The 556,994-nt window shown below is 43.7% G+C and overlaps 6 protein-coding genes and 1 long non-coding RNA gene across 19 annotated transcripts; 3 read left to right on the forward strand and 4 right to left on the reverse strand.

Annotated features, from left to right (window-relative positions):
• Positions 1-12,311: 12,311 nt before the first annotated feature.
• GART (phosphoribosylglycinamide formyltransferase, phosphoribosylglycinamide synthetase, phosphoribosylaminoimidazole synthetase) lies at positions 12,312-42,052 on the reverse strand. Of its 2 annotated transcripts, XM_047795735.1 has the most exons (22): positions 41,905-42,052; positions 39,431-39,614; positions 37,380-37,475; positions 36,464-36,638; positions 34,823-34,934; positions 33,159-33,227; positions 32,161-32,286; positions 29,551-29,638; positions 28,990-29,075; positions 28,652-28,820; positions 26,586-26,817; positions 23,907-24,001; positions 22,627-22,736; positions 22,064-22,262; positions 20,350-20,601; positions 19,687-19,839; positions 18,692-18,898; positions 17,520-17,657; positions 15,625-15,755; positions 15,268-15,409; positions 14,145-14,260; positions 12,312-14,050 (listed from the first exon to the last, which is right to left on the reverse strand). In XM_047795735.1, the coding sequence occupies exons 2-22, from the start codon at positions 39,573-39,575 to the stop codon at positions 13,859-13,861; spliced, it is 3,033 nt and encodes a 1,010-aa protein (XP_047651691.1). In that variant the 5' UTR covers positions 39,576-39,614; positions 41,905-42,052; the 3' UTR covers positions 12,312-13,858. The 2 variants fall into 2 exon arrangements, with proteins under 2 accessions (XP_047651691.1, XP_047651692.1); XM_047795736.1 differs by lacking the exons at positions 34,823-34,934; positions 36,464-36,638; positions 37,380-37,475; positions 39,431-39,614; positions 41,905-42,052 and adding an exon at positions 33,597-33,623 and having other exon boundaries at positions 33,159-33,222.
• Positions 42,053-42,708: 656 nt separating this feature from the next.
• SON (SON DNA and RNA binding protein) lies at positions 42,709-74,058 on the forward strand. The gene is given in 14 exon segments (XM_047795721.1): positions 42,709-43,004; positions 46,004-46,170; positions 48,173-54,052; positions 55,425-55,585; positions 57,496-57,642; positions 57,820-58,008; positions 64,962-65,072; positions 66,223-66,339; positions 70,418-70,565; positions 72,264-72,335; positions 72,444-72,559; positions 73,098-73,226; positions 73,228-73,284; positions 73,287-74,058. Coding segments are annotated over 14 exon segments (7,557 nt in total). The 5' UTR covers positions 42,709-42,927; the 3' UTR covers positions 73,473-74,058.
• Positions 47,442-84,839, reverse strand: DONSON (DNA replication fork stabilization factor DONSON). 4 transcript variants are annotated; one of them, XM_047795745.1, is made up of 11 exons: positions 84,504-84,839; positions 83,661-83,741; positions 81,882-82,085; positions 79,990-80,168; positions 78,985-79,163; positions 77,741-77,822; positions 77,521-77,625; positions 76,832-77,030; positions 75,897-76,109; positions 75,025-75,170; positions 47,442-47,459 (listed from the first exon to the last, which is right to left on the reverse strand). In XM_047795745.1, the coding sequence occupies exons 1-10, from the start codon at positions 84,813-84,815 to the stop codon at positions 75,033-75,035; spliced, it is 1,692 nt and encodes a 563-aa protein (XP_047651701.1). In that variant the 5' UTR covers positions 84,816-84,839; the 3' UTR covers positions 47,442-47,459; positions 75,025-75,032. The 4 variants fall into 4 exon arrangements, with proteins under 4 accessions (XP_047651701.1, XP_047651717.1, XP_047651694.1 ...); XM_047795752.1 differs by lacking the exon at positions 47,442-47,459 and adding an exon at positions 75,526-75,587 and having other exon boundaries at positions 75,074-75,170; XM_047795761.1 differs by lacking the exon at positions 47,442-47,459 and having other exon boundaries at positions 74,361-75,170; positions 76,976-77,030.
• Positions 84,840-85,450: 611 nt separating this feature from the next.
• Positions 85,451-129,357, reverse strand: CRYZL1 (crystallin zeta like 1). 8 transcript variants are annotated; one of them, XM_047795781.1, is made up of 13 exons: positions 128,887-129,354; positions 118,412-118,483; positions 115,359-115,436; positions 112,183-112,255; positions 107,446-107,490; positions 105,892-105,960; positions 98,002-98,135; positions 95,751-95,862; positions 92,854-92,952; positions 90,578-90,699; positions 89,492-89,597; positions 86,576-86,621; positions 85,451-86,024 (listed from the first exon to the last, which is right to left on the reverse strand). In XM_047795781.1, exons 1-13 carry the CDS (start codon positions 128,983-128,985, stop codon positions 85,925-85,927), a joined length of 1,155 nt encoding a protein of 384 aa, XP_047651737.1. In that variant the 5' UTR covers positions 128,986-129,354; the 3' UTR covers positions 85,451-85,924. The 8 variants fall into 8 exon arrangements, with proteins under 8 accessions (XP_047651737.1, XP_047651731.1, XP_047651746.1 ...); XM_047795775.1 differs by having other exon boundaries at positions 85,554-86,024; positions 86,576-86,625; positions 89,492-89,629; positions 128,887-129,357; XM_047795796.1 differs by having other exon boundaries at positions 85,815-86,024; positions 86,576-86,625; positions 128,887-129,353.
• A 325-nt stretch (positions 129,358-129,682) lies between these two features.
• Positions 129,683-365,510, forward strand: ITSN1 (intersectin 1). Of its 2 annotated transcripts, XM_047795839.1 has the most exons (39): positions 129,683-129,911; positions 199,198-199,257; positions 201,836-201,928; positions 203,377-203,440; positions 216,075-216,235; positions 225,251-225,430; positions 227,265-227,361; positions 230,607-230,707; positions 238,511-238,574; positions 242,008-242,145; positions 243,971-244,086; positions 248,356-248,618; positions 249,710-249,859; positions 249,947-250,087; positions 259,202-259,289; positions 259,428-259,567; positions 275,006-275,133; positions 279,314-279,543; positions 281,989-282,110; positions 292,962-293,209; positions 296,848-297,007; positions 301,436-301,641; positions 302,399-302,481; positions 307,493-307,659; positions 311,455-311,500; positions 314,498-314,619; positions 318,255-318,372; positions 320,620-320,811; positions 341,945-342,066; positions 344,123-344,229; positions 348,710-348,893; positions 351,473-351,571; positions 355,231-355,398; positions 357,554-357,766; positions 359,005-359,126; positions 360,429-360,511; positions 360,824-360,907; positions 362,098-362,271; positions 365,161-365,510. In XM_047795839.1, the coding sequence occupies exons 2-39, from the start codon at positions 199,230-199,232 to the stop codon at positions 365,307-365,309; spliced, it is 5,151 nt and encodes a 1,716-aa protein (XP_047651795.1). In that variant the 5' UTR covers positions 129,683-129,911; positions 199,198-199,229; the 3' UTR covers positions 365,310-365,510. The 2 variants fall into 2 exon arrangements, with proteins under 2 accessions (XP_047651795.1, XP_047651789.1); XM_047795833.1 differs by lacking the exons at positions 341,945-342,066; positions 344,123-344,229; positions 348,710-348,893; ... (6 more) ...; positions 362,098-362,271; positions 365,161-365,510 and adding an exon at positions 321,216-321,694.
• A 17,859-nt stretch (positions 365,511-383,369) lies between these two features.
• On the reverse strand, positions 383,370-393,641 carry ATP5PO (ATP synthase peripheral stalk subunit OSCP). The gene is made up of 7 exons (XM_047795847.1): positions 393,540-393,641; positions 392,070-392,120; positions 390,685-390,795; positions 387,082-387,211; positions 386,301-386,413; positions 383,859-383,945; positions 383,370-383,552 (listed from the first exon to the last, which is right to left on the reverse strand). The coding sequence occupies exons 1-7, from the start codon at positions 393,573-393,575 to the stop codon at positions 383,439-383,441; spliced, it is 642 nt and encodes a 213-aa protein (XP_047651803.1). The 5' UTR covers positions 393,576-393,641; the 3' UTR covers positions 383,370-383,438.
• A 7,774-nt stretch (positions 393,642-401,415) lies between these two features.
• On the forward strand, positions 401,416-403,929 carry LOC125113648 (uncharacterized). Its single transcript, XR_007131522.1, has 3 exons — positions 401,416-401,600; positions 403,119-403,289; positions 403,399-403,929. It is a non-coding gene; the product is annotated as an uncharacterized LOC125113648 (long non-coding RNA).
• The last annotated feature ends 153,065 nt before the right edge of the window (positions 403,930-556,994 follow it).

The following is a 556,994-nucleotide window of genomic DNA, read 5'->3' on the forward strand; positions in this document are numbered from 1 at the left end:
TAAATCAAGTGAGCAATCTGTGTTGTTTTTTTTTTTTCTTTCTTCCACTTCCTGGTACTTTATAACTGCAACAGAGTTGATTTATTTCTGATAAATTGTGGTGCCATAGTAACCAAAATCACACTTTCCTGAAGATTGATTTATGGTACCATGTGCATCCTAAAAGCGTACATTGTTCAATGATAATTGCAAACTGTGTTTTCTGAAGCTACAATTCTCAGAAGCACCATGAATATGCTTTCTTCTCTGGGCACCCTCTCAATTCTTTTTTTCTTTTTCTTTCTTTCTTTTTTTTTTTTTAGGGCTGCATTCGTGACATACAGAGGTTCCCAGGCTAGGGGTTGAATCAGAGCTACAGCTGCCGGCCTACACCGCAGCCCTAGCAACTCGGGATTCAAGCCATGTCTGTGACCTACACCACAGCCAGATCCTTAACCACTGAGCAAGGCCAGGGACTGAACCAGAGTTTTCATGAATACTAGTCGGGTTCTTTAACTGCTGAGCCACCGAGGGAACGCCTCAATTCATTTTTTTGTTTTATTGAAATAGAGTTGATGTACAGTATTATGTTAGTTTCAGTATATCAATTCATTTTTTGCTGTATTTGATCAAGAAAAAGTTTGCTGGAGTTTCTGTCTTCGCTCAGTGGTTAACAAATCTGACTAGCATCCATGAGGACGCAGGTTCGATCCCTGGCATTGTTCTGTGGGTTAAGGCTCTGGTGTTGCCATGAGCTGTGGTGTGGGTCACAGACGGGGCTTGGATCCTGAGTTGCTGGGGCTGTGGTGTAGGCTGACAACTACAGTTCCAATTTGACCCCTAGCCTGGGAACCTCCATATGCCAAGGGTGCAGCCCTAAAAAAAAGAAAAGAAAAAGTTTGCTGTAGACCGTGTCAGCCTTAAAAGAAAGAAGGCGGGAGTTCCCGTCGTGGCGCAGTGGTTAACGAATCCGACTAGGAACCATGAGGTAGCGGGTTCAGTCCCTGCCCTTGCTCAGTGGGTTAAGGATCCGGTGTTGCCGTGAGCTGTGGTGTAGGTTGCAGATGTGGCTTGAGTCCCACGTTGCTGTGGTTCTGGCGTAGGCTAGTGGCTACAGCTCCGATTAGACCCCTAGCCTGGGAACCTCCATATGCCGCAGGAGCAGCCCAAAGAAATAGCAAAAAGACAAAAAAAAAAAAAGAAGGCGGTGGATTAACTTCGTCATCATAACAAGACTCAAAATCTAGGGGCCTTGGGAAAAGGTACCCTGGAAAAAAGGAGATTTACACGCATGGGGATGGTTTTCCCTTTTCCTTCTTCCCATTTGGGTTAACTAGTTATTGACTCTAAGGTGGTCAGTGAGGCCACACACAGGATTTGTGCAGATTTGCCGACAGAAAACTACCCTCCCCAACCCAGGAAACCAGGTTTCATTTTTGGCATTGAATAGACATGATGATTTAGTGTCATTTAAGCCTGAATTATATGCATTTGACTCGGGGTGATCTCTGGGGCTTTCTGTTCCTTAAAACTATGAATCATGTGCAGACCTCCTGTAATTGCAGGCTGCTAGTGGGGAAAACAAATGCACATCAGCTGCCTGAGAATCAAGATTTGGATTGTTTCCCACCCATATGCCATTTACCAGCATGTTTACCAAAATCACTGCTTTATAGCACAGCTACTTGGTGCTTTTCTTACCCTTCAAAGTTTGTTTCCAGCTCTATTGAAGGATAACGGGCAAAAATTGTGTACATGAGTTGACCGAAAAGAAAAAGCACAATATAAGAGTTGTGAGTTAAGTTTTATTTTATTTTATTTTGTCTTTTTTCTATTTCTTTTGGCCGCTCCCGCGGCATATGGAGTTTCCCAGGCTAGGGGTCGAATCGGAGCTGTAGCCACTGGCCTACGCCAGAGCCACAGCAACGCAGGATCCGAGCCACATCTGCAACCTACACCACAGCTCACAGCAAAGCCGGATCCTTAACCCACTGAGCAAGGGCAGGGACCGAACCTGCAACCTCATGGTTCCTCGTCGGATTCGTTAACCACTGCGCCACGACGGGAACTCCTATTTTATTTTTCTTAAGGTTGCTCCTGTGGCACATGGAGGTTCCCAGGCTAGGGGTTGAATCTGAGCCTCAGCTGAAGCCTCTGGATCCAAGCCTTTTCTTGGACCTACACCACAGCTCTTGGCAACCCGGGATCTTTAACCTGCTGAGCAAGGCCAGGAATCAAAGCCACATTCTCATGGATATTAGTTGGGCTCCTTACTGCTGAGCCACAATGGGAACGTCCTGAAGTTTTATCTGGGACAAAATGAGGACTATAGCCCAGGAGACAGTATTTCAGATAGTTCCGATAAACTGCTCTAAAGAGGTATTGGGGAGTTCCCATCATGGCACAGCGGAAATGAATCCAACTAGGAACCATGAAGTTTCGGGTTCGATCCCTGGCCTCTCTCATTGGGTTAGGGATCCCAAGTTGTCATGATCTGTGGTGTAGATTGCAGATATGGCTTGGATCCCCAGTTGCTGTGGCTGTGGCATAGACAGGCAGCTGTAGCTCTGATTTGACCCTTAGCCTGGGAACCTCCATATGCTATGAGTGAGGCCCTAAAAAGCAAAAAAAAAAAAAAAAAGAGGTAGGGGGAACGGTGTCAGTTTTGTGTATGATTTAGTGAAGGGAGTGTGTACAATCAGGCACAGGTTTTAGCAGAGCCTTGCCGCTAGTCATGAGGAGCAGAGGTCAACTTTAATGATTTTAGTACTTTTTTAGATATGAGGAGATAGAAGAATTGGGCTCATAAAATCTTCTGCTATCTAGGACCTGTTCTGCCAGTTTTTCCCAGAGCACAGAGTGCCGCATTACTCATCTGCACTCTGAACTCCTGTCAGGCTACGTTGAAGGTCAGTGGCTGCAGCAGCTTGTGACTTAATCCTTGTAGAGGCAGATGGCAAGTGCCTATTTTTATTTTTTTTAATTTTTTAATTTAATTTAATTTTTTATTTTTTTGCTTTTTAGGTCCGCACCCTCGGTATATGGGACACAGTTTTGCATGTCTTGTTATTTTTTGTTGAAAAATAGACAATTAGATAATATATTATAGCAACTTTGTGTACTGATCCCCTCTCTGAAGGTGGTTGTTGCTATTTGTGTTGCTGTCTATTTGTTTAGCGACTTGGCTGAACTAATTCTGCTAAGTCTGTTTCTCCACAGTGTGTAGCCTCTGATGTTTCTGCTCAGATTTTCCCCTCTTGTTTTTATTTTTTAATGCAGCTATTTAGAGGTTGCCCCTTGGGTAGGAAGGAATGAGACAACTGATTGGGCAAAGGTTATGCATAAGCCGTCTTAGCCACTTAGATTTTTTTTTTCCCTTTGTCTTTGTGTGTGTGTGTCTGTGTGTCTGTGTGTCTGTGTGTGTCTGTGTGTCTGTGTGTTTGCCATTTTCTTGGGCTGCTCCCTCGGCATATGGAGGTTCCCAGGCTAGGGGTTGAATCAGAGCTGTAGCCGCTGGCCTACACCACAGCCATAGCAACTCGGGATCCAAGCCATGTCTGCGACCTACACCACAGCTCATGGCAATGCCGGGTCCTTAACCCATTGAGTGAGGCCAGAGATCGAACCTGAGTCCTTGTGGATCCTAGTCTGGTTCGTTAACCACTGAGCCACGACGGGAACTCACCAGTTAGATTTTTGCCCTTTGCTATTATGTGTGTTTGAGGCTATCACAGTTCAGGGAATATATGTTTTTGCCTCATGTCCAGCCAGGGAATAGTAACTTGGAGGTTCCCTCTCTGATCATTCCTGAGAGGGAACAGCCTGGGGCTTGCACACAGTGTTTAGACCACCAGGGATGAGTGTGGTATTTTTGCCTGGCTTCTTAGAAGTTGATTCTGGGTCAGTGTAGCTTATTGGTGAAGCAGCTTTGGTCAGAAATTGTGTTTTAGCTCCTTGTGTCTGTGAGGTTTCTGCCAAGTATGGGTGGTTCTTTTTTTTTTTTCTTTTTAGGGCCGCACCTGCGGCATATGGAGGTTCCCAGGCTGGGGTTGAATCGAAGCTGCATGTGCCAGCCTACACCACAGCCATAACAACACTGGATCTGAGCCACATCTGTGACCTGCACCACAGCTCAGGGCAGTGCCAGACCCTTAACCCACTGAGTGAAGCCAGGAATCAAACCCGAATTGTCATGGGTACTAGTCGGGTTCTTAACCCACTGAACCACAGTGGGAACTCCCAAGGAGGGCTCTTCTTGACTGTCTCTTTCCCTGGTTAGCTCCATGCTTTGCCATTCTGAAGTCCTGTCCTGACAGGTACATTCAGGTGAAGCAGAGCGTTGTGGTTAAGTGTACGTGCTTTGGATCTCTAGTGCCTGAGTTCAAATCTCAGATGTGACACTCTGGCTGTTCTTGGACAAGTGACTTAACTCCTCTGTGTCTCAGTTTCTGCATTTATAAAAAGGGAGTGATGGAGTTCCTGTTATGAAGCAGTGGATTAACAGTCCGACTGCAGCAGCACAGGTCACTAGAGGCACAAATTAGATCCCTGGCCCAGTGGAGTGCATTGAAAAGGATCCAGGAGGCGTTCCCGTCGTGGCGCAGTGATTAACAAATCCGACGAGGAACCATGAGGTTGCGGGTTCAATCCCTGGCCTCGCTCAGTGGGTTAAGGATCCGACGTTGCCGTGAGCTGTGGTGTAGGTTGCAGACATGGCTCGGATCCTGCGTTGCTGTGGTTCTGGTGTAGGCTGGTGGCTACAGCTCTGATTCGACCCCTAGCCTGGGAACTTCCATATGCTGCGGGGGGCAGCCCAAGAAATGGCAAAAAGACAAAAAAAGGCAAAAAAAAAAAAAAAGATCCAGGAGTTCCTGCTGTGTCTCAGTGGGTTAAGAACCTGACTAGTATCCATAAGGATGAGGGTTCAGTCACTGCCCTCGTTCAGTGGGTTAAGGATCTGGTGTTGCCTGCAAGCTGCAGCAGAGGTCACACATGTAGCTTGGATCTGGTGTTGCTGTGGCTGTGGTGTAGGCCTCAGCTACAGCTCCCTTTCGACCCCTAGCCTGGGAACTTCCTTATGCTGTGGGCGTGGCCCAAAAAAGACAAAAAGAAAAGAAAATACTAGAGTTAATAAAGGGGCTGTAAGTGTTAATAAATGAACTCAGCAAAATTGCAGGATAAAAGGTCAAAATACAAAAATAAATTGTATTTCTATAAACTCACATTGAACAAGCTGAAAAGGAAATTTATTTTTTATTTTATTTTTTGTCTTTTTGACTTTTTCTAGGTCTGCACCCGCAGCATATGGAGGTTCCCAGGCTAGGGGTCAAATCAGAGCTACAGCTGCCGGCCTACACCAGAGCCACAGCAATGCCAGATTCAAGCAGAATCTGTGACCTACACAGCAGCTCACGGCAACGCTGGATCCTTAACGCACTGAGCTAGGCCAGGGATCGAACCTGAAACCTCATGGTTCCTAGTTGGATTCGTTTCTACTGCGCCACAGTGGGAATTCCAACAGTTCCATTTAAAATAGCATCAAAAAGGAGTTCCTGTCATGACGCAGCAGAAAATAATCCAACTAGGAACCATGAGGTTGAGGGTTCAATCCCCAGCCTACTCAGTGGGTTAAGGATCCGGCATTGCCCTGAGCTGTGGTGTAGGTCGCAGATGCGGCTCGGATCTGGCGTTCCTGTGGCTCTGGTGTATGCCGGTGGCTACAGGTCCCGTTAGACCCCTGGCCTGGGAACCTCTATGAGCCACGGGTTCAGCCCTAAAAAGCAAAAAAAATAAAATAAAATAAAATAGCATCAAAAAGAAAACCATTTAGGAATAAACATTACCAAGGAGGTACAAGACCCTAAAAATTATAAAATCTTACTGAAGAAAAATTAAAGGAAGACCCAAGTAAATGGAAAGATGTCAGGTGTTCATTGATTGGAAGACAATGCTGTTTGAATGGCCATACTCTCCAAATTAGTCTACACGTTAAAATTCCTTTCAAAAATCTCGGTTGGCTTTTTTGAAAAAAATTTACAAGCGGATCCTGAATTTGTATGGTAATTCAAGGAACACAGAATATCAGAAACAGTCTTGCAAAAGAAGAGCAAAGTTGGAGAAATCACACTTCCTGATTTCAAAACTTGCCACAAGGCTACTGTAATCAAGTCTTTGTGGTACTGGCAGGAGACATATAGATCCATGGAATATAACTGAGAGTCCAGAAATAAACTTACACATTTGTGGTCAATTGATTTTTTACAAGGATGTCCAGACAATTAAGTGGGGCAAAGAATAGACTTTTCCATAAATGGTGCCAGGACAACCATGTGTCCACATGCAAATGAAAGAAGTTGAGGTGTTCCTGTCATTTTGCGTCGGAAACGAATCCAACTAGGAACCGTGAGGGTTCAGGTTCGATCCCTGGCCTTGCTCAGTGGGTTAAGGATCCGGCGTTGCCTCGAGCTGTAGTGTAGGTGCAGACATGGCTCAGATCCTGCGATGCTGTGGCCCTGGCGTAGGCCGGCGGCTACAGCTCTGACTCAACCCCTAGCCTGGGAACCTCCATATGCCGTGGATGTGGTGCTAGAAAAGACAAAAAGACAAAAAAAAAAAAAAAGATATTTAACTCAGTTTTAAAATGAGTGAAGAATTTGAATAGACGTTTCTCCAAAGAAGACATACAAATGGCCAATAAAACATTAAAAGATGCCTAACACCATGAGTCACAAGGGAAATGTAAATCAAAACCACAGTGAGGCGCCGCTTCATACCACTGGAATGTCTATAATCAAAATGATAGACAGTGGCAAGTGTCTGTGATGATGCCGAGAAATCAAAACCGTTGTTTGTTGCTGATGAGAATGTCAAGTGGAACATTCCCTTTAGAAAACCGTTTGCAGGTGTCCCTGTGTGGCTCAGCATGTTAAGGACCCGATGTCTGTGAGGATGCCTCGCTCAGTGGGTTAAGGATCTGGCATTGCTGCAAGCTGGCCTATGCCACCGATGCGGCTTGGATCTGGCGTTGCTGTGGTGTACGCCCAGCTGCAGTTCTGAAGGTCCCCTCCAGCCTGGGACCTTCCACTTGCTGCAGGTATGGCCATAAACAAAATAAAAATTAATAAAAATAGAAGTTTTCAGTTTCTCGAAAAGTTAAAATGGGAGTTCCCGTTGTGGCTCAGTGGTAATGAACCCTACTAGTATTCATGACGATGTGGGTTCCATCCTTGGTCCTGCTCAGTGGGGTAAGGATCCAGTGTTGCCGTGAGCTGTGGTGGAGGTCGCAGACACGTCTCAAATCTGGTGTTGCTGTTGCTGTGGTGTAGGCCGGCAGCTGCAGCTCTGATGTGCATGCTAGCCTGGGAACTTTCATATGCTGGGGGTATGGCCCGAAAAAGAAAAAGAAAAAAAAGTTAAACATGGAGTTACCATATGATCCAGCAAGTTCCACTCCTATTTATCTAAGAGCCCTGGAAGCATGCTCCCACACAAAAACTGGTACATGGGTGTTTACAGCAACGTTATTCACTATGGTCAAAAAATAGAAACAACCCACATGTTCATCAATTGATAAATGACTAAACAAAATATAATATATCCCTAACACGGAATATTATTCAATCATGAAAATGTACCCATACATATAACATGGATGGATCTTGAAAACATCATGCTTAGTGGAAGCAGCAAAACGCTAAGGTGTTGGCCAATGGATAGGGGTTTCTTTTTGGAGTGATGTATGTGTTCTGGAATTAGATAGTAGTGATGGTTGCACAGCCTCGTTCATGTTCTAGAAGTCACTGAATTGTACACTTTAAAAATATAGTATGTGAGTTATATCTCAGTGAAAAATCAAAAATGTTAATTTTTTTTTTTTTTAGGGCCGCTCCTGCAGTCCATGGAAATTCCCAGGCTAGGGGTCGAATTGGAGCCACAGCCACAGCAATGCCAGATCTAAGCCACGTCTGTGACCTACACCACAGCTCACAGCAATACTAGATCCTTAACCCACTGAGCAAAGCCAGGGATGAAACTGCATCCTCATGGGTACTAGTTGGGTTCGTTACCACTGACCCACGACAGGAACTCCTGTGTGCAGTCCCTTGATGTGGAATCTCAGTTCCCAGGCCAGGGATTGAACCAGGTTGCAGTGGTGAAAGCACTGAGTCCTAACCGGGGACTCCCACAACAGTTCTTTTTGGATCATCATTCATTCCTTCAGTGGAATCTAGGAATTTGTATTATTTTCCAAACTCTTTCCTCTCAGGTGGAAAACTCTGAAAGTAAGTAGAAGTTCTGGCCCTTTTGTGGGACATGCCGTGTCCTGCAGGTCTAGCCTAGGGGCTGCTGCCCTCTCCTCCATTTTTAACTTCATTCTTCCCTTATTTTGCAAAAGGCACACCTAGCATTTATCCTGAGTCTTACTGGGGGCTGTAAACACCCTTAGGATACCAAACAAAGGCACAGTTGAAAAAGCTGATTTCAGAGCTCCTATTGTGGCTTAGCTGGTTTGAACCTGACTAGTGTCCATGAGGCTGTGGGTTTGATCCCTGTCCTTGCTCAGTGGGTTAAGGATCTGGTGTTGCTGTGAGCTGTGGTGTAGGCTGCAGATGTGGCTCAGATATGGCATTGCTGGGGCTGTAGTGTAGGCTGGCAGCTGCAGCTCTGATTCAACCCCTAGCCTGGGAACTTCCATTTGCTGCATGCAGGTGTGGCCCTGAAAAGCAAAAAAAAAAAAAGATTTGTTATGGAGTCCTAGGATAGGAAATAAACTTTTTACAAAATTGGAGGGTTTCCAATACTTGGCTTTCAACAAAACTGAAGGCACACCTCATAGATTTGCCTGCTGAGTATTTAAATATGATTTTCAGTGATTTCGTTTTATTTTTGCATATAATGGAAGTAGTCAAGGAACTGAGTGATATTGATATGCAAAACTTTTTTCCTGTAAAGTTTTGGAGGTTAGTGGTGCAGTTTTTAATTACTTTTTTTTAAATTTGCTTTTTTAGGGCCGCACTCAAGGCATATGGAGGTTCCCAGGCTAGGGGTCAAATCGGAGCTACAGCTGTCTACACCACAGCCACAGCAACACCAAATCTGAGCCGCCTCTGCAACTTACACCACAGCTCACAGCAACGCCAGATCCTTTAACCCACTGAGGAAGCCCAGAGATCAAACCCGAAAGCTCATGGTTCCCAGTCAATTCATTTCTGCTGCACCATGTCGGGAACTCCTTTAATTAGTTCTTATTTTATTATTTTTTAAAATCTCTTTTCAGGGTTGCACCCACAACCTATGGAGGTTCCCAGCCTAGGGGTCTAATTGGAGCTACAGCTGCTGGCCTACACCACAGCCACAGCAACGCCAGATCCAAGCCACGTCTTCGACCTACACTACAGCTCACGGCAATGCTGGATCCTTAACCCCCTGAGCAAGGCCAGGGCTCGAACCTGCAACCTCATGATTCCTAGTTGGATTTGTTTCTGCTGCACCACAACGGGAACTCCTTTGATTACTTTTTAAATGCAGTTTGACTTTCACCTGTCCACGTATATTTCAATTCATGAAGCTTTTAAAAAAATGAGATCAATTTAGAATATTAAAATCTGAAGTTCCCGTCGTGGCGCAGTGGTTAACGAATCCAACTAGGAACCATGAGGTTGCGGGTTCCGTCCCTGCCCTTGCTCAGTGGGTTAATGATCCGGCATTGCCGTGAGCTGTGGTGTAGGTTGCAGACGCGGCTCGGATCCCGCGTTGCTGTGGCTCTGGCGTAGGCTCGGATCCCGCGTTGCTGTGGCTCTGGCGTAGGCCAGAGGCTACAGCTCTGATTTGACCCCTAGCATGGGAACCTCCGTATGCCTCGGGAGCGGCCCAAGAAATAGCAAAAAAAAAAAGACAAAAAAAAAGAATATTAAAATCTTCATTCACTGCTTTATTGCAATGCTCAGAATGCACGTGGGGCTCAGGAGTTAACATTTTAAATAAGCTTACTTAGGGGTTTACCACGTTAACAGATGGGGGATTGGAGGCTTAGGATTGCTATTCAGATAGGCTTCTTTAGTCTTTAGTGTGGTTCCCATCACAAAGCATGAAGTCCTCTCTGTATTCATATAAGTGACTTCTTTCTGAATGTGGGGTATTTTGGGAGTTCTCCTGTGGTGAAGTGGGTTAGGAATCTGCCACTGTCACTGAGACATTGTCACTGCAGCAGCTTGGTTATTGCTGTGGTGGGGGTTCCATCCATGGCCTGGGAACTTCCACATGCCTCATGCTCAGCCAAAACCAAACAAAAAACTTTGAATTTATCTTTTTATGGTAACAGAGGACTAGTATCTCTTGTTTTGAGGGAACAGTTTTATTGATTATAATTCCTAGGTCACACTCTTCCCCCATTGAAAGAGTACAGTTCAGTGGCTTGGGTGGGTTCAGAGGTGGAGCAACTATCACAATCGATTTTGGCACCTTCTCATTTAGTGCATTGTTACCCAAAAAGAAAAGATGTAGTCATCATTTCCAAATACCTTTATCCCCACAGCTCTAGTCGAATCTACTCTCTGTCTCTAAAGATTTGCCTATTCTGGACATTCCATGCAAGTGGAATCTAAAGTATGCGGTCCTGTGACTGGCTTCTTTCACTTAGCATGTTCCAAGGTTCATCCACATTGCAGGATACATCAGTACTTCACTCCTTTTTATGGCAGCATAGTATTTCATTTACAGCTAGTCTACATTTTATCAATTCATTAGTTGATGGGCATTTGAATTATTTCTACCTAAGAATTTTTGTTTTTTTGTTTTCTTTTTTTTAAGGGCCACTGGTGCCGCATATGAAAGTACCCAGGCTAGGGGTGGAATCTGAGCTGCAGCTGCCAGTCTACACCACAGCCAGAGCAACACCAGATCTGAGCTGTTTCTGTGACCTACACCACAGCTCGCGGCAACACTGGATCCTTAACCCACTGAGCTAGGCCAGGAATTGAACCCGAATCCTCATGGATGCTAGTCAGGTTTGTTACTGCGGAGCCATAACAGGAACTCCTCCATTTAAGGATTTTTACCTTTTTATTTTTTTGGCTGCCCCTACAGCATTGCGGAAGTTACTGGGCCATGGGTCTAATCCGTGCCACAGCAGTGACAACACTGGTGCCCTAACCCACTGGGCCACCAGGGAACTCCTGGATTAATTTTAAAATGTGAGTTAAAAATTGACTCCTGTTAAGGAAAATGGACTTGTGTTGTGGTTAATATAAGGTTTATATGGCTTGTGAAATAATGGCTATCAGATTGTCTAAAAGCAAACAGTGATGGAAAAGGTAAAATTTATTTATTAGTTAATTGGTAAAAAGCAGCTCAGGGAGATAAGAGCAACTGTGAGCATAACATGAACTTAAAAAAAGCCAAACAAACCTAGAATTTTATTAATCTTGAACTATGTACAATGGCATCTGTCTCTTGACCTGTAAGGGGGGCTGCTGAGCACAGGAATCTACCACTTTTGGAGAGGCGGTTTCACTGACAGCCCAAAGGCTCTTTTCCTGTTCTCTTTGCCTCCCGGCCATGAATGCAAGGTGAGTGACCTAAACTTGACCAGCAAGATAATCCTGCCTGGACAAGTGACCCGGAGACAGAGGCATTCAGAGTGCATTAGGGTTGTGGGAGCAGCTGCAGGCTGAGTGCCCAGTGAGTGGAAGAAGGGCTGAGGGAGCCTGACTTGGCTAAGGCAGCAGTGTCCTTGCCAGTGTCTCCCTGGGTAGGATTTTGGCTGTGGTTCCGGTCGTATAGCATGAGAGAGCACAGCCAAGAAAATTCTGGTGAAAAAAAGTAATGAGGAGGGACTGGCTATACCAGTTAGAGACTTTGAAACCCTCAGAAATGATAACATTCCTCTTGAGAATGTTTGGCTTATCATTTTGGAACTCACACTTGGATCCTTTGTTTTTTGTCTTTTGTCTTTTGAGGGCCACACCCTCGGCATATGGAGGTTCCCAGGCTAGGGGTCTAATTGGAGCTGTTGCTGCCGGCCTACACCACAGCCACAGCCACGCAGGATCCAAGCTGTGTCTGCAACCTATACAGCTCATGGCAATGCCGGATCCTTAACCCACTGAGCGAACCCGCAGCCTCAGGGTTCCTAGTCGGATTCGTTTCTGCCGTGCCACGACGGGAACTCCCTGGATCCTTTCTTTGATGGTTGTGTGTGACCAGAACTGCTTGAGAGTTGAAGCCCCCTTTCCCCTATCCACCCTGCATCTTGCCACCTGAACACGATGTTGATTAAGGGGGCTAATCTGTTTTACTCCTGCTTACATACAAATAGAAACAGACAGCTATAATAAAAGACAAACATCTATATTTATTAAACGATTAACATCTTGTTTTCACCCTTTTATGCATTATGACTCTTCATAACTTCAATGACCTTTTCTCTTTGAGTATTATAAGCCAGTGGCTGTTCACACTCAACATGTACAAATAACGTTCAGTTTATCACAAACTAGACAGTAGGACACCCTTTAAGCAAACGCCTAGTTTCTACACACTTTGATTCTTCCTATCCCAAGATACTGAATTAGCTACCTTCCGTGGAGTTTGGGTTCCTTTTTGTGGAGACTAGTGTCAAAGTTAAGAGCTAGACAACTAAATTTCTAAAAGCATAAATTCACATTGATTTTTCTAATTTACCTCCTGGTACCAGCTTCTCCTTTTATCACAATATGCGATTTTATCAACCAGTAACACGTTCCTTCGTATCTTCTAACGTCCTAAAAATGGCATAGGACAGTGTTTGGCGTATAGATGCTTACTTATGTTGAGTGAACTCTAGAAAAAAAGTGAGTCAGTTGTTTTTGCAGCAAAGGCACCTATGTGAAATGATGTACCTGGACTTCCCATCTGATGGCAGTTGCTGACTGCGGTCAACAAGAGGTAGGGTAATGCTGCCAGCTGCCTGGGGAAACCTACTTGGACCAGAGGCAGTGAGGAGGGTCCCTTGGCAAAGGTCTCGTTTCTTTTTTCTGGCACTCTGCTCCCCGGGACCCTCTATGCTCCCTCCTGTCTTAAGGTGGGAGTTGATTATCTTCTGTTTGTAACTAGTGTACATCTGTGCTGTTCCCTTGCGGGAAGGTCGTCCTGTTGGGCAGGCAGGGCTCTTAGGCCACCTGGAAGGAGGCTCGGCAGTCTCAGGCGGGCTGGTTGCCTGGCTGTGGGCCAGGTGGCCATTCCCTGTTTGCTCAGCTATTAAAGAAAGAAATGTGGTTGGTCCTCTGTGTAGGGTCGAGTGCATGTGCCCAGTATGTCAACCCAGACCTCCTGGTTCCCGAACTGAATATCCAAATTGGAAATAACTGGCTAGAGTGGGAAATGCACGCAGTCTCATGATATTCTTTACTAGTCTGGGTAGATTGCCTTCCATCCTCTCAAACTATGAAGCTAAAATATGGGTATGATAGAAATTGTCAATTATTAGAGGAAAGTTTAATGATACTTCAAAGCATACTACCCTCAGAAGTGGGAGCTCCCCAGAAGTTTTATGACACCAACTTATGATGAGAATAATTAGCGAAACCTCAATTCAAATCGGCATAGATATACTCAACATGGGGGAAGAGCTATTAACTTCCTAGACATGTTAACTAACTCTATGAGAAAGAACCTAAGATTAAGTTTTGGTATCCTGCTTGGCTGAGAGCAAAAGGAATTCTGAATGACCAGTTTGACTGTAACCAAGAAGGCCCCACGCAGGTAAAACCTGCAAGACCACTGGAGACTGTACCGGTATGCTTTGGATCTTTTAGGGCTGAGTCCATGAGGAAAGCCACTCTGCAGTGGCTTTCAAAGCTGAATTTGTTCAAAGCTGGCTCCATCCCTGGACAAGGACACTTCATTCCTCTCTGACCCAACGGATCTTGCCATTTTCTCCAAGCTGTACAGTGCCACTGGCCACCAGCTGGAGGGCTGAGGGAAATATTTTATGCTCTGCTAATTTTACTCTTTCAGAGAGAGTTTCAATGGTGTCTCCCCTCTTCACTGGAACAGCTTCTTGTAAAATAATTTGTCCAGCATCGACATCCTCCTGGAAAGGAAAAGGAAAGTTTCGAACATTACTCTGGCCAGTACAATTTACATTTAAATACTAATAACGCTTTGGTAGGAAGAGACATACTCACAGCTACGAAATGCACAGTGCACCCAGTGACCGTGACCCCGGCATCCAGGACTTGCTCATGGGCATTTGAACCCTTAAATGAAGGGAGCAAGGATGGGTGGATGTTGAGCATTTTCCCTGGAAATTAATTAAAGCGTAGCTGTCAGAATTTAATAAAATCTTATGTATTCTGTCAAGGAACATACACTTTCCTGTCTAGAATCAGGAGTCAACAGGAGCAGGATTTCTCTAGGATGGGTGTTCTCTTTGTCAAGGCAGGAGGTGAGTTAAGGGGAGGTATGGGCTCCTCTGGGAGGAGCAGGTTTTCGCCTTGCGCAGCTGAAGACACATACCCTGAGGGGGAGTCTGAACAGGCACCTGCAGTGACCTTAAATTGGATGGGACAGGGTCTAATCTGGATCACAAGGCTCTTGAAGAAAATTCAGCTTGTTGCTGGTTCCCGCATAAGGAACTCTCTGCGCTTGACTTCTAACCACAAAGTGGCATGTCCACCAGCCAGATGCTGGATTAGTCGGTCTGTAAGCCTTGTGCCACCCAAGGCACTGCCTGTTGTATATTGTCCCCCAAGTGCTCTAACTATATTCATTGAAGAAAACATAACACTCTCTGGAGAGAAAATGCATTTACTGACCAAACATGTGCACAAAACAGGACCACAGGAGGCGGCGCAAACTTGTGGGAAAAGGCATTAAGGGGCGACGCCGCCGTGCTTGCCCTCTTCAGGCAAAGAATGGTTCACGCGTCCTCGTCCTCAGGGAGGAGCAACTGCTCATGAAGGGATACGGGGAATCACCCTCTGGCTTCTGAACAAGTGAAAAGTCTCTTCCCCATATTTGTTCAGAAGATGAAATGTTACATTTGTAGCCACACATGAAACCAATTCAAGCTATGTTAGAAAACATAATTCTAGCAGGCCAACAACAACAAAACCAGTCAAGAGAACACGACAATAAATCACCACTGGGTCACTCTCTGGGCTAAGGTAAAGGAACTGCAGTTACGACCTGGGTCAAAATAAAATGTCCTAGTAAGTATCTCCTGACTGGGACCGTTTGGCAAGTCAACCACCCTGTAGTCCTTTTTCAGTCAATGTGTCAGTGTGGTGTCAAAGAATTTCTGCTCACCATTCCATTTTCTAACAAAGGGGCCAGATAAAATTCTCATGAATCCTGCAAGACAGACTATGTCTGTGGAGAACTCTTCAAGGACTTGGTCAACTGCCGTGTCGAATGCTACACGATCTTTATATAATTTGTGATTAATTACCTAGAGTGGAAAAAGAGAAGTACAGTCTGTTTTCAACATATTTGCCAAAAAAAATTTTTTAAAACGCCATCTTTACACATAATTAAGGAATGGAGAGGATGAAGCAGAAAGGCAAGCCCGACACCCTCCCCAAATCCGGAAGTCCAAGGAACAGCTGGGGGTAGATTTTGAGTTTAAATGTAGCCTGCAGGAAGATTCTTTTCAAAGGAACTTACTCTGGTGGGGATGCCGGCTCTTGCTGCTTTATCTAAGCCGGCCACTGCTGCTTTGTTGGAGATCACAACAACGATGTGTGCAGAGCTACTCGGTGCCTGAGTGCTCTCGATGAGGGCTTGGAGGTTCGATCCTGAAAAGGGGAGAAAGACACAGGTGAACTCACACTGTTTTTTTTTTTTTTTCCATGGCCACACCTGCAGCATGTGGGCTTTCCCAGGCTAGGGGCTGAACTGGAGCTGCAGATGAAGCCCACACCACAGCCACAGCTAAGCTGGGTTAGAGCTGCATCTGCAACCTACTTCACAGCTTGCGGCAACACTGGATGTTTGATCCACTGAGCATCCTGACTCCATCCTCACAGACATTATGTGGGGTTCTGAACCCGCTGAGCCACAGAACTCCAGCTCGCCGCTGAGCCATGGGAACTCCAGGTCACTGCTGAGCCACCGGAACTCCAGCTTACATTTCTTAAAATGGTTTATACCTTTTTTTTTTTTTTTTGTCTTTTTAGGGCCACACCTGCAGCATATGGAGGTTCCCAGGCTAGTGGTCAAAGTGAAGCTGGAGCTGCCGGCCTACACTACAGCCACAGCAACACCAGATCCTTAACCCACTAAGCGAGGCCAGGGATCAAACCTGCGTCCTCAAGGATACTGGTCAAATTTGTTGCCACTGAGCCATGATGGGAGCCGTTTACGCCATTTTGAATAGAGAGTGGTCAGGACTTTTGAAAAGATCGGCAAAATTTGTGAGGCTTTTTGCATCCTCTTGAAATAATGGATTAGTATTTTATGAAAATAGGAGTTTCTGGTTTGAGGATGTGAGATTGCTTCTGCAAAATAATATGATGTAGTATAGCAGTAGAAATGGTACAAGACAACTTTAAAACTAATGAGGAATAACCTGCTTAATTAAGCAAGAAAAATCAATCCTCTCAAGAAGAGTAAACTACTGTGGTCCTTACAAGAGTTTCTTTGCTTTACCATCAACTTGGGTCTAAAGTATCTCAAAACCTTAAAGTGGATTTGTAAAGCAATTACCCTTCTGGGAATGCATCCTAAAGAAATAATCAGATAGGTAGGCACTTATGAACTTACTGTTTATTTACTTATTTTGCTGTTTTAGGGCCACACCTGAGACATAGGGAGGTTCCCAGGCCAGGAGTCTAATCGGAGCTGTAGCTGCAAGCCTGTATCACAGCCACAGCAACACCAGATTTGAGCCTTGTCTGTGACCTACACCACAGTTCACCGCAACGCTGGATCCTTAACCCACTGAGCAAGGCCAGGGATCAAACCTGTGTCCTCATGGGTGCTAGTCAGATTCGTTAACCACTGAGCCATGATGGGAACTCCAAACTTACTGTATATTTACAAGGATGTTCATAGCAATGTTACTTAAAATAGTGGGGGGAAAAATCACACTATATTATATTGATCCATCAGAGAGAATACAATGCTCTTATTATCTTACCCCGTCACAAGAGTCCAACACAAATTTCATATCACTAGTAACAATGTTTAAAAAAGCCTCAACGGTGGACTTCCTGTGAGGCTCACAATAAAAAAGCCTCAACTGTTAAAGACTCTTCAACTACGAATCTATGATTCAAGTTGGAATTTCCACGTTTTTCATCTTTTCTAGTTTCTCTCTTCAGCCATCTTCCTGACACCCTCTATTCTCCTTAGAAGCTGTCTCTCAAGTGGAAAGACGGAGGATGTAGAAAAGATAACACTCCTTAATGATACCCAGCCCCACTCTACTGAGACTGTTCTCATAGTTGGAAGGAGCGTTTTGTTTTGTTTTGTTTTTTTCTTTTGAGGGGCGGCGGTGGAGAGGGAGAAAAGGAAGAGCATTGCTACAGCTGCATAGTAAAGAGGAAGCCATATCTCACCTGTGCCAGATATTAAGACAGCTACTCTTGCCTTTTTCGGTTGAACAGAGAAATGATTTTTCAGGGTGCCATTCTCCAACACTGATCCATTTATTTGCATGCTTTCAATCAGATGCTTGACTTTCACACGAGGAGAACCTTTGTTTCAAACACACCCAATAAATAACTAAAGAACCATTATGAATTAACAGTAATATGGAAAGGGAAGTGTTTTAATTTCCTGAAAGTAAACATATATAATAGCCCACTTCAACTAAAAGTTACAGCACCATATCTAAACATACAGCGGACAGATTACTGCCTGCCAGTGATCCATCTCCCCCTTCCCACTAATCTTCTGCCCACAATAGTGCTAGGACCTCTTGGCCTCAACAGTAGGCAGGCAAATCAAGCAAGACCATTCAAACATTTGATAGAGGATGTTGAGAAAGAGAGGGTTTCTCTTATTGCAACGGGAGCTGAAGGATGTGGGCTCAACATGTCTTTCCGGTATTTGGAGTGCCTGCCTGAAAATGAAACCCACACAATAAAGGAATGAAAGACAGATACAAAATCAACAAGCCTTGGCATCTCCGTTAGCGAATGTGAGTTTGTTTTCTGTCATTCTGCCAATTTCCAGTACTTCTTAGAGTCCTGAGTAACATACAGTACTTGTCAGGGTGCTCACTCATTACCCCTTAACTGAGCTGAACCACAAAGCAGAGCCTGAGACAAGGTCTTGCGTGCAAGGAGATTACTTTGGGAAAGGATCCTAGGGAACCAGAATGAGGGTGGGGAGAATGATATGGGGGAGCCAACATAAGAGTGTAATTGAACTGGCCACCACGTGGGCAAGTGGGTCTTGATTCCACTGGGCCCCTCAAAGAAGCCATGTGGATTGTGGCTCAGAACTGCTCCCTTCTTCTGTCCCTAAAGTCGGCATTTATTCACTAGCTCTCACCCCATCGGTCAGGGGTCGTCCTGTAAGGTGTAGCTGTGCAGGTGTGAGTGCTGCACAGAGGCGTCAGGCCCCTGAGGCAGGAATGAAGAGACCTGCGGTATTACTGGCAGGGGTGTTTCATGCTGCAGCCATAGCAGTGGCTGGACCAGAAGGTGGGCAGAGAGCTAGCAAGGCAGGGCATAGTCATATTTCAGATTATACATCTAAGAGCAACTAAATAAGGAGCAATTACCTTCAGGACACGCTACCACCTTGCCAATCACCCAGGCTTCTTCCTTATGCCGCTCAGTATCTTGCAGAATCTGCTCTGTCAGATCCTTTGACACCACGAGGGCAGCCCCAATCCCACAGTTAAATGTTCTGGCCATCTCTTCTTCTGAGAGATGTCCTAGCTGCTGTAACCAGGAGAAGATCCTGGGGATCCTCCAGGTCCGGGCGTCTGAAAACAAGTCACAGTTGTCCGATTAACCTACTCCTGATACGGAGTGAATGCGTTGCTTCCTGTCTCATTCTTGTTTCTGACCTTGACTGCTTCACTCAAGATTGTCTCTATCTCTGCCACTAATCCCACTTCCACCCCCCAGTAATCCGGGGGCTGATATCTACCCTCACCAAGCTGCCTTTTTTTTTGTCTTTCTAGGGCTGCACCCATGGCACATGGAAGTTCCCAGGCTAGGGGTCAAATCGGAGCTGTAGATGCTGGCTTATGCCACAGCCACAGCAATGGTAGATATGAGCCAGGTCTGCAACGTATACCACAGCTCATAGCAATGCCAGATCCTTTAACCCACTGAGCGAGGCCAGGGATCAAACCCGCAGCCTCATGATTCCTAGTCGGATTCGTTTCCGCCGCACCACACTGGGAACTCCCAAGTTGCCTTCTGACACTGCTGACCAGTGTCATGTAGAAATCCTTGCTTGGAGTTGATACTTTTACATGGTTTACTCCCTGCTTCGGATGAGTCTTTTTTAGAAAGTCCACCTCTGAACCTTCACACTGGCTGGAACACTGAGCAACAACCTTTTGGGGCCCTCCACTCTCTTAGCTATAAGGCTTACTATCTGCACATGGGCACCCAACTGGACTTTTACTCACAGAAACATTGCAACAAACACTGTATTCCCACTTCCTACTCCACATGTGCACTACTTACCCAGAGTTTCCTCCCACAGTGTATTTTTTCTTCTAATGGTTTTCTGAACAAAAGTTCTTTTGAGCAATCTTACCTAAATCCACCCCAAATTTCTGAGGGAGGACTCTGGGGATGTTTTCCAGCAATCCTCCACCAGTAATATGGGCAAAGGCCTTAACATGTCCCGAGCGTAGTACAGGTAATAGCGAATGGCTGTAGATTCTGGTCGGAGTTAGAAGTAAGTCCCCTGTTAGGAAGGTAAGACAAACATTTAGTCTATGAATATAAAACAAAGCATATATAAAAAATAATTCTGAAAGAGAGAAAGAATGACTGTGACCCTGCCCGACACACCAGTTCTACAATAATGTCCAAACAGCCAAACCACAGGATAAGTAACCTGCTGCATTCTAACTTGAAGTAACAAAAGAGTAACCCCACAAAGTCGTTGCTCAGACATTTCTTTTTTTGTCTTTTCAAGGCCACACCCACAGCATATGGAAGTTCCCTGGTTAGGGGTCAGATCAGAGCTGGAGCTACTGGGCTACACCACAGCCACAGCCACGCCAGATCCGAGCTGCATCTGTGACCTACACCACAGCTCACAGCAACACCAGATCCTTAACCCACTGAGTGAGGCCAGGGATGGAACCCGCGTCCTCCTGGATACTAGCCAAGTTTGTTACTGCTGAGTCATGACGGGAACTCCCTGCTCAGATGTCTCAAAGCAGAAGAGTTTAAACGTGAGTAAGTTTACCCAAGGTCTGGTCACCACAGCCATCAGGTGCTGGAGAGGAGTACTGGAGGGAAGATTTTGCTATGATTTTCCTCACAAGGCTAAATCCATTGCTGTGAAGACCAGATGAAGCCACTCCAATAACAGCGTCCCCTTCCGTGATTCTTTCCAGATGAGGGAGTTTCTGATCTCGTTCCATGGCACCAACGGCAAAACCGGCTAAGTCATACTCTCCAGGAGGGTACATGTTGGGCATTTCTGCCGTTTCACCCCCTGGCAGAAAAAGAAAACAAGAGCAAGAAGTCACTGGATATTTATAAAAATGTCTAGAAAGTAGTGACACCAGCTACTCTTCATATGAACAATTAAACACATTCAATAAAATGTACTCTTAAGAGCCACCCAACAAAACTTTCCAATCAGGCATGCTTTCAGGAGGAAAAGGGTGAGTATAGCCTCCAAACATTATTATTTTTACGGGATGAATGCTCAAGTGGAATTTAATGCCCTTTCCCTAGAAGTTTAGTTTCAGAAATGCTTCCACCTGTATTTGATCTTTATAATCACTCTATGCTCCAATAAGAGTCAGGCTTAGGGAAGTGATATAAGCAGACTTGCCTAACTCCAAATGCCCTGGCCTAAAAAAATAAGCCCTGGGAGTTCCTGTTGCGGCTCAGCGGTTAACGAATCTCAATAGCATCCATGAGGGACAGGTTTGATCCCTGGCCTAGGTCAGTGGGTTAAGGATCTGGTGTTGCTGTGAGCTGTGGTTGTAGGTCACAGACACGGCTCGGATCTGATGTTGTAGTGTAGGCCATCAGCCGCAGCTCTGATTTGATCCCTAGCCTGGGATGCTCCATATGCCATTGGTCTGGCCCTAAAAAGGAAAAAAAAAAAAAAAAAAAAAAAAAGCACTGGTTCACAGTGCTACCATATCGCACAAATATAGGGTCTAGGTAGGCAGATCCAAACTAGAAACTGTTTGAACAGACGGCTGAAAGGCAATTTTGGCTTTTGGGACAGACATGTCCACAGAAATAGTATTGTAATTTAAGCAATATTTCCATTAACCTTGGGTACACTTTATTTTTAGTGTCATTTCTTTTTTCTTTTTTTAGGGCCGAAAGTGCTGCCTATGGAAGTTCCCAGACTCAGAGTTGAATCAGAGCTGCAGCTGCTGGCCTGCACCACAGCCACAGCAACTCAGGATCCAAGCTGTGTCTGTGACCTACACACAGCTCACGGCAATGCCGGATCCTTTAATCCACCAAGCAAAGCCAGTGACTGAACCTGCATCCTCATGGATACTAGCTGGGTTCTTAACCCACTGAGCCACAAGGGGAACTCCTTAGTGTCATTTCTGTAGGAAAATAGGGCTTAAGTTAATTCAGAATGCCCTCTGCTGCAGGGCCATGAGGCAGAAACAGCCCCTACCCTGTCTGTCCAGGAGGCCAGTGAGAGATGGAAGTGGAAATGGTGGTCAATGGTCACAGAGAAAGAGAAGGCCTGGCTGATGGTGCTGGACTGACTACTGAGTCTGGGTCTGGGGGACAAACCCTTGAGGGGAGGGCTGGAGGACATCAAGGCAGAAGTTTTCCTTAGTATTATCTGTATTTTATCTACTTCAACTTGCGACAGTTTCTCTTGTTGGCTCTATTAGCTCTGTTGGTACCATGTTTATACATAGTGCTGAAACACAGTAAGAAAGACGTGTGATTAAAATGGATGATCATACCGAGGAGAGCACATCCAGCTTTTTTACAAGCTTCAGCGATTCCAGCCACAACAGCTTCCGTCGTATTGAGGTCAAGTTTTCCACAGGAAAAGTAATCGAGGAAAAAGAGGGGCTCGGCTCCTTGTGCCAAAATATCATTTACACACATTGCAACCAAATCTTGACCAATGGTATCATGTTTATGGCACTGCTGGGCAATCTATATAAAAGGATAACAAACTTCCACAAAAGAGAATAAGCTCCAAACTCTATCTTGTCAATTTATCAGTGGAGGCTAACAAATATTACTGACTTTTTGCTAGCTGTTCTGAAAACCTAAAGACAAAAGAACACGTGCTAAGCTACTTGGTACCAAAGTATTTCCTTTTATCTCTTAGAATAACCCTTCTGTCCAGATACAGCCTCAGCAACACGGTGTTAGAAACATAGACGTTTTAGCCAATTACATGTTTATTTGACATGTTTCCCTTTAGCACATATGTCAAAAGGAAAAACATATGTATTTGACACAGTAAATTATTCTCTTTCGCAAAAGACCTTTATTAACCTAGGTGTCTGATTACCTTCAGTTTGGTTCCAACGCCGTCTGTCCCACAGGCTAGAAGAGGATCACTGAAACCGGCTGCTTTCAAATCAAAAAGACCAGCAAAACCTCCAAGATCAACATCACAACCTAAAAAGAAAAGAGAGAAAATTAATTACTTGTTGGATTTCTTCCTTTCTTTCTTTTTGGCTGCCCTGAAGCATAGAGTTCCTGGGCCAGGCACAGAATTTCCGTGCCAGGGATCAGATCTGAGCCACAGTTGAGAATGTAGTTTAAGATCATGGATAAGAAAGGCTTTTCTGGGAGTTCCTGTTGTGGTGCAGCAGAAATGAATCTGACCAGTATCCATGAGGACGCGGGTTTGATCCCTGGCCTCGCTCAGAGGGTTAAGGATCCAGTGTTGCCATGAGCTGTGGTGTAGGTCGCAATCTTGGCTTGGATCCTGTGTTGCTGTGGTATAGGCCTGCAGCTGTAGTTCTGGTTTGACCCTTAGCCTGGGAACTTCCATATGCCACAGGTGAGGCCCTAAAAAGCAAATGAAAGCGGAGTTCCCGTCCTGGCTCAGTGGTTAATGAATCTGACTAGGAACCATGAGGTTGAGGGTTCAATCCCTAGCCTTGTTCGGTGGGTTAAGGAGCTGACGTTGCTGTGGCTGTGGCGTAGGCCAGCAGCTACAGCTCTGATTCAGCCCCTAGCCTGGGAACCTCCATATACCATGGGTCAGGCCCTAGAAAAGACAAAAAAAAAAAAAAAGAAAAAAGAAAAAAGAAAAACCCAAAGGAAAGAAATGCCTTTCTTTTTTTTTTTTTTGGTTTGTGCCTGTGGCATGGGTAAGGTCTGGGGATGGAACCCATGCCACAGCAGTGACAATACCAGATCCTTAACCTGCTGGGGAACTCCCAAGAAAAACTATTTTTTAAAAAAAATTATATTTGATTTACAATGTCCTGTCAATTTCTGCTGAACAGTAAAGTGACCCACTTATACATACATACATACATATACACACACATTCTTTTTCTCACATTATCCTCCATCATGTTCCACCACAAGTGATAGATATAGTTCCCTGTGCTATACAGCAGGATCTCATGGCTTATCCACTCCAAATGCTACACAGAAATGCTTTTCTTAGTATTAAAGAAAGCAGAAGACTATGAATTTGGCTTAAACAGGCCACGACTTAACAGCAACTTGGCATTAATCTGGAACATTTTCCTTAGTAAACTACAAAGCCCCAAATCAATTTACAATGGTTTCTCATGATTAGTGAACCAGCAAAGGAAAGATCTGACTTACCTGGTCTGGAAGTGGCTTTTGCTAAAGGCTTAATTTTTTTGACCAGCATATTTCCAGCTGCAATGTCTACCCCAGATTCCTTGTACGTCAGGCCCCTAAAGAGTTAAAAAAAAAAAACAAAACACAAACGAAGACATTACCTAAATGCGAGGGGGAAATTATTTTAATCTCACTGAGTCAAAAAAATTAAAATAAGGGTTATAAGAACTCAACAAAGAAATCTCTCAATGAAGCTGAACTCTTATTACAAAAATAGAGAACTATTATTCTAAATAGTATAGGTAAGAACAATGAGAAATAAGGTTTAAAAAAACTATGAAAAAGCAAAACCAGGTGATGACATTCAGTACAATCATTTCCAGCTACAATAGGGCCAACAAGCTGGGGTGGTACATTTAGAGATCAAGTTTGTAAATGGCACTGTGTTAGTCCTGCTTTACAAAAATGACAACTGTGGCCTAGTGGGATGCAGTAATGCAGGAAGAAGTAGATTAAGTTTCATTAGAAGTAAGGTACCAGGGTATAAACAGACGTAATAGCTTTAGCAGTTAACTCTAATAAAGTTAGCAGTCCAGGATCAGGCTCAGATCATTAGGAAATGAAGTGGTTAAAAACAACTCTTTTCAGAGTTCCTATCACAGCTCAGTGGCTAATCAATCTGACTAGCATCCATGAGGACGCAGGCTCCTTTCCTGGCCTTGCTCAGTGGGTTAAGGATCCAGCGTTCCGTGAGCTGTGGTGTAGGTCACAGATGTGGCTCGGATCTAATGTTGCTGTGGCTGTGGTGTGAGCCGGCAGCTACAGCTCTGATCTGACCCCTAGCCTGGGAACCTCCATATGCCGTGGGTGCAGCCCTAAAAAGCAAAAAAAACAAAACAAAACAAAAAAACAACCCTTTTCTCAGGTAGCAGTTGGCGCACTGCAGCCTCTCATTTTCTTCATCTTTACTTCAAAGAACTCAGGGTAGTAGTAAGATGTCAAGTCCCTTATAGAGCATTTCAATAGAATCTAGTCATTCTAAAATAAAAAAATAAAATTTTAACATGGTATTTAATATTCTTAAATCTAAAAAATTCCATTATTTAAACTTAAAATGTTGTCTGTCAATAACAGTACAGTTTGAATTAAGCTACTAAAAATTTCTCTCCCAAAAAAACACTTATTTCTCATAGATGAACTCAATGAACAAATTTTTTTCTTCTTTTTTTTTTTTTTGTCTTTTAGGGCCAGACTGGCAGCACATGGAGGTTCCCAGGCTAGGGGTCGAATCAGAGCTGTAGCCGCTGGCCTACGCCACAACCACAGCAACTAGGGATCTGAACCTCATCTGTGACCTACACCACAGCTCAGAGCAAAGCCATTCTTAACCCACTGAGCAAAGGCAGGGATCCAACTTGTGTCCTCATGGATGCTAGTTGGGTTTGTTAACCACTGAGCCACAATGGGAACTTCTCAATGAACAATTTTAATTGTGGTAGTTCTGCTATGGCTCAGCAGGTTAAGGACCTGGTGATGCTGTCACCACTGTGGCTTGGGTTAGGTCCTTGGCCTGGGAACTTTTGTATGCTGTAGGCACAGCCAAAAGGAAAAAAAAAAGGAAGACCAAAAACTAGTAATTGTGATATATGCTTAAATCAAAACACTCACATTTGCAGTTAATATTAATAGTTCATTGTTTTAAAGAAATAGTTATATATGAAAACAAATGAATTGGAGTTCCCATCATGGTGCAGTGGTTAACGAATCCGACTAGGAACCATGAGGTTGCCGGTTCGATCCCTGCCCTTGCTCAGTGGGTTGAGGATCTGGTGCTGCCTTGAGCTGCGGTGTAGGTTGCAGATGCGGCTCGGATCCCACATTGCTGTTGCTGTGGCCCTGGTGTAGCTGGCAGCTACAGCTCCGATTAGACCCTTAGCCTGGGAACCTCCCTATGCCGTGGGAGCGGCCCAAGAAATGGCAAAAAGACAAAACAAACAAACAAAAAAACAACAAAAAAAATTTCAGGAGTTTCCACAGTGGCACTGTGGGTTAAGAATCTGACTGCAGTGGCTCAGATCCATGTGGAGGCATGGGTTTGCTATTCGGCCCATAATTGCTATAGCTATGACTCAAAGATTCAATCCCTGGCTTGGGAAATTCCATATGCCAGCCATAAAAACAAAACAAAAACCACACAAACAAAACATTTAAGTAATGAATATAAATGTGGTGACAGATAAGATGGCCCAACATTTATAGTATAATTAAATTAAGTTGTAAAGTTGGATGACCAATATTTTCATCTTGAAGTCTTTGACAAACCCAGGAACATCTGTAAGATAATAAATTCAACAGTAATATGTAAACATAACTCAGGGAATAAAAATCCTTTCCCCCGTCTTTACTGATGAATAGCTGACAAGTGACTTCATACATTTATAAAGTATACAATATGAAAAAGTCTTCAGCATCACTGGGATTTTACTGAACTTTTCAAACATGAGGAGCTACAACGAGGTTTGCTCCATTTCATTTAAATATTGTGAGGAGTAGTTCTGATTCAAGCTAAATACAAAACAAAATCAGACCAGTCTCACAAGGAATTAAGACTGTAGAATGACTTCTGTACAGGATTAGTGGAGTTTTCTACATGGCCATTTTTGCCAGTTCCGAAGCTGTACTATGGTCACAGAAATTCACCTGGGCTGCTGGAGGAAAGCTATGGCACGACAGCCAATGTCCTTCCTATAAATGGCTCCCTCAAACTTTATAGCAGCGAGTCCTTTCTTAGCTTCTTCCAGGGCTGAGATGAGATTTTCCTGGATGGCCGTTACCGTAAGGACCCTACCCCCATTAGTCACCACTTTGCCATCTTTTAGGGCAGTGCCTGCTTGAAACACCTGCAGTCCTAAAGCTTGAGCCTCATGAAACCCTGTAAGAAAGCACATTTGACAAATCAATCACAATAATATTTACACGTGGCTTACAACTTCCAGAAGGTTTTTTATTTTTTTTCTTTTAAATAAAATCTTTATTTCTTTTAAATGAATCTTCCCAAGAATCCTATCAGGAAGAATTTATGTAACATAATGGTGAATAGACCCTTTCTCCTAAGAACAGTCTGTTCTGCTTTAGGGTGACAACTGAATTCCTAAAACATTGTTGTCATAAATCTCACATGATTTTTCCAATGAGGGAGGAAAGGAAAAAAGAACCTAAGCCCTGAAAAGTCTGAGATAAGGATGGTTATTTTCTGACAAGTTAAAAAAAGAAACATTAAAAACGCTAAACATCGAGTTCCTGTTGTGGTGCAGCGGAAACGAATCCGACTAGGAACCATGAGGTTGCGGGCTTGATCCCTGGCCTCGTTCAGTGGGTTAAGGATCTGGCGTTGATGTGAGCTGTGGTGTAGGCTGCAGACATGGCTTGGATCCCATGTTGCTGTGTTTGTGGTGTAGGCTGGCAACTGTAGCTCTGATTAGACACCTAGCCTGAGAACCTCCATATGCTGCCAGTGTGGTCCTAAAAAGCTAAAAAAAAAAAAAGCTAAATAAACATCAATAAATATCAATGAATAAATCCCACATTTGATAAATTTTTTTTAAAGGGGTACCTATCCACATAAGGAGGTTCCCAGGCTAGGGGTCGAATTGGAGCTATAGCCTCCAGCCGACAACACAGCCATGGCAATGTGGGATCTGAGCCACATCTGAGACCTACACCACAGCTCACGGCAACGCCGGATCCTTAACCCACTGAGCTAGGCTAGGGATTGGAACCTGCATCCTCATAGATACTAGTTGGATTCATTTCTGATGAGCCACGACGGGAACTCCCCTCCATCACATTTTTCTTTTTTGTCTAAAATTTTTTAGAGCCGCACTCACAGCATATGGAGGTTCCCAAGCTATGGGTCGAATTGGAGTTGTAGCTGCCAGCCTTCACCACAGCCACAGCAACACGAGATCTGAGCCGAATCTTCCACCTACACCACAGCTCATGGCAACATCGGATCCTTAACCACTGAGCAAGGCCAGGGATCAAACCTTCGACCCCATGGATGCTAGTTGGGTTCGTTAACCACTGAGCCACGACGGGACCTCCTGCTTTCCTTCTTTTTAAAAATAACCAATAAGATCATTGCAATGTAAAACATATTCTTAGTTCTTCCTTAATGTTGCAAAATTTCAAGATAATTTGATTTAAATTAGGTTTTGGGCTGAGCCTAAAAGAAAATCCCTAAAAAAAAAAATCTTTTTTTTTTTTTTTTGAATCACTTGAGTCTGTTATGCAGGACGGGAAATGGACAACAGTTCTTTAAGTACAGTAATTCTGGGTATCTGGACACCCATATCCAACAAGCAACCTCTGAAAGGTTACTGAGGGACTTACACTCTTAAAAGGAGCAGAACACAGCACAAGACAAGGTCTACTGTGGTACTGGTCACTTGTCACCTTGTCTGACACCTTGTCATCAAAACTTTTTTCCCCCTGCGTTTTAGGGCTGTACCCATGGCAAATGGAGGTTCCCAGACTAGGGGTCCAATCGGAGCTACAGCTGCCGGCCTACTCCACAGCCACAGCAATGCCAGATCTGAGCTGAGTCCGTGACCTACACCACAGCTCACGGCAATGCCAGATCCTTAACCCACCGAACGAGGCCAGGGATCGAGCCCTTGACCTCATGGATCCTAGTCAGGTTTGTTAACCACTGAACCATGAGGGGAACTCCTCAATCCAATCTTTGGCTCTCTGTTATCTCTCACCTGTTATCTGTACACCCTTGGTGTAGTCTCCTGGATAACCTTTACTTGCCATGACCACAGTTACGGCAGTGCGGTTGTCATGCCAAACAGGCAGAGATGTGCACAGTCTACCATCTAAGGTAGCCTGGATCACTTCATAAAGATCACTTTTCAGAAGCGGGAGGATCACCTAGAAAAACATAATGCGAACTTCAGTTCTCCTTAGACATTTTATTCACCGGGATGTCAGCAGAACTTGCACGTTTCTCAAAGGTAATTATTTCAAGGCTGATAAATCCTAAGATTAAAACAGCAGACATCTCCTACAAAGTATTTACATGATTATCTTTATGACTCACTTGGCACTCTGGATCACCGAAACGGCAATTAAACTCCAGAACTTTTGGACCATTCTTGGTCAGCATTATACCAGCATACAGAACACCTTCACAAAAGAAAAAAAAAATCTATAATGAAGACATTGTATTGTGAATAGGAAAACTAGAATATAAACTAGTAGTACTCAAAATTTTGGAATAATCGTAACAAATGCTATGACCAAATAGTGGTCAATTAAAAGCTGGTTAATAAAAAAGGGAGGAGTTCCTGTTGCGGGGCCATGGAAACAATCCGACTAGTGTCTATGAGGATGTGGGTTTGATCCCCGGCCTCGCTCAGTGGGTCAGGGATCTGGCATGGCCATAAGCCGTGGTGTAGGTCACAGACACAGCTTGGATCCTGCAATACTGTGGCTGTGGTGTAAGCTGGCCTGCAGCTCTAATTTGACCCCTAGCCTGGGTACTTTCATGTGCTGCAAGTGAAGGCCTAAAAAATCAAAACAAAAACAAAAACAAAAACAGAGAGAAAATGGTGTAAAGTTCCTCTGCAGGTAAAGTCCACAAGGACATTAGTGAACCTACCTGTGTATGGGACACCCTCCTGCTGCATGCCAGCCACTGTCTTCTGAAGAATCGTATCTTTAATTTTTAGCAACAAATCCTTAGAAACCTGGGGAACACAGAAATACTTAAATGTAATTGTTATTTTATTTTTATTTATTTATTTTGTCTTTTTGTCCTTTTCTAGGGCTGCACTCAAGGCATATGGAGGTTCCCAGGCCAGGGGTCTAATCGGAGCTCCAGCTGCCGGCCTACGCCAGAGCCACAGCAATGCCAGATCTGAGCCGCATCTTCGACCTACACCATAGCTCACGGCAACACCAGATCCTTAACTCACTGAGCAGGGCCAGGGATCGAACCTGAAACCTCATGGTTCCTAGTCGGATTGAGTCCGCTGTGTCAACGGGAACTCCCTGTAATTGTTATTTTATTTTATTTTATTTTATTTATTTTTGTCTTTTTGCCTTTTCTAGGGCCGCACTCACAGCATACGGACATTCCCAGGCTAGGGGTCTAATCGGAGCTCTAGCTGCTGGCCTACGCCAGAGCCACAGCAATGCAGGATCCAAGCCGAGTCTGCAACCTATACCACAGTTCACGGCAACGCCGGATCCTTAATCCACTGAGCGAGGCCAGGGATAGAACCGGCAACCTCATAGTTCCCAGGTGGATTCGCGTCTGCTGCATCACAACAGGAACTCCCTGTAATTGTTATTTTATAAAAAAGTCATCTTGTAGTAGGACAAAAAACTATCATTGGGCTAAGCACTTTAAATTCATAAATTTTAAAAATCTTCATACTGATCCTATCAGGTGGGTAGGTATTTAGCCTTATTCTTATGAAATGGGAAAGAAGACCTCTGATGCTCATCAGCAGAAGCTGGATGATGTATTTACTGTATCTGTCATTTCAGACTAAGTGACTTCATTACTAAACCTATGGATTTTCCAACCTTTACAGGTTTAAAGCCCACTAAAAATAGTATCTTGGGACACAAAAATACAACAAAAAAAGTCCTTGCCCACCTTGAGGCTCCTCTGTGTATCTGCAGTATATTCTATGCATAATTCATAAGCCTATAAACTTGAGAATCTAGAATCTAGAGTTTATAAACTAATTACAGAAATTAGACCTAGAGTTTTTTTTTGTCTTTTTGCTATTTCTTGGGCCGCTTCCGCGGCATATGGAGGTTCCCAGGCTAGGGGTTGAATCGGAGCTGTAGCCACCGGCCTACGCCAGAGCCACAGCAACGCTGGATCCGAGCCGCGTCTGCAACCTACACCACAGCTCAAGGCAACGCCGGATCGTTAACCCACTGAGCAAGGGCAGGGACCGAACCCGCAACCTCATGGTTCCTAGTCGGATTCGTTAACCACTGCGCCATGACGGGAACTCCTGTTTTTGAAATCACTTTTACCAAATGGTAGAAGTACTTTTTTTTTGGGCTGTGTCCACAGCATGCATTAAGTTCCTAGGCCAGGGATCAGAAACAAGCCACAGCAGTGACAGCACCAAATGCTTAACCTCTATGTCACCAGGGAACTCCAACCAAATGGTAGTTTTAATCCATAAAGTCTAAAGTAAATGCTATTTGGTTGAGTTTCTTTGGTTTGTTTTTTTGTCTTTTTTTAGGACTGTACCTGTGACACATGGAGGTGCCCAGGCTAGGGGTTGAACTGGAGCTATAGCTATAGCTGCTGGCCCACACCACAGCCACAGCAATGCCAGATCCAAACTGCGTCTGTGACCTACACCACAACTCACAGTAATGTTGGATCCTTAACCCACTAAGCGAGGCAAGGGATCAAACCTGCATCCTCATGGACACTAGTCAGATTTGTTCCCGCTGAGTCACGATGGGAACTCCCAACCCTATTTGGTTTTTAATCTTTTAATTAAGAACAGTATTTAAAAGGTACTATATTATTAGCACAAATGATTATAACTATCATCACTGAAAAGAATGGGTGAGTTTTTATAGTGCTAATCTATTTATAATATACTCGAAGTTTTTTAAATAAAAACTTTCCTAGAGAAGGCAAAAAGACAAAAATAAATAAATAAATAAAAACTTTCCAAGAATTATTTGGAAACATACTTTATCCATTACGAAGTAGAAAACCTAGAGGAAGAAATACGTCTGACCTGGTTCTCAATTCACCACATTCTTTTTTTTTTTTTTTTTTGGCTGAACCCACAGTATGCAGAAATTATTCCAGGACCAAGGATCGAGACTGCACCACAGCAGTGACAACACTGGATCCTTAACTGCTAGGCCACCAGGGAACTCCCCACCACACACATTTTTACTAAGCACTTATGCGTGACGCATAAAAGATAATCCTAGACTATAAATGGCTCCCATGGGTTAAAAATAAGGTGTAGAGAGAAGGGGCTAGAAGGATCCATTCAAGCCATACCTCAGTAAGTTCTCCAAAGGCTTTTAGAAAAGGTTAGTTTCAGAGTGAGATCAGGAGAGATACTTTTCATTTAACAGGAAAACCAAATTGGTGAAGAGTAACATCATTTACAGAGGGAAAAAAAAAACCCAAAACAGAAAAAGTGTCTAAGAGCTCTTTGAGAAAATCAAACAATTCCTACTGAACTTCAGCTGAGCCTGTGGGAAGTACCTGAGGTGCTGGACAATAGGCTCCCATTCCCCCCGTGTTGGGGCCATGATCTCCATCCAGCAATCGCTTATGGTCCTGTGCTGGGGGCATGGGGGCCACAGTCCTCCCATCAGTGAAGCACAGGCACTGCAGAGAAAACAAACAGTCCATTAACCTCCACTGCCCAAAAGTCAAAAAATAATTTAACAAGAAGGACTAAAGGTACTTTAACTCTTAAGAGGAAAAGTTTTCTTTCTTCCTTTTTTTTAGGGCTGCACCTACAGCATACGGAAGCCCCCCAGGCTAGGGGTCTAAATGAAGCTGCAGCTGCTGGCCTATACCACAGCCAAAGAAACACTGAATCCGAGCCATATCTGTGGGTTGCACCACAGCTTGTGGCAATGCTGGATCCTTAACCCACTGGTGAGGCCAGGGATCGAACCTGAATCCTCATGGATACTAGTCAGGTTCTTAACCTACAGGGCCACAATGGGAACTCTAAAAGTTTTCTTTTTTTTAAAGTAAAATGATTTAAAACATAAATAACCCTATGTTTCCTACATCAAGAATCAGAAGACCCTATATACTCAATTTCTGAAGGATGTATTTTTTTTTTAATTACTCAAATGAATTTATCACATCTGTAGTTGTATAATGATCGTAACAATCTAATTTCACAGGATTTCCATCCCACAGCCCAGGATGTATCATGTTTGATCTAGGTTAAAAAAAAAAAAAATCACGCTCCTCTCAGAGTAAAATACATCAACCTTTGCTCCCCTTAAATAATGGTCCATATAAGTCCAGGTCCTCTACTGATACACTGGGGATGACTAATGGATAAATCCCTTTTTCATTCATTTGTATCCCAAATACTAAACGTATACAAGTCCCTTTGTAACTGTTCTTTTTCTGCTTAGTTGAAGCAACCAGAGTAAATCAAACCTTTTTTGGGCTTATCAGTCAGATAACCTAGCTTATACTCTATAAAAGCACAAAAGATGGATGAATATACATACAGACACCTCTTCTCCTTCAAGAAGTTCTTCAATGACAATTGTTTCTCCAGCTTCTCCAAAAGCCCTATCCTTATTGTGGATTAAAAAACACGACAAAAAGGAGAAGTAAATTATAAGCTTTTAAGTTTGATTTAATTCGCTGTTGCCCTTTCCCATCATTTGTATTATGAACCAGTGCACTAGTATTATAATTTCCCTTTCCTTTTCTGAAAGCATCAAAGGAACACGTGTCTTTTTAATTCTTTTTTTCCTTTTTTTAGGGCCGCACCCGAGGCGCATGGAAGTTCCTAGGCTAGGGGGTCGAACCAGAGCCGCAACTGCTGGCCTATGCCATAGCCATAGCCATGCAGGATCTGAGCCAAGCCTGTGACCTACACTGGCACTAATAGCAACACCAGAACAGATCCTTATCCCACCGAGCAGGGCCAGGGATCGAACCTGAGTCCCCAGGGACACCAGTCAGGTTGGTTACTGCTGAGCCACAACGGGAACTCCAACATTTCCTATTTTTAAAGTGGCAATGACGTAGGGTTAGCACTGGTACAGATGAAATGAGCACATCAATAAAACTCCCCTGGCGATCCAGTTTTCCGGGTTCAAATAAAGTAACAGAAAAACAGAAGTTTTCAACATTACCATTTAACTCTCATTTCTGATTATCATTAGGTTTGTTTATAATTGCTTATAACAATTACACTGAAGAATGTCTGTGATGGCAGATTTGTACAAGGGAGAGAAACCCGCAAGAACCAAGGAGGACCATAAAAGCAAAGTATATTAATTCACTGCTTCACTTTTCATAGACCTGAGACACAAAGGACAAATGCTTTTGTCTTCATGGATGGTTGAGTGTGTATTTATATCGTTTACAGTTTGAGGACTTTCTACCTTTCAGCAGCAGACAACAAAAGATGCTAGATGGAACTTACTTGCAAAGAGGAGGATCATGGTTTAGCTACCACTATAGATCTGTAATAACCCTTTTATAGAGATGGATTCTAACACACAGTAAGTTTACAAATATTCCTAAAGAAAACATTTAGCAAACACACAGGTAAGCTATTGCTCATAATATTGTGTGTTAGAATCCATCTCTATAGTTTTTTTGTGTGTGTGTCTTTCTATTGCTGCACCTTCTACATATGGAAGCTCCCAGGCTAGGGGTCCACAGCCACAGAAACTGGGGATCCAAGCCACGTCTGCGACCTATACCACGCCCATGGCAACGCCGGAACCTTAACACTGAGCAAGGCCAGGGATCAAACCCTCATCCTCATGGATGCTAGCAGGTTTGTTACCGCTGAGCCACAACAGGAACTCCCATCTCTATAGAGGTTTTTGGGTTTTTTTTTGTCTTTTCACTTTTCTAGGGCTGCTCCTACGGCTTATGGAGGTTCCCAGGCTAGAGGTGGAATTGGAGCTGTAGCCACTGGCCTACGCCAGAGCCACAGCAATGCGGGATCCGAGCCGAGTCTGCGACCTACACCACAGCTCACGGCAACGCCAGATCCTTAACCCACTGAGCAAGGCCAGGGATCGAACCCGCAACCTCAATGTTCCTAGTTGGATTCGTTAACCACTGCGCCACGACGTGAACTCCCTCTATAGAGTTTTTATCCAGTGTGACTAGAAAGTTATAAACTCTTTCAGAGGGATCAACTGACCTGCATGATCTCCTGTACAGCTTTGCAGGCCTCTTCTTTGCTCTCCGCAATAATCACCCCTTTCCCTGCTGCAAGACCACTGGCCTTCACAACCAAAGCAGGGAAATCTGCACTGTGGAGACAGTAAATTTCAATATCCAATAGATCCTTATAATTCAAAACTTTAAAATGCTTTGGGATTTTGGATTGGTATGCTATAGCAACAACTGAAAAGCAGAAAAAAAAAATGTTAGCACCATTTTGATGTATTTCCTGCCAGGATCTTTTCCCCCTATGTATTCCCTTTTTCTTTCCTTTTTTTTTTTGGTCTTTTTAGGGCTGTACCCAAGGCATACAGAGGTTCCCAGGCTAGGGGTCCAATCAGAGCTGTTGCTGCCAGCCTACGCCAGAGCCACAGCAATGCCAGATCCGAGCCATGTCTGCAACCTACACCATAGCTCACAGCAATGCCGAATCCTTAACTCACTGAGCGAGGCCAGGGATCGAACCCACGTCCTCATGGATGCTAGTCAGATTCGTTTCCGCTAAGCCACGACAGGAACTCCTCCCCTGTGTATTCCTTTACAGTTGTAATCATATGGCACATACAGTTTTGCTTTTCTCACTTATGAGATCATATAAACATAATTTTTTTTGGGGGAAAAAACCATTGTACAGCACAGATATGGAATGATCTTTAAGATACAGAACCATATAAACATCAGATCATTTCTCCAAGTACACACAAGAAACTTGTAGTTTCTTATGTTGAGATCTAGAGATCTAGGAGGAAACTTACCCAAAGTAAGTAACAAAAGTATTCCTTCCAAGGTAGACTACTAGGGTATAATAAAACTCAACGTAGGGTGAAAAAGGAATGAAGACTGAAACTAGGAGTTCCTATTGTGGCTCAGCAGTAACAAACCAGACTATTATCCATGAGGATACAGGTTCGATCCCTGGCCACGCTCAGTGGGTTTGGTGTTGCCCTGAGCTGTGGTGTAGGTCATAGACACAGCTTGGATCTGGTGTTGCTGTGGCTATGGCGCAGGCAGACAGCTGCAGTTCCAATTCAACCTCTAGCCTGGGAACTTCCATATGCCACACATGCAGCCCTAAAAGAAAAGAAAAAAAAAAGGAAAGAATGAAATTGACCCAACTAAAAGGAAAACTTACCAGGTAAAGAGAATTGCCAACAAAAAAAGGGCAAAGGCATGTATGTGCCAATATAACATTCATTTATTGCTCAATGTTTTCCATAGAAGAGAGAACAGGATGTTTAATTTTAAGATTTAGAATTGAATAGTGGTGGCAGAAGGCCAAGTGATGATTCCTCACTCTAGTTAATTATTTACGAAGAAAATCAATATACTTTATGTTGTAAGATGCCCCTGTGTCAATTTGGCATGACTGTAGAACCAAATGCATCTTTCCTCCTAGAACTATTTAGTAATAAATATTTTAAAATTTTATCTTTTTGCAAGGCCACAATACTGTATATCTTCATATGCGTAAAATTCTATTTTATCTTGATGTTGGAAAAAGGTAATTACATACTCTGAGTTTTCCCTACAATTATCTTACTCTAAACCTGTAACATAAAAGGGGCCCACATATTCATATATCCTAACAACTGCCTTTCACAGGCAGTCTTCCGTCTACCTCATAATGAAGCTACAGGCTTCTTCAGGTTTGGTGAAAGCTCTCCATTGTGCCGTTGGGATTCCATGTCGATCCATAAACTCTTTGGCAAATCTTTTGCTGGACTCTAATTGAGCTGCTTTTGCTGTGGGGCCAAAGCACCGTACTCCTGCAGATGTCAGGTTCCCAACAATTCCTAGTGATGGAAATAAGCCTGAGTTGAGTCAAGAATTGTGCAGGGCTTTTCATTCTGAAGACTTAGAATCAGACCAAAACTAAGGCAGATGGCAGAGAATAACCAAGTTTTTCATGTTTTCTACAGGATAGCAACAAAGTGCTACTAACACATGATTCAAATCCAACAAAGGTTATTTGTTACATTCGAACATATGGATTATTAAATAGACACCAGAGCAGAATAAAAACGTAAAATATTTGCCACAGATGTAAATCTGATCTCTCATTTGTCATATCATTGATGCTTGGAGGAAAAAAAAATCTCAGAATCCTTAAATTTCAAAAGAGTGAAAGCTTTTTCCAATGTAGTGTTATATTAGAAACCTCCATCTGTAAAATGCATTAGATTAGATAATCTACACAAGCTTAGATGATGGCACAGTGTATGCCATATACAACAATAAACAGGAGGAGTCCCCGTCAGGGCTCAGCGGAAAAGTATCTGACTAGCATCCTTGAGAACGCAGGTTCCATCCCTGGCCTCACTCAGTGGGTTGAGGATCCAGCATTGCCGTGAGCTGTGGTGTAGGTTGCAGACACGGCTCAGATCTGGTGTTGCTGTGGCTGTGGTGTAGGCCGGCAGGTGCAGCTCTGATTTAAGCCCTAGCCTGGGAACCTCCATATGCCTCTGGTGTGGCCTTAAAAAGACAAACAAACAAACAAACAAATAAACAAAGCAATAAACAGGAATGAACTTTACCAGCAGCCAGAGGTGCCTCTGGTCCAACAACTACAAACTCAATTTTCTCCTCTTTGCAGAACTGAGCAAGGGCAGCATGATCACTGACGGAGACATCTGTGAAGAGAAAAAAGAAATAAACACATCTTGTTTACAAAAACATTCTTTAAGTCAACAAAGTGTGTTGCTGAAAACTAAGTACTATACTTTGGTCTACCCATGAACTGCTGGTTTTCTTTTACTGGTACAGATGATAATTTCACCAGGAGAAATTCAGAGCAGAGTACATTAGGCTAACCAACAAAGCTCAATTTTGAGTAAGTTTTCCAAGAGCTATAAAGCACTTTCTTGACTATGGTGTTCATGTCACTAGTGCTGATTGTTAAGTAAAAAAAATATATCAGAGTATACTTAGAAACCAGTCTTTTAGAAGTTCCCGTCGTGGCTCAGTGGTTAACGAATCCAACTAGGAACCATAAAGTTGCAGGTTCGATCCCTGGCCTCGCTCAGTGAGTTAGGGATCCAGTGTTGTTGTGAGCTGAGGTGTAGGTTGCAGACACGGCTCGGATCCTGAGTTGCTGTGGCTGTGGTGAATGTTGGGTCATAAATATCCAAGCAAAATAACATCAACTGTGAACAAATTAGGCAAAATTGATGAGAGCTACATTGAGAGGCTATTTCTGATTAGGCCAGGAAGGGTCTCTTTGTGCAAAGACATTTAAGCTAAGACCTGAATGATGATTTTAAGACCTAGCTCACTTCTCCAATGGGCCACGTAAATTTTCTCTCTTGAAGGAGTTTTAAGGAGTCTCGAGATCAATACATATGAAGCATCGTTGGTTCTATAGGCATCTTCTGCTTTACTGTATCTGAGCCATCATTCTTAGGCTGGCTGAACACACGTGCTATTGGTGATATGTGTGGGGAAGTGGAGAAAAGGTAGAGTTCGCTATCTCTAGGAACTGCCTGAGTTGGATAAGGATAGAGTGGTGTTTGTTCTGCTTTAGTAGCTGCAAACACAACTGGGCTGAACAGAGCCAACTACCTCAGCACAGCAAAGGGTGGCAAGAGGAGGATGACACATCTAACCTGTCACTGTAAGTGACAACAGCCTCATGACCACCTTGGGAGGTTTTAATAGGCCAGTCTGTATAACATCAGTTGTATCTAAATAAAATGTGTATGTTCTTAAAAAATACCCAGCAATCCCCCCTGCCACCCCCCACCCGCGAAACAATAACTTATTCCCAGAGCTAAGATCCTAGGGTACTAGGCACAGAGTACAACTTGTAAAATAAGGGAGGTGGGTTGCTTGCCCTCATGTAGCTTACATTCTAGAACAGAAATGAAGATAGGAGATAGACAATAGGAAAGTAAAAATAGATACAGACAATGGTTCATGATTGAGAATAAGTGAAATGGCAGTGGACATACTTCATGGAGAAACTTTGAGAAAGTCCTCTCTGAGGAGGTAAAGTAAATTGAGAATGATGAGAAGCCAGTCATGCCAGGAGTGTAACGAAGTCCAAAGCAACTGTTTGGGAAACTGGCAGGCCTACATGGACGGAGCCACAGTGAAAAGAATACAAAGGATATGAAAAATTAGGCTGGAAAGGCAGGCAGAGGCCAGATCAGAAAGGGTTTTGCAAGGAACAGCAAGGAGTTGGAGTTTTATGCTAAGTACTATGAGAAGCCACTGAAGAGTCTAACGCAGCCTAATAACTGATCATTGTCTCATATTTACTGGCAGAAGAGATAAAGGTTGAGATCTATCATGGAGTGAGAAGTGCTAGAACTTACATTTAGCACTGCTCATTTTTTCCTCTCCCCAAATACACACCAAACCTTTAACCTGTGTTAGACATTTGATAAGGTTTAAAGTAAGGAAATGCCACACTCTGAAAAATAGAATACCTTAAATTTGCAACACGTGGCACGTATTTAAATCACCACATAAATTTTTGGGTTAAGAAAAGCATTCAAATCTAAATAGCTATTGACCTTATAAAGAAGAGATGTGATTGACAGTTCATCATTTACAATTGTTGACTATTACTTTAAAACATGATTACCAGTATTTGAAATCTTTTCGGAGGAGGCAGTGCCGGCATTTCCCGGGGTAACCAACACTTGTTTGACATGATTAGACTGTGCAAGTTTCCAGGCCAGCGTATGTTCCCTTCCTCCATTGCCAATTACAAGTACTTGGGCTGCCATTGCTGTCTGTGAAGCAGGAATTCAACAGTAAAATGAAAGCTGCAGAAAGAAAACCAGTTGATATTTTAGAATATATATACTTTAGAAATCACAATTTCCAAATATGGTTTACATAGTCATTTGTAGTCATACAAATGATATTTTATGGCAACAATTCATTTGTGAAAAATTAGGATTCATAATTTGAGAACTCTGTACTCACAAGGATGAGGGCAGAACTTCAAATTTATTTATTTATTTACTTACGTTTTAAAACGAGAGTTGCAACATTTATTTCAGGTTCTCTCGGGGGGGGGGGGGTGTTGTATTTTTTTTTTTTTTCCTTTTTTGCCACACAGGCAGTATGTGGGAATTCCTGGGCCAGGGATTGAACCTATGCTGCACAGCAACAACCAGAGCCACAGCAGTGAGAAACACAAGGAGCCCCAACCTGCTAGGCCATTAGAGAACTCCCCAAAATTTCAAATTTAAAGAAATATTTAAGACTGGAGGCTGTAAAGGGTCACATAGTAAACATTTTCACCTTGGAGGGCCGTGTAGTCTCTGTCGCAATGACTGAACTCTGCCACTGTAGCACAAAAGCAACCTTGGACAATAAATAGGACAACATGGCCTGTCTATGTCCAGTAAAAACTTACATAAATAGGCAGCGGGCTGTAGATCATAGTTTGCCTTTTTCTGCTCTAAGCAACAGGAAGCTATGCAGTTTATAAAAAATGTGTGGCTGTGTTTCAACAAAACTTTATTTATGAAACTGAAATTTGAATTTCATATAACTGTCATGTGTCACAGACACATCACTTTCCCTTTTCCCCCAATGACATAAACGCTATTCTTTAACAATATAAAAGCTATTCTTTATTTGGTGGACTGCACAAAAATGAGTAGAATCAAGTATAATGGAAAAAATAAATCGTAAAATTAAAAAAACAAACAAAAATGAGTAGGAAGGATTTGGCACAGGGGCCATACTTTGCTGACCTCTGATTTAAGGAATGTGACCTTGGAGTTCCCGTTGTGGCGAGGTAGTTATCGAATCCCACTAGGAACCATGAGGTTGTATAGCACAGGGAATTTTATTCAATATTCTGTAATAACCTACATGGATAAGAATGGATATGTATCTCCATTCTTTATCGGATTCTTTTCCCTTATATATGTGTGTGTGTGTGTGTGTGTATACACATACATATAATTAAATCACTTTGCTGTACACTTGAAACTAACACAACGTTGTAAATTAACTATACTCCAATAAAAGATATTAAACAATCAAAAATTAAATTAAAAAATAAGAATGTCTTATGAAGCCAAGCAAGGATTCACGACTATTTATAAACGATTAGCATTCCTTACACTCAACAGAAGCAAATGCTAACCTGCTGTATTTTACTTATTCTTTTGCCTAAATTGATGCTTAAAGGATAGAAAGTTCTAACAAGGAAATAAAAACCACCAAAGCAATGAATAATGTTACTTTTATTTACTAACTTTCAAAAGACATTTAATTATACAGAAGGCAAATTAAATCAATTAGGGTAAGGAACTTGCTGGAGGTCACACCGATAAGAGGGGGGTGAAGCCTGGATTCCAATGGAACTAATTTTGCTTCAGATAATATATGAGGAAGAACAATTACTCAATTATATTTCGGAGAAGAAAACACTATTTTAACTTAATGGAGAACAAACTTGCAATGTATATTGAGATATGTGAAATGAACATATCTTTAAATTTAGAGAAAACATTTTAGTTTGAATAACAGGAGCAGTGAAGGGAAATTATCCTGATCGCTGTAATTGACTGCTGAAATAGGATTAGGACTCGGCCTGAGGGAATCTATACCCAGAGTGGCTAGGAGGTCTCCAGAGTACCTAGGTTTGAGTTAAAAACGAATTAGCTGGGATACCTTCCTGGGCCTCAGTTATCTAAATGGGTACCATAACGAGAATCAGAGAGCCAGGAAAAACCACTTCCAAGTACCTGGTGAATAAAATAAAAATCAACTACAAAATTGGATTAAATAATCTGCTAGAGACAAAAAGGGTGCACGACGAGAAAATATGCAATTTAAGTGCCTGACCTAAAAAAACGCACAAAGACAAAAAAAAAAAAAGGCCCTGACATCTTAGAAAGCAGGGAAAGTGACAGATCCAGTGTAAACCTCAGCTGAAAGTGAATGGCACATGGCCAACCTTCACTCACAGCATTTAAAACCTAGATGAAAATTCCGAGAACCAAACCAGTTCCTACAGTTTCATACCATTCCTAATATTAAATTCCCCAACCAAAGCATAAGTGTACATTACCAAAAAGTGGCGAAACTTACCCGCAGACACCCAGCCGTCCTCGGGGATGGCACCGGGGGCTCGCCGCGCGCCGGAAGTCGTCCAAGGGGGATCCGGCGGTCACGCCCCCGCCCCGCCCCCGGCGGGCTTCGCTTCCCCATTGGCCCGCGCGGCCAGTGGTCCCTGCCGCGAGGTAATCGAGAGTGGTCCCCTCCCGCTCTCGGGCGCGGCCTGATCCCGCTCCAGAGCCGGGCTACCAAGCCCCAGCACGTTTACGGGGTAACACCGTAGTGTCGGGTGCCACGTATCGTCTCTATTCCGCCCAGTGCCTCCTGAGCTCTGAGGAGGGGGGCGCCCTGATGCTAAAGCCATGCTCAGTTAATTGTGTGTTGCTCACGAGTCAGCTACCTTGGAAAAGTCTCGTGACACGCCTGGCCCCTGACGAGCCTGGGTTTGAATGCAGGTCGCTCACGACCTCTGCCCTAATGCTAAAATTTAAAAAGATGAGGCCCATTATAGGATACCACAGAAGAGAGATGGGGGTAAAAACGTGTTCTTCATATGGAGGCAGACGCTGATTAATGGTCTCCCGGAATGGCTCGTCTTGCCGAAACTCGGTGCCATCCAGGAATGTTGGAAGCCCCGGTCAAAACACCATGTTGCCCCCCTTGCACTCTTTCCTTAGGGAATTTAACGCTGGGCGTCTAGTGACTAAAATAAGCCTCTTAAGCCCCCAAACACTACTGGACCCTGAGAACTTTAGCTGACAGAGTCGCCTCCACAGAGACTTCTCCTGTAATGGCGCCTGCGTCAGTCACTAACATGGCGGACATAGCCGTGCGCGGCGCAAACGTCAGCAGCTCTACCCCAGACGCTCAGAAACAGCAGAGGAGAGAGGGGCCGTGGCCACTGATTGGTTTAGGGGCGGAGCGTGCCAGTCCGGGCGCTCCCGCAGAAACCAATCAGGACGCCGAGAGACGGAATTGGCCGCTGCGCCTCCTCCCGAGGCATGCTGGGAGCCTGGAGGACTAGCGAGGAGGAGTTGAGAGAACGGAGCGGACGCCATGGCGACCAACATCGAGCAGATTTTTAGGTCTTTCGTGGTCAGTAAATTCCGGGAAATTCAACAGGAACTTTCAAGGTAAACGCTTCCCAGACTCTTTTGCTCCCAAGGGACCTATGGGGCCCCACGTAGCCTTCCATGGCACCTTTCTTCGGAGACGCTGTCGTTGCTCGTCTCAGGCCCCGCTACAGCCCCGCCTGGGCCTGGGATCCATTTTCCCCCCCCCCCCCCCATCCGCTCCCTCCCTTCCCAGCGAGGAACTTGGGCCTTTGCGAGGTAATCCCAGGCTCCTTCTCCTAGAACCGAGTTAAGATTCTCACTCTTCTCTCCCGTTTGGTCATTTCCTACTGTTTAGCTAGTGTAGGCCTAGTTGTCCACCGGGGACGGGCCTAGTTCCTTCCTCAGCTCCTCCTCCGCCGCCGCGCCTCCCCTCCCCCTCTCCGCCTCCGCGGATTTCGCCGGCCGGTGTCTTTGACCGGAAAGGGTCTCTAACGGCCGTTTCTTGGGTAATCTTAAATCCGCTTTATTTTTGCAAGCTTCAGACCATTTGGGGGTCGGGATCCTTTAATTAGATTATTTGTGTCCTAGAGTCCTGTGGTTTCCACCAGGCATCATTCTAATATTCTAATAGATTAGAAATTTGAATTAAAATAGCTCAAATAAATGTTAGTTACTTTGACAGAGGATTCGGGGTGACGAAGAAAGGGGATTTTGAATTGCTAGTAATTTTTTAATTTAGCAAGCGCAAAGTGGACTTTGTGAGTAGGTCTAAATTTTTTTGCTACCCCTGCCCCAGTTGACCTATTTGACCAACAAGCTCCTTTTTGTCATTGCTACGTAGCTTACCCTTGGTTCTACAAAATTTGAACAAGATTTCTGAAGAAAGAGTTGTTTACACAGGAAAATCGCCTGGGTTCTGTTATTCAGTGGTTGTATTTATGCTTTGTGTAACATACATATTTGTTCCGCGTTCATATGTATTTATAGTTGATTTTAAAAGTTAAGAGCAAGAGCCAGACCTAAGTGGATTTTAGAATCAGTCGAAGACGAAATTGTAAATAGCGCTCAGTTAACAGGGTTATTGGGGCACTGATACGTTGTAGTGCTAGAATTTTTTTTTTTTTTTTTGCGGGATATATTGTTGTTTAAGTGGGACATATATCCGCTCATTTAATTGCTTTTAAATATTTTATTAATGTGGTTATTTTTAGGATGATAAACGATTTGAACTAAGGTGATACGATTTTTTAATAGTTGGATGCAATAAGTAGTTATGGTGGCTAATTGTCCTGTCCTGTTTCTATACCTTTTAAAAGTCAGTTTTGTATTAGTTTTGTTGTAGAAAACTTAGAAAAAGTAAAGGAGAGAAAATTTAAAGAACACGTATTATTGATCTTTATGTTTTTCTTTTTCAAGTGTACCGAATATCGTGTTTTGTGAAATGTGATCATCTCTTTTTTTTTTTTTGGCCTATATATTGTGAACCAATTTGTCTTTTATCACAGTCTCAGTAGTCTGGAACATTTTTCATGGCTCCCTAGAATTCTGGTCTAGGAATGTGTTGGTGGATATTTAGGTGTTTTGAAATTTCCACCCCTTTTCAGTAGTTTTAGTAAACATCTTGATAGCCTTAAGATGATCACTTTCTCATAGACTGGTGTTTTTTTTCAGACCTACTTTTCTAATTTTTAAGTCCACAGCCTTTTTAGTAAGTAAGCACTTTGTAAATCCTTAGGAAATAGGTAAAAGAGCTCCGGGAAGAAAGTCTCGGAAGAATATTAAAGCAATTTATCACTAGAGGAATATTCAGCTTCTGTTCAAATAACATGCAATACTTCATCAGCCTGTAAACAAGTTTTTGATTATTTGCCACTTTATCAATCTATAGTTCCTTTTTTTCTCATCTTTTTACATATATTGATTAGGGTGAGGGGACTGACGTTTAGATAGTTTAAGTTATATGTAGATGCTAGTTAAGAATATGAGCTCTGGTTTTGAATACCGGTTTTACCTCTTCATAGATAAGGGACCTTCAGCCTTCAGCTAGGGTTCCCCCCCCCCCCCCCCCCCCGAATCTTCTCTGTCTCATTTTCCTCATTAAAAAAAAAATCAGAAATAGTGCTGACCTTAGATTTATTAGGGTGAGTTAAAAATATAGAACCATGTGACCATAATTAATAGTTAATAAATTTTAAACATTATGTGATTCATTGTATTAGACAAAAAAGTATTCTTTGATAACATTTGATTAACTTTGGAATTTTTAAAATTTTTGACCAAACTATCAGATAGTGGGGCATAATTGTTGGTTTGTTTTGGTAGCCAAAATTTAAGGTAAATTAAGTCAAACATGCTGTTGAAATTATTTTTCAAAACAATTTTTGTAAATTTACAGAACATAGTACAAATGACTATGTAAATATGTTTATACGTCCATTAAGTTTCTTCTGGCCCAGTAAGTTGAAAGTAAGGTTAGTTATTCACTTACTATTAATATGAATGAATTGTTTTACATGGTTTTTGATGACTGGGTAAGAATTACCTAAATGTATATTTCTTTTTAAATGTTGTGCTTTCCAGTAACTCTGATCAGTCTAAACCTAATCTGATTGTACACGTTACCTTTTTTACTTGATAGGTCTGTGACTAACTTTGTCTTTCTTGATACTGTTGATGGTGATTGCAATCCATGCACAGGTGTGGCTTTATTGTGGCTATAGTTTCTACCATAATGTTAGGTCCTATATTTTTCTTTGGTTTTGTGACTGTGATCTTAATAATTTTTCTCCCTTAAGATAAATATGTGGTTGGGCAGTAATTTTTAAAAGAAGATGAACTTAGAAACTTGTTCTTAAAGACGTTCTTAGCTTTTCTTTCACAGTTGTGTAAGTTATATGAAAATGAAAATATACCAATTATAAATAGTGTTAAGGAAGCACTAGTGATGGGAGTATCATCCCAAATAATTATAAAATGGTGAAATGTGTGAATTTAGAGTGTTTAATTGAGTTAGAAATATTAATTTATTATATGGCATGATAAAAATGTTAATGAATTTTGATAACTTTTTTGTCAAGTGGAAGGAGTGAAGGCCAGCTCAATGGTGAAACAAATACACCTATTGAAGGAAACCAGGCAGGTGATGCAGCTGCCTCTGCCAGGACCCTACCAAATGAAGAAATAGTTCAGAAGATAGAGGAAGTACTTTCTGGGGTCTTAGATACAGAACTGCGATATAAGCCAGGTAAGTTGGAGATAATGAGCTGTCCTGAAAACTTAAAAGATTTTAAAATTGTTAACAGTAGTATTTCTTGATTGTAGAGTATTTAAGATGTTCATTAGATCTAAAATGTCAATAAATGCAAGCTTTAGTTTAATTGACATACTGAAGACTTTCCTATTTATACCTTTTTTTGGAAAATGTATTTATACTGGAACATGAGCATTGATGCACTTGTTTGCTTTGCTGGTGGAATATAATTGTCTTTATTCAAATCTTGTATTGCCTCATTGCAAGGATTTTGAATGCAGGTTTTCATTGAACAATTGTGGAAATAATCAGTTTTGAAAGGTACAGGTGTCTGGACTAAATGTGTAGTGATTTAAAAACCCTGGAGGGTTTTGTTTTAAAACTCAAGTTTAGAGATTGTTTTTTTTCCTCCTAAAAGTATAGGAATGGAGAGGAATCATTTAAATGTTGGATATTTAGCATTTTGGGAATCAATTAAATAAATAATTCTTAGAAATGAAAGATTTATGATCAATCACAAAAATAACAATGACTTTTAGAAATGGAGGAGCTGTGGTATGGGTTTTTTTGTTGTTGATACAGCGTATGGTTTTAAAAAATAGCATAGACTATAGCCATGCTTAGATTTATGGCTCTAGCAACTTTTTCTTGAAGTATAATGTAGCTAACTAACATTTGGTGCACAGTAAACAATTGGTAGAAAATTACTAGTTTTGCTTTGGAACAGGTCTTATGTATAGATTCACTTTTTCCATACTGTTGATGATCTGGATTTCTGGTCAACTTTTTCTAAAATCACTAAGGTCTGTCTAATTTGATACTGACGTTAGAGTAAATCTCATTTGGTTATAAAGTGGATCATAAACCACTCTTTTTTCAGATAATGCAAATTAAAATTTTCTTAAGTTACATGTTAAGGACTAAGAATTTCCTTCCTTAAATTTTAAGAACAAATATTCAAAAATTATTTCTTAGTAATTTTAGTAGAGTATTGCAGGGAAGAAATATTTTGATTAAAATGTAACATGAGTGAAAACTCAAGTTCCATATTGGTGTTTACATTTGTTGTTCTGACCTTTGGGTACTTACTATAAGAGCAATCACTTGTACTTGCTGAGGGCTTGTTTTGTGCCAGGCATTGTTCAGTGTACTTCATATATTTTAACTCAGTTCAACTATAGAAGACCATGTCAGCACTTGGGCCACATCCATTTATCTAGTGAGTGGTGGATTGATTCAGGATCCAAAGGCAGTCTTTTCCAGAGCCAGTGTCATATTGTTTCCTGTATAAATGAGGGTTATAAAATAGTTGATGAAAATTATTAATATGAATTTTTTATAGAATTCTAATAGTTGATAATATTCATCTATAAGTGTAGTTTATATATATATATATATATATTTTTTTTTTTTTTTGTCTTTTTAGCATCACATTTGTGGCATATGGAAGTCCCCAAGCTAGAGGTCGAATCTGAGCTGTACTTCTGGCCTACGCTACAGCTACAGCAACAGCAACAGCAACGTGGAATCTGAGCTGTATTGCGACCTATACCACAGTTCATGGCAATGCTCGGTCCTTAACCCACTGAGCGAGACCAGGGATTGAACCTGTGTCCTCATGGATAATAGATTCATTTCTGCTGAGCCACAGTGGGAACTCTATAAGTGTAGTTTAAAAGTAACTTGCTGTAGTTTGAGAGCTGGAGAAAATAATTGTTTTAAATGAATTTAGTAAAATACATCTTTATGTAATTTTCAAAATTTTTTGTGGTATGTTAACTTATTTTCAACTCAGGCTTTAGTTGTAAAAGAAGTGTTGGGAAAGTGTCAGTCTTCAGATAGCTAGTTTATAGAAAATATTTAGTAACCTTTTATGTAGCAAGAAGTGTTACAATAAGGTGTTTTAACATGGAATATAAGCTTTGGCTTATCTGATTTATCTAAATCTATTTTGGGGAATGTTCGACAAATTAAAATTAATTTTCCTTAATTTCAGACTTGAAGGAGGCCTCCAGAAAAAGTAGATGTGTGTCTGTACAAACAGATCCTACTGATGAAATTCCTACCAAAAAGTCAAAGAAGCATAAAAAGCACAAAAATAAAAAGAAGAAAAAGAAGAAAGAAAAAGAAAAAAAGTATAAAAAACAGCCAGAAGAATCTGAATCAAAGATGAAATCACATCATGATGGGAACATAGATTTAGAATCGGATTCCTTTTTGAAGTTCGATTCTGAACCTTCATCGATGGCACTGGAGCATCCTTTAAGAGTGTTTGGCAACAGTGAATCTCCTGCAGTTGTGCTAGAATCTCCTATAGTATCAATGGAGGTATCAGAGCCACACACCCTAGAAACTCTGAAACCAGCTACAAAAACTGCAGAACTGTCAGTTGCATCTACATCAGTAGTCTCGGTGCAGTCAGAGCAGTCTGTGGAAGTAATGCTGGAACCATCCACAACAAAGATCCTGGATTCCTTTGCAACAGCACCAGTGTCTACTACAACAGTAGACCTAAAGTCATCTGAGCCAGTTGTAACAATGTCAGTGGAGTATCAGATGAAGTCTGTGCTGAACACACCTCCAGAACCATCAAAGATGTTGTTAGAGCCTCCAGTAGCAAAAGTGCTAGAGCCATCAGAAACCCTTGTATCATCAGAGACACCTACCGAGGTGCATCCTGAGCCAAGCACATCAACCACAGTAGATTTTCCAGAGTCATCAGCGACTGAAGTGCTAAGATTGCCAGAGCAGCCTGTAGAAGTACCCTCGGAGAATGCAGATTCATCCATGACAAGACCACAGGAGATGCTGGAGCTGCCCAAGACCACAGCGTTGGAGCTGCAGGAGTCGTCGGTGGCCTCAGCGACGGAGTTGCCGGGGCCACCTGCGACCTCCATGCCGGAGTTGCAGGGGCCCCCTGTGACTCCAGTGCTGGAGTTACCCGGGCCCTCTGCTACCCCGGTGTCGGAGTTGCCAGGGCCCCTTTCTACCCCAGTGCCTGAGTTGCTAGGGCCCCCTGCGACAGCAGTGCCTGAGTTGCCCGGGCCCTCTGTGACATCAGTGCCACAGTTGTCGCAGGAATTGCCAGGGCTTCCAGCACCATCTGTGGGGTTGGAGCCACCGCAGGAGGTACCAGAGCCACCTGTGATGGCACAGGAGTTGCCAGGCCTCCCTGCAGTGACAGCTGCAGTAGAGTTGCCAGGGCAGCCTGTGGTAACAGTAGCAATGGAGTTGACCGAACAACCTGTGACGACAACAGAGTTGGAGCACCCTGTGGGGATGACAACGGTGGAACATCCTGGGCAACCTGAGGTGACGACGGCAACAGGGTTGCTGGGGCAGCCTGAGGCAGCAATGGTGCTGGAGTTGCCAGGACAGCCAGTGGCAACAACAGCGCTGGAGTTGCCAGGGCAGCCTTCGGTGACTGGGGTGCCAGAGTTGCCAGGGCTGCCTTCGGCAACTAGGGCACTGGAGTTGTCAGGGCAGCCTGTGGCAACTGGGGCACTGGAGTTGCCTGGGCAGCTCATGGCAACTGGGGCACTGGAGTTCTCGGGGCAATCTGGGGCAGCTGGAGCACTGGAGCTTTTGGGGCAGCCTTTGGCAACAGGGGTGCTTGAGTTGCCAGGGCAGCCTGGGGCGCCAGAGTTGCCCGGGCAGCCTGTGGCAACTGTGGCGCTGGAGATCTCTGTTCAGTCTGTGGTGACAACAACGGAGCTGTCAACGATGACCGTGTCGCAGTCCCTGGAGGTGCCCTCGACGACAGCGCTGGAGTCCTATAATACGGTAGCACAGGAGCTGCCTACTACATTAGTGGGGGAGACTTCTGTAACAGTAGGAGTGGATCCCCTGATGGCCCAAGAATCCCATATGTTAGCTTCTAACACCATGGAGACCCATATGTTAGCATCCAACACCATGGACTCCCAGATGCTAGCTTCCAACACCATGGACTCCCAGATGCTAGCATCCAACACCATGGACTCCCAGATGTTAGCCTCTAGCACCATGGACTCCCAGATGTTAGCGACCAGCTCCATGGACTCCCAGATGTTAGCGACCAGCTCCATGGACTCCCAGATGTTAGCGACCAGCTCCATGGACTCCCAGATGTTAGCGACCAGCTCCATGGACTCCCAGATGTTAGCGACCAGCTCCATGGACTCCCAGATGTTAGCGACCAGCTCCATGGACTCCCAGATGTTAGCGACCAGCTCCATGGACTCCCAGATGTTAGCGACCAGCACCATGGACTCCCAGATGTTAGCGACCAGCTCCATGGACTCCCAGATGTTAGCGACTAGCTCTATGGATTCCCAGATGTTAGCATCTGGCACTATGGACTCTCAGATGTTAGCTTCCGGCACCATGGATGCTCAAATGTTAGCGTCTGGTACCATGGATGCCCAGATGTTAGCATCTAGTACCCAAGATTCTGCTATGCTGGGTTCAAAATCTCCTGATCCCTACAGGTTAGCTCAGGATCCTTACAGGTTAGCTCAGGATCCCTATAGGTTAGGTCATGACCCTTATAGGCTAGGTCATGATGCCTACAGGTTAGGGCAGGACCCTTATAGATTAGGCCATGATCCCTACAGACTAACTCCTGATCCCTATAGGATGTCACCTAGACCCTATAGGATAGCACCCAGGTCCTATAGAATAGCCCCCAGGCCATATAGGTTAGCACCTAGACCCCTGATGTTAGCATCTAGACGTTCTATGATGATGTCCTATGCTGCAGAACGTTCCATGATGTCATCTTATGAACGCTCTATGATGTCCTATGAACGGTCTATGATGTCCCCTATGGCTGAGCGCTCTATGATGTCAGCCTATGAGCGCTCTATGATGTCAGCTTATGAGCGCTCTATGATGTCCCCTATGGCTGAGCGTTCTATGATGTCAGCTTATGAACGCTCTATGATGTCAGCTTACGAGCGCTCCATGATGTCCCCAATGGCTGACCGATCTATGATGTCCATGGGTGCTGACCGGTCTATGATGTCGTCATACTCTGCTGCTGACCGGTCTATGATGTCATCGTACTCTGCAGCTGACCGGTCTATGATGTCATCTTATACTGCTGATCGTTCAATGATGTCTATGGCAGCTGATTCTTACACCGATTCTTATACTGATACATATACGGAGGCATACATGGTGCCACCTTTGCCTCCTGAAGAGCCTCCGACAATGCCACCATTGCCACCTGAAGAGCCACCAATGACACCACCATTGCCTCCTGAGGAACCACCAGAAGGTTCAGCATTACCCACTGAGCAGTCAGCATTGGCAGCTGAAAATACTTGGCCTATCGAGGTGCCAGCGTTACCTCCTGAAGAGTCTGTATCGCTGCCTGAACCTCCTGTGAGTCAAAGTGAGGTTTCAGAGCCTTCGGCAGTGCCTGCTAATTACTCAGTGTCAGCATCGGAGCCTTCAGCGTTAGCATCAGAGGCTGCTGTGACTGTTCCAGAACCACCACTAGAACCAGAGTCTTCGGTTACATCAACACCTGTAGAGTCTGCTGCTGTAGTAGAGCATGAAATTGTTCCAGAGAGACCAGTGACTTATATGGTGTCTGAAACTCCCATGATGTCAGCTGAACCGACTATGTTAACTTCAGAGTCAGAGACAGCAGAAACTTTTGATTCCATGAGAGCTTCAGGACATGCTGACTCAGAGATATCTGTGTCCCTGCTGGAGCCAGCAGTACCTATTCCAGAGCCATCACAGAGCACTCTAGGTCTCCCAGCTATGGCTGTCTCAGAGCTGCCAGCTGTGGCTGTCCCTGAGCAATCAGCTGGGACTGTTGCAGAGCCACCAGCCATGGCTGTCACAGAGCCCCTGGCTGTGGCTGCCCCAGACCCACCCGCTGTGGCTGTCCAGGACCCACCAGCTGAGGCTGTCCCAGAGCCCCTGGCCTTGTCTGAGCCAGAGCATGTTACCATTCCTGTGCCAGTTGTTTCTGCCCTGGAGCCTACTGTGCCTATCCTGGAACCAGCGGTGTCCGTCCTTCAACCTAACTTGATCGTTTCAGAACCATCTATTTCTGTCCAAGACCCCACTGTGACAATTTCAGAGCCTCCTGTCACTGTTTCAGAGCAGACACAAGTAATACCAACTGAGATGGTTTTAGAGTCTACACCAGTAATATTGGAGTCTAGTGCTACGAAAGGAATGAATTTACTATCTGGTGATCAAAATCTTGCTCCAGAGGTGGGCATGCAGGAGATTCCCATGCATTCAGAGGAAGAGCCACATGCCGAAGGACACCTGAAGAATGACTGTTACGAAACTGAAAATGGTATAAATACAGACCTTAATATAAATAATCACTTAATTGCTAAAGAGATGGAACATAACACAGTGTCCGCTGCCAGCATTGGTGCTGTTGGTGAAATGGGTGAAGAGAAAATTTTGCCCACCCATGAGACTAAACAATGCACAGTATTGGATACCTGCTCTAGTGTTAGTGAAACTGATGTAGGAGGAACTCTGTCTTCAGCTGCTCCCCTTGCTCTTGAACCTGATGCAGTGGGAGCTGGTAAGGGTATTGAATTTGCCACAGCATCTGCTCTCAGTTCAATTAGTAAATATGATGTTGAAGGAGCTTTAACTACTCAAGATACTGAACATGATATGGTAATTTCTACCAGCCCCAGTGGTGGTAGTGAAGCTGACATAGAGGGACCTTTGCTTGCTAAAGACATTCATCTTGATTTATCATCTAATAGTAACTTTATTAGTAAGGATGCAGAGGAATCATTACCTATACAGGAAAGTGACCAGACATTAGCAGTTGCTCTTAGTCCTAAAGAAAGTAGTGGAGAAGATAAAGAAGTACCTCTCCCTGCTACAGAGGCAGTGTCTGATTCAGGATTTCCTGCCAATATTGACGACATTAATGAAGCTGATTTAGTGCGACCATTACTTCCTAAGGACATGGAACGTCTTACCAGCCTTAGAGCTGGCATTGAAGGACCTTTACTTTCAAGTGAAGTTGAACGGGATAAATCTGCTGCCAGTCCAGTTGTAATTAGCATACCAGAAAGAGCCTCAGAGTCGTCTTCAGAGGAAAAAGATGATTATGAAATTTTTGTAAAAGTTAAGGACACACATGAAAAAAGCAAGAAAAATAAGAACCGAGACAAAGGCGAGAAAGAGAAGAAAAGAGACTCTTCGTTAAGATCTCGAAGTAAGCGTTCCAAGTCTTCTGAACACAAATCACGAAAGCGCACCAGTGAATCCCGTTCTAGGGCAAGGAAGAGATCATCTAAGTCCAAGTCTCATCGCTCTCAAACACGTTCACGGTCCCGATCTAGACGACGGAGGAGGAGCAGCAGGTCAAGGTCAAAGTCCAGAGGAAGGCGCTCTGTGTCAAAAGAGAAGCGCAAAAGATCTCCAAAGCACAGGTCCAAGTCCAGGGAAAGAAAAAGAAAAAGATCAAGCTCCAGGGATAATCGGAAAACAGGTAGAGCTCGAAGTCGCACCCCAAGTCGACGGAGCCGGAGTCACACTCCGAGTCGTCGAAGAAGATCTAGATCTGGGGGAAGAAGGAGCTTTAGCATTTCCCCGAGCCGACGGAGCCGTACCCCCAGCCGACGGAGCCGTACCCCCAGCCGACGGAGCCGCACCCCCAGCCGACGGAGCCGTACCCCCAGCCGACGGAGCCGCACCCCAAGTCGACGGAGCCGTACTCCTAGTCGTCGGAGAAGATCAAGGTCTGTGGTAAGAAGACGAAGCTTCAGTATATCACCAGTCAGATTAAGGCGATCACGAACACCTTTGAGAAGAAGGTTTAGCAGATCTCCCATCCGTCGTAAACGATCCAGGTCTTCTGAAAGAGGCAGATCACCTAAACGCCTGACAGATTTGAGTGAGTCATTTTAAAATTTAATGGTATTAGAGAATGATTTAAATTTGAGTTTTTTTCTTTGAGTCAAATGGAATATTTGTGGGTTATTGGTTCAGAACAAATCTTCCTATCTTTGAATTTTCATAATTAGGTTAGCCTCTGTCTAGAAAATGTGGAAACAAGTACATTTGTAATTAATGTTTAAAAGACCTGCTTTGGAGTGTGTTAGAACAAGATTATTTCCATACTTGAATTTTTTGTTTTGCTCAAACCATGTTCCATAACTAAAAATGGCAAGTAGAAATTCAGTTAAAGACAAGGCTAGTATCTGTTCAGATTGTTATTGTATGTGTTCCCAACGTAGATTCTTGCAAATAAACCTGAGATGTTTCCTTTTAAATAAGTTACATGTCTTAAAATGGCAATACAGTACTGTTAAATGTTTACAAAGATAATTCTGATTGGTATAATGGGTAAATGGAACAGAATGGTAAATTTTGCATCTGGGAAGTTATTTACCTGGGTGGCTATAATGTTAGGAAAATAAAGTGACATTTATTAAAGTGATTTCAGTAATCTGCCTTATTTTAAAAATGAAATGTTATTTTCTTCCCCTAATTTAAAAAAGTGTGCAGAGGTGATTACAACTTGATGGATAATGCATGATGACTTCTGTAATAATAGTGGGTAATTTACCATTATCCCTGTGGATTGGACATTTCTAGGTCAGAGTTGTCTAAAGAAAAAGATCTTAACAATAAGGGAGAATGCATTTAGTTAACAAATACCTTCTGAGTTCTTTTTTTATTCAAAGCAGAGGAGCAGTTTGTAATTCCTGGAGTGATTACAAGTTAGTAGAGGAGACACAGATACAATGCATATGTGTCTTTTACCAAATAGTCAAACTGCCAGAAGAGCGGAATGTGATGATTGCTATAATTGCTGGTATAGATTAGGCACTTTGGGAGCCCGTTGGAGAGGGGTGTTAAATTCTGACCTAAGACTTGTTAATTGAAGAGGTGGCAGTTTTGAAGTTGGACTCAGAGTGATTTAAAATGTCAAGAGATTAGAAGGAAAGTAATTGAAAGGCATGATAGTTTTGGAAAATAAAGTCAGCTTTGGCAGATGTGTGTCTTAGAATGTGTGGCAGGGAGATCATTATGGTTGTATAATTGAGCTATTGTATGATATTTGAGTGGGAAGCAAAATGGATTTAATTCTCTTTTAAATAATGAGGCATTTTCCTAAAAACTTTTGAGATAGCGATTTCATTAGAACTGTTAAGTTAGGGCAGAAAATTGATGCCTTTTAATTTCATTAGCATGTAAAGCTTTGGTTAATACAAAATGTACAGCCTTTTAGGAAAACTGCTTTTATATTTTTTCTCTTGCAGATAAGGCTCAGTTACTTGAAATAGCCAAAGCTAATGCAGCTGCCATGTGTGCTAAGGCTGGTGTTCCTTTACCGCCAAACTTAAAGCCTGCACCTCCACCTACAATAGAAGAAAAAGTTGCTAAAAAGTCAGGAGGAGCAACTATAGAAGAACTAACTGAGGTAAGCTAGACAGAATTTGTTTTCATTTTTAAATGGATTATTCCAGTGATGTTGACTCTGGAGCGTGCCAAAACCCGAATTGTGGGCTGAACTGATAATGGCTGGCACCGAGTGGCCAAAACCCGAAATACAGATGTGGCAGCGGCAGAAGCTCTGTTTAGCAGGCCATTATCCGGGATGGCTAAGCTCCGCTAGCTAAAAGTTACTTCCCATTACTTTTGCTTTCCAGTTTTAGAAGCCAAACTGACTGAGGAGTGGGACCGTTCGTTTGAATGGAGGAGGTGTTGAGTGAGCAACACGCAGAAGCTCGCCTACAGTTTCGTTTCCATTCACGACGTGTTCACTGATCGCCACGAGTGTACTGCATATACGCAAAGACACAGACAATCTTCAGAAATGATCTTTTGCCACCGGAGCTTGGAAATTAATGAGAATAGCTGGCCATTGCCTGAAAGGAACTTCTTTCGCATCAACATTTCGGGTTTTGGCTGTTTGGTACCAGCCATTGGTGATAATGGCCGGCCATTATCAGTTCTTCCTGCGGTTCGGGTTTTGGCAGTAACATATATATTTTAAACACACTTATTTTTGTTTTTAAGAATTTGATATTTTCAATTGAGGCTTTTTTTTTTTGTCTTTTGGCTTTGTTTATTAAATTTTTTTTTTTTTTTTGGAGGACGCTGAAATATTGCTGCTAGGATCCAGAAATACCACACTGTTTCAGATATTGAAACTTGTTATTGGCTAGCCTTATGCCAGCCTGCCACTGTCAATATATTCTGTTCCTTTTGGTTACAAGCTTGGTATACTCTGTGTTTTTGGCTAAATGAGCTTTTTATCCTATTAAAATATTTTCAATTGATAAGGGATGTGACAAATTCTACTGCTTGTATAGAGACAAGTCCACTCAAATTTACTCTGACCTTTTTATAAAGCCAGGTAATGGAGTCTGTTCCTTTGCTTCTCAAGAAGGAACTGACTTTGCTTTATGTGTCAGACCTCATCAGTTGTACCCTCTCCATCATGCCTTATTTTCCATTCTTTAGTTCTATTCCTTTAGACACTCGACCCTCAAAAACATTTACGGAAAGACATGCTAATGTCTAAACCAATTGCAAGTGTTTCAGATTTTATTTTGCCATACATTTGGGGATCATATAGTTTCTTAATCTGTTTCCTCACTTAGATTTATTAGGTATGAATTACAACTTTTTAAGTTTAAGGACCTAGTGAAGGCTTCTATTGCTTGCTAACAAATCCAAGCTCCTTATCTAAAACCTTGTGAACACTTAGTGTTTCCCTAAGTATTTTAGCCTCATCTTCAGCACTCTTGTCCCTTCTAATAAGTTTTTTTCTCACCTCCACCTGATTGGGTGACTTTTTTTTCCCTTTCTGTGCTAATCCTTGTTCTTAACTATGAAAATCTGGCTTAGAACTCTTCAAGGACTATTCCTTGATTATCAGATTCTGCCTGATTCTATTCTCTCTTAAGCTTTTGTTCTTTCAGCACTTATGTACTCAGTTTGTATTATATCAGTTTGCACTTGTTAATTGTGTTGCTCTGTAAAAGCGTTCCTCAGTTATCTCATGTGTATGTATTCTGTCTCTTGAACTAGATTGTAAGCTCCTTGAGAGCAGGGACCATGTCTTTTACTTTATTTTTTTGTATTCCCCGGACAGTGCCCAGTACAGTGCTCTGCACATAGTAGGTGCTCAATAAATGTTGTTGACTGACTGATCAGCTAGAGTGTGTTTAAATAATAGCTAGTAAGCTAAGTTACCTATTTGTAACTTAGTAATCTTGTTTAACTTTTGGAAGTTGATGTTGTGTGGTTTTGAGTCTTTTAAGAAATTACTTTTACTGTACATAAAGTGTAAGATTTATCTTTTGTTTGTTTTTACTTTTTAAGAAATGCAAACAGATCGCACAGAGTAAAGAAGATGATGATGTGATAGTGAATAAGCCTCATGTTTCGGATGAAGAGGAAGAAGAACCTCCTTTTTATCATCATCCCTTTAAACTCAGTGAACCCAAACCTATTTTTTTCAATCTTAATGTGAGTACTGGTGTTTATAGACTGGTGAAACGGCACAACTTGTGGAACTGTTTAAGTAAAACTCAGATGGATTTTAGTTTTTAGTTTAGGTTAAATACTATGAGAAATAATATAGTCATTTTCAAGTTATGTTGAAAAACTGTTGAGTTTTAATACAGAACACCATTATTTTTTTAGATTGCAGCGGCAAAGCCAACTCCACCAAAAAGCCAGGTAACATTAACAAAAGAATTCCCTGTGTCATCTGGATCTCAACATCGAAAAAAGGAAGCAGATAGTGTTTATGGAGAATGGGTTCCTGTAGAGAAAAACGGTGAAGAAAACAAAGATGATGATAATGTTTTCAGCAGCAGTTTGCCCTCTGAGGTAAGTAAGATGAATATTATGTCTTTTTTTAAAATATTCCTGTATCTGCATTTTATTGTTATTTTATATCTGATTTGGATTCTGTTTCACTCTTCTTAGGGCCGGGTTAAACGGCAGGGCCGGGTTAGACGACAGATGAAACAACCCGCAGCTTCTCATTTGACAGTAACTCGATGCAATTCACTTTGTGGAACCAAGCCACAAAGTGAAAAGCATCGAATTGCAGAGAACAGTGTTATCACATCCCTACCCAACATTGGGCCCTCCTTGCACTTGTGGGAAGGTAGCCCAAGGTACAACTATTTAGCTTCCCGTTTTGCTTCAAGGCTCTATAGCTCTAGATTTTGGTGGTAGCAAATTAATTGGGTGGAGGGATTGAGCAGAGAGGCAGATCCTCAGGTTCAACACAAGAACTGGATTGAAAAAGGTCATTGTAGGCTGATGTGAGCATCTTGGATACATAGCCAACTGCCCTAAAATAATGGTTTCTTGCTATTTCTCTGGGTTGTTTGTCAGATAGCCTTTAATTTTAATCATTTTCCCGTCCCTGTGCTACCTTGGCCCCATTTGGATTCTTGTGTTTAACCTAATGCTCAGCCTTGGTATTCCATTTCCCTTCTCCTTCCCCTTTTTGCTACTATTAAAAGTTGGAGAAGTGGAATTCACACCTTGAAATTTCCAGGAGGCTATAGTTGTATCTTGTCAAAATGACGCAGTAATAATGCCAAGTGTCAAAACAGCCCCATTAAAATGCCGCCTTTTTAAATAATGTGCTGCTAAATATAGTGCACATGAAAACAGCAAGACTGTATATATATGTAAATATATATATATATCTGTATCTTTGTATGTATCTCTGTATCTGTACCTTTGCTGTATCTTTTAATAAACAGTTTACTTTTATTTAACTTGTTGTGCAAAATCACGCTTGGGGGATCTGGGAGGGTGGAGACTTACTAGGGGGGTGGGAGTTTTAAATGATACCATAGACTAGTCATCACCTTTTACCCATGGTTTCTGAAGCCCAGACATTTGGATATCTGACGCCCTTACAATGTGGGAGTTCTTCCCCAGTTCTTTCCTTGCCGTTCTGGGATATGTAGGTCAGAGAGACCTGTACCCTTCACCTTCAGGTTTCCCTTTATTGGCCATATCATCACCGTCCAGTAAACACCTCCGGTACTAAAACTAAGCAAATCCTGTTTTATAAAATCAAAAGTGAACAGAACCCAAATCAGAAACTTTGATAGTATTTTTTTTTCCCCTGAGCTGTTCACAGGCTACATCTTCACAGTGTTGTTTTTTTGTTTTTTTTAAACTTGAAAAGCAAGATCTATACAATTCAAGCTGGACATAACTAGCCAATGCAACTTACAATAACTATTGATGATCTATATTTATATGGATTCAACAGTTGAAGCAAGTTATACTTTCACCAGCTGGGGGAGAGAGAGCTTGTTTGGAGAATATTTTAGTGAAGCTAGTTGAGTAGCTCAGTTGCTAATTCCCAGATTAGGCTACCTGTGTGTCTCAAAAGGGAAAGATTAACTGACAGTTTGCAATTGACTTAAATCTTGTAGTAGGTGAATAAAAACCATGATAAGAGGGGCTGAACAGACTTAGACATTCTGATACATATGCTTTTTTAGTAATTTCTTGAAGATTTAAGTATTTAACGGAAAACATGGTGGAATTATTCATGTGAGAAATTTTCCAGTGGAGTGAAATCCTATAAATATGAATAATTCCCAGGGATTTTCCTGAGAAGATAAGTGACCATAACTATTTTAACCTCAGTTGAACATGGGGAAAGTGCTTGGTGAATGAATCCTGGTAATAGCTTCATTTTGGTTGAGGGTAAATAAATACATATATTTCAGTCTTCAGCCATTTTCAGTCTTAACACTGAAATTGTGGTGCCTTACATTGTCTGTCATTAATAGTGGTTGTCAGATTCTAATGAAAACTTGAGAGGAATTATTCCAAAGAGATCTCAGGGGAGAGTAGTAATTAAGTAGCTTCTTATTAAAAGCAGAAGGGAAAAATTTCTTTCCATGAAGCACATTTCTCCCGTGACTAGGATAGATACAACTAGTTGATATCACAACTCTAAGCTAGCTTTTTAGAAGATTAGACTCAAAAAATATGTATGTTAACTTTCACTTCAAGGAAAACAATCCCAAAATTTTAGGAAGAAAAGGGACAGAAGTTTGCTTTTGCTTTCAGGTCTCTGTATTACCACCTAGCGGTAATAGTAAACACTAGAGGAAATGTTCACAATGTAGAACGTTTAGTTCCAGTCCTTTAGCTGTATCTTACAAATAATTGTAAGATTAATGTTCTGGGTACTGTGGTGACATTTTATGGGAGCATTGATTTCTTTTGATTCCCTATCAGGGGTTGAAATAAAGACTTGGAAGAGTAAAAGGAAAGTTCTTCTAAATATCAATATTTTAAGCAAATATTTAAATTTTTTTAATTTGTCAGTCTTTTTCATTTTAATAAATATAAATTGAATTTGTGGTTCTTCAATTTTGAGCATAAAACAGTTAGGCAAATTTACTGATTTGATCTCAGCTTTGCTCCCACCAATTGTTTTGCACATGAGTGCTCTTTGACGTAAGTTTGAGAGGCTAGACGTGGATGGATCAACATAAATCCCTATCTTATGGAATATCAACTCATCAGACTGTGTGCCCTTCTGCTATAGCATCATCTTCCTACCCAGAAGCCAACCAGCATCATCTTCAGTAAGGGGTAACTGCAGAACTTTGGCCATATTTGTGTGAATTTGATTTATAAACAGTGAAATCAAAAATGCTGGAAACAGTTAAAAAATTATCCTCGGGGGCATTAATTCTCGGTAATAAGTTTAGCAGAAGCTTATTGGGCAGAAGATACATATACAATCTCTGACAAAAAAATGTCCTTGGGTTTACTATCATAAATGTCCAGAGGTAGGTTGCCATTAAGGTCTGGTGATTGCTTACGTATTAGGGGCAGTTTTTGTCTCTGGCAGCTGTGCTTGATTTGTTATTACTGAAGAATTATTTCCACATTCCAATGGAGCTATAATTCCCTAACATTTGGAAGCTTCTAAATTTTTAAACTTTAGGAAAGCTGAGTTCTCGAGGTAAGATAAAAAATTTAAATGAAAATGAAACTTAGGTCCTGGCAGTGCTAGAATGTGTTCAGTACAGCCTTCCTTATTCAGTCTTAATCTCCTTAGATTCCCTTGGGTGATTAACATGGAATTTTGTTGAACCATTTAATGGGTTATTTATTTCTTGTTACAATTCATGTAAATTAAATGTGTAAGTTAAGAGTTGCACTAGAGAATTATATGTGAAATATTAAAAAGATTCATAATTCACTTTTTAAAACCAATCAAGCCACCTAACGACTGAGGCATTTAGTGTGTTTTTTGTTTATATAGTTGTCATTTTTCTAAATGAACCTCTTTGTATTTTATTGGTTTTTGCGAAATATTTTTAAGACATGTTTTAAATGCAGGTGTCGGGTGCTTTTTCTTTCTTGCGTTTGTTTACAATTAGTTTTCCTTTACTACCGTCTTTTAATTTGAGATACCTGTAATTACCGATGTAGAAAATAATTTGCCTATTATAGGGATTATTTTCCTTACCTAACTAACCACCTTCTAATAACACATTTCAGTTCTTCTATGCATTTTCATTGACTTTGTAAGAAATACTGAAAGTAATTGTTCCATTTATATAAACAGTCGGGTTAACAAAGAGGGGAAGTAAATTGATTTAGAAGGATTTTTTTTTTAAATGAGGATGATAAAGAAGGTACACAATTACAACTTAGGCCATAAAATGCGTGTTACATGGTGTCAGTTACATTATGTATTTCATTACTCCTGACAACTTTTTAGGTTATGGAAGTAGTAATCTTCTGTGTTCTTGAAATAGGTGAAATAATTTGGGCAGATTTTTATTAATGTGAAAACTGAAATTATAAGTTAAGACACTCTTTTTATGTGGATTTCACCTTTTAGAACAAGTCCTAGGGAAAAGGAAATTAAATATTTCCCCCATCATAATACCTAGAATATTACTATACATTAGATAGAAAGTCTATCATGTATTAATGGAAACAAATAAGGCTTGTTGATGATAGCCTGATAATAACAGTATAAGATTTAAGGTTATTTTTTCCCTAGTTCTTAGCCTTCTAAAACTGTTAGCATCGTTTTGGTATCTTTTGCACATTACTGGTTTTGAGCAACATTAAAAGATAATTAAGACTAAAGCTCTGCTGTATAGTGTAGTCCTATATGCTGTATACACACAAAAAAACCCATTATATAATCCAGTATAGTAGTCATTAAGTGATTTACTGAAAAATCAGTTCTTCAATTGCATTAGCTGCATTTCAAGGGCACATTAGGTATCACTGTAGAAAATTCTATTGGACAGTGCTGTTCTAAAGGGTAGCTGTGATATTTTATGAGTGTTTTAATACTGGTTCGTAACATTTGGTCTCTGGATATTAATGCTTTGGGGATTATAGTTGGCTTTTTATTGCATATCCTGAGTTAACTTAAAAACTGGAAACATGCTTTTTGATAAACTCTTAAGGATTCTTAAGAGATTAAGATAATCATGATTGATTTTATTTCGAGGCTATTTCTTCACATTAAAAAGAGCGAATATGAAATTAACAGTCAAATTACTATTTGGTAATAAAATTTTGAAATGAACTTGTAGCTCACTTGGTAAGACTGTTGGAAAAAATGGAAGTTGTATTGCCTCAGGAAAAAACTACTTGTAATTTTATCTAAAATAAATTTATACTAAATGTCATTGTTGCTCTATTAAATAAATATCATTTAAATAAATAAAAATTCCTTTCAAAGTGAGATGTGAATTTAACATATAATATTACTGAGACTTGAATGAAGTTTTCCCCCGAGGATAAATGATAACGTATTTAGATTACCCCCATAATAAAGGTTTAAAGAGAAAAATGTATGATGATATAAAGTGTTTTCAGCAGGATGAATTTACAGATAGGTATGTTAATCTGCTTTTCAGTTGGGAAGACTTAATTTTATTCTAGAGAAGTGGGAGTTTTCAGCGCCATCCTAACTACATTTTTATGGCTAGTTTATAGTCGGAAATTGGGGTATCAGAGCTCAGGGTGGTGGGTAAGTACATTTTCCCTAGTGTCTACTCTGAGTCTCCACTTCTTAGGGTAAAAACCTATTATTTATACTTAAATACCCTACCTAACATGTAGATTGTAGACAAGTATGAAACCCAAAGTAATTCTGGCAAAGTTAATGGACTGTACTTGGGATATATTTGGTGGGTGTTCAAAAATGACATCAAAGGCCATACCTGATAGTTTTAGGAAATATATGATAGGCAAAAGAAATGTAAATTTTGACCTAAAAGTTCCTATTTTAAAGTCCCAGCAGGTGATCAGAATTATAATAGAAGTGAAAAGTGAACCAACTAAGTTTCTTAGTGTTTCTGTCTGGTTCATATAAGCCCCCGAAATAGTCTAATTAGTGTGGATGATATATTAAGTTGACTGAAAAATTAAACTCTTTCATTAATGAGGTCTGTAGGCAGTCTAATAAATACAGAATGCAGTTTAATTTAGCTTTTAAAAAAGAAAGCAAATTCATAAAAATCTCTTCTGGTTACCTTGTGGGGAAAAAAATAATTTTGCTAAAGGAAAATTATTGGAGATTTTAGCAAAATAACTAAATGATGGAGTGCTTATGGGCTTCTGAAGATAGGAAAAAGAAAGAAGATTGGTAATCTTCCTTTTGTGTGAGATAGAATTATTCTCTCATAGTCATATACCTTCTCTATAGGCCTTATTTTTAAATAAGTTATTTCATACACACTCCACAGTTAGACTACAGCTAGCCTTTCTTTTTTAATTAAAAAAAACTCCTTAGCTGTTAACTTACTTTACTGACTTATATTTATTACATCCATGCAGTAGCTACTGATTAGTCTTTGTATATGAATTTAGGAAAACCTCATGGCAGATAAGCATTTTCCAAAAATGAATTTTCTTGGGTAAAATAACTAGAAAATATTAATGGGTTGTGTTAGAAGAAAAGCAAATATTAAGGATTGGTGAGTTGATGCAAATCAACCTGAGCTCTCAGTGTTAGAATGAAAAGCATCAGATACTTGATGGTTTTTTTCCTCCTCTGTGGTTAATAAGCCTTCCACGAATTTGACCAATAGGGAAGTTGCTCTAAAGATTACCCTTAAAATTTTTCCTGGACGTTATGAAACATCTTAAAAAGCAAAGACATTTTAAGTGTTTCAATTGACATTAAAATTGGGTACTCCCACAGGAACTTCCATCATAAATGTATATAAACTGAAAACAAAACATTTATTTATATAGTGAACATACTCTTTGAGGAAACTGAGTTCTTAAGACCATAATATGTGAACAACTGCAAATAGGTGAAAAGATGTGCAGGCAAGTAAAGGAAAGATTTTTGACATGATAGTGGTTTTCTGCTTGCTAATTTAAGAACCTTGCTAATTGCTTCTGAGGGTCATGCCTTGTAAATAGGGTAAGATGAAAACTGCTGAGTTACCAAATTAATAGTTTAAATAATTCTCAGTGTATTATACGTATTTTGTTAGTGATGGTTAGAGATTTTTAAGTTTTTCATTGAACTTTCTGATTGTAATTTGATGTAGAAAATAAGATGAAAGTAGTCAGGTTTTGGGTTGGGTTCAGCTGCTGCCTGATACTTTGTAACTTACCTTAAACAATCCTTGTCTGTTTTCCAAGGTTATTGTACTTTGTTGAGTCTTCTCCCTACTTTACAAAATTTTAATATATAAAGCTATTACTGTTCTTGACATGTAGCAACTAAAGATAGTATTTTTCAGAATCTGGGGTCAATTGTAATTTGATATAAGTACCTGTGTTTTCTTTCTTAGCCTGTGGACATCTCTACAGCAATGAGTGAGCGGGCACTTGCTCAGAAAAGACTCAGCGAGAATGCATTTGACCTTGAAGCGATGAGCATGTTAAATCGTGCTCAGGAACGGGTATGTAGCAGTTTTAATGTCTAAATGATTATCTCACTAACTAGAGGGTTGTGCCATAAGCCAAGTCTGTGGCATGCTGTTGACATGTAGGTCCTTGAAGAACTAAAGAAATCATTTATCCATCTAGCTTACTTTAGGTGAAAGCAATTTGGGGCTTGGTACTTCAGTAAATGTTTACTGTGGGAGAGGAGCTTTTTCTTGAAAGCATAAAATAGCAAAAGTACCTGCCTTCATAGAGTTTATAATCTGGGGTATAAAAATAGCTAAGTGCCTATAATAGCCCTTTGAGATGTAGGAGTTTACTTTTTTCACCTGAGGAGACAGGTGAAGAGTGGCTAAATGGGAGTTCTTGTGGGCGCAGTGGGTTCAATCCCTGGCTGGGGAACTTTTGCATGCAGCAGGCACGGCCAGGGGAAAAAAAAAAAAAAAAAAGTAAATGCGGCTCTGGGTCACAAAACTAGTAAGTAGGGGAACTGGGATCCAAGCCTAGGCATTCTGAATCCAGAGTCTATGTTTATAACATTGGACAGCTGCTCCAGATCTCTCCCTTTCTATGGCTGATATATAGAAACAGCAAGTACATGTTCAATAGAAAATACATTGCCTGACAATACCAGGTGTTCAGTAAACATACTTTGAATTAATGACAGCCAATTCTTTAACCATCACAGTGAGTGAACAATTTCCTATATTTATTACTCTCCAAGCATATATCTAGAGGTTATCCCAGATTTATAACACTTCAAAGAAAGTAAAAGTTCAGGTTGTTGACAAATAGAATGCTTTTATGAGCTATATAAGCAAGAGGGCAAGGATCCTTTGCCATATGAGTGATTTTCTGGATTTTGCATGTATCTTTGTGATACTTTGAGTTACAGCTGTGCTTTTTAGTTATTAGAGATACATCTCAAATTTTGTTACGAATGGGATCCACTGAGCAGTTACTGAACTGCTGCTTTAAAGTGTTTAGGAAAACAATTTTAAATATGTACAAATGAAGAGTATTGTTTTTTAAATTTGAGTATTTAAGTCTGCTATTTAGCCTTTTCAGGAACTTAGTAAACCATTTCATTTGGGGAACTAAATTAATACCAGTGGAATTTTAACTGGTAAGTGATTTTACTTAATGGAGACCTCCTCTTTTTTTCAGATCGATGCCTGGGCTCAGCTGAACTCTATTCCCGGCCAGTTCACAGGAAGTACAGGAGTACAGGTTCTGACACAAGAACAGTTGGCCAATACCGGGGCCCAAGCCTGGATTAAAAAGGTACACGACATACACACATACAAAAGTGTCCAAGTACAAAGTTAAAATTTTTAAGAAAATGTTTTATTAAAAATGCACGAAGAGCCCAGTGAATCTAACCAAAGTTCATGAATAAATTTGCTATGTGTATATACTCCAGGATGGACACTGAAGATGGACCTGATTCATGAGGCAGTGGCAAATGATAACTATGGCTCAAGAGCCACTCAGTTTATATCCTGAGGTTATTTTTATTATTGCTGCTGGGTTTTGTGGGGGTGGTTCTTTTAAATTGTGTTTTGAATGCTAACACTGTATCTCAGGTGCCGTTCAGAATATTCCTCAGTTCCTGTTGGACAGCTAATCTAATGATTGCAAAGCAGTGGTTCTCAGATTTTTTCTCATCATGGGATACTTTATTACAGGTTTATTTTTGGTGAATCACTGCCCCCCAAGAGCCCTCTGCCACCTGATTTTCCATTCCTCTATTCCTATGCCCTTCTTTCCCTCTTCCTCAGTGCCTGCGCCCCCCTGTAAGCTCCCGTGGCCCCCATTCCTCATTCCCGTTGTGATCTCTAATCCCCATGGTTATCAGCTGTTGGTTACAGCAAGTGGTTGGGAGGCCCCAGTACTAGTGCTGCATGTGGTGGTCTTGCCAGGGGACTGGAAGGCTGGGGGAGGGTGGCTGAAGTGTGGGGTGGGTGGTGCTGAAGGGTGGTGAATCGGGGGCGGGGTGGGGATGGAGAATACTATTCGTGGACCACCATTTAGGCCCTGGTGGCCTCTGGTGATCCACAGGCTCAATTGGAGAACCACTGATCTCATGAAAAAACAGGATTTGTAAGACCTAAATTCAAGGGAGAGGACGGACGCCTCGTGCTGTGAAGATGTAGGTGCTCCTGGTTTCAGATTCCTGCAGTGAGACGTGTGAACCCCACCTACGGCTGCCTCAGTGCTGGGGGAGTCTTAGGTGGTTACTAAGGGCTTTCTGAAGAAATGGATTCTGGTGAAGGGATGTGGCTTGGTTGGATGGGTGATGGGGAAATTTGTTTCAGGAGTACAGGCAGCATAAGCAGTGCTGAAACTGGGAGGCTGTATGGTCTCATGGATGGGAAGTTTCTTTATCCCGCTGTGCTCCTGACTCCTTTTGTGATCATGGGCAAGTAATTACTTGGAATTTCAGTCTTCAAGTGCCTTCTTACTGCTTCGCAAAGTGATGATCACTAATGTGACGGTGGGAAACTGCTGTGAGTGCCAGGGAACTGAATTTCTAAAAAAGCAGATTTTTGGTTGCTTCAGACCTTTTAATCTCATAACTTTTTCCAATTTTGATAGCATTCTCTCTGGTGATCTTATTAATAAATTAATACAAAGCATATCTTCATTTTGCCCCCTTTTTTGGAGGGGGAGAAATAGTTGCACTAACATACATACCTATGTAAGTACACAGTCTAATTGAAAAAATTACAGCTTATGTAGTTTACTATGGGTTGGTGTTGGCAAAAAAAGATGAAATCTAGCAAAAGATTTTTAAGCCTGAAATAATTTTGGACTCATATTACAGTATTTAAAATATGAAAGTGACTCATGTAGTATTTGAAAAATGACTTTCATCTCATTGGGAATAATTACAGATGTACATCTATTTAACGATTTTAATTCTTTAAGACTATATAATGTTGAAGCTGAGTACTTCATACTTTAGAAAGTTAGAACTGAAGCTTATGGATGTTTAGACATAGCAATAATTAGGTAGAAACTTTAGAAGGTGATTCCATTTCAAAATGTCGGTCTTCATTTGTGCAAAGAAGTTCTGATCCATAATGCTACAGACAAACATAACTTTTACAAAATGATTAAACTGGTGCCCTATAAACTTCCCCTTAATTTTTTTTAATGTCTAGTCTTCTAGACAGTTGACAGATTGTACGTAATTTACATCATTTAAAGTGTAAGTTAAGTCATTTTTGACAGTTCTTATGAGATAAAGACCAAATTTTTAAATAATTATGGAAGAAAGCAGTACTTTCGGGAAAGCTTCCTTTTGTATGTTACTGGAGAATATTTGCTGCTAATACCAATTAGGGCAGGAATATTTCATTTATAAAAATGAGCAGAAATGTGGAGAAAACCTTACATTCATCTTCACTGTCAGAATAGCACAAAACTGTCTACTTGTTTCGTTTAGAAAACTTTTTCAAATATTTGGTGTTTCTTGCCTTGCTATAGCCTAACAGCCCATGCAATGCCAAGTGTCCATGTTCTTTTTTAGTTTGTTGCAGGGTATTTGTATTTCTATTTTTCTGCAGTATATTTGTAGATGAAAAAAGTTTTATTAGTAAAACATTTAAAATGGTTATCAATTTAAAAGAAGCTTTATTTTCTGGAATGAAATGATTCAGACATGATCTGATGAATATTGTTTGCTGTTGTGATCTCATTAGGCTAATTAGCTTTTTGGTGAACTGTAATAAGCACTGGTATAAAGAAACATTTGAAGATATTAGAGAATGAAAACAAAATTGGAAACATGCATTACTTGGGGATTTGTATTATACTCTGCACAGTTGCCCTTTTTTTTAGGAGTGTTTCCTGGAAAAGAGGGGCGGATGAACCTGGAAGTAAGTAAAAGTCATTCTAGGTGTGTAGCAACAAGGCAGTTGGTATCCAAGCATCAGCTAACTTTTCTCTTTATACATCAACACTGCATGGCCTGCACCAAATAAGGAACTGAACCAGGGGTATGTTTTTACCTCCACAGCTGCCTCCTTCCATCAGAGCACCTTGTTGGACTTAATGTCTAGTCACACATCATTGGCATGTTTTCTCCCCAGCATGTAATTAAAAAGCTGGGAAAAAATAACAGTATATACGGTTTTATTACTGTATAAAAATAAGATTTTAAAAATTTAGTATTAACTCATCAATAGAGGAATTAATTAAATGTATACCTCTTGCAGAGCTACTAAAAATTGTGACTCCCTCTGTTGGTAAGTTAATGACTTTTGTTTATATTTGCTAGAGAATGTAAATCTAAAATATTTAATAACAAGGGGAAATAAAACATGATTTGAAGATGGATGGTATAAATTTTTTTAAAATGGCCATAAAGATCAACAGTAGAATTTGATGGTTTGTTACATGTACATGGATGCCCTTTAAAAGGGGGCATCACATACTTCTTTACGTGTGAAAATGACTATTGACCATGCTAATGTATATGGTTGTGCATCTTATGACATTAAGTGGTTTGCTGCTTTGATGGAAATTATGGTTCAGTGGGTTGGATACAAGAGAGATGACTGTTCACAGAATAACCTGTGAACTTTCACCCCTCTGTATGGAAACTTGTTTCAGGGCCAAATCCTTGTAGCTGTCTTCTTGCCCCGGTCAGTGCCAGCCCTACTATTCACAACACTGCTGCTACCGAGGCCTAGGTATGTAAACGTTTAAGGAGTTTTTTAAAAGTCTTTTAACATCAAGCTAGGTTTTAAAAGAATTCAGATTCAGTTTGGTATAATTACAGGGTATTTTATGTGATTGTCTTCCATTTCTTACTGTGTAAATTTATTTTAAAGGGTTATCTTTTGCTTCGTAGGGAATTTCTAAGTAAAATCTTTATACTTGATTTATAGTAGAACGGGGAGAAAAATTGGATGGTAAAAAAGTATACTTCTTCAGTGTCCAAACTATTTCTAAATGATTTCTGGGCTTTATTCATTAACTAGGTACACCTGGGACAATTAATATTATTGACTGTTTTAACATTGCCTTCTTTTTATTTTGCAAGCTAAGAAGAGATACCAGTGACCCTAAATAGTGGACGAAAACAGGAGTGTTCTAATTTTTTTTTGGAGGGCGGGGGCACAAGGACCACTGTTTTAAAACTGCCATTTATTTGCCTTTCAAAATACTGTTATGTTTATGTGAAAATAATTAGAACATACACACTACAGTATGTATACAGGTATAGAAGCATTTAATTGCTACAACAGATATAGAAGTAAAATAAGATTTCTTTTTTGAAAAAGTTACACTGAGTTTGTAGTCAAATTCTAACTATAAAATGCGGATATTTTACCTTTCTTTCTTCGGATAGGATCAATTCTTAAGAGCAGCCCCAGTAACTGGAGGAATGGGAGCGGTTTTGATGAGAAAAATGGGCTGGAGAGAAGGAGAAGGATTAGGAAAAAACAAAGAAGGAAATAAGGAACCTATCCTAGTTGATTTTAAAACAGACCGAAAAGGTAAGTTTTTAGAATGTTTTTTAATGCGTCCTTTAACATTTAGGGTTTCATTACTGTTATATATTCTTTTGCTATCAGTGACCTGGAACTGGAGGCACTCCTTACAGTATATACCAAGCTCTTTGTTAGGAAAAAAAGTTTCCCCCATTTTCAGAAGCTTATACAGCTGGAAACACTAATTTGAGCTTCAAGGGCAACCTTTGTTGTGTGCAGTATATGATTTAACTTTCAGTTAGATTTCATATGTCAAAAATGGAATTTACCATTTGTTTTCCCCTGACAGGGAAGGAACATATGCTTGTCTTTGTTTCTAGGATTTGAATCTCATTTCCTATTAGAGAGTGCTGTTTAGTCTTCATTTTCAAAACCCTTTTTGCATGTCCCTTTTTTTGAGCTCAGTAATTGAGTTCTGTTGGGTTGGGACTGGAGAGTAATAAACCAACTGCTGATAGTTGTTTCATTTCTTCCCTTGGAATAAGGTCCCCGGTAGAATCACTTGGGCTGCCTGTTTAAGCCTGATTTTTAAATACTGGAAAATTTAAAACTAGAATTTGTTTTCCTTGTCTTTGCATTAACCTCAGTTTAACTTTGATTACAATTAAATTGCTGTCCTAATGAATTTGGACACCCACTATCCCGGACCAAATTATGTATTTTTTAAAAGGTTTTGTTATTAGAATTTCTACATTGTCACCCACAAAGAATACTGTGTTGCCATTTTATTCCATTTGGAGGGAATTCATTGTAATCCTGATAATCAAAAGCAGGCTGGAAATAGCACAAGAACATCCTAATGTGGCATTACTTCAAACTTTTAAATTAGGAGAAGACACTGTACTGATTGTCACATTGACATTATACTGCTTTATCTAAGTTGAATGGATTCTTTGGGGTTTATTGGAAGAAAACATCTGGATGCATTGCGTAATTTGAGGCAGTAGTCTTTTTGGAATTGTGCAGTGTTGCATCCATGTTGGCCTAGGTTTGGGAAAGCATAGTGGCAGAATTGGCAAAGAACTGGTTGAAGAATTCACCCTAAGATAAATGGAAAGTATTACTTGTTGGATGGTAATAGAGCTAGACTTCTTTTGGAAAGTGAGGCTGAGTCTATCTCTTGAGTACATCTCATATCTGAAGTCAGAAAGGGCTTGTTTCCCGAGGAAAAAACGGGTCCATTTACCCATGAGAGAGCCTTTCTTTCTTTTTTAAACTTTGTTTTGGTCTAAAATCCTCACCTTTTGGAGAACATACTTTTAAACTAAGCCTCATTTTTTTTTTTTTTTTAAAGGGATGGAAAACCTTTAGAAATCATCTGCAACTAGCCACCAGTATTTAAACTTGCAAAGAAACAGACCCACAGTTGTTGATAATTATGACAATTTATATGTGTATTCACATATTAAATTCTTGTATTTTTGGAACATTTTAATTTTGCAGTTTCCAATATTGAGATATATGAATACAAAATAGAGATTTATATATTGAAAGGGCAAAATAGAAACCAAGGTTTATATAGAAGTCAAGGGTAGTGGTGGGTGTTAAATATTGTATTTGAAGCCATGGAACCAATTCAGGTTCCTACATAGAGGGAGTGGTTGTTTTGCCTTATTACAGTTTTAAATGCTGGGTCGAGATTCATTCAGTGAACATTGCATAAATGTTCAATGAATAAATTGAAATTTTTTTCTTTTTTTTAAGGTCTTGTTGCAGTAGGAGAAAGAGCACAAAAGAGGTCTGGAAACTTCTCTGCTGCCATGAAAGATCTGTCAGGTGAGAGTACACTTTTGAACATCCTCCTGTCCCACCCGCTCTTTGAATTCATAATTTGTCGCCACAGGTGTGGAGATAATTAATAACCGTTTTTTTTCTTCTGTATAGGCAAACATCCTGTGTCTGCCTTGATGGAAATCTGTAATAAGAGAAGGTGGCAACCACCTGAATTTCTCCTGGTCCATGATAGTGGCCCTGATCATCGCAAACATTTTCTCTTTAGGGTAAATATGAATTTCTGCATTAATTGTATACATTTATTAGTTTTATGACTTAATGTTAGAGGGTGAGGGGTAAGCATCATATGATCACAGGATTAATGTTTGCGGGTTGGGAATGTGTATATGTGTGGGTAGAGTGGTGGCATTTTAAAAAATGACCTGTTGATTTTTTAAAAAAATGTTGGAGGGAAAGATGTGGGCAAAATTTGATGAATAATTTGTTAATCCTTTCTAGTGGAACATGGGGGGAATTAAGTAGTTTTTATCAGGCTTTTCCCCCCACCCCTTCAATTTGGAGACCTGCACTTAATTTGCAGTCTCTTTTCCGAAATGATTTGCTTCTTTGGGGGTTGAGATTAATTTGCTTTATTACATAGTATGGGTGTTATATTTTTGTAAATTACTTTTCTAGCATTTAGTGAAAAAAATACAAAGCTAATAGATATTAAAGTTTGATGCTGTTCTTATTGTATGTTTTTCTTGAATAGGTATTGAGAAATGGAAGCCCTTACCAGCCCAATTGTATGTTTTTCTTGAATAGGTATTGATAAATGGAAGCGCTTACCAGCCCAGCTTTGCCAGCCCTAATAAGAAGCATGCTAAAGCCACAGCAGCTACTGTGGTTCTTCAAGCAATGGGCCTTGTACCAAAGGACCTCATGGCTAATGCCACTTGCTTCAGGAGTGCCTCACGTAGATAGATTGAGGTTTTATATTAATCATTTCAGATAATTTTACTCTGCATCAAAATGTATTTCCTCTTTAATGTTGTAAATATTTGGCAATTTAAGACATTGTGTAAAAAGCAATCTGTACAAACATCTCCAGGCTTTGATTTTTGTACCATGGAAATTGTATTTAACCATACAGGGTTTTGGTATGTTTATATTGTTTACCTTAGTGATGTATTTGTTTAAGTGGCTAACATCCAAACGATTGTTTGAAGGCATCCGTAATCTTCAGTGTGGAATGTTAAATAACGCTTTTATACTGTATTTTGTACTATGATGTAACTCCCCTTCCTTATGGCTAGGCTGCTGTAACACTTGCCTGTAATCAGTGAAGGGCTGTGCACCTTGTACTAGTTCCCAATGGGTTCTGCTGGACAGATACTGGGCCAGTGTTATTGAGGTAATCAAGCAAGATCTGTTCCACAGGGCTAATGCCACCATCTCCCCTTTAAAATTTTGTAGAGGTTGTAAAAAGAAAAAAAAGAAAAAAAAAAAAAGGAAGTGGTATGTTGTGTGATGATCAGCACTAAGTCCTGCGTTTCTGTCAAAGCCACTTGGGCCATGAATGAGAAGGGAGTCAAAATGAAGTCTGACTAGAATTCTACTGCAGAGGCCAAGTACATTTAGTATGGCATTGAGTTGTGATATAGTCTTACTTTGATGTGCATTTTGAATTTCAGCTACACCTAGGTAGACGTAAAATGATAATTAAAATGCTGTAACCATCTTACCTAATAAAATCGGCACCCAGCCACTATTTTGTTGACTATGAGAAAGTTTAAGTTTATGTTAATTTTTAGGGTCTGATAGAATATTTCATGTGTATTACAGTGGTATTCATATGCTATGTCTCTAAACTTTATTTTCAAAAGCTTAAGGCCCAAATATAAACGTCTCTGGAATAAATGTGGTGTTTTATTTTCTGGATTACAAAGTGAACACATAACTTCTTCACTACTGTTACTTCTTTTCCCAGTGCTTTCGATTTCTAAACACTTTTATTTAAGAAAGTTGAATTATATATATATATATACACACACACACACACACACACACAAAATACCTACAGGAACGTATTAAATACTACTTTATCATGACAGCTGAGCATTCTTTACAACTCTTAACACTATTCTGTGTGTAATACAAAATGCCCATATCTGAATTAACATGCAATTAAAAACAAGTTTTAATGTATTTTGAGAATAGAGGAATTGTAAACAGATAGGAAAACAACTAAACTGGAAGCATCAACAATCGGCTCAGTGGATACCGTCTACATTTGTTTTCTACCTTTATAAAACTGGAACTTGCTAATGATCCTAAGTAAACTGATGAAGGTAATAGTTTGGCCCTGATGCTATTAGTTGCAACACCATAATTCCTACTAAGCCTCAATTTCCACTCGTTAGGAAACACTTGAGTTTTTCTACCCAGTTTATAATTAAGTTATATGGATCTAGGAATTTTCATTCAAGTTATCTGAAGTTTTAAAAGAGTTATCTTCATATCTGAATACCTAATCAAAACAGTAAAAAACAAAATGTTGATTTTTAAACCTTAATCCTGCTTAGTGAATGTAATAAAAGCTATTGTAAAAAGTTAACTATTTGTAAACATCTGAATATTTTTAGTTATATTCTTTTTAACTTCCAAAGTGAACTTTAAAGCCAAAGGTATAAGAATCTTGAATTTCCTTGCTAGAAGCCTTTTTTTCCTCAAAGATTCCTTTTAGGCTTACTTTGGTGTTCAGGATCTCCAGTTATACATGCAGTCACTCATTTCCACATGCCGTAAAGAGGATTTCCCCAGTACTGGTGTTTGACTCAGATGGTCCAGGGTTTTAGGATGCAATCCACAGTTGGAAAGCTCCTCAAGGACAGCCTCCTGTGGAAATTTGTATGCAAGTCAGTAAAAAAGCATCAGTCTTTGAACACTGAAGAATTTTAAAAATTACCATGGGGATTTTGACAAATGGATGTCTTGTATAAGGTAAGGGCAATTCATCATGATCAACAGAGGTCACCCTAAGCATTTTTACATACAGCATTCAAAAATAGTAACTTGGGTTATTTTTACAAGTCTGGCAAACTAATAAAAATAGCCAATTTCGAAGGTCTCTTGCTCTCTAAATGAAAACTTACACGTGTCCAAAAAGTAAAGGCAAATATGGTTAAATAAATACACATAAATAAAGGAATCATAAAGTTCCAGCTCTGAGAGGACAATAAAAATAACTTGCCTTTTGTTTGAGAAGCTCTGTAGTCAGTGTTGAATACAACAGCCTGAATTGATAAAATGTACCTTACAACAAAAAGATACAGTCATTATCCATTCCTCTTGGTGAATTTTGTTTTTTTGGCCATGCCCAGGGTCTGGAAGTTCCTGGGCCGGAAACTGAACCTGCATAACAGCACTGTAGCACTGAGCTGCTACAGTGACAACACCAGACCCTTAACCCTGTGCCACAAGAGAATACCTCCTCTAGTAATTTCAATTGGTATTATGAGGTAGAGTTTAATAACTTAAAAACACTAGTTTGGCTCATAATCATTCACTTACTTCCTCGATTTAGTTTGAGGCAACTACATCTATTTACAGCCGTCTACTTACCCTATCCAGTACTTTATCAGTTGGTAGACAGGTATTAAATACAGCAGTTGGCTCATGCGTATACAGTCCTGCAGAAAATGACCCACTCTGTGAAGATTTGAGCAGCATGGTCACGGAATGTAGAGAATGAGGCATGACTGGACCTGTAATCTCCAAACTAAACTGATCTTTGTATCCAGAAAGAGCTTGTGTCTTCACATTTACACTTCGTGCCTTAAAAAAATTTTTAAGAAAATTATGGTCACCAATCTCTCAAGCTTTTGTCCCTAGCTGAAAATGTGATCAGTAACTTCTCATTTGGGTTTTCCTCTCTAACAGCTTGGGAACAAAAGTAGTTCCTGAGACAGAATGAGAAAAAAATGTTTAGTAATTCTCAGTTTCCAGCATGCTCTCTAAATTAGGAGATTGTTAATTGAAGTGTTAGTTCTAGAGAACATAGTTGTTTAACATGATATCCTTTCTGATTTACTAATGTACTTTCCATGCAGAATTCTGGGAAAATAAAAATTCGATTCTGTTGCTACAACATTCAGTATTTCATATTTACATGTGTAGTTTTTTCAGCAGTATGGATATTTTCACTTATCTATGATCCAGTTTTTGAGACCGTCCCCTAGAGTTTAACATAACATTCTTGGCTCTGTTCTTAACACTGGTTAAGAAATGAAACAAAATACGATTAAGCAATTTTTCCTTATGGCAATAATTCAAATGTAACATTTCATATAAATATATTTTCATATAAGTCCTTTGATATAACTTTATATCAAGGAATTTTTTTCCTGGGAGGAAAAGAAAAACAATACACAAAATGTAAAAATGTTAGGAGTTACTGAAAACAAATCAAGAATTTATCCTACCAGAAAAGGAAAAGCAAGTCTGTAAAGGCTTAGTTATGAGTATTAGTGTAGAATCTTTTTTTCCCCTTTTATTACCTTAAGCATTTGCATTGTGGCCCCTCGGAAAGCTATAGGGGATAAGAGGGTTGGTGGAAGTCCTGCCTGTGGACCTGAGGAAGCAACTAAACTCTTGCAGTTGATTAAAAAATTGAGCAATGTGAAGGTGTTCATTCCCTTTACCAACACAACAGACTCGGGTCTGTGATCCATCTGTACTTCATGTTTCTCTTGACGCCTGAAGATGACAATCAAGGAATTGCACACGCAAGTCCCACACTAACAAGAAAAGCAGCTACCTTAATCCTGAATCACCTGACACTTTTTTTCATCCCAAACTGGAAATGCCCTTACCAGTCCTTTTGACTGTAATTATAAGGCATCTGTATAAATCAAAATGATTTATGACCATTTTGAATTTGCTAGAAATAGATACCTACAAAAACTAATTTCCTCTCTTGTCAAAAATATGTTCCATTCCCCCAACTGAACCAAAACAGAATGTTTTCATGTAAAAAAAAATAGTTTAATAATTGTGGTTTATTGGTACTTAAGGATTTGTTTTTTTAGGGATTTGTCTTTTTAATGTCATGATGGAGAATCCTTTTTAATATGATTTTAAAGATAATTTGAGATTACAGTCTAACAAAACTGCCAGTTACTATTACATTGCTCACTAACTTAATTCAATGAAAATCAATTCTGGTTAACGGCAACTGAAAGGATACAGCTTGATAGAAAGTACATCTGGTTTTTTAATTTTATCTTGCACACCCATCTCTTCCAGCCAGGAAAAACTTTCTTCTTCATCCTCATCGCTGACTGCTTGCCCCCTAGGAAATTGCTATAGTTAGTTAGGGTCTGCATTTCATAAAGATGTTTCTTTTTCAAAACTACTGAATCCATTAAGTCACCAGATGATGTAAAAAGGTTGTTTTAAGCACATACTCCCCATGTCCTAAGCCTGTTCCAGATGCCTCCTTCTTCTCATGGCCATTTTCTTTTATTAAAGGCAGAGAAAATTCAATACCTACACAAGGAAAGAAAAATGTAACTGAGTTTTAATATAACCTAAAAGAATTTAATAGGCGTGCCGGGAGAATACGATATTTAAAAATGAGTTTTTAGGAGTTCTCGTTGTGGCGCAGTGGTTAACGAATCCGACTAGGAACCATGAGGTTGTGGGTTCGGTCCCTGCCCTTGCTCAGTGGGTTGACGATCCGGCGTTGCCGTGAGCTGTGGTGTAGGTTGCAGACGCGGCTCGGATCCCGCGTTGCTGTGGCTCTGGCGTAGGCCGGTGGCTACAGCTCCGATTCGACCCCTAGCCTGGGAACCTCCATATGCCGCAGGTGCGGCCCAAGAAATAACAACAACAACAACAAAAAAAAAAAGACAAAAAAAAATGAGTTTTTATGAGTTCCCTTTGCGGCTCAGTGGTTAACGAATCCAACTAGGACACATGAAGTTGCGGGTTAGATCCCTGGCCTTGCTCAGTGGGTTAAGTAAGGATCCGGCATTGCTGTGAGCTGTGGTGTAGGTTGCAGACAAGGCTCGGATCCCAAGATGCTATGGCTCTGGCGTAGGCCGGGGGCTGCAGCTCTGATTAGACTCCTAGCCTGGGAAGCTCCATATGCTTCGGGACCGGCCCTAGAAAAGGCAAGAAAAAAAAAAAAGAAAAAAAATGAGTTTTTACACTTGATCTATTAAAGCAGATCACTTTCATACTGTCTTGACAGCAGCTCACGACACACACATATCTCCTTGAAACACAAGGTTTTTAGGAAACAATACACATTCTCACGACAGGTGGTACCCTTTCATCAAGTATATTCTACTCACTTTCATTTTTTTTAAAGTGTTGAATAAGCACACTAAGTAGATTTCATAATCCACTAATGAGTTGACCCAGTTTAAAGACCATGTTATTGAAAGGGGAAAGGTTACTTGTACTATAAAAAAATTTCTATAGGAGTATACGCAGATTAGGATTTTCCAGCTCAATATATGTTTGAAGATTGGAGAAGGAACATCGCTACCTTAAAGCTATGTATAAAGGACAGCTTAATTAAATGCCAAAAAACTAATTCTTAAAATAATTAGATAAAACTAGTAAAAGACATTTCAAATTTTAGCTTTTAAGGAAAGTGTTTACTATATAGTGTGGTATTTTCACTTTAAATGTATAGTTTTACCTTCGGTTTTCATAGCTTCTCTGATACCTCTAGTGGTAGGAGATACAAGGGCTGTCATGACATCATTTCCTGCTAATCCTGCTGCACGGAACAGGATAGTAAACTGATAGGTACAAACGTAGAAATAGGGGCAAAGTTTTGTCTTCAGCAGATTATATAGAGAAGTTAAGCTCACAGACCTATGAAGCAAAAAATTTTTCTTTAAGTATTACTAAATATTTAACTTAACATCTAAAATTTAATTTTGTATAATTTAATCTGATGTCTGATTTAAAACACAAACATTACAGACAATGGTTTGACTTTTTGCCATGACACAGAACTTGGCTTTTTAAAGGACTGAAATTGGTCATGGGACTCACTGATGACTTAAAAATTTCTTTTTTTGAAATGCTGTGAACTTTTTATTTAACTATAACTACATAGCACAAGTCATAAGTTTATCACTTTGTGAATTTTCACAGACTGAATACACTGATGATCAGCACCCAGGTTAAGAAAAGATCCTTGGAATTCCGATCGTGGCTCAGTGGTAACAAATCCGACTGTATCCATGAGGATGCAGGTTTGATCCCTGGGGTCGCTCAGTGGGTTAAGGATCCGACAATGCCATGAGCTGTGATGTAGGTCACAGACGTGGCTTGGATCTGACGTTGCCGTGGCTGTGCTGCAGGCTGGTAGCTACGGCTGATTCAACCCCCAGCCTGGGAACTTCCATAAGCCGCAAGTGTGGCCCTAAAAAGCCAAAAAAAAAAAAGAGGAATTACGTCTACATATTTAACACACACTTATATACATGGCCAGAACTACATAAAGAGTGAGAGAATAAGGGCTGAAAAAGTAAATAATTTACATGTTGGTTATTAACAGTTTAAATAAAATAATTCCCTCTACTACTACACACCTCTAAGTCATAAATAAGAAGAGAACACTGCTAAAATGAAAATTCACTCTTTGGTTGCACAAGTTTTTGGGTTTTTTTTTTTGTTTTTATACTAATCTTACCAGTCACTCAGTAAATTGTGTTGCAGGGTTTCATCATTTGACCAAGGGTTTGCCTTTCCAGCCATTTTTCTGTCAGCTCCAATACGAGGGAACAGTGGGAGCCATGGGAAGGCAGGGTGGATCCAATAAATAAGGCTCTGCTGGAAGGCACAACGGAGCTCAGTGCAGAGTTTGGGATCCTAAAATCCAGGGAGGATATTGGACAGTTTTTTCCCCATTAGTAACAGAGAATTTAATTAAAAAGACACTGAATATACCAAACACTATTCTCAGAATCTCTGCTGCTTCTTATAGGAACACGTTAATAACTGTTGCAGGGGCTAAAATGTAATTTATTATTGTTTAGGAAAAGGGGCCTTACTTGCCAGCAATTAGTCTGTTAAACCACATATCAGAAGGAGCACTCAGACATAGACGGAATACTTGCCTGCCTCTACCATCCTCTTAACAATGACTGCCTCTTTTTATCAGGAGGGCAATGGTGTGTGTTTGGGGGGGTATGTGTGTAGGTAACACTATGTTCAACCCCCTTCCCTCACTACATTGTTTCAAAAGGAGCCAGTAAAACCCGATACTGTGAATCACCAATCATCCCCATCTATTTATTGAGAAAGACATACCAGGCCCTCTTTCGGAAAATCTCTTTTAAGTTAATTTGAGGTGATGAGCTGCCTGAAAGTAATGCAATTATATTACTTTAAAACCATTCTAGGAAGTTCCCACTGTAGCTCAGTGGTAACGGGCCCCACTAGTATCCATGAGGATGTGGGTTTGATCCACGGCCTTGCTCTGTGGGTTAAGGATCTGGCATGGCCACGAGCTGTGGGGTAAGTTGCAGACATGGCTCGGATCCCACACTGCTGTGGCTGTGGCCAGCAGCTGTAGCCCCGATTTGACCCCCCAGCCAGGAAACTTCCATATGCTGCAGGTGCGGTCCTAAAAGCAAAAATAGAATAAAATAAAGCCATTCTAGATCTAGCTCACTGACTCTAAATTTCAACAGACTATCACCCAGGTCATAAGAATTAGTGTGTTAAAAAAATACATATACATTATGTGAGAAAATCAGTAAAATAACCAATCAGTTTTTGCAATCCTATTCCTCAATTGCTTTTCATTTCTTTTTCATTTTTCATTCTTTTCATTTCTTTTTCATTTTCATTTTCTTTCTCAAAAGGCCTTAGAAAACAATGGTTTAGTTCAAGCAACTCTTGCCTGCCAACAATGAATAATAGTCAGAACAGGTCTATAAATTTAATGGGCAGCTACTGAATCTGATTTTTGAAACTGTATGAAAGCATCATTTGGGAAATAAAATATTTTCCAAGTTCTTGTGTTTTTAAATGTCAACAGAAAAACTTAATGGAAAGAAATATCTCTGCTGTTTCGCAGAGAAGTACACTGTACACTTAATTTGTTACTTTATTTTTAACTTTTTTTTTTTTTTGGTCTTTTTGTCTTTTCTAGGGCCGCTCCTGTGGCATATGGAGGTTCCCAGGCTAGGGGTCTAATCGGAGCTGTAGCCACTGGCCTATGCCAGAGCCACAGCAATGCGGGATCTGAGCCGCATCTGCAACCTACACCACAGCTCACGGCAACGCCAGATCAAGGCCAGGGATTGAACCTGAAACCTCATGGTTCCCAGTTGGATTCGTTAACCACTGCGCCACAACAGGAACTCCCTTAAATTGTTACTTTAAAACACAGCTGTTTTCCTTGTGATGGAACATGATAGAGGATAATGTGAGAAAAAGAATGACTACCTCTATGTATGACTGGGTCACTCTGCTGTGCAGCAGAAATTAACAGAACATTGAAAACCAACTATAACAAAAAAAATAAAACTCTTTAAAAAAATAAAAAATAAAACATGGCTGTTTCCTTTCAGTTACCTGAATACTTTGAGGCAAAGTGACTTCTGTTGCCCTACAATGCTGGATGACACCTTGAGCCTCTTCCTGTGCTTTCAAATGATCTGCCCAGGTAAAGGGTTGAGAAGAGGTAAAAAGGAGTCGAGTTTTAATACTCCAGTCCACAGGTAACTCAGTACTTTCTGAGGATGGAATATCAGATTCGGAGAATGATACATGAGGAATCTTTCAGAAAACAAAGAAAACAAAACTTAGAAAAAGGGTACCAAGAAAGAAGCCCTTCCATCTATAAAATTAATCAACTAAAATACAATCCGTGAAACTTCAAAATGTTATGTATTATACAATAAATAACATTGAAAATACACTCACACTGTGAAGAGGTATGGAAACAATAAACCTTTAACACTGCTTACCTCTGGAAAATGGGATTTTTTGTTGTTGTTGGGGGGTGGTACTGGATGCACAGTTTTCATTTTTTAGTTTATTATAGTTCTATATAGTTTAGTTACAAGAGACAAGTACTATTTTCATAATCATCATTTTTTAAAAAATCCACTATAAAATAGTATTATCAAAGCAGAAATCTTCCAAGTATTTTTTCTTAATTTTTTAAATCTTTGTGGCTGCACCCTCAGCATGTGGAGGTTCCTGGGCTAGGGATCAAACCTGCGCCTCTGCAGCTGCTCGAGCCGCTGTAGTTGGATTCTTAACCCACTGCACCACATCGGGAACTCCTCCAAGTATTTTTTAAAAACTATCCTTTAAGCTTCTAAAACTCTGGAACCAGGGCAAAGCTGCTCTTGCAGGTAACTTAGGTTGGGTTCCAGGAGGCCATATTTAAGATGCATTTCCCAACCTCAAATATTCCTCCCCAACTGTTTTGCTGTCAAATCAGTATTCTCCACATTACAGTGATTCTCTTAGATGACATTATTAAAAAAAATAATAAGGAAGAGGAGGCAGTTTCCAAGAGACCCTGTGAAGACCATTTATTTGCAAGGAAAGGAGACTGGGTCTTGGGGAACTCTTCTTGTCTGCTCCCATTAGGACAAACTATGTATTTGTTAAAGTATCATGAAAGTAGCTGAGGAACGGAATCAAGAAGAGTGTTTTGGGAGTTCCCTTTGTGGCTCAGCCATTAACGAATCCAACTATGATCCAGGAGGATGCCTGTTTGATCCCTGGCCCAGCTCAAGGGGGTTAAGGATCCAGCATTGCCATGGGCTGTGGTGTAGGTGGAAGATGAAGTTCGGACCCGAGTGGCTGGGGCTGTGGTATAGGCCAGCAGCGGCAGCTCCAATTCCACCCCTAACCTGGGAACCTCCATGTGCCACGGGTGCAGCCCTAAAATAGGAAAAAAAAGAAAAAAAAAAGAAAGCAAGCAAAGAAAGCAAAGAGTGTTCTGTGTGCGTGGTGGTGGTATTGAGGTTCAATGATATACCACAACTGTGTTGCTAATCTGGGGATTTCGTCTGAAGATTCAGTGAAGGATTAAAAGTTAAAAAAGCAGCTAAGCCTGGAGAGGTTAGCTCTGAGTGATGAGCTAGACTTGTTAACTACCTACAGAAGAGTTAGAAAACTACAGGGGTGAAAGGAAAACGCACATTTATGCCTAGTTTAGCACTGGTGCTGTTATAAAGAAAACTACCACACACAAAGCCTGAGTCCTTTACCATCATTTCAGTCCTGGTGGAGATGATCACTCTCTGTGCAGCCATTTTTCAAGTAAAATGCTTCTGAGAAGTATGGATTGATATTATAAGAACATACGCTCTGAGGACATTTAAAAAGTATTACCTGGAGAAATTCACTAATGGCTCGTCTTTCAGAAAACTTTTCTTCCCATAGCAAATCATTTTCTTGATTAGAATCTAAACGCTGAAATTAAAAAGATGGTCCTTTTCAATCATAAATGACGCTGTAGTTTGCTTTAAACATGTAGAGCCTCACCTGGCCTTCAAGTTTCTCAATAAATCCGAGGGCAGGAATTCACATGCACCCAAATCAGTGTATCAGTATTTCACTTCAAATTTGTGTCTGAACTTTACTCTCAAAACGGAAGCGGGGGAAAGGCAGGTAATTTGCACAACTCATAACGCAATAATCAATCATCTCAATCCAAAAGATCCAAAAGGTTTTGGGCTAAGACAAATACCAGTAAATTCTGACTCCATGAATCCTCAGTATTCCTTCAACTTGCAGAATAATTTTGAGCACGTGAAAAGGGAAGCCCAGAATCACGCTGGGAAGAGCGTCTCGTAACCTTTCCAGCAAACAGTGGCCCTCCAGGAGTTGTTCTAGGATTGTTCCGTGCTCTCTCCCCCCGGTCTCTAACCCCCGACGGGACGGTTGCAGCCCAAACTCCCCGGGCCGGGCTCCGGACTGGACCGAAGGAATGGGGTCCTCTCCTCAGGACCCGCGGGCGCCGCACGTCCCGCGGCGGCTGGCGGAGCGCACTTCACGCCCCCTGGACCTGGCAGAGCAGCCGCCTCCCAAGTTTAGGGCTCCCTGGGCGGCGGGCGGCTGGCACTTGGCGCCCATTTCCCTCCTGGAACGCGAGAACTCGCCACCCCTACCTCACAGCCGAGTCAACCCACGAAGTACAAGAGCCCCTCGGCTCCCAGGCACGAAGACACTCACCGGGCCCGGTGCCTCCTGCTGGCTGCGGGGCGGCCCGTCGGGAGGCTCGGAGGCGGCCCGCGGCCGGTTGTCCAGTCGAGCGAAGGGGTTTCTTCGGGCCGCGGCCGGGGCGCCGCCGCCTCTGCTCGCCGCCGCCGCCGGGAAGGGGCGGAGAGGCAGCCCGGCCGCCAGGGCAGCGCGGCGGGTCGTCTGCTCAGGCCGCTCCTTGGGCGGGGGAGCAGCTCCAAGGCTCCGGCCCCTTTTCCGTCGGAGCCGCAAGGTCTCGGGCGGCCTTTTGAAACTGGGCGAGTAGCCGGGAACTGACAGAGCCATGACGCGCGGCGAAGGCCGAGGAAGGGGAACCCGCAGCTCTGTAGGCGCTTCCCGCGCGCGCCAGCCCCGCCCCACTACGCGGCCCCGCCCCCGAGGCTCCTCGCGGCGCGTGCGCCTATCAGGCGCTCACGAGGCCCCGCCCCCGGCCTGCGCCTCCGGGGCTTCGGGTGCTCCAGTGCCCACCGCTTCCCGGGACGCCGCCTTGGCGCTCCTTCCTGCTCCGAGGCTGCAGTCGGGTCGCCGGGTGCTAAGTGGCTGGGAAGCGCGCGGTCCAAGGCACCGGAATAGCTGAGCACTATTTAAATCCGAAGCAGGGTGTGATGAGCCCCGGGCAGGGCGCCAGGATGAAAAGGAAATGTCACACTTGAGCTCGCCTCGATCAGCTTTCGGAAGTGCAGTGTTCACGTCCAGAGCTGGAAAGAGCGGCCTGGGCCTCCTCCCCCAACCCCCCAAAACGGAGAACCCGGATAGGAAATCAGCACGCTGGCTGTGCAAGCGTAGCCTCCCGGCCCCCTTCCCAAGCATCGCCACTGCAGCCTTCCACGCAAACACTGCAGTAGCCGCAGGCGAGTTATTGTGATGGTCCTGATGGATCCTGAGGAAACCCTGGAGTGAATGAATATTTCAAAAAAAAATTAAGTTGCTATGGGCTAGATCCTTTCAGGCTTGAAGATATATTCAAATGATTAGGTTAGGACAGCAAAGGCTTGTTAAAGAAGGAAGGTATTGAGAAGAGAGTGTAATACAAAAGTAATGTTATTTTGATACAGCAGGAGATTCCAACAGCTTTATAGATAGTAGCATGGCTTCTGCTTAAAGCAGTTTTCATCATGGAAAGAATTTTAGAAGAGGCAAATATATAGAAACAATAACTAAAAAGGCTTTTAGAATATTCCCTTTAGATGCTAATTTTAGAATTGTCTTGAGTATTTTTTCAAATACTTCTCAAATACTTCAAATAACCCTGAGCATCTTGTCTCAGCAGGAAATATGCTTAAAAAATGTAAAAACTTGCTTTTATCTTCCTTAACTTTTCCCAATTTCCAAGGCAACTCAGGCTTCAAATACTGGAATAGGTTCATCCAACTGAGGTCTGAGAAAGAACAAAATTAAAATTGAACAACTTGCTTCTTTCTTCTTTGATTTTTCTGAACAACTTCCATGGTAACTTTTGCCTCGTATAGTGGAATAGGTTCATCCAATTGAGGTCTGAGGAAGAATGAAATTATTAGAAATGTCAGGTCTAGTTAAGGATGAGTAGAGTACATAGAATGGTAGTTGACAACTGCTATAGTTCCACTCTATTACTTTAAATAAACTTGTCTATTAATATTTCCATTGTTAAATTTTTAAAGTGGTTAAGTTTTGAAGGGGGAAAATAGCTATTTAATCCACTCCCTCTTTTTTGATAAACAGATCCAACTAAGAAACAAATAACAAAACAGTACTTTTCCCTCCTGCCAAGTTGTGTTATTTCAAGTTGCTTTGGGAGAGGTGATGAAGGCGAGTAAGGGGTGAGGTACTGTATGGAAGGGAGGAAGGAAAACTCACAAACCACTTGTATCTTAGGGAATACTTACTGGTGTATCATAAGATATGCTTTGAGAAATATTAAAGAGCAGCTATTTATCTAAATAAAATAGCAAAATATGGAGGTGACAGGTATACTAAGAAAGCTGAAACAAAAATGGGAGTGCCCATTTTAACTGCGGAGGATAAAAAAAATTAACTAGAACAATGAAGCTGGTCATTTAGCATACCTAAAAACACCAGTTGATAACTTCTCCATCACATCTTTTAAGATACGTAGCTGGAAAGACTGTTAAGGTGGCAATGCAAAGAAGAGAGGAGTAAATCAAAACCATTTGATAAGCAGAGGATATTAGGTAGGTCACCTATGTTGTTCTTTTTCCTTTTTTTGGCCGCCTGTGGCAAATGGAGTTCCAGGGCCAGGAATCAGATTGGAGCCGCACTTGCGACCTAAGCCACAGCTGCAGCAATGCCAGATCCTTAACTCACTGTGCTGGGCTGGGGATCGAACCTGCATCCCAGCACTCTCAAGATGTTTCGGCACAAGGGGAACTCCTGTTGTTGTTGTTGCTGAACAGAAATGCTGTAAGCTGTCAAATTTACCTCTAAAACAGGAAAATGGGGGAACTGATTTGAGCAAGGTGGTGACATAATAAATAGAGCCCATACTTCTAGGGCCACGTGATGAGAGAAGCAAGCCTAATGCCCATCCTAAGTAATGACTAGTGTTATCCCAAATGGATACTAACAGAACTGGGTCAGGGGTTCATTTTAGCACTCCGAATGGTATTTTTAGTTTAAAACAATTTTAGCACTTACCTCTCTTACTTTGGGTGCACATTTATTATTAAGCCAGATGATAATATATATGCAGGAAAGTTAATAATCTGTAGGTGGGTGTAACATGCTATGAAGAGAACTAAAGGAGTGTAAACTTAAAACCTCTAGTCATTTAATTAAAATTCTAATATTAGGACTGAGAGTCTCTATAAACTGATAGCACAGGAGTTATTTTATGGTGTATAATCACACATTTGGAATCCCGCACTATGTTAAATCTCAAGTAGCAACTGGCTCATGTGTGATGACACTGAGGGGGGTTTGCACAACCGAGGACTCAAGTCTCATTTAGGACTTTAGAATTCAGGACATTAGAAAATACAAATTAGAAAACATGAACATAAGCTATTTTTAAGATTTTCTTTTTTGGCCTCGCCTGCAACATGGGGAAGTTCCCCAGCCAGGGATCAAACCCTTACCACAACAGTAAACTAAGCCACAGCAGTGACAGTGCTGGATGTGTAACTGCTAGGCCACCAGGGAACTCCTGAAGATATTTCTAAGAGGACCTAAATAATATTTATTCACTATTCATGTATTGCAAATTCTCTCTACTTCTGTTAATGAAATTGCCAAGAGTGTGTGTCATGTATCTATGTAAAACACATACTTCTGATTTTGGAAAATTTAGCATTTTATATAAACGTGTCATATTTCAACGAATATGTTAAAGGTTAAAATCTTCTCATGGTGGAGGGAAGGGAGAACAGTTAAGAGAATTAAGCACTGCAGGCAAAGCAGCCAGCCTGACAGGTAAGATGCAACACACACTAACTAATGTTACTTCTAAGACATGGTATTCTCTACCATCAGCGCTCTCTGCTTTTATTTATTTATTTACTTATTTTGTCTTTTTAGGGCCATACCCATGGTATATGGAGGTTCCCAGGCTAGGGGTTGAATTGGAGCTGCAACTGCCGGCCTACACCACAGCCACAGCAATGAGAGATCCGAGCCGCATCTTCGACCTACACCACAGCTCATGGCAACAGCAGATCCTCAACCCACTGATCAAGGCCAGGAATCGAATCTGAGTCCTCAGTCCTCATGGATGCTAGTTGGGTTCGTTAACCACGGGGCAACAACGGCAATTCCTCTCCTGGTATTCTTGATAATGACAATGCTACTGGATAAGTCATTATTTAAAGCTGAAATTTAAATAATTCTTTCATTAAAAATTAAGTTTATTTTCCAAATTTAATAGGAAAATATTAATCAGAAATACTTTAAACACATACATTTACCACATGTTCTGGTTTTTGAAATGTATTCTTTAAAGCTCGAAATATGCAAATATGCTAATTAAAACCTATTATTTGAAAGCTCTGAATTAAGTCTGCCATTGCTCCTAGAGGGGGCTGGCCTTTATACATAGCACACATATATAACAACACACATTTAATAAAAATAAAGAATGATATTCAGTGGAGACAAACATAAGGTTATACAAGTCTCTTTCTTCATGTGCAAGTATACCCTATTAAGTAACGAGAACTTATTTTTTCTCCAATATACTAAAAATTTTACCAAGTGCGGCTGCCTTTAAAACAGGCGTCTTAGAAATAGAAGTTTTATTGTTTTTTTTTTTTGGGGCTGCACCCACGGCACATGAAGTTCCCAGGCTAGGGTCGAGTCTAAGCTACAGCTGCTGGCCTACACCACAGCTATAGCAACGCCAGATCCGAGCCATGTCTGTGACCTACTCCACAGCTCATGGCACCGCCGGATCCTCAACCCACTGAGCAAGGCCAGGGATGGAACCTGCGTCCTCATGGATGCTAGTCAGATTCGTTAACTACTACTGGCCACGATGGGAACTCCTCATGGACATTTTTAAAAACACCCCATAAACTCTTTAATTTAGATAAGTATTCTGAAATATTCTGCATAATGTGCCAAAACAGAATTAAGGATGCAGGCTCTCAAGGTGGCTTATAATGTTCACAAGGCCAGGCTAAAAATGAAGCAACATCTTTCCTGTGTCCAACAGTTTATCCCTCATTCAGAAATGAGTGAGAACTGCCTGGGTATGATTCCTGACCTGTCCCTTGCTAGCTGCATTCTTGGGCACGTATTAACCTTTCAGTTTCTTCACCTGTGACACAGGGGTAATAACAGGACTTGAACCTCACAGAGCTGTTTTAATATTTAAATAAAGTCATACCTATAAAGCTCTTGGAACACTGGCATAGTCAGTGAAAGTTAGCTGCTATCATTATTATCATGATCATTACTAAAGAACTTAATGATAAGAGTACAAGGTCAATTCCAAGCCAGAAACTCAAGTCAGTAGAAAAAAAGGATATAAAGATACTTTCCCTGTTGTACATTTGACAAATTCCAAACTTCATCATTAAGGAAAGCCAGTGTCGCTCCCTTGAGGAAAAGGCAATGGCTATCTGGAGGATCCAACTTGGATAGAATGCATAAAGAATGGTCAGTTGCTGTAAATTTAATAGCAGAAGAATGATGGATATCTTCAGCCAGAAAAACTTTTACACAAATTAAATGATAACCCAAATCACAAATAATCAGCACACAAACTTCAAAAACAGTATGTATGCTGTAATATTTTCTTTTCTAATTCATTGTCCAAAATGATAAAACAGCAATGTCAAATGGAAGGCCAATCTAGAGGTGATGAAGGGGTTGTAGGGGTGTGTGTGTGTAACAGTGTGTGTGTGTGTGAGAGAGAGAGAGAGAGAGAGAGGCTATTACTCACCAGTCATCTTCATGAGGATGTGGGAAAACAGGGGAAGACTGGTATATGAGAATTATGGTATTTGCATATCAACCTCGATAAAAGTGCCTGAATTGAATTTCGTTGAGAAACATAACTTTGCAAGACAGTGTGTGTGTGTGTATATATATACTGTGTATTTATATTTATATATATATACATACACTGTGTATTTATACATATATATATACACTGTGTGTTTATATATATATACTGTATATATATATATATATATATATATATATATATATATATACACACACAAACGCTTACACAGTAAATTCCAATTTGAGTAATTAAGAAACTGTCATAATTTTCCACAGAAATATTTTGTTAAGTATATGTCAACAAGAATGTGTGCTACTAGGGAAAAAAATCTTATTTCAAATACTGTTAGAAAATTCACCAGTCACTACTTCCACACCGCTACATAAAAGTTAAATGAACTCTTCCGGTCGGCACTATATTTCAGTATTTTGGCCAACATATAGCTAAAGTTTAAAAAAAAAAAAGCTACATTTCTTTAAAAAGAGGACATAATTCAGAATTTATATTAATTTAGCTACACCTTCCCCAAAAGATTTAGGTATTATTCTTTGTTAATTACTTCCTTTTGGTATAACAGTAAATGTTTTATTGTTTCCGATAGTACCTGCAGGTTTTCTTCTGTTGTTACCCAATGGCCTCCAACACCAAGAAGGGTGATGATATCATGTTTATGTGGTAGCAGTTGTAATTTTACAGCTGGTTCATCATCTTTACTATATAATCTCACTTAAAAAGGAATAGTTTAAAGAGTGGGGGAGGGGAGAGAGGGAGAAAAAATATATTTTATAATAATCTGACAAAAATTTATTCTTTAAACTAGTTCTCTTTGCTTTTTAATGTGAGAAGAAACATTTTTCTTAGAGAAAGGTAATACAATGTATTCAGACACCTTAAAATAATACCTTTTTGCATTAAAACTGGCCATAAAATTTACTTTAGACTTAATAATAAGTGAAATAACTAAAGATAAAAAATCTATTTTAATTTGAAAATCAGGCAAGTTAACAACACACAACTAAGTTGGATAGTTCTTCCTTTCTTTTTTTGGGGGGGGTGCTTTTTTTTGTCTTTTTTTGTCTTTTTTTGCTATTTCTTGGGCCGCTCCCGAGGCACATGTAGGTTCCCAGGCTAGAGGTCCAATTGGAGCTGTAGCCGCCCGCTTACGCCAGAGCCACAGCAACGCGGGTTCTGAGCCGCGTCTGCAACCGACACCACAGCTCACAGCAGCAACGGATCGTTAACCCACTGAGCAAGGGCAGGGACAGAACCCACAACCTCATGCTTCCTAGTCGGATTCGTCAACCACTGCGCCACGACGGGAACTCCGGGGGGTGCTTTTTAGGGCCTCACTCATGGCACACGAAATTCCCAGGCTAGGGGTTGAATTGGAGCTACAGCTGCCAATCTACACCAAAGCCACAACAACTTGAGATCTGAGCTGTGTCTGCGACCCACACCACAGCTCATGGCAACACCGGATCCCCACTGAGCGAGGCCAGGGATTGAACCAGCATCCTCATGGATACTAGTCAGGTTTGTTACTGCTGAGCCACTACGGGAATTCCCTAAGTTGGATAGTTTTCATCAGAATATTGATAGCTTAATACTTTGGGAAAGTTGACTTCTGAATAAGGAACTCATGATTCAAAATAGTCAGACTTTGACATAATAATTGAAATGTCTATTTGAAAAGTTAATGAAGTATACAGTCACTCCCACTGAAAGATTTTTATGAATTTATTTCAAATCTTGAAAATACTGGCCAAAAAGAAACACATACAATGGTCATAGCTATATTCATTACGATTCTTAGGATAGAAGATAGATCCCAACAAGGTATAATCAAATCTCTTTGCAGGCTTGTGAAACCTGTTCTTTAGGTGTGATGACACTACCTGTGTACAGACTAGGTGTTGAATAGATATTGGTTAAACCACAAAAGTTCAAGGAAGGTGAAAATGCAAGAAAATTCTGTGCATTTTCCAACTAGGGACTGCAGAAGTCAACCACCCAATGGGGCAGCTGTACACAGCAGAACAGAGCAAGCATCTGGTTGAGACCTGAGCTAATCCAGGAACCACTGAGTAGGTCATGTTTGCAGATTTCTTGTAGAGATACTTATACTCCAATGCCTAGACTTTAAAAGGCAAGCATGTCAACCATACTTTAATAAAATGAAAAAAAAAGAAAAGAAAATGAATTAAAAAATAACCTCAAGCAGAAAAACTGAAAAAGTAAGCATGTTTCCTTCCAGAAAGTGTTTACAATGGGAATAAAATGAAGGAGCTCCACCTTATTTATTTATTTATTTTATTTACTCATTTATTATTATTCTCTTTAGGGCTGTACCTGTGGCATATGGAAGTTTCCAGGCTAGGGGCTGGATCAGAGCTGTAGCTGCTGGCCTATCTGTGACCTATGTTGCAGCGTGCAGCAAGGCTGGATCCTTAACCCACTGAGCAAGGCCAGGGATCGAACCCGCATCCTCACAGATGCTATGTTTGTTTCTTAACCCACTGAGCCACAACAGGAACTCCCAGGGAGCTCCAATTTAAATTAAAAAGTTAGGGAAAAAAACTCAGCTAAACATCAATTTAATAATTACTTCCATGGTTCCTGGTTAATTTTTTCCCCAGAAATTCACCCATCATAATAAACAATTTACACAGACTACCAGTTTAGCAACGTACCCACCTCCAGCAATAGTTTCTGGTTAATTTTTGCCCCCAGAAATTCACCCATCACAACACAAAATTACACAGACTACTGATTTAGTAAAGTACCCACCTCCAGCAATAGGTCCTGGTTAGTTTTTTCCCCCAGAAATTCACCCAGCACAGTACAAAGTTACCCAGACTACCGATCTAGTAAAGTACCCACCTCCAGCATCTAGGACAATATCTACTCCGAGGCCACCTGTTTCTTCTAAACAGCTTTCGGCAACATGGGCTTTCCCATTGGATACGTCGATCACGCGGGCTGTAAAGAACAGGAAGTCAGGCAAGTGTACTGTTCTCTAGGTGATCAATACAAATCAGGGAAAAAGAGAAAGCAGAGCAAGTAAGTATCTCTTCTCTGAAATGAATTAAGTGATTGAAACAATTAATGAATGCATATTATACCTTTCCTCATCCAACCCAGTACTGGCAAGGCTCAGTTTAAATGAAGCGACTGGTATATTTAATAAAATGAAAATATGAGCATTTTGTGGATAATATGCTCCAAGGCTGGGATCTTGACATGGAGGATTGTTCTCTATAGCTAAAGGGTATTTTGCCAGAACTGAGACTCTCTAAACCTGAGGTACATATATATATTAAGATGTGGACCAAAAGATTAAGCAGTTTCTTGTACGTTCAGATTTAAGACTTGAGAGCTAAAAGGTACGAAGACATTTTTAAGTGATTTGGTACCTATTAGAGGCTGCTTTTTCCTTACTCAGTCCTAGAAATCCCAACCCACATCCTCATTCCCCCAGCTTCCCCTGAAAACAAACAAAAAAATCCTAAAGGTGATAAAAAAAAATTAGTAAAAATTAAACTGGTTGCTTTCAAGTATTATATTAAAACAAGCCAAATGAGAGAATTAAAAAAAAAAAAAACTCAGAATTTGAATTGGCAAGTGAGGATACATGTTTATATTTCATTTTTGTATCTTTGAGCACCTTCTCATTAAGGAGAATTCCTCTCAGAGCTGCTCAGATTTGAGGTGCAGACCAGCAGGAATCAAAGTCTTGGGGGATGGAGGTGGGGGTAGGGGACACGAGGGAAAGGTGGCTGAAGCACAGAGGAAGAACAGGGTTAACCAAGAGGAAACCGCCCCCCTCAACAATACTATTTCTTTGCCCCCATTCCATTTTCCATCTCTTCTTTCTCCTTTTTTTCTTATTTTCCTCCTTTCCTGGCCCATGATTTAACTTCCTTCCATTTCTTGGTTATTTCTGCCAGAAGGATAACTTAACCATGGAAATAACACAGGCTCTACTGTTAGACAGGCTTGGGTTCAAATCCCATTCTAGGAGTTCCCATTGTGGCTCAGTGCTTAACAAATCTGACTAGCATCCATGAGGATGCAGGTTCGATCCCTGGCCTCACTCAGTGGGTTAAGGATCTGGCGTTGCCGTGAGGTGTGGTGTAGGTTGCAGATGGGGCTTAGATCCTGTGTTGTTGTGGCTGTGGTGCAGACTGGCAGCTACAGCTCCGATTCGACCCCAAGCCTGGGAACCTCCATGTGCCGTGGGAGCAGCCCTAAAAAAACAAAAACAAAACAAAACGAAACAAAACAAAATCCCATTCCAGACCTTTCTCTAGTTGTATGTTCTTGGACAAGCTAAATTCTCTGAATACTGTTCCCCAGCTCGTCCTCACAGGGTTGCTGAGGATCTAAGGAGCCATCTCCCACATTTAACACTCGGAGAACTTTACTTTTCTTCCTGCCCATTCTTCATTTACTCTCTGCTCATCCTTTTTTCTCTTCATCTGGCAAACTCCAATGTGAATGCTGTTAACTCCAGTCTAATAAATCCCATTCCTATCTTCCCCTCTTTTTCATTATTCCAAGCTATTTTCTCTCTTCTTTCCATATTCACTGCTGTTTGGATAGGTTCAATCTTCTCAAGCTGACACCATGTCCTGTTTATCATGAACCATACCTGACCTGGGTTTCTGTGTAAAGGGCTCATCTCTCTTCCTAGTGTATCACAGGAAACAGACAACTTAGAGATATATCACTGGGTAAAAGAGGGTGAGACACATACAAAATGATGCAAAAATAGATCCATTTATTGACTAAAATCAAAGAGGTATGATGTATTTCTAAACGGTGTCAAAGTTCACCTTGAATTCAAACCTGGGCAAGTTGATGATAATGGGGTGAAAGGAAAAAAAAAAAAAAACCTTGAGAAATGTTGGTTTAAAAAACCAAATAACTGGAGTTCCTGCTGTGGCACAGAGGAAATGAATCTGACTAGTACCCATGAGGATGCGGGTTTGATCCCTGGCCTCGCTCAGTGGCTTGGGGATTCCCTGTTGCCATGAGCTGTGTAGTGTAGGTTGCAGATGCAGCTTGGATCTCTCATTGCTGTGGCTGTAGTGTAGGCCAGCAGCTGTAGCTCAATTCCACTTCTAGCCTGGGAACTTCCATATGCTGTGGGTGAGGCCCTAAAAACCAAAACAAACAAAGAAACAAATAATTAACATTTAAACCTTAACTTAATTTGGACTGAGCACAGATACTAAGTACATTTTATTTATTTATTTATTTCACTGCTCCCACCCCATGTGCAAGTTTCTGGGCCAAGGATCAAACCTGTGCCACAGCAACAACCCGAGCTGCTGCAGTGACAATGCGTGATCCTTAGCTCACTTCGGCACAAAAGAACGCCATTAGTGCATTTAAAAAATGACATACATTTGGCATTTTACAGTTTGTTTTAGAAGTGCAGTTTGTTTGTCTTTTTTTCTTTTGTCTTTTTAGGGCCACACCCACAGCAGATGGAAGTTCCCAGGCTATGAGTGGAATCGGAACTGTAGCTGCTGGCCTACACCACAGCCACAGCAATGCTGGATCCGAGCCGTGTCTGCGACCTACACCACACTTCACAGCAGTGCTGCATCCTTAACCCACTGGAGGCCAGGGGTCAAACCCGAATCCTCATGGATGCTAGTCGGGTTTAACTACAGCTGAGCCACGACAGGAACTCCTATAAGTGCAGTTTTTAAGGTGATACTCCTTCCAAATGTTATGTTTCAAAGTCTGTGTTGACTACTATTACTCACCTATAGGAGGCTTAAATCTTTCAAGACACTGCTTGTCTTCAAGACTGCACACTGTTGAAAGCACTTTGGCTCCTCTGTGGTGTGCTAACTGAATAGCTATCGTACCGAGAGCCTGTGTGGGGAAAAAAATGCACAATGGGATTATAGGTATAGGGCACAGGTCGTATCTAATTTATTTTATAGGTTGTCTAATCAAGTGAAATGGTTTAGCGCTACTTTGGTAGATTTCAAAGTCTTATCTGATAGAAAGAAAAAAATACAGACAAGTCTAGAAGGGAAAACATTTGATAGACTTCCTCAAGGGGGAGGGTGAAAAGCCATGTGTGCCTCAGGCTCTTGGCCAGGATACCTGCAACACATAATTTCAAGGACAGAAGCTGCATCAAAACACCTTGGAGGGAGTTCCCTTTGTGGCTCAGTGGTTAACGAACCTTACTGGGATCCATGAGGATGCAGGTTCAATCCCTGGCCTTGCTCAGTGGGTTAAGATTCCAGCGTTGCTCTGAGCTGCGGTATAGGTCGCAGATATGGCTTGGATTGGAATTGCTATGGCTGTGGCGTAGGCTAGCAGCTACAGCTCTGATTCAACCCCTAGCCTGGGAACCTCCCTATGCCTCAGATACGGCCCTAAAAAGCAAACAAAACAAAACAAAAACACCTTGGAAAGGTGAAAAACTGGCCTTTTAAGGGCCTTGTCAGCATAATGTTCTAAGCCAATTATATAATACATATATGAAAGTCCAGCAATCCTCTCTTTGAAAAATCAAAGGACTTCAAAAGTTCCATCCTTTTGCTGACCTGTGGGCTAAGTTCAGGGAAACACTATCATCTTGATGTTGGAGGGAAGGCTGAAGCCAATGCTGAAGAGCGGTCTGCCTGCTTTTTTTTGTCTCCACCCACAGCATGTGGAAGTTCCTGGGCCAGGGATTGAACCAAAGCCAAAGCAGTGAAAATACTGAATCCTTGAAGGCTAGGCCACCAGGAAACTCCCAGATCTGCCTCTATTTTCAAAGAAAAGCAAGGGAAAAAGATTTTTCATCAATAGCCAGATAGATAATAAAATTATAAATTCACCCCGTTTTGTAACATTTTTAGATTAAAATACCATATTTGTATGTATTCTTTTAATGCCTTGATCTCAGTTTGATGATACATGTAATATGTTTTGGTTTTTTTTTTGCTTTTTTTTAGGGCTGCACCTGTGGCATATGGAGGTTCCCAGGCTAGGGGTCGAATCAGAGCCATAGCTGCCAGCCTACACCACAGCCACAGCAACGCAGGATCCGAGCCACATCTTCAACCTACACCACAGCTCATGGAAACGCTGGATCCTTAAGCCTCTGAGCAAGGCCAGTGACTGAACCTGTGTCCTCATGGATGCTAGTCAGATTCGTTAACTGCTAAGCCACAGCGGGAACTCCAACATGTAATGTGTTTCAATGAGCACACTTTTACCTTGTGTGATCTATCTATAAATGCAACACCTTATTCACATAAAGGATCTGATACAAACTTGGCAGGGAGTTCTGGGGCATGGCTGCAAAGACTATGAGCTATTTCAGGCTTTGTGTAATAGACATGAATAAAAATGGCCTGTCTACTTTTTTTTTTTTTAATATACTAGCAGATTCAAGGTAGTAAGAAACTATACTTATCTAATGCTAACTTTTATCTCTTACTGATAAAAGCTGTTTATTGTAGGGAGTTTCCTGCTGGTCTAGTGGTTAGGACTTGTTGCTTTCACTGCTGTGGCCTGGGTTCAATCCCTGATCTGGGAACTGAGATCTCACATCAAGCCGATACACGCCACGGCCGGTGGGTGATGGTGGTGGTGGTGGGGGGAGCTGCTTATTTTATAAAATGGGAGTTTGGGTAAAAGTTATTAGAGAACAAGCTAATTAGCAGCAAATAACTTTAGCAAATGGATGGCCCATTTCTTTCTGCTTTTTTAGGGCCGTACCCATGGCATATGGAGGTTCCCAGGCTAGGGGTCAAGTCGGAGCTATAGCTGCCGGCCTACGCCACAGCCACAGCAACGCCAGACCCAAGCCCCATCTTTTACTTACACCACAGCTCATGGTAACACTGGATCCTTTAACCCACTGAGTGAGGCCAGGGATCAAACCCGAGTCCTCCAGGATACCAGTCAGGTTCGTTACTACTAAGCCACAATGGGAACTCGGGCCCATTTCTTAATTCCTTAAGTTTACTATATTTTGGTCAATTTCTTAACAAAACTATTAGCACCTACACTTGCTCCATCCATGATTAGCACTGACTTTCCAGGAGAGAGATGAGAAAGGTAATGCAAAGCTGTGTAGGCTCGTACTCCATCCCGAATGGTTCCAGCAGCTTCTGTCCACGTAACTTTTTCTGGTTTGTGAACTACCGCAAAGAACAAGGGGAAACAATCTGTTAGCAATCCCATTAATGCTGCCTCCGGAGCCGTTTCCATCGCCACTCCCACCAGGGCTCTGGTCCAAGCCTCTACTCCCATTATCTTCACCTACATTATGGGTTCTGCTTCTATTCTTGCCCACGCATAATCCACTCTCACACAGGAGCCAGTGTCTGAGTGTGCATTTTTTAAAACGTCTTATTGTTAAAGTAAAAACATATGCAAAAAAAGTACATGAACACAGGAAGCAAAGTACAGTTGGATGAGTAACTATAAAGCAGGTATGCAAGTAACCACATCCTGGTTGAGAGAGAGAATACGGCCCTTACCCCAAGAGCCTCGCCTCTCCCACCAGAGACATTTTTCTTTTAACTGAGATATAACGACATCAGAGGTCACCACCATCCAAACTTATTTGCCTTCATTTTTTTTTTTTTTTTGCTTTCTAGGGCCACACCCGTGGCACATGGAGGTTCCAAGGCTAGGGGTCGAATTGGAGCTGCAGCTGCCAGCCACAGCCATGGCAATGCCGGATCTGAGTTGTGTCTGCGACCTACACCACAGCTCATGGCAATGCCGAATCCTTAACCCACTGAGCAAGGCCAGGGACTGAACCCGCAACCTCATGGTTCCTAGTCGTGTTCATTGACCACTGAGCCACGACAGGAACTCTGCCTTCATGGTTTTAACAACTCAAATATCTATTCACAAACAATATAATTTTGTTTTGCTTCTTCTCTGAACTTAATCTAAATGGAGTTGTACCATACACATTCTTTTCTATCTTCTTTTCCTGCTCAATATTGCTTTTGAAGACACCCCTTTTTCATACATGTGACTGTAGTGCTTTAATTTTGGTGGTCTTTGGCAAAATCTAACTTAATAGGACGGATTGGTTATCCACTCTCCAGTCAAGGAACATTTGTGTTGTTTCCCATTTCTGGCAGCTAAGCATAAGAATGCTCTTGTATAGGAGTTCCTGTTGTGGTTCAGTGGGTTAAGAATCCCACTAGTATTCATGAGGACGTGGGATCAATCCCTGGCCCTGCTCAGTGAGTTAAGGATCTAGTGTGGCTGTGTCTGTGCTGTAGGCTAGAAACTGTAGCTCCTATTCAGTTCCTACCCTGGGAACCTCCATATGCTGCGTGTGTGGCCCTAAAAAGACCAAAAGAAAAAAAGAAAAAAAAGAATGCCCTTGTATAAAAGTTACTGTTACACAGCTTTTCTCCAGGATATTTACTGAGGAATGGAAATCCCAGTTCCAGGACATATTACCTTGAACTTTACTGCATATTTCTTGCATATATCATTTTGCTGCTGTGAACATCCTTGTCAACCCTGGTTTTATTATACACTTTTGGCCGCTGTATGGGTGTGTAATGTTTCCTTACGGGGACTTTAATTTACTCCCCCGCCCCCATACTAATGAAGCTGAGCACCTTTTCACGTTTGTTGACCATCTGAATTCCTTTGGCGAAGTGACTGTTTAAGTGGTCTATCAATTTTTCTATTGTTCTTGTCTTTTTCTTGTTGATTTGTAGGAGTTTTTAATATATTTTAGATGAGTCATTTGCTTGTTTATGTGTTATCAATAAATATTATTTTCAACTTTATGGCTTCTCTTTTCAATCTTTTTAATGGTAGCTTTGAAAAACAGAAGTATTTTTATTTTTACTATTTTACAGGATAATCTTTTAAAAACATAAATAACATCCTAACAGTACTCTGCTTGAAGTTTACCAGAAGTATTTTTCCTGTGATGACAATAAATTCAGATGGGTTAGCATGGACGGTCAGCATTGCATTTACCCACTAACTAATGCCATCTAGTGGGGAAGTGGAGCAAAAACCCATGAGACAGACAAGGCATTAAAACAGTAAAATAAACTGCAGCAGGTGATATCACACATGGTACTTTATTCCGTACCAAATTCAAGATAGCTGTTTTCCCAATTATACTGATTATGAAATGGGGTTCAGGGTAATTACTTTGTCTGAGACCACGAGCCTGAAAGTCTGACTCTAAAGCCCATCTACTTTAACAGGGGATGCTAGAGCTATGTACAATTTATTTACATGCAAACTTTTTGTCTTTTTAGGGCCACACCCATGGCATATGGAGCTTCCCAGGCTTGGTGTCAAATCATAGCTGTGGCTGCCGGCCTACACCACAGCCACAGTAACGCAGGATCCGAGCCGTGTCCGTGACCTACACCACAGCTCACAGCAACGCTGGATCCTTAGCCCACTGAGCAAGGCCAGGGATCAAACCCGCAACCCCATGGTTTCTAGTCAGGTTCACTAACTGCTGAGCTACGAAGGGAACTCCTATTTACACGGAAATTTTTGGGAATATCTTCCATCATAAGAATTGGGACTACCTATATTTTCGTTAAGAAATAAAAAAAATCAGACTCCAGATATAAGTGATATCATATGGCATTTGTCTTTCTCTTTCTGACTTACTCCACTCAGTATGAAAGTCTCTAGTTCTATCCATGCTGCTGCAAATGGCATTATTTTGTTCTTTTTTTATGGCTGAGAAGTATTCCACTGTGTGTGTGTGTGTGTGTGTGTGTGTGTACATCTTCCTAATCCAATCATCTGTTATATCTGGAATCTAATAAATGGCACAAATGAACCTTTCTACAGAAAAGAAAATCATGGACATGGAGAACAGATACGTGGTTGCCAAGGGGGAGGGGGAGGGAGTGGGGTGGATTGGGAACTTGGGGTTAACAGATGCAGACTGTTGCCTCTGGGATGGATTGGCAATGAGATCCTGCCAGGTAGCACTGGGAACTATGTCTGGTCACTTATGGTGGAGCATGATAATGTGAGAAAAAAGAATGTGTACATGTATGTGTAACTGGGTCATCATGCTGTGCAGTAGAAAAAAAATAAAGTGTTGGGGAAATAAAAAAAAAAGAAATAAAAAAAATCAGTGCTTAGGAGTTCCTGTTGTGGTGCAGCAGAAACGAATCTGACTAGGAACCATGAGGTTGCAGGTTTGATCCCTGGACTCACTCGGTGGGTTAAGGATCTGGCGTTGCCATTAGCTGTGGTATAGGTCATAGATGTGGCTCGGATCCCGAGTTACTGTGGCTGTGGCGTAGGCCGACGGCTACAGCTCTGATTAGACCCCTAGTCTGGGAACCTCCATATGCTGCAGGTGCGGCCCTCAAAAAGACAAAAGACAGGAGTTCCTGTTGTGGCTCAGTGGTTAATGAATCCGACTAGGAACCATGAGGTTGCAGGTTCGATCCCTGGCCTTGCTCAGTGGGCTGAGGATCTGGCGTGGCCGTGAGCTGTGGTGTAGGTTGCAGATGCAGCTCGGATCCCGAGTTGCTGTGGCTCTGGTGTAGGCCGGCAGCTACAGCTCCAATTGGACACCTAGCCTGGGAACCTCCATATGCTGCAGGAGGGGCCCAAGAAATGGCAAAAAGCCAAAAAAAAAAAAAAATCAGTGCTTAAAAAATGCTAACATCGAGAGTTCCCACTGTGGTGTAGTGGGTTAGGAATCTGACTGCAGGGGCTTGGATCGCTACCAGGGTGTGGGTTCGATCTCCAACCATGTGCAGTGGTTTAAAGGATCTGGTGTTGCTGCAGCTGTGGCATAGGTTGCAACGGTAGCTCGGATTCAATCCCTGGCCCAGGAACTTCCATATGCCATGGGTGAGGCCATAAAATGAAAAAAAAAAAAAATGCTAACAGTAATAAAACTGCATTTAAGACTGCTGAGGCTTTAAATTTGCACAGTTAGATGTGGTTTAATGTTGAGATCCTTGCTTTTGTGTCAGGTGGTCCTCAAGTGTTTATTATGCAATAAAAACTGAGAAATAAAAGAGAGCTATGTACGCGTAAATAACAGCGTATCAGAGCCCAAGAAATACAATTTCAATTCTTTCTACTTCAGGTACAAAGGAATAATGCTGGAAACGTGTGCCAAATTTTCTTTTTCTTTTTCTTTTTTGGTCACGCCTGAGGCATGCAGAAGTTCCCCAGGGCAAGGATCGCCACAGTTGTGACCTGCACCACAGCTGTGGCAACACGGGGCCCTTAACCTGCTGCCCCCACAAGGGAATGTCCCCAGGATATGCTTTAATTTGAAAACATGTTCAAGAAAAGTGTGTCCAGTCACCAATACCATATAGAAGGGAAATGAAAAGACAATGTTATATAAGCTTTAATTTGCAGTGAGATTCTTGGGCTGAGGGGATGTTATCAAAATCAGATCAATTGTGCTGGCTCGAAGAAAAAAAAAAAAACCTTACTTTTCCCAAAAGTAATTATATATGGATGTGCTGCAGGAAGGGGGACCCCTTTCAGGGCCCAAGCATGGACTCCGGTCTAACACTCGGAAATGAACTGGCTGAGGAGACACACATGCTGACAAAGCAAAAGACTTTATTGGGGAGGGGCGCCCGGGTGGGAGCAGCAGGGTAAGGGAAGCCAGGAGAACTGCTCTCGTGCCAAATTTAGAATGATAAATAAAATTATTTTAATGTTGGACCGAATGGCTTGAGCACAAAAAAAGAAAGCACAAAAGAGCTGGAAGAGGAGTTCCCGTCATGGCACAGTGAAAACGAATCTGACTAGGAACCATGAGGTTTTGGGTTCGATCCCTGGCCTCGCTCAGTGGGTTAAGGATCCAGCGTTGCCGTGAGCTATAGTGTAGGTCGCAGACTCAGCTCAGATCTGGTGTTGCTGTGGCTCTGGCGTAGGCTGGCAGCAACAACTCTGATTAGACCCCTAGCCTGGGAACCTCCATATGCCACGGGTACAGACCTAAAAAGACAAAAAAAAAAAAAAAAAGCTGGAAAAATTACTCAACTTTTTAATTCTATCCTCAGTATTCTCCAACAAGAATAATAAGACATCTTTTGGGAATTGCCTGGCGTCTAGTTCTTTGGTTTGCTGAAAGGTGACTGAGTTGTGAACTTTTATTTTTAAAAAAAATCATCAAAGAATTAGTAGGAACTAAAATAGTAGTTGTGGTAAACTGAATTATTTCCCCCTGAAAATCTTCAGGGAACACACTGAAATGATTTCCTCTTTCAAGGAATGTTCGAGCTACAGCAGAGATTAGACATTAACCAGTTTGGCATCCTGGTTTGTATGGTTCGCTTATCTTAGTTTAAGCTTTACAGCTATACAATTTTGATGCTCTAATTTGCTTTCCTCCTTCTGGTCCATCTTATAATTCCCAGAGTACAACAATGTTTAAAGAAATAGGCCTTTTTTGTTTGTTTTCTTCAGTAGTTAACATTCTGCTACAATTTAGTTTAGTTTATCAAAATTCAAGCCGAAGAATCCAACCTAAAGCTTTTAGTTGACTCCATATTTACAAGCTTCTCAAAAGAACAAGAGTAATAAAGGCCCAAGGAAATTCTGGGATTAAGAATAGTAAAGTTTCCCGGAGTTTCCATCGTGACTCAGTGGTAACGAATCTGACTAATATCCATGAGGACGCAGGTTCGATCCTTGGTCTCGCTCAGTGGGTTAAGGATCTGGCGTTGCCGTGAGCTGTGGTGTAGGTTGCTGATGCAGTTCGTATCTGTCATTGCTGTGGCTGTGGCTGGCAGCTGCAGCTCCGATTCGACCCCTAACCTGGGAACTTCCATATGCCTCAGGTGCAGCCCTAAAAAGCCAAAAAAAAAAAAAAAAGGCATAGTTTCCCATAAAGGAGCAGTAGTAGTCCTCAGTTTTCAAACTATATTATATCAAAATTATTTATATATAAATCCATGACTATTATATCAAGTCATGGATTGAGATTTTCACTGCCTGGTATTTGAAAGTCAGCTTTGTCTTTCAAAGGAAGACACGTAGTTGGCTACACATCTAGGCTTAATGCATTATATATAAATATGCGCAGGCCTCAGGGTTTTGGAAAACTGCCTTTTAAAATTAAGTTTTAATAAAACAATATGGTGTTACTTGGAAATTTCAGACACAGTAAATGCCATTAATTTAAAATAAATTACTTATAATTTATAATTTTAGCTGAGATGCCAAAGATCTGCTAGCCTAGCTCAAGTTGCTATATGGACTCGACTGTACAAATTTACTATTTTTAATAGTCCAAAATCCAAATTGGCCCTACATGGTCTGATTAGCAGTTATATCATTCAAGAAAAAACTTTGGGAAATTTCTTAATAAAATAATTCAAGAACACAAAAGAATGCTTGTTGACCTGCAGATAAGAGATGAAGAATAACTTGAATCCCAGCACAAGGAATAGCCAGCTGACTGGCAGGACCACTGGAGTCCCGTGGATCTAGTTTGACCACATCCTCTTTCCTTGCCCTCAAAGGTAACTTCTGGGTGACTTTTCTTTTTTTAAATTTTTATTAAAAAATTTTTTTTTATTTTTTGTCTTTTTAGGGCCACACCCATGACACACGGAGGTTCCCAGGCTAGGGGTCAAATTGGAGCTGTAGCCAGCCTACACCACAGCCACAGCAACAGAGGATCCAACTGTGTCTGCAACCTGTACCACAGCTCATGGCAACGCTGGATCCTTAACCCACTGAGTTAGGCCAGGGATTGAACCTGTGTCCTCATGGATGCTAGTCGGGTTCGTTTCCACTGAGCCATGATGGAAACTCTGGTTGTTTCTCTTTTTATTCCACAATTACAAGCCATGCTACTAGGAACTCTTGTGCATGTCTAACTGGTGCACATCAAGCTTCTCTGGGGCATAAAAGTACCAGTGGAATTACAAGGTCTGAGGGCGAATACATCAGATCATTACACGATCTAATACCTTCACGGGACCACGCTAAGTTATTTCCTAATGCGTTGGTACTAATTTACACTCCTCGTGCATGTAAGGTTCAACTGTCCACATCCTTGCCAACATGTGGGATGGTCAAACTTCCTAACTTTGTCGTCTCATGGATGCATAATGGTATCTCTAAGCGGTTTTAATTTGCTTTCCCCTGATTACTAGGGCGATCCAACATCTTTTCACTATGGTTTCATGAAGAGTGTGGTGTGTATTTTAATTGTGGTGTTCATTTTAATTTAAATATTCAAGAATAAAATTAATCTAAGAAAAACTGTAAATTAACATTTAAATTGAACACTGAGTCAAAAGATATTAGCAATAGATACCAAGTGTTCTTGAGTCTTTTACCTTTTTTTAGGGCCACGCTCTCGGCACAGTCTAGGGGTCAAATGGGAGCTGCAGCTGCAGGCCTACACCACAGCCACAGCAACGCAGGATCTGAGGCAAGTCTGTAACCTACATCTCAGCTCATGGAAATGCTGGATTCTTAACTCACTGAGCGAAGCCAGGGATCGAACCTGTATCCTCATGGACACTAGTCGGATTTGTATCCACTGTGCTACAACAGGAACTCCTTCTTGAGTCTTTTCTGACTCAGATGCTATATATACTGTCTAGATTTTATACACTAAAAAATTTCATTTAATAACCAAGAAAAAGAAGTAAAAAAATCTGATTAGGGATATACTTTCAGAGCCAAGGGAGAAATGGCTTTTCAAACTTCTCACCATGAGCAGGATAGGGAAAACATAAAAGTCTACATACTGTTTAGTTTGAACATGAATTTTATGGATACAAGATATAAGTTAGTAATAATTCATGTGACCACCCAACAGTTATTTTTTAGATACACTCAAGGCAGATGCAAAAAATTACATTGTTACAAAAACCCACAGACATCTGTGAAATAAGACTTATATGAGCTCCGAAAGATGGAGCTGCCACATACCCAAGTAATGCTCGTGGACTCGAACAACTTCACAAAGTCCAGGGTCTTCAGAATCCAGGGGTAAAATTCCTGAAAAGTAAAAGGAGAAATATAAGGGATTCAAGCCCCAAATAAATTCATTTTTAATGAAATGCCAGTAAGCATTAGTCCAAATTTTCCTCAGAGGAATTTCGAGTAAGGTTTCAATAACTACCAGTGTAGGTAAAGAGGAGATTTCAGAAATTAGGAAGAGGATAGTTTATTTTCTTTTTCTTTTCTTTCTTTCTTTTTTTTTTCTGTTTTTTCCAGGGCCACACCTGCGGCATATGGAGGTTCCCAGGCTAGGGGTCGAATCGGAGCTGGAGCCACTGGACTACGCCAGAGCCACAGCAACGTGGGATCCGAGCCGAGTCTGTGACCTACACCACAGCTCATGGCAATGCCGGATCCTTAACCCACTGAGTAAGGCCAGGGATCGAACCCACAACCTCATGGTTCCTAGTTGGATTCGTTAACCACTGAGCCACGACGGGAACTCAGGATAGTTTGTTTTCTGATATGAACACCATAATACCTGTCCTACCTCTCTATTTTCTTCCTCTTTTTTCACCTCTGAATAACAGGAATGATGGCGGCTGATGTATGGAGCCCGGTCAGAGGTGTGGGGGCACCTGGGTTCCTCACTAAACTTGTCCCCACTGCACAGCTACCTTCACACAACTTGGTTCTATAGCATAGTTCAGTCTGCTTCCAGTAAAATCCCATTTTCCCCTGAGCTAGTCTGATTTTATTTCTGGTCTCTTACAAAAAGAACCTTGACTAATATAATGTCACTGACTTCTTGGGCAATTAAAAAAGATGAGACAGATAGAGTTGCTGTCGTGGCGCAGTGGAAAATGAATCTGACTAGGAACCAGGAGGTTGCGGGTTCGATCCCTGGCCTCGCTCAGTGGGTTAAGGATCTGGCGTTGCCATGAGCTGTGGTGTAGGTCACAGACTCGGCTCAGATCTGGTGTAGCTGTGGACTGTGGTGTAGGCTGGTAGCTACAGCTCCGATTGGACCCTTAGCCTGGGAACCTTCATGTGTCGAGTGTATGGCCCTGAAAAGACAAAAAAAAGCCAAAAAAAAATTGCAAAATGGCATTAACTATGGATTTAAAAAAAAAAAGATTTAAAGTTTCTAGTAAATTTTTAGTTTTTCAAGGGTAGTAAGGGAGAAGCTCTGTACAATTCAAGTTGGATGTGGAGAGTGGAGCTGGGAGACAACCAAGTCAGTCTGTGGTCTTCAAACAGATGAACTGGGACTTTTTTTTCCTCTGAACCTTCAGCCTAGCTATAGGCTGGGGCCCATCAGAGAAGGGCTGCACCAAAGACAATAACAACTACCGGTCATCTATCTATCATACCTACAGCCAAATAGTCAAAAGTCTCTTTACTGATGGATATTTGAGAGTAAATGTAAGTACTTTTATATGACACAAGGTTACAATAAACATTAACAACTGCATAGCAAAAAGGAAGAGACAACAGTAAAACAGAAGGCTTGAAATAGGACTAATATAACCTGTAACTTACCAACTACTTCATCATCTGGTTCGAAGAATGATACCTTGCTTCCAACTAAAGAGTGGAGAAAATTAATCATCAGTATTATCAGGTTATTAAATATAACCTACTAAAATTTTTTTTTTTTTGGTCTTTTGTCCTTTTAGGGCCGCACCCATGGCATATGGAGGTTCCCAGGCTAGGAGTCTAATTGGAGCTGCAGCCGCCGGCCTACACCAGAGCCACAGTAACACCAGATCCAAGCCATGTCTGCAATCAACACCACAGCTCATGGCAACACCAGATCCTTAACCCACTGAGCGAGGCCAGGGATCGAACCCGCAACCTCATGGTTCCTAGTTGGATTCGTTTCCGCTGTGCTACGACGGGAACTCCTAAAATAAATTTTATTTATTTATTTATTTATTTTTTTCTTTTTTCTTTTTTATTTTTTTTGCTATTTCTTGGGCCGCTCCCACGCGGCATATGGAGGTTCCCAGGCTAGGGGTCCAATCGGAGCTGTAGCCACTGGCCTACGCCAGAGCCACAGCAACGCAGGATCCGAGCTGCGTCTGCGACCTACACCACAGCTCACGGCAATGCCGGATCGTTAACCCACTGAGCAAGGGCAGGGACCGAACCCGCAACCTCATGGTTCCTAGTCGGATTCGTTAACCACTGCGCCACGACGGGAACTCCTAAAATAAATTTTAAAAGCCACGGACTGATAAAAAGTCACTAAGTCAGAGACAAGGTCAAGAACTCCTAGGACATTTTGATAGCCTCTAAGGACAAGATGGAACACTTCAAATCTGGATTCTTTACAAAATCTGGGTCATGTGGTTGTGGATACCTTGGAGAGGATTCTCTCTGTTTAGCTAAGGATGAAGGAAAAAAGGAAAATAACCCAGTCGACAGCTCTTACGATAATTACACTGGATACCTAGGGTTCCACAGCCCCTGTGGCTACTCTAGCCCATCATTATTTTAGTGGCAGAACTTCAGACGCACAGTGGGGAATTCTGGTTAGAGATCCATACAAAATTACTTCAATTTGGGATTACAAAAATAAATTCAGAACCGTGCCAAGAAATTTGGGGAACTATACAGAAGGGATAGTTATGAGAAAAGGTCTCCATCATCAGTCAGTTCTTTAGAATATTTCTGTTCAGATAGTTACAGTCGGAAATAGGAGTAAAAAAACCAAACCTCCTTGAATGCCTACTTGTGCCAGAATTTTAGCACATGATCACATTTAATCTTCAGAGCATACTCATTGAGCAGATATTACTATTCTTTTTTTTTTTTTTTGTATTTTTAGGGTCACACCTGTGGCATATGGAGGTTTCCAGGATAGGAAACCTAGAGCTAGGAAACCAGGAGCTACAGCTGCCCGGCCTATGCCACAGCAATGTCAGATCCTCAACCCGTTGAGCGAGACCAGGGATCAAACCTTCAACCTCATGGTTCATGGTTGGACTCACTTCCGCTGTGTCATGACGGGAACGCCCAGACATTACTGTTCTTGTTTAACGGACGAGGAAGCTGAGGTGGAGCAGAGAAGTGAGCGAGAAGCCTGCTGCATAAAAGTGGGCTCTCTGGCCCTGGCAACCAAAGGGCCCCAGTTTGCTGCTGCTTTGCATTCCTCCTGTGCCATCATCCCCAATACTTTTGGCTTCGGTACTTTTCTCTTTCCCTTCTGCTGAGGATTCCTGTCTTCCTGAAATCACTCTGATCCTTTCTTTTTGGCTTGCTTCATTTTTAATTGTCTTTCAAACAGTGGCACTGACAAGGGTTCTATGCCGTCTGTACGGCTCCTTTACTTCTCTCTCCCTGAATGAGCTCATCAACTTTCTATTATTTTATTTTATTATTTATTTATTTATTTTTGTCTTTTGTCTTTTTAGGGCCATACCCGCTTCTCTCTCCCTGAATGAGCTCATCAACTTGCTATTATTTTATTTATTTATTTATTTTTGTCTTTTGTCTTCCTAGGGCCATACCCGCGGCATATGGAGCTTCCCAGGCTAAGGGTCCATTTGGAGCTACAGCTGCCAGCTTACGCCACAGCCACAGCAATGCCAGATCCGAGCCATGTCTGTGACCTACACCAAGCTCACGGCAACACCAGATCCTTAACCCCCCGAGAAAGGCCAGGGATGGAACCTGCAACCTCCTGGTTCCTAGTCAGATTCGTTTCCACTGCACCAAAGTGGGAAATCCAACTTTCTATTATTTTAAATACAACCTGTAAACTGACAACTTTCAAATCGATGTATTTCCAGCCTAGATCACTCACCTCTGAGCTGAAAGTTACTAGATATTTCCAGGGGGATATCACTTAGCCACTCTGAATGCAAGTATAAATCCTAAACTCAGGGTCTTTCTCCAAATCAGATCCCCTTCCCTTATCCATTGGTGGCAGCAATTCATAGCTTAACCAGAATCTTGTAAACCATTCCTGGCTTTGACCTGTTTTAGATTAACCTGGTCCAGTCAATTATTAAGTTCTGCTGATACTGCACTGTCAGTGTTTCTTGGATCCATTCGCCACCTCTGCCACCACTGTCTCCACTAAGTTCTGGGCTTTGCCATTTTGCGCCTATTGGTCTACAACCCAAACAGTCCTCTTGCCTACAGCCTGCTTTGCCTCCCTTTTGAAGCTGCCCTTCCAATGGCCACTCTAATACTCTCTCTACAACCAAATCTGAGATATGAGCTCAGCATGGATCTGGCCCTCGCCTACCCTCTTGCCTAATTTTGGGGCAGGGAAGGAATCAGCGTTCATATCGTTAAAATACTTTGTTCAGTATCTTCTCTAATGACTTTGAGTAGAATTTTGACGGAGAAATTGAGGGAGAATTTTCTTGACAAAATGCTTTTCTGCTGCCAAGTACCTTGCCTATGACTCCTGCCTAGAACTTAATTTTGCTCCAGCAACACCAAACTCTGTAATTCTTATATATATCACATTATTACTTGCTTTTGTGTCTTTGCTCAAGAGATCTTCTCTGCTGAGTGTGATTTTCCTCCTGAGGCCCCTTTCTGTCTGGGTGACTTCCTCCGAGAACCTTTCCCAACCTTCTGGCTGGGTAGGCACCTCTCCTTGGAGCTTTCAGAATAATCTGCTCATGCCTGTGTATCTCTGTCTCTACCCTAGACTGTGAACTCTTGTAGGGCAGGGACTTTGTCTTATTTATCTCCACATCCTAAGCACTTAGCAAGTCTTCATTAAATGAGGAATAAGTGAATGATTGATTGATTGGTTCTCTTCTGGCTGTTTTGCTTCTTACTTTTATTTTTTTTACAATCTAAGCAGAAGAAAGGAGAGGGAATGAAATTATGACTTAGCTATGTTAGAAGACTATACTGAGAAAGAAAATCAAATATATTTTTATTTTTATCTTTTGTCTTTTTTTTTTTTTGTCTTTTCTAGGCCGCACCCACGCCATACAGAGGTTCCCAGACTAGGGGTATAATTGGAGCTGTAGGTGCCAGCCTATGCCAGAGTCACAGCAACGTGGGATCCAAGCCAGGTCTGTGACCTACATCACAGCTCACGGCAATGTCGGATCCTTAACCCACTGAGCAAGGCCAGGGATCGAACCCTCGTCCTCATGGATGCCAGTCAGGTTTTCTAACCACTGAACCATGATGGGAACTCCATTTTTTTTTTTTTAATTAAAAAAAATTTTTTTTTTGAGAATCAAATATATTACAGATTAAAATTACTGGTGAAATGCAAATGTCTAACCTACATGATAATGCTCATTTATCCACTCACATATGCAGAAAGAGCAACCATAAACTGATCACTACTAGCAGCAAATAAGAACAGAACGTTTATTCAGAAACAAATTATTTCAAGTACCTTAGGCACACTGTCCCGCATATTAAGACCATTATTTACTAACCTTTTTCTTTAAGGAAATTATAAAATCTTACTGGTTATTTCTCCCCAGTACCCATTTTCAGATGAGTAAACTGTTTACCTTTGGGGGGGGGATTGCACATGAGGCATGTGGGAGTTCCTGGGCCAGGGACTGAACCTGAACCACAGCAGCGACCTGAGCCCCTGCAGTGGCAATGCTGGATCCTTAACCCACTGAGCCACAATAGAACTCATACTTTTTAAATACTCAACTTTAGGCACGCTTTAAAAATTTAATGTGAATGTCATTCTTAACTGTTATATAAATTCTGGCCCAAAGCCAATTTACACAAGCAATTTATGCTGGTTTGTAAAAACATCATAAAAAGGACAATACTGGTCATTCTATTCAATGGCATTACTCAGGGATTTAAATACATAATCTGTAAATATTCATGAAACTGTTAACAACTCTTCAGTTATAAAATACCAATTAAGTTCCATTTTTCTTTTTGATTACAAAAGGGCAAACACTTCTGTTTAATTCCCTCTTACGTTTGAAGAAGTGTGTATAATTTTATGTATCGGTAAACCAATTAGCTACCATTCAACTTTTAAAAAAATTCTATTGAAGTATAGTTGATTTATAATATTGTATTAATTTCTGCTGTAGAGCAAAGTGATTCAGCCTTACATGTACACATATCTGCTCCCCTATAGGTTATCACAGAATATTGGGTAGAGTTCCCTGTGTTACCCAGCAGGTCCCTACAGACCATCCAGTCCATAGACCATAGTGTCACAGGCCATCCCAAGCGTGCAATCTTCCCCTCCACTGCCATTTAATTTCTTTTATCTTAGAAAATAAATACAGATATTTATATCTGCAAACTTACCATCTAGCACAATTCCAGCAACTTCTCTCCCAACAGGAAAGAAATCCTTCTCCATCTTCATTTCTGCCAGGAGCTAAATAATGACAAAAGCTGGAATTTATTATCAAGACTAAAGAATAAATCTTTTTTTTTTCTTTCTTTTGTCTTTTTAGGGCTGTACCCGTGGCATATGGAGGTGCCCGGGCTAGGAGCTGAATTGTAGCCCTAAGCCACAGCCACAGTGACACCAGATCCAAGATGTGTCTGGACTTACACCACAGCTCACAGCAACACCGGATCCTTAACCTACTGAGCGAGGCCAGGGATAAAATCTGAGTCCTCATGGATGCCAGTCAGATTCGTTTCTTCTGAGCCACAATGGGAACCCCCTAACCTCTTTTTACACATAAGGAAAGACCAAAAACCAAACTACAGAAAAAGCAAATATGGCTCTACTTTTGCCGTCAAGACAAAGCAGATAACTACAAAATGGGTTCTTCTATAGATTAGGAAACTGAGTTTGCTGAGGAATTAGCTGATATGTATGAGTATCATCATTCAAATCACCATTCACATACTTTAACATCTTTTTTACAGGGCTGCACCCTCAGCATATGGAAGTTCCCAGGCTAGGAGTCAAATCAGAGCTGCAGCTGCTGGCCTACACCACAGCCACAGCCACAGGGGATCCGAACCGCATCCGCAACCTACACCACAGCTCACGGCAATGCTGGCTCCTTAACCTACTGAGTGAGGTCAGGGATTGAACCCACATCCTCATGGACACTAATTGGGTTCACTGCCACTGAGCCACATGGGAACACCTTGCTTAACATCTTTATTATGTCAAATATGAGGGAAATTATAGCCAAAACAACTTTCAGTTGGCGAAACACTTTGTACCAGTCACCCATCTGGGTGAGGTGAGGGGAGTTTGGAGACGACACAGAAGTGCTCCACTTCCATCCTCTTTAAAATGATGAATGGTTCTCACAAGATGTGGGTCAGGGCGCAGGTGGGAAAAAGGGATGGATTTATACAGGGCAAGTGCTACATTATTTCAGATTGGAGCTTCTTCCTTCAAAGGATTATTTATTTATTTATTTATTTATTTATTTATTTATTTATTTTGCTTTTTTAGGGCTGCACCTGAGGCATATGGAGGTTCCCAGGCTAGGGGTCGAATCTGAGCTGCAGCTGCCGGCCTACGCCACAGCCACAGCAATGCCAGATCCAAGACACGTCTGCAACCTACACCACAGCTCATGGCAATGCCAGATCCCTAGCCCACTTGAGCTAGGCGAGGTATCGAACCTGTGTCTCATGCTTCCTAGTTGGATTCATTAACCACTGAGCCACGACAGGAACTCCAAGGATAAATTATTTATTTTTAAAGGATTGGCATTTTGTTAGATTCTGACCAAATTAAGCACTTGATTTTTACAGTGACAGAGTGTACACAGATAAGCCTATAGTTTAAGTTCCTTAAAAGTATAAAAGTTAATATATTTTTATAGTAACACGAGAGATGCTGAACATACAGTAAGTGAAAGGAAATTGAAATAATTCTCTTGTATATTTCCTTTATTTTTCAATTCTTTGATATCCTATATATTTTAATTGCCAGAAAAATCTCTGTCTCGATGTGAAACTTTATACTTTTCCTAAGCTATTCATATAACATTCTTAAAAAATACTGGATGTTTTACAGTATTTCTTTCTTTTCTTCTTCTTCTTCTTTTTTTTAATTTTGGCTGCCCTGTGGCATATGGAGTTCCTGGGGCAGGGATCAGATCTGAGCTGCAGTTGTGACCTAAGCCATAGCTATGATGATGCTAGATCCCTAATCTACTGTGCTGGGTCGGGGACTGAACCTGCGTCCCAGTGCTCTCAAGACACTGCCGATCCTCTTGAGCCACAGCAAGAACTCCCAGTATTTCTTTTTTTACATACTTTTATGGAGCTAAATCATGGTTACAGCAATTGCATCCCACCTCCTTCACTTACTGTGAGCATCTTTTCATATTCCTACACAGTTTTCATAAGATTAATAGCTGTTTGATTTCATCAAGTTAGAGTTCCTGTTGTGGCTCAGTGGTTAATGAACTCGACTGGTATCCATGAGGATGTGGGTTCAATCCCCGTCCTCGCTCAGTGGTGTTGCTGTGGCTGTGGTGTAAGCCTGCAGCTATAGTTCCGATTAGACCCCTATCCTGGGAACCTCCATATGTCCCAGGTGTGCCCCTAAAGAGACAAAAGACAAAAAAAAAATTCATCAAATTGATTTTACTATAATTTACCATTTCTTTCTATAAGACATGGAGATAATTTCCTAGATTGGGATTTTAACGGATTATGGATTTTTTTGTAGCTTTAAAAAGAATATCTCGGAAGGGCTGAATGTAGAACTTTACGGATAAGGAATAGTAGAATATTCCTGGTGGAAAGACTTTAAAGCATCTCACGAGTCATGTTCATGTCAGAGTCGCCCAGTAGAAGTCTAACCCTCGTTGTGTAGTTTCCCTAAATGTGACTTTACTGAAGACAACTTTTAGATTCCTAGAAATTATGGTGACATTGTAACCCATAAGTGAAGGGCCCAATAAAACTACTGCATTCATCTTTTTACACCTGAGTAAATGGACCTGCTCTATTTATCATGGCACATTTGGCCATACTCTACATATCATCTGAAGACTTGCCATGTAGTTCATGGTCAATGATGGAAGATTACTGTGAGGTGGTATATGAGAGAGAAAGACAAAGATAAATGACAAGAATATGAACCCTATCTAAAGACCTCAACTACAGAAATTAATACAGACATTAACTATAGAAACATCTGTAGACTAGATAGTTAATAAATTAATTGATTAGGCTTCTAGTTCGTTGAAGCAGTCATTTCTTCCTTGATTATAGGCTTTAGTAATTATAAATTCTCAGCTTTTCACAATACATAGGAGTTTATAAAATTTTTCCATACAATAATATGACACATGACTTTATTTAGACTAGTAATTTACCTTAATATAGAAGTACACAAATGAACATTAAATTTTTTCCTAGCTATTTTCTATTCTTCTAAGAGTAATAATTTCTTTGCACTCAGAAGTCAGTTATTATTATGATAATTTTCATACACAAAATATATTATGACACTTTCATTTGACTTTTGGCCAAAATAAAAGCACCAATACCTTTGTATTTATCTGGCTCAGAGCACAAGCTTTAACTTGAAGTTTCACATAGTTATCCTCTGTAACAGGAAGATTTTCCTAGAACCAAATGATAGAAAATTACACACTCCTTTGAGAATATGCCTTCATATTGCACAAGTTTTCATACATACTTGAACAAAATCAAACGGACTCCAAATCTTACATCTAACTTCACTGAAAAAGCTACAAGCAATTATCCTATAGCATATAGATAAAAGAATATAGGGAATTTTGGGGGTAAAATTTTTGTTTTGACCACACCCATGGCATGTGGAAGTTTCTAGGCCAGGGACTGAACCAGAACCACAGCAGTGACAATGCAGGATCCTTAATCACCAGTCCAGCAGGAAACTCTGTTGGAGTAAAATTTTTATAAAGCCTTAGTTAGGGCACATATTTTGAAAATGTACTTAAGGTACTGACATGGATAATAGGCAACATGTGCAGGCAATAAACATATGATAACAAAATAGAGCAACAAACAAACACTGTACCTCATTTCAATCTAAATAATCTCAAAGCATTAAACCTTCTTGCAAGGATACCCTTAAACACATAAACACCTAATATATAAATTGTACTAATTCTGAAATTTTCTTTTCTTTTCTTTTTTTTTTTTTAATGGCCACATCTGCAGCATATGGAAATTCCTGAGTTAGGGGTCAAATTGGAGCTACAGTTGAGGCCTAGACCACAGCCCCCACAATGTCTGAACTGCATCTGTGACCAATACCACAGCTTGTGGCAATGCTGGATCCTTAACCTGCTGAGCCACAATGGGAACTCCTAGAATTTTACTAGTGTCATTTGTTAATCTGTACTTTACTTAACATCTCTCTTGGACATTTCAGCATGCCCCACGGGACTCTGCGGTCAAAACACAAACTTATAGAACTTAATTACCCCTCATATTATACAGCTAACTGTAACTTTAAAAGCAAAGATATTTCAAACTCAGGTACTTTATATCATCCACCAATGACACCAATAATTAAAAAGCTCTCTCTTGGAGTTTCTGTTGTGGCTCATCTGGTTAATAATCTGACCAGTTTCCATGAGGTTGCAGGTTTGATTCCTGCCCTTGCTCAGTGGGTTAGGGATCCAGCATTGCCACGAGCTATGATGTAGGTAGTACATGGGCTCTGATATGGTTTTGGCCGATTGGACCCCTGGCTTGGGAACTTCCATGTGCAACAGCTATGGCCCTAAAAAGCCAAAAAAAAAAAAAAGAGAGAGAGAAAACTAAAGAAAAAGAAAAAAGTTCTCTTTAACCTCTGCTATGTCCCAAAATTAGATTAAAAGTTAGCTAGAACAGGTACTTGCACAGCGCCTCCTGTGTTCTATCAAAGGGATCACTGTTTTATTTGACATGAAGACAACATTCTGGGACATCCCTTTTTAAATCCAGAATTTTTTTTTTTAACTTGTTAGGGCTGCATCCTCAGCATATGGAGGTTCCCAGGCTAGGGGAAGAATCAGAGCTACAGCTTCTGGCCCACACCACAGCTCATGGCAATGCTGGATCCTTAACCCACTGAGCGAGACCAAGGATTGAACCTGCAACCTCATGGTTCCTAGTCAGATTTGTTTCCATTGTGCCACGACGGGAACTCCTAAATCTCAGATTTTATTTGGTGATAGCATGAGGATATTTAATAATATTAACAAATTTGTGGATTTTAATCATGGTTGTGTGAACCTGGCGATGATGCTTTCCAAGAGCCAATCGAACCTCTTAGACCTGCATCCTTACTCCAATGGTGGGAGCCAAGTTATCTGAGATTTAGACTCCTAGCCTAAATAATTTTGGAGCTGTTGAGATAACACAGAAAAAGTGGAATATATTCATGATCCAGAAATTCTTGTTACTCCTATAAAAAATACAGAACTTTGAAATACATATAGCACTTAGTTTTCATCCCTCCATTTACAGTGGAATGATTTGGGCCTGTTACAAATCTTTCAAACAATCATCAATGTGTGAAAATTCTCCTGTCTATGTTCACAGTGGTAAGAAACTAGAAACCACTTAAATCTCTGTGAATGAGGTAACTTTTCAAAACTTAGAAATTAGTGTGAAAAACAGTGCTTTTCTACCTTTCGTTTCACAATATCAAAGTATTTTCTAAATATGGTTACAATCTGAAAACTCACTTTATTATTTTACTCAGGATAAACTGAGTTAATTTTGCAACACCTGAAACTACCGTGGTCAATCTGTTTTCCTAATATCTTTTATTTTTTATTTATTTATTTTTTGTCTTTTTGCCTTTTCTAGGGCTGCTTCCTGCGGCACATGGAGGTTCCCAGGCTGGGGGTCTAATCAGAGCTGCAGCCGCCGGCCTACACCAAAGCCACAGCAACATCACATCCGAGCCTCGTCTGCAACCTACACCACAGCTCATGGCAATGCCGGATCCTTAACCCACTGAGCAAGGCCAGGGATCAAACCTGCAACCTCATGGATCCTAGTTGGATTTGTTAACCACTGAGCCACGACAGGAATTCAACCTAATATCTTTTATACTACCACTTTGAGGGACTAAAAGCTCTTTGCAACAACTCTTTTTTTTTTTTTTTTTGTGGTCTTTTAGGGCTGCACCTGTGGCAATATGGAGGTTCCCAGGCTAGGGGTCCAATCAGAGCTACAGCTTCTGGCCCTCACCACAGCCATGCAAAGACAGATCTGAGCCAAGTCCGCGACCTATACCACAGCTCGCAGCAATGCCGGATCCTTAACCCGCTGAGCGAGGCCAGGAATCCAACCTGCAACTTTATGGTTCCTGGTCAGATTTGTTTCCGCCATGCTATGGCAGGAATTCCACGGCAACTCTTAAAAATATAGGAATACCACAGTATGGACTACTGTTTTCACATAAGATTAAATTAATTGGTAGAGTTTCATTTAAGTAATTTTTGACTCATTTAGTTCCACTCAAAATAACTTGTAACAGGCCATTTAAAACTGTTATCTAGCATGTATGGAAAATACACTATCTTGTTTCATGTAATGATTAAACCATTTTTCTTACCCTTTCTTGGAAGACAAATGTTAGTTCTTCACTTGTAGAACTCCGTTGAAAATATAAGCCTTTCATAGTCACCTAAAAACAAAAAAGGAAAAAACTATACATGAAATAAACTCATCAACAAAATGTCTTCCAGACCAAAAGAAAGTAAAAATTGAAAAACAGCACTGGCACAAGATAAAATGACAACTATAAATGTAGTCTTCGAAAGAATTTAGGTAACAGTTCTTGAAAGTGATCAAATGAGTATATGCAACAATCTCTGGTACACGTTTAAGAAGGGGTGACAGGTCAACCTTCCATACAAAGGTAAGCATGTGCTGCTTAACTGCACTTTGCTATTCAATCAAAATTATTAGATGTTCTTAAAAAAAAAAAACTTATTCAGGGCAGAGGGCTCGATTTTAATAACCAAAGGTGTCATTTAAAGGGCTTAAAAAATCTTTAAATAAAGACCTTTAAAAAGGAAAAAGTGGGCAGTCGAAACACTCTTTGAAACTGTGCCCCTGTGGAGTTCCTGTTGTGGCTCAGTGGGTTAAGGACCGGACGATTATCTCTGTGAAGATGCAAGTTTGATTCTTGGCCTCATTCGGTGGGTTAAGGATCCAGCATTGCTGCAAGCTGCGGCAGAGGTCACAAGATCTGACTTGGATCTGGTGTTGCCTTGGCTGAGGTGCAGGTCACAACTACAGCTCCAATTTGACCCCTGGCCTGGGAACTTCCATAGACTTCAGGTGTGGCCATAAAAAGAAGGGAGGGGACAAAAAAAAGAAAAGAGAAACTGTGCCCTTAATTCGTCCGTTATGGTCTATAAGCCATTCAGTGGAAATATTTAAATCTTTACTCTGAGGACTTCCTGAAGCATCTCTAAGGATTCCACAACTGTTTCTTTAATTTTCATAGTAATTGTATGGAAAGGCTATCTTTTAAATGTAAATTTCATAGAAGTATAAAATGTACACAGAAAAGTACCCAGATCCTAAGTGTGTGGCTTGTTGATTTTACAAAGGGAACATGGCCATGTCACTAGACCTCTGGAAGCTCCCTTGTTCTCAGTGTAGTCACTACCTCCCCTAAGGATACTGAGTTCTAACAGCAGATTCGTTTTGTCTGTTTTTGACTTTATGTGAGTGAAATCATGCTCTTTTTATGTTATGTCTTTTTCTCTGTATTATGTTTGTGAGTTTTACCTATACTGTGCCTTGTAGTTCATACTGTGTTTTAGTTCATTCTCATTTTTATACGGTATCCCCTTGTATGAATAAATTACTAATTGTCCATTCCACTGAAGGTAAACATTTGATTGTTTCCAGTTTGAGGGTTTTACAAACTATCCTGCTAAGAACATTCTTGCACATAATTTTTGTTGAAAGTACTATTACTAAACTTATTTTATGAATGAGGATAAAAAAGTCAGACAGAGGCTAAGGCATAAGCCTAGAGTCTCAGAGCACCAGCTGGGCCAGAGTTGGGACAAAACCAGGTGCTACCAACTGCAAAGTCATTTCTCTTAACCATTATATTTATTGGTTTCCTACTGAGCTGCTAATATTAGATATATCACTCAAAACTAGAACCCCCATATCCCTGATAGGATTGATAATTACTAATTGCTTTTTGAAACAACTAGCAACATAATTTGTAGGGCTCACTGCAAACGGAAAATGTGGGGAATCTTGTCCAGAAATTATTAAAGTTTCAAGACAGTGACAGCCAAGCATTAAACCAGGCATGAGTCCCCTCTGATTATGAGGTCCAGTGTGGCTGCACAGGTTCCGTGCTCATGAAGCCGGCCCTGTAGGCTGAAGCTGAGAGAATCTAATATATCTGTGCAGAGGGTTTTTACTGAGCTGTTCAGCAATGGTTGCTACTTTCTAGAAGGTGATAATCAAATGCTGGAACTAACTTGAATATTCACATACAAGACATATATAGAAATTATGCATGTAGTATGTATCAACAAAATGTATAAAAACAAGGAGAGCTAGGTCAGACGATTAAATTCAGGCTAGCCCTCTGGTCAGGCAATGTCTGTGTACGTGTGGGGGTACACATCAATGTGTTTTTTGGGGGGGGTCGGGGAGAAAGGAAGAACCAAATCACAGAACCGCAGCTATGCACTCCCTTGGACACACATCTCATCTCTTCTGCCTAGCTGTCAAGGCTGTCCAAAATGCATACCCAGAGTTCCCATCGTGGCGCAGCAGAAACAAATCCGACCAGGAACTATAAGGTTGTGGGTTCGATTGCTGGCCTCGCTCAGTGGGTTAAGGATCCGGCGTTGCAGTGAACGGTGGTGTAGGTTGCAGACATGGCTTGGACCCCACGTCGCTATGGCTGTGGCGTAGGCTGGCAGCTGTAGCTCCAATTTGACCCCTAGCCTGGGAACCTCCATATGCCACGGGTGTGGTCCTTTAAAAAAATAATAAAATAAAATAAAATAAAATAAAATGCATACCCAGTTTCTAGTCTACCTCACACCTCCATTTTTCCAACATGTACCCTGTCTGATCTAGTCACTATGACTCCACACCATATGGTCACCCCTGTCGCAGGGCTCCAGGAACGGCTTGCTCCCTGGGACTGTGCTGTGCTTACTCTACAGCGTCTGTGAAATAAACAAAGCTCCAGTCCTACTCCCTCTCCAAAAGCATCCCCCAGTGACACGCAATCTCCCCCACTTGTTCCATGCTTCTACGTTTCATTACATACTAACAAAACTGTGCTTTATTCACTTACTAACTGGTGGGTTTTCCCAGCTATTGCTTCAAAGAATCAATAACCATTATTATTTAATAGATAAATCTCTGCTCCTACTCAGTCTGGAGCTACCAGAGTTGTCTTTTTGAGAAATGGAATAATTACACATCAAAACATTGGTTTCAAAGCATCTCCCTTAGTAATTCTGGGAGCCCCTCTTTTCTCTGCCCATTGCATCTGAAAATATATGCCATGTCTCCCAGATCAGCAGTCATACGGCTCTCATACTATATGCACCCCCATTTCAAAGACCCTGGAAGCTAAATGCTTATGTGAGCCTCTAGTGTTCCTTAAAGCAACTATTATATACGTAATAATGCCAGTATTTTTGGTTAGAGCACCCTAAATAGTTCCTCCATATTAGGTTAAAATCAGTCTAGCTGGTAGAAAAAAGTAATATTTAGTTGGTACAATAAGGAACCACGTGGGAGCAAAAAAAATCCTCAAAGTTACAAAGTGAAGACAGAAGTCTTTTTACAATAGTGACCAGAAGAAAACTGAGGAAATATTTTTTGTCTTGCGAACGCAAAAAAGCAATACCGAGTTCTTAACAAGGAGAAAATGGTAGAACGGATGGTATGCAAGGCCCACTTAGTTTCTTAGGCACTGGTCCAGATTAAATGGAACACTTAGTCCATCACTTAATAAACTTTTTATTGAATGTAAAGATATTTGCACACTTGGAATAAAATAACAGAATGCCTCAGAAAATAAAAATATAAATATATACTATTTATCATGTCATTTCTAAGAATGAATGTTATGTAACCTCAAAATTATATATTCTACTATAAGCTTCCTTTTATAAAAAAAAGTGCTACATAAAGGGAGTTCCCATTTTGGCTCAGTGGTAATGAACCAGATTAGTATTCAGGAGAATTCGGGTTCAATCCGTGGCCTTGCTCAATGGGTTAAGTAAGGATCCGGTGCTGCCATGGGCTGTGGTGTAGGCCACAGACTCGACTCAGATCCTGTGTTGTGGCTAGGGCAGCTGTTGCTCCGATTTGACCCTTAGCCTGGGAACTTCTATATGCTGCAGGTGCAGCCCTAAAAAGACAAAAAAAAAAGCTACATGAAAATTTTAAATGAAAATAAACCTGTTTAGGTGAGTTCCTGTTGTGGCTCAGCGTGTTACAAACCCAACTAGCCATCTATGAGAATGTGGGTTTGATTCCTGGCCTTACTCAGTGGGTTAAGGATCTGGTGTTGCCATGAGCTGCGTGCGATATAGGTCACAGATGCTTGGATCCCACCTGACTGGCTGTGGCACAGGCCAGAAGCTGCAGCTCTGATGTGACCCCTAGCCTGGGAACTGCCATATGCCACAGGAAAAAAGAAAAAAGAAAAAAAAAAGAAAATACACATGTTTTAAAAATGTAGGCTAACTGTTTTAAAAATGTAGGCTAGTATAAAAAGTCCTACAAAAAGGATAAGGTTTTACCGTTTTCTGAGTACATTCGATTTTAAATATATTTGACATAAATCCACAAATTAATGATTTTGTTTGTAATACTTGAAATTTTTATAATGGTCACATGTTAAACCTATTAAAAATCTGGAGAAACAAGACATCTAGACATCTATTTTAAATAATTTTGGTACAAAGTAGAATAAGGACTTTGCATAAATTGAACACTTACCATAAATAACACTTCAAGAGAGTAGTTAAAGAAAGTACTTATCTTTTAAGGACTTTCTAAAAAAAATCGATGGGAAGAAATTACAAATGGTTTCATCTTAGCTATAATAGCACCAGAAACTCCGCTTGCTCTTCCTCTGCTGCTCTTAACCCTGCTAGAAGCTCATCCATTAATAATTGTAAATTAACCCTCCAGGGATCATTCCTTATCTATACTTTCAGACCAAAAGTGTTCTGAGTATCAGATCAACCTAAATCAACGGACATAAAACTAGACTCATTTTTCTGCCAAACAAGATTTTTTTTTTGGTCTTTTTTTGCTATTTCTTGGGCTGCTCCGGCGGCATATGGAGGTTCTCAGGCTAGGGGTCCAATCGGAGCTGTAGCCACCGGCCTACGCCAGAGCCACAGCAACGCAGGATCTGAGCCGAGTCTGCGACCTACACCACAGCTCACAGCAACGCCGGATCTTAACCCACTGAGCAAAGGCAGGGACCGAACTCACAACCTCATGGTTCCTAGTCGGATTCGTTAACCACTGCACCACGATGGGAACTCCTCTGCCAAACAAGATTTTACTGTATCAACCTCCAGTCATGGAGGCTATCTTAGAATGTATTATAATTCTTTACTCTCTATGAAGTTATTGACAATTAAGCTTCCTTTTCCTTTAGAATGTCCTGGCTCATCAGCTCGTTTTAGGTGTTAGCACAAGTGCTGGGCTAACACTGCAATGTCACAGGCTGCTGAGTGGCTTCATTTCTTTCCCTCATCCAAGACACCTGCTACTCTATGCACAACTTAAGCCTAAGAGTCCAAACTTTCTCATCCACTCAAATTTCTACTATTCCCCAGCACACACTTTGCAATGCAATGGCCACTTCAAGTTTGGGATTCAAGTTTTAATGCTTTTAACTCACCCTCATTTTATTGGAAGGAAAGCACAGATATATTTGTCAAGTGGTGAGGCTACCAAAAAAAAAAACCAGATGAAGTCAATTCTGAAATGTGGCCCCACATGCTCATCGTCATGCCAAGCCTAGTGTATAGCATTACAATACCTGCGGGATTGTTAGGGGTATTATCTTCAGTTGTATTGAAGAGGTGGCTTAATTTTAAGTTTTAACAATGTTCTTACTCATCTGTGGGACTTTTCATACATACCCACCTATCAGAGAAAGAAGTACGTCAAACAAAAAGAAGTAGGTCAAACCATGTACTCATAAAAAATATGGGCAGCATAATCACAGTAACTAAACGGAAGTTTGGTTCCAGTAGCACACTTTGCAGGTTGTGGAGGAGGCTGGTATCCTAACTAGACAGGACAGCTCTGCTTCTTAAAGAGGGAGGGACATCTCTATATGGTATAGGCAACAGTCTCCAGAAACCTGTATATTCTGAGGACACTTTGTGTAACCATGAAGACACAGGGGTTTTGCTACATACTTTACTGTTCTCCTGTGCCTGTTACAAGATGGGCAGGGAGACACTGTGACAGTGGCTCATACCTGCCTAAGTCCTAGAAAGCATTTCTAGTTGATAACATTATGAGAATTTTTTAATTTCACATTTTAGGCATACAATTTATTTTTTAATGTAATTAATTAATTTTTTTTTTATCTTTTGTTTTTTGAGGGTCGCACCTGCGGCATACGGAGGTTCCCAGGCTAGGGGTTGAATCGGAGCTATAGGCCACCGGCCTATGCCAGAGACACAGCAACGTCAGATCCGAGCCGTGTCTGTGACCTACACCACAGCTCACAGAAAAGCCGAATCCTTAACCCACTGAGCGAGGCCAGGGATCGAGCCCACAATCTCATGGTTCCTAATCGGATTCGTTTCGTCTGCGCCATGACAGGAACTCCTAGGCTCACAGTTTAAAACATAGGAAAACATATGAAGTCGCATGGTCCCTATTACTCACTCAATTTAAACTAGAGGCTGGACACACATTTACAGTGGCATCATAAAGGAGCTGAGGGGGACGGGGGAGAAGTTGGCCCTGTTAGAGTCTCTCCTAACTATGATGACCTAGATTTATATGAACATTATGAAGCCATATTTGACTGAATTTATACAAGTGAGGCAGAATTTCTATATCTCACACAACCTGAGAAAGGAAAATCTGGGAAGTCCCGTTGTGGCTCAGTGGTAAGGAGCCTGATTAGAATCCATGAGGGTTCGGGTTTGATCTCTGGCCTCGCTCAGCTGGTTAAGGATCTGGCCTTGCTGTGAGCTGTGGTGTAGGCAGCAGATGAAGTTTGCTTGGATTCTGCATTGCTATGGCTGTGGTGTAGGCCAGCAGTGACAGCTCCAATTAGACCCCTAGCCTGGAAACTTTCATATGTCACAGATATGGCCCTTAAAAAAAAAAAGCAAAAAGAAAGGAGACATTTCCTTTTTTTAATACAGACTTTAGGCAGAAGCAACAAGAAGCATCTGTTTCGCTGTGTTAAAGTGTGGCCTATATATGCAACAAGTAGCTTCTAGCAATGACCTCTTTTGAATCTCCAAAGAATTTTGGATTAATTCCCATGTCCAAGAGAGCTTACTTTTTGTTATTTGTTGATTTATGAAACACCTTTTTACTTAAGAATTCTTCCTAGAGGGACCCCCCCCCCCTTGCCAGTACCATGGTGGGGGTGGGGAGTAGTGGGTAGGTTGAGGAAGTGGGATGGTCACTAATTCAAAAATCACAAATCAGTCCAGTTTCTGTTAGATGTAGGGCCATTTATTTATTTATTATTTAACTACACCACAGTTCACGGCAACACCAGATCCTTAGCCAGTTGGGCGAGGCCTAGTCGGGTATGTTACTGCTGAGCCACAACCAGAACTCCTGAAGGTCCATTTAATATATAAGATCAGAACAAAAGAAACTTAACTTTCATGTACATTTCTGAGTTAGCATCATATTTTCCTGTACTGTATGACTGGAGTACAGAGGAGTCAACAGTGGGATAGAGGACAATCTTCCTTTCATGCTGGCTTAATCATGTGACCCTGGGACAATGCAGGTGGTGATGAGGAAGATAAGCAACTGAGGAGCCCTCCCTACGCCTCCTGCTACATTCTCTCTCCTCTCCAGCTGCCTTAACGGATTTTCTCCCCAGACTAACATGACTGCATTTTGTCCACACTTGGATTTGGACAACACTTTTGTCAACAACTGGATTTTCCAGTTAAGGTCTGGTTAATAGGATCTTAAATCATTTCTTACTTCAGATGCAAAATAGGAACTGTGATTTTGGTTAAATGTTCACTAATATATTCACAATCAAGAGAAAATAATTCATGAAATGTCTTTTTTTTTTTTTTTGGTCTTTTTATTTTGTCTTTATAGGGCCGCACTTGCGGCCTATGGAGGTTCCCAGGCCAGGGGTCGAATCAGAGCTGTAGCCACTGGCTTGTGCCACAGCCGCAGCAACGCTAGATTGGAGCCGCGCCTTCAACCTACACCACAGCTCACGGCAACACCGGATCCTCAACCCACTGAGCAAGGCCAAGGATCGAACCTGGAACCTCATGGTTCCTAGTCGGATTCATTAACCACTGAGCCACGATGGGAACTCCATCATTTTTTATTATAATGCATAAAAGAGAAGAAAATTATTTTGCAGAATACTACATTGTAGCATATGTGGATATATGTGTTTTTGCTCTTCTCTCTCCTTAGCTCAATGCAGTACCGTTTACTGGGTCTAGAAAAATCATAAAGTTGTCTTTGAAATATTCTATGTGAAGTTCCCAGGAGCAAGAAAACACTGAATTTTATCAATTAAAAAAGAAGATCTCACCGAATTAGAAGTCAGTAAAATATGCTATGCCCTGCACCTCTACTGAACACAAGGGCTCAGCGGCCACCTTCGGACCTTGCATTTCTTATTTTTGCACGTGGACTGTCTAGTTCTTTGGTCTAGAGTAATAGGACATTTCTAAACCGACAGTAACCTGACCATTAAAGATTCAAGAGGTCAACAGCACCTGGACTATTGCCTTACCAACATTTTCTAGACACCTGCTCCATAGAAAGTGCAACGCTAAGCTCTGGTTTAGAAGGATTCTCAGGACAGTAGCCAAGAAGGATTCTCAGGACAGTCTAATTTAAAAGTTATAATATGGAAATAATAAAATGTCAAAAACTTTTTTGAATCTAAAAAATCTTTTTCACCAACTCCCCCACCCCTGCCGCCAAAACATTGTGATTCCATAGGGAAACATTTTAAGAATTCTCCAGCTTTCTCATCTTCTTCCTTCAAGAAGGTACAAGAGTGAACCAATACATATTACTGTCCAGGGTATAGTAATGGTTCAAAGGCCTAAATATCTCCTTGAGGTTTTCAACACTCTTCCTCATTCTAGAACTTTGATTTTGAATGCACAGCACAGAGCATTGTAAAACTACCAAAACAGGAGTTCCTGCTGTGGCACAATGGGATCGGTGGTGTCTCTGTAGTGCCAGGACACAGGTTCCATCCCCATCCTGGCACAGTGGGTTAAAGGATTCGGTATTGCTGAAGCTGCAGCGAAGGTTACAACTGTGGCTAGGATCTGATTCCTGGCCCGGGAACTCCACAGGCCGAGGGGTAGCCAAAAAAGAAAAAAAGAAAAAAAAAAGATTAAAACTACCAAAATATTTTATTGCAACTGACATTTGAAACTGTTTCAAATTTGAATGTCTCAACCCGTGCCATAAACTGGAGGAGAGGTATCAATGAGTTGAAATTAGGGATTAAAGGGAATAATTATACATTGCAGTGGTTGATGGATAGGATTAGAAGTCATAAGTGAATTTACTCTGAATCCTGGCTTTCCTGCTTCTTCACTGTATGACTTGGCCTACATAATTCTAGCCTCCTGGGCCTTGGATTCCATACCTGTAAGACAGGTATAATTATAGCAGGTACCTCAAAGGGTGACTGGAAGGCTTAAACAACACATGAAAAACACTCAATACAATACCTGGCATGAAATAAGTGTTCAATAAATGGTGGCTATTTTTGCTCTTATTTCTGTAAATTGAGCAGAGAAATTGTCAGGCAGCTCCAAAGCCCATCTCACAGAGCAGCAAGGGGTTCTACCAGGTGCAACCTGAGCTTTATTAGCATCTATTAATTTCTGCAGTGGGTTATTATATCCTCTAGATCTGTGCTGTCCAGTAAGAGTAGCTACTAGTGGTTAAGGAGCCCTTGAACTGTGCCTTGTCAGAATTGCGCTGTGCTGTTAGTGTAAGATGCCCATCAGACTTCAAAGACTTAATACGAAAAAAAGAGAGACTGTATCACGTCTCCATTTTAAAATATTTGATTATGTGTCGAAATGACAATGTATTAGCTATACGGGGTTAAATGAAACACTAAAGTTAATTTTACGTTTTTCTTTTCTTTTCTTTTTCTTTTTTTTAAAATGTGGCTCCCATTAAATTTGTACTCAGCAGAGCTGATGCAGAACGTTGCTGCTCATACAACGTGGACTAGAAGCACCTGCGAGCGTGTCAGAAATGCAGATTCTCAGGACCCACCCAGACCTATAAGACTGAGGTGATCCTCACGCATTGCTCCCAAGTACTCTCTTTAGCTTCAATGTGATGGGCAAATCTGGCCCTACAGTTATATAAATGCGAATACACTCGCTTTAAGTAATTGCTCCCCCCCCCCAAAAAAAATCCCAAACACAAAAAACCGTAAAGGAGGAGAAAGCGGTGATCGAGAAGTAAGGCAGCAAGAAAAAGACACTCAAAGTGTAAGAACAAAAAGATGAAAGAGGGGGAAAAAATCCAACCTGGGAGATTCTGTAGAAAAGAACTTTCAGACTTCTGCCTCCATAAATGTGGAGGAAGCGGCAAACAGATAAAATCTACCACCGAAACCTGAAAGGACCAGGAAATCCTCAGTCAAATTAAGTCTTAACCGCCCCTCAGCGGCCTCAGCTAAGCTAGGCCGGGGCCCAGGAGGGTCTGCGGTTGGTGCGCGACGTGAACCACCATCCGCCCCAGGGCTGGACAGTTCCGCGGGCCTTCTCGGATCTTTCGCCCAAAGCCCGGTTTCCCAAGACACACAACCCGTTTCTCCGCGCTCACCTGCTTCCAAGACGCCCCAACGGCCTGCACCTCCACCACCGCCACCTTCAAGGCCTTCTGCGGAGAGCCCGCCCCCTCTGGGCCAGGCGATGCTCCCATTGGTCAGGCCGCTCGTCACTCTAGGAGACTCTCCGACTCTCGGAAGCTGTAGAGAACGCCATAGCAACCAAACTTGAAACTACATCTCCCGGCATGCTCTGGGAGGCATCAGGGGCTGCCAATAAATGCGTAAAGTCCTAGTTGCCGAAGGGTTCAGTTTTATGCAAATTTCAGTTGAAGACCACACCCTTCCTCATTCCAACCGTATCTCCATCACCTTCCTTGGACTACGTCCCGCCTCCCTTTTGCGACCACATTGTTCTCTCCTTTAAACCTTCCGTTAGTTGAATGCATGCTAACTAGTGTCTTTCCTCCCACGGCAAGGACAAACACACTGAAATTATGGAACAAAATCTCCACGACCACTTGAAGAAAATCCCAGACCAGAAACCTCTAGTTACGCCTTCTGGAAGGGGGGCGGGGAGGAGGAGAGTCTTGCACCCGTCCCCTTTCAGCTTGCTCATTGGATTACTAGGCTGTTACTCTGCCCTCTTCCATTTTTATTGGCTCCCTCTCATTGCGTTCTCCCCTGTGGGCGGGGCTATAGGTAAGGGGCGGAGAGGAGGTGCGGGCCCTTTCTTTTGATTGGCAGTGCTTTTGTCCCCACCCACCTGTGGGAGGAGATGGAGGGGTGGATGGGAGCGGGGTAGGCAGCCGAGGGAGATGAGGAGATAGGCGGGAGCGAGGGAGCGAGGGAGGGAGCGAAGGAGGTAGAAAAGAGCGGAGAAGAGGGGAGGGAGCGCAGCTTGGTTGCTCCGTAGTACGGCGGCTCGCAAGGGAGAATCCCGAGCGGGGCTCCTGGACGCACGGAGAGGCGGGCGGGCGGGGATGGTGTGCAGGGCTGCGGCTCCTGCGTCCCTTCTCGCGGCGAGTGAGCTGCACTGATTTGTCTGTGGGGCGGCAGCGCGGACCCGCCTGGAAATGAGGTGAGGAGCAGGCTGGACCTCGGCGGCCTGGACCCGGGAGGCGGCGGGGGCGGGGGTCGCCGCGGGGGTCGGCGCGATGGCCGCCCGGGGCGCGCGTCCCGCGGGCCAGTGCGCGTCCCTCCCGGCACCTTCACCCTTTGCCGCGCGCCTTGAAGGCGCGGCACTCGCCACCCCTGAGCCTCGTCCTTCCCATCCTCCCGGGGGTGGCGGTGGGGCGGCCGGCTGGCGGTATCTGGGAGGCGGGGGCTCCGCGGCGGATAGAGGGGGTGGCGGCCGCGGGACGCGCTTCGGGTTGAATGGGCATCCACAGCCTTGGCGGGCGGAGCGGGGTTCCTCCTTCTCTCGGGGGACATGAGGCGGTCGGTCCTTCTAGGGCTGACCTCGCTGCCCTCGGCCGCCTGAGCGTGGCGGGCCGGCCAAGCCTCGCCTCCCCGCCGGCCTCCTGGGATCCGGAGCTCGCGGGGAGCGGCATCGCGCCTCCCGCTTCTCCCCCCGCGCGGCCTCGAGTCCCCGGCTCATCCCTTTCTCTCTTTCGTGTGCCTGCAAAATCCCTGTCAGTGAAGGGCAGTCAATGCCGTTTGGCCCTGAGTCCTCCTGCCGGGGCCGACTCTGATGGTATTTAACAGAAAGCTGCTCTCCTTCGGTGGGAGCGCGTCCCCGGTGTCTACCGCTTGCCCTTCCCTTCTTTACGCACAGCCCCGGTTTTGTGGTGTGGACCGAAGGCACAATTGCGGGCTCTTGCTTGAACGAGGAAATGTAATCAGAATCCCCAGGAAAAGGAAACCAACGAGGAATGGGTCGCGCCTTCCTTTACTTCTTGTTTGCCTTTGGATTAGAAAGCAACTTCGTAGATTACATTTCCTATGGGCATCTTTTGTTGTGATTCAGACTAAGGGCTTTGCTTTTGAAGAAAAAAATTAGCGGCTTCTCTGTTGAATTGAAGGCTGTAGAGATTCTTGATAGACTTAATATGAAAGTTTCCTTTAGAACTTTGCCATCATCAGTGCTATTCTGAAGGCAGCACCAGCCTGAAATTTTAAATATATGCAGACTCCGGACAGATGCGTTTCTTTGTGCCTATCTGCTGGTATCCTTCTCTTAACGTTGGCATGGTCAAAACGTACAAATAATAAAAACAAGGACAAAATAGTATAGGCAATAAAAACAAATACCTTACCAAAAAATGCATCTGGAAAATCTCAATTCTGTCAACGGGGAGGCAGTTTTTACTAATCCCTTTGAAAGGATGAAGACCAGGCTCAGCGATCTCATGGATTATGTAGTGGACAGGATCTGAGAGCAGGAACTCGGGCCGTGGATCCAGCCGGCCAGCTGATTTGTGTGTGTAGTGGCTACTCTTAACTTCTAAAATAGGAGGAATGTATTTGTCAGGATATCTTTATTATTAGGTGAGTTACGATGTAGAAGCTTAAACACCCCTCAAAGTCAGGATTGCTGCCTATCTCTGAGAACAAAATACTATGTTTTTGTTTAAAATTTTTAATAGTTTACTTGAAACATTTATGTTGTTCTGATGTTTGTTTATGAAGAAAAAGCCATTTAAAAAATATTGAATTCCTTCTGTAGTAGATTTGTAAAGAACCCAGAAACTTTGAAGTAATCTTAAATTGAGCAATAAGGACACTAATGGAGTGATGGTTTAAAAACTATTTAAAACTCATGTAACTAGTTCCAATAAGAAGCATTTCTGATAGAATTTTTCTTAAAGGCCATTTCTTTAAGAATGTATCTATTGAAATTGCTGAGGCACATAGTACCTTCACAAAACTCTGTTATTATTCTGCCTGAGTAAGAGAGGAAATGAACAAATTTTTGATGTACTTTGGAACCCTGTGGATTGTTCAGATACTAGGCATTGTGAAATAGGGCATAAAATGAGTGGTAGCAAGTTCTGTGAAATGTTTGTCTTGCTTAGCTTTTTTTGTTTTTTTGCAATTGACTAGCAATTTCCTTTTTTTTTTTTTTAATGCTTATCTCTAATGTTGGTAGTAAAACTCTACTTAAATTCATCTTTTCCTCAAATAACTAGATTGAGGTAAATAAACTCAAATCTCCTAGGAAGGGGTTAAGGAGGAGGTGCTGGTAAATCCCTCTACACTTACTCATCTCTTTATTTTGCTGGATTTGTGAATTATAGGGAATTAATACAGGACAGTTGGGTGTATGTTACTTAGTTCACATTCCACTGCCATAGAGCTTTTCTCTTCTGGATGATCATCTCTTCTGAATGGTTCCACTTACTGGTGGGTTTCTGGACCTCAGATCACGCATGTCAGCATTAACTGAGATGCTTATTAAAAATACAGGGTTTTGTCACCTCATTTCAGTATCAGACTCCCGGAAACTGATTTCCGGCAAGTTCTCCAAGAATTTTTCTTGCCCAGAAACACTGGAGGAGCAGTGTCATTGTGCTCTCTTCCCACTGAGCATGTCCTAAGACCGTCGTCTAAAGAGGACAGCAAGTTTTTCAGGTGACAGAATAGCTTTTATACCTTAGGCTGCTAATAAAAAATAACTATGACCTTCAGATATGACATCCACCTAAAATGTACATTTCAGAAGGGTAGAGACTGTTTCCTCATTGTACCTCTAGTGCCTACAGTAGTGCCTGGAGGAACTCAATGAAATATTTATGAGTGAGTTACATCGCAGTGAGGCTGTCTTTCAATCTTTACTTGTAAAATTAATCTTATCACCTTGTAGTCACTGATTTTATAAAGTAGGAGCCACAAGTACTATATCCCAGTCATTTCTGTAAGTGTGCTTGGCTCCGAAAGAAGAGGACCTTCCCTAAGCCTAGAATACTCAAGGTGATAAGCTAGAAAGACGGCTCAAAAATGTTTGCCTAGACTCAAGTCTAGGTAAATTTAAGTCACAGTGTAGTGGTGAATTAGTGTGTTATCAGTATATCAGAATGCCATCTTGGGAGTTCCCGTTGTGGTGCAGCGGACACAAATCCGCCTAGGAACCATGAGGTTGCGGGTTCTATCTCTGGCCTCGCTCAGTGGGTTAAGGATCTGGCGTTGCCATGAGCTGTGGTGTAGGACACAGACCTGGCTCGGATCTGGAACTGCTGTGGCTGTGGTGTAGGCCCCCCTAGCCTGGGAGCCTCTGAACGCCGCTGGGGTGGCCCTAAAAAGACAAAAAAAAAAAAAAAGGCCCATTTTGTGGAGTTCCCTTGTGGTGCAGTCGGTTCTGGCACTGTCACTGCAGTAGCTAGGGTTCGTGCTGTGGTGTGGGTTCAGTCCCTGGCCTGGGAACTTCCACATGCCTCGGGCATACAAAAAAAAAAAATTTGCCATTTTGCAAGCTATGATAAACCCAACAGAATGCAATAAAAATTGCTTTGCAAAAAGAAAAAGAGAAAATTCATATATTTTCCAGTTTCATTTTTCATACTTGCAATATATGATGTTCACTCCTTTCAGAGTCCAGCATAGTCCCCATTACCAGTAGCCTCTGTTTTGAGGTTGAGGGTGTGGATAGGTAAGAGTGCAGTCCCAAGAGACTGTTGGGTTTGATCACACATAGTCTGCGACTTTGATCTAGTCACCTAACCTTTCAAGGCCTCAGTTTTCTCTGCTGAAAATGGGAATAGTCATAGTGAATTTTAATACTTCTAAGGGCTTACATAACTTCTTGGGTCCTATTCATTGAATAAATGGTAGTGATGATGATGATAAGAAATTGAGGCATATGAAAATGAATGGAACTAGCTAGTCCTTTCAGTTTTGTACTACTATACTTTATGGTAGTAAGTAGAAATCCATTGTTTTAAAAAAGAAGTCTCTTTTTGGAGTTCCCGTTGTGGCTCAGCGGAAAAGAATCTGACTAGGAACGGTGAGGTTGCAGGTTTGATCCCTGGCCTTGCTCAGCGGGTTAAGAATCCGGCGTTGCCGTGAGCTGTAGTGTAGGTCGCAAATGCTGCTTGGATCCTGCGTTGCTGTGGCTGTGGAGCAGGCTGGAGGCTGTAGCTCTGATTTGACCCCTAGCCTGGGAATCTCCATATGCCGTGAGTGTGGCCCTAAAGAAAAAAAAAAGTCTCTTTCTGATTTCCTGGTACTAAATATAATTTATATTTTTATTTTTTAATTTTTTAAGGCCACAGGTGCATCATATGGAAGTTCCCAGGCTAGGGGTCGAATTGGAGCTGCAGCTGTGTGCCTACACCACAGCCATACCAGGTCTGAGCCATGTCTTCCTACACCACATCTTGCAGTGGTGCTGAATCCCACTGAGCAAGGCCAAGGATCAAACCCACATCCTCATGGATACGAGTCGAGTTCATTTCCTCTGAGCCACAACGGAGCTCCCTAAATATAATTTTTAAATTATAATAACTAGGCTAACCATTAGAAGTATTTAATGAAACATCAAATTTTCTGTAAATGTTTTTTTCTAAATAAACATAAACCTGTCATCACTTTCAGCTTAGTAGTATTATTTTGGAACCAAATTGATATAATCAGTTTAGATAATCCCTTATATTTTAAAGAATTTCATATTTATGGTAGAAAATTGAAATGCAGAAAAGTAAAAAGTAGAAAACTATAAAACACTTTAGAGGTCCACTACCAGCATACATATCTCTCCAAAGCCTTTTTGCTTGTGCATATCATGGCTATTAATATACAATTTTTGGTTGCAAATGTTCTGTACAGCAGGATCCTGTATTTGCTTTTCTTCTTAACATTTTATCATGAATCTTTTCTTATTTGTATAGTCAGTTATAATAGTAACAATAATAATCCATTTGTGGAACTATGGTAATTTAACACATTTATTTTGTAGCCATTATTTATTTGCTGCTGCTGTTATCAATATCTTTGCAGTGACTCTCCGCCTACATACATCTTTATATATACCTTTGAGATTTTTTTCTTCCTCCCTTAGGATAAATTTCTAGAGATGCAATTGCAGGATCAAAATACATACTAAGGTTTAAGGGTTTTGATACATATTTCCAGTTTGTCATTTAGTTATAGGTTGTAGCAATTTACACGCTTCTGGCATAGTATATGGGAGTTCATTTTCCCTACCTCCTCTTTCTTTTTTTTTTTTGGAGCTGACTTAACTAGTGACAAGCCTAGTGAATTGCTTTTATTTTTAGGAAGATGAATGGGATGTTAACTGTGACCTGTTTGGTGGTGTGATGGGGAAAGTGGGAAAATTCATACACCTGCAATAATGATAGCTAGCATTTGTCAAGCCCATTTACAGCATTTTATAAGTGTCGACTCAATTTCCACAAGACTCCTGTTTTTGTTTTTGTTTTTTTTAAGATGAATATGACTTGGAAACCAACATACCAGCAGTTAAGTAACAGGGAACTAGCAAGCAGCTAGGCAGATTTGTTTCTCTAGAGCCCAAACTCTTAGCCAAATACTGGACCGCCAATTTCTTAGACCTGTTTTACAGGCCTTGGGATACTTTTTACATTTCTGATTTCTGTTTTGGAGTAACCTAGCGGTTTCCTGGTGTGTATTAATTTATAAATTAGGTGGGGCACACACTGGTATCCTTGTCATTGAGGAATTAGTCCCGTAAGTTAGTTCATAAATAAACCTCGTGTCTGGCCTGACATTGACCTCTCGAAGCAGAGTGTGGTGCCCTTAACTCTGTAGGGGTTTTCCTAAACCACCCCTGTGTGAGAAACAGGATTAGAGAAGACCTGTGCACTTGGAAAAGGCAGGTTACTTGTGATGTGGACTTGCCTTGGAAAACACAAGACCGCATACTGAAATGTCATTAGGGCAGCAGCCGGGAGTCTGTCCAAACATCTCCACGTCAGGCAGTTTGGAGATTTGAAGTGGCCCGTGGACGTTCATTCAGCTCAGGACTGCAAAGGCCTCACTGTGGAGAGATGTCACTGACCAATCAGGAGATCAGGGGAGAAAAGCCTTCTGTGAATACATGTGATGGTAGAATATGGAGGTTATATGGAGACATTTGGAGGTTCCCAGGCTAGGGGTCACCTTGGAGCTGTAGCTGCCAGCCTACACCATAGCTCATGGCCACCCCGGGTCCTTAACCCATTGAGTGAGGCCGGAATCGAACCTGCAACCTTATAGTTACTCGTCAGATTGGTTTCCCTTGAGCCACGATGGGAACTCCCCAACTGGCTTTTGGTGCCATGCTTTCACCCACCAGATTAAGGTGGGTTCTGATTCTTAGGATAAAAGTATGTGTGTGTGTGTGTGTGTGTGTGTGTGTGTGTCTAGGGCTAATCACTCACCCTGAGGCAGATTTCCTGAGCAGTTTTATTTCTTTTTATTTTATTTTATTTTTTTTTTGTCTTTTTGCTAATTCTTTGGGCCGCTCCCGTGGCATATGGAGGTTCCCAGGCTAGGGGTCCAATCGGAGCTGTAGCCACTGGCCTATGCCAGAGCCACAGCAACACGGGATCCGAGCCGCGTCTGCAACCTACACCACAGCTCACAGCAACGCCGGATCATTAACCCACTGAGCGAGGGCAGGGACCGAACCCGCAACCTCATGGTTCCTAGTCGGGTTCGTTAACCACTGCGCCACGACGGGAACTCCAGCAGTTTTATTTTAACGAGGGTAATGTGTTGGTTTATAAGCCCTTGTATAACACACACAAACACACCCATTTCTGTGCATTATCTATAATAAGAATGTTTGTTGTGGGTCTACTGTTTTATAAAAGCAGTTCCTTTCTGCTGTAATCTTAAGATATAGATTTTATTTTATGTTATTTTTTTTGGCCTCACCCACGGCATGTGGAAGTTCCCAGGCCAGGGATCAGGCCACAGCAGCATCCCTGAGCCACAGTAATGACAATGCTGAATCTTTAACCTGCTGAGCCACTGGGGAACTCCCTTTTTTTCTTTTTCTTTTTTTTAGGATAATAGATTTTATTTTATTTTTTTATTTTTATTTTTTTTTTTGTCTTTTTGGCATTTCTTGGGCCACTCCCACGGCATATGGAGGTTCCCAGGCTAGGGGTCCAATCGGAGGTGTAGCCACTGGCCTACGCCAGAGCCACAGCAACTCAGGATCCGAGCTGCATCTGCAACCTACACCACAGCTCATGGCAACGCCAGATCTTTAAACCTACTGAGCAAGGCCAGGGATCGAACCCGCAACCTCGTGGTTCCTAGTCGGATTCGTTAACCACTGCGCCACGACGAGAACTCCCTAGGATAATAGATTTTAGAAGTAAGTAATCTTTCAGTTTCCAGAAGCATTTGAAACCCAGCTGCTCCATTCTTGCAGAATTGGGATGTGACATTTTGATCACTGGCAGGTTTAAGCTATGTACCCAGTCATGAGAGAAACCTTGAAAAGTTGACCAAAAAATCAGTGCCATTCCTGGTATATATACTGAATTTCAATGCATAAATTTCCCCCCTCCTTTATTTCTCCTCTCTTCTTCACTTACAATAAATAATATTAGGAGTTCCTGTCGTGGCTCTGAAGAAACAAATCTGACTAGCATCCATGATGATGCAGGTTCGATCCCTGGCCTTGCTCAGTGGGTTAAGGATCCAGTGCTGCTGTGAGATGTGGTGTGGGTCAAAGACGTGGCTCGGATCCTGTGTTGCTATGGCTGTGGTGTAGGCCACTGGCTACAGCTCCCCTAGCCTGTGAACTTCCATAGCTGCGGGTGCGGCCCTAAAAAGACAAAAATAAATAATATTAAACGAAGTCAGTAAATGATAATAACTTTATTATAATAGATAGTACTGCTTAGTTTCAGATACCCTGAGATATAATCATTACAATTGCTGATTTAGCATTCTTTAAATGACTAGAGAGGAGTTTCCGTCGTGGCTCAGTGGTTAACGAATCCGACTAGGAACCATGAGGTTGCGGGTTCGATCCCTGGCCTTGCTCAGTGGGTTGAGGATCCGGCGTTGCCGTGAGCTGTGGTGTAGGTCACAGATGCAGCTTGGATCCTGAGTTGCTGTGGCTGTGGTGTAGACCAGTGGCTACAGCTCCAATTGGACCCCTAGCCTGGGAACCTCCATATGCCGAGGGTGTGGCATAGAAACGGCAAAAAGACAAAAAAAAAAAAAAAGATTAGAGAAATTGAGAAGGAAGAGAACTTGGTAGAGGGGTTAACTAGGGTGTGAGCTCCATGAGGCAGGAAGTGTTGTCTGCATTGCTCACTGCCTTATCCTCAGGACCTGGGACAGTGTCTGGGACACAGTGGACACTCACCAGTTAGGTGCTGGCATGTCGAATAGGTAAGCGTCTGAGGCCCTGATGACCTGGAGGCCCAAGTCACCCAGGTGAGGTGAGCACGGGAGAGACAGGTGAGGAAGAAAGGACACAGAGGCAGGTTTGGATTTTATTCAGAGTCAGTGGAAGTCGAAGCTGATGTAAATCTTAAGCAGGGGAGTCCCGTGCTTGGCTTTTGTTTAAATAGGTCCGGCTGGATATTGTGTGGGAGTGGGTTGGAGGAGAGGCGGAGAGAAATGTTGAGTTGACCCCACTTTCCGTTATCTGACATTGCTCCCTGGCCTTGCACCTTTTCTTTAGCATCACAGGAATATCATTTTCTCTTTGAGATGGGGTAAGATGAATGGTGATTGGTGCAAAGGTTTTGAAGTTTTTTGAGAAGAGAACCCTACCCTGTAAAACTACCCTTGTTATTAATCAAATCAAACAATGTAAAATAAAGATCAGGAGTTATTTAACTGATTGAACATTAATTTAATTGAGGTTGTATGACTAGATTTTTCTTTTTTCTTTTTTTTTTAGGGCGCCACCCACGGCGTATGGCAGTTCCCAGGCTAGGGGTCTAATTGGACCTATGGCTGCCAACCTACACCACAGTCACAGGCAATGCCAGATCCAAGCTGAGTTTGCGACCTACACCACTGCTCACGGCAATGCTGGATCCTTAACTGGCTGAGCAAAGTCAGGAATGGAACGTGCAATCTCATGGTTCCTAGTCAAATTGGTTTCTGTTGCGCCACGATGGGAACTCGATGACTAGATTTCTGATAGAGATTTTTCTGTTTACCTTTTTTGGTGAAAGAAACTTTACATATATGGATATAAATCCTTAAAATAGCTGTTTTATGAATTGAGTGTCTGTAGAAGCTATTCACTTTGAGAAAGACCTAATTTGTAAAATGCTACTATTGTCTGTCCAATGTGGTGTTTTAATTAGCATCAAAGGGAGGAAATACTGCAGTAATTGTAAACTGACATTAATTCCTTAATTCAGTTGTTTTGAACTATAGTCATAATCTGTTATCTTTAGGTTTTTTTGGGAAATTTTTAGGGCTGCACCCACAGCATATGAAAGTTCCAAGGCTAGGGGTCGATTGGAGCTACAGCTGCCAGCCACAGCCATAGCCACACCAGATCCGAGCCCCATCTGCGACTTACACCACAGCTCATGGCGACGCCAGATCCTTAACCTACTGATCAAGGCCAGGGATCGAACCCGTGTTCTTCTGGGTCCTGGTCGGGTTTGTTACTGCTGAGCCACAATGGGAACTCCTACCTTTAGCTGTTTTGATCTCCTTAGATGGAGTGATATTGCAGTTGTGATTTGGTAGTTTAAAAAATAATGTTTTTTTTCTTGCTACAAAAGCAATAGAGGAATATTGAAGAAAACTTTTGAAAATATTTTTCAAAATATTGAAAAATAAGGGAGTAAAAAAGGGTACCCTGAATCTCATTGTCCAGAGATAATGACCGTCCATACCCTCTGAGCAGTCAGCTTATTCACATTACTTAGAAGGTTAGGTGTGTTCAGCCTGGGGGACATGGACTTTGGGTTCTGAAGATGGTCCCATGGATGAGATAGCCCAGGGCCAGTCAGCCCAGACATTTGTGGCCCTGGGAGGATATATCTTGCTGTGACCAGGGCTTCTGGTTCTCCAGGAGAGGCTGGAAATATGGAAATATGGATTTATTTATTTATTTTTATTTTATGATTTTTTATTTTTTCCATTATAGTTGGTTTACAGTGTTCTGTCAGTTTCTACCGTACAGCAAAGCGACCCAGTCATGCATATATACGTTATCCTCCATCATGTTCCATCACAAGTGACTGGATGTAGTTCCCTGTGCTATAGAGCAGGATCCCATTGCTTATCCACTCCATATATGATAGTTTGCGTCTATTAATCCTAGGCTCCCAGTCCGTCCCATTCCCTCCCCTTCCTCCTTGGCAACCACAGGTCTGTTCTCCAAATCCATGAGTTTCTTTTCTGTGGAAAGGTTCATTCGTGCCATTTATCAGATTCCAGATATAAGTGATATCATATGGTATTTGTCTTTCTCTTTCTGACTTACTTTGCTTAGTATGGGAGTCTTTAGTTCCATCCATGTTGCTGCAGATGGCATCATTTTGTTCTTTTTTATGGCTGAATAGTATTCCATTGTGTATTTATACCACATCTTCTTAATCCATTCATCTATCTATGGACATTTAGGTTGTTTCCATGTCTTGGCTATTGTGAATAGTGCTGCAATGAACATAGAAATGCATGTAACTTTTTCAGTGAAAGCTATGTCCGGATATATGCCCAAGAGTGGGATTGCTGGGTCATATGGTAGTTCTATATTTAGTTTTCTGAGGTACCTCCATGCTGTTTTCCATAGTGGTTGTACCAGTTTACATTCCCACCAACAGTGTAGGAGAGTTCCCTTAGAAATATGTATTTAAGGAGCTCCTGTAGTGGTGCAGCAGAAACGAATCCAACTAGAAACTGTGAGGTTGTGGGTTTGATCCCTGGCCTCACTCAGTGGGTTAAGGATCTGGCATTGCCATGAGCTGTGGTGTAGGTCGCAGACATGGCTTGGATCCTGTGTTGCTGTGGCTGTGGTGTAGGCTGGCAGCTGTAGCTCTGATTACACCCTGAATGTGGGAACCTCCATATGCCACAGGTGTGGCCCTAAAAAGCAAAAAAAAAAAAAAAAAAAAAAAATATATATATATATATATATGGGTTTAATATGAAATCTTCGACATTTATGTGGGCCACCATTTTTTTATTTTTATTTTTTTTAGCACACTGGGGTTCAAACAAAACACACCTGAGGGCTGAATTCAGTCTTTTATTGCCTTTCCAGTTTATAGCCTCAGAAATATATAGTTTTGTAGCCTGTGTCTTTCACTTAGTATATTGGAAGAGATCCCCGCGTGTTAACGGCATGCTGCCTTGACAGGGTGTATCTATCTCCTGTCTCCTTACCAGCATTGGATAAAACCATCTCCAGAAATTCTTAACCAGTTTTATTTGTTTTAATTTACTTTTTTTTTGGATACTGCTACTGAGTTTGAACATGTACTAAACGCTTGTTGGCCTGGTACAGATTTGCTTGGTAACCAGCCATTTGGCTTAGAACCCTTAGTTCTTATTGTGTTTTGGTCATTTACTCAGTGCTTCTCAGCCTTTGTATTATTATATTGTATTTGCACCACATTAGTGCTAGTGTCATCCCCTAGGTCAGAGGGCCTAGGTCCCTTGTGTTCACCTGTAATCCAGGTTAAAGAACTATGGCTGGGAAGTTCTGAGTTTGGTCAGTGGTTCAGTGAATGTTTGAGCATGTGCTCTGTGCCTGGCATGGCTCTAGGTGTCCAGCCTTGAACCAAGACAGAGGTTTCAGCTCTCATGATTTTTTTCACTTCTCTTGAGTTTTTTATATATTTATAAAAGACAATTTTTATTTCTAGAGTATATGACTTTTTTTTTTTTTTGGCCTGTATTTCATTATTGACATGAACTCCCAAAACAATGGTGAATGTTAGTTACCCTCTCATTTCTTAAATTCTATGAATCCTCTCAAGTTCTTTTAAACTCTTGACTGTTGGCAAAAGTCTCAAGGGGACTTTGGTGACCAATTCCTTTACTGTGGTAATGAGAAAACCAGGTTACAATGCTCAGACTGCATAGTGGGAACTTTCGGAGTGTCTGTCTGACTCAGCTCGAATCTCTTAATCATCTAACCTATACTCCTCATTTCAGTGTTCAACCTGCTCCCCAAGAATTTGTGGTGTTCATTTTAAAACAGTATACATTTTACTAGTCTGTGATTGGTCTAGGTAGAATGAGGTTTGGAAGGCTCATCTGTAACCAGATTAGGTCACCTTTAGTTTAGAACTGTGGATGTGATTTGACCAGTTTGACTACTTCAATAGAAATAGTAGATTTCTCAGATTTTCTCAGATTTTTTCCATGCCTAAAGGTATATTAGTAATCTCTCTCTCTCTCTGGGCTCATATTTGGAGGCTTTCTAACTTATGGTTCATCTGGAACTGCTGGAAAAACATGTGTATACCCTACAAAAGTTGGCGCTGGAAAAGGATATCCTTTCTTCAACCATCTGCTTTTTAAAATTAGACTCCAGGAAAGATAGCAACTTGACCTTTTTCAGAAGGGCATGGGCCTATTTTTGAGAAGTTTGTTTTGTTGTGTTTTGTTCTGAGAGACCAATAACAGTAGTAGGTGGTGAGAGCTTATAGTGTCTTGAAAAATGTCACACTTGTTTTTTAAATTATATATCTGCAGCGTAATTTATTTCACACATCCTCATACGCCAATTCCACCCAGAAACTCTATAGTTCCTGGACCCTCTTCCTTTTATCTCAGAGGTTAGTTTCCTCCTAGTTTCGTTTCCTTCCACGTGCATCTGGGACCGCAGAGTGGGTCCCTTCAAGCTCTTTCCTTGTCCTCCTGTCATTTCTACCCCACACAACTCCATGGCGAGAGCAACCCAACTCTGTATTCTGTTTCCTGTGTTTGTGCTGTTAAAAGTCAGCTAAAGGAGTTCCCATTGTAGCTCAGTGGTAATGAACCCTACTAGTATCCTGTCCTCTCTCTTGTTATATTTTACTGGGACAGACAGACATACCCCTCCCCACTAATCACAGGAATAAATGACTCCCAGCTGTTGTAAGTTCTATCAAGAACAGTGTCCAAGAGTGAAGCAGGAGGTAGATGGGTCCCAGGCTGAGCAGCTCTAATCTGTTCCCTGTGGACAGATAACTTCAAGACAAAAGCCGCATCCTGCTTGGATAAAAGATAGAGACCATCTGTTTCTCATCCTTGAGGTCAAGGAGACTCCGGAACTACACCCTGGCAGAAAGATTCCTCGGGGTCAGAGAAAGGAGGGCACCAGACCATAGTCCATCCCGTCAACATCCCAGAAACTCTTGTGCTAAAATCCATCCTGGCGGAAGGATGTGCATGCGCAGAGGAGGGCCCTGAGTCAGACGAAGCAAGACGATTGGCCCGAGGAAGCCCGGAAGGACCGCCCCCATACCCGCCTAATAGGAGTGATTTAAAGGACCTTTAAAGCACATGGTGCTCTCTTGCTCTTTCTGTCTGTCTCTGTCTCTCAGGTCCCCAGACGTCACTCTGCCTCCCCATGGGGTACTTAGTATCCCTGAGAATCATATTCAGGAATCTGTCCATACGAACAGATCACAGTTGCTCAGCCTGGGACCCATCTAGCTCCTGCTTCAGGAGGACTTAATCTAGTCCTAGCGTCCAGGGGAGATGTGCCATTTGCTTGGCATCTGAAGGATGTCTAAGAGTTCATCATCCGAAAGAAGTTGTTCAGCTGAGGGACCAGCATGTGAGAGGGCCGGTGACATTAAGAAACACAATGTGGGAGTTCCCAGTGCGGCTCAGTGGTAATAAACCCAACTGGTATCCTTGAGGATGCAGGTTCGATCCCTGGCCTTGCACAGTGGGTTTAGGATCTGGCATTGCCGTGAGCTGTGGTGTAGGTCACAGACATGGCTCGGGATCCTGCATTGTTGTGGCTGTAGGCCCGCAGCTGCAGCTCTGATCCGACCCCTAGCCTGGGAACTTCCATATGCTTCCCTTCAGTCCTTTAGGAAAAAAAAAAAAAAGGCGGAGTTCCCGTTGTGGCTCAGCAGAAACAAATCTGACTAGCATCCATGAGGATGTGGGTTCAATCCCTGGCCTCGCTCCGTGGATTAAGGATCTGGCATTGTCATGAGCTGTGGTGTAGGTTGAGGATGCGGCTTAGATCATGCGTTGCTGTGGCTGTGGTGTAGGCCAGTGGCTACAGTTCCACTTTCACCCCTAGCCTGGGAACCTCTAAATACTGCAAGTGCAGCCCTAAAAAGACAAAAAAAAAAAAAAAAAAAGCTCAACGTATTTGAGCAGAAGGCTACTGCAGCTGCTGTGGGGAAATTGGAGAGGGAGGTAAGGCCATACCACGCAGAGCCTTGCAGGCATGTACAGAAGGGTTTGGTGTCCGCCTCGGCCCCGATCCGATTCAGGCTTGCTCTCTGCCTCCTGTGTCTGCCATCTTGTCCTCCGCTCCCTCCACACCTGTGCTGTTGGTCTCTCACGTCTTCCTCTAACAGCCAAGTCTTTTGGAACAGTGGGCTGTGCTGGGGGTCTGCTTGTTCCCATTGCCTGTTGCCGTCTACCCCTCCATCATTTATTCCCATCCACAATTTTCTGTCAGCTTGTTTTTCAATCTTGCTGTGACATTTGATACATCCTGTAAAACAGTCTCCTGTTCTCTGCTCTGTGTTTTCTCCTCATTACATCCAGGACTTCTCAGTCTCCATTGAGGATGCCTTATCCTTTTTCTTTATTTTGTATTTTTTTTTTTGTATTTTTCTAGGGCCGCACCCGGGGCATATGGAGGTTCCCAGGCTAGGGGTCTGATCAGAACTGTAGCCACCAGCCTATACCAGAGCCACAGCAACTCGGCATCTGAGCCACGTCTGGGACCTACACCACAGCTCATGGCAACACCGGATTCTTAACCCACTGAGCAAGGCCAGGAATTGAACCCACAACCTCATCGTTCCTAGTCGGATTTGTTAACTACTGAGCCACGACGGGAACTCCTAAGGATGCCATATTCTTAAATGTTGCTGTCCCTAGGGCTCGGATCTCAGTTCCCAGACCAGGGATTGAACCTGGCCACAGCAGGGAGAGCCCCAAATCCTAACCACTAGACCACCAGGGACCTCCCTAGCTGCCGCTAAGCCCTTTTACAAAAGCTGCATGCCCATACCTGGAGCTCCGTCCTTTCTTCTGAGTTCTCATCCTTTATCTGGGCGTCTGGTGTGATCCTGGACACCTCAAATGCAGTGTGTCTAAAACAGCTCCCCACTCTCCTTCTTCTGAGCAACTTCTTTCTCTGCCTGTTATTTCCCATTCTGGTGAATGGTACTGTTATCTACCCTTTTGTTCCTTCTTCCAGCAATTATTTATTGAGGACCTATTATGTATCAAAAACTATGTTATTAGATACTCTAATGCAATTAAAAGAATACAGTTAGTCTTTGTCCCCAGTACCTGTCACAGAGCTCCCGAAACCTTTGGAGGTTGCCAGGTTGGTAGGTCTGCCTTTTGTTCTTCAAGGTGAGCCCTTTAGGACCTTCCCTGAATTTACGCCACTGAAGTGACATTCAGCTTCCCGCCACCTCTGGGGAGGAGGAAGCGAGGGCCAGAGATTGAATTTGGTCACATATGTCCATGATGGAATCCCATAGAAACATCCTAGAATGATGGGGCTCAGGGAGCTTCTGGTTTGGCGGCCACTTAGGTGTGGGGAAGGGAGGGCACCTGCACTCCGTGGAGGAGGAGAGAGTGGGGGGATCTCGGCACCTCCTCTCCTATTTTGCCCTTTTAGCCCAAATGGCCAAATGGTTGTTCCTGAGTTATATCTTTTAGGATACACCTGTCATCATGAGTATGGTGGTTTCTCGTCAGTTTTGGGAGTCATGAGTTCATGAACCTGGAGGAAGTGGGGTGCTGTGTCTGTGGCCCCCTGTGTGTTTGTCATCTGCCTGGCAGAAGTGCTGGAGGCTTGGGGGTCCTTGAGACCTGGGGCTGGCATCTGAAGTGGGACTCAGCCTTTATCCTATTGGGTCTGCACTAAACTAGGACACCCAGTTGGTGACTATGAGTATATAGATAGTTATACAGTTGTCCCTCAGTACCTGTGGGGTTGGTGGGATTGGTTCCAGGACCCCCCACGGATACCAAAATTCCTGGATGGTCAAATCCTTTACATAAAATGGCATAGTATTTGCATATTACCTACGCACATTGTCCTTTATAGCTTAAATCATCTCTAGACTATTTATAATACCAAGTACAACATAAATGTTATGCAGATAGTTGTCAGTGCTCAGCAAATTCAAGTTTTGCTTTTTGGAACTCTCTGGAAATTTTTTTTTTCCATACATTTTTTTATCTGAAGGTGGCTGGGGGGAGGGGTCCTTCCTTCCTTCCTTCCTTCCTTCCTTCCTTCCTCTCTCCCTTCCTTCCCTCCCTCTCTTCCTTCCTTTCTTGGCTGCACCTGCAGCATCTGGAAATTCCCAGGCTAGGGGTGGAATTGGAGCTGCAGCTGCTGGCCTATGCCATAGCTACAGCAATGTGGGATCCGAGCTGTGTTTTTGACCTATGTCATAGCTCATGGCAGTGCTGAATCCTTAACCCACTGGGTGAGATCAGGGATTAAACCTGCATCCTCATGGATACTAGTTCAATCTATAGCTGCCAACCCCAGGAGGGTCAGCTGTATGGGGTAGACTCAGTACCTGTCCCTAAGTCAGATAGGAGAGCCATCCGTTATTCGGCTATACCAGCCGCAGCCCAGTCTCTTTCTGATTCTGAAGTTGGTTGTAGGATTTTCTCAGTTCTACCTCCACAGTGTCTTTTGAGTTCACCCTTTCTCTCTCTCCCTGTTGCTGCTGTCTTGGTCCAGTCAGTTAACATTTTTCTCTGCACTGTTTTGCTCCTATGGCTGCTGCTTGCTGACCAGTCTGGCTTCCTCATCCATTTGTTCTCACCTGCACATCATTGCTGGAGGCATATTTTATTGTTCTGCCTCATAATAACATCTTCCCCTATTGTTTTATCTCTTACAGGGCTGGGTTTCTCACTTTGGTGTCAGGGCTCCTGTGTGCTCTTAAAAGTTGTTGAGGACCCCAAGGAGCTCTTCTTTATGTGCCTGCCTTTCTTTCTTTCTTTCTTTCTTTCTTTCTTTCTTTCTTTCTTTCTTTCTTTCTTTCTTTCTTTCTTTCTTTCTTTCTCTTAATTATTTTATTGCTTTGTTTTTGGGAGTTCCCGTCGTGGCTCAGTGGTTAACGAATCTGACTAGGAACCATGAGGTTGCGGGTTCGATCCCTGGCCTTGCTCAGTGGGTTAAGGATCCGGCATTGCCGTGAGCTGTGGTGTAGGTTGCAGACGTGGCTCGGATCCCACGTTGCTGTGGCTCTGGCGTAGGCCGGCGGCTACAGCTCTGATTCGACCCCTAGCCTGGGAAACTCCATGTGCCGCAGGAGCGGCCCAAGAAGTGGCAAAAAGACAAAAAAAAATTATTTTATTGCTTTATTTTTATTTTTTGGCTGCACCTTCAGCATACAGAAGTTCCTAGGTCAGTGACAATGCGGGATCCTTAACCCACTGAGCCACCAGGGAATTCCTTATGTGCATTTCATCACAGTTTGTCAGATGAGACATGAACACTGAGACAGTTATAATTTATTCATTGAAAATATCTGGGGAGTTCCCATTGTGGCTCAGTGGGTTATGAACCTGACTAGTATCCATGAGGCTGTGGGTTTGATCCCTGGCCTTGCCCAGTGGGTTAAGGATCCAGCATTGCCGTGAGCTGTGGTATAGGTCTCAGATTCCGTGGCTTGGCATCCCATGTTGCTGTGGCTGTGGTGTAGGCCATCAGCCGCAGCTCCAATTTGACCCCTAACCTGGAAACATCCATATGCCACAGGTACAGCCCTAAAAAGACAAAAGAAAAAAAGAAAGAAAAGAAAATATCTGTAATAGGAGTTCCTATTGTGGCTCAGTGGTAATGAACCCGACTAGTATCCATGAGGATGCAGGTTTGATCCCTGGCCTCGCTCAGTGGGTTAAGGATCCAAGGATCCGGAGTTGCTGTGCCTGTGGTGTAGACCCGTAGCTGCAGCTCCCATTTGACCCCTAGCTTGGGAACTTCCATATGCCACAGGGGCTGCCCTAAAAAGGACATTAAAAAAAAAAGAAAAAGAAAATATCTGTAATAAACCCACTACACATGTAAATAAAAAACAGATTTTTGTGAAAACTTTTACAAAACAAAACAAAAATTTAGTGAGAGGAGTGGCACCGTTTTATGCTTTTGCTGATCTCTTGAACATCTCACTTTGAAGGCAGCTGGATTCCCTTATCTGCTCTGGAGTCTGTTGTGAAATGTTGTTCTGGTTGAAGTAATTGACCAGAACCTGGCCTTCCATGGATATGTAGTTGGAGCAAAGCAGGAGTGTTTTAATGGCATTTTCAGAAAACTGTAGTTATTCCTTGATACCATCCCAGAATTTGACGTTGGTAGTTTCTCAAGGGTTAGCTGCAATGTGGAATCTGAAGTTAAATGAGTAAACTCTTCATTTTCTTTTACAATAAGATCTATTGAACTGTCTTGCAGTTTGAATGGATATTTTACTCCTGTGTGATTTTGTAATATAGTAAGTATATTGGTCATTTTGAAAATGTTGCTTCACTCAGTTCAGTGGCTCTTCCAAATATTCATCTATTTCATTAAATAGTATCACGAAATCCCATTTGTTAATATTACCACCTATTGTAATTAGAAAATTCTCTAAATTGGGGGGAAACAGTCTAACTCACAATGGCAGATACTAGTTTTCCAAATTTTAAAATTTTACCCCAGAGCTCAACTTTTATCAGCAGCAACAAATACTGTCAGTCATTTTTCTTTTTTGCGTGTGTTTTGGCCACACCCGAAGCATATGGAAGTTCCCATGGCAGGGATTGAATCGGAGCTGCCGCTGCCACCTGTGCCACAGCTGTGGCAATGCTGGATCCTTAACCTGCTGTGCCGGGCCAGGGATCAAACCCATGCTGCTTCAAGGACCATGCTGGGGTTTAACCTGCGGCCCCACAGCAGGAACTCCCTGCCAGTCATGTTTCTTGAAGCAGCAGACTTTCTTCATTTTGGAGAACCATCTGCCAACTACTCAAGTTGGAAAACTTGTAGTTTTTCTGTGGTCATTCAGCCAAGTAAAAATTGTGTTTCATGAAAAAAGTGGCTAGTTCAGCTTGTAACTCATTTGTACAGGTGGGTTTTCTGGAGACATTGGTCGTAGTTCCTAGGTTGCCTTAGGAGTGCTTCATGACCCCCCCTTAGTCACACTTGTATTGAACACGTGTACTCAGAGACTGAGATTTAATATAGTAATACTTTTGTTATTTTGTTTGTTTTTGTTTTGTTTTTGTTTTTGTCTTTTTAGAGCTGCACCTGAGGCATATGGAGCTTCCCAAGCTAGGGGTCTAATCAGAGCTGTAGCTGCTGGCCTACGCCAGAGCCACAGCAACGCCAGATCAGAGCCGCGTCTGCAACCTACACCACAGCTCACGGCAGCACTGGATCCTAAACCCACTGAGTGAGGCTGGGGATTGAACCTGAAACCTCATGGTTCCTAGTCGGATTTATTTCTGCTGTACCACGATGGGAACCCCCAAACCTTTTAAATTAAAAAAAATTTTTTGGGGGGGCTGTGCGTGCAGTGCATGGAAGGAAATTCCTGGCCCAGGGATGAAACTCATGCCAAGCAGCGACTCAAATAGCAGTGACAATGCTGGATCCTAAACCTGCTGCGCCACCAGGGAACTCTGAAGGTACACTTTTTAATAACTCACTCATCCAGGATGTTCTAAAACTGTTTAATTCTTTTTTTTTTTTTGGACTTTTCTAGGGCTGCACCCGCGGCATATGGAGGTTTCCAGGCTAGGGATCTAATCAGATTTGTAGCCTCCGGCCTACGCCAGAGCCACAGCAACACTGGATCTGAGCCACGTCTGTGACCTACACCACAGCGCATGGCAATGCCAGATCCTTAACCCACTAGAGAGGCCAGGGATCAAACCTGAAACCTCATGGTTCCTAGTCGGATTCATTAACCACTGAGCTACGACGGGAACTCCTGAAACTGTTTAATTCTTTTAAAAATTAATTAATTTATTGAAATGTGTGTGTGGCAGTGAAGTATACAGTGACCAGTAATACAGTTTGGGGCTGCTGCTAACGTGGCTGCAGATTCCGCCACCCTTGTTTTTGTATTGGTGCAAACCTAAATACAGGAAAATGGGAACGTAAGATCTGAGTACTGTTATGATAATGATTTTGACCTTCAGGATCCCCAAAAGGGTCTTGGGAACCCTACGGATCCACAGACCACCCTGAGGATTGCTGCCTCATGGGATAAAGTCCAAACCTTTCCACACAGTCTAAAGAGTGCTCTGTTCTCTGTCCCTGTGGACCTTTCTAATTTTTCCTCTCCTCTACCTGTACCTCACCTTTTCCCAGCACCCCAAAATGTGGCCCTTTTGTCACATGCACTTCCATGACATTTCCTTTGCCCTCTTCCTTGTCCCCCCCTCGCCCGCTGTGGCTCTGGCTGACATCCTTCTAGGCCAAACTGGGCTTCCCTCCCAACCATTAGTCATTTTCCCTCTGATTCCCACCATCTTCCCAGGCTTATCACGCTGCCTCTTTCCTAGGTCCCTCTGATGTACAATTTTTAATTTCTTATTTATTTATGTATTTATTTATTTTTTGCTTTTTAGGGCCGTACCTGCGATATATAGAGGTTCCCAGGCTAGGGGTCCAATTGGAGCTACAGCTGCCAGCCTACGCCACAGTCACAGCAATGTGGGACACGAGCCGCGTCTGTGACCTACACCCCAGCTCACAGCAATGCCGGATCCTTAACCCACTGAGCGAGACCAGGGATCGAACCTGCAACCCCATGGTTCGCAGTCGGATTCGACAATTTTTAATTTCTTATTCTCATGATATTAGGAAAGCATTTTTACCTCCTTCTGTGACTTAAACTTTTTCATGTTTAATGTTTTGCACGTTGACCCTTCTTAGCCCTGTGTTCAGTGAAACATTTGAACAAATAGATGGTGAGATACTTTTTGGAGGCTTCTGCTATGTTAGAAATCGTATTATAGGATTTCCATGATGGGTCATGGTTTAAGGATCTGGCGTCGTCACTGCTGTGGCTCTGGTTACTGTTGTGGTGTGGGTTTGATCCCTGGCCTGGGACCTTCCGCATGCCACAGGTTTGGCCTAAAGAAAGAAAGAACGAGAGAAAGAAAGAAGTGGTATGGAGTTCCGTCGTGGCTCAGTGGTTAGCGAATCCGACTAGGAACCATGAGGCTGCGGGTTCTTTCCTTGACCTTGCTCAGTGGGTTAAGGATCTGGCATTGCCCTGAGCTGTGGTGTAGGTTGCAGATGCGCTCGGATCCTGAGTTGCTGTGGCTGTGGTGTAGGCTGGTGGCCACAGCTCCAATTCAACCCCTAGCCTGGAAACCTCCATATGCTGCGGGAGCTGCTCAAGAAATGGCAAAAAGACAAAAAAAAAGAGTGGTATGATAGATAGATCTACCACCCAAGGAATAACCTGACTTCCTTCAGTAGCTGCATGAATGATGCCCGTTTTCCTATTTAGGAAGGTCGTCAGGTATCCTCCAGGTTCTGGGATATTTGCAGCTCAGTTGGTCAGATAAGTAAGAGATCTTGCGATAAGTAATCAGAACTGTGCTTAGCTTATGTAAAGAATGCTTCAGAATGACTTCTTGGTTATCTGACCCACACCCATCACCCCCCGCCTCCTCCCAAGCACAGATATCCCCCCGCCTCCCCCAAGAGGCATGTTTACTGAGTACCTGTCCTTGATCAGGTATTTTGCAAGGGACTTTCACATGCCCCCTCTAAAATTTGTTTTCCACAATTCTGTGAGGTAGATGATAAAATACCTTTATGTTAACAGATGAGAAAAAGAGAACCTCACATTTACTACCATTTGAATGAACATTTTACAAATGCCATAGCGGGTAGTTGAACTTAAATAAAAAGGTTTTTTTTTTGTTTGTTTGTTTTCTTTGCTTTTTAGGGCCCCGCCTGTGGCACGTGGAGTTTCCCAGGCTAGGGGTCTAATCCGAGCTATAGCTGCCAGCCTGCACCACAGCCACAGCAATGCGTGATCCAAGCTGTGTCTGTGACCTACACCACAGCTCACAGCAACACCGAATCCTTAACCCACCGAGCAAAGCCAGGGATCGAACCTGCAACCTCATGGTTCCTAGTCATATTTGTTTCCACTGTGCCACAATGGGAACTCCAGAAAGATTCTTGAGTTACCATAAAAGTAAATGGGAATATACATTATGAAATGACACTTGGTCTAAAGAGCATTTATTAGGTAGACACACTTCAGGGCTTTATTTAGTCCTTTTTAATTCTAGAAGCAGAAATTATTTGTGAAACATTATTTTAGATAGGGCCTAGAGTCCCTTCAAATTTTGAGGTCCTGTAACTCTAGGCAGTTGCAGCCATGCTAGAAATGATCAGGCACTCATGCCTGTAATTATTGCTCAGAAAATGAAAATGAATTCTATAAACTCCAGCATTGTGTTCATATTGGTTTTATTATGCAATATATTACCTTTTAGATTTCTTCTGAAGTTTAAGATTCAGTTTACAAAGCCATTAACTGATATGTAATTATCCTGCAAATTATGGGTTTGAGTTAGATGAGCCTTTAGACCCTGGCTTTGCTGGTAACTGTAACCTCTTATAATTGCAGTCAAGATGCAATCCAGATGCTCTTGGAAATAGACTGTTGAGTCACATTATTCTGAATAGACTTTGTCAGATTCAGAAATCTTCAAAAAGATCTAAATTGGAGTGATAAAATGACATTCACCCATCTGGTTTTGGGCTTACTTCTTTGTGACATTCCGAAACCTGATTGAAGAGTTCCAGAACCAAGATTTGTATAGACAGTAGGGGTTGAAAGTGACATATCAAAATGTAGCTACTAGCATTTTCTAAAAAAGTCCTCAGTAAGGCATTCAGGCTAGGCTTACTCTTTTCATGGTTGAGATGCACTATGGCAAAGGGATTGAGAACACAAATTCTGAAGCCAAACTGCTCAGCTACTGATTATATGACCATAAGTCAGACATTTAACTTTTCTGTACCTGTTTCTTCATTTATAAAATGAGTTGGATCCCAGTTCTTGCCTTTGTGAGGTTGCTTTGAAGATGCTAAAGCACCTAGCACAGGAGTTCCCACTATGGCTCAGGGGTTAAGGAACCCAACAAGTATCCTTGAGGACTCGGGTTCGATCCCTGGCCTTGCTCATTGGGTTAGGCATCTGGTGTTGCCCTGAGCTGTGGTGTAGGTTGCAGACTGTGAGGCTCAGATCCTGAGTTGCTGTGGTTGTGGCGAAAGCTGGCAGCTACAGCTCTGATTCAGTCCCTAGCCTGGGAACCTCCGTATGTCACGGGTGTTGCCCTAAAAAGACCCCCCCCCCCCCCCAAAAAAAGAAAGCGTCTAGCACAGTGCCTCACTAAATTGTAAGCACTTGCTGCGAAATTATTATTTTATCATTATCTACTATCCAGTCCTGGATTTATAATTTAAGACGAAAAGGAAGGTATGGTATAGTAATATTGCCAATTGATTCTGTGACCTCTTTTGACTTCTCAGCTGCCCTTTCCATCATCTGGAAGCTTGGCATTTGTCTTAGGTTTGGTAGAAAGGAGAGGACCAGATGCTTGGTAGGTTTAAAGTGCTTTCATCTACTTATAAAAAAGAATTAGACATAAGAACTCTTACATCCAACAACAAAACAAACAGTCCAATTTCAAAAATGGACAAAAGATGTGAATGGGCATTTCTGCAAAGCTAGTGCAAATGCCTAACAAGCCCATGAAAGGATGCTTGATGTATTTAATCATTAGAGAAATGAAAATCTAAAGTATGAGTTGCCACTTCACACCCATTAGGAAGGCTATTACAAAACAACAGCAACAGAAAATAAAGTTTTGGCAGGCATGTGGGAAAACTGGAATTGCTGGTAGGGATGTAGAATTGTGCTACTGCTCTTTCTCAGTGAGCTAAATATAGAGTTATATGGCCTAGCAGTTCCATTCCTAGGTATATACCCCAAAGAATTGAAAACAGGTGTTCAAGCAAAACCTTGTATGAGAAATGGTCATAGCAGCACTATTCACAGTAGCCATAACGTGGAAATATTCAAACATCCCTCAACTTCTGTTCATCAGTGGACAAACAAAATGTGATATATTCTTATAATGGAATATTATTCAGCCATAAAACAAAGTGAATGATCCAGACCACAACATGGGTGAACCTTGAAAACAATACGCCAAGTGAGAGAAACCAGACCCAAAAGGCCATGTACTTCGTGATCCATATTATGAAATACTCAGATGAGACAAATCTGTAGAATGCAGATCAGAGTTGCCAGGGGCAGGACATGGGGTTTCCTTTGGGTGTGATGAAAGTGTACGGAAACCAGGTTCTGGTGGCACAACACTGTGAATGCCTGACATGTTCCTCAATTGTCCACTTTAACATGATCTAAATGGTAAATGTTCTCTGTTTTAAAAAGGAAAAAATATTAGACATGACATTTAGCGTACTTAAGTGGCAGATAATTTCTTAAACTTCTGTTTGGTGATTTTAGGATGTGATCATTTCTATTCCATATACAGGTTGATGAAATGTATCATAATTATTCTCTTATAGAAAGTGAAAGCCAGAGTTCCCATTGTGGCGCAGTGGTTAACGAATCCGACTAGGAACCATGAGGTTGAGAGTTCGATCCCTGGCCGCGCTCAGTGGGTTAAGGACCTGGCATTGCCGTGAGCTGTGGTGTAGGTCGAAAACACGGTTCGGATCCCTCGTTGCTGTGGATCTGGCGTAGGCTTGGCAGCTACAGCTCCGATTCGACCCTAGCCTGGGAACCTCCATATGCTGCAGGAGCAGCCCAAGAAAAGGCAAAAAGACAAAAAAAAAAAGAAAAAGAAAAAGAAAAAGAAAGTGAAAGCCAGGAGAATTTTGGTACCCGTTCCTTCCTTAGTGCAGAGGTTCTCAAAGCGTAATTTGGAGCCCCTGGGGGTCGTTGAGATCCTTTCATAGTGTCCGCAAGTTGAGATTATTTTTGTAATGACGGTTTATCTGGGATTTCCCTGTCTTACTCTAATTCTCCATGTATTCATTGTAGTTTTCCAGTGGCGATATGCATTTGGTGACATCGTTCCTTTGATGTGTAATGGCTTATGTGCTTATGTATATCTGTTTTTTCGAATTTTCTAAGGTAAGCTCTTTGGGTTCTTCCGTAAGTTTTAAGAACATAAGAGAATCCTGAGGCCGGAAAGTTAGAGAATCAGTGTTTTAGCAAAAATGTTATGTGCTCACAGTCAAAAAAATATGTTTGAAGTGCTTGCATTATGCATTTAAAAAAGTTCTTTAAAGTCTAGTTGATTTACGGTGTTGTGCCAAATTCTGCTGTACAGCAAAAGGACCCAGTCATGCATCTATACACATTCTTTTTCTCTTTCTATCTTCCATCATGTTCTATCCTAAGAGATTGGATATAGTTCCCTGTGTTGAAAAGTAGGACCTCATTTCTTCTCCATTCTAAGTGTGATAGATGGCATCTACCAACCCCAAACTCCCAAATGCATTACGCATTTCTGAAAGCAGAGCAAAAATAAATTGTGAGCCAACTGACTTTTTTGGAGGGTGGTGAATGGTTTTACATCTTTATTGCTCAGAGGCTATTAGATATGGAACCAAGATGTTTTTGGGGGGACGCTGTTAAGTCTCCAGTTCAGGAAAAGGCTGTCGGTTATTGGTTAAGTCTACAGTCTTAAATGTGAACCTGAATTTTACCATAGGAGTGATATTATATATGCTGATGAATGTTAGGATATCCAGTTCCCCCAAACTTATAACTATAAGGTGTTCGAAGCTCCTGAGTGCCTCCTACGTGTAGGCGGTGTTCTAGGTGCTTTCCCTTATGATAGCTCATTTAATCCTCCCAGCAGCTCTGCAGAGTAGGTGCTATTATAATGGTTAAGTGACTTACCTATGATGCCACCACGGCTGAACAGATGAGCAGGTATTAGGACCTGCACCGTCTCTGGACCCAGAGCCTGCACTGGTAGGGCTTTGCTGTAAACTGCGTCTGTGTGTGTGCACACTGTACAGTAGCGCACTGGGAATACATACAGAAAGGTCCCACTTGGAAGGCCCACACTCGTAGCTCGTTGTGTTGCTATGTGACAGTGGTGGTAGGGCTGGGAGAGGGGGCTGGGTCTACTGCCTAAGGCAGGGGCTGTGGGAGACGTGGGAGCAATGAATCATAGGAGGATGGGGAGGGGGAAGGGCTCAAGCCTCTTGCCCAGTTTTCTATTATTTACTTATTTATATAGTTTGTCTTTTCAGGGCCGCACCTGTGGCATATGGAGGGTCCCAGGCTAGGGATCTAATTGGAGCTGTAGCTGCCGGCCTACACCACAGCCACAGCAGCACAGGATCCTTAACCCACTGAGCGAGGCCAGGGATCAAACCCACAACCTCATGGTTCCTAGTGGGATTCATTTCTGCTGCCTCACGCTGGGAACTCCTGGTCCAGTTTGCTAGTTGGTTGTTTCCTTCTTAGAAACTGGATCAGTTCATGATTTATAAGAGCATCTCTCCCCCTTTCTGTGGCCCTTTGGAAGTACTTGGATTTTTAGTTTTCTCCTTTGAGTCATGCATTTACTCCATTTGAATTATTCTAAAGGGTTTTTACTGCCAAATAGAAATGAGAAAAAAGGTGGGGTGGGGAAGGGTGTTAAAGCTTAAAAAAAAAAAAAAAAAAGGTCATCTAGAACTAGTAGGTACATGGAGTTCCCATCATGGCACAGGGGAAATGAATCCGACTAGGAACCATGAGGTTGCGGGTTCAATCCCTGGCCTCGATCAGCAAGTTAAGGATCCTGCATTGCTGTGACTGTGGTGTAGGCTGGCAGCTGTAGCTCCAATTCGACCCCTAGTCTGGGAACTTCCTTATGCTGCAGGTGCGGACCTAAAAAAGAAAAAAGCCAAAAAACAAAACTAGAACTAGTAGGTACAGCTGTGAGTGGTGATGAGGTCCTTGGGAGTTAAGTAAAGTCAGAGTCGACAGCCTCCAAGAACGGCACCCGCCTCGGTTGGTGTGACTCCTCCAGGCTTGTCACCACTGCAGCAGGGAGAGGTGCTTTGCCAGGAGAAATAAGCCAGGCCTCTAACCTTGGGCTAGAACTAGACCTGCCTAGGGTTCCAGGATGTGACCTCCTCCCTCCTCTCATCTCTCTTCCTGACACGAGTCTTCCTGCCCCAGGTCCCTTTCTAGGTCTAAGAGCCACACCGGGGTGACGTGGGAAATAGGGATGGGGCCTGGGGATGTTCCAGGCAGTTCAGATGAAGGGGAGGCTCCACTCGTGTTAACAACTGGGTGTTATTGGGCTTTTCCTTAAGGGACTTTCTTTGCTATGGCCACACCTGTTACGCTGTCCTGAACTCTGGGAAAGCCCAGCTCTGCCGGGGGGCGGGGGGGGGGGGGGGGCGGCAGTGAGAGGCAGAGCCAGCCTAGGAGTTCCTGTTGAAAGGGTGACAGGGCAATAGGTGGTCCCTTCTTCCTGCTTCTTTAAAGCCTCTGATTTAAAAGGTTTTTGAAGCTGAATCCTTAAAAAAATGCTGTATGGACTCCCAAAGATGCTGCTGGAAGGGGGATGTGGCAGCAGGAGGGCGGGGAGCAGATAGTCTCTCTCCTTTTCTACCCTTGGGGCCACAGAGTGGGCTCCACGTGTTCTTGACTGTTGTCCAAACGTTCTGGTTTGTTGATATGTATCAGAAGCAGGGAAAGAGGAAGGTATTTTTCATTCATGTAAAGACACCATTTTGTCTCTGGTTCTAGCTCAGTACCTGGCTCTTTGAACGGATGAATGTGGCCAAAAAAACCTGGAGCTTTACTGGGCTGTGAATAAACTTTGCTTCATCTGTCATGGCTATACACCCTTCACCAGTAAACACCTATAGTAATTGTTGTTTGCACCAAATGCCAGTCAGTCTTGCCCCAAATGATCTCATTGACTGGTCAAGTCAAGATGATTTTAAAGGTTTTAGATCATCTGATTGTTGTATTTATGTCTAGATGTGGCTTCAATGTCGTTATCAGGACTCTGATTGTTTCTGAATATGTGTAAATATCTGCATGAAAAAGGACTGAATAAACATGGCTGGTGTTTTCATTTAAGCTTTTAGATGTTTGTGGGTTTATTTTCTACTTAAAAATTATTTTGGCGTTCCCATTGTGGCTCAGCAGGTTAAGGAACAAATTGTCTCTGTGAGGATGTGGATTCCTCTGTCCTCCAGGTGAGGATCCTGGCCTCACTCCGTGGTTAAGGGTCTGGTGTTGCCTCAAGCTGCAGGAGAGGTTGCAGATGCAGCTATGATCGGGTGTCACTGTAGCTGTGGTGTAGGCCGGCAGCTGCAGCTCTGATTCGACCCCTGGCCTGGGAACTTCTGTATGTTGCAGGTGTGGCCATAAAAAGAAAAAAATTTTATGGCACAAGATGTTTATGACAGTAAAATTGCCCTGAGCGCCATCGTGTGTGCTCAGCTGCCCAGGTCAGAAGCTTATACCTCATCCTGGATTCCCTCCTCTGCCTTCCACCACTTGGAATCCAGCACCAATGGTCCGGCTTGGTTCTCGACATTTCCTCAGGCTCCTCAGCTACTGCTCCAGTCTGGTACCTGGTCCCCAGCCAGTTTTGCCTTCCTTCCTCATCTTTTTCCCTAAGAGCAGCACTTTTCAAACATTTGCATCCCGGGACCCCTGCATACACATAAAATGTGTTGAGGAGACTCAAAGAGCTTTTGTTTATATGTGTATGTTCTCCTTACTGATATTACCATATTAAAATTAAAACGGAGAATTCACTTAAAAACTTTCTTCACTTGAAAATCAATAATGAACGTACTCCAAGTTAGCCTAAGTAACTCTTTAATGACCACAACTCTGTGTTTCAGAACAAAGAGTTGTAGTGAGGAAAGTGGCATGGTTTTGCATTTTTGCCGCTCTCTTTAATGTCTGGCTTAATAGAAGTCTGACATTGCATGCATTCCTTCCGTTAATCCCTGCAAGCTTCCTTTCTGCCGTGCCTCCTTTAGTCTCATGAAGTGAAATTCATCAGTGATAGACAACACGGTTTCAAAACTCTCAGTGTAGTGCCTCACCTTTTTTTTTTTTTCTTTGGTTGTGTCCTTGGCATTCGGAAGTTCCCCGGCCAGGGACTGAACCCCCGCCACAGCAGCGACCCAAGCTGTTGCAGTGACAATGCTGGATCCTTAATGTGCTGCACCACAAGGGAACTCCCCAATTTTTTGTAAAGAAGAAACCCATGTATTTGGCATGTGTGCGTGTCAGTGCTTGGTCCTGACCACACCAGAAGACGCAGGGTTTGAGATGCTCACCCAGATGGAGGTGATTCAGATGCTGAGAAGGGTGTTATAAGAAGTGACGGAACCCTTCTGAGATTGTGAACAGCTTTTGGTCAAACCGAAAACAATGTTCTTTTGAATTATACTCCAAAGTGGGTGTATAGTAAAAACTTGCAAAAGGTCCTTTGTGTTTATATTTAAAATGGAATTTGCTTCTAGGCACAGATAATTATAAATGGATTTTTCTCCCCTGCAGGAATGTCTGGACAGACATTCAAGTCATACGGGGCAATTCCGAGCATGGGACTGATCTGCGTAGCCTGTTACATGCCAGTGGTGTCTCCCGGTGAATGTGACAACCAAAAATACTCCCACATACTTCTGAACATTCCCTGGGGAGTGCCACATACCTGTTGGGAACCACTGATTATGGAATCTTGGCTGGGTTAAAAAAAAAACTTTTTAAGCATGTTGGATGATCACTTAAAAGTAAAAGTGATTTACATTATAAAAGAATTTTGAATTGGGACAATAATTGCCTATAATCGTCTCGTTCAGTATAATCAGTATTAATATTTTGCTCCATATTTGTTTTTTGTTTTTTTACTTTAGCTGTTTTGTTATTTAATTCATTGAAATGAGTGCTGTTCTTCTGTACCTAATTTTTCCCATTCAAAAACAGAATCAAATGTGAGGAAAAAGAATGTATAGGAGTTCCCGTCGTGGCGCAGGGGTTAACGAATCCGACTAGGAACCATGAGGTTTCAGGTTCGGTCCCTGCCCCTGCTCAGTGGGTTAACGATCCGGCGTTGCCGTGAGCTGTGGTGTAGGTTGCAGACGCGGCTTGGATCCCGAGTTGCTGTGGCTCTGGCGTAGGCCAGTGGCTACAGCTCCGATTGGACCCCTAGCCTGGGAACCTCCATATGCCGCGGGAGCGGCCCAAAGAAATAGCAAAAAGACAAAAAAAAAAAAAAGAATGTATATATGTATGTGTGACTGGGTCACTTTACTATACATTAGAAAATAGACAGAACACTGTAAAGCAGCTATAAGGGAAAAAATAAAAATCATAAAAAAACAGGATCATTTATAAACTTTTTTTATTTGGCTTGATGCTACTTGATCTTACCTAATTCGTATGACTCTATTTCCATAACGAGATCATTTGTATTCTTGGCTTTATTCTTAGTTGTTTATTTTTTATTAAACTATAGTTGATTTACAGTGTTGTGCTAGTTTCTGCTGTATAGCAACGTGACCCAGTCATTCCTATGCATACATTCCCTTTCTTATATTATTTTCCATCATGGTCTATTCCCAGGAGACTGGCTCTCGGTCTCTGTGCTGTACGGTAGGATCTCATTGCTTATCCATTCTAAGTGGAGTAGTTTGTATCTGCTAACCCCAAACTCCCACTTCTTGGCTTTGTTCTCAGCCCAATTTCATGTAAGGTGCAACGGCGCTAGCTCAGGTCTCTTTTTGGTGCTCACATTAGGGAAGAGGGGAGGAAGAAGAGCAGAGCATGGACTCGAGGGAGGATGGCCTTGAGCAAGGGACTTACCTTCTAGTATTTGAGAGAATGTAGGTAAAGTTTCTGTCCTGGGCTAAATGGAGGTCTGGCCTCTGCCAATCTTTAAGAAGACTGCAGGCTTCTGCTGGGCAGGAAGGGTATTTTATTTTTTATTTTAATTTAATTTACTTAATTAAATTAATTAATTTATTTCGCTTTTTAGGACTGCACCTGTGGCATAGAGGGAATTCCCAGGCTAGGGGTCAAATCAGAGCTACAGCTGCCAGCCTACACCACAGCCACAGCAGCACCAGATATGAGCCACATCTGCAACCTATACCACATCTCACGGCAACGCCAGATCCTTAACCCACTAAGCAAGGCCAGGGCTTGAACCTGCATCCTTATGGATACTAGTCACAACGGGAACTCCAGGAAGGGTATTTTAGACACCATTTTGTCTCTGGTACTAGCTTAGTACCTGACTCTTTGAACGGATGACGGTGGCCAAAAAGAACATGAAACTTTTTTGGGCCGTGAATAAACCTTGTTTCCTCTGTCATAGCTATACTTCCTTCACCAGTGCCACCAAATGCCATAGATCTTGTCCCAAACAGACTCATTGACTAGTTCAGGTAAAGATGATTTTAAAGTTTTTGGACCACCTGTTTGTTGTATTAGATACAGCTTCAATGTTGTTATTACTCAAGACTCTGGTTGTTTGTGAAGCCCTGCCTTTGACACGTGTAATTAAATGAGTTTGCGTTTAGTGTGTTCCTTGAGGAGGCCAGGTGTGTTTACTACCACCAGGGCTGTGCAAGGCTTGGGGTGATGTCTCTAGGATTCACTGGTAACTTTAAGACATCTCTACAGGTATTGTCTTCTTTCCTTGTTATCTTCTTATTTTCCTTTTAAAGTTGTGTTTTCAGCAAATAAGATCAGAAATTTAGCAGCTCAGTCCCTTTGAATGATTTCATGTGTTCCTGTTGGAATTCTAAAAGATAGAATTTGAAACTTGATTTGACTGCTTTTAGGAGACTTTCTGGATGCTGAAGGCCCAAAGCCTATAGCCTGAAACAGTGGTTCTCAAATTTTGGCATGCAGCAGAACCACCTGGAGGATAAAACGCATTACTGGGTCCCACCCCGTTTCTTATTCTCCAGGTCTGAAGTGGGGCCCAAGAACCTGCATTTGCCAGCTCCCTGTTTATGCTGGTGCTGCAGGTCTGGGACAAGACGGAGAACTGCTGGGCTCAAGGGTGGAGGTCCACTAAAGGAAATAACATGGAGGCAGATAAGGGACCCAGTGTGTTTCTGGGGAATGCCTTTGTGCCCCCCTGAGCTATATTGAATAATAAAGAAAAGCTTGTTTGGGTATATGAAGGGAAGGAAAAACATAGGCATAAATCCTTGAAAATACCATGTGACAGGGAGTTCCTGTTGTGGCTCTGTGGTTAACAAACCCGACTAGTATCCATGAGGACACGGGTTCGATCTCTGGCCTCGCTCAGTGGGTTAAGGATCCGGCATTGCCCTGAGCTGTGGTGTAGGTCGCAGACACGGCTCAGATCCGGTGTGGCTATGGCTGTGGCGTAGGCTGTGGCATAGGCTGGCAGCTTCAACTCCGATTGAACCCCTTACCTGGGAACCTCCATATGCTATGGGTGCGGCCCTAAAAAGACAAAAGACAAAAAAGAAAAATACTGTGTGATAGTCATAAAGGTTGTTCAAATTAAGATAGCAAAAGAGGATTGCAAATAATTTTGGTTTTACCTTTTCAAAAGATCAGACTAATGCATGTTCGCAGTGGAAAGTGTGTAAGTAACAGAAGCGTTTCTCTTCTAGAAGGGAGGAAAAATTTCCCCGAATTATATTTTATCACTTGACAGTATCTCCTGTTAGTTTTTGGGGTAACTTCCATTCAATGTCTCTTTTATGCCTAGGACTTTTGTTTTTGATTCCCCCCCCAACGAAGTTCTTACTCTCAAATAATTTATGCTCATTATAGTGAAAGAAATTCACAGAGACTGAATCTTTCTAGACAAAGGTGCTGTTAACTTCCTGTAACTTATTATTGGTGATCTTGTTATAGGAATAAACTTATTGCTGTATATCATCCTGACCATATGGTTTTATAACCTGGTTTTCAAAATGCAGTATCTTTTTGGGTCACGAGATGTGATTCTGAAACATCTTTTTAGGTATAGAGTATTTTAATCTGGTAACATCATTTGTGTCTAAATCTTTTCAAACAACTGCCGATACTCCTGCCTTTTGAATGAATTCCCTGAGGTGGAATTTGTAGGTCAAAGAACATGTAAAATCGAAGGCTCCTCATATATTTTACCAAATTGTCTCCAGAAAGGGCTTAGTAATTACTGCCCAGGCTCCAAGTTTATCCTCTTTGTCATTTTAATATTTATAAGCTTGGTGAGTTCCCTTTTGTGGCTCAGTGGGTTAAGAACCTGACAAGTATCCATGAGGATGTAGATTTGATCCCTGGCCTTGCTCGGTGGGTTAAGAATCCAATGTTGCTGCAAACTGCGGTGTGGGCTTGGATCTGGTGTTGCAGTGGCTGCGGCTGTGGTGTAGGCTTGCAGCTGCAGCTCTGATTTGACCCCTAGCCTGGGGACTTCTGTATGTTGCAAGTGTGGCCCTTAACAAACCAAAAAAAAATTTGTTTTCTTTATAAATCTTGATAGGTGAAAAAATAGTATCTCCCAATTTTTATCTCCTAATTTATCTCCCTAAAAAATTAACTGTTTTAATTCAGTTCTTTTGCAAAGTTTAGCACCTTTTTTCATGTGTTAATTGTTCACTTGCATTGCTTCTCTTTGAATTTCCTCTTGTCCCTGTCACATTTTCTTCTGGAGTTAATCTTTTTTTCTTAATGTATGTGAGCTCCTTGTATTTTTGAATATTTCTTTATTCCCAACTTTTTCATTTACTTTTAAAACTTGTGGCATTTTTCTTTTATAAGAAATTTTTAACCTCCACACCCTACTCCCCATCCACCATTATTTTCCATTTTTAAGGCTTTCTGCCCATGGTCAAATAACAAAGTGCCCTCTCACTCCAAGATTTTATAAATAAATATTAACCTGTATTTTCTAGCACACTTTCATGGTTTCTTTTTTTTTTTTTTATTTCACTGGAATTCTTAAGCCGTCTGTAATTTGTTTTGGTGTGAGCAAATTTCTTCTAGTGTGAGCAAATGTGATTTACATTTTCATAATATTTATTTAGTCACGCTGTGCAAACATTACACAAATTTAGGTAGCAAGGTGGAGGAAAGCATTAGTTTTTTGGGGTTTTTTCTTTTTTTGCTTTTTATGGCTGCACCTGCAGCATATGGAAGTTCTCAGGCTAGGGGTCAAATCAGAGCTGCAGCTGCCGGCCTACACCACAGCCATAGCAACGTGGGATCTCGAGCTGCATCTGCAAACTACACCACAGCTCACGGCAATGCTGGATCCTTAACCCACTGCGTGAGGCCAGGGATCAAACCCACCTCCTCATGGATACTAGTCGAGCTTGTTACTGCTGAGCCACAACAGAAACTCAAAGCATTAGTTTTTTACCCTGCTCTGAGGATCCCTAGGATTTCTGAGCAGTGTTAAAGGGTTTGCCATAGGACTAGAGATGCAAGAGGCATGTGGGTATTTCCAGTTCTAACTTTTTCCAAGAACCTTAGTCTTAGATGATCAGCTAGGCACCTACCAGGCAGATCTTCTTGGGCCTTTAATGACAGGCTGGTCAAAATTAACAAGGTCCAAAAAGAATTTGTGGAGTTCCTGTCATGGCTCAGGGGAAATGAATCTGACTAGTATCCACAAGGACACAGGTTCTATCGCTGGCCTCACTCAGTGGGTTAAGGATCCAGCGTTGCCGTGAGCTATGGTGTAGGTCGCAGACATGGCTCGGATCCCGAGTTGCTATGGCTGTGGTGTAGGCCTGCAGCTGCAGCTCCATTTTGACCCCTAGCCTGGGAACTTCCATATACCACAGGCTCTGCTCTAAAAAAGACAAAAAAAAAAAAAAAAAAAGAATTCTTGGTGTTCCCATTGTGGCTCAGTGTGTTGAAAACCCTACATAGCGTCCTTGAGGATGTGGGTTTGATCCCTAGCCTTGCTCAGTGGTTTAAGGATCCAGTGTTGCTGTGGCTGTGGTGTAGGCCTGCAGCTCCCGCTCTGATTCATTCCCTAGCCCAGGAACTTCCTTGTGCTCCAGGTACAGCCCAAAAAATAAAAAGAAAAAAAATAAAAGGAGAATTTCAGTGCTATTCCCCTTCTAATCTATATACCCCAGATCTTTCCTGAGTCAATGGCATCCTTCTCTACCCAGTGGCACAGGCTGGAAACTTGACAGCTCTTCCCCCCCCCCCTCCCCCCCACCCCCCGTGAGAAGTAACATAATGTCTTTTCTATCAAAGGAAATCTTGGTTACTCCATTTTGCTCCAGTTTCGGCTGAGACGCCCTCCTGCAACCCCCTCCTCTTTCCCTCTTCTCCCAGCAATAGTTTGTTTCAATTAGTCAACCGGGCAGAATGGGCGCCCCGACCTGATGCATGGGAAGGGGACAGGTACCTCACTTGAGTCAGGGATAAATAGGGAGGGTCTTTTTGTCCTTGCCACGCTTTTTGAATACCCCCGCCCTTCTGCAGAAGTAAAGAGCCTAGTCGAGATCTCCCCGTGTTCATGTGTCTCATTTTCCAACACTGAGGATCCGAGTCATTCCCCAACACCCCCACACTCTATCGACCCCGTTGTTGAGTTCAAACTACGTCCCGATTCTGAGCGGCTCCTCATTGTTTCCGCTGGTAACATGTTAGCCCTGGACACCACTGCCTCTCACATGCGTGTCTGCCGTGATCTCCTCGCTGGTTTTCTTTTTCCTTTTTTTCTGTCTTTTTGCCATTTCTTGGGCTGCTCCCGCGGCATATGGAGGTTCCCAGGCTAGGGGTCTCATCGGAGCTGTAGCCACCGGCCTACGCCAGAGCCACAGCAACGCGGGATCCGAGCCTCGTCTGCAACCTCCACTACAGCTCACGGCAACGCCGGATCCTTTAACCTACTGAGCACGGTCAGGGATTGAACCCACAACCTCATGATTCCTAATCAGATTTGTTAACCACTGAGCCCCGACGGGAACTCTCACTGGTTTTCTTGATTCCACTCTGCCTGCAAGGAATCTGTCTGTTTCACACAGCAGCTTCTACGCTGTAAATCGGATCATGTTATTCCTGGGCTCAAAACCTTTCAAAGACTTCCCATTACACTTAAAATCCAAGCCTCACTTGAAGAGACTCTTGTATTCTGGCCTCTGTTGCCTCTCCAATTTCCTCTCTTTCTCCGCTCCCTTTGTTCATTTTGTTCCAGCTGGACTGGCCTCTTTTTCTTCCTTGGACAGGTTCTTTTCCTTCTGTGGGTCTTTGCCCTGGCTGAACCTTCCCAGAAACCACCCCAGCGTCTTTTTAGAGAGGCTCTCCTTGACAACCCAGGCACACAAAGAAATCCCCAGCACACTTCCAGCCATCACTTACCTTGTTGCCCTACCTCATGGGACTGGCTCCCTGAATGTGAAATAATCCTGTTTGTTTGCTGGTTTACTAGCTTTCTTCCTATTCAAGAACATAAGCTCCGTGAAGGGCAGAGACTCTGCTCTGTTCCTTTCTGAATTCCCCATGCTCGACCCAGTGCCTAGATTTTGGTGGCAGGTACTGGTAACCATTCGCTCCCACCCTGTGGCCCTTCATCAGAGCGCCTCGCTCTCCGATCTTGAGCTCGTGTGAGGTTTTGTTTACAGAAAGTTTTCTTAGTTAACAAAAGCTTGAAGATCGTTTCCTTAGAAGATATGAATTTACTCTTAAGGGTATGTGACGAAGAAAAGTATTTTATTTTATTGCTTTTTTTTTTTAAGGGCTGCCCTCGCAGCATGTGGAAGTTCTCAGGCTAGGGGTCAAATCGGAGCTACAGCTGCCGGCCTATGCCACAGCCACAGCAACGCCAGATCTGAGCCCTGGCTGTGACCTACACCACAGCTCACAGCAACGCTGGATCCCCAGCCCACTGAGCGAGGCCAGAGATCGAACCTGCCTCCTCGTGGATGCTAGTCGGATCCGTTTCCCCTGAGCTACAAAGGGAACTCCAGGAAGAAGAGCTTTTAATTTGACATTTCTCTCGGAGCGTCGCATTGACTTCCTAAGTACATTGGCGATTGTGGTTCCTAACTTTCTAACCTGAAGGGGCAAGCATGAGTACAGCAGGATTTCCAACATTTCCTGCTCAAGAGTGCTTTTTTCTTTACATACTGAATTGCATACCATAGATTGTTCTTATCCTATAATTAGAATGACTATGAGATTATACCATCTTATATTTACGCCCCTTTTAAAGAATGTTTCCTGAATCCGAAGCCAAAGCATGTGCATAGCTTTACTGGATAAATATTTATGTTCCAGGTGTGGTATTCATGCCCATAAACATCTGTCCACCTTGATCTGTATGTGCATGATACTCTAGGGTATGACTTGTGTGCTTCCTGTTTAAGTCCTCACTGCGTTGATTCTGTCCTAGGTGGCTGCTCCCTAAATATTAGTTGATTGTTGTGACACTTGTCCTATGACAATTTCAGTATTTTAGTTTCTGGCTACTCTTGTTAATTAGAAAGTCATCTCATCTTAAGTTAGTACTTTTTACATTTTAACCAGTAGGTACAGAGAGATTGCCTTTTATTTTTGCCTTATGTCTTTTCTTGTTACAGTATTGGGAGTATAGGTTTTACAATGAATGGAGTTTGTGTTGTGGCTCAGTGGGTTAAGAACCCGATGTAGTATCTATGAGGATGCAGGTTCAATCCCTGGCCTCGCTCAGTGGGTTCTTAACCCACAGTTGCTGTTGATTCAGTGTTGCTGTGGCTGTGGCATGGGCCTGCAGCTGCAGCTCTGATTCTACCCCTAGCCCAGGAACTTCCATATGCCACAGGTACAGCCCTAAAAAGGAAAAAAAAAAAAAAGTTTTATAACTGTTTTTACCGTGGGTTATACATTTTATGAAAATAAAATTTTTTCCTCACATATAGCTTTTTTCTTCAAATGGTACCTTATTAGATTTAGTAACTCCTTTTTTTTTTTTTTTAAATGAGAGTTGCAATGTTTATTTCAGGTTCTCTCTTTTTTTTTGTATTTTTTTTTTTCCTTTTTCTTTTTTGCCACACAGGCAGTATGTGGGAATTCCTGGGCCAGGGATTGAACCTACGCCGCACAGCATCAACCAGAGCCACAGCGGTGAGAACACAGGAGCCTCAACCCGCTGGGCCATCAGAGAACTCCCAGTAACTCCTTTTTGATTTTTAATCTTTTAGGTATATTCTAGTTAGGTTGGCCTGTTCTTTTCACAGCAAACTATTGTTTATAGATATATTCTTTTGCATTTTATTGTTCCTAAAGCAAATAACTTTAATTTAAAAAATAACTTACAGGAGTTCCCTGGTGACTCGTCAGTTTAAGGATCTGGCATTATCACTGTTGTGGGGTTCGGGTTGCTGCTGTGGTGCTGGTTCTTTCCCTGGGCGGGACACTTTCGCGTACTGCTGGTGTGGCCAAAAATAAAAACAAAAACACCCCTTACAGTTAATGTTTGAAAATCTAGTTATAATCGACATATGATATGTTAGCTTTAGGTCTACAGCAGTTAATTTATTTCAAAGGAACGTGGTGGATTTCATTTTCTGGACATTTCTTCTTCTCTTGTGTCCTGTGGAATGTTTTCACTGGTACCATATTTTGAGGATTTTCTTTAAGGAAGGGATTTTCATACATGTCTACCAGGTTGAATGAAAGGACAACTCCAGATGCAGGAAGGGCAGCAAATTGGCCTGCCCAGACTTTTGGAGAGAAAACAGAGCAAAACAAAAATAATCAGTGGGCTGGTAACTGCCTGGGTAGGGGCCAAATTATTATATACCTCTTACAAGATTGAGTTAGAAACTCAATTGAGTTGGAAAAAAGAAGCAGCAGCATAATCCCTGACGGTTCAAGAGGAGGTTACTTATTTCTACTTCCTGCCCATTGCCGAGTGATTGGTCTCGCATGTATTAGGGTTTAGTCTGGGGCATATGAATTTGTCAAGCTTTTGCTAAATATAGCTTTTGCTATATTATTATTTTTATTGTTATTATTATTATCATTTGTCTTTTTGGGGACTGCACCTGCAGCATAGGGAGGTTCCCAGGCTAGGGGTCTAATTGGAGCTGTTGCTGCCAGCCTACACCAGAGCCACAGCAATGTGGGATCCGAGCCATGTCTGCGACCTACACCACAGCTCACTCACCACCAGATCCTTAACCCACTGAGCAAGGCCAGGGATCAAACCCGGAATCTCATGGTTCCTAGTCAGATTCATTTCTGCTGCACCATGATGGGAACTCCTTGCTTAATCCCTAAATCTCAGGTGTTTCCAATAACGCAAGTTTATTTCTCACATTAATGCCTTTTGTGGGCTTCATTCTGGGACCTGGGATGAAAGACTGGAAAGAGCCACGATAGACCCTCCTGATGGCTCTTCATGCTTCTGCTCAGAAGTGGCATTTGTCATCGCTGCTCATACTTCATTGGCTAAAACAAGTCATGCAGTCGAACATGGCTTCATTGAACAAGAAGCACAATCCCTGGGTAAACAGTGAGATCCTGCTGGACAGCACTGGGAACTGTATCTAGTCACTTGTGATGGAGCATGATGGAGGACAGTGTGAGAACAAGAATGGATATATGTATATGTGACTGGGTCACTTTGCTGTACAGGAAAAAATGGACAGAACACTGTAAACCAACTATAATGGAAAAAATAAAAATCATTTTAAAAAAACCCTAAAATATATAAAAAAAAACAAAACCAACAAGAAGAAGCATAATCCCTGGCAGGGTGGGTGGGGAGGGAGGGATCTGGTAAAGGAAGGGCAGCATATATTTGGGCAATAATACTCTCTGTTGCAGTCTGTGTTTGGAGGTAATGACATTGCAGAAAGGCTTCCTAGGGTTTTTGAGGGGTATTCACAGTTGGAGGTGGGGACAGGAAGGTTTGGAGCCTATGCTTTCAAGCAACTTGATAGTGAGAATTTACTAGTGTATCTTAATTACCATCTTAGGGCTCTTGGCAGACAGTGGATTTCATACATAGTAACTGCTTAGTAAACATTTGTTGGGTTAGTGGGCAAAGACTTCTAATAATAGTAAGGAAGTCATTCTTTATATTATTTTTAGTGCCTTTTGCAGCTTAGCTTGACACAATTTCATAGAGCAGTTCCTGTAAATTACAATTGTAATTTATTAAATGGAAAATGCTTTTTTGGGGGTCATTTTTTAACCATAAAAATGTTTTAATGACTTACATAATCGTAAACAATTTGAAAAATGTGCATTGAATACCAGCAAGGAAAAGATCATCTATCTGGCTACTTAGGACCATTGCTGATTATGTTAATTACATATTCCATTGTATTTTCTCTGCCTCCTGCATTTCTCCATATAGATCTGAATATCGTCCATATTTAGTCATATTGTGATTGCTTATTTGTCTGCTTATTACAGTATCTCTTGCTTAACACATAACTTCATCAATCAACAATTTTAGGGTCATAGATGACATAAATATTATAAAATTAATTTTAGGAGTTCGATCCCTGGCCTTACTCAGTGGGTTAAGGATCGGGTGTTGCCGTGAGCTGCGGTGTGGGTCGCAGACGTGGCTCGAATCCCAAGTTGCTGTGGCTATGGTGTAGGCTGGCAGATGTAGCTCCGATTCGACTCCTAGCCTGGGAACTTCCATATGCCGTAGATGCGGCCCTGAAAAGCAAAAAAACAAAAAAACAAACAAAAAAAAGTAATAATAATAATAAGATTAATTTTTTTTTTTGTATTTTCTAGGGCCATACCCGTGGCATATGGAGGTTCGCAGGCTAGGGGTCAAATCAGAGCGGTAGCCACCGGCCTACGCCAGAGCCACAGCAACATGGGATCTGAGCCGCGTCTGCGACCTACACCACAGCTCAGGGCAACGTGGAATCCTTAACCCACTGAACAAGGCCAGGGATCGAACCCGAAACCTCATGGTTCCTAATTGGATTTGTTAACCACTGAGCCACGATGGGAACTCCCAATAAAATTAATTTTTAACTTGCCCTTGTTCTCCTTCTCTCCTCCTGACTGTACTCCTCTTTATGAACTATTCACAATCAAGTAAGCTACACCCTGTTCCTGTTTTCTCTCACTACAGCAAGCAGAAGAATGTTGAAAGGTAGATAGAAGATCTGAAAAATACGACGGTTCTTAGACTAGATAATCAATTCCTAGAACATCACGCTTCTTTTCTTTTTTTTTTTTTTGCCTTTTTCGTCTTTCACTCAGAAATCACTTCTTTCATGTCCTGGCATTCTCAGTCTTTGTAAGTCAAAACCTTGACAATAAGTTGATTTTAGTCCTAATATCTTTTTCTGTTGAGTCATTTGAGAAGGTAGCCTCTGCTTGAACCTTTGTGTTGAGTGTCCTCTTTATCTAAGGTTGAAGCACTTTTTAGTTAGCAGCTGATCTCTTGTAGGCAACACATTGTAAAAGTTCAGCAGGCTTGGTCTTTGTATCCTTCCCTCTAAGCTTTGGAAACATGGCTGACTCTTGAGTCACCTGGCCCTTCACAGTGCTGGAAATCCACCCTGCCGAGGTGAAGGCTTGAAATATTTGCTGTCTCAGTATAGATCTGAGAACTGGTTTGTCTCCTGTCATGCACAGACTGAATTCCTTATGTGTTGCTAAAAGGTACCTTTTGTGTCCATTTTGCCAAGGGATCTAATCAGATCTAATCCCTATAACTAATATAGAAGTTACCATACAGAGGATGTGATTAACCACATGAACTCTTTCAAACACTCCTGTACTTAGTGTAGTTTCCAAATATTTTGAAAGACCAGATGTAGACTCAGGGAGTTCCGTGACCAGTTTTTGAACTTGGGTGAATTTTTCTGTTTTCCTTTTCATAAGTTGACCATTTTCGAAATGCCCACTCTGCCAGATAGGTTAGGGATGCGTGCAGCGTGACAGTTTAAATAATCTGAATGTTGGCTGTTGAAGCAGATGCCTCGGAGTAAAGCTCCCAGATCAAGAGGAGAAAGGGGGAGGAAACAGTGAACCACCACGTAACAAATGCTAGAGACTAATGTGACCCTGCACGTCCTTCTTCGGCTTCCATCCTTGATTTTAGTTTTCCCAGTTTGATTAAGGTGTCTGAGTAAATTCTGTATTAAAAGAGTACTGATAGCTTCTTAAAGAAATGTGATTCAGTGATAACTTTGAGTTTCCATGAGATAACTTATCTAATCTAACATTTATCGCCGTTAAGAAAAGTGTCCATTATTCAGGTCCACTCACAGGGCAGACATTAATCTTGGGTGTCAAGTGTCTCACATCAATTCTGGAGGCTGAAGTGATCTGAAGGCACTCCTCAGAGTCCTGATTCTGTGGACAAAAAGACATCCAGGGCTTTGGTCTCTTTTGCGTTGCCATTTTGAGCGGAATGCCAAAGATTGAAAATTTACAGATATGGACTGGCATAATTCAGGAGGACATTTATCAAGGTTGGAGTAATATACTAAAACCCTGCTTAATTTAGTTTGGTTTAAGCGATACTCTCAGAAACTGATGCTAAGGATAGCTTAAAATTTGCTCAGCTTTATTAGAAGACCAGATTTTGAGGTAGAAACAGTTGCCCCGTAACTTCCTTTATTTTGGAAATAGTGTCATTTGTCAGGATGAAGAAAAAAAAAAGACCAGTCATTTTTTAAAATCAGGCTTAGTTGCAGTGACATATAAAGGAGAAAACACTGCAATTTAGAGACAGATAATTTTTTTTTTGTCTTTTTGCCTTTTTCTAGGGCCGCTTCCGCGGCATATGGAGGGTCCAAGGCTAGGGGTCTAATCGGAGCTGTAGCCACCAGCCTACACCAGAGCACAGCAACAGCAACGCAGGATCCAAGCCTCCTCTGCGACCTACACCACAGTTCATGGCAATGCCAGATCCTTAGCCCACTGAGCAAGGCCAGGGATCGAACCCACGACCTCATGGTTCCTAGTTAGATTCATTAACCACTGCGCCACGATGGGAACTCCCAAGAGCGGATGATTTCTTAATGCATCCTTTTCCTCCTGTGTGAACAGCAGAAAAACCATAGGATCATCCTCATTGTTTTATAATTATAAAAAATTGAAATAATTCTTGCTGTGTTATATTCCTTTTGAATTTTCAGCTTCAGTGGCTTATAGAAATAGGCTAGTTGAGAGGCATTTTCTCTGGGTAACCTTTTATTATGAAAAATTCCAACACCTACAGAGTTAGTAAACCCTAGGACCCTATCCATTCATTACCCAGCATCCCTGTTAACTCTTTATCCCTGCAGCCCCAACTCTAGATTATTTTGAAACAAATTCTAGACATCATTAAAGGGAATTGCTTTTATTTATTTATTTATTTATTCATTAAAAAAAATTTTTTTTACAGAATAAAATACATACATTTACACACAATTACATTCACACAGATTATTATAACATGGATCTTAAGAAACAGATTAAGTGACTCCCACTGGAGAAGTGGAATGGAAAATATGCTGAGACAAATAGGAAATTTATTCTATACTTTATCCCAATTTTATGGCTTTCATCTTTACTACTTAGTTTTATCTATTACATTTCAATTTTTCTTTAAAAATTAGCATTATATTAAATTGTTATATTATGCAACTAAAATTTATAAAGAAGGGGAATTGCTTTTAATAGTGACACTCGGAGCCATTTTCCCTCTTGGCAGGAGCACAGACTCTCAGGGCTGAATAGAATTTTTAAGGAGACCGACTCTGCCTTGTGCGATAGGAGCTCCCGTTTGTGCTGGATACTTGCTTCAAGTTTCTCTTGTCTTTCAAATAGGCACGTATTTGCAAAGTTCTTAAGTTCTTATCTGTTTGGAAATTCCTGTAGCAAGTTCAGGTTTAGTCATCCTGTACTGCTTTGGCTGTGCCTTATCTAAATAGTATTGAAGGGAAGAAAGAATGATTTTACCAGGAATTGGCTTTGCGAGGCGTTAGATATATTGGATATATTTAGGAAGTGCCCCTTAATGCTGTAATAATATACTAGCTTTTAAAGCTGCCTCACAATAATAGCTTTTAAAAAGCACAAGTAAAACACTTAAAGGTGATCTCTTTTCCTCTCCATCAGTGGGACAATTTAATTCCTTATTCGAGTCAAAATAAAATATTCTTTCAAGTACCTGAGATCTGCAAGTATTGGCTGACTCATCTTTTGTTGTTAAACCTCTTGGATTCCCAGGCCAGTGTGTCTCTTTGTGTGCTTTGACCTCACACTTTCAACTGAATTCCTTTTGTCCTTTGAAGGGGACACAAAACTGTCTGCTTATATTGGTGACTGTGAGAAATAGGATTTTCAGTTTTCTCTGTGATTTCTAGAGTGCAGGTGGCTTTAACATTAATTGTAACCGTTTCTTTAAAAAGGAGATTAAACAGATTAGAAGAGTTGAACAGTTTTCCTTCTAAAACCAAAACCAATTTTGCCTTACATGTTAATTTTTGGAGTTTAGTTCCTGAACATGGAAAACTGTGGGGTTCACTTTTATATTTGACTTGGTTGGAGTCCTTGGGGTTACTGGTGACTTGGCCGTGTGCAATACTGAAAGTGTTGGATGGAGCAAGATCAGGAATCTCGTTTGGGGTGTGATGAAATATGCGTCCAACTTTTCATCAGTAGCTCAACAGAAGTAATTGTATTTCCATGCCACCTATTTCACAGGGATGTTGCTTCAAACTCCTATAATTAGATTTTTTAAAATTTGCAGAAATATTTGAGCTGCTTCGCAGATAGGTGCTATTTAAAATGAGGTGTTACCAACGTCTCATTTTTCTTGATTTGTGCTTCTTCTCTTTTCCTGGGACAGGTTCTGCTACATGTTTTGAAATTTGTGCTCCTAACATTTTCAGCAGCTGGGCTGCTATAAAAGCAGTCTTGTGTCCTATTTTTAGTAGACAGTGATGAGCCTGGCTAGAGATGGCTGAGTTCATGGCACAGCAGTTGAACTGTGCTAAGTGCTTTCCTACTTATCCTCTGGCCTCTCCCCTCTCAGGGTCGAGTCACTGTTTACAGTGACGCATTTCCCTGTCTGTGACTGGGTCCCCTGAATCAGTTTTCCTGCTGCCTCCCTGTCTTGAACGCAGTATTTGTCTTCTCCCCCCTTCCCCTCTTCCCCCCCTTATGTTATGTTTTGCAGTTCAGGGTGGATGATGGACTTGGCTAATAACTACTGCAGTGCCATCTAATAAAGTCGGAGCGAGGTCCTTCACGGTAGGCGGCATGAATTAGTGAGCAGGTCTGCGACGAGAGCCTTGTCACTGGACTCCTCAGTTCTTCTGTGCTGTGCTTATTGTGTGTTTGTGGGTAAATTCATTCTCCTTATCCAGTTCGAGTTGTCTTGTTTGGAAATTTTGCTCGTGCATTTTTTTTTTTTTTTGCAGAAGATTCATTTTCTTTTAGTCCCAACCATGATTGGCCAACCTTGTACTTAGTTAAGGTGGAAGAATTCCAATTTTGGTCCTTAAAGGATTGCCCAGCCTCCTTGAGATGCTTATATAGGCACGAGCTCTTCACATCCTGAGATGAGCTGTGATGTATTTAGATGCCAGGGCCTGGGGATTTGGGGTAGTAGTTTTTCAGGGGAAAGGATACTTCTCTTTCTTTCTTTGTTGCACTGGTTTGTGGAACCACTCAAAAGGTTGGTTTCTGTTACATTTGGAAATGAATTAACTTTTAAGAACAAGTGAGTTCCAGCTATGGCACAGTGTGTTAAGACTCTGACTGAAGCAGCTCAGGTTGCTGTGGAGGCATGGGTTCCATTCCAGCCCAGCACAGTGGATTAAAGGATCTGGCCTGGCCTCAGCCAGTTATGGTGTAGGGCTCAGCTGTGGTAGGACAGTGGTCAATGGCCCTCATGGTCATACAACTTGAATTGGCCTCCTACGACAACCACCTTGCTTTTAAAATGTCCTTAAAAAACAGAGATAACATACTTTGGTACTGAGTAAATGAAATAAACAAAGGAGGCCTCGCATGTTAATCTGAATTTTTTTGATTTTAGCGCCAAATAAATGAAGACTGTTTCTAAGAAAAACGTGCTCTGTGTGCAGATAAAGAGAAATCTCCTAAGCATTTTGATTGTTTCTTCGAACACAGCAAATTTCTAGAACACGATTGCCTGGTTTTTATCTTAAAAAAAAAAAAAAAAAAGCGCCCCAAAAGTGCCTTGCTTATGTTAAAACACGAAGTTAAAAAGACATCAGTGTTTTCATTCATAGCTTTTTTTTTTCCTTGAAGAGACAGACCTAAGTTTAAGCATCAGCTTCATTAGTTGGGCTATGTTTTATCTATTTCTGTCTTAACTCCAGATAATGGATTTGAAAATTACGTGGCTAATATAGTACTGTGAAGTTTAGGAAACAAGTTCATTTCTGTTGTATTCCTTGGAATATTTTGTATGCCTTGGAAATTTCAAAGCCAGTATTTGTTTTTTGCTTTGGTATTTGTCACTTTGGAGAATTGAAATTGGTTCCTGCACATTTGTCGGTTTATTCAGTGTCAGGACTCTGCCTGGAAGAGACTTCCTTGTTTAGTTCTCAATTTATGCAGGTGACCATTGAAGGTGGAAGGGTGATCGCATGGATTTAATCCTCGGTATTTAGTTCATTCATTAAAAAACCCATTCATTCAGTACACATTGTGTGCCATTCACAGGCCAAACCCTGTATCAGATGCTAGAAATACAGAAACAGGTCCTTGTTCTCAAGGAACCATGTCTCATCTGAGGAACAGACAGTAAACAAACAGTTTACAGTGGATTTAGTTCTAAGCATGCAAAGGGAACCATAGAGGAAATCCACTTAAACCATCTAGCCTCCAAACAGGGTATGTGTCCCAAGTTTAGAACAGCAAGAAGAGCTCACGAGGTCAAGAAGGGGGCCAGAGAGGGAGCGAGGGTGGGTAGAGTCCTGCAAGAGGTGAATTCAGTTCTTTTTTAGGAAGAGTTCACTAGTGAGTAGTTACCAATCTGTAGTAGTTATACAGTAAAGAAAACCTTTATGGCTGCCTAATGTGGACCTGTTAATTTTGGACCTCTTTTACTTGGTGTGTTTCTACAAACTGTCTCTGCTCCGTTTTTCTCCCATGTCAGCTTTGTACTTGTTGATGGGCAGTCTCTGCATTTTTCTGGCCAATAACACAATGTGTGTTTGGATTTGGAGCTAAGCTGCCACCCCCCAAATCCAGCTTTTTAGTCTCCCGAGAGGGGCACATTGGAAAGAGTAAATGAGAAAAGGTTCTGGCACATTCCTGTTAATCTTTCTGAGTATCTCCCTTGCCCAAATGTGCCAGTGGGCTGTGGTCTCATCTCAACTCTACTCTTAAACCTTTATTTACCCTTGGGATGGCTTCCTTCCTTCTGAGTGTTCATCCTCCATCTAAAAATCTGTTCTGCAACTTCTTTCTTCAAAGCCTGTTGACATCCCATCATGGCTCAGCAGTAATGAACCTTATTAGTATCCATGAGGATCCGGGTTTGATCCCTGGCCTTGCTCAGTGGGTTAGGGATCTGGCATTGCTGTGGGCTGTGGTCTAGGTCAGCGGCTGCAGCTCTGATTTAACTCCTAGCCTGGGAACTTCCATCTGCTGTGGGAGCAGACCTAAAAAAACAAAACAAAACAAAACAAAAAAGTCTGTCTGGTGACTTTTCTACTACACTCAAATCATCAGTTTCTCTTCTCTGCTGCCTTTGTACCCTAACCTGCTCTGTATTGTTATATGAAGCACTTTTAGAGTGAATCTCTGTAACTTGTCTAGATTTAAGCTCTTTGAGGCAGGACCTGTATCTCTCTCTCTTTGGCTCTGTCATATTTATCATAATAACTGCTGTTTAGTGAATAGCCATTCGTTGATGTAAGCTGGATAGTGTAGCCTTTAAACATTTAATTATTCTTTTATATTTACTGGGTGATAATTGTGAGTGAACAAAAACACATGAGTTAATGTTCCAAGTATTTCATTTACCTTAAAACTCATTTTATTCCCCTTGTTAAAGAAAAAAAAAAAATTCTGACACTTGTTAAAATTGTGAGGAAGACTCTCCAAGACTATTGCAATAGAGAAGAGAGAACAGGCTCAACTCTGAATATAAGAAAGACAAGTGGGGATTTTAGAGCCGAAGAACAGGGCAAAGGGGGTCAGTGGGTGGAAAATTACTAAGAGGAGACCCCAGGGTAGGGGATTCTTGATAAAATGACCTAACAGGAATCTTGTTAAAGGCAGGCTAAAGTCTTATAGGTCAAAGGGTGGAGATGAGGAACTTGAAAGCGTAAATGTTCAGATGTTCTGAACATAAAAGGTAGTTTTAAACATTAGCTGATCTACTTCCCTGCAGAGCTCCTCAAGTATGAATGAGTTACCTTGTAAACTTTATGAATGGGCTGTTTTCTAACTGGTAATAAGTGAGAAAGACCATTTTTATGTGATTTTACTCGAGTTGCTAAGAAAAATAAAAATTAAATCGGTGGTACACCTGCCACTTCTGTGGTCTTTGTTCGGAGGAAGCCCTCTTCCTTTTTGGCTGTAGCTGTGGCATGAGGAAGTTCCTGGGTCAGGGATCGAATCCATGCCATAGCAGGGCCCAGAGCCACAGCAGTGGATTCCTTTTTTTTTTTTTTGTCTTTTCTAGGGCCGCTCCCGCAGCATATGGAGATTCCCAGGGGTCCAATTGGACCTGCAGCCGCCACCTACGCCACAGAGACAGCAACGTGGGATCCAAGCCTCATCTGTGACCTACACCACAGCTCATGGCAATGCCTGATCCTTAACCTGCTGAGCGAGGCCAGGATCGAACCCACAACCTCATGGTTCCTAGTTGGATTCATTAACCACTGAGCCATGATGAGAACTCCAAACACTGGATTCTTAACCTGCGACACCAGGAAATTCCAAGAGGAAGCCCTTGGTAGCATGAAGATAAGTTTCCTTAGATATTGCAAGATATTTTGGAGACTACTCAACATCCTTTTGTACAGCATCTCATATTCTCTCATCCCCTTTCCATTCCTGCCACTCAGAGTTATTGACTAGTTCTTAGATGCACTGTATACTTTTTTTTTTTTTTTTTTGGCTGTACCCATGGCATGTGGAAGTTCCCGGGCTAGGGATAGAACCTGCACCACAGCAGTGACAATGCCAGATCCTTAACCCACTGAGCCATCTGGGATCTCCCACTTGATGCTTTTAATATAGGGCTTTGCCCATGCCCTTCATGCTGTTCTTTAGTCTAGAATGCTGTTCACTATGTATCTATACACTGATACTAATTTCTTTTACTTTTCTTCCTTCTTTCCATTTGCCACAGGTGGAGGGAAGTGAGGGCGGGAGGGAGGGAGGAGGAGGGAAGGTAGGAAGGTGTGGTGCATGTCACAGGGGTAGCTCAGATTCAATCCCTGGCCTGGGAAACTCCATACGCTGTAATTCCTCCCTCCCTTCCTCCCCTCCTTCCACCTGCGGCATATGGAGTTTCCCAGGCCAGGGATTGAATCTGAGCTGCGCTGTGACATACGCCCCAGCTGCAGCAATGCCAGATCCTTTAACCTACTCTACCTCAGTAGCAACCTGAGCTGTGCCACAGGGGGGACTCCCACAAATAAATGTTTATTTTATTTTCTGTACTTTTTGGCTGTGCCCAAAGCACGGGGAAGTTCCCAGGCCAGAGTCCGAATCCTCCATACAGCAGGGCCCTGAGCTGCTTGCACTTGCTGTTAATTTCAGTCATACTCATTGCTAGTATGTTCTGCTTCTTATTCTCTTGGGCGAGTTGGTAGCTTTTTTCTCTAGGCTTTCACGGTCTGATGGGTTATCCCATTGGTAGTAATGGTGAATCACTGCACAAGGTTTTGTGAAAACTCTTGCAGTTCCCCTCTCCCCCAGTGGCCACACCTGGGGCATATGGAACTTTCCAGGCAGAGGATTGAACCCACGCCTCCAGTGACTGGAGCCACAGCAATTGGATTCTTAACCCACTGTGTTACAGCTAGAACTCTTATTTTAGTTTCTGATTGTTAAAATTATAGAAAACATCTTTGGACATCTTTTTTTTTTCATATTGGAATGAATTTTATTTTTTATTTTTTAATGATTTTTATTTTTTCAATTATAGCTGGTTTACAGTGTTCTGTTAATTTTCTACTGCACAGTAAAGTGACCCAGTCACACATTCTTTTTCTCACATTAACCTCCCTCATGCTCCATCACAAGTGACTAGATACAGTTCCCAATGCTATACAGCAGGATCTCATTGCTTGTCAATTCCAAATGCAATAGTTTGCATCCACTAACCCCAGATTCTCAGTCCATCCCACTCCCTCCCCTTCCCCCTTGGCAAACACAAGTCTATGCTCCAAGTCCTTGAGTTTCTTTTCTGTGGAAAGGTTTATTTGTGCCATATATTAATGATTCCAAGTGTAAGTGATATCATATGGTATTTGTCTCTCTCTGACTTCACTTAGTACGAGAGTCTCTAGTTGCATCCATGTTGCTGCAAATGGCATTATTTTGTTCTTTTTGATGGCTCAGTAGTATTCCATTGTTTATATGTCCCACATCTTTCTAATCCAGTCATATGCTGATGGACGTTTGGGTTGTTTCCATGTCTTGGCTGTTGTGAATAATGCTGCAGTGAACATGCGGGTGCATGTGTCTTTTTCAAGGAAAGGTTTGTCCGGAGATATGCCCAAGAGTGGGATTGCTGGGTCATATGGTAGTTGTGTATTTAATTTTCTAAGATACCTCCATACTGTTTACCATAGCGGCCGTACCAATTTATATTCCCACCAACGGTGCAGGAGGCTTCCCTTTTCTCCACACCCCCTCCAGCATTTGTTATTTGTGGACTTATTAATGATGGCCATTCTGACTTGTGTGAGGTGGTATCTAGTGGTAGTTTTAATTTGCATTTCTCTAATAATCAGGGATGTCGAGCATTTTTTCATGTGCTTGTTGGCCATCTGTATATCTTCTTTGGAGAAATGTCTGTTCAAGTCTTTTGTCCATTTTTCCATTGGGTTGTTGGTTTTTTTGCTGTTGAGTTGTATAAATTGTCTGTAAATTTTAAGAGATTAAAGCCCTTGTCAGTAGCATCATCTGAAACTATTTTCTTCCCTTCCTTAGGTTGTCTTAGATCTTTCCATTTTGGATTGTTTTCTTAGGGCAGATTCCCAGGAGTTGAATTATTGGTTACATGGGTAAAGAAGATTTTTCTTATCCTTGATACTTTATTGTCACATTGTTTTCTAAAGGAGATGTTACAGTTTTGCCCTCCCACCAGCAGTGTAAGGGGTGGGGGGGGGCTCTGTTTGTTACACAGTTATTAACATTGCAAATCTGCAATAATAAACTTATTTATTTTGAGGTTTTACTTCATTCCTTTGTGGTGAGCTTTCCACGCTGGATTGACCTTTTTTTTTTTTTTTTTTTTTTTTTGCCGTTTCTAGGGCCGCTCCCATGGCATATGGAGGTTCCCAGGCTAGGGGTCCAATCGGAGCTGTAGCCACCGGCCTACACCAGAGCCACAGCAACGCGGGATCCGAGCCGCATCTGCAACCTACACCACAGCTCACGGGATCGTTAACCCACTGAGCAAGCGCAGGGACCGAACCTGCAACCTCATGGTTCCTAATCGAATTCGTTAACCACAGCGCCACGACGGGAACTCCTGGATTGACCTTAATTAAATTGGCTGAAATTCCCAAGTAAAATTTGCCTTTGACAAAAAAAATTTAAAATCCATTTCAATGGGGGGGGGGGAATAAGAAAAGCTTTCAGAGAGGGAATAAAAGGGTTAGTTTTATAATGTCCACATAGATGAATGTTAATCAGTGAACTGCATATTGCATGAATTAACTTTCCTTCCCTCCAGTAATAATAGTTATCTTTTCAAAATCTTTTGAATGTTATTCGGAATTGTAAGGCTTAATAGCACTACTGGATTTCACAACATTAAAATCAAATGCAGCCAGCTTTACATGTGCAAACATGCCTAAACTGAATTCTAGATAAATTGAATTGGAATTCACATTTTGAGAATAAAATTGGCTTCTACAATGTTTTTCATATTATGAGAAGTTGAACCTGTTAAAAGAAAATATGAAATTGAGAAAAGCTGGGATTTTCTTCTTTTGCAATTTTATTCTAGCTCACAGTGTATTTGTGATTTTTTTTTTTTTCTTTTTAGCAGAGACTTCCAGGCTTCTTTTCTGTACTTTCATGGTACAGCCAGATCTACTTCAAGAAATTGAGTGAAATCCTCAGTAAATGATGACCAGGATTGTTTTCAGCTTTTCTCCTTTTTTCTCAGCCTTAAATATATCTCGGTGTAATTCCGTCAAGTGAAATTAAAGATTTCAATCATGGATCTGTTGCCCTCTGAAACGCTCTGGTTTTCAGTGGGCTGCAGTCTGTTGAGTATTTTAGTGATGCTAATGTTATTGAACAGTTTTGTTCAAGCCCTAAAACTGTGGTGATAAATTTCATCCTGCATAGAAGTCCTCTAGGTCACCTAGTGGGGGAGCACAGTTGGTTTTTATTAATGACTTCGTTGCCTTTTACTCTCATTCATGAATGACACTCAGTGACATTTCACTGATGTTATGGCAAGGGTTTTCCCTTGGACTTTGCCCATTCTTTACACGTTGGGAAATAATCCTCAGCTATAGCACAGGGCAGCCAGCATCCATGCAGGGATTTGACTTTTAATGGGTAGCTGTGTAGATTTCCTTTATCTCGAGACTGGGCAAACACTTAACAGTCCTGAGCAAAAACTAATAAGAGATTAAAACAAACCCCCCTTGAGGTTTCCACTTGCCGGCCTCAGGAGTTGGTCTGGTTGGCCTTGATGTCCACTGTGGTACTGCATCTTGTGAAGATGTCGAAGATGTGAAATACTCTCTCTCCTGTCCGTTGTGTACTCATTATCAAAGCTTACATATAGCCAATTTAATTTTGATGAATATATTCAAATATAGAGCCTTGGATCAATACTAAGCACATGGTTGCTTTTTGTACAGCATGCATATGTTTCATTTCTTCTTTTACTATGATCTATAAAACTCATATTTAATTTTTCCGGTTGCAGCTGTTGCACTATTTTTGTTGAAGCAGGCTTAAAAATTGGGCAGGAGGCCTTCCTGCTTTCCTGCTCTTTTCAGTGTTGCAGTGCTGTTTTGCATAGTCGGTGTTTTCTGGGTAGTTTTATTGACTTCTTTTCTACAGCTGAGGCTTTCTCTAAAAGTTTTCTCTGCCTAGGCTTGGCCACTGTTCGTGCAGCTCAACTGATTGATAAGGCCAGGCTTGTCTGCTGCCTTTAGAGGTTCACAAGTTAATTCGCTAGCGATAAAGGTGAGAGTCGTCAGCCAGTACCCCGTGTTGAATTGAGACTAAATGCAATATCATTTCTTGGGCTGCAACATGGAAGTTACTTTAATCTTTTCTTTTAAGTGTGCATGTGCCTGGTAATGTGTTGAAAGTTCAGTTTTTATTTGGAAGAAAATCTTTAGATCATCTCCTTTTTTAGTGACTCTATTCCCACGACACAGAGGACAATATTTTGTTCCCCCATTCCCTGGCTCATTACATTTTTTTACCCCAGTGACAAGTATTTACAATTAGCTGTGACATTTTGTTGTTTGCTCACTTATTAATTTTTATTTGGGGAGAAACTGGAAAGTGAGTTGATCATAGATTAAATGTATATAATCTCATTATTTTAGCTGATAATCTTGAAACTTCAGAAGTTTTATATTTAAGATAAAATTTAATCTGAAATGCCCTTCTCCCACTCAGTGATTCTTAAAAAGCATTTTGGAGTAATCTGCCTTTTTCCCTGTAGTTACTTTTTCAGCTTTCAGTGATAATGTTTTATGCTTAATGACCTCTTGAAAATGGGACTTTCTGGAAGAAATAAAGTCCCTCACTTATTTTATTGAGGCTTTATGAATGGTTATGCTGTCTGCAGCTGTAGTGCTCTAGAATCTGGTTGCTTAAAAAACTTAGACAAGCTATAGTTAATGACTTAATTTTCAGATGGAACTTTGCCGTTAGTTGATGGTCTAGAGGTGGAAATGAGTTTCAAAGCCGGGCTGCTTAATTTCCATTTCTGTCTTAAAACAGGAACGCCTTTCTCTGTCTCTTTGTCCTCTCTGTCCCTCATTTTTCAACTCTGTAGCTGCGCTTTGGTTTTATTGCTCCCTGATGAATTCTTTCCAATTGCAAATATTGAAGTAAGGGTGATTTAGAAGAACTGGGGTTAAAATCTGCTCCTTGAGCTCTGCAGGCCCAATCCCCTGGCGCTTCTCCTTGTGGAAAGTAAGCAGGAGTGAATGGAGTCGCGGTGGGTGTTGCCAAGTGATGTGACAGCTGGGCCTGACAGTGATTGCTGGCCACGGGTCATTCCTGACCCGTCCCCTTCTCACCTCCACCCTTCCCCCAACAAGAAGAATCTGGGAGGCATGCCTGTTCTCTTTTGAGAGGACAACTTGAATATTCACGACAGCTTTTCAGACAGAACATTGACAGTGTCTCTTTGAACGTCGTAAGAAGGTTCTCTTTTTTTTAGTGGGTTCTTTACCCCTCGTGCAGCTCTAAAGTCTTGCACACCTCTGAGGTCATCTTGCTCAGCTTCAAACAGGAGCACATGTTGAAGCTGCGTTTAAGGCCCATGACTTCAGCTGTGACAGTTCACCATTGATCAGGTTGGCTGCATGTTTGGGATTCATCATTTCCTTTGTCCGTTTATTGTTTGGCTTTCAGTACCTTTTCTCTGTGTCTCAAAAGAGCTTTGTGTACATCCTGCCTTTATGTGTAATTGTACAGGGCAACTTTTTTCCCTTTTGTTCATCTCCTGCTCGTTTTTCACAGGAGTAGAGTTTAGTGCAAGACTGGTTTATTAAATAAGCAGGGGTGGAGGCTCCGATATTTGTTTTCCACTCATTGTAGACTTTTTTCTTAAAGAGTGATTTCCTTTTTTTTTTTTTTAAGTTTTCCAATTTTGAATTTTTAGAAATGTAAAACCCTCCAAAAGTAAGAAGCATGGGGACAATAGATTGCTTCTGTTTTTATTTTTATTTTTGTGATTCCTTTTAATTTTTATTCTAGAGCAGGGATGAATATAGAGAGAACAGTGCCTAAAACCAGACCCTCATAACTCTCGAATATCAGACAATAACATGATAGGAATGTATTATATACGTTTATGTGTTCCTAAGGATATTTTTATATCTTTCAAGATATTTGCACATATATTTTCATTTTCCTCCCACGTTTTGACACCTTTCCTCTCCTTTCTTTCTCAATGTATCATTGATGCCAAATGTCCAGAAATTTAAAATTTCTGTTCTGTACATTTCTATCCTGTAGGTCCATTAACCTAAAACGAGACCTTTTGAGCAATTGTACAACAAAATAAAGAATTTTTTTTTCCTCTGTCTTTTTTTTTGCTTTTTTAGGGCCGCACCTGCAGCACATGGAGGTTCCCAGGCTAGGGATCTAATCAGAGCTGTAGCTGCTGGCCTGCACCACAGACACAGAAATGCTAGATCCAGGCCACGTCTGCGGCCTGCACCACAGCTCATGGCAATGCCAGATCCTTAACCCACTGAGCAAGGCCAGGGATCGAACTCAAGTCCTCATGGATACTGGTCGCATTCGTTTCCACTGCACCACAACAGGAACTCCCTAGTCTCTTTTAAATACGAGGAAGAATAAGTATCTTGTTTCCTTACCTCTCGGTCTCTGTTACTGTCTAATCAGCTTGCCTTTCTCTGGTGGCATAAGTCCTTGCCTGAGGTCTAAAACTGTGAGAATACTGTAAGTTTAAGGAGGATGTAAGCCTAATTTGCATATAAATGTTCATTGTACAGAAAATGTCTTCTGTACCAAGAGTATGTCTTGAAATATTCAGACCATGTGTTCTCTTGTTAGGAATCCAGCCACAGAGGTCAGTGGAGTGGTGTGTTCACAGCATAGCTTAGGTCCTGCCTCTCCTGTAGCCTCTGCGTGTCTCTAATTGTTGAGACTCATTTTCCTTATTTATATGATTCCAAGATTTTGTGAGGGAATGGGCATTAAGTGAAAACCAGATAATGTGTATTCATAATCTCTTTTTGGTCTTTTTGTTCTGGCCACACTTGTGGCATGCGGAAGTTTCCAGGCCAGGGAATCGAACCCGCACCACAGCAGCTACCCAAGCCACTGCAGTGACAACAACGGATTCTTAACCCAGTGTGCCACCAGGGAACTCCCTGTTTTGATTCCTAGGTCACTAACCCTTAGCCCTCTTTTGTCTGTTAGAATTCTGCTAGTTATTTGAATTGCGTAATTGTGAAGATTTCTTTTTCATGAATGAGTATATGTTTAAATTATCTCATTTCATCTCAATATTTATTTTTATATTCACTCTTTCCCTCTTTTCTTTTCTTTTTTTTTTAAGTTTTTGCTTTTTACTGCTGCACCCATGGCATCAAATTGAAGCTGCAGCTGCTGGTCTATTACCACAGCCACAGCAACACCAGATCTGAGCTGCATCTGTGACCTATGCCACAGCTCACGGCAATAGTGAATCCTTAACCCACTGAGTGAGGCCAGGGATCAAACCCGCATCCTCATGGGTACTAGTTGGGGTCATTACCGCTGAGCCACATCAGAAACTTCCATCCCTCCTTTAATTTTAAAAGACATTGGAAAATTTTCAAACCTTTAGGGAATTTGAAAGAATAACATGACATACGTGTTTTAAAAGATGTTTTCAATAATTTAATTATTTAATGTAAAATTAAAAGTTTTAAATTATGCCTGTAATTTTTAGAAATTTTATTCCTCATAATTAAATTTTGCCTTTCAGTATTTAAAATTTTAGTATCTGTTATGTGCTAGAAACCACATGTTTTGTATTTTTATTTTGTGTTTTGAAATCACTTGATATTTTCTGAATAACCAGGGCTTTATGAGAGCAAAACATTGGAAATCAAATAGCAAACCTATTTTAACACAATTTTTTATTATGCAAAATGATATATATTTTTTTAGTTAAAAAAAAATTTTTTTGGAGTTCCCGTCATGGCTCAGTGGTTAGCAAATCCAACTAGGAACCATGAGGTTGCGGGTTCGATCCCTGCCCTTACTCAGTGGGTTAAGGATCTGGCATTGCCGTGAGCTGTGGTGTAGGTTGCAGATGCGGCTCGGATCCTGAGTTGCTGTGGCTCTGGTGTAAGCCGGCAGCTGCAGCTCCGACTCGGCCCCTAGCCTGGGAACCTCCATATGCCATGGGAGCGGCCCAAGAAATGGCAAAAAGGCAAAAAGACAAAAAAATTTTTTTTTTTCCTTTTTCAGCTGCATCTGCGGCATATGGGTGTTCCTGGGCTAGGGACTGAATCTTAGCCTCACCTGTGACCTCTGCCACAGCTACGGCAATGTAGGATCCTTAACCCACTGTGTGGGGTCCTCCTGGACCCCATCTGCAGGGACCTAACCTACAGCACACAGGAAGAACTCTGGATCCTTAACTCACTGAGGAACTCCCAAAATGGCATTTTACTAAGTACTGTTTTAAAGATGATCTGCCTGGAGTTCCCCTGTGGTGCAGTGGGTTAAGGATCCTGCATTGCCACTGCAGAGGCTTGAGTCACTGCTATGGTGCAGGTTCCATATGCTATGGCTGCAGCCAAAAAACATAGAGATGATCTACCTATTTTATAAATATACATTTATAAGGTCTTCTATTTTAAATATAATATTTGGGATTTTAATGTAAATACTGAAAATAGGGATCTTTTTTTTTGAATAATTTTTTTTGACTAATTCAACTTTCTGAAGCTGAAATGAACAAAGATTAAAGACTTTTCTCAAACATATTTTAGCTTTTGCTTAAAAATCCTGACATTTTCAAACTCCTATTTATATATTTCTTGATTGCTCAATATTTAGTTTGTTTTGCTATCTTTTATATGTAAATATGGGCATGTTTGCCTCACTCTGAAAATTAAATATCTACATCCAGCAGCATGATGATGAAAGGTTTTCATAACTTGGGGAACGTATGTACTATAATGTAAAACATGCAAAAGAAGGAAAAAATTGTATATTTGTAAGAGAAAAGACTTAACAGGAAATATAAATACTAGGCTGTTAATGGTAGGATGGGGCATGCTTGTCTGCATGGTGGCTGCCCTCTCTGCCCATAAGACAGACCACCCCACCAGAAGCACTGCAGCAACTGGTGAGTTTCTGCACTTGTTCTAGAGCAGTGGCCTGTCCGCCTGCTTCTCAAGCAGCAAGAGAAGAGCGACCTTCTCTGTTTTCCTCTTAAGTGGGCTCACATTTTCCGAATGCCTTCATTGGAAGTGACCCACCTTAACCCTGCTGAAATCTCAGTGTGCACATGGTTGAACTTCTGCCTTCATTTGCTTCTTTTTTGTTCTTGTTTTTAACTTCTCTGTTAGGTTTTTTTTTTTTTAATATGAGACTTCCAACTTCCGTTTGATAAATGCTTACACTTCACTTCTTTTTTGTATAAGAAGTAAAAGCTCTTTGGACTTATCTGGCAAAATTCTGTTCAACTTATTTCCTCCGTTCAGTTTCCTCTGTGGTTTGCTGTGACATTTAGAAAAAAAACAAACCTACTTGGTTTCCCTTCCGTCGTCTTTTTTGTTCTCCAGTTATTGCTTGGAGCAGTGTCCCTGCACTCCCCACCCCCAGCTCCACCCTGGTTGGTTTACCAGGCTAACTAGTTCACGAATGTTCCATTAAATTCTTAATCCTGAAAGTATGAGGTTATGTACATGAGCTTGGAAACCAGACTGACTCTGTTCTGTCATTTGATGACTGTATAAAAACTGTACCTTAGTTTCCACATCCTTAAGATGGAGCAGTAATATTATTTAACCTGTAGGATTAAAATATTCAAATGGTTAATACAGGTCAGGTGTATTAGTAAGTCTTTAAATAATACAGTTTCAGTGAATTATTATTTGTCACGTTTTTCTCTCTAACTCTACACACACACAGATTTTTTTTTTCTTTGCTTATTAGGGCTACACCTGTGGTACATGGAAGTTCCAGGCTAGTGGTCGAATCAATTGGAGCTGCACCTCCCAGCCTACACCACAGCCACAGGAATGCCAGATCCGAGCCTCGTCTGTGACCTACACCACACCTCATGGCAGTGCTGGGTCCTAACCCACTGAGCGAGGCCAGGAATAGAACCCGCATCCTCATGGATGCTAGTTGTGTTTGTTACTGCTGAGTCACGGCGGGAACTCCGGAGTTTGACTTCTTTAGATTTCACATATATAAGTTAGATCATGTGGTATTTGCCTTTCTGTGTCTGGCTAATTTCCCTCCGCAAAATGTCCTCTAGGTTTATCCATGTAACAAATGGAAGATTTTCTTCTTTTATTAAGGCCGAGGAGTTTCCGTCGTGGCTCAGTGGTTAACAAATCCGACTAGGAACCATGAGGTTGCGGGTTCGATCCCTGGCCTTGCTCAGTGGGTTAAGGATCTGGCGTTGCCGTGAGCTGTGGTGTAGGTCGGCGGCTACAGCTCCGATTCGACTCCTAGCCTGGGAGCCTCCATATGCCATGGGAGCAGCCCAGGAAATGGAAAAAAGACCAAAAAAAAAAAAAAAAAGGGCTGAATAATAGCGTGTTCTATACACAACTCCCATTTTCTTTATCTATTTATCCATCCACAGGCACGTTGTTTCCATGTCTTGACTATTGTTAATAATGCTGCAGTGAACATGGAAATTCATATCTCCTCTTTGAGATAATGATTTCATTTCCTTTGGATGTATACCCAGTGGTAGGAATGCAGGTTCCTATGCTAGTTCTATTTTAATTTTTCGAGGAACCTGCATACTGTTTTCTACAGTGGCCGCACCAATTTACATCCCCACCAACAGTGTACAAGGGTGTCCTTTTCTCCACATCTTCGCCAGCATTTGTTCTTTCCTGTCTTTTCCGCAATCACAATCCTGACAGGTGCGTGGCCGTATTTCCTTAGTGACATTGGGCACCTTTTCTGTGTCCCTCTTGGCCATTTGTACGTCTTATTTGGAAAAGTGACCGGTCAGGTCTTCCGCCCGTTTAAAAATTCTGTTTACTTTGCTATTGAGTCCTATGAGATAACTATAAACTCCTTAATTATATTAAACATTCTTTTTTTTTTTTGCTTTTTAGGGCCACACCCATGGCACATGGAAGTTCCCAGGCTAGGGGTCTAATTGGAGCTACAGCTGCCCGCCTACTCCACAGCCACAGCCACATGGGATCCATGCTGCGTCTGCGACCTGCACCATAGCTCATAGCAACCCTGGATCCTTAACCCACTGAGTGAGGCCAGGGATCGAACCTGCAACCTCATAGTTCCTAGTTGGATTCATTTCTGCTGCCACAATGGGAAGTCCTATATTAAACATTCGTATTCCGAAGTTCTGTTGTCCATCATTGGCTCTAGCCCTTCAATTAAGTTTTTTGGTTGAGCTTAAAGTTGAATTCGTTGCTGTTGTTTTAAAGATAAAATACTTATAGAGAGTTATTGGGAATAACTACATCTCTTAAGAGGATATTCCAATGTAGATATTTTAGTTTGAATTGAACTGCTAGGATTGCAGAACTCTTGGCTTTTATTTTTAGTATTTTGTCTGCAGCTTGTGGCTTCGTTAGAAGTACACCAAACCTCATATATTTAAAGTATCCAGGAGTTCCCACTGTGGCACAACAGGATCCATGGTGTCTTGGGAGCACTGGGACGCAGGTTTGATCTCCAGCCTGGCACCATGGGTTAAGGATCCAGCATTGCCGCAGATGTGGCTTAGGTCACAGCTATAGCTCGGATCAGATCCCTGGCCCCGGAACCCCCATATGCCACGGGGCGGCCAAAAAATTAATAAATAGGGTGTATAGTTTGATCAGCTTTTATAGATGTATTTCCATTCCCCTCTGCTTCCTGTGCCTCTTTGTAATTTTGTATTCTGACCTTTCCTCTCATCTCCTCACATTCCCTGATTGGTTTTCCATCCCTATAGAGCAGGTCATATTTTCTAGAATTTTTACAAAAGTGGAATCATACTGTGGGTATGTGTTCATATACCTGTCTCCTTTCCCTGAGCATAGTGGTTTTGATATTCATGCATGTTAATGCTTCTAGGGACAGTTGGTTCCTCTTTATCGTGAAGTAATATGTCATCGTATGGGTATGTCCCTGTTCGTGTATTCATTCTCAGTTGTTTGGTTTGCTGGTGTTTGGCTCTGAACAACAAAACTGCTATGAACACTTGAGTAGAAATCTTGGTGTAGACATAAGGTTCTTTTCTCTCAGCTAACTATACAGAAGTAGCGTGCTGGGGTTGAATGGTAGCTGTATAACCTTTAAGAAAATTGTTTTCCAAAGTGATCACACCATTTTGCATTCCCACCAGCTGTGTATGCGAGGCCAGCTCTTCCACATCTTCACCAGCACTTGGTACAGTCAGTCTTTTTCATGTTTCCCTGCTGTTGGAAATAGCAGGGCACATCACGTTTGTTTAATTTCCCTAGTGGCTAATGATGTTAAACATCTTTTCTTGTGTTCATTGGCCATTTCTGGGAATTGTTTTGCGAAGTGTCTCTAATCAATTTCCTCATGAAATTACTTGTCTTTTTTTTTTTGTCTTTTTAGGGCCGCACCTGCAGCATATGGAGGTTCCCAGGCTAGGGGTCCATTTGGAGCTGAGCCACAGCAATGAGGGATCTGAGCCATGTCTGTGATCTATGCCACAGCAGTGTTCCTGGGCCAGAGATCTAACTCTCACCACTGCAATAACCAGAGCCACAGCAGGATCCTTAATCTGCTGAGCCACAGGGGAACTCCCTGTCTTACTCTTTTTAAGTTGCAAAAGTTCTTTATATATTCTGAGTATAGTTCCTGTGTATGATGCAAGTGTTGCAAATGTTTCCTCCCAGTCTGTGTCCTGCCTTTTTCTTTTCTTCTCTTTTCTTTTTCTTTTTTGGCCACCATCTGTGGCACATGGAGGTTCCCAGGCTAGGGGTTGAATGGGAGCTGCTGCTGAGGCTCACGCCACAGCCATGATCCGAGCCACAGTTCCGGCAATGCCAGATCCTTTACCCGCTGAGCAAGGCCAAGGGATCGAACCCGCATTCTGACAGATGCTGTGCTGGGTTGTTAACCTTCTGAGCCACAATGAGAATGCCTGCCTTTTTGCTTTCTTAATGTCTTCTTTTGAAGAGGCTAACATTTCATTTTGATGAAGCCCAATTGGGGGCAAGCTGTCTCTCTCTCTTTTTTTGAAATAAACTATGCCTCTTTCTGTTCTGAGAAATTCTGGCCTTTCCCAAGATTACAAACATATTCTCCACTTCTTTGGAATTTTTAATGTAAAACTATATGGTTTTAAATTAAGGCCAAATTTAAATTTTAAATTTTGATCCATTTTAAATTATTTTTTGTGCATTTTATGAAGTAAGGGTCAGTGTTCTTTTTTTTTCTCTCTCTTTCACCCTCCCTCCCCCCAAATGTGGATATCCAATTGCTCTGCTTTGGTTTGTTGAAAACTTTTTTCCTCCAATGATTTACCCTTGCAACTTTACCAAAAATGAATGCACCTAACATGTGTAAATCTATTTCTAAACTCTTCTTTTCCATTGATCTAGTATGTCTGCCTTTAAATCAGTCCCCAAAGGTATTGATTACGTTGCTTTATAGTAAATCTTGAGATCAAGTAGGGTAAATCCTCCAATTTTGTTTTTTTAAAAAGTTGCTGTGGGAGTTCCCTGGTGGCTCAGTGGGTTATGGACCTGGTGTTGTCACTCTTGTGGCTTGGGTTACTACTCTGGAGTGGGTTCAGTCCCTGGGCTGGAAACTTCTGTATGCTGGAGGCATGGTCAAAAAAGAAAAACTGCTGAGGATATTCCAGGTCCTTTGCCTTTCCATGTAAATCTCAATATCACCCTTCCAATTTGTAATAAAAAGCTTGGTGCAAATTTTGATCGGGATTGTGTTGAATATGTAGATGCATTTGGAGGGAATTGCCATTTTAGCAATATTGAATCTCTCCTCACCATAGTGTATCTCTCCATTTATTTAGGTCTTCAACTTTTTCAGCAATATTTTGTAGTTTTAGTAGCAAGACACTGGCTTTGGATGTCTTTCGTTAAATTTATACCCAGGGCTTTTACATATTTTTGGCACTATTGTAAATGGGATTGTTTGCCTTGAATTTCAGTTGCCAATTATTTGTTCCCAGTATATAGGAATTCAACTATATATATATATTCCCCCCCCTTTTGGCCACACCCATAGCATGTGGATGTTACTGGCCCAGGGATTGAAATCTGAGCTGCAGCTGTAACCCACACCATAACAGTGGCAATGCCAGATCCTTTAACCCACTGAGCTGGTCTGGGGATCAAACCCATACCTCTTCAGCGACCCAAGCCTCTGCAGTTAGATTCTTTACCAACTGTGCCACAGCAGGAACACCCATATTTTTGAGTTTCAGTTCTGACTACTTTGTGGAGAACTTTTACATATGCTTTAGGATTCTGTTTTATAATTTTTGTAGGTAAATCTCAAAAGACATATGACTTATTGTCAATTTCAAAAAATAGGAAGATGAATTGAGAGGAAACACACTATAATCTTTTGGAAGATTATCAAGCTTACCTGCATAAAATATTGAATGAGAAATAGTGGAAGAACAGAATAGTAGCTGTAGTTTCTAAAGGGAATTGGCAGTGAGAAGTAGCCTGCTTCTCAGCTGGGCTCACAGACCTCCAGTTAAATATGGTGGTTTGACCACATGTGTCTTTCCTTCCCTGAAGGCTGCCATAGTCATGTCGGGAATATAAAAGATGTTAACTCCTAAGGAAGAAGAAAACAGGAGAGAAGATAGTGACAAAGGATTCTAACAGTTTTGTTTTCAGGGCTGCGTCCGAGGCATATAAAATTTCCCAGGCTGGGTGTCAAATCAGAGCTGCAGGTACCGGCCTACACCACAGCCACAGCAATGTGGGATCTGAGCCGTGTCTGCAATCTCCAACCACAGCTCATGGCAACACTGGATCCTTAACCCCCTGAGCAAGGCCAGGGATTGAACCTTGCATCCTCATGGATACTAATCGTGTTCTTTTTTTTTTTTTTTTGTCTTTTTAGGGCCGCACCCACGGCACATGGAGGTTCCCAGGCTAGGGATCAAATCAGAGCTACAGCTGCCGGCCTACACCACAGCGCATGGCAACGCCAGATCCTTAATCCACTAAGCAAGGCCAGGGATCGAACCCGCAACCTCATGGTTCCTAGTCGGATCCATTTCCGCTGCACCACGATGGGAACTCCACTAATCGTGTTTTTAACCCGCTGAGCCACAATGGGAACTCCCTGATGCTTTTTTAGAAAGGAGTGGTAATTTGAGTTCAGAGGAAGATAACATAGTATCTGTAGGTAAAGATGCGGTCAAGCCAGCTTGCGCCTGGCTTCAGAGTGCTTGGAGGTTCCTGGTGCAGGTCAGGTCAATTTTGCAGCTGAAATGAATATTATGTATTATATTATAATACATAATAATATTATGTAAATATTACATAATAATATTATGTAAAAATCTTCTATGTCCAGATCTTTTGAACCATTCTTTCCTGCGCCCCGAGCCAGACAGGTAACTATTTCTGTCCCCTTCCTCCTAGGGAGGTGGGAAGAGCACTAGAGCAGAGATGCCCTAGACTAGAGAGGTGAGAATGGGCCTGAACATGTAAACAAGTCCACCCACTGATGTGTGGGCCCCTCACCTGTTTCCTGCTTCTCCGCTCCTCCCCAGAAGCCAGCGGGAACACACATCTAGCAGAATATCTTGAATGAAGAAAACCTCCACATGCTGGCATCCGGACAGCTCCCAGTGAAAAGATGACTAGATATATTCGATCATCATCATACAGAGAAGCCCGTCCATCCGCCACCACTTCCATCCTGCTTCTGAGCCTTTTTTTAGTGCCTCCCTCTTAAAGACGAAGGCACATCCAAGGATCACCAGATGTATGGGGAAAGCTTCAAAAGTGAAAGAGAATGACCCCAAGCAAACTTTATCAGCCAGCCAACAAACAAAAAAAAACTCAAACAGAAGAAAAGAAATGAGCAAAGTTGTTATAGGCTTCAGTTCCCCTTCAAGGTTAAACCCAAAAGCCTCTGGCCCTTTCCTCTACCTTAAACAGCCTGGTAGGGAAGGAATGTCTCTCATTCCTCACCCCACCTCTCTAGATAACCTGTTCTCCATGCAAATAAGGTGTCCTGCCCTAAGCCAATCAGAAGATCAACTATGCCCCATACAGAGATGGAACAACTCTCAGCCCTTAAGCATGGCTGGGGGGGGCTGGGGCAGGGGAAATTGGGTCTCCACTCAAATCTGCCTCATGGGGTTATTAAAACAATTGTAAAATGAGCCGGGCCCTCTTTTAACCTGCACGCACGTGAGCTCTCTTTTCTCTGAAAATGTGCTTTCGCTATAATAAATGTGTAAAACGCCAGACCACCTGCACCTCCAAGTCTTTGTCGCGTGTGGGCAAGGATCGAAAACTAACAGAGGGACCTGACATTCTAAGCCATCCTCTGCTGCCAGGCCTGACAAAATGCAATAAGGAAAGTCAGAGGAGGAAGAGAAATTGTGTTGGAGTCCTCGTTGTGGCATAGCGGAAACAAATCTGAGTAGTTAGTATCCATGGGGATAAGGGCTTGATCCCTGGCCTTGCTCAGTGGATTGGGGATCTGGCGTTGCCGTGAGCTGTGGTGTAGGTTGCAGATGAGGCTCGGATCCCGCATTGCTGTCATAGGCTGTAGCTGCAGCTTTTATTCCAGCCCTAGCCTAGGAACTTTTATATGCTGCGGGTGCAGCCCTAAAAAGCAAAACTAAAAACCAAAACCAAATTGTGTCCGTTTAAAAAATGGGAGTGAGGGGGACACTAGGAATACATGGTTGAGAACAACAAGAGCTTTGGAATTCTAAAATTCCATGGACAGATGAAGTTGAGTATTAGGGCAAGGGCTGTCATTTTTAAATTCTAAATTAATCTAATTTTGCCATGTCTATTTAGTATTCATTTTTAACTATGGGCATTTACCACATTTCTAAATTAAGCAAAAGGAAAAATACTGTTTGGGCTTTTTTTTTTTAACTTTTTACATAATGATTTTTATTATTATTATTTTTTCATTATAGCTAGTTTACAGTACTCTGTCAATTTTCTACTCTACAGCATGGTGACCCAGTTACACATACAAAAATACGTTATTTTTCCTCACATTATCATGCTCCATCATAAGTGACTAGATATAGTTCCCAATGCTACACAGCAAGATCTCATTGCTTATCCATTCCAAAGACAATAGTCTGCATCTGTTAATCCCAAATTCCCAATCCACCCCAGTCCCTCCCCCTCCCCCTTGGCAACCACAAGTCTATGCTCCAAGTCCTTGAGTTTCTTTTCTGTGGAAAGGTTCATTTGTGCCATATATTAGATTCCAAGTGTAAGTGATATCATATGGTATTTGGCTTTCTCTTTCTGACTGACTTCACTTATGAGAGTCTCTAGTTGCATCCATGTTGCTGCAAATGGCATTATTTTGTTCTTTTTGATGGCTGAGTAGTATTCCATTTTAATATATCCCACATCTTTCTAATCCAATCATCTGTTGATGGACATTTGGGTTGTTTCCATGTCTTGGCTGTTGTGAATAGAGCTGCAGTGAACATGCGGGTGCATGTGTCTTTTTCAAGGAAAGGTTTGTCCGGAGATATGCCCAAGAGTGGGATTGCTGGGTCATGTGGTAGTTGTATGTTTAGTTTTCTAAGATACCTCCATACTGTTTACCATAGCGGCCGTACCAATTTATATTCCCACCAACGGTGCAGGAGGCTTCCCTTTTCTCCACACCCCCTCCAGCATTTGTTATTTGTGGACTTATTAATGATGGCCATTTTGACTGGTATGAGGTGGTATCTTGTGGTAGTTTTAATTTGCATATCTCTAATAGTCAGGGATGTCGAGCATTTTTTCATGTGCTTGTTGGCCATCTGTATATCTTCTTCAGGGAAATGTCTGTTCAAGTCTTTTGTCCATTTTTCCATTGGGTTGTTGGCTTTTTTGCTGTTGAGTTTTATAAGTTGTTTTTATATTCTTGAGATGAATCCCTTGTCAGTTGCATCATTTGAAACTATTTTCTCCCATTCTGTAAGTTGTCTTTTTGGTTTCTGTTTGGTTTCCTTTGCTGTGCAAAAGCTTGTCAGTTTGATTAGGTCCCATTGGTTTATTTTTGCTTTTATTTCTGTTGCTTTGGGAGACTGACCTGAGGAAACATTTGTAAGGTTGATGTCAGAGAATGTTTTGCCTATGTTCTCTTCTAGGAGTTTGATGGTGCCTTGTCTTACATTGAAGTCTTTAAGCCACTTTGAGTTTATTTTTGTGCATGGTGTGAGAGTGTGTTCCAGTTTCATTGCTTTGCATGCAGCTGTCCAGGTTTCCCAGCAATACTTGCTGGAAAGACTGTCTTTTTCCCATTTTATGTTCTTGCCTCCTTTGTTGATGATTGATTGACCATAGGTGTCTGAGTTTATTTCTGGGTTCTCTATTCTGTTCCATTGGTCAGTCTGTCTGTTTTGGTACCAGTACCACACTCTCTTGATGACTGTGGTTTTGTAATATTGCCTGAAGTCTGGGAGAGTTTTGCCTCCTGCTTGGTTTTTGTTCCTCAGAATTGCTTTGGCAATTGTGGGTTGGATTTTTTTTTTAGTTGGGGAGAAGATCTGGCTTGGGTTCACTTTGGCTGTACGTGAACAAATCTCTGAGCCTGGGTTTGTGTGTGGTATTTTGGCCAGGCATTAGTGTAATATGCCTTGCCAGCGGACTTTCTCAAAATCTTTGGGCATCAACTACAGACAGTGTGTTTTTAAATGCAACACAGACCGTGGAGTTTGCTGCTCCTGTTCAGTCCTGCTGGGTTACTAAGAATGTGGTTTTGCTCTAATTACTTCACCTCTTTGATTCTCGTTTTCTTTGTGTGTAATATGGGGATGGTAATATAGGACCTGTGATGTGGAAAGAGATAAGACCTATCAATCACCGAGTATAGTACAGTGGGCAGCGTGTACTTAGTGCTCATTAAAAAGAGCACTTGTGGGGTGTTCCTGTTTTGGCTCACCAGTAACGAACCCGACTAGTACCCATGAGGATGTGGGTTCCATCCCTGGCCTTGCTCAGTAGGTTAAGGATCCGTCATTGCCACGAGCTACATTGCAGGTCACAGTCGTGATTCGGATCCCGTATTGCTGTGGCTGTGGCGTAGGCAAGCAACTGCAGCTCTCATTTGACCCCTAGCCTGGGATCTTCCATATGTCCTAGATGTGGCCCTAAAAAGGAAAAATAAAATAAAATAAAAAATATGTGTGTGTGTGTGTGTGTGTATAGTGCAAATGAACCTACCTATCAGTGAAACAGAAACAGACTCATACACATTGAGAACAGTCTTGTGGTTGCCAAGGGGATAGGGGAGAGGGAGTAAGATGGACTGGGAGTTTGGAGTTAGTACGTGCAATCTATCACATTTACAATGGATAAATGACAAGGTCCTACTGTATATCACAGGGAACTCTATCCAGTCTCCTGGGTTACACCCTGATGGAAAATAATATTAAAAGAATACATATATATGACTGAGTCACTTTGCTGAACAGCACAAATTGGCACAACATTGTAAGTCAAGTATACTTAAAAAAACAAAAAAGGAAAAGAATAAAAAGAGCAGTTGTATCGTTCCCTGGTGGCACAGTGGGTTAAAAATCCAGCATTGGGTTCAGTCCCTGGCCTGAGAACTTCTGCATGCTGAGGGTACGGCCAAAGGAGGGGTGGGGGGGAGTTCTTATAACCATCAGGCAGATAGACCAGTATATGTAGAAGTTTAGGAAAAAGATGTATGTAAAAAAATCCCAAGTGCAACAATACAAGTAGTGATGTAGTAGGTTGTCCTGAGCTGAGAATATCACCCACAAGACTGAAAACTTCTTGTTGCGGAAGAGTCATTCGCCCTCATTCCTCAGTGTCCATCATTGCACCTGAAACCAAGTAGCTGTGCCGTGAAGGGATGAATGAAAGCGCTTCCTTAGTTTGTAACGTGCATCTGTAGTGCTATCCCCTAGCTCTAGTATCAGTCTTCAGGTCATTAAAGACAGCATGTTAGTGTGTTTCTAAGTTTCTAGGAGTGAAATTTTCATAAACTTAAAATGTTGCATTTCAATTACAGGCGTCCATTAGCAAGGTGAAAGTAGCAGAACCATGGCTCAGTTTCCAACACCTTTTGGTGGTAAGTTTTCAAAGATTTTCCTTTTTTTTTTTTTTAATCAATGAATTTTATTACATTTATAATTGTATTATTTTCCTTTTTTTAATATACCCAGAACTGCATTTTTCTTAGTATTATGGAAAAACTTTGTATTATGGCAAATTTCAAATATACACATAAATGGAATAAGATAACCCTTCATGTAAGTTTCAGTGCTTACCAACTCATGGCCAATACTGCTTTACCTGGCTTCTTTTGGGCAACCCCCAGGCATCATATCATTTCATTCACAAATATTGTAGTGGTTGTTTCTAAAGGATGGCACTTTTAAAGATGCAACTACAATACCATTATCACATCCATCAAATTTACAGTAATTCCTTAATGTCCTCAGCCATCAGGTCAGCGTTAAAGTTTTCCCTGATAGGCTCTAGGTATTGTGTTGTAGTTGTTGTTATGTTTGGTTGGTAAAAATCAGGATCCGAATGAAAGATAGAGCACTGCAGTTAGTTCATGGGTCTCACAAGGTGCTTCTTTAGCGAAGCCCCCTCCATACCCTAGTTGTGTTTTTTGTTTGCAATTTATTTGTTGAAGTGACTGCATCATTTATTCTATACTTTTTCTGAAGACTTGATTTAAAGTGTGACTTTTTTGTTTTACTTTATCTTCTTGGAACATCAATATGCGTAAAAATGTGTTTTTCAAGTAATTTGCCCCAAGGTTATTAGGAAAGTGTTATAAACGTTAGTTTTACTTATTGGCCAGGTTTTTATTTTTTTTCCCCCCAAGAGATCATGCCGTATTAATGCATTTCTCCTGGCAGTTATCTAATAACCTAGTCACCATGGAGAGGGGAAGACAGCAAAACCCACGTCCCTATGATCACGTCTGTAAAAGTCCCTGCGTGATTCTAGTACAGAAATCTGCAACCTTTTCAAAACCATTAGTGTTACTGTTTTTATTGCTGTATTTGGCTTTTCTTCCCTTTCTTAATTACTGAGCACTTTTTCTGGTTTGTTTGTTTTTGTTTTTTCTTTTTGTCGTGGGGCTTTGCTTTTGTTTATAAATTCCAGGGGTGAATTCTGTTGCGGCCGTAGAAGTTGCAGGACTGTGAGGCCTGTGAGGGGAGGGATGGGATCTGTCTCGATCTGGGTCATCACTTATTCCTAAGGTCTAATGCAGTGGCCGGCACATCTGAGGCATTCAACAGCTGTGTTTGCAGAGACAGTATTGCTGCTGCCTGTCACTGTCATACCAGCACCTGCAGAGAGGGGAGATGCAATGTGTAGACATTTTATTTGTGTGCTGGGCATCTTCACATATTGCTTGTTCCCACCTTTTGGGAAGGTGTCTGTTTTTGGGGGTTTTTTGCTTCTTAGGGCCAGACCCATGGCATATGGCATATTAGACCCAGGCTAGGGACTAAATCGGAGCCACAGCTGCTGGCCTACGCCACAGCCACAGCAACACAGGATCCCAGCTGCATCTGCACCCTACATCACATCTCGTGGCAATGCCAGATCCTTAACCCACTAGACGAGGGCAGGGATCAAACCTGCAAACTCATGGTTACTAGTTGGGTTTGTTTCTGCTGTGCCACACCAGGAACTCCCTGGGAAAATGTCTGAATTTTTAAGAGCCTTCTACCTATGTAATCTAGAGTTATGTGTTGAATTTGTTTGAAGAGACCTAGCACTAAAGCGAAAATGATCTAGCAAATGAGGGGACATCTGGTCAGTCCCAGAGCTGAAACTGAAGAAGAGCCTAAACCCCATTCCCTGGTGGTTTGTCATTATTTTTTTTAGGATACACATTTTAAAAAACAGCTTCAGTGAGTTATAATCTACATACCATACAGCTCTCTGCAATCTAGTATTTGAATATTTTTATCATCCCAGAGAGATTGTCATAGCATCACATAGGATACTGATTATGAAGCGCCGTTTTTCCATAACTTTCTTCTGTGGCCTTTAAGACATCTGAAAATGCTGTGTTAAATTAGACTTTTGCTTGAGTTGATGTAAATTGGTCATGATTATTAACTTATGTCTTCATATACTTTTGCTGTCTATAGGATTATAGGATAAGTTTTTTTTTTGAAAAAGAATTTATTCCAATGTCTCTTTTTGTTTGTTTGGCCTACTTTACTCTTTTTTGTTTGTTTGTTTTGTTTTCCTTAAGGCTACATTATATGGAAGTTCCCAGGCTAGGGGTTGAATTGGAGCCACAGCTGCCAGCCATAGCCATAGCCACAGTCATAGCAATGCCAGATCCGAGCTGCATCTGTGACTTACACTGCGACTCACACTGCAACTCATGGCAGTGCAGGATCCTTAACCCACTGAGCAAGACCAGGGATCGAACCTGCATCCTCATGGATACTAATTGGGTTCTTAGCCTGCTGAGCCACAATGGGAACTCCTGGCCTACTTTACTCTTAGTTTTCTAACTTTATATTCATAACTTCTGGGACAAATATGTTAATTTATCAAATCATTTATAACATACTGACAGAATCTTAAAGTACTATGGAAACTGTGTGATGAGCACGTTTTCCTTTCTCATTGAATAATTTCTTTGTCTTTTCTTTGGCTTGTAGGTAGCCTGGATATTTGGGCCATAACTGTAGAGGAAAGAGCAAAGCATGATCAGCAGTTCCATAGCTTAAAGCCAATATCTGGATTTATTACTGGTAATTGGAGTCACTGTTTTTACATTTGTACTCATCATAGTGCATATGTCGTGGGAAATCTCTTATGCAGAGTGAGGGTGGGCATCTGTGACCGGGGGTGCACTGCCCCTGTTTTGCCTTAGCCTCGAGCCTGCATTTGTACAGTTGCTTTTCCTCCAACGCACTGGAGCTTTTTTGCAGTCCTTAAAGGATGCCAGGTCACTTGCTGCAGGCATATCATTGATAGGAATTGGTTAAGATGATCGGACTACATTCTTTAAGTAATGCAGCATTGGACTGTGGTCCTTGAGCAAAAAACACTTCCTTAATTCTGATTTTTTTTTTTTTGCCTTTTTGTCTTTTCTAGGGCCACACCTGCAGCATGTGGAGGTTCCCAGGCTAGGGGTCTAATCAGAGCTGTAGCCGCTGGCATACACCACAGCCACAGCAATGTGGGCTCTGAGCCGCGTCTGTGACCTACACCACAGCTCATGGCAACGCTGGATCCTTAACCCACTGAGTGAGGCCAGGGATCAAACCCGCAACCTCATGGCTCCTTATCGAAGTTGCTAACCACTGAGCCACGACAGGAACTCCTAACTCTGATCTTGAACTGGCTTGAGAAACTTAAGTAAATTAACAGATTATAAACAATAAGGGGGGGGGGGAAAAGGCATCCTCTTATTGCTGTGTCTCTAAAGATCCTTTTGAACTTGGCCTTTTCTGGTATCTTTCCTGTTTGGTTACTCTTCAGGAATTAACTTTAGAAAAAAAAGGGATCTAGATTTCCTGGGGACTTGTTTATTTGTGGGTTTGTCACATAGTTCTCTTTACTTTATTAATTCTTAATCATTGGTGTGATTCTTTTAATCATTGTTATTTATTCCCCATAAATATATTAGAAGTACCGGAAACTTGAAGTGTAGTTAATTGGGAAGGACAGGGAACTTTTTTATAAAGCAGAGGATGGGCCATCAGCTTCTCGAGGATTTCTGTAGCTGCACTTTGTTGAAATGTGTCACTGTTACCATCTTAATTACTTGAAGATTAATTAAAGTGAACAGTCTACCCCTAAGCAATGCGACTTACACTTTTTGAGATGACTTTTTTTTTTTTTGAAGTTTCAGTGCATTAGAAATCTTTATTTTTTTTAAATTTTAGAATGATTTATTTTTCCATTATAGCTGGTTTACAGTGTTCTGTCAATTTTCTACTGTACAGCAATGTGACCCAGTTACATGTGAGAAAAAAGAATGTATACATGTTTTTTTGTTTTTTTTTTAAGTGTTACATTCTAAAGTCAATGCTGATGGGTTCATTTTACTGTTATTTACAAATTTACTATTGAGCTTTTAAGATGGATTCAGTTCAGTGTCTATAGAATTATTCAGCTCTTTTAGCAATTTTGCCATAAGGAGAGTTCTGTCAACTGCCATTTTCTTCTGAAACTTTTTCCATTTAATTTACAGGTGATCAAGCTAGAAACTTTTTTTTTCAATCTGGGTTACCTCAACCTGTTTTAGCACAGATATGGTAAGTTGGAACTTTATATAATCAGAAGGTTATAGAATAAATTAGTCTAGGAATAGGTAATCTTGTTTTATTGTTGTTGATAAACACATTTTTATTGTGGAATGTTTTTAATGTTATTCCCTCAGAATTTGACAGTTCAAATATACAATTAAAGCAAAGATAGAAGGAACTTGGAAAATACAATAAACTGTACGTTTTTTCCTCTGATATGCATGAACTACACAAATTAATCTTGGAATAGCTAGCATTAATTTCTTAAGCTGCAGAAAGATAACCTGTGTCTGTGGTCGGAAATGCTCTATCACTTACTAACAGAGAAATACTTTTCAGATAGTTTGTTTCTGATACAGAACTCAAAAAAAAGTGGTGACATTTGCAGGATCACACTGTTATAAGGGAATGTCCAGTTGAGAAGTCTGCATTTTGATATGTTCTCACCAGCTTATTTTTAGCTGTCATCTACATCACCCGTACCCATCTGAATGTCCCATATTTCTTGCTTTATAATGTGATGCTTTTGTACCTTTCATTGAATAAAAGGTCAAGAAAATATTTGAAGGTTAATAGTCAAATAGGCAGTGCAGTAGTGAAATGACCCGTCTTTATTATGATGTTGTACAAGGTGAGCTCATAATAAATTGTGTGCGGTTCCTTGACTAACTGGCACAAATATGTATTCCATCTTTTGAAACCATGGGGAAAAAGGAGAGTGACTGCAGAAGAGTTGCAAATACAGTTGTTGTTGTTGTATTTTGTCCTTTTGCCTTTTCTAGGGCCGCTCCCACAGCTTATGGAGATTCCCAGGCTAGGGGTCTAATTGGAGCCACAGCCACTGGCCCATGCCAGAGCCACAGGTATGAGGAATCCAAGCCGTGTCTGCGACCTACACCACAGCTCAGGGCAATGCCAGATCCTTAACCCACTGAGCAAGGCCAGGGATCGAACCCGCAGCCGCATGGTTCCTAGTCGGATTCGTTAACCACTGTGCCACAGTGGGAACTCTGCAAATACAGTTTTGGGTTCTAGGTTTATGGCTTCGGGAAGATGTGATGAATTCCTTTGCCAAGAAGCCATGTTTTCTTGCATGTGTTGTTCTTACAGTTAATACTTCATTTCCCTGGGTCTCTTAGTGTTGTGGAGGCAGCTCGCTGTACAGGAAAGAGCATGTGATTTCTAGCTTGAATCCCAGCTGTACTTCTTTCTATCTTTATGATTTGGAACATGTGTTTACCCTCCCTAGCCTCAGTGTTCAAATCTGGGAAATGGGAAGAATTATAAGAATTATATTTCTTTTTCTCGCTCACTTTTTTTTTGCTTTTTAGGGCCGTGCCTGCAGCATATGAAGTTCCCAGGCTGGGGCGGAATCAGAACTACAGCTGCCAGCCTGCACCACAGCCACAGCAACACCGAGTCGGAGCTACATCTGTGACCTACACCACAGCTCACGGCAATGCTGGATCTCTGACCCACTGAGCAAGGCCAGGGATCAAATCTGCATACTCTTGGATACCAGTTGGATTCGTTTCCTCTGCACCACAAGGGGAACTCCCAGGAATTATATTTCCTTATTGAGGGGATTAGCAGAGAAACTGTATAGAAAGGACTTTGTATGGGCCCTGGTTCATAATAGCTCCTCAAAACAAAGCCCCACAGGATTTCCCGTTGTGGCGCAGCAGAAACTAATCTGACTAGTATCCATGAGGATGCAGGTTCAATCTCTGGCCTTGCTCATGGGTTAAGGATACAGCGTTGCTGTGAGCTGTGGTGTAGGTGCAGATGTGGCTCAGATCCCGAATTGCTGTGTCTGGGGCATAGGCCGGCAGCTGCAGCTCTGATTTGACTCCTAGCCTGGGAACTTCCATATGCTGCAAGTGCAGCCCTGAATAGCAAAAACAAAAACAAAACAAAACACCCAAACACCCCAAATCCCAAAATGTAGTTGCCATTATCATCAGGGATTGGGTATACCACGTGACTAAATTATCCAACTCATTGCTTGTTCCCTTCAGTCGTTAACTTCTTTTGGCTTCTTTTTTTTTTTTTTTTTTTTTTTTTGCTATTTCTTTGGGCCGCTCTCGTGGCATATGGAGGTTCCCAGGCTAGGGGTCCAATCGGAGCTGTAGCCGCCAGCCTACGCCAGAGCCACAGCAACGCGGGATCCAAGCCGCGTCTGCAACCTACACCACAGCTCACGGCAACGCCGGATCGTTAACCCACTGAGCAAGGGCAGGGACCGAACCCGCAACCTCATGGTTCCTAGTCGGATTCGTTAACCACTGCGCCATCAGTCGTTAACTTCTTTAATTTTTAAGTTTATGGACCATTAGTAAAGCCTGACCGAGTTCCTTGTTGCCTTTAAGCAGAGTCTATAGAACATAGTCTAAGCTTGATTCTAAGTGTCATCAGCATGAAAATCATTTGCTGTGTTCTGAAATAGCAAAACCTTCATGGGAAATTATATATTATTTGTGTGTCGATATATTTGAGTTGAAATGAGATGATATCAGATTCCTGTGCTTTTTTTGGTATCTACTTTATTTTCTTTTTCCTGGTTGTCAGCATATTGGCTGCCAGACTATCTCTTTCAACTATGACACCCTTCTGGTACTAACTCTGATCTACTTTGAGCTAGAAAAATAAGATAACCAAGTTTTTTTGGAATTACATTTTTTTTTTCTTTTTTGACCACCCTGTGGAATATGGAGTTCCTAGGCCAGGGATCAGATCCGAGCCACAGTTTCGAGCTACGCCACAGCTGTGACAGTGCCAGATACCTAACCCATTGTGCCAGGCTGGGGATTGAACCTGTGTCCATATGTTCTAAAGGCACCCCAAGTCCTGTTGTGCCACAGCAGAAACTCCTGGAATTACTTTTAAAATAAAGCCAAAAGGAGTTCCCGTCGTGGCGTAGTGGAAATGAATCCGACTAGGAACTACGAAGTTGCAGTTTCGATCTCTGGCCTCGCTCAGTGGGTTAAGGATCCAGCGTTGCCGTGAGCTGTGGTGTAGGCTGCAGACATGGCTTGGATCTGGCATTGCTGTGGCTGTGGTGTAGGCTGGCAGCTGTAGCTCCGATTCAACCCCTAGCCTGGGAATCTCCATATGCCATGGGTGTGGCCCTAAAAAAAAAAGAGCAATAAATAAATAAATAAACTTTTAAATAATACATAGATAAATAAAATAAAGTCAAACGCAGAGAGAGAGAGGCATGAAGAGACAGACGGAGGGAACACTCATGTACTTGTGAGCACAGGGCCCTGACCTGATAGTTAAGCGCCTCACTTTGAATGCAGGAGACTTGTGACATCTGTGTTAAACTTCTTTTGCTTTATGTTTGGGGTGTGATTGTGTTTCACACCATCAGTCCAGTCACTCACTAGCATCTTCCTTCCCCAGACTTAACTTCCTGCACTGCTTTTATACATATTTCCAATCTTTGAAGTTTCATTCAAGAGGCAGTCTTGCTGTTGTTGTTTTGTCTTTTTTTGGGCCAAACCCCATGACTTATGGATGTTCCCAGGCTAGGGGTCGAATCGGAACTGCAGCTGCCAGCCTACAGCACAGCCACAGCCATGCAGGCTCCCAGCCATGAACGACAGCTGTCTGGCTAAGAAGCTGGAATGCTGGATTGTGGAGTGGGAGGAAGATATATTGGTTAGGGTTAGGGTCAGGGTTAGGTGTAGGATTGAGCTCCAGCTCGGCTGCTTATTCACTTTGTAAGCCTGAGCAGTATGTCACCTTTGGAAATTTGGGTTTTTAAGTTTATAAATAATAGCTGACCTAATGAAATCACTTTCCCTCCCTGTCTCTTACTGTAATTTTGTGCTTTTGTGTGGTTTTCCTGGTGGGGTCACAGGGAAGGCTCTGGTTCCTTTTGGAAGAAAGAGGAACGTGTTTGAGTCTATAAAGTCATGGGTGGTCCCTGTGTCAGTCATCTTGGGAAGAAGAAAAATTTGGGAGTTCCCTGGTGGCACAGTGGGTTAGGGATCTGGCATCAGAGCTATGATATGGGTTCAATCCCTGGCCTTGGAACTTCCAAATAACTGTGGGTGTGGCCAAAAAAACCCCAAAAAACAAAAACCAAAAAAACAGAGAGAGAGAGAATTTTGGATTAGGAATTAGGAACTATTTCTAGTGTCTCACTTTCTAGGCCTTTCTTTGCTCTGGACCTGGGTTCAGACATGAGTGATCTGGATGCTGGGGAGTTTTTTTTTTTTTTTCCTTTTTTCACCACACGCATAACATGTGGAAGTTCCTGGGCCAGGGATCGAACCTGAGCAACAGCTGTGGCAACACCAAATCCTTAACCCACTGTGCCACGGCGGGAACTCCTGGGGAATATCTATTAGAAGTCTTTATGCTTTTATTCCATGTAGAAACTATATTCCCATTAACTGATTTATGAGCTTTGGAACCGTAACCTGCTAATACTTTGGGGCTACGATCTCTCCAATCTGAATTCTATTTTTTCCTTTTTTAATTTTGTCTTTTTAGGGCCACACCCGTGGCATGTGGAGGTTCCCAGGCTAGGGGTCTAATTGGAGCTATATCTGCTGACCTACACCACAGCCACAGCAACGCGGGATCCGAGCCACGTGTGCAACCTACACCACAGCTCATGGCAATGCCGGATCCTTAACCACTGAGCAAGGCCAGGGATCAAACCCGCATCCTCATGGGTACTAGTCGGGTTGTTACCACTGCGCCAGCGCAGGAACTCCTCCAATCTGATTTCTGATTAAGAGTACAGGGAAACCTAAATTCTTCCTCAGAGGTTGGAGTCACGTCAGTGTGTGTAACGCCAGGTTATGCCAGTGGCCAAAGATGATACGTCTTCCTAGAAATTATCTTACTAATTAATGCGCAACTGGAAGGAAACTGGCCAATATCCTGTATCCTTCTGGCAGCTTAAATACTTAGCATCATTCCACCTGTGGCCGGGTGTGGACACAGAGAGAGGAATGGGCAAGACCCTTGAAAGGAGAGGAAAGAAAGAGGTCAAATGAGGGCTTTGAAATCCATGGCAGGAGGGGCCGCAGAAGTGGGAATTAGAGGGAGAGAAATGAGGGAGAGGGAGGGAGCACGGCCTGGAAATAGACCCCGAGAGGAGGAGGAAGCCAGAGCCTCAAGGGCAAAAATTAGAGCACCTTGGTGATCTGGTTCAAGGATGGGGTGTCACCTGTGTGACACCTTAGGCTACTTCTGAGTATGTCGGGAAGCCTGTCAGCCTCCAGCAAGATCAATTTCCCAAAGTCATTTGCCAAAAAAAATAGTTGTCCTGGACGCTTGTGTGTCTTCACCGTCTCAGTTCACAGCCCTGGGCATCTGTCCAGCTGCCGGTAACCTTTGGCCTGAGTCCTCTTTGCCTTGCTCTGCCCACCCAGTCCATCAGCATGACTTTTGACTCCATCTCAACTGGAGCTGGCCTACACCACAGCCACAGCAACACCAGATCTGAGCCATGTCTGTGACCTACACCACAGCTCATGGCAATGCCGGATCCTCAACCCACTGAGCAAGGCCAGGGATCGAACCCGCAACCTCATGGTTCCTAGTCGGATTTGTTAACCACTGAGCCACGATGGGAACTCCTCTTTTCTTTTTTGTCTTGTCTTGTCTTTTTAGGGCCACACCCACTTATGGATGTTCCCACGCTGGGGGTCACCTTGGCGCTTCAGCTGTCAACCTACCCCACAGCCACAGCGACTCGGGATCCCAGCTGCATCTGTGGTCTGCACCACCGCTCCTGGCAACGCCAGATCCTTCACCCACTGAGCCAGGCCAGGGATCAAACCGCATCCTCCTGGATACTACTAGTTGGGTTCATTACCGCTGAACCACAACGGGAACTCTTTGGGTTTTTTTCTTCATAGCACTTACCATCATGTGGAATAATCTGGCTCATTTTCTTGTTGACTGCCTGCCTGCCCTGAAACAAGCTTCGAAGGCAGGAACCTTGCCTGTCTTTCTTAGCTATAAGCCCAGTTCCTGGATAGAGACCTTAGTATGTGCCCCCTTCAAAAAAAATTTGCTGGGTGAATAACCAACAGATGAAGGAGTGACAGGGCCCGATTAATCCGCACAGTGAGAGGTGAGCAGCCTGGGACGAGTTTTGTGGATAAGTGGGCTCCTAAAGGAAATCTGTCAGCTTCAGCTCCCATGAGTGAATGAGATGAAGCGAGAGGAGACCAGTCTTTCCCGCCAATCCTCTGAAACAGACAAGATTGTTTCAGAATTGCTACACTCATATCCGCCACAAACCCCAGACTCTTCAGGGGCTTTCAAGGTTACTTCACAGGTCTTTTGGTTATAGACTAAAGATACATGAAGTATCATATTCAGAAATTCTTGGACTAGTTTTCTTCCCTCCCTTCCTATGTGGACATGTTACTTATTTAAAATACTATTAGGTGTATTTGTTTTTGTTTTTATTCAGTTTAGGGAGCCACGCTCATCTTGGTGAACTTAATTTTCTCCTTGAATACACTGCATATTAACAAGGTTCCCAAAGCCAAATTATAGAAAAGTATGAACCTAGAGAAGTCCCACCCCCTCTCCTAGTCTTTCTTCCTGTTCCCACGACTTTATTAGTTTCTTTTTATCTTTTCTTTGTTTATTTTTGTGGGAAAAAAGTATGGCCGTACTATGTCTGTGAATTTATATTATTTTCTCAATTGTGGCTCAGCAGTAACAAACCATGAAGACCTGGGTTCCACCCCCGGCCTTGCTCAGTGGGTTAAGGACCCAGTGTTTCCGTGAGCTGTGATATAGGTTGCAGATGTGGCTTGGATCCCACGTTGCTGTGGCTGTGGCCTAGGCAGGCAGCTGCAGCTCCGATTTGACCCCTGGGAACTTGCATATGCCACAGTTGCAGCCCGAAAAAGACAAAAAAATTTTTTTCTCTTCCTTCTTACTTTGAAAGTTGCCTCCTGTAAATGTTCTTTTGTTCTTTGCTTTTCTCACTTAACAGTATATCCTGGAAATCACTCATATCAGCCCATAGAGATCTTCCTCATTTTTTTTTTATACTTACATAATACTTACTGTGGAAAATACACCATAGTTTATTCAACCAATCTCCTGGGTTATCTGCGTTTGGGTTATTTCTAATGTTTTGCAATTACAAATGAGGCAGCCAAGAATGAGTTAAGTCAGTATTTTTGTGTTGTTGCAGGTGTTTGTGCAGGGTGAATTCATAGGATTGAGTTACTGTGTTAAAGAGTAAATGCATATATAAATGAAGTATTTTTCCCCACCAGCAGTATCTGAGAGCAATATGTGGTTTATTTGTACAAATCAAACAAAACCCTTACCCTTAGTATCCAGCATACTTGTGGATCTTTTTTTTTCCCACAACCATGCCTATTGTTAGTTATGGATTTTAATATCAGACTAAACATTATATTGAAGATCAGTTTGGGGAGTTCCCGTTGTGGCTCAGCAGTAACAAATCCGACTGGTATCCACGAGGATGTGGGTTCGATTCCTGGCCTCATGCAGTGGGTTAAGGATTCAATGTTGCGGTGAGCCTTGGTGTAGGTCGCAGACACGGCTCGCATCTGGTGTTGCTGTGGCTGTGGTGTAGGCTAGCAGTTGTAGCTCTGATTTGACCCCTAGCCTGGGAGCCTCCATATGCCATGGGTATGGCCCGTAAAAAGATCAATTTGTTTTCAAGAGTCATAAATAGCAACTGTTTGACTTATTTATATAGTAAAATTTTTTTTTTTTTTGGCCCTAGCCTAAAGTTCTGGCACCAGGGGTGAAACTCACCCCACAGCTCTGACCCCAGTCACTGCAGTGACAACACTGGCTCCTTAATCTGTATGGAACTCTGTTTCATACTTTTTTGTGTGCGCATGTGCTTTTTAGGGCCACACCTGCGGCATATGGAGGCTCCCAGGCTAGGGGTCTGATCAGAGCTACAGCTGCCAGCGTAGCTCACAGCAACTCGGGATCTGAGCCACATCTTCAAGCTACACCACAGCCACAGTAACGCTGGATCCTTGACCCACCGAGCAAGGCCAGGGATCGAGCCCACAACCTCATGGTTCCTAGTCAGATTCTTTTCTGCTGCTCCACGATGGGAACTCCCATACTTCGTTTTAACTTTGGGAGTTTTGTGAATTTAATTTCAGAATTCCCAGACTTTTTCTTTTGGGGCGGCAACTATTAGAAATTCATAAACTGAGAAGTAACTGAATAGGAGATGAAATGGACCACAGTGCTGAAATCATTATTTGCAGAGAAGCTTTGAGAAATAGAACTACAGTTCCAACTTTTTTTAAAAGAATTACACAAAAGTGTCAAAAAAGAAGTTGTGGGATTTGGGTGGCTATCTAGAACCTAAGCATTAAGTGTTTCCTCTCTTGTCCCATTGAGGCTTCTCCTAATTAAGCCGTTACTAGAAATTCTTTTCTCCCGTGGCTCCCTCATTAACCCACACTGGATATTTTTGTTTCTGTCTAGAAAACATATTTTGGGGCAGTGTTGTGAAGAATAGGGCATGGGAGTCTATCTGCCTGATTTTTCTTTTTGAGTATGTGTGTGGATTGTCGGGAATATCTATCCATGAAAACTATGTGAAATAGCTGAATATCTTTTTAAAAATATTTGGTAAATGAAAGAAGCTCACCATTCCATTTTCTTGATCTGAATTCCTTTGTAAAACCCGAAAGATAGTACAAAAATAGAACAGCCAGAGTTCAGTCTCAGTTATGATCACAGACACAGAAAATCAAAGCAAAATCTTAGCCAGTAGAATTCCACCCTGTCCGGAGGCTATGACCAGCTCAGGTTTATGCTAGGGGTGCAAGATTGGTTGAGAATCAAGGCATTTCCTCAACATTATTGTATCAGCAGATAAACAGAAAAAGAAAATGTGTGATCAGACCAGCAGGTGCTGATGCGATAAAAAATGTAATAACCATTTCTGATAAGTAGAAAAGGGAACCACTTAAACCGGTCCGATTACTCTCTAACAATCAGTACCAAATATTATTCTAAGCAATGGAACACTATGGCCATGTCACTTAAACTCAAAACTCAGCAGCAGGGGTGCTCACTTATTCAGCCAAGTCATAGAGGCAGTAAGACCAATAAAAAGAGGAAGGGTGCAAATATTGAAATGAAAGTTAACTCTTTTTGCTAGTTAGGTGATTGTGTAAGAGTCACAGAAGTATAGTAAGATAGCTCAATATAACCAGCAGAAATGATTATTAAAAGCAAACTTTTCTCTCTGCCTGAAATAAACACCTAAATATAGAAATGGGGGACCTGTTCTATTTTAAAAAGTGACAGAAATGATACCATTCCGAAGAATACATTTAACAGGAAAAGTAATTACTTCCATGAAGAAAATGATATAATCTCATTAAAGGAAATATTAGTAGAACTAAACATACGATTTTCTTTGGACAAACTATGAGGAACCTGTCAGATCTCTAAAAATTAGTGTATCTAATGCAGTTACATCTTGGAGTTCAATAGAATTGTTTATAGAGTAAATTATCTTAAAGTTCATATGGAAAAAGAACAGCTGGAGTTCCCGACGTCACGCAGTGGTTAACGAATCCGACTAGGAACCATGAGGGTTGAGGGTTCGATCCCTGGCCTTGCTCAGTGGGTTAAGGATCCAGCATTGCCGTGAGCTATGGTGTAGGTTGCAGACTCGGCTCGAATCCTGCCTTGCTGTGGCTCTGGTGTAGGCTGGCGGCTACAGCTCCAATTCGACCCCTAGCCTGGAAACCTCCATATTCCACGGGTGCAGCCCTAGAAAAGGCAAAAAGACAAAAAAAAACAAAAACAGCCAAACAAGGTTTTTGTTTTGTTCTTTTTAAAAAAAAACCTTACCAGATACCAGAACATACCTTAGAGGCAGTGTGATCAGATTATTGTCACATTGACCTGGAAATTGTTCACTCTGTTTCTGGAGTAGATAATCCAGAAATTGGTCTCATTTCATATAAACATTTAATAAACTACAAAAATATGTTTTACTTCAATGAGAAGAGGATGGATTAGTTAATAAATATTGCTGGGAAAGCTAGATACCATTTGAAGGAAATCTGGTTGAACCCTGGTATAACATACTTACATGCAGTTATGGTCTGTTTATAATTTTTGGCCAGATCCTTAACCCACTGAGCCACTAGGCAACTCCCACAGGTGGTTTAAAGATGGAAATGTAATAACAATACTACAATCTTGCAAAATAAATCTATGTGATAGAAGAAATACTACATATATATATGTAGAATTTCTGTACGGTAAGGATATAAAATGAACACAGTTTTGAAAGCCGTTCAACAACCGACAGACAAACAGTTGATACATTATATACAATGAGCTCTTTTGTAGGTGTAGGTCACAGATGTGGCTTGGATCCCGAGTTGCTGTGGCTGTGGTGTAGGCTGGCGGCTACAGCTCTGATTCGACTCCTAGCCTGGGAACCTCCATATGCCATAGGGTGTGGCCCTAGAAAAGGAAAAAAGACAAAAAAATAAAAGATGGCTAGGAGTTCTCCTTTGGTGCAGCAGGTTAAGGATCTGGCACTGTCACTGCAGTAGCTGGGGTCAGTCTTGTGGTGTAGGTTCAATCCCTGGCCTAGGAACTTTGGTGAGCATCACCAAAAAAACCAAAAAAATCTCCCTTAAAAAATAAAAGACAGCGAGTGATGGCATTTTAATTGGAATAGCTGGTCTTCACATTGGAAGTTTCAAATAAAACCTCTATGAAGATTTGTTTAAAAAAATAAATCCTTGTGCCTTTATTATCCAGACTTCAACAATTGAAATTGAAATGAACATTTTTCATGCAAAAGAGGTGAAATCATGAATGTGCACAGTTTGGGTTTGTAAAATGTAGTTGCCGGTTGCAAGTGCCAGCCCTTGTCTTCCTTTTGCTTACGCTTCTTTGAGAGAAATACTTTACATGATAGGTCAGGGGAAGTAGCACCGGATCATTATTCTAAATAGCAAGCCCAAGTGTAAGCACATTTGGTTAATTTTCACAGCTTTAAAAGTATTGCCAGTATAGAGAGTCCCCTTGTGGGGCAGCAGGTTAAGGATCTGGTGTCACTGCTATGGCCTAGGTTGCTGCTGTGCCCTGGGTTTGATCTCTGGCCTGGGAATTTTTGCATGCCCGCAGATGTGGTGAGAAAAGTAAAGAAAAGAAAGGAAAAGTATGCAGGTGCTGTAGCGTAGTGGAGCACAGCATGTCAAGTCCCCACGGTGAGGTTTATAGAACCCCACAGAGGAGGTGATGCAATCTAATCAAGTATCTAGAAATAAACTCTGTGTCTAAATACTTCCCCCCTCCCCATAGCTCTATGGTCACATAATTCACATAACAATCCATGGTTTTAAAGTATACAGTTCATTGGTTTTTAAGTCTGTTCAGATTTGTGCAACCATCGCCACTGTCCAATTTAGATCATTTTCTTCTTTTTTCTTTTAGAGATTATTATTTATTAATAAAGCAGTACATATATTATCATTAACATTATTGTAGTGCTTTGAAAACTGCATTTCAGTATTATTGACATTCTTTGTAATCCTATGGTTTTTTTTTTTTTATTTTATTGGAATATAGTTGACTTATAATGCATTCGTTTCAGGTATTCAGCAAAGTGAATTGGTTATACATTGCCAATTGGTTATGCGTCCCTACATAAAATAGATTATTTTCCCACATAGATATTATAAACTATTGAGTAGATTTCCCTGAGCTATATAGTGGGTTCTTGCTAATCATCTATTTTATACAGTAATATGTATGTGCTATTCCCATTCCCCCAGTTCTCCCCATGCCCCTATGGTTTCCCCTATGGTAACCATAAGATTGCCTTTGAAATCACTTGATTGCTTTTTAGATCGTTTTCTTTTCTTTTTTTTTTTCTTTTTTTGGCTGCCCCATGGCATATGGAGTTCCTGGGCCAGGAATCCAATCCAAGCTGTAGTTGCAACCTAAGCCATAGCTGCAGCAAAGCCGGATTCTTAACCCACTGTACAGGGCTGGGGATTGAACCTGTGTCCCTGTGCTCCCAAGACATGGCCAATTCTGATGTGCCACAGAGGGAACTCCTAGTAAACCATTTTCATCATTCCAAGAAGGAACCGTATTTGATGTCCATAGTACATACCCTGACATTCAGAGTGAAAATTACCCTTTGTATCCCATAAGGGTATCACAGTAACAACTATTGCATATTTATGTAAAATCTTGTTAGTTTTCCCCTACAGCTTGGTAAACTAGTTTCGTGGGTTTTTGTTTTTGTCTTTCTAGGGCCACACCCACTGCATGTGGGGGTTCCCAGGCTGGGGTCGAATTGGAACTGTAGCCACCGGCCTACACCACTGCCACAGCAACTCGGGATCCAAGCCAGTCTGCGACCTACACCACAGCTCACGCCACTGCGGGATCCTTAACCACTGAGTGAGGCCAGGGATGGAACCCATGTCCTCTTGGATCCTGGTTGGGTTCGCTACCTGCTGAGCCATGATGGGAACGCCTGTGTGTGTTTTGTTCTTCCCAGGCTCCCAGGAGCTGATTCTTTAGCTTTTGTGTGGGTGCGAATGGTTGGGGAGAGATTCCTTTAAGGTCACAGTCATTCTGAGCCTTTGCTGCCGGTTCGCAGGGCACTGGCTGACATGAATAATGACGGAAGGATGGATCAAGTGGAGTTTTCCATAGCCATGAAACTCATCAAGCTGAAGCTCCAAGGCTATCAGCTCCCCTCCGCACTTCCCCCTGTCATGAAGCAGCAACCAGTTGCTATTTCTAGTGCACCAGCGTTCGGTGAGTCTGACAAGACATCGGGTCCTATGTTTCATTGTATGTTTTTAAAATAAGCATTTCCCCTTTTATTCCTCCCTCGCAGTTTGTAGCGTTGTGAAATTCTAGGAGGTATACTGTCTGAAAAATGGCAGCCCTGCACAGAAAGTCACCGATGGAAGGGAAGAAGGTTCACCTTCTACCCCCGGGGGGAGAGTCATTAAAATGAAAAGCAAGGTGCAAATGGCCGGGGGGTGGGGAAGGGGCGAGCTTGCAGCCTGCGGCTGGCACCTTCATCTCTGTCTTACTCTTACTGGATTCTCGGCCCTCACGTTGTCACATGCTTCCTTTTCCCTTTCTGTTTTCAGACTGTCTTTATGTTTCCTCATGTGTTTCCTTTCATTTATGGTATCTAGAAATATGTATTTTCTTCGCAGTAGTGAGGCAACTTGGCCACGTTGCGTTCTTTCTTAGAACAAAATGCCACCAAGGGAAAAAAGGCCTATTATCTCGATCTAAACTATCATCCCATAAATGTCTTTTCGGCAGACGTTTTTCCTACAAATTAAAGGGTCATGAGTTGACCACGATTCCCGACAGTTTTGATTTCTTCTCTGTTCTCACCCTAGACTTTAATTATTTAGGTTGGTTGAAAGATTGCGGTAATCAGAGCTAACATCTCATTCATGGGAAAGTCCTTAGATAGTTTAAACAAACTACGAAAGTTGCAGAGAAGAGTTTCTTTCCCTCTCTCCATCCTGTTGTATCTGATGACTCGTGAGAAACTGGACATTTTGGGAGGAGCCAGTCAGTCATTCAGGTTGGCGCTGATACCATTGATGATAAACCGAGGTACATAAATGCTGTGCTTTCACATAATAGATTCACTATTAAAAACAAACTCTGCATTGCCCTTCTATGGATGACGTTGAGCCACCCATCTGGATTTTTTTTTTTTCTTTTTTGTCTTTTTAGGGCCGCACCCGTGGCATATGGAAGTTCCCAGGCTAGGGGCTGAATCGGAACTGTGGCTGCCAGCCTACACCGCAGCCACAGCAGTGCCAGCTCCAAACTGCATGTGTAGCCTACACTGCAGCTTGCAGCAATGCTGGATCCTTAACCCACTGACCAGCGCCAGGGATTGAACCTGCATCCTCATGGATACTCATCGGGTTCTTACTCTGCTGAGCCACAACAGGACCTTTTCAAGGGAGAGATTAACAGGTTGGGGGTTAGGCAGGTAGAATAGTGATCCAGGAGAAGAAGGAAAAACTCAAAAAGTCATGTGATTGCAGGGCTAGGAAGAGTGGAAGTGGGCAGTGCTGGAGTCTCCGCGGGACCCACCCCGCCCATGGTGTGTTCACAGCACCTAGCCCTCCATGAAGGAGCTTATTTAAAAGTGGAAGTTGCTCTGAATCTACAAGCCCGAAGGGGCTCGTAGCCAACATTTGGTCAGGACCCAAAGCAGCTAGAGGGTGTTTGGTTTGCTTTTGGCCTCTCTTCCGAGGCTGCAAGAAGAAACCTTGACCCTGGAGAAAGGGTCAGGTAACCACAGGCATCCCATTTCCTCTTTTTCTCTCAAACCCAGGGGTCAGTAATTCTTGCTCTGACATTTAATATGTCTTCTCTTATTCCATTCTGCTGTAGGAATTTCACCTCTAGGGATACTGCTGATATATTTTCAGGAGGTGTGGCCTCGCTGCCCAGAGGGTTTTTACCGGCACTTGAGTCACCCGCCCCAGCTTCTAATGGAAGCCAGGACTTCTAAACTGCCCTGCCCATCAGAACTCAACTCTTGGTCTTGGCTTTTCTTTTTTTTTCTCTTTTCTTTTGTATTTTTTGTCTTTTTAGGGCCACGCCTGAGGCATATGGAGGTTCCCAGGCTAGGGGTCGAATTGGAGCTGCAGCGGCCGGCCTACACCACAGCCATAGCAACTCAGCATCTGAACCATGTCTGTGACCTCCACCATAGCTCACAGCAACACTGGATCCTTAGCCCACTGATCGAGGCCAGGGATGGAACCTGTGTCCTCATGGATACTAGTTGGGTTCCTTAACTGCTGAGTCACAGCGGGAACTCTTGGTCTTGGGTTTTCCACTGCCTTTCCTCCCATCATTCTCATCCCATCAGCCTTCTCAGTATACTGTTTATTAGAAGGGAATGACAGAAAATAAGAGGTTAAAAGCACATGGTCCTGGACTTCCCTGGTGGCTCAGCAGGTTAAGGATGCCAACTTATCACTGCTATGGCTCGGGTCACCACTATGGCTCGGGTTCAATCCCTGGCCTGGGAACTTTCTCACATGCTGTCGGCATAGCCAAAAATATAAAATGAAATAAATAAAATATGGATACTTAAAAAAAATAAAAATAAAAAAAAAGTATGCGGTCCTAATCCTCTTTGCCCAAGTTGACTCACAGATTTGGCCTTTGCCACTAAATCTAGTTCTACCTCTCAGCTCAGCCCAAGGTAACTTTTTTCCTTATCCTTCTGTCCACTTAAAAATAGAATTTATTACCGTTATCATTATTTTCTAATTAACATAGACATTTTTTCCCCCTTTTTTTGGCTGCCCTGCAGCATGTGGAGTTCCCGGGCCAGAGATCAGACCCGAGCTGTAGTTGTGACCTAAGCTGCAGCTGTGGCAACACTGGATCGTTAACCCACTGTGCCGGGCCAGGGATCGAACCTGCGTCCCGGCACTCCCAAGTTGCCGCCAATCCTGTTGTCACAGTGGGAACTCCTAATTAATATCAGACATCATCTGACCATGGATTTCCTAGCCCTGCGCCTTCTCATACAGTCTTTTATTTGGTCATAGCAGTAACCCTAGAAGTGAGGGGAAATTATTGGCCCTGTTATGTAAATGAGAGAACTGAGATTCCAAGAAGTTTGAACAGTTTGCTTGAGACCATGTCTCTGAAAGGAAGGTAAGAGCCCATCCAAACTCCCAGTTTTCCTCAGGGCTCTTGGCTTCCTTGTTACCCTCGCTCTCTCATTATCACCAAGTCATCTGCGTGACATGGAGCCTTGGCACCCTCCCAAGGTTAAGGCAGGTGTTAGCGCACTGTGGAGTGAAGGCTGGCTAGGGGTCCAGCAGTCATTTGGGTAAGAAGAGGAAAATGGGGTGCAGTGATGTCATGATCTGCCTGAGGGAACCCGGCTGTATTCCAGGACATTCTGTGAGTATGCCTGGTACCTTCTTCCCTCAGCGCATTTGCACACAGCATGCTTCTTCTTTTAGTCTGGACTCAAATGTTTCAAGGGGAGGTTGGTTTTTTTTGTTTTATTTTGTTTTGTTTTTTGTTTTCAGTTCTTTTGCCAGAGTCCATGGTTTTACTGGATCCAATTAATATTTTAAAGCCCTGACAGTGTGTCCTAGTTGCTGGGAAAATGGTGGTGAGCAGGCCATCATGGCTCCTGCTGCTCTGGAGCTGGTTGGCAAGTTGGAGGAAGCAAAGGGACAGACAATTCTATGAAACAGGGTAATATGTTCCAGACTGGTAGGACAGGGTAGTTAGGGGAGAATTCTCTGAGGAGCTGACTTAGGGATGAGAGCCAGGAATGGAGAAAACCCCCAGGCGAAAGCGGCAGGTCCTAAGGCCAAACGTGGTGTGTGGGGAACAAAGATGAGAGCCTTGCAGATGAAGAGTCCTTAGGACTTAGGAGCTAAGGTAGGAGCCAGGTGGTTTGGTGCCTGATAAAGACTCTAGGATTTCTTTTTCTCGCTTTCTTTTTTTTTTTTTTTTTTTGGTCTTTTCAGGGCCCCACCTGTGGCATATGGAGGTTCCCAGGCCAGGGGTCAAATCGGAGCTGTAGCCATTGGCCTACACCACAGCCACAGCAATGCGGGATCCAAGCCACATCTGCGACCTACACCACAGCTCACGGCAACGCCGGATCCTTAACCCACTGATCAAGGCCAGGGATCGAACCCGCAACCTCATGGTTCCTAGTCAGATTCGTTTCTAGTGCTCCCTGACGGGAACTCCTAGGATTTCTTTTTCTAAGTGCAGCTGAAGCTTTTAAGCAGCAGTGTGACTTGGTGGATGGACCCTTAGAAAAAAATAATAATCTGTTAGCTGAAGACTGGATTGCAGGGGGCACAAGAGTAGAACCAGGGAAATCTCTAAGGAGGCTTTTTCCCTAGGCGAGAGATAAGGGCGATTTAGGTCTGGGTGGTGGTAAAAGCAATGTGGACAGAGAGTAGAATTAGATTCACGATATCCTGTCTTGTGGAGGAATATAAATCCCACTTTTTTTTTTGTCTTTTTAGGGCCGCACCCACAGCATATGGAGGTTCCCAGGTTAGGGGTCCAATTGGAGCTGTAGCTGGTGACCTACACCACAGCCAAAGCAATGCGGGATCCAAGCCGCATCTGCAACCTACACCACAGCTCGCAGCAACCCCGGATCCTTAACCCACTGAGCGAGGGCAGGGATCGAACCCGCATCCTCATGGATGATAATCACATTCGTCCCTACTGAGCCATGATGGGAGCTTTGTAAATCCAATTTTGACCATATTAACTTGGGACCTAGATCATTTCCAAGTTGGGAGGTTGAGGAGGCAGGAGAACCTTTGTGTCTGTAACTCCGGAGGGACCTGTCAGCTCTGGGAGAGCTGAGCGTGGATGGCATCGAAAGCCCTGGGACGGGATAAGGAACATAAAGGGTGAACGTTTTGAGGGTTTCAATCTTAAAAGGAACCAGAGGACATAAAATGGAGCATCTCATGCGTGGGTCCTCAGGGAAATGAAATTTAAGGACTGAGGGACTGCTCGGACGTTTAGGGAAAACTGAAACTGATCTCTTGACCAATGAACACCCACCACGAGTCTCTACTGTTCCTCAGGCCAGCAACCTTGCTGCCTGGACTCTAACTGAATTCCCTCGTCTTTGAGATCCTGTCCCCTCCATCCAGCCCACCTCAAAGCCTCAAAGGACTCACCTGGAGCTTGCTACAATAGGGGGGGGTGTCCTAAATTGCAGTTCTTCTGCGCTTCCTGCACAAACTCAGTTTCTGGTCCTTGAATCTTGCCTCAGTTTTCCTCTCGTTTAAGTTGACCAAGTGTATGTAGTTTAGCTAGACTAGGCGGAAAACCTAGGACCAAGCCTCGACAGTCTGTGACATTGGAAGATCTAGTAATGGAAGAAGCCAGAAAGAGTGAAGTGGGAGGGGGTTGGTGTCCTAGTAGCCAAGAAAACGTGTTTGGGTTTTTTTTATTTATTTATTTTTGCTTTTTAGGGCTGCACTTGCAGCCTATGGAGGTTCCCAGGCTAGCGGTCGAATCGGAGCTGCAGCTGCCAGCCTATGTCACAGCCACAGCAATATAGGATCTGAGCCCCATCTGTGACCTGCACCACAGCTCACAGCAACCCCAGATCCCCAACCCACTGAGTGAGGCCAGGGATCGACCCCGAAACCTCATGGTTCCTAGTCTGATTCATTTCCCCTGGGCCACAATGGGAACTCCAAGAAAACATGTTTTAAGGAGTGAGGGCTTCATTGTTTTTGAGTTGCTTCTGAGGGGTGGAGTAAAAATCGGACGGAAAAGTGAGTTTGGGCCTGACCCTGACAAGCAGTCTCACTGGAGTGGGTGGATGAAAGCCCGCAGGAGGCTGAGAAGGGAGGAGAGGTTAACTGTTTGGGGGGCAAGGGGAGAAGCTGAAGGAGCATGTCAGCTGAAAGGTGGTGTATGTAGGGTGGGACATACGCCCATATTTTTAGTGTAAAGAGGAAAAACTCAGGAGAGAGGGGAAGATTTCAAGATATGAGAGAGGAACGTCATCTAAGACACAGCCTCTGGTAGATGTGTTTATTTAGAAATATTCAGGAGTTCCCGTTGTGGCTCAGTGGTTAAAGAATCTGATTAGGAACCATGAGGTTGCAGGTTCGATCCCTGGCCTCGCTCAGTGGCTAAGGATCTGGCGTTGCCGTGAGCTGTGGTGTAGGTCACAGATGCGGCTCGGATCCCGCGTTGCTGTGGCTCTGGCGTAGGCCGGCGGCTACAGCTCCTTTTAGACCTCTAGCCTGGGAACCTCTATATGCCGCGGGAGTGGCCCAAGAAATGGCAAAAAGACAGAAGAAAAAAAAAAAAAGAATGACAATGATTGTGCTTGGGATAGAAGACCTGAGCGTTCGGGAGCGATCTGGTCCCTCTGAACCCTCCACACTGATCCAACAAGGCCCCTTTTGGAATAAGATCCCATGCTGAGCAGGTATGACTGTGAGTGGAATAAAGATTAAACAGGGCCATGGCACAAAGTCAGGAGAAGGTCCAGACCAAAGGGGAGGATGAGAACAGATCCCGGAAATCCAGGATGCAGGGCTCACACCAAAAGGAGCATCAGGCAGTATCAGGCCAGGTCACATCCCACACAAAGTTATGATTAGAAAAAAGAATGAAGAGCAGAGTAACACCCCTTTGGACAATGACAGGACACCGTAATCTGCCCTTTCACAACAAGCCGAAGGATACTAAGAAAATAATGCAAGTCGTGAAAGACAGCCACAAATCAGGATTTTAAAACCTTAGAAATCAGGTGGGTGCTCAGGAAAGAATGAGAAATAAAAGTCATTGCAGAATGAAGACTGAACCAGAAGCAACACAAGAGAAGACTGAAGAGAAATAGATACAAAGAGGAAGATGTCAACCCCACAAGGAAATGAAAAAAGATAAAAAGAATTTAAGAAAAAGTGGCAAACGTTAAAGGCACGGGGAAGTGAATAGATGGTTGGTTGGGGTCCCCGAAGAAGAAAGCAAAAGCCAGGGAATTGAGTGAATGAGCAAAACTCGTTCAAGACAAGCTTTGTTGAGATAAACGATCGAAACTAAATTTGAAAAAAAATACAGCCTATGCCCTCAAAGATTGAATCAGAGAGCTCAACACTAAGATGCTTTCTAGTAACCCCCAAAATGATTTGGGCACAAAGAGAAAGAAAGCAGGCCTCTGAGAGAAAGAAAAGTAGAATACCTTCAGGCTTTTTTTTTTTTTTTTTTTTTTTTTGCGGCAGCACTTATGCCAGAAGGAAATGGGTTGACATATTTAGGATTCTCAAGGAAAGAATCATCCAAGAATTCTGTGTCCAGAAAAACCACACCGACCAATTTTCCACGTCTCGGGGCACTCACTTAGTATCTTATAATTAAATTCAATTCTGATGCTAACTCTGGCAGTTAGCATCAGATTCCACAGGTTCAAGGGCTCAGACCCACAAGACCGACCTCACTTGAGACATGAGTCACAAGTCATGGGTCCCTGGGTACCCACCCATGCTTTTGTCTGACCTGCCTACAGAGTCAGAGGCTCCCACAAACCCTTTGTTCCTTTTTGTAGTTTGCTGGAAGGGCTCACAAAACTTAGGGACACAGTTAGTTCCAGTTGCTGGTGTTTCATAAGAGATAGGATGAAGGATACAGATGAACAGGCAGATGGAGAGATGCGTAAGGCGAGGTCCAGAAGGGTCCTGAGTGCAGGAGCTTCTGTCCCCGTGGAGTTGGGGCTGCTCCACCCTCCCAGCACAGAGATATGTTCCCCAGCTGGCAGCTCTCCAAATCTTGCTGAGCAGGACTCTTTCTGGAGGCTTCATGAAGTAAGTGGACACAACTGATTGAATCAACAACCTTTGGTTAGCTTCCTCTCCAGCCCCTCTGCCCTCCCCTGAGGTCTCTGTGTGGCTGAGTATGGAGGGAGATGTCTAATGCTGTGGTCCTTCCCCTGACCAGCCCCCATCCCCGCAGCTACTTAGGGGTCCCCAGTCACCATATTCAAACACAGAAGACTTTCTTACCACTGCAGAGAGGCCAGGGATCTTTGGAACTCTTGTGTCTGGAACCAAGGACCAGGATCAAGTATTTTGAGAAAAGACAGGTTAATTAAAAGGGTTTAGAAGCTCTGCCAGGAACCAGGACCTGGACACAAAGACCAGATATATACATATATATATATATATTATATCACAATATCACTCCTTGAAATAGAGAAATTAAAAAGAAACATGTTATTTTAGTCCTGAAGTTCCAGTGTGGCTCAGGGAGTTAAGAAGCTGACATAGTGCCCGTGAGGATTCGGTTCAATCCCTGGCTTTGCTCAGTGGGCTAAGGAGTTGGCGTTGACACGAACTGCAACATAGGTTGCAGATGCAGCTCGGATCGGGCATTGCCATGGTTGTGGCATAGGTTGCATCTGCAGCTCCGATTCAACTCCTAGTCTAGGAACTTACATATGCCGCAGATGTGGCCCTAAAAGGAAAAAAGCATAACCTCCCCCAAAACCCCACTTCTTCATTTTTTGATTAGAGTATTTCTATAAAGAGAAACTTTCTCATCAAATGTTTGGTTATCTGAGGTTCAGTATATAAAGGAAAGGCAAGATAAAATGTTTGATTTATTTTCTGCCTTTATCAACTAGCTTTCAAAATGAATTGATTTCCTGTGATGACCAATTAGTTTTTTAAAAATATCATTGTTTATTTATTAATTGAATTCTCTTTGGCAGCTTTCCATCCACGGCAGTTATTATTCTTACTGACCCTCAGCTTTGGCCAGTAGATCCCTCTCTAAGTTGAGTCTTGAGCACTTTTGAGACAACCCTTGACAATTTTTAGTACTCTTCACAATGATTAATCTGAATTCACATTTTATTTTATTTTTTTTGTCTTTTGTCCTTTTATGGCCGCACTCGTAGCATATGGTGGTTCCCAGGCTAGGGGTCTAATCAGAGCTGTTGCTGCCGGCCTACGCCAGAGCCACAGCAACACCAGATCCGAGCTGCATCTAAAACCTACACCACAGCTCACAGCAATGCCAGATCCTTAGCCACTGAGCGAGGCCAGGGATCAAACCTGCAACCTCATGGTTCCTAGTCGGATTGTTTCTGCTGCGCCATGACAGGAACTCCATGAATTCACATTTTAAATGGGACTCCCTTACAGCTGCAAAGGGATTTTCTTCTTCCTGCAACCCTGGATTCATTATCACTGCATGCTGAAATGTGGTTCCGTGTGAATTTTGTTGGGATTTTTCCATTCCTAGGTATTGGAGGCATCGCCAGCATGCCCCCACTGACCGCTGTTGCTCCCGTGCCAATGGGTTCCATTCCAGTTGTGGGAAGGTCGCCCCCCCTTGTGTCTTCTGTTCCTGCAGCAGGAGTGCCTCCCTTGGCCAATGGGGCGCCCCCTGTCATCCAGCCTCTGCCTGCGTTCGCTCATCCTGGTAGGTGACCCGCTGAGACCACAGGCTGAACTTTTGCATGTGTGTTGCTCTTCGTTCTTGTCAGGCCTCCTGTTCTCACTTTCTCATTGTACTTAAATGGTATTTTATTCCAGAAGAAATTTAAATTATCTTTTTTTTTTTTCCATCTGATGTCTCATTTGGGGTATGTGATAGGCTAGAGAAAAGAAAAGGAGAATGAAGTGCAGAAGCCTCTGGGTGCCCCTGTGCACAGAGATGAAGGCAAGAGTTAAAACCAAGAGCACACTTTTCCATTTTGGAGCTTGATGAGAGCAGTTCAAGTGTGAACAGTATTTGAACACTTTTTATGGCCATGTATCAGTTACTACTTTTTTTCAGCTGCCGTGAATTGCTGATAAACGAGCCAGTCCCTTAGGAGGAGAATTATGTGGGAGACAAAAAAAAAAAAAAAAAAAAGAACATTGCCTTTTTTTTTTTTTTCCTTTGAGGAGGTGGAGTGAATCTGGCCCAGAGGGAGAAGGAAGTCTATTGAATGACTAAATATATTGAGGTTATAGTATTACATGCTTGCTTAATTGAACAAAGGATTAAAAAGTACCTGGTTTAGTTAATTTCATTTTGAGACTTTATTCAAAGTCTTTTTCCCTTTAGTTAAAGGAAAGCATAAACTTCAGACATAGATAGGCTTAGTCTAACAAATCTGAACAGATTCATATCAATGTGGAAAGGTGGTGTTGTTTTTAAGTCCTTCAGATGTGTCTGAGTAAGTTTAGTAGGGATTGACAGTATAGTTGGAGCCTTATGTGTGAATCTGCCTATGCCCCTGGAGTTATTACATCTGTCAGGATGTGTCTCTGAGTTACAGCATCTAAATGGACCTCTGCTTTTGGGTGTTTTTTTTTGGGGGGGTCTCTTGTCTTTTTAGGACTGCACCTGTAGCATATGGAGGTTCCCAAGCTAGCGGGTCTAACTCAGAGCTGTTGCTGTTGGCCTACGCCACAGCCACAACAATGCAGAATCCGAGCCGAGGCTGCAACCTACCCCACAGCTCACAGCAACGCCGGATCCTTAACCCACTGAGTGAGGCCAAGGATTGAACCTGCATCTTTGTGGATACTAGCTGGGTTCGATAACTTCTGAGCCCTGACGGGAACTCCCATCAAAGTGGACCTCTTGCTTTTAAGATGGTCTAGTCACGTGTAGTTCATTTTTCATTGGTGGCCGTGGCTGCAGGTGTGATGGCAGCTGACAAAGCGTTTGCGATTATTTTACCAATAGTATCAGTGAATCCACATAATGTGTCCTCTTTTCTTTTATGGCTAATGGTGAATGTTGAGACAGCAGGCAGGAGTGAGGGGACTGTGGCTGAGGCTCAGCGTTTTCTTCCTGACACACAGCTAACCAGCCTGAATGAGACTCAGACACAGAAGCTTGCTCTGCCTAGCATCACATGCTATCTGGCCGAGATGACGCCTGTGACTTTTTGGCTATTACATCTGGAACTAATACTTCAGCTCCTTCAGTGCCGTCCAGAGTATGCCATCTATTTAAGCTGTTCCTTCTATAACTGTTGGAATACATCCTATAAAACGTGATACTAAATGTGTAATGGAGAGTCAGACTTTATGGATGTAAACATTACTACTTATAAGATGATTTTCTGAAGAAACAAGTAAAACGTTTTTGGCTAGAGGGCAGGAAGCAAGGAGGGAGTAATTCTTTTTGAGTGCAGAATGGTGGGAAGGGAGGATAATTTCTGCCTCAGATTTGATGACTGTGCATTTTAATTTTTATAAGGGAAACGTTTCTAATTTTTGGAGAAGGAGAATTATTCAACATTTGTTTATCTTTACAGCAGCCACATTGCCAAAGAGTTCTTCCTTTAGTAGATCTGGTCCAGGGTCCCAGTTAAACACTAAATTACAGAAGGCACAATCATTTGACGTGGCTAGGTAAGTTTGCTTGTTTTCAAATGGGCGGTTTGGTTAAAGCCATTATCCGATTAACTCATGAATTTGACATGAATTAGCTATATATTCCTTATCTTCTTTTATTTCGTAGAATGCTAATAATTTTATTAGTTCTGGATAATGTTACTAGGTTTTTTTAATTTATTGTACAGGTGACAGAATCAGGGACTCGACTTTTCCTTTAAAAGCTTTGCTTTTTCTTTTAAGAGGATGATAAATAGGGAGTAGCAAATGTTTAAAACTTTAAAAATAGAACTTTAGGGTATGAGAGGAAAAAAAAATTAACTATTTGGTGTCAGTCATCTACAAGTTCATGTGTAAAAAATTTTATATGAAGATTAGAGCCCAAACTGTCCTTATTTAAATTTTATCTCAGATAATCTTACGGAGTTTGTGTGGCTTATTAATAAAACTGGAGATCAGGATTTATGAAATGAGTTATTCTGGTTAGTGGACAGTTGTTATTAATCAAACAGGTGACGCAATTTTGGTAAAGCTCACATGACCTGCTTGCCTGTATTTTGGCCAATCTTGGTTCGTACTATCTTTTTTTTTTTTTTTTGCTTTTTTTGCTTTAAGGGCCACATCCGGGGCACATGGAGGTTCCCAGGCTAGGGGTCGAATTGGACCTACACCTGGCAACCTACACCACAGCCACAGCAATGCAAGATCCAAGCCGCGTCTGTGACCTACATCATATCTCACAGCAATGCTGGATCCTTAACCCACTGAGCAAGGCCAGGGATCAAACGTGTGTCCTCATAGATGCTAGTCTCATTTGTTTCAACTGAGCCACAACGGGAACTCCTTTGGTAGCTATCTTTTAAAAAATATAAATTCTAGCAGCTTTTTGTAACATGGCATCTAACTTCTTGCTGAAGGAGTTTTTACGTCCCTTTAAAGCCTCAAGAATTGGGCAGAAAACTCTGAGTTGATAAGTGTAATCTCGGACACCTTCTGTGTAAGAGCCTGCACGCCTGAGGTGCAGGAGACAGATAATTAGCTTCTTGACAAATAGGCAAGAGTTGGAGTCAGCAAAATATTAGTTCAAAATGACAGAGTTGTTGCAGACGTATGCTCAGCGGAGTAGACCTCGGTAAGTGTTTTATGGAGAAATTTATAAACATCGAAAAGGTATCTTTGTATCGTATCTTTGAAGTGCTTGGGAGCTGTTTCTGTGCTTTACGTTTGTATAGGACGTGTAAGTGCATAGATAACACACATTAAGTGATGACTAAGAGGTGGCTCGTGATTAAAATTTCACTGTAACGTGAGAAGTAGATATTTTTGCTGAAGTGAACGGAAACTGCCAGCGGGGCGTTAGTGGTACCCTGTCCCGGAAGTGGGGCACCACGTTTACTGTCAGCTCTGCCATCACCTTTACATCGACCATCCGGCTCTTCCTAAGTGTCACACCAACCAGTGTGGCCCTGCAGGGGAACTGATGGGAAGAACTAGTCACTGAGGAGGTCTTTAAAAACGGGCTGCTGGCAGGGGTTTCCTCAGGTCAGGGCAAAGGACAGTCAGCACTGGATCGGAGGCAGAAGCAGAGCCCCCTTCCTCTCGGCACCGCCGACTGATCACCATCCTGGGAATGTTCTTTTCTTTTCTTCTGGGAGGTTCCATTGATGGGAATTTTAACTTCCAGAAGGAAAGGATTTCACTTCATTAAGAAATATATCCTGGAGTTCCCGTTGTGGTGCAGTGGTTAACGAAACTGACTAGGAACCATGAGGTTGCGGGTTCGGGCCCTGACCTTGCTCAGTGGGTTAAGGATCTGGCATTGCCCTGAGCTGTGGGGTAGGTTGCAGATGCGGCTTGGATCCCATGTTGCTGTGGCTCTGGCGTAGGTCGGCAGCTGCAGCTCCGATTTGACCCCTGGCCTGGGAACCTCGATATGCCGTGGGAGCAGCCCAAGAAATGGCAAAAAGACAAAAAAAAAAAAAGAAAGAAAAAGAAAGAAATACATCCTGGAGTTCCTTTCATGGCACAGCGGAAACGAAACTGACTAGGAACCATGAGGTTGCGGGTTCGGGCCCTGGCCTTGCTCGGTGGGTTAAGGATCTGGCGTTGCCCTGAGCTGTCTTGTAGGTTGCAGATGCGGCTTGGATCCCGTGTTGCTGTGGCTCTGGCGTAGGTCGGCAGCTGCAGCTCTGATTTGACCCCTGGCCTGGGAACCTCGATATGCCGAGGGAGCAGCCCAAGAAATGGCAAAAAGACAAAAAAGAAAAAGAAAGAAATACATCCTGGAGTTCCTTTCATGACACAGCGGAAACGAATCTGACTAGGAACCATGAGGTTGCGGGTTCGATCCCTGGCCTTGCTCAGTGGGTTAAGGATCTGGCATTGCCCTGAGTTGTGGTGTAGGTCGCAGATGCAGCTCGGATCCTGCATTGCTGTGGCTGTGTCATAGGCTGGCAGCTGTAGGTCCGATTCCATCCCTAGCCTCCTAACGTCCATGTGCTGCAGGTATGGCCCTGAAAAACAAAACAAAACAAAGAAATATATCCTGTATTTTGGTGTATAGAATACATTTAAAGGCAATTATTTTTTTTGCCACCTGCACTGCTGTTTTATTTTATTTCATTTCATTCTTTTTAGGGCCACACCCACTGCAAAGGAAGGTCCCGGGCTAGGGGTTGAATTGGAGCTGCAGCTGCCAGCCTACACTGCAGCCAAGTAACATTGAATCTGAGCCGAATCTGTGACCTACACTGCAGATTGCAGCAACACTGAATCTTTAACCTATTAAGCAAGGCCGGGAATCAAACCTGCATCGTGGTGGATGCTAGTTGGGTTCTTAACCCACTGCGCCACCACGGGAACTTCTGTTTTTTATTTTTAGCACTTCTTTTTAAACCACAGGAGGGCTGTTCTAGAAGTTTGGAAAAGCCTGGACATAATTGTATCACCTCAGTTCCAAGGAGATTTTCCATTCTTTTGTAGAACCTGAGGTGATTAAATTCCATATAAACTTGACATAGTTTCTTGGTCTGTTGTGTTTACCCTTGATTCTGAAAAAACAATGAGTTTACCTGTTTTGAGAGAAAGCTTCACATAACCTTAAACAATGGAAAATAGTCATTACAGAAAGTTGAGAAATAGTGATTAGAAAGTGAATAAAATATGAAAGCTAGTATTCTAGAGAAGTTCTTGGCTTACTGTTTTTAAAGAACCCAAATGGGCTATTCCTTATCGTTAACCTGTTTTTCCTCTCTTTTCACCAGTGTCCCTCCTGCAGCAGAATGGGCGGTTCCTCAGTCATCCAGACTGAAATACAGACAGTTATTCAATAGTCATGACAAAACCATGAGTGGACACTTAACAGGTACTGACAAATAAGAATTAATTCAGTGAAATATGCCCTTTACTCTAAATGCACATTATTTCCAGGTGTTGGGCCAAAGATTTTCCCAGTGTCTTTCTCTGTTAACCTTTTTTTCTAAACAATGTTCTCATCTGTTAATAATGCCACAGTTAACCTTTTTTTCCAGTACCTCAGGCTTTTGCCCCACTGCGTCTTGGTAACTGGAACCCAGACCAAGGATCCCCCAGCACACCAAATGCTACAAGTGTGCAAATTAAAGCACTAGCAAAGAAACGCCTGCTGTGAACCAAAATTGGTTCATGTCCTTAAGTCCAGTTTCGTAGATGAACCTGAAACTGCCCACTCAGTCAGTGTTTGTGGTAGTGCATAGGGTGAAAGGTAAATGGTTGGGGAGTTTGCAGCCTGGCCTCGCCACTACCTGGAGGTCACTTTGCCTTTTTGGATCTTATTTCTTCATGTATAAAAGACTAGAATTAAGTTATATGGTCTCTATGATTTAAAAAAAAGATTGCGTTGTCTACATGAGAAGGGTGAAACAGATTTTATGATACTGTCCATATCCATTTAAAATCGATTAGGAGTTCTGGTGTGGCTCAGCAGTAACGAATACGACTAGTATTCATGAGGACTCAGGTTCAATCCCTGGCCTCACTCAGTGGGTCCAGGATCCGGCATTGCCATGAGCTGTGGTGTAGGTCATAGGTGCAGCTCGGATTCTGAGTTGCTATGGCTGTAGCTCTGGTGTAGGCCAGCAGCTACAGCTCCAGTGGGACCCCTGGCCTGGGAATATGCCACAGGAAAATTAAAAAATAATAATAATAATAAGTAAATAAATAATAAAATTGGTTAGAGAGTTATAAAGAAATGCATAATTTGAAGAAAGACTTGGTGATACGTGAAAGAAAAAATGTCGCTTTTCTTTAATAAAAATGAAAGAAGAGGAGAATGAGTTAATTTTTCTGGGTAGAAAAGCACTGATACACAAAACACTTAAAATTTTTCAAAAAATTTTATTTAAAAAAAAATTTTTTTTTGTTTTTTGTCTTTTTGCCATTTCTTGGGCCGCTCTCGTGACATATCAAGGTTCCCAGGCTAGGGGTCCAATCGGAGCTGTAGCCACAGGCCTACGCCAGAGCCACAGCAACTCGGGATCTGAGCCACGTCTGCGACCTACACCACGCCGGATCCTTAACCCACGGAGCAAGGGCAGGGATCGAACCTGCAACATCATGGTTCCTAGTCGGATTCGTTAACCACTGGGCCACGATGGGAACTCCCCCCCAATTTTCTTTAATTGCTTTTATTGATAATAAAGTAATTGCATATTTAGTATTTTTGAACTTTGTGCTCTACCTACTTCATATCCATAAGATTTATAACTGTGAATGTTATAAACATATATTTTTAGTCTGGAGAGTTGATTGTTATCATTTGCTGGCACACTAATAATTATAAAGCCCTCTTTGCTATTTCTCCTCTTGGCATCTTTCTAGTTTCTTTCTCTCTCTCTCTTTCTCTCTCTCTCTCTTTTTTTTAAATTAAAGTATAGTTGATTTACAGTATTGTGTCAATTTCTGCTGTATAGCATAGTGACCCAGTCGTATATACATGTACATTCTTTTTCTCATACTATCTTCTTTCATGTTCTATCCCAAGTGATTGGCTATAGTTCCCTGTGCTGTACAACAGGACTCATTTCTTATCTATTCTGAATGGAATAGTTTGCATCTACCAACCCCATGTTCCCTGTTCATCCCAATCCCATCCCCTGAAACTACAAGTTACCCTTTTCTTTTTCTTTTTAATTAAAAAAATTTTTTTTCCACATTTATTTTCTGATTCTTCCCATCTTTTTTTATTTTATTTTTTGGCTATTGCTTACAATTCCAATTTTTAATTCCAAAAGAAAAATTCATCCTTGTTTAGAAGTGTCAGGATTGGGTGAAACTTGGAAGGGTTCTGATCTTATCTTGAACTCTGTCCCAGTAAAGAACCTCAGCAGTCATTTCAAATAAGCATACGTTTTATCTGAAAGGGTGAATAATAAGGATACACAGATTCTCTGCATGCCTTGCTCACTCTGCCGAAGCAGGAGCTGTCACTTCTGTACACAAGCATGAAAAACCAGGCAAGCTTATGTGGGCACTGAAGGAATATTCAATGGTGTAGTTTTACGTACTGTTTAACATGATTTGACACCAGTGCGTCATACAGACCTACATTGTCAGTGGATCTGAAAACACTTCAAACATGGTTGGTGTTAGCTGTGAGTTCCTTAAAATAGTATTCACATGCGATATTGATGCAGAAATTCTGTTTTCTGGATAGAGTGTTTTATGACTGAAGTGTAATATTTATATCCCAAAGGCAGTGACCCAGCACTTAAATGTTTAGGAGTTTTAATATCTGAGGCAGGAAATAAACTTTGAAATATAGGGACGCGCAAGCAGATTTTTGCTACTGCTTATCTGTATTCTTATTACTATTTTGTCCTAGAAAGAATTTAAGGTGGGAATTTCTTTCTTTCCTTCTCTCTTTCTTTCTCTCCCTTCCTTCCTTCCTTCCCTCCTTCCTTTCTCTCTCTCTCTCTCTTTTTTCCTTTATTTCGCATCTCTAGGAAGATGGAGTTCCCAGGCCAGGGATCAGATCCAAGCAGCAGTTGTGACCTAAGCCACAGCTGTAGCAACACCAAGTCCTTTAACCCACTGTGCCAGGCTGGGGACTGCTGATTCTATTGTGCCACAGTGAGAGCTCCAGGAATTTACTTTTTATTTTAAAAAGTTTTTTTCTGTTTTTACAGCTACAGCCTTGGCATATGGAGGTTCCCAGGCTAGGAGCTACAGCTGCTGGCTTATGACAACAGCAACAGCAATGCCAGATCCGAGCCACATCTGTGACTTACACCACAGCTCAGGGCAATGCCGGATCCTTAACCTGCTGAGTGAGGCCAGGGATTGAACCTGCAGCCTCATGATTAGTATTCAGATTTGTTTCCTCTGCGCCACAATGGAAACTCCGAGTTTACTTTTTAAACCAGAGCTTTGGGAGTTCCCATCGTGGTGCAATGGAAACGAATCCAACTAGGAATCATGAGGTTGAGGGTTCATTCCCTGGCCTCTCTTAGTGGGTTAAGGATCCAGCATTGCTGTGAGCTGTGGTGTAGGTCGCAGACACGGCTTGGATCCCACGTTGCTGTGGCTGTGGTGTAGGCTTGCAGCTAGAGCTTGGATTAGACCTCTAGCCTGGGAACCAACATATGCTGCAGGTGCGGCTCTAAAAAAACAAAAGACAAAAAAAAAAAATTAAACCAGAGCTTTGGAGAGTTCCCATTGTGTCTCAGTGTGTTAAGAACAGACTAGCATCCATGAGGATGCGGGTTCAATCCCTGGCCTCAATTAGTGGGTCAGGGATCTGGCGTTGCCGTGAGCTGGGGTATAGGTCACAGATGAGGCTTGGATCTGGCATAGCTGTGGCTGTGTCACAGGCCAGCAGCTGCAATTCTGATTTGACCCCTAGCCTGGCAATTTCCATGTGCCTCTGGTTTGGCCCTAAAAGGAAAATAAAATAAAATAAACCAGATCTTTGCATAGTCTTGTCAAGTAGAAGAATTTATTACAGTAAATTTAAGCTTGTTTCCCCTTTGCAAGGATCAGTATAGAGTGTATTTTAGGCTAAATAAGACTGTGGATGGAAGCAGAGCAGGTTCGTTGAGATGGATGAAATACCAAGATGATTGTCATGATTATAACTATGGAAATAGTTGTATGACTCCTCAACCTCCAAAACAGCTGCTCATTCAGCTTAAGAATAAGAATATCAAGAATATCAATTCAGCTTTCTCCTTCTTTTGGATGCCATCACATTCTGGCTCCCTCTGTACATGTGTTGTTAAGCCTAAGAATGCCATTGATGATCCCAAGCAGAAGAAAGTGAGACCCTCTGGGCTTGTGATATGAGCTTATTCACTGTGGGAAGTGAAGATAATCTAGTTGGGGCACAGTTTACCCCACTGATTGCCTGGGTGGATTTAGCTGATGCACCTGGCTAGGTGGGCACCCCCTTGTTCCTTCTCTCTCCCCCCCCCTTTTTTTTGTTTTTTTTTTTAGGGCCGCACTCACGGCATATGGAGGTTCCCAGGCTAGGGGTCGAACTGGAGCTGTAGCTGCCGGCCTACACCACAGCCACAGCAATGCAAGATCCGAGCTGTGTCTGCAACCTACATCACAGCTCACGGCAATGCTGGATCCTTAACCCACTCAGCGAGGTCAGGGATTGAACCCACATCCTCTTGGATGCAAGTTGGGTTCATTAACCACTGAGCCACGATGGGAACTCCCCCTTATCCCTTCTCAACATGATGCATATGCTGTTGTGTGCTCATAAAAGAGACACTCATATTTACTTTGCTGCACACCTGAAATCAACACAGCCAAGTCAACTATTCTCCAGTAGAATTTATTTAAAAATAAAAGTTTAGGAGTTCCCATCATGGCGCAGCGGAAACAAATCTGACTAGGAACCACGAGGTTGCGGATTCCATCCCTGGCCTTGCTCAGTGGGTTAAGGATCCAGCATTGCCCTGAGCTCTGGTGTATGCCGGTGGCTACAGCGCTAATTAGACCTCTAGCTTGGGAACCTCCATATGCCGCGGGTGCAGCCCTAAAAAGCAATAAATAAAAAAATAAATAAAAGTTTTAAAAAGACACACTCTGGAGTTCCTGTCGTGGCTCAGTGGTAACGATCCCTACCAGTATCCTTGAGGATGCAAGTTCGATCCCTGGCTTTGCTCAGTGGGTTAAGGATCTGTCATTGCCATGAGCTGTGGTATAGGTCACAGACATGGCTCGGATCCTGCATTGCTGTGACTGTGGCATGAGCCGGCAGCTGCAGCTCTGATTCTACCCCTAGCCTGGGAATCTCCATATGCCCTGGGGGCAGCCTTAAGAAAGAAAAAGAGAGACACTCTTACAAAAGGGGGAGTTATTCTTTAATCAAAGTGTTCTATAAGTAGCTCTAGAATTCTAGTAATGCTACTATTGCTCGTCTTCTCAAAGAGGTATTTGATTATCTCCTTCCTTTCTGAAACAATGGGTATTTGTTATTCATACGTTTATCACAAAAGCTAAAAATCTTAGTCATTGTTTGAATAAAGCATTGACTGCATTTAATTATCTCTGTCCTTTCCATTCATGCTTCCCCGCCCAAACAGGGATGCCCATTGCAGCTCTGTGACCTAGAGATGTTTGTTTATCCCCGTGATATTTCCTGATCAGCCCATATTCCTTTCCTGAACATAGGCTGCTCCAGGATCGCTCTGTACACCCGCAGCTTGATTTTATGTTGTCCTGAGATACAGTCTTCACGGTTGCCAATCTAACTTAACGTTTCACAACTTTGGCTTAGGACTTACAGAGTTAAGTACTAGAACTGCAGAAGACTCATGTGATGTTCTAGTGCATGGGTCAACACACTATTTCTGCAAAGAGCGAAACAGTAAACATTTTAGGCTTGCAGTCATACTCTGCCGCGACTGCTCAGCTTTGCCGTTGCAGTACGCAAGCAGCTGTAGATCTTGCTTAAATGAATGGACATGGCTATGTTGCAGTAAAATTTTATTTGCAAAAACAGGCAGCAGGTCACATGTTCTAGATCAATCCCTGTTCTAGATCATTTCCCTCATTTCAGAGACTAAGGAACTTTGTTTTACAGAGGCAAAGTGGTTTTCTATCCTTTTTTTTTTTTTTTTTTTAAATGGCTGCACTCAGGGCATATGGAAGGTCCCAGGCCAGGGATTGAATTTCAGCTGCAACTGCCACATTCGCAGCAGCTGTGGCAATGCTGGATCCTTTTAACCCACTGCTCCAGACCACAGATCAAACCCACACCTCCAAAGTGACCTGAGCGGCTGCAGTCAGGCTCTTACCCCTCTGCACCACAACGGGAACTCTGGGAAAGTAGTTTTCTTAATATCACAGGTCATTACTGAATAGAAGAGTCAGGAGTGGAATCTGAGTCTCCTGATATCCAGGCCCAGGGCTAGTTCTTTTCATTTGTCGTGACACATTTTATTGAAATTAGACAAAATATGAACTTCCTTTTATATAGTTCTGAAGTGGGCAGGATTGTTGCAAGTACAAATTAAAGCATTCACTAGTTTTGCTAATTCTTCTTTATTGTTGCCAGCATTCTAAATGCAATGTTAGGAGTTGCTGTCATGGCTCAGCAGTAGTGAACCCGACTAGCATCCTTGAGGATGCGGGTTCCATCCCCGGCCTCGCTCAGTGGGTTAAGGATCTGACGTTGCTGTGAGCTGTGGTGTAGGTTGCAGATGCATCTCGGATCCTGAGTTGCTGTGGCATATGCCGGTAGCTACAGCTCCAATTTGACCCCTAGCCTAGGAACCTCCATATATATGCCACACTATGAAAGACAAAAAGACACACACACACACACAAAATTAAATAAATAAATGCAATGTTAGAGACTAAACAAAATGATCAGTGGGAGTTCCTGCTATGACACAGCGATTGGCAGTGTCTTGGGAGCTCTAGGATACAGGTTTGATTCCCAGCCCAGCACAGTGGGTTAAGGATCTGGCGTTGCCACAACTACGGCTTAGGTCACAAAAAGAAAAAAAAAATGATCAGTGAACTTTTCTCATTCTAGTATACCACAGAACAAGCAAAATATTACATGTAGTCATCTTCCCACCATAATTGCTACTGCTTTCCATTCCATGGTCTGTCCATCATCCTGGGGCCACGCCTGGGGGTCACTGGTGGACAAAAGCCTTTTCTCTCTCTCCCCCAACAATGGTTTATTTAAACACTCAAAACCTTCCATGGTAGCCTTTGGTATCCAAGGCTAGTTTCCTGCCAGAAATGAGATATTTACAAGTATTTTAAGAAATGAGAGCTGATTTTTGAAAGGAGGGTTGAAATTCCAGGAATTCTTCTTTATCGCTAACCTAGGAAGTGGCTCTGATATTAGCCATTTGTGCAACCTTGAGCAAGCCTTTTTTTTTTTTTTTTTTATGGATTAAAAAAAAAAAGTCTTTATAATGGAATAGGTGGCAGAGTTCTCTCCTAAGGTGCCTTCTTTCTCTGCGATTCTCTGAATCTTGTGTGAATTTGCTCATCGTCATGGTGGAAGCAGCAGGTGTTGGTAGAAGATTTTGAATTTAGAGAGACTAAGTTGCAGCTTTGTAAATAGAAATCCACAACAAATAGAGATGGTAACTTGGGAAAAATGGCAGGTTGTGTTTTGTGACTCTAATCTTTTACATTCTTGTTCTTCATCAAACATCTATTTATCAAAAATTTGTTGACTCTACGCCAAAAGCTGTGCTTTGGGTTCCTTCCCTTTTTCATTGGGGCTTGATTGCCTTTTTAATTTATATATATTTTTTTGTCTTTTTGCCTTTTCTAGGGCTGCTCCCGTGGCATATGGAGGTTCCCAGGCTAGGGGTCGAATTGGAGCTATTGCCAGAGCCACAGCAACTCGGGATCCAAGCCGTATCTGCAACCTACACCACATCTCACGGCAACGCCGGATCCTTAACCCACTGAGCAAGGCCAGGGATGGAACCTGCAACCTTATGGTTCCTAGTTGGATTCGTTAACCACTGAGCCACCACAGAAACTCCTTGATTGCCTTTTTTAAAGCCCCCTGGGTCATAGCAAATATTGTTTAAAGCACGGTGTTGTATGGAATTATATAGTGTGTATATGCAGGATAGTGGTCTTGCTAGACTGTAAAGATATACTGATTCATCTTTATGTTTTTTCCCTGGTTTTTGTTTAGGTCCCCAAGCAAGAACCATTCTTATGCAGTCAAGTTTACCACAGGCTCAACTGGCTTCCATATGGTAAGGAATGAAAATTCCTTGGTTTGTGTAAAATGGAAACTTTAATTCTTAAATTGGTGTGGCCTCACAAGTCTTCAGATTAACACCCCTATTATAAGGGGGAGGTATGCAGTGTGCTTCGTTTTTCCATGTGTTGTACTAATGACTTCTCGTACTTTGCTGCCTTTCGATTTTAAAAAATACAAAAGCGGGAGTTCCCTGGTGGCTTGGCTGGTTAAGGAGCCCCTGTTCTCATTGCTATGGCTCTGGTTATTGCTGGGGCCCTGGTTCGATCGCTGGCCTCGGGCTTTCTGAATGCCTTGGACCCAGCCAAAAAAATAAATGAAAAGAAATAAATTAAAAAAAAAGAAAAATACGGAAGTAGAGAGATTAATAAATGAATTCTCAAGAACGCATAACACAGTTTAAATAAGTCTTAGCTCACGTCTAGCCCTGGTTCTTCCCTCCTCTTTTCAATTATTTTAAGCTAAATCTCAGTCATTATATCATTTTCATCTGCATGTATTTCAGCTTATATCTCCAAGAGACATAGGGATTTTTTTTTTCCTACGTGACAGTAATACCAATAATCCCCCTAAAGTGTTTAATAGTTGTTCTTATTAAGCTAATCAGATAGTGTTTACGTTCCTAGATTGCCTCATAACTTTAAAAAATTGTTATTTATTTTTTATTTATTTTTTTTTAGGGCAGTGCCCAAGGCATGTGGAGATTCCCAGCCTAGGGGTCGAATTGGAGCTAGAGCTGCCAGCCTACGTCACAGCCACAGCAACACTGGATCCAAGCCGCCTCTGCCACCACACCACAGTTCACAGCAACAACCGGATCCTTAACCCACTGAGCGAGGCCAGGGATCCAACCTGAGCCCTCATGGATGCTAGTCGGGTTCATTACCACTGAGCCACAATGGAAACTCCAGGATTCTTTACATTTAATTGTTGACTAGGATGGTTTCTTCAGGAGCGTGTATCTCACAGCTGTCAATTAGCCATTGATTCTGCTTGGAAAATGAACCTGGTCTCTACTATAGGGCGTACCTGCTACGTTCGTGATTTTGCTGCAGGCACATTGATGGGGCTGTTTCATAAGTGGTCGAATGCCAGTGCTGCTCTTTTTGCCCACCCTGGTCCCTTCTGCTTTGTATTAAAGGGTCTGCCTTTTGCAACAGAATAATAGTAGATCAGTTAACAAATGTCTTGCATCTCTGACACATCCAGATGTCTTTAAGTCTGGGTGTGTACGTATCCTAGGGCCATCTGAAATAACAACTGAAGACCTAGCATTTACGGAGAGTGGGTTGTTCTCATGGCACTAGACCACTATGAAGTATTTAAGATTCTCATTTATAACCTGCCCTCTTTGGAAAAACTACTTTAGTCTTCTGCTGGCATATTAGATTCTTCTTCCACACAGTAAAAATACGTAAGGTTAATGTGTACAGCCATTCTTTAGACAAGTATGGGAAAAAAACAAATAGGAATTCCAGGAGTTCCCATTGTGGTACAGCAGAAACGAATCCGACCAGGAACCATGAGGTTTCAGATTTGATCCCTGGCCTCACTCAGTGGGTCAAGGATCCGGCGTTGCCGTGAGCTGTGGTGTAGGTCGTAGGCGTGGCTCGGATCTGGCATTGCTGTGGCCGGGGTGTAGGGTGTAGGTTGTAGGCCGGTGGCTACAGTTCCAGTTCGACCCCTAGCCTGGGAACCTCCATGTGCTGTGGGTGAGGCCCTAAAGAAAGACAAAAAAGAAAAAAAAAAGGAATTCCACCTTCTTTTTGATTGAATTTTCCTAGGAGCGGGCAGTGGTAGGGGCGTGGCAAGGAGAAAGAACAAGGTAAAACAGGCAGGGTTTTCATTTGTGGTTCAGTTCTGGCATCAGGAAAAGGCAAAGCCGGAGGGGGAGTTCCCATCGTGGCTCAGCGGAGAGGAACCTGACTAGTATCCATGAGGACGCAGGTGCAATCCCTGGCCTCGCTCAGTGCATTAAGGATCTGGCATTGCCATGAGCTATGGTGTAGGTCACAGGCACGGCTCAGATCTGACGTTGCTGTGGCTGTGGTGTAGGCTGGCAGCTACAGCTCTGATTTGACCCCTAGCCTGGGAACCTCCATATGCTGCAGGTACAGCCCTAAAAAGACAAAAAAAAAAAAAAAAAGAAGAAGAAGAAGAAGAAAGCAAAGCCAGAGGGACACAAAGGAGATCAGTGGTTACCAGAGGCTGGGGGCAAAGGAATCAGTGATTGTAAAGAGACATGGGGGAATTTGGGGTGGTGGTGAAACTGTTCTGTATATTGTAGTAGTTACACAACGGAATGTGTTTGTCAAAACTCGCAGCGTTGTATTCTTCCAGAAGGAGTGGATGTTACTGTATGGATATTGTACCTTTAAAAAAAAAAAGTATGCCACCTGAAGAATTTCACATTAAGGAGGAGTTTGATTTATGGCCTCAGTAAAGTCAGTTGCCCAATGTAGCATCTGTCCTGTTGGCCTTTTAGAGAACTATTTGTTGTCGTGCATCCTCTTCTGGGGTCCAGAAGTTGTTAGGTCACGTCACATTGTTGGACTTGCTAGACAAATCTGTTTACTCTCATTAGCTGCTAGGACAAGTCGGTTATGAAGAATTACGGTGATTGAATCCTAAGATTAAGGAGCAGAAAACATCTTGCCTCTGTGGCTGGAGGGTGTAAAGGTCCACCCTTGTGGGCCTTAATCAGGGATTCGGTCCAATAAGCTGAATTTGGTCTGCACCTGTTTTTATAAATGAAGTTTTATTGCAAGAACAACCATGCCCATTCATTTACTGATATACTGTCTATGGCTACTTTCCTGCCACAGCAGCAGAATTCAGTGTGGTAGAGATTGCGTGTTCTGCAAAGCTTAAATATTTACTGTCTGACCCAATAGTTTGCAGAGCAAAGTGTTTAAAGACGCACATGGAATGTGAGTATGATATGTTTTAAGTGGGGTTTTAAGGTTGAGAAGCATGTAATTATAATCATGCTTAACATCTATTGAATCCTGAACCCTATCCCAACTCTATGGATTGTCTCATTGTGTCTTTGCAACAGTGGTATGAAGTAGGTACTATTTTTCTAAACGGAGGCGCAGAGACACTCAGTTGGCCTGCCATCAGAATAAGAAAATTGAGCATTGAAATCACTCATGAAGGAGTTCCGTCCTGGCACAATGGAAACAAATCTGACTAGGAACCATGAGGTTGCGGGTTTGATCCCTAGCCTCGCTCAGTGGGGTAAGGATCCGGCATTGCTGTGGCTGTGGTGTAGGCTGGCAGCTACAGCTCCGATTGGACCCCTAGCCTGGGAACCTCCCTATGCTGCAGGTGTGGCCCTAAAAAAGACAAAAATAAAACAAATCACTCATGAAGAGTAAAGATGCATTTTCATGAAACGAGGTTACAATTACTTTTTTGCCGAATAGGAATCTTTCTGACATTGATCAAGACGGAAAACTTACAGCAGAAGAATTTATCCTGGCTATGCACCTAATTGATGTAGCTATGTCCGGCCAACCACTGCCACCAGTCCTGCCTCCAGAATACATTCCACCTTCCTTTAGGTAAGGAATATTTGGCTCATAAAAGAAATCGTGTGCCGAGTATATGAATTTCAAGCCTGGCTTTCTTGGCTGTGTCTTATCGTCGCTGTTCATTCCTGGAAAGTAAATGAACTCTCCGTGAGTTCATGAACATCTTGTGTAGGTTTTGTGCCAGTTTTTGCCTGTTCTGTTCTTTAAAGTACTTGCTAGTAAAACAGTCAAGTAAAACCTTGACTGATGTTGGTGATATTGAAACCGTCCATATAATCAACGCTCAGCAAAAATGTGAGCCGTTAAAGTGAAATGGTATCAACCTGCACATAGAAAATAAAGCAAGGAGATTCTGCCTGTGAATTCTGCATATTCCAGAGGTAACAAAATACTGGCAATGTAGACTTTATAAGCAGAAAGATAACTAAAGAAAATGTTCCTGATCTGAAACACAGTCATGTCAGGAAGATGTGCTCTCGTGGAGACGTCAAGACAGTAGATCAAGGTCCAGCCAGGAGGAGTCCTCGGTGACTGGTATCCTCCGCCTACGTGCAGCCCTCCTGGACAACTGCATCTCAAGGCTTCAACTTAAAAGGCCAATTTGGGGAGTTTCCCGTTGTGGCTCAGTGGGTTAAGAACACGACACAGAGTCTGTGAGGATGTGGGTTCCTTCCCTGGCCCTCACTCCATGGGTTAAGGATCCAGTGTTGCCATAAGCTACGGTATAGACCGCAGACGTGGCTCTGATCCCTCTTTGCTGTGGTGTAGGCCTCGGGTGCAGCTCCAAATCGACCCCCAACCTGGGAACGTCCATATGCTGCAGGGGCAGTATAAAAAGAAAGAGGAAAAAAAGACAAATTTGAGATCTTACAAGTGCAAAGCAGAGCAATAAAAATACACCTAAGAATTTCTGTCCTACTTCCTCAAATGTCAGGAAAGCCTGGGGGGGTACGTCCCCATAAAAGTAAGAGAAACGGAGCCATCCCCATCAGCAAGGACATGGTACAGGGCAAGCTGAGAAAGCAGTGACTGGTTGCTGGGCACTTTGTCCATAAGATTGCACAGCTACAAGAATCACTACAAGAGATACGTAACATGGGAAGCAGATGAAAAAACATAAACAGAAAATAGGTAGATCAGGTCTTTTTTCCCAGGCTAGGGTTCGAATCAGAGCTTCAGCTGGTGGCCTACCCCACAGCCACAGCAACACGGGATCCGAGCTGCGTCTGCAGACCTACACCACAGCTTGCAGGCACACTGGATCCTTCACCCACTGTGCGGGGCCAGGGATGGACCCCGCTTCCTCGAGGATACTAGCCAGGTTCGTTACTCCTGAGCCCTGATGCGAACTCCAGGAGGATCCGTTTAAGAGAGCAAGGTTAATGGTGTAGAGTAAGTGATTTGTTTTACACACAGTTCATGTGTTTGTTAAGAGGTAAAGTGGAGAGACTTTGTAAAGAGAGACGCTTCTCCCCAGCTGAGCTGCTGCTCTTCCTTTGGAAGAATTAAATGTCCTTAGAGGGTTTTGGTCATAACAGCAAACACTATGTCCCAGGTGCTGCTCGAGCCACTTAGTGATTATTCACTGATTGAATCCTTTGCAATTGCCCTAATTTTGGTGATGATTCGCTACATTTCGACAAGTTTGGCAGTCAGTCTGATGCTCAGATATTCATTTAAAAAAATTCTCAGTAAATAGAGAAGACCAAATCTTTTCTTCATTAAACATGAAATTTGCTCCATTGTATGTGGCATAATCTTTACAGTTTTTTTTTTCTTTCATAATTTTCTCAATTTTACCTAGACATCCTTATGTGAATTCATGGTTTGTTTTTTTTTTTCTGCACCATTACAGAAGAGTTCGATCTGGCAGTGGCATATCTGTCATTAGCTCAACATCAGTGGATCAGAGGTTACCAGAGGAACCTGTTTTAGAAGATGAACAGCAGCAACTAGAAAAGAAACTACCTGGTGAGAAAGTCTTTATGTTTGAGTTATAGCATAATAGAGATTTTCTGTTTTCTGTTTTCTTTCTTTTTTTTTTTTAATGGCCCCAAGTGCAGTACATGGAGGTTCCCAGTCTAGAGGTTGAATTGGAACTACAGCTGCGAGCCTACACTGCAGCCACAGCCACTTGGGATCTGAGCCTCGTCTGCAGTCTACACCACAGCTTGCAGCAGCATTGGATTCTTGACCCACTGAGAAGGGCCAGGGATCAAACCAATGTCCTCATGGATACTAGTCAGGTTTGTTTCCTCTGAACCACAAGAACTCCAGATTTTCTGTCTTTTAAGGCAAAGATGGAGGTAAATATAAATTTAGCTTTTGACATTCTTTCTCTGCGCCTTAGTCAGAAAGGAGCCACTTTTAATACACTTTTGGATTTGAATATATGTGTAGAAATAAGAACATTTTGTACTGTGCCAGTGCCCCCTTGCACTAGTTTTTAAACTGAAATCCTATCATTTACCCCATAACAAAAATTTTATAAATGTTATCTCTAAAACACTCAAAATTGGTAAGCCTTTAAAGTGGTCGCTTAAACACCACCAGTGCAGAAGGCAGAAATGTACAGTTGCCTACTGTTTTCTCATGTTGTTATAATATTAGAAGATCCTTGATAACAAGAAGCTCTTTTAAATGTAATCTGAACCTAATTTAAATGATCCTCATTTATAATGATAACTTCATCGTACGGTTAAATATTCTATGGTAGCTTTGAATTAGTAATGACGAGATTATAAGTGATACTGAGAAGCACCAGTCAAATTTATTATGGAGTCTCTTTAAATACTCTGTCAGTGTCATTTTGCTGCATTTAAAGTGCTGGGGGTGTGCAGCGTTGGTGGTATAGTGGTGAGCATAAAGTGCTGGGGTCGGGGGGAGTTCCCGTCGTGGCGCAGTGGTTAACGAATCCGACTAGGAGCCATGAGGTGGCGGGTTCAATCCCTGCCCTTGCTCAGTGGGTTGACGATCCGGCGTTGCCATGAATTGTGGTGTAGGTCGCAGACGCGGCTGGGATCCTGCGTTGCTGTGGCTCTGGCATAGGCCTGTGGCTACAGCTCTGATGAGAACACTAGCCTGGGAACCTCCATATGCCACGGGAGCGGCTCCAGAAAAGGCAAAAAGACAAAAAAAAAAAAAAGTGCTAGGGGATAATTGATCTGCTCAGAACACTGGTTCTCCTAGTTTCCTCAAAATTACTTTTTGTTCACTACAGACTCCTTACTGAAAACATTCTTTGTGCAAGTGTGTGGAGTACAGAGAAGAATGTAAATGTCAATAATACTTGATCCGTACACCCTAGAAGGTTGTAATACAACTGAGGATTTAAGACATTCATATAAACAATCATCAGAGCAGTATATATGGATGATAAATTCCTAAAGACAGAATTTTGGATGCACAGCAGAGCTTAGTTATGTCTGGTTGGCACAGACTCAGAAACACCTATGCAATCAAATCTCTATGGAAGAGGTCACAGTTGAGTTGAGATTTGAAGAATAATAGGGTCTTCCATGCAAGTGGAAAGGAGGAATATTTCAGGTTTTTTTTTTTTTTGTCCTTTTGTCCTTTTTTAGGGCCACACCCATGGCATATGGAAGTTCCCAGACTAGGGGTCAAATGAGAGCTGTAGCTGCTGGCCTACACCACAGCTCATGGCAACGCTGGATCCTTAACCCACTGAGCGAGGCCAAGGATGGAACCCATATCCTAACGGATGCTGGTCAGGTTTGTTACTGCTGAGCCACAATGGAAACTCCCACAGTTCAGGTTTTTAATATTGGGAATAAAGTCTTAAAGCAAATAAGGACAAGAATCCTTAGAATTTGGAATTTTCTTTTTCTGTTGGTGGAAGACATTCCATTAAAATATTTCAACAGGATGTGGCATTATTAAAGTTTTTGGTTAGTGCATTCTTTCTTTCATCATCCATTTATTATGCGCACCACAAACAGGGTCAGACTTTGAAATTAAAAACCTATAGAGGGACTTTCAGTTTTGTTTTATAAATTGAGGTAAAATTCATTAACATAAAATTGATCATTTAAAAATATACAATTCAGGGAGTTCCCGTCATGGCTCAGCAGTTAACGAATCCGACTAGCATCCATGAGGGTTCGGGTTTGATCCCTTGCCTCGCTCAGTGGGTTAAGGATGTGGTGTTGCCATGAGCCGTGGTGTAGATTGCAGACGTGGCTTGGATCTGCATTGCTGTGGCTGTGGCATAGGCCAGTGGCTACAGCTTGGATTGGACCCCTACCCTGGAAACCACCATATGCCTCGGGTACGGCCCTAAAAAGACAAAAAATAAATAAAAATAAAAATGTATAATGCAGTGGCTAAATCAGCTTGGGCTGCCCTAGTGAAATATCAGAGTCTGGGTGGCTTAAACAGCAGAGATTTCTTTGTCACAGTTCTGGAGGATGGGAGCTAGGATCAGGGTGCCATCCATTTCCGTCCCTGGGGAGGCTCAGCTTACTGACTTGCAGGTGGCAGCATCCTCACTAGGTCCTCACGTGGCCTTTCCTCCGTGTGTACACATGGAAAGAGAAAGGGAGCTCTCTTCCTTTGCTTAGAAGGGCACTAATTCAAAATGAGGGCCCCATCCTCCTGACCTTATCTTAACCTGAATTGCAAAGATCCCATCTCCAAATAGTGACCCACTGGGGATTAGGGCTTCAAAAGATTGATTAGTGGGGTGGAGAAGAGTCAGTCTAAAACAGTGGCCGTACCTGGTTACTCTCCATTGTCCTTTGTCCCCACCCTTTGTCAATCACCAGTTTATCTCCTCTGAGTATTTCATACAAATGGTATCATGCAGTCGGTGAGCTTCTTTCACTTAGCATAAGGTATTTGAGATTCACCCACATTGTAGCATGTATCACTACTTCACTCCTTTCTCTGGCTGAGGGAACTGTCAGTTTTAAGGTGGCCGAGTGAAATGGATATCACCTCCTCTGAAGTCACTCAAGGAGCAAGGAGAACAAGAAAGCGAAACATGCTCGCCATCCTCAATCTCTCATCCTTAACTACAGTGTGTAAGAAAGTTTGTCCCAAGCAGTGAAGGCCAGACAGGAGTGTGGGAAGAAGCCAAGAAAGGATGCTCTCAGCTCCACATCTCAAGACAAAGTGTGAAGTGACAGTTCTTGAAATAGATTGGAAACAATGCGAACACCGTGCTCTGCAGGCTGGCCGTGGGAGCTTCCCTTGTCTGGGGCTGGCTCCAAGGAGAAGCAGATGAAGCAGACACAAAATTGAGTAGACACGGCTGAAAACACAGTAAGGGACGTGGAGGATGGAATTAAAAACAAGTAAAATAAAATGTATCGAAACAGTGTTAGCAAGGATTAGAGAAAAAAAATAATTGGCCCAAGGCTAGGTCTAAAATTCATAATTGGTGTTCTCAAAGAAGGAAGCTGAATAATGGGTTAGAAAAAAACAATTTATCGAATGTCCTCTGTAACGATGAGGGCACAGCCTGCTCTGGAGTGTGAAACAAGGATACATACCTTCCTACCTCTGCCTTCAGGAACTGCATTGTTTGTTAAAATTGAGGACAGATCAGCACAGTTTTAAGCAAAGGAAAAAGAGGTAGAAAGGGAGAGATTCGTGGTACAGAAGAGATGGGGTTAATTACTGAATCAAGGTCGTAGAAAAGGGAAAGTGTAGAGTAACAGGGACGGCATGGAGATTGGGAGTTTTTTTTTTTTTTTTAATTCTTTGCCTTTTTTTTAAAGGGCCACACCCGCGGCATATGAAGATTCCCAGGATAGGGGTCCAGTTGGGGCTATAGCTGCTGGTCTACGCCGGAGACACAGCAACATCAGATCTGAGTCACATCTGCAACCTATACCACACCACAGCTCACGACAAGGCCAGGTTGTTAACCCACTGAGCAAGGCCAGGGATCAAACCGCAACCTCATGGTTCCTAGTCGGATTTGTTAACCACTGAGCCACAGTGGGAACTCCTGGAGATTGGGAGATGATTCTGGAAACCGTGTTTGGTGTTTTGAGCACCGCCATGGGGTGTCCCCCTGGAGCAGGGAGGATATAAGCAGGGGGTTGGGTCAAGGGCATTTTCACAGCGCTTATCATTGAGGGCACACGTGGAAGCTTAGGGAGTTCTGGTTTGCATTTACACTACACATATCAAATATGCCATTGAGTTTTTCCTTTGAAAATCGCATGTCGAAAAGCAAGGCTTTTCATAATTGTGCTGGCTCTCCTTGTGAAGTAACCTTCGAAGATAAGAAGCGAGAGAACTTTGAGCGTGGCAACCTGGAACTGGAGAAGCGGAGACAGGCGCTCTTGGAGCAGCAGCGCAAAGAGCAGGAGCGCCTGGCGCAGCTGGAGCGGGCGGAGCAAGAAAGGAAGGAGCGGGAGCGCCAGGAGCAGGAGCGCAAGAGACAGCTGGAGCTGGAGAAGCAGCTGGAGAAGCAGCGGGAACTAGAACGGCAGAGAGAGGAGGAGCGGAGGAAAGAAATCGAGAGGCGAGAGGTGAGCCGCTGCGGGGGGCGGGGGGGCATGTGTGCTCTCTTGAGAGTCCTTGAAGTAATATATTAATGCAGTCTTTTTTTTTTTTTTTTTGTCTTTTTGCTATTTCTTGGGCCGCTCCTGCGGTTCCCAGGCTAGGGGTCTAATTGGAGCTGTGGCCGCCAGCCTACGCCAGAGCCACAGCAACGCAGGATCCGAGCCGCATCTGCAACCTACACCACAGCTCACGGCAACGCCGGATCGTTAACCCACTGAGCAAGGCCAGGGACCGAACCCGCAACCTCATGGTTCCTAGTCGGATTCGTTAACCACTGCGCCACGACGGGAACTCCTGCAGTCTTTTTTTTTAACATTTGGTAGTTTTAGTTATTCACGAACGTGTGTCATCACTATGTCATTAACTCACAGAGAAACTCTTGGCGTTCCCGTCGTGGCTCAGTGGTTAACGAATCTGACTAGGAACCGTGAGGGTTGAGGGTTCGATCCCTGGCTTTGCTCAGTGGGTTAAGGATCCGACGTTGCTGTGAGCTGTGCAGATGCAGCTCCGATCCTGCGCTAGTGTGGCTCTGGTGCAGGCCAGCGACTATGGCTCCGATTGGACCCCTAGCCTGGGAACCTCCATATGCCACGGGTGTGGCCCAAGAAATGGCAAAAAGACCAAAAACAAAAAAAAGAAGAAACTCGTACCCATTAAACTGTCACTCCCATTCCTCCCGGCTCCTTGCCCTTGACAACCGCAAATTTACTTTCTGTTCTTCCAGACTTCCCTATTCTGTACATTTTGTATAAATGGAATCATATGAGATCTGACCTTTTTGGGGGGGCTGTGTTTGCAGCATGCAGATGTTCCCAGGCCAGGGACCGAACCTCTGCCACAGCAGTGACAATGCCAGATCCTTAACCTGCTGAGCCACCAGAGAACTCCCAGGAATACTCTATTTATGGAAATTTTTTTTGCTTTTTATAGTGAAAATTTCTTATAATGTTTAATAACATCCCATCCCTGAAAGAATAGACTCCACTAGATGTAACATTTATTAAGAGACATTGTATAGAATCAGAACTGAAAAATTAATGAATTGTGTATGTCACAGGCTGCAAAACGAGAGCTTGAAAGGCAACGACAACTTGAGTGGGAACGGAATCGAAGACAAGAACTATTAAATCAAAGAAACAAAGAACAAGAGGACATAGTTGTGCTGAAAGCAAAGAAAAAGACTTTGGAATTCGAATTAGAAGCTCTAGTGAGTCCTTTGGTTATGCTTAGGGATTCGACTTTGCATGGAACCATTAAGGTGCTAATGATTCTTACTCTTTTTCATTTGTTAAAGAATGATAAAAAGCATCAACTAGAAGGAAAACTTCAAGATATCAGATGTCGATTGACGACCCAAAGGCAAGAAATTGAGAGCACAAACAAATCTAGAGAGTTGAGAATTGCTGAAATCACCCATCTCCAGCAACAATTACAGGTGAGAAAATACGTCCCTTAAAAGCTTGTTCTCTGATTTATTTCATTCAGTTATTCACTTAACAAACATCAAGCATCTACCAGGCTCTGGGAAGCCCAGATGAAGTACACAAGGTCCTTGCCCAAAAGTAGGCTATCTAGGAACTCTGTACACTTGCTGAGATTGCTGCATGCCAGCTCAGTGCAAGCTCTGGTAGGCAGTGAGGGTCCAGCAGTGGACAGCATGGAGCTTACCTCTCTTTGCAGAGGAGACAAGCACTAATAAAATAAGACAAGTATGTACTCTGTTAGAAGTTGAAAAGTGAGAGTTCCCGTCGTAGCTCAGTGGTTAACGAATCCAACTAGGAACCGAGAGGTTGCGGGTTCAATCCCTGGCCTTGCTCAGTGGGTTAAGGATCTGGTGTTGCTGTGAGCTGTGGTATAGGTCGCAGACATGGCTCGGATCCCTCGTTGCTGTGGCACTGGTGTAGGCTGATGGCTACAGCTCCGATTAGACCTCCATATGCCGCGAGAGCAGCCCTAGAAAAGGAAAAAAAAAAAAAGAAGTTGAAAGTGCTCTAGAGAACAAGTGGGAGAAAGGATAGAGAGTCCCTAGCAATAAAGAGGGCTCTGATTTTAAATAAGGTGGTCAGGACAGGCCTCTCTGTGAGCATGCTATATGGGCAAAGACTTGAAAGAGGTAAATGGCTGGACCTTGTGGGTATCTGGCAGAGCATGTTCTAGGTAGGGAAACAGTTACACAGAAGACCTGAGGCCATAGCTGGTCTCTGGGATGCCAGTTACCCCGTGGTGGGAGCAGGTAGGGGCTGGATCACATGGGACCTGCAGTCCACTCCTGGGACTTTGGCTTTACCATGATAAGCCAAGAAAGAAGGGCAATTAAGTATGTGAGGGGGATTTTCAGAGATATACATGCATAGAGAATAGTTGAAGACACAATGGAGTATGCTTAAGAGATTCTGCTTTCATTTTATTACTTATCCACCCTTGACCACCAAGCTGCTATAATATCTCTTGGTTTGGTTTCAGGTGTTGAGCTGGGGGGCATCAAATCCATGTAGATATTCTTCTGCATATCATCATGAAAGATGATCAGTTTTGAACATTGTGACTTTTTCTCAGCCCGATGTTTTTGAGATTTATCCATATTGTGCAGTGTGATCAGTAGTTTGTTCCTTTTCATCACTGAATACTATTTCCTTATTTATCCCCTCACCTGCTGAGTGACGTGTAAATTTTTTTTCCAGTGTGGGACTTCTATGAATAGAGCTGCAATGTGTATTTATAGGTCTTTATGTGGAAATGTGTTTTATTTCTCATGGTGAAATTTAGGAGTGAAATTACTGTGTCATGGAAGTATGGGCTTAACTCTGTCAGAAACGATCAAACTTTCCAAAGTGGTTGTATCATTTTACATTCTCACCAGCAGTGAGTGAATGCTTCAGTTGTTCCCCATCCTTGTCAACACTTGGTATTGTCATTCTTTTTAGTTTTAACATCTTTGATGGGTGTGTGATGGCTCATGTGGCTTTAATTTGCATTTCCCGGAAGGCTAATGCTGTTGGGCATGGTTTCATGTGTGGATTAGCATGTATCTTCCTCCATGTATCTTTTGTGACCAAATCTTTAGCTCATTTTTTCTTGGTTATCGTATTATCAAAGTTCTTTATATATGCTTATAAAAATCCTTTCTACACTCTGTTCCATCCCATTGATCTATCCTTTCACTAGTATTTTACTCTTTTGATAATTTTAGTTCTCTAATAATTTTTTGAAATCAAGTAGGGAGGGTTCTTCAATATTTCTCTTTCTCAGAGTTCCTGTTGTGACACAGCGGAAACAAATCTGACTAGTATCCATGAGGATGCAGGTTCAATCCCTGGCCTTGCTCAGTGGGTTAAGGATCTGGTGCTGCTGTGAGCTGTGGTGTAGGTTGCAGATGCAACTTGGATCTGGCATTGCTGTGGCTGTGGTATAGGCCAACAGCTACAGTGCTGATTGGACCCCTAGCCTGGGAACCTCCATATTTCTCTTTCTCAAATTATTTTGGCTATTTTAGGTCCTTTTACATTTCCACATAATCTTTAAAATCAGCATGTCAGTTTTTAGAAAGGTACTTAGAATTTTTATTAGAATTCCATCCAATTTACAGATCAATGCGGGAAGAGTTGACACTGTAACACTATTGAGTCTTATGGTATCTCTCAATTTTATTTGGCTGTTTTACATTTCTTGCAGCAGTGTATTGTAGTTTTCAGTGTACAAGTCTTCCACAAGTTTAGCCCTAATGATTTCAAAGTTTTCTGTCTTTTTAGGGCCATACCTGGGACATATGGAGGTTCCCAGGCTAGGGGTCAATTTGGAGCTGCAGCTGCCGGCCTATGCCACAACAACGCCAGATCTGAGCCACATTTACAGCCTACGCCACAGCTCATGGCAATGCTGGGTCCTTAACCCACTGATTGAGGCCAGAGATCGAACTTGCATCCTTATGATGGGTTTGTTACCACTGGGCCACAGTGGGAATACCATAATTATTTCAAAGTTTTTGATGCTATTGTGTATTACATATTTTAATTTCAGTTTACAGTTGTTTGATGCCGGCGTGTAGAAACAGAATTCATTTTTATATATTGACTTTGTATCTGAGATACTCCTTAACTCATTTATTCTAATAGCTTTATTATAGCTCCCTTAGAATTTCTACATGCATAAACATCATGAATAAAGATAACTTTATTTTAGAGTTCCCCGGTGGCTCAGCAGTGAAAAGATCTGGTGTTGTCACTGCTGTGGTTTGGGTCACTGCTGTGGTGCAGGTTTGATCCCTGGCCCGGGAACTTAGGTATGCCATGTGTGAAGCCGAGAAAAAAAAAAAAAAAGGTAACTTCATTTCTTATTTTTCAATCTGTATGCCTTTTATTTCTTTTTTTGTCTTGATCGTATTGATCATTGCGTTGATCTGCACTCATCACAACCCCCAGTACTATGCTCCGTAGAGGTGGCGAGAGTCTTGTTCTTGATCTTGGAGGGGGAAACATTCAGTCTCTTGCCACGAAGTATGATGTTAACTGTAGGGTTTTTCATACATGCCTTTTTTCAGGTGGAGGGACTGCCATTTTGTTCCATGCTTGCCGAGAGTTTTTATCATGAATCGGTGTTGAAATTTTTTTTCCCTGCATCTATTGAGATGTTTATCTGTTTTTTCTCCTTTATCTTATTAATATGGTGATTGGCATTGACTGAAATTTGAATGTTAAACCAACCTTCCATTCTTGGGGTAAGTTGCACTTGGTCATGATATATGAATCTTCAAGAAATATTTTACTGAATTCAACTTGGTATTATTAGAGATTTTTTTTTTTTTTGTCTTTTTGCTTTCTCTAGGGCCACTCCCACAGCATGTGGAGGTTCCCAGGCTAGGGGTCTAATCAGAGCTGTAGCTGCTGGCCTATGCCAGAGCCACAGCAATGCCAGATCCGAGCTGTGTCTGTGACCTACACCACAGCTCAGGGCAATGCCAGATCCTTAACCCACTGAGCAAGGCCAGGGATTGAACCCGCAACCTCATGGTTCCTAGTCGGATTCATTAACCACTTAGCCATGACAGGAACTCCTAGAGATCTTTTCATTTAAACTCCTGAGTGATATTAGTTTAGTATTTTCTCATAGTGTCCTTGTCTAGCTTCGGTATCAGGTTCATAAATAAGAAAATAAGCTGTATTCTTTTCTCCTTTATTTTATAAAACTGCGTGACATGGTTGTGTTCCCTTGATACCCCTCGGGCACTGGTTCCAGGTTGGCTGTGGGTGCTTGTCCTTTATATACAATGGATAGGACAGTAGTCCTTCTGTATTTGTATATTTGGGTTGAAATTTGATCCTAGGCTGATGGACTCTGGATATGATGGTCTGATTGTAGTGGTAGTTGCCATTTATTGAAGGCCTGGCATGTGCCAGGTCTGCTCAGTACCTAAGCCCTTAATGTGACTATTTAATAGAGGCCTACAATGATCTGGTAAGGGCACTACCATTGCTCTTGTGTTATAGGTGAGAAAGTGAAGGGAACATTCTAGACTCAGTTTCTAGCATTCGATTTCCAAAGGGGACAGGAATCCAAATTTCACCCTGGGCCTGCCTGACTTCAAGACTTCCAACCTTAACACTGCATTGCCTCCTTAGCTAACCTCATCAGCTTCTCTCTTAAAATCCTATATATTTCTATATAAACTTTCTCTCACCTCCTGGAATAGTTTCAAGTTCCAAGTTCAGTACACTTGGTTGGCATGTACACATGTAACCAACCCTAGGATTTGGAGGGCTGAATGTACTACAGCATTTTATGTAAGGGACTTGAACACCCTCGAATTTTGCTATTGAGGGGATCCTGGGACCAGTCCCCCTTAGATACTGAGGGGTAACTGTGTTTCTTCTTAAATTTTTGGTGGCATTTACTAGTGAAGCCTTTTGTGCTTGGAGCTTTCTTTTTGGTGGGACTTTTAATTGCAAAATTTATTCAACAGATACAAGGCTATTCCAGTTTTCTGTTTCTTCTTTAGTCTATATGGATAATTTGTGTCTTTCAAAGAATTTGTCCATTTCAAGTCTGTAGTATCTGTAGTGATGTTACCTTTTTCATTCCTGAGGCTGGGAATGTGTATCTTTTGTCTCCCATTCCAACTCCTCCTCTCCTTCTTCCTTCTTTCCTTCCTCTCCCTTCCCTTCCTTCTCCTTCTTTTCATCAGTCTAGCTGGGAGCTTATTGGTTTTGTATTTTAAGTAAGCTTTTGGTTTTATTGATTTTTTTTTTCTTCGTATTTCATTTACTTAGGCTTCTTACTATTTCTGTCCATCTACTTGAGTTTAATTTGATTTTTTTTTCTAGCCTCATAAGCAGGAAGCTTAGATTATCAGAAATGAAGAAAGTTCCAAATTCAATAATATATAAACATTTTAAGCTATAAATTTCCTTCTAAGCATTGCCATAACCATGTGATGCACATTTTAATATGCTGTATTTTTATAGTCAATCAGTTCAAAAGCTTTTTTTGATTGCTTTTTGTCATTTATTTGATGAGTAATTCAGAATTATGCTATTTGGTTTCCAAATACGTGGATTTTTTTTCCAGTTGTTTTATTGACTTTTGATTTATTTATGGTATGATCTTTGAACATACTCTATGTGATATTCATCCTTTTTAATCCTTTTAAGTTTATTGAGACTTATGGCTCCTCATGTGATCTGTCTCAGTTGAATATTCCATATGCACTTTAATAATGTGAACTCCGTTGAAATTGGGTAGGGTATCCCCAAAATGTCAGTGGATCAAGTTAATTCATGGTGTTGTTCATATCTTCTTTGTCCCTACTGATTATCATTGCAGTCCTAATCAATTTAAGATATTAGGATAGGACATATAATGTTTAAGTATCAGAAGTTCACTGCTTGAGATTGTTTGGAAATACTTAAGAATGCATGCACCTTTTAAAAGTATATTCTTCTATATGATTCACACTCATCTTTATGTGTCTTGCATTGACTCTAAGAAGTTTCGTAAAATATTCCCTTGGAAAATTGAGGAGTGAAGGTCATGTGTTTATTTATTATCTCATCAAATGCTATTATGTCCAAACATAATATTTTTATTATTTAAGATTGATGCTGTGTTCAGTTATTGATAGTAAAGTGTAAATCAAGATTCCTGAAAAAGTAGTGAAGTGAAAAATAATAATATGGTTTGAAGAAAGCCAGTACATAGTAGGCAGGGAGATACTTTTCAGGAATTAGCGGATTCTTGCTATGCATATGAGTCACGTAACTCTTCCTATTGCTTTGACCTATTTTAGAAACTTAGGTTGTACATTTAAAAGTAATGTTTATGGGGAGTTCCCGTTGTGGCGCAGTGGTTAACGAATCCGACTAGGAACCATGAGGTTGAGAGTTCGATCCCTGGCCTTGCTCAGTGGGTTGATGATCCGGCGTTGCCATGAGCTGTGGTGTAGGTCACAGACTCGGCTCAGATCCCGCGTTGCTGTGGCTCTGGCGTAGGCTGGCGGCTACAGCTCCAATTAGACCCCTAGCCTGGGAACCTCCCATATGCCGCAGGAGCGGCCCAAGAAATTAAAAAAAAAAAAAAAAAGTAATGTTTATATAAATAAAACAATCTCAGTGATCTGTGCCAGGTTTCATCTTTTTTTTTTTTTTTTTGCTTTTAAGGGCCACACCCGCAGCATATGGAAGTTCCCAGGCTAGGGGTCTAATCAGAGCTACAGCTACCAGCCTACACCACAGCCACAGCCACACCAGGTCTGAACCACACCTGTGGCCTGTACCACAGCTTACAGCAATGCTAGATCCTTAATCCACTGAGCAAGGCCAGGGATTGAACCTGCATCCTCATGGATACTAGTCGGATTCGTTTTCACTGAGTCACGACGGGAACTCCTGAGGCTTCATCTGCATACTTCATTGTTTGTCCTGGTTTAGGAAAGAAACTTTGAAGCTGGGGTAGGGATCTTGCCTTAATTCAGCAATTAGAATAAGAGGAGAATTTCAGTTGGTTATGCATTTTGGGGAAAATGATCTGATTTGTATGTTCTGCTTTGTCCATATTTGGGTGGATGGGAAGGGCTAACGTGTGTCTGTGTGGATTATTCATATGAGAAGATGCTTTCACGTCTTCCCCACTGAGCTGTGTCTCTGTGCTGTTCAGGCATATAGTACGCAGAGATCTATTACACACACGCCAGTCTGTATCGCATGGTGGTGGTTCCAGAGAGGACTGGTTCTTAGCCTCTCGTGGAAGGTGGTATTTGTTTGTTTGTTTGTTTTCTTTGGGGAGACGCACCTGTGTCATATAAAAGTTCCCAGGATAGGGGTTGAATTGGAGCTTCAGCTGCTGGCCTACCCCACACCCACAGCAATGCTAGATCCAGGCCATGTCTGTAACCTTTACACCTCAGCTCTCAGCAATGCCAGATCCTTTAACTCACTGAGCAAGACCAGCAATCGAACCTGTATCATCATGGATAATAGTTGGTTTCTTTTTTTTTAGTCTTTTTAGGGCCACACCTGAGGCACGTGGAAGTTCCCAGGCTAGGGGTTGAATTGGAGCTGTAGCTGGCAGCCTACACCACAGCCACAGCAACGCCAGATCTGAGCTGTATCTGCAACCCATACCACAGTTCCTGGTAACTCTGGATCCTTCACCCACTGAGTGAGGCTGGGGATCGAACCTGCATCCTCATGGATACTAATCGGATTCATTTCCGCTGAGCCACGACAGAAACTCCCATCAGTCAGGTTCTTAACCTGCTGAGCCACAACAGAAACCCCCCCAAGTTTTTAATTAAGACATTTTTATTTTTTCAACCTAAAAGTTAATACTTAGAGATATTTTTCTTAAGGTAAAAATAAAAGTCACCTGTTCCCTAGTAAAGGCTGGAAAACCTGACCTTTGCATAAAATGTGTAAAAACTGTATTGAATAATTTCAGCAGAACGTAGGCAAATACAGTTGCTTCTCAAGTCACCCATGAAAACTCCAGACAGCCAGCTGAGATCCTAATTATTAAAAATCTCTTTTTTGATTTCTGTTTCCAGCTTCAGGTTTCTGTTAATCCTCAGTTCAACCCCATTAAGGATCAAAGTTCAGGACAGAATAGTTCCTGTGTAAACTACTGAGTCACTGTACAAACACTGAGGTCACCTCGTTTGCATTTGATCCCAATGCAATTGGGAGATTATTCTCTTGTCTGCTGAGTTGTACTTTGGGTTCATTTTTTAAAGCTTATAAATAGGCAGTCAGTCAACAAAAAAATCAGGAGAGCTATAACTGTTTTAACTTTATTTCAGTGAAAAGCATTTGGCAAATATTTGATTCCTTGGCAGGAAAACAAGAACCACCCTGACCAGTGAATAAATGCAGCTTCACCATAGAGGATTTGGGATGTGATTAGGAGTCTTTTTTTTTTTTAATAATGATTTTTATTTTTTCCATTATAGCTGATCTACAGTGTTCGATTTTCTTTTTCTTCTTTTTTTTTTTTTTTTGGCTTTTTTGCCATTCCTAGGGCCACTCCGACGGCATATGGAGATTCCCAGGCTAGGGGTCGAATCGGAGCTGTAGCTGCTGGCCTACACCAGAGCCACAGCAACACCAGATCCGAGCCACGTCTGCAACCTACGCCACAGCTCACGGCACGCTGGATCCTTAACCCACTGAGCAAGGCCAGGGATAGAACCCTCAACCTCATGGTTCCTAGTTGGATTCATTAACCACTGAGCCACGACGGGAACTCCTCTGTCAATTTTCTACTGCACAGCAAGGTGATCCAGTCACACATACAAGTATATATTCTTTTTTCTCACATTATCATGCTCCATCACAAGTGACTGGACATAGTTACCAGTGCTATACAGCAGGATCCCATTGCTTATCCATTCCAAAGGCAATAGTCTGCATCTATTAACCCCAAATTCCTAGTTCCTCTCACTCCCTTCCCCTCCCTCTTGGCAACCACAAGTCTATTCTCCAAGTCCATGATTTTCTTTTTTGTGGAAAGATTTATGTGTGCCGTATATTAGATTCCAGATATAAGTGAAATCGTACGGTATTTGTCTTTCTCTTTCTGACTTACTTCACTTAGTATGGGAGTCTCTAGTTCCATCCATTTTGCTGCAAATGGCATTATTTTGTTCTTTTTGATGGCTGAGTAGTATTCCATTGTTTATGTGTACCACATCTTTCTAATCCAATCATCTGTCGATGGACATTTGGGTTGTTTCCATGTCTTGGCTGTTGTGAATAGTGCTGCAGTGAACATGCGGGTGCATGTGTCTTTTTCAAGGAAAGGTTTGTCCGGAGATATGCCCAAGAGTGGGATTGCTGGGTCGTATGGTAGTTGTATATTTAGTTTTCTAAGGTACCTCCATACTGTTCTCCATAGTGGTTGTACCAATTTACATTCCCACCAACAGTGTAAGAAGAGGGTTCCCTTTTCTCTACACCCTCTGATTAGGAGTCTTTGAGAGATGAGAAAACTGCCTGCCTGGACTTTGGATCTAAATGTGGTCATTTTTTCCATCATTCATTGCTATCCTCTCTTTCTCTCCTAGGAGTCTCAGCAAATGCTTGGGAGACTTATTCCAGAAAAACAGATACTCAATGACCAATTAAAACAAGTTCAGCAGAACAGTTTGCACAGTAGGTGTTTTATTTCTAAAGTTGGCATTTTCCTTTTTTTACTGGCAAGAACTTCCTTAATTGAAAGGACAACATGACAAACCATTTTTCCTAACTGCCAGGTTGTTTTTCTCATCTTGCAATGTTTTTCTCAAACAGGAGATTCGCTTCTTACCCTCAAAAGAGCTTTAGAAGCAAAAGAACTAGCTCGGCAGCAGCTCCGAGACCAACTGGATGAAGTGGAGAAAGAAACTAGATCGAAACTCCAGGAGATTGATATTTTCAATAATCAGCTGAAGGTAACAGTTCTGTGTTTGCCTACCTGTATGTGCTAGTCTTTAAGTTTTCTAACTGGCTAGATGATTCGTAGGTATTTGATCCCAGGCAGAAGCATTTATTACGCAGGTTTGTCGGCCTTTATGAAAGCCTTCACAGTTATGGATGAACATTAAGCAACCTTAAGTTGAATTTTTCTCCTTTAAAATATAAAAGTGAGGAGTTTCCGCTGGTGGCACAGTGGGTTAAGAATCTGACTGTACCTGCTTGGTCTCTGCAGAGGTGGGTTCCATCCCTGGCCCAGCGAGATGGGCTAAAGGATCTGGCGTTGCAGCACCTGCAGCACACGTGGGTCGCAGCTGCGGCTAACATTCGATCCCTGGCCCGGGAACTTCCATATACCATGGGTGTAGCCATAGATATATACATATATTTATGTTGGATACAACTTTGCTAACTTACAGCTGAATGAGTGGCCCCAACATGATGTCTGTCTTTTATCTGAATTCCATTTTTACGTCTCCATCTTTCTGTCTATTGAAAACTACATCAAGTTGAATTCCAAAAGCTAGGCTCTAAAAGCTTCATCTTTCTTATGTTCTTTGAAGACTGCTTAAAAAGGAACTGTTTTCTCTTCTAAAAATAAGAGTTTTTCTGCCACTTCTTACCTTCAGGATTGTCCTTAAATATAGATCTTTATCTTGTTACCTCACATTTTAAAATTTTGTTGTTTAAGGGAGTAACTGCTGTTGTCTCTGAGGCAGAAGTGGTGTTTGGTTTTGCCATATTTGCACAGGAAAACTCAGGAAAATGTCAAGGCTGTTAGGAAATGTAGAAGTGGTTAGATCACAGCCTTTTCTGATTTGGTGTTTTTGATTTAACTTTGCAACTTTATCACCTTAAGGATGATTATTATCTTTGTAAAAAAAAACTGGAATGCAAACAGATTATTTCCTATCAACAGTGATCATATAGTTTAGATTTAAGTAGATATTGGCATTTTTAATCAATTATGTTATAAAAATCAGATTTTACACTTCTCTCAAGTATTTTCTTTTTCCATTGTAAATCCTTTGTACTGGATTCTGGCCAGTTTAGCTTTTGATACTAAGGAAAAGTTAAAATCCTATTCGTCATTAGTAGAAATAGAAAAACAAAAGCATATTTGAGATTTTTAGTTGACTTTTGAATTGAGATTCTAGGCCAAATTGTCTAGACATTTGAGTTTGAAGTATTTGTACTAAGTTGTTGTGTTTTTTTTTTTTTTCCAGAGTAGTAAGTAATGAACTCAGTTGTACAATTCCAGGGAAATGATCTTAAGGAAAATATTACTCGAGCCAACTTAGTGTTTGGAGGTTTTTTTTTTTTCCCTTGCTTTCATGATTACAACGAAATATGTATTTTGTATGTATGTGTGTCTATTATATATATATTTGTTTCGTATTTGTACACATATGATTGTGTGTCATGTGTAAGTATTGGAAGTACAGCTGTCATTCCTCCATCTCAAGAATAAGTACAATAGAAATGCTCACATTAACTCGCCCTGTGACTTTTCACTGTTTCAAGCAAAAAAAAGATGGCACTGCTGCAGCTTGTCATCCTTTTTGATAGTCTCGGAATACTGTTGGAATATAAATTGTTCAATATTCTGGAATCTTCTGAGTCCAGGCAGTAGTCCAGATTTCTGTCTTAATCTTAAGATTTCTTCCTCTAAAAGTTCAGATTTTTTCTTTGCTTTTTAGTGCGGCACCCGCCGCATATGGAAGTTCCCAGGCTAGGGGTTCAATTGGAGCTGTAGCCGCTGGCCTGTGCCACAGCCACAGCAAAGGGGGATCCGAGCCACGTCTGTGACCTACACCACAGCTCATGGCAATGCTGGATCACTGACCCACTGAGCGAGGCCAGGGATCGAACCTGCATCCCTCATGGATACTAGTATTCGTTTCCACTGTGACATGATGGGAACTTCCCAGATTCTTAAGTATAAGACCCAAAACAAGGTTCACATATTAGAAGATGATACTCTAGTGGGTGGTTTTTGATAATGGATGGGTGATGTACAGATTATTTTGGCTGTTAAATTAGAGTTGTCATTGCTAAAGAGAATGCCCTTAAAATGTGGTGAGAATCACTGTATATAATTGACTAATGCTGCCTTCAGTATTCGAGAGTTGCTTATCCAAAGGATAATTTTTTAGACCTTTCTTACACGAGCCCCTTTTCCAAATATACTTCTTATTTATTTATTTTTAAAATTTTATTTTTTCTATTATACTTGATTTACAATGTTCTGTCAACTTCTGCTGTACAGCAAAGTGCCCCAGTCATTCATATGTGTATGTATGTATACACACACACACACATACACACACACACACACACACACACACGCTTTTCCTCATATTATCCTACATCGTGTCAAATATACTTATTTTTTTTTCCTCTACTTTTTTTTCCATTAGGATCAAATTTTCAATGGGACAGAACTACTATCACTCGAGTTTTATTTTATTTATTTATTTTTGTCTTTTTGTCTTTTTACTGCCTCACCCGTGGCCTATGGAGGTTCCCAGGCTAGGGGTCAAACTGGAGCCACAGCTGCTAGCCTATGCCACAGCCACAGCAACGCCAGATCCGAGCCTCATCTGTGACCTACACCATACATAGCTCACGGCAACGACAGATCCTTAACCCACTGAGGGAGGCCAGGGATCGAACCTGCAACCTCATGGTTCCTAGTTGGATTCGTTTTTGCTGCACCACTACAGGAACTCCTGAAATATACTTATTTTTAAATAAAAATATTTCTTTTGGAGTTCCTGTTGTGGCTTAGCAGGTTAAGAACCCAGCTAGTATCCATGAGGACGTGGATTTGATCCCTGGCCTCCCTCAGTGGGTTAAGGATCTGTCGTTGCCGTGAGCTATGTATGGTGTAGGTCACAGATGAGGCTCGGATCTGGCGTTGCTGTGGCTGTGGCATAGGCTAGCAGCTACAGCTCCAATTTGCCCCTAGCCTAGGAACTTCCATACGCCGCAGGCACAGACGTAAAGAGAAAAAAAGAAAAACTGTATTTCTTTCTGCTATAATTTTTATTTTAGCTTTCCATTATTACTCTAAATCAATGTGTAGAGTGAAGAAAATCACAAGCCGGTGTAGGTGTATTGTTTTGTTATTTAAAACTCACGTGGGGACTTAGTGACTATATTTTGTTACCTTATGGTTATTATTTCTAGTATTCTTCTCAAACCTGGTGAAACCAAAACAGAAATCCTTATGCTGAAGAGTCAAAAGATTTATAAATTGATTGAGACAACTCAGAGGCACATTTATGATTTAGCCCCTTAGGTATTTCCTGCCTAATTTTCTTTGCTGTAGTCACATTGGAGAATGTGGGTTTTTTTGTTTTGTTTTGTTTTTCTGACTGTGGAGCATGTATTCATTAGCAACTGTAATTTCTTGTAAAATGAGCTAGGCCAGGAGAGCCAGCATTCTGAGCCCTTGGGATTTCTTGCCTGCCTCCTTTGGTACAGCAGTGCCTTTGCAGCATCCTGACTAATGATGCAAAAATTGCTTCTGCCTTGCTGAGAATGTTCAGGACAGCTGTCTAGTCATTCCACACATTGCATTTGATGGTGTGGGAGTTCCTGTCGTGGCGCAGTGGGAATGAACCCGACTAGAAACCATGAGGTTGCGGGTTTGATCCCTGGCCTCACTCAATGCGTTAAGGATCTGGCATTGCTGTGAGCTGTGGTGTAGGTCCTAGACGTGGCTCGGAGCTGGCATTGCTGTGGCTCTGGCGTAGGCCGGCAGCTGTAGCTCCAAGTGGACCCCTAGCCTGGCAACCTCCATATGCCACGGTTGTGGCCCTAAAAAGACAAAAGACAAAAAAAATTGTTTTTGATGGTGTGAATTTGCTTTATCCTTAACTTTCCTCTCCCCAAAGGCAACCAGCCTGGAGAATACAGAAAAGAAATTAAGACCTAGTTTTGTTTTATATTCATAGAGATTGGTTCATCTAGAGGAAGTTTAATTCACTCATTTATCAGCCACTGTGGTGACATTGGAGAAATACCTCAAAGAATGCAAGGTATACTTCCTGATTGTGGTCCTAACACTGACGAATCTGGACTAAAGAATGCACAGTTTTATTTTATAGAATGCAAAGTTTTATTTTATTTTATTTTATTTTATTTATTTTTCTTTGTGAGCTTTTCTTTTTTCTTTCTTTTTATTTTATAATGATTTTTCTTTTTTCCATTGTAGCTGATTTACAGTGCTCTGTCAATTTTCTACTGTACAGCAAGGTGACCCAGTCATGCATACACATAAACATTCCTTTTTCTCACATTATCATGCTCTGTCGTAAGTGACTAGATATAGTTCCCAGTGCTATATGGCAGGATCTCATTGCTTATCCATTCCAAAGGCAATAGTCTGCATCTATTAATCCCAAGCTCCCAATGCATCCCACTCCCTCCCCCTCCCCCTTGGCAACCACAAGTCTATTCTCCAAGTCCATGATTTTCTTTTCTGTGGGAAGGTTTATTTGTGCCATATATTAGATTCCGGATATAAGTGATATCATATGGTATTTGTCTTTCTCTTTCTGACTTAACAAATTTTTATTTTATTTTATTTTTATTTTTTAATTTTGCTCTTTTTTAAGGGCCACACTAGCAGCCAAAAGTTTACACCTATATTAAATTAAATATTTAATATTAAACCCATATTCACTTAAACCTGTGTTCAATGGCTGGCTCCATAAATGAGGCTTACATTTCACAGAAGCCAACTCTCACAGTTTTTTTGGTACAAAACTGCTTATAATAAGCCATTCACTTCTTTCGGTGCACACTCAATGTCACGTCCAGTTCCTTAGATGTAATGTCATGTAGGGAACAACAGCACCTACTTTAGTCCAGATTCGTCAGTGTAGGACCATGATTAGGAGGTATAATTGTATTTGGTTTTCTGGGATGAGAAAGAATTTAGAGAGTAAATATTCCTTTTCCTTTTTTTTTCTTTGCTTTCTTTCTTTCTTCTTCTTTTTTTTAACATGCAGTCTGGTTTAGTCCTATCTACCAGATGTCTAGTGCAGATTCACTCTTTTGAGAATCTCCCCTTTTGGAGTTCCCGTCATGGCGCAGTGGAAACGGATCCAACTAGGAACCATGAGGTTGTGGGTTCAATCCCTGGCCTCGCTCAGTGGCTTAAGGAGTGAGCTGTGGTGTTGCTGTGAGCTGTGGTGTAGGTTGCAGACGAGGCTCGGAACTGGTGTTACTGTGGCTGTGGCGTAGGCCGGCAGCAACAGCTCCAATTAGATCCCTACCCTGGGAACCTCCATATACCACGGGTGTGGCCCTAAAAAGACAAAAGACAAAAAAAAAAAAAGAGAGAGAGAGAGAGAATTTCCCTTTTTTTCTTCAGTTAATCAAGAATTACACTGCTGCCTCCTCACCTGATATCTGATACCCAGCCATGGAAATACTCGAGTCATTAATTAAAGAGGAGAAAAGTACTTTTGCAGTTAGATTAATAGATATTTGTTTCATACTGGTAGCAACCTATTGAAAATATACGGCATACTTAAGGTGTTCTGGTCAGGTGTCATTCAGGGCTATGGAACATGAGGTCTCTAGCATTTTGGACCTTTACATTTCTTTCTGATCGCATGGAAATTGAGGGCTCATCCTATCCTTTTATTTATATATTTATTATTTATTTATTTATTTTTTAGTGTCACACCTGAAATATATAGTGGTTCCCAGGCTAGGGGTCTAATCGCAGTTGTAGCCGCCAGCCTTCAACACAGCCACAGCAACATGGGATCCAAGCCGCATCTGCAACCTACACACAGCTCAGGGCAATGCCGGATCCTTAACTCAACTCAGCGAGACCAGGGATCAAACCTACGTCCTCATGGATACTAGTCAGTTTCCTTCCTGCTGAGCCGCAACAGGAACTCCCCATTTTATCCTTTTAGAAAAGGCTTTTTACCCCCATGCATTTTAATGGGCATTTACGTTAGAGATGTGATGTTCATGTTTTCCTAAAATGATCCCAGGACATAAGTGTCTTTCTATTTTATCAGCCCAAACCAAAAAATACTTGAAAAAGGAGATAATGAGTAAGAATGGCTTTTGTAGGTCTATTAAAAAGATATTGAAGGTTTTGTGCTAGAATTCTCAGTTGATATAGCCTTTGTGTTTTTCTGCCGTTTTTGTGAAGGGTAAATTTTAGTGTTTTGATGATCAGTTGAGGAATTTGAGCAATGATTTGACCAGTGACTTAATAAGTGATTTCCTTAGTAATTAATTGCTAGTGTGAATTAACACTTCTTAAAGTAGTTTTAATGCATTGGGCCAAATTTGTTTACCAAGTCTTCTGCTTTTAAAATGTATTCTATGGAGTTCCCCTCGTGGCTCAGCAGAAACAAATCTGACTAGTATCCATGAAGACACAGGTTTGATCCCTGGCTTCGCTCAACAAGTTAAGGATCCAGTGTTGCCGTGAGCTGCGGTATAGGTTGCAGATGTGGCTTGGATCCCACATTGCTGTGGTGTAGGCTGACAGCTAATCTGATTCGACCTGGGAACTTCCATATGCTGCAGGTGCAGCCCTAAAAAAAATTATCAATTATCTATGACTTTTCTCTTTGTATCTCATTTTCAGGAAAATCACAACTCAATATTTCTTGAAGACTTTTTGTGCCTAAAGGGCACATAGAATCATCCTGATAATTAAATGTTTTTTTATATACATTGCTTACCTATAGGTATAAAATTATGGTTCTAACAGGGGTAAATACCATTACTAGTAGGGAGTTTCTGGATAGCAGCACATGGCCGCACCTTGCCCTTGACAATGTAACTAGTTACTGAAACAGTTTTCTTTGGCTCTGATAGCTCAGGATTCCATATTTCATTATCCTAACTATGGTACAGAGCAGCACCACAAAGTGCAGCTTATAGTTTTCAGGGCTCCATTGTCAGCCACCAAATAAAGAGAATCCACACAGTGAGGCTAGATGTCGTGTTTCATGTTGGCAAGTTGAGTCCTTGTTAGTGCCGCTCTGGTCACTGTGTGCTGGACAAGCCTTAGTGTGCATGGCCTTTACTTTGGAGCATTTCTTTCTTCCAGTCAGTGGCAATGGAGGAGGCAGTGTTGCAGTGCCTGGCAGTTCTCCTGGGCTGCGTCCTCCACTTAAGACTTCTTTCTAAAGGTCTCCATGCCCTACCCAGGCAATGCACGTCTTTCTCAGCTCTGTGCTTTAGTTTCCCCCATGCAGATGAGTGTTCAGTATCTAACAGAGCATTTGCAGTGAAGTGTTAAGCCTTCTTTATCAAAGTTAATGATGATTAGTAATTATAAATTGTGGAGTAGGAGTGAATCTTTCCTCTTGACAAATTGTATGTGTGTGTGTATGTGTGTGTGTGTGTGTGTGTGTGTGTTGGAAGCTCTAAATTACAAGCTGGGTAGGGTACTGTATATTGTAGTCTTTATAACAAGCATATTTAAAATCATTGAATTTGCCACGTGGCTGCAAAATTTGAAAACCAACCCTTAGTCATTACTTGGGTCGATATGCATAGTTTCATTATCAGATAGTGCAGTCAGTATCCTATGCCAAAAGCGGTTAGCATTTTATTTCTTAGAAAAATGCAAGTATTTAGGACTCATTCAGAATGAAGAATTATGTTCCTTAATATACTTGGGAGGTCTGAGCTTCTTAAATGAGACCCAAGAAGCTGTTGGAAATATCAGTTCTCCCTGTAATGATACCTGTCCTACACATTGCTCCTAGGAACTGAATTGTTGTTGAAATGAGAATGCCAGTTATAGTAAATAAGGTTTTTGGCTTAACAAAGGCTTTTATGGTCTTGGTTTTAGACGCTTGCTTTCATGGCAGGCTCATTCATTATGAAGGCAGTGAAAGGCAAAATGTTTAGCAACCAGGGGAGAAAAGAAAAGAAAAGAGCTGGAGAAGGAACTGCAGAACAGAATGAGAAGTCAGGAAAAAAATGCATGTGAAGGGAAACAAGGAAGGAAGGAAAAAGACCCAGAAAGAGGAATTGCAGAGACAGCAAGAGAAGTCAGTGTGAACTCAGACCACAGCGTTACTTTCTCGTATGAGTAACGTTTGGCTGTTTCATGGTTTGCTGTCTTATTTTGTTCAAGATGAAATTTTATTTTTACTGGTATGATCCTTTTGAAAAGTCCTCTAATGCCCAGAAGTAATAAAATGCTCTAACTCTGATTCAGTGCACTTGTGATTGTGGAAACTTTACACAGATTCCTTAAAGTGGGAAAAATAATTAGAACACTTCCAAGACTCAGAATAGTTAACAGACATCGGGTATTAGATTCTGTGCCTTCCCAGTAGGCTTGTTTGGTTGGTGGGTTGAGTTTTTTTTGCATTTTGAGGTTTTAAAAAATACTTAACAAAGGGTGATTTAGGGGAGGGAAAATAGCAGAACTCAGTCTTTTGAAAAAAGTGTTTTCTTTTTGTACTGTCTTCTTTAGCCAAACCCCTTGATGGTTTTATCTTTTAGAAGACATGCACATAAAACAGTGGGGGTATTGCTTTATAAATAAAGCCGAGACATTTGGGGAAAACTCAGATTTTTCAGGACAAAAATGGAGTTAATTTTCTCTTTCTGGGAATATAAGGGTATCTAGCAGAAACCCTTGGGAGACATAGGAGGAGTTTCTTAGTTAGCTGGTTTTTTTTTTTAATTTATTTTTTATTGCTCAAATGAATTTATCACATCTGTAGTTGTGTAATGATCATAACAATCTGATTTCACAGGATTTCCATTAAGTAGCTGTTTCTGTTGCAGAAAGGATAGGGTTTTCTAGCTCTTCTCCCCTTTTCTGTCTACCTGTCCCTTCCCCCCTTCACAGATGCACAAACCTACGCGCGCGCACACACACACCCACACACACACACACACACCAATTCTTTCCTCCTTGGTTCTCCCGTAGCCCTTACGATACACTGACTACCAGCTTGTGCCATTGCAAATTGGACTTGCCATTTGTTTGGATACTGGCCTCAGATTTAGAAGCTTTTTTTTTTTTTTTTTTTAGGGCCGCATGTGTGGCATATGGAAGTTCCAGGCTAGGGGTCGAATTGGAGCTGCAGCTGCCACCATAGCAACTTGGGATCCAAGCCGCATCTTTGACCTACAGCACAGCTCACAGCAGTGCCGGATCCTTAACCCACTGAATGAGGCCGAAGATTGAACCTGCACCCTAGGGGTCGAACCTACAACCTTGTGGTTCCTAGTCAGATTCGTTAACCCCTGAGCCACGACGGGAACTCCCATCTTACAGAGGAGTAAACAGAGGCTTAGAGAACCACCTGCCAATTGAGCTCCTTCTTTAGCAAGCTGACCCCCAGGAACAGGGAGGGTCTGGAGGCTTGGAGATCCCTGGCATTCACTGAAATTTTTTGTGGAAGGCAGGAGCGATTCCAGCTGAGTGTCTTTAGTGGAGTGTAGGGGAAAATATAAATAAAATAAAAGCACTTCTAGGAGTTCCCATTGTGGCTCAGCAGTAACAAACTGGATTAGTATCCATGAGGATGTGGGCTTGATCCCTAGCCTTGCTCAGTGGGTTAAGAATCCAGCATTGCCGTGAGCTGTGGTGTAGGTCGCAGATGTGACTTGGATCCTGCATCGCTGTGGCTGTGGTGTAGGCCAGCAGCTGTAGCTCCAGTTTGACCCCTAGCCTGGGAACTTCCATATGCTGCTGTAGGTTAGGTTCTAAAAAGCAAAAACAAAAACAAGCAAACAAAAAAGCCCTCTTGCTTATGACTTGCTGTAGGTATTAGGTCTAGACAAAACAAACACTTGAAATTTCTGATGCTGGTACCTAGATCAGTTTCTGAGGAGGTCAGTTTCATATTAACAGCATCAAGATGGTGATAAATCTAAAAGATGTGTCCTACACGATTTTATCGTTCTGATTTATAGTGTTATGTTCGTGAAATTCTGGTGATTAATCAAGGTATGTTCGGTTTTGTCTTTCTTTTCCCTGAGATAGCCTGAGATAAATACCAGAAATAGCCTGAGATAAATACCAGAAGCCGAGTAATCTTTCAAACAAGCTAGATGACCAAATTAGCCATCATTGCTAGTCTTTCATAGGCACCCCCTTACTGCTGTTTGTTTTTTTTCTCTCTTCACCAGCCGTTATACAAAATATTTATGAAAAGGAATGCCATACGTATTGTTCAGGTGGATAATTCTTTATAATTCATGTAATATCCCTTCATTTATTTTTGAGTGTTTCTAAGATGCAAGTGAAGGAGAAACAGTCACAGTTTTTTAATCAAGCGATTCTGTGCCACTTGCATAGCAATAGAACAACCGTCTTTAGTGGACTTGAAAGTGAGCCATATTTCTCGGGGCAAAAAAATGGGATCTTCTTGAGCATTCAATTTGTCAAGCATATTGCTTTTGAAATACTTGGGCCGTGTGCCACAGAATGTCCCAAGATGTTTTATGGTGCAAATATCTTAATTCTTTAGGGGAAATAAGAGACTGTTCTCCCCTTGGTTGAAGGAAGAAAGTTAAAGCAAGCTGATTTTCATTTATCTTAACTAATACAAGACAGAATCTTTATTTGCCAGTCATTTTTTTATTATGGTTCATAATTTTCTGTATTTGATCCAACATCCCTTTGAGAATCAAATAAAAGCTAAGAGCTTTCTCAGCAAGAAAAATGCCCAGATACTCCAGTTTGCATGTAATTTCATAGTGTTCACAGAGCCAAAGGTTATTCTAGACCCTAGATAAGAAACTCTGCTCTGTCATAGAATTCTGTAGATATTATTGGTGAAAAAAAAAATCTTATTTAAATTTATATATACTAATTATTTTATGGGAATTTTTCTTTTTCCCATGTGTTTGTTTGAAGCTAAAATATCTTGAATGCATGCTCAATTATTTATTTATTAAGAAGGTTGCTGTACTTTATTAGGAGACAGTATTAAGCTCTGGTCCACTATATCCAGTGTAAAACATCACATCCTTGAATAGAACTTAGAAGAAAAACCAACCAAGCCGTATGTACACTCAGTACCATATTGCTAGACAAACATCCGGCCAATAAATTGATGATTGCAGAGTTACTGATTTTAGAAAAAAGTGAGTTAATTTAATTTAATTTTATTTTTTTGCTTTTTAGGGTCACACCCTTGGAGGTTCCCAAGCTAGGGGTCTAATCGGAGCTACAGCTGCCAGCCTATGCTGCAGCCACAGTGATAGCAATGCAGGATCCTAGCCACGCCTGCAACCTACACCACAGCTCACGGCAATGCTGGATCCTTAACCCACTGAGCAAGGCCAGGGATCGAACCCACAACCTTATGGTTCCTAGTTGGATTTGTTTCGGCGGCACCATGAGGGGACCTCCATTAAAAAAAAAAAAAAGAGTGAGTTAATTTTAGAAAGAGCCACAAGCAAGCTGCTCAGATATGATTCGTAGTAATTTCTTCCGCTATTTTTATCTTAGTTATGATAGAGCAATAACTGTGACAAGTTAACAGAATTTGCAGGGTCACTTAAATCAGGTTGATCACCCGGAGAGTTGATACAATTTGTGTGGGGAAGGTTTTCTTACCGTCTCCTCCCACTAGTTCTCTCATTTCCTACGTAAAGAAAGAATTTAATGACACCGGATGTATTTGTCACCTGAAAAATGTTTTCCCTGAAAGAATTCAAAGGCAATTTTATTTATTTATTTATTTACTCATTCATTCATTCATTCATTCGTTCATGCACATTAGAGTATAGTTGATTTACAGTGTGGCGTCAGTTTCTGCTGTGCAGCGTAGTGACCCAGTCATACATACATACATTCTATTTCTCATACTGTCTTCTATCATGTTCTCTCCCAAGAGACTGGATATAGTTGGCTTTGCTGTACAGCAGGGACTCCCTGCTTATTCATTCTCAATGTAATAGCTTGCATCTACCAACTCCAAACTCCCCATCCATCCCACTTCCTCCCCTCTCCCCCTAAAAGCAACTTTTAAATAACTATACTTGTACTTGAACAAGTATTCCACAGTATTGAAGAGGAGCCCGGGAGCAGTGCAGCCCTCTGCGCCCACGTGAAAGGCCCCAGGGCCCCACAGGCCCTTGTCACGCACAGGAAGGCAAATGGGTAGCTAGTTTTCAGTACGCAGTCTTTCATGCTGTAGATTGCCTTTTCAGAAGTTCAGCTTTTAAAAAAAAAAAAAAAAGGAATCAACGTAAGGAAACATACATTTTCTGCTTTTTTTTGGTTCCTGGCATCTTAAGCTCCCGAGTCCAAGAAGAGAGAGGAAGACCCAGAATGCCTTCCAGTTCCTGGTGCCTTCATTTCTTATACTTGATTGTGTGCATCTGAGCAGCATTTGACTTGAATGAAGGAAATGATAGAAAAACTTTGCAGTCTTCAAATCTGCCGATGATCATAGGATGTCAGAGCCTTCTGTTACCTCGTTTGACATCTGTTATTTTATGGCTCCTGTAAACTCCATTTCCTTGGAGGTGCTTGAAGCTGCAGCTGATTTAGACAGTTCCAAAGATAGGGTCAGCCTCTCCTCTAACTCTGCTACTCAGAAATAACTGGGCTTTCAAGATTTTTAAATGTCTTCCTTCATGTATTTGATACACTTAAACACTGTTTTGAAACTATCTCACTTAGTGTGATCCCCCCGCCCCATAGATTCTCCTTCTTCTTTTTTTTTTTTTTTTTGTGTGTGTGTGTGTGTGTGTCTTTTTAGGGCCACACCCACAGCATAGGGATGTTTCCAGGCTAGGGGTTGAATTGGAGCTGTAGCCTCCAGCCTACACCACAGCCACAGCAACGCCAGATTTGAGCCGTGTCTGCAACCTACACCATAGCTCATGGCAGTGCTGGATCCTTAACCCACTGAGCGAGGCCGGAGAGTGAACCTGCATCCTTATGGATGCTAGTCAGATTTGTTTCCACTGAACCATGATGGGAACTCCTCCCCATAGATTCTTTTTTTTTTTTTTTGTCTTTTTGTCTTTTTAGAGCTGTACCTGAGGCATATGGAGGTTCCCAGGCTAGGGGGTCGAATTGGAGCCACAGCTGCCAGCTTACACCACAGCCTCAGCCACTGAGTGAGGCCAGGGATTGAACCCGAGCCCTCGTGGATGCTAGGCGGGTTCATTAACCACTGAGCCACAACAGGAACTCATGATTCTTTAAACTCACTTCTATTGCTTTTCATATTATAGTGCCTCATAATATGTTGCTAGCTTTATTTTCATCTGTCTTGACTTTGTGTCCGGTAATTATGGATCTATAAATTAATATCCAAGGAGTTCCCCAGTGGCCTCATGGTTAAGGATCTGGCTTTGTCACTGCTGTAGCTTGGATTCAGTCCCTGCCCCGAACCCACATCCTCATGGATACTAGTTGGGTTCATTTCCACTGAGCCACAACGAGAACTCTAGCTTTTAGATTTTTAAACTTCTGACTTAAATACCTTGAATATCCTAACTACACTTTGTTTTCAGTAACTTGCTAAGGAAATTTCTATTATTCCTATGGTAGTATCAAATGGAATCAGATCCAAAGTGGGGATCCAGTTACAGCTCTTTACTTTCAACTTATTGCTGGTTTAGTTTGGGGCAGCTGATCGCTTCTCATGTCTTTAGTGAGAAAAGATACTGCAGAAGAGGTCTGATGTGAAGGAAAATAGACCCTGGTGGGGGGGGACTCTAGAATGTAGAGCAGAGGGATGTCGTTTTGTTCTTAAGCAGCATATTGTAAGACGGAGGTGAGGTTGTAATGGTTTGAGGGGAGGGAGTGTGTATATCTTCAAAGCCCATGAAGGTTGATGTTATTATCAAAAGAATCTTGCAGTTCCAGCTGTGGCACAGTGGGTTGAGAATCTGACTGCAGGAGTTTCCGTCGTGGCACAGCAGAAATGAATCTGACTAGGAACCATGAGGTTGTGGGTTTGATCCCTGGCCTCTCCCAGTGGGTGAGGATCCAGCATGGCCATGAGCTGTGGTGTAGGTCGCAGATGTGGCTCAGATCTGGTATGGCTGCAGCTGTGGCATAGGCCGGCAGCTATAGCTCCAATTGGACCCCTAGCCTGGGAACAGAACCTCCATATGCTGTGAGTGTGGCCCTAAAAAGCAAAAAAAAAAAAAAAAAAAAAAGAAGAAGAAGAAGAATCTGACTTCGCGCACGCACACAAATAAAACAAAAAGCGAGTTCCCATTGTGGCACAGTGGAAATGAATCCGACTAGTATCCATGAGGATGTAAGTTCGATCCCTGGCCTTGTTCAGTGGGTTGAGGATCCAGTGTTGTGGCTCCTGCATTGCTTTGGCTGTGGTCTAGGCTGGCAACTGCAGCTCCAACTTGGCCTCTAGCTTGGGAGCTTCCATATGCTATGGGTGCAGACCTAAAAAAGCAAAAAAGAATCTGACTGCTGCAGCTCAGGTCACTGTGGAGGTGCAGTTTCAATCCCTGGCCTGGCACAGTGGGTGAAGGGTCTGTAGGTCTCAGGTGCAGCTTGGATTCAGTCCCTGCCCCAAGATATTCCATATGTCTCAGGTGAGGACATTAAAAAAAAAAGAACCTTAAGGTTTCATTCATGATCATCCTCATGTCTTTTCTTTTTTTTTTTTTTTTAAGGGCCACACCTGAGGCATATGGATGTTCCCACGCTAGGGGCTGAATTGGAGCTGCAGCTGCTAGCCTATGCCACAGCCACAGCAACGCCAGATCCAAGCCACATCTGTAACCTATGCACCTGTGCTGCAGCTTGCAGCAGCACTGGATCCTTAGCCCACTGAGCAAGACCAGGGCTTGAATCCACATCCTTATGGATATTAGTCAGGTTCTTGGTGGTGGTGGTGGGTGTTTGGTTGGTTTTTGGCTGCCCTGAGGCATATGGAATTCCTGAGCTAGGGATCAGATTTGAGCCACAGTTGGGACCCAAGGCACAGCTGTGGCAATGCTCTATCCTTAACCCACCATGCCGGGCTGGGGATCAAACCTGCATCCCAGCGCTCCCAATATGCCGCCAATTTCTTTGCACCACAGCTAGAAGCAGGAACTACTAGTTGGGTTCTTAATCCACTGAGCCACAGTGGGAACTCCACCGTGTCTTAAAATTAGTTGGTTCCATTGTTGTCACTAAGTCTGGAACTGTGTAGTTTCTCTAATGCTTGTCCCTCGCAGATGCCTTCTGAAGCCCCTCAGGGACCATGATACAGTGTTAAGGCTCTCAAAAATATGATCAGTCCTGTCAACGCATAGAGTGATTTGAAGTTCTCCAAATTAACATTTTTCAAACCTGAAGCGTTATCGCCTATGTGGCTGGGCTTCCCCCCCCTCGGAAACGTTGCATGTTGATAAACAGTGGAAATGCCCATCGGCGCGTGTCGTTACACACACGGTTTCTTGGTTATTTACAGGAGCTCCGAGAAATCCATAATAAGCAGCAACTCCAAAAACAGAAGTCCATAGAGGCTGAACGACTGAAACAGAAAGAACAAGAGCGAAAGATCATAGAATTAGAAAAGCAAAAAGAAGAAGCCCAAAGGTGAGTCTTTTCTGTGGCTCACGGACCCATCTGGAAGGCACTTGGAGTATTTACTGTTCTTTGCCGGGCTTCTCCAGATACACTGTATATACGCGTGTGTTAGTGCAAACACATGCATATATAAATCTTTGCCTGTATAAATACCCCCTGAAGTTTCTGATGAGTTCCCAGAGCTCTCTCAGGCTATGGCTGTGTAGATAAATGGACTTATACAGGGAAATTTGGACCACTTGGGATGCTCATTTGCATGCCAATACCAAAATACGTTTCCAGTTCACAGCCTTTTAATAACAGTGGCCCTCTGAGTCCTGGGTTTGAAATCAAAGTCCCCAAGGTCCCTGGCCGTATACGGTGGGTTTCTTCAGTTGGCCTGACCGCGTGCCATTTTTTCAACCGCAAATTAAACTTGAGCACAAATGGAGAAAAAAGTACTCTTGCTGCTGAGGACACAGATGCATTTTTGTTTTGGTTTTGTTTGAATATTTGTCTTTGTAATCTTTCATTTTTATTTGTTACGTTTGTAGGAGATTGTAGAAATGTATCGCTTAACTTTTGGTGTGTCTGATTTCGTTATTGGATATTTTGTTTTTTCCGCTTCAAATTGGTTTTAGAGTCCTAAGAAATAAAAAGAATCAAATATCCCAATAATATACAGTAAATTCGAAAAACTGGTTATTGAAATCAGATGAAAAAGATGAAGAAATAGATACTTTAGGCAAGTCATTGACTTTTACTGGGCTGAACTCAGTTTAACTGCCAAGGTGCACTTTACGCTTTTGTTATGAGTGCATACTAGTATTTTGTTTTTTTGTTTTTTCATGCCTGTGTGTTGGTAACTAGGTTTGCAAACCAATTTACAGGACTATTTTATGGTTTTCTTTGGGGGTAGGTTTAGGACCATGTCCCAAGGAATAATTCCTTGGGTGTGTTGATTAGCTCCAACTCCATTCTTTTCTTTTTTTCTTTTTTCTTTTGCTTTTTAGGGCCACACCTTCGGCATATGGAGGTTCCTAGGCTAGGGGTTGAATCAGAGCTACAGCTGCCGGCCACAGCCGTAGACACAGCAACTTGGGATCCAAGCTGCATCTGCGACCTACACCACAGCTCGCTGCAACACCAGATCCTTAACCCACTGAGCGAGGCCAGGGATCGAACTTGAAACCTCATGGTTCCTAGTCAGATTTGTTTCCACTGCACCACTACAGGAACTCCCTCCATTCTTTTTTTATTGTCAAAGTTTATTATTTACAATGTACTGCCCCGGAGTTTTGCATTCCTTCAGAGTTGAAATAAACACACAGTGTCATGGTACAGAAAGTCTCAATTTTCTGCTTACAGTTTTATGATAAATAGTACCCAGAATTTAACTTCAGAAATTACATGGTTATGTGCTTTTATAAATGATGATCTTGGAAGTTCCCTTGTGGTGCAGCAGGTTAAGATCTGACGTTACTGCAACTGCAGTATGGAGTCAGTCCCTCCCCCAGGAATTGCCACATGCCATGGGTGTGGCCATAAAAAAAAAGGCTGACCTTTATAAGATAATTTTATCGTGGTTTTGTTGTTGTTGTTGTTACGAATAACAATCTCCCTACCCCTCCAAAAAAAGTTTTTTATGCTTTTTTTCTCTCTCTCTTTTTTTTCTTTTTCTTTTTTTGGCTGTCCTGAGGCATATGGAGTTTCTGAGCCAGGGCCACAGTCAAGACCTAAGCCACAGCTGTGACAATGCTGGATCCTTAACCCACTGTACCAGGCCGGGGATCGAACCCGTGTCCCACTGCTCCCAAGATGCCACTGCCGATCCTGTTGTGCCACAGCAGGAACTCCTTTTATGCTTTCTTAAAAGATGTTTTGAAAATTGTAAGTGAAATGCTTCAGATTTAAATTAAAAAGAATTCTACTGGGAGTTCCCATCTTGGCACAGCGGAAATGAATCCGACTAGGAACCATGAGGTTGCGAGTTTGATCCCTGGCTTCGATCAGTGGGTTAAGGATCCGGCATTGCCATGAGCTGTGGTGTAGGTGGCAGATTCAGCTCGGACCCCCCTTGCTGTGGCTGTGGTGTAGGCCAGAAGCTACAGCTCTGATTGGATCCCTAGCCTGGGAACCTCCATATGCTGCCGGTGTGGCCCTAAAAAGACAAAAGAAAAAAAAAAAAAAGAATTCTACTGCACTTAATCTTCACATTTATCCAGGGAGGAAATAAGTATAATATTTTAAAAATGGAGAATAGAAATTTTATTTGTTTATATTATGTTCCCTTGGCAGTTTCCTAATTCCAGGAGATGATGACCTGTGTGCATTAGTCACGTCACAGACCAGCAATTTAGGGTGTGGACTTGAGAACCAGGCTGCCTGGGTTATTCCTGCTTCTCTGTCATTATTCTTTGCAGAAAGCAGGTGATAATGGTAGGACCTCCCTACCTAGTATAAGGGTTAAAGTAGTGAACAAACGTGGAGGACTAGTTAATATTAGTGATACCAGTTCCTATTGCACATTAGTTTCACCTAAAGTATAATCACTTAAAGTATTTTCTGATTTTATAAAATATTATGGAATGAGGGAAAAATCATTTCCGGTCTTTTCTACAGATTTCGGGTTGATGCCATCAGACTTTCCAAGGCCTAGATTTAATTGCAGCTTATCTCTTTGTGTCAGCTCCTTCAGAAAACAAAGTAGTTGGATTCAGTAAAATATATAGAACCTGTCCCTTAGTAAGGGATGGTTACTACCTCAAGGGTTCAAAGTCACCTATTGCTTCCTGCTTCAGTTCTGTGGAGCTACTTGTGTGCAGGAAATGTGTGTGTCCCCTCAGTGATCCCATTGCTCATGGACCATTGTTGTGTTTTAAAGTTTATTTAAGTATAGTCAATTTGCAGTGTTAATTTCTGCTCTACAGCAAAGCAATTCATATATATGTGTGTGTGTGTTTATATTCTTTTTCATGTTTTTTTTTTTAATATGGTTTGTCATAAGATATTGAGTGTAGTTCCCTGTGCTGTACAGTAGGTAGGACCTTTCTGTTAATCCGTCCTATACATAATAGTTTGTGTCTGCTAATCCTAAACCCCCACCACCCTCTCCCCCTTGGCAACCACGAGTCTGTTTTGTGTCTGAGTCTGTTTCTGTTTTGTAGGTAAGTTTTTTATGGTTTTTTTTTCTTTGTTTTTTGTTTGTTTGTTGTGCTTTTTAGGGTCGCACCTGCAGCATCTGGAGTTCCCAGGCTAGGTCGAATCAGAGCTGCAGCTGCTGGCCGTAGCCACAGCCAAATCCACAGCAATGTGGGACCTGAGCCATGCCTGTGACCTATGCTGCAGCTCACGACAACGCCAGATCCTTAACCCACTGAGCAAGGCCAGGGGTCAAACCCACATCCTCATGGATACTAGTTGGGTGCTTTACTGCTGAGCCACAATGGGAACTCCTGTGTTATATTTTAGATTCCACATGTAATTGATATCACATGGCATTTATTTGTCTTTATCGTTCTGGCTTTGCTTAGTATGACAATCTCTAGGTCCATCCATGTTGCTGCAAATGGCATTATTTCATTCTTTTTTATGACTGACTAGTATTCTATTATGTGTGAGTGTGTGTGTGTGTGTGTGTGTGTGTGTGTTCCATTATGTGTGTGTGTGTATCTGTATATGTATGTATCACATCTTCTTTATCCATTCATCTCTGATGGGCATTTAGTTCGTTTCCATATCTTGGCTTTTGTATATAGTGCTGCTGTGAAATAAGGGGACGTGTATCTTTTCAAATTACAGCTTTGTCTGGATATATGCCCAGGAGTAGGATTGCTGGATCATAACCCACGGACTTACTTGCGCAGTATTTCATTTGCAGTGTTGCGTGTACATTCTCGTCATGAAAGCTACGTTCTTGTGTGTTTTACAGCTTTTCTTCTTGGCAGTTTTAAAATGAAGAACTGTTTTTGTTATTTTTCTAATCGCTTTGTCAGATAAATCAGAAATTTTCTTTCTGTGTTTCTCTAAATCCCATGACTTCCTTCTCCCTGAGCTCCTCCGTTTCGCTGATTCAGATCCCTCCATCTGAAGAACAGGGTCCCTTGATGTGTAGCACCCCATTGACTCGATGGAGCTCGTTGTGAAAAGAGCTCACGGCAGTGCTAACTGGGAGCTGCTTCCGTGCTGTAATCAGGCGTTTTGTTGACAGACGCGCTCAGGAGAGGGACCCGCCGTGGCTTGAGCACATGCACCCTGATGAGGAGCAGCCCCGGCCAAGAAAACCGCACGAGGAGGAAAAACTCAGAAGGGAGGAGAGCGTCAAAAAGAAGGACAGCGAGGAAAAGGGCAAACAGGACATGCAGGACAAGCTGAGTCGGCTTTTCCATCAACACCAAGAACCAGGGAAACCAGCGGTCCAGGCGCCCTGGTCCACCGCAGGTACGAGAGCAAGTGAGTTGGCTTTTGTTCCCCCAGATCCTCTTGGGAAACACCCCTGTCTCCTCAGGCTCCGTCTGGGCCCTGTGAATTGAGGTAAGAACATCAGTGTCTTTTTCGGGACAGAGCAGCTGTTCGTCCTCCAGCATCCTTGGGTGATGGTTAAGTTCTTCCGCCACCGTCCCAGCTTTTGGCCCCCTTAGGCTGGCATCCTGGTGTCCCCCGCGGCTAACCGTGGCATAAAGTTTCCTTCCAAGCCCCACTCTTACCGCCTGTATTCCAAATGGAGGTCATCACCTCTCCTGCAAAAAAGAACCTGCTGCTTCTCCGGTTTATTGTTTTCTCTGGGAATGTCTGTGTTTCAGCAGCAGGAAGTGGCACTTTTCCCCCACGCCTATACTGACATGTCTTCACTCTGATTTTATCTTGAAACTCTTTTTGGCCTTTGAACATGAGTTACCTCTTTATAAATACTGATAAATGAAAGATTTTAAAATAGGTCAAAAACGCTCCCTTATATCAGATACATACTGGGATATTTTTTTCTCATATGATATTGTGAAGCTAAGCAGATAGTACTTGGCCATCAAGGGGACTGCCTTTTCCTTTGGACGGCAAATGACAAATATTTATTTGCTTCCTGTTTGCCCGGTGGGCAGGGATGGGATTGAGGGTTCAGAGCTGGGGCTGCCACCTCACTGCTGCAGTTCTGGGAGTAAGACAGGCAGGTCATCAGACTCCCACAGGAGCCTGTGTGAAAGGAAGACAAACATACAGTTTGATTTTTTTTTTTTTTTCTGAAAAGAATTTCACCATTGCTTGACCTTAAGTTCCTAATGCGTCCTCCAGGTGTAAAATGAGGGCTTTTTGTCTCCTTCTGTCTGTGGGAAATTGTGCACATCATGCAATGCAAGATTATGCAAAGAGAGTACTTTCATGACTTTGCAGAGAAAATAGGTGTGTATCAAAATACTTGCCCCTCTTGGATAAAACAGTTCAGAGGGCTGTGATTAGTCATTACTAATCAGAATCCAAAGCATCCTCTCCTCATGTGGTCTTTGAAAAATTTTACTTCGTTTAAAGACTGAATTATTTTCATCTAGGGTCAGTCTTTAGGTTCATTTTTTTTTTCTCTAGGAAGTGTAATTCACCAGGAATTATTAGTAATAACATTCTTGGTGAAATCCGCACTTATTTATTTACTTTTTTGGCCATACATGCAGCATGTGGAAGTTCCCAGGCGAGGGATCGAACCCACACCATAGCTGCAACCTTTGCCACAGTGGCAGCAGTACCAGATCCTTAACCCGCTGCACCATTCGGGATCTTTTGGCCCTTTTGTTTGTTTGTTTGTTTTGGCTGCCGCGCAGCATATGGAGTTCCTAGGCCAAGGATCAGATTCGATCTGCTGTTGCAACCTACAGATGCAGCAATGCTGGATCCATAACCCACTATGCTGGCCTGGGATCAAACTTGTGTTCCTTACTGCAGAGATTCCTCTGACTCCATTGTGCCACCACAGGGACCCCACACTTACAGTTTTTGTTTTGTTTTGTTTTTTGTCTCTTGGGGCTGCACCTGCGGCATATGGACGTTCCCAGGGTAGGGGTCTAATCGAGCTGTAGCCACAAGCCTACACCACAGCCACAGCAATGTGCAATCCAAGCCTCGTCTGCAACCTACACCACAGCTCATGGCAACGCCAGATCTTTAACCCACTGAGTGAGACCAGGGATCGAACCCTTGTCCTTATGGATACTAGTCGGGCTCATTAACCACTGAGCCATGATGGGAACTCCAACACCCTTATATACCATTATGTTTTATATGACCATGTTGAGGGCCCAAAACATCAGTGTTTCCATGTCTTTCATTTGTGCATGTGTTTGTTTATATATCTGTTTATTCATGATTTTTATTAGTCTTTTTAAAAAATTTAGTTTACTGAAGTATATAGTTGGTTGACAGTGTTGTGTTTCCATGTTTTTACTCTGGAAAGTTAAAGTTGCACCCTCCCACATGAGCTGGGTGATTCAGATTTGGGTCACATTGGAACTGCTGCATGGTGCCAAACACCCTGCATCCGGGGAAGGCGGTCTTGATGCTTTACAGATGTGCACCGCTGGCGCCCAAGCCAGGAGGCAGAGAGCAGGCGTGGAAGGCAGCCTTCGCTGCATCAGCACCGGGGTGCCCTTTGTGTAGATTCCACTCGTGACCTCTCTCTGATGACTTGGAGTTGCTCTGGCTTCAGATTTATCTCGCCTTTGGTTTTAGAATCAGACACGTCCTCACTCTGTGTTCCAGAAATTCCTTGAATAGATGGAAATCATTCAGATGCTGAGACAGGCAGCAGAGGAGAGAGACGTCAGTGACTTGGCTTGTGTCATGCGTTTGAGTTCTACGCCACATTTTATTTTTGTTCCCTTCTCTTCCTTTTCTTGAAAACAGAAAAAGGCCCGCTTACAATTTCTGCCCAGGAGAATGTAAAAGTGGTGTATTACCGGGCACTCTACCCCTTTGAGTCCAGAAGTCACGATGAAATCACAATCCAGCCGGGAGATATTGTCATGGTAAGAAAGACTCCAGCGAAGGTGGAGTTTCTGTTGATGATTAGCATCTGTCCTCTTTTCCTATTTTATTTGACAGCTTTGAAATTGTTGGTGAGTGTGAAAGCCAGTATTGCAGCTTCAGGCTTCTTCCTTTTCTATTAGAAGGAGAAATGGCGTTTAAAAAGTAGCCTAATGATGACTTGAAAATAGAATTTTTACAGAAAATGGCTTCTGAACACAGCCTTGCATATTTTCACATCTCTAAAGCTCTGATAATTTCAGAGTTTAGGTTATTACTTGCATACTATAAATAGTCTTTCAGAAATAATTCTAAATGCAAAAAGTAGTTCTCCATGCAAAACCATTTTCAGAGTCACCAGTGGTAGCTTTTGTATCATTGGGCCAAAGTGTCTTTTTCTCCCCCTTTAATTGTGTAAATTTTGAGTCATATAAAGAGTAATGAATTAAATAGTTAATTTGCTTTCCTCCTCTGTAAATGAACAGATGAAAGCATGTATAGAGTTTGTCATGGCTTGCCTCCTTTAATTATAATAATAATAATAATTAAATATAATCTGATGACTGTAACGAAAACTATAGTAACCAGCTTGAGAAAGACTAAAGCAATGTGGTTGACCTAAATTATTTCCTAGAGGATAACAATAGTTCCTCCATCTAGTTATTAACTTAAGAGTTAAGAGTCTGAGAAGTCGTCAGACTTTGCATTACTCTTGGTTTTGTTTTCTTTTTCTTTTTTCTTTTTTTTTTTAATGGGGATGTTTCAGAATTTTTTTTAAAAAAACTATGAAAGTTAAGAATTGAGACAAACATGCTTCGCATGCTAAGACCTCATTCTTTGACATATAAAAGGGTGTTGTGCAGTCACTATAATCACTCATGCATTCGCCTTGCATTTATGCATCTGTGTGTAGAGTGTGTGACCTTTCATGGGCCCAAATATATAAAAAGAACAGTGGGCTTGGTCCTCAGAGAACTCCGTCTCCTCTCCCCTTGTTTTCTGATAGCTTTTTCTCTAGTTCTCAGGCATTGGAAATAAGAGAGTCACAGCCAATGGTCCATAATTTTTAAAAGTCAGCATCTCCTTAACAGTAATGAAACCCTCTTCCAATAATCCCCCTGCCTTCATTCATTCAGCCAAGAGTTTTGAGTGTCTGGACACCTGCCTCGCTCATTCTTTACAGAAAGAACTGCCGGTTTGTCTGGAGCATAGAGACACACTGCCCTGTATGGGAATAGTGTGACCCACGGTGGGATGGGTGCTCAGCTTCTTCCCATCGGTCTCTTTCCTCATGGCCCGAAGCTGCTCTGTTCCTCCTGCCTGGTCTTTGAAATTCTGTGCCCTTTAAAGCCAACTAATTCTAAATTATCTAAATACCATGCAGTAGCAGCAATCTAAGCATTATGAAGAGACAATACCACATGCCATAGTTGTTTTTCCTATCGTTTAAAAACAAAAAAAAAAAGTCTAACGGTTTTTTGAAACTGGATTTTGTTGCCACACCAAGATGCAGATAAGTAATGTTCTCTTCTTGAGAAAAGTGTTACAAAATGTTACGATGGGGAAATGTTACAGATGATCTCTATTTTAATGAGTCAATGTTGCTATTTTTTGGAAACATAGTCTTGTTATAATGATACTGAGTCCTTTGCCTCAAACTGGTTAGTTAAGCACCAGCCCCCCTAGAAAAATAGAGTGTAGATATACTGTGAGAATGAAACATTTCATTAAACATGTGTTTTGCCTTGCTTTCAAACCTTTGCTTTCCTGGTGGAGGTTAAAGGGGAATGGGTGAGTGTCACTGACTGTCAGGAAGTCTGCATCTTATTAAATGTTTTGTTCTCTTAAATCACTTTTATTCTGTGTAAGTACACATCTTTGGGTGTTGTCATAACAGTAAAATATGTTTTGAGTTTGTGTAGTAGGTTGTGCTTAAAATTAAAAAGGAAGAAGAGGAATTCCCATCGTGGCGCAGCGGGAAGGAATCTGACTAGGAACCATGAGGTTGCGGGTTCGATCCCCGGCCTCGCTCAGTGGGTTAAGGATCTGGCGTTGCCATGAGCTGTGGTATAGGTCATAGATGCGGCTCAGATCTGACATGGCTGAGGCCGTGGTGTAGGCCGGCGGCTACAGCTCCAATTAGACCCCTAGCCTGGGAACATCCATATGCCACGGGTGAGGCCCCACGAAGACAAAAAGAAAAAGGAAAAAAAAAAAAAGGAAGAGAAAGCTGTAAGAGCACTAGGTTTCTCTTTGCTAGCTTCCATGTAAGGATGAACTCGAAGGCTCCATATTGGCAGATTATTAGGTCAAGTCTCTGTCTCAGGTCAATGTCAAAAATAAGTTCCAAGTAGGTTAAACTTAAAGGATAAAACTCTTAAAAAAATTTTAAGGAGGATGTTGGAATAATTTTCTGGCTAAGAAATACCATTCTGAGTTAAAACCAGAAGCCAAAAATGGACAGATTTGACAGTACTAAAATTAAATCTCATAGATCACAAGATACGTAAGAGACACGGGTCACTCTCCATGTTAGCAAGACTCTGAAAAGTTAATAAAAAAGAAACCCACAACTTTTAACAGTTCGCTGAGGATGTAAAGAGAGATTCACAGATGATGAAAAGTAAATGATTTTTAAGATACACAAAAATATGCTTCTTTCTTTGGTGGTCAGAAAGATACAAATTTAGGAGTGCCTGTTGTGGCTCAGTGGTAACAAACCTGACTGGTATCCATAAAGATGTGGGTTCGATCCCTGGCCTCGCTCAGGAGGATAAGGATCTGGCATTGCCATGAGCTGTGGCGTAGGTCCCAGACGTGGCTCAATTCTGGCATTGCTGTGGCTGTGGCTTAGGCTGGCGATTGCAGCTCCAATTCAACCCCTAGCCTGGGAACTTCCATATGCCGTGAGTGCAGCCCTAAAAAGCAAAAAAAAAAAAAAAAGAGAGAGAGAGAGAGGGAGAGAAATACAAATTTAAATAATGAAATAGCGTTTTTGATTTCTCAGCTGAGCAAATTTCAAAGTTTGATAAAATCCAGTGTTGTCGGGAGCGGACGGAAGTGGGTGTAACATTCATTGTCAGCATGGTTGTTTAAATTTGCCAAGCCATTTGGAAGGCCATTTGACAATACCTATTCAGATGGAAAGTTCTCATTCCCCTTGATCAAGGAATTCTGTTATTCTCCCTTCTCTAGGCTGTTTTTGGCACATGCACAAATACATGTGTAAATGGATGTTCACTGCAGCATGGTTGGTAAAAGCAGAAAAGGAACAGCCCCATATCCACCAGGAAGAAACCGGTTTAAATCATTTATGGTATAGCTAAACAAAAAATGTAATAAATGGAGTTCCCGTCGTGGCGCAGTGGTTAACGAATCCGACTAGGAACCATGAGGTTGCGGATTCGGTCCCTGCCCTTGCTCAGTGGGTTAAGGGTCCGGCGTTGCCGTGAGCTGTGGTGGAGGTCACAGACGCGGCTCGGATCCCGCGTTGCTGTGACTCTGGCATAGGCCTGTGGCTACAGCTCCGATTCAACCCCTAGCCTGGGAACCTCCATATGCCGTGGGAGCGGCCCAAGAAATAGCAAAAAGACAAAAAAAGAAAAAAAAAGTAATAAAGATGTTTTTAAAAATTATATAGATCTACATATACAGATAAACCCCATTAAAACAGCAGAAACAATATGTAGAGTATAATTATATCTGATTAACTAAAAACCATATGGGTGTGTATGTGAATGGTTATATGTATATAATTCACAGTTTCACAATGTAGGCATCAAACTTAACAGCAGTTACCTCTGGGGAGTAGAGAAGGGGGCTTTCATGCTTAATGTTATGTACTTCCATTTTCATACTTACCAGAGTTTCCACATTTGTAATTTTTAATACAACACTTAAAGTAAATCCAGCTTTGACAAGTATAACAAGAATGTCTAGCCAGGCCTGGAAGATACTTGTTTTATCTCAGACATCCCGAGTATGGAACAAAGGGACTGTGCTACTAGGGGTACTGTATTCTCTTGCTGAAGGGACAGCGATGGTGTCTTCATTTTATACCACAGAAGGCAACACGACACCCCCCTGCAGTTCCCATTGTGGCACAGTGGAAACAAATCTGACTAGTACCCATGAGGATGCAGGTTCGATCCCTGGCCCCTCTCAGTGGGTTGGGGATCGATGTTGCTGTGGCTGTGGCACAGCCTGGGAATTTCCATATGCTGTGGGTGCTGCCCTAAAAAGAAAAGAAAAGGAAAAAGAAAAGAAAAACACCCCAAATGGAATTCAAGTATATTATCTTTGTGACGTTAATCAGTATCCAAAAAAGAGGAAACTGATATGTAATAATAATTTTTTTTTTTTATTTCATGAAGTTAAGAAACATGCTCATGAAAAATATGCACTCGAACATGCCTCCCAGCCTGTGCTGGTTGACTAATCAGGAGTTCACTTAGTTTTGTGGGCACGGTAATCAGCAGAGTCTCGGATTTCTCAAACTTCTTTGAAAAATAGCTAACTATAGCGCTTAGATTTTAGAAGTCCAGCAGCGTTTCCTGTTTTAATGTAGTCAGTCTTGGAGGGAGGCTCTAAAAAATATTTTGCTTTTGAAAAAAGCTTGATTTTCAGCCCAGTTTTCACCAGAAATATTTTTTCATGATTAACACAAACGAAAGTGGTATTTTATAAACGGTCCTGTTCTAAATGATGTTGATAATACAAAGAAATATAAGATACTGTGTGCCAGCTGTATGTTTAAAATCATTTCAGAAAAATAGGGAGGGAGTTGCTGGTGGCCTAGCGGTGAAGGATTTGGCATTGTCATTGCTATGGCTCCAGTTTGATCCCTGGCTCCAAAATTTCTGCATGCTGCGGGTGCGGCCAAAAAAAAAAAAAAATGAAAAAGAAAAATAGAAACACAGGAAAAGGGCAATGTATAGTGATGTTCCCAATGAATGCTCACTAACTCTGCTAGGAATTTGAAAAGAGAAAAGGGGGGAGTTCCCTGGTGGCTCAGCCAGTTAAAGATCCAACATTGTCACTGCTGCGACTCTGGGTCGAACCCTGGCCCAGGAACTTCTGCATGCCATGGGTGTAGCCAAATAAAATTTTTAGGAGTTCTCATTGTGGCTCAGAGGAAATGAATCGGACTAGCTTCCATGAAGACGCAGGTTCAATCCCTGGCCTCACTCATTGGGTCAATGATCCGGCATTGCCGTGAGCTGTGGTGTAGGTCACAGACACGGCTCAGATCTGATGTGGCTGTGCACAGCTGTGGCATAGACTGATGGCTGCAGTTCAGATTTGATCCCTAGCCTGGGAACTTCCATATGCCACGGGGGTGACCCTAAAAAGACCAAAAAAAAAAAAATTTTTTTTTAAATAAATAAAAGAGGAAAGGAATCAGAGTGAGCTGATGTACTTAGGGAAGACTTCTGAATGGAAGCATCTTAATTGACATGACAAGGAAGTTTGTGTGCCTCCTGGCTTTGCTTATTTGCTCCTAATCTTTTTTTTTTTTTTTCTCTGTATTCGAGCCACACACCAGGCTTATAGAAGTTTGATGACTACGGGTTGAATCAGAGCTGCAGCTGCCAGCCTCTGCCACAGCCACACCAGATCTGAGTCTCATCTGCAACCTACACCACAGCTCTTGGCAATGCTGGATCCTTAACCCTCTGAGTGGGGCCGGGGATCGAACCCGAATCCTCATGGATACTAGTTGGGTTCATTTCCACTGAGCCACCATGGGAATCCCTCTCTCCTAATCTTGTGTTTCTCCACAATGGATTGGCATTTCGAGTAAAGTTTTTCAAATCCAGAAAGAAATATTTATCATTTTCTTATGGCACCCTTTGTGCTTTTTCTAAGTGGTTCATTTAATTTAGTGGGGTTTGGGGTTTTGTTTGTTTTTTGGTTTTTTTTGTTGTTGTTGGTTTTTTTCTTTTAGGGCTGCACCTGTAGCATATGGAAGTTCTCAGGCTAGGGATTGACCAGACCTGCTGCTGCCAGCCTACACCACAGCCATAGCAGTAGGGGGATCTGAGCCACATCTGTGACCTACACCAAAGCTCAGATCCTTAACCCAGTGAACAAGGCCAGGGATCAAACCTGAATAGGATACTAGTTGGGTTTGTAACCTGCTGAGCAGTGATGGGAACTCCGTAATTTAGTGTTGAGAGTGAATTTTTATTATATCCTCTGAACCTTAAAATTAGTGGATTCCTATAAGAATAAATCAAACTAATTGAGACTATTGCTCATTCAAGTTGTTTTTTTGTTTGTTTGTTTTTTTCCACTGCACTTTCGATGCAAGGAAGTTCTCGGGCTGGGAATCAAACCCAAGCCTCAGCAGCAACCTGAGCTACTATAGAGACTATGCCAGATCCTTAATCTGTTGCACCATGGCAGGAACTCCTGTTTATTCAAGTTGACTCCTGAATCTCCCTGGCTAAAAGTGAAATACTAGATAGAGTTCCCTGGTGGTGCAGCGGGTTGAAGATCCAGCGTTGTCACTGTGGCTTTGGTCATTGCTGTGGTGCCAGTTGGATCCCTGGCCCAGGAACTTCCACGTGCCATGGGCATGGCCAAAAAAAATGTATTTTATTTTATTTATTTATTTTTGCTTTTTAGGGCCACCCTCGCGGCGTATGGAAGTTCCCAGGCTAGGGGTTGAATTGGAGCTGTAGCTGCTGGCCCACGCCACAGCCACAGCAATGCCAGATATGAGCTGCATCTGTGATCTACACCACAGCTCACAGCAACACTGGATCCTTAGGAGTTCCTGTCGTGGCTCAGTGGTTAACAAATCTGACTAGGAACCATGAGGTTGCAGGTTCAATCCCTGGCCTTTCTCAATGGGTTAAGGATCCGGCATTGCCGTGAGCTGTGGTGTAGGTTGCAGACGAGGCTCAGATCTGGCGTTGCTGTGACTCTGGCATAGGCTGGCAGCTACAGCTCTGATTAGACCCCTAGCCTGGGAACCCCCGTATGCTGTGGGAGCGGCCCTAGAAAAGGCAAAAAGACAAAACAAAAAAACAAAAAACACTGGATCCTTAGCCCACTGAGCAAGGCCAGGGATCGAACCCACAGCCTCGTGGATCCTAGTCGGGTTCATTAACCATTGAGCTAGGAAGGAAATGCCAAAATAATTTTGTTTTAAAAAGTGAAATACAGATTCCACTATTGCCCTGAAGCGTGGCTGAAACTCTTGTTTGTAGGATTAGAGGCTGCCTGGCACCCGCTCCCCTTCCTGAGTCACACAAGCCCCTTTCAGTGGTAAAGCCTGCTTTCTGTCCTATCAGGGGCCGGGGCTGGGTGTGGGTTAACTAGAGTGTGAGCTAGACCTGCCTGTCGGGTGGGACATTTCCTTAGGCCTTCAGATTCAATTCCAGATGTCAACCAAAAGTCTGCTTAGCCAGATAAGACCCCTGTGTCTCTAGGGGATGGCAGTCGGTCACAGGACATAAAGCAGCTGACAGTCAAGGAGGTCCAACTAGGACAGGCCAGTAGGAATTTCAGAGAGGCTATGGTCAGACATCACATTCTAGCCCTTAAAGGAAGGCAGGAAGATCCACCCAGAGCACCTAGCGTCCTAGGCAGGGAACTCCCTGTAGAGAACCAGACATCTCTGATAACCTAAAATGAGGGTCACGTAGAGGCCAGGTTTTCAGATCAGGAATTGCAGTAGAGTCCAATCTAGACAGCAGGAGAGATGGCTTTAGAAAACCTTGTCATGGAGTTCCCGCTGTGGCACAGTGGGCTAATGAGCCAGCTTGTCTCTGTAAGGTTGCTGGTTTAGTCCCCAGCCCTGCACAATAGGTTAAGGATCCAGCATTGCTGCCGCTGTGCTGTGTGTGGGTCACAGTTGTGGCTTGGATTCGATCCCTGGCCCAAGGGACTTCCATATGTGGAAACATGCAAACAAAAAAAGCAAACAGACAAAAACCTTATCATTAAACCTGTCTTAAATGCCAGGCAGTGTTCTAAATATTTATCACTGCTCACAACCACTATGATAAGACAGGTGCTGTTATTATCCCCCATTTTATAGGTGAAGAAGCCAAGCCAAGAGATTAACTTGCCCAAAGTCAACAAGCTAACGCATCGTAGATGTGGTATTAAGTTAAAACTGAGGTGGGGCTTCTGTTGTGGCTCAGTGGTAATGAACCCGACTAGCATCCATGAGGATTCGGGTTCGATCCCTGGCCTCGCTCAGTGGCTCAAGGATCTGGTGTTGCTGTGGCTGTGGTGTAGGCCGGCAGCTACAGTGCTGACTCGACCCCTAGCCTGCGAACTTCCATAGGCTGCAGGTGTGGCCCTAAAATTTAAAAATTTAAGAAAGAATGAAAACTGAGATAGTGTAATTGTAACCCCTCCTCTTGATTATTATACTTTGCAATCTTGAAGCAAAGTGTTTGTGTGTCTGGCTCAAACTCCTCTCTCACTGCTGACGTCCTCTGGGTCCGGGGACATGTGGAGGGGGACCTGGCTGTGGAACTTGCCGTAAAGGTGGGGAAGCCCTGGCCCAGAAACAGCTGTATTTCCAGTGCAAAGCAGCTCCAAAGGTAAAACATGTCGTAATAGCACCAATAAATAGAAACGCGAAAGGAAAGGCATCTGGCCGTTTGGCAAAAACAAGATCCAAGTAGAAGACGTGTTATCTTAAATCCTCCTCTTCAGAAACAGTTGAAGCTGCCCAGAAAAAGGAAAGAAAGAAGAAAACCATCTGGGGAACTGAATGAGAAGTGGCCCACGTGCTCACGTTGATACAAGCGTCAGCGAGAAGGGCGGAACAGGAGAGCCACAAATAGAAACTTTGGAGGCAGTGTTGTGCTTTATCTTGGGGGAACTCCTTTTTGGAGAATTCTTAGCTTTAGCAATTGCTTTTATCCGTGGCCATAAGGGTTCCCCAAGGTGGAGCAGCAAGGACGCTCTCCTCCATACTGAATACTCTACGAATAACGTGTAGAATTAAGCAGTAAGCCCTGAATTCTACTTTCTCTACTCATGCCCTAGGCATTAAAAAAAAAAAAATTCAAATAAGCTAATAAACATTATACTGCATTATTCTACACTGAGTTCCTTGCTTTTTTTTTTTTAAATGAATTTTTGAATGGACTAGAAAACTGGTGTTTTTGCCACGTTTTCCAAAATCATTAAGACTGTACCTGGAGTTCCCGTCGTGGCGCAGTGGTTAACGAATCCAACTAGGAGCCATGAGGTTGCGGGTTCGATCCCTGGCCTTGCTCAGTGGGTTAACGATCCGGTGTTGCCGTGAGCTGTGGTGTAGGTTGCAGACTCGGCTCGGATCCCGAGTTGCTGTGGCTCTGGCGCAGGCTGTTGGCTACAGCTCCGATTGGACCCCTAGCCTGGGAACCTCCATATGCCACGGGAGCTGCCCAAGAAATGGCAAAAAAAAAAAAAAAAGACTGTACCTACTTGTTTCTGTGACTTCAAGAAAGCAATATTAAGGTCCAGTGAGGTTTGGTTCAATGGATTTCCACCTTAGGCCGTATATTGCAGGATAAAAATACGATACGTTCTCTGACAAAACCTTATTTGACTAACTGTAATGAAAATAATTTTTTCTTTCTTTTTCTTTTTTTTTTTTTTTTTTTTTTTGCTTTTTAGGGACACACCCACGGCAAATGGAGTTTCCCAGACTAGGGGTCGAATTGGAGCTACAGCTGCCGCCCTACGCCACATCCACAGTAACATGGGATCTGAGCCACATCTGCTACCTACACTGCAGCCAATGGCAATGCCGGATCCCTGATCCACTGAGTGAGGCCAGGGATCAAACCCACATCCTCATGGATACTAGTTGGATTCGTTTCCACTGTGTCACAACAGGAACTCCAATTTTCTAGTAGTAAATGATACTGCCTTCAAATTGATCTCCTGTTGCTCTTATATAGTGGGGGTAACTTGTCAAGATAAGTAGATTCATTCTGGTGATTTTGACTAATCTTTTTGAGCCAGAATTAAAATAAAATGCAAACATTAAAAGCAACATTATAATAAATCTCAGTGAAATTTTTTAAACAGCAGAATTATATATTCCCATGTGCAGTTTTATAAATATTAAAGTTTACACAGAAGAAAACCATAGGACTTTAATAAAACTAATTGTCACTCTAAAGAATTACTTCCTTAATTTTCTCATCACGTGTCTGTGGAGTTTTATTTTTTATCTCTTGTGCCTGCAGCATATGCAAGTTCTTGAGCCAGGGCTTGAACCCACAGCACAGCAGCAACCCACTGTGCCACAAGGGAACTCCTCTGTGGAGCTTTTCAGTGGCTAATGGCAGCACCCAGCTTTACTTGCTATAGAAACTTTCTAATCTAAGGCTGCAGTTTCTATCTTTCTTGTCCTGATGCTGAGTAAATACTGCGTAGTTATAGAATGCCAAATTTGCATTGATTGTACCCTTTGCTTTCAGTTTTAATAAATCTAAATCAAATTATTTTAAAAAATTTTATGACTTCTTAAGTAATGAAGTCTGTCAGATCACTTTCCAAATTGCTCTAATTCAAAAGAGCTCTAAAAATTTAAACTGTGGGCCTTATTAGGCCTCCAAGCACTTCTTAATTGCCATTAGAGAGAGGAAAAAATAAAACAGCTACGCAAGCACAAAGCGTGGGGACTTGAATTACAGCATCTACTACTTCTTCAGAGTTGATGTTCAGAGACCATTTTTCCAGACTCTTAGACCGAGAATAAGGTGAAGAACTGTCTGTGCTGTGTCTTAGTGTGACGGGTCACAGATGGGGGTTTTGTTCTGATTGAGTGTTTGGTGTCTTTAGGGGTTGATTTAGTTCCACTGAAATTAAACTTTGTGACTTTCATGCAGGTGGACGAAAGCCAAACTGGAGAACCGGGGTGGCTTGGCGGAGAATTAAAAGGAAAGACAGGATGGTTCCCTGCAAACTATGCAGAGAAAATCCCAGAAAATGAGGTTCCTGGCCCCGTCAAACCAGTGTCTGACACCACCTCCACCCCTGCACCCAAACTGGCTGTACGTGAGACCCCCACCTCATCGGCCGTGACCTCTGCAGAGCCTTCCACGACCCCTAACAACTGGGCTGACTTCAGCTCCACGTACGTGTAGAATGCTTTCTTTCGTTTTTTTTAACATGGATATTATATATTTTTTTAATTTAATTGATGTGTAGTTGATATACAGTATTATGTTAATTTCTGCTGTACAGCAAAGTGATTCGGTTATAGAATGCTATTTCCGGTTATTTTTGAAATCCCAACTTAGTGATCTTTTTAAGGGTTTTTGTTTGTTTGTTTCTTTCTTTTTACAGCCCCACCTGTGGCATATGAAAGTTCCCAGGCTAGGGGTCCAATCGGAACTGCAGCTGCCGGCCTCTGTCACAGCCACAGCCACACCAGTTCTGACTGCATCGGTGACCTACACAACAGCCTGCAGCACTGCCAAATCCTTAACCCATTGATCGAGGCCAGGGATCGAATCCTCAGCCTCATGGACACTATGTTGGGTTCTTAACCCACTGAGCCACAACAGGAACTCCAGTTTTGATTGTTTTTTGGCCCCACCCATGGCCTATGGAAGTTCCTGGGCCAAGGATCAAACCCTCACCACAGCAGTGACCCAGCCATAGCAGTGACAATGCCAGATCCTTAACCGATAGGCCATGGGTCCTTAAGTGTTACAGTGGGTTGGACCTCTGCATAATGTTCATGGCCACTGTCTCTGACTGGTCTTCTGGCAAATTGTGGATCACATTCTCTGAGCTGGAGTGAATTATATTGTTGCTCAACAATGATCTGCCCTGAGATAAAATGAAACCTCGGACCTCGTTTCATTCAGTAATTTTTCTGTATCTTTTTTTTTTGTCTTTTTGCCTTTTTCTAGGGCCGCTCCCTCGCCATATGGAGGTTCCCAGGCTAGGGGTCTAATTGGAGCTGTAGCCGTTGGCCTATGCCACAGCCATAGCAACAACAACACGGGATCCGAGCCTTGTGTACAACCTACATCACAGCTCACAGCAACACCGGATCCTTAACCCACTGAGCAAGGCCAGGGATTGAACTTGCAACCTCATGGTTCCTAGTCGGATTTGTTAACCACTGTGCCATGACAGGAACTCCTGTATCTTTCATTCTTGCAGAAGAAGTGGAGAAATACAGTTTCCTAATGATCTGCTTAACACCTACATCAGCAAATATTCAGAGTCATTTCCTGCATGTAAATAGCATTTTTTTTCTTTTTTTTGCTGGGCAGAAACAGAAGTTGAATTCAGTCATGTGGTTTTGAGTAAGATAGAAAGCTGTTTCCTCCAAAGCTTTCCTCTTTCATCAGGCCTGTACAGAGGTACCGCAGAGTGGATGGATGTGTGCTCTTGGCCATTTTAATGCTGTGCCTTTGGCATCAGGACATGGCATTAAAAACAGCCTGTAAGGAGAGTTTTGAAATGATAGATGAAGCCAGTGTCCACATTTCCAGCTCTAGGACTGATCTAGGTGTGCAATTGTCTAAATATGTTTCATGCTGGCCTTCAAATAAAAGTGAGGTTAGAAGTGTTTTCAGTTTTTTTTTTTTTCCAAGTCTAAGCATCTTTCGCAAGAAACAATAATTGAAGGAAGGAGTGAAGGCATAATGCTGGCAAAAGAGCAGGTGGATCAAGTAGAGGACAGAGAGCCAGCTGTGTTATGCTCAAGGGCAGGAGGAAGTGGAGGGAAGGATATGAGGAACGGCAAGTTTTTCAAACTTCTATTTTCATGTAAAAGGTTGAAAGCGCTAAAGAAGGTCCTGTCTATCTAATTTCTGCTTAAAAGTAGTCTTCTGTTAGCATGACTGAAACCAAGTTGAAATTCTCCTCTCTTGATCTCCCCCCCCTCCACCCCCCGCATCCCTGGCATGCAGAAGTTCCCAGGCCAGGGATCAGACCCACGCCACAGCAGTGACAGTGTTGGATCCTTAACCCGCTGAACCACAAGGGAATTCTGATTTTTTTTTTTTTAATTGAAGTGTTGTTGGTTTACAATACGTTGTTAATTTTAGGGGTACGGCAAAGTGATTCCGTTAGGTGTATATATTTTTTCTCAGATTATTTTCCATTATAGGTTATTATAAGATACTGAATATAGTTCCCTGTGCTGTACAGTAGATCCTTGTTGCTTATCTACTTTGTGTATAGTAGTTTGTATTTCCTCTCTTGATCTTGATTAAAAAGTTCTGACTTTTTAAACTACAGCTTAGGCTAAAATAGAAGGCAAATAACCATGTTTTCCGGGATTTTGTTTTGCTGTGGATCCAACCAGTGTGACGCTTTTGCTCAATAAATGTGTGGTCTGCAGCTTTCCTGCTATAATTATGGGCATCTTATTTTCCAAACCCTGAATCAGGATAGGCTGGCTAACAAAGGAAAAAAAATTTTTTTTTTTTTTTGGCTGCCCTTATGGCATGTGGAAAGTCCCAAGCCAGGTGTCAAACCCAAGCCACAGCTGCGACCTAAGCCACTTTGGTGGCAGCACTGGATCCTTAAGCCCTGCACCACCAGGAAGCTCCTGGAAATACTTTGATTTTCAAATTTGCTTATGTCTTATATAGATGTAGAACGATAAATTACATTTAAATCTGTACTCAGGAGTTCCCGTCGTGGCACAGCGGAAACAAATCCGACTAGGAACCATGAGGTTGCAGGTTCGATCCCTGGCCTCACTCAGTGGATTAAGGATCTGGTGTTGCTGTGAGCTGTGGTATGGGTCACAGATGCAGCTCAGATCCCATGTTGCTGTGGCTGTGGTGTAGGCCAGCGGCTACAGCTGCAATTTGACCCCTAGCCTGGAAACCTCCATATGCCACAGCTGTGGCCCTAGAAGAGAGAGGGAGGGAGGGAGGGAGGGAAGGAGGGAAAGAAAGAAAGAAAGAAAGAAGGAAAGAAAGAAAGAAAGAAAGAAAGAAAGAAAGAAAGAAAATCTGTACTCATACAAATGTGTTTACTTTATAAAAATCACAAAATTAAAGCTGTTTCAGTGATCAGGACAACCAGTTGCTCTAAGAGTACCTGGTGCTTGCTGTGTGATAATGGGACAGAGAAAAGGTATGACGCAGCGCCAGCTGCCAAACTGGCACCTTCTCACACATGGTGTGAGAATTCTTTTTTTGCTGAGCCAGCATTGTTATTGCCAATGAAGATAAAGGGCCTGGTGAGGATGTTTCTCTGGCCTTTTTGAGTTACAGAGTATTTCCCTATGCACTGTTTCACGTGACCCTCACAACGAACCAGGGTGGCCGAATGCTCCCATTTTATCAATGTGGAAATCAGGATTCAGAGGAAACGACCATAATTTGCCTGAGGTCCATTGCTAATGTGCGACATGGACTCAAACTCAAGTCCAGTACTCTTTTCCTCCCTTTCCTGTTGTTTTGGGGGATTTTGTTTTTTTGTTGGTTATGTTGTTCTTTTTTGGTCACCCCACAGCATACGGAGTTCCTGGGCCCAGGGATGGGATCAGATCCAAGCTGCAGTTGCGCTGTCTGCTACAGCTGCAGCAACCCTTCGGATCCCTAACCCACTGGGCTGGGCCAGGGATCAAACCTGTGTCTCAGCACTCCAGAGCTGCCACCGACCCCCTTGTGCCTCAACAGGAACTCCTCCCCTCTTGTTCTTGTACTTAGAAAGCCCCATACAGTGTACTGGTTTGTGTTTACTGTGGACACGGGGAAGTCCTTGCTGCTCATGGTGGCGTGCCTTTCCTTCCAGGTGGCACAGCAGCACGAATGAGAAACCAGAAACCGACAACTGGGACGCGTGGGCAGCCCAGCCCTCCCTCACCGTCCCGAGCGCCGGGCAGTTAAGGCAGAGATCGGCCTTCACTCCAGCCACGGCCACCGGCTCCTCTCCATCTCCTGTCTTAGGCCAGGTAAGAACATCCGAGGGAGCGGGAGGACCCAGCGTGCTGTTCAGGATGGACAGATTCTGCAAGTGCTTGTAGATGCTGTCATTTCGGAGGGAGCCTCGTCCTGTGTATCTGGGCCGCTGGCAGTGCCGGCTCCAGCTTTCCCAGGAGAGGCTGCCAAGGAGCCCCAGATACGTGGGGAGTGAGGACAGCTCAGAGCAGGGTAAACTGTCTGGGTCGGTCAGGGAGGCTTCCCTGGCAACATGGCGTTTGAACATCATTTTACTAGGAAACGAACAGGGCTGCCGTGTCAGACAGAAAATACTTCGAAGGGAGGCTTTAGTAGGAGATCAGAGTGTGTTTCAGGAAAATCATGGATCAATCCATTTGGCTAGACCATTGCCTATTTATCAGAAAAGATAGAACAATGACAGAATTTTTTAAAAGTAGTTTTTTTTTTTTTTTTAATTTTGTGATTGCGCCTGCAGCATATGGAAGTTCCCCAGCCAGGGATTGAATCCGCGGCATATTATGGCAGTGGCAGATCCTTTAACCCACTGCACCAGGCTGGAGATCAAACTGGCCTCTGCATTGACCCGAGCTGCTGCAGTCGGATACTCTTTTTTTTTTTTTTTTTTGTCTTTTTGCTATTTCTTTGGGCCGCTCCCGCGGCATATGGAGGTTCCCAGTCTAGGGGTCCAATCGGAGCTGTAGCCGCCGGCCTACGCCAGAGCCACAGCAACGCGGGATCCGAGCCGCGTCTGCAACCTACACCACAGCTCACGGCAATGCCGGATCATTAACCCACTGAGCAAGGGCAGGGACCAAACCCGCAACCTCATGGCTCCTAGTCGGATTCGTTAACCACTGCGCCACGACGGGAACTCCTGCAGTCGGATTCTTAATGCACTGTGCCACCGCAAGAACTCCTAGACAGATTACTGATTAATGTGAGGCTCTTAAATGCCTTACTAAGAAAATAATTCTGAAAAGGTGAAGGTGGCGATTCTGAGTAAATACTTCTACTTGGAGTTCCTGTTGTGGCTCGGCGGAAACAAATCCGACTAGTAACCATGAGGATGGAGGTTCAATCCCTGGCCTTGCTCAGTGTGTTAAGGATCCGATGTTGCTGTGATCTGTGGTGTACGTTGCAGTCAAGGCTTGGATCCCACATTGCTGTGATGTAGGCCAGCGGCCTCAGCACCAATTCGACCCCTAGCCTGAGAACTTCCATATGCCATGAGTGAGGCCCTAAAAGGCCAAAAAAAAAAAAAAAGAAATTCTACTTAACACAGTAAAGGGGAGAAATTTCTATAAATAATCCATCAAACCAAAGAGAGAAATTTGCCCATCTGGCAGGCAGTGGGGTGTCAGGGATGGTTTCTGATCTGGGAAACCAGATTGAACGTGGGTCCGAGCACATGGGCGTGGAGGTGATATGTGCAGGGGGGATTGGAGTGGAGGACACGGGGACAGTGACAACAGTGAGAGGGTGGAATCCCGATGCCTGTGGGGGCAGAGAGGAAGGGAAGGGTCTGGGATTGAGAAAAAGATTTGACTTATTTATTTATTTTGTCTTTTTAGGGCCACACCTGCAGCATATGGAGGTTCCCAGGCTAGGAGTCAAATCAGAGCTGCAGCTTCAGGCCTACACCACAGCCACAGCAACATGGAATCCAAGCCACACCTGTGACCTACACCACAGCTCATGGCAACGCCAGATCCTTAACCCATTGAGCCGGACCAGGGATCAAACCCGAATCCCCAAGGATACTGGCTGGGTTCCTTATTGCTGAGCCATAATGGGAACGCCCCAAAATAATTGACTTTCAAGGGGATCAAGGAACACAGAAAGAGAAATTGATTTTTAGCTATTGATGTGGATTTTGGACTGTTAATTTTAAGGTGCACGTGGCCCATCCAGCTAGTCCTGTCTGTCACTTGGAACATAGGTCAGATCTAAGGAAACGTGGGAGGTCTTTGATGGAGAGAGTGTGCAGGAGAAAATGGAAATTGTGCAGAATATGTGTCTAGAGGAAGGGCAGCTCCTGACTGAGGGGTTCCTTTCCGTTGCATCTGTCCCAGCTCAGTCATGGTGACTCTGGAGGAGGAGGAGGGCTCGGGGCCAGGAGATGAGGGGAGGAGGTGCGGGATGCTGATGCTCATATTATTATTATTATTATTATTTTGTCTTTTTGCCTTTTCTAGGGCCACTCCTGTGGCGTATGGGGGTTCCCAGGCTAGGAGTCTAGTCGAAGCTGTAGCCACCGGCCTACGCCAGAGCCACAGCAACTTGGGATCCTAGCCGTGTCTGCAACCTACATCACAGCTCACGCCAATGCCGGCTCCTTATCCCACTGAGCAAGGCCAGGGATCTAACCTGCAACCTCGTGATTCCTAGTCGGATTCGTTAACTACTGAGCCACGACGGGAACTCCCGCTGATGTTCATATTATTAAAGGTGGTGGTTCGGGCAGAGAGGAGGCCATTCAGTGTGGCAAGTAGAGAGTTATTTGCAGCCTGGGAAAGCGTGGGATAAACCAGAAGGCAAAGGGATACAGAGGAAATGATAGGTGGGAACATGGAAAGATTTTGGTGAAAGAAAAGAGAAGGAGCACAGTAGAAGGGGGGCATCAGGAAAGGCAGGAACCAGCCACATGGTCGCTGGAGAAAGGGACTGACAAATTAAACACCAGAGAATCTCAGTGGTGTGTGATGTAAGGTAGAAACAGCGTGAAGGAGTTCCTGTTGTGGCTCAGCAGTAACGAACCCAACTAGTATCCATGAGGACACAAGTTTGATCCCTGGCCTCGCTCAGTGAGTTAAGGATCTGGCGTTGCTGTGAGCTGTAGCATAGGTTGCAGACACAGCTCAGATCTGGCATTGCTGTGGCTGTGGTGTAGGCCAGCGGCTGCAGCTTCAATTTGACCCCTAGCCTGGGAACCTCCGTCTGCTGTGGGTGCAGCCCTAAAAAGACCAAAAAAAAAAAAAAAAAGATATTGTCCTGGTTTTGGAAAAGATAATAAATGCCTCCCCTGCCTTTCCAGCCTCATCTCCTCCTCCACCCCTCCATGAAACTAGGCCGCTCGCAGCCCCGGATTGTGCTCCTCCTCCTGGACCCTTTGCCGGATAGCACCTCGCGGCCGTGCCCTCCACCTGCAGTGCCCTCCCTCCGAAGCCCTAGTTGTCAATGTCCTTCGTGGCTCAGCTCAAACGCTGCCTCCTCCGCAAACCTTGCCCTCTTGCCCTCAGGCAGCATGAACCTCTCTTTTCTCTCCATCCCCACCATGAACAGTTGGAACCCCTTTTTAGCATATTTCATTCTGCCAGGTGGTATATGTAGTTGTTCCTCCTTCATTGTGAATTCCTTGGTAATAATTCCATACTGTCCGTTTTTATAGTGCCTTATGGGTCTTTTTAAAGTTTTATTGGGAGTTCCCTCTGTGGCTTAGTGGGTTAAGAACCCAACTAGCATCCATGAGGATGCGGGCTTGATTCCTGGCCGGGCCCAGTGGGTTAAGGACCCAGCATTGCCCCAAGCTGTGGTGTAGGTTGCAGACGAGGCTCAGATCTGGTGTGGCTGTGCTGTGCCGTAGGCCTGCAGCTGCAGCTCTGATTTGACCCCTCGCCTGGGAACTTCCATATGCTGCAGGTGCAGCTCTAAAAAAGGGAAAAAAAAGTTTTATTGAGGTATAGTTGATGTAGAGTATTGGGATAACTTCTACTGTACAGCAAAGTGATTCAGAAATATATATACACATCCATTCTCCTTCAGATTCTTTTCCCATATAGATGATCACAGAATATTGGGTAGAGTTCCCCGTGCTCTACAGCTATTCTCTGGTTTTATGGTTAATAAAATGATTTAACCTAAATTATTTTGGGGAGGCGTTTTATTCATCTTTGTATATGCCTTGCACAGAGATGTGTAATACATAGTGATCACAGTGCATTGATGCTTCTCCAATCTTATTTCTCTACAAAGGAACTAAAACAAGCCCCGTCCAAAGGGCACATTTCCCATGTCCACCTAAACTGAGATGTGTCTGCTGTGGTATTAATCCTCGGCTAAACATCCAAATCAGATTGGAAATTGGCGGGGGGATAGGGTTGCCCAGAGCAACTTGAGAGTTAAAACGGAAACAAAATAGAAAAAGGCATGCAGCCAGGTGCAACAGAATAACTACCACCTCCTGACTTATTTAGAGAATTCTAGATAGCCAGACCAGCTAGAATAGGCTGGCAGGTTTTCATCTCCACTTCTGGAAATAAACAGTTACTGAGAACAATGGGACGCGGAGCATCCATGCTGGGCTGAGGCAGCAGCCTCTGTGGCTGCATGTGGGCCATGCGTGTGTCAGCTGAATTGATAGTAATCACAAAGTGGTGGTGCATGTGGGTAAAAAATCACCAAGTAATGAGAGGTCCTTTGTGTTCTTCCACACACACAAGGGTGAAAAGGTGGAGGGGCTCCAAGCCCAAGCCCTGTATCCTTGGAGAGCCAAAAAGGACAACCATTTAAATTTTAACAAAAATGATGTCATCACCGTCTTGGAGCAGCAGGACATGTGGTGGTTTGGAGAAGTTCAAGGCCAGAAGGGTTGGTTCCCTAAGTCCTACGTGAAACTCATTTCAGGGCCCATAAGGAAATCTACCAGGTATGATGTTTGTGTTTCTCTGCTTCTATTGGCTGAAAAACATATTAGGCATCAAACTCGCGTTGGCACTAGTTAAGATGCACAGATAGGAGTTGCAGGATTATTTTGTCTTCTGGATCTGCAAACATGGGGTTCGTGCCAACGGAAGAGAGCCTCTTACAGATGCATGGCCATTTTTCCCTTGCTCATAGAAGCTTGTGTATCTTGTTTTTCACTGACTTGTGCAAGAGGGAATTCTACTCTGAGACCTGGAACATTCTTGGGGATTTGTTGGAGATTTTGCCTCTCTTCATGCTTAGTACCCAGTACTGTGCCAGATACGCAGCAACACTTAAGAGGCCCCAAGTATTGGGGGAACTCACTGGAAGAATGAATTATCTTTTTCATTGGGAACCTTAGAGCATGGAAACTTGACACAAAGGTGGTTGTTAAATTATTGCTCTAACCATATAGATGGTCAAAACCAACCATGAGCTTTAAGAAGAGATGAAGAGCATAAGTATGGGACGGGTACCTGTCAGTCATGCTTTGAAAAAGACCAGCATGTGTGTATCCAGCGAAGTGCTGACAAACAGGATGTGAGGCCAGAGTCAGGCCCTGGGAGCCCCTTGGGACATGTTTTGACTTAGCTCAGTGCATCTATTTCAGCTGTAGACTGCCAACGTTTCAGGTGTGAAGCGGTTTTGAAAAAGAAACATCAGTGTCATTTGTACTGTTTTAAGGATGAAAATTAAAGTTGTCTCTCTGCCCCTTGCAGCATGGATTCCGGCTCCTCAGAGAGTCCTGCGAGTCTAAAGAGAGTAGCTTCCCCAGCAGCCAAGCCGGCCCCATCAGGAGAAGGTGAGATCCTGCGTCAAATGATGTCCCTTAGAAGGTGGAGGAAGCTGTGTGATAGATACAGTGAATGTCTGAAATGAGGTCGGATTTCGTTTTGAAATAGTCAACATTAATTTATGTTTCTTGTATTAAAAGAAGGTAGAATGAAGTTTAGCTCTTATAAAGTCAGAGGACTTGGTGGAGACTTCTCAAAATAGTATTAGATACATCGATCATGTATCAAAAAGAAGACTGGCTTTTTCTTTTTTTTTTTTCTTTTCTTCTTTTGACGGCTGCACCTGCAGCATACGGAAGTTCCCGGGCCAGGGGTTGAATTGGAGCTGCAGCTGAGGCCTGTGCCATAGCTCGCAGCAACACCTATCCGCTGAGCAAAGCCAGGGATTGAACCCACATCCTCACAGACACTACGTCAGGTTCTTAATCTGAGGAGCCACAGCCAGAACTCCAAAACTGAAATTTCGAATTATGTTTGACTGTGAGCTCTCTGACTTTTGGAAGAGGCCCATCCACGACGGACCAAGGTCTCTGAGCATCTCTGTAGCTAATTCATGGTCATTGCTATTTTCTGACTTACAGATAAGTGTTTTGTTTTAAAACCATCACTGTACAGTTCAGTAAAGCTGTCACAGTCACATCAGATGCCACTGCCCCAAATGAAATAGGAGTTTAATTTCTGTGTCACATGGGAATAACTACACAGCATTATTTAGGCCTAAAAATTTCATGCGGGGTGTTTATTACACAAATAATTCATTGCTTTATTTCCCCATCTTTACCTGATGACATAATTGTATGGATTATACATGCCAGTATATGGTACAGGTTTAAAACTGAACAGAAGCTACATAGTTCAGGCTGTCATAGTAAAAATCTCCTGTCTTTTCTACATTGGCTCTAGCCATCATCAGAACACTAATTGAAAAGTAAGGCTACCAAGTCAGACAGGCTTTCCTTGAAGAAGCCTAAACAGTATTTGTAGCTAATAGATGTCTCCCCGGTTGTATAGTAATTTCTCATCGGTTCCTTGCATAAATTCCACGAGGGTAGCTTCTTTCATGTAGTTTGTTTGCCATTACAAGACTGTGGCTTCCTTAGAAGCCTTGCCCTATGAAAAATACAATTACTGAAACAGTCGTTTCCATGGACACAGCAAGGACAAAGGTTTCATAGTGATTTAGACAGTAACAAAGTCACTTTTTCAAGAGGCATTCCTGAATGAAGTACAAAAAAATGAGGGAGTTCCCGTAGTGGCTCAGGGGGTTAAGAGCCCAACATACTGTCCCCAAGGATGCAGGTTTGATCTCTGGCCTTGCTCAGTGGGTTAAGGATCCGGCGTCGCCACACGCTGCAGCGGAGGTACCAGATGCAGCTCAGATCTGGTGTGGCTGTGACTGTGGCTATGGCTGTGGCGTAGGCCGGCAGCTGCAGCTCTGATTCAACCCCTAGCCTGGGAATTATATATGCCGGTATATGGTACACGTTTAAAACGGAACCAGAGGTCGCAGATGTGGCCATTCAAGAAAAAGAAAAAGAAAAAAAAAAGTTAAAAAAAAAGTTTTGGTTTATAGGAAGAGCTATAAAACCTCATCATCACGGAACGAGTCCAGCGTTCTGTTGTATCCAGTTCTTGCCGTTACCACCAAAACAATCCTTAGCATCGTGCTCTGCATTCATTCTTGTCATCTTAATGACTTTTTTTATCCACTGATAGGAGGACAAGGCAAAAAGGTCGTTTCAACCCAGGATATGTAGTCAGTGCTGTGTAAGGCAAGTTATATGTGCGCCCCCTCTCCCCACATTCAGTGTTTATATCCACTAAGTCTCACCGGAGCCCCAGAGCGTATATCCTGGCTCACGCCAGTGACCATATAATCTTAGTCATGCCTTCACTCCCTCATCCAGAAAATGGGTATAATAATTGCCCCTTGAGGTAGAAAATTATTGCGAGGATGATGAGAGAGCACATGTAAGCTTTTAGAATAAAGGTCAGCAAGTGTCTGCTACTTTTATTTCCTTTATTTTGCTTCATTTCCTGGATGGGTGACAAAGCCACTTAAGGCAGGGAGCATTCCCATCAGCAGTGATGCCGACGAATGCTGATTTGTTTTGAAACGGCTCCTGAGGCCTCCACACTTAAGTCCTCAGCCCCACACAGATTCTGAAAGTTGAGCAACGGAAGAGAGTTAAGCTCTGACCTCACTTGGCATTGATTACATCCATTTCGAAACGCTTTAGGTTAGAAACATGAAGAAAAACTGCCAACCAGGGAGTTCCTTTCATGGCTCAGCAGTTAGTGAACCCGACTAGGAGCCATGAGGACGCAGGTTCGAAGCCTGGCCTCACTCAGTGGGTTAAGGATCTGATGTTGCTGTGAGCTGTGGCGTAGGTCACAGGCAAGGCTCAGATCCCCAGTTGTTGTGGCTGTGGTGTAGCCCGGGGGGGGGGGGGGTAATAGCTCCTATTCCACCCCTAGCCTGGGAACTTCCTTATGCCATGGGTGCAGCCCTAAAACATAGGAAGAAAAAAAAAAAAAGAAAAGAAAAACTGCCGGCCACCCTGAATGTGGGTGGAAGACCTTGGCACCCGAAATTCTGAGTGAAGGTCCTCACGTGTGTTAATGAACCACTTATCAGCCGTCTACTAAATGGAATCAGATTTAAAGAGAACCATAAAGCGGGTTAACTAGTTTGGGAAGCTCCTAAAAATGGCCAGCACCCTGCGTTAACATCTAGGGCGGAGGGTCTGCGTGGTTAGGAGCCCCTGCAGATCTCTGCTCACATCCCTCATTTTTGCTGAATCCTGATTGGCCTCGCAGATGCCGGGGCACACACAGGGCCCACAGAGCCACAGTCTGTCCCCTCTCCTTGATATCTGCCGCTGCAGGATGAGGTTCAGCCAGAGCTCGTGCCTCTGAAGTTTCTTAAGCGTTTCAAACGTTACTCCACAACTTGGATCCCCTTTTCAGAAAGTGACTTTTAAGTGCAGGAATCCCTGGGGGAAGGACTGATTGCCCAGAATCCCATCTGAAATGGCCAAGCACGAGCTAAGGAAGAACAAACAAGGGAGCAGAATGAAAAGGGATGGATCGGGCTATTGAGAAAGCAGAAGAAGGAGTACGTCAATGCAAAGTCCTTATTAAATTTAGCTGCCGCACTTGGTTTCCACGTGTGGGCAACCATTTTTCCAGTTTACACTGGGAGGTGTGTGTTACCCATGCCGGAGGGCTAAAGCAGTCTCCTGTTCTCCCTCACACGATCCGATGACCTTTCACCTCAGGGGTCAGCTGGCCTCAGCCTACAGGTCAGCACGGCTGAAGCTAAAGCAGCCCCTTGGAGAGCTGCCCCACTGGAGGCATGTAGAAGTTCCCGGGCCAGGAATCAAACCCTCCCCACAGCAGCCACCCGAGCCATGGCAGTGACAATGCCAGGTCCTTCACCTGCTGCACCACTGGAGAACTCCAGAGGCTTTGTGATTTTCTGGGTTTAACTTTCCTTAGTGCCTCCTGCAGAGGCTCTTATAATTAGCCAAAGGATTCCTCTATACTAACTGTCTGCCTATTGACAGTAGGCTCTGCATTGACTGTCATATGAAATGTTAGCAAGAAACACACCATCCATCATAAAACAAAGTTTTCTAGTAAATGGTGGTTTATTTTAATTGCTTTTTTTTTTTTTTTTTTTGCTTTTTAGGGCCACACCTGCAGCATATGGAAGTTCCCAGGCAGGTGTTGAATCCAAGCCACAGCTGCAACAACCCTGGATCCTTTAACCTACTGCATCAGCCAAGATTCAACCTGCGTCTCCACTGCGCCACAGCAGGAATTCCTTTAAAAAATTTTTTTCTTATTGCTTTTTTAAAAATATACAAAGGCCTAGGGAAAAATGGAGAAAAAAGTGGAAATAAGAAAGTTAAGTTCATTTTCCTGTAAACCTTTTATTCTCTACCTAATGTAATGACTAGAATTTTGTGTCAAGTAATCTTTGTTTCTCAGCCTTTTTTTTTTTTTTTTTTTTGGTCTTTTTAGGGCCACACCGAGGCATACGGAGGTTCCCAGGCTAGGGGTCAAATCAGAGCTACGGCTGCTGGCCTACAGCACAGCCACAGCAATGCCAGATCCAAGCCACATCTGCGACCCACGCCACAGCTCTCGGCAACACCAGATTCTTAACCTACTGAGCAAGGCCAGGGATCGAACCCACAACTTCATGGTTCCTAGTCGGAGTCATTTCCACTGCGCCACAATGGGAACTCCTCGATGTCCATTTTTAACTAAATAAAGTATATTTTAAATTTTGCATTTTAACAGCTTCCTGCTGTCCGTGTGTGTGATACAATAGGACTTAAGTTTTCACTGAGGCACTTGAATAATGAAAAATGTGTCTTATGTTAATTTACATAAAGGATAGACCATGTCTAAAAGTTTCTAAAATGGTGACTGGGTACCTTTAAAAGTGAATTTTGGGACCTTCCCTTGTGGTGCCGTTGGTTAAGGATCCAGTGTTGCCGCAGCTATGGTGTAGGTCACAACCTCGGCACGGGTTCAATCCCTGGCCCGGGAACTTCCACATACTGCAGGTGCGGCCAAAAACCAAAAGTGAATTACAGATATTTGATGAGCCAGTGCATCCAATGTAGTGTTCAGCACAACCTTGGTGCTCAGTAAAAGTTCATTTAAATGTGCAAACCATGTACGAAAAAACCATGGCTCGAAATCGGAGGTCATGCTGGGTGCTCTTGTTGGTAGACATGCAATTGATTTTTTACTGTTGTTCCTGGGCCTGGGTCTTCACAAGAATTGCTTCCCTGACTGCGGTTGGGGAATTTGGAGCCCGGGGCCGGGGGGGGGGGGGGGGGGTGGGGGTTGGCAACTCTGTATTTTATCTGCTGTGACTAGCCTTTCTCTTGAATGGACCTTATCCTCATGTCCTTATTCATAAACTTGCTTTTGCAACGCTGTCTGGGACTTCTGTAAACAATCAAGCTCTCTCTGTATCTCCCTCTTTCTCCCCACCAGAATTTATTGCCATGTATACTTACGAGAGCTCTGAGCAAGGCGATTTAACCTTTCAGCAAGGGGATGTGATTTTGGTTACCAAGAAAGATGGTGACTGGTGGACAGGAACAGTGGGCGACAAGTCCGGAGTCTTCCCTTCTAACTATGTGAGGCTTAAAGATGCCGAGGTAAACCCACCTTAACTGTTTCCTCTCCCTTTCTGTGCAATGATTCTCTTCCTGGGGAGTCGTGATGTTTGCTGGTAGAACATCATTATTAGGTTTTGCTCATAAGTCTTGGAACGTGACAGCAAATACAGTGTGACCTGTAATGTAATTATTTGAACTTGTTTACTGGTGTTGTGAGGTCAGCCTTGGCTTCCCAGAAGCAGAAGAGCCCCCAGTGCCCCGCCCCGCCCCCACCCCAGGACTCAATGGAGGCTGCCCTTGGAGGGTGGTTTGAGTGTAACTGGCTTAGGATTTGGCATAAATACTCTTTTTTTTTTTTGTCTTTTTGCCTTTTCTAGGGCTGCACCCACAGCATATGGAAATTCCCAGGCTAGGGGTTGAATCGGAGCTACAGCTGCCGGCCTACACCACAGCCACAGCAATGCCAGATCCAAGCCACATCTGTGACCTACACCACAGCTCATGGCAATGCCGGATCCTTAATCCACTGAGCGAGGCCAGGGATCGAACCCGAAACCTCATGGTTCCTAGCAGGATTTGTTAACCACTGAGCCACGGCGGGAACTCCCGGAGTAAATATTTTTGATGAAGTCTTCACAGTCACTGATTTGGGATGCCCCAAGAAAGATACACAGCAATATTTTGTCCACATAAACAAAAGTATTTTGGTGATACTGATCCCAGACTATTGGGCAGTAGAGTTTTTAGAATTTCTGTTTTTGCCGACTCAGTAGGAAGACACAGGATCTGAGAGATGGGTACACTTTGGCTAGACCTTAGTATCTCTGTTGATCGGAGACTGAATTTATTTTATTTTAAAAAACTTTTATTACAGTTGCTGTACAATGTTCTGTCAATTTCTGCAGTACAGTAAAGTGACCCAGTTACACATGTATAATCTGTTTCTCACACTCTCCTCTATCGTATTCCATCACAGTGATTGGCTATAGTTCCCTGTGCCACACAGCAGAATCTCATTGCTTTTCTGAATTTATTTTAAATGCTCTTATCTTTATATATTAGAAGTGGCTCCCAAATGTTATGATCGGGGCCCTAAAGATTCAGTGGCAAAAAATGTGATCTTGAGATAGCTGAAGATTAATGAAATGATGGCGTGGGCCTGCCAGAGTTTGGGAGCCCCTCTCGTAGTGGCCAGTTTCAAGTTAGTGGAGAATTTCAGGTTATAAATGTCATCATTTAACAGACCCATAGCTGCCTGGGAATCGAGGCTGGGCCTCGTGATAAGCAGTAGTGGGTCTGCCATCAGCTTCTTCACCTTCCCTGTAGCTCCCAGGAGTAGTTTTATTTGCTTGGATATTTTTTCTTTCTTTCTTTCTTTTTTTTTTTTTTAAGAGAGTGTCATCATTTTTATTTTGTTTTGTTTTTGTTTTCCCTTGCTTTGGTCTTGAGAATAGTAGCCTGCTGAGATTCCCCTGGAGGGATATACATAAGTCTGCTTATCCTTGAAGAATTTGGCAGAAGCTGGAATTTGTCCTTCTGTAGGACAAATGACTGCTGTAGGGCAGTCGTTGTATTGTCCTCTGCCCACCTGGAGAGGGAACATTCAACTCTTCTTCAGGCCAGTTAGATCCATTAAGAACCATGGAGATGCTGTTTCAGAGGAGCTGGGAAAAACACATAAAAAATGAAACTCTGCTACCATGCTTGAAACTCTTAAAGTGGCTTTCCTTTGGGGTCAGTTAAGCACAAAAACCATTACTTATATTATAGTTTAATAAATTAGTTTTCTACCCCAAACCACCCAAAGTCTGTAAGTGAAAAAAAAAAAATTTTTTTAAGGTGAGCTGAGTTGTCAAGTGCTTTCTTAACCACAGTCTTAAGTTATCAGCCACAGCTTTCTTTATAAATTTTAGTTGCATAATATAACAATTTTAATATAATGCTAATTTTTAAAGAAAAATTGAAATGTAATAGATAATAATAAATACTAAGTATGAAAGCCATACAAAATGGGATAAAATATAGAATAAATTTCCTATGTGTCTCAGCATATTTTCCATTCCACTTCTCCAGAGGGAGTCACTTAATCTGTTTCTTAAGATCCATGATATAATAATCTGTGTGAATGGAATTGTGTTTAAATGTATGTGTTTTATTCTGTAAAAAATAAAAATAAAATTTCAGAATTAAATTATCAGCCACAGAAGAAGAAGCAGTGCGAAAGATACTGGACAAACATTTAGGCACATTATTTCATAATGGAAAAAATTGAAAAAGGCAGCTCTTTCATCCTACTTAGACATAGAGTTCAGTGTATAAGGCCGTATCCTGGCAAACTTAAAAACTGGACGTACCCTCAAATGCCAGAATTGAGCTGTGGACTCGGGGGAAGCCGTCCTCGTCCTGCTTCCTTCTCTGCCTCAGCAGGGCTGGGGCGTGTAGCCTGCGGCAGGTTTTCTGCTGCATTCTTGAGAAGCACCAGGACAGAAGCTGATCGGCTGAGTCCTGTCTTGGCTTCTGTGCTGGCTGTGGTATTTAAAAGGGAGCACGTTGAAGCTGCTTTAAACTGTATCACCGGGTATTGCCAAGTGCTTTGTTTTTTTACACAATTTAGAGAGTGTGTTATAAGCCTGCACTGGGAAAGTAACTGGCCATTTGGAATCTCATTTCATTAGTTTTCCTTCATTTCCATCCCCACAGCCTATCCAAATGGCAAGGGAGTTTGGTATTGGATATCTTGGTTAATAGCACAATCACAGTAACCATTTTCATTCAAGCTCTCCCTGCTAAATGGTTGTTGAAGTGCAGTATACATACAGAGACAAGGATGAGTTGTATTCCTGGTAGAGAAATTACATATTTTTTATTCTTACAGTTACTCCCGTCTAGTTAATTAAGCTTTTTGTTTTGGTCTCTTTTAATTGGAGTACTTAATTTACTGAAAGACGGGAACCCAGGAGTGAAAATTAATTCAAAATAAAGCACTTTGTAATGACAGATTACAGGCTGGCCCCTGGCCCAGCTCGAGGTCTCTGCTGGGCTTACTCAGCTGGTTTAAAATTCCATGAGTATCCATGAAGGAATTCAACCCCAGAGCACTTTTGGAACACTTAGTAGTTGGGGGGAAAAAAGAAAAATTGTCTGCTTCTAAGAGCTGTGTGTCGGGCATTAAAAGAGAAATTTCGGTGTTTAAGCAGCGTAGTAAGATTTGGGTGGGAAGGATTTGAGGATGAGGCTGCCACTTTGAATAACGAGATGGGGGAAGGAGGGTTTGAATTGCCACTGTATTGTTTACTTAAAAAAAAAAAAAAAGGGGGCCCTAAAACAAATGTACCAAAATATCTATATATGCAAGTATTAAATCTGGGTGTTAGACTCACATGGATGTCTCTTGTAGTCTCTGTACTTTTTTACGTGTGAAATAGTTAATATGTAATCATTTGGACAAAAAGCACAAGCTTAGTGTTTAGGGTGTGGATTATTTAGGGTCTTCCTGGTGGGGCACCCCCAGTTTGACAGGACCTGGGGACATGATACTTTCATGTGACACACGGTCAATACCGGAGCCCTCTGGGACCCTAGAGTGCCATGTACCTTGCTCATTTTTCCCTTAAGAAAAGGGTAAAAGCTGCGGGTTTTAAAGTACTTATTTTGCCCCATATTTTCCCAGTACACACCATCATGTCAGGAGATACGATGCTACTGTGTTCCTCCAGAATGAAAAAGGGGAATTTAGGGGATCAATCTGGTTTGCGTCTTCATCATTAATTGCTTTTTAAGTTGCTTGACCAAAACTCTTCTGTATGCAAATGAGACCTTCTGCTCTGTTTTAAGGGCTCTGGAACTGCTGGGAAAACAGGGAGTTTAGGAAAAAAACCCGGTAAGTTGCAAACCCCGATGCTTCTTTTGCACTGTTTTAAATGTAATTGATAGTTGTTCCAGTCTATGTTAAGACCGGAGCCTTATAAAAAAAGAAGACGACGACAAAAGAATCTTCCCTAAGAGTGTTTGGGGGTGGCTTCTTTCCTGGGAATCCATTAATAATGTGTATAGATGGCTGGCTATGAAGTATGGATGTAACTTCCCACGTCGGGACATAACCAGACAGAATGTTCTCGTAGCATATGAAGAAACAGTTCGGGCAGGATGTGGGAAGGTGTAATGCCTGGAGCTGGAGGATGGAGGGTCAGCTACCACTTAGCTCCTCTTGTCACCTGCAGGATGCCCCCTTTTTTTTTTCCTGAAAGTATATGTAGTCCCAGGACATAAAAAGTAGAGCAGCAACAGGTATTACCAGAGCATGGGTCCTGTTCATTTAGAAGCCACTAAAGGGTGGTTTTCCCTCAGGTACACAGCAAGGGTACATTGTCGTCATCCCTCTGAATTCAAAGTGTTTTCACTTATTTAAACAAAAATCACATGTTCTATAAATAGAAGCATGAAAGAAGGAAGCAGATGTGAACTCACATGGCTGGTACGGCCTGTCTTCCTCCTCTAGGTCATTTGAGCTTTTTTTGCTGTTCCAGCCTTAAGAAATTACAGGTTGAAAGAGTCACCTCGGTGCCACTGAAGGATTTGTGTATCTGTGTCTGGTGCTCAGCTGCAAAGGCTGAGGAGAAGTGGTTTTTCAGGTAGTCGTAGGATTTTAGTCAGACTCAGAGATCGGACCACCCAGGTTATGTTTTAACCATCAATATGCAATTTTGTCCCTATTTTTTGGGGCCGCCCCATGGCATATGGGTTCCCAGGCCAGGGATCAGATCTGAGCCGCAGTTGTGACCTACGCCGGGTCCTTTAACCCACTCTGTCTGGCTGGGGATGGAACCTGTGTCCTGATGCTGTGCCACTATGGGACCTCTGAGTATGAGTTTACATTTTGAATTGTCATTCCAGAGGCTCCTGAGTGGCCCAACTTTGCACCGAAACCAGCGAGCTGCTCATAGATACAGAAGACAGAAAAGAATGTGGGGACAGGTCGCTGGCTTCGCAGGCCAGGTCCTTTGAGGGGCAGGAACATCGGAGGCCAGACGGGACACTCCTTTGGACCTTCTCCAAACTGAAAACTCTTAACTCGTGGAGTCTAGAGCTAGTTCTTGGCTGCTGGGGTAGAATTCTCATTCGCAGCCCAGATTTCCCAGCTTGAGCTCTCAGCGGAGCCCAAGTATGTGTAAGCTGGGCTCCTTCTTGCTTTCCCCTGAGCGCTGGGAAGCATCTGGCAGGGCTGGCCTGGTGCTCCTAGCATGGTGACCACTGGTTACAAAACAGTGTCCTAGGGGGCCAGAGTGCATTTGGGGAAGCAGGACATAGTGTCAGAACGGGGGCCTTGTACCTCTTTCCTTCCATCTGTCTGTCTTCATTCCATCTTCCTTCTTTTCTTTCTTCCTTTTTTTTTTTTTTTTTTTTTTTGCTCTTTTAGGGCCGTGCCCACTGCACACGGAAGTTCCAGGGTAGGGGTCGAATTGGAGCTGCAGCTGCCGGCCTCCACCACAGCCACAGCAACTTGGGATCTGAGCTGCATCTGCAACTTACGCCATAGTTCATGGCAACGCCAGATCCTTAACCCGCTGAGTGAGGCCAGGGATTGAACCCACAACCTCATGGTTTCTAGTCGGATTCGTTTCTGCTGCACCAGGATGGGAACTCCTATCTTCCTTCATTTCTTTCTTTCAAGAACGATTTTTTTTTTCTTTTTTTCTTTTTGTCTTTCGGGCCTCACCCGTGGCACATGGAGGTTCCCAAGCGAAGGGTTGAATTGGAGCTGTTGCTGCCAGCCTATGCCAGGGCCGCAACAATGTCAGATCCGAGCCCTGTCTGTGACTTACACCACAGCTCAGGGAAATGCTGGGTCCTTAACCCACTGAGCAAGGCCAGGGATCGAACCCACAACCTCACAGTTCCTAGTCGGATTCGTTAACCACTGAGCCACGACGGGAACGCCGATCATAATGGGGAGAGAGAGTGTAGAAGAATGGAACAGTTTGTCTTGCTTCTAGAAGTTCGGGAAGCGGTCACTGCGGATACAGCAGAGTTCACAAGGGAGGGATTTTGTCCTTTCGCAGCCGGCCTCCTGTGCCAGTAGACTTTGCAGAGCCCAGCCTGTGGTACTGCTGGAATTTTTCCCATGAGCCTTTTCGCGTTGAGGAAAAGTACAAACTATTTACTTTTCTTTTTCTTTTCTGTGCTGAATTGTTGTTTTGCATAACCGCCCCCCCCCCCCCCCCCCCCCCCCCCCCCCGACTCCAGGATCCTCCTTTAACTCAAAAAGCAGTAAAACTTGCATTGCATTCCTACCCGCTCTTCGGGGATAACCCTCAAAATGTGAGGCACACACACAAAAAAATGGTCCTTGGGATGGAAAAGAGGGTCTGAAGAAAGTCACAACATGGGAAACAACGAGTGCCCGCTCCCCGGGGCTTCCCGAAGAAAAGAGTTCTCTTTCTCCTCTACTTGATGGGTGGAGAAGCTCCGCCTGAGGTCTTTGATTCACTTAACTATCCTTGAGGGGCCTGGGTGCCAAGCACTGTGTGGGGGCAGAGGGCCCGGTGGAGAGGAACGAGGCCCAGCTGTTGGCAGCAGAATGTTCTCAGGAATTGGGGAGGGGGCGTGGAGGGGGGGGCTTGTGGAGGCAAGTTGGGACGTCCCCAGAGAGTCCGAGAGCAGACCGGGCAGAACAGAAGATAAACCCAGCCCGCGCCAGTTCTCCTTTGCATTGCAGCTCGTAGATGGGGGCTGTGGAGCCTCCATGTAGTAGAAAACCAGCCCTGTACTGTAGCTCTGATGCTGTTGACTCATGAACCTGGGGGTGGTTCTCTGTCTTCTTAGGCTCTCCTCTTCCTGACGCTAACCATGCACTGCCGTGTTTGGTCTTGTTTTTCAGAAATCGCCCAGGTTATTGCCTCCTACACGGCCACCGGTCCTGAGCAGCTCACCCTGGCCCCTGGTCAGCTGATTTTGATCCGAAAAAAGAACCCGGGTGGATGGTGGGAAGGAGAGCTGCAAGTTAGTGTCTCGTGCCTTTGTTTCCAATGCTCTGTCCCAATCTGAACAGATCTCAAAGGGATGCTGTTTCATTGCAAAGTCGAAGGAACCCCTTGCTGCCCAAGTCCTGTGTTTGTATAATGAGAGATGCCACATTATCTGCACCCCTTGGGTTCCTAAACTTCGGGCAGCAAGGAACAGAATTGTGAGAGCTAAGGATTCTTCCGAAGATGTATCCAAATCTGTTGGATTCCTGAGTTCAGACAGGAACCCAGTGTTGGGGCAGCGAGGACTCCTGATGGAGCTGTCCTTGCATGTCACAGCATCAGTGGCATTGTAAGGTATGGTACAGCAGCAGCCCTCTTGCATTCAAGGCCACATCTGTACGTCACAACAATTTTGATTCCCATGTGTGTGTCCTCAGTTCATTGCTCTGTCCAGGCAAAGCTTGGGCAGGAAGGGGAAGGTCAGTGCTGTGGGGAAGTAAAGAAATACAGTATCTTTCTGTACATACAGGGCCCCTAGTTAAAACTAAAGAGCCAAAAGAGTGAAGAGCGAGTTGGTGGACTAATGAGGTATGTCTTGGCTGCAGTAGAAGACACAGCCCAGAGCAGCCAAATACGAACCTTCCCCAGGGAGCTCGCTGGTGGGCAGCCATTAAAAACCCATCCAGGGAGTTCCCTTTGTGGCACAGTGGGGTAAGGACCCAACGTTGTCTCTGTGAGGATGCATGTTCCATCCATGGCCTCGCTCAGTGGGTTAAGGATGCGGCTCAGAGGTGTTGTGGCTGTGGCTATGGCGTAGGTCACAGTGGCAGCTTCGATTTGACCCCTAGCCTAGAAACTTCCTTTTTTTTTTTTTGGTCATTTTAGGGCTGCACCTGTGGCATATGAAAGTTCCCAGGTTAGGGGTCCAATCGGAGCTGCAGGTGCCAACCTATGCCACAGCCACAGCCACAGCAGATCTGAGCGCCTGTGATCTACACCACAGGGCACGGCAACGCTGGATCCTTAACCCACTGAGCGAGGCCAGGGATCAAACCCGAATCCTCATGGATACTAGTCAGGTTTGTTTCCGCTGAGCCACAACGGGAACTCCTCCATGAACATTTCTTACTTCCTCATGGAGGTTATCAGCTTTTTGAAGACAGAAACTATGTTTTTTCATCGTCACACGCCTAGTACCATCTTCAAAAGAAGTTCTTGCAATCCGCAATAATGCGGATGGAATTGCCGTGCACAGGAGGGCTTCCGGTGCTTTAGCCAGACTTTCTCTCCTGCAGATACACACATGAAGAAAGTGCCAGGGAGCTCTGTGTTCTGCCCTTGTGAAGCTGCAGGGCTGGGGGAAGAGGAGCGACAGTGAGCTGGGGGCGGTGTATACTAGATAGAGTAACACGTGGGAAATGTAAGACGAGTGGCTTCAACCACCGGTGGATTCACAGTGAAAATAAGTGTTTTTAGGAGTTCCTGTCGTGGCTCAGTGGTTAGCGAATCCGACTAGGAACCATGAGGTTGCGGGTTCGATCCCTGGCCTTGCTCAGTGGGTTGAGGATCCGGCGTTGCCGTGAGCTGTGGTGTAGGTTGCAGAGGCAGCTCAGATCCCGAGTTGCTGTGGCTCTGGCATAGGCTGGTGGCTACAGCTCCAATTCGACCCCTAGCTTGGGAACCTCCATATGCCACAGGGGCAGCCCAAGAAATGGCAGAAAGACAAAAAAAAAAAAAAAGAAAAGAAAGAAAGTGTTTTTAGTCCTTGAGTCGAGGGCATGAAGTCTATCAGACTGCAAGGAAAGGGAAATTTGATCTGTGATCTAAAAGTAACCCAAAAATATCCTTCTTGATAAATTGGCAGACAAGAGGGCGAGGTAAGCTGGAGGGAAATTTCCTTTTCTCTCGATTGCATTTCCTTATTTTTAGAATAAGTTATATATTCACATAGTTTCAAATTTAAAAATTATGAAGGGAGGAGTCCCTCTGTGGCCCAGCCAGTTAAGGATCCAGTGTTGTCACAGCAGCAGCTTGGGTCCCTGGGCCAGGAATTTCTGTATGCTGCAGGCACAGCCAAAATAAAAAAAAGGGAAAAGAGAGAAAGAAAAAATTACGAAAGGGAATTAAAATGTGTCCCTCCCACCCCATCCCCAAAGGCAACTGTTTTTATCAGAGCCTTGCTTCCAGAGGTGCGCATGTTTGTGTTTGCACGGAGACCCTCGAGGTATAAATTCTTCTGAATTCTCTGCTCCTGGCAGACCACAAGGCTGGTTGTAGCACCTCTCATCATCCCTAACTAGAGTCTCATCTCATAGAATTATGTCAGGATTCCAAGGTTTTATTTTTTATTTTTTTGCTTTTTGGGGCTGCATCCACGCCATACAGAGGTTCCCGGGCTAGGGGTCAAATCGGAGCTACAGCTGCCAGCCTGCACTGCAGCCACAGCAACAACATGGGATCCGGGCCACGTGTGCAACCTACACCACAGCTCACAGCAACACTGGATCTTTAACCCACTGGGCAAGGCCAGGGATCAAACCTGTATCATGGATCCTAGTTGGGTTCGTTCACCACTGAGCCACGACGGGAACTCCAGGATTGCAAGTCTTGGTTCACCAACTCTATTAGAAGTTCCTCTGTGTCACATCCTCTCCCTTGCCAGCAACTCCCGCCGTGTAAATACTCAGTCAATGGATTTTGTGTCAAATCAGATTCAAGTAAAAGAGAAAGGAATGGCAGTGGACAGTGTGCCCTGATCTAGCACGTAGGCCTGATGGCTTTTGAAAACATCAGATTTAGACTGCTTGTGTCCTGCATACACTGCACGTCCATCGTCTTGTATATATTCGCAGTTGTCTTCTATCCATAAGACAACACACAGGTTACAGATGTGAGTATGAATCTTGGCTTGCCACTAAGTAGCCTGTAATCCCTTTTTTTTTTTTTTTTTGCCTTTTTAGGGCTGCACCCCAGCATATAGAGGTTCTGAGGCTAAGGGTCGAATAGGAGCTGTAGCCATTGGCCTACACCATAGCCACCGCAACATCAGATCCGAGCCGCATCTGTGACATATACCACAGCTCATGGCATCACTGGATCCTTAACCCACTGCGTGAGGCCAGGGATCGAACCTGCGTCCTCATGGAGGCTGCTCAGATTTGTTTCTGCTGAGCCAGGACAGGAACTCCATAACCTGTAACCTTGAGCTTGTCACTTAACCTTTCTGAGCCTTCCCCTCTTTATGTGGAAAGTGACAACAGTAACAGTATTATCCTCCTGGGATCGTTGTGTAGGCAACTAAGGTTGCATATAACTGAAAAACAACTAGCATCAATGATAGAACTTACAGGTTATTATATTACAACATGAAAACACGGTAGCTAAAATTTAGATGGTGGCCGCCATGGGTCAGCAGAGCCTAGAATGTTTTCACACGGGCAGGATGGCGTGGCTTACGGAGTACAACGTAGTGTGTATCGCATAGGAAACCCGGCCCACGTAACAGCTCTCAGCTGTTAATTTCAGGTAATGCCGAGGTCATGGTTCATGCTAACAGTATATGTGGGCTTTAGGACTAATGATAATAATACCGAGGAATTAACGTGTTTGGCATGAAGCGTGAAAGCATGTGGACATTGTAATATATATTTATGCATATATTTCTTTTAGGCACGTGGGAAAAAGCGCCAGATCGGCTGGTTCCCTGCTAATTATGTCAAACTTTTAAGCCCGGGGACGAGCAAAATCACTCCAACAGAGCCCCCCAAGCCGACGGCATTCCCAGCAGGTAAGTAGCTCACCCTGTGTGCTCAGAAGATGCCCCGCAGGTCGTGGTGGCCTTTCACTGTGCTCCTGAAGGAGCTTAGACTCTCTTTCACATCAGCTGGGAGCCCTTCTGGTACTTGCCGGGGGCTGACACCCACTAATGGGATATGGAATATGTTTCTCAAAAGGACCAAATGTCCGAGCGGCTTGGCTGTGCTGGGTACAACGGAGCCCTTGTTGGAGTCGGCTTCCGAAAGAGGCCCTGAGTGCTGTGGCACTGAAGCCAGAGTTTTCTCTTGATTTCCTTCCAGCTATTTAAATTGGGATTTGGGGTTGGGGTGCAAGGGGACAAAAAGGGCCTCCTATAAATAAATGGCCGGGGTCTGAATAGGTCAGGGGGGTGAGCAGGGAGGCCACGGGGGTCTGCTGGTCATAATGTGCTGCTCGCCCGAGACTGAAATAGCTGCCCTGTGGCATTTCCTGTGAACAGAGGGCCTTCGCTTAATGTGCAGGATGTTGCACTCGTTCTCCTAAGGACTCAAAGGGAGCAGCCGGCCCTGCAGCTGAGCCGGGCGGCTCTTTTCTGATTGAAGAGACCAAATTAGATGCTTCAGTAACATCTGAGATGGGCGAGGTTCGGGGAGGCGACTGCTGCTTTAGGTCTTTAAGCCGTCCGTGCTCGGGTGGCATTTGTAGAAAAGGCAGCATTTTCATTCCAGGGCTTTGTGGTTCCATGTCTATGCTGTACATCCCCAGTGACGTCAGATTAAAACCTGGCCACACGGGCAAGAAATGAAAGGATCGGCCAATTTTGTGACTGACTCCCGACCCCAGCCAGGCCCCCCTTTGCTTGAACCGTGGCCTCATGTGGGCAGAGGGGTATGGTGCCAGCCAGAGGGCCTCTCTCTCAGGGAGGCCTGGTGCGTCCCTTCATCAGATTGGTTGAAACCCACAGAAATCGCTTGCCGAGGTGAATGGATTAGCTGGAGAATTGTTAAAGCCCAAGCCTATATATAGGTTGGTTAGGAAAGATTAACTGGGGGGACAGCCTAACTAGGCAGACTGAAAACGTGAAAATGCCAGGGAATGAAAACAGTGTAACCTTCTATCGCTTTGAGGGAACTTGAGAAAAGAAAAATTGTTCTTTAATGTGGAAATCGTTTCTTTCTTTGAGACAAAATATTGAGACAGAAAGGTACAGCAGAATAAGAAACTGATTTTACTTTCAATTAAGAGTTCCCGTTGTGGTTCAGCAGTAATGAACCCAACTAGTATCCATGAGGATGAGGATGTGGATTCGATCCCCGGCCCTGATCAGTGGGTAAATAAGGATCCGGTGTTTCTGTGGGCTGTAGTGTAGGTCACAGACATGGCTCAGATCTGGCGTTGTGTGGTGTGGCCATGGTGTAGGCCGGCAGCTGCAGCTTTGACTCAACCCCTAGCCTGAGCACTTCCATATGCTGCAGGTGCAGCCCTTAAGAGAGAGAAAAAGAGTTGAACTTAACACAGCATTGTAAATCAACTATACTTCAATTAAAAATAAAAGAGAGTAGAACTCCCATTGTAGCTCCATGGAAATGAATCCATCCAGTATCCATGAGGATACAGGTTCCATCCCTGGCTTCATTCAGTGGGTTGGGATCTGGCGTAGCCGTGGGCTGTGGTGTAGGTCAAAGACGTGGCTGGGATCCCTTGTTGCTGTGGCTGTGGTGTAGGCTGGCAGCTACAGCTCCAATTCCAATTCTGGCCTGGCAACTTCCATATGCCTCAGGTGTGGCCCTAGAAAGACCAAAAAATGCAGTAAAAGAGAGTGGAACTTTTTGGAAGTCAGGTGATAAATACCTTCCACCATAAGACAAACAGGAAAAAGAGAGCCACAGGAGAGTCCCCAGGAGACACAGCTGCTTGTGAGGCGGGGCCAGTGTTCAGAGTCAGTATTTTAAAGGCGTCCGTCCCCCTGCACTCAGGCAGCAGTGATTCCATGGAAGCTCTCAGTCCTCGCCGTACACTTTCTGCTGACAAGACAAAACCTGAAAAGGGGAAGAGCCCATAGAAACGAGAAAGGCTTGGGTGGACGTTTCTGCCGTTGCCTCGGGTTTCTGTGTCCACCCCCCCCAACCCCCTGCCTCCGCAGCCCCAGCCCCGTCTGCACAAAGCCCCTCGGTGCCTTGGCGTGGTCCCATCCCGGAAAGGACCCAGAGGACCCAGGCGGGTACCTGGCGGTCCCGCGGGCGCGGGGGCGCAGCGCTCACCCGGCCTGTCTCCGCAGTGTGCCAGGTGATCGGGATGTATGACTACACCGCGCAGAACGACGACGAGCTGGCCTTCAACAAGGGCCAGGTCATCAACGTCCTCAACAAGGAAGACCCCGACTGGTGGAAGGGAGAAGTCCACGGCCAAGTGGGGCTCTTCCCATCCAACTACGTGAAGCTGACCACAGACATGGACCCCAGCCAGCAATGTAAGTGCCCCCGGGGGCTCGCCTGCCTCTCCTCTCTGGTGTCACCCGGTCAAACATGCAGCATTGCTCTGATTCTGCCGAGCTTGGTTTGCAGAACTTGTAAAGTTCCCCCATTGCTGCATTCGCAACAGTCTCTTTGAAGACCTTCTGTGATGCAAGACTTGATCTCGTGGGGTTTTTCTTTTCGTTTTTTTTGGTTTTTTTTTTTTTTCGTTGTTTGTTTTTTTAAATCATTCCTTCTGTAGCATGTCCCCTCCCTCCCCTCCCCCCCTTTCTCCTTTTTTTTTTTTTTTCCCTTTTAATCATTTTGGCACCATGCTGTTTACATGCCTGACTCATTTTCCTAGCTTGAATTTTGCTCATTGTTTTGTTTTGCTTATGTGTTGTTTTCCTCCTTTTTCTAGGAATCATATGTTGTCCATCCCCCCCTCAGGCTTGAAAGTCCTCAAAGAGACCCACTATCCCATATCACTGCCCAGAGGGATGATGGGAGATGCAGCCTTGATCATGTGACTTCCAGCATGATCACCTACTGCCTTCTGAGTAGAAGAACTCACTGCAGAGCAGTTTACCTCATTTTACCTTAGTTGCATGTGATAGCAATGTTGAGTTATTACTTGCAGACAAAGAAGCAAAAAAATTGCAAAAATACACAGGGTAGTGGGTCCTTTTGTGGCTTTCCTAGTGACTCAAATTGACTTCCCCCCACCTTGGCACAGGTGCTTTCAAGAGTTTTCACGTTATTTTTTAAATAAATCTTTCAGCCGTTCAATTCAAATCAATCAATCAATAGATGACTTCTTTGCGCTTTTGGTTTTGCAAAAAGACCCACTATCAAGGAATGCTGCATGTGCTATTAAAAAATGTTCCAAATGTCCATAAATCTGAGACTTGATGTATTTTTTTTTTTTCATTTTTGTCCAGTGTTACCAACTAAATTGTGTAGTTTGGGTGTTGGCCGCCTAACGTAGAAGTACAGAGGAGTTCAGTATATCTGTTTTAAAGACATGTAGTACGAGGCCAATTAAACTTCAGAAGGTGTTTTGTGCTTGTTTGTGTGTATCAGATGTACTTTGTTGAGCATGTAATAATACATCCTGTACATAAGAAATTAGTTCTTTCCATGGCAAAAGCTTTTACCTTGTATGATGCTCTAATCATATTGCATTAATTTTATTTTGCACAGTGACCTTGTAGCCACACGCGAAAGCACCTGTGTTTTCGCTCGGTCTCAGATTTCTCTGGTTGAGTTGGTGTTTTCTGTTTGGGGTTTTCGATGTGGCGTGTTTTCCTACCAGAAACCCATAGACCACACCATGGAGGGGTTATCAATCACCAGTACCTACAGTCGCGCCTTAGACTCTGTTCCACGCAGTTTTATTCCAGTTGCTTTTCATGGAACGACCTATTTTGAACACGTAATTTTCTTGACAAGAAAGAATGTATAGGAGTCTCCTTGCAATTAATTTCCAATGTTTACATTTTTTAACTAGACTGTGGAATTTCTACAGATTAATATGAAATGGAGCTCACGGTCCGTGATGTGTGGGATGTGTTGTAGCCGAAGCCATGTTTGTCTTTTAAACACTAGTTGGAAGCTCTCAATAAAAACGCCGTTGCTGACAGCACAGAAAACAGGGCGCAGGGGGTGGGGGCGGGGGGTAGGAGTGGGGGTGGGAAGGGAGCCTCAAGCACAATTTAGCAGGTCTACCAATGACTTTTTAACAGTGGTGATCTTCTGTTTCTCATCTCTCCCCTCGGGGATTCCGGGCTGGCGATTGTGTAGAGGTCCTTCTCCACTCCCGGGGCACAGAGAACGAGGGCGCCTCCTCGGTCCCTGGCGCTTCAGTATTTTCACGGATATGAATGTAAAATATATAAATATCTAAACCTGCGGCTTTAACAACTGTAATACACCCTTTTGCATTAGTTATGTGTATAGATAATTAAATTCTTCATATAAAAGTTAGACGGCAATGTCTCTGTGTGCTTTGATGTTGGAACCTGGCCGCGGTGACGGGGAACCGAACAGACTAAATGTCGGCAGATGGGCTGCTGCCCACGTGTCCGTTAAGATCCAGACACCGTGAGAGCCTCCCAGAGTCGTCTTTGAATGGCCCACGCTCTCTCCTTGCAACCCCCCTTTCCCTGATTAACATGGAAACAGTGACCCCTTATAATGCGGATTTGGAAGAATAGAACCAGCACCCAGCCTAGCACCTAACTCTCATCCGGCTTTCGGTACGTGCTGCGGGGACCTCGACAGGTGTGTGATGTGACTCCGTACAGACCGTTGGTCCGAAAGATGCATCGCAGGAAGGTTCTGTTGAGCATCCGGAAAATATGTGGGGGAATGTGGCAACTTTCAGGTCTTCCGTCCTGCTGTTCGCCCTCCGTGTCTGCCTCGCACACGCTGGTCTCGTTGTCTTTGCAGAAAGAAACCACTGTACACATTGATGACACTGGTGGCTGTGATGACCCCATGCCTCACTCCCTTCAAGAACTTCGCTTATGGATCCCCCCCTGCCATTCAGTGGGGAAGGGAGAGAGTTCCCATTGTGGCTCAGTGGAAATGCATCGGACTAGCATCCATAAGGACGCAGGTTCGATCCCTGGCCTTGCTCAGTGGGTGAAGGATCCGGCGTTGCCGTGAGCTGTGGTGTGGGTCGCCTGCTGATGAGGCTCAGATCTGGTGTGGCTGTGGCTGTGGTGTAGTCTGGCAGCTACAGCTCCGATTTGACCCCTAGCCTGGGCACTTCCATATGCTGTTGTGCAGCCCTAAAAAGACACACAAAAAAAGAGAAAAAAAGATAAAGAAAGAATGAAAGAAAAGGGATTTCCCCGTCAATTCAGCAAATATCTGGGGGGCGAGATCTGTTGGACATGGACGCCCTTTTGGATTCTAGGGACGGGGGTGTGGTTCCGTCTGTAGACACAGGGTCCCTGTCCTCCGGGACTTCATGTTTTAGTGGGAGGAGTGTGCAGAAACCAAACTACTGCACAGATACAGGTACATAAATATATGTGGGGGCGTGTGAGATAAGGCGATACGTTCTGTGCCAGGAGAAATGCAGGTGCCAGGTGGCACTGAGCAGGACATCCAGAGCCAGCAGGGTGGGGGCAGCTGCAAGAGGGGTCAGAGGACTCTTCCGGGGGACAGGGGTGTTTAAGCTGAGACCTGAAGCCTGACTAGGAGCTGGATGAAGCCAGGAGACAAGTGGTTCTTTTAGGCAGAGATGTCACCTACAGGCCCAGAGGTGGGCGGAGACCTCTGGTCACTGTCCCCCAGCGCACCCCCAGTGCAGCAAGCCCCGTCTCTTGGCCAGAACCCTGTCATCTATCAGTATTTCTCCAGCCCTGAGTGTGGGTTGAAGAGATGCAGTTGTCAAGGCAGGTCATGTGCTATGATACCCTCTCAAAGGTTCTCCAGTCCCCTCTCCTTAGAGCATCCCTCTAGGCTGTCCTCCAGGTTTGTGAAGCTGGTGCAGGTTGATCCCCAGGAAACTGCCCTTTGCCTCTGCAGATCATTCAGTTTGCATTTGATGGGAGAGTATCCAGGAGTTCCCGTCTTGGCTCAGTGGTAACGAACCCAACTAGTATCCACAAGGACGTGGGTTCAATCCCTGGCTTCGCTCAGTAGGTTAAGGATCCAGCATTGCTGTGAGCTGTGGTGTAGTTTGCAGACACGGCTTGGATCTGGTGTTGCTGTGGCTGTGCTGTAGGCTGCAGCTCTGATTCAGCCCCTAGCCTGGGGACCTCCATATGCAGCTGGTGTGGTGCTAAAAAAAAAAAAAAAAAAAGGCATCCATGATGGTAGAGTATTCATCTGACTGGGTGCCTCTCAGCCAGAGGGAAGGCCACGGCATCTGGTGGGTAGAGGCTGGGCTGCTGCTCGGCATCCTCTAGGGCACAGGACCATCCTCACCACAAATAGTTATCTGGCCCCAGATGTTATCCGCACCAGGGTTGAGAAACCCTGGTCTCCCGCTGGCTGCTGTGGGTGATGTTTGCCTGGTTGCCCTGGGCAGATATATTTGCAATAGAACTTTGGGTGGGCATTTGCCCCAGTGGCACGTGGACAAGAAAAGCACAAACGAGAGGCCCTTCTGTTTGCAGCTTCAACTTGCTTTTCTGTGGCCAGCAGCCTCGGCCCTGCTGAGCAGGACCCAGCGAGCTGAAGGGGGCCACGTGGCCCCAGCCCCAGGCTGCCTCTGCGTGAAATGCTGTCTGGGAGAAGCTGGATTCATTGCCCTGTAAAGTTATGGAGTATGACATCATCACATGTTCGGTAGAAACCGGGGTCCACCCTGTTCTGGAAGGAACCGGGCAGGCCCAGAGACCACAGCAAGTGGTGGCCGGGTTCTCTGCATCTTCCCTGACGCCCTCAGAAGAAACACCTGGTGATGCTAACGTAGGAAAGTCCTCGAGGTGGGGGGTTCAATCATATGAAATATTTGCCAATATTCCTGTTTCTTGCCTATAAAATAGCACTTTCAGAGTTCCCGTTGTGGCTCAGCCAGTTAAGAACCCGACTAGCATCCATGAGGATGCTGGTTCAATCCCTGGCCTCGTTCAGTGGGTTAAGGATCCAGCGTTGCCATGAGCTCTGGTGTAGGTAGAAGATGCAACTCAGATCCAGCATTGCTGTGGCTGTGGTGTAGGCCGGTGGCTGCAGCTCTAATTTGACCCCTGGCCGGGGAACTTCCATATGCCGCAGGTGCATATGGACACAAAAACAAACAAAAACCAAACAACGGCACTTTCATGTGATTCGACCTAAAATGCTGTGTGATCGCTGGGCAAGTAGTAGGGTAGGTGCTTGAATGCCCATGGGATGAATGGGTGGGTCCAGGGGTTCGTGAGTGGGAGGAAATCTGTTCTCGGCACAAAGTACATCACCCGAGAGGAGACCGAGCAGTCTCTGTGGTCCGCTCCCCCTTGAATTTCCCCAAAGCAGGTCTCCTTGAAGGATCTGGAAGGGGTTGTCCCAGAGTCTCTCACTCTCTGGTCTCTGCAGGAGGCTGAGGCCCAGGGGTTCCTCCACCTGCGTCTGGGCCAGGCCTCTGTGCCAGCCTGGGCTGTGAGAAGCGCCTGCCCAGATCTCGGTAGGGGAACAAGTCTCACAAATCAGTCAGTCCTGCTTCCAGGCAGAGTGGAAATCACCCCCAAGAGAAAGGGAACATGCCTTTTTCCTTCTGGCAAAATTATAAGTTAATCCTGTGCATTCCTTTTCATTCCAAAAATACCCGAGAGAATTTTCCTGGAAACAACATGGAATGCCAGTGGGCCCCAAACTGCACAGAAAAATAGCCCTGTCTTCAAAATATCTGATATTTTGGATCTGGGAGGCTAGGGAAATACATTAAGTTAGGGAACCTGATGGCTTTCCGTGCATATTTCACTTCAGCCAGACTTCTCTTGGGCTTTTCTTTAAGAAACTTCCACACGCAAAAACCAGACTTCTGGAATGTTTCCTGGTGTGTGGTGGTTCCATATCAAAGCTTTCCATCTCCTTAGGCAGGTCCTGTTCTTTAAACTGAGAACTCCCCAAGGTTTGTTTTTTTGTTTTTTGTTTGTTTGTTTGTTTGTTTTTTTGGCGGCATGCAGAAGTTTCCCAGGCCAGGGATCAAACCCACGCTACAGAAGTGACAGCATGGGATCCTTAACCATTAGACCACCAGGGAACTCCCTCTCCAGACATTTTTAAATGATAGAACTTGAGTCACAAAAGTTTAAGATTTTGTCTGTAGACGATGAGAATTGGCTCTAAAACTGCATCAGTGCAACTTTCTGTTAAGCATTCTCCCTCTTAGAAGCCACCATGTTGTTATTTTATGTTGTCAATAGCCTGGGTGTGTGTGTGTGTGTGTGTGAGAGGGAGAGAGAGAGACAGACAGACAGACAGACAGGCAGGCAGACAGGCAGACACAGAGAGGCTGTGATACAGGCGACGTAAATACTCAGGTATGGGGCTTGGTAACAGCTGGTGAATGGTGAGCTGCAGGTACTGCCAGCAAGCGGATAAGCAGCACTTTATAGAAGATTCTGGCAGAGGCTGACAGCTGCTGTTCCCACATCTGCTTAGCACACAGTATAAGATGATGTCACCAGGCTCAAAATAGGAAGTGTCCCTTCCTTTGACCCGGCCCATCATGTTTTTAAACAGAGCCTCTTCTGGCTGTGGTTCTCCTAACTGACCCAGGAGGAGGAAAGGCCTTTTTTGATCTGCCTTTTTTCTTTCTTTCTTTCTCTCTCTCTTTCTTTCTTTCTTTCTTTTCTTTCTTTCTTTCTTTCTTTCTTTCTTTCTTTCTTTCTTTCTTTCTTTCTTTCTTTCTTTCTTTCTTTCTTTCTTTCTTTCTTCCTTTCTTCCTTCCTTCCTTCCTTCCTTCCTTTCTCTTTCTTTCTTTTCTTTTTTTTTTCTTTTTTTTGCGTTTTAGGGCTGCACTCCTGACCCCTAGTTACCAAGCTAGGGGTCGAATCCGAGCTATAGCCTCCAGCCTACACCACTGCCACACCAATGCAGGAACTGAGCCTTGTCTTCCACCCACACCACCGCTCAGGGCAACACCAGATGCTCAGGCATCAAACCCCCATCCTCATGGATACTAGTTGGGTTCGTTGCCACTGTGCCATGAACTTCTGAGCTGCCCTTTCTCATCAAGGATGCTGCCTCAGCATATTGAACAGCTGGACTCGCCTTATGCGCCCGAGGGATCCCGTCCCCCTCTCGGTCCCTGCCACACACGGTCATGCGCACTGGCCCACTTTGTTGCAGTCCGGGCCCCACCCAGTGAAAGGTCTACGGTGGGGTCAGGGACGTGCTGAGAGGCTCCTCCCGCTTCCTCCGGATTGTTCAATGCAGCTGAAATCTTGGAGAACACTGGGCACACGCCCCGCACTTTGCCCTGAGGGCCCCGAGGGTCTGGGAGCTGCAGTGACGTTCTCAATCGCAGCTCCCAGACGCCCTGGCTGGTCCTTGCTCAAGTTGCGCCCTTGCAGAAAAGAAGCCCTATCTCTGCCCAGGCCTCTGAGCCGCCCGCCTCCGCACAGTCAGTGGAAGGATGGGAAGCGAGTTGCTTCCCGCCTGTGGTCCTCCCGCTGCTGGGGTTGCCCTGGGAGTTTGGAGCTGTTGGGAAGGATTCCAGCACCTGGTGGCACCTTTCAACACACAAGCTCAAGGTGCCACCTGCCTCCTCAACCTTAGTCTTCTGCCCAGAGGGCAGGTGGCTTTTCCAAAGACATGGGCTTGCCAGAGATGCCCTCGCCCCATGCCAACCTAAGAACACATGTTGATGTAGCGTCTCAATTTTCATTCGTGGCTGCCAATGAAACATGGTGCCGTAGAGAACCACACAGCCTATCTGCAAGTTCAGGATAATATCTGACTCCAATTTCTCTGAACATTTTGGAGCATTTTCCTTCCTGTGGGCAGGCAGTAGAGGGGAGTGTAGAGCAGCCTCCTGACTGTATCCTGGGCCTTTGGGGAGGCAAGGAAGCAATGCAAGCTGGCAGCTAAGAGCAGGTGTTCAAAGCCCAGCTCTGCTCCTGCCTGGTTTCGCGGCCATGGATAGAGTACTTAACTTCCATGTGCTTCAGTTTCCTCATTTACCTATGGAGAGAGAATCACACCTAGCAGAGAGGAAGCTCCTTGTAGATACTCGCCTCGTCATGACTTGCTGGGGAGGAAAGGCATTTGTGCCTGGCCGGTGAGCATCACGGAATCCATATCCATTTCACTGGTTTTCTGCTTTCTTGCATGAAACCCGGGGAATAGATGCATTTTCAGACTTTACAGAAAACATGCTTTTGCAGATGGGGATTTCAGAGGCAGAAAAGCTTGGACAGCTTCCCTGAAAACTGTCAGCCATCTCATTCATTTGTGCGCAAGTCAGGGCCCCTTCTCTGTGAGCGGGAAGCCCACCCGGGTTGAAGCAAGTGGCTTTTTTCCAGCACCTTCCCGTGCTCCCTAAACGTGCAGAACTTGGGTCACAGCCTCAGCAGCACTCCTGGTGGAGGGGGAGAAGCCTCTCCCGAGTTTCACACGGCTGGTGGGTGGTGGAGAGGCCCGCGGGGCCAACGGAATGCAGGAGGCTTTTAAATGTCACGTCTGTGGACCGTGCTGGCAGGCCCATGCAGTGCTCCACAATAAACCTGTCACACAGGCATTGAGTCACTGGGTCCTTCATTTCTCATCACTGCATTCCGTGGCCTTGTGTTCTCTTGCCAGCAAAGCCTGGAACGTTCAGCCCCCAAACATGCCAGAAGCTCGTGGTTTTTGAAAGCAAACATGCAGCTTGGGTAAAGGATGTGTGTCACCAGGGGGGTTGCCTCCCCAGAGCACCATCTCCACAGCAGCTGCCCCCAGCGCGCTTGAAGGCTGGGTTAATTCTCTGCCCCCGGCCCCACCCCCACCCCCTCCCACGTATACTCTGAGATGCTTCTCAGGATCCAGAGCTTTGGGCCTTGGACACTCTGCTCTGTCCGCCAGGCCCCCAGCAGAGCACAGGCCCTACCACCTGCCCCAGCAGAGGAGACAAAGCCGGGTCCCCGCCTCCACTCTGGGGCGTTACCTTGGAGTCCAGGGCCCCCAACCCCAGTCTCATGGGAAGGACCCCACACGGCTGAATCCTCAGTGACAGCCCTCCGCTGATGTGATCTCCTGCTGGAACCTTCGCCCACCCCATCCGCAAGGGACAGAAGTACATCTGCCCATCCTCTCCCTGCCCCCGCCCCCAGTCTGTGTCAAAGGCTGGGGACCACCTGTGAAACCAGCCTGCCTGGATTTTCCAGCAGGCAGCTCCTCTCCCGCGGCTCTGAGGCCCTCGGCTGGGGGACGTGGATCCAGGCAATGAGGCTGAGCTCAGCGGAAGCCCAGCCGACAAGGCGCTTGCTCTCCTGAAGCATCCAAGAGCCGGAGGAGGCCACCAGCAGTCAGATGAGCACAGTCCTTTCAGCTAGTGGTGGACAAAATGGGCCGAGGGCTCTTAGTGGATGGGAGGGCTCCAGAATGAGAGGCTTCTCTGGAAAGATGACAGGGGATGGAGCTCTGATGGCAGAGAAGGAGTCAGCAGGCCAGCACCAAGGGGCAAAGCCTTCTAAGCCCCAGGAACAGCCAGTGCAAAGGCCCTAAGGGTTGATGGCCCATTAAGGAGGTGCCAGGCTTCTACCTGGTATCAGCGCTGTGCTTGCTGTCTTCCAGCCTCTTCTCCAAAAACATGGGCAGAGAGCTATTTTTAAAAACCCAGCTACTGGAGTGTCTCCTGTGGTGCAATGGGATCAGCAGTGTCTCTGGATGCAGGTTCGATCACCAGCCGGGCACAGTGGGTTAACGATCTGGCGTTGCCGCAGCTGCAGCATAGAGCACAACTGAGGCTCAGATCTGATCCCTGGCCTGGGAATTCCACATGCCTCGGGGCAGACAAATAGGAAAAAAAATACAGCTACAACAAAAGCCCAGCTACTTCTGCTTAAAATCATCCAGGGGGAGTCCCAGTCTTCCTGGGATAAAGACCCAAACATGCACTTGGTCTGCTAAGCCCCCCTTGATCTGCTCCTTGCCCCTGCCCATGGCAGCCGCACCCCACCCTCTCCTCATCTCTGCCTGCCCATCTGTCCATTTGTGCTCAGCCTTCCCCGCCCAGGGCCATCTTTTCTGACAGCCTCTTGGATACTGGGAAAACAGCCTTTTGATGCTGGGACGACAGCCTTTCTGACTTTTTTAATGCTGGGAACCTGGAAGGTTTTGGGGTCCTACTAGGACCACCATTAGGTGGCTGCTGTCACCCAAAACCTTCCAGGTTCTCAGCATCAAAATGGGACACGGGCAGGGGTTACTCTGGCTTCTAGGAGAGACACTAGTGCTTAAAGAGGTGAAGTCTCAGGCTGGTCTCCAGCATCCTGGTCTAATGTCCTTTCCAGTTCTTGTGACCTTTTGGGTCAGTCACCAAGATGACTGTAGCTAAAGTCCAGCTTTCTGTTGCCTCGATGAGTTTCCAGTTGGCTGCTTAAAAAGAGGTCTCTGGGAGTTCCCGTCGTGATGCTTCGGAAACAAACCCAACTAATATCCATGAAGATGTGGGTTCGTTCCCTGGTCTTGCTTAGTGGGCTAAGGCTCTGGCGTTGCCGTGAGTTGTGGTGTAGATCACAGATGCGGCTCAGATCCCAAGTTGCTGTGGCTGTGGTGTAGACCGGCGGTTGTAGCTCCGATTTGACCCCTAGCCTGGGAACTTACATATGCTGTGAGTGTGGCCCTATAAAACAAAAGGAAAAAAAAAAGAAAAGAGGTCTCTGACCGTCAGATGACTTACTTGATGGAAAGATCCATTTTCATCCCTGCTCCCCACTGCAGCATCCCATGCGTGCAGACAGCCCCAAGTGTGGGGCCCTTCCCTGCCTTGGAGATCACATGACTCAACCCTCCAGAGCCTCGTCTTCCTCCCAGGGCTCTGTGAGCCCTCACGTCCAGTTGGAGAGGATGCACAGGCTCCAGTCCAGGGACACCATTGCCCTGCTCCAGCCTGTCTTACCCAACCAGACCTTCCCTTTCTCACCACAGTGTCCAAGACTCTTGCATCAAGCTGAAGCCACAGTGGGCCCCAGCTTGAATGCCCTCACCCCATGTTCCCCACCTCTGTCTGCCCACCTTCACCCCCTCTTTCTCTGCTGCTTTGGCCGACTCTACTAACCTGCTGTGTCTGAGCTCTTTGCTGAGTTTTCGTTACTTATCCTACATAAGATGAGTGGGTGAAAACTAAGGCACAGACAGAAAGATACTCTTACGTCCCATTAGACTGTGAGCTTCTAGAAGCCAAGCCCCTGAAGACCTACACACACTGATAAGTAGCGATGTTACCTCCCTTTGTCTATTTCATGTCGCATGATGCGCGTCTCCCCATGAGCTTAGAGACGGGAGGGCAGCGCCTGCCTCTCACGCTTGTGTATCACCGCGGGTCCCTTGCTTGTGGCCGCTGCTTAGGAAGTGTTGGTGATGGACAGTCCTGTGTTACCTCCTGTTGGTCCACAGGCTCACTCCTTCCTCCTCAGCTAGGCTGGAGGGAAAGGACACCCACCAGTGTCCAGTTTCCCCACTGTGTGTGGCCAAGAACCCTGCACCCACCATGCTTGGGAAGGCACTGCTGCTGAAAAGATAAACCCACGCGAGAAGACCCTAGAACAGAAAGCGAGCTTAGGAATCATAGACTCGTTATTCACCATTTTTGCAGAGCCCTGAATACTCTGTATTTATTTTGTGTTTGGTTTTCTGTCTCCCCCTCCACTAGAATGGAAGCTCCATGAAAGCAGGGACCTGAGCGCATCTATGCAGTTGCTGAGAATGAGCGGGAGATGTCACGGGCTCAGGTGGTCTCTTGTGTTCCAACGGGGTCAGTTTGCCAAGTTAGGAGAGACCGCAGGGGACCAGGCTGTTTTAGACTCTGGTGAAGAAAGTTCCACTGGGATGAGAAGTACACCTGCCCCTGTGGACCACCCAGAGCTGGTTTGGTGTCCAGACCTTCCCGTGGGCCAGGGTTGCCCTGGGACTGGTCAGCCAAGGTCACTTCCAGAGGAGACTCAGCTGCCTTGACCCAGCCTGGCTGCCAGCATCCCCTGCCAGCCTCCAGCTGCAAGGACAGAAGCATCTTCCCCGCTGCCGGGTCACCCAGGAGTGGACTGAGCGAGCCATGGGTCTGGGCCACCCTCGGGTCCACTCTTTCAGAAGCTCATGGTTTCCTGTGAGTCTCCATTGCCCAAGATGGCAAGAGCAAAGGTTTCATTCCTGATGGCAGAAGTCACCATACGTCACTGGACTCCGCTGTCCCATCTGTAAAATGAGAGCATTTGGCAGGGTGACCCTTCAAGCTCTAGCCCTGGAGTTGGGGGTCCTTTGGAGGCAGTGTGGCCTCTGGGGACGGGGCGTTGGGGGTTCTCTGGGATCCAGCTGTGGACGGCCTTAGAGGACGGCATTCTGTGGTGATGGCCATCACGTCCCCTAGGACAAGTTGCCCAAGTGACCTGATGTGGGCAGGATCCCGTTCAGCCGTTGTGGCCCCTCCCATCCTACCAGTGCCTGGACAGCTGTCATTTCTGAATCCCTCCCTTTTCACATCCGGTGCTTTGTTTCCGGACGAGCTTCCCACTCATGGCGCGGTCCTCTCTCTTGGCTGCGTATCAGAACCACCCAGAAGCTTTACGAATGATGGGCCTGCAGCTCGCACCCCAGCCACTTGGATCGGATTGGTCTGAGGTACAGCAGGGACACTGGGCTTTTTTGAAGTTCCTTAGGTGATTCTGACATGCAACCACCCGGTGACAGTCTTTCCCCGTCCTCCACAGCTGCCACAGACCCTCCTAGAACACAGCCAGACCTTCCCTGGATCCACCATCCAGATGCCTCACCCCACTGTCCAGAGCCTTCTCAGCTGTACCTCCCTGCCTGTGAGGGGCTGAATTGTGCCCCCCCCAACTTCATACATGGAAGCCCCTACTCTTCTTCGTCATACCTCAGAATAGGACTGTATTTGGAAATGGGGCCTTTAAAGAGGGTGTTAAATGCGAGGCCACATCCAATCTGACTGGTGGCCTTAAGAAGTAGAGGAGATTTGGGCACAAAGAGCCACCACGGGTGACCACACACTATGGAAAGGCCACGTGAGGACACAGGGAGAAGATGGCCAGCCAAGGAGAGAGGCCTCAGAAGAAACCAGACCTGCTGACACCTTGATGTTGGACTTCCAGCCTCTGGAGCCATGAGACAGGCTGCCCAGGCTGTGGAACTTCATTACAGCAACCCAGCCAATGGAGGCATCGCCCTTCCAGCCAGGCGAGAGGAATAGTGGTTAAGAGCAAGACATCTGGGGAGTTCCCTGGTGGCTCAGCAGGTTAAGGATCTGATGTCATCACGGCTGTGGCTCTGGTTCCATCCCTGGGCTGGGAAATTCTGTGGCCAAAAAACAAACAAACAAAAAGATCAAGATATCTCCGATTTCCTCTGCCTTTTATTCACTGAGGCTTTGGAAAGTTACATAATTTCTCTGTGCCTCGGTTTCTCTGTCTCTTCCATGGGGGAATAACCACAGTAGCTGCCACGCACGACTATGGGTGAGGATTCCGTGAGTTCATGTTCCCACAGTGCTCGGAACCGTGTGGCTCAGATAGCATCGGTGTTACGTTTCCTTCTCCCTGGCCCCTGGCACCTGCTCCCCTCTTCTGGACCTGCCTCCTGGCTCCACCCCTCCCCTCCTACCCCCTTTTCTCCCATTGGCCCCCTCTGCTCTGACCCCTCGCTCCTACCAACTCACTCTGACGTTTGCCTGATAAAGCCCAACTCAAATTCCTCCTCCTCTGGAAAATATTCCCGGAAGCCTCTAGTCAAAACTACAGCCTCCTCCCTCATATTGCAATAAACATGTGTGTGCACTTGTAACACCCCAATCTGCCTTGTGTACCCAAAGGATTTATTTACAGTGGCTACTAAGGACCCTGAAAATACAGCAGGATAGCACACGTGGAAAGCAGGTGCTCAGAAAGAAGAACAAGGGTGATGACGTAACTGGGGCCAGGAGCAAGCTAAGCAATCAGATCAGAGGGCATGATGCCACGCCAGGAATTTCAGTAGCAGTTATAAAGCCATGAGCGATAGGCCTTTGATTTTAAAAAAAGGACTGGAGCTCCCTGGTGGCCTAGAAGTTAAGGATCCTGCATCATCACTGCTGTGGCTTGCATCTGGTCCTTGGCATGGGAACTTCTGCCTGCCTTTGGGCACAGCCAAAAAAAAAAAAAAAAAATTACTAGCATTCTTATTGATGCAAAATTAAGAGATGATATTCCTGAGAGTAATTTGATTTTCACCACTTTGCAACAGTTATGAAACTGCCTGGCAGTCCATGGAGACTAGATTCCCCTTCTGGGGAGAAAATTAAGCTTATCTGGAAAGCACACTGGCACCTTTAAGCTTCTGGGTCCTGAGGGCTGCTGAGTGGAAGGGCCTGCTGACTCCCCAGGACAGGCTGGAGAAGGATGCCTGGGCTCAGCTGGACACAGCACAGGGGATCTTGGGTGTTACTGGGCGGATTTTCCCCACCTCTCACCACAGACCCCAGGCCCACTTGGTTTCTCTACACCCCCATAGAAATCCAGCCTTAGGGGAGTTCCCTGATGGCTCAGTAGGTTAAGGACCTGGTGTCATCACTGTTGTGGCTCAGATTGCTGCTGTGGCTTGAGTTCCATTGCTGGCCTGGGAACTTCTGCATGCCTGTGGGTGTGGCCGGAAAATAATTCAGTCTTAGGGATTTGTACCTCTCGGGTCTCAGGAACTGATGACAAGGCTCATGGTGCCCCCTATGAGATGCTTGCAAACCCGCAAGGATCAGAGTCTGGGTGGAAGGCCCAGGCCTCCAGTAGACCAGGCTCTCGCAGGACAGGCACCCACGCTGCTTCCTTCAACACTGAATCCCTGCATCAAGCACAGCTGCAGTCACAGCTCAGAGAAGAGGAGGGGGTTAGACATCAGCTACAGGGCGGAGGACAAAATTTGCTGACCACAGGCATTCCCATCGTGGCTCAGCGGTAACAAACCCGACTAGGATCCATGAGGACTTGGGTTCGAACCCCGGCCTTGCTCAGTGGGTTAAGGATCTGACGTTGCCGGCTTGGATCCCCTATTGCTGTGGCTGTGGTGTAGGCCAGCGGCTACAGCTCGGATTCGACCCCTAGCCTGGGAACCTCCATATGCCGCAGGTTCGGCTCTAAAAAGACAAAAACAATTTTTTTTTTCTGACCACAGAACTTTCTTTTTGTCACATCCATTGTGGGCTTCACCTGCTTTTCCTCTATGACAGGCCACCCCCCACATGCCACTGTGCCCAGGAGATTGAGGGCATTTTCCCAGGAGAATCCAGTGTGGCCTCAAGGGGAGGGGGCTCACCTGGCAGGTGACATCAGAGCCATGAGGCTCCTGATTCCTTCATTCAGGCCAGCCCTGGAGAAGCCTTCTGTGTAACGGGAGCTCCAGGAGTTGAATTAACACATATTGCTGTGACCTCAGGGCCATTGAGCTAGAGGATTTGGGCTGAATATCCCCAGAGACATTGGTCAATCCTTTCCCTTAAAGATGAAGAACCATCACCCATGCTTCCATATTGCTCTTTCCCTGGCCCCTCCAGCATCATGACCTCTGTAATCTACTTCCCACCTTATCTCCTTCCCACTTCCCACTTTATCTTCCCCCAGCATCTCTGCATTTGCCTGATATGCTGGTCCCTGCTCACCCCCTGCCTCCCCGGGCCATATAGAAACCCAGGGCGAGTAGGACCAGATCCTCATAAAACTTCCCTCCATCAGGACAGAAAGCATCCACTTTTCTGAGTTCCTGCAGCCCCCCCCGCCATCAGCCCAGGCTGCAGGCCTATTCTTTCCTGCTTGCTCTTTTAAATTTCATTTTCATGTCGAGTCTCTCCCAGGGCTGTGAGTTTCCTTGAGGACAAGGACATTACTCGCTGATTTCTGTGTCTCTTGGACTTCAGGGTGGAACTTGATGCATATTTATTGACCGCCTTATAGTATATTTTGGCCCTTTTCGTAACAGCAACGAGCCCTGTTTATTTGCTTCGCTCTGTGGCCAGCTTGCTGTGGGGCCTGGTGTGGTTTTAAAAAAAATTACGGTCCCTGTTGAGAAAGGAAGTGGAATGTTTGGGGGTGTGGAGGGAGGCAAGACTCGCTTTTCCCCCTAAATACTTCTGTATCTTTTGAACCATTTACAGTAAGCATGTGTTCATGCATTACTTTTGAAATAAAGCAATTTATTTAGATTATGCTGTTCATATGAATGATGTCCCATTGAGGGACAAATGATCTTTTTGGAGGGGGTGTACATTTTCCCATACTTTTCTCCAATGCCCCAGACCCCGATTCTTGGAGAGGAGGGTCATGGCTCTCTCTGTGCTGTAAATGTGTCTAACAGCCCAGCAATTAGGAATTTTATGTGGGTTGTAATTGGGGATCTTTTCTAACTGCCTGGAGTCATTTGCAATATTATTTCAGCTGTGGGTGGATTCGAGTTAGTTATAAGAATCCCCCCATCACACCAAGATGTCCATGATATTTATTTGCCGTGCTTTACCATCTCGTGTTTCACTAGGAAAGGAAGCCAGCAAACCATGTTTGTTCTGGTTCCAAGAGGAGAGAAGGACCACGTTTCTCCACCCCTAAAGAAAACGCTCTTATTTGAAATGTCTTTTCCACTTACCCTGCTCTGAATAATGGAGTTTTTAAACTCCCTTGTTTTTCTAAATATTAAAATTTCAAAGGAAGGAGGCTTTTTGAGTTCAAAGTGCCTATTTCAAGTCTTGAATGGTTCTCTTGGTCTGGCAAGAATTTTCAAAATGCCCTCCCATAGGTCTGCTCGCTCAGTAGCTGATAAGACGGTTCCAAGCCAGCATTGTCGGTGCATGATGCTGAGACGAATCTCCCCACGAAACCTTCGCTTTTCATTTGTGTTCTGGGTCCTGAAGAGGCCCTTTGGACCATCCCTCTGTCTCCAGGCAGGCTGTTAGGGGAGCCAGGGTGGGGTGGAATTTGTTGGGGCAAGTAGCCCAGACTCACACAGCATTCCCCCCCCCCCAAAAAAAATTTCTCAACTTGTGGGGGTGGATTGACCAAAACCTGGAGCTGCCAGGAGTAGCAGGCCATGCGGCCTCCTCATGTACCCCGACCCTCATGAGCAAGAGGCTGTCTTGGCACCTGGGATTCTTGCATCAATGGCCCAATCCACTCTGGACCCTCTGCTGGTTGCTCTGGCTCTGAGCTTCTTCAAAACCTCACCGTATAAAACTTGAAGACTCAGAAGAAGAAACTTGTGAAATCCAAAGCTAGCCAGCTCCTGTCATCTTTCCTCACAGGTCCTGTGACTGTTCCTCAGTGGTTCTGTGTGTCTCTGATCACCTGCAGCGTCAGTTTCTAGGAATGTCACCACTTCCCGGTGGGTGCTATTAACGTTGGAGGTGGGCGAGTCTCTGTCCTGTATATTGCAGGTCATCTAGCAGTCCTGGTTCAGCCCATCAAAGTTCAGCAGCCACCTGGGTCATTAGGACAACCAAGAAGTCAGTCTCAGTCTGGAGTCTGGGGGTGGGTATAATGCAACCTGGTGAGGAGCAATACCACCTTCAGCCTGTGGGGGCGGTACCATCTTTAACCCGTGGGGGGAGTACCACGCTCAGCCTGGGGGGGGCGCCAAAACCATCTTCAGTCTGTACAAGGGCAGTACCATCTTCATCCTGTCTGGGACGATACCATCCTCAGCCAGTGGGGGCAGTATTATGTTGAGCCTGTGGGGTTGGTGGTACCATCTTCAGCCTGTGGGGAGCAGTACCACCCTTAGCCTATGGGGAGGGTACATCTTCAGTCTGTGGAGAGGCAGTACCATCTTCAGCCTATGGGGGGGCGATACCATCCTCAGCCTGTGGGGGGCAGTACCATCTTCAGTTTGTGGGGGGTGATACCATTCTCAGGCCATGGGGGGGGCGGGGCAGTACCATCTTCAGTCTGTGGAGGGGCAGTACCATTTTCAGCCCAAGGGGGTGATACCATCCTCAGCCTGTGGGGGCCAGTACCATCTTCAGCCTGTCCCCCAGCTGAGGACCCCAGGGTTCCTAGCTGTGCGCTCTGGAGGCAGGTGTGTCTTCTTTTCCATCACGAATCCCCAGCACCCAGCACAGTTAGTGCCAGACTCATGGTAGGACATCAGCAAGTATTTCTCAAATGAATGAATGAGATCCATGAACAAGCTTTAAAAGGGCCTACGAACCCTGTAAACTGTGTGCAGAATCGGTGTGCATAATGTGTGCCTTGTACACATATGTTTTCTGGGGTAAGAGTTTATAGCATCCATCAGCTTTTCCAAGGGAAACTGACCTACAGGATGTTTGGAAGACTGGTCCAACCTGTGTCCACAGCTAGTTTTTATCCTTGCAAAGGTCCCTGCACATTGCATGTGAGGTGAGTTTTAGAGCTGCTGTTCTGTATGAATAGTCTGATATCCTTGCAGAAAGGAAATGTCCTGAAAATTTCAGGGGAGACTGCTGCCCTGGGTTCATGCAAGTCTCTGTAATGCAAGGGCTCTATTCTGCCCTTTAACAAGAAATGGCCTTGAAGTTCCCATCGTGGCTCAGTGGAAATTAATCTGACTTGCATCCATGAGGATGCAGGTTTGATCCCTGGCCTTGCTCAGTGGGTTAAGGATCCACTGTTGCTGTGAGCTGTCGTGTAGGTCACAGACACGCCTTGGATCTGGCATTGCTGTGGCTGTGGTATAGGACAGCACCTGCAGCTTCAATTCGATTCAGCCCCTAACTTGGGAACCTCCATGTGCCATGGGTGTGGCGCTTAAAAAAAAAAAAAAAGACAAAAAAACATGGCCTTCATCCCGGGCTCTTGCACTCACTAATGGGAAAATTTGGTAAGAAGAGGGAAGGAGTGAGATATTTTCCTCCCAACCTCAAGCGTGTTTCCTGGGTGGCTTTCCTAATGAAAGCCAAAGAAACAGGTGATGTCACACAGCTTCCCATAAGCCAGGCAGAGTGAGCAATCAGGACCCGCTTCCTTCCTGAGAATTCATTGTTGATGTCGTTGTTTTAATAAAGCGCAATCAATGCACCGAGGCAGGAAGGACAGTTGGGCCAAGCTGGTGGCTGAGCAGAGGGCCCAAGTTCCAAAAACATCTGCTGACCTGAGAATGCATGTTCATGCTCAGCCCATGGCCCCGTGGAATCATAGTCTGGCTGCACTGCCGTGGCTCTGAATGAGATCTCCGATGGAAGGGTGTGGAGGGAGTTAGCATAATGATGGTTCATCTTTGATGCTTTCCTGGCAGCCATCTGCCCATCCTGTCCTGTCCCTGGATGGGAAGCTCCAGTATTCTAGAAAGGGCATTTGGCCAAGGGAGGGGTCAAAACTCAAGGCTGGAAGCACCCCAGCTCAGAGTTAATTTTTGGCGCAGTGAAGCATTTACCAAGAAGTCTATGATATCATTTGCCCCAAAGGGATCATTCTATTTGCAGAAGTTTCCAGCATATAGACTAGATCAGTCATGAAGCTAGAAACACCCTGGGGTGACCTGGAAACTCTGAGGAACCCTCGATAGTCTAGGGCAGGGTCCTCAAACTTTAGTGGACCTAAAAGTCACCTGGAGAGCTTGTTAAATCAGGTTCCTGGGCCCTGACTCCACATCGTGTATTGAGCAGGGCCTTGGGAATCTGCATTCCTAATGAGCTTCCAGGATGCTGCTGGTCTGGGAATCCCACTTTGAGAACCACCGGCGTCCCACAGGAGGCTTCATACTGTACTCCATGGCGCCCCCTTGTGGGGAGAGGAAGGAATGAGAAAAGCAGGTCAATGGCACTCAGCATCCCCACCCCCAGCTATAGCCAAGACGCCTCCCGGTCTGCTTTACAAATCTGGTTTCAGTGATTAAACAAAGAACCCTTGATAAAAAGGGTGAGAGAGGGGGGATCACTGACCTAGGAAAGGTGCGTCCAGACCTGCATGAGGGCTATGCCCTAGAACTGAGTCCCCCCCACCCTGCCCCCACCAGTCCAGTGTGCCTGTTACCAGGGGTAGGGGGTGGGGGCAGCCTCTGCCAATAACCTGACAACATCTGAACCAAACAAACCCCAAGCAACCGCTAAGTGAGTGGAGGCCAGAGTGGGAATCTCCTGCGGTGCAGGCCCCACCCTGGGCACCTGTGGCCACAGCTGTGTCTGGCCATCTGCACCTGGAAGGGCTACCTTTCTGCCCTCAGCCTCGATGCACAGCTCCCCTGGGTGCAGGGTGGCAGCCTGGTCCAGGAGAGTTTGTCCAGCACCGTGTGGATGTGCCCTGGGCACAGCCCCTTCTTCTTCCAAAAGCCAACCTCAGGATAAGCGTATGCCCTCCTGTAGCTCCAACCCAACAGTAGTGATCTGGGGTAGAGCCTGGTCTTTGCGGCCAAAGTGTCAGGGTTCTATGTCAGCTTTACCACCACCCAGCCGAGAGCTTGGCTGAGGCCACCATTCCAAGCCTCAGTTTTCCCGTCTGTAAAATGGAGATGATTATAGTATCTATGTGTGTGTGAATCACAGCTTTCAGGGGCCAGCTCCTGATACAGCTCCTGGTACAGCACCTGGCATGGCGTGAGCCCTCAGGAAATGCTGGCCAGTTGTTACTACATCTTCTCCCTTGACACCCTGTTGTGCTGGGGGGTGCTTTTGGTTTTTTTGCTTTTTAGGGGGGTGGAATGGGAGCTTCCGCTGCCGGCCTACACCACAGCTGCAGCAACACCAGATTCTTAACCCACTCCGTGAGGCCAGGGATTAACCCCATGTCCTCATGGATGCTAGTCGGGTTCATTACAACTGAGCCACAACAGGAACTCCTCAGTGGTTTTGATGAAGCAGGAGCATGCCGCCTACGTGAACTTCCTGGGGTTACCGTAACAATTGATCACAAACTGGGTGCTTAAAAACAACAGAAACTGATTTTCTCAGAGTTCTGGAGGTGAGACTTCCAAAAACCAAGGTCCTGGCAGGGCCACGTTTCTCTGAAAGCTTCCATGACTTTCCCTTATCTTCTTTTTGGCCATGCCCACAGCATGCGGAAGCTCCTGGGGCCAGGAATCAAACCCAAGCCATAGCAGTGACCGGAGCCGCGGCAGTGACACTGTCAGGCCCTTAATCTGCTGTGCCACCAGGGAACTCCTCCCTTAGCTTCTGATGCTGCTGGTAACCCTGGCGTTCCTCGGCTCAGAGACACATCATTCTGGTCTCAGCCTCTGTTGTCACGTAGCGTTCCTTCTGTCTGTGTCTGTGTCATCTTCTTATTAGGACACCAGTCGTGTTGGATTAGAGCCGACCTTAATTGAGTATGACTTCATCTTAATTTGATTGCATCCGCAGACACCCTATTTGCAAATAAGGTCACCTTCACAGGTACCAGGGGTAGGACTTGGACAGGATTTTTAGGGGACAGGATTCAACACACAACATGGTCTCGCTGGCATGAGACCCTGGGGCCCAGTGGCCATGAAGACCAAGGGGACTCTTCTCTGTGAAGCTGGCCAGGTTTTCCTAGATCTGGACTAAGCTGTCCCCACGGTTGTGTCTTGCAGGGTGTTCAGACTTACACCTCTTGGATCTGTTGACCCCAACCGAGAGAAAGCGACAGGGGTACATCCATGAGCTCATTGTCACAGAGGAGAACTATGTCAATGACCTGCAGCTGGTCACCGAGGTAAGGACAGCTGAGGGTCCTGGGGCAGCGGGGGGCATGGCCACGGGCAGAGGGTGGGGACAGGGGTCCTCTGTCCTGATTCCCAGTCTGAGATGCTTGCTGCTGTGTGGGAGCATCTGACGGTACATCACACAGGGGGTGCTTCCCCAAGAGAAGAGGGTTAAATTCGCACCCATGGCCAACCATGGGTCCTACCCACTGAGCGCCAGAGGTCACTCCAGCCAGGGACAGGTGAGCCCATAAGGGGGGCGTGGAAGCAGACACACGACTGTGAGATGTGAGTCTGGGCTCCACTCAGCCACCAGCTATTTGATGCCACAGAGCAAGTGCCATCATCTCCCCGGCCCTCAGGGGTGGCATCTGAAAATGGCAGCTGTTGGGCTGGTATCTTGAGTTATTCCTCGTGTTACTTATTACTCCTGAGAAAAAGCTGTCCCAGAGAATGAAGATGTTTCCCCCCAGACCCCTGGCACCCCCATCCCCCCCACCCCATCCTGGAGCACTCCTCATGTTGGGACTTCTCCCATGGAGCTGTTGAAGGGCCTTGGCCATCGGGTCCAGAAGGTTGCAGAGATGCAGTGTTGGGAAATCTCTGCTTTTCAGGAAGCCTTCGGTCCATATTCATGGGAGCTTGCTGTATCAAGAGACAGGGAGTTGCAGAGCTAGATGTGGGGGTCACCCTATAGTTTGAAAAGTACTGTAATAAGTTTGGGACACTGCCCCCCTCAACCCCAAGAGTTGTGAAACCATCTCCTCTGATAGTTTTTAACAACTGGGAAAGAGACAGCTCGGCGAGCCAGCGCTGAATGAGTAGAAGATGCAGGATGGTTCCATGGCCCCCCGAGGCCACCATTAACATTTAAGGAAGCTTTGGTACCCAAAGGTGCCCCTTTCTCAGGACACAAGACTGTCATGAAATTTACAGTCTCATCTGTCTCGGATGGGAATGTCGCCCCCTTAGATACGGTATTTTGTGCAGTGCCCTGGTGGGTGCCAAGTTCAACACCGGCTGGAGAACTCATCAAGAGTAGGCGCCCATCCATCGGTCAGCCTCAGCCCGGGGAAGTTTACGTCTCCATCCCTAAGGGACCTTCCCATGAGCAGCCTGCCTCCTGTGGAAGAAACAATCTCTTTCTAGGCGGGGGCTCACCACGTGGCCTCAGCCGAGATCCGTGACTGACTCTGAGCTGCCCAGCCATACAGAGCTGGGGCAGGCTCCTTTATTTCCTGGAGCCCAGGAGAGGCACCGCACCCCGCCTATTCCGGGCCTGCACGCGCTGGCTCTCTTCCAGGCCCAGCCCAGGCTGAAGGGCAGAGCAGTGGACTCTGTCCTGTCCCCGAGGCTGTTGCTTGGAGGCCCAGCTGCCAGAGCTGCTCCCCTGGAGTTCCTGAGGCTTGTCTGTGCAGCTGACGTGGGAGCAGAAATGCGGGAGCCGCCCCCTCCCCAGCATCTCTCAGTCCCCCAACCTCCCTCTGTGCCCATTTCTTTACGTGGCTGCTCAGAGCTTGAGTGTCTCTGTCCAGACCCCCGGCTGAATCCTGGCAGAGGTGAAGACTGGTCCTCCTGAGTTTAGTGGGCCTCCTTATAAAACAGTGTGGACTTGGAGTTCCTGTGATGGCTCAGCGGTAACAAACCCTGCTGGTATCCATGAGGACTCGGGTTCGATCCCTGGCCCCGTTCAGTGGGTTAAGGATCCTGAGTTGCCATGAGCTGCTGTGTAGGTCGCAGATGTGGCTCAGATCTGGCGTTGCTGTGGCTGTGGTGTAGGCCGGCAGCTGCAGGTTCGACCCCTAGCCTGGGAACGTCCATAGGCCGCAGGTGCCGCCCTAAAAAGACAAAACAAAACAAGGTGGACTTGATGGGGAGCCCCGCCCAACACACCCCCAGGCAGAGGGAGAGCCACCTGCTTCAGAAGCTCTGCGGCTTCTGGGGCTCCCAGTAAAGCCGCAGATGCCTCAGTCCTTCTCGTTACTCTGAACAGATCGGCGTGTGCGTGTGTTTGAGTTTGAAGCTAACTGTTTGCTTTCTGAACGGCTTCGTTTTCTGCATCTGTAGATCTTTCAGAAACCCCTGATGGAGTCTGAGCTGCTGACAGAAAAAGAGGGTGCTATGATTTTTGTTAACTGGAAGGAGCTGATTATGTGTAATGTCAAACTACTGAAGTAAGCCTCTGCTCTCTAATCCCCAGCCTGGCTTCGCCCTCCCGCCCGCACACACTAGCACTCCCGCGTGGGTCTGTCCGTGTGTCCCCTCCGTGCATGCACACCCCCCTCACCCCGTGTGCCCTCCCACCTCTCCGCCTCATCTCCACTCACAAGCGCGCCACCACTCTTTCTCGCTCTGATGCTTTTCTGGAAAGACACCCCCAATTTTTCACTGGGGAGAGTAAATTGCTCAGGCATCCCAGGGCCCGCTTTTACAGTGGTTCTAGAATGAACAGAGCTGGGATTCTGGCTCCCGATCGGATCGTTGGCCAGGTCCGTCCCGGGTGAGGTCACCCACCTTGCTCAGCTTTCCTTGGACGCCGGTTCCATTGGGGAAGGTTGATCTCTTGAGACTTTCTCGGCTCCTGAAGACGGAAGGTGGTAGGACTGTTCCTGGCCGTGGTCAGCGGCAGTTCTCAGGCTAGTCCTCTGAGAAGCTGGCTGGACACGGTTGATGTTTTTATTCCTGTTTTCATTTTCAGAGGCAGCTGCAGGGCCAGGGAGAAACTGGGCCAGGAGTTGAGAGATCTGGGTTTGGAACCCCATTTGCTGCCGATCCTGGTTCCCCACGTGTAACATGAAGGGATTGGCTTATATCATCACAAAAGTTCTTTCGGAGTTCCCACTGTGGCTCAGCGGTAAAGAACCCGACTAGTATCCATGAGGATGTGGGTTCCATCCCTAGCCTCACTCAGTGGGTGAAGGATCCAGTGTTGCTGTGGCTGTGGTGTAGGCCGGCAGCTCTAGTTCTGTTCGACCCCTAGCCTGGGAATGTCTATATACCGCAGGTGTGGCCCTAAAAAGACCAAAAAAAAAAAAAAAAGTCCTTCCCAGTTCTTTTCAAAAACCTCCAACTCTGTGTCCACCAGGCCCTCAGTGTAACATCACTTGCTAGAACACAGATTATGCCCAAGGTGATACTGGAAGAGGGAAGAAGCACAGGCCCTGGGAACTTGTGTCCGCGCCCGATCTCTCTGTTCATGTAATTGGGAGGCAACGGTTCCCTAAATCCCCGCTGGTCCCTGGGGTTTTATAAAGTGATTTCAGAGTTCCTGCTGTGGCGCAATGGGATCAGCAGCGTCGATGCAGCGCCAGGACTTGTGTTCGAGCCCAAGCCCAGCACAGTGGGTTGGGGGATCTGGTGTTGCTGCAGCTGCAGCATGGGTCTCATCCCTGGCCAGGGAACTCCACGTGCTGCAGGGCGGCCAAAAAAGAAACCAAAGTTTGGAAAAAAAGAAATAGACGCAAAGGTTTCCTGTTGAAAATATCCGTATAGATTAAAACCGCTTTCCTTGGGTAGCTGTGCAGGGGGCAAGGAGATGGATGATGTGTCTGATATTCCTAAGAGCCCCCCAGCCCCGCCCCCTGGTCAAGGTTGGTTGGAGGGAAACTGATCTGCTGGCATCACCTCCCCTTGGCTTCCTGCTGTCTTTGCACTTCCAGCCTGCCCTCCTGCTCCTGTCAGAGAAGCAGAAGCCCGTTTCCTGAGCTCTGTCAGTGCCAGGCCTGCGTGCTCCCTCCTCCTCTTAGGGCTGATGTGTTCTCCAGCCCTGGGGGTAGGAATTGAGAGCGTTGTGGAGACAAAGCTCAGAGAGGTTGCCTGCCTTATCCAAAGTCACACAGAAGGCCATCGTGGTGCCCCGGGCTGATCTGTGGATGATGTCCAGAGTCCCACTAGGGGTTCCACCCTGTCCTGCCCTGGACAGAAAGCAGGTGAAACCAAGAGGCAGATGTCTCAAGTTTTCATCTGGAACCCAGCGCCTTCTAATTGGTTTGGGGCAGTTACTTTGAGCGGATAACTCTCCGACCCTTTGTGTGAGAAGCTGTAAAATTGTAGTCCTAGCACGTGCTGTGTCTAGCGTACCGAGTTATTCTGAGGAGCAAGGAGATCAGGTACACAGATATACACAAACTTGGGTACCACCTCTCCCATCACAGGGTCCGTGAGCGCTACCCCTTCCTCTGATGACCTGATTGGTTAGTTTGGCTAATCTTTTCATCTTCCAGATAGAAGACTTGTGTTTAGCAGCAGCCCTCTGGAGCCCTGATTTCTTTCTTTCTTGCCTTATTTTTTTTTTCCTTTTCAACATCTTTTTATGCAAATTTTCAAACACATGAGAAAAGCAGAAAGAATTCTACGGTCAACATCCGTGTTGTAGATGATACACTTTTGCTGCCTAGACTTAATTTCTTCTTGGAAAGGACTAACCCCAACGATGGGAAGATTTTAGGCTCCTGGCAGGTTGGAAGAGGGAGGCATTTGCAGGTGAAGAGAATTTAGGGCAGTTCTTCCTGGAAGGCCACAGTGGGCAGCCACGAACCTGCCACTCCTGATCCAAGGCCTGGCGACTTCTTGTCCTTGGGGTGGGGGGACGTATGATGTATTAAACAGATCAATAGGAAACAATAAAATGAACATAGAAGGGACTTTAGCTGGGGTACACAAACTCCCTACTGATGCTGCCTCTGGTTGCGGGGGTAGAATGGATTACCTGTGAGCAGAGAGCTGAGAAATTTGCCTTCAATAAGCAGAGTGAAGGAGTTTTCCACTGTGGCGCTATGGGTCAAGAATCTGACTGCAGTGGCTTATGTTGCTGTAGAGGCTTGCTTTCGATCCTGGCCCAGCACAGTGGGTTAAAGGATCTGGTGTTGCTGAAGCTGTGGCTCGGATTTAGTCCCTAGCCCAGGAACTTCCATGTACTGTGGGTACGGCCATTAAAAAAAAAAAAAGAAGAAGAAGTGATAGCAGGATTTGGTGGTGTTGCTACTGTGGCTTGGGTTTGATCCCTGGCCTGGGGTTTGAACTTCCCCATGCCACAGGCATGGCCAGAAAAAAAAAACAAGAAGAAATGATAGCAGAAGGGATGTAGATGTGAGAAGGGCTGTGCAGTTGCAGGTGCGGGCAACTGTTTCATTTTTCCTTTTTTTTTAATTTTTAAAATTAAAAAAAATTTACTATTATTTGTTTTGTTTTTTGTCTTTTAGCCTTTTTTTCTAGGGCCGCTCCCGCGGCATATGGAGGTTCCCAGGCTAGGAGTCTAATCAGAGCTGTAGCCGCCTGCCTACATCAGAGCCTCAGCAACGCAGGGTCCAAGCCGCGTCTGCAACCTACACCACAGTTCATGGCAACACCGGACCCTTAACCCACTGAGCAAGGCCAGGGATCGAACCCGCCACCTCATGGTTCCTAGTCGGATTCATTAACCACTGGGCCACGACGGGAACTCCAGTTTTTGGTTTTTTTTTTTTTTTTTTAAACCAAGATCCTTCCCTGCCTCTTTGCTTGAAATAAGATGAAAAAGCCTCAAAAAAAAAATATTCTTCTTAAATATAAAGTATTCCACTTTCTTTTTAACTTAAGAGGAATAGCCAAAGAAAAAGAAAAAGTAAACACGATACCTTGGGTAAAGACAGGATGGGGAGAAGGAAGAAAGAAAGAGTCTTTGCCTGGGCGTGGGGCGGGGAGAGGGATAGAGGAGAGCCTTGGGGAGGTGGAGACCCTGCAGGAGGGAAGGAAGAGCAGAGGGGCCCGTGGAAGCCCTCTGTGGGCCTCATATGCTGTGGTCCTTCCCCCGTGAGACACTGCTCTCCTTGCGCCGTAGAAGCTCAGTGTCCTTCTGAGACCTCCTGGGTTAGGAGGTGACATATGAGTTAGAAGGGTGGGCTGCCCAGCCCTGGCTCTCCTGGCCCCGAAAACTCAGACTGCAGCTGGATTCCCAAACAAACACTTTCTAGTCCCTCAAGTCCCTTCTTGGCTGCCAGGGTATAAATTGCTTGGGTCCATTGGCTCATTATCACATGAATAGGCCTCTTTCTTTTGAACACCTCTTAATCCAGTCAGCTTCACATTAGCCACAGCAGTGAAGCAGACAAGGCACCGGTCTCATTCAGAGGATCATTTATACCTGGCTTTCTTGAACATGATGCGATTGTTTTTCTGTGGCAGTTGATTTACCATCTTAATTATGTTTTGTTTAGTCTGCACACGGAGCCTCCCCGGCCCCTGGCAACAACGGCCTCCCTTGGACAGCACTGGCCCTGGCAACAGGTTCAAGTGCTGGGGCCAGACCGGTCTGGACAGATCATTCATCAATGAGACAGGCACCTAGAGGATCCCGTCTGAGTTATTAAAAAAGGGATTCTACATTTTTCCATTAGGAAAAAAATTCTCTTTGATGCCGATTTGTTAGACAAAGCTTTTTTTTTTTTTTTTCTTTTCTTCCTAAGAGCCAGCCCATAGCCATCATGCCCTAGAAAAAGGCCCCAGGGATCTCTTTCTGTAGCCCCAGACGCGTTTCTTTTTCTGTCCCTTGTCTCCCATGGTAGATCCTGTAGTGCCCCCGGGTCATGTTCCGTTTCTGTGCCGCCTAGACGTGTGCCCTGTCGCTCAGAGAGCGGGGAAGGCGGGCGCGGCTCACTTCTCGCCTTTCCCGTGCAGAGCGCTGCGAGTTCGCAAGAAGATGTCTGGGGAGAAGATGCCAGTGAAGATGATAGGGGACATCCTGACGGCCCAGCTGCCGCACATGCAGCCCTACATCCGCTTCTGCAGCTGCCAGCTCAACGGGGCCGCCTTGATCCAGCAGAAGACGGACGAGGCCCCGGACTTCAAGGAGTTCGTCAAAGTAAGGAGCCCGGGTCGAGCGGGAGTCCCTGCCCGCCGCCGAGTGGCCGTCTCCCGGCGCCTGTGCGGGTGAACGGCTCATCTGCACACCTGCAAGCGTGTTTCTGCTGAAGGCCAGCAAGGGCCAGGCCTTGCTTGAACGCGGGGGCGGGGGGGGGGGGCCTGGCACGCGCTGGTGGGTGTGGCTGGGACCGAGGGGTTGGGCTTGGAGAGGAGGGACCAGGCGTGGCCCCGGCTCTGTGGTCCAGGTGCCAGTGCTGTCATTTGAATACCCCCTGAAATCCACCCTCTCAGTCATCGGGCCCAGGAGGGCTGGCAGGTCTTGGGTTTCCTATTCTGCCTAATAGAGATCTGCAGCTTCTTTGCTGCTCTCTACCCTTACACCTGCTAAGGGAAGGGCCGGCCACCCCCAGGGACCCTTTGTTGTTTTCCCAGTTGGTTCTTTGAGGGGCTCGAGCTCTAGGAAGCCTGTGGGAGTCTGGGACACCAGGCCCTCTACCTTGGAGGATCACATGGGTCTGGAGAGCCATGTGTCCACCGAAGGACACTTAGGGGAGGTGGCCCCCATGCTGCTGGAGGCCACCAGCTCTGGGCTTGCTGCCCTGGCACTTGGCCTTGGCTGGGGTGGGTCCTTGCTGGCCAGGCCAACCCATGCATTCAGCCCCCACCTCTTCCAGAGCAGGAGAAAAAGAGAATAAAATAATTCTTGCTAAACAGGCACATTTTGATGAATGGAGGGCAACATCATAATACTAATTACCCTCCTTCGTTGGGGTACAGACCTTTCCCACCTCCCCGAAGTCATGTTTGTGGAAGCATCACTGCAAGATACAAGTGCCATTTCTTCTTGGCCTAGTATCACCTGCCCTTATTCTTTCTTTCTCCACCTGTTTCTCAACATAAGTGCTTTGATTTTTCTATCCAATGACTGGGGCATCTGAAGTCATTCTAAGGGGAGAGATACTGCTAAGAAGCAGGCCTGATAGGGAGTGCCTATCATGGCACAGCGTAAACGAATCTGATTAGGAACCATGAGGTTGTGGGGTTCGATCCTTGGCCTCGCTCAGTGGGTTAAGGATCTGGCGTTGCCGTGAGCTGTGGTGTAGGTTGCAGACACAGCTCGGATCTGGGGTTGCTGTGGCTCTGGGGTAGGCCGGAGGCCACAGCTTCCCTTAGACCCCTAGCCTGGGAACCTCCATATGCCGCAGGTGCGGCCTTATAAAGACAAAAAAAGACCAAAAAAGAAAAAAAAAAGAAGCAGGCATGATAGACTAGAGTCTGGAGAGCAGGTGCCAGCCAAGGGCCAGGTCCTCCCTGGGCGTGTGGAGGATGAGTTCATCCCTGGAGGCACTTGAACTTCAGGGAGATGCTGACACCAGCCCAGGGAGGGGCCTTGTTGCCTCCTCCCCGTGGGACTCTGTCAGCTTTGATGTATCCCTGGAAGAGTGGTGCCCACGGCTGGAGCTGGTTCAGGTGCCAACAGGTCCCAGGGCTTAGGGCCCAGGTCATGGCATTAAACCTGACCAGAGCCCTCGAGAGCTTGTCACCATATCCACTCTGTGATGTGTTGATGGGCTCACCGTTTGGAACTAGAAGGACTCTTGTTGACGAACGGGTGGAAAGAAGGAGGCACGGATGCAGGGCAGAGATGTCTCAGCTTCACTGTCCCCACCCTGCCCAGGGGCTCCCACCCTCAGGGCAGGCTCTGCCCAAAACAGACAGGGCAATTCAGCCCTTCCAGCATCTCCACAACTTAAGGGGAATTTTTTTTTTTTTCTGGAGCATGTTTTTTCCACCTGTACAGTCCTCCGCTACACCAGCTGAGCTATCGATGGGTGCTGGAGCAAGTTCATTTTTTTTGTTGTTAACAAATTTTTTTTTATTATAGTTGATTTATAGTGTCCTGTCAATTTCTGCTGTACGGCAACATGACCCAGTTATACGTATATATACATTCTTTTTCTCATGTTATCTTCCATCGTGTTCTATCACAAGTGATCAGATACTACAGTTCCCTGGGCTGTACAGCAGGACTTCATTGCTTATCTGTTCTAAATGTCATAGTTTGCATCTACTAACCCCCCAAACTCCGTGTCCATCCCATTCCTTCCCTCTCCCCCTTGGCAACGACAAGCCGGCTCTCTATGTCGGTGAGTCTGTATCTGTTCTGTAGGTTCATTTGTGCCGTATTTTCTGGCCCTATGGTCTTGGACTCAGCTCATTCCTGGGACTATTGTACAGGTTTGGCCAATATCCAGAGGAACTATTCTCTGTGAAGCCAGACTCTCATCGTTGGAAGTAAGGAACCACGTGACCCATGGGGGCTCTGCTGAGTCTGGGAAGCAGGGATTAACCCCGAGGCTGAGTCACACTCGCCGTCATGTCCCCCTTTCCATCTGGAAAGTGCCTCTCCTGGCCCCAGGGAGGACCAGTCCAGCCCTTCCAGTTCCGGGCTCCTCAGTTGTCCTGATAAATGAAGTGATGTGACCGGTGGAGAGCCCTAAATAACATCAGTGTGGATGTCACTGGCTGGATTTTGCATATGTCTTAAGTACATTAAAAAACGTTCTTTTATTTCAGAGACTGGCCATGGACCCTCGCTGTAAGGGGATGCCACTCTCTAGTTTTATACTGAAGCCGATGCAGCGGGTCACAAGATACCCTCTGATCATTAAAAATGTAAGTGCCTGTCTTGTCTTTTCAAGCAGAGAAATGCTTTCCCAGAAGGTCAGGGGTCTGGGGTCCTGGGCAGTTTCCCCAGCCAACAACCTGTTATGTAGAAAGCATTTATCGACAGGCTGTAGCGGGCATCTGCGCGGTAACCCAGAAAGAACAGCTGGCTAATGGTGAAAAGAGCTAAGAATAAGTCGCCTTCAGGTCTGTGAGTAAGTTGGAACATGAGAGCTCAATTCTTTTCCTAATATAGGCATGGTGACTTTATGCCTTGGTTTTCCTAGTAAGAAAGTGAGTAAGAAATATAATTTCCACCACCCATCTTCAGAAAGCTATTGTGAGATACTCTTGATATTAGATGATCATTGTTCTCCTTTCACTTTAAGAAAGCCAATTCTGGAGTTCCCGTCGTGGCGCAGTGGTTAACGAATCCGACTAGGAACCATGAGGTTGCGGGTTCGGTCCCTGGCCTTGCTCAGTGGGTTAAGGATCTGGCGTTGCCGTGAGCTGTGGTGTAGGTTGCAGACGCGGCTCGGATCCCGAGTTGCTGTGGCTCTGGCGTAGGCCGGTGGCTACAGCTCCGATTCAACCCCTAGCCTGGGAACCTCCATATGCCGCGGGAGCGGCCCAAGAAATAGCAACAACAGCAACAACAACAACAACAACAACAACAACAACAAAAAGAAAGCCAATTCTGGAGTTTGAGCAGTGGCTCGCAGGTTAAGAATCTGACTAGAATCCATGAGGATGTGGGTTCCATCCCTGGCCTCAATCAGTGGGTTAAGGAGCCAGCATTGCTGTAGCTGTGATGTGGGCTGGCAGCCACAGCTCCAATTCAACCCCTGGCCTGGGAACTTCCATATGCCGTGGGTGCAGCCCTAAAAAGACAAAAACAAAAAAACAAAAAAACAAAAAACAAAGAAGAAGAAGAAAGAAAAGAAAAAAGAAAAATAAAGAAAGCCAATTCCAGAGTTCACATTTTGGCTCAGCAGGTTAAGAATCTGACTAGTATACATGTGGTTTGATCCCTGGCCTCACTCAGTGGGTTAAGGATTCAGCATTGCCGTGCGCTATGGCAGAGGTCACAGATGCGGCCTGGACTGGGCGTTGCTCTGGCTGTGACCTAGCCTGGGAACATCCATATGCTGCAGGTGTGGCCCTGAAAACAAACAAACAAACAAACCAATTCCAAAAGAAAAGAAAAAAATTGAGGGTTTCAGTGTGCCCCTCTGTAAAATGAGTGAGCAGACTTAGACATCCTCTGAGGCTGTGAATCTCTAACTACAGAAAGAGTAGCTCCTGGAGAGAAATTTTAGATTTTTTTCCTTTTCATGGGGAATTTAGAAACCAAGATATGGACGCTGGTGTGCTCATTGCTACTAGGGTGTTGTTGCCTCTTGGGTCTCCCAGTGGCAGAGTCAGGAAATGTACATATGTGCATGTATTTGTACACACAAATTTACACGTACACACATGGACAAACATTTATATTTACTTCAAAATCAATATATGTACATTGTAATATATATTAAAACCCATGAGTTTACACCAATACTTCCTGTTCTAATCTAATACCATGGAATTTATTCTAGCTTCCCCCTTTTTTCCTCCCTCCCTCCCTCCCTCCCTTCCTTCCTTCCTTCCTTCCTTCCTTCCCTCTCTCTCTCTCTCTTTCTTTCTTCTATCTTTTTAGGGCTGTACCCATGGCATATGGAAATTCCAAGGCTAGGGGTCGAATTGGAGCTGCAGCTGCTGGCCTATACGACAGCCACAGTAACACAGGATCTGAGCCAAGTCTGCGACCTACACCACAGCTCATGGCAATGCCGGATCCTTAACCTGCTGAGTGAGGCCAGGGATTGAACCTGCGTCCTCATGGATATTAGTCAGGTTCATTACTGCCTAGCCACAGTGGGAACTCCTCCTCTGCCTTTCTATATTTACAATTCCCTTCTCTATGAGAAGCCTGGCTTTTATTATCCTCAATATATTTATTAACTTGCTGAATCTTCTTACATGTAAGACATTTCTTTCCCCTGTAAGCCATCTCGTCAGTCTAACCCAGGCCAGCCCCACAAAATACACTGTGGCTGTAGGGGCTGAGTTAAGGAATTAGTTTTGACAGAAGCTTTCAACCTACTGCTTCCTTTTTGTCCAACTTGACTGCTACTATTAAACTAACTCAGAGTTCTCATCATGGCTCGGAGGAAACGAATCTGACTAGCGTCCATGAAGACACAGGTTCGATCCCTGGCCTCGTTCAGTGGGTTAAGGATCCGGTGTTGCCACGAGCTGTGGTGTAGGTCGCGGATGTGCCTCCTATCCTGAGTTGCTGTGGCTGTGGTGTAGGCCAGCAGCTACAGCTCCAGTTCAACACACTTACCCTGGGAATCTCCATATGCTGTGGGTGCAGACCTAAAAAGACAAAAAAAAAAAAGTGATCTAGATCCATATGAAATGGACAGCAAATGATGTATTATAGCTACCCTGAACGGGGAGAAAACAATATACAAAATAGTACAGTGTGGTTTGTCAATATAACCCAATTTTTATTTTTTAAAATTATAGGTATTTATATCTAGGCAGAGTGTATTAACGAATATGTAGACAGAGATTTTTTCCAGATGGGGAAATTATGGGTGGTTTTTAGATTCCTTATAACTCTAAATTTTCTAAATTTTGTATGTTATGCAATAGTACTATTGCAATGAGATAATGCAATAAACCTATTTCCATTTAGAAACAAAACAAATGAATTCACACAATCCAGCTGTGTGGGCTCCTAGTCTAGAACAGTGGTCTTCAGAGTTGATTGTACATTAGAATCACCTGAGGAGCTCTAGAAAATTCTGATGCTTGAGTCCTCCCCCACCCCCAAGGATTCTGAATGGTCAGAGTTGAGGCGTCAGGATTTTTCAAAGGGATTCTTTTTAATTGTTTGGAAATGACTGGTGAACATACAGGACCCGGACTGGGCTTTCCCCCCCCCCCTCAACTCAAAGTCCCTTAAGAAGCTCATGGTAACTGCTGTCATTTATTGAGCACCTTCGAAGGGCCAGTTACTTTGCAAAATGCTTTACTTGTATCAAGCCTTTTAGTCCTTCAAATAACCTTGTAAAGGAGGTGCTATTCATATCCCCATTTTCATATGAGAAAATGAGGCTCAGAGACTTATGTGAATGATCCATATCATGACTGGTCAGTAGCAGAGCAGGGATTTTAACCAAGGAGGTCTGGCTCGGGAACTGGCACTCTTAACTGCTGGCTTGGAATGATTCATCCAGAAAAATGCACCTTTGCTAAGATGCCCCCATTAGCATGCAGTTCCAGAGATGCACAGATGCATGCAGCTGTGTGTGGACCTAGGAAAGAACCATTATCTAAGGAGAAATCCACATGGAATGTGTTATTGCTCTTGCTGCAGCCACTGCTCTCTTCATACCCCAAATATGGCAGCCCCTGCCCCCAAGTGTCCCCTGCCAACAAAGAGTGGCCATCTCCCTCCATGTCAAGGTGGATGCTCAAAGCTGCAGTTGCTCATATGGGTACTCTTCAAGAAAGGTCTGTACCATGTCCTGCCTGTGATAGGCCTGGCCCCTCCAAGACAGCGAATCCCATGCCCACTCACATTGCACAAAGCTGTTGTCTTCTGTTCTCCAATGTAGATCCTGGAAAACACTCCTGAAAACCATCCAGACCACAGCCATTTAAAGCACGCCCTGGAGAAGGCAGAGGAGCTGTGCTCCCAGGTGAACGAAGGGGTGCGAGAGAAAGAGAACTCGGACCGGCTGGAGTGGATCCAGGCTCACGTGCAGTGTGAAGGCCTGTCTGAGGTAGATCTTAGGGTGGGGTGGGACTTGCATCTCCCCTGCTGAGCCTCTGAAGGAGGATGAGGAAAATCATGAATCATCCTCTTCTTTGGCCTCCAGTTTGCTAATTCTCTCTGCAGCTGCTTCTAATCTACTGTGTAACCTATCAACTGAGTTCATTTCCATTATTTTCTTTTCCCTTTCCAGCAGTTATCTTTGTTTCCTCTGATCTGCTGGTTTCCTTCTAGCTTGTTCCTTTCACAAATGCCCATGTTTCTCATTTATTTCCTACACATTTTAAACATATTCTCGTATATTTCAGAGGCTATAATTCCAACATTTCAGGTTATGGGTTTCACTGTTTTGTCTGTTGCTTCTGCTAGGTCTCACCACATATGTCTGTTTCTCCTATATACTTTGATTTTTGATTGTGAGCTCAATGTTCCTTGGAACTTTATCTGTGGCATCATTGAGGTCTGAAGTTGTATTCCTCCTGAAAGGACTGCTACCAGGATCACCCTACATTAAATATAGAGGGGATTTCAGATCATACTAGTATGCATTGTGGCTGTCAGCTTGTATGAGAGATGTGTTGTGGTTACAAATTCTCAGGGGGCATTTTTTACCTCCACTTACACCAAGTTCAAAAACAAACACGTTTTCTTGCTCATCCCTTCTGTACTGCATTTACTTAGCATTTTTCCTCTGGGGTCCAGATTTTGGGGATCTCCTGTTATATTCTTCACCTCATATGGGCCCTGGATATCTCCTGTCTCCTGCACCCAACAGCCATTTATTTGTTTATTTTGCTTTTTAGGGCTGCGCCTGGGGCATATGGAGTTTCCCAGACTAGGGGTTGAATTGGAGCTACAGCTGCTGGCCTACCCCTCAGCCACAGCAATGCAGAATCTGAGCCTCATCTGTGACCTATGCCACAGCTCACAGCAGTGCCAGATCCTTAACCCACTGGGCAAGGCCAGGGATTGAACCCTCAACCCCATGGTTTCTAGTTGGTTTCTTTTCCACTGTGCCACAACAGGAACTCCTGCACCTCTTAGCCTTTAAAATGATAGCTCAAGATGACCAGATTTAAGAAAGACTCTGAGACCTAAGGCTAGCTTTGCAGCTTGTTTATCTTCCAGGGTTCACATTTTCAGGCTGTTTTTGGCCTCTGCAAATTTCTTACTTTGATTTTTATTTTTACCACCTTGCTTCTGTCTTAAAAGTGCAGTTCTATATTTTATTCAGTTTTAAAGTTTTTCATAGTCCCCTGGTGGCTCAGTAGGTTAAGGATTCAGCATTGTCACTGCTGTGGCATGGGTTCAGTTGCTGGCCTGGAAACTTCCACATGCTGTGGGTGGTCAAAAAATAATAATAAAATAAACATTTGCACCGGTCGAGTCAGAATCTCTGGTCCACAGACTGACGGAAACAGTCTCTCCTATAGTATTTGATTCTTTTCCTGTCCCTTATCTTTCCTTTAGTCTTGATCACTCTGCCTGTTTTCTCTCCTCTCTCTGTCTCTGTACACACACACACACACACACACACACACACATTTGCTGGTGTTTACCAAAATGCCCAGGGAAGACTGTGTCTCCCTCCCTCCCTCTCCCTGCGGCTTCTTCCATTATTTTTTTCTTTCTTTTTTTTGGCATGTGGGAATTCCTGAGCCAGGGTTCAAACCTGTGACTCAAGTCACTGAGTGATAACACAGATCCTTAACAGGCTGCTGCTTTCTAGAACTAAGTAGAACCATGTAAGCCTGTGCGGGGCCATCACTGGAGCTGGTTCATGCCACTCCCAGCACAGCACTGTGCACACAGCACATACTCACCAAGGTGGGAGAGGGTTGAGTGTCTTCTTCCCGCTGCCTAGTTTCTGCAATAAATAAACGGGAGAAGAGGACCAGGCACCCTGAGACCCTAGTAGACCTCAAGAAAAAGCAGAAGGAATTAAAACCAAGCCTCATCTTGATGCATGGACTATCCAGAATCATGCTTTGGACTTCTTGGCTCCCAAAGGCACTATCTCAGTTCTTCAAAGTAGTCCTTGATTTGAGCCTAAGATATAGCCTCAGATTCTCATGGAGCCCCTGCTTTCAGATGCAGAAAAATCAAAATAAAAAAAATGACCTCACTTCATCGTGTCTTCTTTGGGTTTTGTTTTTCTTTCTTAGCAACTTGTGTTCAATTCAGTGACCAACTGCTTGGGGCCACGCAAGTTTCTGCACAGTGGGAAGCTCTACAAGGCCAAGAGCAACAAGGAGCTGTATGGCTTCCTCTTCAACGACTTCCTCCTGCTGACCCAAATCATCAAGCCCTTGGGCTCTTCCGGCACCGACAAAGTCTTCAGCCCCAAATCTAACCTGCAGTATAAAATGTACAAAACAGTACGTTTGAGTCTCATTTGCAATATCAGGCTTGGTGTGCGGAGGGGGGGACGTTTTCAAAAGGAGTCAGAGGTTGGAGGCTGTGGCAGAACGTGTCGGGGTGAGCCAGGATGTAGGGCATAGTTGCATAGTTCAGAAATATCTGAGAAGGAACAACACTCAATTTGATTGACGGAAAAACCCATGAGCTGCCAAGTGGCAGCTATGGGTCCCCGAGATGTGACAAAGGCGTGCCCTGCCCTGGTGGAGTTCGAGGGCTAGTGCATAGATGAAGCCATCATCCGAAAGCTCGAGACCAGAGCTCAAGTGCCCACCTCCCGAATGGTCCAGATCCCGCTTCCAACATCTCAGAATGGCTTGGAACATCTGTGCCCCTCAACTTTTCCAGCAAAAGCCAAACTAAACAGTCAATGCGTAGAGAATTTTCCTAAGCTGTTTACTTGGTCTGCGCCTACGTGCATGGCTGTAGCTTGTGTGTTTTTATGTCATGGGATATTCTTTTGCTAAATTTGTGTCTGTGGGGGTGATTTCACAGAAGAATTTTCTCTGAAGCAGCAGTTAGCCTTATTTTGGGGAAAAGAACAATGTACTCCTCCTATAGATTGTCACTAGCTACTTTGTAGCGACAACTTGGAGGGAAGGGCTTGGAGGTAGAGTTGATTTTCCTGGAGGAGACTGCTGATTAGGATATACCATGGGAAAAATAGATCCAACAGTTCTTTATTCTGGAGGACTTTAAAAACACCTGCAGAATGGAGGAGGAAATCCATATTTATAATTTTAAGCATCACAAAGTTGACATGAACACAAAATCATCATTCGGGAGTTCCCTTAGTGGGTTAAGAACCCAACTAGTATCCAGGAGGATGCAGGTTTGATCCCTGGCCTCGCTCAGTGGGTTAAGGATCCAGTGTTGCCATAAGCTGCAGTGTAGGTCACAGATGTATCTCAGACCCAGTGTTGCGGTGGCTGTGGTGTAGGCTGGCAGCTGCAGCTCCGATTCTACCCCTAGCCTAGAAACTTCCATATGCCGCAGATGTGCCTGTAAAAAAGAAAAAAAGAAAAAAAAAGTATTATTCTGGTACAGTTTATTGAGCCCCTACCCCCACAAACACACAGCCCCTCACCTTCACCCTCCATCTAGTTCACTGAGACACCTGCTCGAAACACACACACTCAGTTTACTGGAACACGCAGATCCTGGTCTGGTTTTCTCATGCCTGTGCATTATTTTTCAGCCTATTTTCCTAAATGAGGTTCTGGTCAAATTACCCACTGACCCTTCTGGGGATGAACCCATCTTCCACATTTCCCACATCGACCGAGTCTACACCCTCCGAGCCGAAAGCATAAACGAAAGGTAAGACCCACCTTCTCCCTGATGCTGGGCTCCCAGGTTCCACCAGGTGTAGGACACACGTGGGATGTTTAACTCATCAGCAGTTCCCAACATTCCCTCAATTGCAGCGCCATCCCCTCTGGCTGGAGGTGGAGGTGGGGTGTGGGCGTGGGGGTCTTCATACTTTTTTCTAGAGCCCCTCAAAAGTTTGACCCGTGTCATGAATTTTTCAAAATGAAGTGAATTGAAGTGAATTTTGCTTGAGAATCGCTTTCCTTTTTTCTTTTTACGGCCACACCCAAGGCATATGGAAATCCCCGGGCTAAGGGTTGAATTGGAGCTGCAGCTGCCGGCCTACACCACAGCCACAACAACACCCAGATCTGGATCCCGATCCAAGCCACATCTGCAAACTACACCACAGCTTGTGGCAACACCAGATCCACTGAGTGATGGAACCCACATCCTCATGGACATTAGCTGGGTCCTTAACCCCCCACGATGGGAACTCCATCCTTGAGAATTTTTTTAGAAGAAATTTTCAGTGTGCTTTGCAATAAATGGAGCACCTCAAGTTTCCCGAGGTGTTCCAGGTGGCAGAAACCAATAGGAAAGTGATTTGGAGATTAATTAATAGGACCACCCAAGCCCCATCCTCAGCTGGCTCACTTAGACAGACATCCTGGATCCTAGAGCTGTGGTTATTTTTGCTTCAATCGTGTCTTTATGGCTCTGCCCCAGAGCCAAATGAAATAGATGATTTTCTGAAGGGTGAATTTGACACAAGATCAACTACATTCCAAGAGCATTTGTGCCAAGCAAGAAATTGGCTACAGTTATCGTGCATGTGGTTCTTGGAAAAATGAAGGGGAAAACATCATGCCAAAATGCTTCCCAGCCTGTGTTTGCTCTTTCGTGTAAAGTGGCTCCTTATCTGGGAGATGGTTTCTTTCCTTGGACGGTTTCGTAAGAGAGACCTCTGGCCTTCTTAGATTAAGGCAAATATGTGAGGCTTTTCAATAAGGAAGGAAGAGGAGTTATTGCCAATATCTCCTCCAGGACAGCATGTATCATAATCGTGGATTCTCCCATGGGGACCCAAACACAGGTCTTGAGCACACCCATGAACATGTCACACGTGCCTTTGTTATGAACGGTAGACCTGGTTATTAGCACCATGTGGCATAAAACTAGACTCTCTTTGCTGAGCCTTTGTTGGAAACATCCAATGAACGAAGCAGAGCCCTGGAAACTGAATTTGTCCAGACCTGAAGCCTTTTCCCTGAGTTGTGTTTGGCACCGTTCTGTCTGTTCCTTTCCAAGGACGGCCTGGGTGCAGAAAATCAAAGCTGCTTCTGAACTCTACATAGAAACGGAGAAGAAGAAGCGGGAGAAGGCCTACCTGGGTAATGCCTTCTCAGCAGTGGGGCCGGGATCCCACCAAGTGGGGTTGGAGAGCCGTTTGGTTGGGTCCAGCACCCTTAGAGCTGGAAAAATGGGTCTGGAGGCAGAGGATGGAGGTGGGCACACGGGGGAGGGTGGGCTGCAGGGTGAGGAGCGGAGGGCAGATTCCAGGATTGAGGAATCAAGAACTGTACGTGGGAGGGGAACGGCTCTTGAATAGGGTCCAGGAGCATAGACTGGATCAGGAGGCAAACCGGAAACGCAGCGAAGGCTAACCGGAAGCATTTTTCATTGTGTTTTTCCTGCCGGCATAGTGCGTTCCCAAAGGGCTACAGGCATTGGAAGATTGATGGTGAACGTGGTTGAAGGTATTGAACTGAAACCCTGTCGGTCACATGGTAAGGACCCAAGAAGCCTCTTTCTAACACACCTTAGTTGTGGAAACATTTTCTATGTTCCCCCACTCTTGGCTTTAAAACAGACACGTTATTTCCATAATCCTAAATTTCCTTTCAAACTTTTTTTTTTTTTTTTTGGCTTTTTAGGCCCGCACCTGCGGCATATGGAGGTTCCCAGGCTAGAGGTCAAATCAGAGCTGTAGCTGTTGGCCTACATCACAGCCACAGCAATGCCAGATCCAAGCCATGTCTGTGACCTACACCATAGCTCATGGCAATGCCGGATCCTTAACCCACTCAGCGAGGCCAGGGATCAAACCTGCATCATCATGGATTGTAGTTAGATGCGTTTCCGCTGAGCCACGGCAGGAACTCCTATTTGATTTGTTTTTGTTTTTGTTTTGCCTGTGCTCTCAGCCTGCAGACCTTCCCAGGCCAGGGACTGAAACTGTGCCACAGCCATGACCCAAGCCACCGCAGTGACTGCTCTGGCCCCTTAACCACTAAGCCACCAGGACACTCCCAGACTTGGTTTCTCTAGAACTTGTTAAAATTTTTTTTAATCCCTTTCCACCCTTTTGCTTTCCAGAGAGCTCGGAGTGGCTGTCATTTCACAAAGTCAGCCCCTCTGAATCTGTTGGTTCTCTGTCTCTGGATTCAAAATATTTGATTGAAAATATTTGAAAAAAAAATTCCAGAAACTTCCAAAAACCAAAACTGCAATTTGTTGCACACTGGCAACTATTTACATAGCAATTGCATTGTATTAGCTATTATATATAAACTAGAGATGATTTAAAGTATGCAGGAGGGTGTGTGGGTAGGTTATATGCAAATATACCATTTTATATTAGGGACTTGAGCACCTGTGGATTTTGGCATTTGTGGGGGTCCTGGAACTAATGTGAAGATACTGAGGGATGACTGTAGCTTTGACACAATCCAAGGCTAAAGTGGGGAGGCAGGAATGGCTTGGTTTTGAAGCCCACTAATGTAATCATTTAAGTATCATAGTTTAGGGATGATGCTGGATTGGGAGTTTTTGCCTGGATTCTCCATTTTTATGCCGATCATTAAGTGTGGCTTTGGAGGGGGATGAAATGAGGGGCGTGGAGGGAAGGGCTGCCCCAGGGCTGTGACTCCAGCACACGCACCCGGCAGTGTCAACCAGCAGGCTCTGTTCCCTCTAGGAAAGAGTAACCCGTACTGCGAGGTGACCATGGGGTCCCAGTGCCACATCACCAAGACGATCCAGGACACTCTGAATCCCAAGTGGAACTCCAACTGCCAGTTCTTCATCAAAGACCTGGAGCAGGAGGTCCTGTGCATCACTGTGTTTGAGAGGGACCAGTTCTCTCCAGACGGTGAGTAGAGAGTGGCCCTGAGGCACACTCTTCCCCCTTTCTTGTCACCTGGCTTTCATGGATAAACTTTTTCCTACCTGGAAACTTGGTGCCCAGAATTCCTGTGCTTCCAGCCAGAGAGATGAGGTTGGCACAAGACAAGACCTGGCCTCCCCTGGGAAGAGGCCTTCACCAGTGCCCGGGCATCTCAGAGAAGATGGACAAGGCATGCTTGGTCTAGAGTGGTCCAGCTTCCCTGGACAAAGACCATGGTCCTGTGCTTCCCCAAAGCAGGTAACTGCACAGAGGGCTGTATCCCAAAGCTTCAGCCCGACTCTTCAGTCCTTGGCTAAAGGCTATGGTGAAAATGAGTAAAACCAGCCGGTTGAGTAAGAGGAACATTGGCCCACAGAAAGCATGGCAGAATCAATCAGTGCCTTTGGGGTGACTTTCTGGTTAATCAGAGGAATGGAATTGTGTTGAACATATCATCCTTTCACCCAACTTTCTGTTTCTGCTTTAAGCCTGGGGACAAAATGAGTCTGGCCAAGGAGTCCAAGAAACTTCTCTCTCTACTTCAACCTGATAAAAATAAGAGATCTTTTAAGATTATGGTCTCAACTTAACTATATCCAAAGGAGCATAAGTAAGTGCTAGGAGTAAGAGTTTAATGCAGGCATGATCCGTGCAAGGCTTAAATTGCTCTCTGTGGCTTTTGCTTTTTAGTACTTTTATATGTGAATTATCTTATGTTGTGAGTTAGTTATGGTCTGTTACTGCCCAAAGATGGTCACAAAACCAGCTTAATGTTAGAGCATGGCCAGAGCAATTTGATTCTCAAGTCTGGGCTCTTAACCATGGCGTTTCATTGGCCATTTTTTTTTTCCTTTTATTTCCCTGATACATTATTTTTTTCCCTACTGTACAGCTTGGTGACCCAGTTAGACATACATGTATATATTCTTTTTTCTCACATTATCATGCTCCATCATAAGTGACTAGACATAGCTCCCAGTGCTACACAGCAGGGTCTCATTGCTAATCCACTCCATTTATTTTATTTTTTCCTTTTTACAGCTGCACCTGTGGCATATGGAGGTTCCCAGGCTAGGGGTCGAATTGGAGCTGCACAGCCACAGCAATGCGGGATCCCAAGCCACATCAGCAACCTACACTGCAGCTTGCAGCAATACTGGATCCTTAGCCCACTTTGCGAGTTGAGGGATTAAATCTGCATTCTCATGGATACTAGTCGGGTTCGTAACCTGCTGAGCCACAACAGGAACACCTAGCCATTTTTTATTCTGAGAAATACAGGCTTGAGGTTGGTTCTCTCTCTCTCTCTCTCTCTCTCTCTCTTTTTCCTTCTTTCTTGGCTGCCCCGAGGCACACAGAGTTCCTGGGCCAGGGATCAGATCTCAACCGCAGTTGTGACCTACGCTGCAACTGCAGTAACGCCGGATCCTTCAACCATCCAAAATTACACTGCACCAAGTCAGGGATCGAACCTGCGTCCGCATGCTGTAGAGACACCACTGATCCTGTTGTGCCACAGCAGAAACTCTGGACTTTTCTTTTTAGTAGTGAAATATCATGACGCAATGGTGGTGGCTCCTCTCTCCCTCCCTCCTTCCTTCCTTTCTCTCTCTCTCTCTCTCTCCTTCTTTATTTTTTTATATAATCTTTCTCTCTCTCTCTTTTTGTTTTCATTTTTGGCCACCCCAAGACATGTGGAAGTCCTGGGCCAGGGATCAGATCAGAGTCTCAGTTGTGACCTATGCTGTAGCTATAGCAACACTGGATCCTTAACCCGCTGTGTCAGGCCAGGGATCAAACCCACATCCCTGCCACTGCAGAGACACCATCTATCTCACTGCACCACAGCGGGAACTCCTTTCTTTCCTTTAAAAAAAAATCTTTCATGTCTTTTCTCCTTTCTATTTGCAGGACATAAATAGAATAAAGGTTCAAACATCCAAAATTCCACGACCGAAAACATGAATGATTCCCTCCCCTATTCCCTGATGGATGGATGCCCGGCCTATCATTTTTGCATGGATTTACTTACATATATGAACACTTTTTTTTTAACACAAAGTGCATTAGACTCTACGATTCCTCCTGTGACTTGTTCTCTTCACTTTAGCAACACACCTTGGAGATGATACCATTCAGGTCTGAACACATGGCTCTAGCTCCTTTGTTTTCTTTCTTTATTAAAAAAATCTTTACTCGTAGAGCAGTAAATCCTCTGTGCTCTGCCTTTTCATTTCTTCTTCTCATCCTCTTGAGTGAGGTCTTTAAATGTCATGCAGGTTTCAAACGGTGCAGCTGATGAGACATCTGGTTTTGCACTGCCTCCCAGGACGCTCCAAGCCCTTCGGACCTCCTGGGTGTGAAGAGAGTCTGCATTTTGCTTTCCTCCTAGACTCTCCTTGGGCCTCATCTAGTACCTGCTTCTTTTCACACCATTTAAAAATGGTGCTGTCGTTGGAGTTCCCATTGTGGCTCAGTGTGTTAAGAGCCTGACTAGCATCTATGAGGATGCCAGCTTGATCCCTGGCCTTGCTTACTGGGTTAGGGATCAGGCATTGCTGTGAGCTGTGGTGTAGGTCACAGACATGGCTCAGATCTGGCGTTGCTGTGGCTGTGGCGTAGGCCGACGGCAAGAGCTCCAATTCGACCCCTTGCCTGAGAATTTCCAAATGCTGCAGGTGCGGCCTTAAAAAGCAAAATAAATAAATAAATAAAACCATGCTGTCATTTTAGTTCTGAGTTCCTGGAAAATGACCTAACTCCCTTCTGGAAGAGGGGAGGGTAGAACAGCTCACTTGGAGGCTCCCAACGTGCCAAGAACCCGCCTCGAGATGGAATCCTCTCTGAGCAGAGTCTGTGTGTTTCTCCTTTCAGATTTTTTGGGTCGGACGGAGATCCGCGTGGCTGACATCAAGAAGGACCAGGGTTCCAAGGGTCCCGTTACCAAGTGTCTCCTGCTGCATGAGGTCCCCACGGGAGAGATTGTGGTCCGCTTGGACCTGCAGTTGTTTGATGAGCCGTAGGGAGCCGGCCAAGGGCGCGCTTGGCCAAGTTTCAGCCAAGGCAGCAGGTGCTGTCTGGAAATGGGTTGGTTTTCCGAGGACCACTGTTCGGTGTTCAGCCACAGAGCAACAGGACAGCAAAGACAGGCCCCTCAAAGTTTCTGGGAATACGTCTCGACAATCCTCCCCCGCCCAAATAATTTCTCATTTTATGAAACCAAACTGTGTTTTCCTTTGTTCTCACTGCAGGTCTCGTCATAGCTTCTAGGGTCTTTGAAAGCCCATAGCCCCCAGCTATGTTCAGTTGGGAACCTGGCCTATCCCTGGGCCTGAGGCTTGGGTCTGTTTGCTGTAAAATAGATTTACAAATGTGATGTCTATATTTTTGGGGAACTCATGTAACCCTCCTATTTCTTACCTCCACCAGCTCGCAAGTAGGTCCCGGCCCCTGACCTGCGATGCCTGGTCCCTGGTGGGTTTAGAAATAATCACAATGGTTTTGTCTTTGCTTCAGAATCTCATTCCCCCACTGGGACCTTATTGGAAGTGCTGCCCCAGGTCTGATCCCTCGGGAAGAGGGTCTCCTGATCAGACCGTGGCCTAGCTCTTTGGGGAGCTGGTCCAGGAACTAATCCAGCAGGTGTGTTGTTAGCACCTTTCCCGTCTCCTCCAGGTTTTGTACTGGTAGATGCCAATGAAAACTATCCCTGGCTACTATTAGGTGATCTGATGCTGATTTCCAGCATGCTCGGAAGATGGTTAAGGATGGCTGTTAACCATGAAGTTATGCTCCGCTGGATTAGATCACGGCAGGTCACCTGAAAGGCTACTTTATGGCGTTATTGGGTCCTGGTTGCCAGCCTGGTGAGAAGGTTCTCTGTTGGCTTGAGGGGCCTGTGATGTTTCGTGGCGGGAGTCGTGGCTGGCAACCAGCTCCGAGCCTCTTCTTGCTCCGATGCTGGATCCTGAAATTTTGTGGGAACTTTCAGCAGATGTCTTTGGTACGTTCCTCCAAAAGGCATCCCCAGAGTGTGAAAAGGAAAGGTGACCATCTGTGGAGGAAACCCGTCACATGGTGGGGGAAAGACCCTCGGCGCAGGCAGGCCTCTCAGTGCCAGGGAATAAGACCCGAGACTCTTTCCCCAACCCTGCCGTACACACCCAAGCTCTCAGTAATGAGGAAATCCATGTCTGTGTTGCCAGAGACAGAAGCGTAGGACCACGTGCCAAGCTGTCTGGTTGGAGTTGTCTGGGTTTTTCTCTTTCGAGGCCAGGAGATAGGCTGGTTAACTCGATAAGAACTCACTTTGCTCATGAGAGGCGTGGGTTGGATTTTGTTTGCATGTTGAAGTTCTCATAACCCAGTTTGTTGTTCTCATGAAATGTTCTTTGCATGTTCTCTCGATCCTGAAATCTAGCTTTCCTGTGCGAGGTGGTATTCTCTTTGGTTGTAGCCTTTCATTAGGGTTATAGAAGCGCTTTATAAAGGTCGCGTCCACTTAGCAGCGGAGTGAACAACTCACTTTGCTGGGAACTGAATATGTCACGTCCTTCTTTCCCGTGAGAGCCCTGGCATCGTTCAAGCAATTTTTTTTAAAGAGTGTGTGTCAGAAAGGGCGACCAAGTTTACATTTCACACTTTTAAGAAACACTTTATTATTTCCTTATTAAAGATAGCGTCGACTTTTGTATCAAGAACAACGGACAGAAGTATTTTTGGAAACAAGCAGACAAACCCTTTGGTGAGAACCTCTCATCTGGTAAGATATCAGACACCAAGGTGAACTTCAAGCATGCATTTGTTTACCACGTTCCAGCAGAAAACATGGTTCCAAGATGTTAGGTTTGTTTTTTGATGTTCGGAAACCATTTTAAATGAAATCTATGAAGGGACCGACAAGCCATGCTTCCCTCTTTCTATACCCAGCACAGCATCTTCAGTGTGTTTATGAAGGACCTGCCACTATGGTAGAAAAAGAAGGGTCCCCTGTGAAAATGAGCTCGTCCTGGGTCACCACGCCCATCCCGTCCTTTCTGTTCTCCCTCTTCTGCGTTGACTTTCTTTGCGTGTGACTGGCGGGCATCACTGTGCGTGGAGGGAGGAAGCAATGGGCTCAGTGACAAACATCTTGTCTTTTGGGGTCCATGGGATCACCCACCCGCAGAGTCCCCTTATCAGAGCTGATGTCGCGTGACGGAGCAGTGTGTGAGTCTGTTTTCCCAAGTGACTCTGCTGGACATCCCTTGGAGGCTCCTCCCGGGTAGCGATTCTGGATTAGTGTCTGTGTGCTCACTGGGGTCATTTGCCACGTGGCCTCTTGTACTTACGGAGGAGTGAGGCTGGTCCGCAGATCCCGCTGCAACTCAGGAGCCACGCGGGAGATGCAGGCATGTGGGGGCTGCACTGATTCTCCTTCTTCGACCTCTAGTCCTTCACCACTACCTTTTGGGCTGCCTCGGTGAAATGTCCCTGGCCAGGACACCCCTGCAAGCCTCCCCCTTCCCTGAGCCACACTGATCTCCTCGATGCCCAGCAAGGGGGCCTTTCTGCTCCAGGGCTGGGCCCTGAGGATAGGAGGACTTTTTTTGCAGACCAGCTCTCCTGAAGGAACCATCCGTATCCTGGTGCCCCCAGGGTAGGGTCTCTCTGGCAGGCAGGTGGGCAGCATCATCTGGATCCAGGTCATCTGTGACCATGAGAGCCTGAGGCTGTGGCTCATTCAGATCCAGGGCTGGCCTGACGCAGGGAGAGAGACCTTTCTGGGCTGGGGTCTCCAGGGTTGCTTGAGAGACGGGGGCCAGGCTTCCCGGGTTGACTTCATGTAGTCCCCTTCATCTCTGATGGCAGAGGAGAAAGCAGTGCTCCCATAGAACATTCGTGTTCAAGGGGGCATTTTTTTCTTTGCTCTTTGAACAACTTAAGCATGACCTAAGTCTATGAAAGTACCTGGTCTTACCTGGTTGAGTAGCACTGAATTTAGCTGAGGAAAAAAAAAAAAATCCCATCGGAAAATGGACAAATTGGCCATTTGCGTTGTCTTTTTGACCCGGTGCCCCAAACTTCTGTCTCTCTAGGGGTTGCCTGGCGCAAGCATAAAGCCACTGACCGAGCAGGGACATTCTCGGATCCAAAGGGGCTGGAGAGCAAAGAGGCATGAATGAAGTGCTTCCGGTTTTATTTGAAAGGAGGGTTTGGAATCTAGTTGACAGTTTGCCAGTGCTCAGTATGAGCAGAAAAAGACTTCTCTATCTCTCCTCCGTTTTTTTTTCCCCCTAGTTGGTTGGGCTTTTCTGATTCACAAGAAGAATATTTGTTTTGTGTCTGTAAGGATTTTAAGAATTTCCGTGGGGAACAGCAAGTAGGTTTTCATTTTATTTCAGTTCATTGTATCCCCCCTTCTCTTTGGGGCTGGAGATGAGCTTCACAGCAGACATGGGCACTGTGACAGGGACACGTGCCTGCTTGACGGTGGCATTTCAGACTCGAGGGTCATGTGAGGTTAACGTTGGGTCTGCCTACTCCAGATGCACTTGCCTTATAAATTTAGAACCTTCTAGGCTGGAAAGTGAGGTGATGAAAACAGACAAGGCTGGCTCTCCTTCCTTGGCTTTTAGCATTAGGACTTTAATTCAGGCAGAAGCAGAATTGGTAGCAGATACTGGTGATGTGCTGAAGCCCTCAGATGCTGTGGTCTGAGCTATCTTAAGAGGTTTTTTTTTTCCTTTGCCCCTCCCTTTTTTTGGGGGTGTGTGTGCTGCACCTGCACATATGGAAGTTCCCTGGCTAGGGGTCAAACGGGAGCTGTAGCCGTCACAGCCACAGCAACACAGGATCCGAGCCACATCTACGACCTGCACCATAGCTCACCGTAATGCTGGATCCTTAACCCATTGAGCGAGGCCAGGGATCAAACCCACATCCTCATGGATACTAGCTGGATTCCTAACCTGATGAGCCACAACAGGAATTCCCCTCAGAGGTATTTGGTAAACAAATACTCCCTTCTCTCTGTACCGAGGGGCGCGGCAGTGCCCTCCGGGGCTTCTCCAGGATGCTGGGAATGGCACAGGTCAGCTGCCAAGACTCACCCTGCGGTGCCCCAAGCCATGTTTTATAGGGGCCACTTTGTATGGTGTCAGTACAGTGCAGATATTTATTGCACTTGGAAAGCAGCTGTTTATTTGAGCTAGAGGGAAGGGACATTCTAGATCTCCTGTCTCCTCACCCTGCTTATTGTCAGATTCAGGATATGTTTGTAGGTCATCAGGCTCAGCTAAGCTATGTAACCTGCTATCTTTCACAGCCAAAATCTATTCCTGAGAAACATGGAAAACGCATTCCAGATGAAGGCGAGAAAACCTCTAACAGCTCTTTACCTGGGGAGCATTAAAACCCAGAGGCCAACAGTTGCAAAGTCTTGTCTCTGGGTTGTGAGCTCTCAGTCAAGGTCATTCAGGGAGTCCCTATCCTGGGCCAGACCACCCTCCCACGTGGTGAGGAGGGGGCCTGCCTTTGTGGCTTTCACAGCCTAATTGTAGATCTAACTCTAAGTCATTTGAACAGCACCCAATGCTTGTAAAAATTCATCTCCACTTCCAAATAATTATTTCAGTGACATGCAGATTCAATCACTTCCTCCACTAAAAGGAACCTTCTTTCATCTGACCTTCGGGAACCAGATAACACCCACATAGTACATTTTTTTTCAACACTATGTGTGGTTGTCATATTTCAGGGTAAAGTTGCCCCTCCTGGATGTCAGGGTGTTTTGTGAGTTGTTTTTAATAGGATTTTGTTCTACTTTCTATACCAGCCTATCTTGTTAAAATCATCTGAGGAGGGTGAATATTTTAGGATTCAAAGCCCACCAAATAAACCTGCTCAGAAGTGGGCTTATGCGGTCAGCCTTGAGAAAAATAAGTGAGTGTTTCTAAGATATCTGCTGAGAATTACCCAGTAACCAGGGTTTCTTTTTATGCAGTGGAAAGAATGCATATTTTTCTTCCAGAAACTCTGGTTTGTACTTTTTTCATTTAAAAGAATAACATGCCTGTGAGGTTGTGTTTCTAAAACTTTCTTCCTTTGCATTTTTCCTCTCCTACTCAAACCCCTTATTTCCTCCTGCTTCTCTAAACAGAATGGGGGCCTGGGGCCAAGAGGGTGATGCAGGAACCAGAGAAAGGGGGTGGCGACTTTGCAGTGCCTGGTTAAGAGCGGGGAGCTGCCGTTCTACCCACGCTCACCGCTAGGGGGCGATGTCCCTGCTGGAAACTTGCCGATTCCAAGGGCCGATCCCAGGGCGCTGGCTCCACCTACTGCCGCTCTGGGGCATTGCTCTTGTGTAAATCAAGGACTTGGGGAATGAGAAAGAAGGCAGGAGGGGAAAGAAAGCTAGCGATGGACGCGGAACTCGAACCCAGCTCTCCTGGAATACATGGCGACACTTTGCCTTTCTCTGCTGCTGGGCTTGGAGCCCCCAGTGGTCCTTAGCCTTCCTGTCTTTTCTGCATCTGCTTTGGTGAAGGCCCCAGAGATTTGGGGGCCTCCGCCGTGAGGTGGAGGTGTCCTGCTACTGCTGGGCCCAGCCAGGGTGAGTTCACTGGAGGAGGCGCCCCCTCCCCAACAAGGGTTCTAGAAGTCAGGTCCCCTCTGCTTGGATTGGAGAAGAGAGTCTACCTGGAGACTGTCACCTGTCGAATTTCAGATGTAAAGGAACTGTTCGGGGGATGCAGATCATTGCATGGGGGGGTGTGTGGGCGGGGTGTGTGGGTGGGGGGGGTGGCCGTGAGTGGACATTTGGATTGACCATGAAAGCAGATAGATCTGACCCTCCCGGAGTTCACACTCATGACACGCTACATAATTTGCGGGCTGAGTGCAAAGTGAAAATGTGAGTCCCGTGCTCAAAATTATGAAGACTTTCGAGGTGATGACGGCAGAGGATTAGACCAAGAACGGGCCCTCGTAAGCACTGGGTCCCGCGTGTGACTGCGCAGGTCAGATGCCGGTGAACCCCGCCTTGGTCACATTGTGTTTTTAGTTGGTGTTCGAGGCAGATGGGGCTTCATCTTTTGCTTCTTCCTTTGTAAAGTCTCCCTGGCAGGGTGCAGAGAGGTGGGCCGATGAATTTTTCAAAATGTGTGCTTGTTAAAGCACCAACGGTCTGGACCCGTCAGAGGGTAGGGGGCCCAAACCCCTCGTTGACAGATGCGTGGCCAGGGCGTGCTGCAGAGGGGCCCGCGGGCCTTGACCGTTTCACCCACTGACTTGAAATCAAACCCTTCCTTTTGGTCATTAGTCATCCACTGGGGGCTTTTCTTCTCTGAGCTGCTAGGACAGGGAGGCTTTTCCCCGTAATTTACTAGGTAATGGAGCGCGGGTGGAGTGGTGCTCAGTGCTCCTTCCCCGGGAGCCGGGTGGGTCGCCGCTTCTCCATCTCCGATCCTTGAAAAGAGGACCGCCAGCTGCCTCCCTGCCGCTGCCTTGGCGCCCAGGTGGCAGGAGGGCTCCTGCTTCTGGGAGGCAGAGGCTTCCCAGCTGGGTTCTCCCCGTAGGATATCCGTGGCTTTGGAGCAGGGGGATGTGAGGAGAGAGGAAAGATCCCACTACCACGGGCCGTGAGGCGTGGCGGGGGTGGGGTGGGGTGGGGCAGCTGACCTTGGAGTTGCCCCTCCTGCCGTGCACTTGCAGTTGCTTTCTTTCGGTAGCATTTCCTAGATCTTGGCTGGACCCTCCCAAACCTTTGCAATTCTGCTTGGTCTTTGCTAGTCAATTTCACGTCTATGCACACAGAGCAATAATCCCATCTATGTTTCTAGATTCTGTCTGGGATTATAAAGTTTACGAGGTAAAAACATTCAGGCAGTGGAACAGAAATGTCAAATTCATCTCCTGTGGATTTGACAGTGTCACTTTGACTGAGATGGCAAACCCTAGCCTTGTTTCTACGGGTAAGGCAATCACGCAAACTACTGAACTTTCAGAAAGCGTTTTCTAGAGGCGTTGAATTAATATTGTGTCAGTGTTTGTTTTCCTGAATGAACCTTTTAACTTACGTTTTACAAATCAACGCCCTTCAAATATCATCTGCTAAGGAGTCACAATATGGAAAGTAGATATTCTAGCAAGATCTTTGGGAATAGTACTTATTTTAACACATGCATTTAGGACATACATTGCCAAGAGCCCAAGTGTCTTTGAACCGTAAAACCAACCTCAAATCTTGTCTGCTGAAGCCCAGCAAGGTCTGTACCCTTCTGCTCCCCTTCTTCAGAGCCTACCTGGATGGAGAAGTTGGCGGCCACATCATTCATGTCCTATTGCCTTAGCTAAATCAGCTTTCTTATCCTCACAGAAGTAGGCGGTCAACATAATGTGTAAATACATGTATACAGATGAGAATCTGCGGCGAAAACATCCTATGTATGATAATCAGTTCTCAGCTTCTGGTTTTCTGCATTTTCTACAGTTTCCCGGTAAGAATAGTGCAGAATTCCACTACATAAAGTGAAAAAGTTATGCTCTGTAGATGGTTTGTCCAGAAATCCCTGCTGTATGTTTATGGGAATGTCCATGACTCAATGTACATATGGTGTGTAAGAGGTTATGATGTTAAATGTTGCATAAACTAACAGATTCTGTAGTTATAAATATTTAACTTGTTATTGTAAACTGTGATGTCATTGAGAGATTATTTTTCTGTATGTATATGAGAGTATTTTAGGAATCTAATTTAAGTGCATAAAACTATAGACAAGAAAATTTAAAAACCTATGCCAGGAGTAGGAAAATACTTAATCAGATTACTTGGGTTTGACCCAACTAAATTTCTTATATGAAAAAGAAAATCTGAGTGGCACATGTTAGGAAATCAAAGAAGTCATTTTGGGGGGGCATAGAATGTGATACATTTAAATGAAATGGGTGGTGTGGTGATAAAATGATAAGTATCCTCTAGCCATGACCTTGAAGGAGACCCCAGTGTTTCATTAAACAGGTTACATATTCAGGAGGGTGGTAAGTTCAGGAAAGACTGGGGGATTGAGAGCCTGTTTCCCATCAGATCCATATGATGTGCCCAGAAGCTTCTGTGGGTTCTGGCGGGTCGGTCAGGACTCTGGGGTGGACCCAACCATCCTTCTAGAGAGTTCCGAACATGGGAGGGAGGCCACCCCTTGACCTCCCGGTCACCCTTAGCAGTTCTCTTTCTGGGTGGATTCAGAACATCTCTTTGGTGTTTGCATTTTCCATGAAATTTCCTGGGGGACCCTCACTGCCTTTGCCTGGGGCATGGCTGGGTGGCTCGAAGGAGGGATTTCGGGGCTTTCTGGGCTTAGCTGTTTCTGGCACGCAGAGCAGGCAGCACAGAGCTGCCTGTGTCCCTGATGGAGACCCTGGGGCAAGAGACCTTCCTCCTGTCCCCCTTCCCAGAAAGGGTCAGAAGTTCAGGCTGCATCTAGGGCATGGCTTTCTATCCTTTGGCACCAGAAATGTCCCCACTGGCCACCTAGGGAGGGATGGAATGCAAAATCCCGTGAACCTCAAGGTCTGAGGGCGCCCCCCCCCCCACCCCGCGCCAAGAGCTGCATTCAGAAGGCATTTTGGGAGCCGGCAACCCCGCGACTCCAGCCTCCGCTAACAGGCTGGGAGTGATGCCTCAGTGACTAGAGCCAGTTCCTGGTGAACTGGGCATGTTGACTGTGGATCATGGTTGTAAAAGTTGAGGGCTGCAGCTTGAAAGGACACATGGGGAGTGCGTGCTGTAGGTTTTCACCTTTTCCCTCGACAAGCTATATGCTTCCTCCTGAGTCAGCCAACAGTCAAGGTCCCTTTTTGATACGCCTGAAATGGGCAAAATGCTAGAGTCCAAGTGACTTCCTGAATGTCAGGGGGAGTGAGGAGCTGTGATTTCTGGAAACTTCCCGGAATCTATTGTCATACAAGGAATCAGCAAATCACCTTGAGGAACTGTCCGTGTGGATGCAACTGACTTTATTCCCAGACATGGGGACATTTGGAGATCTCCTTGTTCACAGTGCCCTGGGAAGCCTCCTTGAGCCAGCCAGCTGACGTGGACCAGCTCTGGTCCACCCACCCAGAACAGGTCATGACCCGTCCTCCTTAGCGCCATACCGCTTTTGCGGCTGGTGTGGCTGTAGGGCTCGTAAGTGGGAATGATTCAGCCGGTCAACTGCCTCCTGGATCCTGGTTGTTCCAAGAAAGTCTGGGGTCAAGGAAAGCCAGGGAATATGGGGTCCTGCCCAGCAGTGCTTGCAAGCTATGCCAGTCAGCCTTTGCCTGTTTGGGAAAGAATGTATCAATCCTGACATGAGTCCCTTGTGTTTCCAGTGACAACTGGGTCACTGTGCTGGTGGCATATGGCTGCCCTCACAGCCCTGCCCAAGGGTAGGACTAAGCTACCCTCGATGAATGTTCTGTTGACTGTACTATACTTCGGTTGCCAAATAACAGTACTGTTTAATTTCCCATAAGAGGGAAACTATATTGTTTGATGTGTAATGTCAATGGAGTTTCTAAAAATTACTAGACACTATTATCAATTGTAGAATTATGTATTTGTCTAAGGTTTGATGAAGCAGGGCCAAAACATTAGGTTTCTTCTTTGTTTCAAGGAAGCTGAGGTTAGTTTTGCTGTTTGACCATTCCTTTGGCACCTTATTATGTATGACATGTTAAATTTTACCAATCAAGATTATAACTGAGGTTTTTTTTTTTTTTAAATTTAAACCAGTAGCAACATCAGTACAGATTGCTATTCCTGTGTATCTTGACTCTAAAAAGAACAATCTCTTCCAAACAATTCTTTGGTCATTTGGACCTGTACGGTTTAAATTCACATAGTTCATGAATAAAAGGAGAAAAACCAACCCTGCTACAGTGGATTGATTTGGGTTCTTTCTGCCCCACTTGCTTTTTTGGTTTGTTTGTTTTTTTCCTCTTTTTAGGGCAACCCCTGCAAGATAGGGAAGTTTCCATGCTAGGAGTCAAATCAGAGCTGCAGCTGCAGGCTTACGCCGCAGACACAGCAACACCAGATCCAGATCTGAGCAGCATCTGTGACCTATGCCAAAGCTTACTGTAACACCGGATCCTTAACCTGCTGGGGGGGGGGCAGGGATTGAGCCCGCATCCTCATGGATACTAGTCAGGTTCTTAACTTGCTGAGCCACAGCGGGAACTCCCTCCACCTCCTTTGCTATGCCCCTGGCACTCTTTCCTGTGCGTTTCCTTCTCTCACAGAGAGGGTTGTAGCTGTGGAAGGAAATTCACGCAAAATTTAATGTAAAAAATCAAATGGAACCAACAGCCCTTTCGATGCCCCCACGCTGTCATCAGACAAATGTCAGCACCAAGTAGAAACGGATGTCCTGTACCAAGTACTGAGAATTTAAGACATTCTATGATGTGTAGCATGAGAAATGGAGAAGGTATGAGGGGAAAGCCAAAAGCAAATATTGTGGAGACATTCAGAAGTGTTAGGCTTTGCCCAAAGAAGTTTCCAGTGCAAACAATTCTACACGTTCAGAGCCTTGACTTAACTCTGGGCACCACTAGCAAACCAACGTGGAATTTTATTTTTACCTGAATTTCTGGGGATAATCTATAGGATATTCTTCTGTCCTGATTTTAATAGAATTCCTCCTTATTTCATCACAATTTATCTAAATATGATCAAACCCCTTAGATTCTCTGGTTGGTTTGGACACTATTTGAATTGATATAGAGTATTAAAAAAGTATTGACTCTGAAGTAGCCTTGGCCTTTTTTAAATGAGGAGGTCCCATGTTTGATAAACATAAAAAATATTACACCATATTCTTGGTTGTTATTTGAAGTTTTAAAAATAAATGAGGAGTTCCCGTCGTGGCGCAGTGGTTAACGAATCCGACTAGGAACCATGAAGTTGCGGGTTCGGTCCCTGCCCTTGCTCAGTGGGTTAACGATCCGGCGTTGCTGTGAGCTGTGGTGTAGGTTGCAGACGCGGCTCGGATCCCGCGTTGCTGTGGCTCTGGCGTAGGCCGGTGGCTGCAGCTCCGATTCGACCCCTAGCCTGGGAACCTCCATATGCCGCGGGAGCGGCCCAAGAAATAGCAACAACAACAACAACAACAACAACAACAACAAAAGACAAAAGACAAAAAATAAATAAATAAATAAATGAGTTCCCATTGTGGCTCGGTGGAAACAAGTCTGACTAGCATCCATGAAGACGAAGGTTTGATCCTTGGCCTTGCTCAGTGGGTTAAGGATCCAGCATTGCCATGAGCTGTGGCGTAGGTCACAGGTGCAGCTCGGATCTGGTGTTGCAGTGGCTGTGGTGTAGGCCAGCAGCTGCAGCTCCAATTCGACCCCTAGCCTGGAAAGCTCCATGTGCCTTGGGTGTGGCCCTAAAAAGACACACACACACACAAAGTCATTAAAAATAAAGAAAATAGGAGTTCCCGTTGTGGCTCCGTGATAATGAACTGGACTAGTATCCATGAGGATGTGGGTTTGATCCCTGGCCTCACTAAGGGACTAAGGATCTGATGTTGCCATGAGCTGTGGTGCATGTCGCAGGCGTGGCTTGGATCTGGCATTGCTGTGGCTGTGGCAGAAGCTGGCAGATGCAGCTCTGATTTGAGCCTCCTAGCCTGGGAACATCCATATGCCACAGGTGTGGCTCCCAAAAACGAAGCAAAACAAAACAAAACAAAAAATCCAAAGAAAATAAATTACTTTCTACAAACTCCACCTATTTCCTTCAAATTACACCTAGTTTTCTCTGAGATTAACAAGGTCCTCCTGGCACAGCTCAGTAAATAGAAGGAATTGCTGGGATAAAACATGTTGAATAAAACCTATTTAAACACATTTAGTAGCCAGCATCATCAAGGCAATATTTTATTCAAGAATATGTCCTGTTTTCTTCTGCCCCTTTTTTTTTTTTGTCCTTTTTTGGGGGCCGAACCCATGGCATATGGAAGTTCCCAGGCTAGGGGTCCAATCAGAGCTGTAGCTCCCCAGCCTACACCACAGTCACAGCAACACAGGATCTGAGGCACACCACAGCTCATGGCAGCACCGGATCCTTAACCCACTGAGCGAGGCTAGGGATTGAACCCATGTCCTCATGGATGTTAGTCGGGTTTGTTAACCACTGAGCCATGACAGGAACTCCCTCTTCTGCTTTTCTTCTAATTACAGAAGTAATATTTGTTAATGCAGAGAATTCAGCAAGTGCAGAAAAATGTAAAGGAGATAAAATCACTTAATGGAGATACTCTTCCACACAAAAATATTTGTTAACATTTTGGCGCGCATCATTCCTGTTATTTTTTGTTGTTGTTGTTGTTGTTTTTTCTTTTTTAGGGTCACACCTGTGGCATGTGGAAATTCCTGGGCTAGGGGTCTAATTGGAGCTGGAGCTGAGGTCTACACCACAGCCACAGCAACACTGGATCCAAGCCACATCTTTGATCTACACTACCGATTTTGGCAATGCCGGATCCCTAGCCCACTGAGCAAGGCCAGGGATCGAACTCACATCCTCACGGATCTGCTGAGCGGCAATGGTAACTCCTCATCTCTGTTATTTTTCTCTGTGTGTGTGTGTGTGTGTGTGTGTGTGTGCATGTGTGTTTTAGATGTTTTTGTACTATTTAATATCTAATATCCATTGAATGCTTCTCATATGCAAGGCACTGTTCAATTACATAATTTATATACATCCTCTCACTTATGACTGCTTTTTAAAATCAAATCCATATCTATATATTTATATAGCTATCTATCATCTATTATCTATTTTCTACAACTTAAGAATTGCATAGTATCTTTTTGTCTGAATGTATTCTAGGGTACTCTCATTTTTAAAAACAATCCTTTAAAAAAAATTTTACGGCCACACCTGTGGCATATTGGAGTTCCCAGGCCAGGGATCTAATCGGAGCTGCAGCTGTGACCTACTCAGCAGCTGTAGCAAAGCCAGATCCTTAAACCCACTGTGCTGGGCCAGGATCCAGCCCACTCCTCCACAGGGACCCAAGCCACTGCAGTCGGATGCTTAATTCACTGCACCATAGTGGGAACTCCTTTAAAAATAATCCTGGATGTTTCCATGTTGAAGCTTTAAAATTTTCACCCTGGTAGAAAAAAAAAGTGCTGGTAACAATATTGTACACGGATCTCTGGGTTAATTGCAGAATTTCAAGCAGTTCATTATTCCCCCTCATTTCTCTGTGCTTAATCTATAGGAAACTTGCAGAGGTTTTGTTTTTTTTTTTTTCTTCTTTTTTTCTTTTTAGGGCCGCACCTGTAGCATATGGAAGTTCCCAGGCTAAAGGTTGAATGGGAGCTGCAGCTGCCGGCCTACAGCACAGCCACAGCAACGCAGGATCTGAGCCCTGTCTTCAACCTACACCACAGCTCATAGCAATGCCAGATCCTTAACCCACTGAACAAAGCCAGGGATTGAACCTGGGTCCTCATGGATACTCGTTGGGTTCTTAACCTGTGGAGCCGCAACAGAAACTCCTGTCAAGTTTGACTCTGAAGGATTTGGGCAGATGTTTTATGTATGAGCTGTCATGTGTCTCAGAAGCTTATGGCTTGACAAGGGGTTGCAGCGTGGGCATCATGAGCTCATCAGAAGCCCAGCGGGAAAGAAGGCAGGTTAAGTCTTGGGGAACCGGGGATGTTGATTAGGTTACAGGGTCAGCTGCTGAGACTTACTCATCATCCTGTGGTTTCAAGGAGAGGTTTCTTCTCCCTCAAATTAACAGCCCAGAGGTCCACAGTTGGGCCTGACAGGGCCCTGAAATCCCTTGGCTTTTGCACTGGAGTGTGGCTGCTCCAGCTCCAACATCTCATCCACATGGAGCCAGAGGGAAAGGGAGAGCCAGCCAGAAAGGCACGCACCTCATTTCCTCTCCTCTCTCATCTGCTGGAACTTTGCTCCAGGATCAGGTACCGCAAGGGAGGCTCGTTGTAGTCCCTGGCTGGGTGGCCATATGCCCTGCTAGAAGTCAGGTGGCTGGATATTGGGGGCCACACACCAGTCTGAGCACTTCCGGCTCCTGGGAAAGTACTGAGAAGCCCCAAGTTGTGTCTCTGCGGCCATGTTAGGTGATCGTGGAGCTGGTTTGCCAGGAGGGGGCCAGAGTTTCAGCAACGTGGCAGCCAGGAGGGCAACATCATGGCAGATGGAGGGCACACTGGTCCCAGCTCCAGGAGGCAGGGTGGGGCCCGGCGTCCCTCATTGCCCTGCAGGACTTTCTGGCTGCCGTCGTCCGGCCTCTGCTCACCAGAGTGGTTCTGGGAGGAATCACTTTGCTGTCTGAACACTTGGAGGGTGGCCAAGGAATGGGCACCTGAGATGGTTGTTGTCTGGATGATCCTGTTTTGTCTAATGCAGGACAATTGAGGGAGCTGCTGGCCTGGGTTAAGGGGTGAACCAAGAGCATCTTAGGGACTAAGCGGAAAGGCTCACCTAAGGTCAGCTTTGCCTGTTGGTGCCAGCGATGGCAGGTTGTATGCCAGGGCCATGGCCAGTGACAATTTGGAATGAGCACAAAACGGGGTGGGGGTGGGGGGAGGAACATTGAACGCCCTGGGCTGGCCAAGCACATGGCCCTGAGCAAATCTCTAGGACCCCTCAACCGCTTTCCTCATTTTTTTTTTTTTTCCATTTTGGAAGAAAAGAAAGTTCTTTTCTTCTTTTTCCTGGAAGTTCCCAGGCTAGGCGTCAAATCAGAGCTACAGCCTCTGGGCTACACCACAGCCACAGCAACACAGGATCCGAGCTGCATCTGTGACCTACACCACAGCTCATGGCAACGCCGGATCCTCAACCCACTGAGCGAGGTCAGAGATCGAACCTGCATCCTCATGGATCCTACTTGGGTTTTTAACTGCTGGGCCACACTGGGAACTCCTTTCCTCACTTGTCAAGTGGGCTAATGCCTGCTATACCTGGATCGTAAGGCTGTAAGATAGCCACGAAACGGCCTTGGGAGCTGCAATGCATCCCTCAATTAGGGGTGTTACACCAGGATTGAGAGCATTTTCCTGGGGAGACTTTCCTGGAGAACTGACGGAGCGAGGCATCTGAATGATCTGGCAGGGACCATCTGCTCGGAGTGAGCCCAGGAAGACAGGGGGTTTTGGCAGGTAGTGCTGGGTGGACAGTTAGTGACCACTGCTGTTGGGCACGATGCTTAACGGGTCAATCCCTGGGGTCAGACGGCCCAGAGACGTCAGAGGCTAACCAGCGAACCAACACCCTTTACTGACATCTCTACATTTGTGAGGCTGGGGACTAAGCTGTCACATCATCTTGCTTCACTCTCACCGCTACTCTGGAAGCGGGCATCACAGCTTCTTCCATTTACAGGGGAAGAAACCGAGCCTTGGTGTGGGAGGCTTCATAGGTTGGAAGCAGGTTTGCACACTCACCCTCTGGATGGCTCTCCAGGATGTGTCTTAACCTCCATGCCTGGCTCCATACTCAATGCACGTGGTCTTTATAGTACTTTTTTTTTTTCTTCTTTTAAAAAAAAATTTTATTTATTTTTTTATATTACTCAATGAATTTATTACATTTATAGTTGTACAGTGGTCATCACAACCCATCCCAAACCCTCATTGCATCCCCCCACCTCCGCAACTGTCTCCTTTGGAAAACTTAAGTTTTCACAAGGATAGGTGTTAGCTCTCCTCTAAATGTTCAATTTTTTTTCCCTTCTTTTTATGGCTGTACCTGCGGCATACTGAAGTTCTCAACCTAAGGCTGGAATTGGAGCTGCAGCTGCTGGCTTACACCACAGCCACAGCAACACTGGATTTGAGCTGCAACTGCAACCCTACGCTGCAGCTTGTGACAGCACCGGATCCTTAACCCACCGAGGAAGGCCAGGAATCGAACTCATGTCCTCGTGGACACTATGTCAGGTTCTTAGTCTGCTGAGCCACAACAGGAATTCCTGAAATGTACTGTTGAATGAATCTTGTAGAGTGATTATTACTCCTGATGAGGGCACTCCACAGCCTGGGAAAGGGTTACTTTCCAAGAGCAGTAACTCACTGTGGCTGCTGAGGTTCTAGTCCTGCCAGGGTGTACTTTTTTTTTTTTTTTTGCTTTTCAGGGTCTCACCCATGGCATAAGGAGGTTCCCAGGCTAGGGGTTGAATCGGAGCTAAAGCTGCCGGCCTGCACCACAGCCGCAGCACTGCCAGATCCGAGCTGCGTCTGTGACCTACACCACAGCTCACTGCCACGCCAGATCCTTAACCCACTGAGTGAGGCCAGGGATGGAACCTGTGTCCTCACAACATCCATCTGATGGATGTCAGATTCGTTTCTGCTGCGCCATGACGGGACCTCCTTGGGGTATTTTATAACCTCAAGTGCGGCGGCTGCATGTGCACCAGGTTAAGTCTGAGCTGTATCTTCACACACAGATCTCTCCTCAGGGTGACTAATTATCAGAGAAGCAAAAAGGTATCTCTCCTGTGTTTGGCTTGCAGCCAGTGGAAGCAGAGGCCTCTGTGTACATCTGTTGCCCCCAGCCTGGCTGGAAAGGCCTGAATTGGCAGGACCAGTGGGCAGTTCAGCCCAAGAGCAGTGACTTTCAACAATTAGTGATCTTCCCCTGAGTTTTCTCCCTAGCAGGGGAGGGAATCCTCATTTTATTCTGGGCTGAAATTCCTGGCCTTTCCTTGGTTCTGAGGACACTCTCAGGGGTTGTGACAGCCAGCTCGCCAAGAAACCAGCTATTCTGTTGCCTTCTCTAAGGGCACAGCTCTGATGGGGACCTCTGCCCCCGGTGGGGTTGAGGGAATAAATGCTTGTTAGCAGAGTACCTGCTTCCTTTTAGATTTTTTGAAATTCTAGAATAGAGACATCTTTTTGGCTGATTCTGTGCTCTGGAAGCCTCTAGAAATATTACTGCCTTGATACTTAGGATAACATGGAGGATGGGACTGCAGGACAAACCATTTTGGCTTCACAAGTCAAAAGTGCACAGGACAGAGTACTGTTAGAATAATCAGATGAACAGAGACTGGCTGTTTTAAGGACTTAAACAGCCTGTCGGAGTTCCCGTTCTGGCTCAGTGGAAACGAACCTGACTAGTATCCATGAGGACGCAGGTTTGGCCCCTCGTCCTGCTCAGTGGGTTAAGGATCCAGGGTTGCCACAAATTGTGGTGTAGATCAGAGATGCAGCTCAGATCTGGCATTGCTGTAGCTGTGATGTAGGATGGCAGCTATAGCACCAATTTGACCCCTCCTTTGGGAACTTCCATGTGCTGCAGGTGCGCCCCCCCCCCCAAAAAAAGAGCAGCCTAGCATCTGGCTGACATGGGATCTTAAGGGCACGATAGTGGGGGCTGGCCCACATGCGGCAGAAACTGTCAGAAGCATGAAGAAGCAGAGCAGGAGCAGCTGTCTGCCCAGCATGGGCTCGCAGGACCACTTTCAGAGATTAGGGAGGGACGCCACCAGCTGAAACTCCGGACGGCAGCCAGTTGGCTTTATCTTACCTCCACCTGCAGGCTTAGCCCTTCCCCAGGCTCTGGCCTTTGAGACCAAGGAGATGAGGTAAGACCCATTAAGTATTAATAGTGCCTGGAATAAATATTAGCTATTTTTCCTACGGGATACAAATTTCCATAAATTCCTGAGAATAAGCTACACAAACTAAATTCCAAAGGGGCTTTCAACCTCTAAAGTAAGGGGATCCTGAAAGAAAGCCACACAAATAAGGCTCCCTTTCTATTTTTTTTTTTTTTGTCTATTTGCTATTTCTTGGGCCGCTTCAGCGGCATATGGAGGTTCCCAGGCTAGGGATCTAATCGGAGCTGTAGCCACCAGCCTACGCCAGAGCCACAGCAACAGCAACGTGGGATCCGAGCCGCGTCTGCAACTTACACCACAGCTCACGGCAACGCTGGATCATTAACCCACTGAGCAAGGGCAGGGACCGAACCCGCAACCTCATGGTTCCTAGTCGGATTCGTTAACCACTGCGCCACGACGGGAACTCCTCCCTTTCTATTTCAAAAGAGCACACACAGTATGTTCTGTTCAGGAAGCATTTTATTGTTGCTCCAAGTTTAAGAATTTTCATGGACAGAAAATCAACACTTTTTAAAAAATCTCCCGCATGGCTCTGCTCAGCTTCTGAATCTTGGTTTTTGCTGACATATCAACATATTTCTCTCCAATTCGGACAATCATTCCGCCCATGATTGATGGATCAACCTAGGAAAGGAAATAGGTTAGAAATGTAACAACACACCGATGTTTCATTAATCAAAGAGAAAGATGAAAAAGTGCTCTGCAAAGTCTACGTGTTACATAAAGTCTACGTGTGAGATGTTTCTAATTACATTTAGAAAAAGACAGACGTTAAATTATGAATGGACTCAGTTATCAATTATGTTGAAAATAAATATGAAGGTTCTACTCCAGGCAAATCACGACACAATCACATCTAATTTCCACTTTCCACAGCCAATGTAAGTGCCACGTAACTTGAGGAAATGTTTCACATAATTAAAGACCTACCTTTACTTCCAACTTCAATATTTGGCCTTTACTTAGGAAGCTCTTCAGGACTGTTTTTAACTCTGTAAGAGTGGCTTCATCTAAAGGCTAAAAAAGAACAAAACCATCCTTTAAATTTGGATAAAGCACAACAAAAACTTACACAGAAAGGAGAGCACACACATCCCTCTGCACACACCAGCGAGACGGGCCTGGTGAGTTCCTGCGTGAAGGCCCGGGACCCGCCCTGGAGGTGCACTTGTCAGTGTGTCTGGGGTGCAGGCAGGCCCTGCCTCCCAGCACACCTGGGTAGCTCCCTCTAGGATCAGGAGGTGCAGCTACTGCCACTCCCTCCCCGGCACTAGCAGTACAACTGGGAAATGATGGGTTGAGGGGACCCAAAGTTTACAGCGCCTGGGGATATAGGGCTCAGCCACTTTGAGGGCGGCTTGAGCCTATTATTCCTTTGGTGAAAAACTGCAATTTGAGCTGGTTCTATGATCTGTAAGATCGAGGTGACCACGTGCTCTGGCATGCCACTCTGCTCTGAGCTTCCCCGCAAGCTCGGCTTGGCTGGCTCCTGAAGTCACTACAGCTATGTAATCTGTTCACACAGAGCCAGGGCCCTGAGCACCCAGACTGCGTTCGCCCCTCTTGCTCCACCTTCTACTCCTGGATGAGAAGCACGGCACGTGTTGTTGAAGGAGAGACTTTATACCCATCACAGATCCCATCTCCCCACCCACCCATCCTAGAGTCCCAAAGACAGCAAAGAACACCCACAGCTCTGCCAAGATCTGTCTCCTGGGGGTGGTAGGGAAAGCCAATCAGCGTCCAATTAGTCATCTGCTGAGGCTCTGAGCTTAAGAGATCTTTGAAGTATGTCCCAGGCATTTTATTTTATTTTTTGCTTTTAAGGGCTGCACCTGAGGCATATAGAAGTTCCCAGGCTAGGGGTCGAATTGAAGCTGCAGCTGCTGGCTTACACCACAGCCACAGCAATGCAGGATCTAAGCCTCGTCTGTGACCTATAACACAGCTCGCGGCAGCAACGCTGGATCCTTAACCCATTGAGTGAGGCCAGGGATCAAACCCGCAACGTCATGGATACTAGCTGGATTCATTTCCGCTGCGCAGCGATGGGAACTCCCCACGCCAGGCATTTTGCACCCCCACCTGTTTTAATCTGGACGCCTCTGGGAGGCTGAGTTATTGCTCCCATTTCACATGTGGGAGAACTGAGGTTCATAGCGGTTAAGAAAAACTCACCTAAGGTCCCACCGGCAAGTGAGGACTGGCACCAAGATTTGAAATCAGTCTATTTCTAAAGTCTGGGCCCTTAATCATTAATCAAGGTGTGTTATTTTTTTTAACAGTGGAAACTTATTTACCCAGGAGTTTCAACGTCAAAGGCATGAGCATCAGCTGGTTCTAAAAAGTTTTTACAAAAATAAGCACCCTTTAAAAAAAAATCATGTCCTTGCAATCACTGAGGAATGAGCTGCTGATCATCTGGCCAGGGAAGCCCTGTCCGAGTTCTCTGGTCAAGGAGAACCAGTGCAGGCAGGGTGGGGTCCGAAAGCACCTGAGCTGTGATTCTCAGCCAGGCACCTGCTTTAGGGACACCAAGTATCGAACCACAAACATACAAACAGGTACCATGGGCTGAAATATCTCTTTGCAACTGTGCTCTCTGGGAGAGTTAGACCATCTCTTAAACAGCAGAAATATTAATCCAGATGAGGTCAGGTGCTGCGTACCCCAGGTAAACCTACCTACCACATGCTCTGCTGATAATTAAGCCCCACGCGCTGTTCCCCACACTGTCTGAACGGCAGGAGGAAGACGATACATAGCTAAGACAACAGCAACGGAACTGGGGAGCTACTGCCGCTGCAGGAACCCCGACTTCTGAGAGATGCCTGTGTTCAAATCCTAGCTCCACCTTCTGGGACCTCGAGAAAGCAACTTACTTTCCCTGGGCTTCAGTCTCCTCGTTGGTAGAACAAGGATGATCACACTTCTGCTTCACACGGACCTCTGGTATTAAGGAAGGGACCCAGCATGTGGTAGGTTTCAGTAAACGGTGGCTGTAATTACCATCCACTTCAGCAGGACAATAAGATCGAAGGCCCATCCATGTAACCTTTCCCATCCATCACAAAAGCTTAGAAGCTCATTTCAGTAAACTACTCAGTTTGATATTTACAAAATAACTCAAACCTGTAATGCAATATAAACCAGTATTTCCCAACACATTCTGACCCAATCTCTAGTCCTTACGAATAACCACTGGTTGGGGAGGTCCCAAGAAGACACGTGCTGGCCCTTCCAAAGCAGAGGTTCCCAGAAGCTGGTATAGATCACCTTCCCCAATTTCTTGATTTTAGCTTTTTTCTTTTCCTGCCAGATGTGACACCTGGAATGTCAAGACAAATGCGGTAGCAACAAGCTGTTACTCACAGATGCAGTGGTGACGGAACAAGGTACTTCTCCGCGGTGGACACTCATCATGGTAGAAAAGGCAGAAATGACGCCAGGGGTACTGCTCAAGCGACCGTTTTCAGCAAGCAAATCTGGGACAGTGAAGGATCTCACGTAAATCAAGCTATTCGTGAAGCATTACATTCACCTCAAAAGCACACCTGCATTTGTAGCCTTGACATCATTTAAGACCGTGAATGGAGACGATGCAACTTGTTACTTAAAAGGAATATTCAACGGTAAAAAAATAAAAGACTGTACCAACAACCATTTAAATCTGTGAGAGGGTGTGTGTCTTACCCGGATCTGCAATAATTTCTTGATCACAGCTTGCAATCTGATCTTCAGGTTTATGCCTCAGATTTCAATGGCTACAAGGTCCCAAATTAACACACTGTCTGTAGTCACTATACACTCTCCTTGGCTCCTGAGGGATCATGGGGTTTGAAAAGCAATCCGAAGGTACCAAGGAATGCAACTGTCTTCAAGGACAGAGGCCTAGCCACTGGCCACCAATCATTTTCTTGGTATAAACCCCACTGGTCTCCTCCACAGGTTGAAACTACTGATTACACACACGTGACTGCGAAGACATTTCACTTGGGGAGCTAGTTAAGACACAGACTCTGACTTAGCAGCTTGGGGTTAAGTCCAAGATGCTTCTCTGCCAAAAGGCGGGGGATGCTGGTGTTCCTGGGCCATGGACCAGTGTCAGCAGCAACATTTCCTGAGACTTCAGTAAAAAAGGTCTGATACTTACTGATCAGGTTGGACGTCAGGGGAGAAAACTTCTCCTTTGCTGTCATGTCGCTCAGGCTCTTGACTTTGACGGAACGCTTTACATAGGGATTCATAATAGAAGCAGCCACTTTGGGTTCCTTCAAGATTTGCTACAAGTACAAAAATAATTTCTTAGACTCTTTAGGGTGTAAGTGATCCTAGCTGCCACACACAAACTTCCTGATGAATCATCTAGTTCATGAATGAAATTAGCATTCTCAAAGCTAATTACGTGCTTTGCCTTGAGGAAGGTACCACACTTGATTTTACCCAGCATGTACTATTTCTTGAAGGTATTTAAAACGACTTTTAGGAAGCTTCTTAAATGCATTTCTGCTTCTCCAGAAAGATTATTAAAAAAGACTAAGTGGCCAAGATTCAATTCACCACACATTTGAATGTATCTGCCCCGGGTCAGCCTCTAGTTGTTTTTTTTGTGTGTGTGTGTCTTTTTAGGACTGCACCTGCAGCACATGGAGATTCCCAGGCTAGGGGTCAAATTGGAGCTGTAGCCTCCGGCCTACACCACAGCCACAGCCACGAGGGATCCGAGCCACGTCTGCGACCTACACCGCAGCTCACGGCAAGACTGGATCCTTAACCCACTGAGCGAGGCCAGGGATCGAACTCTCAACCTCATGGTTCCTAAACGGATTCATTTCCACTGTGTCACGATGGGAACTCCAGCCTCTAGTTTTGCACACAGTAAGGATGCGAGCGAGGCCTACATTTGGGTGCAGACCTAACAAGATGCTCTGACTTCGGGAAGCCTCCCTGCCTCTCCCTTGCAGGGGGACTGCTCCGGCTCAGGCCGATCTGCATTCTGTCTGGCCGCTCTCAGAGGCAGGCTCAGGAGAACTAACCCAGCGCTGTGCCGGACGTCTGGTGCTTCCAGAGCAGCCTCAGTTAATCTGGGAGGGAACACGGACAAAAAACGGGAGTGCAGCCACCAGAGAGAGACCACTTTGTCTTGGTTATGTTACATCACAAATGTCTGGTCAGCGACCAAGGGCAGCGTCCAGCACTCTGCAGCCCTTACTGGCAGGCCAAGGGTCCAGCGAACCAAGAACTGCTGCCATCCGGGCAACTCGCAGTAACAAACCTCTATCAGCCTTTCCCTCGCTCTAACCCGCTCCCAGGCTCCTGCACAATTTCTGTCTCTGATCCGAGCGACTTGTCCACTCTGCTATCTAATGCTAAAACCTCAACTTGAATGGCCCCAAAGAAACATTAACTACTGGCTTATAAAAACTACAAACGGTTTGGAGTTGGAGTCATCCAGTTTTTCAGTTTTTTTTTCTTTCTTTTTTTTTTGCTTTTTAGGGCCGCACCTGCAGCATATGGAGATTCCCAGGCTAGGGGTCAAATCGGAGCTGTAGCCGCTGGCCTATGCCACAGCCACAGCAATGTGGGATCCAAGCTGTGTCTTCCACCTACACCACAGCTCACAGCAATGCTGGATCCTTAACCCACTGAGCGAGGCCAAGGGTTGAACCGGCAACCTCAGGGTTCCTAGTCAGATTCGTTTCTGCTGAGCCACAACAGCAATTCCAGTTTTTCATATTTCTTATCTGTTTCTGTTGCATCATTCAATGGGCAGTAAGTGACATCTGTGTAGCATCATATTTTCCTCTCAATGCCAGAAAATGGCTGATTTTCATTCATAAAGGGTCTTAAGGTGGGAGTTCCCCGCTGGTCTAGTGGTCAGGAGTGGGTGCTTTTACCGCTGCGGCCTGGGTTCAGTCCCTGGTCTGGGAACGGAGCTCCCACATCAAGCCACTGCACGCCATGGCCAAAAAAAGTCTTAAGGTAACTGCCTCCTTTGCATGTCTCCCGGTCTTAACTGACCTGAGGTTTTAATCAAACCCCACTCTAATGTCCACAACCCAGGTCAGCCTCTCCTTTGTAAACACCGATGTTCAGTTTAAAGTGGGTAAGTGACAAGCAGCAGGCAGTAATCGTCACCTCCAAAAAAAAGCCTGTGTGTGATCCTGTCTGCTCTTGCCACCCCTCCCCCAAGTGTCCCCAACAGCAGGGCTGTTGGCTGTGAGCATCCTGACAGCTGATGGCACCAACTTAGATCAGGAGAGTTATCTGCAGAGATAACTGGATGAAGGGAGTTAAGATTATTGTCTGTTAGGTCAAAAGTTCCAATAAAGGCTCAAAATGAAAAAATGAACAATATATATATATGTAAGTACTGTACTACACAATTAGCCTGGGAAGGTTTCTTCCTCTTCTAATGATTTAATAAAAAAGTCTTTAGAAATAACTTGATAAAAATTACAAGAAACTCTTTTTTTTTTCTTTTTAGGGCTGTACCTGCATATGGAAGTTCCCAGGCTAGGGGTGGAATTGAAGCCACAGCTGCTGGCCTACACCATAGCTGCAGCAGCAATGCCAGATCTGAGATTTGTCTGCTACCTGTGCTTTAGCTCATAACGCCAGATCCTTTAACCCACTGAGCAAGGCCAGGGATCGAACCTGCATCCTCATGGATATTAGTTGGGTTCCTAACCTGCTGAGCCACAATGGGAACACCTACAAGAAATTCTTAAAACATAAAATAAAAAAAAGAGCGTAACTGCCTCTGGAGAGAGTATATACCAGCTGTGTCTCCTCCCCGAATGCACACCATAGTGCTTTAGGTGGATCTGGAGAGTGAAAGGAGCTGGGGAAGGAACAACGTGTGTAGCACCTTGTTAACCAGAAAACTTGGGGAGGGTGTTCCCGTCGTGGCACGGTGGAAACAAATCCGACGAGTAACCATGAGGTTGCGGGTTCAATCCCTGGCCTCGCTCAGCGGGTGAAGAATCCAGTGTTGCTCTGGCTGTGGAGGAGGCCAACAGCTGCACCTCTGATTCAACCCTGAGCCTGGGAACCTCCATATGCGGTGCGTGTGGCTCTAAAAAAAAGCAAAAAACAAAACAAAACCTTTGGGGAAACTGCAGTGAAGAATCTCCTTAGCCACACCCAGGCTTTTAGAAATTTAGTTCATTTGCTCCTCTCTTCATTTCCCCTGTAGCCTCACGGCCGTTCTCTGTCGGTTCTCTCTAGTCATCGTGAAGCTCATGCACCTGTACCAGTTTTGCTGCCCAACACATCCGCTCCTCCCCTCGCAGTTTGGGAACAAAGTAACACATGAAACGGAGGTAAAAGCTTCATAAGGAAAATAAATTCCCAGTAAAACAATATCGTGATATCCTCTAGACTACTTTGGAAATACCTGGAATACGAGCATAGTTTTTCAGGGTGACTTTTCAATTCTCTTTTGAAATGGCAATGGTTCTTATATTACCACCTTAAATTTGGATTTTCTATTTCTATTTCTTCTCTTAGCTCGAAATCGTGGTTCCTAACATTAACATCCTTATATGTATTTGTCTGTATCTATTATACAATAGGTTCAAAGCAACAGTATCCAGTACTATTACTACCAACATGATTGCTGAAAATAAGTGTTTTTCTTTATTTGCAACTCTTTCTCTCTTAGAACACACCTCATTAGGGATACAGAGTCAAATACCTAAGGAAAAAATAGACAATGAGAACTTAATAAGTGAGGAACAGGAAAGCTACTTACTGCTACTCTCAACAATTCTTTTTCCACTTGTTCCAGTTTATTCTGTTTAGATGCAGCAGAATAAAGAGCAGTGGCATAGCGACCTTCGATACCGTATATCTGAACAGGTGGCTTTACAAAACAGGGTGGAGTGGGGGAGGAAAAGAAAAGAAAAATCAGTTAAGACTATATTATACTGTCGATAGCAGAATGAAATACTTACAATTTAAAAAATACACTTTTATACCACAAAACAGTTTAAATATGTCATCAAAGAGGTACCTTGCATGACAATTCTCAAACAAATCAGGGATGTTTTTTGGCTGGGCTACTCAATCTGTGAGCTTCCAAATCCTCATCTTAAAACCAGGGGCTTAGGAAACATGGCATGTCAAGGCCCTTCCCACTCTACCTATAATTTCATTATATTAATTTTGAGATGAGCTTAGAATTCCTTGGAATGCAATAATGATTCAGTTCCAATTTGGGAAGGTTTTAAACACTGATAAAAGGCAGTTCTGAATATGTGAGAACCAGGAAAACGGTGTTTATGAAACATACAAGCACACCTTTATACATTTCCTAGCAAGACTATCAATTCCCTCACAGAGCTTCCCCATCCATGTTCAGTTTAATGGAGCCCAAGAGCAATTTACTCCGTGCCTAATGCTAAAATTAATTTTTAGTGAATTGTAGGCTTTTTATTTTTTGTATTTTTGGTTTTTTAGGCTGCACTTGCAGCATACAGTGGTTCCCACGCTAGGGGTCAAATTGGAGCTATAGCTGCTGGCCTATGCCAGTCACAGCAACGTGGGATCCAAGCCACATCTGTGACCTACACCATCGCTCACAGCAACACTGGATCCCCGACCCACTGAGTGAGGCCAGGGATCACACCCGCATCCTCATGGATACTAGTCAAATTCGTTTCTGCTGCGCTCCAACAGGAAACTCCTGAATTTAAAACCACACTACCATCAAGTATGACTACATATGCTGAGTGGTACTGTAGTACGATTATAGTGGAAAAGCTTAGGCTTTGAGAGAGATTTCGTTTCGGTCCAGCTCTAAGACTAAGCTGAATAACTTTGGGAAAGTCTTCCCACTCTGTTTCTTCTTTGGCAAAGATGGGAAAACTAGCTACTTCCCACCACTGTTATGGGGTTTTAAGAAATTCCCATATTTAAAAGTTATGCGTGGGCCTGTCGCACAGTAGGCCTTCAACATTACATTGTTCCCTAGCCCCTCATGTTTTGGGAACCACAACACATGTGTTTTGTTCCCTAACACATCATGTTTTGGGAACCGCAAATCATGCAGAAAGGTTCAGGTCAGAATGATACAAAATCCATGCCCTACGTGACTCACATTCATCTGCTTTATAATCACAAAATAAGGTGACATACCCTCACAAGCTTGGCAAATGGCCTGACCACAGATGTACTGAAGCATCGCACCTTAGCAACGAAAAGAGAAAGGAGATCAAATGAGATTACTTCAAGGATTTTTGCACTTAAACCAATAGTAAAAAACAGTAAGTATGACATTTAAATGATTCGTTTCTTTCTTTTTAGGGCTGCACCTGCAGCATATGAAAGTTCCCAGGCTAGGGGTCAAACTGGAGCTATAGCTGCTGGCCTACACCACAGCCACACCAGATCTGAGCTGGGTCTGCCACCTACACCACAGCTCACGGCAACGTCAGGTCCCCGACCCACTGAGTGAGGCCAGGGATGCAGCCTGCATCCTCATGGATACTAGCCAGATTCGTTTCTGCTGCACAACAGCAACTCCTAAATGATTCGTTTCTTCGTTTCTTGTGTTTCTTTGTATCATCACATATTACACAAGGGTGGGCTGTTCTTTATTGCCTAGGAGTAAATTTCCCCACTGAGAATCATCCCAGCAGCTTGGGAAACTGCAGGCCCACTCACTTCCTAGTTTACTAAAACAGGCTGAGGCTAGCACACCAGTATGAGAGAGAAGAAACCAAATTTAATGAAACACGTTGTTCCAAAAAATTTAATGCGATTTTTGGCATTTATATTACCACCCTTGGGCGTGGTTTTAATAAAAAGTGGGAGGATTCCAGGAATGATTTGCAAGAGATGTACCTTCTTAGACTCGAAATGCTATCTGAAAATAAAGATGAATTCTTTGGGTTACCCAGCAGTCTGTTGTGAGAACAGATCCCAGTATCTTGCAGATACTATACCTTGAGATTGTTGAGACAGTATCACCTTGTCTATCAAGAGTTGGAATTCGTAATTTAAAAAGCACCTGCAAGGGCACAGGTCACCTTCAAGTAATCCCGGCTCTGGAATGTACTCGAAAGGTTGTGAGGATTAACAGACCGTAACACTTAGGAAACCTTACGGAAGCTATACGTAAGGAATCATGCAGTATGAAGAGCACGAATTTTCTTTCAAACTTTATCTTCTGTGGGTTCGAATCTCAGCTCTACCCCTTATTCGCTCAGCAGCCAAGGACGAGTCATTTAAACTTTTCAGTCTCATTTTCTTTATAAAAAGGTGGAATGTGTTTCACAAATATTCCTTAGCATTACTGGTGACCCCTACGACAAAGATGGAGCCCCCTTCTCCTGTGCCCCTCAAAGCAGCTACTTTCTAGGGGTGTGCTCTGAGGACACCAAAGGCAGACACGCGCAGCCCCGCGCCCACCGCCCTGCGCGCATCCCGGGGGGACGCCGGGCCGTCCGGCTGCCTGCTGTCGCCCCCGCTCTCCTGGCCCCACGACCTTGAACGGCAGCCACGTTCCCCCAACTGTGGCCTCAAACCGTAGCGCTTAGAGGCCTGGTATGGGTCACCCCAGGAGGGTTCCTTCCGCTGGCTTTCAACACCGCCATTCTCTCTCACCTGCCGGGAAAGCCCGGACACTGCTTGGGAGGCCATCTTCTCCTGGGAGGCTGTAGGTCAAACCCTACTTGGCGAGAGAGAACGAGAGCGCATGCGTGCGTCAGCGTAGTCGCTCGGCCTGCTGGGAAATGTAGGCGTAGGTCGTCAAATCGCATGCGCAGGAATCTTCCTCAGGCTGGGAGCTGTAGTCCTTGGAAGCGGGTGGTCAGGGCGGAACCTACAGGGCTGGGGGTGGGGCTAGTGGGTTTGGGTCAGCCCCTGGAAATGAAGTGTTTACGTTACTAACTGGCCTTTACTGTAGGATGGATGTATTGCCACTAGTTTTAAATTTCCATTGGGATAAGCACGGTGACATTTATTCCATGTCACCTTCGTCGCTAGCATCATTAGCGTGTTTACCCTTTCTTACCCAAAGGGTATATCGAGCGTAGATCCAAGCACTGTGTATACCCCCACCCCCACCCCGGAAACCTGGGCCTTACAGCTCTAGCAGGGGACATTTTGTGACCAGTACCTCTGTCCCACCTTCGCCCCATCTCACTTGAGTACAGCATTGACCTCTTGGTTTGTGCAGGCATGTGAGGGTCTGCTGTTTAAATACTTCCTTCTGGGTAGAGCAGAGTGATTATCTGAGAATCAGACCTAAAAATAGAACTGGGGTTTGAGCAAGTGTGACATTGAAACTGAGAACCCCAAACTAGCTCTGGTTAGTTTCTCTGCATTTATATTATTATTATTATTTGGTATTTTTAGGGCCGCACCCCCTGCATATTGGAGGTTATGGAGGTTCCCAGGCTAGGGGTCTGATGGGAGCTGTAGCCGCTGGTCTAGCCACAGCCACGCCACATCTGTCAGATCTCAGCAGCGTCCACAATCTACGCCACAGTTCAGGGCAACGCTGGAGTCTTAACTCACTGAGCGAAGCCAGGCATCAAACCTGCATCTTCATGGATATTAGTCAGATTGGTTTCCCCTGAGCCACAGAGGGCGGGGGCGGGGGAGGGGGCGACTCCTCTCTGCATTTATAAAAACAACCTCTTTACACCCCATTTCCCCCTAAATAGAACTTACTCTAATTTTCTCTTCTATAGGATTGGAATTCCCTAGTTGCAGTAATGGAGTGCTATAGTCAATTAAAAAGTGTTTTTCTACTCAGATCTATTACAGGAAAACAGATGAAGTCATTAATTTACTTTTTGAGAGCAGTTTTCTTTTTTCTTGCCTTTTTTTCGGGGGGGGGGGGTGCTCACCTGCAGCATATGGAAGTTCCCAGGCTAGGGGTTGAATGGGAGCTGTAGCTGCTGGCCTACACCACAGCCACAGCAAAGCCGAGTCTGCAACCTACAGCACAGCCCACGGTAGTGGTGGATCCTGACGCACTGTGCAGGGCCAGGAATCCAGCTGAGTCCTCATGGATACTAGTGGAGTTTGTTACCGCTGAGCCACAACGGGAACATTTGAGTGCAGTTTTCTCATCCTTACAAAAAACTTGTTAAAAGGCAGAATCTATTTTTCTGGAATGTTATTGCCCTTTTTTCTACCACCTATAAGCAGCTGTTGTCAATATTTGGTACGTTATCTCCCATTACTTTTTCAGATAGTGGCCTGGTCTACCCAGTCTTGAATCCCAGTCCTTTCATTGACCTTGACACAACTATATAACTTCTCTGTGCTTCAGTTTTCTTATTTATAAAGTGGTTATTATAATAGCACCTACCTTACAGGGTGTTAGGAAAAATAAACAAATTATACATGCAAATGTACATACACACATATATATTTAGCATTCAGAGCAATTGTCTGACAGACTGGTAGTCACTAATGTTCTTTATTTTGTGTTTGTTTTTATTACATATACAGATTCGCAATCTACATAATTTAGTGTCTTGCCTTTTTCCTTAATACAAGAAAAAAGATACTAAATTATATGTGGATTATAAATATATGCTTACAATATAATATAAGCATGTTTCCAAGTGATAAAATGATCATAAACATAATTTTAATGTTGCAGAATAACCCATCAAGTAGATATTCTATAACTTGATCATTCAATGATTTTTGAACATAATTTAAACGGTTGCTTTTTTCCCTGTTTAAAACAATGCTGCATCTCCAGAGCATCTTTAGACACAAACTTTTTTCTTCCCACCTAGGATAACTTCCAAATAGATTTCCAGGGCTGGCAGAACTTGGCGAGAAGGTATGAACACTTTAAAAGTCTTTGATGAATAAGCTCATGCTCTTTTCCTTTTTTTTTTTTTTTTGCTTTTTTAGGGCTGTACCCCTGGCATATGGAAGTTCCCAGGCTAGAGGTCGAACCAGAGCTACAGCTGCTGGCCTACGCCAGAGCCACAGCAATGCAGGATCCAAGCCATGTCTCTGACCTACACCACAGCTCAGGGCAACGCTGGATCCTTAACTCTCTGAGCGAGACTAGGGATGGAACCTGCAACACCGTGGTTACTAGTCAGATTCGTTTCTGCTGCGCCACAAGGGGAACTCTGCCAATGGCATTATTTTGTTCCTTTTTAGAGGCCGTGCTCTTTTCAAAACTTTTAACCAATTTACACTTTCACTAGCAGCACATAAAACCCTTGTTTTACTTCCCTCTCCAAACTCTTTTCAGAGACTGTTTTCAGTTAGTCTAAATGGAAAGTATATTCATTAGGCAACACATTTTATTGAGCAGCTATTATGTGCAGGCAGCTCTTCTGTGCCCTGGAGGTACAGCAGGGTGCAAGACAAAGTTCTTGCTTTCACAGACCTTATATTCTATGTGCAACCAAACCACAAATCCTATGTTTCCTAATGTGTGTGTCTTATTAGATGTACTTCAAGTAGAAAGTTCTGGGGCCAGATAGTCTTGGAAGACTCTAGACCATTGCTTGGAAAATTAATTATGTAAGTAAGCTGTGAGGTTGCATAGCAGCAGGGAGATTTCTTCTATTTCTTTTGTATTTACCCCTGTCTCACTGCTGCCCCTTGCCTATTGCCAAAATAGTAGTTTGTGGTCCTTTGTGCTTTGGGGTTTACCAAGTAGTTACACGTGTATGGTTTCATTTCTATTTTGAGTCTCAGGAAAACTCTCAGCTGTGGGCGGTCTAGAACACCCCTACTTTACAGGTGCTGAAACTTCTTGGGTCCTATTTAGGCAGCTCATCTAGGAAACAGCAGTTTTGAGTTCTAGGACTTCTGCGTGTGGGATTTTTGATGCCAGTGTCTGCTGCTTACATCATGGTGATTTGCACAAATGGAGAAACACAGAAGTGGCTCTCTGATGCCCAACACTTCTGTAGTCAAGCCTGCCTTCTCCTGGGTGTCTGTGGAAATCTCACAGCAGGAAAAGCCCAGCCATGACTGGCCAGGGCCTCAGAGGCAAAGCTACAAGGGACCATTCTGGCAGAAATTTCCCAGATATGGGACTGTCACACCTTCTGCTATGCAAGAATAGAGACTTTGGGAGGAGAAAAAAAACTTTGTCCCATAGCAGAGGGGAAAAGGCTTAGCACTTTACTTTTATAATGCCTTCCCCCTGTACACACTGAAATTGTTTTACAAATAGTTATTTTAACAACTGAGGCTAATAGAATCAAAGGGACATGCCCAAGGCCACAGTCCAGGGCCATAGTGATAGCAAAATCTAGACATCAAATTTTGGCTTTTTTGTTTTATGCTGACTTTCAATGCAAAATAAATATTTCTCAGGGTTTTATTTTCTCTGCAAAAGCACCATATGCTGGCATGGAAAACAGCAGCGTTGTGTCCTGAGGTCTCCACTGCACATGTTTGATATGAAGTGATTTTCCTCTTGAGCCAGAAAGAATCTTCCAAAACTCAGAAATCTAGATGAAGTGTAATGTGCAAAATGTTTGCTGAGCTTACTTTAAAACAGCAAAATACTGGGGGAAAAAAATGAACAGAAGACAATGGTTTTTATTTTATTCTTATTTATTTAAATAAAAAAATAAAAAGCAGTCCTTTTTTTTTTGGGCTGCTTTTTTGGCCTCTTCTAGGGCTTTTTTTTTTGCCTTTTCTAGGGCTGCTTCCCGCAGCATATGGAGGTTCCCAGGCTAGGGGTCTAATCGGAGCTGTAGCCACTGGCCTAAGCCACAGCCACAGCAACACGAGATCCGAGCTGCATCTGTGACCTACACCACAGCTCATGGCAACACTGGATCCTTAACTCACTGAACAAGGCCAGGGATCGAACCTGAAACCTCACAGTTCCTAGTCGGATTTGTTAACCACTGCGCCACGACGGGAACCCCAAGACAATAGTTTTTAAAATAGAGCATTGTGCAGCCACAACCATGAGTTTTGTTTTTTTTTTTTAATTTTAAATATTTTTGCATTTGTTTATTTTTATTTTTTGCTTTTTAGCAGCATATGGAAGTTCCCAGGGTAGGGATGGAATTGGAGCTACATTTGCCAGCCACAGCAACACTGGATCCAAGCTGCGTCTGCGACCTACACCACAGCTCACGGCAGTGCTGGATCCTTAACCCACTGAGCGAGGCCAGGGATCGAACCTGTGTCCTCATGGATACCAGTTGGGTTTGTTACCACTGAGCCACAACAGGAACTCCTAAATTTTTTAAAAAAGTTTTATTGAAGTATGGTTAATTTCTAAGGCTGTGATAACCTCTGCTGCACAACAAAGTGACCCAGTGATCCTTATACACATATCCATTCTCTCTCAGATGCTTTCCCCAAATAGGTCATCACAGCATACTGGGTAGAGTTCTCTGTATGATACAGCAGGACGGTGAGATTTTCAAAAAGCACTTAGTGACATAGAAAAATATTTAATGACACGAGGAAAAAATTACAAACTACATTCTGGATTTTTCTATAATGAGCATGTGCTGCTACCATAATCAGAAGAAATTAAAAACGGGTATGACATGACCCTGCCACGTAACTATGTGCCACTCTAATAAAGGAGAGATCCAGCCACTCTAAATTCCTTCCTTCCTTCCTTCCTTCCTTCCTTCCTTCCTTCCTTCCTTCCTTCCTTTCGTCTTTTTAGGGCCATACCTGTGGCACATGGAGGTTCTCAGGCTAGAGGTCAAATTGGAGCTGTAGCCGCCAGCGTACACCACGATCACAGCAACACGGGATCTGAGCCACTTCTGCGACCTTCACCACAGCTCATGGCAACGCCAGATCTTTAACCCACTGAGTGAGGCCAGGGATCGAACCTGAGTCCTCATGGATGCTAGTCAGGTTCATTAGCTACTGAGCTATGATGGGAACTCCCAGCCACTCTAATTTCTGATGACACCCAGCTTCTGACATGGAGAGGGATGCTTCTCAGGTGTTCCATGAAGGACCAGGCTCCAAAGGTGGACAAAGAACAAAGTTTTCTTCCCAAGGTTAGCTTCAACTAGATCCCACCAGCCTAGGGACCATTTTCTTGAGTTTTGCAGAAGACACACTAAGGATGGTCTTTTCAGAGCAAAGGGTGTTCAGATTTTCCCCATGCATTTTGTTACAGGACCTGGGAAATGTTTGCATTATTCATATGTATTTATCTTCAAGTGAATTTTGCATCAATTTCCTCTTTCTTTCAGCTCTTTTCTCCTCCAAGTTTATATTGAGAACAGTACATGGATTGTTTGTTTGTTTGTTTATTTATTTATTTATCTTTTTAGGGATGCACCCACGGCATATGGAGGCTCCCAGGCTAGGGGTTGAACTGTAACCGCTGGCCTACGCCACAGCCACAGCAACGCAGGATCCGAGTCGAGTCTGCAACCTACACTACAGCTCACCGGCAACGCCAGATCCTTAATCCACTGAGCAAGGCCAGGGATTGAACCTATGACCTCTTGGATGCTAGTCAGATTCGTTAACCGCTGAGCCACAACGGGAACTCCCTGTACATGGATCCTTTAGAGCAGACCAGAGCCACTTGCTGTCTTGGGGACCCAGGCTGACAACCCTGATGTAGAAAATCACATGTAGCTAGTCTTTCCATTTAAACCTTAAGCATGGGAAAATGAAATGGCACTAGAATGAATCAATTTGAATTTTCTGAATATTCTCATGGGTTCTGTACATTGTGTGTATTTTATTTATTTATTTATTTATTTGCTTTTTAGGGCCGCACGTGCAGCATATGGAGGTTCCCAGGCTAGGGGTCTAATTGGAGGTACAGCTGCCGGCCTACACCACAGCTGCAGCAATGCAGGATCTGAGCTGCGTCTGCGACCTACACCACAGCTCACGGTCACGCCAGATCCTTAACCCACTGACCAGGGATCAAACCTGCAACCTCATGGTTCCTAGTCAGATTCGTTTCTGCTGCGCCATGGTGGGAACTCCTGTATTCTCTTTAGAGTATAGAGCATAACAAAATTGCCTTTCAGTAATCTTTGGTAAATGGGGATAATATTAGATTTGATGAATAAAAAGAGAAAAAGAGAGGGGAAAAGAAGGGAAAAAATGACTGGCATCTTTCTACACGTGTCTGTGGCATTACAGAGGGTGTCAGGGCAGTCCTGCCCATCAGCAGGAACTGGGCTGGAACTGATCTGGCTTTGCACAAGAAAAAGGATTGAAGAAAATGGACAGTGGGACTCCAGAAGCTGTGACCATTTGCTTTTAAACCGTTTATTCTTGGGATTTGAGGCATCCACTACAGAGGAAGAGTGGATAAAACAAACATATTTTTGAGTCTTCAGAGAAAGCTGCATCAGGTGGGTTGAAGCCCAGAGCGGGGATCTGGAAGGCGGCAGAGGGAGAGCCAGGTACTGCGGGAACAGTACCTCCCCGGGAGAACTGGCACCTTCCCCTGCCTTTTCCAGCCCATCACCCTGCCTACCTTGAGGCATCACCTACGAAAAGGTCCCACTGCTCGCGCTCAGTCTGGCCCAGGTTTCCAAAGCATCATTCTGACACTGGGGGGCGCCATCTCCTCGCGTTGTTAACCCAGCCTCTGGCCTTGGAATCAGTTTCTTTCTAGAGCTTTCGCCCGCCCGTTCAAACCTCGGAGTCACACAAGCGCGTAAAAACGCTGGGTAATGAAGTGATTCCCAAGAGATGCTCACATCCTGGCTCCTCGTGTCTGGGGGCTCAGACAGGTTCCTGTCACCCAGTGTCAGGGGGGGAAGCCAGTCTTAGGACCCCCAGGAACCCTCCTCCTGCTGTTCTTTGCAGTTGGCACCCACCCCGCCTCCTCCTCAGCCCTCACCCTTCCCGCAGCAGGTTTGGCGTTTACCCCCGCAGGCTCTAGAGAACACCGCGCTTGGGTTAGAGGGGACCCAAGTCTTTCTTATCAAAGTTCTTTTTCTTCCTGGGTTTGGGGCAGTTCAGGGAAGAGTTTTATCATTCAGTGGGTGCCCAATGCCAGGAGATAGTGATGCCAGAAGGGAGGAGCAAATGATAAATGCAGAACGTTCTTCTGTTTGTGGATTCCATAAAAAGGTTGGCTGTAAATTGAGAAGAGCAGTGAACACCGTAAAACACTACATGTTTGGGGGCTTTTCTCATGTAAAGGCCTCTGCAGCTCCCATGCTCCTAAATGGGGGGGGTCCTTCCCCCGGTTGGGGAGGGGGCACCGTTGAGGGGAGGGCTCTGGCCCTGCAGTTTGCTCATTATCTGCTCTTCCTGCAGAGGTAACGGCAGGTTATGTAGCCCCACGGCCTAGGATGTAATCCCAGCCCTGCCACTCTGGTGGCTCGGCTGGTGGCTTGTCTGAGTCCCCTAACCTCGCCTGGGGAATGGAGGTAGGAACAGTACAGATCAGGTGAGTTAATTCCTGCATAGCGTCTGGCCACAGTGCTGGCACCGAGTCAGTGTATCATGACCTTGAGCTCTTGCTCGCCTCCTCCAGACCATCTCACAAAATATTGTCTTTCTAACAGAAGCAGGAGGAACACAAACCTGGACCATTCTTCCTTGTGGAATTTTAATTCTTATTTTCACTTCCTTCTTGAGCTGGGGCCGGGAAGGGAGAGCTGAGCTTCCTCAGGGCTTCTGAAAGCTGGGAAATGGTTATTGTCAGAACCGGCCCCTTTTGAGGGAGCTCACCTGCAGGGGGAGCGGCCACATCTGGTGAGTCAGAACCCGGGCTCTCAACTGGGAGTTTACAGGATAAGACAGGCGAGTGGTTTTAGAACAATCGGGTCTCAGGATATACTGGTAAACAAGAAAGCACTGAATGCTATTTACTTTAAAAAAAAAAAAAAAGAGTGTGCTTATGGGGTGCACGTGAAAATGTGAGAACAGTGGAGGCTTTGTAGGAGTTTGGTTTGAAAAAGGAAATTATATGATAAGGAAAAAGAAGATGATATATATTTTTTTCTTTGCACAATTAGTTCACTGTAGTAAAAGAGAAAGTAAAAGTTGAGCATGGACTGTGTACAGGCAGGAGGGGTAGTCGTCCCAGAACGTGGACCATGTGCGGGACACATGGATTTCGAAATGCCCTGTGGACTAATGTCATCATTCTGGATGGACCACCCAAGACAGTGTTGATGAAACCTGGCGGCAGTGCAACCATTGTGTCAGTAAAGAAGCACACGGCGGTGGTGGGGCGGGGAACAAGCTTATTCGGGAATCAGGCTGGCGATCTGTTTGGGGCGATACACTGTAGTACCAGGAAGATGGAGAAGGATAATGGTGAGCCCCGTGGTCACAGCCGATTGCACGGAGCTGAGAGCCTGGGAACACTATCGATGAGGGGACCTGAGTGTAAAGGAGGCTTTTTCCGCCCCGAGTTTAAAGGCAGGCACCGTTTCTGTAGCAAATGAGTTACCATGACCTTGCAGACGCCCTTGTGACCGGGAAGTGATAAAAGAATACTGAGGCTTTTCAGTTTGCTACCTGGGTCCTGGGAAAGGAAGATCAAAGTGGAGTCAGTGTTGCTCGGGGGGGTGGGGGGTGTCTCGAAAGTGGAGCTGGGAGGCCCCTGAGAATGGGTGACTTATGCATGTCTCAGCCTCGGTGGAATCTGATCTTTGACGTCATCAAGTCATCCAGAACATCTACCGGAAGTGCGTGACAGTCTATCGACGTATCAGACCCCTACCCTAAAACAGTTTGTGATTCCTTCAGGACACATATTTTCTGATTTGCGTCAGAGTCCATCACAGTTCTCTCCGGGCAACTTTTAACAAACTTGTGGGTTTTTTTTCTTTTTTTTTCTTTTTTTTCTTTTGTCTTGTAAGCCCCTGACTCTTTCTCCTTCGCGGAACACTCTTTCCCAGATTCCTGACTCTGTGTCTCCTGAATTGTAATTCTTAAGACCCAGAGTAAATGCTTTTCTTCTTTGCAGCTTCTTTCATCATCATGATCATTGGCATCATTCGTCGACACTAACTTTCGGGGGAAGATTGGGCCAGTGACATATTCCTGTGGGTTTTTGAATCTGTGCATAGAATTGCAAGGCTGAATAAAAGCGCCATCGGTTTTGAGTTTTTAACCAAGGAGGGTATTATTGGTGGATGACCTTTGGAGATTAAGAGCACATCTGCAGGAAGACAGAGTAATTTAGATCATTTTTACTTTATGGCTTAAGGTGGGATAGAGGACCATCCATCTCCTCATTCATTCATTCATTCTTTCATTCAGGCACTAATTCATTCAACAGACTTCAGCTGCGTGTTAGAGGCCATGATGGATGCTCCAGGGGATGAAGGCAACCAAGACAGACTCCGCCTTCAAGGAGCTGTAGCCAGTTCCCTTCGAATCAGTTTTTCACTTTTTAAAATGACTTTGTTCTTCATATTGGAGAAGAAGTTGGTATGGATGTTCAGTAAAAATTAAACTTGTTCAGCTAAAAATTTAACTAAATTGCAACATAATTTTATAAACTTTATAAAGACTTATCATTAAGTCTTTACATTTGTAGGTATTCCTTCAACATCCAAGCTCCTAAGAGACCGCAAGCTCCTTCTGTCGTGTCGTGGCAACTATTTGAAGCAACAAAAGGGAAAGAGATAGTAAAAATAACTCATTCCAGTTGGCAGAGCATCACTGTATCGTTCTCAAAGTGCTTGTATTTATCAGAAATAAAGCTGATACCCTCTTGGCAGCACTAGATCAAGTTGGTCCATTTTGATGCTGACAAGAGGACTGATGTTCTTGCTTTTCGTGGTCTGTGAGAACACTGTGTACCCTGGACTCAACAGAGTTGATGTAATCCAGGTTTGCTGACATTCTTGAGGCATGGAAATTTTTCCTTATTTTTATTCCAGCTCCAAAAGTTTCCTGAGAGAACATCCTAGAAGTAGCCTTTCATGGCGGTAGCCATCAGTCCTGGCTACTGATTGAAATCACTTGTGAAACTTAAATTGTAGATGTCCACTGAAGACAGATGAATTAGAACCTACAGCTCCATTTTATTTTTAGTTAATTATTGAGCTTGAATGTTTAACCATTGGACAAGGATTAAATAAGTTGTAGTATGTCTTTAATGGAATGTTATGCTGCCATTAAAAATTATGGTGGGAAGAATTTGCTGAGCTGAGAACATATTCATAATGCATTGGTTTTTTAGAAATTTATTTTATTGAAGTATAGTTGATTTACAATGTGTTAATTTCTGTGGTACAGCAAAGTGATTCAGTTTTATACACACACACACACACACATATGTAAATACACTCACAGATATATATACACACACGTTCTTTTCCATTATGGTTCATCACAAGATATTGAATATAGTTCCCTGTGTTATTCAGCAGGACCTCGTTGTTTATCCATTTTATATATAATAGTTTGCATCTGTTAATCCCAAACTCCCAATCCATACCTCTCTCAACCCCCTGCCCCTTGGCAGCCACAAGACTGTTCTCTATATCTCTGAGTCTATTTTGTAGATAAGTTCATCTGTATCATATTTTAGATTCCTCATATAAATGATATCATATGGTATTTGTCTTTCTCTTTCTGACTTAGTATGATATTCTCTAGGTCCATCCATGTTGCTGCAAGTGGCTCATAATGCACTGATAAGTTTAAAAAAAAAAAGCAGGCTCAAAAGAGAATTCAGTGTATAACATGACAGTATTTTTGTTAAATAATTATGTATTTATATGCATCATACAAAAAGCCAGAAATAACTTCACAAATAACACCCAAGATGGTAACCTCTGAGCAGAGATTTTCATTTGTCTTTTCCTTCCTGCTTGTCTGTGTTTTCTTTCTAAGTTTTAAGCATCAGTTGTATACGTATATTGCTTTTATGCTGGGGGAAAAATTCCCTCAATAAATGATAGTGATTTCCCCTTTCCTGATCAAGGACAATGTGGTGAGATGGACCAAAGAAATTAGATACACATGACTGCCTCATTCTTTCACTCATTCATTCATTCATTCATTAAATGATTATTTCTATTTAGCCTTTAGAACTTTTCTATTACTATTATTTAATCTTTTTCTTATTTATTAAGTAAAAAATGTCTTAAGCACCTGCTGTACGCTTGACACACAGCTTTAAGTACTCTGGCTGCAGAGGCTCAGTTTTCTCAAATCCAGCAGAAGAGGCTCTGAGGAGCTTGTTGACATGCAGGTTCCCTCCCTAGAGACTCTAGTGAAACGAATCCTGGAAGGGCTTGGGAATTGCCTATTTTAAACAAACAGCCCACATGGGTCTGACACAGAAGCTCTGGTACCACCCACTGAGAACCTGTGAGGAGAGGGGTGCTTGAATTTGAATGGCTTCAAGTCTAAAGATGCTGAAAAGGGTGAATGTGAAACCTGGTTTGTTGGTTCCAAAATGGAATGTTGACCAAGTTTCCCCAGGATGTCCTTCGACCCTTACTCTTTAGCTGCCTTATCTTAGGATATGATAGGTCTAAGTGGGGTGACAATCAAAATATACCCAGCCAGGTTGCCAGCCTCCTTGAAGGTTACTAGATGAGGCAAACACCTTCCATCCATAAGGGCGGTCAGAGAGGAACAGCACAAGGAGTCAGCCATTCCGACAGTGGCCACCACTTTGGGAGTAGTTACGCTCTCCAGGCAGTTGTCTAAGCATTTTATATTCATTTGCTCATTGAATCCTCTCAAAACCTCATTTTACAGATGAGGAAACAGATTTTAGAGAGAGTAATTAATATGCTTGAGATTATATGGCCAGTCAGTTGGCTTACATCCAAGAGACCCCCCCCCCCCCCGGGCTCAAGCACTGTATTATCCTGCCTCAAACTTGACCAGGGGCCACTGTGCAACCTTTAGATGTGAAGCTGCCTCCAGGACTCAAGAATATTGACCACCCAGGCTGCTTGTTGCTTGGCGGCCCTGGTTGAACGTTTTCTGGTGTGAAATTATTATTTAACTTCAACCTTTGAAAACTGTGCCCTTCATGGTCTCAGCTAGTACAAAGTTAAAAACACCTGATAAAATGCATAAAACACAGCCAGCAGCACATTTCCAAATCACCTTGTAAGCTAGGCAGCATTCCCTTGAAACACATTCTTGGGGCAAAGCAGTTAGGAGAACTTCCACCCAAGTCTGTGGACAGGGGGTGTCTGTTGAACCAATGAAAGCTGAGGATCTGAGGAGGCCAGCCCCCCTGCAGTGGGATGGCTGGTTCAGGGCTTTGAGAAATTTGGGCAATATCAAAGATGCAGGGAAATTTACTACAGTTTTTATTCAATAGCAAAGCTCACATTTGAAAACCACCTAACTTCTACTCCACCCCCAGGCATATTTTTTTCTTTCCCCCACTTTTATTTGTAATACTACAATGGGGCTTGTTATTATTTCAGTTTTTTTATTTCATTGAGATTTGGTTCACATACCATAAAATCCATGTACCCTTTTAAAATGTGCATTTCAAGACTTCCCGTTGTGGCTCAGCAGGAACGAACTAGTTTTCCGTGAGGATGTGTGTTCAATCCCTGGCCTTGCTGTGATCCTCTGTTGCCATGAGCTGTGGTGTAAGTTGAAAATGAGGCTCCAATCCCATGTTGCTGTGGCTGTAGTGTAGGTTGGCGACGATTGCTCCGATTTGACTCTTTGCCTGGGAATTACATATGCCGCAAATGCGGCCCTTAAAAAAAAAAAAAAGACAACAGATAAAAGTACGTTTCGGTGTTTTTTTGTATATTCACAAGGTTGTACAACTGTCGTCACTACGTAATTTAAGAACATTTTCACCAGGTCAAAAAAGAAACTTCATACCCATTAGCAATAACTCCCCTTTCTTTCCCCCACCAGCCTCTGGCAAATTATGAAGATTTTTAATCTCTTCAATTAGGTTACAAGAGACCATGAAACTTATCACTCTTGCTGTCACAAAGAAGGTTCTTAGTAAATGTTTAGTAATTTTTTTTTCCTTGGTGATAAAGCTCTGAACCTTAAGACTCTCTACTCTTTCTCTGGTCTTTATGATAATTTAAAATTGTATTAAATAGGGAGTTCCCTGGTGGCTCAAGCGGTTAAGAATTTAAGGATCCAGTGTTGTCACTGCATTGGCTTGGGTAGCTGTTGTAGCACGGCTTCGATCCCTAACCTGGGAACTTCCACATGCCCTGGCCTCAGCACCCCAAAAATATCTATTAAATAACTGGAAGAAGAAAACATGGAACTGAGTTTTTTCCCCTCTTCCCTTTCCATTTAGGAAGGCCTGAACTCAGAGGTCTCATGTCAACCAGATAAATGCTTTACTGGCCTTTTAAAAAATTCAATTTGATTTAGGAAAAGACAAGGACATGTTGGGTCTTAACAATGTAACGCCAACATTGACAGTTCAGTGATAGTTCATGTTTTTCTGGCTTATACAAACACAACGAGGAAATTAACAGCTTGGACTGTGGGAAAAGGAGAAGTTATGCTGAAGCTCTGATAGACAAGGGTTTTAATTGGCTGTTTATGGAGTGAAAGGCAGGTCACACATAGGCTGAGACGCAGATTCGGTCATGCCTGGGAATCTACAAACTCAGTGCCTTCTCATTGGCAGAACATGAAAGCTGAAGATTATCCTCTAATCCTGTGGCATTTTTAAATCCATGGACTGGGCTTTGCTGCTCAAAAATTTTTGCTTGAAGTCACACATTCTTTGGTGATACAAATATGTTGTTTACTCCTGCAGTATCTATGGAAAACTTGTCATAACGAATGTCTACAGCGGTTACTACAGATGAAGTTGGTTTGGTCACTGTCTGGGATTGACCATGCTCCCTCCACTCCAAATTTCCATTTTTTTAAAAAAGATTTTTTATTTTTGGCTATTATGGTTGATTTACAGTGTTCTGTTAATTTCTGCTGTACAGCTAAGTAACCCAGTTTATATATATATATATAAACTGGAGTGAAAGGCAGGTCACACATAGGCTGAGACGCAGATTCGGTCATGCCTGGGAATCTACAAACTCAGTGCCTTCTCATTGGCAGAACATGAAAGCTGAAGATTATCCTCTAATCCTGTGGCATTTTTTAAAAAAGATTTTTTATTTTTGGCTATTATGGTTGATTTACAGTGTTCTGTTAATTTCTGCTGTACAGCTAAGTAACCCAGTTTATATATATATATATAAACTGGAGTGAAAGGCAGGTCACACATAGGCTGAGACGCAGATTCGGTCATGCCTGTTTATATAATATATATATATATATATATATTCTTTATCTCACATTATCCTCCATCGTGTTCCATCACAAGTGACTAGGTATGGTTCTCTGTGCTATACAGGAGGATCTCATTGCTTATCCACTCCAAATACAATAGTTTGAATCTGCTAACCCCAGACTCCCAGTCCATCTCATCCCCGCCCCTTGGCAACCACAAGTCTGTTCTCCAGGTCCATGAGTTTGTTTCTTTTCTGTAGATAGTTTCATTTGTGCCATATTGTCCATTGACAGATGAATGGATTAAGAAGATGTGGTATATATATATACAATGGAATATTACTCAGCCATAAAAAAGAACAAAAGAATGCCATTTGCAGCAACATGGATGGAACTAGAGACTCTCGTACTAAGTGAAGTAAGTCAGAAAGAGAAAGACAAATACCATATGATATCACTTATATCCACTTCTTTTTTGTGTGTGTTTTTAAATTAAACTAGTGGAAACTTGTGACAGTTTTTCCTCTGATGAATAGGAATATGAGAGCCAGTGCACTGCCGAAAAGTGGAAACATCCCAAATGTCCATCAGTGGTTGAACAGATATAAAAAATGTGGTGTATCCTACAATGAAATAGTATTCAGCCATAAAAAGGAGTGAAGTACTGACATAAGCTCTTTACCACGTGGATAGACATTGAAAGCAGCATGCTGATGAAAGAAGCTAGATGCAGAAGGTCACAACTTGTATGATCCCATTTGAGTGAAATGTCTACCATGAGGCAAATCTATAGAGACAGGTAGTAGATTACTCATTGCCAAGGGCTGGGGAAGGGGGATTGGGGAATGACTACTAGTGGGTATGGGATTTCTTTTTTGCAGTGACGGAAATGTTCTGGAAATTATATAGTGGCGATGGTTGCATAACTTTGTGAATATACTAAAACCCGCTAAATTCTATACTTTAAAATGGTGGGAGTTCCCACTGTGGCTCAGTGGGTTGAGGGCTGGACATAGTCTCTGTGAGGATGTGTGTTCCATCTCTGGCATCGCTCAGTGGGTTAAGGATCCAGCATTGCTGCAAGCTGTGGCATAGGTCACAGATGTAGCTCAGATCCTGTGTTGCTTTGGTTGTGGTGTAGACCTGCAGCTGCAGTTCAGGTTCGACCCCTAGCCTGGGAACTTCCATATGCTACAGGTGCAGCTGTTAAAAGAAAAAAACGGTGAATTTCATGGTATGTCAATTATATCTCAGTTAAAACAAAAAAAGCTAAAAGATTCTCTGCCAAGCATCTCAAGGGGTTAAAAATGAGATTCGGAGGGGAAAATCTAATCCAATTTTGCTGGTGTCTGTGCTGAAGGTGATTTAGCCACTCCTCTGTGAGGGATTTGCTAGAATAAAACCATCAACACCCTCTTTCAGGCCTTTATCATTCTTGCCTGGATCGTGGAACTTAAGAATTTTGACAGTTGCAAAGGACCTTGGAGATTCTGGTCCAATTGTTTCACATGGTAGGCGAAGAGACTAGTTGCAGGCAATAGAGGTGATATGTTCAAGGTTGCCTGTTAGTGACTAAGCTGGATCTGAACCTCAGTATCCGTTTTTTTTTTTTTTTTGTCTTTTTAGGGCTGCACCTGCAGCATATGGATGTTCTCAGGCTAGGGGTTCAATCTGAGCTGTTGTTGCTGGTCTACACCATAGCCACAGCAACACAGGATCCAAGCCGTATCTGCAATCTACACCACAGCTCACGGCAACACTGGATCCTTAAGCCACCGAGCAAGGCCAGGGATCGAATCCACATCCTCATGGATACTAGTCGGGTTTGTTAACCACTGAGCCACGATGGGAACTCAGAAACTCATTATTCTTGATCTTTTTTGCATTGTTTTCCTCCCTCTCCTCTGTCTCCCCCTGCTCAAATATTGCTGTGTGTGGCAGAGACATTAATCTTCTCTAAACACAGATCTTATCCGCCCTCCCTGCTAAAAACCTTCATGGCTTCCCAGTGTCCCCAGTCTTGTCTCTGCCACTTGGCTCCTATGGCTTCCGAAATAAACTGTCCTTGTTGGCCCAACACACAGGGTACTTTCCAATCTCACGTCTGGGTTCATGTTTTGCGGCTAACCTTTGAATGTGCTTTTGCTTTGACTCCTCAGCTAAATCCCAAATTTCTTGAAGATCGGGACCATGTCTTCTGCATCTTTGACCTTGGGGGCCCAGGGCCCAGGGCAGTTCCTTGAACTTGGTAGGGAAACACTGGTAGATGAGTTGATTCCATTCTGGGCTGTCTTTTCCTGGATAGATCCAAGGAATGTCTTAGAGGAGTTCTGTCAACAGGTGGCTATTTTGGTGTCTCATCTCTTCTGTTGGAAGACCAACCTTGAGTTTAATTTTGGGGTGAAAAGATTCTAGGAACCTCTCATGAGAATAGATTTAGGCAAAACTCACCAACTTAAAAAAAGGAACCAAATGCTATTTTTGAAATAACTTTTTTACTTATTACAGAAATAATTTGTGTTCACTGTAGAAGATTTGGAAAATTCCAAGAAAGTTCCAGGAATATAAAGAAGAAAATGAAAAGTGCCTATAAGCTTAGCTTCTAGGGCAAATCTGTTGATAATCTTTGGTTTGTACAAACTTTTTTCTGTGCAGGTGTTCACCACAGATAGATTGTTTACAAAAACGAGATCCCACTCTGCATGATGTTTTGTAACCCATTTTTTTTCTGTCTTTTTAGGGCTGTACCTGCAGCTTATGGAAGTTCCCAGGCTAGGGGTCCAATCAGAGCTGCAGCTTCTGGTCTACACCACAGCCACAGCCACACAAGATTTGAGCCATGTCTGCAACCTACACCACAGCTCATGGCAATACCGGATCCTTAACCCACTGAGCGAGGCCAGGGATCGAACCTGCATCCTCATGGGTACTAGTCGGGTTTGTTACCACTGAGCCACGACGGGAACTCTGTAATCCGTTTTAATTGAAACATGGAAATTTTAATGCATGGCATGAAATGGGCAGAATTCTGTGGCCGTCAACTCAAATGACTCATTCTGATGACATGGAGAAAGGGCAACTCAATATTTGTTTTGCTTCTTTGCTTTTCTTGGTGCAGAAAAGGGTAAAACAGACAGGGAGTGAAGTGTTCCAAGAAGCAAGGAAGGAGTACTTTTCTAGCCCCCGTCTCTCCGGGGGGTGTGAAGCTGCTTCATCTTTTTGGATCTTTGTCTTCTTCCCCGTTTTAGGAAAGAACTGTGTCCACTGAGGTCCTTTCTCATCTCTAGACTGCTGTGGGCTTGAAGGTTTTCCTTGTCCTTCCTTTGTCCCTGGATATTTCGGAGCCCTCTGTGTGTTCAAGAAGGCAGGGTATGTGACTGCTTTTTCCCTGATCGATGCCAGCATAGTCCCCGGCAAAGAATCGACACTTAACAAATATTTGTTAATGAATGAATGGACGTGATTCTCATGAACGATGTCCTTTGTCACAAACATCATCTGACCATGTGGTCTTCTGTTGGAAGCACCAAATAGGGATTCTATATTTAGGTCCTTGGAATGGGGATAAAAATACAAGTGAGTAACATCTCTTGGTTCATGGAAAATATTTTCCCCTTCTCAGGATCCCGTTTGGCTCTGCGGTTCCATTAGGGAGATATTACTAGTTTTTTTCCACAGGTAAATGAATGGCCAGTTTCCCCTGCTGGCCTCCTGATCCCAGGTCCCAGGTCCCTTCGTTGTCTTCTCAGGCTCCCCGGTTTCTCTTTGGTGGGGAAAGTCATTCCACAAGCACTTCAGCAAGTCGAAAGCAGAAGTTCTCAAACTTTAGTGTTTTTAAGACTTGCCCAGGGTGTAGTGATCCACCTTTTAAGTAATTGCTCTGGGTGATTTTGATGCAAGGTGTCTGTAAGGTACCCTTTGAGGAACACTGGCTTAAAATATTTCAGGTGTAGGGAGTTCTGGTCGTGGCTCAGCGGTAACAAACCTAACTAGGATCCATGGGGACACAGGTTCGATCCCTGGCCATGCTCAGTGGGTTAAGGGTCCGGCGTTGCTGTGAGCTGTGGTATAAGTCAAAGACACTGCTCAGATCCCACATTGCTGTGGCTACAGCTACAGCTCCAATTCAATCCCTAGCCTGGGAACGTCTATATGCCGCGGTGCCGCCCTAAAAAGATTGAAAAAAGAAATTCAGGTGTAGTGTGTTGTCAAGCAGAGGAGGTGGCCATAAGCCGGCCATTAGGATCAACCACATCAAGCATCAGCTTGTCCAAGCTTTGGTTTCCAAGGAGACTGGGAAATAACAACACAGTGGTTCATGTTCATTATAGGTTTCCTGTGCCAAGAGCTTTTCTAAGGCTTTACATACATTATCTTCTTTAATTTTCTTAAGAGCCCTCTGGGGTAGGTCCTGTTATTACTTCCACTGTGCAAAGAAACTGAGGCTCAGACAAGTATGCCTGGCTTATCTATGATCAGGTGATGCTGACAACAGGATGAAGTGATGGAATCCTATGGATGTCAGGTTAAGAAAACCGAACTCTCTGTGATTTTTATAGCAGCCGGGAGAAGGCATTGGCCAACAGGGAGAGCCATTAATATTTTGGCTTAGACGTTCAAGTTCTTCCCCACGTGTGGATTGCTCTTGGCAATTGTGAGGCTGGAAAACAAAACAAACCAACACAGTGAAGGGAGCGAAATCCAGGTCTTCTTCCCCTGGGTGAGACCAGCCCTAAAGCCTGCCCCTGCCGTCTTCTGAGTCTAATGTTACTTTTGCCTCAAAACTGAATTGTTGAACACTGATTATTGACCAACTATTTGATGATATTAAGGGATTATTATTATTATCTTAGGTATTGATAGTGATGTTGTGGTTATGTTAAAAAAAGAGTGCTTATGTTTTAGAGCTCAATACTGAAATACACGTGAGTGAACTGTTTGGGAAGGTTTTTTTGAAAATAAATTTTATTGGAGTATAGTTGACTTAGAAGGTTGTGTTAGTTTCAGGTGTACAGCAAAATAAATCAGTTATACACATACATATATCCCTTCCTTTTCCGATTCTTTTCCCATCTGGTCATGACACAGTACTGATTAGATTATACTGTGCTCAATAGTAGGTTCCTGTTACCTATCTGTTTTATATATGGTAGTGTGTGTGTGTGTGTGTGTGTGTGTGTGTGTGTGTGTAATACAGTCGATTCCAATCCCTTTTTTTATCTTTCCCACTCCACATTTCCCCTTTGGTAACCAAGAATTTATTTATTTATTAATTTTTTTTCATTTTATTATTATTATTTTTTAATAGTTATTCCCCAATACAATTTTTTCCCTACTGTACAGCATGGTGACCCAGTTACACATACATGTACACATTCTATTTCCACACATTATCATGCTCCATCATAAATAACTAGACATAGTTCCCAGTGCTACAGCAGGATCTCATTGCTTATCCATTCCAAAGGCAATAGTCTGTATCAACCCCAAGCTCCCCAACCACCCCAATCCCTCCCCCTCCCCCTGGCAACCACAAGTCTATTCTGAAAGTCCGTGATTTTCTTTTCTGTGGAAATGTTCATTTGTGCCTTATATTAGATTCCAGATATAAGTGATATCATATGGTATTTATCTTTTTCTTTCTGACTTACTTCACTCAGTATGAGAGTCTCTAGTTCCATCCATGTTGCTGCAAATGGCATTATTTTGTTCTTTTTTATGGCCGAGTAGTATTCCATTGTGTATAGATACCACATCTTCCTAATCCAATCTTCTATTGATGGACATTTGGGTTGTTTCCATGTCTTGGCTATTGTGAATAGAACTGCAATGAACATGCGGGTGCATTTGTCTTTTTTAAGGAAAGTTTTGTCCGGATATATGTCCAAGAGTGGGATTGCTGGGTCACATGGTAGTTCTATGAATAGATTTCTAAGGTACCTCCATACTGTTTTCCATAGTGGTTATACCAGCTTACATTCCCACCAACAGTGCAGGGGGGTTCCCTTTTCTCCACACCCCCTCCAGCACTTGTTATTTGTGGACTTATCAATGACGGCCATTTACACTGGTTGTGTGAGGTGGTATCTTGTGGTAGTTTTGATTTGCATTTCTCTACATTTCAAAATCTTTTGAGTCTTTGTGTTTTGTAAGTTCTTTTGTATCGTTTTTTGTTAGAGTCCACATATTAGTGATTTCATCTGATATTTGTCTTTGTCTTACTTCACTTAGTATGATAGTTTCTCAGTCCATCCATGTTGCTGTACATGGCATTATTTCATTATTTTTTATGGCTGAGTAATATTCTATTGTTTAGATGTACCACATCTTTATCCAGTCCTTTGTCGATGAACGTTTAGGTTACTTCCATGTCTTGGCTATTGTAAATGAAATGCTAGGAGGTTTTGTATTTGCTTCTAAATAATCCAGGTTGGGGAAGTAGAAGAACGAAACAGGATTTGTTTTCAGATGATAGTTGTTGAAGCTGGCTGATGCACACACAGGGACTTCTCATTCTATTGCTTCTAGTTTTGTGTGTTTGAATATTTTCATAGTGAAAAGTAAAAAGTAATTTCCCGCCTCGTGTCCTTTAACCCTGCAAGTGGATTTAATGTGTGTAACTAAAGCACTCAAGGTTAATAATGGACTAATATGTGATTGCTGCAAGAGAGCATTTACACTTTTTTTTTTTTGGCAAGAAATAGATTTATTAGAATAGGACGCTTGTGAGAGAGGCAAGTGGGCAGGCAAGGAAACTCTGCCGAGAGCATTTCCATTTTTAACAAGGATCTGCAATGTCTTAATCTGAAGAAGCAAATATTTTGGGAATTTCAGGCATTACTCCAACCTGATGGGAGAAGTATTTTGTATTAGCTGGAATTCTTTCCTTCCCTACTTTATGTCTATGAGTGGAATTGGTCCTGATCCCTGACTTTGGGGACACTTTTGACTGTCATTACTTTTTTCTTTTCCAATAGTGCTTGCTTACTTTCTCTCTTTCTCTCCCTTCCTTCTTTCCTCCCTCCCTCTCTCTTTCTTCTTCCTTCCTTCCTTCCTTCCTTCCTTCCTCCCTTCCTTCCTTTCTTTTCTTTCTCTCTCCTTTTTTCCTCCCTCCCTAACTTTCTTCCTTCATTCCATCCTTTCTTTTTTTTTTGCTTTTTAGGGCCACATGTGCAGCATATAGAAGTTCCCAGACTAGGGGTTGAGTCAGAACTGCAGCTGCCAGCCTAACTTGGGATCCAAGCTGCATCTGCAACCTACACCACAGCTCATGGCAATGCTGGATCCCCAACCCACTGAGCAAGGACAGGGATCGAACCCGCATCCTCATGGATACTAGTCAGATTCGTTTCCACTCTGCTACAATGGGAACTCCTCCAATAATGCTTTTTAGTAACGTGCTGTTGTGTAATGTTCGAAATGCTTTCATTGGCAACTCCTAGATCCTCATTCCTTTTGTGTGAGTGGACATTAAGCATAGAAACAAATAGGGGTTCCAAGGGGTTAATTGGATTTAGTTATTGGAGTGGTTAATCAATTCTTTCATTTATCTATCTCTCCTCCAAACAGGAAGCATGAACCGAGCATCTGCTATCTATCTGCTGTGGTGCTAAGCTGATGTGATGCAGGATACACAAAACAGTGTCTGACTTGGAGGTGCTCACACTCTGGGAGGAAAATATCTAAACAGATGTGAAATTCACTCAAAGGTAAATATCTAAGTGAATATATCTAAGAGGCCGAGAGCTTCATGGAGAAGATGAGATGTGTGCTGGGCCATGCAAAATAAGCAGACGTTCGTCCCATGCTCAATAAATGTCAGAATCAGAACCTGAACCCAGGGATCCTGTGGTCTGTCTGGTCCAGCACAATTTTTTGGTTTTGTTTTTCTTTTTTTCTTTTTTTTTTTTTTTTGCTTTTTAGGGCCACTCCTGGGGCATATGGAGGTTCCCAGGCTAGGGGCCTAATTGGAACTACAATCTGCCGGCCTATATCACAGCCACAGCAATGCCAGATCCAAGCTGTGTCTGCAAATTACACCATAGCTCATGGCAACACTGGATCCCTAAAACACAGAGCGAGGCCAGGGATCGAACCCGCAATCCTCATGGATTCATTTCCACTGTGCCATTATGGGAACTCCGAGCACAGTTTTTTTTTTTTTTGGAGGGTGTACCCATGGCAGGTGGAAGGTCCAAGGCCAGGGATTGAACCTGAGCCACAGCAGTGACTAGAGCTGCAGCAGCAATAACGCTGGCTGCCTAACCCACTGAGCCACCAGGAAACTCTTGGTCCAGCACAATTTGTGTGGCAAATGCGCTTCTCTTTTTTTCATCTGAAAATCCCGGTTTTCTTTGTGTCTTATAACTCCTGCTGGATTTTTTGAAAGCCTTATAATGATGCTGTCATCCGCACTGCACAAAGTGAAGCAGAGCTCTTTGTTGGGGAGAAAGGGAGCAGCAGGCTGCTGGAAAGGAATGGGTGGAAGGCAGAATGCTGACCAGGGTACCGTCCCTTCTAGCCCAGAGACGTTCCGTTTCAGCATCCTCGCACTTGGTGACTTTCCAGGCAGCTGATGGCGTGGAGAACCTCAGTCCTGTTTACCTGTTCTCCCAGCCATTACTCACCTCGTCCCACACACCCCCACACTCACACACAAAGCCATGGAGTGACATCAAGAAAAAAAAAAATCAAACCCCTTCCCCCAACCCCATTCTAAAATGTCAAGTGGTTCAGTTTGGAGGAGAAAAGAAAGCATGACTCATGACAGGGCTGACAAACAACTATCTGGAGGTATGCTGGTGAGTCACGTAGTGGAGATCAGCCTTTATGTTGTGAAAAGGACCGGGGATTGAAGGAGCATCATGGGACCAGCCAGTAAAATTCCACTAGTGTCTGAAGCCGATTTGGAGGTAATTTAAAAAACCCTGGGCTTTTTCCAGCCCCAGTCCCGCGCCGGGCTCCACGTCCCCTCAGGTATGTTGATCTATACAGGAAATCAGAAAGAAGGATTATGCATAACTGGAACAAAACCACTATTGTCTTTCCATGCCCAGTGCCATGCAGAACCAGCCCTGTTTGCTTCATCGAGCCAGTGAGACTGCTGAATTTTCTTGAAGGGTATTGGGTTGCTAGGCAACAGTGCTGGCAGCATCCATCATGCCCGGCAATGTCAGTGGCCCTGAGTGTGGCCGGCAGAACACGCCTGCTTCCCTCCCCCACCTCCCCTTGCACCCCTCCCCCATGCAAACGTTAATTTGAATCTTGGGGACAGGACCTGTGCCAGGTGATTCTGTGTATAAAACACCACGGGGCAGCACATGAAGCACAAATATTGTTTTTGGTTGCAAAGCAGTGCATGTGACGTAGTTGAAAATACAGCCTCATCTGTGTACACTCCTCACATAAAGCATGGAGGCATAATTTTGAAAGCCTGCATGTCAAATATCCTGGTGTGTTCTGCCTTTACATCATTTTTTTTTTCTCTCTGTCTGCCCATATGCAGCATCTTGTTTACACCCTGTCCTGTCCATATCTCTCTCCCTCCCTTTTTTCTGTGGTCTCCTGGGTGATGGAGCTATTGTTTGCCTGTAGGGCTATGTGGACAAAAGGGAGCCTATTTCTACATGGGAGACAGCCCTGTGGTTAATCGTTGCAGGCTGCCGTTCACAAGGGCTGTCACTGTGGCACCTTTGCTCAGGAAGTGCCCATTTTCTGGGTAGAGTCTCCACCTGGGTCCCATCTGTCTGTGCCTTTTACTTCCTTTCAAGGGGCAGCAGGCTGTGTAAGTGGATAAAGTTCCAGAGGCAGAGTGTGGACAGGAGAGGATCAGCACTGGGGTTAGACCCACATTCAAATCCTTTCCTTTCTCCTATCAGCTCTGGTGTCTTTGGCAAGCTTCTTTCCCCACTTCTGAAAAAGATGTGAATAAAAACCACCTCCCTGCACTATGGGGAGGGCTGAGTGCGTTAACGCTTCCATATGCCTGGATCCCAGTGTTTATTAGGTGGCAGATAGTATAAGGATTGAGAGAATTGCAGATGATTCCCAGTTGAAAGGAGGTTTAAAATCTGGTGCAGCCCAACAAGGGATTCTAATCCTCCTGCTTCTCCCAGTGGAATCAGGGCAGGATCCAGTTAGACTGCCAAAGCGATGCTTCTTGATAGTGTTGGGCTCTAAGTTTTCAGGCTACTGGCCCAGTAATCTTTTTTTTTTTCTGGGCCCATTACGATCTCTATTCCCTTCCTTAAAGTTATCTTGGCTTTGGGGGTCTTATGGGGGACTGATGGTCCTCCTTCTATAACTGAACAAGGTTGCCTGGCAGGAAGCTTTGGTTGATTGCAAGACTTTGATGTGATCAAGGCCTGGATTTTTTTTTTTTCTTTTCTTTTTAGGGCTGCACCTGTGACATGTAGATGTTCCCGGGCTGGAGTCAAATCAGAGCTGCAGCTGCTGGCCTACACCACAAGCCACAGCAATGCGGATCTGAGCTGCATCAGTGACCCCACAGCTCACAGCAACACAGGATCCTCAACGCACTGAGCAAGGCTAGGGATCGAACGTGCATCCTCATGGGTACCACGTTGGGTTCTTAACCTGCTGAGTCACAATGGGAATGCAAAAACCTGGAATTTGACTGGAGGCCTGATGAAGCTGAAGGATGTGCCCCCAGGAGCCTGGGAGGATGACACTGTGGGGTTTTCCTCTGATAGTGCTAGCCTGCTTTATGCTCGCTCTGCTCTGAAGCCTTTAAGCAAGAACTACATCTAATGCCCAATCAAGGCTGGGCTCCTAAACAGGAAATATGTGAGATGCCTTATCTGATGGTGACTTTCTAATTCTAGGTTTAATTTAATTTAATTTAATTAATTTATTTATTTTTTGTCTTTTTGCCTTTTCTAGGGCCGCTCCCATGGCATATGGAGGTTCCCGGGCTAGGGGTCTAATCGGAGCTGTAGCCACCAGCCTACACCAGAGCCACAGTAAGTCTAGGTTTTAAACCACAACCACCAAAGACGGTGGGTGCCAGCAAGCCTTCCTCAGGTATCACCAGAAGTGCTGTTTCCTACATTTAAAGACCCTCTTCTCCACTCTCTAGAATCTGTGCCCTTAGAGAAACCATGCCCCTTGAAGGGACGTTCCCAGCCAAGGAAGAGGCAAGCGAACAGCCTTTAGCTCTAGCCTGGGCCAGCCAAGTCCTGCTGTCAATTGGGCTTGCCACTCCTCTTTAGGACCTTGGGAAGAGGAGCAAGGGATGGGTCTGGGTTTACTCCAGGTCAGAGTTGAGGGAGAAGACTGATGGGCCAAGGAAATTAGGAGATAGGCACACCAGTGCATCTGGGAGGGCCAGGGGGGTGGGGAGGGCTGCATTGGTGGCAGCAATGTGGAGGTCTCTCCGGAGTCCTACCAGGGATGCTCTCTCTTCCTCCCGTCCCCACCAAGGAGATGGGAACACTGGACCACGAGGAGGTGGAGAGGATTCCTCCCAAGGCCAGACCCGATCTGCACTATAGGTCTTAAGAGCCCAGGATCAGTGACAAAATAGTCACATCCAGAATGCTGGTTGATGACATGAGCCAGACTTACTAGCTTTCCAGTCCTGGCTTTATCACTGGGCTGTGTCACTTCCAGCAAGTCCTATAACCTCTTGGAGCCTCAGTTTCCTCATCAGGGAAAATGGGGATACTACTATATACCTTTGGGGTTATTTTGAGACAAATGGGATACTCCACTTAAAGCACTTTGCACAGTACCTGGCACACAGAATACTCTAGAACTGTTAACTCTTTTTTTGTTGTTGTTGTCTTTTTAGGACTGCACCTGCAGCATATGGCAGTTCCCAGGCTAGGGGTTGAACTGGAGCTTCAGCTGCTGGCCTATGCCACAGCCACAGCAATGCCAGGTCTGAGCCCTGTCTGTGACCTACACCATAACTCATGGCAATGCCGGATCTTTAGCCCACTGAGCTGGGCCAGGGATTGAACCCGAATCCTCATGGATACTAGTTGGGTTCATTACCAGTGAGTCACAATGGGAACTCCTAGAACTGTTAATGCTTTGCTGTTGTTGTTATGGTCTAAGCATCTCTCTGGAAAAGAAGCTGTTTACCCGTACAGTGGGTTGTCACCTCTAATCCAATTGGTAGAAGCCCCAGTTCTACCTCAAAATGTGAAAGCCTTTCAGTCAACCACAGAGAAGTGGAGAAAACTCACCATCATGGCCCCTGGGGCTCATCCAGCCCCCGGGGAGGAACTACTGCTTCCTGCCAACAGTTTCCTTCTTTGAGTGGCCTGGGGCATAGCACTGGGGGCTTTGTGAAAATTAGGACACAAGAAATACAAGCAGTACCCAGAGATTAAACCTGTTCTGTCACAGAGGTGTGACCTTGAAGGGGATTTCACAAGGACTGCAGAGGCAGGGCAAGAGGTGGGAGTGACTGTCCTCAGATCCACCCTCTCAGCACACCTGTCCACAGTACTTGACAGCCTGGATCCCAGCCCAGCCAGCACAACCCTGGGACCTGACGGCAGTGAGCAGTTGCTCATCTGAGTGATGGAGGCTCCACAAATAGCTGCCAATCTCATGGGACCAGAGATGGGCCCTTGGAACAGCCAAAGATTTGGTCTCTATTTAGGTGGGGCAGTAAGGATGTGGCGTGTATTATACCTGGGCCTCTTAGCAGAGGAAACGCAGGCTGAGGTCCTCCCTCCTCTCTGCTCCCCTGTCCCTTTGGTTTTAAGTGGAAGTATTTTCTCTTGCCCTCTCTCCTCTCCTTTACAACGAAACATCATCTTTAGGCTCTAAAAACAGTCCCCAGAAGACTTTTCACATCTTGGTGGGGACATGGAAAGATGATGGGCATACTATAAATGATGTAACTTAGTGACAGATCTGCTGCAGAATCTCCCGATGTTCTGGGTGAACTGTCACGTACAGCTTTTTAAGTGCAGATCTGAGCTCATAAGATAGTAAAGGAAATCTTCAAGGGCCAAATGAAGAGGGAATTGCAAGCTACAGCATCAAGCACATGACTGAAACAATGGTATCCCTGGGGGTGGGGGTGGGGGTGTACAGGTTGGTTTTGGTCATCTAGGCACTTGGGTTTGAAAGTTCATCCATAATATTTGTATGGTTTCCAGTTTGGGGATTAATGAATAGCACTGCTTTGAATATTCTACTACATTAATTTTGAACAGAGGACATTCCTGTTGGACAAATATCTAAGAGAAAAAATTATTGGATCTTAGGTATGCATAAACTTAGATTTGGAGGACATGCTATATAGTTTTTCAAAGTGGTCGACCATTTAAAATTCCCAGTGAATGAGCATTCCAGTTGCTCCCTATTCACCCCAACAATTGATACTGTCTTTTCTTCTCTGCCTCATATGAACCACTCTGGTTGGATTTGCATTTCCATAATGACTAATGAGAGTGACCACTTTTCATAAATAGTTTGGCAATGTGGTATATGCTTTTGTGAAATGCCTGTCCAAGTATTTTAGTTTTCTGTTTTTTTCTTACTGATTTATAATTCTTTATATACTTAAAAATACAGATCTTTGTCAAGATCTATATTGATCTTGCAGATATCTTTTTCCATTCCGTAGTTTACCTTTTCACTCTCCTGGTGGTGTTTTTTAATGAATAGATGTCCTTGATTTTAATAAAGTCCAATTATCAGGCTTTTCCTCATAGCTTGCTTTATGTGACCTATTTAAGAAATGTTTGTTTTCTCCATAGTAATAAAGATAGTTCCTATGTTTTCTTTTAGAAGCATTCTTATTTTTCATATGTACATCTACAACTCATCTGGAATTCATTTCTTCGTATATATAGGAGTTGTTACTTTTTCCCATCCAATTATCCAATTGATCTCACACTATTTAATTAAAAAAGTATTCTTGGACTTTCCTTGTGGCACAGTAGGTTAAGCATCCAGTGTTATCATTGCAGTGGCTTGGGTCCGGGAACTTCGTCATGCTGTGGGCATGGCCAAAAAAAAAAAAAAAAAGTATTCTTTCCCCCATTGTACTGCATTGTTATCTTTGCCATAAATCAAGTGCCTATATATGTATCGGTCAGTTTCTGTATTCTCTATTCTGTTCATGACAGTCTCACATTTTATATCATTACCTAGCTTTACAATGAGTCTTGATTATCAGGTAGGGAGAGCCCTCCAACTTCTTGACAAACTTGAAGTTTGTCTTGGTTCTTCTTGGTCCTCTGCATTTATTTATATGGCTTAGAATCAGCTTGTCAATTTCCATGCATACTCGCTAAACCTGCTGAGATTTTTATTAGAATCACATGGAAAACTTTAGATATATTGTAGAGTGTTTATATCTTTATGATTTTGAATCTTCCAGTATATGAACATGGTAGAGCTCTTGTACAACTTCCATTATAGGAATACCTAGATATTTGATATTTTTTTTATGCTACTGTAAATTCTGTAGGTTAAAGGTTCAGATATGCTTACTCATTTGGTCTGGAAATTCCTAAGCTGAGAAATTAAGATAAAAGTCGTCCCAAGCAGCGATAATGTACCTGCAATGCTTATCAGAAGCAAATAAAAAACCTCCCTGGAAGGATGTGCCCTCAATGCAAGGAGCTCAATATTGCTACAAATAGAGGCACACTAAATATGAGTATGCAAACCAACATTACAAGACATACAATGAACCAATCCAGCATAAGCTAGAGTCAGCAGATGAGCGGCTGTGAGATTAGATCCCAATAACTTAAGATAATAGAACTAGCAAATAAATTATAAAATAAATATATTTAAAATGAATAAATACTTAAAAAAGGTATTAAACATATATAAGGAGAGTCAGACATTATTAAAAAGAATGAGAGATTTGAAAAAGAATAATAATGCTAATAAAATTGAAAAATATATATTCATTAAAATTAAAAATTCAATGGACAAATTAGATGAAACAAGGAGAATTGGGAAATTGGAAGGTAGAGTAGAGAATCTTTCACAGAAAGCAGCTCAGAGAGATTAAGAGATGGGAAATGACGCAGTTCCCTTCATGGTTCAGTGGTTAACCGAATCTGACTAGGAACCACGAGGTTGTGGGTTCAGTCCCTGGCCTTGCTCAGCGGGTTAAGAATCTGGCATTGCCATGAGCTGTGGTGTAGGTTGCAGATGCGGCTGTGGCTCTGGCGTAGGCCGGCATCTATACCTCTGATTAGATCTCTAGCCTGGGAACCTCCATGTGCCGAGGGAGTGGCCCTAGAAAAGATAAAAAAAAAAAAAAAGACGGGAAATGAAAGAGGTTAAGAGACAGGTAGGACAGGATGAGAAGTTCAGTATAGGTATAATGGGATTTTCAGAAAGTAGGAAGATAGATAATGGGGAAGAAGCAGTACTCAGAGTGTTAATGACTGAGAAATTTTTAGAATTGATTAAAAACTTGAATCCTAAAACCCAAGAAGCCCAATAAATCTTGAGCAGAATTTTAAAAAATACATCTGTGGTGTAGAGGGTAAGAAAAATCAAGAAACCCCCAGGAGCTTAGCAAACCTCAAACAGGATACACAAAATGGGAAATCATGCCTAGACACATCATAATCAAACTGTTGAAAACCAACTACAATGGAAAAATCTTGAAAGCAACCAGAAATAAGTAACATTTTTTATATAGGGGAACAATGACTCATGTGACCAAGAATTTCTCATCAGGAACCGTGGAGGCTAGAAGACACTGGAAAACATCTTTCAAGTGTTTAAAGAGAAGAAAGGGGATTTCCCATTGTGGCTCAGCAGAAACGAACCTGACTAGTATCCATGAGGATGCGGGTTCATTCCCTGGCCCTGCTCAGTGGGTTAAGGATCTGGCATTGCTGCAAGGTGTGGTGTAGGTCACAGACATGACTTGGATCTAGTGTTGCTGTGGCTGTGGCATAGGCAAGCAGCTGTAGCTCTGATTTGATCCCTAGCCTTCCCATATGCTGCACCTGTGGCCCTTAGAGAGAGAGAGAGAGAAGGAGAAGAAGGAGAAGGAGAAGAGGAGGAGGAGGAGTTAACCCAGAATTTTATATCCAGAGAAAATATCCTTTAGGAATTATGGCATAATAAAGATGTTCTCAGAAGGAAAAGTAAGAAAATTCTTGGATTGGGAGGTTGGAATTGGCATAAACACATTTCTATATACAAAACCAATCAGTAACAAAGACCTACTATATAGCTTGGGAAAACCTATTCAATGCTCTGTGATAGCCTATAGGGGGAAAGAATCTGAAAAAAAAAAAGTATATATGTATACGTATGGTGATTCTCTTTGCTGTACACCTGAAATTAATGCCACATTGTAAGTCACCTATACTCCAATAAAATTTATTTTAAAAGTAAAAGAATTCTTTGCTATTAGATCTGCTTTAAAATAAATGCTAAGGGGAGTCATATAGGCCAAGGGTAAATGATATTGGGGGGAACTTGGAACTTCATGAGTGAAGGAAGAGCAACAGAAATGGTAAATGTCTAGGCAAATATAATAAACCTTTTCTTTGTCCTTAAAAACTTTATAAAGCAAAAGTTATAACATTAATGTGGTTCTCAGTATATTTAGAAATAATACATGGAGTTCCTGTCATGGCTCCAGTGGTTAATGAATCCGACAGGAACCATGAGGTTGAGGATTCGATCCCTGGCCTTGCTCAGTGGGTTAAGGATCCAGCGTTGCCGCGAGCTGTGGAGTAAGTCACAGACACGGCTCAGATCTGGCGTTGCTGTGGCTGTGGCATAGGCCGGCAGCTGTAGCTCCAATTTGACTCCTAGCCTGGGAAACTCCATATGCTGTGGGTGCAGCCCTAGAAAAGACAAAAAGACAAAAAAAGAAAGAAAGAAAAGAAAAGAAATAATGCATATGACAAATATAATGGGGGGGAGCTATATATGATTGTAAGGTGTCTACATTTTACTATGAAGTAGTAACATTAGCTTGAAGTAGATGTGAAAGGTTAGGAATGTATATTATAATTTCTAGAGCAACTGCTAAAAAAATAAGATGAAGAGATATAGCCAAAAAACCAACAGATAAGTAACAGAATATGAAAAAATTCAAACACTCTGAAAGAAGGCAGGAAAGAGGGAATGAAAGAAACAAAAAACAGAAGGGACAAACAAAAAATACTATACCAACAGATCTAAATTTGACCATACTGATAATTACATTAAATGTGAATGATCTAAATACAACAATTAAAAAACAGAGATTGTCATATTTGATTTAAAAAAGACCTAAATTTAGGCTGTCTACCAAGAAACCAGTTAAACACAATGACACAGATTTTTTAAGAAAAGGAAAATATATAGAGCAAATATGATAAAATAATTAGAACCAGGAATTCCTGTCCTGGCTCAGAAAAAATGAATCTGACTAGCATCCATAAGGACTCAGTTTCAATCCCTGGCCTCGCTCAGTAGGTTAAGGATTTGGAGTTGCCATGAGCTGTGGTATAGGTCACAGACATGGCTTGGATCTGGTATTGCTGTGGCTGTGGTATAGGCCAGTGGCTACAACTCTGACCTGACCCCTAGCCTGGAACCTCCATATGCTATGGGTACAGCCCTAAAAAGACAAAAATAATAATAATTAGAACCAGAATGATTGGTACCTATGAGTTAATTTTATTATTTTCTATTATACTTTAACATGTGAAAAGTTCACAATAATAATAAAAGGAAGTCAGAAAAATAAATTTTCTCTGAAACCTTCCATGCTTCCCTTTGCCTCTGAGATTAATTCATATAAGCTCTTAAGATGCCCTTTTCATCGGTGCAACACCTAATATTATTTTATGTGTGTTTCTGTTTAAAGACACTATTTTTAATGCCTTTGTTGATTCATTGACATCGAACTCACAGCCTGAATAACACATGCCTGAAGGAAGCTTCTCTAACACATGTATTTTCTCCATAAGACCCATTCCAGCTTTCTTGTGTATAGGGACGCTGGAGAGCACTTCGGTAGTGTTCTTTGGGACATTTTAACAGTGAAGTCACCAACAGAAAGTACAAAATGTGGCTCTTAAGAGACCAGGAAAAGGACCCTTGTTTATAGCACAAAAGCTGAAATAAGAACAGAGAGCACTTCCTGGATCAGCCTTGCCAGGAATATGTGCAGAGATGATGCAAATTCTTCACCGCTCTGAGCAAGTGCATGTCCATGCGTGAACAGTTGTGAAAGCGCCATGAGTATCGATTAGGGGGTTATAAATAAATTTTAGGCAGTAGGAGAATTTGCAAATATGGGATCCATGAATAATGAGAACTGACTCCAGTGTCTGTTTGCCCAACACCCAGGGTAGGCAGGGAAGCTGAGCAGATGGCAATACAGACAAGCAGAGCCCTTCCCTCGTGGGGCCTGGGGACCACTGTGGGAGAGCCAACCCAAGCCAACAAAAACCTAGTACCTCTATCCTTTCACACTGTGCAAAGAGCCATAAAGGAAATGGAACGGTTCAGCCCTCTCTGAACCAGACAGGTTGGTGGAAGATGGTACAGAGAATGTTCCAGGCTGTGGGAACTGTGCATACAAAAGCCCTGAGATGGGAAAAAGCTCAGAGTCTTAACTTTCAGGTATTCAATCTGTCAGCAAGTCTTTTTGGTTCTGCTTTCCTAATATATCCAGAATCATTCACTTCTCGCCACCATCCTGTGCCAAGAAATGGAAGTAGAACAGCGTGGCCACAGCCCAGAAGGAAAGGGGAAGTGGCCTGAGATGTTGGCAGGGGCCAGATCATGCAGGACTTGGGAGGCCCTGGAAAGGAGTCTGGCTGAAATGGAAATGCTGTGAGAAGCCACCTAAATGTAGAGTTTCAACAAGCGAGCGATGAGATGTGATTTGTATTCTAAGACCAGGTCTTCCTGAGAAGAGGAAGCACCGGGGGGCAAGTCAGAGCAGAGGTGAGTTCTCCTGTGATTGTCCCTGGGGCGTTGGTAATGAAGCAGGAAAGAAACAGGTCAATTTGGAAGGTATTTCGGGGGTTAGAATGGACTGGACCTGCTGGTGGCTGATAGGCAGTGGGTGAGTGGTCAGGGAGCAGCCCTGGGGCCCCCGCGTTCAAGCTCTTGGGCTCAGCTCTTCCTGTCTTGGTCAGTCTATCTTGTTTCCTCATCCTCATTCCTCCAGGCTTGGCCCTCGCCACTCCCAACCTCTGACATGTGGCTGTGAACTCCTTTCACATTTAGTGTCTTTGTCTCTTTCTCACTCTCGTCACACAGTGTCCAGTACTGTTAGAAGCTTCTGTGTATGTCTTCTCTCTCCGGGTTGATCGAAGCTCTCAGAGAGCCCTTCCCTCCTGTGTCCCTATGCCACCTCTGATGACTCCCACCCTGGTATCTCCCACTTGGACCCCACCCCTGACACCAAAATTCATATCTCCAACTGCCTGCTCTGTACCTCTATCAGAACAACTAACGGGCATCTCAGACGTAACTTGTCCAAAACTGGGCTCCTAAGATGCTCCCACACTCCTCCTCCCCACATGCTTCTCTTTTTGGTTGATAGCATCTTGATTCTCATTATTCAGGTCAAAAAGCTTGGAGTCATCCTTGTTTCTCTCTGATGTGCCATGGTCAGTCTCTCAGCAAGTCCTTTGGGCTCTACGTTCCGAGTGCATTTGCCATCTGACCACTTCTCACCATCTCCCCGTCCCACCCTGCTTCACGCCCGCAGGATTTGTCACTTGGATAATGGCAATGACCTCAGATGGAGTCCTGCACATCCTCCTCCTTTCTGACCTCACTTGGCGCCGCTGTGTCCCCCTAACTCCCCTCCTGCCATGCTGAGCCCTTTGCTCTTCCTTCAGCAAAGCGGGTTCACTCCCACCCAGAGCCTCTGGACTTCCTGTTCCTTCTGCCCAAAGCCTTCCCCCCACATATCTGCTCGGCACATCCCTGGTCCCCTTGAGTCCTCATGCAAATTTCCCTTCTTGGAGAGGTCTTCCCTGACCATCCTAATAAAAATGGCATATAACCTCCCTTCCCCAGCCGCCTACCCTGTCTTCTTGATCTATTTCCCCCATAGCACTGATGATCTTCTGCCTTCTCTATGTTTTCTTATTTCTTTTCCATCTCTTCTTGCTGAAGTGGTTGTTTATGTCGTCCCCAATGTGTCCTTGCCTCATGAAATACAACCAGCAGGGCCAGCTGCATGGCTAGTCCGTGCAGGCATGATGACTTTGCACTTGGTGTAACGCTCTGCTGTTTGCATCTTGAAATCCTTAGTGCTTTTTGAACAAGCCCCTGGCCTATTTTCCTTTCACATATGGCCTTTGCAGATTATGACGACCAGCCATATATTAGGCAGTCGATAAATCATTCGCTGAATGTCGAATGTGGTGGCTGGCAAAGCAGATGTGCGGCAGATGGGTGCCGATGGGTCAGCTGACAGGAGGGAAAGCTGTTCACGCCTTCAGTTATTCTTTCACATACCCCCTGAGTCATTCTGCAACTGTTTATCCGAGGAGACTGAAATCAAGATTTTTGCACACTGGTAGTGACCCTTAAGTATCAGGCTTGCACATCATAGACCTGAGATATTTTAAGAATCACGACATCCTGTGACGCAAGCATGAGGGTTTCCACTTCGACCAGGATTTGCTGAGGTCGTGTGGCTGGGGAAAGCGTGTTGCTGGCGGGGCTGTGTTACAGGGCAGCTCCCGTGTCCTCAGGCGCCTCCTCCACGATTGCCTTCCATTCATTGGCTTCTCTCTCAGACAAAGCCTCTGCCCACCTTTTCTTAGCCTCATTCTTTCCACCTGTCGGAATTGGAAAAGACCTGCTGTCAGTCATTCATTTCCTATTGCGGATTCATTAATCCATGGGTCACCTTTTGCCAGGTGGAGTCTCATTTTTACGTTATCGCCAAGAAATGAGAGGTGGTGTTTCCCTGAGAAGGACTTTGTAACCCCAAGAAGCAAGTGCTGAGGCTCTGGAATAAGCAGGCACCCCAAAGCCCTGAAGTCACCCCCAAATCTGTCCATACATCAGGCCATGCCTGGATAATAGAAATAGAAAAGTGGTTCTACTTTTGGCCACAGATGCCAGAAAGCTGTGAAAAGCTAGGGAAGTTTATTTATTTGTTTTCCTTTTTACGGCCGCACCTGAAGCATATGGAAGATCCCAGGGTAGAGGTTGAATGGGAGCTGCAGCTGCCTGCCTACCCCATAGCCATGGCAACACTGGGTCCGAGCTGCATCTGCGACCTATGCTGCAACTTGTGGCAGCACTAGATCCTTAACTCACTGAGCAAGGCCAGGGAGTGAACCTGTATCCTCACCGACAACATGTCAGGTTCTTAACCCCCTGAGCCACAATGGGAACTCTGGGAAACCCATTTTGAGTAAGACTTTTTATAAGAAAGAAGAGAAAATGAAAGTTGTTAATCATAGGATAAGTTTTTTTAGACAAAATTGGCAATTTAGGTAGAAATACAAATTTAGACTACAGCTGCCCTCTCATGGGGGAGCTGGTGATTAAGTCAGAAGTTACATCTATAGCCACTGGAATTTATAAGCTAAGAATGGGGACCAGACCTTAATTATGAGATACACAGAAAACCAATGCTACAGAAGCCAGATAAAAAGGTGGCAATTCCAAATAGTTGACCTTGGCATTTGTCTTTGTGATTTCATTTGAAAATGGAGTACGTCTGGGAGTTCCCGTCGTGGCTCAGTGGTTAACGAATCCGACTAGGAACCATGAGGTTGCGGGTTTGAACCCTGCCTTTGCTCAGTGGTTTAAGGATCTGGTGTTGCCGTGAGCTGTGGTGTAGGTTGCAGACACGGCTCGGATCCTGTGTTGCTGTGGTTGTGGCGTAGGTCGGCAGCTACAGCTCCGATTGCACCCCTAGGCTGGGAACCTCCATATGCCGTGGGAGCGGCCCAAGAAATGGCAAAAAGACAAAAAAAAAAAAAAGAAAGAAAATGGAGTATGTCTGAAATTCTCAGAATTGATAAAATGTATGAAATACCTAAGAATATAATGTATAACCCAAATATGATAATCAATAAAAATAAATCTATTCGGTAGCTAGGTATAAATACAATTAGAAATATTTATAAGAAACAGAATTCCCGTCGTGGCTCAGCAGTTAACGAAACCAACTAGTATCCATGAGGATGCAGGTTCCATCCCTGGCCTTGCTCAGTGGGTTGGGGATCCGGTGTTGTTGTGAGCTGTGGTGTAGGCCAGCAGCTGTAGCTCTAATTCGATCCCTGGCCTAGGAACATCCATATGCTGTGGGTGCAACTTTAGAAAGATCAAAAAAAAGAAAAAAGAAAAGACAAGAAATATAAATATTGAAATTTCGAGCTTGCTTTTTTGCACTCAGACCCAGTCCCCTATGGTATAAGGATGCTTTAATTGGCAAATAAGGGAACGTGAATCCAGCCAAGCTTAGGACAAAGGGGGACTTGACTTATTTATTTATTGTTTTTGCTCAGGGATGAGCAGGGTTGGGAATCTGACCGCCTCCCCTTGGTCTCTGCAGCTTGGCTCCCGCAGGCATCATTCTTTCTGGCTCTGGCTGCAGACACATGTCCTCTGGCCAGAGGAACATGATATTTCACTCCCAGATCTCTGTGGCTTGATGCCCAAAGGGCAAAGGGAGCACCTCTTTGCCCCAGCAGGGACATGTGAAATTGTGGATGAGCTGGACTGCCCCGCCTGGTCACATGCCCCTCCCTTGGCTTTGCAGGTTGGCAGGAGCCATGGGGGCCTGAGATTGGCCAGGCCTTTGCCACTGTCACTACGTCCTTGGGGCCACTGAGGCTTAGCCCTGAAGAACCACATCAGCTTGGTGAGAAGCAGGTCCTCAAAGGAACAGGGAAGGGAAACAACAATCTCCCATGATCTCAGCTTTTCCCCCTATGCTAACAAAAGACGTTTTCTCTCTGAGACTGTAGAAAGCACCACGTTTTAAAGAATGTTTTTAAAGCCCTTTCTTCTGGGTGTTTCCATAAGCCAGGTGCTTTGCATTCCAGTCAAAGACTTGGATAGAGAATTTTCCAATTTAGAGCTAACTTATTTATTTTATTTTATTTTTTCTTTTTAGGGCTGTGCTTGCCACATATGGAAGTTCCCAGGCTAGGGGTCCAATCAGAGCTGCAGCTGCTGGCCTCCACCACAGCCATGGCGACACTGCATCTGAGCTGCATCTGAGACCTATACCTCAGCTTGAAGCAGTGCTGAATTCTTTTTTTTTTGTCTTTTTGCCATTTCTTGGGCCGCTCCCGCGGCATATGGAGGTTCCCAGGCTAGGAGTCTAATTGGAGCTGTAGCTGCCAGCTTATGCCAGAGCCACAGCAACGCAGGATCCGAGCTGCATCTGCGACCTACGCCACAGCTCCTGGCAATGCCGGATTGTTAACCCACTGGCAAGGGCAGGGATCGAACCTGCAACCTCATGGTTCCTAGTCGGATTCGTTAACCACTGTGCCACGACGGGAACTCCATAGAGCTGAGTTCTTAACCCAGTGAGTGAGGCCAGGGATGGAGCCTGCATCCTCATGGATACTAGTTGGGCTCTTAACCCACTGAGCTACAATGAGAACTCCAAGGATAATTTATTTCTTACTTTGGGAGCTGTTGATAAAATGTAGGCTTTGCTATTATTTTTTTTTTGGGGGGGCCTCTGATATTAAATTGGAATACTTCTGTACAGCAAAAGAAATGGCCAACAAAATGAGAAGACAACCTACTGAATGGGAAAAATATTTGCAAATCATATATCTGATAAGGGGCTAAGAGCCAAAATGTATAAAGAACTCCTATGACTCAAGAGCAAACAAATAATCCCATTAAAAAATGGGTAGAGGATATGAAGAGACAGTTTTCCAAAGGAGACATATAGATGGCGAAGACATACATGAAAAGATGCTCAACATCAGTAGTCTTCAGGGAAACGCAAATCAAAACCATCAGCTATCACCTCATGCCTGTTAGAATGGTTATTACCCAAAAGATAAGGAGGAGTTCCCATTGCGGCCCTGTGGGTTAAGAACCTGATGTTGTCTTTGTGAAGACTCAGGTGCCATCCCTGGCCTTGCTCAGTAGATTAAGGAATTAATGTAAGCTACAGTGTAGGTGCCAGATGCAGCTTGGATCCGGTGTTGCTATGGCTACAGTGTAGGCTGCAGTTGCAGCTCCGATTCGACTCCTGGCCCAGGAACTTCCATATGCTGCAGGTGCAGCTGGTAAAAATAAAAATTAAAAATTAAAAAAAAGAGGAATAACAAACATTGGTGAGGATGTGGAGAGAAGGGGATATTCCTGCACTGTTGGTGGGAATATACATGTTGATTGGTGCAGTCACGGTGGAAAGTAAGATGGAGGTTTCTGTTTTGCCAAAGAATTAAAAAGAAAACTACCGTATGATCCAGAAATTCCGCTCCTGGGTATTCACCTGAAGAAAACGAAAACACTAATTGAAAAGGTTTATGCATATATGCCCTCTCATGTTCATTGCAGCATTATTTACAACAGCCAAGATGTGGAAACAACATAAAAGTCCACCAACAGATGAATGGGTAAAGAAACTGATCATATATTCTATATGTGCACAATGTAAATATTTTATATAGGCAATGTAACTATTTTTTATATACGCAATGTATATATTTTATACACACAACATAGAATTTGTATATATTTTATATATTTTTGCATATATATATATTTTTGTGTATATATTTTATATATGCACAATGGAATATTATTCAGCAATAAAAAATCAAATATTGCCCTTCGTGACCACATAAATGGACCTTGAGGGCATTATGCTGAGTGAAATGTCAGAGAAAGACAAATATCATATGATTTCACTTATATGGGGAATCGGAAAAAAGTACAAACAAGGAGTTCCCTGGTGGCTCAGCAGCACATCTGTCATTGTCGCTGCTGTGGTGGCAGTTTGACCTGTGGCCTGGGCACTTCCTCATACTGTGGGTACGGCTAAAAAAATAAATACACAAATAAAAAATAAAATTAAAATTAAAAAACCCATAAAAAACAGAACTCATAGATACAGAGAGCAGATGGGTGACTGCCAGAGACAGGGGGTTGGGAGAAATTGGGTGAAATGGTTGAAGGAGGTCAAAAGGTCCCAATTTCCAGTTATAAATACATAAGTCGTGGGGATGCAAAGCACGCATGGTGACTATAGTTAGTTACACTATCACGTATTTGGAAGTTGCTCAGACCGTAAAAGTTCTCATCACAGGAAAAAAAGTTTATGGGGAGTGCCAACTGTGGCTCAGCTGGAACGAATCTGACCAGCAATCCATGAGGATGCAGGTTCGATCCCAGGCCTCGCTCAGCGGGTTAAGGATCTGGCATTGCCGTGAGCTGTGGTGTAGGTTGCAGACCCCGTTCAGATCCTGTGTTGCTGTGGGTGTGGTGCAGACCGGCAGCTACAGCTCTGAATTGACCCCTAGCCTGGGAACCTCCATATGCCATGGGTGCAGCCCTAAAAAGACAAAAAAAAAAAAATTTAACCAGACTTTTTGTGGTGATCATTTCACAATATATAAAAATCAAGTCATTGGGTTGTACACCTGCAACAAATATAACGTTACATGTCAGTTATACCTCAGTTTAAAAAACAAAACAAACAAGCAACAACAACAAACAAAAAACATGGGCTCTGAAGTCAGGCAAATCTGGATTTTTTTTTTTTTTGTCTTTTTGCCTTTTCTAGGGCCGCTCCCACGGCATATGGAAGTTCCCAGGCTAGGGGTCCAATTGGAGCTGTAGCCACCAGCCTATACCAGGGCCACAGCAACTCAGGATCCAAGCTGCATCTGTGACCTACACCACAGCTCACTGCAACACTGGATCTCTAACCCGCTGAGCAAGGCCAGGGATCGAACCCGCAACCTCATGGTTCCTAGTCGGATTCGTTAACCACTGAGCCACGACGGGAACTCCAGGCAAATCTGGATTTAAATCTTGATTCTCCTGCAGAATGTAGAAACTTGAGAATGTTACTTAGGTTCTGGGGGCCTCACTTTGTAAAATGCAGATAAAATTACACCGCTCTGAGTTTTATGGTGAAGGTTAGAGAAGATAACTTGCATTACAAAAGAGCACAGGGTCTCGGCCAATGTTCTTTTATTTACCTTCCCCTTCAAGTACAGACTGGGTAGTTCTTTACCCTTCAAGAAATCTCGGAAAAGCAAAATATGGCAGCATTTTGTGCAGTGACGCTCTACGGCGTACTCTTATCACTGGTCATGTTCATTATACGAAAATCATCCACGCAAGTCTCTTTCTTTTCCATTGGAAGTCAGATTCTTTGAGACCCAGGGCCATATGTTATCTATTTTTACACCCCCAGCGTCAAACCTGCCACTTGGAACACAACAGGAATTCCATCAATGCAGAGCTACTGAACTAGTGAACCACCAGGCAAAGCTTTTGAGGGTGGCGGATCAATGGTGCCTTTAGAAAAGCAAGAGATGCAGATTAGATGCACAAGGAGTGAATATTCGATTATTTTCTGGACTTGTTTAACTTCAGATACATGTTGACTCGGACCCCAAAGAGAATGTTTATGTGAACAGGTCATCGTACTGGCTGGAGGCCGCTCAGGGAAGAGGTAGAGTTACACTTCCCGGGTTTGAATCCTTGCTCCACCACCTACTTGCCTGTGGGATCCTGGGTAAGTTTCTTGATGTCTTGGCACCTCAGTTTCCTCATCTTTAAAATGGGACAGCCGTGGAACCAACCTCATAGGGATACTGGGAGAATTAAATGAGATAATGTAAAAAAAAACCAAAAAAACCCCCACACTGGTTCCAGAGTGTGTACCTCATATGACATATGCTAAGGATAAAAATGACCACCCCAATGTATGGATTTAGGCTGTGGGAAGGGGTCTGATCTGGGGCCACAGGGCTTGCTTGGTAGTCACTGTATTTGTAGGAGTACAGGTTTGGCTGCTGTAACTGAGAGTCCAAAGTATGGTGACTTGCCCAGATAGAATTTGGTCTCATCCTATGTGACAGTTGGCAGTCTGGGGCTTTCAGGTCAGCTCTGCATCCTTAAGCTGGAGGATGCCTACCTGGGTCATCTTTTATGTTCTGAGGAGCCTGCTCTTGATTCTCTCATCTCCCAAAAATAGGAACGAGAAAAGGGACTGGGAGTGGGGAGGGAATTATCCTTCTGATTCTTTCTTTTTTTCTTTAATTTTATTGGAGCAAAGTTGACTGACACTGTTGTGTTAGTTTTAGGTGTAGAGCAAAGTGAATCCATCATACATATAAATCTATCCATTCTTTTTTTTTTCCCATATAGGTTATTATAAACTATTGCGTAGATTCTCCTGTGCTCTACAGTAGGTTCTTTTTTTTTCTTTTTCTTTTTTTTTGTCTTTTTGCCATTTCTCAGGCCGCTCCAGTGGCATATAGAGGTTCTCAGGCTAGGGGTCTAATTGGAACTATAGCCGCCAGCCTACGCCAGAACCACAGCAACACGGGATCCGAGCCGTGTCTGCGACCTACACCACAGCTCACAGCAACGCCGGATCCTTAACCCACTGAGCAAGGCCAGGGATCGAACCCACAGCCTTATGGTTCCTAGTCGGATTCGTTAACCACTGAGCCACAACGGGAACGCCTACAGTAGGTTCTTTTTATTCATCTATTTTATACAGTAGTGTGTATATGTTATTCCCATTTCCCAAATCCTCTCTTCCCCCAAGGGTTTCGCCTATGGTTACCCATAATATTGGTTTTGAAATCTGTGAGCTGGTTTCTGTTTTACAAATAAGTTCTTTGGTATCATTTTTAAATTAGATCCCCCATATAAGTGATGCCATATGATATTTGTCTTTCTCTGCCTGACTTCCTTCACTCAATATGATAATCTCTAGATCTATCCGTGTTGCTGCAAAGGGCATTATTTCATTCTTTTTTTATGGCTGAATAAAGGAAGATGTGGTACAGACATACGATGGAATATCATCTTTCCAATTCTTTGAGGGTAAGATCAAGAAGGGACCCCATCACTTCTGCCCACATTACCACATCACATGACCACACCCACTGCAAGAGAGGGTGGGAAACGTGCTCCTTGGTGCGATGGCCATGTTGCCAGCCAAAGTGTTACATTCTGAAAGGATGGAAGCATAGAAATCAGGAGACAACAAGCAGGCTGCCAGAGCCGCTCAAGATCTCATTAAAAAGGCAAGAATGATAGTTACCTTTCAAGAGGGCTCTTTGCTGGTTTTCTGCAGCAGCAGTGCTCTACACAAAGCCACACTCCCCACGAACCAGAAGGGAATTGCGGAAATGATTCAAGCTCCCTGGCTGACTCATACATTGAGCATCCTGGAGAGAAAAGTAGCCATACACCCATTGGAGGCTTGGGGTTTCGTTTATAATAATAATAATAATGACTTTGGCACATAAAACTTCCTGAGGGTTAATGAATGACTGGCTTGGATTAATAGCCCAAATCGCTGCCTGAAGTCTATCAATGCCTTCCAGCTTCATTTAATCTACAGGAAATTCTTTGTGTACACCCAGCTATTACTGCTTCAATCTCACAACATAAAAATGAATGGATGCTTCATTGGAAATTGTGGGGGAAAAAAAAAAAAAACCAACTCGGTCACCATTGTGTGTGGCCACCAGGCTATTATTATTATTTTCAGGCACATTTCCTGCATTTTCTTTCATTCCCTTTCTGGCTTCAATTTGCTGCAGTGGCAACAACATCAGCAGCAGCTGGTTCTCTAGATTAGCGCTAATCCCCATGCTATTTATAGCCCAGGCTGCAAAGCTCATTGCAGCGTGATTCCCCATTTAAATGTGTCTTTCCAGCTAGATGGGGAGCTCCTTGAGGTCAGAGGCGACCAGTAAGATTCCCAGCTGGGCAGAGCCTGGCGATAGCATCACTCAGCAATGCTTTGTTGAATTTAAACAAATAAGAGTAGCGGCTGAATTTTAAGTAAGTTGCTATCAGTCTGGTGAATTCCTCAAAGCACACCTGGGAAGACTGGCATTTGGCTGAGTTTAAGATGGTGCCCACTTAGCCCATTAAAATGTGATCAGTTTCCCGAGAGAACCGCTTGAAACAGAAAGGCAAGTTTGTAGAAGTGGTTGTAGAGGAGAATGTCCAATGCCATCAAGCTGTCAACTGTGAAGAGAAACCAGGGATGTGCTAAGGTCACAGGTGACTCCTCCTGCCTGGAGGCACGCCCACTGCTTCTCTGGCCTCGGATTCTCTGCTGGTCGATGTCATTGACAAAATAAGCATGTTTCCTGGGCAAAGTCCTCTGGTTCAGGGAATTCGAGTTTATGGCTGGCTCCAAATTTCCTCTGCTGTGCTATTTAAACTCCTACCTTCTGGTCTGGCCCATGCTCGGCATCCCTGAAGACTTGCCAACCAAGAGGTGCCCTGAGCAAAGATCTCCCCAGCACATGTGGTCATTGTCACTCGGTGAGCCGAGCAAATGCAGCCGTATTGCCAGGACCTTGTCTCAGGGGAAGTTTCTATACCCAGGCCATCAATAATCTACCTTGATTCTATGTGGGTCCACTAAGGTGGGCTTCAGACGGCTCCCCACTCCAACCCCCTAATTAAAACCAATTAAGTCGGTCCCAGCTACAGAAAATTCCTGGCAACAGAGGAGGTGTTAGTGGCTTTTAACACCAGCGGTGGAGATCGAGTTAAAGAAACAGGAAGCCTGGCATAGGCCGTGAAGAAGGTTAGGTAGGCATAGGATTAAGGGTTTAGAAAATGCTTGTTTCCTTCTGTTGCCCATATGAGAGCTGATAAGGGGATTTCAGGTTTTTGCGGGGGCACCTTGGAAAAGAATTAGGGAGTTTAATCAGCTAGAGGGACCTTCCCACCTTCATTTCTCAGTGTTTGTTACATGGCATGTTTGCCTGAGTTAAAGGTGCCAAAAAATAGAAATGAAAGCCCCATAGCGTTAAACGTTGACACGCTATCATCTGTCTGCTAGGAGTCTTTGACTTTTGTTTTTCTCTTCAACCCAGGGCATGAGATGCGCTGTGATTGCTCAGATACTCTTACATTACCGTGTCCAAGTCACATGCATTTAACTGGACATGTATTTATACATAAATATATAGATTTTTTTTTTTTGTCTTTTTAGGGCCGTGCCTGCGGCATATGGAGGTTCCCAGGCTAGGGGTCGAATCGGAGCCGTAGCCACCGGCCTACACCACAGCCACAGCCACACAGGATCCGAGCCACATCTGCGACCTACACCCCAGCTCGCAGCAACACTGGATCCTCAATCCACTGAGTGAGGCCAGGGATGGAACCTGAATCCTCATGGTTCCCAGTCGGATTCGTTTCTGCTGCACCACGACGGGAACTCCAAATAAACATATAGATTATTACAGTTAGGTGAGGTCAAAATTTCTATATCAAAGGGAGCAGCATGTAGTGAAGTTTTCCTATGTAAAAACACGTTGAATAGCTCAGCCACAGATTTCTCTGATTAATTGCTTTCTCAGAAGATGAGGCAAGGCCAGATTCTTGCAGTTCTTCTGTTGAGAGCTTTTTCAAAAATTTATTTCTTAATTTTTTATTTTATTTTTTCTTTTTAAATTTTTTGGCTGCCCCGCGGCATATGGGGTTCCTGGGCCAGGAATCAGATCTGATCCCCAGTAGCCACCTAAGCTGCAGCTGTGGCAACGCTGGAGCCTTACCCACTGTGCTGGGCTGGGATCAAACCTGTGTCCCTGTGCTCCGGAGACACCACCAATTCCTTTGCACCACAGTGGGAACTCCCTGCTGAAAACTTTAAAAAATTAAAGAAGGGAGTTCCCATTAGTGCACAGAGGACGCGAATCTGACTAGTAAACCATGAAGTTTCGGGTTTGATTCCCGGTCTTGCTCAGTGGGTTAAGGATCGGGTGTTGCCGTGAGCTGTGGTGTAGGTCACAGATGTGGCTGGGATCTGGCGTTGCTGTAGCTGTGGCGTAGGCTGGTGGCTACAGCTCCAATTGGACCCCTAGTCTGGGAAGCTCCATACGCTGCGGGTGTGGCCCTAAAAGACAAAAGAGAAAAAAGAAAAAAGAAAAAAAGAAAGTAAGAGAAGCTTCCCTTACCACTTCCAGTGAGCACTCGAGCCATTCCTTCATCTCTCTGGGCCTCAGATTCCTTGTTATGTTGAAGGAGGTACTTTCCCTTGTAAAAATGTTATATTAAAGTATAGTTGATTTACAATGCTGTTTTCATTTCTACTATACAGCAGAGTGACTCAGTTATACATATATATTCTTTTCCGTTATGGTTTATCACAGGACATTGAATGCAGTTCACTGGGCTCTCCAGTAGGATCTTGCTGTTTATCTGCTAATCCCTAACTCCCAATCCTGCCTCCCCCTTCCCCTTGGCAACCACAAGTCTGTGCTCTGTGTCTGTGTATCTTGTTTTTGTTTTGTAGACATGTTAACTTGTCTCGTATTTTTGACTTCACATGTAAGTGATATCATATGGTATTTGTCTTTCTCTTTCTGACTTACTTCACTTAGTATGATAATTTCTAAGTCCATTCATGTTGCTGCAAATGGCATTATTTCATTCTTTTTTATGGCTGAGTAATATTCCGTTGTACACATGTACCCCATCTTCTTTATCCATTCCTCTGTGGGTAGACATTGGATTGTTTCCATGTCTTAGCTGTTGTGAATAGCGCTGCAGTGAACATAGGGGAGCATGTATCTTTTTGAATTATAGTTTTGTCTGGGTATCTGCCCAGGAGTTGGATTGCTGCATCATGCGGCAACTCTATTTTTAGAGGAATCTCCATCCTGTTTTCCATAGTGGCTTTACTAATTTACATTCCCACCAGCAGTGTAAGAGAGTTCCCTTTTCTTTTCTTTTTTCTCTTCTTTCAGCCACACCCATGGCATGTAGAAGTTCCTGGGCCAGGGATCGAACCCATGCCTCAGTTGGGACCTGTGCCATAGCTACAGCAACACTGGATCCTTAATCTGCTGTGCCACAAGGGAACTTCCAGGAGTTCCCTTTTTTCCACATTCTTTCCATCATTTATCATTTTTGGACTTTTTACCTGACTAGTGTGAAGTGGTACCTCATTGTGATTCATGATGATGAGCATTGTGAATTATTAGAGAATTGCATGTGCTATTGACTATCTGTACATCTTCTCAGAGAACTGTCTATATGTCTGTTTAGGTTTACTGCTCATTTTTCAATTGGGTTATTTGGGTTTTTTTGATTGTTGTTATCGAATTGTATGAGCTGTTTGTACATTTTGGAAATTAAGCCCTTGTTAGTCTCATCATTTGCAAATATTTTCTCCCAGTCCACGGGTTCTTTGAAGGGAGTATTTTCTCAGTCTATTATTCCTAGGTTTTTGGGGGAGCTCAAAGTGAAAGAGAAAATTCAACATGTGCCAAGTGAGTGGGCCTCAAGGATGGGCTCTGGCAAAAAGGTGACCAATACCCATCAATGATGTACTCGCTTTCTCAAGGTGTTCAGGAAAGGCCAATGTTGAATTTCAAGACCTTCCAAACTGGAGCCCTGGATGGAATCCATCCCACTCATATTCTATTATTTAGCAGGACTCTCAAGGGATACAACCTTTGCTTTCTTCCAAATCTAATTTATTTATTTGTTTGTTTATTATTATTATTATTTTTTGTCTTTTGTCTTTTTGGGGCCACACCTGCGTGACACATGGAGGTTCCCAGGCTAGAGGATTACAAATCTGTTGCTGCTGGCCTACGCCAGAACCACAGCAACACCAGATCTGAGCCACGGTCTGTGACCTACACCACAGCTCATGGCAACACTGGATCCTTAACCCACTGAGCGAGGCCAGGGATTGAACCCTAAACCTCATCGTTCCTAGTGGGATTCATTTCCACTGTGCCAAGATGGGAACTCCCAAATCTTTCTTTAAGTCCGATGCTTGAGGTGAGCATGTGGGCTCAATAGATCCTCACTTTTCATTGCAACGCCAAGACTGCAATGTGATCAGAGAAATGAGCTAAATGATGTCTTTTAAAAATTACTGGTCCTGGAGTTCCTATTGTGGTGTAGTGGAAATGAATCCAACTAGTGTCCATGAGGATGTGGGTTCGATCCCTGGCCTTGATCAGTGGGTCAGGGAGCCGGCGTTGATGTGAGTGGCAGTGTAGTTTGCAGACGTAGCTCCAATCCTGTGTTGCTGTTGCTGTGGCTGTGGCTGTGACATAGGCTGGCAGCTGTAGCTCCAATTTGACCCCTAGCCTGGGAACTTCCCTATGCCACAGGTGTGGTCCTAAAAAAAAAAAAAAAAAATGATTGGTCCTAGGAATTCCTATTGTGGGTCAGTGGGTTAAGGACCCAGCATTGTCTCTGCGAGGATGCGGGTTTGATCCCTGGTCTCACTCAGGGGATTAAGGATCCAGTATTGCCACAAACTGTGGTATAGGTTGCAGATGCAGCTGAGATCCGTGTGGCTATGGCTGTGGCTACAGCTGCAGCTCTGATTTGACCCCTGGCCCAAGACCTTCCATATGCTGCAAGTTCGGCCTTAAAAAAAAAATTACCTGTCCTAGTCAAGCTTTTATTTGGTGCTTCTCATTTTCCCATTGGACATAGTTTGAGGAATGAATGCAATTCAATGATATGCTGTCTTAATGCTTCTTTCTTTTCCTGCTAATATTGGGTGTGCAATCGAGCATACACACACACACACACACATACACACACACACATTTAAATAATTTATCTGTTTCCCAATTATTACACCCTGAACTTCGGAAGCAGCACAGTGTAACAGAAAGATGTGAGGCTTAGAATCCAAAGGACAGAGTGTGAATTCTAGCTCTGCTTACCTGCTGGGTGGCTTCAAGTGAGTCAGAGTAAAGCTCCCTGTTTATTCATTTTATTCGTTTCCTATTACCACTGTAATATGTTACCACACACTTGGTGGTTTTAAATAATACACATTTATTCGCTGAGAATGATGAGCTCAGATGTCTGAAGTCGACTTCCTTGGGCTGAGGGCATGAGCCTTCTGGGGGTTCCGTTTCCCTGCCTTTTCCAGCTTCAAATGCCATCTTCCCTGCATTTTGTGGTTCTTGGCTTCCTCCTACACGTTCAAAGCCGGTGGCATAACATCCTGCTTTGGTGGTTACGGTGCCTTTTTTCCTGTCTTTCTGCCTCCTTTTTCTTTTATTTATTTACTTATTTATTTGGTTTGCCTGTGGTTTTTTTTTTACACAATGAATTTTACTACATTTATAGTTGTACAATGATCATCACAACCCAATTTTCTAGCATTTCCTTCCCAAACTTTCAGTGCATCCCCCCACCCCCTAACCTGTCTCCTTTGGAAACCGTAAGTTTTTCAAAGTCTGTGAGTCTGTATCTGTTCTGCAAAGAAGTTCATTGTGTCCTTTTTTAGATTCCACATATAAGCGATAGCATTTGATGTTGGTGTCTCATTGTATGGCTGACTTCACTTAGCATGATAATTTCTAGGTCCATCCATATTGCTAAAAATGCTGGTATTTCATTCCTTTTGATGGCTGAGTAATATTCCATTGTGTATATGTACCACATCTTCTTGATCCACTCCTCAGTTGATGGACATTTAGGTTGTTTCCATGTCTTGGCTATTGCATAGAGTGCTGCAATGAACATTGGAGTACATGTGTCTTTGCAAGTCATGGTTTTCTCTGGATAGATGCCCAGGAGTGGTATTGCTGGATCAAATGGTAATTCTATTTTTAGTTTTCTGAGGAATCTCCATACTGCTTTCCACAGTGGTTGCACCAATTTGCATTCCCACCAACAGTGTGATGGCGTTCCTTTTGCTCCATACCCTCTTCAGCATTTATTGTTTTATACCACCCTTTTATAAGCACATTTGTGATTGCATTTTGTGCCCTCCTGGATAATCCAGAATAATAGTTTTAAGATCTTTAATGGAATCACATCTGTAGCAGCTCTTTTTCCATGTAAAGTAATAGTCACAGATTCTAGGGATCAGGGCTGGGGCATCTCTAGGGGCCATTATTCAGCCTACCACTATTTATTAAGGAAAGATAATATTTCCTATCCTAAAGGACACAAAAGTGGCCCGAGGCTACATTTGTGAAAATGCGCGTGGTGGAATTCTGTAATCCTCAGTTTTCAAGAAGGCAGTGTGCTCGGGTGCCCAGTGGGCTTTCAATCTTTACTAATCCCTCTTCCCCAGGAAGTTTTATTACCCGGGGGAATGAGATTCCTCCTCAGGACCCTTAAGGCAGGGGGGTTGGGGCCAGGGTGTGCAGCTACGTCCCTGGAATTGTCACCATCCTTCTGGCCTCTGGGGGAGCCGCTGGGGCTCCGAGGTGGAGGTGTGTTGGGAATTCCATGGGAGCAGCCAGGGAGAATGGCCTCATGGGCCCACGGTCTCTGAAGGTTGCTCCTGGCAGGGGAAGCCAGGAGAGGGGGCAAGGCCTGGCTCTGGCCTCTCTTAGGGAATCCGGGGTGAGGGGGGGCGGTCCCCCAAGTCCAGTCATGAGATGAGGGATTAAGTTGGGCTTCTACTCAATGGACCTGTGAACTCCACTCACAGGAGCTTGACGCATTTGTCATTTGTTTAGGTGCCTGTTTCTGACTGACTTTCTTTCGGTCACGGTCAGGGGGTAAGATGAGGCAACCGTGACACCTGCCTTTCCAGAAGCTTCCCTCTTTGACTCGCCTCGAAACTCAGGGGGTGGCTGAGATGTTCTGCCAGACGTCTTCCTCTCCACCCCACAGGAACCAGGCCCAGGGAGCGGGGTGACTTCTCAGAGTCACATGACACATGTGGCCAGCCTGAGTCCAGGGCTCTGGCCGTGACCCCAAGAACCAGGAATGTGCCCGCCTCTGACTCCTCGAAGGGATTTGTTCATTCTGAAGACACTGTTTTCTGCTCCTCAGAGCCATCTTGTTGAGGCAGAGGGTGACCAGCGCCCCCCCACCCCTCCCCAGGATGCTCAACAGAGGGGTCTCCTGGGCTGTGGGATTTTTGGCTCTAAAACTGGGCAAATTGAGATGAGTCGGTCCCCCTCTGTGAGCCCTCCCATAAGCACCCAGTCACCTGCTCAGAAGGGCCTCGGAGGCCTGGCCTGACTCCTCCAGGAGCCACATGCTCTTCCAGCTCACTGCCAGGGCTGATTAGGAAACTAGAAGCTCCTCTTTGTATTTAAGACAGAAAATATACACCATTCAGGAAATTGGTGGGAAAACTGAGACACCAAATAGGGGAGTGGAAAAACTCAGAGATTAGCAATAACCAATGGTGCCAAGACCATTTTCTGGCTGCAGTGACAGAGGGAGGAGGTAGGGCTCCTGGCCTCCTGGGGGTGGGGGTCACCCTTGTAGGGTTGGGGGTCACTCTTGGACGTTGAAGTCAGGTGGGCCTGACCTGGGGAAGCTGGAGTCACCAGAGACCGAGCCACCTGCGGAGGCACGGCTGCTGGGGCAGAGAGAACCACCGTGCTGGCCGCTTTCCACCCCTGGCCCTCCGTCTTGCAGCAGGGGTTTCTCCTCATTTGTGGAAGGTCCAGGGTCCGGGGACTGCGAGCAGAAGCCTGGCTCATTGGGCAGGCAGGAGAACTTGCCTCAGGCCCGGGTTTCTCATCCTGGGGGAGCCAGGCTTCTTCGCATGTCAGCTCCAGTGCTGACACACGGGCTTGGAATCAATCCCCCATGACAATCAGCCACTTGAATCAAAGAAGCTCAGCCTCATCAAACATTTAAGCTGAAAGGCATCTCCAAGATCAGGGGAACAGAAGCCCGGACTGCTGACGGAGAGACAGTGGTGCCAGTGTCAGGCCCAGAAGCGGGTCCAACTGCTGCTGAGGCTGGGGCAGCTTCCCACCACAGGCCACCTTGGGCCTCACGCCCATCCCGGGAAAGGAGGCCGTGGTCCCACTGCGCAGGCGCACCCACGGACAGCATGAGCCAGATCCAGCCCTTCCCTTGACAGTGGGGACATGCGCTTGAGACTCCTGCCTCTAGGAGGCTAATGGCTGTAATTACAAATGCTTATTGCAAGAAAAGGAAAACTTCTTAGCAAAAACAAGTAAAGTCTAGAAGTTCTGATTCCATCTTTATTCAGAACAATGACAGGAGGGAGTACCGAAAAATCCAACACTTTGATTTCGTGAGATGATGGGATTCAGATGAACGAAAATTTTTTTCTTTCCTTTTGGTCCCCAGCAATATTGCGCTGCTTCGGCAAGCTTTATATCTCACATATACAATGTGCGTGTTTATTCAACAAATATTTATTGTGTACCTACCATTCAGTCACTCTGCAGACGTTTATTAGATGTTTAATATTGAGTGAGGCGCTGTGCCCGTGGTGAGTGAAGCGGGCGTAATTGGCATTGTCGCCAAGCTCACCCTCTGTGTGTCCCAGGTCCTGGGGAGGGCACTCCCTCTGTCTTCATCTTCTCCCCTCCCTCCCTTCCTTGTTTTCCAAGTCCCGCCACCCTGGGAGGCAAAATGTGATGCCCTGAATAGCGATGGATGGTGTTTCTTCCATGTTTGCCGTGTCTGCTTTTGCAAATTTCTCATCCTCTCTGCAAAGCCCACCTCCAAGAATTCATTGATATATCACAGGAAGCATAACTTCCAAAAATTCTCCCCTGGAGTTCCTGTGGTCAGGAACCCTATTAGCCTCCATGAAGATTTGGGTTCAATCCCTGGCCTTGCTCAGTGAGTTAAGGATCTGGCATTGCTGTGGGCTGTGGTGAAGGTCACAGATGTGGCTCAGATCCCGAGTTGCTGTGGCTGCGGTGTAGGCCAGCAGCTGTAGCTCTGATTCAAGACCTAGCCTGGGAACTCACATATGCCATGGGTGCAAAAAAAAAAAAGAAAAAGAAAAAAAAAATTCTTCCTTAACTGATTTTAACACAAGCCCCCCTGTTTCCAAGTCATGTTAGGATTCCCATGTTTTCCCTGAGGTTACATCTGTTCCAGGGGGCTTCAGTGTGCCTAGGTACATATGTGGGTCCCTCCCGTCCTAACTGGTGTCCCTGGACTTGTCCATTCGTTGTTGGTCCACACAGGTTGCCAAGGATCCATCCATTGCCAGAGGCTCTGCGCAGTCTGGGTTTCCCAGCCACTTGGGTGTGCCACTGCTTCTGCCCCAGAGTGGGGGCCAAGACCCCTTCATCTGGCAGCTTTCCTCCTGTGGAGTCCAGACCCAGCTCATTGGGTGCTACGTGAGCAATGAGGCTTAGGACCCCCCTTGCTATTAGATTCCATGTGGAGGTTGATCCAGCTCTTGGCCTGGGGCGGGGCTGGAGGGTCCTTCTCATGGGAAGCCACCAGCACCTGTGGCCCCTGACTTCCCTCTTGTCCTCTTTTTCCTCCCATTCCAGGGGAGCTTTATCTAGACTGGAACATGTGTTCACTGGGTGCTCTTTCCAACCCGTCCCCTGGGGGTTGATTTTGGTCCTTTCCATGCCCCTTGGAAGCCCCCAAACTAGAAGGCAGCCAATTATCACATCCCTTCACTATGGCAGCAGGCATCAAAAGCTTCCTAGAAATTGGAGGAAAAAAATCGAGAGCCAAGGGTACAAGGAAATTATAAATCAGACCATAGTTTGTTATTGCAATATTATCCTCCCAGTGATACATTCGTTTATACATGGCTAGGATAAATTTCCTTAAATTTATAATTAGGTGGTTAGATCATTTATAGACGATCTCTGCTCAGAGACTACGGGTGATTTGTATTCTCTCAAAAAATTATGTGTCTTCTGGAGTTTCCATCATGGCGCAGTGGTTAATGAATCTGACTAGGAACCATGAGGTTTTGGGTTCAATCCCTGGCCTTGCTCAGTAGGTTAAGGATCCGGCGTTGCCGTGAACAGTGGTGTAGGTCACAGACGCAGCTCAGATTCCGCGTTGCTCTGGCTCTGGTGTACACTGGCAGCTGTAGCTCCGATTAGAACCCTAGCCTGGGAACCTCCATATGCCAAGGGAGCAGCCCTAGTAAAGGCAAAAAAAAAAAGGGGGGGGGGGTCTTTTAAAATTATATGCATTTTCACTAGATGATTTTCATCCCTATCTCTGGCAGTAAATGTCACCTGTGATGGGCTAATGATGCCAGTATTTGTATCTGTAGCCTAAACCCTTCCTCGGGGCTCCAATTGCAGAAGTGATGTTGCCACTTGGAGGTCTCAGAGGTGTTGTCAATTTAAAAGTCTAAAATGGAAAATTTGAATCGGCTCCCTCCTCATTCCTGCCCCCTAATTTTAAAAAGTGTTCTTTTCTGTGTCTTTCTCATCTCAAAGGTGCTTCAAGTCTCTCAAGTTAGGTTTTTTTTGAGTAATCCTTGATCCCCATCCCACATTTCCTATCCAGTCTGTTTATGGCTAAGCTACATTGCCCTCTAAGATATGTGCATCCAAGAGTTCCCGTCGTGGCGCAGTGGTTAAGGAATCCGACTAGGAACCATGAGGTTGCGACTTCGATCCCTGGCCTTGCTCAGTGGGTTGGGGATCCGGCGTTGGCGTGAGCTGTGGTGTAGGTCGCAGACGCGGCTCGGATCCTGCGTTGCTGTGGCTCTGGCGTAGGCCGGTGGCTACAGCTCCGATTGGACCCCTAGCCTGGGAACCTCCTCATGCCGCGGGAGTGGCCCTAGAAAAGGCAAAAAGACAAAAAAACAAAAACAAAACAAAACAAAAAGCATGCATCCACTGCATTCCACCTGCGCCAGGCCAACGTCATCTTCAACTTGCATAACCTTAAAGATTTTTTTTCCCACTCTGGGTGTAGTTTGCTTCGTGGATTACTACAGACTGGATGATTATTAACCACTGTTGACTAAACAGACCCTGAGTTTTCTCACCTGGAGGCACGCTGGATGGCGTCATGAGAGAATCCGCTTTGTTGCAACCCAACACCTACAAATGTGCTTGTGACTCTCTGTCTCTGGCTCAGGTTAGGAAACCCAGTTTGCTTCCTCTGCATCTTACCAGGCATGGCACGCCTCTCCTGATCCAACGCGGCTCAGCTTCAGCTGTCCTGGAGGACAGCTGCCGGCCTGATTTCTTTGAAACCTACACAAGGATCCTCTAAGTCAATGGTTCCCGTGCTATGGAGCCCAAGCTTAAGTCGTTCCAAATACACTTCTGATTCACTGAAAATCTAGTCACTTTTTATCATGAAGATATTCATCATTCTTTTTTGTTTCTTTGGGTTTTTTTTTCTTTTGCCTTTTTGGGCCTCACCCTCGGCATAGGGAGGTTCCCAGGCTAGGGGTCCAATCAGAGCTACACCTGCCAGCCTACACCACAGCCACAGCAACGCAGGATCCGAGCCGCATCTGCAACGTACACCACAACTCACGGCAACGCCAGATCCTTAACCCACTGAGCAAGGCCAGGGATTGAACCTGCAACCTCATGGTTCCTACTGGGATTTGTTTCCTCTGCGCCATGATGGGAAATCCTATTCTTTTTTCTTTTTCTTTTTTCTATCTTTTTGCCGTTTCTAAGGCAGCTCCCGTGACATATGGAGGTTCCCAGGCTAGGGGTTCAGTCGGAGCTGTAGCCACTGGCCTACACCAGAGCTACAGCAACACGGGATCTAAGCCTCGTCTGTGACCCACACCATAGCTCACGGCAACGCTGGGTCCTTAACCCACTGAGCAAGGCCAGGGAGCGAACCCGCAACCTCATGGTTGGTTCCTAGTTGGATTCGCTAACCATTGCGCCACGACAGGAATTCCTTTTCATCTTTTCTATTTGTCTTTTTAGGGCCACACCCATAGCATATGGAAGTTCCCAGGCTAGGGATCGAATCAGAGCTGTAGCCACTGGCCTACACCACAACCACAGCAATGCCAGATCCGAGCCGTGTCTGTGAACTACACAGCTCACGGCAATGCTGGATCCTTATCCCACTGAACGAGGCCAGGGATTGAATCCATGCACAGCAGTGCCCTGAGCCACAGCAGTGACAACACAGATCCTTGATGTCTAGACCATCAGGGAACTCCAAATCACCTCATTTTTGCCTTCACTGAAAGCTGCCTCCTGCTGGCCACTGCCACTTCTTCAGACAACCAAAGCCACTCTTGCTTATTGTGCCAAAACCCTTAGGGACACTCAGAGGGCCAGAGTGATTCTTCAACTTCTGAGCTTCTCAGAAAACTGAAGCCACACAGCTCTCTGTGCAACAGTGACAGGTAGGGGTGGTGGCGGTGGTGGGCTCCTAAGCGGCTTGGGTCAAGTTTTTATTACTTCGAGTAAAAACAGTTCCTTCCATTTTCACATGTAGTTCCTCTGGTTCCATCCCATGGGGACAGATTCTGGTCACAGGGGTCAGAGGAGGCTGTAAATATAACAGTCCTTCCCCTTTGATGATAGTGGTTATCATTTTATTTTATTTTGTCTTTTTGGTCTTTTTAGGGCTGCGCTTGTGGCATATGGAGGTTCCCAGGCTGGGGGTCCATTTAGAGCTGTAGCCACCACAGCTACGGCCACACAGGATCTGAGCCACATCTGTGACCTACACCACAGCTCAAGGCAACGGCAACACCCGATCCTTAACCCACTGAGCAAGGCCAGGGATTGAACCTGCAACCTCATGGATGCTTGTTGGGTTCATTAACTGCTGAGCCACAATGGGAACTCCGTGGTTATTATTTTAGAGGGCAGCCAGGGTTTTGGGTCTACCTATCCTTTCCTTTCAGGTGCTCACCTGAGCTGCTTGGCTCCTGCTGATTAGCTTCTGGTGGCAGGTGTGGGGGGAGGCGTGGTGTCACCTCACACGCAGCTAGACATGCTCAGACACGTGGAACCCAGGAGGGGATGTAGGGGTGGGGGAATTTGAGTGGGAAGAACCACAGAACTGGTTTTAAATTGCCAGGACCTGCTACACACAACACACACACACACACACACACACACACACACACATTCACTCACTCGTCTATTTTTGGCTCAAGTGCCTCTGGGCTCTTTGGGGAAAGCACAGGCACGCTTTTGAGTCCCCAGGTTCCACTTGGTAAATTTCCTACAGCCATGCTCTGAAAAAGTCCCCACTGGCCCCCTCCCAGCTCGGAGCTTGTGATGCTCGGGCCTGCCTGCCCGCTTCCTGTTTCATCTCAGTGGAGTTGAAATGAGTCAGTTGGAGCCCCCCCCTTCACCCCCCTCCTAGTCCCAGACACCCCCTATGTCCATGTCCAGGGACTGCTCCCAGCACTGTGTCGCCCTCTGTGCCTTTCCTGGGTGAGACTCCCTCTTGACCCCCCTAAAAATAGAGTTTATTCCATTGTTATTGACAGGACGGGACTCCACCATTCTAAGAACATCGAATACCTGAGGTATCATCTTAGACCCTCGTGGAAAACCCAGTGATTTGTCCCGACGAACGATGTTACCATGAATCACGCCGTTTTGAGTTGAAGCTCTTTCTCCTTCCACGAATCAGTAAATTTCCCTTCTCGCGTGTATTTCCTCCCCTCCCCCATTCACATTTGGGTTTAACAAGTCATGAGTCATTGTGGTTTTACTCCTGGGTAGAAATGTTTTTCTACTGTTGTTGCATTGCCAACAGACAGAAGCATGAAAAAGGGATCTGATTAATTAGTAATTCGAGATGAACTTAAAAATCTCAACAATATCGAAGGGTGAGTGAACTACAACTTGTCAAAGATCTTAGAGTCTTCGAGGAGAAAGGGACTCTTGAGATACCAGCTTAGTCCTTTCACGGGGCCAGAAAGAAAGCCAAGGTCCCCAGAGGGAAATTGGCTTGCCCAAGGTCACAAGGCAGGTAACTGGTGGCACCAGGGATAGAGGCCAGGTGTTCTGACCCCCAGCCCAGCAGCCTCACTTTGGTTGGTGGAAATGGAAAAATAGCTTAATGTTTTAAATCATGCCAACACAAAGATCTTTATTCTGCAAACGTCAAGCATGGCTGTGTACCAGTTGTTGCATGTTTCAGAATTATTGTTTTCCTAAGAACTCACAGTATTTTACATATAAGATTCCATTATTTATCATCTCAGTCTTGGAGGCACCTGAAGGGATGCCATTTTCCAGGGAGGGAACTGGATTTACTGATGAGTGGCTGTTGGGGGGGGTGATTTGAGGCCCCTGGAGACCCCTACCCTTGTCTTTTTTTTTCTTTTTAAGGTTGCACCTGAAGCTTATGGAGGTTCCCAGGCTAGGGATCAAATCAGAGCTGCAGCTGCCAGCCTACACTATGGCCGCTGCAATACCAGATCCAAGCCACATCTATGGCTTAATACTGCAGCTCAATGCAATGCCAGATGCTTAACCCACTGAGTGGAGCCAAGGATGGAACTTGAATCCTCATGCATGCTTGTCAGGTTCGTTACCTCTGAGCCACAACGGGAACTCCCTTGTCTTTTGATGAGAGACTGTATTGTCGGGCTCACGTTTATTCTCTCAACAAGTCACTGTATTTAGTGAGCACCTATTGTGTGCCAGGAGCTGGAGACAGAGTGGCAAGGAAAGCAGGAAAAGTCCTTACCCGAACAAAGAAGAGAGCAGTAATAAACAAGAAAATAATGGTACTTATAACGTAATGCTGAGTGTGGAAAGTGCCACAAAGACAAGTCAAGTGTGGGAGGCTGCCATTTTGGACACGGTTGTCAGGGGAGGTCTCCCGGAGCAGAGGCCTGCGGTGCTGAGAAGGCGAGTCCTGAGCACATCTGGAGTAAGCAGCTTCCAGGTGGGAGGAAGAGTGTCAGCTGGAAGGCCAGGATGGCTAGAGCTAAGGAGGAAGGGGAGGGGGCTGGGAAATGAGGTCAAAGATGGAGGTTAGGCCAGATTACCTAAGGGTGCAATACAGGAGTTGCATTTTTAAAAAATTGTGTTAAAACACAGATAACATTCACCATCTTAACTGTTTTCAAGTGCACAGTTCAGTAATGTTAAGTACACTCAACTTGTGCAACCAATCTCCAAGACTTTTCTCTTATAAAACAAAAACTCTGGACTCATTAAATAACAACCCCTCATTCCCAACCACCCCCAGCCCCAGGTAACCACCATTCTACTTTCTGTCTCAATGAATTTGACTATTCTAGGTACCTCACACAAGTGAAACCACACAGAATTTGCCTTTTTATGTCTGGCTTCTTTCACTTAGCGTAATGCCCTCGAGGTCATCCATGTTGTAGCATGTGTCAACATTTCCTTCCTTTTTAGGTCTGAGTAATATTCCATTGTGTGTATATAACTATTTTTGCTTTATCCATTTATCTGATATTGGACACTTGGGATGCCTCTGTCTCTTGGCTATTGTGAATGATGTGGTTATGCACATGGGTGTACAAAATATCTCCTCTAGACCCTACTTTCAAATCTTTTAGGTAGGTACCCATTGCTGGATCCTATGGTAATTCTCTATTTTGTTTACAGGACCCACTGTACTGTTTTCCATAGCTGCTGCACCATTTTACATTGCCACCAATAGAAAGTTTCCACTTTCTCTGTATGCTCCCCAACAGTCATTTCCTGATTGTTTTGATAGTAGCCATCCTAAGTGGTGTGAAGTGATATCTCATGGTTTTGATTTCAGGGTGTTAGATTTTATTGTAAGGGTGGTAGAGAGCGTTTGGAGGATTAGAGGTAGGACTGAAGGTAGGGGAATAGGATGCTTTGGATCAAAAGGATCCCATCGGCTCCCTTGTGGGAATAGATGGTAGGAGACCATGGAGATGGATTGAGAGGTGCTGGTAGATTGGACGAGGTTGAGAGCAGTGGTGGTGGGGAGAAGTTATCAGATCTGAGTGAACTGTGAAGGTAGAATTGATCGGTTTTGCAGATGGATTGGATATGGAGTCCGAGAAAAAGAAGTCAAGGATGACTACAAGTTTTTGGCCTGATAGGGAATAGTAACCCCATTCACTGAGATGGGGACCAGAGGGTGGGATAGACTTCAAGTAGGAAAGGAAGTCAAAAGTCGTATTTAGAATGTGGCATTGGGAGAGTCGAATACACATTAGACATCCAAGTGGACATGGATTGTGGTACTTGAAGGTCAGAGAGAAGGCTGTGTAAAAGATAGGAATTTGCTTTGCTGGTTATCATGAATATTTAGCATTTTTAGCCCCAGGAACTCAATGAGATTGTCTAGGTCGGGGGTGAGCAAACTGCCACCCATGGGCCAAATCTAGCCTGCTATCTCTTTTTGTACCAATGTCTAGCTAAGAATGATTTTTACATTTTTGAATGTTTGAAAAAATGTTTAAAAGAATAATCTTTTGTGACACATGAAAATTATATGAAGTTCAAATTTCAGTGTTCACAAAGTTTTATTGGAAGCCAGCTATGCTCATTCCTTTGTGTGTTGTCTGCGGCTGCTTGCTTTCTTGGCCTAGGGAGTGAGGGAGGGAGGGGAAAAAGAGAAGAGGTGCAGGGACGGAGGCCTGGGCAGGGCCTGTCAAGGGTCAGTAACTGCCCCCTTGAGTCCAGAGCACCAAGATGGTACCACTTCCATGAGCAACCCATGTCCAGGGGCCCAGTGAGCTCGGACCACCTGCTTCCTGCACCGAGGCCAACCTAGCACCTTCTGAACTGCTGAAGTCAGAGTGGTCCATAACAGGCACATCCATTAGATGGAACCACGTGAAATGGCTGATGTCCAATCTTGTTTTCCTCACTATATTAATTTCCTAAGGCTGCCATGGCAAATTACCACAGATTGGGTCACTTCAACATTTGTTCTCTCATGGCTCTAGAGGGTGCGAGTCTGAAATCAAGGTGCCTGCTGGGCCACCCTCCTGATGAAGACTCTGCGGAGGGGTTCTGCCTTGCTTCTCTTCGGCTGCTGATGCCCAGTCTTTGGCTTCTACTGGCTTATTGCTTAACCATAGGACAATCTCCACAATCTCTGCCTGTCTTCACATGCCTTCTTCTCTGTGTCTCTGGGTCCAAATTTCCCTCTTCTTATTAGGACACCAGCCATTGGATTAGGGCCCACTTTAATCCAGTGTGATCCTAACTTGATCACATCTTCAAAACCTTATTTCCATATTAGAAAAGAAATATAGGAGTTCCTGTTGTGGCTCAGCTGTTTATGAACCTTACTAGTACCCATGAGAATGCAGGTTTGATCCCTGGTCTTGCTCAGTGGGTTAAGGATCTGGTGTTGCCACAAGCTGTGGTGTAGGTTGCAGATGTGACCTGGATCCTGTGTTGTTGTGGCTGTGGTGTAGGCCTCAGCTGCAGTTCTGATTTGACCCCTAGCCCAGGAACTTCCATGTGCCACAGGTGTGGCCCTAAAAAGAAAAAAGAAAAAGAATATAAAAAACAATATCTTTTAAAATAACCCCCCCCCCCAAATACCTAGGAATAAATCTGACCAAGGAGGTGAAAGACTTATATGCTGAGAACAACAAAACATTAACAAAGGAAATTAAAGAGGATTCAAAGAAATGGAAAGAGCACCTGTTCTTGGATTGGAAGAATTAATATTGTTAAAATGGCTGTACTACCCAAGGCAAACTACAGATTTAATGTGATCCCTATCAAATTACACATGCCATTTTTCACAGAACTAGAACAAATAATCCAAAAATTTATATGAAATCATAAAAGACCTAGAATTGAAAAAGCCATCTGGGGTTGGGGGGTGGGGAGGAGTAGGAGGCATAACTCCCCCAGACTTCAGACAATATTACAAAGCTACAGTGATCAAAACAATGTGGTACTGGTACAAAAACAGATATATGGATCAATGGAAGAAATAAACGCAGATACCCATAGCTGACTTTGATAAAGTACGCAAGAATATAAAATGGGGGAAAGATAGTCTCTTCAGCAAGTGGTGCTGGGAAAACTGGACAGCTGCATATAAATCAATGAAACTAGAACACACCCTCACACCACGCACAAAAGTAAACTCAAAATGGCTTAAAGACTTAACCATAAGATGTGAGACCATAAAACTCCTAGAAGAGAACATAGACAAAACATTATTTGACATAAACTGTACAAATGTTTTATTAGGTCAGTCTCCCAAAGCAGTAGAAATAAAAAAAATAAACCAGTGGGACCTAATCAAACTTATAAGCTTTTGCACAGCAAAGAAAACCATAAAAGAAGGCAAATTTACAGAATGGGAGAAAATAGTTGCAAATGATGCAAACGATAAGGGCTTAATCTCTGTTATATACAAACAACTCATACAACTTAACAACAAAAAAACAACCCAATTGAAAAATGGGCAGAAGACCTAAATAGATATTTCTCCAAAGAAAACATATGGATAGCCAGGAGGCACATGAAAAAATGCTCAACATCACTGGTTATTAGAGAAATGTAAATCAAAACTACAATGAGGTAACTTCCTACAGCAGTCAGAATGGCCATCATTAACAAGTCAGCAAATAACAAATGCTGGAGAGGGTGTGGAGAAAAGGGAACCCTCTTACACTGTTGGTGAGAATGTAAATTGGTGCAACCACTATGGTAAACAGTATGGAGCTTCCTCAAAAAACTAAATGCAGAACTACCATATGATTCCACATGATCCAGAAATCCCACTCTTGGGCATATATCTGGAGAAAATTGTAATGCAGAAAGATACATGCACCTCTGTGTTCACTGCAGCACTATTCACAATAGCCATGATATAGAAACGAACTAAATGTCCATCAACAGATGAATGGATTAAGAAGATGGGCTACATATGTACAATGGAATACTACTCAGCCATAGGAAAAGAACGAAATAATGCCATTTGCAGCAACATGGATGAAACTAGAGATTTTCATACTAAGTGAAGTCAGAAAGAGAAAGACAAATACGTGGAATCTAAAATATGGCACAAATGAACCTATCGACAAAACAGAAACAGACTCACAGACATGGAGAACAGACTTGTGGTTGCCAAGGAAAAGGGAGGAGGGAGTTGGATGGACTGGGAGTTTGGGATTAGTAGTTGCAAACTATTACATTTAGAACGGATAAGCATTGAGCGCCTATCTAATCTCCTGGGGTAGACCATGATGGAAAAATCATATATTTTTTTTAAAAGGAATGTGTATCTATGTATGACTGAGTCACTTGGCTATACAGCAGAAATTGGCACAACACTGTAAATCAACTATACCTTAATAATAATAATAAAAGAACTTATTTCCAGATAAGGCCACATTAAAAATTACTGGGTTACGGCGTTCCCATCGTGGCACAGCAGAAACAAATCTGACTACCAACCATGAGGTTGAGGGTCCGATCCCTGGCCTTGCTCAGTGGGTAGAGGATCTGGCGTGGCTGTGAGCTGTGATGTAGGTCGAAGACGCAGCTCGATCCCGAGTTGCTGTGGCTGTGGTGTAGGCCTGCAGCTGCAGCTCTGATTGGACCCCTAGCCTGGGAACCTCCATATGCCACAGGTGCAGCCCTATAAAGCAAAAAAAAAAAAAAAAAAATCCAAAAAACCCCCAGTCAGATATCGTCTCATGCTTGTTAGAATGGCTATCATAAAGACATGCAATAACAGGTGTTGGTGAAAAGGGAATCCTCATTCGCTATTAGTGGAAATGTAAATTGTGGAAAACAATGGAAGTGCCTCAAACAAAACAAAACAAAATTACTGGGTTAGGATTTTAACATATCTTTTTGTGGGGGACACAGTTCTACCCACTACACTTGCACACATGGATGTCATATGGTTTAATCTAAGGGTGCCTGAGTTCTTGAGATGTCATTTTTTTTTTCTTTTTTGCCACACCCATGGCAGGCAGAAGTTCCCCGGGCCAGGAATTGAACCTGCGCCAAAGCACTGACCTGAGCCTCTGCAGTGACAATGCTGGATCTTTAACCTGCTGTGCCACAAGAGAGCTCTTGAAACATCTTTTAAAAGGACACAGCCATGTGACTGATCTTGGGGAGGAAAAAAGAACAAAATTTCTTTATTGGTTTTAAGATCCTGAGGTGTATTTTCTCCCCACTCCCCGACTGCCTTCGGGGGGACTGGCTGCTTCCTGAAGGGCAGATCCGGAGAGAGAATAACACAAGCTTCTCTGATGTCATGACGGGCTCAGGCAGCACACTGTGGAGTTTCCCAAGTTTGGGGCAGAGGTTTTCTGCCCGGGATTCTCAGGTTCAGGCCTGAGATGCTGTGTTAAGAGCCGCCAAGGAGATTGGGGGGGGGGCGGGGAGGGAGCCCTGGACCCAAGGTCTAGGGGCTGCGACCCCCAAGGCTGTGTGACCTTCAGTGATGTCATTGCTCCTTGTCCCCACCAGCCTCAGTTTCTTCTCCTGCGGGAAGGAAAAAACCGTGGCCCCTTCTCTCTCTCGGTGTCGCGGTGAGGATGAGAGGGAATCTGAGGACTTGGACCCAGCAAGCGCTCTGCAAACGTGATGTTTCCAGATGAAGCAGATCTGACATCACAGAATGACTAAAAGCTTGACTCGTAGCATTTCATCTGCTGTGGATCAAGTTTCTTTTCAATAAATCAAATTTCATGAACTGGGAAAAATTGCTGGGTAACTTTATTTTTCAGTCTCCTTTTTTCGTCTCCAGTTGTAGTAAAATATAGCCAACATACACTTTATCATTTTAACCATTTCAAGGTGTACAGTTTAGTGGCATTAAGTCCGTTCTAGGTCCAGAATTTTTCATCATCTCAAAGAGAAAAGCCCTATACCCATCAAGCGGTTTCTGCCCCACCTGACCCCCACCCCCACCACTGCCCCTGGCTTCCTGTATCTATGGATTTACCTATTCTGGACATTTCCTTTAAATGGAATCACACAACATGTGGCCTTTCATGTCTGGCTTCTTTCACACAGCATCAAGTTTCCAAGATTTATCCATGTTGTAGCATGTGTCAGTATGTCATTATTTTTTAGGGCTGAATAATATTCCATGGTATAGATATGCTACATTTTGTTCATCTATTCATTCACTGATAGACCCTTGGGTTGTTTCCATCTTTTGCCTATTGTGACTGGTGCCTAGTGCGACTATGAACATTCTTACACAAAATTTTTTTGGCATATCCACTTTCAAGTTCTTTTGGATACATCCTAGAGGTGGAATTATTGATAACTCTGGTATCAAATGGTAACTCTGATTATCTTGATGAACTGCTAAACTGTTTTTCATAGTGGCTGCACCATTTTTATTCCCATTAGAGTGTCTGAGGGCTTCAATTTCTCCTGGATAAGGGCTGCACCTGTGGTATATGGAAGTTCCCAGGCTAGGGGTCAAATCAGAGTTGCAGCTACCAGCCTACACCACAGCCACAGCAACACTAGATCCAAGCTGCCTCTGTGACCTGTGCTTCAGTGTGTGGCAATGCTGGAATCTTAAGCCACTGAGCAAGGCCAGGGATCAAACTCTCATCCTCATGGATACTAGTTGGGGTTCTTAACCCACGGAACCACAATGGGAACTCCAGAACGCTTGGCTTATTAAATGCAATAATCCCCTCCCCAGGCCAGCTAGCTGCTTGCTGTCTGTCTTTCCTGCTGTGGCTGAAGGCCCTGGGAGCAGCCAGCGGGTCATCCACTCTGGTCCTCTAGGGGACCTTTCATGGCCACTCATTTAGACAGTTTTTCCAGAACCTTAGGGCTGACCTTAGCAGTTAGGACATGGGTGCTGCTGGCCTCCGGGACAGCCATGGGGACCAGAGGACAGCTCTGTCCAGTGTGGGGGATGGCCTGAATGGGCTTGGACTTGACCTGAATGGGTCCCTTTTCCTGGCTGCCTCCCGTCTGGCCCTGCTGGCTGAGGAGTCGCATCTGGGGGATGTGCCCACTTCTAGCCCGTATCTTCTGGCAACTCCTTCTTCTGCTCTAAGGCGTCTGCTGGTCCTTTTGGGTTTTCTCTTGTCCTTGGCACTTCCTTCTGCTGCCCTCTTTACTCCAACGGCTCATTCTTCCAGGGTCGGGTGGGCTGGCTCTCACAGCTCTTTGGTCATCAAAGAACATTCTACTGTCTTAAGGGAGAAGAAGAGGCATTCCAGTTTATATTCAGACACACGCCCTGAACTCATCATAACACACATAACCCACAATAACTCATTTATACACAACCAACTGGACCGAGTTATCTGAGTAAACGTATTGCTTGCTCATGGTCTTCTAGAGCATGCAGAGAATGTGGGGTCGAGGAACCCTGGGTCTGGTGGTTTGACCTTGAGTGCACTCATCTCCGCTTCTCCTCCTCTGTGGGGATAAACCCCATGGGAAGGCATCTCCGGGTCACTGTGAGGGAGTCCGTGAGAACACGTGCCAAGGGGACCTCTGACACGCGGCAGCATTTTTATCCCCTGGATGGAGATGGAGCCGTTTCTCGCCATGCTTGCCTTGCATGACCAAAGAGCCTGATGCCCTTCCTGGTGGGATATCCTCTGAAGAACATTCTGGAAGTGGAGGCCTGGGCTAAAGCAGCTATGGGGGCACCTGCCTCAGGAGGAAGTTGAGGAGGAGCAACGTCTGAGGAGAAGGATGAGAATCGCCTCGATCTGGGGACGGTGGCGGGAGAATGTTTCTGGCGTCTGGATGCATTTCATTTTGGTGTTAAGTTCTTCCTAAGCTATTACGGGAAATGATGTTTTCAAAAACAAAGTTGTCCCTGGCCCGGCAGTTCCAGGTCACTCCATGCAAACAGTTCCCCATGGGCCCAGGGAAGGCCCAAAATATGCAGGTGCATGCGCAATACTGCTGGGCACATGAGGCTGCATAATTTTCTCGGGCCCTTGCCTAGGAGCCCTGGCGAGAGCCTGGCTGTCTGTTTAGGAATCAGGCTCCAGGCTTGACTTTTGGCCTTTTTCTCACCTGTGGGGGTCTGTGCGGGGCTCAGGATTCCAAAAGCAAAGGACACACTGCTAGTGCCTGTCACATCCCCCCAAAGCGTGCCCTTCATTTCCCTGTGACATCTGCTCCCATGTCCGAAGCTGTGCTTCGGGCCTGGTGTAGATTCTGCACAATGTGTTCTCGTTGGAGATGCTCCTCTGGGGAGGAGAAGGGACATAAGTGTGGAAAGGTCTGTGTCATCGTCCGCTCTTCTTCTTTTGTGTCCGTGTGGTTTTGTGTCTCGCCAACTTTTTCTTTCCCCAGCCAAAGAAGAAGACAGATAGATGTCTGGTGTTTGCTGCAGGGCCCAGAACTGAACTGCTTGCTTCGAAATGTCAGCTCACCTCAGAGTTCAAGGCTGACACTTGGCACTGGGTTCGAGGGGCAGGAAGGAGAGAAGAGGAAACAGAGAGGAATCTCGGAAGGATTAGTATTTCTTTCCTTCTCTCTCTCCTGTTCTCTGCTCTAGGCTGATGGCAGGTACGTGGAAGTAGTTTGAGGGGCCCTGGGTGGGGGGCCAGGGGTGTGGAGGCTGGGCTTGAGGGGAGCACTTTGACTCTGACCTTGTCCTGCTCTGAGGCCCCCTTCCCTGCTCCTGCGGCTGCCCGTCCCCAATACACACCGCACCACACACACACACACACTGCACTCCTTCATACCACACCACACCCCTTATCACACACACCCAACATCCCCCCCACACACCCAACATCACACACACACACTCAACATCACACACACACACCCGACATCACACATACACACTTGACATCACACACACACACCCAACATCACACACACACATTCAACATCACACACACACACTCAACATCACAACACACTCAACATCACACACACACACCCCCGACATCACACATACACATTCGACATCACACACACACACTCGACATCACACAGACCACATACCACACCACACCCCTTCACACCCCATACCACACACACACACACACCCCCAGTACCACATACACCTCCATACCATACACACACCATACCACACACACACACACACCACACCACATACCACACCACACCACACATACAACACACACCCCATACCATACACCCCACACAACACATACACACACACACATACCCAATACCACACATACCTCCATACCCCCCCTACACACACAGATGCATACCGAACACCATACAAACAGACACCACACACACACACACACACACACACACACATCCCCTGCATATCCCGTGGGGCTGTGTAGGGGGTCCTCAGGAGAGCTCACACTCCTGGAGAAACAACCCAGATAAGCGTTTCCCAGGGTTCCCCTCACCCAGCCACCAGTTCCTTTTCTGGCAAATATAGCAAATCGATACTTGGCAGGATTTGCCAGGTGTAGTGGTTTGCTAGGCTGTGTAGCAAGCCACAGACTGAGTGGCTGAAACAACAGAAATTGACTGTCTCACAGTCCTGGGGGCCAGCATCTGAGTCAGGGTGTGGGTAGGGTTGGTTCTCTCAGAGCTGGGAGGGAGCAGTGATGTGGCCTCTTCTCCAGCCCCTGGAGGGGCACCGGCTGTCTTTGCTGTCCCTGGGCTTATAGACATGTGGCCCCATCTCTGCCGCCATTGCTGTACTGTGTTCTCTCTCTGTGCATGTCGGCGTCCAAATTTCCCCTTTTCATAAGGAGCCCAGTCGTACTGGATTAGGGTTTGCCCAACTCTGGTATGACTTCATCCTAACTGATTACATCTGTGATGATCTTACTTCCAAACAAGTTCACAATCTGAGGGCCTGGGAGTTAGGACGTCAACACATGAATTTTGGGGGACACCATTCAGTCCATAACACCAGGTGTACAAGTGCCCCGCTGCTGGGACTCAGCCCTCTGGGGCTTTGGATTCTAAAGGCAAGACTGGAGTTCCCGCTGGGGTGCAGTGGATCCAACTAGCATCCATGAGGATACAGGTTCAATCCCTGGCCTCGCTCAGTGGGTCAAGGATCTGGCATTGCCATGAGCTGTGGTGTAGGTCACCACATTTCCTCATAATGAAGCCCTAGCCCCCAATAGCTCAGAATGTGACTGTATTTGGAGGGTCTTTGAAGAGGTGATTAGGTTAAAATAAGGCCATAAGGGGGGGCCCTAATCCTATCAGACAGGTGTCCTGAGGAAAAGAGATTAGGACACAGAAAGGCACAGAGGAAAGGCCTTACGAGGACGTAGCCAGAAGATGGCCACCCATAAGCCAAGGAGACAGGCCTGCTGGCACCTTGATCTTGAACTTCCAGCCTCCAGAACTGTGAGACAGTAAATGTCTGTTGTGTAGGCCATCTAATCTATAGCAGCCATGCAGACTGTCAAAGGAGTTGTCCTACTTGGAAAGGTTGTCTAGCACTGCTCCCACTTTTGGCCACGTGTGGGATAAGGAGTCACATGGTGGGGCTGGGAGGCTCCTTGGCTGGTCCTCCCCGCCCCCCACTAGGCGCTCACATGATATACTTGACACTGATGCTGTCGATGTTGAGATAGTGGGCCTTGGTGGGTGTGCCCACTTTTGTTGCAAGCCAAGCTCATAAAGGCTTGCCACTGAAGATGCCAATAGGGTGGAGGGAAGCCAAGACTGTAGCCAGGACTCCAGGCAACCACCACCCACCCAACCTGGACACTGGCCCTTGACCCTGCTCCGCCATGGTGTGGATGTCTCTGTGGCTGCACTGGAGTGACTTGTTTTTCTTCTTCTTTTTTTAAGGGCCTCACCTGCGGCATTTGGAAGTTTCCAGGCCAGAGGTCGAATTGGAGCTGCAGCTGTCAGCTTACACCACAGCCACAGCAATGCCAGATCCAAGCCGCGTCTGCCACCTATGCAGCAACTTGGGGCAACACCAGATCCTCAACCCACTGAGCGAGGCCAAGGATCGTATCTGCATCCTCATGGATACTAGTCAGGTTTTTAACCCACTGAGCCACAATGGGAACTCCCTGGAGTGGCTTCCTGTGAGTCCTGCTTCTCACTGTCACCACTCCTGAGTCAGACTCTGGAATGGCTGAGCCCAGGCCATGCGCTCAAGCCCTAACAGCAATGTTGGCTGAGGAGGGGAGCAGTCTGTTTTCAGCTTCTGCACCAGAACATTCTAGACTCTGCCTCCCACAGGATACATCCTTAGGATGAAGCATTCTCCAAGGTCAGGGATGCTGGGCAGTCAAAATGGTCACAAATGTTCTCTAACGTCAGGACACACACCCACATGCACAAAACGGGGCTGGAAATGACCTCAAATGAGCAGAGTAGTTGAAAGAATGAGTTTGGCATCATACAGATGCATCTGAGTACCAGCAACCTTACTTACATAGCTTTTTCTTTTTTTCTTTTTTTCTTTTTAGGGCTGCACCTGTGGCATGTTGAAATCCCCAGGCTAAGGGTCGAGTGGGAGATACAGCTGCCAGCCTACACCACGTACAGGGCAACACCAGATCCTTAACCAGGGATCGAACATGCATCCTCATGGATACTAGTCAGATGCTTAACCTGCAGAGCCACAACAGGAACTCCACTTATTAGCTTTTGATGCTGTCTTTTTATAACCTAAGCCTCAGTTTTCTTACCTGTAAAATTGGGAGAATAATGTACCTTATAAAATGGTAGCTATCATTATTGTTGTTCTTGAAGTTATTATTAGAAATATAATAGCCCTGTGGTGACACATCTGCCATGGACTCTAGGACTAACTTCAAGGGCCAATTAGATTGATCTTTCATATTTTTTCACCTGTCTCTCCAGACATAGATGGTCAAATCATCTTTTCCACCTCAAAATGAGAGCCATCAAAATGTGGGTGCTTTGAAAACAGTCAACTTAAGCTGGAAGCATAAGCTTTTTATTGCTATTTTATCTTGTGGCACATGGTCCCCTAGCACTGTTTTATAAAAGCTATGGCTCATTGGGTGTATCCAAGTCTTTTGGAGCCCAAACCTTCAGAGAAATAAATAGAAGGTGAAGGAAATGGAAAGAGTAAGATACAGCAAAACAATCAAATTTCCCACTGGAATTTGCAAGGAGATGGAGTTAGGGAGCGGGAGAGCTGGAGGGTGGGTCCATGGCTGGTTTGATTAGCAAACCAGCTGGTTATGTATGAGCAGTCACTGGAGTTTATTGGCATGAAATTGTTACAGGGGGGGCATCAAAGCACAGACAGACCCAGCGAGTGTGGAGGGCAGCTTGTGGCCGTCAATACACACAGAACCCTTTCTAATGGGTCCTTTAACCACAAGACTTCCTAAAAAAATAATGCTGCTCAGAGCGATCCTGAGGCCATGTAGATCCAGAAACCATTGAAGAAAGATCAGATCGTGTTCAAGAGGTTTTTTACTGTGAAGTGTATTTCACCGTGTTCTAATTCTTGGAAACTTGGGGAGGCATGAGTGATGGAAACAGCAATTTTCCATCCACCGCAATGTTTAACAGAGCAGATCACTCTGTTCTTCTGCCTACACAAATAATTACCTGCCTAATGATCATAAGGAACAGTTACCTCTCAAGTTCGAACAGTGGACTCCTCTTTTCCCTCTTTTGGACTTGGCGAAAAATAGTATCTGGTGAATTTCTGGATTGCATCACATTGGAAAAAAATTTACCCAACCTTCCAAACCAGGACATTTGCACCAAAATTCCGGATCGAGACAGAGATTTGCAGAAGGTGGCTTTTCATTCTGGCCCTTACTTTTGTCTTGTTTGAGTGGTAATTGAGTGGATCATCAGATCCTGTCTGCTTTGGGACAGGAAGCCACTGAAGTTATTGCTTTATCCAGGCATGGCTTTGCTTTTTCTGAATGGTTTGACTTGGTCACGCCATGGGGATGTGGAAGAAAGAGGAGGGGTCACTGATGGGGACAGTGCTGCAAGGGAACGAGGACAGCTGGGTGGAGGAGGTGGAATTGTTTCCCCCTTTTTTGGCTGCCCCTGAGGATATGGAATTTCCTGGGCTGGGGATCGAACTGGCGCCTCGACAGAGACGAGCGACGAGCCCTATCGTTAATCCACTGCACCATAGCAGGAGCTCCGAGGAGGTGGATTTGGCTTTAAAAGATTGATCCATGTAGTTACCAGATGTTTCTTGAGCATCTGCCATGTGCCAGGTGTGGTTCTAGGTGCTGGGGATACAAGAGAGAACAGAATGGATACCACCCCTGCCCTCACGGTTGATGTGCAGGTTTTCAGGTTATTCCATGCCAAAAGAATGAGCATGGAGAAAGACGGAGGCAAGAGTGTGCTGTGTAAACGAGCTGCAAATGGGCTTTTTTCATTTGTATATTCATTCAATGCATCCGGCATTGGTTGACTTCCTACCATGGGCATAATTTAGGTAAGACACGGGGGATAAGAGTAATGACCCAGACCCACTCTGAGCATTTGGAAAGTACGAAGTGTGGAGGTGGAGGTGTACGTAGTCCAAGATCTGAGCTCTGGCGGGGCAGGCTTGGAGGAAGAAGATGCAAACCCTGCCAGAGAGGGTGTAGCAGGCTTCCTAGAAAGGGAGAGGGGTGTAGGTCTCCATCTTAAAGGATGAAGGAGAACTTGTCAGTACAGTTTCTTCTTTTTTTTTTTTTTATTTCTTCTATTTTCTTGGGCCACTCCCGCAGCATATGGAGGTTCCCAGGAGAGGGGCTCAAATCGGAGCTGTAGCCGCTGGTCTACACCAGAGCCACAGCAAAGTGGGATCCGAGCCGCGTCTTCGACCTACACCACAGCTCACGGCAATGCTGGATCCTTCACCCACTGAGCAAGGCCAGGGATCGAAGCCGCAACCTCATGGTTCCTAGTCAGATTCGTTAACCACTGAGCCACAACGGGAACTCCTCAGTGCAGTTTTGAGACATCTTTAGTGCCCTTTCTTCTCTTCTCCTGGAGGAGAAGATTCCAGGAAGAGGTTGAAGACAACCATTGGGGCGGGGCAGGGCGGGTGGGGAGCAAGAAGACAATTCGTAGGCAGGGGAGGGCTGATGGTGGACAGCCTTGAGGGGAAATCCAGTTTTTTGGTTTTGTTTTTCTTTTGCTTTTTAGGGCTGCGCCCTCAGCATATGGATTCCCACGCAGGGGATTGAGTTGGACCTGTAGCTGTCAGCCTACACCACAGCCACAGCGATGTGGGATCCAAGCCTCAGCTGTGACCTACACGCCAGCTCACGGCAACCCTGGAACCTTAACCCACTGAGCGAGATCAGGGATTGAACCTGCATCCTCATGGATACTGGTCCGATTTGTTTCTGCTGAGCCACAACGGGAACTCCTGGGAAATCTAGTTTTAATTTAATTGGAGACATGATGGAGGCCACAGCCATGTTCATGGAGTAAGTCAATGAAAATGACATTTGAGTTTGATGACGTCTGCGCTTGTTCAGGACCGTGTCCTTAAACAGGGGATGCCTATTAGCAAGCTGATTAAGGCCCTTAGGAGGCAGGACCAAAATTTGCTGGGTTTTACAGAACTTAGAGGCCAGGGAGCAACAATACAATAAAAATACGGATTGAGTTTAGGTTTGCCAAGAAATTCAAGAGCCCACCCTTCACTAGTAAAAATGAAATGAAAACACTTCTTTGAGTTGACAAACACTAATGCAGTGATGACTACAATACATCAGAAATCCCTTGTCCACAGATGCGTCTGGTTGACAATAAGAGATTAAACATTACCCTAATGGTAAGGAAATTATTAATAGCTGCTACCTATTTATAGCCATGTATTGCCAGTCTCCAGGGAGGGGGAAGGAGCAGAAAGATGCAGGTGGCTGTGAAGGGCATTGGCAGTGCCTGGCCCTTCTATCTCGCCTCCCCACTCCCTTTTCCAAACCGAAAAGCTGGACTCGGTGCCCAGGTGGGCTGGGAGGTGAGTGACAAAGGCAAGAGCCACCATGCAAATGCTTTACCTAGTCCTCCTGTGTCTTTATGCTCCTTTTGCTTTTTCACACCTTGTGATTTGGTGAAGTTGGAGCTCCAGTGTCAAAGTTTCTCTGGACATTGCCTCCAGCCCTGGTTCTCTGCCTTGGCAGGCATCAGCATCCCTTAAACCAAAAGATGAAAACTGCATGTTCCCATTCCCCACCAACCTCTGCATGTTCCCTGGGTATTCTGTTTGCCTAGATTAGGAGTGGAAATCCAAAATCTGTATATTGTAAAGTTCTGAGGCATTGGTGGTGGTGGGGGGGCATCGGATACCTCACCTGGGTTGAGGCTCTGACTTGGAGGTTCAGGGGTGTTCTTTGGGCTTCTAGTTTAAATTGCCAATAGTCCTGGGGAGGTAGAGGTGCCCTGGACTCCATATGGCTGAGTGAACTGCTGTGAATAGGCTGCCTTTGGAGCAGCAGTGGGATTCCAGTGGGATTTACAGTGTAGAGGTTCAGAGGAGGGCTCTGAAAGAATGTTCTGGAAGGGGTTTGGAGTATGGCAGCCTTGGGGCCTCATTGAGGTGAGGAAGAAGGGGACAAGGTTGAGAGGGTCTAGGTAGAAGGAAAGGCTTCCATGAGGCAGAAGGAAGGGCACTAAAGATGCCTCCAGTAGCCTGGGATTTTTTTTTTTTTTTTGGCATGCCATGCCCCTGGCCCTCAGAGCACACTGATCTCCAGCCTCTCCCCTTCTCTGTGATGGGTGGGGTGTATCAGCCTGCCAAGGAAAATCCTGGAAAGAAACCATGGCACAACCATCTAAGGCTGGTACTTCCCACTTCATGTGCTTATCAGTGATTCTAGAACTCCTGGGATGTCCTCTCCTGTGATCTGGTAGAGGGCTGGGGCTCTCCACAGGGACTTTAAGCTTTGGTGGTACTTTATCAGGGTGGCCCCAAGTCTGCTGACCTCACCCCAGCAAATCTTTCTCCTCTGAGTCATTCACCATCTTCAGTTCCCTTTGGTCTTGTTTCAGCCCATCTTCAGCGATTTGTGATAAAGGGTTGTGTTTCCTCACTGCAGCCCATGCTTTCCACCTGCCTCCCAGTTTGCCTGTGGCCTTCAGAAACTATTTTTACAAAGGGACAACCTCCCTCCAATCCAATCTCAAAACAGATATAATTTCAGCACAAGGAATTTATCTCCTGAGGGTGACCACCGTGCTCCTGTACCACTTGCTGTCACTTCCTTCACGTGAGTGGCCCATGTGTTTTCCTCCCTTGGTTCCTCTTTAGTTCTCTGCCCTTCCCCCTCGGTGGGAACAAGGGTGGGTGGGACTCCTCACTCCAGGCCCTGCATATCGGATGGGTGTCCTAGAACTGACAGGCAGAAGTGTCTCATCATGTTGAGGTCTCCTTTCAAAATCTCCACCAGCATCTTAAGATTTCTGTTGCAAGGAGAAGGCTGGTTTCCTGGCTATCATCCTTATCAGTGGCTTCTCTTTCTGGAGTGAGTCTGGTGTGCATAGCTTTAGTTTTGTCAGTTTCATGCCTACTCTGTCCTAGGGCTCATGGGGGAGACAAAATTGAAACAGACTCTTCCCACTTTAAGAAGAAATTATAACATAATAGGTTTTTCTCTTCTCTTCTCTTCCCTTCCCTCTTCCTTCCTTCCTTCCTTCCTTCCTTCTTTCCTTCCTTCCTTCCTTCCTTTCTTTCCTTCCTTCCTGCTTTTAAGGCCCACACCTGCAGCATATGGAAATTCCCATGCTAGGGGTCGAATCGGAGCTACAGTTGCCAGCCTACAGCACAGCCACAGCAACGCTGGATCTGAGCCACATGTGTGCCCTACACTACAGCTCATGGCAACTCCAGATCCTTAACCCACTGAGCAAGGCCAGGGATCAAACCTGCATCCTCATGGATCCTAGTTGGGTTCGTTAACCACTGAGGCACAAAGGGAACTCCAGATTTTTCTTCCCTTCTGATGAAATAACCTGAGAATAAGCAGTCTAGCAACACTTTCTTGGGGAAGCTAGGCTCCTGCTGTCTCATTTCTTTGTCCCCATGACCTAAGACCTCCTGACCATTTCTTGATCCAGATAATGGGATGCTCTTTAAGGGCAGATCCAGAAATTGCATATATCACTTTTGTCACATCACACTTGATAGCTGTTAGTCAAGTGGCCATAGCTAGAGGTGAGTGAAGCTTGGGAATTGCAGCCTTTGTTTCAGTGTCATGGAACTCAACTAAAACCTCCATTAATTATTAGAAGATTAAAAAAAGTAAATGTTTTATGCATGTGTAAGAAAGCTGTGTGTTTTCTAATTATTGTGTGCAGAACTCTGCATATCTTCATTAGGTCAGCTTGTATTTGTGTTGCAGATTTTTCTCTGCCCAACTGTTCAATGATTGAGACCTGTCGGTAATCAAAATCACTCTACGGTAGTGAATTTGTTGCTTTTATCATGAATTTCTATGGTTTTTTTTTTTTTTTTGGTATTTTGAGGCTAGTTAATGAGATGCATTCATGTTTCAAATTACCATGTCTTCTTGGAGAACTCACTTTTTTGTCACCACTGAGTGATCCTCTCAGGGTCTAATTATGCTTTTTCTCTTAAAGTACCTTTTATCTAATATTGACATAGGTCTGCTATCTTTTTTCGTTCTTTAATTTTTAACTTTTTTATGTTCTTAATGCTTTAGCTATATCTTACATGATGGATTTTGTTTTTTAAATCCAATCTGGAAAAAATTTTGTTTTAAAATTGGAAGTTTAGACTATATTTATTTAATTTTTGATGCATTTAAACTTGTTTCTGGAAGTTCCTTGGTGGCCTAGAGGTTAAGGATTTGGCATTGTCATTCCTGTGACTTGGTTTGATCCCTAGACCAGGAACTTCCACATTCCACAGGTTCAGCCAAAAAAATTCCAAGATATACGCTGTCTTTTATTTCATATATTTCTTGCAGCTTCTTCTGGATTTGTTTTTCTTAAGCATCATGTCTTCAAAAAGTGTTTTTAATGTGAGTCTTAGCATGGTTGACTTCCTCAAGTCTTATGTATTGGAGAATATTTTTATTACATTCTCATATTTGAATGATAGCCTTGACAGTAATGGAATTCTAGGTTCAAAGTACCTTTTTCCATGCTTTAAAATTAATACTCCTTTTTTTTTTGCATTCAGCATTCTGGTTAAAAAATGTCATGCACATTTGATTCTTTTTCTTTTGCAAGTGATGTGCTCTTTGGAGAGTTTTCAGAATTTTCTCTTTGAGTTTCATTCTTAAATTTCATTTTAATGAGTGTAAGTGTTGGATTTGCCTTTGCTCTCCTTTTGGAATTCTATGCACCCTTTCAAATTTGCAGCTGTTTGTGTTCTGTAGTTCTGGAGATTTTATTTCCATTAATTCATCAAATATTTCCTTCTCTCTGTTTCTATTTTATTGTATTTTATTTTTTTGTATTCCATGATTCCTATTTTCTGGATGCTGGTGTTTCTAATTTCTTAACTTTGTAAAAAATATTTTCTATCCCTGTTCTCTTTCTTCCTTCCTTCTTTCCTTTTATCTTTTTGGCTTTTCTGGGCTTCACCTGTGGCATATGTAAGTTCCCAGGCTAGGAGTCTAATCAGAGCTGCAGTGGCCAGCTACAGCAATGGGGGATCCAAGCCATGTCTGCGACCTACACCACATCTCGCAGCGAAAATGCTGGAACCCTGACCCACTGAGTGAGGCTAACAATGTAGCCTGTATCCTCATGGATACTAGTTAGATGCGTTTCTGCTGTGCCACAATGGGAACTTTATCCATTCCTATTTTCTTTCTGGGGACATCCTCATTTGATTTTCCAGCTCACTAATTCACCCTTCAGTGTTCATTTAAACATGTTGCAGACTTACTGTGTTATTTATTCCCATTATATAGTTTTCATACCTTGTATTTCTCCCCCCCCCCCTTTTTTTTGGTTTTGTTTTATATTCCTGGGTTCTCAAGAAAAAGGAGAGAAAAGGGAGAAGCCCAGAAAAGAGCCCCAAATAACACACCCCCCATTTGGTATCACCCAACAGGCAACTTCTTGAGGCCAAGTCTTCCTCTTTAGATTCTTAGGGGAAAGCAGAACTGGGAAGAGGAACCACACTGGGGTTGGGGGAGCAGGGGATGCAGAGGCTACTCAGCCTTCACTTAATTTAGAAACATTTCACTGGATCAGGACTTCCGAGCTGCTCCAATTTTGCTCCTAAACCAGCAGTCTCAGCCATTGCTACTCATTTCTGAAGGGGGTGAACAACTATTGATTGTCCCAAGGCAGTGGTAGGGAAGAAGAGCAGACCTCAAGCTGCTTTTTCCACTTCATCCTCCTGGAAGGGCACCAGCAGCTGCTCCTGGCCCAGGATGTAACACCACCCCCACCCTGCCTGTCACATAACACACACATACAGAGCAGTTGTTTTCCAAAGTTCTCATGGTTTTTCCTTTGGTTCCCGGATTTGGGGTTTCCAACCTCAATTAAGTTGACTTTGGGGAGAAAGGTAATGGTTTGTGTGAATTCTCCATTATGGCTGGAATTGGAACCTCAGCAGAGCACTCTGCAGCCAGGCTCTATCAGTCAAGCCAGAGAAAGGATACACACACACACACACACACACACACACACACACACAAATATAAAATGAGGAATTAGGAGTTTCTGTCATGGCTCAGCGGTTAGAGAACCTGACTAGCATCCATGAGGACATGGGTTCGATCCCTGGCCTCACTCAGTGGGTTAAGGATCCAGTGTTGCTGTAAGCTGTGGTGTAGGTCACAGATGTGGCTTGGATCCCTAGTTGCTGTGGCTGTGGTGTAGGCCAGCAGCTACAGCTCTGATTCTATCCCTAGCCTGGGAACCTCCATATGCTATGGGTGGGGCCCTAAAAAGAAAAAAGACCAAATAAAAAATAAATAAATAAAATGAGGAATTATAAGATATAGGATATATATGTGGATATATATTATAAGATTATATATGCAATAAGGAATTATGATTTATATAAGTTAAAGTGCAACTATATCTTATTTACATAAGATGCATTTACGTATCTTATATAGTATAAGATTTATTTATTTATATTTTTTTGCTTTTTAGGGCCACATCTGAGGCATATGGAGGTTCCCAGGCTAGGGATCAAATTGGAGCTACACCTGCCGGCCTACACCACAGCCACAGCAACTTGGGATCCGAGCTGCATCTGCGACCTATACTACAGCTCATGGCAATGCCGGATCCTTAACCCACTGAGTGAAGCCAGGGATCGAACCCACATCCTCATGGATGCTAGTCGGATTGGTTTTTGCTGCACCATGACGGGAACTCCTATCCCTTTTTTTTTTTTTTTGCTTTTTTTTTAGGGACACACTTATGGCATATGGAAGTTCCCAGGCTAGGGGCTGAATCAGAGCTGCAGCTGCAGGCCTATGCCATAGCTGCAGCAGTGCTGGATCCGGGCCATGTCTGTGACCTACACTACAGCTCACAGAAATGCTGGATCCTTAACCCACTGATCAAGGCCAGGGATCCAACCTGCATCTTCATGGATACTAGTTGGGTTCATAACATGCTGAACCACAATGGGAAATCACTATCTAAATATTACATAAATTTGTATGTATATACGTATATATATATGAAATTTTATAAAATTTATTATAAAGAATTGGCTTGTTGTGATTACAGAGGCTGGCAAATCCAAAATCTTCAGAATGGGTTGGTAAGCTGGAGACCCAGGAGAGTCAATGTTCCAGTGTGAGTTCAGAGTCTGGTGGAGAATTCTTTCTTGATCCAGGGAAGCTGGTCTTTGTTCTATTCAGGCCTCCAGTGGATTGGGTGAGACCCACCCACATTATGGAGGGCAATCTGCTTACTCAAAGTCCACCGATTTAAATATTAATCCCATCTCAGAACACCCCCACATCCAGGGCACCAGCCAAGCAGACACTGAAAATTAACCATCTCACCTAATATTTAAAGTATAGTCCAAGGACAAGTGTTGGCATTACCTGGGAGCTTGTCAGAAATTCAGAATCTCAGGCTTCATCACAGAATCTGCATTTTAACAAAATGCATGCCTTTTTTTTTTTAGGGCTGCACCCGAGGCATATGAGAGTTCCAGGCTTGGGGTCAAAATCTGAGCTACTGCTGCCAGCCACAGCCACAGCCACAGCAATGCCGGATCCCAGCCACATCTGCAAAGTACACCACAGCTCACAGCAACCCACTGAGAGAGGCCAGGGATCGAACCTGCATCCCCATGAATATTCTTCTGATTGGTTTTTGCTGCACCACAATGGGAAATCCCAAAATGTCTTCGTTTTAACAAGATATAAAGCTTCTCAATTTATTAAGCCTGTAAGATAAGACCTTTGGATTACATCAGATATTCTCCTGGACATCCTGGGACCTTAAAAAAAAAGACAACCATAAACAATGTCTGGACTCACCTCAGACCAACTGAAACAAAATCTTAGGGGCGGGACCCAAGGATCTGTATAGTATTTTTAAAAACTATGTTGGTGATTCTGTTGGCCATTGAAAGTTGAGAACCTCTAGAGCAGTGTTTCCCAAACTGAAATAGGCACACAAATCACCTGATGATCTTGTGAGAATGCATATTGTGGTTCTTGGGGTCATGAGGCTGGAGATTGCGTTTTCAGCACGCTCCCGTGATCCTGACACTGCTGGCTTAGGACTGCCCTTTGAGTCTGCAGATGCTAGACTGCATGGTGGGTGAGGTCCTGCCCTGTTCTGAATCGCCCTGACCCCTGCAAACCAGGAGGGCTTCACAGTTTCGCCAAGGTGAGCTCCACCCAGGATGTGTCTTAGAATCTCACCAGCAAATAAACCTTGCCCTTTGTGGCTTCCAGCACCTTCTGAATCCCCACATCAAAGAAATCAGATGTTTTCCTCCTGCTGTTATTCACATAGAAATGACTGTATTGTTCCTATGGAAAGATTGGCTCTACACCCCATGACCAGAAGATAAGGCTCTAGAAGGAGTTCCTGTGGTGGCTCAGCAGAAATGAACCTGGCTAGTATGCATGAGGACTAGGGTTTGATCTCTGGCCTCGCTCAGTGGGTTAAGGATTCTGCATTGCCCTGAGCTACAGTATGGGTTGAAGATGCTGCTTGGATCTGGCATTGCTGGGGCTGTGGCTGTGGTGCAGGCTGGCAGCTAAAGCTCTGATTTGACCCCTAGCCTGGGAACTTCCATATGCTGTGGGTGCAGCCCTAAAAAAAAAAAAAAAAAAAAAAAAAGCTCTAGAGGACACTAATTGTGCCCTCCATGGGAATGGGGAGACTGAGGATGTTTATTTGGTCACCTTATGCAGAGACTGAGAATTCGAGTCAGTGAAGGACCAAACAAAGTCAAGACGCGTTACACCTGCAGCCGCATGCTTGGCTCCTGCTGCATCTCCATTGAATCCTCCCATCTCTTCAGCTAGAATGGTTCTTTTCTCACTGGCTCCTTTCTCAGCCTTCAGTTTAAGGCTCTGTTGTAAAATATAACCCATCCTGACCCGAGCTCTGAGTATTTTATGCCTGCTCCTTCTCTAGACTGAGCTGTCCTTCAGGGAAGCCACCATAACTTTCTGCTTTCCTTCTGGCTCCTTCTGGCCCCTTCCATCATCCATCCCCAGTGGGAGCTGGGGTTGACCTCTGAAAGCCTAAGAGAGCTCACATTGCTCCCCTATTTGGTGCCCTCCAATGGCTTTACTAGATGCTTAAAGTCCAAACTTGTCACCATGGGGCCCCTAATCCTAATGACCTCCAATATCATTCTTCACCACTTGCCCCTTGCTCACCATGCTCTGGCCGTGTTGACTTCTCCCAGCGCTCCAAGCCCACTCCTGCCTTGGCTGTACCTTCTGCTCAACACTCTCTTCCCCAGATCTTCATGGGGCTGGCTGCTTCTTGTCACGCATCCCACTGCCCCAACATCACCTCTTCTGAAAAGCTTGCTCAGACCACCCTTCTAAGGGGTGGTCCCCATCGCAGCCTGACTCGGTGCCCCGTTACCCTGTTTTGATGTCTTCACAGCATTTCTGACTCTCGGAATCATCTTGCTTACTGATCTGTTTTCTTATTACTTTTTGGTTCTCCCGCCCCTCCCCCACATTGTAAATGTCACAAGAGACTCTGTGGTTTAATGATCGTGGTCTCCTTCTGGCCTACACCTCTGATCCTCAGGAAGAGGGGGCCCTCGATTATTAACAGAACGAAATTTTCACTGCGCTTAGCTCATTTTGTTCCTTTAACAAAGCTTTTAAAAAATATTATTTTATTTCAGTGACAATGTGGCTATGATTTTGGGTGTCCTCCAGAAAAACAAATTCATGGAGAAGCATTGCAAAAACAAGACACATTTGCGAGTTCCCACTGTGGCTCAGCGGGTTACCAACCTGACTAGCATCCGTGAGGATGAGGATTTGATCCCTGGCCTCGTTCGGTGGGTTAAGGATCCAGCATTGCCGTGAGCTGAGGTGTAGGTCACAGATGCATCTCAGATTTGGCATTGCTGTGGCTGTGGTGTAGGCCGGCAGCTGCAGCTCCGATTCGCCCTCTAGCTTGGGAACTTCCAAATGCTGCAGGTGTGGCCCTAAAAAGCAAAGCAAACAAACAAAAAAAACCCTGAAAAACAAAAAATGAGGCTCATTGACAGGAATAGCATGGGGCTCCCTTGGCCCCAGTTTGCATTTGTAAGGGCACATGTGGGATCCAGAGCTATGGACATTTACCAGTCAGATTTAAGGAGCTCATACAAAGTTCAGAATAAGCTTTTACTTGTTCCCTCCCTGCTCTACATTCCTCTTTGGTGCCCAGCGGCAAGCTGGCAAGAAGCCACTGATGAGGACATAGGGCAGACAGGGTCAGTCTTGGATCGCTGCCTGGTTCTGCCATCCCCACACCTCTGGTCAGATAGTATCTTTCAACGCCTGGCCCAGGGGCTCCATGAAACCCTGGCACAGTAGCCAAGAAGCAAAATGCCAGGCTGCCACACAGGCTGGTGAGAGACCTTCAGTGAAGGAGGCCGACACTGACAGGCATAGACATGAGCCAGGGGCCAGCTGGGGATCATGCCAGAGGTGCCTGGGAACAGGCCTGTGTCTCTGCCAAGGTCTCAAGCCAACCCTTGTCAGGGTTTTACCAATCTCCTGGGTCTGCATGATTCAACCCAACCCTGCTGGCAAGGTGGGGATGGGTCAATGAGGTATTTCCCTTGTGCTGCAGCTTCACCAGGCTCACAGGGTGGTCCCTGGGCTCCTCCAGGCAGTCTTGGATGGGTGGAAGTTGGCATGGAAATCACAAGGCAGACTGAATCCACTTTCAAGGAGTTTTTCCCCCTGGAGATGTAAATTTCCATTGAAAAGTGCAAAATGAGCATTAAAACAGAGCCACAGTGAAGCTTATTTGCCCAGGAAGAAAAAATCCCTAAGACACAGATCTCGTGTGTTGGGAAATGAAAGGGCATCAAAGGGTGAACAAAGGCAATTTGGAGCCTCAGCATGTAGGTAGTTGTTGTGGTTTTACCCAAAGGACCCGGAGATGGAGTGGTTTGGGCAATGACTACGAGGGGTCTGGTGTGGATCACTCTTTTGGTTCATTTGCATCTACTTCAAGTGGGAACCACATGCCTGCTCCATGCTGGGCACTGTGGACAGGAGACCTATCAGTTCCTGCCCTCTTGGACCTTATGATTCGGCAGAGGATGCAAAGCCACATCACTTCCATGGCAGCAGGAAGACGGCGGGGGGCAGCTGTGTCTTTTCCAGGGGGTCAGCATTCCAAGACTCAGTTCAAGTTCCTAACTCACCAATCTCTAGCTGTTTGACTTTGGAACAGTTACTTAAATTTTCCTATAATATGAGGAAACGACACCCGCCCTTTCCATGTCATGGGTTGTTATGAGAGGGTGTGATGAGATGGTTTATCTGAGAGCCCTTTTGAGTTCAAAAGGAGACATTTGAATTGTCCCTGGGTCTACCAAGAACTCACTTTTGGAGTTTTCGACGATAATCCCTTGCCACATTGTGACACTTCTTGTTATCCGTGGGATGTGAACATCCGAAATAAAGCTATAGACATGCACTGTCCAGTGTGGAAGCCACTAGCCATGTGTGGCTGTAGAGCACCCTAAATAGGGCTGGTCTGAACTGAGACCCACACTAGAATGTGAACTTTATTTAAAAAAAGAGAGAGAGAGAGAGAGAGAGAGAAGAATGTAAAATAACTCCCTAACAAATTTTAAAATATTGACATGTTCGAATGGTACAACTTTGGATGTATTGGGTTAAAGAAAATATTATTGATCTAATTACTTATTTAACATGGCCACTAGAAAATTTTAAACGATGCTTATGGCTCACATTCTATTTTTTTTTTTTTGGAAAAACTGCTAGAACGGTTCTCTTTGGGAATTTTATTTTGAACACAGCACACATAAACATTCACGTAATTTCAGAGGTATGGCAGACCCCTTAAAGTCCCAGCTACGGAGCTCTAAAATGACTATTTTAAAGGTTGTTTTCCATTTACACTCAAAATACATGCAAAGAATGTTCCTATAAACTTAGATCATTCTGGTGAGAATCGTTACTGCTTTCCTCTAGGCAGGAAATGGTTTCATCATCATTGTCATCCAAAAGGCTGGACAGAAGCCCTCCTGCAGACGGCATGCCAAGCCCTAAACAGGCAGATAGACAGGAAGGCATCACGACAGCCTTGGGCTGGAATCAAGACACCCAAAATCTTCAGTAAGGAAGAGATTTTTCCAACTACCAAGTGAACAACCAACCACAGCTTCCTCTGGCCCTTGAATCTTTTTCCCTCTCATGGAAAAAAAGACAAAAAAAAAAAAAAGAGAGAGAAGAAGAAGAAAGAAAAGAAATGAAGGAATTGTCCCTCAGCACCCCTCCTCCCTTTTTTCTTTTTAGGGCTGCACCTGCAGCATGTGGAATTTCCCAGGTTAGGGGTCAAACTGACACAAGGCAATGCTGGATCCTTAACCCACTGAGGGGGGCCGGGGATCGAACCCACATCCTCATGGATACTAGTCACATTCATAACCCCCTGAGCCACAACAGGAACTCCCCCCTTAGGTCTTTTATAGTCCATATTTTTCTGACGTCACCCTCCAATCCTTTGATGTATCTACTTTCTATTTTATCAGTTGAGGAAAGGATGCTTGGAACAGCTCAGAAACGTGCCAACAGTCACGTGGGTTGAAGGAGACTGCGGAGGTAAATGCTTGCCAGGGTGGGTCTGTTATTGCCACACAGCTGCTGCCAGAGGCAGGAGGCAGCGGGTAGACTGGGGGAGAAAGACCTCAGGAGAGGCAGACATGGCCATGCCCACTCCCTTCCCTTTGCTCTCAGAAGGACACCATGTGGCTTGATCATAAGAAAGGATCAACCATGGACCAGTTGCAGGGGAGTCCCTGTGGTTCTTGGGGAGCCATCTTTTCAGCTTCCTTTCAGAGGAAAACCCTTGCTTGAACTTGAACAGCGAAAACAAAACCCAACATAAACAAAGACCCGTCTAGAGAATTTACACAGCTTGGGTTAGACGTGGTTCCCTGTTTAGAAGAGCCAGGAAAGCGGACGATTCCTATCCACAAAGGATGGGTGTGGAATTCCGTCTCCCCTTAAACATGACATTACCCAGGGCTTCGGAGTCGACTGTGATCTAATGAAACGCTGGTGTTGGTCGATTCCTGGAGGAGTTTGCTGGTTGGCCTGGGCCCCCAGGAGAAGCAGCAGACCACTGCCCAAGTTCTACGAGTGGGATGACCAGTGGCAACATAAAGGGCAAGCAGACAAGGGAGTCTTTCTTTCTGAGAATGTTTCCACTGCAGTTAGGTTAGAACAAGATCCAGGGAAGATATAAACTAGCCCTTTCATTTAGCAAAATAAAATGCCTATCCTCTTGGTAATCTGTGCCGTGGAAGTCCCAGCCAGAATCTTGTTTGTAAAGGTTTTGTTTAATTTGCCACCCCCAGCTCCTCTCTTCTCACTACCCAAAATCAGGCTGGACAAGAAAAAAGGGGACAGTAGGCTTGGCAGATGCTGCCACATGGTCTGTCCTTGTAGAATGGCTTCTGTGGCATTTATATTAAATAACCACCAGAAAAAGGTGAAATGTTGATGACAGGAGGTGTCTGCGTTTCCTGGGGTTTTGTTCCAGTTTTGATGAATATGGATAATGCACAGAACATCTCAATTTTCAGAGCTGTGTTTTTTCATTAAACACCGCCACTCTTCCCCAGGCATTCCTGACCCATGATTTGGCAGGTCTCAATCACAAACGCTCCAGTACTGGCTTTCAGAAACCCCTTCCAGATTTGGTCCAGACTGTTGAACCTTGTCTAGGCACCAGTTGGGAGGGCATCTCTGGGCCGGGGCAGAGGGCCAGGCTCTAAAACATACTTGCTGAATCTCCCCAGGGATGTGGTTGAGGAGGGCAAGTGATTTGCTCTTCAAATGACCTTTCCCTCCTTGGAAAAGAGCACAGGGAATGAAAGTGCATGAGGTGCTTCCTGTGTCCCCAAGGGAGTTTCACACAAGCAAAGGCATCGAGGACCCTCCACACGTGGACCAAGTGAAGGACATTTTGTCCCAGCCCTAGGACATGCATCCTCATCAGCTAATTCAACTACAGTAGAGCTGGCAGCACCTGTCAAGTTAAAATGGAAATTGGCTTTAAGGTAAAAATATATCACGTTCAAGGGTTGGGGCTGTGTCTTCTTTCTAGTAATGCCTCACCCAGCATTTCTCAACACATTTCTTGAGACCCTCCTGCATCAGAACCAGGGGATCTGATTCACCTGCAGATCTGGAAGCTCCTAATCACCAACTGTGTGAGAACCGGAGCCAAGAATTTGAATGGTACCAACCTCCAGGCAGTCCTGATATACCCTAAAATTTGTGAGCCACTGGATGTAAAAAATACTTCACATATTTTTAAGCCATGGTGGCAAACCATGGCAAGTAAGAGTGAGAAGTGTTCCTTTTTGAACTTTTTAAACTGTATGTATGTCAGCTGTAGGGAAAGTATGAACTGCAAGGGACAGGAATAGCTCTAAGCCTTTGCTTTTGCTGACTGATACATTGTATCTTGTCCTTTCACCCCTGTGGATCATCATCTGCCCAAGAATAGTATTTGTAAGAGGTTGTTTCTGTGTGTCTTCTGGAAAGAATGTGTCCTTCAATATATGGGATTGTAACATGTTGATTAGAGCAAAAAGAAAAGCAAATGAAACTGTTTAGGTGTGTTTCTTTTTTTCTCTGTGGCAGAAAGTGATTAAAAAAAGCAGTTTAGTGAAACTGTTCACGATCTTACACCACAGGATGGAGCAGTACGTGTGTATTCTTATACTGATTCTTGCACACCTGATCATCCAAGAGTCTGAGTTGCCTGGTCCTCAAAAACCATGCTTTTCTGAATTTACACTATATATAAATCTAAAATGATGTTTGTTGCTGAAAGAACACGGATGTTAAGTCAAGGTGTCAAGAAAGCAAAACAAGCATTGATTATTTGGGGAGAAATTTGGGTGGATCTGAATTGCTTATTTGGGAAAAAAAATTTAATTTTAGTTTTAAACTATCTGGTTAACGTAGCCAAAGTCTGTTACAGTAAACAGCAGTGCAAACAAATGGCAACCCCTCCTTCACAAAGTAACAAATGGATCTTCAACCATATAGACCTTCATTTCTACAAAACAGCACTAGCTCTCTAAAATATTCCAATTCTTGGCATGTAGGGACTAGCCACATGAAGTGAGTGAGACAAAAACCAAGCTGCCAACATTAAATCAAAGCCACGTCTTTCTTCTTATGAACAAAGGAATCTTTTAACCATCAAGGAAGATCTTTGGCATTTGTCTAGTTAACCTAGAAATACCAGGATGGTGCCCTGAGACATCCTAGTGGGCAAAGAAAAATGTTGCTTCCTTCACGGTGTAACCATGGAGTGTCTTGAAAGTGCGTAGCCAACAGATATGGTAGTTTTAAAGGCGACGCACTGAATGATTTGCTTGGGTTATTGGGCTAAGAGGTCATATCAAGTCCAGTCATGCTTCTGTAGACCCTTCTCTCAGATCCTCCTGCTTGATCATAGAAAGGGGACCTACTTTGTTCTGCTCCCATGCTCCAATCCACACTAAATATTATGAGATAAAATGAGGACAGATGAAAAGTGCTTTCAAAATGTGTATGTGTGTGTGGGTGGGTGGGGGGGTGTCCCGTTGTTGCACAGCCAAAACAAATCCGACTAGTATCCACGAGGATGAGGGTTCGATCCATGACCTCACTCAGTGGGTTAAGGAGCACTGCTTTGAGTTGTGCTGTAGGTGGAAGATGTGGCTTGGATCTGGCCTTGCTGTGCTCTGGTGTATGCCAGCAGCTGTAGCTCTAATTTGACCCTTAGCCTGGGAACTTCCATATGCTGCAGGTACAGCCCTAAAAAAAAAAAAAAAGTGTATGTGTGTTTCCTTTTCTTGACCTGGATGAGAATGAAAAAAAAAAAAAAATCAGGTCTTAAGAGAGTGCAGAATTTAATCAGAAAATCAGAATCCATTCCATGTATTTCACAGAGAGGGTATTTAAGATAGGGAATTGGTTAAGCGGGTGATGAAAGTTTTGAGAAGCCAGACAAAGAGCAGTAGAAGAATCTAGAAGTCAGTGACAGCAGGAGGCCACTAGTCCCTGATGCTGGGGAATGAGAGGAAGGAGGGATGTCAGCAGGAGCTAGGAACTGGGTCATCGAGCACCCATGGGTGGCAGATATGATAGGAGTTGGAGCCACACCAGAGATGCAGTTGCTGCCAAGACATCCCATGATGCAAAGAGAGAAGGAGAGCAACACCTTGGCTTCTCCCTTCTTCCTGCACCTCAATCCTTTCCCAATAATATTCTTCAGCCAGACTCAAAGGGAAGCCTGCAAAACATAACGGGCAGGGCTTAGTTCCCATGTTATTCAGCAAAGGGGAAGTAGGAAGAATGGTTTTGACCAGCTCACCACCCCATTTGGAATGTGGCAGCACTGACTCCCTGCTGTCAAACACAGGCTTCATTGAACTATGGGAACTCTGGCCCATCACCTTGACCACCCACTGTAGGGCAACTTTTCTTCTGAACTTTTTGTGTGAGTGTGATCTGCCATGACAACAATACAGATAAGGAAATGTAGACCTTTATCAGAAACCACCGTGGTTAGCCGTCTACCTGTTGTGGCTGCCTGGGGCAATGTGGTAGTTCTGGTAGAGGTTATAAATGGAACTAAAAGCCCTTTGAGGGCCACTAAGAAGAGGACAATGACTTTCAGGGATCCTCCCCTGAAATGGGCTTGTAAATCTGGGATGGAGTTTCTTTATTAAGCCATACTGGTTCTTTTCAAGGAAAGGTGTATGCCTTTGAATAGTTGTACTGACATATCATTTAGTTAATATTTTGACCTAATATAGTCAAGGACATATTGCAATAATTAGAATAATGATCCACCTATAAAATGTATCCTTTATGGGAAAAAACTCATGTTGAGAATTGTAGATGCCTCCCATGATCTATACTGATACCCTCCTCCTGTAAAATAAAATTCATATTTTATGGCAAGACAAGAAAAATTTAAACATAAAAACTGTTCTCTGCCCTTTGGCTTCGTCTCTTTCCCAGTGTGCATTGTATATCTGCATTATGCATCAACCAAACCTCCCCAGAGGCAGGAATATCTGCTCAACTATAGAGTAACAGTCTCCTTGTATCAACAAGACAACTCCTTAAAAGATAACATTCCTTCTTGATTTTGTAAAGGTCACATGACCCACCAGGATGATGCTTAGATCTAGACTGTGTAAACTATCAATTTACATCATTTGATGTACAGCCTTCTGTCTCAAAAAAACTTATGTAAGTGTTTGATTTCTGACTGTGTCTTGATTTCCTACCGGGGGAACAGTTCTCAGCTTTCTGAGATGTTCTTCCTGGATTATAATCCTCAAATTTGGCTTGCATAAAATTTTCTAATTCTTTCTTAGATGAACTGGTTAATTTTTCCATGACACTCCTCATATTACCTGAAAAACTGAGTTCACCTCTTGGAGGGCATTGAGCAAAAAGATACAACCAAATTGGCAAGTAAGGAGAACACTGGGAATCTTTCTCAAAGCAGTGTCTCTCTGAACAGCAACACTAGGGAGAGTTTTAAGCTAAGCATACATGCATATTCATGAATGGGGTTGGGCCATTGACAAAGTCCAGGCTTTAGTCATGAAGTTCAGGAAAAGTCAATGCCATCATCCCTTAGGTTCCAGTTGATCTGGTGGTTGAGCACTTCATGCTAATCTTTACCATTGAACCAGAACTGAGAGTATTTATAGCTGATATATTTATCTTTGCTATTGTTACTTCTCTTTTCTGATAACAATCATATGCTTCTGCCTTCTTGTTCCTGTTCAAGGGCAAGCATGGTGGCCAGGCTTAGATCACAAGATGACTTAGGCCCAGAATGGCTTCTCTTCAGTCGAAAAAGCTCTGGCTGGCTCTCTTTCTCCTGGGACTCCCTACCCTAATTGCTTACACTTACTTTTGGTGCTATATACTGTCCCAGGCTTATCTTAAATACTTGCTGCTCCAGTCCTAGCATCAGTCATTTCTCTAAGGAGCCCTGGATCCTTTTATTGGACAACAGTTTTAAAAACTAAGAACTAGGTCCTAGATATGTTCAGTTTGGCCACTTTTAATCAATTCATCCACTTCCTAAACACATAACTTTCCCAGTGCCCACTTTGGGCAAGACTCTGGAGCAAGATAAGAAAAATGAAGTGCAAATAATTCTCTTACTCCATGGTCTAGGAGAAGTGCTGCCCACAGGGTATGAATGGAGCTCCATGATAATTGGAAGGTGGAAGGAGATTTCCAATTGGAGATCTAGATCCCTGAAGCCTTTGTTCTTCATTATAGACTTTACCTCCTATCTTCCTAGTAGCTTGGCTCATCTCTAGCCTTCAACATGAGAGTCTTTATTATTAGCCTGACCTGTGTTTAAGTTCTGGCTCTGCCATTTATAAGCTATGTGGCACAGAGCCAGGGTCTTAACTGCCCTGCACCTCAGTATCTTCATCTGTTAATTGGGGATGGAGATGCCAATAGGACCCATTTTTAGAGGTCTTTGGATTCAGAAAGACATAGATTAAGCATAAGGCACATGGAATGCCTGGAAAGTATCTGGCACAGTCAGGTTCACCAAATGCTGGCAAGCAGACCAGCAATGATAACCAGTGTCCTTAGGGCAACACTACCTTTTTTTTTTAAGATTTTTATTTATTTTTTTATTATAGTTGATTTACAATGTTCTGTCAATTTTTGCTGTACAGCAGGAACAAGATGCAGAAGAGTCTCTAATGAATATAGGTTGTAAAGGCAGAGGCACAGAAGGGGCTGTGGCATGGGCTGATCCCTGGGGTCAATTCAGGTCTTCTGCATGTGACAGTGCTTTTGAGAAGTAAACCATAAATGATTGAGACCTTGGGGTCACTTGGCATGTGGTGGCGCAGCACAAACTCCAGTACCAGGAGGTGAGGCATCTGTTGCCAAAAAACTCTCATGATTCATGTTTATCAAAATGCATTAGCATAGACAACAGACACTTGACATTCCAGAAGGGATCTTCATGCTAGAGTTCTCCACCCCAGAGCTACTCCCCCAGATGGTGATGATGAGCCTAACAAAGTGTTTCCCATTCCAGAAGGAAAACAAGAGTTTTATTTATTTATTTATTTATTTATTTATTTATTTATTTATATTTTTTGCTTTTTTTAAGGGCTGCACCTGCAGCATATGGAGGCTCCCAGGCTAGGGGGCCAATTGGAGCTATAGCTGCTGGCCTATACCACAGCCACAGCAATTTGTGATCTGAGCTGTGTCTTTGACCTATACCACAACTCATGGCAATGCCAGATCTTTAACCCACTGAGCAAGGCCAGGCATCAAACCTGCAACTTCATGGTTCCTAGTTGGATTCATTTCTGCTGCACCACGATGGGAACTCTGGAAAACAAAATTTAAACTAATCTGCTGCAGAGAAGCACGAGAACTTTTAGGAGCAGGAGAAGCACAGGTGTCATGAACTTTCCCTAGGATTAGAACATAGGGCCTAATAAGGAAGTTGCGTTGTCCCATCTGGTATTTTCCTTTGACCTGAGAAGCATCTAGAGCAGTGATTCTCAAGGTGTGGTCCCAGGACCGGCAGTAGCAGCAGCCTCTAGGAACTTGTTAAAAACACAAATTCTTGGGTCCCATCCCAGACTTACTAAATCAGAAACTCTGGAGGTGAGCCCTGTCTCCCTCCCCTGACAATTACAACCTAAGTTTTAACAAGCCTTGGAGGTGATTTGGATGCCAGATCAAGTTTCAGAACCATTGATGGAAAGGATGCAAGACTTTACAAAACATTCCATGTTCAACCCAAAGGTGTCACGAACTCCAAGCACCTAAAGAGACAGACTCTTTAGTGTATGACACTAAGCAGGCTCACAGGAAATATTTATGGAATAAATGATCAAAACATTTAAGTGGTTAAAATTCAAGACACTAACAGCAGCAAGTGCTGGTGGGAATGTGGAGCAAAAGGAACTCTTATTCATTGCTGATGAGAAGGCAAAATGGAACAGCCATTTTGGAAGTCAGGTTGAGAGTTTCTTGCAAAACTAAACATATTCTTAGCAGGTAATCTAGTAATTTCACTCCTTGATATGTACCCACAGGAGCAGAAAACTTACGTTCATGCAAAAACCTGTGCATGCATGTTTATGGCAGCTATCTTCACAATTGCCAAAATGTGGAATCAACCAAGACGTCCTTCAGCAGGTGAATGGGTAAACAATGTGGTCCATCCAGACAAGAGAACACTATTCAGCAATAAAAAGAAATGAGCTATCAAACCCATAAGAAGGCACAGAGGAACCTAAATGCATATTACTAAGTGAAAGGAGCCAATCTGAAAAGGTTATATTCTGTATGATTCCAATGCTATGACATTCTGGAAAAGGCAAAATGATGGAGACAGTAAAAAATCAGTGATAGTCAGGGGCTGAGGGGAGGGAGGGATGAAAAGGGGAGCACAGAGGATTTTTAGGGCTGTGAAACTACTCAGTATGATACTATAATGGTGGATACATGTCATTTTCCATTTGTCCAAACCCATAGAATGTACACACAGAGAATAAGCCCTAATGTAAACTATGAAATTCAGTTAATAATGACGTATGGGCGTTCCTGTCATGGCACAGTGGAAACAAAACCGACTAGGAACCATGATGTTGTGGGTTCAATCCCTGGCCTCGCTCAGTGGGTTAAGGATCTGGAGTTGCCATGAGCTGTGGTGTCGGTCACAGACGTGGCTTGAAGCCTGCATTGCTGTGGCTGTGGCATAGGCTGGAGGCTACAGCTCTGATTGGACCCCTAGCTTTGGAACTTCCATACGCCATGGGTGTGGACCTAAAAAGGTCAAAAGACAAAAAAAAAAAAAAGAAAAAGAATAAGAAAAAAAATGGTGTATCAATAGTGACCCATCAATTGTAGTAAATGTGAATGCTGTCATTAAACCTTAGACACATGGACCAACCCATCAGATATGTAACTGATTTAAGAGTATCTTCTTTTCTGGGAAGAATAAATTCTTCTTAGTCTCTTATTCAAAGAAGAGAGATCTTCTTTCCAAGAAGAAGGAGGAAGAGGGCTCTTTCTTGCCCCTGAAAATACTGTGCAGAGAGTGCTGGGTGAATTGTGCCCATCCCCTTTGTGAACCCTCAGATCCTTGGGAATGCTTTGGGAAATTGGTGGGTGAATGTTTACAATTAGGCTGTTCTAATGGATCAAGGCCTGGGATATTGCTCTTCTTGGGGTGAATCAGTTGTTCTGAAGAAGTTCAGTGTTTCCTCTTAAGGAAAAATAAAACTTCCCTATGACATAACCACACTTCACACTCCTAGAAAGGTTGGGCTCTTTTTATTTTTAATTTTTTGGGTCTTATTTTATTTTTAGGGCCACACCTGTGGCATATGGAGATTCCCAGTTTAGGGGTCCAATTGGAGCTATAGCAGCCGGCCTAGGCCAGTGCCACGGCAACGCCAGATCTGAGCTGCGTCTGTGACCTACACCACAGCTCACAGCAATGTCAGATCCTTAACCAACTAGGTGAGGCCAGGGATAGGACCTGCATCCTCATGGATGCTAGTCAGATTCATTTCCACTGAGCCACAATGGGAACTCCCAGAAAACTCTTTAAAAGAGGACAGAAAAAAGACAAAGTTGGGGGGAAGAAGTCAACATGAACTTTTTGTCCTCTAAGTTTGTCTTACTTCTGCCTGGAACACTGGTGCAATGCTGGAGGTAGAATTGCCACCTTGTAGCCATGAGTACAAAGGCCACAAATTTAGTATAGGGATGCAGAAAACTAGAAGAAACACCACTTCTAGAGGGTGTTGTGTAGCTGCTGTACCAGTCCTGAGTTACTTACCACTAAATTATTTTACATTATAAAAAACCCCCTAATTTGTTTAAGTTGATATTTTGGGAGTTTCTGTTACTTGCAGTCAATGTCTAAAACTGAATGAAAGGTATTTTTCAGTGTACACTAGTGGTAGAGTGTACAGACATTGAGTTCTGATAGACCTAGTGATGTGTTCTATTACGTGACTTTGAACATACTCAACTGTTGGTACTTCATCTGTAAAATGGACTCAGTAACAGTTCTGACCACTGTATTGTTTTAAGGATTCCTTGAGAGAGTATATTTCAAGTGCTATTAGCACAGGGCCCTGCACATATTAAGAACAGAATAGATGGTCATACAAGACAGGAGTTGCCTCCCATTACAGATATAGTGTGCATCAACCGATGCAAGAACTGAAAAAAAGAGAGCAGGATCTGGCAGCACTGTGTCTTGGACACTCTGCATACTGTGTAACTCCTGGGTGTCATTGTCACATGCTAAATCAAGGTCACCTGAGACCAAGTGGATCTTCTCTGGCCTAACCCCAGACCATCATTCACTCCCTCACCCCCTTCTAGGGCTTGATGCCTATAGATCTCTCTAGGGAAGTGACCTCCACTCAATAAGCAGCCCCTTACAGAGCTGGACAATTATGCAGAGAGAACTGGCTGTGGTTCATGCCTCCAGGCCACCCCCCTGGACTCAGCTGATTGCACCAGGAGTGGACATCCAACCTGAAAGGGCACACCCCAAGCCTGGCCAGAGGCTTAGCAAGGGGCCTAGTGGGACTGTTCTTCCCACAAGGGGCAACAGCCAGAGAAAGATAGAACTCTGTTGGCTGGTCACCCTTCCCGGGGGACCTCAGCGCTGCCCGGCCAGCTGGTTCCACATCACCAACACATACACTCTCCTACTCTCCGAGATGGCTGTTCGGAATGTTTTTCTCCCCTCAGAACTCCCTTCCTTCCTCCTTCTCATCTGAGGACATGGCTTCTGATTTTCTGTCTCGTTTTCCCAGGACTGCCTCTGTGCCCTTTGCACTATTACCTGGGATGAACTGCACCTGCCCCTTGCAGAGGTCAACCCTCACCTGTGCTCCAGGCCCATGTCCTCCCACCCCTCTAAAACATCACTCTGGAACACCACTCTTTGCTTTCTCTTGTGTCATAATGTCCAACTGTCCCTCTGTTCTGGGCCATGCTCTATGCAAATGTGCTCTGAGGTTCTCACCTGGAAGCAATAGTGAAATCCCCCCAGTGAGTTCCCGTTGTGGCTCAGCAGGTTAAGAACACAACTAGGATCCATGAGGAGTGGGTTCAATCTCTGGCCTCGTTCAGTGGGTTAAGGATCTGGCGTTGCCATGAACTGTGGTATAGGTCACAGATGAGGCTTAGAGCTGGTGTTGCTGTGGCTGTGGTGCTGGCCCACAGCTGTAGCTCCAATTCAACCCCTGGCATGGAAACTGCAATATGCCTTAGGTGCAACCCTAAAAAGACAAAAATAAAGAAATGCTCACTGAGTCTAAACCCCCTCTGCCCTCCACCTCACTCTTGTGCTTCCCCCTTCTGCCCTGTCTTCACTGCTTCCACTTCCTCACCTCCTATTCCCCTTGAATCTACCCCAGCCAGGCTCTGTCCCCACTGTTCCATGGAAAGTGCTCTCACCACCCAGTGGCTTCCTCCTTGTCAGATCTGATGGCCAATTCTCAGTCCTCAGCCTACTCAAACTTTTAGCAGCATCTCATGCAAATGGTTACTCCTTTCTGGAAAAAGTGTCTTCCCTTGGTCTCTTCAGTGTGGGGACTAGATAACAACAGACACTTTTATGATGTGGTGAGAGCTCCACTAGGGCAAGGACTTTATTTCATTTAGGGCAATGTCCCCAGCACCTGCCTGGCATGTATGAGGCACAGAGTATCTTTTGGTTGAATGAATGAGTCTAGACCAGAGGGTAGCAAAGTACAACTCACAGGATAAGTCTGGCCCACTGCGTGTTTTTTGTAAATAAAGTTTTATTGGGACACAACCATGCTCATTGGTTTTCGGATTGCCTAAGGCTGCTTTCACACATCAACAGGGTTAAATAATTGTATCAGAGTCCATATGTCCCACAAACCCCAAAATATTTACTATCTGGCTCTTTCTGGACAAAGTGTGCAGAACCCTAGTTTAGAGAAGGATTTCAATTTCCACTGTATACTGTGTGTTCAAGATGCAGTCCACAGATGATCGAAGAGAGAAAGTCCACCTGACGAAATCCCAGGGACCTCTCTCACCCAGCAGCATCATCAGTGTTTGCCTGTGGCCAGGGGCCGAGGAGGACCTTCTGTGGTGCATAATTAAGTGGTGGTGGTGGGAGGGGAAGATGGAAGTTGAAGGAAAAAGAATATTAATCTCGTTAGTAGGAAACCATTCTCTGAGCCATCATTTTATACCGTGCACTTTGCACTCATGTAATCCCATGAGGCAGGTACAGCCACCTTTCTACAGATGAGGAAACCGAAGCACTTGCAAGCTACCTGTTTTGTGAAAGGTCACACAGAGCTGAGAAGTATGAGAAAGGGGATGTCGATGTCAGTACGTGAGACGGACCCCGGCCACAGTGGCGATGGTGATAATGGCAAACACCTGGGGCTTCTGAGGATGCACAGGTACTATTTTCAGTCTGTCCCATCAACCTCGGGAAACTAAGGCACGGGAAGGATGACACACGCCCAAAGTCACCTTGCCCCAGTCAAGGGCAGGGCCAGGACTTTGGTAGTTTGACTTCGTCTCTCCTCCCTTCCACTTACCGTAAATGGAGCAGGCCCTCAGTGAACAGTCATTGAGCTAATGGATTGGAACTGGAATGTTCTGAATCCCAGCCCCGGGCTTTTGCCACCCTTAAGCATACACCACCCTTTTAAGGTTCAAAGGTCTGTGCAGCATTTTGCTTTGAGTGGAGCTGGAGGCTATTTAACTTGGTTTTTGTAGAAATTACTAGAAGGGTTCAGGATTCACTCATCCTCTGTGGACATTTTTATCTCTCGTGGGGCCACTCCCTTGTGGAAACTATAATTTCAGTAAGTGATGATAACATCTGTCTTTAGCCATGTGAATCGCTTGCAGAAATGCATGCCAGGAGAGAGCTAAGCCTTCTAGTTTCAAGAGACTTTTCTTCTAGCCCTTGAAAAGTCATGGAAGCCATGTCTTAGCCCTGCTGAGAGGTTTGAATTGTGCAAAAAATAAAATAAAAATAAAAATAAATTCTCCATGCGGCCATTGACATCATGCTCTCCAGAGGGAGGTGAATTTTTTTCCCCATGTGAAAATTACTTAACCTGAAAAGTGGGATTTGGTGTATTTACCCTCCCAAATCAGATAAAACCATTAAAAATTTTATGGACATTTGGCCATCCTTCAAGACTAGCACAGGGTTATTCCAGACCTGCTGGGCAGGGGGCCGGGGAGGAAAAAGCAACATCTTTCCCTTTGTGTTAGTCATTTCGAGCTCCCTTTAAAAAGTACTGCAGACTGGGTGGCTTAAACAACTGACATTTATTATCAGTTTTGGAGGCTGGAAAGTTCAAGATTAAGGTGCTGGCCAATTCATGTCCCAGCCTTTCCTTGATGCATACACTTGGGAAAAGGGAGCTAGAGCACACACTCTCTCTCTCCCTCTCTCCTCTCTCTCTCTCTCTCTCTCTCCCTCCCTCTCCCTTCTTAAAAGGCCGCTAATCCCATCAGATTAGGACCCCACCTTTATGACCTCTTGTAACTTTACTTACCTAAAAGCTCTGTCTCCAAATATAATCACCTAGGGGGATGGGACTTCAACAAATGAGTTTGGGGAGCACAAAATCCAGTCTCTAGAACTCTCTTCCCATGAGGCACAATGACACGATGAAAGTTTGCCAGCTGATTTTGCAAATATGATTCAGTCTGCTTTTGAGTCCATGCTAAACCTGCCTCCGTACGGGAATACATCTGACGATTTGCTTGAGCTTCGAGTCATGGAAGGAGAAATGGAGGAAAAACCATGTCTTCCCGAGCAGCAATTAATTTTTTTCCTGACTATTCCAGATGGTGATAATTATGGTGGTTTCTTCTGAACAACTGCTTAAAAGGTACCAGGGGCCATCCCAAGCACTTAGTGTCTCTAAGTATTTGCCTTATCTTTTAATCTTCTTGACAACCCGTGATGAATGAGGCCATATTATTTTTTACTTCCGTTTTATCGATGAGGAAACTCAGGTTAGAGAAGCCAAGTTATTGCCCAAGAGCACACAACCAGGAAATGACTCCATTTGGACTTGAACCAAGCACAGACGTCAAAACATTCTCCTCATCACACTCCATGGCTCCCAGTTCGCTGGAAAACTTAAGCTTCAAGAGACATCATGCGGGATGATGGTTCAGCATAATCCTTGAGACCAATCTCTAGCTAAGAAGGAAGCTAATTCATTGTGGCCCAGTTCTTGCTTGCATTTAGATTGACCTTATTTGCTTTTTGTTAGTCATAATTAAGGCCAAGGGCCACCTTTCTGGAAAGCCACCCCTACCTTAAAAACATTTGGCTTTTTATTAGATGTTTAGAAGTTTCTAGAAAAAGGCACTTCTGAAAAGAAACAGAAGAGGCTCAGAATGGTGCCAGTTCTCATCCTGTAATTTCCTTTAATGGCTGTCTTCTCTCCTCTATGCGGAGTGCATCTTAAGACAGCTTTATGGCTTTTTCTTCAAATGAAAATTTTCCTCCCTTTTCAGAAACGCAGAGGAAAAACGATCCCAGAAAATGTTTTTCTTTTCTCTCTCCACTCTGCATTGCAAGGAATATGTTTTTGTCATGATTAAAGTCAGTTTTTCAAAGGAGTCCAGCTGTTTGAACGATCTGAGTCGGAAGCGTGAAGAGGAATCACAGAATTGCTTCTTCCTGCCTCAAAGCTGATGGGGGAAGAATTGGGGCTGCATGAGCCTCAGCAGTGGACCGTGATGGAGGTGAGAACATATCATCCAAGAGCTTTTCCCTGGTTGCCAGAATTAGAGAGCTTAGCTCTTTTTTTCCCCCTAAACGTGTATACTCACGAGAATTTTTCCAGCCCCCTGAGAAAACAATTTTTTTTTAAAGAAAGATAAGAGCGCCTACTCTTTGCAGTGTCTATTCAACTGCAAAGAAGTATTGCAGGTGGAAATCAGCCCCTCGATACAAAGCAGTCCATTTCAAAGCACCCAGGCTGACTCTGTTTTCTGTGGCCACTCATCCTGCAAACTGTTTGTCAAATAGTTAACCCTCTCCCGCTGCCCACCTGCCTGGAGGATGGGAAGATGGAAGGAAATCACCAGGACAGAATGCTGCAGCAATCACGACAAACATTTGGCCCATTTAGAGGTGCTTATCCCGAGAGAGAAACACAAGAAAACAATGGAGGAAGAGTATGTGAACTTCTAACCCTCGTCCCCACATGCCAGGGGGCTGGTGGGTGGCATGAGCAAGCGCTCAAGTTCCCTGAAGTGGGCGTTTTCATGGGGCCAAGTGACAAAGGGCCAAAGAGGGTAAGGACTTGTGAGCAGCAAGTGGAAAACTACCAGGAACCGTTCAGCCATGCCTGTGACTTAAGGCCCTTCACTGAAGTGAGGGTAGCCTGGGTTCACTTCCCCCGACTGTGATCTGATTTGCTAATCCCCCGCTCTCCCATAGCAGGGATTTTGCTAAATGGTGAGCTTCCTTGCCCAGCCCCTTTCTCAATTCCTCATGTCCAAATGGAGTGACACTTTGCCAGTGGATGGACAGGCAAAGGAGAGAAGATATGAATTCTTGCTAAATGGCTCTTGCCTGCAAATCTGCTTGCAGCTTTTATGAACCCTACATTTTTTTTCCTTTGTATGGCTGCACCTGTCACATGGAAGTTCCTAGGCTAGGGGTTGAATCAGAGCTGCAGCTGTGGTCTACACCACAGCTACTGGCAACACTGGATCTGAGCCACATCCATGAGCCACACCACCGATTGTGGCAACGCCACCCACCAAGCGAGGCCAGGGATCTCACCTACATCCTCTCAGATGCTAGGTCGGGTTCTTAACTCACTGAACCACCGTGGGAACACCCCTACGTGTTTTAAGTAACACATCACAAAGCAACATCGGCTCAAAATTGCCAGAGATGAGATTACCTCAATTGATCCCTGCTCTGTGGTTGTCTGAATGGATCTGCTAAGTGTGTACTTAGAGGAGGGTGGTAAACACTCAGGAAAAGAGTGTGAAAACACAGGCAGGCTGCACAGGGGGTACATCAAGGAATTCCAGAAAGTTTACCTCTGCATTTACACGTTGGCTTTAGCATTTACAGCAAGTTTTCTGGGGACACAGGAATATGGGACCTGGGGAAAAGCTGAGGTCTTTTCATGATAAAAATTGAATGTACATTGGCTGGGGATGACGAATGCATTTGAGTTGGTGCTTTGTGTTTTTACAGAAAGTGATTCAGGAAGGCAGTGGGATTTTTCTGGAAAGCACATTGGTTCTGGAGACGTGAGCAGTGGGATTGAGCTGGAATTTCCTCTTATTGTGATGCCCTGGGCAAGAAACTTAAACTTTCTGAGAGTCAGTTAAAAGGGGCAATGCTACCTGCTTGTCTCACAGGACGCAGGGGGTGGGAGAGTGCCTGTAAAACACTGGCACTACCATAAATCCTGTATAGATGGTCCGCAGGACATGGAAATAATGCAACTTGTCAATCCATTTGTTAGTTAACAAACATAATGACCATCTACAAGGAGCTGGTGATATCTAATATATAACACACTCACTTCCTGCCCCCACAAAGTTTACAGGTGATACTTACAAGTAAAAAGAAAAATACTCTGCAGCATGTTAGGTATTATGATGGGAAAATAGAGACGCCTGTGGATGTTCATAAATACGGCACTTAACTTGGACTTGGAAAATTTCCAGAAGGCTTCTAGGAGGAACTAAGGCCCAAGGCAAGCTTAAATGTCATCTTCCCAGTAGGACCCTCATGTCCATCTTCTTTAAAAACAGCCCCGGCCTCTGGTACACCCTATCCCCCTTTCAGCTTTATTCTCCTTGATAGCCCTTAAATCCAACACTCTGCACATGTCTCCTTGTTTATGCTCTGTATCTGTCTCCCTCAACTGAAATATAAGTTCATAACTTTACATGTTTTTCTCTTTTTTGTTCCCTACACTAGCTATCCGCAGTGCCTGGCATAGCTCATGGTATATAGTAGGCACTCAGTGGATCATTGCTGAATGAATGAAATGAGAAATGTAAGTGATATATGAACAGGGAAGAATATTCCAGGTGAGGAGTTAGCATAAACAAGGACCAGGAGGCAGAGTACAGGTGGTTTGTTGTCTCAGTCTGTTGGGGCTCCTATAATAGAATGTCCTAGACTAGGGGCTTATAAACAACAGGCATTCATCTTTCACAGTTCTGGTGACTGGGAAGTCCAAGGCCAAGTTTCCAGCATATTTGGCATATGGTGAAGGTCCTCTTCCTTGTCCACAGCAGGCCGTCTTCTCGCCGTGTCCTTACTTCCCCTGGCTGTGGAAGGGGCAGGGAGTTCTCTGGGATCTCTCTCTCTCTCTTTTAAGACTTTTATTTTTTTCTATTATAGTTGATTTACAATGTTCTGTCAACTTCTGCTGTAAAGCAACCTGAGATCTCTTTTATAAGGGCACTAATCCCATTCATGAGGGAGCCACCCTCATGACCTAATCATCTCTCAAAGGCCTCACCTCCAAACATCACCCTCACATTGGGCATTAGGTTCAAACATAAGAGTGTGGAGAGACAAAACTATTTTGTCTATAGCATTTGGTTTGGCTGGAATAATATAATACACATGGGTGGAATAAGGAGAGATGAGACTTGCAGGTAATAGGGCCAGATCATGAAGAGCCTTGTAAACAAAGTTAGAGTTTCGATTTTCTTCTGAGGGTTATAAAGACAACCGGAATATTTAATGTGAAAGTGATGATGGGATCTGGGTTTCCATACGCATGGTACTATGTAAAGGAAGATCCTACAATGGTCTGGGAGCAAGATGGTAGCAAGAACTTGGACCATTGCCGTTGGGGGTGAGGTATTTGGAGGATGGAGTTGGTCGGTTGTCAGGGGGAATGAGAGAGAGGGAAGAGCCAGTTATCAGGAGTGGAGGCAGATTCAAGAAGCTTAGTGCCTGGGGTGCTTTCACTGTGGTGGAGGAGACAGTGGGAGAGAAGGTTTGGGGTGAGGATGGTGAGTTTTTTGAGTGGGCCTTTCAGTGGAACATATTGTGGTTTTTCAAGCATTTTGTACACATGGCTCAGTCTGTAGATGGTAACAGGAGTGGTTGGAATTTTCCAGATAAATGAAAAAAGGAGGCTGCCTGCAGAAAACCTTGAGAGACACTAATGATAGCAGAAGGGACGGAGACAGAGAGTGAGAAGGCCAAGGAGGAAAGTGAGAAAAAGATTTCAGAGAGGCCCAAAGAAGAATGGGAATAGATGTCTCAAGGAGAAGGACTATTGCCAGGTCAAGTTTAGATCTGAAAGTGTTGTGGGTTTGATTTGTACCTCTCCTGCTTCCCCATTCCCCCCATGTGTGTTGAAGTTATAACTGTCCAGCACCTGGGAATGTGATCTTATTTGGAAGGAGGGGCTTTGCAGATGCAATCAGGTTAAGATAAGGTCATGCCAGGTTTTAGGGGGGACCCTAACCCAATGTCCAGTGTCCTTAAAAGCAGAGGTAAGTTTTCACATAGAGACACACCGAAAAGAAGGCTGTGTGAAGATGAAGGCAAAGATCACAGCTTGAAGCCCAAAGTCAAGGATTCCCAGCAACCAGCAGAAGTTAGAAGAGGTGAGGAAAGTTCATGGTCCTGCTCCCACCTTGATGTCGGTTGGACTTTTAGCCTCCGTCAATGTGAGAGAATAAATTCCTATTGTTTCAAGCCATCTGTATTTGTGGTAATTTGTCACAGCAGCCCTAAGAGACGAATAAGGGGAGGGAAAGTGTCCATCAGATTTTGCAACCAGGAAGTCCGAAGAAACCTTGGCGAGAGCATCACGGGTGTGATGGTAAGAGGGGCCTAGATGGCAGAGGACAATGGAGCCAAGGACAGGGGAGAAATGGAGACTATGTGTAGATGACTCTCAAAAATCGGGCTGTATAGGAGAAGGAAAAGGAGGGCAATAGACAGAAGGTGAAATTTTATTTACTTATTTATTTTTAAATTCTTCAATAATTTTTTTTTTCTTTTTGGCCATGCCCATGGAATGCAGAAGTTCCCAGACCAGGGATCAAACTCACGCCACAGCAGTAACCAGAGCCACAGCAGTGACAATGCCAGATCCTTAACAGCTAGGCTACCAGGGACCTCTGAGATTTTATTTACTAGGAGGATTTGACCCTACTTAAGTAAGTGCTGATGGAAAGAGCCAGTAGAGAGGAAAATATTGTCCAAAAATACAGGAAAGGGAAGAATTTGTCACGAGCAAAGCATCTTCAAGGGGTAGGTATGGACTCCAGAGTGGAGGTTGGTGAGCTCAGGTGAAGATGCAGGTAGTTCTGGAGCTTTGGCTGCAGGAAGACAAGTACACAGCTCTTGTGTTGGCTGCAAGCTCTCTGTGGGCTGGAGTATAAGGCCATCGTGGAGGCAGGCAAAGTAGGGCCACCTGGAGGTTTGAGAGGTGAGAACAAAGCTGAGAACAGCCAAAGGGGAGAACAAGAGGGTGACAGGGGACATGGAGGGTTGCTACCAGAGGCTGTGATTACCTCTCCCACTCACCCCCTTTTCCTCCTGACGGAGTCCCTGTGTCAGGAATCTATCATGTGGGAAGAGTCCCATCTCTCCTGCTGGATATCACTAAGTCTACAAGGAGCTTCGGGAATGATAACTGCTGTTACAAACCAGTGCAAGATTCTAGTGTCTTAACATCATATATGTTTATATCTTGTCCACTGAATCATTGGCTCTTCTCGGGTGCAGGTGCGGGAATCCAGGTTCCTTTCACTTGTGATGCTGCCACATCTATTCCTTGTAGCAGGGGAAGTGGAGCTAGGCTCCTCCCTTTGGTCCACCTCCCATCAACCAAAATTCAGCCCTATGTCCTTAATTAGCATCAAGGGAAGATGGAAAATGTAGTTATTCTGGGTGCCCAGGTGGAAGAATGGAACTGATCAGCACATAGCAAATCTCGGCTCTCTTGCATGTGATGCCTGGAATTATGGCAGCCACAGTGAAGCCATGAGGGCAATTAATCTGGCATGCCGAAGATGACAGTGGGAGAAGATGCAAAAAAACGGGGTCATTAAAGACATCACTGTATAGCTGATTTAATCAGCCTGGGGTTGTGCTTCTTCTAGACTTTTTTCTTTAATGGGAAATAATAAACTTTTTTTATTGTCAAACTTTTGTATTGGTGAATTGGGATTTTGTCATTTACAACCCAAAATATGCCCATTTAGAAACCAAATTATTAATTTTAGATTATTCTATTTCATTTTAGGCAAAATGGTGGAACATAACAGACAGGAGTGAGTTTCAGGAAATGCACCTTATTTGATATATATATATTTTTTTTGCAACCCCGTGAGGAAAATGGGAATCAATATACTTTTTGTCAGATATATATATATATTTTGCTTTTTTTGGGAGGGGGCTGCACCTGCACTATATGGAAGTTCCCAGGCTAGGGGTTGAATTGGAGCTGTAGCCACCGGCCTACGCCACAGCCACAGCAAGGCCAGACTTAGGTCGCATCTGCGACCTACACCACAACTCATGGCAATGCTGGGTCCTTAACCCACTGAGCTAGGGCAAGGATCAAACCTGTATCCTCATGGATCCTATTCAGATTCGTTTCCACTGAGCCACGATGAGAACTCCTTGTCAGCATTTTTAACAGTCATTGGCTGATCATACAGATGTAAGCTGCTTCACAACCCTGAGAGGCTGCATTCCCTCACTGACCCAATATTTATGTAGGATCTACTACATGTGGTTTTTTCCATTTTCACCTGCTGGATTGTGCGCTACCCAGGAATGGTATTTTTCTTACTTATTTTCATACCCTTGTTACCTAGCAAAAAGGATTTGAAACATAGGTGGACCATATATTAATATTCGTTGAATAAAATGTGATCTGATTTTCCTGGTAGCGTTGAGAACATGTGGGTTTCAGCTCACCTGGCACTGGAATGGAATCTTGACTTTGATACTGTAATTGAGTGACCTTAGGAAAGTTACTTAATTCAGCCAAGCCTCAGGTTCCTACTTACTGGAGGGTGAGAATTCACGAGGGAACATATGTAAAGTGTTTGGTTTATTGCCTGCCATGAAACAGGCACATTGTAAATAGCCGTTTCCTTTTTCTATAGCATGTTATAGATCAAGCCACACCATACAATCCACTTGATGAATATTCCAGAAACCCAGGTTTTGTGGTAAACATAACTAAAAAGGTGAATCTGCTGTTGGAAAATTAAGTAAAGCACCTGCAAATTATCTTTGCTTTTTTTTAGGGCGGCACCTGAAGCATATGGATTTTCCCAGGCTAGGGGCCAAATCAGAGCTACAGCTGCTGATCTATGCCACAGCCACAACAATGCCAGGTCCAGTCCGCATCTGCAACCTACACAGCAACACAGATCCTTCACCCACCGAGCGAGGCCAGGGATCACACCTGCGTCCTCCCAGATACTAGTTGGGTTTGTTACTGATAAATCTCAATAGGAACTCATGCATTCTTTTCTACTCTGTATGATGCATGGCAGGGTTTCCTGCTATTCGTCCTGCCAATTGAGAGCCAGGAGTCTTTCATTTTAACTCCCGTGTGCTCTGAGGATTCTCCAGACATACAAAAGCAAAGAAAAATATCTTCTCTCCATTTTTCAGATGAAGTATTTCCCTGTCCAGCTGACCTAAAAGGTAGCTTAAGTTCTAATCTTATGCTAATATCATAGGCTCTGATCAACTGTTCTTTTTTTTTAAAAAAAAAAAACTATTTTTTTTTTTACTGAAGTATAGTTGATTTACATTTTTTCAGGTGTACAGCAAAGTGACTCAGCTATATGTATATATTCTTTTTCAGATTCTTTTCCATTATAGGTTATTATAAGATAGTGAATGTAGTTCCCTGTGTTTTACAGTAGGTCTTTGTTGTTTATCTCTTTTATGTATAATAGTATGCATCTGTTAACTAACTGTTCTTTTTCATTTAAGTTCACGTTTCTCACAACTGACTTGGGAGACATAACTTTAAGACAAAGTTAGGAGAAATTTGTCCGCTATGGCATGTGCTGTGTAGACAAAGCAGAGACTATAGCTTGTGCTTATTTTGCTTGAGATAAACCCAGGGCTTCCGAGCTTGGGTCTCAGCCCAGTGACTTAGCTGCTGTGTGGTGCTCGGCATTTTGCTTCAAACGCCGTGGACTTTCTTTCCACTTCTGTAACATTAGGGTTTTAGACCAGCCAGAGCAGTGACAATGCTGAATCCTTAAATGATAGTCCACCAGGAAACTCATCCTTCTCCTCTTCTTAATTTCTTCTTTCAGTATTCATTTCTTAAATCATTCAAAAGAAGAAAAAAGTCAACCAGTGCTTCATTATTTTTCCATAGGGGAAAGGAAATAATAGCAATAAAAGAATAAAAAGGAAAAGGCTAAGTGAATTATGTTAAGACAATCACATCACTGAAATATTATCTAATGATCATACGATCACGGGGGATGTTTATGAAGACTCTCCAGCAAAATGGGAACATGCATCATGTTAAATGAGAAAGGCAGGAGATCATTGATGCCTCTGTGATGATGACAACAATCTAGGGAATATACAGGACTATGCAAACCTTCTAGAAGGGAGTATGAACGGTGAAAACAGTTGTAGGTAAAAAATTCTTGTGAGAGGAAGGAGGTTTTCGAAATATTTCAATATTTTGTATTGGGTGTCTGGTAAATTTATCTGAGGTAGACCAATGGCAGCAGATGCTTCAACAAGGCTAAAAGCTGCTGGAGAATGGCTGACCTCAAGCAGGTTAGATTCTAGGCCCACTTTCTTCTGTGTCTGAGTTCCTTTCATGCCATGGACCAGGGAGCTTGTCCTGGGGATGGTGAAGGAGGAAAGTGGGTTCCCGGAGTAGATCAGATTTTGCTTTACTCCACCTGCCCTCTTTCTTCCTTTTTTTCTCTTGTTATTATTTACTCCCCCCCCCCATCTCCCCCTTTTTGTCCCATTAAGGTCCAACTTAGACCCAGTTAAATGCACAGGTCTGGAGTGTACTGTTCCATAAGTTTTGATAAGTGTGCAGATTCATGTACATGTTCCAATCTAGATACAGAACACTTTCATCCCCCAAGAAAGTTCTTTGTGTCCCTATCCAGTAAATTCCCTTACCTCCAGGCAACCACTGTTCCGATTTCTATCAGCATGGATTAATTTTGCCTGTTCGAGGACGTCATATAAATGGACTCCTACAGATGTTCTCTTTTTTTGGTCTGTCTGCTTTCACCCAACCTACTGTTTTCAAGATTCATTCACCGGGCATGTGTTTGCAGCTCAGTGCTGTAGACGGCATATACCTATGGGCAACGGAATACTGGCCTCAAAGATATCCAGGTCCTAAACCAGGAGCCTATGAATCTTAGGCTGCAGAAGGGACTTTGCAGGCATAATTAAGCCAAAGATCTTGAGATGGGAAAGATGAGCTCAGATTATCCAGATGGGTCCTAAATGTGATACCAAAACAAGCAAGGGAGCGAGAGATTTGACCACAGGTGAAGAACAGGCAATCTGACCACAGAGGCACAGATTAAAGTGATGCCCTTTGAAAGGGCCATAAGCCAAGGAACACAGGAGGCCACCAGACATGGGAAAAGGCAGGGAAACAGAGTGTCTCCTCAAGCCTCCAGAAGAACCTGCGCTGCCAACATTTCGATTTTAGCCTAGCAAAGGTAACTTCAGACTTCTGACTTCCAGACCTGTAGTAAAATGCATTTGTGTTGTTTGAAGCCACTCCATTTGTGGTAATTGGTTATAACAGCCATAGGAAATTAATGCGGCTCCATTGTAGGGATATACCACAATTGGTTTATCCATTTATTTCTTTCCTTTTTCTCTTTCTTTTTACGGCCGCACCCATAGCATATGGAAGTTCCCAGGTTAGGGGTCGAATTGGAGCTGCTGCTGAGGCCTAAGCCACAGCCACGGCAATGCCCAATCCTTAACCCACTGAGTGAGGCCAAGGAGCAAAACTGCATTTTCAAGGATGCTAGTCAGGTTCTTAACCTGCTGAGCCACAATGGGAACTCCTTACCCATCTTGATGCCTTTGAATTGTTTGCTGTTTGGGCTATTCTGAATAAAGCTGCTAGGAACATTCTTATCCAGTCCTTCTGTGGACATATGTTTTCATTTCTCTTGGGTAAATATTCCTTGGAATGGAATTGTTGGGGTGTGTTTAACTTTATAAGAAACTTTCAGTTTTCATGGTCATTGTTCCATTTTACCAACAAAGTGTGAGACCTGAGCTTCTTTAAAACCACAACATCTGAAAGAGAATGGATGTATACACATATATAATTGAATCACTTTCTTGTACAGCAGAAACTACCACAACCTTGTGGGGATCCCATTATGACACAGCAGAAACAGATCCAACTAGTATCCATGAGGATGCAGGTTCGATCCCTGGCCTCAATCGGTGGGTTGGGGATCCAGCGTGGCTATGGCTGTGGTGTAGGCCAGCAGCTGTAGCTCCAATTCAACCCCAGCCTGGGAACTTCCATATGCTATGGGTGTGGCCCTAAAAAGCAAAAAAAGAAAGAAAGAAAGAAAGAAAGAAAGAAAGAAAGAAAGAAAGAAAGAAAGAAAGAAAGAAAGAAATTATCACGACTTTGTAAATCAATTAAACTTAAAAAAAGTTAAAAATAAATACATAGGTGTTCCTGTGGTGGCTCAGTGGTAACGAATCCAACTAGTATCCATGAGAATGAGGGTTCTATCCCTGGCCTCGCTCAGTGGGTTAAGGGTCCAGCATTGCCACAAGCTGCAGTGTAAATTTTGGATGAGGCTAGGATCTGGCATTGCTGTGGTGTAGACCTGCAGCTGTAACTCCGATTTGACCCCTAGCCTGAGAACTTCTGTATGCTGCAGGTGGGTCCTAGAGATTTGCTCAGGGTCATGCACGTGGCCACCTGAGGGGTCAGCTGCCAGAGCCCAGGTTCACTGTGGCTCCCCCACCCCCACCCCTTTTTGTGCTCCTTCCAGCTTCTCCCTGGCCAGGCCCTGGCATACCACCCTGATTGTACTTCCAGAGTCCTCAGCATGAGCTCTAGGACAGATTTATGCCTGGATTTCCCCCCCCCTTTGTTTTCTTTCCTCAAAAAAGAAATAATTCACCTGCCTAATGGCATCTCCCCTCTTTTCTCTTCCCTCCGTCCTTGTGTGCCCCATTAGCACGCACTGTACTTTCTCGGTGTGTGGGAGTCACAACCCCAGAGGCCTGGACACCCCAGGGAACAGGAGCCAGCAAGTCTAGACCTCGAGGTCCTGACAGTGACACAGAGAGCAAGAACGCAGCACGACGAATACCTTTCCTGTTGGGGCAGTCAACCATATTATTCTCCAGTTAATGGAATTTTCTTGCTCCTCTAAGTAGAAAAACACCAGTAGCCCAGATGTCGCCCACTTTGAGTGGTTGATAAAACACTCAAAGAACAGGGGCCAGGGAAGAGGAGGAGGAATCTTGCTGGATCTGTTGGTGTTCTTTGGTTATTTTCGTTATTGCTTGTCTTGCTTTGGTTCCTCTCATCCAAAAAAAATCTGCTAAGGCCGCTTCCAACCCTGATCCCTCTAGAGGCCAGAAGTTTTCTGAGGTTAAATTCAAGAACAAAGAAGCGGTTGTTTTCCAGATGCAACCTTGGCGAGCCAAGTTTTGACACCTGAAAGAGGATGTGGAATTTGGGGGTCACCTGGTTTATCCCACATGTTCTCAAGATCACTGATCTCTAAAAAAATGGTCCATCAAGAGTTGCTGCTGTGGCTCAGTGGGTGAAGAACCCGACACTGTGTTGGCGAGGAGGCAGGTTTGATCTCTGGCCTCACTTGGTAGATTAAGGATCAAGCATTGCCACAAGCTTCGGTGTACATCACAGATGTGGCTTGGATCCAGTGTTGCTGTGGCTGTGGTGTAGGCCTGCAGCTGCAGCTTTGATTGGACCCCTAGCCTAGGAACTTCCATATGTTGCATGTACGGCCCTGAAAGAAAAAACAAAAAACACGGTCCATCATCTTGCTAAAACCCTTTCCCATCCCTCTCCCATTTATAACATCCACCTGGTAATACCTACAGAGCCTGTAACCTTCCTAGTCCCCACCTGAAAGTTAAATTCCCCTGTTAAAGTTAAATTCTTGGAGTTCCCACTGTGGCTCAGTGGTTAACAAACCCGACTAGCATCTGTGAGGACACGGGTTTGATCCCCGGACTCATTCAGTGGGTTAAGGATCCAGCGTTGCGGTGAGCTGTGGTGTAGATTGCAGCCATGGCTCAGATCCCGTGTTGCTGTGGCTCTGGTGTAGGTCGGCAGTTACATGTCCAATTGGACCCCTAGCCCGGGAACCTCCATGTGCCACCAGTGCAGCCCTAAAAAAGACAAAAAAAAAAAAAGTTAAATTCTGCTACATCATTTGGAACTTCTGAGTTCACATCTGTCTAAACCCTGGCATAATTCTGTGGTCTGCTGGCCATACTGATAACACTGGGAACTCAAGGTCCTGGCTATCCTTGGGGACTCTTTGGGGCCAAGGAGTGTCTTGTACAATATCACTGGGGCTGGGCCCATCCTGCTTGTTAGTCCTGGAACTAGGGGATGGTCCCTTGGCAGTGATGGAATGGGGCTCCCATGCCAGGCCTGGCTGGATGTTGGCCTGGGAGCCCTCTTTGCCCTTGGAGGAACAAGTCCTCTCCCCAGCTATGCAGCCATAAAAGCTCTGGAATGTGAGTGCAGCCTGTGGTATGGGTACAAGCTTGCCCAAAAGTGGAAACCTCGTGGGAGGTGTGGGGCATGGCCTTGCAAAGGAAGGGGCTTGGATTGGCCTCCGGGATCTTCCCGCCGAGTTGGGAATGGAACAGCCTGCTTAGCTCTCCTAGGCCCGGAAAGAGCTACTCAGGGTTTCGAGGAGACGTTCCTCCCAGAGCATCTTCTCTGCTGAACTGGTAACAACACCAGCTGTTTGCTGTGCCAGGCTTGACAACACATGCTTGATATACATCAGCACTTCATCTGCTCACCTTACCTGGGAGGTAGGTAGGAGCACAGCTGGGCGATTCCTTCCAGGTGCTCACAACACCCCCTCTCTGCCCAAGCGAGGCGCCCTGAGAACCTGTACCCCGTGGTTCTGCAATCTGAGAGCAGTGTGGGGTCCCAGCACAGGCCTGTCCTCTTCAGGTTGGGCTGGTGAACACAGTTTACACCTGGGGGGATGTGGTGATGCAGGAAGCACCATGAAAAGAGCAGGGGACGAGGGTCAGCAGATGAGGAGGTTAATGGAGTTGATAACTCATGCCGAGTCCTCACTTCCTCATCTGTAAGCCAGAGGATGCCACTCTCTCTTCCTCCCAGGGCAGTGGTGAGGGTCAAAGGAGACCTCATGAATGAACATGCTTGGTCAATGGTCAAGACAGCGAAGAGGCAGCTGATTTGTTCTTGGTTGAGAGGCAATACTGCAGCATTGAAAGAGAACTTGTCTTTGGCAGGAAATGGCACCCAGAGAGGTGGCGGGGGGCAGGGAGGAAATTAATACTCAGAGGGCAGGGGTGCATCTGGTCAGAAGGATGGTGCCCCGTGAGAAGATTGCTACTCAGAGAGAAGCATGGGACCCAGTAGAAGATTTGGACTCAGTGGAGGTGGGACCTTGGCGAGAAGCATCACCTGCTTTGATCCACAAAGGGGGTCTCATAACCAAGGTCAGATGAGACACAAAGAGACAGCTTCTGTAATTCTTCACATTTAAATAAAAAGCAGCAACATCTCCTAAGCCTTTAGTCTCTGCCCACAGTTAGGTGTTTCCGACCATCCATTTGTCTACAATGGCTTTAGATTTCTGCCCAAGGAACACCAGTTAACACGAAAGTCAGCATGACTGTGATCAAACTGATCTCATATTTCTCCTGGCTGGAAATACCTACAATTCCTTAAAACAATGTTTCAATTGACCACAAGTCCGGAGGAATTTTAAAGTGAAATAACTGCCCACCCCTTTCCTTTTCCTGCCTCCCACTCCTGGTCTTTTGGGGACGGCCGTGCACACACGGACTTTCCATCAAGGGGAGACCGTTCGTCCTTTATTTGGGCACCTCTCTCTTTGGCGAAGCGAAGTTCGCGAGAAACCTGCAGACGCTGGTGACTCAGGTTGGATCACGGAGAGGAAGTGGGCGAGTCAGAAATGAACGATGTGCGGTCGGCTTGCCTATCAGCCTGACATGTTCCAGAGCTTACGTTAGAAAGATCACTAGGCCACTTTGGATTCGGAGCCATTCATTCACCCAGTTCATGGACCTGCTTTCCTGCCATGTGCCTGCATTTGCACCTGTGGTCAGGTCCAATATTTGACAAGTACAACTCGGTCTACTAAAAGACTGAACTACTTTCATATTGGTTGCCAAATAACCATTGACTGGATACTTTCCAGCCTCCCCAAGGGCCTGGGTCCATTCTAATTGGTGAACACTTGTTATTACACTGATGGTTAAAAATTGTCATCCCAGCTTATGGGGCAATTAGAACAAATTTCTACCCAATGAATGCTGGGAGGTGCCATGTATTCCCTTGCCTGGAAATATCTCCGTTGTTCTTTCGGGATGAAAGGCACCCTAGCCCTTATCTTTGTTTACGTGATGGAGAAAACAAAATTGAGAGAAGACCCTCCATTAACAAGGACCAGAATTAATGTCAGCTGTTTTTGCGGGTTTTGTTTTGTTTTGTTTTGGTAGTAAGAACGTCACTGGAATAATTCAGTCGGATAAAATAAGCAGACAAATGGTCTAAAAAGATGAGGATTATACAGTAAGGAAGCTGCCAACTGGCCCAGAAGGAACACAGTGATGATACGATCATCTTTTTAATGTCGGAACTAACTGGGTTGTTGTCTATTTGTAGAATCTTGAGACATGCTGAAATGCAAAATTCAGAAAGCCATTCTAGTCTGAAGTTTTAATCCTGAACCATAGACCATAGTTGATCACCCTAGGGCATGCCCATACTGGAAACCTCTTGTTAATTTCTATATGTAACACTCCCCCCCATAATATATGATCATGGTAAAAAAAAATTAGTATACCTGAAAGTACATATTTTCCCCCAACCTAGCCACTGCCAGCCTTTCCTTTAGGTCCCACCAAAAGAGTCTCTGCTAGTGATTTTCCTGTATACAAATGTATTTTATTACTTAACATATGAACTGTAGTATCTAAAACGTGCTTCTTTTCACTTAAATGTGCAGCACACAACTTCTCTAGTGGATAGTGCGGCGTGCTTCTCAGATTCTGCTTCAGAGCTGAGACTTGCACTTCCCCAGCTGTTCGGAAGTTGATTGGTGACAGACCACAGCTAGGTCCTTCCCCTGGAATTGCCCTTGGCCAAAGTGATGCCTTCTCCCATGGGACACCTCCTCTCCAGGAGCCAGACAGCCTGCACTCTGAAAAGGCTTCCCAGCTCTAGATTCTCCGGTGGCATCAGCTGAAACCTCTATTCAAGCTGCAGCTCGGTCTACTCCTTTTGTGCCCTCCCACTGCTTTCATTCCTGCACAGGTATTGTCCCTGCAGGACAGTAAAACTTGATTCTGCAAACCTCTATCTCAGATTCTATGTCCCAGGAACCAAGCAAGACAGCACCTCATCTTCTCAATATCTATAGAGTATTCCATCATATAGAACCTAACAAACAATATGTGTAGTCTCATTCCTATAATTATGCTTTACTTTTTCTATTTAGTTCTTTGCTATTTCCTTCTAATTTTTAATAGATTTTATGTTTTATATTTTGCCAGATTAGTAGTTTGCTTTGTACGTTTTTTCATTCCAGACCAACACTGTCTAGTGGAAATCTAATGAGAGCCACATATGTAATTTAAAATTTTCTAGCAGCCACAAAGGAATGACTCATTCAGAATCATCTTAGAATTCTGACTGCCATACACATTAAAAAAGGTTTTTAAAAAGTGAAATTAATTTTAAGAATATATATTATTTAATCCAAGGTCATCAACATATAAACATTTCAACATATATTCAACATAAAAATTATTAAGAAGATATTTTAAATGTTTTATTTTATTGTCTTTGAAATCCAGTATGTATTTTATATTTATAGCACATCTCAATTTGCACTAATCACATTTCAGGGGTTCAGTAGCCCCATGTGGCTAATAACTACCATACTGGATGGAACATTTCTAGAGGTTTAAAAATCTCCATCAAAATTATATTCTAGAATGTCAGCAAAAATGATGAATAAGGACCTCCAAAAATTCTCTCCTCCATAAAAGCGACAAGAACACTGGCAAAAAAAATGTTAGAATCAACATTTTCAGGACTCTGGAAATTAACCAAAGGCTTGCAAAAATCTGGGGAGCATTTATTCAAGAAAAATAGCAGAATCCTGGTAAGAACAATGCACTTTGTGTCATTTTAAGTTGCCATATTCCCATATTTCCTTCTCAGCACCACAGAAGCCTTGAAATCCAACAGCCTGAAATCATAGCAAAACCCAGGAGTCCAGCAGCCACTGGAGGGGGCAGAATGGGACTGGAGCTCCTTCAAAGCCTCATCCTCAGAGATCTGTAATAATTTGACCTGTCTGATGGTTCTTTGGAAGACCTACACTTGCAAGGCTACTTTATTTTATCCCACTCAGAGCTCATCGAGAACAAACAGCCTTTTCCCCAGGGGTTTGAGTTGAAAATAATCAGAGGCAATTATTGAACATCACGGCTGCCTGAGGTGGTGGATAACAGTTGGGCCAAATAATAGGCTGACCAAAAAGCTTAAAAGGAAAATCTGGAGAATGGATATCCACAGGGGGATTTGAAAATCTCTACCATATTCCTGGGAGTCTAGAAGGCCATGCAAATATGTAGGATTGTGTGCATGCCCGAGGTATGGTGTGTGTGTGTGTGTGTGTGTGTGTGGTGTTTATGAAAGACCTGAGTAGTTCCGATCTGAGTTCTCAGCCCTGGTTAAGATGGAATTGTAAAGTGCTTGACTGAATGTTGAAGATGTCTCCCAAAACACCCACAAAACTTCTTGGAGAAAACTGGGAGCTCTGTTGGTTCTGATCATCTAAGGCAGTATCTACTGAAGCATTGATCACTAATCAGAGACTTCGGTGTCTTTGTACAACAAAGAATATACACTTCATAGAATTAGTTCAGAAAATCCAACAAACTTACAACAAACAACAACAGCAAGACGTGGGATGAGATCTGATTTCTGAGTTGATACATTATATTATTTTATTTTTTTAAACTTTTGCCTTTTTTTTTTTTTTTTGGTACTGCACCCATGGCATATGAAAGTTCCCAGGCTAGGGGTCAATTTGGAGCTGCTGCTTCCAGCCTATGCCACAGCCCACAGTGATGAGGGATTCAAGCCACATCTGCAATGTACACCACAGCTCACAGCAACGCCGGATCCTTAATCCACTGAGCAAGGCCAGGGATCAAACACTTGTCCTCATGGATACTAGTCAGTTTCGTTACTGCTGAACCATGATGGGAACTCCTACATTATATCATTTTAAATGTCCAGTCCTCAACAAAAATTTATGAGACATGCAAAGAAGCAAGGAAGTATATCCCACACGCAACAAAAAAAGGAGTCAGTATAAACAGGCTCTGAGGAAGCATAGATGTAGGATTTGCTATGTGAAGTAAATAAGGTGTGTTAAATATGTTTAAAAAAAAACTGAAGGAAACTATGGCTAAAGAACTAAAGGGAAAAAATCATATATATATGACATTATATATATAAATACATATGTGATAAAAATATCTTAAGGAATCTACAAAAAATACAAGATCAATATACAAAAATCGATTGTATTTCTATGCACTAGCAATGAACATTCCAAAAAATGAAACTAGGAAAATAATTTTATTTACAATAGCATCCACGAAATACTTAGGAATAGATTTCACAAAAGAAATACAAGGAACTTATACACTGAGAAAGAGAAAATGTTGGTGAAAGTAACTGAAGAAGACCTACATGAATGGAAAGACATTCCATGTTCATGAATTGGAAGATGGCAATACTTCCAAATAGATTTTCAGATTTCCCACAATCTCCATCACAACCCCAGCTGCTGCTTTTTGAAGAAATTGACAAGCTGATCCTAAAATTCATATGGAAATGCAAAGGATCCATGACAGCCAAAACAATCTTAAGAAAGAAAGAAAACATTGGGGAACTCATGTTTTCCAACTTCAAAACTTGAGCTGCAGTAGTGAAGATTGTGTGGTGTTGGCATAAGGAGAGACACAGAGACACTGGAATAGGATTGAGACTCCAGAAATAAACCCATACATTTCAACAACACTACTGAGAAAATTCAATGGGAAAAAACAAACTTTTCAACGAATAGTGCTGGGACAATTGGATAGCCACCTGTGCAAAAGAACGAAATTGTACATCCTACCTCATACAATATTCAAAACTTAACTCAAAATGGATCAAAGAGGTAAGTGTAAGTAAGAGCTAAAACTATAGAACACTTAGAAAAAAACATAGGTGTAAATCTTCATGATCTTTGACTAGGCAACTCTTTCTTAGCTGTGGCACCCAAACCACATATGATTAAAAGAAAAAAAGATCAATTGGATTTCTTCAAAAATTTAAAAATCTGTGCTTCAAAGTACACTATCAAGAAAGTGAAAAGACAGCCACAGTATGGGAGAATATATTAGCAAATCATATACTTGATAAAGGTTTAGTATCCAGAATATATCTTTATATATATATTAAAATTGAACTATTACAGTTGAACAATAAAAAGGCAAACAATCCAATTTAAAAATGGAAAAAGTTGGAGTTCTGTTGTGGCTCAATGGGTTAAGAACCTGATATAGCGTCTGTGAGGATGTGTTTGATCCCTGGCCTACGCTCAGTGGGTTAAGAATCCAGCGTTGCCACAAGTTGCAGTGTAGGTCACAGATGTGGCTCGGTTCTGGTGTTGCTGTGGCTGTGGTGTAGGCTCCAGCTGCATCTCCAATTCGACCCCTAGCCTGGGAACTTCCGTACACTGCAAGTGCTGCCCCAAGAGAAAACAAAATAGGAAGAAAGTAAGAAAGAAAGAAAAAAATGGGAAAAGAATTGAGTAGACATTTCTCCAATGAATAAACAGGTAATAAGCACATGAAAATATGCTCAGTATCATTAGTCATTAGGGAAATGCAAATAAAAACCACAATGAGATACTACTTCACATGCATTATGATGGCTATAATCAAAGACAGACAATAACAAGTACTGACAGGGATATGGACAAACCAAATCCCTCATATGTTACTGACAAGAATATAAAATTGCGCAGTTGCTCTGGAAAAGAGTTTAACTTTTCCCCAAGGAGTTAAACATAGTTTCCATATGATCCAGAAATTCCTCTCTCAGGTACTTTCTCAAGAGGAATGACAACACATGTTCACACAAAACCTTGTGCATGAATGTTCATAGTAGCATCATTCATAGGCTTCAGAAAGTGCAAACAACGCAAATGCCCATCAACTGATGAACAGATAAACAGAATGTGTTATGACCATAAGATAGAATATTATTCAACTAGCAAAAGGAATAAAGTTCTGATTCGTGATATAACATGGCTCAATCTTAAACACATCATGCTAAATGAAAGCAGTTAGACATCAAAGCTACAAGTTGTGTGGTTCCATTAATATAAAATGTCCACAATAAGCAAATCCATAGAGATAAGAAAGAGAAATGTGGTTGCTAGGGGAGGGAGTAGCAGGAAAATGGGGCATGGTTGCTAATGGGAGGTTCTTTTTGTGGTGATTAAAATAAGGTAATGGCAATGGTTGCACAACTTTGTGAATATTCTAAAGGATACTAAATTGTACACTTTAAAAAGGTGAATTTTATGGTATGTAAATTATCTCCATTTTAAAAATAAAAAAGGAATTTTAAAAAAGAGCTGGGAGAAAAATTTTCACTATTAGACATTCTTAAATTTTTAACAAACCTATTTTAAACCACATTTATCTATCAACATCAAGAATTGACTAGCCCTTATAAATCGCCTTCCTTTCTGCTGTCTTCACAATCTGAGAATTTAACATGTGCTTACTCTCCCCACTCGCCTCTCTGCAACCTAGATTTTGTTGTTGATAATGAGAGTGGAAATAATAATATAATTGTTACCTGTTGAGAGCTAAGTGCCTGGTACCTTATTTGTTTTATACACATTGTCTTATTTTTCCCAAGCTCTTAACTACCACCTCAAACTATTCCCCAGACTGTTTGGGGATTTTTAAAAACAATGTCTTCTATTTTAAGCCTCCTTCAAATAATTTTTTTAAACTTTATTTTATTTTTATTAGAATATAGTTGATTTACAGTGTTATGTCAATTTCTGCTGTATAGCATAGTGACCCAGTCTTACACATATATACATTTTTTTCTCCTATTCTCTTCCATCATGTTCTATCCCAAGAGATTTGATATAGTTCCTGTGCTGTACCATAGGGCTTCATTGCTTAACCATTCTAAATGGAATAATTTTGCATCTATCAACCCCAACTCCCCATCCATCCCACCTCTTCCCCACTCCCCCTTGGCACCTACAAGTCTGTTCTTTATGTCTATGGGTCTCTTTCTCTTTTGTAGATAGGTTCATTTGTGCCATATTTTAGATTCCACATATAAGTGACATCGTATGGTATTTGTCTTCCTCTTTCTGACTTACTTCACCTCAAACTAGTCAGAATGGCCATCATTAACAAGTCTACAAATAACAAATGCTGGAGATGGGGTGGCGAAAAAGGACCACTCCTACACTGTTGGTGGGAATGTAAATTTGTACAACCACCATGGAAAACAGTATGGAAGTTCCATATGATATAGAACTACCATATGATCCAGCAATCCCACTCCTGGGCATATATCCACAAAAAACTATAATGCCAAAAGATACATGCACCCCTACATTCATTGCAGCACAATTCACAATAGCAAGACGTGGAAACAACCTAAATGTCCATTGACAGATGTGTGGATTAAGAAGATGCAGAATACTACTACAATGGAACACCACTCAGCCATGAAAAAGAACAAGATAATGCCATTTGTAACAACATGGATGTAACTAGAGATTCTCATACTAAGAGAAGAAAATAATTTTAAATTAAGTGGTTTAACTACAATATTGATGATTTTTTGTATTGAAATCTTAAAGACACTTCCCTTCTGTGGCTTCTATGACACCACATCTTTCTAGTGTTCTCTTTTTTTTTTCTTTTTTAAAAATTACTCAATGAATTTATTACATTTATAGTTGTACAATGATCATCACAATCCAATTTTATAGGCTTTCCGGCCCACAACCCCAGTGCTTCCTCCCCACCCCCCAAACTGTCTCCTTTGGAAACCATGTTTTTCAAAGTCTGTTGAGTCAGTATCTGTTCTGCAAAGACGTTCAGTCTGTCCTTTTTTTTTAGATTCCACATGTCAGTGAAAGCACTTGATGTTGGTGTCTCATTGTATGGCTGATTTCACTTAGCATGTTAATTTCTAGGTCCATCCATGTTGCTAAAATGCCATTATTTCGTTCTTTTTAATGGCCGAGTAATATTCCATTGTGTATATGTACCACATCTTCTTTATCTACTCCTCTGTCAGTGGACATTTAGGTTGTTTCCATGTCTTGGCTATTGAAAATAGTGCAATGAACATCGGAGTACATGTGTCTTTGCAAGTCATGGTTTTCTCTGGATAGATGTCCAGGAGTGGGATTGCTGGGTCAAATGGTAGTTCTATTTTTAGTTTTCTGAGGAATCCAGTGTTCTCTTCCAAGAAACTCCTTCTCGTTTTCTTTTGCTAGATTTTCCTCTTTTCCTAACTCCTAAATATTGGAGTGCCCCGAGACTGAGATTTCTGAACTTCTCTGACTGCCCCTCATCCATAACAGCGGCTCCTTCCACTCGTTCTCTTTACGGTACATTGTTTTTCTTCATAGAACATGTGTTTGCTGACTTTATGGCCAAAACATACAGGTGCAATGAATAGTTTGTTTTATTTATTCCTGTATCTCTATCACCTAGAATAACTAAATAGATGCTTCCATGTGCATCATCATATATATTAGAGTTACATAAGAGCACTGGTTGTGTAGCCAACTTCTTGGGTCCAAAGAAACAGCTCCACCATGCCCTTGGCTGTCTAACCTTAGACAAAATATTCTTACGTCTCAGCTTTTTCATCTGTGTAGTGGGAAAAATAATAGTTCATACCTATGGTGATATTGGAAAAATTAAATGAGATATTCAATGTAAAGTTGTTTAGAATAGCAGTACTTTAATCAGGGGAAGCCTTCAGGAAATGATGGCTATAATTATGCTTAATATTACATACTAGACTTTTTTCTTGATTCTGTTTCTTCTTTACTATTTAGGGAAAGTATATAAGGTAATTTTCTCAGAAAGTTTTAGGGATTACAAAATTTCTGTTTTCCTGCATTCCAAAAGTCTCTTCCATTGATTATCACATTTGATCTATGGTAAGTGCGCAATAAATGTCATCTATTGTATTTAGTATACATAAAATCTTCCCTTTCTTGTCATCTTTATTCTGGTCCATTTTCTTTGTTTTAAAGAACTTCTTCAAGCAAAATCCTCTGAAAGTACATGGGGTGGTACATAATTTGAATCTTCGTACGTCTGATCCTTTTGGGATCACACAGGGGTCATGATGTGGCTCTAGAGTTCCTTCAGAACTCTGACAATGTTGTTCCACTCTCCTAGCATTTGAAAACTGCAGGTGAGATTTGTTTTTTTGTTTTTTGTTTTTCGGCTTTTTATGGAAGTTCCCAGGCTAGGGGTTGAATTGGAGCTGCAGCTGTCAGCCTTTGCCACAGCCACAGGATCCAAGCCACATCTGTGACCTATACCCCATCTCACAGCAATGCCAATCCTTAACCCACTGAGGGAGGCCAGGGATCGAACCTGCATCCTCATGCATACGAGTTGAGTCTGTAACCCACTAGGCCACAATGGGAACTCCCTGCAGACGAGAACTTCAGTGTCAGTTCTTCATTCTCAGTCTTCTGTTTCTGTCGGGGAGTGTGTAGGACTTTCTCTTTGCGTGTGGCATTTTCTTTTTTTTTTCTTTTTTTTGTCTTTTTTTTGCTATTTCTTGGGCCACTCCAGCGGCATATGGAGGTTCCCAGGCTAGGGGTCCAGTCGGAGCTGTAGCCTCTGGCCTATGCCAGAGCCACAGCAACGCAGGATCTGAGCCGTGTCTGCAACCTACACCACAGCTCACAGCAACGCTGGATCGTCAACCCACTGAGCAAGGGCAGGGACCGAACCCCCAACCCCATGGTTCCTAGTCGGATTTGTTAACCACTGCGCCACCACGGGAACTCCTGTGTGGCATTTTCTTCATGCCTCTTTTGTGACAACATGGATGAACCTGGAGGACATGATGCTGAGTGAAGTAAGCCAGACACAGAAAGACAGATGCTGGGTGACCTCATGTATATGTGGAATTTTAAAAAGTTGAATTCATAGAAACAGAGAGTGGAATGCTGGTTGACAGGGGCTGGGAACTGGGGACACAGGAGATGTTGGCCAAAGGATATAAGCTTTCAGTTTTAAGATGACTAAGTTCTGGGGATCTAATGTACAGCATGGTGACTATACCATTAACAACAGTTAATAAAGTTAAGAACACTCTATTGTATATGCGTAATTTGCTAAGAAAATAGATCCTGTGTTCTCACCAGAAACAAACAAGAAAAGGTAACTGACTAGATATGTGAGGTGATGGATGTGTTAGGTTGATTATGGTAATCATTTCACAATATACACTTTTGTCAAATCATTAAGTTACATACCTTAAATATGTATGATTTTTGTTAATTATACTTCAATAAAACTGGGAAAAATAAAAGCCCTTTCACCACGGCAGGTTTAGTTGACCGTCTTCTACTTAATATTCCTGTCTAGTGTTTGTTGGTTCTTTTGATGTGAAGATCCAAGTCTTTCTTTAGCATAGGGGAATTTTCTTTTATTATTTATTGGATTATGGGTTCTCTTCCAAGTGAATTATTGTCTATTGAAACTCTTTTAAGTGGCTGGCTCTCTTAGATCTTTCTTCATAGTTGACATCTTAGTCTTAAAATGATTATTTCTTTGGGTTTTGGTTTTTGAAAAATTTTTTAGATATTCATACATTGAATTTCAGAAATGTTCTTTTTACCAGCATCCCCATTGAAGTTATGCTGATGTAATTTTTTTAAACTTCTAAGATATTGTTTCCACGTTCATAGTAGCTTGCTTTACAAACATAAATTCTTCACAAATATCAGTAAGGATTGTCATAGGCTGCAAGTTTGTGTCCCCTCCCCCCCATTCATATGTTGAATGTGGCATATTGGGAGGTGGGGCCTTTAGAAGATGATTGGGTCATGATGGTGGAGCCTTTGTGAGTACAATTAGTGTTCTTATAAAAAAGACCCTAGAACTATTACATTCAGAATGGATAAGCAATGAGGTCCTGCTACATAGCACAAAGAACTATCCAATCACTTGTGATAGAACATGATGGAAGATAATATGAGAAAAAGAATGTGTATGTATGTGTGTGTGTATATATATATATATATATATATATATATATATATATATATATGACTAGGTCACTTTCCTGTACAACAGCAATTGACAGAACACTGTAAATCCACTATTTTATAATTTTAAAAAATTCAAAAAATTTTAAAAATTCTAGAGAATTTGCATGATGATTCAGCAGGACAGTGTTCTACAAGCAAGAAAGAGTGCCTTCCTCAGACACTGAATCTCCTGGTGTCTTGATCTTGAACTTCCCAGCCTCTGGAATTATGAGAAATAAAAACCTATTGTTATAAGTCACTCAGCCTACGGTATTTTTGCTATAGCAGCCTGAACAGGCTAAGACAAGGATGAAAACAAGAATTTTGTGAAAGTTCCTTCATGTTTTCAGTGTATTCCCAACAACTTTATGTTTTTCCTTCTCCAGTAGTTCTCCAAATGGCTTGACCTGTCCCATTGCATTAGGCCTGTGCACGAGGCCTGTGTAATGACTCCTGGAATTCTTGTTCAGTTTAATCCATGTTGCATCATGTACGGACAATATTCTTCAGAGTTCATAATACAAGGTTGGAACTTTTCTTAGTTCCAGTTAGAAGTAGTTTTCTCCACTATTTTAGTTTACCTTTGCTTATTTCCTCCTCCAAAGTTTTTTTTTTTTTTGAACTGTATAGTATGACTTTTACCTCATAAACTCATTCAATTCATACCTTAACTTTTATGATAATAGAGACAATAATGAAGGCTAGTATAAAAGGGTGATGCTGTCTATTATCCAAGAATTGATGTATGAACAGTTTCCATTGTGCTTTAATTTTTTTATCTTAGGATGTTATTTTACTGTTTTATCAGCAAAATATTTTCTTAAATTCTTTTTGTGCCATCTCTGTAGTACTGAGTTTATATGGACTATGGGATTAATCTACTACCTCTCTATCAGTAGTTTTTAAAGTGAGCCCATCTGTGCAATTATTATCATCTGAGTGCTATGGAAAATTTCAAAATGTCTTTGCCCTTACCTTTAGAATATACAATTTGGCAAGCGGGCATAAAACAATAAAACAGAAAAATTTATAATTAAGAAGAAATTGAGCTATAAAGATAAAAATGTGTAGATGTCCGGAGGAGAAAGAAATTAGTGTAGGATGAGATAATCATCAAATGCTCCATGGAGACCATGGAACTTGTATGGAACCCTAATGGACAAGTGTCATTTGAAAAGAAGAGAAGTAAAGTCTGGCTTTTCAAATGAGAGAAACAACAATGGAAATGGTGTTTATGAGTCAGTGAAGATCCAGAACTGACTATATTTAATGTAGACCAAAGAGTAAGAAATTAAGAGAGACATCACTATAGATCCTATAGGAATTTTTTTTTTAAGAAAAGAGATTATGATTCAACATTATGCCAAAAATGCAATGGGAAGTTCCTTTAAAAAATCCATATATAAAAAATAGATTCAAGAAAAAATTACTTCAATATCTGATAGAGAAACCAAATCTGCGGTTTAAAGCTTTTTCTCAAATCAAACTGTATTCCCTGAAGTCTTCAATGGTGAATTTGAACAAACATTTAGAAAAGAAATAACACCAAGCTCACACATATGGTCCCAGAACATAGGAAAGGAGGAATTCTCCAAAATTTATTACATGAGGAAAGCACAACTTTGATTTCAAAACTTGACAATGATATTACAAGAAAGGAAAATTCCACTCAGTCATTTTCTAGAACCATAAGCAAAAAAATCCCAAATAAACACTGGCCAGCCTAATCCAACATTATGTGAAAGACAGTATCATGAATAAATTAAGTTTGTTCCAAGAATAATATTAGAAAAGAAATCAATGTAATTTGCCATATTAACACATGAAACTATAACTACGCAAGTGATTCAGAAAAATCTTCATACAATTTATCAAATGTAATTTTTTTCTTTTTTAGAAAAATGGGAACAGAAGAGAACTTCCTCAATGTGGTAAAGGTTATCTAGAAAAAAACCCTATAGCTATAGCAAATATCATACTTATGGGATGAAATGTTGAAAGATCTCCCATTGAAAATGAGAATAAGACACAAATGTCCACTTGTATTCCTATTCAACATTGCACTGGAGCTCCTAGTCAATAAGAAAAACAAGACAAGGAAATAAAATATACATGAATTAGAAAGAAAAAGATAAAACTCTCATTATTCACAAATAATATTATAGTATGTGTCAAAAAGAAAATGCAGGAGTTATCTTCATGGGTCAGTGGTTGACGAACCCAACTAGGATGCATGAGGATGTAGGTTTGATCCCTGGCCTCACTCAGTGGGTTAAGGATCCAGCATTGCCAAGAGTTGTGGTGTAGGTCGCAGATAGAGTTCGGATCCTGAATTGCTGTGGCTGTGGTGTAGGCCAAAAGCTATAGCTCTGATTGGACCCCTACCCTGGAAACCTCCATATGTGGTGAGCACAGCTCTAAAAAAAAGAAAGAAAGAAAGGAAAAAAAAGAACATGCAGGTATAGAAATGTAGAGGGCCAGGAATAGCAAAGCATTCCTAGGAAGAATAATAAAAGAGAAGGGTTTGCTCTACTGAATATCAAGTTATAACCCCACCATAATTAAAATAATGTATATTAGTGGATAGATGGACAAATGTTTCATTGGTATAAAATAGAGAAATCTGAAACAGAATCATGCATATTTGTACACTGGGTATTTGACACAGCTCTGTTCAATAAATGATATGGGGCAACTGGATATCCACATGGAATAAAAACGAAACTCAATTCACTATACATACATGTCAATTTCAGAAGTATTCTAGATCTGAAAATGAAAGGTAAAAATCAAGCCTCTAGTTGATAATATAACATACTCTTTTCCTACTTTGGCATATAAAAAGTCTTCTTAAACTGGACACATCAAGTATTAACCATTAAAATAAAGATTGATAAATTATACTTTATTAAAATTAAGAATTTTTGTTCAACAAAAGATGTCATTAAAACAGCAAAAATGTAAACAACTATACAGAATTTTTTTTAATGTAACTCTTAGAGTGCCTGCTGTGGTACAACAGGATTGGCAGTGTCTTCGGCGCGCTGGGTGGCAGGTTCGATCACCAGCACAGGGGGTTAAGGATCCAGGGTTGTCACAGCTGTGGCTTAGGTCAAGACTGTGGCTTGGATCTGATCCCTGGCCCAGGAACTCCATATGCTGTGGGCCAGCCAAAAAATGAAAAATAAATCAATAAATAAAATAAAAAGTAATTCTTACCTAAGAAAAAGATAACTTGGAGAAAAGAGACAAGCAACTCAAATTGGCAATTCACAAAAAGGTTATCCAAATGGCCAATATGCCTTTAAATGAGAAAAGTGCAAATCAAAACCACAGTGACAAGCAACAGATTCACCAGAATGACTACGGTTAAAAAGACTGATAATACTAAGTGTTGGTGAGGGTATAAAGCAGAGGGAACTCTCATACACAGCTGGTAAGAGAAAAAAATGCGGCAGCCACTTTGAAAAACAGCTTAGCGTTACCAATTAAATTTTATACACACGTTATGCTCCTGCAGTTCTGCTCCTATATCCATGCCCCATAGAAATGTAAGTACATGTGCATGCTCAAGAATGTCCATAGAAAGCTCCCAGGAGCCTCAATTTTTTTGTTTTTGTTTTGTTTTGCTTTTTAGGGCCACATTCACGGCATATGGAGGTTCCCAGGCTAGGGGTCTAATCGGAGCTACAAGCTGCCGGCCTACACCACAGCCACAGCAATGTCAGATCTGAGCCACATCTGTAACCTACACCACAGCTCGTGGCAACACCAGATCCTTAACCCACTGAGCGAGGCCAGGGATGAACCTGCTACCTCATGGTTACTAATTGGATTCATTTCCGCTGCGCCGCAATGGGAACTCCAAGAGATGCAAATTTTAAACAACCCAAATGTCCTATAACAGTAGGATGGATAAATACATTGTGATATATTCATTAACTAAAATAAGGTAAGCGATGAAAACAAATGAACTTCAGCTGTATGGATTAATCTTACCAAATGCAGAAGAATGCATACTGCAAGATTCCATTTATAGGAAATTCAAAAATCAAGTAAAATTAAACTGTAATGTTGAGGGATATAGGCTCAGGAGGTAAACATTTTTTTTTAAATATGGTGAGTGACTTCCATAAAAATCAGGACAGTGGCTATTTTTATCAGAGAAGGATGATGGTTGGGATATTGAGGAGACTTCTAGGCTGCTAGTAATAGTCTGTCTTTTGAACTGGTTATATGGATGTTCGCTTTGGGGTAAACTTTTAAGTTTTGCATTTTTGTTTATTTTCTTTTCTGTATTTGGGTTCTCTCTCTCACACACACATACACACAAGTATAAAAAGAAAAAAGAAGAATGATTAAGTAATACATTAAGAAACGTAAATTATGGTGTGCTGAGATGCTGAGTAGCAGTTTAAATAAATGAAGTAGATTTAGACACAGTACCATTGGAGAGTTTTTGAAGACATATTATTACCATTGAGAAAACGAAACAGATTGCAGGCTGATGCATATAATGTGATAACAATACTGTATATTTTTGTATATACATTTATACATGTACTTCTATAGTATAGACATACATATATATACACACACATGTATTTCTGTAGTACATGGAAAGAATTTCAGAAGTATTCATACAAATCTAAAAACAGCGTTACCTCCAGGGAGAGGCTCGGGGCTATGTGTATAACTTGCATAACTAATAAAAATAAACACACAAATAAAGAAAGAAGAGTGTGAAGGAGGAAGGAAGGACTAAGCCCAGAATTCTGAGCCAAGCCACCCAAGATGATGCTAGAAATAGTCTGGAGCAGCCCCACTTAGAACATTCCCAAGGCGTTTTTCTTACTTCCACTCTTGGGGGTGCCATTAGTCAAGACTTAGTTCATTCATTCATTCAACAAACATCTATATTATTGTGGTCCCTGATGTAGGCCTTATTTGTAGCTTTCATGTTTCCGTCTAGCCATTGAATGGGCGAGTATTTGATGACGGCATGACAATCTCACCCTGATGACATGCAAAAACTTCAGCATGAACAGGACACAGATAAAGCATGCTTATAAGAAATGTGTACATTTCTGAGGGTTTAGTTACCCAATCTAAGAATTGTAACATGTTCTTATTTATTCAGCTTGTCAAATCTTTAAAGGGCTTCAAAGTGTAACAGTGGCCGAGAAGCTTGTAGGGACTCTCGGAAGTGGTAGGAGAAATGTTGAAATGCTAAGGATTCAAATAGATACAGTGATGGCCAGGAAAACCCAAGGAGCTGGGCAAGGAAAGTAGAGAGAGACACGGTCACCCCGGAGAACCAGATGTGAATGTCTGCCCAGTTGTGATCTGCATAGAACTTGGCAGAGGACAGGGGTGTGATTCCTGTGAGCTGCAGGAAACAGGAGCAGCTCTCACAAATCCCATCAGGCACAGACGGGCTCTTCCTACCCAGCAGGAAGGCTTTGAACTTGCCTTTATAATGAGGCGTGTCGGTAAATCACAGGGACACTTGACACGATCTGCTTCCAAAAACATGAAGTCAGAAGCTTCGTCCTGTTGCCGCAATAGCCTCCTCTTGTCTCCCTGCTTCCCCTCCTGGCCCTGCTTCTGAAAGCATGTTCTTTTCAGAGCATAAACTAGATCATCTCTCTCCCTGGCTTAAAACCCTGCAATAAGGACACTTTGTTTTTTCTTTTTTCTTTTTACAGCCGTACCTGAAGCATATGGACATTCCCAGGCTAGGGGTCAAATTGGAGCTGCGGCTGCTGGTTTATGCCACAGGCACAGCAATACCAGATCCTTAACCTACTGAGAGGGCCAGGATTGAACCTGCGTCCTCATGGATACTAGTCGGGTTTGTAACCACTCAGCCACAACAGGAACTCCAAGGACACTTTTTTTTTTGTCTTTTTTGTCTTTTTTGTTGTTGTTGTTGTTGTTGTTGTTGCTATTTCTTGGGCCACTCCTGCGGCATATGGAGGTTCCCAGGCTAGGGGTCGAATTGGAGCTGCAGCCACCGGCCTACGCCAGAGCCACAGCAACGCGGGATCCAAGCTGCATCTGCAACCTACACCACAGCTCACGGCAACGCCGGATCCTCAACCCGCTGAGCAAGGCCAGGGATCAAACCTGCAACCTTATGGTTCCTAGCCGGATTCGTTAACCACTGAGCCACGACGGGAACTCCTTTTTCTTTTTTAAATTAAAGTATAGTTGATTTAAATATTGTGTCCATTTCTATGGTACCGCAAAGTGACCCAGTCATACATACATACACATTCTTTTTCCCATGTGATCTTCTATCATGGTCTATTACAAGTGATTGGATAGAGTTCCCTGTACTGTGCAGCAGGAGCACGTTGCTTATCCATTCTAAATGGAATAGTTTGCATCCACTCGTCCCCAACTCCCAGTCGATCCCATTCCCTCCCCCTCCCCCTTGGCAACCACAAGTCTGTTCTCCATGTCGTGAGTCTGCTTCCATGTATTCTCATGCAGTCCTTCAAACATCCTGATATTGAAGCTGCTCTTAAGAGTCCCACCGCACAGATGAGGAAGTTGAGATAAGAGAGGTCTTTCCGAAACACTCTAGGCAACTCGAGGGCCTCTCGACTGCCTCCACCCAAGTGCTCTCCCATTATTCTTGGGTTTTCTTCACAGCACTTGTCACTCTCTGAGATTTCTGGTTGCCTATGTGTCTACTGTCCACTTTCCCCCACTAGAATACTAGCTCCATGGGGAGAGAGACTTTGTCTAACTTTGCCATATCCGTGTTGCCAGAATGATGCTAGGCACATGGTAGACACGCAAGAAAACTTTGTTCACTGGGCACTGACCAGGCGAGCTTATTGCTGGTCTCTCAGGAGTTTATTACATGTTACATTCAGGAGTTCCTGTTGTGGCGCAGTAGTTAACGAATCCCACTAGGAACCATGAGGTTGCGGGTTCGGTCCCTGCCCTTGCTCAGTGGGTTAACCATCTGGCGTTGCTGTGAGCTGTGGTGTAGGTTGCAGATGCGGCTCGGATCCCACGTTGCTGTGGCTCTGGCGTAGGCCGGTGGCTACAGCTCTGATTGGACCCCTAGCCTGGGAACCTCCATATGCCGCAGGAGCGGCCCAAGAAATAGCAAAAAGACAAATAAATAAATAAATAAATAAATAAATAAATAAATAAATGTATGTTACATTCAAAGTAACCAAGGTAGGTACTTGCATTTGTAATGAATTATGTAAATAAATTGAGTTGACCCTTGAGCAATGCTGGGGTTAGGGGCACAGATCCCCCACAGAGTCAAAAATCTGTGTGTAACTTTTGACTCTTTCCCCAACCTTACAACAATAGCCTCCTGGTTTTCAGTGTTGTTCTTGTTTTGGGGTTTTTTGTTTGTTGGGTTTTTTTTTTGTTTTTTGTGGTTTTTTTTTTTTTTTTTTGGCTTTTTAGGGCTGCATCCATGGCATATGGAAGTTCCCAGGCTATGGGTTGAATCCGAGCTGCAGCTGCCAACCTACACCACAGCTCACAGCAACACCAGATCCTTAACCCACTGACCAGGGCCAAGGATCAAACCCGAATCCGCATGGATACTAGTTGGGTGCATTACTGTTGAGCCACAACAGGAACTTCACAATTGTCTCCTGTTGACCAGAAGCCTTACTGATAAAATTAACAGTCAATTAACCTGTATTTTGTATGTACATCTACATATATTTTATGCACTCATTACATACCTCCGTTTTTCTTAAAGATATTTCTAGGCTGGCTCCACAGTTTGTGAGTTTTTTCAAATCATTGCACATCTCCAAAAAATTTTTAATGTATTTATTGAAAAAAAATTGTGTATAAGTGGACCCATGCTATTCAAACCTGTGCTGTTCAAGGGTCAACTGTACATTAAATATGATATTAACTCAACAAGAATGATGAATATTACATTAATATAATTCACGTACCAAATGCTGCCTATATACCATGCATTGTTGGGTATGGGTGACAAATTTAAGGAGCTTATAACTGTGGGGTGTGTGTGTGTGTGTGTGTGTGTGTGTGTGTGTGTGTAGGGTGTGGGTGGGAAAGAGAATACAGGCAAGTAGACAATGTGGCCACACTGTGTAGTAAATATAATTGTAGAGATAAACACAGGTGCTGGTAGGAGAGAGGAAGGTAGGTAAATACAAAGGGGGTTGGGGTGGAGTGTTAGGGAAAGTTTTCAAGAGAAGCTGAGAGTGCACCTGAATTAGTAAGAAAATAATAGTTATCCAAAGACATGGGGAAGCCCATACAAGGCTGGGAAGCAACTTATTAAAGGCAAGAAAGTGGGCGCTTGGAGTTCCTGTCGTGGCACAGTGGAAACGAATCCGACTAGGAACCATGTAGTTGCGGGTTTGATCCTTGGCCTCGCTCTGTGGGTTAAGGATCTGGCGTTGCCATGAGCTGTGGTGTAGATCGCAGACTTGGCTCGGATTCCGAGTTGCTGTGGCTGTGGTGTAGGCTGGCAGCTGTAGCTCCGATTGGACCCCTAGCTTGGGAATCTCCATAAGCCACAGATGCAGCCCTGAAAAAAAAAAAGAAAAAAAAAAGTGGGTGCTCTTGAGAAATTGTATAGTACAAGGAAGGGATGCATTAGAGAGATTAAATTGGATATGTATGGAAGAGCCATTCACAGATGACCTTGAATTTCATTGAATTTTATATCACCGTGACAGGTCTATGTCCCCCGGTGTATACCCACTGCTGGCACCGTGCCTGCAGATGGTAGGACCTCAATAAATATTTGCTGAATGAGTGAACAGATTTGGAATGTTACACCAGATTGTCCCTTGTTCCAGGAGCCAGTTAGAGTTTTAAATAAGAAGGGGACCTGATCCAGAGTGACGTTTGCGATGGACCACTCTGGAAGTAGAAGGAGAAAGACTAAATCAGTGAGGGATGATTGAAAGTGAATTTAAGGACCCTGAGGCGAGGTAGCTTAGAAGGATGAGATGGCCTTAAGAGTTACTTGGTGACTGATTGGATGGGAAGGAAGAAGTAAGGTCAAGGTTAGAAAGGTTGCAAATTTCTGGAAAAAGATGTGGGTGTTGGCGGGTGCCATTCTCAGACATGGGACTCAAAGGGGTGCTACCAGATTCATCTGGACTCCTGGATCTGAGTTGCATTTGGAATATCCTGGTTAAGATGCCTCAGAGTCAGCCAAAATGTGGGCTGGAGATCAAGAGAGAGGTCTGGGCTGGAAGAACACATGGGTGCAGGTAGGGCCTAGGTGGTCCATGGCCCATGACAGTGTGAGGAGGGGTCAAGGAGGAAGACCTCCAGGGTGAGAGCTGTGGGGCCCCTGGAAGGATGAAGCAGAGAGGTAACCCAAAACAGGATCAGAGTTGTGGTAGACTGAGAATTATGGTTTGAAGCCAGCAATGTCAATTGCAAAAGGTCCCTGCCATTGAACACAACGGCCAGTAAGACTGAGCTGAAAGGACAAAATCCAGGATGGAATGAGGTGGGAGGAATGGGCCAAAGCAGGTGGCCTGGAGCAAGCAGGGAGCAGATGCCAGAACTCCCTTTCTATTTTTTATTTTATTTTATTTTTATTTTTATGGCTGCACCTGTAGCATATGGACATTCCCAGGCTAGGAATCAAATCGGAGCCACAGCTGCCGTCCTACCCCACAGCCACAGCAACGCCAGATCCCAGCTGCACCTGCGACCTGCACCACATCTCAGGGCAACGCTGGACACTTAACCCACTAAGCAAGGCCAGGGATCAAACCCAAGTCCTCATGGACACTAGTTGAGTTGTCCACCCTCTGAGCCACAATCGGAACTCCGGAACTCCCTTTTTATGTGATGCTCTGGGTGAGGTGCAGGGTGGGGTGGCTTCCAGGAACCATTAAGTTGGGGCCGTGTCTATCTTTTCATAACTTTCGATGCCATCTCCCAGGAAATGAGAGCTTCCCTAAATCTCATGCCCCTGGGACTGTGACCTTCATTTGCACTTCTCCTGTGATTCTGCCCGACCCAGCCTCGCTGCACAGCACTTGAGTGATTAGCTCTTTGGGGCGGTACAGCCAGAGGGGGTCAGGGTGCACCATCCGCATGTCGGCATTTACACACCTAGACCCTTACTCACACTCTTTGACATGGATTTTCACATAATGCAGGCATTTCCAGGCCTTCCCAGTTCCTCTTCTTAGATCCAATGACCTCTCACTATTGTTCTGGGCAAGTTGGCTGCAGTTTCTTGGATGCTGAGACCATAGGATCAGTGCTGTTTGGGTCTCTGTTTCTCCGAGTACTGGTTTTCATGGGAGGCCTGCTCCACACTGCGGGGGGCGCCCCCTTTGGGAAAACAGTGTGATCATGGACCACAAATGATTCAAGAAATTCTTCTTTGCGAGGCTAAGTCAAGGAGGCCTTCCCAAAGGCAGGTAAATTCCACGCACAAGAATGTTCACCTTGGGACTGGTTTTGAGAATGAAGCATGAAAAATTGTGAGTGGAACTGGCCAAGAGCAGGGGCATGAGTAAGAGGATAATGGCATTTCCTTGGGTGACATATAACACAACAATGTCAATATTAGTTAGGAAGGTTAGTTAAGAATATGAAAACATGGCTGATTAGTTATCAAGGGAAAAATAGAACACAAAACGATATCCAGGAGCTCCTGTTGTGGCTCCTCAGGGTTAAGAACCTGACTAGTATCCATGAGGATGCAGGTCCAATCCCTGGCCTCACTCAGTAGGTTAAGGATCCAGTGTTGCCACAAGGATCTGGCGTTGCTGTGGCTGTGGTGTAGGCTGGCAGCTGCAGCTCAGATTCAACCCTTAGCTTGGGAGCCTCCAAATGCTGCAGGTGTGGCCCTAGAAAGAAAAACAAGAAACAAAAATGGTATGTCTAGTGTGATTAAAACTATGGAAAAAAACACCCACTTCCTAGAAGTCTAGAAAGTAACCTCTAAAGAGTCAGCGGTGGCTGTTTTTGGATTGTGGGATGATGGGCATTTTTTTCCCGTTTCCCAATTTTTCTGTAATGAGGTTACAGTGATCTTCCAATAGAAAAATAATAATAATAGGGCATGGCTTTCATTTGGGGGAGGTTATCTCAAGAAGAAAACATGACATCTTCACAAGAGTACTTTCCTCATTTTCAGAGAAGACGCTTGATAAAGAGGTTAAGGGACTTGCCTGAAGTGCTGCTGGTAAGCTCAGCCTGGATCTGAACCAAACATCCTGTTTCTGTCCTAAACAAAAATTGTGATTTCTCTCTCACATCATCTCCCTAAATGTAGCCAGAATCTGTTCAATGACAGAGAACAAGAGCCCAGAAGTTACTGCTGACACCTTCTGTCTCACGCTCCATGTCCCCATTCAATCGACAAGTCTTGCTGATTTTACCTTTTTTTTTTTTCTTCAAAATGCAGCAAAGGGTGTGGTTTTGGTCTCCATTGGATCCAGTCCCCAGCACATCTAGTGACCACTCAACGGTGAGTCAGTCAATGAACGCCACATTCGGGCTTGGCCTGGAGAGACGGAGTCCCCTACTTTTGGATGCTTTGCCTCATTCTAGATGGAGGATGAACTTCCCAAGGGCAAGATATGACTGAGAAGGAATCCTTGTCAGGTTTGGTAGGTGGGAGCCAAACCAGAAGATCTGATCTAGATAGATAGATAGATTAATTAATGAATGCAATAATTCTAGCACTGAGATGGGGAACAAATTTTTGCAACCTTGCTCTGATAATTTGTCTGTCTCTTCAATCAGAATACACAGCAGTTATTAAACACTTCCCACATGACAGATAGGTTTCTCCCTGTTTCCATGTGCTATCCTGTAATCTTTGCCACGATCCTGTGCCTTAAGTATGATTATGCTTTACAAGTGGGGAAAACGAGGCCCAGAGAATTCAGTTACTTGGTCATGGTCACAGAGATATTAAGCAGTGGGACCATGGGTTTGGATCCAGACAGTCTGACTTTGGTTCTGTGACCTGGACCACCAAGCTCTACTGTCCAAGGACAGCTCTTCCTCGAGGACCAAGCGTTTGCACTCCATGGCCGCACTCCCTTGGATTCAGGGTGGATGCACCTTCCAAGGTGGATCGCAAGTGAGATCCTTCCTCAGACCAAAGATGATGGTTAGCTTCAGTGTATCCATCAGGACTGTCAGGCGATGGGCCAACCATCTTCCACAGTGGGCATGGCGAAGCAAAGAGCAAGATGCAGTGGGGAGAGGAGGAGACACTTCTAGAGCAGAGCAGAGACAGATCAGATCCATGGAGTCCCAGATACATCAAAAATGTCACATCTAGGAGTTTCCATTGTGGCTTGGCCATAACAAACCCAAGTATCCATGAGGACATGGGTTCGGTCCCTGACCTCGCTCATTGGGTTGGAGATTCAGTGTTGCCGTGAGCCTCAGTGTAGTTTGCAGACAGGGCTCAGATCTGGTGTTGCTATGGTTGTGGCGTAGGCCGGCAGTTGCAGCTCAGATTCGACCCCTAGCCTGGGAACTTCCATATGCCACAAGTGTGGCCCTAAAAAGCCCAAAGGAAAAAAAAAAAAGTCACATCTAGTTCCTCAGGTCCCTTGGCTTCATATCCTGTACTAGGCTTCTAGGATATATTCTGGAATCCTTTAGTAGGTTCCTGTTTTTTCCTTTTGCATTGTAATAATTATAAAATGATTGTCAATAAAATAGGCAAAATTGTAAAAGGAGTGTTGCAGACAGCATTTGAGTAACCCTAATCTTCTAGCAAATAGATGAGCAGCAATCTGCTTTGTGTGTGTGTGTGTGTGAGCCTGGAGGTATTTATAGGGTAGGTCTACTCAAATCAGGTGATAGAAAGTTAAAAGAGGCTTCAGTTGAAATAGATTAAAGCAGAAGCTTGAAACCCACCCAGAAAACATGATACAGTGTTATAAAACTAAATTCCAGGTGAAAGATGTGGGTGACAAGCTGATAGATTCAACTCGAATATCCCAGCGCTAGTATTCCCAGAGGCTCAGGCAGGCTCATTCTGAAAGTACCTGCACCCACGTCCACATCTAGTCTTCATTTCTCCACCAAAAACTTGAATCTGTAACTATTTCAAGGTCCTGAATCTTTCACAACTAGACTAAGTTGGCCTAAGATAACAAATACCCTCCTCTTGATTGTTAGATAAGAGAATTTGTAACCCCAGGAAAATGCAGACATCAGTATAGACAACAGGCTAAATTAAAACCAGAGTATTGCTCTAGTTCATGGATTTTAATATCTTGGAAATTCAAGTGTATTCCACAATTGATGGTGGCATACAATTTTAACTGGTGGTATTTTTTCTTCCTTAGTGATATTAAAATAATGTTGCATCTATTATAATTGCAGACATCTTAGATCCCACAAGTACAGTTGACCCTTGAACAACCCAGGTTTGAACTGTGCAGGTCCACATATATGCAGGTGTTTTTTCCAAAAAATACATTGGAAAAAATGTTTTGAGATTTGCAACAATTTTTCTTTTGTCTTTTTAGGGCCGCACCTGCTGCATATGGAAGTTCCCAGGCTAGGGGTTGAATTGGAGCTGCAGTTGCTGGCCTACACTACAGCCACAGCCACAGCAATGCCAGATTTGAGCCCCATTTGCGACCTACACTGTGGCTCGCCTCAATGCTGGATCCTTAACCCACTGAGCGGGGCCAGGGATCGAACCCGAGTCCTCATTGATACTAGTTGGCTTCATTACTGCTGAACCACAATGGGAACTCCAAGATTTGCAACAATTTGAAAAAACTTACAAACTGCATAGCCTAGAAATCTATTTTTAAAAAGGTCAAAGTTAGGTAAGACATGAACGCACACAGTATATGTAGATGTTAGTCCATTTATCATGTGCTACCGTAAAATACACCCAAATGTATCAGAAAAAGTTAAAGCTCATCAAATCCTATGTGCACAAAAATTACAGACCATACATGGTGCCATTTGCTATTGAGACAAACATAAACAAAGGTAAAGATGCATTTAAATCATAACTGCATAAAATTTTGCATGTAGCAAAGTATAGTTCATATTTTGCTATTTCACCAATTTTGGAGCCACCCCCTGCTGTCATGCAGTGAGCTCAGGTGTTGAGGTATCTGGATATTTGTTTAAAACACCACTTGACACTCGTTATCTCCGAGTGAGCAGTTCCTCTCCAGTAAATTGTGTTTCCAAGTAAAAGGTGACCTCTCACGGTTCTTGTGTAGTTCTCATCGTGTTTAGTGCAATACCGTAAACCTTGAGTAATATCCTGGGCCCTGTACAAAGTGCCACAAGTGATGCTGGAAGTGCTTCCAAGAAGCAGAGAAAAGCCGTGACATTACAGGAAAAGTTGACTTGCTTGACATGTGCCATGGATTGAAGCCTGGAGCTGTGGTTGCCCACCCTTGCAAGATAAATGAATCCAGTGTAAGGACCAGTGCAAAAAAAAAAAAAAAAAAAAAGAAGAAAAGAAAAAGAACAGGAAATTCATGTAGCCATATGGCTGTGGCTACACCAGTAGGCGTGAAAACCTTGAGCTCTTGTGAAGTACCTTTTTATTCTCGTATTGAAAATGCAGCTTTTGTGTGGGTGCAGGGTTGCTATAAGAAAGACATACCTATAGAGTTTAATAGAAGTTGAGAAAAAGCGTGGTCATTATATGACAACTTAAAGCAAAAGGAAGATGAAAGATCTGAAGCTGGAGAATTTGATGCCAGCGAAGAATGGACTGATAATTTTGGAAAGAGATTTGGCTTAAAAAATGTCAAGATCACAGGAGAATCAGCTTCTGCAGACCAAGAGGCTGATGAGCTTCCAGATACCACTAAGAAAACCGTTGAGGAGAAAGTTTTTATTTTTTTTTTAAATTTTAATTGAGGTATAGTTGATTTACAATACTGTATTAGGTTTAGGTGTACAACATAATGACTCAAAATTATTACAGATTATACTTCATTTACAGTTAGTACAAAATAGTAACTATATTCCCTGTGTTGTGCAATATATCCTTGAGGCTTATTTATTTATATTTATATTTTTTGTTATTATTATTATCTTTTGTCTTTTTGTCCTTTTTACACCCACGGCATATGGAAGTTCCCAGGCTAGGGGTCTAATCGGAGCTGTAGCCAACACCACAGCCACAGCAATGCCAGATCCAAGCTGCATCTACAAGCTACGCCACAGCTCATGGCAACACCGGATCCTTAACCCACTGGGCGAGGATCAAACCCGCAACGTCATGGTTCCTCGTCGGATTCGTTTCTGCTGAGCCACGACGGAAACTCCGAGGCTTATTTATTTTACATACAATAGTTTGTATCTCTTAATTCCCTGCTGTTATTTTGCCCCTCCCATCTTTCCTCTCCCCACTGGTTACCACTTGTTTTTTCTCTGTATCTATGTCTCTATATCTGTTTCTGTTTTGTTACATCGGTTAGTTTGTTTTACTTTATAGATTCCATACATAAGTGATGACACAGAGTATTTGTCTTTCTCTCTCTGACTTAATTCACTTAGCATAATACCCTGCAGGTCCATCCATGTTGTTGCAAATGGCAAAATTACATTCTATTTTTATGGCTGAGTAGTATGCAGTGTGCCTGTGTATGTTTGTGTATGTATGTGTAGCATATGCCACATCTTCTTTATCCATTCATCTGTTTATAGACACTTAGGTTGCTTCCATATCTTGGCTATTATAAATAATGCTGCTATGAACATTGAGGTACATATGTATATATTTTTGGCTACACCTTTGGCTTGTGGAAGTTCCAAGGCCAGGGATCGAACCTGTGCCACAGCAGTGACCTAAGTCATACCAGTGACAATGCTGGATCTTTAACCTACTGAGCCACCAGGGAACTCTGCATGTGGTGTTTTTGTTTTTATCTTCTTCGGATATATACCTAGGAGTGGAATTATTGGATCGTATGGTAGTTCTATTTTGAGTTTTTTTTTGAGGAAGCTCCACGCTATTTTCCACAGAGGCTGCACGAATTTACATTCCATTCAACAGTGTACAAGGGCTCCCTTCTCTCCACATCCACAGCAGCAACAGGTTTTTAATGCAGAAAGTGCCCTATTCTGGAAAAAAAAAAAAAGCCACAAAGAACATTTATCAATAAGGAAGAGAAGGGTGCACCAAGATTTAAGGCAGGAAAGGTTAGGCTACATCTACTCTTTTATGCAGATGAAGCTGGGTTTATGTTCAGAACTGCTGGTTGTACAACAAGAAAGCCTAGACAGCAAGCCTTTTGTTGGGTGGGTTCCATCAATGCATTGCCCCTGAAGTCAGAAAGTACCTTGCCAGTAAGGGACTGGCTTTTTTTTTTTTTTTTGTCTTTTTGTTGTTGTTGTTGTTGCTATTTCTTGGGCCGCTCCCGTGGCATATGGAGGTTCCCAGGCTAGGGGTTGAATCGGAGCTGTAGCCACCGGCCTACGCCAGAGCCACAGCAACTCGGGATCCGAGCCGCGTCTGCAACCTACACCACAGCTCACGGCAACGCCGGATCGTTAACCCACTGAGCAAGGGCAGGGACCGAACCCGCAACCTCATGGTTCCTAGTCGGATTCGTTAACCACTGCGCCACGACGGGAACTCCCGGGACTGGCTTTTAAAGTTCTTTTAAAGGCCACCCAGGATCCCATGAGTTCAGCACCGAAGGGGCTGAACTGGTTTACTAGCCCCCAAACACAACATCTCTAATTCAGCCTGAAGATCACAGGACTTTTAAGGATCATAACACACAGTACTCTAGGGAAAGGATTGTCAATGCTCTGAAAGAGAACCAGTAGAGAGAATATCATGAAGGTCTGGAAGGATTACATCATTGAAAGTGCCACTGTTTTTGTAGAAAAGTCTGTGAAAGTCATCAAGCCTGAAACAATGCATTCTTGTTGGGGAAAACTGTGTCCAGATGTTGTGCATGACTTCACAGCACTTATGATGGAACCAATCAAGGAAATCATAATATAGATTGCGGATATGGGAAAAAAAAAAAAAAGGTGGGGGGTGAAGGGTTTCAAGATATGGGCCTTAGAGAAATTCAAAGGCTAATAGACACCACCCCAGAGGAATTAACAAAAGATGAGTTGATGGAGATGAATGATTCTGAGCCAGGGCCAGTAGATGAGGAAGACGACATAGAAAAAACAGTGTCAGAAAGTAGATTCACATTAGATGATCTGGCAGCAGATTTTGATTATTCAAGGCTGCTTTTGACTTTCACATCATGAGCCCTTTTATGATATGGGCACTGGAACCAAAGCAAGCAGTGGAGGAAGGATGGGTACTGTGTAGAAACACTTCCAGAGAAATGAAAAAGCGAAGCAGTCAGAACGATGATGTATTTTTGTAAAGTTACACCGCGGGTGCCTCCCCCTCCTGCCCCTGTCTCCCCCTCCCCCTCCCCTGCCTCCGCTGCCCCCAGACAGCAGGACGAACCCCTCCTCTTCCTCCTCCGCCTCAGCCTGAAGACAATGAGGATCAAGACTTTACAATGATCCATTTCCTCTGAATTAATACAATGATCCATTTCCTCTGAATTAATAGTAAAGCATCATCATGCTCCACAGTTAATACATGTATCTTTGATGTGTGTATGTGAGTATCTTTGTGTGAAAATTTAGTAACTGTACAGCAAGAACAGTGTGAGATATTTTTGTATCATCTTCGCTTAAGTGTTTATCATGCAGATCGTCATGTGCAAGACTTGTATTGAAGTGGATAGCTTATCCTCGCAGAGGTATAAGGGGAGCAATAGTAAATATAAAATCAATAATGCATTAGTTTTATGTGTTAGTTTTCTTACTGTTTTACAACTTTGCTTTTAAAGGATTACATTACTTTGCAGGGTGTCTTTCTCCCTTGTACTTGGAGAAACTGTACCACAGGTAAGTGGTTTCCAAAAACAATGTGACAGTGTTTCTAAAACTGTTTGATGAATGTGACTATAATACTGTATGCCACAGATATTTTATAATGATTCATTCATTAGTATATAGGCTGGGCCACCATGAAGCAAGGATATCGATGACACTAGGCTATAGTAAGGCAGTCATATTGCTGCTTCTTTGTTACCAATGCCTGAATTGTTCTACCTGTAAATAAGAATGAACTTTTGTTTCACATTATCTTTTCATTTTTGATATCTAGTGTTAATGATACATACAATGCCTATAATGTTTGGTATCATTGAAGACAATGTTGATGTAGGTACTGACAGATAAACAATTCATTTCATAAACAGACAATATACACTTATAGTATAAATACATGCAGCATCATTCTATAAATGCATTTTCTCTTCCTTACGATTTTAATTAAATTTTCTTTTCTCTACCTTACTTTATTATAATAATACAGTATATACTAATATACAAAATATGTGTATCAACTGTTTATGTTATCAGTAAGATTCCTGTCAACAGTAGGCTATCAGTAGTTAAGTTTTAGGGAGTCAAAAGTTATACACGATTTTTCAACTGCAAGAGGGATCAGGGCCCCTAACCCCTGCATTGTTCAAAGGTCAATGTATAGCATTCCATTTGTGGTAAAGTTAGAGATAAGTTTTTAATCATCATGATAATCTGTGCATTAAAGAACCTTGAAACATTAAAGAAAATATAGCGTATCAGAGAGCCTGGCACATTAGACTTGTGATTTGATTTTGAAACGTTTAAGAGAATATGGTTAATTAAGCCTGCAGATGGCCTTGGAAAATTGCATTTTCCAGGTACAATCTAACCCCCAAAGTTGATAGAAGTTTATCTCATGCTCCTCTAACAATCCGGGGGTAAGTGAGTGGTCCAGAGCTGTGGGCCCCGCAGCTTTGCTATGCGAGGTCTTCTGGGGGATTGGTTCCTTCCCCACTTTGGCTCTGCCATGGCCTAAGATTGATGCCGAAAGATGTCCCCGGAATCTGAGTTCTTGTTCACAGAGCCGAAGAATGAACTTGGAGAACTCACAGACAACAAGCAAGCAAAATCTTTGTTACAGGAAAAAAAAAGAGCTCCCAGGACAGGCTGAGAGGGGGAAGAAGCGTCCCCTCTCTATTATCTTATCGGGGGTTTTATCCCTTAAAGATGGAGGTTACAAACATGGGGTCCAGAAAAACGTGGTTTTCTCCCATTGGCCTTGCCCAGTTACCTACATCAGTCCTTGTGCAATAGGTGTCTTAGGGGTGGAAATGTCCTGTAATTCTCATGGTTTCTTTGCCCCTCTCTTCCTGTAAACTGAGTCACAGTGGGTTAGAGATTAATGTCCATCTGGGCATAGGTCCACTCCTGTGGTAAACATCCCCTGTGGGGATGTTACTCCCTGGAGCCCTGAAGCCGCAAATGTTAATCATAGCCATATCCAAGAATGCATCGAAGCCCCTGCTCCTACACTGACTACCTGAGTTATTATTCTGCCTCACGATGTTATCGTCATCAGCAAGGATCATGTTGGCACCTACCACATCCAAGGGACGTGGGAAAGAGGTGAGTCCAGGACACATTGTACCTGTCCGTTGCCCCAACCCTGGTCACGTGGCTACAGCAAACTGCAAGATGTAGCCCACTGTTGGGTGGACATATGTCCAGCTAAACCTCAGGAGTTTCAGTTAAAGGGAAAAAGGGAAATAAGGACACTAGAAAATATTTGGCAGTCATCCACCATATGAGTCTTAAGAAGGTCCACTCACTAGATTTATTAAATTTCAGTAATTGCTTAGAGGCTGAGAAAGATTTCACTTGTCAGTTTTATAAGTTTGCCATGGCAGGTGTTTGAAGTGATTTAGAGAAACGTACATTTTAATTTTAAATACACTTAAAATGTTTCAGGAAATTAAATAACTTTACAAATAGGGTTAATTATTTAGGAGGACTTATTATGTTAAATTAAGAGTCAATTCAACATAAATCTGAGGACAAAAGAAGGCAATTAATATTATTTTTATATAAAAACTACTATGCATATTCAAGAATAAGACTGTATGTTAAATACAAAGGTTACAACAACCCTAAAACCCTTGTAAAAGGTTACAACTTTTCAGGTAGACTTCTTATACTTATATTTAGTAGTAACCGTTTACATTTCCTCCATACCTTTTCATGGCTTGATAGCTCACTTCTTTTTTATTGCTGAATAATATCCAGTTGTTTGAATTATCATTGTTTTGTCAAACTAGATAAACTAAGGAGGCAATCAAGCAAGCAAAAGGCATTTCTTTGGAATTGAAGAATTGCAAATCAGGACCCATAGATTCAGGTAGCAACCCAAACAATGTCCCACTAGGGAGTAAAAGTCAGGGGCTTTTAAAGGCAAAGAAGAGAGGTTTGCATTACGAAGAATTTTAATTGGAGGTGGAGGCAGAAGCTAGTCTTTGCTAAATATGATTGATGGCTAAGCCTATGACTAGAGGAGAAAAAAGTTCATTACCATGACAAGTTGCAGGTGTTCATTGGAATATTTGTGTGTGTGTGTCGGCCCAGTTCAAGAGTTCACAGTTCCACCTGGGGAGAATGTGTATGAGTTCCATCACCTTAATGTCCTCTTCGTTCCATTTTTAAACCCCTTGACATAAGCAATTCCATTTTATTTCACATTTCAGTGTTTTTTATTCCTTCACCTGCTGAAGGACATCTTGGTTGGTTATTCTAGGGTTTGGAAATTATGAATAAATTTTCTATAAACAATCATGTGCACATTTTTTTTTTTTTTGGCGTGGACATGAGTGTTTAACTCATTTGGGTAAATACCAAGGGCTATGATTTCTGGATCTTATGGTAAAAGGCTGTTTGGTTTTGCAAGAAATCTACAGACTGTCTTCCATAGTGGCTGTACCATTTTGCTTTCCTGTTGCTCCATATTCTTACCAGCATTTGGCATTGTCAGTGTTCTGGATTTCAACCATTCTAATGTGTGTTGTGATATCTTACTACTGCTTTTTTTTTTTTTTTTTGCTTTTTAGGGCCACACCCATGGCATATGGAAGTGCCCAGGCTAGGGGTCCCATTGGAGCTACAGCTGCCAGCCTACACCACAGCTGATATGGGAAAGACAATACTGGAATCTGGGTTCTTGTTCATGGCAGTCGAAGAATGAACACACAGGCAGCAAGCAAGCAGTCTTTGATAAAAGAAAGCAAATAGCTCCTAGGGCTGCAGGGAGGGGGGAGAAAAGCCCACTTCTCTATAGTCCTATGGGGATTTTCATCTCTTAAAATGTTGTTTTCTCCCATTGGCCTTGATCAATTACCTGTATCAGTCCTTGTCCAATAGGGGTTTTAGGGTTGGAAATGTCCTGTAAGTTTTATGATTTTTTTGTCCTTTTCTTTTCTTAGATTAAGTCACCATTCCTCTCATTTCTTTCTTTCTTTTTTTTTTTTTGTCTTTTTAGCTATTTCTTGCGCCGCTCCCGCAGCATATGGAGGTTCCCAGGCTAGGGGTCTAATCGGAGCTGCAGCCACCGGCCTACGCCAGAGCCACAGCAACTCGGGATCCGAGCCGCGTCTGCAACCTACACCACAGCTCACAGCAACGCCGGATGGTTAACCCACTGAGCAAGGGCAGGGACCAAACCCCCAACCCCATGGTTCCTAGTCGGATTCGTTAACCACTGTGCCACCACGGGAACTCCCCCTCTCATTTCTTTTTATCAGTTGAGGAGTAGGCTAGAGAGTCGCATTTCCTATAGTAAACAAACCTTGTGGGGAATGCAAATTTCCTATAATAAAACAAGGCCTGTGGAGGTGTTACCCCCTGGAGCCCTTAAGCCACAAATGTTAATCAATATCCGTATCAACGAATGTGTCGGAGCCCATGTTCCTACACTGACTGCCTGAGTTTATACTCTGCCTCACAGTCACAGCAATGTCAGATCTGAGCCTCATCTGAGAACTACACCACAGCTCATGGGAACGCAGATCCTTAACCCACTGAGCGAGGCCCAGGATCAAACCTGCAACCTCATGATTCCTAGTCAGATTCGTTTCTACCGTGCCATGATGGGAACTCCATCTTACTATTGCTTTAATTTGCACTTTCCTGATAACCTATGATGTGGAGCATGGTTTTTTGGTATGTGTATATCTTCTTTGATGAGGTGTCTTTGAAGATCCTTGGCCTGTTTTACAATTGAGTTGTTCTTTCCTTCAAAGACTGTACTTTTGGTGTTGTATTTATTTTTTAATTTTTAAATTTTTTTTTGTCTTTTTGCCTTTTCTAGGGCTGCTCCCGTGGCATATGGAGGGTCCCAGACTAGGGGTCCAGTTGGAGCTGTAGCCACTGGCTTACTCCAGAGCCACAGCAATGCGGGATCCAAGCCACATCTGTGACCTACACCACAACTCACGGCAATGCCAGATCCTTAACCCACTGAGCAAGGCCAAGGATTGAACCCACAACCTCATGATTCCTAGTCAGATTTGTTAACCACTGCCCCATGAAGGGAACTCCTGGTGTTGTATTTAAAGAGGCTACATACTATATTATTTCAATTACACAGCAGTCTGGAACAGATAAAATTATGGAGGCAGGAAAAAGATCAATGATTGCCAGGGTTAGGGAGGAGGAAAGGATGAATGTGCAGAGCATAGAGGGTTTTTAGGGAAGAGAGATTGTTCTGTGTGATACTGTAACAGTGGACATGTCATCATACATTTGTCCAAACCCATAGGATGTGCAACATCAGGAGTGAACTCCCATGTACACTATGAACTTTCAGTGGTGTGTCAATGCAGATTTATCACTTGTGAAAAACGTACTACTCTGGTGGGGGATGTTGACTGTGGTGGAGGCTGTGCATGTATTGGGGCAGGGAACTCTTGGTACATTCCGTTCAATTTTTTTGTGAATTTAAAACGGTCCTAAAGAACCGCTTTATTTATTTTTCTAATTTATTTTATTTTTATTTATTTTTTAAAACTGCTTTTGAAAAATATTACCCATGAAGTCCTCTGGTCATGAACACTCGTTTGGTGGGAGTTTTTAAAATTACCGCTTCAGTTTCATTACTGGTAGTTGATCTGTTCATAGTTTCTATTTCTTCTTGATTCAGTCCTGGGAGGTTGTACATTTCCAGGAATTTGTGCATTTCTTCTAGGATATCCATTTTATAGGCATGTAAGTGTTTATACTAATCTCTTAGGATTCTTTGTATTTTTGTGGTGTCAGTTGTAACTTCTCTTTTTTCATTTCTGATTTGATTGATTTGGGCATTCTTTTTTGTTTGCTTTTTGAGTCTAGCTAAAGGTTTATCAATTTTATCTTTTCAAAGAACTGGCTCTGAGTTTCATTGGTCTTTTCTATTATTTTTAGTCTCTATTTCATTTATTTTTGCTCTAATGTTTATGATTTCTTTCCTACAAATTTGGGTTTTGTTTGTCCTTCATTTTTTAGCTCCTTTAGGTATAAGGTTAAAATAATTATTTGAGATTTTTATTGTTTCCTGAGGTAGGCTTGTATTGGTACAAAATTCCCTCTTAGAACTACTTTTGCTCTGTCTCCTTTATTTAATTTAATTTATTTTTTATTTTTGGCCTCTGCTGTGGCATATGGAGTTCCTGGCCCAGAAATCAGATCCGATGCACAGTTGTGACCTATGCTGCAGCTGCAGCAATGCTGGATCCTTTAACCCACAGTGCTGGGGATGGAACTTGTATCCTGGTACTGTAGAGACACTGCCAATTCCACTGTACCACAATGGGAACTCCTCCTAGATTTTAGATCATTGCATTTTTGTTGTAATTTCTCCTCAGGTATTTTTGTATTTCTTCTTTGATTTCTTCAGTGAACCATTGATTGTCTAATAGCATTTTATTTAGCCTCCAGTTGTTTGTGATTTTTTGCATTTTTTCCTTCTTGCTTTTCTTTTCCTTCCTTCCTTCTTTCTTTCTTTCTTTTTGTTGTTGTTATTATTTTAGGGCTGCACCCATGGCATATGGGAGTTCCTGGATTAGGGGTCAAACTGGAGCTGCAGCTGCCAGCATATGCTACAGCCATAGCAATGAGGAATCCGAGCTGCATCCGTGACCTACACCACAGCTCACAGCAATGCCAGATTCTTAACCCACTGAGTGAGGCCAGGGATCAAACCCATATCCTCATGGATATTAGTTGGGTTCTTAACCCGCTAAGTCACAATGGGATTCCATGCAATTTTTTCTTATATTTGATTTCTGGTCTCACAGTGTTCTGCTTGGAAGATATGCTTGATATGATTTCATTTTTCTTAAAATTACTGAGCATTTGAAAAGAATGTGTATTCTTCTGCGTTTGGATGGAACATTCTATGTATATGTGTATATATAAAGTTCATTTGGTCTAATGTGTTGTTTAAAGCCAATGTTTCCTTATTGATTTTCTGTGTAGATGATCTGTCCATTGACGTAAGTGGGGTGTTAAAGTTCCCTACTATTATTGTGTTACCATCAATTTCTCTCTTTACATCTGTTAACACTTGCTTTACGTATTTAGGTTCTTCTATGTTGCTGTCATATATTGGATGCATATGTATTTATAATAGATATCTTCTTCTTGGATTGATCCTTTGATCACTATTTAATGTCCTTCTTTGTCTCTTGCTATAGTCTTTGTCCTAAAGTCTGTTTGTTTGATGGAGTTCCTATTGTGGTGCAGCAGAAACGAATTTGACTGTTAACCATGAGGCTGAAGGTTTGATCCCTGGCCTTGCTCAGTGGGTTAAGGATCTGTCATTGCCGTGAGCTGTGGTATAGGTTGCGGATGAGGCTCAGATTCTGCATTTCTGTGGCTGTGGCATAGGCCAGCAGCTGTAGCTCCAATTAGATCCCTAGCCTGGGAACCTCCATATGCTGTGGGTGTGGTCCTAAAAAAAAAGCAAATAAATAAATAAATAAAGTCTATTTGTTTGATGTGAGTATTTCTACCTCGAATTTCTTTTAATTTCCATTTGTATAGAATACCTCTGTCCTTTCACCTGCAGCCTTTGTCCATCTTTAGATCTGAAGTGAGCCTCTTGTAGGCAATATATATTTGGACCTTAGCTGTGTATCCACTCAGCCACTCTATGTCTTTTGATTGGAGCATTTAACATTCAAATTAATTATTGATAGGGATATATCTCTTGCCATTTTGTTAAATATTCTGTGGTTGTTTTGTAGGTCTTTTTGCTCCTTTCTTCTTCTTTTGTACTCTTCCTCTGTGATTTGTGATTATCTTTATTTATTTATTTTTTTCTTGTTAGGGCCATACCCATGGCAGATGGAAGTTCCCAGGCTAGGGACCTAATTGGGGCTACAGCTGCTGACCTAAGCCACAGCCACAGCAATGCCAGATCCAAGCTGTGTCTGCAACCTATACCACAGCTCATGGCAATGCTGGATCCTTTACCCAGTGAGCAAGGCCAGGGATCAAACCCATGTCTTCATGGATACTAGTCAGGTTTGTTACCACTGAGCCACAATGGGAACTCTTATGATTATCTTTAGTGTTATGTTTGTATTTCTTTCTCTTTTGGGTGTGTGAGTATCTATTATAGATTTTTGGCTTGTGGTTACCATAAGGCTTATGTATAGCAAATTATATTGTATATATATATATATGTATATGTATCTTTAAATAATCATATATATGATTATATATAATTATATTATACAATTGTGATTTCAAATGCATTTTAACAACCCTACATTCTACTAAACCTTTAGAGAAAGAAGCATTAATAGCTATCCTTCTGAAACTATTTCAAAAAATTGTAGAGGAACCTTCCCAAACTCATTCTATGAGGCCACCATCCCCCTGATACCAAAACCAGACAAAGATAGCACCAAAAAAGGAAATTACAAGCCAATATTGCTTATAATTATAGAAGCAAAAATCCTCAACAAAATATTAGCAAACTGAATTCAACAATACATTAAAAGGATCACACACAATGATCAAGTGGGATGCCTGCAAACCAATCAATGTGATACATCACATTAGCAAATTAAAGAATAAAATCACATGGTCATTGTAATAGATGCAGAAAAAGCTTTTGACAAAATTCAATATTTTTTCATTAATGATAAAAATAAACTCCCCACAAAGTAGGTCTAGAGGGAACATTTCTGGACATAATAAAGGCCGTATATGACAAGCCCATAGCCAGCATCATATTCAATGGATAAAAGCTTAAAGCATTTCTTTTAAGATCAGGATGATCGCTCTTGCCATTTTTATTTAACTCAGAATTGGAAGTCCTAGTCACAGCATTCAGACAAGAAAAGAAATGAAAAGAATCCAAATTGGAAAGGAAGAAGTAAAACTCTCACTGTTCACAGATGACATGTCATTGTGCACAGAAAATCCTAAAAATGCCACCAAAAAACTACTAGAACTCATCAATGAATATGATAAAGTTGTGGGATACAAAACTAATATCCAGAAATCTATTGCATTTTTTTATGCCAATAGTGTAAGAAAGAGAAATTAAGAAAAACTCAGTTACAATCACGTCAAAAAGAGTAAAATACCTGGGAATAAATCTTATTAAGGAGGAAAAAGCCTTGTATTCAGAAAACTATAATACACTGAAGAAAGAAATTAGAGACCACACAAACAGATGGAAAGATAGTATACAATTAGTTCATGAATAGAAAAAATAAATATTGTTGAAAATGACCATACTACCCAAGGCAATCTACAGATTTAATGCTATCCCTATTGAAATAACAATGGCAGTTTTCATAGAACCAGAACAAATAATTTAAAAATTTGTACGTAGATCCCAAACAGCCAAAGCAGTCTTGAGAAAGAACAAACAAATCTGGAGGTACCATGCTTCATGATTTCAAACTATACAACGAAACTACAGTAATCAAAACAGTACGTACTGGCAAAAAAAACCCAGACAAATAGATCAATATAACAGAATAGAGATCCCAGAAATGAAACCACATTTATATGAGTGGTTAATATAAGACAAAGGAAGCAAGAATATACAATGCAGAAAAGATAGCCTCTTCAGTAAATAGTTCTGGGAATAGTAGACAATCACATTCAAAAAACCAAACTAGGAGTTCCCGTGGTGGCGCAGTGGTTAACGAATCCGACTAGGAACCATGAGGTTGCTGGTTCGGTCCCTGCCCTTGCTCAGTGGGTTAAGGATCCGGCGTTGCCGTGAGCTGTGGTGTGGGTTGCAGACACAGCTCGGATCCCGCGTTGCTGTGGCTCTGGCGTAGGCTGGTGGCTGCAGCTCCAATTCGACCCCTAGCCTGGGAACCTCCATATGCCGCGGGAGCGGCCCAAGAAATAGCAACAACAACAACAACAACAAAAAGACAAAAAAAAAAAAAACCAAACTAGACTACTTTCACACACCATGCGTAAGAATAAATTCAAAATTATTAAAGATTGAAATGTAAAACCTGAAACCATCAAACTTTTAGAAGAAAACATAGGCAGTACACTCTATGGCATTAGCCTTATTAACACTTCTTTGGATGTCTCCTCAGGCAAGGAAAACAAAAACAAATAAAAAAATGGGACTACAGCAAATGAAAAAGCTTTTGCACATCGAAGGAAACTATCAGCAAAATGAAAAGGCTGCCTACTGAATGGGAGATGATATTTGCAAATGACACATCTAATAAAGTGTTAATATTCAAAGTATACAAACAACTCATACAACTTAACATGAAAAAATAAGCTACCAGGAGTTCCCAGAGTGGCTCAGTGGTAATGAACCCAACTAGTATCCATGGGGACTAGGGTTCAATCCTTGGCCTTGCTCAGTGGTTTAAAAGATCCTGAGGTGCCATGAGCTGCAGATGCAGCTCAGATCTAGCATTGTTATTGCTATGGGGTAAGCTGGCAGCTACAGCTCCAATTTGACCCTTAGCCTGGGAACTTCCGTAAGGTTCAGTGCAGCCCTAAAAAGAGGAAAAAAAAAAACCCACAAAAAACCCCCAAACAAAACAAAAAACCAAGCTACCAGATTAAAAATGAGCAGATGCTCTGAAAGGACTTTTTCCCAAAGAGACATAAATGATCAACAGGCATAGGAAAAGATAAATGATGAATGAATATTACCTAATAATAATATTTGACTATTCAATGAATATTAATTAAAACAAGTAATTATAGGTGATCCTCTGCACATAAAAGCCTCCTTCAGAAGATTTTTATTAAAAATCTCAAGTGCCATGTTTATGAGACTTTGGGTAGGTTCTGTTACTTACAACCAAATATGTCTTAAAGAGGATTCAGTTTCTCATCTGTCTCAGCGTCATAGATCTCACTGCTGTACTTCTAAATTGCGTTTTGCTTATGACACCCTCCACACACACATGGGTTGGAGAAGATGCTTATTAGGATACCTAGACACCCTCCTCGTTGCTGCATATTATTTCTCCCCACCCATAAACCCCCAAATCTACAGGGTTCGGAGGTATCTTGGCCATAATGATATGACTTGACCTACTATTTAGACCTGACTGATTGGCCCAAGGTGACAACTAACCCAAGCAAGGCTAATGAAACTGCCAGGTGAAAGAGACCCTCAGACCATCTCTTAGTGGCTAGAAGGATCATATGTAGACCAAGGAATTGGCAATAGCTATCATCTACTGTTGGAGACTGGAGAGCAGAGAAAAAGGGTCCTTTTAGAGAGAGAAGAATTAAGCTGATGGCAGAGAAATGGAAACAAAAGATGGAGAGCATCCGTGTTCTAGTCTGTTCCAGAAGCCCTGTCAGCTGCACATTGCCTTGAGTCTTGGGAGACACCTGGTATACAAATAATCTATCTCTCCTTTCTGAACAAAATAGAGTCGGTTTCTATTATTTGTAACCAAAAGAATACTATCTAATATGCCTGAAAATATATGAAACTCTGTGTGAAGCAAAATCATGGGTTTTATGTTAAAAAGAAACAGCTGCTGGTTTGTCTCAATTAGAGGAAATTTTCGGTGTAGCTCTGATCTTTGGGTTCATCTTTGGGTACACAACTGGTCCAAGGTATGTCCCCTGGTAAGTCCATGCTATTGAATTTACCTAAAACTCAACTCTTAAGTAACTCTAGGCTGATTATCACTTGCAAACTACCCAGCATTGAATATAAGAAAGTTACAGCCAATCAAGCCCTTGTGACTTGTGTAGCATCTCACTAAATTTGTCAGAAGATTTCCAAATTGCTTTATATGGTCTATGGTTGAAATTGATAGTTCCCCATTTTCTTCCTGAAAAAGCTGCATTTCCCAGCCCCTCTTGAAGGCAAGGCAAGGCCTTAAGACTAAGTTCTGACCCATAGAAAAGGAGTGGATGTGATGGGCTCAAATTCTGGAACATTCCTTAGAAGGAATGCCCCAAGCCTTTACTTCTTATTCCCTCCCTTCTCCTGGAATGCAAGCATGGTGCTGGCAGCAAGAACGGCCATGCCAGATCACGAGATAGAAGTCATGTGCTGTAAATGGAGAGCAACAATCTGGAAAGAACCTGGGTCTCCAGCCCTATTTACGTTTAGACATTTCCATGTGAAAAAAATAAGCCGTCTTATTTAAGTCCTGTTATTTTCACTTCTGTGTCAGTAGCTGAGTCAGTACCCTAACTATAACACAATCTTTGCATGGAGAAACAGAAATGAACGACTGTTTCCTACAAAATGTATTGTCGCCAAAAGTAAAACTTTAAACCGGTAAGTTTAAACTCATTCAATATATATTTATTGAGTCACAAAGTTTGGAATGTGGTCAGCTGAGCACCCTTGGAAAAAGTGTCCAGGCTGGTGAAGCAATCCAGTTCATGTGAGATGAGGAGTCCCCAAAGGACAGTGGGGCATTTAGCCCAGTGAAGGAAGAGGTCAGGATAAGCCAGAGAGCCGTCCTCAGACATAGGAAGAGCTCAAGTGGAAGAGAGGAAAACCTTGCACCATGTGGTCCCAGGGGGCTGAAATAAGGCTACACAGGGAATGGATGCACTAAAATCCAAAGAGTTCTCTTTCAATCCCAGATCTTGGCTTTAAGCAATAGAAACAGATTCTAACATCTTAAGAAAAACAAAATTTGTTGGAAGGTTGTATGGGGGCATCACAGAATCAACCATATACCAGAGTAACAGCCAGGAGTCAAGATTCTCTGGAGGGCAGGATAGCAAGGAGCACGGCCACAGCCATTGAGCAGACAGAGTCTGATCAGCATGATGAGTGACTTTTTACTGGTCTTCACATCACTAAGTCAAAATCCTGGGAAAGAGTCTGATGGTTGCAAGAAGGTCATCTTCCATTCCTTGGCTGAACATGGTGGGGGGACCAAGGGAAAATATGTCCCTGCTGACTCTGATGTTGGAGTCATGCACCACCTCCAAGAGGAGCCAAGATACTATCAGACGAATATTCAGTGCTAGCTCTCATGATTCTTGTGAAGCCCATGAATCTGTGATCAATGTCTTGGGGTTGGGAAGGCCTTGTCCATTCAGAGAAGTTATGTCCTTTCCATACTCCTCATATGTGCTCATACACTCTCTGGTGAATTATTCCAACTGTGAAAGGGTCACTATCCTACAATTTTTTTTCATATTAAGATAAAACAAAGGCTAGGAATTTAGAGTCTCTGCCTGTCAGTCAAGACCTTCCAACTCTGGTCCCACTTTTGTAAAGTTAAGTCCTGTGGTTCTTCTATAGAAAACTTTCTCCTCATCCAGCATGTTCACTCAAGGTCACCATCCTCTGGCCCCATCGAAACATCTTGTGTTTACTCTCTTTACTTCTCCTATCTAAATGTTATCCATTCTTCACATTCCAGCTCAGATCCCACATCCTACATGAAACATTCCTGAACCATCCCAACCCAAAGTAACTCTCTTTAGAAATTTTTGCCTGGACTCTTCACTAGGCAGTAAATCACTATCTTATTGTCCTTTTTTCAGAATTGATACTTATTAGGTAATTTAACTCTAAACATACTTATATATTCTCTCTCTACCTGCATTATAATTTCTTGAAGACATGGACTATTTCTTATCCAACATTGCATCTTCAGTAGAATTTAACAAAATTCTTTCTACATAGACTTTTTTCCCCTTAACTGATATGAATACCAGAGGTGTGTGTGGTCTTGACTCCTTATCTAGGAATTTGGGGAAGGGGAAACAGAGGATGAGGGTAGAGGTATATCAAGCAATGACAACTTTTCTCAGAGCATAAAAATTATATGAATAATTTATATTTTTTATATTTTGAGTTACAGTTGATACACAAAATTGCACACATTTGATGAGTTTTGACATATGTATACTTCCATGAAAATAGTGTCCTAATCAAGATAAAAAATATATCTACTATCCCTCAAAAGTTTCCTCATAACCCTTTGTAATTTCTTTCATTCACATCCACCTCAAGCAACCACTGGTTTGTTTTCTGTCACTATAGTTTGAATTTTCTAGAATTTCATCTACATAGAAACACTTGGTAGTCTTTTTTGCTTGGTCTTCTCCCCCTCAGCATAATTATTTTGAGATTTACCCAAATTATTGAACATATCAATAGTTCATTCCTTTTTATTGCTGAATAGTATTCCATTGCATGAGCATATCCCAATTTGTTTATCTGCTAACGGTCATTTGAATTGTTTCCAGTTTTGACTGCCAGAAATAAAGCTGCTATGAACATTTGTGTACAAATCTTTGTATGGATACATATTTTCATTTGTTTTAGGTAAATACCTAGGAGTAGAATGGCAGGGCCATATGGTATGTCTATGCATAATATTTTAATAAATGACTAAAATAATTACACAAATTTCATTCCCACCAGCAGCATATGAAAGTTGCCATTGCTTTGTCTCTTTACCAGTATTTACTCTGGTTTTCAAAATTTTGGCTATTATAACATAGTGGTATCTCAGTGTGGTTTCAATTTGAATTTTCCTAATGACTAATGATGAACATCTTTTCATGTGCTTATTTGTCATCTTCTTTGATGAAATGTTTGTTCACATCTTCCGTCCATTTTTAAAACTGTGTTGTTTTCTTACTGTTGAGTTGAGTTTAAAATTTCTCTGTATATTCTGGGCACAAATTCTTTATCATATATGTGTTTCTCTCTGACTATGTCTTAACTACGTCTTTTTAAGGTAGAAGTTTAAAATTTTTAATGAAGTCTAATTTATCAGTATTTTCTTTTATGAATTGCGCTTTTGGTGTTGCAACTAAGAAATCTGTAACTTAGGGTTGGTCACAAAGATTTTCTTCTAGAAGTTTCACAGTTTTACATTTTACCTAAATAGGTTTATGGTAGATTTTGAATTAATTTTTGCATATGGTGTGAGGTATGGATCGATTCCTTGTTTGGGAGTTCCCATCGTGGCTCAGTGGTTGTGGAATCCGACTAGGAACCATGAGGTTGCGGGTTCGATCCCTGGTCTTGCTGAGTGGGTTAAGGATCTGGTGTTGCTGTGAGCTGTGGTGTATGTCACAGATGCAGCTTGGATCCCACATTGCTATGGCTGTGGTGTAGGCCAGCAGTTACAGCTCTGATTAGACCCCTAGCCTGGGAACCTCCATATGCCATGGGTGCGGCCCTAGAATAGACAAAAAAAAAAAAAAAAGATTCTTTTTTTTTTCTTTTTTTAACATAGAGGCACTAAGTTGTTCCAGAATCATCTGCTGAAAACACTGTCCTTTCTTCACTGGATTACCTTCACAACTTCGTTGAAAATCAGTTGACATGTGGGTCTATTTATGGACTCTTTATTCTGCTGTAATGATTGTTGTGTCTATCTTTACACCCACTGCAAGATCTATATTCCTATAATGTTTTAGATAAGGTGCCTTCACCCATGGGTATAAGGTTGTGTTTACGATGTGGGCTCTGGAGCCAGATTGCTTGTGTGTATATCCTGGCTCCATCACTTACTAGCTGTATTACTTTGGACAAGTTCTTTGATACCTCTGTGCCTCATTACTCATCTATAAAATGGGAATGATGACAGTGTCCATTCATAGGACTGCTGTGAACATTGTGTTGGTACAAAAAAAAAGGTATGTAGAGTGACATTCAAGAGAAGCTTTCTGTTAGATAACTTCCTGCATAAGACAATCTTAGGAGGTAGTTAGGTATTACCATTCCCTTTTAATAGATAAAGAACTTAAGATGAAAAGAGATGAAATGACTTGGCCGGTGTCACACAGATAAAGACTACACTTAGGTCTTCTGACTCTAAACCCAGCGTCTTCTCTTCTCCATCTCTGAGACTATAATGGAAGTCTCGGTCTTTTTATAACTTAATCTCTGAACTTATCATCTATTCCTTCTGCTGTATTCAATTCCTTAGAAGCTAGTCTTTAAATCTGGCTCACACTCGAGGACAGGGAATTTCATAAAATACAATGCCAGCAGGTGGGGCACAAAGGAGATCATCTGAGAGGGTACTTATGACAGGTTCCTTCGTTTTGCCAGGAGTCTCACAAGCCTGGTAAGTGGGGTTGTGGTCAGAGGCTTGCTTGCTTGCTTGCTTCCTTCCTTCCTTCCTTTCTTCCTCTTTCTTTCTTTCTTTCTTTCATTTCTTTCTTTCTTTCTTTTGTCTCTTTGCCTTTTCTAGGGCCCCACCTGAGGTATATAGAGGTTCCCAGGCTAGGGGTCTAATCGGAGCTGTAGCCGCCGGCCTACACCACAGCCACAGCAACTCGGGATCCAAGCAGCATCTTCGACCTACACCACAGCTCATGGCAACGCCAGATCCTTAACTCACTGGGCAAGGCCAGGGATTGAACCCACAACCTTATGGTTCCTAGTCGGATTCGTTAACCACTGCGCCACAATGGGAACTCCTCAGAGACTTCTGACTATGGAATGAGAAGCCAATGAGAGTATTCCTGAGCCCAGGGGATACTCTCTGCTAGGGGACTCTGCCTTTTCCTCATGGTAAGAAAGTGAATTTTGGTTCCTCTATTCACCATTTCACACTGGCCACATCTTTATTTATTTTTTTAAGATTTTTTTTTTCTATTGAAGTTGGTTTACAATGTTTCATCGACACCGGCTGCGTGTTTTAAGTAGGAAGTACATTCTAAGGCTAGGTCCATGTAAGGAAGGGAGTTATCAGGGTTGGGCCAAGCAGTGTTCTTCCGTCTTTCAGATGACACTAGAAACATGTTCATGCAAAGTTATTACATAAATAATGTATTCGTTCACCACTATTTACTCAGCACCTACCACATGCCAGTCCCTCTGTTAGGCTCTGGGGGCATAAGAGCGTCTTTTCTCATATTTTATGTATTGATTTTTAAGGCCACAAAAAAGAGGAAATTCCACTGTGTCTGTTCAGGTGCTCTAAGAAGTGGATATACAGACATAGGAGTAGACATGTAGGAACTTTCTTAGAGAAAACGCCTATGAAGGATAAAGGGAGGGACCTAGAGAAGATGGGGAGAGCTTTCAGACTGCATGACAGGTCTGACATCTGTGCAAGGCAGGGGAAGGAAGGAGCAATGGGTGGGAAGAGTCTTGCATTGCATTGCAATTCCAAGAAAGGGATGTGCCAGGTCACTGGGAAGTCCTGGGGCCTGAACACCCATCAGAAGGGTCCTGTGTATAATAGAAGTGAGCATGGATTTGTACACCCACTGTGCTCAGTCCTGCACTGGGAGAGTCCGAGGGACATGCGGCCTCAGCACTAATGGAGCAGTGGATCTGGGGGATCTGAGCAGCATCTTTTCATGCCTGTCATGGGCATGGAACAAAGTACTATGGAACAAAGTACTATGAGTGTGATGGTGAGGTAAGCACAGGTGCTAAAGGAATACAGATGCGGTGCACCCTGCATCCAGACTTTCAGGGCGAGGGGAGGCTTTCTGCCACCCAGTGGTCAAAACCAAGACCTGAGCAGAGAAGAGGAATTACCAAATTCCCACATACTGCTGACACAGGGGCAACTGGTACCACCACTGTAGAAAACCATTTGGCATCCTGTAGAAAAGTGGAAGTTTTTCATTCCCTGGGAGGTAGGTTCCACCCCTAGGGATCACTTTCTGAGGAACCCTTTGCATGTGCACACATATGCACTAGTCTGTGTGTGCAAGAATCTTCCCACCAGTATTACTCGTAACGGCGGCTACCCACAAAGGCAACAACCCACGTCCATCAGCAGAACAGATGAATCGTGGTGCAATGGAATAGTATCATTGATGATAATAAATAGATCTATAGCTACACTCAATATTGGATGACTCTCACAGACACAATGTTGAGGGAGAAAAAATAAATCAAGACACTCATACACCATTTAAAAAATGGGCAGAAATAAGCTACTGCTTAGAGAATGCACACACAGGTGGTAAGACCATAAAGAAAAGCAAGGAGGAGTTCCCGTTGTGGCGCAGTGGTTAACGAATCTGACTAGGAACCATGAGGTTGCGGGTTTGGTCCCTGCCCTTGCTCAGTGGGTTAAGGATCCGGCATTGCTGTGAGCTGTGGTGTAGGTTGCAGGCACAGCTCAGATCCCGCGTTGCTGTGGCTCTGGCGTAGGCCGGTGGCTACAGCTTCGATTTGACCCCTAGCCTGGGAACCTCCATATGCCATGGAAGCGGCCCAAAGAAATAGCAAAAAGACAAAAAAAAAAGACAAAAAAAAAAGCAAGGAAAGAGGGGAGAGTTGGGGTTGTGTTTCTGGAAAGGCACAGAAGAGGATTCTGGGATGTGGGCTTCTGGGATGCTTGTTAAAGAATTGTTCTTTATTTTTTATTTTTTGTCTTTTTAGGGCCACACCTGCAGTGTATGGAATTTCCAGGCTAGGGGTTGCATTGGAGCTGTAACTGCTGGCTTACACCACAGCCACAGCAGCACAGGATCCTAGCCACAGCTGTGACCTACATGGCAACAGTGGGTCTCTGGCCCACTGAGCAAGGCCAGAGATTGAACCTGTGTCCTCATGGCTACTAGTTGGGTTCTTAACCTGCTGAGCCACGATGGGAATTCCAAGAAGTAATCTTCAAATTCTCCATATGTGTTTCATGCATTCTCTGTAGATCTCATAATTTTAAAAGGAAGGGGAATAGGAGTAGGCTAGGTGGAGGGAGTGGAGTGTGTTTCAGGCAGAGGGCAAAGGACAGGAGGGGAAATGCGTGCAGAACTCAGGGGTGTGCTAACACAATGGAGTGACATGGTGAGGAGTGGCCGGGGTGACGGACGCAAATGGGAGGCCCCGACAGAGGGACGGGCCTCATAAACCCCTGTTGAGGAGTTTGGACTTTGCCCTGAGGGCAATAGGGAGCCACTGAAGTATTTCAGCCGTGGAGAGACTGAATCAGATCTGCCCTTTGAGAAAGCTCCTTTGGCTCCATCATGAGGATTGGGGCACAGTACCCAGGTGAGGGCAGTGAAGTGGGGAAAGTTAGGTTCCTGGTCCTAGGAGGTGCCTGTGGCCAGTCTTTCTCGCCATCAGACTAACTGCTGCATCTAGAGACTTGTCATTTCTTAATCACAATCATTGATAACAGGAAGAGAGTCTCCTATCTGGTTGCGCTCTAATGTCAACCGGACATATTACTGATTGAGCTGAAAATGTCTTGTTTTTGGTTTTCTTTTTTAGGGCCAAACCCACAGTATATGGAGGTTTCCAGACTAGGGGTCGAATCAGAATCAGAGCTTCAGCTGCTGGCCTACACCACAGCAACATCAGGTCTGAGCCATGTCTGCACCCGACACCACAGCTCATGGCAATGCCAGATCTTTAACCCACTGAGCGAGGCCAGGGATCAAACCTGCATCCTCATGGATACTAGCCATATTCATTACCGATGAGCCACAACAGGAACTCCCCGAAAACGTCATTCTAGATCCCGAAGACCATCTCATTTAGAGGCTGAACATTTTGGTGCAGAGGTGAAAAGAAACAAAACAAAACAAAACAAAAGGATGTGTAAATAGCTGGTCATTGAAGAGTTAACATGTTGGAGGAATCATTTAGTAATAGCACAATAAGTAATGATTCTTTATCACTAAAATGACTTGTTCTATTTGCAATAATATTGTAGATGAGCATTTGGTTAACATTGGTTTTCCTAATGATTATGGATTTAATACCAAGGTCAGTGGTGAATTTTTTTATTCAAGTCAGGAACTAAATTCCCAAGTTATTTCCTGCATGTCCTCCAAAGGCCCGGGTAAACTTAGGCTGAACGTTCAAGAAGATTTATTAGGGAGGAACCACATGATGGCTCCCAATTATCTTAGAATTTTAATTGCATGTAAAGAAAATGTTTTCTCTTTGGCAGATCAATAGCGGCTGCTATTGTTCCATTATGTTTGTTTGTTTGTTTTAACTATGGGCAATTTTAAAAAATAGATACACTCCAATACTAAAATATTATTATCTAGGTTGAATATAGTCTCATAAAATCTTCCTCATAGTGATTTTTGAGGAAGTTGGCTGCCTATCTTCTCCAGTGAAACGGTCATTAACCTCCTGTATCTGTCCTCTGTTAGAATCCCCTCTGCCTCCTACACCCTTGTACCTACTTGTCATCTTAGTAAAAGGAAAGCCAATGAAGTTCAGATCAAGGGTACAGCTCTGTTTTGTCAAGGCACACTTGACCTTGTGTCAATGGCAGCTGCATAGCTATGAGGCATAATTTAGCACCTATGGGCTTTGCTCCTCTTACTCAATCTCTCCTCCACCCTCTCTGAGGCTAAGGTGGACATTTTCCCCTACGTGTGTCAACAGAACCCCAGCAACATGGGGTGGGATGAACCCCACAGAGGGCTGGACTTTGATATGAGGCTTGGATGTTGACCTTCTTACCAGGAAGTGTTGACCGGTGGTGTCATGACACCCACCTTTCAACATTCCTTAGTGGCCTGATGCTTTAGGTGGTGCTCCCTGTGCAGGCTTCAGGACCGACACCTTCCTTCTTTCAGTTAAAGCCCTGAATAGGGAGACGATTTAGAGCAGCAAAAGATACCACCTAGGTTCTTCAGATGATTATAATGTACTATGAAGATGTATGAAGATAAGACAACTGGAGAAAACATACCAACTCATGGAGTTGTAATATAAGCTTTCTGAATTAGGAGGTGAAGAAATATCACACGTGGGTGTGACCAGAACAAAGGAAAGTCAGCTCTGAATGTTTGTTGCCACTGTTGACACTTGCCTCTCTAGTTGCCCCTCATATATCCGATCAGTCTCCAAATCCTACTGATTCTACCTCTTTCCTTCAGCCTCTCCTAGTCCCCTCCCTTCCTGGACCTGCATGGTACTCTCTGAGCTGGTCTCTGCTTGCACATGTGCATTCTTGCACACACGCCCCCTTTGAATCCATTCAGCCCTGATCACATCGTGCCTTTTCACCTCCAGGCCTCAAAACTCCAGGCCTGGCCCACGCACCTCTCAGGTCTCCGCAAGTGGTGGCTCCCCTAGTTTATCTTGCCAGGTGTTCCAGCCAGTCTTTGCTTAAGACCCCTCCAAGACCCCTCAGGTGCTAGTTCATCCACCTGTAACCTTCTCCAGCCCATAGCCTTTGCTCATTTCACTAAATCTAAAGTCCTCCCACGTGTGTTCTTCTGGATTTTTGCACTTGTGGAGAAGGAACATAAAGCTGTTTAATACCTCCAACATTATTGATATTTAACATTAAGAACACTTGCGGGCCTTATTAGGCAGTTGGGGATACTTCCCAGGAATGTTAGAAGAAAAACAAACTGCTTCCGTAAGTGGAAATGCAGGAAGCATTTTGTCTTCTTAAAGTCATAAAGTTAAAAAATACATTAAGGAGTTCCCACCTTGACTCAGCAGAAAAAAATCTGACTAGTATCCATGAGGATGCAGATTCGATCCCTGGCCCGGTTCAGTGGGTTAAGGATCTGGTGTTGCCATGAGCTGTGGTGTACGTCACAGATGTGGCTGGGATCTGTCACAGATGTGGCTGGGATCTGGCACTGCTGTGGCGTAGGCTGGCAGCTACAGCTCCAATTTGACCCCTAACCTGGGAACTTCCATATGCTGGGAGTGCAGTCCTAAAAAGACACACACATACAAATACATTAAGCATTTCTTTCCTAAAAAAGATACTGTGGTAAGGTGAACATCTCCCAAAAACAACCCATAAATTATTTCCGGGGGCGGGGGGGGGGGGGGGTTGGCAGGGGTGAATGTAAGAGAACATCCCATTTAGGCAAACTATGCTCTATCTTTCTGTTTTTCTTAAAAGTGGACCCCAAATTTAAGCCCCCACTCCCCACCAGAAGGCCTTACTTGATCAAAATTTAAAAAATAATTTGGAGTTCCCGTCGTGGCTCAGTGGTTAATGAATCCAACTGGGAACTATGAGGTTGTGGGTTTGATCCCTGGCCTGGCTCAGTGAGTTAAGGATCTGGTGTTGCTGTGAGTTGTGGTGTAGGTTGCAGATGCGGCTCAGATCTGGCGTTGCTATGGCTCTGGCGTAGGCCGGTGGCTACAGCTCCGATTTGACCCCTAGCCTGGGAACCTCCGTATGCCTCAGGTTCGCCCCTAGAAAAGACAAAAAGACAAAAATAAATAAATAAATACAAAATCATTTGGACATTGGTGGATTAAAATAGAGAAAAATGTTCAACAGCTTTCCAAATGCCTGCCTAATAATATTTCCTCCAGCAGGGCACACAGCCACATGCAGGCTGATGGAGTGAGAGACGTAAAGACCAGTTTAGGTATTTCCCAGGTATTTCTCAGCAAGACAGAAAGAATCACAAGCAAATTGACAGTCAAGGATCTAAAAGAGTGGGCAAGGGTGTTTAGGATATACCCCTGGTTCACTGGTAAAATATTAAAAAAATGAAATACATTTGAATTGTTGTGGCTTGGGCTTGGGTCATCAGTTGAGGGACCAAGATAAGTCCTGAGCAGCCAGGCAGAGGAACCAGATTTTACCTGTCCACATTCTGGGAGATATTAGCGATGGAGCTATCCCGGGTCTTAGTGCATCGGGATTCAGGAGCAGGAGCTCACATTTGCCAGAAATCGTGGCTCACTTTCATTAGGAAGATGATCGGCTGATGTGAGTGATGATTGACAGCTTTAAATACGACTCAGTTCAACCGTGGGATTATTTCTCCATGGATTGAAAACATTTGCATCCTTTCACTTTCTGAGAGTTGTATTCAGAGACACAGGTCTATCTTTGAGATGACTTTGAGAATTACCATTGTGTGTGAGCTCTCGGTCAAGCCTCGTGATACAGTAATAAAAAAATAAAAGTAAAGGTGATTACACTGACTCAGGGCATGCATTGAGGTTGCTTTTTAGAAACAGGAGCCAAATTTTGACTTCTCATTTTTTCTTTTCTATTCCCTCTCATTAAAAAACAACCACCACCACAAAAAACTTGCTTGACAATGAATTACAATGTCTGGCTAATCGGATCTTAAACATATACCATATTAAATGTTTTGGAGACTTTAAATTTGGAGACAGTAATTTTTTTTTCTTATAGAACTGAAACTTTGTGCTCTTTGACTAATACCGTCTCTTTTCCTCCTTGTCCCAGCTCTTCCCAACTGCCATTCTACTCTGCTTCCATGTGTTTGTCTATTTTAGCTGCCTCATATGCCTCATATCAAATACTATATGACACATGGTATCATAGCACTTCTCTTTCTGTATCTGGATTATTTCACTAACATAATGTCCTCCAGGTTCATCTATGTTGTCACAAATGGCAACATTTCCTCCTATTTAAAGGCTGAATAATGTCCCATTTACCACACTTTCTTTATCCATTCATGGAGATTTAGTTTGCTTTCCTTTCTGGGCTGTTGTGAATAATGCTACAAAGACCATGGAAGTGCAGATCTCTTTTCAAGATCTTGATTTCAATTCCTTTGGATATATAACCATAAGAGGGATTGCTGGATCAGATGGTAGTTCTATTTTTAATTTTTTGAGGAGCCCCCATACTGTTTTACATCGCAGCTGC

The sequence above is a fragment of the Phacochoerus africanus genome, chromosome 1, assembly GCF_016906955.1.
Source record: "Phacochoerus africanus isolate WHEZ1 chromosome 1, ROS_Pafr_v1, whole genome shotgun sequence".
Lineage (NCBI taxonomy): Eukaryota > Metazoa > Chordata > Mammalia > Artiodactyla > Suidae > Phacochoerus > Phacochoerus africanus.

What these genes read in the sequence shown, in the direction of transcription:
- GART (XM_047795735.1), bottom strand. Translation starts at nt 39,575, where the DNA reads ATGGCAGCCCAAGTACTTGTAATTGGCAATGGAGGAAGGGAACATACG. An exon ending in CAAGGGTGTACAGATAACAG is followed by an intron (nt 26,818 to 28,651) that starts GTGAGAGATAAC and finishes GCTTTCTTACAG; the next exon opens with GGTTTCATGAGGCTCAAGCT. An exon ending in GAGCCGGCATCCCCACCAGA is followed by an intron (nt 15,410 to 15,624) that starts GTAAGTTCCTTT and finishes TTTCCACTCTAG; the next exon opens with GTAATTAATCACAAATTATA.
- DONSON (XM_047795745.1), bottom strand. Translation starts at nt 84,815, where the DNA reads ATGGCTCTGTCAGTTCCCGGCTACTCGCCCAGTTTCAAAAGGCCGCCC. An exon ending in CACAATTTACTGAGTGACTG is followed by an intron (nt 79,164 to 79,989) that starts GTAAGATTAGTA and finishes TTTGCTTCATAG; the next exon opens with GTCTGTGAGCTTAACTTCTC. An exon ending in AGAAGCTATGAAAACCGAAG is followed by an intron (nt 77,823 to 78,984) that starts GTAAAACTATAC and finishes TTCCTTGTGTAG; the next exon opens with GTATTGAATTTTCTCTGCCT.
- CRYZL1 (XM_047795775.1), bottom strand. Translation starts at nt 128,985, where the DNA reads ATGGGAGCATCGCCTGGCCCAGAGGGGGCGGGCTCTCCGCAGAAGGCC. An exon ending in TGCTGGAATTGTGCTAGATG is followed by an intron (nt 107,491 to 112,182) that starts GTAAGTTTGCAG and finishes TCCACTCTTTAG; the next exon opens with TTGGAAGCAAGGTATCATTC. An exon ending in AAGATTTAAGCCTCCTATAG is followed by an intron (nt 92,953 to 95,750) that starts GTGAGTAATAGT and finishes TGTTCTTTACAG; the next exon opens with CCCGCGTGATCGACGTATCC.
- ITSN1 (XM_047795839.1), top strand. Translation starts at nt 199,230, where the DNA reads ATGGCTCAGTTTCCAACACCTTTTGGTG. An exon ending in ACTTCAAGGAGTTCGTCAAA is followed by an intron (nt 348,894 to 351,472) that starts GTAAGGAGCCCG and finishes CTTTTATTTCAG; the next exon opens with AGACTGGCCATGGACCCTCG. An exon ending in GCGGGAGAAGGCCTACCTGG is followed by an intron (nt 360,512 to 360,823) that starts GTAATGCCTTCT and finishes CTGCCGGCATAG; the next exon opens with TGCGTTCCCAAAGGGCTACA.
- ATP5PO (XM_047795847.1), bottom strand. Translation starts at nt 393,575, where the DNA reads ATGGCCTCCCAAGCAGTGTCCGGGCTTTCCCGGCAG. An exon ending in AAGAATTGTTGAGAGTAGCA is followed by an intron (nt 387,212 to 390,684) that starts GTAAGTAGCTTT and finishes TTGTACTTGTAG; the next exon opens with CAAATCTTGAAGGAACCCAA. An exon ending in GTTCCGTCACCACTGCATCT is followed by an intron (nt 383,946 to 386,300) that starts GTGAGTAACAGC and finishes GTTCTTTTTTAG; the next exon opens with CCTTTAGATGAAGCCACTCT.